Below are 554757 nucleotides of genomic sequence, written 5' to 3'. Positions count from 1 at the left end.
GGTAATTTTGAAGATAAAACAACAACCTTGGGCATCTAAAGACAAGAAAGGGAACTGTTTCTAATGAAGTTCAAATACAGTAAAAGTAGGACTAAAGCATTAAAATATTAATGACTAAGTCTCAATTCTCTATTTGTAAAATGGAATATCATTCAGTTATGAGAACTAAATGAGTCAAAGAAAGTGAAGTACTTAAGAGAATATGAGTATATAACAATTATACTGCTATTAAAATTGGCCGCTAAGATGTTCTAATTTATACAATTCTGCTATTTAACAAGTACTGGAAGAACAATTCTAAAATGAATCAATTTCACTCTAAAATAAATTCAATTCCAAATACTAAAATGAGGTCAATTCCAAATTCAGTTTGAAGATTTTATAAATGCAGTACTGAACAAATCCTCCTTAGGTTTAATTATTTGCAGCTAGCATAATAGACAACTCCCAGAAGTTTTTTTTGGTGGTGGGTGAGGGCTTCAAAAAACAGAAAATACATTACCATCAGAGTTTAGCATAATGGGTTCTTTTTATTCTTTTAAAACCATCAAAACTGGTCTTCAGCCTATCCACTGAAATGAAACTACTGGAATGTTTTTCAATTTTATAGTGAAACTTCAAATGCCTTCAAAGGATACAAGAGAGCTTTTTCTCTCTCTCATTCATCAAGAGAATTCAGCTCCTCCTTGTGGCTACACACTATAATTGCTTCTTAGAGACTCATCAACAGAAATCTCTTCAAAATATTCTTCCCTCAAGTACAACTCATAGACATTTCAAATTTTTGAAGATTATCAACAAAACCACAATCTGGATTTTCTGCTTCACTCATACCATATTTATCACTTTCTAGTTTTTATGGGGTGATAAAACAAATTCAAAAGGACAAGGGCTCCAATTTAAAATTTCTGCTATCAAAGATTTTTTCCCCAAAACTGAATGTCTTAAATGGAATTTCAGAAGGTAAAAAGAAACAAAAAGTTTCTGCTAAAGAAGATAGCCCAGCCGATCCCCTACAAAGTGAGAGAACAACTGAAGTAATAAGTAAAGAGATTAAGGGATCAGACAACACCTTTTGTAGTAAGGGTTTGGAAAGCCACCTATTATCAACAGCCCTGTGAAACATAAGCTACCAAGAGCCTTGCAGTTAGAGCCACTAGATTCTCTTTAGTTCAGAAGGACAGGTAAAGAGAATTCATGAGGGGCTAAAATGCTTAGGATAAACAGCCAACCAACTGCTTATGGGGAACCCTGGGTATGATTTACAGCTGCAGAAATGAAAACAACATTCTGAAGTAACAAACAGGAATTTTATTTATTTTTTTCCAAATAATGCTGGCAAGAGGAAAAATATGGATTAAAGTAAAATGACCTACTAGTTTTACTAAGTGATAACTGAATACTTAAAAACCATTGGCACTTCCTGAATCTATTTTTTCTTTCTGTTCCCTTTTGGCCATATTTTACACAGCTTTGAACTCTGGTAAGAACTATATTCCAATGACTAGAAATTCACAAATTAATAAACAAAGCTGTTGAGAAAATTATAAAAAACATTGGTTTTTCTAGTTAGCACAAAGACATTTTTACCTGTGCAGGTGTGTCTGTTTCATTGATTGGCTGCCCGTCAAATCGGAATCTGATCTGCCTCATTGACAAACCCTGGACAAAGAGTTTAAAAGCAATAAGAATGCAAAGAAACAGTAAGAACTAAAACTACATGCATATTTGGCCATGAATGTATTTAAAAGAGAGACCTAAATAAATGATCAATATGTTAACATTTCTATATTGGTTAAATGATTTGGGGTGATTTTCACTTTCTTTAAACTATACTGTTTGATTTTCATTGGAAAAATGATTTTTCTTAAAAAGGACTGAAAAAAAAAAAGGCTGTTTTATGCTTTTGAGACCATAGCTACTTTAAGCTTGAATAGATCATACCTTGAGTTAAACAGTGCATTTAAGTGAGTTAGATACTGAAAGGAAATTTGAAGCAACAGATGCACACATCAACATTCCTCAACGCACATTAAAAAGCGCTCCAAAAACAAACACATAAACAAAACCCATTAATAATATGAAAACTGAAGTCACCTAAAAAAGGTGTAATGATTAAAATAAAACTTTGCCTAAAAGCTACCTTCCCTTCATGTCTATCCAAACAATTCCTACCACTATGTAAGAGTAACCTAAGCCCCAGCCCAGCACAACACTAGGCACACCACAGGCATATTCAAGTTCTTATCCTTGGACAGTGAGGACATTTCCAACAGAACACAAGGCAATAACTGGTCCCTAAAACCATCTATAAGACCACAATCCACATCCAAGAAAATCCTGGAACAGCTCTAAAGAAGCACCTGCTTTTTTTCTCCTTAGGACTTACCCAAGCCTGCAATTATTAGTCAACCTTGTACTAGAAAATAAGCTCCAGTAGGGATAGAAATCTAGACTTAGTTACATACTGTATATCTTGCACACGGTAGGTGCTAAATACTGATGGAATAAAATGGATGAAAAGCAGTATCTATCTAAGTATGCTTCATTTTCTGTTTTTATTTGAAAGTAAACCTAAAGCTAAGTTGAGGAGAAGCTTTATTACAAAAAGGGAGTGTCAAGAAATTTTTATGTGCATTTAAGGAGATAAATGAGCTTAAATACACCCCTTTCTGCAAAGGGGACTCCATTATTAAGAATTACCTACCTGACACAGGGGTGGGAAGAAGGGGAAAGGAGCAAAATAGTAAAGTTGCTGGTAACTGCATCCAAATGAGGACAAGATTTCTTTGGAGGTATGCTGTGAATATTTTAACTCGAAAAATACCTTTCTTGGAAGCATCTTACGCAAAGTCATTCCTGTATCATGCTCAAATTACAAACTATAATTCTCGTTACAAAAACTCAGTTTTAATTGATATTTAAGAGAAAATTAAACTGAGTTCCTAGGACTAAAAATATTGAAATAAAGTATTCAATAAACACTTGTTTAACAACTGTATTCCCTTATTTAACAAGGATTCACTGAATTGGTCTTTAAAACTACCTGTCACGTGAAAATCATACTGCTTTCCTTTAAAACTCTCGTCTTTGGGACCTCTCTGGTGATCCAGTGGTTAAGACTCCACGCTCCCAATGCTGGGGGCCCAGGTTCAATCCCTGGTCTGGGAACTAGATCCTGCATGCCGCAACTAAAGATCTCCCATGCCATAACTAAAAAGATCCCACACGCTGCAACAAAAATCCCACATGCCGCAACTAAGACCCGGTGGACAGATACATACATAGGTAAATAAATAAATATTAAAAAAAAAATTTAAACAAAACAAAACACAACACTCTGGTCTTTGACACATACCACTTCCAGACTAGCCCTTGTCTTAAGGAATACAAGCAATCCCCCACCAGGTAGGTGACAGCCATAACCTAATTCATTCCTCATGACTTTCAAATTTAGTTTGCAATTACACAAAGTAACCAAGAATTCAATGCCAAGCCATTAATACTAAGTATTATCTATTTACAAACACTCCATTGGAGACTCTGCTTCAACAAAACTCTTGGCATCTTCTATATGCTGGGTTCTTCCTTCACTACATCCAATGGCGTGGCCATTCAAAATAAGGGCGAAGGGAAGGCAGGGCCAGTAGAACACAAGCAAATTGTATTCCTTTATTGCCACCTGTTTTTACGCTTTTCCTTATCGATAAAAGCTCTTTTATTTTGCTAGAGATCAAAAGTCCAAAATTCAGGAAACTTGCCTTTAAGATTCCATAAACCATGTAAATTCAAACAATGAATTTGCATTAAACCAGTATTTGGTTTCCTCTTCTGTAGAAATCTCATCCCTGAGCTTTAGAGTTGTGCTCCAGAAGAGCTGTGTGAGGTTCTCTCTTCGGGTCCCCATTTCTTCATTTCACAGAAATGAACTGGACTAAACCAATTATTCTGTGCTCTCCGAAACCACTTGACAATCTAGTAACCAATGTTGGGGTAGATTTACACTAGAATGGAATAGTATGCTCTCAGTCAGTTGCCTGAAGGATATGTGGCGGATATAAAGTGGGCAAAGTCTAACTCTACATGTGAATGAAAAACTTACTAAGAAACCAACCTACAGAAATACTAGGTTTGAATGTTCTCTATCCTTTTACAAGCATTTGAACACATTCTATATGCCGAGCACTGGTCTAGGCTCCAGAAAAATAGTCAATAAAACAGCCCTATGCTCATGAAGCTTACATTTTAGTGCAGAGACAGATAAATATAGACAATAATCAATGCAAAACAACAAATCAAAACAAACAAACAGAAAAGAGTGAGAGGACTCAGTGATGGCAATAGGGGCACTCTGAATTAATCAGAGAAGTCCCTGAGGTAGTAGTTAATCAGGAATAGAATAAAAATGGTTGAGGGCTCAGCCCTATCCAATGTAAACATAATGTCAGCCACATATGGTACTTTAAGTTTTCTAGTTGCCACATTAATAAGGTAAAAGTTTAATAAAAATGTTTTAATTCAACATATTTAAAAATACTACCACTTCAACATATAATCAACATTTTAGAAATTGAGATATTTAACTTTTTTCATACCAAGTTTTCAAAATCTGGCATTCATTTTACACTTTACCACACATCTCAATTTGGACTAGCCACACTTCAAGTGGTAAACACTCACACGTGGCTTGTGGCTACTGTGCTGGACCAAGTTAGATAGAGAACAGAATTCGCTGATGGATTTTATTTGTTATGATGCATCATCAAGGAGGACCCTAAGTTTTTGACAACTAGATGCATAATGGTGCTATTTACTGAGTGGGGACAACGGAGAAAGATTTCTAGTAGAATCGAGAGTCCTGCTTTGCATGTTTAGTTTTAGATGCCTATTAGGCATTCACTGGAACTCCTCCAGAAATCCAATACCAAATGAGTTCATTAGAAAGTAAATATGAGCATTCAATTAATCTTGATAGGAAATCTTTGGTCAAGAAGTCTCACCTGCCAAAAAAACTTTAGCTATGCAAATTCGATCGGATAAATATTTTGGTTTTTTTAATAACCTGTAACTACACTTAGAAAGCAGGGAATCAGCCCCATTAGATGATACTTCAACCCCCTCTTCCTTAGAACCAGAGAAACCACTTGAAAAGTAAACAGGGATCTTGTTTCACTCAAAACTCTGAGGTTATCCCCAATTTAAGAGGAAAATGGGAATAAACATCTTTCCAAATTCTTCCTGGGTAATATTTTCATATTTGCATTCCAAAAGATATGCACTGGAATTATATTTTTTATGGATTACCAACGTTCTTTTTCCTCTAGTCCAAGTTAAGAGTGGCCCCAACAAGTTTAGTCAAACATAACCCCAATCTTATGCCTAATAACTGAAAAAAATCAAGGAAAACTTTATTTACACTGGGTAATATAGTCGACTTACTTTAACGTAGCAGGAAAACTAAAAAATTCTTGATTGACCCACTAACTAGATCTTATAAGACAATTTCCTATGAGGATAATCTAGAATACACAGGATGTGCTTTACTTTTTCTGGCACACAGTATAATGCCCCAGCACATAGGCATCTGGTGAAAAAAAAAAAAAAAAAAAAGATAAAAAGCTCCTTTGGGGGCCCTACAAGAAATATGGGAAGTCTTAAATATGACCATTTTAGGATGGAGAGTATCAATAGATGTATACAGTAAATTGGTAACAGTTAATCTAGGCAGTAGACTCATGGGTATTCAATGTAAACTTCTTTCTCTAAGTTCGAAAATTTTCATAGTCAGTGTTGAAAAATATGACCATTTAAAAGCTACAATTTAATAGTAATTAGAGAAAAGTTAGGTAAGATATGCAGAGAATTTTGTTGAAAGTCACCAAATCTAAACATGAATTTCTATGTTGTATAAGGTTTTGCTACATAAACATTCTACAAAATGATTACCTTTTAAAATTCCCCTGGAACCTGAAGGAGTACTAGTATTCAAATATGGTAGATACCAGTGCAAAAATTCTTTAGCACAATTAATAAGTACATATTTACTAACTGTTAGGGGATTTCACCAGAATTCTTTAAATGAAAGTACACTGAAGGGCATATCTTTGTAAGGAACTATGAAAAAGTTTATGCAGATAAAAAATTATAACCACAGTACTCTCTTATTATGTTATAAATAAACTAGGCATAAAATAAAGCTTCAAACTCAAAAAGAAGTTTAAATCTTCAGTTTAAGAAGCCCTTCAGTCTCATGGAGAAGGCCCAAGTATCAACTCAAACTCAATTTTCCAACTTGTAGAGGTTTTAACCTTACTCTGTTTTGAACCTATTTTTAGGAGGTGAATTTGCAATGTAGATAAGTTGTTTTGGTCTAATAAAATAATTTTCCAAACTTTTATATATTATACATCCAGGATTGAACAAGAAAAATACATCTGCCAGGCTACTGTTGGATTAACTGATCTACCAGAGTTTCTGTTATACTTGCAAAAGTCATCTTTAAAATTACCTTTGTATTGTTACAGACTCAACATCACAAAAGGAAGCTTCTTTGTCTTAAAGCTTACATTTACCTCCCAGCATCTGTTCATTTCTACTTCCTCTTCTGATGTAAAAAATTTACTATTTTCTGAGTAAAATTCAAATATCCTTATAATACAGGAATGTGTATGCTTGGCTCAGGAGGTTAAATCTCTTGACCTCTACTATTAGTGTAAAAAGAAAATATTAGTTTTACACGCTTCAGGAAAATTGCAATGTCCTTCTACTCACATTTAATTTTATTTCCAAATTGGTTAAAACACCCGAAATATTGTTTTGACACAAGACAAATTTTAAATTGTTAAAAAAGAGCCTGACAAGAAATTTTACCAAGTTCGTTCTTATTTTCTTATAAAAGTAAAATTGCATCCCCTTGGGAACAAACCACATGTTGTGAAAACAATTTGATGCATTTCTGGCACAGAACTAGAATCATATGTGATATTAACCACCCTAAGGGGTTTTATGAAGAATCAACAAACCAAGTGTACGATAAAACTGTGATATATCAAGTATATAAGTATATATTCATTCTACCAAAGATAATCTATTGTCATATTATGCTGGTTTCTATTCTCAAGAAAATAAGGTTTGTTTTTTAAAAATACGTTTTATTCAGTGGAAGTATACAAGTCAGTTCCTCACCTGTCGTTCACAATAGGCTTTCATTAGTTTACTAAGTGGTGTATGCCTCTTAATCTTAAACTGCACCACAGAACCATCCTGCCCCGCCACCTTCAAATTAATATGATCGTTGTTCTCAGTCTTGACTCCTTCCTGTTGAAAGAAAAATAAAAGTATAATTTGGAAAATGTGAAGAACAAACAACACCTTTCAAAGCAGCAGCAGCCCAAGTTGCTTCAGAAATCAACAGGTTTCTCATTCTTATAACAGAGCATACAGCTGTTTGCAGCTGCTGAAATCAATCTGAAAGATAAGAAACCCTGAAGCAACAATATTAAATAGCTGTCACAGAAACAGAAAAGCAGCCTACATCCAATACTATCAGTGTCGACAATTGGTTTTTAAAGATGGATCTCCCTCAATTTACTGCAATGCCCTCTTGAATCTGAGTTTTTTAAAATGACATATATTGGATCACTCTCAAAATATGTCTTTCCTCTAAGAAGATTAAAAATAAGCATCCTTTCTCTTTCCAAAGTGCTTTGAGTACAGAATGCAAGAAAAAAATCTAGAGCTTGAAATTCAAAATTCATTTCAAATCTCTTGTTAAAAAGTTACCAAATTCAGCTTAATAACAAATCTCAAGCTACATTTATAAAAAACCACCACCTAATTGAGGAATATCCTTTGATTCTCTCCCAAGCAGCGGTATAACTCAGAACCACTATTATTGTTCGCCTCTACGAGCAGCTTCATTTTTGTTTATTTTTAGTTATGAGCTTATTCTCCCCTCCCCTTTGTTGTCATGAGTCAAATGCACAGTTTTATTCTTTGTAGACTTATTCCACAAGTCTTCCTTGTAGATTTTGACCCAATCTGAAGTTCATCAAAATCAAGTGTAGAAGGAATTCTGTAGCCCCTAAATCACTTCAGAATGGAAAGAGGGGAGGGTGCCACAAAACAAACCAAAAGAAAGTCCCGTGTGCCAGAAAGAAGTGTGTGCCCGAGTCCTCCAGGGAAAAGCCTCCTGGAGCCTCAAAACCCGCGTTGAAAAGTTAAGCCCTACGAAGTCTCTCTGCTCGTACATCTGCCTCCAACTTCCCGAAACCACATGGTCTCGGCAGGTTAGGGGTTATGTGGCATCCAGGGAAAAGCCCCTGCCCATTCCGACAAAAAATGTGGGAAATACTCCCCGGGAATCCCCCAACCCCGGCCCCTCACGACGACCGACGGGCATCCGGCTTCCAACCCATCAGTAGCCCATTGATTCGCCCCGAGCCCTCAGCCAGCCAGTGCGGCCCAGGGCAGGGGTCCCCAGACGCCCGCGGCCCCCACCCCAGAGGGGGGAAGCCCGGGGAGGAGGGAACTCCTCGCCACCGCCAAGGCGGCAACACCCGCCGCGGCCCGGCGCGGGGTCCGCCGAGGGTGGGGACACCGCGCGCCCTAACGCCCCTCGTCACGCGCGCCCGGCCGGCAGGGCCCAAGAAGCCCAGCTCGCGGCCGGTGGGCCCGCGGGTGTCCGCGATTTGCCCGCCCAACTCGCGCCCGGCGCGCACTCCGAGGCGGCCGGGGGCGGGGGAGGGCGGCGGGGCCTCCTCCCGCGCGGGAGGGAGGAAGAGGGGAGGGAGGAAAATGGCGCGGAGCGCCGGGGCCTGAGCCGCGGCCGCCCCGTGGGGGGCCCGGGAAGGCGCGGGGAGCCCGCGGCGGGCTCGGGCCGGACCCCGGCCCGCGCCGTGACCCCGGCCGCGCGGCGAGGCGCGGAGGCCGGCGCCGAGCTCACCTTGGGCTTTTCGTCGGCCATGGCGAGCGCCGGAGTCTCCTCAGCTGCCGCTTCACAAAAGAGGTACCAGGTCCGCACCGAACGAGCACACAAGCAGCACCAGGAGCGGCAGAAGAAGGAGGCGGCAGCGGTGGAGGAGGGAGAGGGCGCGCGCACGTCGTGCGCTCCCTCCCCCCATCCTGCGTGCGCGAGCCCGAGCCGCCGGGGCTCCTCATTGGTTGCCGCCTCGCGGGAGCGCGCAACGCTTACATAACCACCGCCACCCCCCGCCCCGCACCGCCCCAGCGTGGGCCCGGCGCCCGCCAGGCCGGCGGGAAGAGGCGCGGACACGCGCACCCGGGCCGTCGCGGGGGCGCGCCTGGCTCTGGGCGGGGCTGTATTGTCCTCCTTCTGTGGTGGAGCTTAATCAAAATGGCTTCCAGCTGGTCCTCGGTGGGGACGAGGAGGCTTGAGGCCTAGACGTGACACACAAGCCGGGGAAGGCCGACTGACTAGACAAGGAAGGGGGAGCCTAAATCAAAGCCCCAGCACGAGGTTCTGGGAAAATAACCTCTCATTCGGTGGCCCATATGCAGCTTTCCTCAGGGTGAGAGGAACATCACAGTTCCTCTCAGTCAGCCTCTCTTCCCTCGGATTTTAAAGCTTCAGCCTCATCCCGCTTCCCACCAGGCTCTTGCCTTAGTGCCGTGACTACTTCCGTCCTGCTGGAAACCCTGTACTTTGACTAGCTGAGGAAAAAGGTTCATCCTACAAACTCCTTACTCATTGCCTGGCTCCCAACCTCCAAGAGGAAGCAGAATCCATCAGAGAGAAGCACCCGACATCTAGCTTCCAAACCAATCGATCACTTCCTCCTTACAGCCGTTCAGAAATAGAAGTTGGTCCCTCTTGTCTTAAGAACAATCCTGACATCTGTGCCGTGGATGTCTCCCACTCCTCTCGGTAGGTTTTATTGATTATGTCCTTTGTCCTTCATTTTCTTCCACTTGCACATTAGCCGTTAACCGTAGAAAAAGACTCTCAATTCCAGTTCCTTCTGAAGTTACCACCGTATCTCTCTCCATTCTTGGCCAAATAGCTTGAAAAAAATGTGCACGCCAGCTGTCTCCACTCCCTCACCTCCCACTTACTCTTCAACACACTGCAATCTGGTGCACGGTTCCACTAAAACTGCTCTCTACAAGGTCACCGCAGACTTCTTTGCTGGGTCCAGGATGCTTCCCAGTTCATCACTCCTCTTGAACTCCCTCCCTGTGACTTTGGGCTATGACTCTGGCCTGTCCTTGATCCCTTTGCAATTTCTTTCTTTCTCAGCCCTTCCCTTAAATGTTCCTTGGGTTTTGTTCTGGACCGGTTTCTCTTCCCATTCTATTCCCTCTCCTGAGATGACTTCACCCCACTTCTATTACCATCTATTTGCTAATGATTCTCAAGTCTAGATTTCTAGTCCAGATCTTTCTCTGAATTTCCAGCCTATAAATCCAACTGACTTCTGAACATCTCCACTTGGATGTCCTAGAGGCACCTCAAATTCAGCAAATCTCAACTAAAATTCCTCAATTTACTTCTCAGACCTGCCCTTCTCTTTCAAGTTGCCCGGTCACTGTGTGACACACCATTATAACATTGCTCCAGGGACTTCCCTGGTGGTCCAGTGGTTAAGACTCCACGCTTCCACTGCAGGACTGAGATCCGACATGCTGTGCTGCGCAGCTCAAAAAACAAACAAAAAACCAAAACAACAACAAAAAATTGCTCCAAGGGCTTCCCTGGTGGCGCAGCGGTTGGGAGTCTGCCTGCCAATGCAGGGGACACGGGTTCGAGCCCTGGTCTGGGAAGATCCTACATGCCGCGAAGCAACTAGGCCCGTGAGCCACAATTACTGAGCCTGCGTGTCTGGAGCCTGTGCTCTGCAACGGGAGAGGCCGCAATAGTGAGAGGCCTGTGCACCGCGATGAAGAATGGCCCCCGCTTGCCGCAACTAGAGAAAGCCCTCGCACAGAAACGAAGACCCAACACAGCCATAAATAAATAAATAAATAAATAAATAAATTTATTAAAAAAAAAAAAATTGCCCCAAGCCAAAAAGCCAGGGGGCATCCTTGACCCCTTCACACACTCCCCATACAGTCAATCTCCAAGTCTGCTCGATTCCACCTTTTAAATACCTATCAAATCTGTCTACTTCTCTGCAGCCTCTGGCCAGTGTTTGGGCTCTGCTCCATTTGCTGGGCTTCCAGCTGGTCCGCCATGGGGAAGAGGAGGCTTAAGGCCTAATTGTAGGACAGGCCAAGAAAGGCAGATTGATCAGGGGAGGCAGTGGAAGCCTAAATTCAAGTCAGGTTTCCCCAGAGCTATTGATCTTTTGGTTTTAAGGTATGTCCCAATTGTGTCTGAATATTTAAGTGAATCAGAATCATCTAAGGTGCTGGGTTTTTTGTTTGTTTTTGTTTTTGGCCATGCCACACGTCATGTGGGATCTTAGTTCCCTTACCAGAGATCGAACCTGTGCCCCCTGCAGTGGAAGCAGGGAGTCTTAACCACTGGCCCCCGAAGCAAGTCCCTAAGGTGCTGGTTTAAATGCATATTCTCCTGCAGTGTGGCTCTGGGATCCCTCTTTTTTAACAAGCTTCCCTGGTGATTCTTAAACACACTAAAGCCCAAGAACCACAAACCATTCTAAAATAAAAACAAAATAAAAGAAGTTTCTGGGAATACCCTGGCGGTCCAGTGGTTAGGACTGTGTGCTTCCACTGCAGGGGGCAAGGGTTTGATCCCTGGTCAGGGAACTAAGACCCCACATGCCACGTGGTGAGGCCAAAAAAAAAAAACCACTTTCTGCCACTCCTTGGTTCAGTGGCAATCCTCTGCCTTACAGGATAAAGTCCAAAATTCATATAAGACCTACAAAGCTCTTTGAGAGCTAATCTGGGCTAACCATTCTAGCTCTTTCTCATCATCTTCTCCTCGAAGCCTCTGCTTCAGTCATAATCAATTACTTGGGGTTCCTGAATGTACCTGCTCTCTCTCAACTTTAAGCTTTTGTGCACTTTTTTTTTTTTTTTTGCTTTTGTGCACTTTTGATGTGTAAAGATTCACTGAATGACTGAATAAATTGAGGCTATCACTATGCATAAGATCCTGTGCTAGGACTTCCCTGGTGGCACTGTAGTTAAGAATCGCCAGCCAATGCAGGGGACACGGGTTCAAGCCCTGGTCTGTGAAGATCCCACATGCCGCGGAGCAAGTAAGCCCGTGCGCCACAACTACCGAGCCTGCGCTCTAGAGCCTGTGAGCCACAACTACTGAGCTGGCGTGCCACAACTACTGAAGCCCACACAACAAGAGAAGCCACAACGAGAAGCCCACACACTGCAACTAAGAGTAGCCCCACTCGCCACAACTAGAGAAAGTCCGCACGAAGCAACGAAGACCCAACGCAGCCAAAAAAAAAAAAAAGATCCCGTGCTAGGCATTGGGCAAAGTCCCTGTCTCAAATTGGGTGGGGGTGGGGGTGGGTGGGTGGGTAGGAAGGGTAGGAAATATACAAGAAGTGAAAGGGGAAGAGAACCAACTGCCATGTGTCAGGCACTGAGTGGGGCTTTACTAATTAGTTCTTTTTCTCCTTATACAAACCCTTCCAAGTGGATTAGTATTTACTTACTATGGAGGCTCAAAGAGTTAAGTAACTTGCCCATCATCACACATCTGCCAAGTAGTGTTGCTTAAGCTTCTATTACATGCCAGGGAACGAACGTGCTGGGTGCTGTGCCAGGTACTGTAGAGAAAGCAAAAGAGATGCTATCCTTGCTCTCCTGAACCCAGGTCTTATGTTGACATCACACATCTTCCCAGGCTTGTAGGACTACAGAACCATCAAAGAGGAATATTGTCATGTTAAAATTTACCATCAGTAAAATGTGCGGGCCTCCAATAATCAAATGGTTGTTTAGTTGTTAGCTTCTAGGTGACAGGTGTGTCCTACAGTACCCCTGCCCTGAAGTTATGCTAAACTACAAAACCACCTTTGGGCAAAGGAGGAGTTCTATAAAAAGTAGTTAAGTGTATTCAAACGTGTGAACAATATATGTTCCAATGACAAACTGGAATTCTGTGAGCTGAGCCTAGGGAATCTACTGAGAGTCTCTCCAATTTCCAGGAAAAAAATTGTGGAAAAATAGAAATTTCCCAACATTAAGTTTCTCCCGCTATCATTTTCATAGGAGTGGGAAAGGGAGTGGCTGTGTACTGGAAAATGGTGCTTTGGGAAAAAAGTGCAAGGAGTAGTATGTACAAAAAAGAAGAACAGTGGCAAACATTAACGAGTGATTATTATGTGGGGATTCTGTACTAAGCCTTTAATCCTCACAAAATGTCTATTATTATTATCCCCATTTCACAAATGAAGAAATTGAGACATAGAAAGGTCAGGCAACTTGGTCACCAGCTTGAAGTGGTAGAGCCACTAGACCTGAGACTTTCTGACTCAGAGCCCAGACAGAGCTTAATTACCGTAGGACTGCATCCAGGTTCCTATGGAAGTCCTCAGAGAGAAAACATGCAAAAAATATATCCTAGAATAGTGGTGGGAACACCAGTCAAGTTGTTTTGACTTAATTTTTGTTTGGCTGTCTCTCTGAGCAGAATGGCAGTTCAATTAAAGGAGAGACCTGTCTTGTTTACAGTTTTGTTCGGAGCACCTAGCTCAGTTCCTGGATCATAATGGGAATGAATGAAGGAGTTGTGCATTGAGCTGTTTTCGCCATTAGGGGTTACCTAGGACAAGAAAGGCCTACTTCCTCTAGAGACCTAATTAAATATCAGTATTTGAATAATTAAATATCAATAGAAGTAGAGGGTAAGAATGGGGGAACCAGCAAGAATGTACTCTTCAGGGTCAGGTGCCAAAGAAAAAACATCATTCCTAAAAAGGGCAGGAAAATAAGAATCACAGAGAGTCTGTTTAGAGCTTGAAATCCTTGCCAAAAACCCTGAGAAACACATAACTGAATTTATAACACAGACGACTAAACGGTGCATAGTTTATACCATCAAATTTCTTTCAGTTCTAACAGAGGTAAGTTGAGTACTTGAGCTATCTCTGTGAATACTGCAGGAATACTGAATACTCAATTCCTGAATACTGCAGGAAATCTGGAGACAATCACAGAATCTGTGATGTTCTGGAAACCTTCCAGCTTTCTATCCTTGAGTCATGGCAAAGAAAATGGGACCCAAACTTGCACCGGCAGTCAAAGCCAAGAAGCTAGTACATTTCACTTTAAATGTATCAGCTGGGGTATTAAATGTAGGGAAATATTGTTCCATTTCACAATACATTCACTGAACTTTTTTTTATTGAAGTATAGTTAATTTACAGTGCTGTGTTAGTTTCAAGTGTACAGCAAAGTGATTGTTATACATATATATATTCTTTCTTAGATTTTCTATTATAGGTTATTACAAGATATCAAGTATAGTTCCCTGTGCTATACAGGTCCTTGTTGTTTACCTATTTTATATATACATTTTTAGTGTGTATGTTAATCCCAAACTCCAATTTATCACTGCCCCCCCACACCTTGCCCCCCGCCATGGCCGCTCCTACTATCCCCTTTGGTAACCATAAGTTTATTTTCTATGTCTGTGAGTCTACTTCTGTTTTGTAAATAAGTTCATTTGTATCATTAAAAAAATTTTTTTTATTTTTATTTTTCATTTTTAAAAAAATTTTTTGGCTGCACTGCACAGCTTCTGGAATCTTAGTTCTCTGACAAGGGATAGAACACGGGCCCCGGCAGTGAAAGCGCCAAGTCCTAACCACTGGACCACCAGGGAGTTCCCTGTATCATTTTTTTTAGATTCCACATGTAAGTGATATCATATGATATTTGTCTTTCTCTAACTGACTTAATATGATCATCTCTAGGTCCATCCATGTTGCTGGAAATGGCATTATTTCACTGCTTTTTATAGCTGAGTAGTATTACATCACTGAACAGGGAAGTACAATTATGGGGACCAAAAGGTGTACACTTTAAAACTTCTTGAAAGACTTTTCCATTTTCTTATCTTTATAATTCTTCTAAATAGGTGGATATCTCATTGATAATATATTTACTTGGTTGTTCCTCTCTTCCTCTGTGGTTGAATATCTATGCCAGTAGCTCTTAAAAGAGGTGATTTTGTCCCCTAGGGGACACTGGGAATATCTTGAGACATTTTTTTTTCTTCCAGTTTTACTGAGATATAATTGACACAACACCACTACATAAATTTAAAGTATACAGAATGATGATTTGACTTACCTACATCATGAAATAACGGCCACAGTAGGTTTACTGAACATCTGTCATCTTTTTTTTTTAATTTATTTACCTAATTAATTTTAATCTAGTCTTTTAAAAAATATTTATTTATTTGGCTGCGCTGGGTCTTCGTCGAGGCACATGGGATCTTCGTTGCTGTGTGCAGGATCCTTTTTTTATTTGCAGCGTGCAGAATCTTTAGTTGTGGCATGTGAACTGTTAGTTGCAGCATGTGGGTTCTAGTTCCCTGACCAGGGATCGAACCCGGGCCCCCTGCATTGGGAGTGCAGTCTTAGCCACTGGACCACCAGGGAAGTCCCCAAACTGGAAATTTGTATCTTTTAACTGCCTTCATCCAATCCTCACAACCCCACCTTCTAGAGACTTTTTTGGCTGTCACAATTGTTGAGGGGTATATTATTGGCATCTACTGGATAGAGGCCAGGGGGCATGTTCTGCTCAACACCCTGCAGTGAACAGGAGAGCTCTCTTTTGCAGTTAAATTTATTTTTTTTCCTCAGGTCTTCTTTTGAGAAAAATGGTTTTCCTTCCTGGTCTTTCATCCTGTTCCCCAGAATAATTTTTTCTGAAGGAAATTAGGCATGATTTCTATCAATGTCTTACTAAGTTTGGCTTTAACTTCTGCTGCTTGAAGAATTTTGAATAGTCAGAGCAGATATAATAACCAGTTTTTAAAAACTGATTTATCTGCTACTGAATGTTTATTTTACATTCTGAAAAATATTAGGACTCTTTTTACCCACTAGAAAATGGACACGAATGCATAATTTCTCGTAGCCACACCACTGGTATCAGAAACACTCAGATCAGTAAAACTCTGTGAAACATTTGGAAAATGCAGCCAGACACAGATGGTTGAACAGTGTGGAATTTTGCGCAAAACTACATTAAATTTTATCCTATAGATGGCTGTCTTCAGAGATAGGAATTTGGATGAAATTGTGATAGCCACAGGATTTTCCTTCCTTTACTAAACAGTGTGTAACTCAAAAGAACAAACTATTGGGGTGATAGGATTTTCCTAACCACTCCAAGTCATCTTATTTTCACCATTCAAATAGGTCGTTCAGAATCATCTCAGGGAAAGAAGGCTTCCCCAAGAAAATTACTGAAATTTTGTCTTGTTTTCAGATCAAATTTCTTTCCTAAATAATAAAAGCTGCTACGTTTTCAGGCACTGTCTCCTAAGGTTTAAGATTTCGAATTACCTTCCGTTCGTTAAAAAAGAAGAAAAAAACTCGCTTATCTGGGAATTTAGAACCAGTACTATTCTATTCCTTGTACGTGCATGTATTTGTAAATATGGCATTTGCAAAATAAATAACTCTTTTAGGTTATTGGACCACTTCTGTTGAGGTTTTCCATAATAAGACCTGGGATTCCCTAATTTGAGTGTCTTTTCCTGCTTTTCTTCTGTGAGATAACAACCGGTATTTGTGTTCAATTGAACCCAGTGGTCTCAATTTCACAGCTGTTTCAGTTGCATCAATTTTGTCCCCATGACTTTTGAAGCCTTTTGGGGTGGGAGTGGCGGCGAATACCTTCGTACACAAGCCCGAAGAACCGACAGGGCTCTCTTGCCACGGACACTGCTCAGAGAAGCAGCGGCGACGACGCTAACCTGCAGACCAAGAAGCTGAGTGGAAAGCCAGGCTCGGGAGAGGTCGCGCGCTCACTCGCACCTCGGCCAAGTCCAGCGCTCGCCCCGCCCCGCGCACGCGCAGCCGCATCACCGCCGCTCCCGCCGTCTCCGGGACCTTCTCTCTGCCTGGCTCGGGGTTGTCCGTGGCGGCGCCGGATCTGCGGAGAGCAGTACTGTGTGGATAGGCTGCCGCTGCCGCTGTTTTCCCTGTCGTATTGTCGAGGCCAGGAAGGAGGGACACGTGTGGAGTGCCGCAGAGGGGTGGTCGTGGCCAAGAGGAGAGACCCCTGCGGCGTTGGTGGTTTGGACCTGCAGGCAGTTCAGGAGGTGCTCGGACGGGGTCCTCTCTCGCAGCCGGCTCTGAGCGGGAGGCCCGAGCTGGGAGCGTTGGCTGCCCCACGAGTTCCGGGCGGTGAGGTGCTGCGCTATGGAGGAGCTAGATAGCGAGCCGACAGTCACTGTAAGGGTGCCCCGAACAGTATTGTTTGCCTTCTAGGTCCGAGGATTGGGTCCGCTTCGTCCCTGCAGGCTTGTCTATCTCTCTGCCGCCTGCGAGGTGCTCGTCCCCTTCCCTCAGTACAATTGCCATCGTCCAGAAGTCACATTAACTAGGTGCCCGTGTTTGGGTCGCAATGGTCGCTGGGTTTCTGCCCCTTTGTATACTCAGAATACCTGGTCCTGGAGGCCCCATTCCATCCCTTTCCGTCCCTTGTCTTCTCGACCTTCCTACTTCTTTGGCTTTTCCTGTTGGGCTAATGCTTTAATGAGCGGGCTTGAACCAAGCACAGGAATTGGGGCTTTTTTCTCCCAGCCGAGCTAAGCTTCACGTCGCAACTCCGTGAGCTTGGCTTTGCTTGAGCTGGCCCAAGGTTTACTAAATATATTCTTTCGGCGACTCTTCTTTTATTGCTCTGTTTTCTTTCAATTGTATTTGAACTCTCAAGAGAGTATGTCAGGTGTGGATGATCTACGATGCTTATAAAGAGATTCAGGGTTGTTAGATAAGAGACACCTACCATTCCCCCTGCCTGGGATCTCTTCTCTCTTAGGTTTATATCCTGCTCATTTTTTACATACAAGCTCCAGCAGCCTCTTTGTCAGGAAAGCCTTTCCTGACTAGGTCAAATATTTCTGTCCGTTTAGGCTTGTTCTTCATCTCTTAGCTCTTGGTAACCTATAAGCCCCACTAAACTGCAAGTTGCCTGACCTTGTATTTTTGCTTTTTAGAAGGTTAGATGCCTTCAGTTTTCAGCTAAAGCCATCAGATTGCAAAGCAGTATCTGACAGAACCAAAAACTGAAAATAGAAGTCATTTCAAAGCTAACTGGACAAAAGAGACATGAGATCTCAAATAGCAGTTAACGTGGTTTGTTACTCTCTATAAAGCTTACTTCTATATGCTATAGATTGTTAACTTTTAATGCATATATAAAGCATGTTAAATATTAAATGTCTATCAAGGACTATGTCAGTGTTTCCAGGGTGAAAAATTAGGCTATCGGAATCACTGGAACTTTTACAGACTACGTGTTATCTTGCTTTTCCCTCTTTCACTTATGTCTGAATCTTTGGATGGGGAAACCTTCCCAGTACCCTGTGCAGCCCAGGAGAGCCACCTTGTTATTGAACCATGACAATGAGTCATGCATTTACAAATGGAATGAAAATGATCTAAGCTTAATTTTGCCCCCAGTAGTGATGGTTGACCTGTGATAACCCAGCTTTACATTGGTGTTGGGGAGACCAGGTAGGAAACTGGTTGGCCTTGTGGACACAGCCTCTCAAGGGGGCATGATCTTGGCAGAACTGCATAGTCTAGAATCTGAACCTCAACTCTGCAAGTTCGAACTCAGTCACGTGGGTATTTGAGAGTTACTCTGCTCTTTGGGCTTACGCTGAACATACCCTCAAGAGGCTGATGAATAACCCTGAAAACCATTGTCACCCTGTGTAGCATTTGTTGTGCCTGCTCTTCATGCAGCTGCTTCCTCTTATCAAGGCACGTGAAGGCCAGTTAGTAATTAGCAGATTCAGGGATGTTTAAGTGTAGATTCAGAGAGAGAATAATCTTGAGCAGTTTTTCTAGACCAGTGGTCTTTTTAGCTCAAGGGCTCTTAAGAAATATAAGTTACAGTTCTTCTTGTCTTTCTTTGGTTGTTTCTTTCCAGATAAATACCTAGAAATGGAATTGCTAGGGTATAGGACAGATGCATATTTAGCTAAAATAAACTCAGTGGGTGATGAGGGAAAGCGGGGGATTACAAGGATTGTTCCTAACAGTTGGGAAAGGCTTGGTCCCACTGGGGGAGTGGAATGAGGTTTGGGAATGAGCATCAAGTGTTCCTTTTTTGGTTCTTGACGTTATGGATATAGTTCGAGAGGTTAGATAACTCATAAAGGTGTGGATTAGGCAGTTGGATTTATGAAACTGAGACTTAGAGGGATTGGTCTGAGTTGGAGTAAAAAAATCAAGTCATAAAAGATGTGACACAGAAGCTGTGGGATTGGAGGTCGCTGTCTTTTTAGTGAGTAACAAACAGTTCAATTCCTTTTTAATTCTTTTAACTTCCCTTTTTCTGAACTACAGATCACTGAATTACCATATAGTAATTGATTGGGGTGTAGCTTTCCTTTTTATCAACACTTCAGAAGTGACAGGCTGGGTTGAGGTGCCTAGCAAAACTCACTTGTTCATTTAGGGTCTAACAGACAGGGCTGATGTCAGTCACACTCAGCTGTGTTCATAGATTAGCACTTAATAACTTTCACGACCACTGGCTTCTAGGATTATACCTGCAAGTCATTTGAAAGCAAAGCCTTTAGGAAGAATAACAATTTCTGTGCCTTATTTTTTTTTACTAGTTGATTCCGGGAGTGAATTCCCGGAAGAAGCAAATGTGTTTTGACTGGGGTCCAGGGGAGATGCTGGTGTGTGAAACCTCTTTCAACAAAAAAGGTAGGGTTTTTTTTTTGTTTTCTTTTAGATTATCTATCTTGGCACATTTTTTTTTCTTTATTCTCTCAGATTTGACTAGCTGAAATATGAAACGGTTGAACTTATTTTGTACCATGTTCATTTTTGAAACTATTTAGCTATTTAAGATTTTCATTGATTTATGAGATCTGGCAGGTGTTGAGTCCAGGAAAAAAAGTTAACAGTGGTCTTCCAGGGTTAAAGAAAGGTTTTCTGTATATTTAAAAACGTGAAGCTCTTTTTCCTTTTTGTCCAGAGTAACTAATTCTCTTTGTAGTAGTCCCCTCATTGAGAATTTTTGCAAATGTCATAGCCCTTACCTTTATGTTATCATTGTGAACTTGATTGAATTTCGTAGGCTATTAATACATAGCACAAATGAGCTGGAGAGCAAAATGATTTGTCCTTGGCTTTGTTCTCTAAGCTCCATTAGGTATCGGACATGGATCTTACCTTTCCAATGCAGATTCCCTCTAGTAGCAAGGTAAAACTGAAATCTTGATATTTGATTTTCCTTTCTCCTTTTCAAGAGAGAAATCTCAGAAAATGCTGAAGAGATTTTCTTGCAATATTTGCAACATTCTTTATCCAAATGTGGAGGTTTTCCTCTTACAAGGAGCAGATTGAGCTAATGAAGGTCATATAATTTTGGCAAATTACATGGTATGAAGTTCATGTAATTTTTAAGCAATGTAGTTTTTCTTGATTTTATAGTTAAAAATTATCCCTAACGTGGACTTCCCTGGTGGTCCAGTGGTTAAGAATCTGCCTTCCAATGCAGGGGACACGGGTCCAATCCTGGTCAGGGGACTAAGATCCCACATGCTGCGGGGCAACTAAGCCTTTGTGCTCTAGAGCCCACGCACTGCAATTAGAGAGCCCGCACACTGCAACTACTGAGCCCGCACTCTAGAGCCCGTGCCGCAACTAAGCTGCAACTAAGACCCAACACAGCCAAATAAGTAAATAAATAAATAAACAAATAAATAAAAAATTATCCCTAATGTTGTTAAATGTTTATGGGATATGTTGGTATTGAAGATCTCAGGTCTGGCAGAGCTGTAGAAGTTGCCCAGAAGAGAAACTTCTGTGACTAGGTCTGGATGGCCTCTTTTCCTACTTAATAGGAAAGCTTATCAACATTTCTGGCTTGTCCTCGATTGTTGGAAACTCAAGGTTTTCTTTCTTTTTTTGTTTATATCTATTGAAATCACTTTCAAGACAAGCCATTGAACATTATCACAACTTATTTGAGAAGCTGTTATATAAGAAATTTCCACAAGTTGGTGGTTAATAATTTATCATAGAGCCTTTTCATCACTGTTGCAAAATAGTTTAGTCAGTTCTTGATTCTTTGTTTTAGGAGTAGTGGCAGTAAAAAAGTAATGTAAAAATAATATTTACTTTGATGTTTATAAAACTTCAGCTGTAGGTTTATCTTATTTACTGAATTTTACATAGACTAATATTAAGTGAGTTTACTTTTTTTTTTCTAGTATATTCCAGTTGGTGGAGGTGAAAGGTCATTACAAAATATGCTAGTGAGTTGAGGAGTAAAGTCTGAGAGTAAACATTTGTGTTTAAAAATTCATGTGTGGGGACTTCTCTGGCGGTCCAGTGGTTAGGACTCCATGCTCCCACTGCAGGGGGTACAGGTTCGAGCCCTGGTCTGGGAACTAAGACCCCATATGCCGCGTGGCACGGCCAAAAAAAAAAAGTAAAAATTCACGTGTGGATAAATGATAATTCATATCATTTTTAATAAATGAAATCAGTAGCAAAGAAGCTGAAGCTTTTGTGATTAGATACTCAAAGTTTTTAGAGTGGGTTCTTTTATGAGGATGATGGTAATAGGTGTTAAATTTTTCTTCTGTTTTGTTTCAGAAAAATCAGACATGGTGCCAGGTTGCCCCTTTATCCATATAATCCGAAAGAATGAGGATGTTTACTCTCAAATCCTGAGAAAACTCTTCAATGAATCCCATGGGATCTTTGTGGGCCTCCAGAGAATTGAAGAAGAGTTGACTGGAAAATCCAGAAAAACTCAGTAAGTAGGCTGCTGGTAGGTGCTGCAGCCCACAGCTGAATTGTGGGAAACCGAATGAAATGCATCCTTATCCTTTTGCGTGACGGATGGCTCTCCTGGAGAAATAACGGGCCCCTGGTTCTAGTTTGTGTCCTCTTTACTGCGCAGTGTAAGTGGTCATGGATGGAAATGTCTTACAGAGAATGTGCAAATGGCTGCTGATTGACTTACTGGCTGCTTCTTTGTTTCTATTCCTACTTCACTTACCCTCCAAAGAATAAAATTTAAGCCAAATAAGCACCTGAGAGTCATTGAATGAGGTTCCACTCTTGGGAGTTTTGTTTTGTCTTTAAAGAATTATTTTTAAAGCATTTTTTTTGTGAAGAGACCAGAAAACTTGTATTATTTATAGACTAGAATTGTTTGGAGTGTGGTGCATGAGTTAACTGCATCAGTGTCAGGTACTTGTTCAGGCCCCACCTCATATCACCAAAATTTCTAGGGGTGTATCCTAAAATCTCTAAGTGAGTCTTAAGTACAGTAGATTTTGAGAACCCCTGTGTTAGGTTTTTTTTAGAGTCCATTCATACGGTTAGGGAATGGACAATGTTGGTATCTGTATTGAAAAAACAAAAACAAAAACAGTTTTTTCCCTCCTGTGTTTTACTCACAACACTTCTGACACCAGACGTCTGGGAGTTTTTCCCCACTAAGCAATTCTCTGAAACAAGCTGGGTATCCTACAATTCAACTCAATTCTAACACTGTCTACTTGGAGATAACATCAGATCCCATAAATTAAGGGCTCAGTCCCACAAAACTGTCCCCCATTCAGATGCCAATCACAAATAGTGGGTCCCCAGGTTACCCACAGCTTCTGTCCAACTTGGCTATAAATCAGAGGTTCCCATGACCACCTCAGGTTTGATTAATTCGCTAGAGCAGCTCACAGAACTCAAGGAAACACATTTACCAGTTCTTTAAAAGATATGAGAAAGGACACAGAAAAACAGCCAGATGATGTACGTGGGGCATGGTCTGGAAGGGTCCCAAGCGCAGGAACCTCTGTCTCTCTCGAGCTGGGTTGTGTCACCATCCTGGTACATGGATGTGTTAACCTACCTGGAAGCTCTCCAAACCCCACGCTATTGAGATTTTATGGAATCTTCCTCATGTAGGCATGATCAATTATTATCTCCATTTCCAGCCCTCTCCCCTCTCTAGAGAAGTCGGACAGGGCTGAAAATTTCAAGTTTTTAATTATGACTTGGTCTTTCTTGTGACCAGCCCTCATCCAGGAGCCACCCAGAGTTGGAACAAAAGATGCTTCTAGCACTCTTATCACTTAGGAATTTTCAAAGATTTTAGGAGCTGTGGGTCAGGGACTGGGGATGAAGACCAGTTTTAATTTTTTTTCTTTTTTTTTTTTTACTTTTTGGCTGCACTGCGCAGCATGGGGGATCTTAGTTCCCCGACCAGGGATCGAACCTTCACCCCCTGCAGGAAGTCCTGAAGACCAGTTTTATATGTCTTATTATTAACCACAGTGTCACAGTATTTTACTTCCTTGATAAGCATTTTACAAATGAATCACCCTGGAGGATACCCTGGTCAGTGTGTGTGTGTGGGGGGGTGTGTGTGTGTGTGTGTCTACGTATGTGTCTGTGTATGAGAGATGACTGGTGACAAGAGGCTCTGATACAGAATATTGATAACTCAGAGAAATCTATTATGACTCCAAGGAAAAAACATGTCAAAAGTCCTGTAATTCCTGGAAGGCAGGGACTCCGTCTTATTTATGTGGGCCCTCTGTTCCCAGATCTCCTTGTGCATCTATACAGTAGGTGCTCTAAAATGTTTGCTGAATTAATAAATTAGTGACTATCCTACTAATGGTGGGATGGTAGCTCCTGTTTTGTGCATGGGGGTCAGCATATTACCTTGTTTTTTGGCTGGGTGAGTTATTTATTTGGGCCTGAATCTTGACTGTGAAAGGGGGTAAGGAGTAGTGAGGATTAGGTGAGACAGTGTGTGCAAGTTGCTTCACCTCCTGCTGGCCCCATTGTAGCTTCTGTTCATCTTTAAATGGAGCCAGAAAAAAAATAAATAAGAATGAAAATAAATGGAGCCAGTAGGTGGCCTTTAGGTCTCTTCTTTTAGAACTAATGTTTCTTGCTAAGGATCTGCATATTGGTAACTAATAGCCAGTTGCTTTCTGTTTGTTTTGTTCTGCTATTTCCTTTGTGTGTGTGTGTGTGTGTTTAGAGCATGATTTAGGCTTTTTTTTACAATTTTATTTATTCATTTATTATTTATTTTTGGCTGCTTTGGGTCTTTGTTGTTGCGCGTGGACTTTCTCTAGTTGCGGCGAGTGGGGGCTACTCTTCATTGTGTTGCGAGGGCTTCTCATTGCGGTGGCTTCTCTTGTTGCGGAGCATGGGCTCTAGGTGTGTGGGCTTCAGTAGTTGTGGTGTGTGGGCTCAGTAGTTGTGGCTCGCGGGCTCCAGAGTGCAGGCTCAGTAGTTGTGGCACGCAGGCTTAGTTGCTCCGCAGCATGTGGGATCTTCCTGGACCAAGGCTCGAACCCGTGTCCCCTGCATTGGCAGGCGGATTCTTAACCACTGTGCCACCAGGGAAGCCCCATGATTTAGGCTTCTTTTGCATCATTTCCAAAACAAAGACCCAGACTGATAGACCTGTGAGGTCTCTCCTATCTCAAACAGCCTATGGTGATGATGGAAAGATGACCTTGTTGCCACCTGCTTAGTTGTAGAATCTGTCTACCAAATTTTTTTTAAATTAATTTTTATTGGAGTATAGTTGCTTTACAATCTGCTATTTCCTTTTTGAAGAACTCTATTTTGAACTAATTTTAAACTTACAGAAAAGGTACAAAAATAATAGATTTCTGTACATCCCTTACCAAGCTTCTCTAATGTTAATATCTTACATAACCACATTACTGGTATTTAAACCAGGAAACTTAAACATTGATGCAGTCTGGGGCTTCCCTGGTGGCGCAGTGGTTAAGAATCTGCCTGCCAATGCAAGGGACACGGGTTCAAGCCCTGGCCCGGGAGGATCCCACATGCCACGGAGCAACTAGGCCCGTAAGCCACAACTACTGAGCCTGAGCTCTAGAGCCCACAAGCCACAACTACTGAGCCCACGTGCCACAACTACTGAAGCCCACGCGCCTAGAGCCTGTGCTCCGCAAAAAGAGAAGCCCCGACAGTGAGAAGCCCCCGCACCGCAACAAAGAGTAGTCCCCGCTCGCCACAACTAGAGAAAGCCCGCGCACAGCGATGAAGACCCAACACAGCCAAAAATAAAATTAATTAATTAATTAATTTAAAAAAATTGATGCAGTATGATTAACTGAAGACCTTATTTGAATTTCACTAATTTTTTCACTAATGTCCTTTTTTCTCTTCTGCAGCCAAATGAGATTGCATTTAGTTTTTTTCTCCCTCATCTCCTTCATGACCTTGACACTTTTGAAGAATATTGACCAATTGTCTTAGAGACCGTCCCTCAAAACTGTCCTGGGTTTGTCTGGTGTTTTCTCATGATTGGACAGAGGTTATGCATTTTTAGCAAGAATACCACAGAAGTGGTGTGATATGTCCTTCTCAGTACATCATATCACGAGGTTCATGATGCTGATGTCTTCTTATGTTATTGTTGACCTTGATTGCTTGGTTAATGTGGTTTCTGCTGGGTTTCTGTATTGTAAAATTACCATCTTTCCCTGTGTGACTAATAAGTATTTGGGGGAGAAACCTTGAGACTATGCAAATCCTATTTCTCTTCAAATTTCAGCCACTAATTTTAGGGTCCATCAGTGGGTCTCATTTGCAACAATTAATATCAGTGTGCACTCAAGGATATTTATTTTAGTCAGTGGGTTATGTGGTGTTTTACTTATTTTGTCGCTCAAGTTGTTTCAGCTTTGGTCATTAGGAGCTCCTTCAAGTTGGCTCCTGTCTTTCGGCAACTTCTTATCTTTTTTTTTTATACTTTATATCTTCACAAGATGTTCCTTACTTTCTATCACCACAAACTGTTCCAGGTTCGTCTTGTATGTCATTTCATTGTTTGTAGGTTGGTTCGAGTGAGTAAAAACTACCGATCAGTCATAAGAGCATGCCTGGAGGAAATGCACCAGCTTGCAAGTAAGGACTTTGTTTGTATGTGATAATAGTTGAAGAATTTATCTGGCTGTAAATACGACAAGTTAAAATCTGATTGACATTCCAATTCAAAACTCTTACTTTCCCGTCTTAAATAATCCTTAATTTTTTGGCAATTGTCTTGAGTATGTTTTTCAAATTAGAACATATTATGTTGACAGATATGAGGCTGAAGGGCCAAATTAAAGATCTTCGATAATCACGTTCCCAGTTATTTGACCTTGCTGATTTAAAGTCATCATAACCGCGAGAGCCATGTGACTCCTAGATGCTGGGTAGAGTCTTATATAACATGGTGGTGTCTACATTTGCTGTATTGTAGTTGAAAGAGCCACTTGTAATTTGAAGGCCTTGGTTTGAGATCATTCATCTACAACAGAGCTATGAAGCATTTTTAAAAAAATCTATAGTGAAAATGGATGGTCTTAGAAGGCACAAGCCACAGTACTTATATGTGAAGCTATAACAGTAAGACTAAAGTTTCATTGCTCACTTAAAATGTCTTGTGTTTTGTTAGTTGCTGGTAAAGATCCAGCCATTGGCCGCCAGTTTAGCATCCAGGTAAGGGAGTTTTGTTGAACTGGTACCTCCTTTATGTCCAGCTGCATCCTCAGCACCCACCGGCAGTGGCATTGCAATCACTGGTGTTGCAGAAGTCTCTCTTTCCAGGTAGATAGGCAACTCCTTGGGGTGGTAAGAATCATCTTGAACTTCCCGGTGCCCCCTTCAAGGCCTTGCACATTGGAACACAAGGATGTGCTTGATAAATACTTGTATTAGTTTTCAACTCTTGTGGGAAATATAAATCCTAATCACATTGTGTCACCTGAGGTAGTGAGCTAAGCTTTTGGAATCACTGGTTAGTCTAATAAACTGTACTCAGCTAATGAACCCAGCATTTTTAAGCTGCCAGTTGTTTAACTTTAGTTGGAAGATGACTTAAAGAATTCTCTTTCTTTGGTTAGAATTTTGATATTGTTCAAACTCAGTAGTGAATAGGGACTGGTGCATTATCTCTGTCATCAAAACATTTATTTTTCCTTATGATTAAGGTATTTTGTGATTTTGCACAGAAGAATGGTGGGGGAGGGAATACTGCATATTCCTAAGGGCAGGGTCCAGATCCGATTTATTTTGGTGTCTTATATTGGGTTTGTGTTTTTTTTTTGTTTTTTGTTTTGGCCACGGCACGTGGGATCTTGGTTCCCAGACCTGCGCCCCCTGCGTTGGAAGTGCGCAGTCTTAACCAGTGGACCTCCAGGGAAGTCCCGGGTTTGCTTTTTAGTAGACTGTTTCCTAAGTGTCAGTCCCTTGAATACCAGCTTCACAATTTTTGCTGTATATCTGTATATTGTAATATTATTTAGTGAATATTTTTCTAAAAATCGTCTTTCCCTTTTCACTCAAAGCCTCTTCCTAAACCATAATATTCATCAAGATCATGGGTATAATGAACTAGTTATATTTTTCTAATGCACGTTAAACTAAAACCACAACCATTAAAATAGAAAATATTAGTCTGTGTCCCACCCCCTAAAATTCTCTCACTGGCTGCCTTGTGGGAAACCCTGCCATAGGAATAGTCAGTAAATGTTGAGTTAATGAATGACCATGATGTGTTTCAAGCTCTCCTTTGTTTCTTTGGTTTAAGAAAAAACCTCAGGAACGTTTTCAGTCAAAACTTTGTCTCCATTTCTTCCTTAGGTCTCCAGTCTGTCAGCAATGGAGCTCATTTGGAACCTTTGTGAGATTCTTTTTATTGAAGTAGCCCCAGGTGAGCACAGAATTATCTTGTCACAACATCAGAGGTGTCCCCCTGCCCTTTTCTATGTTGTGATGAGTGTTTTGTTGCCTAGAATGCTCTTTTCATTGCTTTTCATCAACATAACCATCAGAAAGTATTCCATGATACCCAAAGAAGCCTGCCGTTTTGTCAGATACTGCAAAAAGAATCAGACAATCTTCTGAAAATCTAAAATCTTAGGCAGGTGACCCCTGAAAAATACCAAGAAAACAGATATTAAACTAGCGTGAGAAAGGGGTGGTCGATATTTATATCATGGACTGGTCAAGCTTAAGAAAGTTCTAGGAGAAGCTAGGGGAGGGGCGTGGCACAGGTTCTTCCTTAGCCTCCGAAGGAACCAACCCTTCCAACACATTAGTCTCAGACTTTTAGCCTCCAGAAATGTGAGACAATACATTCCTGGTGTTTAAAATTTAAAAAAGGAAAAAGGTTTTACGGATATGAAGAGGAATTAGGTGGTAGGCGGCAAAGTCACTCTGAGAATTCTTTCACTAGTGATTGGGGCAGGGGCAACCCTACAAGTTAATGGTCCACTCCGAATTATTCTGTTGATCTTGAATAAAATTGTGGTCAGTACGGTATCCTGGCTTGAGTGGGCTCTCTGTGGAGGTGCTACAGGCTTTTTTGCATTCTTTTAATGGTTTTTGTTTACTGTTATTCATAAATGTGTATTAATGGTCTCTGTGTAGCCATAGCTTTTTATTCATACTCCTGCTAAAGCACGGAGCAACTTGAAATTAAAATTAGTTGTTTATCTGCCCGCCTCCAGTAGATTTTGAGGGCTGTCGCTATGTTTTTATCATTGTTGCATACCTGGCATCTAGTCAGTACCAGTCCCTATATGGCCATGACTTACATAGCCAGTGAGTATTGCGTAGTTCTGAAGAATCGGGGGTGGTGGGGTGGTGAGGTCTGGGTCTCATGTCCAGCCCTTCCCAGGATTCAGTGAAAGGTGGAGCTGCCTGGCCAGAGGAAGCATTCCATAAAAGTCCATTTGCTAGCTCAGCCCTTTATTCAGGACCACATGTGTGCTCACTTAAGAGGGATAAACCACTTCCTACATAGCTCGTGTGTCCTACATTCTCTGTACTTTGGGAAAGTGGAATTTACTGCTTTTGTATGTGACGAGAGTTTTTCCTTCCAGCCGGCCCTCTTCTCCTTCACCTCCTTGACTGGGTCCAACTGCACGTGTGTGAGGTGGACAGTTTGTCGGCAGATGTTCTGGGCAGTGAGAATCCAAGCAAACACGAGAGATTCTGGAACTTGGTAAGACACTCGTGCAGGCCGGGCCTCCCTGCCTTCCACCTTATATTCTCTTTTCCCTGTGCTCACAGGCAGGCCTGAGGGTTTGCCTGCTGAGCCTGTGTGCACTTGGTTCTTTGAGTCTGCAGTTATGGAGACGTGCTTAGGTCTTTTCTCTTTCCTTCCCTGCTCTGTGGGAAAGGTTTTTTTTAAAATTTTTTTAAGTAAGTTTATTTATTTAATTTATTTATTTTTGGCTGTGTTGGGTCTTTGTTGCTGTGCCGGGCTTTCTCTAGTTGCGGCGAGCGGGGGCTACTCTTCGTTGTGGTGCGCGGGCTTCTCATTGCGGTGGCTTCTCTTGTTGCGGAGCACGGACTCTAGACACGTGGGCTTAGTTGCTCCGCGGCATGTGGGATCTTCCCGGACCAGGGCTCGAACCCCTGTCCCCTGCATTGGCAGGCGGATTCTTAACCACTGAACCACCAGGGAAGCCCTGTGGGAGAGTTTTGAGCTAAGTTATCATGTAAGAAAAGTAATGCTTTGTAGACTTGGCAGTGAGAAGGGAATTTTGATTTCTTTGTGGATCTAAGGATTAGAAGACATGAAGATAATACAAAACCAACGGATAGGTGCTGGGGTAGGGGTTTGATTTAAAGGAGCATGAGAGTTGTTTTGAGGTGATAGAAATGTTCTAAAACTGGATTGTGGTGATGGTGCACAACTTTGGGAACTCACTAAAATTCATCGAATTATACACTTAAACAGGTGAATGTTTATAATGTGTAAATTGTAACTCAGTAAAGCTATTAGAAACAAAGACCTTGGGACTTCCCTGGTGGCGCAGTGGCTAAAACTCCGCGCTCCCAACGCAAGGGGCCTGGGTTTGATCCCTGGTCAGGGAACTAGGTCCCACACGCATGCCGCAACTAAAGATTCTGAATGCCACAAGTAAAGAGCCTGTATGCCACAAAGAAGATCCTGCGTGCTGCAACTCAGACCTGGCACAGCCTAAATAAATAAATATTTAAAAAGCAAAAACAAAACAAAGACATTGATGATCCCAAAGTCACTTTGGATTATCACTTTGAAAGTCAGCCTGTGTGTATGTATTCTATTTCTGTGAGAGCAGTACTTACCCAGTCACCTCTACTGACCTGTGACACAGTTGGGAGGAAGCAGGGAGGAGGTTGCTGGTTGACTTGAATAATGGAGACTTATAAAATCTGAAATTCAAGTAAGGAGCTGTCGCCTTCGAGGCTATTCCTGGGCCTTTTGGTGCCAGGAGATCTATGCAGGTAAGGGGGAGAGACTTTGCTCAGAAATTATTGGGCCTAGATTTTGAGTCTCTGATTCATTCACTGAGTATTTATTGAGTGCTACTGTTTGCAGGCACTGCGGAAACAGCCATGACCAAAGAGGGCAATGATTCCTTCCCTTACGGAGCTTACATCCTGGAGGAGACAGGAGATAAATACAGAAACAAGTCGAATATGTAGCATGTGTAAAAGTGAAGTGCTGTGGAGAGAAATAAAGCAAGGGAGGGGAATTGGGAGTGCTAGAGTAGGGGTGTCAAGGAAGGCCTCCCTTGTGGGGTGACATGTGAGCAGAGACCTGAAGGAGGCGAGGGGGGGTAAGGGCTTTAGCTTTTAGAGAGGCAGCGTAGCTGAGTGGCAAGAACGTGGCCTGTGGTGCCAAACTGCCCGGGTTAGTGTCCCAGCTCTGCCACTTACCAGCTGTGAGCTCTTGAATGAGCTACTTAACAGCCTTTAGTTCCCTCCTCTGTGCCATGGAGATAATAACAACACCTACCCCACATGGCTGCTATGATTAAATTCATTGAAGGGCATAAATGTATGAGCTAGTTGATGGACAAGGTTAGAGCTCCCATTTTACTCCTTAGTCAGATGGGGTGAGGGGGACATTGGAGAGTCAGGCGAAGGAGCGCTGTGATCTAACTTAGGTTTCCAAAGGGTCCTCTGGCTAAACTGCTGAGAACAGAGCAAAGGCAGAGCAGAGAGACCAGTTTGAAGGCTGAGGTCCTAAACCAGGCAGAGGTAGGTGGTGGCAACTTGGACAAGGGTAGGAGCTGAGCGGAGGAGATGGTGAGAAGTGATTTGATTCGGGATGCAGTTTAAAGATACAGTGATAGGATTTGCTAATGGATTGGATGTGTAAGAAATAGACGAATGTGGGTTGGTGAGTTGGAGGTGCCGGGGTGTTTACTTTTAGGCATGTTAAACAAGATGCCTAGGAGAGCCAAGTGGAGACACTGACTGGCAGTAGGATATACACGTCTGGAATTCAGAGAAGGAAGTCCAGGCTACAGAGAGGAATTGGGGACTTGTCAGCGTATATATCCTTGGCTTTTTTGAGCGTGGCTTAATGGAAGAACTTTTACTGTGTATGTTTTACATATATACTTGTATGTATATAATGTTGATTCTCATTATTCATGATAGTTATGGTCTATAAAGTTGCCTGGAGCCCTGAGCTCTCGATTACTGAACCATTGCTCTTTGTAGGGGAATTACAGGGTTCTTTCAAGCCTCTGGTCACAACATTTTTTTTTTTTTTTTTTAAGTTGTCTGCCCAGCCAGTCTCGCCTCTTCCTGGCATGGTGCCCATAATCCCATCCTTGGGTGTTTTTTTTTTTTTTAATAAATTTATTTATTTTATTTATTTATTTTTGTCTGCACTGGGTCTTCATTGCTGCACGCAGGCTTTCTCTAGCCATGGCGAGTGGGGGGTACTCTTCATTGCGGTGCGCATGCTTTCTCATTGTGGTGGTGGCTTCTCTTGCTGCGAAGCACAGGCCCTAGAGCATGTGGGCTTCAGTAGTTGTGGCACACGGGCTCAGTAGTTGTGGCTCGCGGGCTCTAGCGCGCAGGCTCAGTAGTTGTGGCAGCCGGGCTTAGTTGCTCTGCGGCATGTGGGATCTTCCCAGACCAGGGCTCAAACCCGTGTCCCCTGCACTGGCAGGTGGATTCTTAACCACTGCGCCACCAGGGAAGTCCCTGGTCACAACATTTTTGTCCGCTGATCAATTTATAATCTTGTTTTGTGTATGTTTGTGTTTCAAGACACCTTATTTAATATGTATTATTGATTCACTAAAATTGAACTCATGGCCAGCAGCACTATAATCCTTGCCTGAACGAACACATATATCTAACACGTATGTTCTCTTACCTTATCTAACACATACATTCTCTGTATGGCATGTCATAGCCTTCTTTGCAGTTAGGAATCGGGCAGCACTTCAGCACAATGCTTGGGGGCCCAACAAGAAGCACAAAAATGCAAAAAATGTGGCACTAAATAGATTGCCAGAAAGACACTGATTTAGTGTGAGAGCTGATACCAGAATGTAGAGTGCCACCTTGTTCAGTCTCAGCTGGGAATGTGCACATCAGGTGACTCAAATTTTTTGCCCCTCTGCACATGTCCACAGATGATGGTGAAAGCACCTCGGATATTGACTTTGGGGTTACAAATAAGTTTTAGCAGGTAGGCATATTCACAAATATGGAATCTGAATAGAAAGGATCAACTGTATTTATACTGAGTGTTTGTATATATACATGTATATGTATTTGAACTGAAATGTTTATGAACCAATGCTTTATTTGATGCACTCTGGTATATTTTATTTTCTATTTTATTTATTTTTTAAAAGTTGGTCATAACCTGCAATGGGTTACAACGTGCAGTTAAGCATGGTATAGGTTAAAACTGGGAGATTGGATGAATTGGATTACCTCTGGAGGGAAGGAACCATCACGTTTCTCCAAGGCTAGGAAGCCAGTGTGGGCTGAGGGGAGTGGCTTCTGAGCCTCCCGTGAATGCTTGTGTTCTTGGGCGTCCTCCCAGGTGACCGTCTTGGTGCTGCAGGGCCGGCTGGATGAGGCCCGACAGATGCTCTCCAAGGAGGCCGACAGCAGCCCCACCTCTGCAGGCATGTGCCGAATCCTTGGGGACCTGATGAGGACAATGCCTGTTCTCAGCGTACGTGCGAGCAGCCCTGCTCTTCTGGGTCATGGAGGTGGGCTCGTTCAATGAGTGTAAGGGGTTTGTGTGGTGATGGCATCTCTCTGCGTCTCTTCCTGTAGCCTGGTAACACTCAGACACTAACGGAGCTGGAGCTGAAGTGGCAGCACTGGCACGAAGAATGTGAGCGGCACCTCCAGGACGGCACGTTCGCCTCCAGTCCTCACCTCGAGTCTCTCTGCAAGGTCTGTGGGAAGCAAGTCCAGGCCAGGGTCTTCCCTGGCTTCCCCCGGGGGCTCTGGCATCCAGTGCAGCAACGACAGGTCCTCCTGAGACAGGGCTGTTTATTGGCTCTGAGGGAAGGCGAGAGCTTTCAAACCAGATGCTCCGGTCGAGGTCAGGAGCATTATCGGGAAGTCACCCCCAGACCTAAGGGAGAGCACCTCTCTCGTCAGGTCATGCTGGGAGAAGAAGCTGCCCTGCTGGAGCAGAAGGGGCTTCTGAGTACCTGGTATCACTTCCTCGTGACCCGGCTCCTGTACTCTCACCCCACGGTAAAACCCACGGATCTGCACTTCTATGCCCAGGTGAGTCTGAGCGCCTTGGGGCGGGGGTGGGGAGTAGGGATCCTGGGGGCTCTGCTCCCTGCTGGTCATTTTCACCATGTGGCTTCATTGAGTTGAACCTCCCTGGAGAACAGGCAAGAGCTTTCCTTTGGCCCTTTTTGAAGGACCCCATCACCCTTCTCCAGTGTTGCCTATACAGCAGCTCTGCCTGCCCCCTTGAGTCTCTGCTTCCATCTGGAGATTGAATGGGTCACTACCTTTCCACAGTCCAGCCTTGACCTGTTTCTGGGAGGTGAGAGCAGCCCAGAACCCCTGGACAACATTTTGATGGCAGCCTTCGAGTTTGACATCCACCAAGTGATCAAGGAGTGCAGGTAGGACCTGCTGCACCGTGACCACTCTAACCGTCTTAGGTGTGCAGTTCAGTGAAGTACATACACAGTGTTGTGCAGCCACCACTGCCGTCCTTCTCTAGGACGTCCTGTTCCTTCTTGCTGGTGTCTTAACCTTCTTGCCACAGACCTGCTTCCCCTCCACAGCCACATTAGGTAGACAGTGGCTTCTCTCTGGACAAGCCTGGGGGCCTTCCTGAGGCTGGAGGGCTACTGTGTCTATAACAGTTTGCATTTCGGGGATGTTTACTTAAAATAACATTGCAGGGGCTTCCCTGGTGGCGCAGTGGTTGAGAATCCGCCTGCCAATGCAGGGGACACGGGTTCGAGACCTGGTTTGGGAAGATCCCACATGCCGCGGAGCGGCTGGGCCCCGTGAGCCACAATTACTGAGCCTGCGCGTCTGGAGCCTGTGCTCCGCAACAAGAGAGGCCGCGACAGTGAGAGGCCCGCGCACCGCGATGAAGAGTGGCCCCCGCTTGCCACAACTAGAGAAGGTTCTCCCACAGAAACGAAGACCCAACACAGCCATAAATAAATAAATAAATAAATTAAAAAAAAAAAATAACATTGCAGGACATTACTTTGATATGTAAAATCCAGAAACAGCCAGCAGACTTACTTCTTGGAACCTGATGGACATGCAGCCACCTTAAGGGACTTCTCAACAGTCTCACTCTCTGGTGAGCCAAGAGCCACCACACCATTAGGCTCCCGGCTGGGTCTGTTCAGAGCAGGGATTCTGTATCAGCCCTCTCCCCAGACCTCTCCCTGAACCTTCAGCAAGGCAGGAAAGGGAATGTGAAACTGAATCCAAGGTAAAGCTTTCCAGAAATTCCCATGTGCAGTAAGTCAGAAAGAATTTACCCTCTCTTCTTGTACAGCCTGGAAAAGTAGGTGTTGCACCAAAGACTTGGAGAAGGGAGAAGGTTGGGAAGTGGAGCAGATGGCCTTGCTCGAGTATCAAATTCACTGACTTTGACTGGATCTTTGTTAGTAGATCTGGGCAGTGGGAAGGTCTTACCCCCTACCTTACTCTTCCTGTTTGGCCGAAAGCAAGCCAGGGCTTCAAGAAAATGGTGTTAGATTTGGAGAAAGGAAAAGGGGTTTTGTGTCAGTATTCTTTGCACAAACCTGTAAAATAGAGACTTCAGTGGAGCTGGAAGATGACTTACAGAATTCAGCTGATGGTGGCTGGGGGCCAGCATGGCATCTGCATGGAGGGTTAGTGAGAATAACTTCCAGAGGCACTCGCACATCGTTATTTAGCTTCGTCAGGGACTCTGCCTATAATTCGAAGTAATAGGCATTCCTGAATATGTTGTCTAAACAGCAGTTGGTTATTTCTTCCAGGGCTTCCTTCATAAGCCACAACTGGATTTTTAAGATCAAAACAGATTTGAACAGAGCAAGGAGGAAGGACAATAAAAAGGGAAAGCACCTTGTTCTTTTCAGTGGCAGTAGAAGGAAAAGATAAGGACATGCCAACAAAGAGGAGTGGCTTTTATGAACGCCACAGAAAACAGCATCACTCTCATGCCAGTTGAGGAAGGGTAAGGCTTGCAGCCCCTCAGTCTGGGTGTCTCTTGTTCCGGCAAGCAGGAAAGGATCTGAGGTATTTCTGTTAGCTGTGAATCTAGGAGTTTGGGTTTTTCTGATCAGGAAGCTACTTCCTACCCTATTCTGAAAGAGGCACTGAAAAGCAAGTCCTGGGACCTCATCCACGAATTAGAAGAAGGGCTGAAGTACCTTCAGAGACAGTAGCACAGTTTTAGACATAACGCCCTCCTGGATGGGGAAGGATTGGATCTGGGGTCTCGTGAACACCTGCTTTCTCCAGTGTTGTACCAGTCAGGCCCAAGCTCGGTTCCCAGGGAAGAGGGGTGTGTCTGTCTGGGGTTGGGCCAGTGGGCTGGTGGTATAGGAGAGCCTTGCTGCTTTGGGTGTGATGTCAGCTGGGTTCATGACTACCCTGTGAAAGGGGAATGAGGGGAATCCTTACTCAAGGCGCTAGAAGGGAGCTTTCTGTAGGGGCACCTGATTACCCCCATGTCAACTATGCCAGGCCCTAAGGGGCAGAGAGGGATCCTGAAGCAGAGCATAGAGGCCCTTGGAGGCCACCGTTGATCAGCCCCTGCTGAAGGGCCACGTGTTTGCCTGTTATCCCCGCAGCTGAAGGGCCACGTGTTTGCCTGTTATCCCCACAGCTGAAGGGCCACGTGTTTGCCTGTTATCCCCGCAGCTGAAGGGCTCATCTCTTCCCCTCTGGCGTGCAGCTGCTACTTCTTGCTGTCTAGCAAAAGGAGAACAGGAGCTGCTACGCACTCCACAGGGAGCTGGGCAAGGTGGCATCTTCCTGGCGCTCTTAAAGTCCTCCAGAAGTATCGAACTAAAAGGAGATAGGTCTGCCTTCAAAAACTAAGAAGAGGGGCTTCCCTGGTGGTGCAGTGGTTGAAAATCTGCCTCCCAATGCAGGGGACACGGGTTCGAGCCCTGGTCTGGGAAGATCCCACATGCCGCGGAGCAACTAGGCCCGTGAGCCACAATTACTGAGCCTGCATGTCTGGAGCCTGTGCTCCCAACAAGAGAGGCCACGATAGTGAGAGGCCCGCGCACCGCGATGAAGAGTGGCCCCCACTTGCCGCAACTAGAGAAAGCCCTCGCACAGAAACGAAGACCCAGCACAGCCATAAATAAATAAATTAATTGATTAATTTAAAAAAAAAAAAAAACTAAGAAGAGGTCCAGTTTAATGTTTGCCTAATCTAGAATCTTCTTGTCAGACCTTTGGCTCAGCCCGTTACCTTGGCTTCAGGGTAGAGTGGTGTGTACAGACCCTCCTGCTCTATTCACAGAAGAAGGTCCACAGCCACCAGATATTGGCTGGTCAGAGGCAGTGGTTGCTGCAGAGCCACCAGAAAAGCAGGACATGGGGTTGGCATGAGGGGGTGACAGCAGCCCCAGTGCAGGGCACACAGTCCATTGGAGGGTTACAGTTGTTAACCCAGGGTAGGGCCTTCACCATAGGCCTTCGCGGGTCTTCCCGGCCCCAGAGTTCTCCCTTTTCCAGCAGAGGCCACCCCAGCGCAGCTAATTAAGTCTTCCCTGGACATCTTTGAACAGTGGGCTTGTTCACTTGTTCCATTTAGAGCCTGCATTCGGAATTCTCCATTTTATATGTGTGTCAACATCCAAAACCTGTGTTGTTCAGACTTGCACAAGACCCTGGTGTCCGTTTTCATTTAGCACTTCTTCCAGTCTCGGTCACTCAAGCCTTTTCATTAGTTCTTGGCCTCAGTGGTCGCTGCCCTGCAGCCCTGAGGCTGGTGTGCCCTCTGGGAAGACACCCGAGGGCTGTGCAGACTGGCGTGTGTCATGGCTGCCTTAGCTCCGGGGTCTTCCACGGCCCCCTTGCTGGCTGTGTTGCCGTAACCATCAGCTAGAAGTCTAGGTAACAGCAGCTGTTTTGGGAGGCTGAGATATTGTTTCCCCCTCACCCAGCCTACTCCCCCACCTCTTTCTTTTTAAGTGCAACTCGTTCCTCATTTATCAGACATCTGTTATGTGCCTCACACTGTACCAAGCTTTGAGATTACAGCAGTTTTTCTTGTATGGAGTTTACAGTCTAGACCAGATGTTGTGGGATCCCTTAAAAGAGGACCCTATATCAGATTGGAAGTCAGGAAAAGCTCCTTAAGGAGGCTACACTTAGGTTGATTCCTGAAAAGTTTAGTGAAGAACACTAGAAAAGGTCATTTTAGGCAGAGAGAAAGCATGGGAGAAGGCACAGGCAGGGAAGAAATATGGTCTGTTACCTGCTTAAGGAACTGCAAACATCTCTATAGAACCAAAAGACTAAATAAGAGGTGGCTTGAATTGGTGACAGAGGTAGGAAAGAAATCAGATTATCAAGGACCAAATAAACTATTCCCCATAGTTTTGACTTTATGAAAATGGGGAGCCACTGAGGATTTTCAGCAGGACAGTGCCATGAAATTTGTATTTGAGAAAGAGCAGTCTGAAGAGCGTGAGGACAGCAAGGCTGGTGGCTGGGAGACCAGTCCTAAGGCCAGTACAGTCACCTGTGTACAAAGTGGTAGTAATTACAGGGATGGTGATAATAATAGTTCACATTTATTAGCTTTTATGGAGTATTTCATTTTATCATGCAACAAACCTTAGGTGCTATTATTTCATGCCTATCTTACAAACAAGGAATGTGAGGCCTAATAAAGTCACCCTGCCAGCTAACAAGGGGCTCTGTGGGTATTTGGACCCAAAACCCTTCACCAAAGTCCATACTGTTTACTGAGTTCTTAAGCACTAACCAGTCTATTGGTAAGTCCTATTAGCTCAACTTGAAAACATATCTTGGGCTTCTCTGGTGGCACAGTGGTTAAGAATCCGCCTGCCAATGCAGGGGACTTGGGGTTCAAGCCCTGGTCTGGAAAGATCCCACGTACTGCAGAGCAACTAAGCCCGTGCGCCACAACTGCTGGGCCTGTGCTCTAGAGCCCGTGAGCCACAACTACCAAGCCCACGTGCCACAACTACTGAAGCCCCCACACCTAGAGCCCGTGCTCCGCAGCAAGAGAAGCCACTGCAGTGAGAAGCTGGCACCACAACGAAGAGTAGCCCCTGCTCGCGGCAACTAGAGAAAGCCCACACGCAGCAACGAACACCCAACGCAGCCCAAAATAAATAAATAAATAAATAAGTAAATAAATTTATAAAAAAAAACCAAACAACATATCTCACAACCAGCTACTTCTCCCTCCCCAGCCACTGGCATGGCCCAGCCCCATCACTGTTACCCTGAACTGTTTTTTTAAAAAAATAAATTTATTTATTTATTTTTGGCTGTGTTGGGTCTTCGTTGCTGCGCGCGGGCTTCCTCTAGATGTGGCGAGCGGGGGCTACTCTTGGTTGTGGTGCAGTGGCTTCTCTCGTCGTGGAACACGGGCTTCAGTAGTTGTGGCACGTGGGCTCAGTAGTTGTGGCTCGCGGGCTCCAGAGCGCAGGCTCACTAGTTGCGGCGCACGGGCCTAGTTGTTACGCGGCATGTGGGATCTTCCGGGGCCAGGGGTTGAACCTGTGTACCCTGCCTTGGCAGGTGGATTCCTAACCACTGTGCCACCAGGGAAGCCCTTCCCTGAACCGTTAACAGGTGGCCCCTTACTGGCTTCCCACCATCACCTGTCTCTGTACTGTCCATTATCACAGAAGAGCCTAAGTGATCTTTTATAACTTAAACCACGCCATTCTCCTGTTCACTGTCCCTGTGGTTTCTCATCACAAGGCCCTAAGTGAGCTGGCTTCCACCTGTCTTGAAGTTTGAGTCACACGGGCTTCATTCTGAAGTGGGAACAAGACAAGCTTACTTGCCACTGCTGAGCCTTCACACTGGCTGTTTCCTCTATTTCAGGAATGCTCCTTTCCCTTGTCTTCCTCTGGCAGGTTCCTTCTCATCCTTCAGCCCTCTGTTCAGACAACCCTCATGACTAATTTTCTGTATAGAACTTATTCTGGGAGGGGTGGGGGATGTGCGTGATTTTATATATGAGGAGGCAGCTTGTTTTTACATCTTCTCAGTATACACTTTCTCACCTTATATGATATTTTATTCTTAGGACTGGTCATTTCTGATTTCATCTATTATATTTGAATTTGTCATAACTCTGAAAATAGCTTCAGAATCTCAAAGCACTGTATTGACCATTATAATTCCTTCCCTTTGACAATGAAGCCGAAGTTAAATGAAGTGGTCAGTCATTGAGTAGCAGGACTGGATTTGAATCAATTTGCAGTGCTTTCCTATGGACACAGCTATGCTTTTCAGCATGTCCGTAGTTGTTGGTAAGCAGTTTAAGTAGAGGACAAGTTATGTGTTAACTTCAAGCTCAGGTTTACTGTTTTTTTATTTATATAGAGTACTGTTCAAAAATACTCTTTTTAAAGCAGTTTATATCTATTTTACCACTTTTTTCTTAAAACAGTCCAGGTAGGCAAGAGGTAAAATTACTTCCATTTTATAGATGAAAGGGATACAGAGAGGTAAGTGACTGGCTGAAAGGGCAGCCTGGAGTTCCAGTTGTCACACTTTGTTAAATCGCTCTCTAGTTAATGAAATAACAGTATTTTAAACTTTTAAATTATTGGGACTTCCCTGGTGGCGCAGTGGTTAAGACTCCACGCTGCCAATGCCGGGGGCCCAGGTTCGATTCCTGGTCAGGGACCTAGATCCTACATGCATGCCGCAACTAAGACCTGGCGCAATCAAGTAAAAAAAAAACTTGATACACAAAGGACCTATGATGAAATTAGAACAGTTAAGAGAAAAAACATCCATTGAGTCAGGGTTTGTTTAGGGGGCTGTCATAAAGAGATATTGTATTTATTGGGACTCTTGTCTAAAAAGGACAAAATCAAGAAGGAACGCAGCAGAATTACAAAATTATGAAAGTCATCGTTAAAGGCAATCCTGGACCAAGGAAGCACCCTATAAGAATTTGAGCAAAGGGGGTTCCCTGTTGGCCTAGTGGTTAGGGTTCTGGGCTTTCACTGGGTTCACTCCCTGGTCGGGGAACTGAGATCCTTCAAGCGGAGAGGCGCAGCCAGCAGCAACAACAAAAACGCATTGGAGTGTGATGCTTTGTATAGCCTGTAATGAACTTACAGAGCTTAGTGTTTGAAGGTGGTAGTAGAAATACAAGCGTTTTTGAAAATTGGCGTAGTTTTTTGAATGTCAGATACATATGCATAGCTGTTAGTAAAGTTGGAATATATCTAATATATGAAAGAAATTTAGGGAGGCCAAATGACGTTCCATAATGATGGAATTCTGGAGCAGATGAAGTATCATAGTATCCGTATCCCTAAGATGAAGGCAAAAGTTTTAAACATTTATCCAGTAATTCAGTGTAAACCAATCCCCATTCTTTTTATATCCTGAAAGCAGAATTGTTTACCTTAGTGAATGATTACACCTGGGACAGTGTAGTTGCCTTAGTCTGCTCCCTCCACTTTACTTGGGGTTGATCTTGCCTTACAGAAAGAAACCATTAAAGTTTCTTTTCCCTCTCCCAAGATTTTAATAGTCAAGCATTATATACAGATACAGGAAGGCCTACACCAAGTAACAAATGAAAACTATAACTCAAAATGATGCATGCACACTGACAGTAAGTGCATAGTATACTCTGCACAAAATGACGCTAGAGAGTTTACAGAAGTTGATGTTGTAAAGAATTTAATCAGACCTTTAGAGGGCCCTAGGAAATGTCATTTCTAACAAGGGCTACAGATGATTCTAGGTTTCGATTAAAATGTGGTTTGGGGAAGGACTTCTGACTTTTCATTATGTGTCAGATTACATATCCAATAAAACCAAATTACAAATCATGTAACTGAACAAAAAATTATTTCTTTATACAAAGTAGTAATAGATAACAAAGTATTAATAGATAACACAAGATGGTTTTTAAAGTGACATCCTATATATAGTTGTGTCCATAAAGTACACTAATCAAAACTATGAAACAGAAAAATTAACAGCAAATTCCAATGCAAAAGAAGATGTTCTTTTGAATTCCATGTTTCATTAAGAATCAAAACCCACCAATCTTTCAGTCCTTTTCTATTTTTTTATTCTTTCCCTCCCCCCACCGGCCGCATGGCATGGCATGCGGGATCTTAGCTCCCCGACCAGGGATTGAACCCGTGCCCCCTGCTTTGGAAGTGCGGAGTCTTAACCACTGGACCGCCAGGGAAGTCCCTTTCAGTCCTTTTCTTATATGTTATTCTGTGTCCGCAATGTCTATATCTAATTGGGTTCCTGGATTTTATTTCATTTTCTGTGTGACATTCTCCATTGAAAAGTATCATTGGCTGCTGCTTTGGGGGTTGAATGTCCTTCTCAGTGTCTGTTACTAGTCCCCACCTGGTGGGCAGAAACTTCTCACTCTGTGCTCCCAAACAGATTCCAGCTTGCCTCTGTCCCTGCCATCGTTTCTAAGCAAAAGACACGTGGGGTTCCTGCTTACACTCCACTCACGTGGGCCATGCCCTCTCATCCTGACTTTGCGTCTTGCCTTGTGTCTGAACCTGTAGCATCGCCCTGAGCAACTGGTGGTTTGTGGCCCATCTGACAGACCTGCTGGATCACTGCAAACTCCTCCAGTCGCACAACCTCTAGTAAGTACGCCATGGCCACGCCAACCCTCATCTTGCCGCCATCCACGCTCTTGAGGGTGGGTTGAACCGAGTGCCTAGAAGGGAGGTTGGGCTGCCGAAGGGGGCCCTGAATAGAGCAGGCCCAGAGTCTTGGTCCCGTGTTATGTTTTATTCCAGCTTTGGATCCAACATGAGAGAGTTCCTCTTGCTGGAATATGCCTCAGGACTCTTTGCTCATCACAGGTAGGACGGCCCCAAGGGCGTGGGGTGGCAGTGGGGTGCTCTTCAGCAGGCAGCTGCTGCCAGTGGAGCTTGGACTGTGTTCTCTCCCGTCTGGTTCCCTGAAGGCTGCAAGGTCTGGGGGAGGAGCCGCCTTGGGTGCTAATTCCCAAGCCCCAGGCCCTCACGTCTGTCCTCCTCGGACCTGTGCAGCCTGTGGCAGCTGGGGGTGGATTACTTTGACTACTGCCCTGAGCTGGGCCGAGTTTCCTTGGAGCTGCATATTGAGAGGATCCCTCTGAGCACAGAGCAGAAAGCCCTCAAGGTGCTGCGGGTTTGCGAGCAGCGGCAGATGACTGAGCAAGGTGAGCTGGCCCTCCTCCCAGCATACCCTCTATGCTCATGCCGTGTGAGCCAGACTGGAGAGCGTCTGGGCACTGGGTGCCAGGAGGTAAACCAAAACGCAGGAAAATCATTGCGGAGGGACAGAGAGCTAGGGATCCGTTGGGACCTAGAAGCAGTCGAGCCCATTGCCTGGTTATAAAGGTCCTGACCCACTTCTCTCACACGTTTGCCAGAGGTCAGGCTGGGGCAGGTGCGAGGTGACTTGTCCCAGATGGGTTGCAGTTGCTGGCTAAGGCTGGCTGGGTGGGGAAGCAGGACCGGAGGTGGCCCGGGGAGAGCACGGGAAGGAACGATGCTGATGGTGGTCCCTTCTCCTCTCCCTCACTGTCAAATGATAAAAACCTAAGCTGTTGTTCTTCCCAGAGGTAATTGCATGTTTATGACCATCTCTGAAAGCATACAGCATTCGAGACCCAAAGGATGGTAGGATTTTCAGCATGTGGACAGATAATGGAGGCGCTGATCTGTGGGGAGCAATACAAAGATTTTTACCACCCCTGAAATGAAACCCACTCACAAAGCCAGTCCTGCCAGGAGACAATTTATAAACCTCAAAGTTCCTAGTTCTGCGGGCCAAACTGTATTTGCAGCCCACAGAGAAGCCGTGTAAAGCTCAGAGGAGGTGGGAAGCTGCTCCTTTCCCAGCAGGGTTCAGGAATGGAGTGATTTGTAGGGTGAAAGTTTCGTCTTTACTGTTTTCCCTGCAAAGTTCGCAGCATTTGTAAGATCTTGGCCATGAAAGCTGTCCGCAACAATCGCCTGGGCTCTGCCCTCTCTTGGAGCATTCGAGCCAAAGATGCCGCCTTTGCCACGCTGGTCTCAGACAGGTGGGCTCAATCTGTGTGTGCTTCCTGGGTACTGCCTGGGCAGTTGGGAGGCTGAGGAGGTGGGCCTGGGACTGCTGCTCTGATCTCTGGGCCGGGCCTTGTAGGTTCCTCAGGGATTACTGTGAGCGAGGCTGCTTTTCTGATTTGGATCTCATTGACAACCTGGGGCCAGCCATGATGCTCAGCGATCGACTGACGTTCCTGGGTGAGTCTCTCTGGGCTCTGTCCCCTGGACCTTCGGCACAGGTGGACGGTTATGGAGATTGGAGGGACTGTTCTAGGCTTCTCCAGTCTAAAACACATGGAACCCTGTGTACCAGTCTCTGCAAAAGATATTGTTTGGTAACGTTTTATTTTCTGCTAATTTCAGGCTTAGAAGTTGTGAAAGTAGTGTAAAGAATAAGGAACTCCCATACACACTTTATCCAGATTCACCAGTTATTTATACTTTGCCTCATTTGTTTTATTCTCTCGGTCAGGTTTTTGGGGGAACAGTCGGAAAATAAGTTGGAGATTTATATGGAGACTTTCTCCATAAATACCTGAGCATGCATTTCTTAAGAATAAGAACATTCTCTTATTTAACCACAGTTATGAAAATCAGGAGGTTCAACGTTGATATAATACTCTCATCTAATCCATATTCTGATTCCATCAGTTGTCCCAATAATGTCCTTTATTTGTGTCTAGGTTCATGAATTTAGTTTTCATGTCTCATTAGTGCCTCTGCCTTTCTTGGTGCTTCCTTAATCTTGACATTTTTGAAGAGTCAGTTCAGCTCTCTTGTAGAATGTTCTCACTTGGGGGTTATCCATGAGCAGCCTCGGATTATATATTTGGGCAGGAATTCCACTGAGGGGATGTGTCCTCCTCAGTGTTGTCCCCTTATTGGTGGAGTTCACCTTGGTCACTTGGTTAAAGATTTTCCCTTTAACAATTTGTGGAGGGATACTTTGGGATTATTTAAATGTCTTGTTTCTCATCAAACTTTGACCCACTAGTTTTAGTAACTACTGGTGATTTTCTGACTGCCAGTCCTTGTGTTTCATAGTTGGCATTCCGCTGTATGGCAGGCTTCCTCTTGGTCCCCGTTTATTCTTTCATTTACATCAGTAATGGCCTTACGGGTTATTTTATTCAATCTGTTATAATTCATGACTCTTGTTTATATTGATGCTTATATTCTCCCAGGTTTGGCTCTCTGGAACCCCTTTTAAGCGTGTATTTTGAATCCTTTTGGTCTTATTGGCCCGTGAGCTTGGAGGCCACTCTGGAAGAATTTCCTTGCTCTGTGGAAAGGCTGGTCTGGGGTCTCTTTTGTTTAGGGTCAGAGGTGACTTAGTGTGCTCTGTTCTCAACAGGAAAGTACCGTGAGTTCCACCGGTTATATGGGGAGAAGCGTTTTGTTGATGCTGCTTCTCTTCTCCTGTCATTGATGACGTCCCAGATTGCCCCCCGGTCTTTCTGGATGACACTACTAACAGATGCCTTGCCCCTTTTGGAACAGAAACAGGTACAGGTTGAGTCCACAGTGATTTTCTTCTGTGCGTGTGTGCGTGCATGCGTGCGTATTCCCCTATAGCGCCCACTCTGGAAATCCGTATCTACACAAGAAAAACTACTTAATTTGAAATGTGGCATCTGTCTACTGACAGTGCTCAGCCCAGGACCCTGACAGGAGCTGGGAGTGAGAATGGGGGGCTGCTCTACCCTCCCAGGGCTGCATACAGAAAGCACACTTCTCCAAGTGAGATACAAGAAAGGCTGTCTCAGCTTGAGCCCATGCCCAAACCACTGCAGGCTTTGGCTGGGGAGCAGCTAAGCGAAGCAGCATCTCTCTCCTAGGTGATTTTTTCAGCAGAGCAAACATACGAGCTGATGAGATGTCTGGAGGACTTGACCTCAGAAAGACCAGTGCGTGGAGAGCCTGATGCCCAGCAACTCCAGGTCAGCTGAGCTTTTCCAGTTTGTTGGTACCACAGTGGAGATGAGAAAAGGCTCCTTCTAGCTCAGGTGTAACCCCCACCCCCGAGATGTTGGCCCCTTAACAAACTCACATGCCTCTTAAGATATCTCTTAACCTGTAACTGTGACACACCAACTTCTTTTAGGAGAAAATGGGGTGATTCTAGTGTTCTCGTCTCTGTTTTTTCTTTCCTGTCAGTCAGTCAGTCAGAGTGGTCCTTTGCATGCAGCTCCATCTCTTATATTAAGAACTTGCTGGAAGATACTACTGAATGTTATATGCCTTCTATCTACCTTTGGATTAGACAGTCTTGGGAACTATAAAGAAGGTAAACTTCCTGCTGTGCCTCATGCAGGCTCTTTGCTTTTAGGATGATGATGTAGAGACCACCAAGGTGGAAATGCTGAGACTTGCTCTTGCACGAAATCTTGCTCGGTCAATTATAAAAGAAGGCTCATTGGAAGGTTCCTGAGGCCGGCTCCAACATGTTATCTTTGTAAGGCAATGTATATACATTTTTAAAATAATAAATGTTTTCTTTTGCAAATATAAGGCAAGTTCTTATAGAACTTACAGTTCTTACATCTAGGGAGTTTTCATCTACCACCACTGTAAACCTGAGGTAGCTGTCTTCTTAAGAGAAAAAGCCACCCCCAGAAGTTATGGTGAATGCAGTGCCCTCCTGCTTGTAAGTAGAAATTTGAACAAGAGTATTCAGTGGTTTACTTGTGCTTCTGAAATTTGGCTTCACCTCACAATCATCTGTTAACTTTCCGGTTATCTTCTTTAAAAAAGAAAACGGTCTAGGAACCTTACCTTTCAGCAACAACCTCAGGTGATGCCAGCATATCCACCTGTCTACATTTGGAATTCATAAGTGGCACCTTCCCCCGCGCTGGGGTGATTGGTGTCTGTATTGGAAGGATTCCAAATAGGGCGAAAATGGTTTTATTTAACATGCAGCAAAACAAGGGCAGCAGTTGATATATCCAGTACAGTTTTTTGTCACGAAGCAGTGACCTCAATAGTAACAAGTAACACTCATAAATAATTTTAAAGTCTAAAGCTTATCATAAAGGTACATTTCCATATAGTAGTCCCACAGACCTTCCCAGGGCTTCAGCAGCCCGTCTCTGGAAAGCTCTTTGATTTATTCCTTAAGTAGTGAAATTGATTCACTTTTGACTGTCCTAGTGAAGCAGTGAAACCTGCTTGCCAACAGTGGGAGAGAAGGGGAGATGACCTCTATATTGATAGAGTAAGGAAGCCTGGCAAGGAGCAGGGAGGGGTCAGGGAACATGGTTTGTGCCACCTTTCCCCAGAGATGGGTCTGAGCCTGTCCAGCTGAGCTCAGGTGAGCTGTGTGCTCATTCCCCAGCTGGTGGTTCTCTCTCTCCTGTTGCCCTGTGAGGCCTAGAGTCCCTGGCCCAGTCGCATCTAGTGGGTGGAGCAGCTTGGGATGAGCACTGTTGAAGCAATAGGGTCTGGTGACTCGATTCAAGCAAGGCCCCTAATCTCACCACCTCCAGACCCAACATCTTGCTGACAGTGCCCCTGGGCGGCTGGGGACAGGGTTTCTGGGCAGCAGGTATGGACATAAACCTAGTGCAGCGTGTCTGACCCTGAGGCCTCCTGTTCCCGATCATGTGCCACACCACAGGCCATCGGGTGGGAGGCGGGGAGGCCGAAGCAGGAGGACACAGGGCGCTGGGAGTCGTCCTCCCCTTCAGAGGCGTGAAGGGCAGGACAGCAGTTTATTTCATGCGGAGCAAGAGGTAGTGAGTGAGTAGGATGGCCTGCTCCCGTAGCAGGAGGCACACTTTTCCCAGAAAGTGCTGAGGACCTGCTTCCGGAGGAGAAACACTGCTTCTCTTCCATCTTCTTTCCTTCCTATCTGCAGTTTAGGCTGCCATGAGGCCAAGTTCTACTGTTTCTAATAAATAGCTTGAGTTCCTCGTCCTACTGCAATGTCCATAGGACACAGCCTGCCACCACCAGGGACAAGCACACAACTCATCATCCAGTGGCCACTCCAGGATGACGCTGCCCATGGAGGGCAGGGTTGGAGATCTGGCAGCACACCAACTCCTTACTCTGGGCCCAGGGCCATTCAGGACCATTGGGCTTTGCCCACCTCCCTGGAGATGGGAGCAGGAGCCTGCCAAGGGGAAGCACGGAGTAGCAATGAGGAGCTGAGACCTCTGGGGATGTGAGGACGTGGTCCTTGAGGGAGGGCCCTGAGTCTGTCTTTGGAGACCTCCCCCTCTGTGGCATCAGAGGACGCCAGCACAAGGGGAAGAACCTACTCCAGCCCTGGATCCATGTTCCCAGGGCAGGGGTGCAGAGTCTGGGGCCACTCTCCACCCCTGATGCACGTGGCCACTTCAAGTCACACAGGTAGATAAAAACAGGTCCTTTTAGGGGGCCAAAGGAGGAGAGATCATCACAGCAGCAGCTCGGCTCCTGGCAGCAATGCCCAGGCCCCCTGTTCCACGTCAAGGCTCTTAAGCACTGCAGTCAGGACGTGGAGAAGGACTGGACCTGGAGAGCCTCCCGTCTCAGGGCAGCCTGCCTGGGCTCCAAAGTGCAGATGACAGTGTCCTCTGGGGTCATAGGTTCCCCCACTGCTCCACAGGAGGGAACTGGTCCACCTCACCCACCTCCGTGCTCAGCTGCTCCCCCAAGGCGAAGGTCAGCCTGTACCGAAGCCTCGCCTTCTCCTGCGGCAGAGGGGCAGCGTGTGAGACGCTCTCGTCTGTGATACCCTTGGGGCCCTTTCTGTGCTGCGGGACAGGCCCTGCTCCTACCACCTCGTCCTCACTCAGCCACTGAACCAGGGTAGAGAAGGGACGCAGGTTAATGGCTGTGGTATCACGACACCCCAGGTTGGGAAGTGATATTCCCGAGCCTTAACCTGGGGCAGCCAGGGCTTTAGGCTGAGATCCCCAGTCTAGCTCACCTTCAGTGGATTGGCCAGCAGCATGACCTGGGTGATGGCTGCAGGTGGCTGGATGGGGCTAAACGGAGAGAGTTCTGTCCCAGAGGGTGGCTGCAACTTCACTTTCATTGACTAAAGAGAAAGAGAGAGAAGCTCCTTTGAAGAGAGACTGTAGGTGCCCCTGAGATGGAACTGGGATTGGATGCAGTGGGTGCAAGGTACAGGTGAATTCTGCCTCTAAAGGCTCCAGGAAGCCGGGGGTACCTTGGGCACTGCAGCCTGCAGCACGATGCTCTTGATAGGCAAGGGAGCCGTGTTCAGCATGGACACTACCACCACCAGCACGTCAGGCCGTCCTGGAGGACACTCCTTGGCAAAATGGAAGAGGATGCGGAAGCCATTTTTATCATAGGCTGTCACAGGAAGGGCGCTGCCTGTAAGAAGGGGGCACGTGAGTGTGGAAGGAGAGGAAGGCTGAAGACAGCCAGCAGAGCACCGCAGCCAGGCGGGAGGGCACGGCGACCCTGTGACAGAGGCTCCCAGGAGTCTGGGGAAGAACTTCTGCAGGACCTCCTGAGAGCGCACGCTGGGAACAAGCACAGGCCGAGACAGCGGTTAGGTGGGCCACGTGTGGCTCTAAGGGACGCCAGCCCGGAGAGCCTGTACCCTCCCACCCCTCTCACGTCCCCCACAACGCTGCAAGTTGTAAGCCTCACCTCCCCTCTCGCCCCAAGCCTCCAACACCTACTAGGCTTGATAGACTCCAGGGGGACGTGGACACTGGTCAGGGAGAGCTCGGGCCCCTGCATGGGGCTGCCCTGGGACTGGAAGGCAGGTGGCTGGAAGAGAGGGCTGCCGGGCCCCGTGGAGAAGGGGAGGAGAGGTCTAGCTGAGGCGCTGGTGGGGAGCAGAGGGGAGGTGGCAGCGCCAGCGAAGAAGCCGGAGGAGACGGGTTTCACCAGGCCTGAGGTCCTGGGAGGCAGGAAGGAGGACAGGGCACGTCGGAGACCAGGCAGAGCTGCTGGGCTGCCCCTCACTGAGGCCTCCCAGGCTAGAGCCGCTTCTTCCCCTCCCCAGCTTCCAGATTCCAGACTTAGAGGGAACACCCACGACCCCTCCGGAGCTGCCTCTGGCTCTGCCACGCCCGGGCCCGCCCTCCCCACCAGCCCCTCTCTCCCACTCATTACGCTTTGGCCTCTTCTAGAAGCTGATCAAGGGCGTCCAGCTGGCGCAGGGTGCTGTCGCCCAAAGCTGAACCATGGTGCCCGGGGGCCGTGGGCTCAGCCTTGGGGGCCAAAGCTGGGGCCAGGCCAGTGGAAAACGAGAAGGAGCCTGCCGGGGGGGCCGGAACGCTGGCTGGGACCACGGGGGCCTGGGAGTTGCCTGCAGGGGCTGCTGAGGGCTGCAGGAGAGGCCCATCTGAGAGGCTACAGGCACCAGTCCCGGGTTTGGGGCTGAAGAAGTCCAGGTTCGACTGTTCCTTCTGTGGGGAACGGAAAGCGTGAGTGAGCGGAGGGCGCAAAGGGCCCTGCGAGCGGCGGGGGATCCGGGCTCTCCACCCGCCACCCCTTTACTGGGGGCCCTACTGCAGCCCTTCCGGACGAGCAGCCTGTCCTCCAAGGACAGGGCAGGGAAAGCACCGTAGCCGGCGCGGTGCCCTAAGGGGTCAAGACAGCAGACAACTGCGGCTGAGGCCTGGTCGGGGAGGGGGAGGACAGGAGGGAGGGAAGGCTGTCGAGCCCTGCAGTCACGTCACCTGTGCCCCTACCTGGAACAGGGGCCACTGGCTGTTTCCGGCTGACTCTCTGGGAGGAGCACAGGGGGCTGGGTCGCTGAGACCTGAGAACAGAGAAGACGACTGCGGTGAGAAGAGGCTCTGAGCTCGGGCAGTCCCAGCCCCACCTCGCCCGAGGTAGGGTCACGTGACCAGCGGGGCGTCCGTGGGTGACAGGGTGGAGAGGTGTCCCCCATGCAGCCTCCAGAGGGGAGCGGATCCTCTTCAGTCCTTACGTTGAGGGGGCACCTCCCGGGGAGAGGGGAGCAGAGCAAGACACTGGGCCCGCTGTGTCCCCCCCGAGGGACACCGCACTTGGCTCTCTGCCTACAGCCGAGGCCTCCTTCCCCACCCTCGCTAAGCACACGGCCCCTCAGACCTCCTCCCGCTCCCACGCGCCCAGCTTCCCTACCGGCCCCACCAGAAGCCCTTTCCAGCCCCAGGACGCACCCAAGCAGAGCAGCTCCTCGTCCAGCAGGCTGAGGGTGTGGCCTGTGCTGCTGGGTCCCGGGGGCGCCTCGGCCTGGCTGGATGAGTGGCTACGCCCGGGTCCTGAGGCCTGGGGGGGCGGAGGGAGGACAGGGATGCCCGAGGGGCAGGGCGCGGGGGCCAGCACTGGGGACAAGCTGCTCGGCGCATCCAACTCGGCAAGGTCAATGAGAGTGCCTTGGTTACTGGAGCGGTGCTTTCCTGGACGGACGAATGGAAGGGGACAGGAATAATTAGGGGCCACTCTAGTGGCTGCACAGGGGGAGGGGGAACCCTGACACAGCCTCTGGCCTAATCCCAGAGCACCTGTGCCAGGGGAAGGCTGAAAAGCCAGCAGAGAAGGCAGGCAGGGGAGACCTGTGCAGACCTCCCAGGGGGACCGCTTCGAGTGGCTCAGAACCCCCTCGGGCCCTGTGGGATGACACACTGATCAACCTGCACCGCGGCCTGGTGGTGGGGACCAGGGCTGGTCCAGAGGGGTCGGGAGTGGGGACCGGAACACTTTACCTTCAGAGTCAGGAATGGCTGAGGTGACCACCTCACCATTGACGACCTGCCCTTCAATGACTGTTTTATAAGAGTTGATGACCCGGGAGAGGTTGTCACTGGCCTGCAGGATGTCCCCTAGAACGGAGAGAGACTTCTCACTCCTGGCCATGACGGCACCCCACCACACACACACGCACACACATCCCAGTTCCCAGCTCATCTCTGTCACCCCTTCTTCAATTACCTAAACTACTGTCGTTGTCCTCTGTCTCGCTGGCTAGTTTGAATAACGTCCGCCTCTTGCTCTCACACCGATCAAACAGCTCCTAGAAGAGACCCAGGCAGAAAAACGAGCTGGCAGGGTTCTTGGAGATCATCTAACTCAGCGTTCACGCCCACTCACGAGCTCCCCTGGCACCACGGTCAGTTACCGGCAGAGCTGGGCTCGGAGCACACACCTTGCCACCAGCCTCCACCACTCTGTGCCACCCAAGACACCTGCTCAGGCGGAGAAGTCACCAGGACAGTGCGTCCCTTCCTGCCTCCCAGGCTGGCACATGCCTCAGAATTCAGAGTATCTATGTGACCGAGGGCTGAGGTTAGCACCAGGGGCTCAGGGCTGGCCTCTCTGCCCAGATGTCCCCGAGGCAGGAAGCGAGGCGGAGCAGGGGTGGGCCCCGAAGCGGGTCTGCAGAGTCACGCAGGTGTAGGGGTACGTGGAGCGCACGCACACTGCGCAAGTCAGCCATGGCTCGTGTGCAAAATGGGGTGCCACTCCCCTCTACCTGGCTGCTGTGCCGGTTAAGAGGTGAGGGAACACCAGGCGTGTAGCGGCGTCTCAGGGCTGGGACTCGGCCAAGGCTGGCTTCCTCTCCCGGAGCCTGGACCTCCCAGAGCGGGGCCTACCTTCATGAGCTCTTTATCTGCCTCTGAAGAATCCTCTTTGCTGTAATGAAGCAGCATCTCACTGAGCAGCTTTACGTTGTTATTGACCTCCTCTAAAGTGTGCAGACGCTTGGTCACCTTCTGGATCCGCGCCTCATCCTGCATCAAAGAGGATCGAGGAGAAAGAGCTCAACTGGACCCATCCCACTGCCCCCCAGAATCCCGACAGGCAAGGATCACGCCTTCCCAGAGAACACGAGAGCAGAGGCCAGTCCCACAGAAGCTCATTTCAATGCACGATTCTTTTTTTTTTTTTCATCCCCCCTTCCCCCGGCCACGTTCCCCCCTTGGTGTCCATATGTTTGTTCAAAACATCTGTGTCTCTATTTCTGCCCTCAAGGCATGATTCTTGGGAACCACTGGCCTCAGACCCCATCTACAGTTTCTCTTTTAAAGCAACAGCCCTCCCTGCCCCCAGACTTGGCCCCAGCTACTCTTGCTCCTCTAGCCCATTCTCCCCCAGAAGCTGCCATGCTCCTCCTCCCAGCTGAGGGCTGGGACAGGGCGAACAACAGGCGCAGCACCAGGGGAAGCGACCTCTGCTCTGTGGCCACGGGATCCTCCACCCCAAGGCTCGGGACCCACTCACTTCCTTCACCATGGACTTGATGAGCTTGTTGGCCTCCTGCAGGTCGTCAGGGTTTTTGCTTTTCAACAACTTGGCTAAAAGCTGGAAGAGAAGGGTATCAGAGGTGAAGGGACAGGCAGCTCCCCACCTGGGAGAACACAGGACCGGAGCTCCCCACAGCACTGAGCAAGCCCGCACCTCAACTGAGGACACTGCAGGCTGGAATGCACTTTACCTTGGACTTCTCCTCATCATCAAAAACAGGGTTTTTGGGACGAGGTGGCGGAGAGGGGATCAGGGTCCTGTCCATAGGGATGAGCGGGTCAGACTGCACAATGCCTGAAACGGGACGGGGCAGCGTTCGCGCAGGTTGGGCCGCGCTGCTGCCCTTCCTCACGCAGCAGGGGGGCACACCCTGGGACCAGGCCTGCAGGCCGCAGCCCCCTCATTCCCTCACAGCCCAGCCCCTCCCGCTGTCTTAGGCAGACACCCCTCATTCTTCCTGGCCTTGGCCAGCCTTCAGGGCTGCTCTGAGGCTGAGGGAAGGCAGGCACATACCCTGTCTCTTCAACATGTGGTAGGCATCCTTGATCTTTGATTCTTCCGGCAGGGCCAACGTCCAGCTATAAAGCAGCTCAATAACCTTGGTCTTCACTTTCTCAGACACCCTGTCCCCCAGGTACTAAGAGGCAAAAGGAAATGGGAAAACTTAGTGCGGTCTAGAGGCAGAGACAGAGGGAAGGCTCTCTTCACGGCAATGAAGTGGTCGCTAGTGGGTTACAGCCCTCAAGCTTCCTCCAAACCCGCAGGTGTGAGGTGTGAGTGAGACAGCACTGGGAGGGGGAGGGCAGGAGATGGCCTGCACACGGCCGTGTCCATCCGGCATACAGACTGTGGTCAGGCAGCGGGCTGGGAGCTCCTCACTGCGTTTCCACACACAATCTGCCAGAAACAGAACTGCACTTTCTCTCAAAGGAGTTAATGAGAACCTCTTTGCTATGAAGAATTGTTCCCTCTGCCGTAAGTGGGTGCCCAGAGCTTAGGCACCACTAGTGTGCGATGGAAGCCGGGTGACGAGGGCGGCCAGCTGCTCGTGTCCGCGTGAGACAGGCGAGGAGAAGTGACTGCTGTCACTGGAAGCCCAGGGGCCAGCGCTACCCAGGCCCTCCCCTGACACGCGCACAGCTGCTGCCACGTCACCTGTCACGCTTAGGCTGGGAGCCCTGTCTGGACATCCTGCTACTGTCAGAGCCTAGCTGTCTGAGGACAGGACCCAGGGAATCTCAGATCCATGCAGATGCTGGTCTGTGCAGTGAAAGCCAGTAAGATGGGGCAGGGCACGAAAGAAGTTCCTAGAAACGAGGAAACTGCCACTGACTGACCTTTGGAGAGACGACTTTGATCAACTCATTCAAAAACCGGAACTTTCCCACTTCGTTATGAAATCTCCTCCCACAGTTCTTCATGCAGGCCTCCAGCACCTGGACCACACAAAGGCGAGGCGCTCAGACTGGGACCCGGCACTCGGCCAGACCCCACACAGAGGGAGCGCTGAATAAATACTCACCCAAGGAAGGAACTAACCAGGAAAAGAGGCGTGCACTGCCCCAGGGGACATCAGGGCAACAGGATTACTGACGAAAGGGTCCCTCAAATTGTAAACCTCTCCTGGGGAAGCTCAACAGGAACTAAAGTAAAAAACCCTGAGACCCAGATACCAAGACAGATCGAGTGTCCGTCCTGGAAGGTGCCTGCCTGCAGATTCTGTCCTTGTGTTTTACAGGTGAGGAGACGGAGACCCAGAGAGCACACGTTTCTCTCAGGGTCCAGGGTTCTTTCCATAAGCTGATCAATGTCTTGGGAAGGTGGGAGAGAATTCTGTTAAATTCTGTTTTCTTCATTTTAGATGGCAGACTATTTTCCCTCCCCCGGCCCCCATCTGTTTTCCTTCTGGGGCCTATAGGACTGCCTTAAGTTCTCCTCCAAGGAGCAAACCACCCCAGTGCTGCCCCCTTCCCTGGCTCCTGTCTTTGCAAAGCGGGGTTTTTCAGCTGCACCGCTGCTGACCTTCTAGGCCAGTCACTTGTAGAAGCCTGTCCTGTGCGTTAGAGGGCGCTCAGCAGCACCCCTGGCCTCCACCCACCAGATGCCAGTAGCACCTCCTGACCTGTGACAACCAAAAGTGTCTCCAGACATTGCCCAGTGTACCCTGGGGGACAAAACTGCCCCCAGTCGAGAACCACTGTTCTAAGGCCATCGCTCTCCGGAGGACACAGCAGAGCCCTGTGCGTGGGCTAAGTGCCTTTTCCACGACCGTGTTCCCCTCTCCCGGTCTTCCAGGAGCTGAACGAAGTCAGGAGACAACCTGGGCCCCCGGCTTAGGGGAGAGCCTGGGAGGCGCCCGAGTGCCGCACACGGCTCCACATCCTGAACCCCCTTCGTCTGAATAAACGCTAGGATCTGCCTGTTGGTGTGATGCCTTCACTAGTAACCGGCATTATTTTTAGCTACAGGATGAATTACACTGGGCCAACTCTTACCTGGCAAGACAGCTCTGTCAGCCTCTCTTCAAGAAGCCTTCTCTGAGCCTCACCCCCAGCCCAGGGCCCCTGCCCCTGGTTCCCTCCCTCGGCCACTCTGCTTTTCCCACTAGACCTTGTGCCCACACTTCAGCCATCCATGAAGCTCAGTGCCTGGCACAGGGGCGCACCCATTTGTGGAACAGCTGACTGAGCAAGGTCCAGGTATGTCTAGTTTGTATCGAGGATGTTCAGCTGGCTTAGGGTGTGAGCCCTGACCCCCTGAGAGATCCCAGCGGGCTCATGGGGAAAGGCCTGGGCTCATGAAGATCCACCGTCAGCACGAAGAACCTACCGTCAGGGCCTGGACTGCCTCCCATTCCTGCGGAGACTGGATCTTATGGGCCAGCAGTCGGACGGCGATCTGTGGCCTGGGAGACAAGCAGACCACACTTTCAGGACACTGACCCGAGGCCATCTGGCTAGCCCTCCTTGGCCACAGTTTCTTACTTTTCCAGTCAACTACCTCTTACCTGCCCCCTAACAGCTTTGAGACTCACCCTTCAAGCTCTTTGTTGATCTGATCACAAAAGCCAATTATGTATTCCCAGTCCTCCTGGCGGTTGGAAGGATTGGTGGCTTTATCTTGGGACAGAACAAAGAAGAATACGGTTGTTATAAAGAGTAAGGAGGACAGTATGGAAGGTGTTTCTCACGCTTTTTAGGCACTGATGTGAAGAAATTTCTTCTCTAGTAGAAAAGACTCAATAGTTCAGTCAGAAAGCAAGTCAAATACAAATACCACTTTCTGTCCAATATTTTAAAAGTCACAAATGAAAGAGAAAACAAATCCTAAGCCTCTCATTTTAAGGCAAGCTAACAACATTTACTGAACCCCTCCAAGCGCCAGTCATTGTGCTATCTGTCCCTGGGGTTGCAGAAACAGAATCTGAGCTTGAGTAATCAGCACCCTTAAGTTTTGTTGTTTTTGTTTTTGTTTTTTGGCTGCACCGCGCAGCATGTGGGATCTTAATTCCCCCGACCACTGGACCACAACGGAAGTCCCAACACCCTTAAGTTTATTATTGTTTGTTTATTTATTTATTTTTAGCTGCGTTGGGTCTTTGTTGCTGCACGTGGCTTTCTCTAGTTGCGGCGAGTGGGGGCTACTCTCCATTGCAGTGCGCGGGCTTCTTACTGCGGTGGCTTCTCTTGTTGCGGAGCACGGGCTCTAGGTGTGCGGGCTTCAGTAGTTGTGGCACACGGGCTCTAGAGCGCAGGGTCAGTAGTTGTGGCACACGGGCTTAGCTGCTCCGTGGCATGTGGGATCTTCCCGGACCAGGGCTCGAACCCGTGTCCCCTGCATTGGCAGGCAGATTCTTAACCACTGCGCCACCAGGGAAGTTCCCACCCTTAAGTTTAAATGGTCTTCCATGATCAAGGACAAAGACAAGCATTGAAGAGTTCTCAGAGGGTCACTGAGGGTTTAAATTCCAGGAGCTAAATGCCAAGTGTCCTAATACTTGGTGTGGGTCCTCTCTTCTCTGTTATCCCCAGAACCTGTGCTTATAGAGGATGGCCCCAGCTGAGGGTGGTTAAATGTGTTCCCATCTCTGATTCAGATCTTGGAGTCAGCCTCTTCTAGAAAGCACTCTCAAGCTGTTTGCTAAATTTAGGGCTTCAGGTTCAGAAGACAAAAGGAAGACTGAAGGCGTGTATCCTTTTTTAAGTACCAGGCTCCTCCTGCAGATTTCCACAAGGGCCAAAAGCAGAGTGAAAGCCTGGAAAAAGCCCTTCCCAACAAGGGGTGTTGTTAGACGTTCCTAAATTCTGATTTTTCGTGACTGTTTTCTTAACTTCCTTTTCCCCTAACGTTAAAAGTCACTAGCTCCACGACCAAACCCTAACAGGGACTCCTAGCCACCCCCTACCCCTCCAATAGGAGTCACAAGAATCAGCAGACGCCAGCTGGCAGCAGAGGGAACCCCTGCAGCGCCCAGCGCTGCGTGTGCGTGGCACCGTTTCTGCTCCGGTTGCAAGAAAATTCTGATGGTTTAGGATCATATTTGGAGGAAAAAAGAGATGTCAGTCCTCAATCTTGAAAAGAGAATTCGCAGGCCCTTCAGAATGTCATGCTTGAAGGGAAGGGAGATTAATTCCACCAACAGTGGCTATTTATTGCCACAGTGACCTAGGAGCTGTTACCCTCCAGAAAAGCCCTGAGCCTCTCCCACCAGGTGTCTGAAATTTTCTCAGGTATCGGCGTGGCTTTGTTACTAATCCCTATCACTTGAGATGCTTAAAGTTCTCCTGACGTCAAGAGGCTGTAGGATACAACAAGATGGTCTGAGGAGCCACACCTACACCTGCCACTATCATCATTTTGGGGACAGTCGCCTGCCTCGTGATGTAAGAAAAAGAAGCCCACTCGCTTCCACTGTTTGCAACTAGAAAAGCATCTTACAGATACAGTGTACAATGTGGACAGCCCCTCCCCACACACGGGCATTCACCAAACAATGTACTCTGCCCGGGGCTGCCATACCTCCTGTAGCATTTCTCCTCCCAAGAATGCTCCCACTTACTTTTCACTTATGTTCAACATCTCTAGAATCCCACTCCCTTTCCCCTTGATAGATCTTTTTACTGCAAACCCGCAGGGAGCTCTCTGCCTACACATGAGCACAAAAAGCCCTGGTTTCAGCCATGGTTGGTCCCACTTCTGAGTACATCCTCCAACTCTCCAGCCAGCTCAGACAGCAGACCTCAGTCACCCACGGGGACTGGAAGAACCTCTGGGGATGATTCTGGGCGACTCAATCGCGCCATCTGCCCACTGCCTCCCCAGCAGACTCACAACTGTCACCCCCTCAACATTCTCCTTCACCTGGCACGGAGGTGACACCAGAGCCGCCTCTCAGGTCTTGCCTTCTAGAACTGCCCCTCTGGGCTCCACTCTGATTCAAGGTTTCTATTTTTGAGGCTCCGTTGAAAGCCTTATTCTAGTCTGTGTCTTTGCCTCTACGTTTCCTGCTCTCATTTTCAACTTAGTTCCATCCCTAGCCTTGACTGTCGTGGGACCGTTGGTCAAGTAGGGGTGGGAACAGCAGCATTGGCTACACCTTCCCAACACGGCTCAGATAGTCCAGTGATGACAAGTTCTATGTAGCAAATGACGTAGAAATAAGCAGAGGCAAGGACACAGATGGAAAGGGAGTCAAGAGTCAGCCTTCAGTGCTGTGGTCTTGAATCGAGGGTGACTTAGTCAGTCACCAAGTGTTTGTTAAGCAGCCATAGAAAACTAAGTACACAGCGTGGTAGGCCCTGGAGGGACTACAGGAAAAGCACAAGATTCGGATCCTACCCTTGAGGAGGTCACGCTCTTCTGGTGCAACACATGAGAAATAACCAGAGCAAAAAACAAGACAGGGTGTAATTATAAGTGCTAATTATAAGTGCAAGACAGAGTGTAATTGTAAGTCTAAAACTCACCACTTCTACTTCCTGACTTCCCTGTTTCTATAAATGGTGCCACTATTCAAAAGCTCCTTTTGCCCCACCCCCAGGCACCCAGGTTTGAACGCTCCTTCTTCCCTCTCCTCACCCATTTTCATCAGTCAGTCACAATCCCTTACTTCTCGATTTTTTTTGGGGGGGGGGCATGTCACACGGCTTGTGGGATCTTACAATAGTTCCCCAGGGATTGAACCCGGGCCCTCAGCAGTGAGAGTACCGAGTCCTAACCACTGGACCGCCAGGGAAATCCCCTCAGTGTCTTTTTAAAACTCTCACTTCTTCTTTTCTTATTCCTTCCCCGACCTCCTTGCTTCTCACCTGCTTCTAGAACTTCTGCTCCAACCCATCCTTCGTAAAAACACCAACATGAACCAACAAAACACTAATTTTACCAGGTACAGTAGGAATGGGGACCTCCTAACTGTAGACACGTAAACTTCTTGGGCTGGAATTCAAGCTGGTCCGGAATTTGGTTCTAACTTCCCAGCTTTCTCTCCCACAGGAACCCCCTGCTTGAACCAGCCAAACAGCTGTTACTGCGTACCCCAGACGTGGTCTGCTCCCTCCACATCACTGTCTGGTGTTTTCTTAGCCAATTTTCCCATTCCTTAGGGCCTAGCTCGAGTGCCATCTCCCCACTGGGAGAATCATCTTCCATTCCACTTATTCCCAATTTCCCAAAGAAACTGTCTGCATTTTAGCATTTATGGCTCTTGCTTTTATCTTTTTACTTAAAAATGCTGTATCCACTCCAGCATCACTTTCATCAAACTGAAGGCAAAGATTGTTTGAACTTCTTAATTTTCATCACACCTCACATAGCAGGTAGTCACTAGACGCTGATCAACTGCTGTAACGCAGGACTTTGGAGAAGGCTGAAATCAAGAGGTGGTTTGCAGGGAAGGAGATTCTGCGGTGCATTTTACAGCATGTAGTGGAGCAAAGGGGAACAGGGCTTTCAGATAAGGAGAGGAATGTGTGTTGGTGGGACAAGAACATACAACTGACCAAACTAAGGAAGAATATCAGGAAGCCACAAAGAGGCAGCAGTAGAATGACTTAACTAAACAGAAGTGCTCTCTGGGAGCAGAATGCAGAATGGACTGATAGGGGGAGGGGAGAGGCCTGAGACAGTGGGCCCAGCAGAGGTTTCTGTAATAACTCCTGCAAACTGGGACTTCCCTGGTGATCCAGTGGTAAAGAATCTGCCTTACGATGCAGGGGACGCAGTTTAAATCGCTGGTCAGGGAACTAAGATCCCACATGCCGCAGAGCAACTAAGCCCATGCGCCACAACTACTGAGCTCGCGCACCTCAACTAGAGCCCGCGTGCCGCAACTAAGACCCAACACAGCCAAAAATAAAATAAATAATAAATAAATCTTAAAAAAAAAAAAATTCCAGCAAACCACGGAGTGACAAGGACATGGACTAAGATGGTGCTGAACTCCAAGCACTGGTTCGTTCAGTTGGTACAGTTCACACCATTAAGTCGTAAGAACCAGGAAGGTGGACACAGGGTAAGAACGGAAGGAATCTTACCACTGCCCCAAGTGTCACTCTAAGTAACAGGAAAGGGTCAAAGGCCAGTCTCAGCTCTGGTCTCTACAGATACCATCCCTCTCCCCCGTCACCATCTCCACTCTCCCTCAGAAACAGGTCAGTCTGCTCTTCCAAACTAACGCTAAACCTAGCCTATTAAACTCAGCTTAGGTCATTTAAATTACTCCAGTGTCCCCACTAACATCTACGAATGGAACCAATTCCAGTGTGCTTATATCCAGTTGGGTGGCTCTGGGCAAGTGAATTGATGAGAGTCAGGGTGCCCTCTTTTTGTGAAATTGTGACAGTGGTACCTACTTTGCTGGGATACTTCATAAATGAATTAAATGAATGTCTTTGGAGCACTGAGCTCCTTGGAGGACAGTTCCATATATACAGAAGGCTTTGTGACCTGCCTGCAACTGCAGATTTTGCAAATGTAACTTAAGTTCAACCACCTGAACAGGGTTTCTTGTTAAGAAAAGTCAGGCAATTGGAGGAAACAGGCATCACCTCCAAGAGCCTGCAGGCTCTACTGCACAAGGCAGTATCTAGGCATCTTGCCCGTCTTATCACCCTGTCCAATTTGTCTTCCCTTAAAGAGGCCTCCAGGGGTCTCCTCTAGTCCACAGTGAAATCAACGTATTAACTCTGCAGACAAATACTACCTGCTAAGGTTAACCCGTATTTCCTTAACAGCACTATGAATTAGCAGTCATAGCAATAGGCCGCTATAACTACACCATCATGCTGTGCCCCTCAGCTTTGCTCTGAGTAGGTTACCAACGAACGACTCTTGAAGACGTGCGGTGGTGGGGGAGAGGAGAGGCCGCCCCCACCCCTCAACATAGCTTTCACCACACTTTGGTCACTGCAGGAAGAAGATAGAGCTCTGTTCTCTCTGTCTCACTTTGGATTACTCTCACTTCAAACATTCAGCCTGCACGAAGCGGTCACTTCTCGAATACATGGTCACAATTCTGAAGCTATGTGTGTATCCTCAGTGACACCCACCGCTCCCGGAGTTTCAGCCCAAATCCGAAGCTTTTCCCTTCGTCAGGGAGGCGCAGGGGTCCCGGAATCAGCCGCGCGCGGCCCCACAGTCTCCCCCAAGCGCCGATGCATGCCAGCCCGAAGCACTTGGCTGTCGCTTTCCCGGAGCCCGCGGGGCCGGGACAGGACCCGAGCTCACGCCGCTGCTCGCGGGAGCGGGAGGAGGCGCCGCAGCAAAGGGAGCAGGGGCCGGGACGTCCTGCTGGGGAAGGGGCGTGATCGCGGGACGCTCGCGGCGCGGGCGAGGCCAGGCGCGGGCTGCCTGGCGGCGCCACCGCGGGACCCGGGGACGGGACAGAGAGGTGCGGGTGGGGCGGTGCGGCTCCGCGGCTCAAAAGCAAACAGAATCCGCCGCGACTACTCACTCAGCCAGGACTCCAGACTCTCCCCTTCCGCCTCCGCCATATTGCAGCCGCCAGGGCCGGCCCAACGGCCTCAAACCTCGCGAGAACCTGAAAGAGACAGGCCGGGGCGGGGACTGCATAGGGGCCTGAGATTACCGAGCGCCGCCACCGAGGGTCGCGCCAGGCTGCGACGGATAATGGGAGAGCGAATGTTTCCTTTGACTCTTCGCTTTAGACTCCGGAGTGAGAGACTCCTAAGACTCAGATTAATAGGGTGATGCACAGAGGACCCTGTAGAGCCTTTTCCCCGTCTTCCGTCACTCGCTCAGGCACGCCGAGGGCAGCCTCTCTAGGGTCCTCGTGGCCAGCCAAGATGGCTGCCTCCGTGGTGACGGCTGCGCGAGGGTGGTCGGGCTTGCTGGTGGGCGTGCGGAGCGCTGTCCTGAGGCTTCCAGGGTGAGAGGGCGGCGGGCAGCTGGGAGGCCGCTTGTGTCTTCACGGAGAAACTTGCTGGGAAGGAAGGGGGAGCCACAGGCAGGCCTCGCGGGTTCCAGGAGAGAGCCTGGGGGCCGGCATATCTGAGTCCAAGCCTCTTTAACCAGCCGCGTGACTTTGAGTCAACCTGAAGGCTTAGTGACTGCTCCCAGCCCGAGGGGTTCTCACTTGGAACTGCAAGTGCGATCTTGGTAAAGAACTCAGAGGTGGGATTTTCTTTGCTGGGAGTTGGGGGGAGAGATGTATAGGCGGGTTGCCTATTCTCAGGTTCAGGAGCCTGTCCTTACCGTTGGCACTTGAGGAGCAGACTTTCCTGGCCTGTTTGGGGGAGGTCTTCCTACCTCTTGGGACAAGAGCCAGAAGTTTTGCGGTTCAGCTTTGGCTGGCGGTCTCCACGCTGCTCTCACTCGTCGGTGGATTGGCACACATGCCTGTCGTTAAGTCAAGCCTTTTCACTTGTGGAGTCAGCTTTTGCCCTTCTCTTCCTCGCCCCCCCCCCCACAGGCTAACCCAGGTGAGGTGGAGCCGCTATGGTCCTGAATACCAGGATCCCCAGATTGACAAGGAATATTACCGCAAGCCCTTGACCGAGCTGACTGAGGAGGAAAAGTATGAGCGGGAGCTCAGGAAGACTCAGGTTATCAAAGCTGCCCCTGCGACGAGAACAAGCTCTGTGTTTGAAGACCCAGTGATCAGGTTAGAAGGAAACAAACTTTTGTTCTGCGGAATGAGACTGTACCAGGGAGGGTCTGCAGTAGGGGTTCCCTGATACAGCCTTGGCGAGCTAAACATGTTGCTTTTCTCCTTGAAGTAAATTCACCAACATGATGATGAAAGGAGGAAACAAAATACTGGCCAGATCCCTCATGACACAGGTAAACAGTACCTCTCTTTCTCATCTTTGTTTTCCCCATAGCTTTGTACTTGGCTCTTTTTTAACATAAAGGATTCATTCTATACTTTCATTAAAATTAATTTCCATGTACTTATGCGTGGGAATGGGGGCTTTAAGGAAGTCCTGCAGGAGTCAACCACTACCATTCCCTACCCCCATGTGACAAATCTTAGCCTGCTCTTTCTGTCCTAGTCCAGGATCTTTGGTTCAGAAGTGCTGAGGGAGTAGCTGCACAGCTACAGAAGAAGAAAAGGATGATGGGAGTAAGGGGCAAGGTCCTAGCTCAGCTGGGTTAACCGTTTAGGGAGCCTGGGGCAGCCTCTTCCACTGTATCCCTTTGCAGACTCTGGAAGCTGTGAAAAGGAAACAGTTTGAGAAGTACCACGCTGCTTCTGCAGAGGAACAGGCAACCATTGAATGCAACCCTTACACCATCTTCCACCAAGCACTGAAAAACTGTGAGCCTGTGATTGGGCTGGTATCCATCCTCAAGGGTGGCCATTTCTATCAGGTGAGTGGTCAGGGCGGGAAAGCAGGGCTGCTCATGTGTGAAACACGATGGTGGGGGTGGGTAGAGTTGGGCCAAGGTTGATAGCTTTCTAAGGACTGGGGAGTGTCAGGATCAGCTCATCTGAGCCCCATAGTGTAAAGATTACAGGCAGAAGATGGAAGAGAGAAAAAAAAAAAAAATCCAAGTGACCTCTTTTGAAGGCCCACTCCACCCCCCGTTCTGTTCAGCATTCTGTGTTCTAAACTATAAGCTTCTCATGGTGAGGGACTATGTTTATACCTCATGTTTATACACCACTGTCTAGTGTAGTGCTTGAATGATGCTTCATCACCGTTTGTTGAACTGAACTAGGTGTCTCTATCATGCCATTTAACATTTCGTCGTCGTAATCCGGTGTTCTTGTCTTTCCTTTTTCAATGTAAACTTCATAAAGGTAGAGGCTTTTTCATTAATATCTGTGTCCCTAGGGTCGGCATGGTACCTGGCACATAGCAGGGGCCTGGCAAATGATTCTTGGACAAGAGGGTCTTCTTTCTAGGCACACATGATCTGTGTTGGCTAAGTCATGCCCAGCTGACAGGGCTTTTTCCAGTGGTGCCTGTCTCAACTTGGCTGAGCTCCCTGTAGAGGTGAAAGAGGCCAGTACTCAAGAAGTCTTTGCTCGATGAATGCCTGATGTCTGCTGCACCGAGGTCAGCCAGGGGTGAGAGAGGCTCAGAGGGGAAAAGACAGGCCCCCTCCTCAGCAGCCTTGCCAGGGCTGGCCCAGAGCGGACCTGTGGCTGCTTCTTAAGAGCTCTAGGAGGAGGGAGGCTGCAGTCCTGGCAAGTTCTTAGACTAACTTGCCCGTGTTTAATCTTGCCCAGGTCCCTGTGCCGCTAGCCGAGCGGCGTCGCCGCTTCCTGGCCATGAAGTGGATGATTACTGAGTGTCGGGAGAAGAAGCACCGGCGGATGCTGATGCCGGAGAAGCTGTCCCAGGAGCTGCTGGAGGCTTTTCACAACCGGGGCCCTGTGATCAAGAGAAAGCACGACACGCACAAGATGGCCGAGGCCAACCGCGCGCTGGCCCACTACCGCTGGTGGTAATGGGTGGGCGGAGGAGCTGGGAGGAGCCCAGCACGCTGTTGTAAGAAATGGCGTGAGCCACCGCCATGTTGCAGAATACCTGTGGGTTAAGCGTATAACTTGCCTTTCAGGGGCAGGCGGGCCTCAAAAGGATGGAGCAGCATGTTTATTGCTTGTTAGTCCTTTCTCTGGGGGCTAGAACTCGCTCTCCCTGCCCCATCACCTTGCAAAGAGGGGACATAGCAACTTGGATTTTCCCCAAGAAACTTAGGGCTCATCCAGCCCTTCTCTTCCTTCAGCTTGGGGTGGACCTTTGGGTGATACGAAAGGAAGCAGTTTTAGTATCAGAAAAAGTTTATTAGAAAATTCTCATCCTGAGCTGGTGTAGCATGTGATGTGGTACTGCCATTCATTAAAACCAACTGGAGGAAACGTGCTCGGTTCCAAAGTGGTCCTTGTACAAAATGTATAAAAAGCAGTTTCTGGTGTGACTCTGCTTCTCCCCTTTGATATCCCAAAGCACCCTACCAGTGGCTCTGGGTATTCATTTTACAGATGGGGAAACTGAGGCACCAAGATAGCTATTGTACCAAAGGTTACATAGTGCAGTGCTTGTCAGGAGTTGCCCTTCTTTGCCTGGCCCAGGTTGAAGGTGAGGGGAGCCAAACGCTGATGGGACCGTGGGGCAGGTGTGCTTGGTGTCTTCCCCAATCCTGGAATCGGAGCGAAGGTGCTCAGGGCGGGACCACCGCGTAAGTGGGAAACATCTCGGGTGCTGTTTAAAGTCTGGAAGGGAAGAAGTCTGGGAGAGGCGAAGATGCCACTGCCAGGCTGGGAGGGGGGTAGAAGAAAGGCCGGTGCCGCTGGGGAGGAGGCCTGATTTGGAGGCCTAGTCAGAGACCTCGCTGTAGTAATACTTGTGCGCAGCCGGGGTCGTCTTCCAGCCAGCTGCCCGGAACTCGACGATCTCCAGCAGCAGCAGCTGGGCCAGGGAGCTGAGGCCGGCTGGGAGCAGGAAGCCATCCCGGATCAGGACAAAGAGCTCATCCATGCGCTGCCCGTTCATCTTCTCCAGCTGCTCCCCAACCCGGTGCAGCTGCAGCACCAGGCAGTCCACCTGCAGGGGGCAGCAGGAGGTCACCCCGGGCCGGGCCCCCCATCCCACACAGCAGGTATTTACTGAGCGCTTGCCGTCTGCTGGGCTTGGCCCTGTGCACGTGTTTCCCCACTTCATCCTCACCCCACCCAGTGGGCGTGGCCCACGTCTTACGTGAAAGGAAGCAAGTTCAGAGACTTGCTTAAGGTCTCTCACCTGGGCCAGGCTGGACTCAGGCCCTGTTTCCAAACTGCTTCTGAACCCCACTTTCCTGCCCCTCCCCCCAACCCTGGTGTGGTTTTGGGGTCATCTGTATCCACAGCTGGCTGACGCTCTCACCAGTCCTATCATAGGTTGGCTTTCCTACGGGGAAGGCAGCCTCTGAGCCAGGAGGTTTTGGCTGCGCTCTGTTCTGGATAAACTCCAGACCTAGCAGCTTGCCCTGTAACTGTGACAGGCCTTAAATGCCCCCACCAGGCTCCTGCCCCAGCAAGTGATGCCCTTGAAAGTCTCCACGAACGGTGGACGGGCATTCTGAGTTAAGCCGGAGACAGCCCACCTCCACAGCCTTCTGTGCTAGGGCCACCCACCTCCTCCTCCTTGCTCAGACTGTCGGGCTGGGCCAGCCGGAAGAGGCAGTCGTAGACGGGGTTCACCAGGGCCATCATGGGCATGTTGTTCACCTACGGGGGGAGAGCGGGGGCCAGAGCCCGGCTTAGTGGCACAGGAGACAGGCCGTCTGTGCCGCACAGGACGTGGCTGGCAGGGCCTCACCCTCAGGTAGTCAAAGATGTTGCAGATAAAGGTGACGTAGCAGACCCAGCCCTGCAGGGAGCGGGCTCGAAGCTGCTCCCGAGCCTGGTACTCCTGCTGCAGCCGGTTGAGGAGTCCACGGCGGAAGACACTCTGGCCTGCTTGCTTGCTCTCTGCCTGTGAGCCAGGGAAGGGGTGGTGAAGGGCAGTCACAGGGCCGTCGCAACTCCACCCAAGCTTCCAAGGCCGAGGACCCTGCTGTCCTCCTCTCTCGCCTCTGAGGCCAGCCCTTTGCATCTCTGCCCTGCTGGCCAGGCCTCTGCCCACTCCTGAAGCACCTTCCTCAAAGCGTCCCCTTCTCTACCAGCCCCACCCAACCTGAATGATGGCGTAGCACATGCGTCCTGCTTCCTTGCTGAATACACAGTCCTGCAGAGAATGGTCCACAATCACATTGGCCACTTTCTCCAAGTCCACGGCACCTGGATCTAGGGTAAAGACAGGGGGGGAGTCTAGAGCTGCTTAATTATCACATTTGCCTCCACCTGCTTCTGAAGGATTCAAGATGTTCACAGAAGAGCACTCCCATTATACGCTTCCATTTAAAGAGACCAGGAAACAGAGGAAACTACACACTGGAGCAGCTGTAGCCGTGAGCCTCCTGATAGCCCAGTCAGAGGAAATGGGGAGGGTTATGTGGCTGTTAGAGAATCAAAGAATGCTCGTTTTTTTTAGGACACATCTTTTCCTAGCCCTAGGTTGAGGATGGAACGCTGAATGACAATGCCTTTGACAGCCATTTCACGGAAGAAAGTGTTCTTATAATACACACACGTGAACCCCTGACAAGAGCGGGCCAGGCAGGGCCTCCCCACAGGCTCAGCTTGGCACGTGATGGGCACTGCTAATCGTTAGCTGAGTCAAACTTCTGTCCTGAAAGTGCTGCAGGAAGGCACTGGTCCAGGACAATTACTGTAGCTCCCCTGCCAAGCAGAACACTCCATCCTCTGTCCCACGTCAGGCAGCTCTGCACAGTCAAGAGAGCTGGCTGCAGCAACGCACAAACCAGGTCCAGCGTAAGGACTTAAGGGGCAGGAACTGTGTTCTCTGTGCCTCACTCTCCTCTCGTGGGCACCTAAACTTTAAAAAAAGGCTTTACAATCTGAGGGGGTGACTCTATGATTCATACTGCCAAATGCTGGCCTAAATGTAGCTTGTCTTCCAGTTCCAGAATTATGTTGCTGACTCCTATTCTCAGAAGGTGAAGGGAGAGGGCTCAGTACTCCAGGCCTGTCCCCTTGGCCCCTCCTATGTAGCTCTGGGCCCAGGCTCAGGGGGCTCCGTGTGCTCACCTTTGAGGGCTGTCTTCAGCAGCTGCTGGGTCTCTGCATCAAAAGACTGGATTTTATACTCCTCTCTCCTGGGCTCCCCCATGACCATCCAGCTGCAGCAACTCTTCCCTAGGTTGGGACTAATGACAGCACCTGGAGAGGAGAGGCGGCGGGAGAGGCCTCAGGTGTGGCGCACGGGGCCAGGGCTCCCAGCTCTCCCGGCCTGCGGCAGGGCTGGCCAGTGCTTGAGACAGGTGCGCCTGGGCAGTCCATGGCATTCAGTGGTTGGCTGGGTGCCCGCCAAGCTTGGCTTCTGGTGGAGACTGGGCACCAGCCAGGCACCTGCTGCTCAGTTAAAGAACCCCTGTAGCTTCTGGGATTACACAAGGGTAAAGAGATGAAGGGTGAATGCGTCTACCCTCCAGTCCCAGCAGCAGGCAGGGTTTTTCTCAGCTGATACCAAGGGGTGGGGTGAGGGTGGATACGTGGATATTAAACACTTCCCCTGCCTATTTATAAGCCGACCTGGAAGCTGCTGGTCCAGCATGGCTCCTGGCGAGTGAGAGGGCTGGGGTCTCCAAGCTTCGGACATCTCTGTCCCAGCAGGGGTCCAAGCCCCTCTCCGCAACCCTCTCCCTTTAGGCAGAGTCCTCAGCCCAGAAAGCCCACACTCCTCCTGCCCTCGGGGTGGGGCCGGCCAGAGGGCTGGGTGCAGAAGCGGCTCTGCCGCCCTTACTCCCCTTGTCCTGGCCCGCTTCTCCCCGGGACGGACTAGTTAAACTGGCCTCTCGAGTGGCAGAAACCCGGCCCTGCCCGCTCAGGACTCCCTGAGAGTCCTGAGCTCCATTCTGGATCCCTCCTTAAGAAGGGGAGCGAGGTGACGTGTCCCCCAGAGGTGGTCCCCGTTGGAGTCCCCTCTCCGCACTCGGTGGCTCCCCCCATGGCCAAAGGAGAGGACCTTAGGGGTCTCCAGACCTGGGCAGCTTCCCAAACGCCATTCCCGTGGGCTCGAGAGGCGGCGGGAGCGCCGGGACCCACCTGCCGCGCCGGCGCCGCGCCCGCGTGCCCGAAGGCCGCTCGGGGGGCATGCTGTGGGCGCCTCGCCTCCGCTTAGGTCATTTCCTAGCGCGGTGGCGCGGCGGGACCCGGGGCGGCGGGGCGGCGGGGCGGGGCCTGGGGCCGCCTCGCCAGCGCCACCTGCCGGAGCCCCGACGTCGCTGCCCTCGCCGCCCGGCCAGGCCCGCCCGAAGGTTGCTGGCATGGGGCCGCGCAGAACGCCCGCGACACTGCTCCCACCGCCCCTGTCCTCTCCTCACCTGGTTCTCCCAGGGGCTATCCGGGGCCACACCGGCTCCTCGGTACTGGGTCGGACCTGCTCCTCAGCCCGCATTAAGCCCTCGGTCTTGAGCGCTAGCACTCTCCCTCTCCCCGCCCCACGCCAGGGCTCAGGTTAAAACGGGGTCAGGGGACTGGCCCGGCCGCGCCGCGTGGGAGGGGCCTGCGGGGGGCGTGGTCCGCAGCCGGGCGGCGGGAGGGAGAAAGGTGGGAGGGCAGAGAAGAGGGCTGGAGGGGCAGGACTTCACAGGTGCTGGCCGTGTGCTCCCCACTCCACCCCCTTCCCCCAAAGGGGAGAAGGCAGGGAGGTCGTAAGGGCTGGATCAAGTCCCACTAAGCCCCTCTCCTACTCCAAATACAAACGATATTGGTAAAATAAGTTGAAAATCAATGGGCCAGCCCAAGAGAAAGGATCCCAGTTGCCAACTTGCGGCGCCCAAGGTGTTGGGAGTGACCCTGAGGTTGAGCAAGCCCCTGGCTCAGTCCGTCTTGGTCGGGACTCGGGGGGGAGGCGCGGGCCCAGCAGCCCAGACAGGGCCACCTCTGAGGTCAGCCCTGGGTTGCAGGAGAGCGTACAGAAGAGGCTGGAAAAGAACTGTCTCGTCCCATCGCTTAGATGAGAAGCAAGTGTTGATGGCGGGTTCCTGTATCCAAAGCTCGCTCCTCCTGTTCAAAGAGCTGCCAAAGTGGTCACCAGAAAATGAACAAGGAAGAGAATCTCAGCTGCAGCAAAAGAAACCAATGAGTGGGAGAGCTGAAGAGAACAAAGTTTACTTCAGTGGAATTTCATAAAAAATACATCCAGGCAGCTGCCTCCCTGCAGCTGCAAGCCTTGCCTGCCAAAAACCCTGTGGGTGTGGGAGCCCTCCAGCCACAGGTGAACCTTCTTAATCAGCAACCAGGAGCAGGGACGCTTCAGGATTCTGGGGACCAGACACATCACAAAGCCCCAGACCAGAGACGAAACAGTAATGGTAAGAAAGGGCCCAGGATCCATGGGGACCGAGAGCCATGACACCCACCCAAGACCTGCTCGAAGGCTGGAGCTGGGGCTGCGGCGAGGTCAGGCTCTAAGTCCTGACCGGGGCTCCCCCTGCACAGCCAACCTCTCAGGCCAGGCTTCCCTGGGGCTGGGGAGACTTGGGGTGGAAAGTGGGGGGTGTGTTCTGTAGATTTCCCGTCCTCTCATGCCCCTAACTGTGCCTAGATGGGTGTCTGTTGTGGGTTCCTGTGCCCTGACAACTTCCGGAGCACCAACTGTGCACGCACCAGGCTGCCTGCTCGACCCCCTCTTTCTGGGATTACACAGGATGCACACAGCACCACGCGGGACCCAGGAGGCGCACGCTCAGCGGGCAGCAGATGCTCAGCGGGCAGCAGATGCTCACCGGCCCAGCCGTGAGCTCCCACCCATCCGGGAAGGCTAACCCAGCCCACAGGGAGAGAGGAGTGATCCCAGGAGGCGGGGGAAAAGGGCTGCTGCCTTTACCGGCGCCCCGCCCCCATCAGCACATCCCCCCACTGCCTGTGGGGTCGCTGGGCTCTGCTTTCCCTGGAGGCCCACGGGCTGTGACCAGCCTGTCCAGGGAGAGAACAGCCCGAGTGGTGCCTTTATAGACACGAAGATCCGAGCAGGGTGGAGTTTATAAAGTGACTGATTCAGCTGGGGTTCTTCCCCCAGAGCTAGAAGTAAAGTTGCCTGAGGGATGAAACTGCTGAGACAAGTAGAGTTTAGGGAAGGCAGGCATCCCTTCCCTCATACTTGGGGAGGAGGGATGTGATTTGGAAGGGAAGATGGAGGAGACAGATAAGGAATGCGCTTTTAGTTTTAATGTCTATTAAATAATTGGTGGGGTAAGAACCCAGGTGTGGGGACCAGACCCCTGTAAAGGCCTGATCCCAGCCTCACACTCAAGCTGCGGCCCACCCAGACGCAGGAGAGTTCTCCGGGCAGCCGGAGCGAAGGCGTGCAGGAGGGCAGCTGTTGCCCCGAGTGTGCGCCACACAGAGGAGAAACGTCCAGCTCCTTCTGACTGGCGGGGCTGGGTCCCCGCAGACCAGGTCCTGCGTTCGCCCCGTTCGCCCCGTGCTCTCCCGTGGAGAACCCCCTTGGCCCTTCTGGTGGAACCCAGGCTGCTGCCGACGGCTCTTCGCGCCCAGGACAGCTGGCCTGGAGGGAGGGGCCGGGCAACACCTCTCAGCGCAACACGGGACGGTAGATCGAGCGTTCTTCAGGAGGGCCCCTCCGGGGAAAGACCTCAGGCCACCCTTCCTGCCCTCGAGGCTAGCTGTCTGCCTTCTTCACGTGGTGGAAGAGGTTACAGAAGAGCTCGTACCAGAAGAACACAAAGCCGGTGGAGAGGGCAGCCTTCAGCAGGCTGGGGGCCAGGCCTTTGAAGCAGCCCTGCGCACCCTCCTCTCGCAGCACCTGCCTGGCGCAATCCAGGAGGCCCTTGTAGCTTCGCACCTGGGGAGAGGAAGGTTCTCCAGTTGAGGAGAGAGGAGGTGATGGCAACATGGGTGTGAGCTCTGTTCTTTTGTCAACACAGAGCCTGGCACGTTCAAGCACCCAATAAATACTTGCTGGACAAAGGAATGAATGCAAAAAAGACAGAATAAGTTAACCTCATTCTTTCTCTTCCAACTGGGCTAATTCAGACTTAACAGATGAAGTGCCTGGAAATCAGCACTGGACAGAGCTCCTTCCTGCCCTGGAGGCTCCCACTGACAGTGGCTCTTAAGGACCCAGAGGGAGCTCTGGACCCTCTTCCCGGGGGTGCCTCTGACCGTGCGCCCATCCCTCCTGGTCCCCCTTGGGCAGTAGATCTGAACCGGCCCCTCGTTAGCTCTGAGTCTGACCAGCGCCGCCAGCCTGGCCACCTCCAGTTGACCACAAACTGCTGCTAGACCCGTGTCCCCAGGGCACAGCTCTCCTCAAGCCTCGCTCCCCTCCCAGAGCTCCAGTAACTCCCGATGATGATGACAATGACATTACAAAGAATCAAGTCCAAGCCCCACGGCGTGGTGTTTGGGGCGTTTCACCATTTGGCCTCAACTTCCCTCCCTGATCTGCCTTTCCCCACTGGTCCACCCTCAGTGCCCGCACACCTCCAGCCACACCTGCTCACGCTAAAGCTCTGTGAGGAGCAGGGCCTCCCTTCTCTGTCTTGAGCTCTCACCAACTCTCCCTATCCAAATTCAAACCATCTTTTCAAGACAAGTTGGTAAGTGGAAGAAGGAGGTTATAAAACCTTGCGTGTAACCCCATTATTGTTAAACATATGTTTACTTATGCAAAAGAATAAAACTGCAGCGCGGATGGACCTAGGTGGTGTCATGCTTAGTGAAGTAAGTCAGAGAAAGACAAAGAGCGTATGTTATCACTTTTATGTGGAATCTAAAGACTGAAACAAATGAATGGAACTTCCCTGGTGGTGCAGTGGTTAAGAATCCGCCTGCCAATGCAGGGGACACGGGTTCGAGCCCTGGTCCGGGAAGATCCCACATGCCACGGAGCAACTAAGCCCGTGCGCCACAACTACTGAGCCTGAGCTCTAGAGCCCGCGAGCCACAACTAATGAGCCCCCCCTGCTACAACTACTGAAGCCTGCACGCCTAGAGCCCGTGCTCCACAACAAGAGAAGCCACCGCAATGAGAAGCCCACACGCCACGACAAAGGGTAGCCCCCGCTCGCTGCAACTAGAGGAAGACCCAACGCAGCCAAAATAAACCCCCCCGCAAAACGTCATTTGATGCACAGCCCCGTGTCTCAAAAAACTTATATGAACTGTGTCTTGACTTCTAGCAGGTGGAACAGTTCTCAGAGCTTTCTGAGATGCTCTTCCTGGGTTATAATCCTCAAATTTGGCTGGAATAAAATTTTCCGATTCTTTCTTAGATCAACTGATTAATTTTTCATCGACACCAGGGACATGCAGGGGCTGAGAGGGCTATGGGGGCGAAAGCTGCCCTATGGACAGGAGCTGACCCAGTTCCTTCATGCGCCCAGTGAGGGGCTGGAATCAGAGCTCTCTGCAGGGGGACATCTCACCTGGCCAAAGGAGGCTCGGGCCTGCTCAAACCCTCCAACCTGCAGCCGCTTTTTGAAGAGGTCCATGGGATACGTGAGGGTCTTGCTGATGACTCCAGCTCCACTGCCACAAAGCAGGTTTTTGAAGTTCTCTGAACCAGAGAAGTGGGATGGAGGGGAAAAATGAGAGAAATGCAATCTAGGGTAAACTTCAAGGTTACACAGTCTAATCCTCGACCAGAAAACCAAAACCTACAAACATCCTCAATCTCAGAAGAATTTAATCCAGGAGCGAGAGAACCAGACACAACCACATTTTCAGCAAGAATGACAACAGACAGGGCTTCCCTAGTGGCGCAGTGGTTAAGAATCCACCTGCCAATGCAGGGAACATGGGTTCGGGCCCTGGTCCGGGAGGATCCCACATGCCGTGGAGCAACTAAGCCCATGAGCCACAATTACTGAGCCTGCGCTCTAGAGCCCGTGAGCCACAAGTACTGAGCCCACGTGCCACAACTACTGAAGCCCGCGCGCCTAGAGCCTGTGCTCTACAACAAAGAGAAGCCACCGCAATGAGAAGCCGGCGCACCGCAAGGAAGGGTAGCCCCCGCTCACTGCAACTAGAGAAAGCCCGCGTGCAGCAAGACACAACACAGCCATAAATAAATAAATAAATAAATATTTAAAAAAAGAACCAACACAGCCAAAAAGGTTAAAAAAAAAAAGAATCTGCCTGCCAATGCAGGGGACACAGGTTCAAGCCCGTGTCCGGGAAGATCCCACATGCCGCAGAGCACCTAAGCCCGTGCGCCTCAGCTACTGAGCCTGCGCTCTAGAGCCCACGCGCCTAGAGCCCCTGCTCTGCAACAAGAGAAGCCACCGCAATGAGAAGCCCGCGCACCGCTATCTGCAACTAGAGAAAGCCCGCGCGCAGCAACGAAGACCCAACGCAGCCAAAAATAAATAAATAAAATAAATAAAATTTTTTAAAAAAAGAATGACAATGGACTGCTGATTGGACAGGCCGGTGGCAGAAGGGGTGTGAGCCTTTAACAGTAATCACCCCAGCTGGAGGCACTAAGGGCCTTCAGGCTCTGCCCTGCGACTGAGTACAAGGCTTGGGCGGGAATAGGGTGCCCATCCCCCTCCCCAGAGTCCCCAAACGAAAACCAAACCCAACACGTAAGCAAAACCAGGCTGTTTGCAAGTTGGACCTTTGACAAAAATGAAAACCATGACCGGTAGTTGGAAATAACAGTGGCAAGAGCCGAAAGAAATAAAGTCATCTGTGAGTGAATGGATTTGTTTTGTTGGCTGTATTACAGAGCTGGGGGTTCAGAGATCTGTGGTGTCTTAGCTTCTGCAGGGAAACTTTATTTCCTACCTGATTCAGAAAGAGATGCTATGGCTTGGGAGAGGGGCGGAGTGGGACCCAGATTCCCTTTCCCGTGAGGCCGGTCTCACCATTTTTCTTTCCTTCGGCTGGCATGGCCCACTCATATGCATGCTTCAAGGAGCTGTAGAAGGAGAACTGGAACCCGGCGTAGGGGAAGATGGCGATCAAGGTGGGGTTCAAGCCTTTGTAGAAGACCAAGGGGCCTTCGGTCCTGTACATGGTCACCACGGCGTTTCGCAGGGTTTTATAGACCTGGACACCACACATGCAATGATGAGCGACGTCGCTTCAGCCCGAGAACCCAGCCCACCAGGTATATTTCCCCTTGTCCAGAAACCAGCTACTAGGAGCATTACTTCTCCTGCCAGGAGGACAAAGAAACTGCTGGACAAAAATTCCAAGGGTTGGACTGTCTGGCAGCTCCCCTTCTAGCTATTTACACGACTGAGATATGCCAAGGAGTGCACAAAAGTATGCAGAACAGCAAGAGGTGTGAAGTCCACCCTTGGGTGATCGGTTATATAAATTACAGCACACCTGTTCAAAAGAACATATTGTAGCAATTACAACAGGAAGATGCAATCTAGATGATCGATAGGGAAGACTCCCCCAAATCTACAGTTAAGTGAACCCAGCAGGACATGAAGAGCAGGCATAGTGTCTGTGGAGTAAACAAACTGTATGCAGAGACTATCCCCCACAAGGATACACACAAAAGGAGGAACAGTAACATTATTACCTCCACAGCGGGAAACAGGGGGACAGGGGAGGGAAGGGGGAAGAAGGAGATTCGCTATCACCATTTTATGCTATTTGGATTTTTTGCCATATGCATATACTTAACCTTTCTGGAACCATCAACAGGTGATGTTTATGCACGAAGAGCCACTGATTTTTTAGTGCACTTCTATTCGACATATATTCTTTGCAGTGGACCAGAGGGGCTGAATCTGCCTGGCTGTGGGTGCGGGAAGCACTGCACTGACAAGAGGGTGACCGAGGGCAAGTCTGTACTGAGCGGGCACAGTACACACGTGGCTCCCAGATGCTGGCAGCCACATTGAAGGCTTTTGCCCTGGGGACTTGCATGAAAGGGCCGGGCCTCAGAGGAAGGCCATCGGGCAACAAGCCTGCCCTCGTGCCAGAGTCCCACTCTGCTTTCTGTGTCCCCTCTTAACCAAGCTGGCAGCCAAGAGTCACCAGACATTTGAGGAAAGCCTCCCCCAAAACAGAGGCCAAAATGATTGATGAGGGGCAGAAGTCATTTGGAAGGAAGAGACAGTATAGATAGCAGAAGAAAACTACAGAAAAAAGAAACCACCCACGAAATTTTAACTAATATCCTGAGACCACAGAGAAGGCATCACCTTCATGATAAAAGCAGAGGGTCAGAGAAAGACAAATATCATATGATATTGCTTATATGTGGAATCTAAAAAAAATGGTACAAGTGAACTTATTTACAAAACAGAAATAGAGGGCTTCCCTGGTGGCGCAGTGGTTGAGAATCTGCCTGCCAATGCAGGGGACACGGGTTCGAGCCCTGGTCTAGGAAGATCCCACATGCCGCGGAGCAACTAAGCCCGTGAGCCACAACTAATGAGCCTGCGCGTCTGGAGCCTGTGCTCCGCAACGGGAGAGGCCGCGACAGTGAGAGGCCCGTGCGCCGCGATGAAGAGTGGCCCCCGCTCGCTGCAACTGGAGAAAGCCCTCGCACAGAAACGAAGGCCCAACACAGCCAAAAATAAATAAATAAATTAATTAATTAAAAAAAAAAAACAGAAATAAAGTCACAAATGTAGAAAACATACGGTTACCAAGGGGGAAAGGGGGCGGGAGGGATAAACTGGGAGATTGGGATTGACATATACACACTACTATATATAAAATAGATAATGAGGACTGACTGCATAGCACAGGGAACTCTACTCAATACTCTGTAATGACCTATACGGGAAAAGAATTTTAAAGAGAGTGGATATATGTATATGTATAACTGATTCACTTTGCTGTACAGCAGAAACTAACACAACATTGTAAATCAACTACACTCCAATAAAAATTAATTTTAAAAAATTTTAAAATAAAAAAAAATAAAAGCAGAGGATCTATTTTAAAAAGAGGTAAGATTCAGACAAGAAAAAGCTCTTGAGAGAAAATCTTTGTGACTCTGAGTTGGGCAAAGGTTTCTTAGGTAAAACACCAAAAGCAAAATCCATAAAAGAACAAATTGATAAATGGAACTTCATCAAAATTAAAAACATGTGCTCTTCAAAAGATACTGTAAGGAAAGGAAAAGACAGCCACAGACTCAGAAAATATTTGTAAAATAAAAACAAACCACCCAACACAAAAATGGACAATCTGAACAGATACTTCACCAAAGAAGGTATATAGATGGCAAATAAGCACGTAAAAGGACGCTCAACATTAAAGAAATTTAAATTAACCACAATGAGATACCACTATTCACACCATTTAGAATGGTTAAAATTTAAAATACAAAACGAATAATACTAAGTATTCGTGAGGATAAGGAGCAGTTGGACCTGCTGGTGGGAAGGCAAAACGGCACAGCCGTGCAGGAGACAGCTTGCCTTTTTCTTATACAACGAAACACTCCTTACCATACAACCAGCAATCCCACCCCTAGGAATTTACCCAAGAGAAATGAAATGTTCACACAGTAACCTGTATGTGAATGTTTATAGTGGCTTTATTCATAACACCCCAAACTGGAGAACAACGCCAAAGTCTCTGAACTAATAAACCACAATCCTTCCACACAATGGAATATCACTCAGCAATAAAAAGGAGCCAGCTACTCACAGGCACCCCATGGACACATCTCAAATGCATCTACCAAGTGAAGGGAGCCAACTCAAACGACTACACAGGGCGTAACTCCATTTATGTAACATTCTGGAAAAGGCAGAACTTCAGACAGAAAACAGACCAGTGGTTACTGAAGGCTGGAGGTGGGGAGGGACAAACTACAAAGGGCAGGAGGAAATCAGGGGGTGATGGAACTTTTGTTTTATATCTTGATTGTGGTAGTGGTTACGTGACTGTATGCATTTGTCAAAAGTCACAGAACTGTACACTTACAAGAGTGGATTTTACTGTGCATGTAAGTTATGCTTTAATAAACCTGACTAAAACAAACAAACCAAAGACAGCTCTTAGGAACCAACATATGTTAGCAGACGTTGTTTAAACTCAACAGAGGGCCCAAATGATAAAAGTAAGGAAACCTCCCAGAATGGTAAATAAAAGATGTCAATCAGAGGATCAATCCAGGATGTCTAGTGTCCAACTGACATGAATTCTAGAAAGAAAAAGACAGAGGGCAGGCAATTGTGAATAAATAATTCGTGACCATTTTCCAGGCATGAAGAACATGTGTCCAGACTAAAGGGCCCAGGAAGTGCCCATCACAATGAATGAAAGAGACCCGCCCTGGGGCACTCCACTGGTAAATTTCTAGAATGCCAGGGATCAAGAAAAGATCCTGAGGGACTTCCCTGGTGGTCCAGTGGTTAAGACTCCACGCTTCCACTGCAGGGGGCGTGGGTTCGAGCCCTGGTTGGGGAACTAAGATCCCACGTGCCGCATGGCGGGGCCACAAAAAAGTTAAAAAAAAAAAAAAAGAAAAGATCCTGAAAGTTCCCAAGAGTGAGAAGTGGATGGCTTCATATAAAGGGTTAGTCATCAGGATGGTTCTGGACGCCTCTTCAGCGATACTGAGAGCTACCTAGAATTCTCCACCCAGATCATCAGTTAAGTGTAAGGGGAAAATAAAGGCATTTTCTATCAGGCTTCTGTAAGGAAGCTATACCTCAGGATGTGCTCCACCAAAATGAGGGACTAATCAAGAAAGAGAAGACATGGGCTCCTACATGAGAATTCCTAAGAGAATAGCTGGCCATAGTCCTGGAGCAGACAGTCCAGAGCGAAGCCATAGGGTGAAGGGTTCAAGGGTGGGGGGCTCTAGGAGGGGCTCCATAAAAACACGGGACTGATGACCACAGGCTCACCCTATCGGGAGATTGTTTGAAAGTGAATTTGTGATAAGCATGTAGAAAGCGAAACAAATAAAATACAAAGCAATTGCCAACTTCAGGAAAGACAAAAATACAAAAGAAAACATAATCATAATATATTTTGAGGCTCAGCAGTAACATTTACATAATCATAATAGCATAAACACTGAGTACTGATTTAGCCAAAAATCTATTAATCAGTTGTACTGTACTCAGGTGAGGAAGCATAAGCACACCCAAGGGTGATGGTAAAAGAGTTAAATTCTCATCTTCCATAGTAGTCAGTAGTTAATGTCTATAATTTAAAACTGAGAAGGAAAGGAAGAAAGAGAAAGAGCATGTTACTTTGAATTAGGAAGTAAATTACGGAAGCAGCACACAAATATTAAAAGTGGTTGCCTCTGGGGAATAGAATCAGGGGGGGCGGCTGGTGTTTTTTCACTATAATTCATGAAGAACCATCTGTCTTTTTAACCTTTATACACCTTATAGATTATTTATTTATTTATTTATTTATTTATTTATTTATGGCTGTGTTGGGTCTTCATTGCTGCGCGCAGGCTTTCTCTAGTTGCGGTGAGCGGGGGCTACTCTTCACTGCGGTGCGCAGGCTTCTCATTGCAGTGGCTTCTCTTGTTGCGGAGCACGGGCTCTAGGCGCGCGGGCTTCAGTAGTTGTGGCGCACGGGCTCAGTAGTTGTGGCTCACAGGCTCTAGAGAGCAGGCTCGGTAGTTGTGGTGCACGGGCTTAGTTGCTCCATGGCATGTGGGATCTTCCCGGACCAGGGCTCGAACCCGTGTCCCCTGCATTGGCAGGTGGATTCTTAACCACTGCGCCACCAGGGAAGCCCAGATTACTGATTTTTTAAGAAATGTGAGGATTTACACTATGGATGCTACTAGTCTAAAGAAGGTGGAGAATTTTGCAATTTTTAAATAAATCTTTTCCCCTCACTTTCACACACAATTTTCCAGCCATTCCAGAATCTACAATCCAACATCTCAATTGTCTAAGCCTAAGAAGAAATATGCTATTCTTTTCTTAATGATGTTTTCCCTTTTTTCTTCTCATAGACTTGTACTGAAGGTTGGAAAGTAACGGAAGAGGATTACAGCACACGCAGAACAGGGAACCGCAGGACTGTCACCAGCCATTCTCTTCATCCCAGCAGGCAACATGTTGCCGAGGTCTGTACCCTCTATAAACATCCTTCCCCTCCATTTCTCTACTCCGTTCCTAGGACCCCTCATCTCATTTCTCCACCAGGGCAGTCACCCCAAACCTCTATTTTCCACTGCAGTGTCACACAGAGTGACCCAGCTCTCATGCCCCAGTCGTTTTCTTCTAGACTGTTCCTGGGGCACTTTGCATTTCTGAACCAAAAAATTTATCAGAATGTCTCCTGAACAAAAGAGGTCCCCCAACCCAGGATCTCCACCCCAGGCAACACAAAAAACTGGCAGAGCTGAAACCACAGTTATTCTTAGCTGGTCCCAGATCAAATTCTTAAGCAAAACGTCATTCCCCACCGTCATTCCCCACCAACCGTATCCTACGCTATTCTTATGTATGTCCAGGAAACAGAGATTATGGTGAGCGGAGGGGGGATGGTGCATCTATTTGAGGGTTTTTTGTTTGTTTTTTTTTTAATTAATTAATTAATTAATTTATTTATGGCTGTGTTGGGTCTTCGTTTCTGTGCGAGGGCTTTCTCTAGTTGCGGCAAGCGGGGGCCACCCTTCATCGCGGTGCGCGGGCCTCTCACTATCACGGCCTCTCTTGTTGCGGAGCACAGGCTCCAGACGCGCAGGCTCAGTAATTGTGGCTCACGGGCTCAGCTGCTCCGCGGCATGTGGGATCTTCCCAGACCAGGGCTCGAACCCGTGTCCCCTGCATTGGCAGGCAGATTCTCAACCACTGAGCCACCAGGGAAGCCCCTATTTGAGGGTTTAATCCCTTGCTTTCACTCAGTCAGTTCTTCCTTGAGTCTGACTCAAGGATCCCATTTCCTCCAATCCATTCTTTCTGGAAACCAAAACCTCCCTCCCAATAATACAGCGATAGGATCTCAAGTCTCACTTTCCCAGACACCTTCCCCGTGCCGATCTGGTATTTGCTCTGTTTCCCCTGCAGGTTGTGTGTCCCCCGTGAGGTTGTGAGCACCTTGCCTGGTACCAGGCACCATCACGGGTTTCAGGAACAGGCTGAAGGATGGCCCGAAAAGCCCAGGCCGCCCCGGCTTTGTTCCCTCTAAGGAAAACAGCCCCCACCCTGGGACGCCCTTCGTCCCTTGGGCGCCCCTTCTCTGGCCCGGCCACTCACCCTGGGCTCACCCTGAGCTGCAAAGCGGGTGCGTAGCACGTCCACAGGATGCACGGCGAGGGTGGCCACACAGGCAGACAGGCCGCCGCACACAAAATGCACGGAGAAGTCTCGGGCATCGCGCACACTGGCCCTGTGCACCAGCTCGGTGAGCACTTCAAACGACAAAAACTGCAAGAGTGTGTGACAGTGTCATGGAAAACACCCCCCGAATGCACCCGTGACCCAGGCGGGGCCTATCCTAGGGACCAGGAGATACTCTTCTTGAGTAGGGTCAGAATACAATAAACACATAACTTTGTGCAAAGCTCAGATGCCCTTTCATACTCTGAGCAGAGCCAAATACCCAAGGGTTAAGAAAATACATGAGAAAATTTTTGTATCAGACAATTCTACTTGGGGGCCTTTCCTGGTGGTCCAGTGGCTGAGACTCTGCACTCCCAATGCAGGGAGCCCAGGTTCAATCCCTGGTCAGGGAACTAGATCCCACATACTGCAACTAAAAAAAAAAGATCCTGCATGCCGCAACTAACACCCCAACGCAGCCAAACAAATAAATAAATATTAAAAAAAAAGAAAGGAAGAAAGAAAAAGAAAATTCTAGTCGGGAATTCCCTGGCAGTCCAGTGGTTAGGACTCGGTGTTCTCACTGCCGTGGCCCCGGGTTCAATCCCTGGTGGGGGAACTACGATCCCGCAAGCTGCATGGCGAGGCCAGAAAAAAAAAAAAAGAAAGAATAAAAAAGAAAATTCTACTCATCACTTAGTTTTCTGAGAACTGGGAAAAGATGGCCATTATCTGATTCTAGGCTGGGGACCCCTTTAATGCAGTTGGCAGTGGCCCTGTCTGAGAAACATTCTGCCCTGGAGCTGAAATTCTGTCGGGAGAATCCCACATATTCCATATTCTGTGGTGTAAGCCCTCCTTGGGCTCAGATCCTTCTCCAGCCAACTCAAGATGGCTTGGGGTCCTGAGAGCACAAGTTGCTGCATTTACCCATCAGGATGCAGCATCTGTGTGCTGGGCGCGGAGATGGCGCGGCAGGGGCTCGTGACCTGAGCAATCACTGTGATGTCATACGAAGAGCAGGCAGGGACGGCTCTGCCACTCTCTAGCTAGTGATGTTGGTTGGACTAATTACTTAAGCTCTCTCTGCCTCAGTCTTCTCATCTGTAAAATAAGGATGACAACAGAACCTACCAGAGGACTGTTGTAAGGTGGCAGATGTGAAGTGCTTCGCCCGGGGCCTGGCCCCCTGTGAGCACTGTGTGGGGCTGGCTATTTCCATCACCACCACTGTACGGCTACAGACTAGACGCCATGAGGTAAACTGGCGCTCAGCTGAACAAACTCATGAGCAAGAGTCAAGAAGCCTGGATCCTAATCCTAGCCTCGCCACCTACAAGCTGTGTGGCCTCAGGCAGCTCACTCAACCTCTCTGCGACCCACGTAACACCTGCTCCACCTTCCTCACAGTGCTGTTGGGAAGCTCAAAGGACGCACAGACGTGAATAATGCTATTTTGAAAAATGAAAAGCATTTGTATCGCCATTTGCTAAGCGCCTCCGGGCTGGGTGTCAAGACAGTATCCTAGGTGCAGCACCTCATATTCAGTGGGTGCTAAGTCTCCAGGGCTGGGGGACGTGGGGAAGCAGATGCCTATAGTACAGCTCAGTCTGACTATGTCTTCAATTTGTCAGGTAGCTTCCCAGCCAAGACGAGTGAGCAGTGTGTGACCGCCTCCTGCTGCCCTACCCCGGGCAGCCCGGGTGCACGCCTCACCACCCTGGGCTCCCCCATTGGGCGATGTGACCCCAGGGGCCTGGCCGCTTCCCCTGCCACCTACTTGGACAGCTCCATAGCCTATGGAGAGAAGCTGGGCTGGGATGTGTCCTTTCCAGAATGCTGTTGGGCCCTCCTCTTGCAAAATCTGTCTTCCAGCCTGCAGGATCCCGTGGTATTTCGCGTTGGGGTCACTGCGAGACAGGCGCTCAATCTGAAGCTAGGAATCAAGATGAGAATGGTCAGGATGATGGGGGTGGTGGGGAGGAGGAATTTCAGAGAAGGTAACAAAGGCAACAAAGTGCTTGTCCTTGACAAAACTGCAAGCTCTAGGAACTGCTTTGACAAAAAAGAGTGAACTTGTCCTCTGGCCCGTTACACAGAAAAAGGGGAAAAGGGTACCTGGAAACGGATCTTGATGACATCCAAGGGGCTGATCAGCACCCGAGTGACAAGTCCAGACACAGACCCAGCCACGGCCACCTCGAGATTGGAGACATTCCTGCCGTCTGCTCTGGGGTCATAGCCCACCATCCCTGCCTGTGGCCCATACAATGTCCATCAGCTTCAGGCTAAATGCAAGAGACACGGAGTAAACACCAGAGCAAGGTCTTAGGGTCCCGGCGCACACATCACCCCTCAGAGCAGTCCTCCCGGACCAGCCCCCCAAAGCAGCGCCCACATCCCTTTTCTCTCCTTATCCTGCTTTATTCTTCTTTAGAGCATTTATATACCAGACATTGATTTCATACATTTGTTTCTTGTCTCTCTCCCCCATTAGAATTCAAGCCCATGAAAACACGGCGTTGGTCTCATTCATCCATCCCTGCAACTCCAGTGCCCGGAAGAGAGCCCACCACAGTAACTGCTCATAATATTTGCTGATGGAGTGAATGAACAGGCTTGGTAGGAAACAGTTCACTTCCAGAGATCAGCTGGCTTTCCAAGACACCTGGCTTTATGGCCAGCTCCTGCCTGAGGTGAAATCCCAGGCTGCGTGAGCGTGAGGGCAGAGGGGGAACCTCAGACACACGGGCTCCAGGAACAGGGCCTGGGATTCTCTAACGAGCCGCCATGATCCAAAGGGCCCTAAGCCCTTCTGCATCTCCCTTCTCCATTCTTTGCACACAGCGCAGGCCCGCCCACAGCAGTGGAGCCGAGTTACGCTGTGAAATGATGCAGGCCCACCTCTTCAACCTCACCCTGGACCACGGTTCAGTCTCTTCAGCCAGGGTGGGCTCAGTGCTTCTGAGCAGTTCCTAGAAAACGCTGTTCACGTTCCTATCTACCGGCCCATCCCTGGACCTGCTGTTCCCATGTCTGAACTGCAGCCCCACCCTTCCCTAGACTGGTTCCTCTCACCTTCCAGGGGTCAGCTAAAGAGCATCCCCTCCAGAAGATGTACTCATGTCCTTTCTAGCATTCACAGCACTTGTTAAGGTGCTGCCCTCCCCGCCCACAGGAGACAGGCTCCGTACAGGTAGGGACTCAGCCTAGTTACACTGGTATCTCCAGAGACGCGCACGGTGCCTGGCATGCCCCAAAGGCACTAAAAACAATGACTGAATAAATGATTAAAAACCAAGTAACTGGGACTTCCCTGGTGGTGCAGTGGTTAAGAATCCGCCTGCCAATGCAGGGGACACAGGTTCGAGCCCTGGTCCGGAAAGATCCCACATGCCGCAGAGCAGCTAAGCCCATGCACCACAACTACTGAGCCCGCGTGCTGCAACTACTGAAGCCCGTGCGCCGCAACTACTGAAGCCCATGCGCCTAGAGCCCGTGCTCCGCAACAAGAGATGCCACCTCAATGAGAAGCCCGCGCACCGCAACGAAGGGTAGCCCCCGCTCACCGCAACTGGAGAAAGCCCGTGCACAGCAATGAAGATCCAACGCAGCCAAAAAAAACCCCCCAAAAAACAAGTAACTTAGAGATTATAAAAATAATAGTGACTTTGCAGAAAGAGAGAGAAGAGAGGCAGAGTGAAAAGAACCCATCATCTTAACTTTTTACTTCACATATTCCCTTCTGGTTTTTTTCCGGTACATGGCTTTTAAAATGCAAAATGTCATAAGCATGATTCCATGTTGCTACAAGATCTTCATAAATATCATTGTAAATGGCTAGATCATATTACATTGAGTAGCTATGTCATAATTTTTTGGGCACTGGGGTTTTTTAGAAACTAAATATTTAAAAACTATCTAATTCCAGGGACTTCCCTGGCGGTCCAGTGGTTAAGTCCCCATGCTTCCACTGCAGGGGGCACGTTCGATCCCTGGTTGGGGAACTAAGATCCCGCATGCCGTGCAGTATGGCCAAAAAACCCCAAAAATCTAATTCCATTTTTACCTAGAGCAGACCTCAACGCTAATGACACTTTAGAATGGAGAATTCTTTGTAGTTGAATTCCTGAGGGGGGCCGTCCTGAGCACTGCAGGATGTTTAGCAGCACCCCTGGTCTCTACCCACCAGATGCCAGTATCCCCACGCTCCCCTTGTGACAATCAAAAATGTCTCCAGACGTTGACAAATGTCTCCTGGGGTGCAAAATTGCCCCTGATTGAGAACTGTTGTTCTAGAGAAATACTAGAATGTATGTGTAAAATGTCATGCGTTGCATCACTATTTATAAAACTGGATATAATGCAAATGATTATAAATAGAGGAATGAACACTAAGTCACCTCCATGCAATGGGATACCATGCAGCTATTAAAAGAATGAGCGGACTTCCCTGGTAGCACAGTGGTTAAGAATCCGCCTGCCAATGCAGGGGACATGTTTGACCCCTGGGCGGGGAAGATCTCACATGATGCGCAGCCCGTGCGCCACAACTACTGAGCCTGAGCTGTAGCGCCCTCAAGCCACAACTACTGAAGCCTGTGCGCCCTAGAGCCCACGTGCCACAACTACTGACCCCACGTGCTGCGACTACTGAAGCCTGCGTGCCTAGAGCCCATGGTCCACAACAAGAAAAGACACAGCAATGAGAAGCCTGCGCACCGTAACGAAGAGTAGCCCCCGCTCGCCACAATAGAGAAAGCCCGCGTGCAGCAACGAAGACCCAACACAGCCAAAAATTTAAAAAAAAGATAAAAAAAAAAAAAAAAAGAATGAGCCAGAGCTAAACACACACTGGAAAAGACGTCCACAACTGACTAAAACATGAAAAAAGCAGGTTTCAGAACAGTATGTCTAGTGTAACCCCACTTTTGCAAAAGAAAAACAGCAAGACCTACATACACCCTCAACAGTCGTATAAAGCATAGCAGGAAAGTCTATAAGGACACACACCAACAGGTTGGTAAGGTTACCTTTGGGGGTAGGGTTGGCAACGGAAGAGGGAAGGCAGATCTCCTCCACCCTACTTTATTTATTTTTTTCCACGCCTCGTGGCATGTGGGATCTTAGTTCCCCAAGCAGGGATCGAACCCGGGCCCCCTGCAGTGGAAGCAATGCGTCCTAACCACCAGACCGCCAGGGAATTCCCTCCCTTTTTCTTTACACAATTCTACGTTGCTTGAATTCATTATGGCCCCCCCAAACCCCTATTAAAAGTAAATATAAAATGATTTTACAAGAGACCTCAGAATTAATCTAGTTCTTGAATACCTTTAGTAACGGGGAAATCAGGGCCCACAGAGTGACACCTTCACCCCATTGTTTCTTTTTCTCTTCTCACCCTCCCTGGAATCTGTCCGCACCATTCCCTTAGCCCCAAGCCCTCACTTTTCTGAAACTACCAAAATAGCACTCCAATCCATCCTTAAAATTAACAAGACATTTCCATGGGGCTCGATCGGCAAAGTATCGTAAAATAACATTTATTGAAAGTCTAATGGGGGAATTCCCTGGCGATCCAGTGGTCAGACTTGGCACTTTCACTGCTGGGGCCTAGGTTCGATCACTGGTCAGGGAACTAAGATCCCGCAAACCACGCAGCACAGCCATAAACAAAAAAAGAGAAAACAGTCTAATGGTATGAAATCTCCTGACTCCCGCCAGGAATGTGCCCATTCCTTGGTAACTTCTCCCCAGACCCTCAAAGGAGGAGATCTCGGCCTTCCCATCAACTTCTCTGTGACATTAACTCAAGCTGCTACTCCCCAGGCACCTGTGAGGAGCAGTTTAAACGTGAGGCAGGTGATTGAGAGGCAAAGCCTCTCCAGTGGTTGCCCAGAGAGTGCTCAGGTCACACTGAGCAGTGTCAGATCCCTACTGTCAGGGAGGGAAGGAGGCATTTCTACATATAAGCAGCTCTGCATAGCTGGACATAACCTTAACCTCAGATCAAGAAGTCTGAGTCAAAATTCTGTCTCTCTCATGTACCTTGGGCAGGTTTATTTAACCTAGGCTCAGCTTTTTCTTCTGGAAAATGGGAATGATGGCGGCCCTGCCTAGCCAGATTCCTGGGAGGACCACACAAGATACTGTATGTGATAAGCTCCGTCAAAAAGGTAAAAGTCCTTATACACGTGAAAGGTCTTGTTAAATATAATTCAGTAGTGGCCTTACTTTTTCTGCTTGTTCAAAATTTCCTTCTTGTACCAAAAAGCCTTGATATTTATCTAAAGAGACAAAATAAACATGAAATATGATTATATGCATGATATAATAAAGTACTCACAAGAAAAGGGGCCGCTGGTGTGAGTGGCAGGGCGGGTGGGTGTGTGTGTGTGAGTCTGTCGTGCCACCCCTCTTGTTACTGCGGAAGCCCCTGGGGTTCAGGTATGCGGGTGCCCCGCGGTGAGCGTGTGTGCCCGTGAGCCCACGTGCTCAGCTGAGGGTCTCTGCAGATGTCCCCGCGTATGGACACAAGTGTCCACGTGCGCTCCAGGATGTGTTTTTTCTCTCCGAGTCCGAGAAAACGCCCACAAGGGGGGCACCCGCATGTACAGGTGCCCCGGGTGTGTCCAGGGTTTTGCTTCCTGCGTCCCTGAAGATGCTTCTCAGATCAGACGCGACACGTGTGGGTACAGTCCCCGCCCCCGCGTGAGTACCTGCGCGTGTAGGCGCCCCCGGGCAGCGGGGGTGCAGCTCCCCGAGCTGAGTGCCAGGAGGGCGGAGGAAGAGGTCACTCACCCGGCTCCGAAGGCGCGGCCCGGCTCCCCGAACTCTTTTCTCCCTCCCTTCTCACTCAGTCTAACGGCAAAACTTAACTGCGCTTGGCAGTAACTGACGGGCTTGTGGGCCAATCACCGCGCAGCTTCCGACAGACGCTGGACCAACGGTTGTACAGTAGTCACCCGACCAACGCCTATTGCAAGGCATCGCTGGGTAATGTAGTCCTCCGCTACTGAGGCCGGCCCCCTACGAGGCGCAGAGCCTGCTGGGAGATGTAGGCCCTCGGCGTGCGCATGCGCACATGTTACCCACGCGTTGAAAGGAGGAGGGTCCCGAAGCCAGGCTCCGCCGTTGGAGGTCGCCGCGCTGAGTGGCGTGTGCCTTGGATCAGAGTGCTGGCGGGCGGAAGTTTAGGGCGCGCTGAACGTGACCCTCTTTCCTCAAAACTTTCATAGTTCCAGTACCCGGATCATCTAAACTTGGAAAAGATGGCGGGAAGTTTAGCAAAAGCCTGGAGGGCGTGGGGGAAAGAATAGATGAGTTTTTAAGACCAGAACGAGGACGGCAAAAATACAGAGGTTTTGTTTCCCCCTAGGGTTTATTATGCATAACTCTCATTATAAGATAATATAAAAATATATAGACACATTACAGAAAATGTAGAAATGAAGGGGGAAATGACTCATCCGACCGCTCTCACGCAAGTAGTATCAGCGTTTTGCAGGACAGTCTTCCCGATTTTTAAACTGCATTTTTCATATTAGTGCAATCATTTAGACGCACAATTTAAAAACATTTTTATTGAACAATTTAAAAACGTTTCAGGGACTTCCCTGGCAGTCCAGTGGTTAAGACTCCGTACGTCCGGGCTTCCCTGGTGGCGCAGTGGTTGAGAATCTGCCTGCTAATGCAGGAGACACGGGTTCGAGCCCTGGTCTGGGAAGATCCCACATGCCACGGAGCGGCTGGGCCCGTGAGCCACAGCTGCTGAGCCTGCGCGTCTGGAGCCTGTGCCCCGCAACGGGAGGGGCCGCGATAGTGAAAGGCCCGCGCACCGCGATGAAGAGCGGTCCCCGCACCGCGATGAAGAGTGGCCCCCACTTGCCGCAACTAGAGAAAGCCCTCGCACGAACCGAAGACCCAGCACAGCCAAAAATAAATAAATTAATTAATTAAATAAATAAATTAAAAAAAAAAAAAAAAGACTCCGTACGTCTACTTCAAGGGACATGGGTTTGATCCCTGGTTGGGGAACTAAGATCCATGTGCTGCGGCACATAAATAAGTAAAGAAGTAAATAAATAAAACGTTTCATACTATACAAAAGTAGAGAGAATAGCCTGATGAACCACCATATAGTCATTACTCAACTTCGACAATTAACCAACTCCTGGTCAGTCTTGTTTTTCCCGCACCTAAGTGGCACTGTTACTGAGTCCAAGCTCATCCTGGTCCTGCTTGCCACAGGACAGGCCAATAAATTGAGAGAAGAGTTGTTGGGGCAAAGAATAGCAACTTTATTAGGAAAGCCAGCAGACTGAGGAGATGGCCGACTCGTGTCCCAAAGAACAATCTTGCCTCAGTTAGAATTCAGGTTTCTTTTATACTAAAAGGGGAGGGAGTAAAGTCAAACATTTCCTGGTTCCAGTCAGCCTCCAGAGGGGATGTGTTAATTTCTTCCTTCCTGTAGTCATTCACAGGTGGGCCTGGTCAGGATGTTTCCTGTGAGCTAAACAAAGGTATTTTAGCTTAAAGCTTATTACCTGGGAGGCAGGGTTCCCAGAGATGGGCCATTATGTATAATTTAAGCTTATAGGCAACATCTCTTTAGTGATTAACTTGTAGCAAAAGCAATAGAATACAAAGGTTAAAGTAAAAGAAACAGATCCAATATGGAGTCAGATTTGTTCTTCCCTATTACAGCACCCCCCCCAACATTATTTTTTTTTTATTTTTATTTTTTTTGAGGTGGCATTTTTTTTTTTTTTTTAATTTATTGATTTTTGGCTGTGTTGGGTCTTCGTTTCTGGGCGAGGGCTTTCTCCAGTTGCGGCAAGTGGGGGCCACTCTTCATCGCGGTGCGTGGGCCTCTTATTATCGTGGCCTCTCTTGTTGCGGAGCACAGGCTCCAGGCGCGCAGGCTCAGTAGTTGTGACTCACGGGCCCAGTTGCTCCGCGGCATGTGGGATCTTCCCAGACCAGGGCTCGAACCCATGTTCCCTGCATTGGCAGGCAGATTCTCAACCACTGTGCCACCAGGGAAGCCCCCCCCAACATTATTTTGAAGTAAATACCAGACGTGATTTCACCAGTAAGCATTTCACAGTGTATTTTTAAAAGACAAGCATTCCCCTTTTAAAACATATCCCCCAAACTATCACCCACCCCCCAAAACAATAATTTCCTAATATTATCAAATATCAAATTAGTGTTTACATCTACCTGATTGACCTATAAATGTCATTTTTCAAATACAGTTTGTCTGAATTGAGATCCAGACCATACATTGCAACTGGTTAATATATCTCTTGATTTAAAAAAAAAAAAAAAAAAAAAGCTATGGTTTCCCTCTTCCTCTCTTTTTCGCTTGCAATTTCTTTCATTTCCTTTTTGTTTCATTTTTTAAAAAAATTTATTTATTTTATCTTTGGTGTTTGGTCTTTGTTGCTGCGCACGGGTTTTCTCTAGTTACAGGACGTGAGGGCTTCTCTTGTTGCAGACCACAGGCTCTAGGCGCTCGGGCTTCGGTAGTTGTGGCACACAGGCTTAGTTGTTCTGTGGCATGTGGGAATCTTCTCGGACTAGGGATTGAACCCGTGTCCCCTGCACTGGCAGGTGGATTCTTAACCACTGTGCCACCAAGGAAGTCCCTGGTTTCGTTTCTTTTTCTTTCTTTCTCTCTTTATTTGTTTTTTAAGAAACTAGGTGGTTTGTCCTGTAGAGTTTTCTCCAGTCTGGCTGGATCTTGCTGGTGGCATCCCGATGGTGTTTTAACATCTTCCTCCGCCTCCTGTGTTCTCTGCATATTGGTTAGTTAGATCTAAAAGGTTTGATCAGATCAGGTTTGATTTTTTTTTTTTTTACAAGACTGCTTGTCTATTATTGTGTATTTCCATGAGGAGAATTATTATTCCTGCTTGTCTCTCATTTTTTGATGTTTGCAGCCATTGATCATTGCATTGCTTAGGGGTTATAAATGGTGATATCATTTCGGCATTTATTAGCTGGAATACAGATGAAGAGGAATATCCCCTCATTGGCTAATTGATTACATGAGGTACACTTAGTACAAAAAAGTCAGGATACATACATGATTCTTTACGTTTAGCAGTTTTCAAAATAATTAATTGATTCCCTAGTATCTTCCACAGGATATTGATCAATGAGGTTTTTTATTATTACCATTATGAACACATATTTTATATCTATCATTATGAACATTATATTTGTTCTTTTTCAATCCACTGTAATTATTATCCCGATTTGATACTCATATTTTTCCATCGTTGGCCAATGGGTTGGCACCCGAATCCTTTAAACAAAATGACTAGTTTCCTTGTTTTCTGGTATGACAAAGTGTTCTAGGCTCATCACAATTTTCCACACAGCTTTATTGAGGTGTAACTGACATACAGTTGACTACATATTTCCAAAGTGAAAAATTTTATGTGTGAACAAGATAGTGAACATATATATCCATGACCTTAAAGGATTCCTCATGCCCCTTTACTATCCCTCCCTCTTGCCCTCTCTTCTCCCTCCCTCTTCCCTAAGCAGTCTCTGATCTGCTTTCTGTCATTATGGGTTAGTTTGCATTTTATAGAATTTTATATGAATGGAATCAAACATGACATTCTTTTTGTCTGGCTTCTTTCCCTCAGCATAATTATCTTGAGATTCGTCCATGTTGTATATATTATTGATCCCTTTTTATTGCTGAGTAATATTCTATTGTACAGATATACAATAATTTTTTAATCTATTCACCTGTTGATGGACATTTGGGCTGCTTCCAGTTTTTGGCTTTTATAAATAAAGCTGCTATTGATAGGGATAGAGTAGGATAATTAAATACTTATTTTAGAAATCCCACTAGGGGATTAAAAACAGAAAGGGAATTTTAAGGGAGTTTGGGAGACTGTTGTAAGCTAATAACTACTCAAGAAAAGAATCCAGCAACCTAGCAACAATCGACTCTACCTCGAAGGAAGACCAGGCGCATTCAAGCCCCAGGCACACTCAAGCCACAAGTCCTGATAGTTAAAACACAAGACAATAGATATGGGGTCTACATCTTGTTACATGAAGTCAGGGAATTAACGGTCCTTGAAGAGTAGCATTTCTGCATATAGTCAAGACAAAAATAGAGGAGAAAGGGGAAAGAAACTAGGTGAAAGAGGACATGATACCAAAACCTGAGATGAATTACCATATTTTAGTATATGTTACCACCCTTTTGCTAATATACATATGATTTCAATAGAGCCATGACAGTCCTGGTTAGACCATATAGGGTTAAAGGAGGAACTAATGATGTACCCCAAAATGAGGAAGAAGTTGGTCTTCTCCCCTCCCCATTTTTTCTTTGATTATAAAAATGTAGCCCAGTTTGTTCTGGGGGCTGTGCTCCCTTGTCTGCCTGCTTGTATCTCTCACAAGCATCCTATGCTAATAAACTCACTCTTTGCCTGCCACTTCACCTCTCGCCTCTCGCTAGATTCTTTCTGCACTGAGACAAAAGAGCCTGAGCTTCAGTAAGTCCTGAGACCAGGTGTGCAGTTTCAATTAAAAGACAGTGGGTTCGGGACTTCCCTGGTGGTGCAGTGGTTAAGAATCTGCCTGCCAATGCAGGGGACACGGGTTCAAGCCCTGGTCTGGGAAGATCCCACATGCCACAGAGCAACTAAGCCCACGCGCTGCAACTACTGAAGCCTGCGCTCCACAACAAGAGAAGCCACTGCAATGAGAAGCCTGCACACCGCAACGAAGAGTAGCCCCCGCTCGCCGCAACTAGAGAAAGCCTGCACGCAGCAACGAAGACCCAAAGCAGCCATAAATAAATAAATAAATTCATATTAAAAAAAAGACAGTGGGTTCAAGTCCACTCCTAAGTCAGGGATTGTGGATTGAAGTCCCAATCTGAGGTGTGACTGGGTTTGAGTTCCATCCAAAGGAGTGCAGTTTCACTACAAATATTCATATATAAGTCTTTGTACAGACATCTGTGTTAATTTCTCTTGGGTACAGACCTAGGAGTGGAATATCTGGAGCATATAGTCAGTGTACATTTAACTTTTTAAGATACTGCCAAACTGTTTTCCAGAGTGGTTGTACTACTTTACTTCCCCACCAGCAGTATGACCGTTCTAGTTCTTCCACATCCTTGGTAAGGTAATTTTTAATAAATTTAGCCATTTTAATAAATACATAGTGGTATCTCATTATGGTTTTAACTTGCATGTCCTTGATGACTAACGTTGAGTATCTTTTCAAGTGCTTGCTATCCATATATCTTCTCAGTGAAGTATCTGTTCAAATATTTTGCCCATTTTTTTTTTAAAGACAATTCATATCTCTGTGTTTTTTTTTTAAATTATTTTTATTTATTTATTTATGGCTGTGTTGGGTCTTCGTTTCTGTGCGAGGGCTTTCTCTAGTTGTGGCAAGTGGGGGCCACTCTTCATCGCGGTGCGCGGGTCTCTCACTATCGCGGCCTCTCTTGTTGCGGAGCACAGGCTCCAGACGCGCAGGCTCAGTAATTGTGGCTCACGGGCCCAGTTGCTGCGCGGCATGTGGGATCTTCCCAGACCAGGGCTCGAACCCGTGTGCCCTGCACTGGCAGGCAGATTCTCAACCACTGCGCCACCAGGGAAGCCCCCCATTTTTAATATTTATTTATTTATTTTGGCTGTGCCAGGTCTTAGTGGCGGCATGCGGGATCTATAGTTGCGGCATGCGGACTTTCAGTTGCGACACTGGACTTCTTCTTAGTTGTGGCATGCACACAGGATTTAGTTCCCTGACCAGGGATCGAACCCAGGCACCCTGCATTGGGAGCACAGAGTCTTACCCACTGGACTACCAGGGAAGTCCCTTGCCCATTTTTAACTGGATTGTTTTGTTTCTTATTATTGAGTTTTGAGGGTTCTTTATATAAGTCCCCTATCATTACATTTGGGGTCTTTTGAAGAGCAGAAGGGTTTTTTTTGGCTGTGCTGCGCAGCTTGTGGGATCTTAGTTCCCCGACCAGGGATCAAACCTGGGTCCTGGCAGTGAAAGTGCCAAGTCCTAACCACTGGACCACCAAGGAATTCCCCAGAAGTTCTTAATTTTAATGAAGTCCAATTTATTGATTTTTTTTCCTTTTATGGATCATGTTTTTGGTATCATACCTAAGAATTCCTTGCCTATCCAAAGGATTTGAACTTTTCTTCTATATTTTCCAATAGAAATTAAAAAAAATAAATTTATGTATGTATTTATTTTTGGCTGTGTTGGGTCTTTGCTGCTGCGTGCGGGCTTTTCTCTAGTTGCGGTGAGCGGGGGCTACTCTTCGTTGCGGTGCACGGGCTTCTCATTGCGTTGGCTTCTCTTTTTGTGGAGCATGGGCTCTAGGCACGTAGGCTTCAGAGTTTGTGGCACGTGGGCTCAGTAGTTGTGGCTCGAGGGCTCTAGAGCACAGGTTCAGTAGCTGTGGCTCACGGGCTTAGTTGCCCCACGGCATGTGGGATCTTCCTGGACCAGGGCTGGAACCCGTGTCCCCTGCATTGGCAGGCGGATTCTTAACCACTGTGCCACCAGGGAAGGCCTCCAATAGAAACTTTAGAGTTTTAGGTTTTACATCTAGGTCTCTGACGCATTTGGGGTTAATTTTGGTGTACAGTGTGTGATATGGAATGATCTCCTCCTCATCCCAACTCCTCTCCCTCCTCCTCCTCCTTCATTTGGATATTTAATTGTTCCAACACCTGCAACACTGTTTCTGTTGAAAAGCCAGTTTTTTCCCACTGAATTGCCTTTTGCACCTTTGCTGAAAATCCGTTGTTCATAGGTACACAAAATTTTCACTTTTTTTTCCACTCAACATTAGTGCTACAGTACTGTCCACGTGGGGATAAAATATTAAGGTGGCCCACAGTAGGCAGAACCTGGTACAGAAATCTGACTTCCTGTTCTTGAAAATGTCCCCCACTGTGTCCTCAGGGTCATCTTTGTCATTACTCACTTCCTCTGTCTCCTTGCTTAGAGATTGCTTTATTTCCCCATGAAACCCCAGCCTCTGTGTTATATCTTCATTTTCCAGCAGTTTTGTGGAGTGATCACTAACTTCTCTCCAGATGAGCTCTTTGGCTATTGAGATCTTTGGTTCTACTTTGTTCTCCTGGACTAGAGCAAGCCCACATTTTAGAATAGGCTTCCCAATGGTCATTCGACAGATAAGCCAGCAGGACTTTTGGTTACAGGCTAATTGTAGAATGAGTTAGACTCAGGGAACCACAGACCATCAGAACTAAAAAGACTCATAGCCAGGGTCCAGGGCCCAAAGGGGCTAGGCGATGCACTGAAGGTCTTCCAAGGTCAGATGGCAAATTGGTGGTCGAGCTGAGGTGAGATTAGTGGCAGGTGCCAGTTTTCTTGGGCTTACACCCTGGTTCTAGTTTTTGCATATTGGAAATCTGGTCATTTCATTTTAAGTTAAATATACTAAATAAATCAAATCATGTGAAAAGAGAAACCGGAAAATAATGGTTCCCGTCAGCTTGGGGAAGTGAATCCTTCTGTGACCTCATCAACATTTACCCCAAATAGACTATGAAAAGTTCCTTTGGACTTCCCCCACCTCCTTGGAGGGAGTAAACACCTCCTTAGGCTTGACCGAGTTGGTATTTATCAGCTGTCTAAGCAGATGATCCTTCCCATCAGAGGAGAAAGAATCTCTTACTGCCTGAGTGGCTGGTTGGCCATACCATCCAAAAGAGGCCTGAGAGCCAGGAGGTGACTTGCCGTGGCTCTTTGGCAAGGCATTCTTTTCTCTGGGCTGCAGTTTCTCCATCTACAAAGATTAAGGGGTTGGACAACAGGGTGTGCAAGCAAGCCTTGCTGCCTCTGTCCCTCCACAGGTCTAAAAAAAATCTGCATTTTTAGTAAGCATCTCAAGGGTTCTTAACTTCAGCTGATAGAAGCATCATCTGGGATGCTTAATTAAAAATGCAGATTACCCTCTCCAGGGATTACACTTCTCCTGATCAAGCAGATCTGGCACATGGCCTGGGAATAAACATTTTGACTGATGGCCCACATTTGGGGAGACACTGAATTGGCGATACACATCTTAGCTGATCATCCTAAGTGGCCCTTGTTTCTTTCTCCCTCTGATGACTCCGGATGAGAGGAAGGGATGCTTTCCCATCTTTCCCCCCACCACCATCAAATACTTATTGAGGGTCTGCATGGCTAGAGCTGAGGATATAGCAATGAACAAATCAGAATTTCTTCCCTCTTGGAGCTGACTTCCTTTCACTTAGTAATACGTATCCAAGTTTCTTCCATATCTTGATAGCTCTCTTCCTCTTAGCGCTGAATAGTAGTCCACTGTCTGGATGTGTCACACAGCTTGTTTATCCGTTCACCTATTGAAGGGCATCTTGGTTGCTCCCATATTTTAGCAATTATGAATAAAGCTGCTATAAATATGTGTGTGTAGGTTTTTGTGTGGACCTAAGTTTTCATTATCTGTTTACTTATTTATTTTTTAAACTGGAGGACTGCAAGTTTGAGAAAATCATGAAAAACCAACAACTGTTGGTGGATTCTGGAAGAAGTTCTGACAGACTGCAGGGGCCAAAGATAGAGATAACTCTGATCCAGTTCCCTTTTTTGTCCTTTCAGATTCACTCAGCAAATGACTCAAACACCAGTAAACTAACCAAGAGAAAAAAAACACAAAAAAGAAAGAGGATTCACTGTCCAGTAACTTTCAAGAGCTGATTTCTTATGCATTTCAATTTTCTTCTTTTGTTCTTCTCAGTAGAGCCAAATGTCAAGAAGCTATACGGAGTGTCAATGTCAGCCCAAAGAGAAAGGTCTCCAAGTTTGCTGGAGGATTCTCCAGGCTTCCGGCTTCCTGGTTTTCAGCATTTGATTCTCTCTGACCAGATCATCCACCTTTGTGGTTCACAATCCCTCACCTATCACGCATTTCTGAGCTTCCTTGAAAAGGTATTTCCTGCTGTGTCTGTACGAAGCCGGTCTTCACTCACCGCCAAATGCACATAAGGATGCAGCTCTAACATGAAGGCCCCATGCCAACCACAGATCACGTCTTCTTCCTCCACAACTTCTCATCCCACCAGACTCAGGGGTGACTACTTCTGGGAACCTCAAATCTGAACCTAAAGTTGATAATAAAAAGATGAACAACCCTGGGCTTCCCTGGTGGTGCAGTGGTTAAGAATCCTCCTGCCAACGCAGGGGACATGGGTTCGAGCCCTGGTCGGGGAAGATCCCACATGTCGCAGAGCAACTAAGCCCATGTGCCGCAACTACTGAGCCTGTGCTCTAGAGCCTGTGAGCCACAACTACTGAGCCCGCGTGCCACAGCTACTGAAGCCCACGTGCCTAGAGCCCGTGCTCCGCAACAAGAAGCCACCACAATGAGAAGCCTGCAAAGTGCAACAAAGAGTAGCCCCCGCTCGCTGCAACTAGAGAAAGCCCGTGTGCATCAACGAAGACCCAACACAGCCAAAAATAAAAATAAACAAAATAAATAAATTTAAAAATAAAAAAAGATGAACAACCCAATAAACAAATTAGGTAAGAGATTTGGACAGACATTTCACAAAGAAAGATACAAATGGGCAATAAGCAATTGAAAAAGCATTCAACATCATTAGTCAAAGGAAGTGCAAATTAAAACCACGATGAGATACCACCACCCACCCACCAGAATGGTTAAAATTAAAAAGACTGACAACACCAAATTTTAGCAGAGCTGTGGAGCAACTGGAAATCTCAAGACATTGCCGGTAGGAGTGTAAAATGGCACAAACACGTGGGAAAAGGCCAGGCAGTTTCTTATTAACTTAAACACCTATACACCTATGACCCAACAATTTCACTTCTAGGTGTTTATTCAAGAGAAATGAAAACATGTTTACCAAAAAATTTGTATAAAAATGTTCATTGCAGCCAAAACTGGAAATATTGATGGTTTAGATGTCCATCAACAGAGCACTATATGATGTAGGATATCTACACAATGGACTACTATTCAGTGACGATAAGGAAAGAACTCCTGAAACATACCACGACATGGATGTCTCAAAAACAACCATGTCTTTTGCTGTGCTACGTCTTGCTCTATTCATCCAGTCCTCTGAGTGCAGCATCAAGTCACCCAGTGCGTGGAGTGGAAGAAGATAAGGTGGTAAGATGGAAACCAGAACAGCACTGACCTTATGAGAGAAAATCCACATGCTCCTGCACTCCGCACCCCAGGCCCTGTGGTTTCAGTGGCAGCCATTCCCCTAAAATGCCATTGCCCCTTGGTCCTGTGGTCATGTTTGCTCTAGAATTCAACCTGCAGGAACCCGTGTGCTGTGCTGTGTGTGTGTGTGAGTGTGTGTGTGTATAATATAAAATTTGCCAATTCAACGATTTTTTTTTTTTTTTTTTTGGCCGTGTTGTGCGACATGCGGGATCTTAGTTTCCCCGACCAGGGAACAAACCCGTGCCCCCTGCAGTGGAAGCGCGGAGTCCTAACCACTGGACCGCCAGGGAAGTCCCCAATTCAACTTTTTTTTTTTTTAAATTTTTAAATTTTATTTTACTTTTTTTGCAGCAGGTTCTTATTAGTCATCAATTTCATCCACATTAGTGTATACATGTCAATCCCAATCGCCCATTTCATTTTTAAGTGTACAATTTAGTGGCATCAATTCCATTTACAATGGTGTCCAATCACCACTATCACCACTATCTATTTCTAAAACTTTTCCATCACTCCAAAACAGAAACTCTGTACCCATTAAGGAATAACTCCCCATTCCCTCCTCCTCCTGGCTCCTCTAATCTACTTTCTGTCTCTATGATATACCTATACTAGATACATCATATAAGTGGAACCATACAATATTCATCCTTTTGGGTCTAGTTTATTTCACTCAGCATAATGTTTTCAAGGTTCATTCACATCGTAGCATCGATCAGAACTTCCTTCTTTTACATGGCTGACTAATATTCCATTTGCGTGTATAAACCACATTTTGTTTATCCATTCATCTCTTGATGAACAGTTGGGTTGTTTCCACCGTTTGGCTACTGTGAATAGCCAATGCAATGGCTTTGCAATGAACACTAGTATACAAGTATCAGCTTGAATCTCTATTTTCAGTTCTTTTGGATACATGACTAGGAATGGAATTGTTGGATTATACGGTAATTCTATGTTTTTAGCTTTTTGAGCTAAACAGACCAGTTTCCACAGCAATTCTACATTTGCACCAGCAAGCCATTAGGGTTCCAGTGTCTCTATGTCCTCGTCAATACTTGTTATTTTTTACTTTTTTGATGCCATGTGCTTTGGCATATACAATTTTCCCTTCTTTCCCCCGGCGTCTCTCTGAAGCCTTTCCCGACCCGTCCAAGTCTGTGGTCCCTCTCGCCTCACCTTGTCCCCATCCCTGTCCTGGGATAGATCATTGCTCAGTGTCCTTCGCAGGTCTTGAGTGGAGATTGGTGTTTGATAACTTTCTTATTCATCTCTTTGTCTTCAGCACCTGGCACAAGTCTATGTTCAAAATGTTCAGTAGACGATGTGGAGAGCATGGATGGAAGAAACAGGACCCTACTCCGGCTCAGAGTGCAATGACTTCCCTCTCCCATGTCTGCCTTCACCCCCTGAAGGTATTTATAGACAGGGAAATGTGGAGGAGAATTACACATGTGGGAGAGTTGAACAGAGAAGACGGTGGGGGCATCTTTGGATGCCTTTCTTTGCTCACCTTTGGGGTGGGATACACCTGCTTCTGAGGTTCATTGAATTCTGGAGAAAAAGAGATGTCAGGAAATGTGGGGACTGGCCACTTGGTAGACAGGCATGAACGATGGGGTATCAGGGTAAGATTTAGCTTCCGGGAAAGTGACAGAGCCCCACAGTAATTGTGCCTTAAATTCATCAAAGTCCTGTCCAGGTCTAGATTGGCAGCTGTCTCCACAAACCTCCCAGGGGCATGGACTCTTCCCAGTTCACCATGCCACCTTCCTCGGGTGTGGTCCTCACTGTTTGACCCGAGTCAGCAGGTGGAATCCAGCCAGAGGATGGAGGATGAATGGAAGGTGGAAGGGGTCCTGGGGAGTTTGCCTGGAACTGCCACCAGAGCCTTTTACTTGGATCCTATTGGTCAGAACTTAGTCACGGGGCCACACCTAAACGCTTGAGTGGCTGAGACAAAAGGTATTTACTCTGCATAGGCAGGTACAGGCTAAACACTGAGCATTACACTCATATAGAAGAAAGAGGAAGACGGGAAGATGGCAGACAGCCTCTCCGCCACAGATGGACAGATGAAGAGAAACATGTATTGAGCGTGAACCAAACTTCTCGCATTGTGCTTGGTATTTTATATATGAGTCACTTCTCCCCAAAACCCTAGGAGGCAGACAATGTATGCCATCATATGGATAAGGAAACAAGCTCAGAGGCGTTGGGTAATTTGTCCAAAGTTACACAACTACTAGGGTGTGGAGCTAGGACTACAAACTTTGTCCTGGACTGAATGTTGGTGTTCCCCCAAATTCATGTGTTGGCATCCCCCCAAATTCAAATGTTGGAGTCCCCCCAAATTCATATGTTGGAGTCCCCCCAAATTCATATGTTGAAGCCCTAACCCCCAAGGTGAGAGTATTAGGAGGTGGGGCCTTTGGGCGGTAAGCAGGTTTAGATGAGGTCATGAGGGTGGGGTCCTCATGGTGGATTAGCACCTCTATTACCAGAGCACTCTCTGTCTCTGTCTCTGTCTCACTTTCTCTCTCCCCTTGTGAGGACACAAGGAGGGGGCAGCCATCTCAAGCCAGGAAGGGAGTCTTCACCAAGAACCAAATCCACTGGCACCATGATCTTGGACTACCCAAGATGTGGTGTTTTGTTACAGCAGCCCGAGCTGACTGAGACAGACTTCAGAGCGCTTCCCACTGCTTCCAGCTCCCTTGGGAGTCTAAGAGCACAAGGTGGAAGGTGGGGGAGGATGTTCAACCCTCTTTTTCTTCTGTTCAGACCAGCTCGTCAGGCCAGGAAAGGAAACAAGGGTTGGGAGGGAAAACAATTAGTAACTTAAAATATCCATTTTCCTCCTCATTTTTAAGTCTTAGGGTGAGGGGTGCAGATGGAGCACAAGAAGGCACCCCTGGTCTGGTCCTCAACAGAGCTGAAAACAGGGTGACCGTTCACAAGAGAGGTGAGGCTCTAAGGGCTTGGGCAAGACCCTCATTACTGCTTCTGGGCACCCGTTCCCCCATCTGTCCCATCAAAGGAGGAGGATGGGCCAGAGCAGGGCTCCTCATGCATTAGAATCCTTGCGGAGCTTTGCAAAGAATATTTTTTTTCCTTCACATGGCTATTTCCCACTTTCCTTCTTCCATGAGGTTCCAGAACCAGCTATTATAGCCAACGAGCTTTCTTTATATCTTTTTAATTTTTAAAATTTTATTGTGGTAAGAACACAGCACGAGGGGACTTCCCTGGTGGCACAGTGGTTGGGAATCCGCCTGCCAATGCAGGGGACATAGGTTCAAGCCCTGGTCTGGGAAGATCCCACATGCCGCAGAGCAACTAAGCCTGTGTGCCACAACTACTGAGCCTGCAAGCCACAACTACTGAGCCCACGTGCCACAACTACTGAAGCCCACCAGCCTAGAGCCCATGCCTGCAACAAGAGAAGCCACCGCAATGAGAAGCCCGCACACCATAATGAAGAGTAGAGAAAGCAACTAGAGAAAGCCCGCACGCAGCAACGAAGACCCAACACAGCCAAAAATTAATTAATTAATTTAAAAAATAATAAAATAAATTAGAAAGAAGAACACAGCATGAGAGCTACCCTCTGAAGTTTTTATGTATACATTATACACATAAAATGTACTAAGCAGACCTTTAGGACTTACTCATCTTGCTGAACTGAAATCTTCCGCCTATTGATCAATAACTCCTCATTTCCCCCTCCCCCAGCCCCTGGCGACCACCATTCCATTCTTTGATTCTATGCATTTGACTACTTTAGATAACTCATATAAGTGGAATCATCCTTCCGGAACTGGCTTATTTCACTAAAGCATAATGTCCTCAATGTTAATCCATGTTGTTGCATGTTGCAGAATTTCCTTCTTTTTAAGGCTGAACAGTCTTCCTGTGTGTGTTTGTGTATCCTATCTTCTTTATCCATTCATCCGTTGATGGACATTTGGGTTGTTTGTACATCTTGGCTATTGTGAATAGTGCTGCAATAAACATAGGAATGTTAATATCTCTTCGAGATCCTGATTTCAGTTATTTTGAATAAATACCCTGAAGTGGGACGGCTGGATCATAGGGTTGTTCTACTTTTAATATTTTTTTTGACACACTGTCTCATTTTATTCAAATACCAGTCTGCTCACACATGGTCCAAGAACACCCAAATAATAAAACAGATATAATCACATGTTAAAGATTGGTCTTCAAACATCATAGCCAATGATGCCACGCTTGTCTATGATCTTGCCAACATAAAACCACCACCACACACCTCAGTGGCCACCAACCATTGAGCAGAGCTTCCTTAATTGTGAGCTGTTGGAAGCTACCAGTTTGAGCACTATTGACAATTTTTTTTCAAGCTCTGAATAGCTGTAAGGAACCCAGCAAGGTTGGAGGAACCAGCTCAACCTAGGCATAGTGCCAAAATGTGGCCAATCAAGGCTTTGAGAAAGTCACAGCAGCGTTGACCAGTGCCGGGACCTTCTCTGCGAGGTTACGGACAAACTGGGCCATGGTTCTAGGACGGAAAGTCCATCGCCCTGACTGGCCGGCTGAATGTCACCACCAGGAAGGCTATTTTTAATTTCTTGAGGAACCTACGTACTGTTTCCCACAGTGGCTGCACCAATTTATATTCCCACCAACAGTGCACAGAGGTTCCCTTTTCTCCACATCCTCACCAACACTTGTTGCTTTTTGTCTTTTTTACTTCTTTAAGCTGTTTCTCTTTTTTAAATTTATTTCTATTTAATTTATTTATTTGTGGCTGGGTTGGGTCTTTGTTGCGGTGTGCAGGCTTCTCATTGCAGTGGCTTCTCTTGCTGCAGAGCTCGGGCTCTAGGTGCGCGGGCTTCAGTAGTTGTGGCACGCGGGTTCAGTAGTTGTGGCACACGGGCTCTAGAGCGCAGGCTCAGTAGTTGTGGCGTACGGGCTTAGTTGCTCCGCGGCATGTGGGATCTTTCCGGGCCAGGGATCGAACCTGCGTCCCCTGCATTGGCAGGCGGGTTCTTAACCACTGCGCCACCAGGGAAGTCCTGCCTTTTTTTGTTGTTGTTGTTGTTTTAATAGCCACCCTGACAGGTGTGACATTTTGTTCTGAGAAACGTAACCTCTCCCCATGGGTTACTTTTCTTAGGCTACAAAATTGTTTGAGAGAGAAACTTCATGGTCAGAAAGTGTTTGTATCATGTAGGTTGTCTAAAAATAAAATGCATTTAAACTCAAAAAAAAAAAAAAAAGTGTTTGTAAAAGGACTTATATCCTTTATTCAGATCAAAATATTTTGAATTGTGTTCAAATAAGATCTTTGAACAGATTTAAACAGATTCCATTATAGGAGTTGTGAAGCATTTCATCTAAGACAGCACCTCCATCTCTTAGCCTCAGTATTTGCTCATTAAACTAATTTTGTCTGCTTGGTTCCACTGCAGGGAGCCCCGGAAGCAGGGGAAGAACCTTCTTGGAGCTTGCCTGGTCGAGGAGTTTAAATATAAGATTTAGACACAGTTTTGTCTGTAAGATCAACTGCCAAACCGCTTCAAATAATCCAATAATATAATTCAGTAGGGAAGTGAGATCAACATTTACATAGAGAAATCTATACCTTCCCATCTATAGACAAACACCAGTGAGATGATAAGATAGAAGAGATGGCCTGATTTAAAATACCAACAAGAGACGGGACTTCCCTGGTGGCCTAGTGGTTAGGATTCAGCGTTTTCACTGTGGAGGCCTGAGTTCAATCCCTTGTCGGGGAACTGAGGTCCTGCAAGCCTCGCAGTGCAGCCAGTAAATAACTAATTAATTAAACATAAATAAAAACGACAGTAAAAAAAATAAAATATCAACAAAACAGATAAAATATCCTGGAATAAACACGACAAGAAACATGCAAAACCTCCAGGAGGAAAACTCTGAAACATTCCCAGAGAGAATGGAGAGACATACTGTTTGTTGTCTTGGATAGGAAGGCTCAGTGTCATAAAGATGCCAATCCAGGGCTTCCCTGGTGGCGCAGTGGTTAAGAATTCGCCTGCCAATGCAGGGGACACGGGTTCGAGCCCTGGTCCGGGAAGATCCCACATGTCGCGGAGCAACTAAGCCCGTGCACCACAACTACTGAGCCTGCGCTCTAGAGCCCACGAGCCACAACTACTGAGCCCACTTGCCACAACTACTGAAGCCCGCATGCCTAGAGCCCGTGCTCCACAACAAGAGAAGCCGCTGCAACGAAAAGCCTGTGCACCGCAACGAGGAGCAGCCCCCGCTCGCCCCAACTAGAGAAAGCCTGCACGCAGAAACGAAGACCCAACGCAGCCAAAATTTACAAATAAATTAATTAATTTAAAAAAAACAACCGGGCTTCCCTGGTGGCGCAGTGGTTGAGAATCTGCCTGCTAATGCAGGGAACACGGGTTCGAGCCCTGGTCTGGGAAGATCCCACATGCCGTGTAGCAACTGGGCCCGTGAGCCACAGCTACTGAGCCTGCGCGTCTGGAGCCTGTGCTCCGCAACAAGAGAGGCCGCGATGAGAGGCCCGCGCACCGCGATGAAGAGTGGTCCCCACTTGCCGCAATTAGAGAAAGCCCTCGCACAGAAACGAAGACCCAACACAGCCATACATAAATAAGTAAATAAATAAAAATAAATAAAAATAATAAAAAAAATTAAAAAACAAACAAACAAACAAACAAACAACCAATTCTTCCAAAGGTAGCTTATAAATCTAACATGATCCAAATAAAAACACCCAGAGGCATTTTTTTTTTTCTGGAACTAGACAAGCTGATTCTAAAGTTTACGTTGAAAACATAAACAAGCAAGAAGAGCCAGGACAAGTCGAGAAGGGAGAGCGAGGGGGGAGGAACAGCCCCATCAGATGTCCTAACCTGCTGTGAAGTCTCAGGAAGCACCCCCGCATGCCTAGCACGGGCCCATGGACGTAAAGCAGAGAAACAGGACCCCACCATACTGAAACTCAGTGTACAAAATGCATCCTCTCAGATCTAAGAGCTGACAACGGATAATTTTTTTTTGTTTGGCTGTACCACATGCGTGGCATGCGGGATTTCCCAAATCGAACCCACGCCCACTGCAGTGGAGGCGCTGAGTCTTAACCGTTGGACCTCCAGGGAAGTCCCTGACAATGGATCTTTTAATAAATACTATCTGAGCAACTGGGCAGCCATCTGGAAACAAAGAGAGATGGATCCTAGCTCTTACTGATCACCAGGACAGCCTTCAAACGGATCAAAGATTTAAATTAAATAAATGAAAATATTGGATGAATTCCCTTGCCCTCAACAAGAACGAGTCGCGGGTGGGCACAGGGCTGACCAGGAGTGGGCTGGACTCCTAATGAATTACCAGGTGTGGGAGCTAGCACTGATTAACCCACATTATCCTGTGCAATCCTCAGATGGTTTATCGACCTAAGTTTCTTGACCAGAGGCTTAGAAAGGTAACTTGTTTAAGGTTACCGACCTGGTTACTAACTCTCAAAGCGACCCGTCCAAGGCCACCCCAGAGTCTGGAGTCCTCACCGTGGCCCCACTGCTCCCGGCTGCAGATGAGATTGACCACCACCGGCAAGCGGGTCATGGAAGCAGGGCACCGGGCTTGATGGAGGCATGAGGGTGGGCTCACAGGACAGGTCAAGGAGTGGTGCTGTGTTCGTGGTTTGGGGACTGCGGTGGAACCAGCGTTCACGGGGAGCGGGTCAGGAAATTGAGCAGACTGGCCTCAGATCAGAGAGAATGGTGGATGCTGGTGAAAGCCAGGGACCCTCAGAAGGGTTGGAGGCCAAAGCGTTGGAGGATTGGTCCAGGCTCAGACTGTAAAAGGCCTTGAATGCCAAGATCATAATCAGTACCGGTCCCACCACGCTAGTTTGTAAGACATCTACAGATGCAGTCCCGCTGGATCCTCAGGCCAACCCGGTGACATGGGCTTTTTTTTAAATTAATTAATTAATTAATTTATTTTTGGCTGCGTTGGGTCTTCATTGCTGCACGCAGGCTTTTCTCTAGTTGCGGCGAGCGGGGGCTACTCTTCGTTGCGGTGCGCAGGCTTCTCATTGCAGTGGCTTCTCTTGTTGCAGAGCACGGGCTCTAGGCATACAGGCTTCAGTAGTTGTGGCTCATGGGCTCTAGAGCGCAGGCTCAGTGGTTGTGGCGCACAGGCTTAGTTGCTCCGCGACATGTGGGATCTTCCCGGACCAGGGCTCGAACCCGTGTCCCCTGCATTGGCAGGCGGATTCTTAACCACTGCGTCACCAGGGAAGTCCCAACATGGGCTTGTTTGAAAACAGATGAATGAAGGGATCAGAGGTTAAGGGCCTTGCCCAAGGCCACGCAGCCTGGAATAAAGCCCTGGGTCTCGTGACTCCAAGCTCACTCTGTCTCTGACCTCGCAGCATACCTACGGGCCAGGAGTATGCACTTTGTCCTCTCAACAATCTGGCAGCGGGGGAAGGTCTCTCAGCAGAAGAGGGAAGACGTGCTGGGCGGTCTGGGGACAATCGGGACCTGCAGGGAAAGAGACAGGGTGGAGGTCGAGGGGCCTGGGGGAGTATGGCCACAGGGGCCGTTTCCTGGACGCCCAGCTGCCCCTGCGCCGTGCAGCCCTGGTTTGCCCCCTGCCTCTCTGGCCTCTTCCTCGTCCAGTCCCCAGGGCCCGGCCCCGAATTCTGCCCTCTTCCCTCTTTCGCAGAGCGCGGGTGAGGGTTCACCCAGGGCGGGGGCTTCAGGACCACCTCCACACCCACAACCCTGATCCCCTGCTCAGATTTGTCTCCTGAGCTCCAGGTGAACACGTTCTGCTGCTCCAGACGTTTGCCACAGACACCAAAGGCAACTGGTCCACCCTCCCTCCCCACCGCACGCCAGCTCGCCCTCCTCCAGGGCTCCCTGTCTCAGTCAACAGAAACCTCAGGGCCCCTGCTGCTCAAAAAGGATCCAAGGGTCATCTCTACCCCTCCTCTTCCTTGACCCCCATGTCTTGCCAACTGGTCCTCCTACATGTGACTCAGATCAACCAGCTTCTCTTCGCTCCCCCTGCCACCCCCCTCGCTCGGCAGGACAACTGCTCACCAGGGGGTCTCTTCCGTGGCCCCCTTTCTCCACTCTTCTAGCCAAACAGGACTGTGTCTGCTCCTCTGCTTCAAACCCTCCAGGGTGTGTCCTCATAAAACCTTGCACGTGAGCGTCTGCAGCAGCATCGTTTACGGCAGCCAAAGAGTGGAAACAACCCCAATGCTCATCACTGTACGAATGGATAAAAAAGACAGGGTGTCTCCACACCAGGGAGTGTTATTCGGCTGTAAGAAGGAATGACGTTCTGGTACGTGTCACCCCAGGGATGAGCCTTGGAAACATGATGCTGAGTGAAAGCAGCCCGCCACAAAAGGCCACGTACTTTATGATCTCGTTTATGCAAAAAGTCCAGAATAGGCACATCCATAGAGACAGAAAGTAGACTGGTGGTGGCCAGGCGATGGGAGGGGCTGGAGGAAGATGGCAAGTAACTGATAATGGATACATGGTTTCTTTTTGGGGTGATGAAAAAGTTCTAATATTGATCACATAGTCTGTGAATATTAAACACCGTTGAATGGTCTACTTTAAATGGGTGACTTGTGGGACTTCCCTGGCGGTCCTGTGGTTAGGACTCTGAGCTTCCACCTCAGGGGGCACAGGTTCGATTCCTGGTCTGGGAACTAAGATTCCACATGCTGCATGTTGTGGCCAAATAAATACATAAATGGGTGACTTTATGATAGTGAATTGTACCTCAGTAAAGCTATCCTTGAAGAAAAAAAAAACCCATCAAATCCCAACTCTCCAGGGCTGCCCACTTCCAGCTCCTTCCGTGGCTACACGGCCCTGCTTCGTCTGGCCCCTGCCTCGGGACTTGGTTGGAGGGAGGTGCCTACAACCCCTGAGCCCCAGTGTAAGAAGTCTCCAAAGGAACACACATTCCGTGAGTACACAACCTCTCCTTGCTCTTCTGTGAAAAACAGATCAGATCTATTTTTCTATGTCTCTCAGATCCGACCTGGAGAATCTGCATAACATGTAAATCCAGTGTCTTAGGAGTTATTTCCCGCACGCGTAAATACAATGCCTCGCTCACTGTTCCTAGTTACCCAGGCACTTTGGAAAAGCCAGACACTCTGACTTGAAGGTCACCTACTGTAAGCGGGTCAAGGGGACAAGTGTCGAGGAAAGGCAGACCACTGTGCCCATCCCCTTTCTCCTTCCATGTGCCACCTGGGCAGCCCCAGCGTGGCAGACTGCCTCAGAGCACTGGGGTGGAGCTGTCACCACCACCCCTCCACAATCATCCTTGAAGACGAGCTTCTGCTGCAATCTCCCAGGTCACCAAGTATGAAGAATGTCGGAGGGCTGCTCTGAAGAGGAGCCCAGGAAGCAGGCCGCAAGGCCACTCACCCACCAGAGCTGTCAGTCGTCCAAGGCAGCTGAGCTGCCCCACTACATCCCACGGTGCAGTCTCCCCGAAGGCGCTCCCACCCAGACGCCCTCCTCCGCCAGAGATAGCAGACCCAGGGCTGGAGGGGCACACAGCCACCAAGGAACTTGTGACCAAACTGGTGGTGCAAAAGCAGCCATTTTCCCATTAATTCTGAGGCTATTCTGAGGCCGTGAGTCAAAAAACAGGGCAAAAAGCCTCAAGGAGGCTGACAGTCACTGCCTGAAGTTTTCACTTCAACGGCCCCTTCTGGAAACTTCTGCTGGCTTCTGCTCGGCCAGCCTGGGTGGACCCTGAGCCCAGTGGCCTCCCGCAGGGCAGCACTGGGTCACGTTCTCGCGCGCGGTCGCTGCAGAGAAGGGGAGAAGTGGAGACTCTCTCATCCAAGCAGGGCAGCGACAAGCGAGGAGGCGTGCTGGGGCCCTAGGTAAGAACAGGATCGAGAACGTAAGTGGAAATTCCTTGGGGTTGGTTTCTTTTCTGTTCTCTCTCTAAACAAGTCTTATTTGGCCTCCTGTAGCCAGCGCTGTGGGTGGTGACGGGCCCAGTGACAGGCCCAGAAGCAGCCCGCTGGGCCAGTGAGTTTGCTCTAACGACTCGGGACACTGAGACTCCTTCAGCATGGCTTATTCTGTCCGTCTGTCCTTTATTTATTTAGGTGGGAGGAGGGGACAAAACCAAGCCAGCCGTGCTTACTCCTTGCGAAGCACTGAGCCTACACCGGTTTTCAAACTGCGGCCCGTGGCTTCTGTCAGAAGCACCAGGCGCTCCTGCTGGTGCCCTCAACGCAACCCGAGGGTGGGTCCGGCGTGTGGGACTCTGCACTGGGAACACGCTCACAGGGGTTCTGGTCAGCAGTGATGTGGGCGTCACTCTTCCAGGGGCCCAGTGAGACCCACACGGTCCCCAAGGAGCGAGGTGAGTTGGAAATAAGGACACAAGTGTCCTGATTCCCTGACAGAGTCTTTAGGTTTTTTACCTTAAGGCGAGGGGAAAAAAAGAAAAGATACAGAGTGAAGAATTCATTGTATGTTTATTATTCACAGTTAATCACTACCTACCAAATGCTACCCGCAGAGTTAAAGGATTAAGTACACAGGTCCTTTTATTTAAACACTGATGTTCTTTTAAATATATACACACAAAACTTAGCTCTGCAAGGCTTCATGATATACACCAATTCCAAAATAAAACAATCAAATGGTCCAGGTGCAGAATGCCAGAGATTCCTCGCATCATCAGCAAGGAGAGGAGAAGCCAGTGGACAGGGGTGATGAGAGGCGGACGCTCTGTCGGGGAGGGCAGCGCCTCCTGGGCCCCCCGGCCACTGCAGGCCGAGTCCGGCTCCATAACCAGAGTCCAGGGGAGACGCCGACCGACCGCTTCAGAAGCCAAAGGCCGCCAGCAACTCCCAGCGGCCCCGTTTTTGTTGTGGGAAGGGTGGGGGGAGGATGACCACAGGCGCATCACCGCAAGGGACAAGAAGCCAACGGGAGACGGACAGAAAGAGCTTTGCAACGGACTCAGCGTTCCTATCGCTCCAATCTTCCTTCCAACTGTCACTGCGTCACGGATACACTTCCTTTTCAAGGGGTCGGGTGGAGCAGCTATGAACACAGCCCGCTGTGAATGGAGACGTGAAAAACCACCCAGCTGCTTCCTGAATGCGGCCTGAAGCTCACCTGGGCAGCTCAGGTGGGGGACACAAAAGGTGAAAGCCCTGAACAGATACCCCTAGCTTGCAGAGAAAGAAAAATGAAGGAAAAACGCTCATCCTGCCCGCACACCCCACCCCAGTGTAGGAACACGGTAGAACCTGATACAGTTTAAACCTTCCTGCATTTGAAACTTGCTGGCTCCAGAGACTGGTGTCTGGGGGCGTCTGGGGCTATGGAGGGGACAGACAACACCTGAGACCGCAAGGTCAAGGACCCTGGCCCCCCTTTCAGCCAGATCCAGTCAGATGCGGGGAGGGCTGTAACCCGGTCCCACTGTGCCCTGGGGCTCCGGCTCCCTTAACCTCCAGGGGCTACAAATATTAAAGCTGAACCTTAAAGACTCCGGCTGTGCACAGGCAGGAAGCCCACACCCTCATCTCACTCGTCTCCTCTTCCCTACCCTGTCCTCCCCTCCCCCGAGGGAAAAAATATTTACACAGAGTAGGAAACAAATTGGCTGTCTTTAACTTATTTTTAAAACAAAACAAATAAAAACCACCACTTATAAGCAACCCTTGAAATAAGGCAGAAGGCACTAAGAAAAACAACATGCTCAGGAACACCATCTGAAAGGGAAACCAATGTGGAAGAGAGACACAGGTTTGGGGCCTGGCTCGCAGGAAGCCCTGAGGGGCGCACCTCCCCCCCCAACTCCCATCCAACTCTGACACAACATTCTGGTGGTGGCTGGGGGCTGGCAGGCAGGTTCCCACTTGCCCTCCCTCCTCTGGCAGAAGCTAAAGGGCAAGGGCCGCCCGCTCCCGGCCCGCTCCTGTGTGTGTGCATATAACGCAGGACACAAAAGCGGCTGTTCTTCTTTCTGTCGTCCCGACTAAAACAGACATTTTGCATAGAGAAAATATCAGCCCACGTGGTTTCTTTTCTTTTATTATTGGCATCAGCTAGGACTATATGTGGCATTAAATGTCATGCACTGATGGACAGAAGAGGAAATAGGATGAAAAAAAGGACAAAGGAGGAGGAATAGGAGCAGTGGTGAAAATTTGTAATAAAAACTCTTTTCTTAATTTATAGGTAAGTTTTGGCATTGTTATATCCAACTCCCCCGCCCACCCCCCAGAGTTCCAACCAAAGTGAGAGGGTCACCAGGTGACCCAGCTGGGTATTCTGAGCTCCCTCACAGGCTGCTGATAGAGGCAGCTCATGGGTTTAATTCTTTTGTACGTGTTTAAAATTTTTCGCTTTCTTTAAATAATCTCTTGACTCTTAGACGTTCCGGTTCACGGGGGTGACGTAATTGCGTGGAAACATGCCGGTCTGCCCGTGGCAAGCCCCTTTCCACCAGTTGGGGTCTGAGTTATCCATGACGTGGATAAAGTCTCCCCGACGGAATCCCAGCTCTCCATCCTCTTGGGGATCAAAGTCAAAGAGGGCTTGGACGTACGTCGGTTGCTGCAGAAGAGGGGCAGGGAGAAAACACACATTGCATCCCTGATCGTGGCCAGCCCCTCGTAAGCGGACCGGTGATGGGGAAACTGATGTGTGCCAGCCTTTTCACATTTCCTGAAATAACCCCTCACTTCTCCTCCCCTCTCCCACCAGTTCTTACAGTTTACTCGAGGTGGGTGTCGTGCAGTCTTCACCAGTGCTCAAAACCACTAGGGTGTCCCCACCGTGGTGGCGGGCTGCACCCCAGCATCAAGCAAAGAGCAGCAGGTACTGCTTCAAGGGGAAAGAACTTCGGAAACAGCCAGTGGGGTTTTGTTTACAATCCCAGATGTGAAAATGGTTTAGTTCCTGTCACTTTATCACTTAGAAAATCCTTAAGGTTTCATACAGTCAGAAGGGTAAAAGCTTGAATAAAATAAGGTGGTATTAACCATTACATGTGAGAAGGATTTTAAGAATGAGTGTGGACTTCACTCCCTTACAGTACGATTTTCCTCAAAGTTTACTTCCAGGCAAAGAGTATTTGAGGGTGTGTTAAAGACCTTCTTCCAAGAGACACAAGGTAACTAGCAACACAATGCTTCAGAGAAGCAGCCTCTGGAAAAGACAAAACTATTTTTTGTTTCAAACTTCAAATCTTTAACATGACTTAATAATGAACATAGAAGGTCCAGAAGTAACCTTTTAAAAAAACACCTGCTTGCCTAAGGAGCTATTCTTAATTGCTAAGAATGATCCCAATGTCTCTTACGAGGCTTACCTGTGGCACCTGCTCTATGTCCCGGAGAAATATCTGCTGGTTTCTGGAGACGGATGTAGATCTGTGATAATCTACCAGCTCATTCAAAGAATTGAACTTGACCACCCAGAGGAAATACTTTCCAGCCCCATCTCGGAGCACCTTGAAGTGCTGTACATCATTTCCAAACCTGGGGAGGGGTAGAGGATACACGTGAGAACAGGCCAGAGGGCTCTGTCCCGGCTACCCAGGGGCCACCTGCCCACCAAGGAGGTGTCCTGGAGAACTTGTGTGCTGGCCATGCCCCTCACAGGCTGGGTGCCCAGGACTGTAGCACAACTTGACTTCCTGGCTGGAGAGCACCCTGAGACCCTCCATTAGGATGACAATTACCAGTGACAACAGGAAGAATCCTTGCCAGACAGGGAAACCCTGTCAGTCTGTCTAATTCTGAAGACACCTGTAAATAAAAACTAACATCCTAACCTATAGGACACGCCTCTATGTGCCCTGCACTGTGACAAATGAAAAACAGAGCTGAAACCTTGTGTGACATTTGAAGACTGCAAAAGATGAGACAGGAAATAAGGTGAGGAAAGGAGGGACTGGACAACTTCCAACAATTTTCCTGTAACTGGGAAGAGTTTAAAGTCATGTTTTCTACTCAGGGATTTTAGTTCTACTTACGGGGAAAGGATCTCAAAAGCAAAGAACATGCTGGGACAATAAATAAGAGGCTACCCCCCCATAAAAGGCTTCTCTACCACCTGGTAAAAAGGCAAATGCTCGCTTTACAATGGCCCAGAAACACAGCATGAGCCTGGCTGAGTGGGAAGGGCCCACCACCGTCGTGCTGTCTGCCTAGAACATCAGCTCAAACAAGGCCCTGCCTGTCCCGCTCTCTGCCGGGTCCTCGAGGTCCACACCAGCGCCCAGCCCTCAGAAGACGCTCTATGAAGATCTGTTAAATGAACGACTAAGAGTCTCTCCTCCCGTCGTTGGTATTAAAGCGTAAATACTTCTTAAAACCAACCCAGCAGGTGGCAGCACTGAGCTTTAAGGAAGCCACTGAGTACAAGTGCGAAGTGCTTAGAAACAGCACTATTTCACGGGAAAACCAGTGGATGAGGAAGAAAGCTTTATGAGGAAGCAGGACATACTGAAACGGCACTTCTGGGCCCACGGGAGCCCACTCCCACAGTGCAACGCAGGTGGCTTCTGAAAGGGGCACAGGGTCCCTAACGGTGAGCTGTTAACTCCCGCAGTTTTTCCATTAGACTCAACACCTTGAAACTCAAGACTGCACACTCGTGAACCTCCTTGGTGCAGGTGCTTGTGTTGTTAGAGGTGGTTATGACATCTGTTTCAAATTTTATTTCTAAAGCAATAAATACATGAACTCTTTAAAGGTTTTATTTGATAAAACGGAATGGTCTGGGAGGTTCCCGACAGCCAGCGCATAAGCACGGGCGGGCGGGCAGCCAGCGCACGGTCATCAGACGACCGAACTTGAACTGCCATGGGGTTTTTGGCCATCATTCAAGGGTTAACTGCTTGTACTCCTTGTCCTCCACTGTTCGATTTATACTCAGGGCAGTACAAAACGTTAAGGAAAACAGAGGCGGAAACACAAGTTAATGAGAAGCGTAAGGACTCTTCCACCTCAAGGTGCTCTCAGCCCACCAGGTCCTCATCTGCAGGTGTTTAATCAAGCACATCAAAAAGCCACTGTTTCTAAGCATATGGGAGTAAGGGGTGCACGGGAACTCTCTGTACCTTCCACTCAATTTTGCTGTGAACCTAAACCTGCTCTAAAAAAGAAAGTTTCAAAAAAAAAGCCATTGTTAAAAGAGGAAAACTATTAGATCCAGTTTGATTTTTTTCATGTTGGGACTAAAACCTAACTATACTGGAAACATATCTGAAAGATACTGCAAATGTCACCTGAAACCACCTCCCACATCTTGAGAAAAGAAACACAAAAATTTTAAATTTAAATCTATATTAAAGAAACCCACACTTTAACTGCACATTTGGTCCTAAAATGCAACAAGATACTGAGCTGATTTTTGAAACTGAAAAATCTTTATATCATTTGTAAATGGCAAATGAATTGTTTTACAGCCTTCATTTTAAATGTATACTGAAGTGATCTGAATTTTTAACCTAGTCACCTCTTTGTTACATAAACGATGAAGTGATTTGTAAGATTCCTAGGGGAGGGTTTCCTATGATAATATATTAACTAGAAATGGAGAGAGTCAAAACACATATGGAAAAATGACAATTTGATTCAAAATCCTTACGTCACGGATGGGAAGTGATTAGCTTAGGATCCTCAAAGTTCCAATTTATATTCTCCATGATTCCCAAGGTGGTATAACTCCCTGCCTTCCCCATTCCCTGCATACCAGCTCCATTCCACATTTAAATTTACCACTGGGGAAAGCAAAAACCCCCAAACCCCTGTGGTCACCTTTTAGGTCAGTGTGAGGCCTAGTATGACACTGGTAGATTTCAGCGAGACACCTAGTCAAGGTGCACAAGGCAGCTGACCTGGTGATCAGTTGCTGTCACAGAGCTGTAGGAATCCCACAGAGGGCAGGGGTGCCCGGATGAGGGAAGAGCCGTGTGTGTGGAGAGCACTGCAGAGTGGTGGGGACTGGGGAAAACTGGCAAGTATTTGCTCTCTGAAGCTCAGCTGCTGCTCAGCAACTAAAGACGGTTTTCACACGGGAATCTAAATCCAGTGCTGCTAGAGGTCATTTTTAAGAGGAGCCAGAAATTAGGATTTTAATGTAAATTTTTCTGATTTATAAAATACTGTTTAGCCTAAACCTCTCCCAGTTTCCCACCTTTGGTATGTGTACCCAGACACCTGGCCTCTGGCTTCACAATTTCCATCAGCTGGAGACAGGATTCCAGGCAATCAAAGTAGTAAATACTTACTTGACGGAGAGGGAGAAATCCCCAGGAGCACTCTCGCTCTCTCGGATAAGAAAGGCCCCATCGTGCCGCTGTTTGCTAAGCATTTCTTCTGCCTTGGCTCTGGGGATTTTGCCAAAAAACCACCTAAGGAAGGAAGGCAAGCCAGTCAACATCTGCTTCCCCACAAAGAAACGGGATATCCAGCCTCCGAAATGTGAGTAACAGAACACTCCTCGCTGGAGGAAGGGCCTCCCTCTCTACCCTCCTGTCTCCACATGCCCCATCACGCCTTGAGAGGGGGACCATCTCCCTTCAGCTGTCTCCTTCATTCCCCAGTGACTCAAAAGACACAATCGTGGGCCACTTTCTATAGAGGCAGACACTTAAAAATGGGCCTCCTGGGCCAAAGCTCACTGGGCCCCCAACTGACTCATCAGCAAGGCAGCAGGGAAAGCCCAGGCCTATCGATTTGAGCACATGATGAACCATTTAAGGTGACACAGGCCCTTCCTGCAGCCACTTGATAAGGCAGCAGCCTTGCTACAGTGGGAAGAAGAGAAACGGGGGTAGGAAAGCTGGAAGGTCCAGAAGCTGGAGACAGGGCCACTTCTTGTAACAGCACAAAGGGAAGAGGTTCAGGCTGTGAGGGAGCAGCCTCTGCTGGTAGCTGTGGTTGGCACTCCTCTCAAGGCCACTCTCTGCTGTCACTGCTCAGAGTCTGGTTTTCAGGAACCATTAGAAATGCCATGCTTTACTTTGCAGAGGCAGCTAGTTGCAAAATTCCCTTTTTCATTTGGAGTAACTTACAGATTCTTCTGCTCCCAATGCTAATTGACCTTGGTCACAAGAAAAAGTGGGTGAATTCATGGAAAAGGGTAGGAGCAGCTGGGGCTGGGGCTGACCAGGAGGAAGAGGAGGAGAAATCTCTGAAACAGCTTCAAGTCACAGGCACCTCACTTCTCACAGAAAAGCCACAACTAATTAGGAAAGATGACTGTGAAAACAAGGTTCTCTTTGCAAACCTGTCTTTACTGTGTTATTATTTAAAAAAAGCAACGATGCCACTTGTAACTAATAAAGACCTACTTGTTTCAGCAGATTCCATACATGGTAACTAACATGCATTAAATATGCAAACTAGAATAACAAAGATACAAAGAGTCCGTTAAAGTTATAAATCTAACATACATCTATCTTACTTATAAGCAACTGCAAGATGTCTCTGAAATAATACACTATACTAAAATTCAAACAGAAGGATGGGAGCTGCTAGGAAGGATACATTCAGAAGTTGCCATTAGTGACCTTTAAACATTCCTAAAATCTGCAGCCTTGTATCTTTCTCATTTGAACTAACGTAATGCCAAGCCGCTGAGGGGCTGGTACAGCCTATATTCCTGCGCCTACAAAGAACTCGAGGGCAAGTCTTCCAGGGCCTGGAAGTAAGGCCACACAGGAGAAATCATGTAGTAACACTCTCTCCCACTAGGAAAGGACAGCTCATAGGGTTGAGATCACGTGCGCACTTGCTGTTCTCATCTGTGCTCTCTGGTTTACCTTACAGTGCCCGTGCACTCAGTAGCCAATTGGCCGAGAGGTGGCGAGAAGTTCCTCAACAGTCACATCCTTTCCTCCTAGACACCCCCAAATCTTCCTACCAGGCAGGCATTTTCCTTTTTTAAGGTATAAGTAATGAACATAAATTAAAATAGCTTAGTTGTACATGAAGTAAAAATAAAAAGCAAGACTCTTCCCTCAAGCTCCCCACACGCAGCAACTGTTGGCAGTTAGATGTGTATGTTTGTGGACCTTCCCTTATGGTGCACAAATATATAGATATGGTGGCAGTATTTTCTTGTTCTCAGCTTAAAATTAACTCACTTTTATTTTCAACTAGAAAAAAACCAAAAAAACAAAAACCTGTGGTGAAGCAAAGTCCTCTAACTGGAATTTTTACAAAGATTTACTTCGTAAAAAACATCCCTGTTATAAGCACCCAGACTGAAAAATGGAAATTAGTTGGAGACCATTTTATTAAATAAAGACTTCTTTTGTACCTGCTCCCATTTTCACTACACACACTCCCTCCCCCCTTCCTCCCTCTCGAGAGAGAGGATGTCCCACAACATAAGGGATATGACACTATGAGAAACAGCTATCACTCTCAGTTAAAACATTTAATACCACCATCCTACACTTCCTTAGCATTTTATACTGTTTATACCTTTGATTAACTTCTTTTAATGGTGATATTTACGTGTAACTACATGGCTATGGTCAAACTTCTTAAAATTTTTTAAAAGATGGGTTTATACTACAATACAAATAGCAAGGGAGAAAGCTAATGGGAGGAGGCAGCTTATTTCCAATTCAAGTCTTTATTACATCCCATAGGCAACCATCCATATGCATTTAATGTGAAAAGCACATATTTGGATCCACCCTCAGTATATACAACTCATGCTGCAACACTAATGCCAACAATCATTTCGTAGTCTGTGTTTAATTTGTCAGCTCAAATGCTATGTTAGGTCATACTCCATTTTAAACTTCCCTCTTGCTGCCTAACAAAAACTAAAAAAGGGAAGTAAGGGAGGCTGGGGAGATGGAAGGAGGGGTCTGGTACTCCGTACCCTCCCATAGCTATGAAACCAACACTGACCCTGTACTTATGGACATCTAGTCACACAGCAGCCCTGTTAACGTGAAACAGGCCTGTGAGGCCCACCACTGCACAGGTACAGGGTGATGGTCTTTTCTGGCAATATGGCTTCCTTTTTCAGAGCTTGGATGGATGAACACTGCCTGCCTTCCAGCTAGAGTCTGTGAAGAACACCACCATGGGGCCTGGATGCTTCCTGATCAACTATTATTCCAAAGTTCTTTACAGTGGGGAGAGAGGAGCAGGCATGAGAGTGACTCTTTCTAAAAAGCTAATCCATCAATCAGGTCAGTAACTACAACTATCCAAGGAAGGTGGTCTTTCCTATGTTCTCAACAGTCAGATTTGAAACGCCAATGTCACCTGAAACAATCTAAAGAAAAACAAGGATTTAGAGCCACAAGCATTTTATTTAATATAAAAATTACAGTCTGATGTTCTGCTGAATTCCCCTTCAGCCTGGAAATATGAAAATGAAAAGGGGACTTCCCTGGTGGCGCAGAGGTTAAGAATCCGCCTGCCAATGCAAGGGCCACAGGTTCGATCCCTTGTCTGGGAAGATCCCACATGCTGCGGAGCAACTAAGCCCGTGCGCCACAACTACTGAGCCCGAGCGCCCAACTACCGAGCCCATGCACCGCATCTACTGAGCCCACATGCTACTGAAGCCCACTTGCCTAGAGCCCGTGCTCCGCAACAAGAGAAGCCACCGCAATGAGAAGCCCGCGCGCAGCAACGAAGACCCAACGCAGCCCCCCCGCCAAAAAAAAAAGGAAAAATGAAAAGGAACTTAAGTTGATTTTGTTATCACTGGATCTAATGCTGAAGTCAGCGAACTATGGCCCTCAGCCTACATCTTTCCAGTTTTGCTGTGACCCACAATCTAAGACTATTTAAAAAAATTTTAAAGGATTGTTTTAAAAAATTCAACCGAAGAAGTATATGTGACATGACAGAGACTGCACATGGCCCACAAGGCTTAAAATATTTATTATCTGGCCCTTTACAGAAAAGGTTTAGCCAATCCTTGATCTATTTTGAGGATGGATTGTAGGAATAGATGTGCACAAATTTTTGGCTTGTGTGGACCGAGGTAGGATGCACTATGTGACTCCCGGTAACCACTATCCAACTGCTTCTCCCCACGGGGTGTACTCCGTGATGCTGTCCACGAAAAGCCCACACAGCCCCCAAAGCAAATATGGACACTAAGTGGCCACAAGAATGCGAAACTGTGCTTAGTACACTTCCCGGGAATCTGTAATAATCTCATGCTCATCTTTCGTAGTTTCTTGGATATCACTGCTTGTGCCTGCATTTTAGTAACCTGGGCATGGCTGTGTGTTAATAACAGCCAATCTAACATCACAGGGACCTCAAATGAGGGACATTATCAATCCACTGACCAGGGGCCACAAATCTTTTCCACGTACGCCTCTGAAGATTTAATATTTCTGGCTTTTATTATCATGAACAAATTGGTCCCAGCCTTTGTACAAGAATTTGCATCTGAGTATCAATTCAAAACTACTTACTGAGCTACTACGTGCAGAGGCAAGGCACAAGTTACAAGGGAGTATGAAAGCAGAAGACATAAATTCTTCAAGGAATCTAATATCATTTTTAGGGGAGAGGGGGAGAGATCCAACTCACATAGTTACAAAGATACATGATAGTACAAGTTCCAAACAAAAACTAGAAAAGTATACTTTACAGTTAGACTGGTTTTCTCCTTTTAAATCATTCAATGAAACATTTAGTGAGCCATTATAAGGTGCCTGGTTCTTCTTGAAGTATAAGTTTCCTTGAGGACCTCACAGATTCTTCATTATAGAAACTTCTGCATAGGTATCTTCCTATTACCAAACTGCAGGGTAACCCAATCTCTCTCCAGGCTTCCTGGATGTGCTCTCTCAAAGAACTTCCCATTAACTACACGGACATTTTATTATACCATAATTTAACTACAGAACCTAACTTCCCAGCACCTAGGAACCTAACTTCCCAGCACCTAGGCAGGGTAACCCAATCTCTCTCCAGGCTTCCTGGATGTGCTCTCTCAAAGAACTTCCCATTAACTACACGGACATTTTATTATACCATAATTTAACTACAGAACCTAACTTCCCAGCACCTAGGCACGGTCTCTGCACATAGTGAGAACTGTGCAAGAGTTTAGCGACCAAAACATGAACCCAACAGACAGTTTTAGGGCGAAGCTCCTGAATCATCTGTTTTGTTTTATAGAGGCAAATCATTTTAGAACAGATTCAGTTCATAAGGTAGCATTTGGCTCAGGTTTAGTTGCTAGTGGTGGTTACCTCTAAAAGGGGTACATGTATGGGGAGAAACTCACATTGCTCTATAGTTTTCTACACTGTGAATCTTTTATAATGAGAACTCTATTCATAAATCAGGAGCTTGGGATAAACATACACACATGGCCATATATAAGATAACCAACAAGGGAACTCTACTCAATATTCTGTGATAACCTATATGAGAAAAGAATCTAACACAATATTGTAAATCAACTATATGCCAATAAAATTAAAATATTTTTAAAAATGAGAACTATATTAGTTTAATTTATTAATTCATAAATTAGTGGTTTTGAAATAAAAATACTGGAAGCCTTCCTAATTTGCAGCACAAAGAGGAATGAACTAGACCGTTGTCAAGGCCCTTTTGAGCTCTACGGCATTCAGTTCTACGTAAGATGACGTAAAAGCTGTGTAAGATAAGATGTGGTTAAGATCTTTGCTCCAGTACTTGGGGGAAGAGAAATGACAGGGACACATCAGAACAGTGACAATGGAGGAGAGGGACAAATGGGCTGCTACTCGAGGTGGGGCAGTCATCTAAAAGTCTTATTTACCATTTTGTGTTACAACAAGTAGATACAGAGGATCTACCATTTCTTTGTGTTTCAGTGGCATTCTAGTCTGAGCATTAAATGCTTCAGTTCTCCCTGACATACAAGAAAATGACTGCTTTTGAGGGAGGAGCAGAGACAATAAAAGAGGTGGTGGGTAAGGGTGGGAGGAAAGTGGTCTGTAAGGGCTCCCAGGACCCCACCATGTCATATATCAACAATAAACGGTTCTGGAATTAAAAATGTTTTTTCTCACCGCTCTCAGCAGCCTGGAGTAGGAGAGCACTTTGTTTTCTCTGAAGTGGGAACACTAAGATGGAGGGGTAGGGCAGTGATTACAGTGTACATTTACCAAGAACCAATTATATGCCAAGTATTGTGCTCTGGTGATACCAAGATTATTAAGATATGGTCCCAAAGGAATATCAAACATGTCAATACAAAACCACGTGATAAATACCCTTTCTAAAACTCAAAAAATGCAGAATTATGAAACACATCTGGCACAAAGGGTTTCACAGAAAAAGAATTATGGACCTGCGTAACTGTTGTTTTATCATTTGAAGATCACTGACAGTTATCTAAAACATACACTACTATTGACTATTATGCTCTCATTATATACTCTTACTAACATGGAAAAATCAACGTCCTTTGTTAATTCCCTGAGAAGACAGAATAGAAAGTATGACATCCATCCCAATGATCTCAATTTTAAAAACATCGTTTGAACAAGCAGACGGGTCTGACCCTGGAGGGTCAGCAGAGCCCAACTTACGGATGCGGTTTCATTTCTATGTAATTCTTGGGGATGAAGCCGTCTTTCCCATTGAGCTCTGCCTTGTACCAGTTCTGATCACATTCTTCATTCAAAACCTGAAAAGAATTAAGACAAGGAAAAGAAAGCAATCATTTCCTTTTCACTCTTAAGTGGGTAGCCATGAAGTCGATTATGTTGCCTTTTAGGTTTGTTTGTAAAAGGTGTTATTTGGAGTATTATCAGTTACATGGATGCAAAACTTCTTGTAATTTTCAAAACAACCAGCATTATGTCAACTCTGATACTTAAAAAGAAAAAGGAATTGTGTCTGGAAATGAGAATTCAGGTTCCCAAACATCTAGCATCAAAACCTCAGTAGAAAAGCAGAGAGAGGGAAAAATAAAAGATGAGTGTCTGTGAGGAGATTTCTGGAAAACAGCAAACACTGACACTGGAGAATAAAGGGAGAGTAGGTATAACCGCACAACAACTGGGCAGCAACAGAGAGAGCATGAAGACCTCTCCAGGGATCTTCAAGCCAATTTCCAGAATCACAGAGATCCAATCTTGGGATTTCCTCATACTGTCTCTAGGTTATCCCAAGTATGGGTCAGCCACTGTCCTGCTGCTACCTGCATGCACAGCCGTGTGCCCTTGTGTGGGAAAACCGTACTTTAATGAAAAAGCACAGTAAGTCCCACTTACTTCTCTTACCCTCAAGGGCCACGATGTGTCCGAGTTAGAGAATGCTGGAAGCACACCAATGGGCCCCATTCAGGGGGAGGCCCAGAGACCACCCAACTGAGCCACTGCATTCTGCAAAGTGAAAACAGCCTACCCAAGGTTACAGGCTAATGAATCCCATGAAGATTTTCAGAACTCAAACAAGTGTGCTCTTCAATACTGACTTGTATGGATAGGCTAGGCCAAGATACTATGAGCTGCAGAGTATTAAAGGGAGCAAAATACGGACTTCCCTGGCGGTCCAGTGGTTAGGACTCCACACTTCCTCTGCAGGGGGCATGGGTTCGATCCCTGGTCAGGGAGCTAAGATCCCGCATGCCACATGGTGCGGCCAAAAAAAAAGGGGGGGTGGGCAGAATAGATCTAGGCATAGTATAAAAGCCACCCTTTGAATTCCAGATTTCTAACAAAAGGCAAAGGGTATAGGACATTTTAAAAAGTAACTTAAAAGAGAAAATAGAAATGTGAGCCCAACTCCAAAATGGTGAACACAGGAAAATGTTGGACTAGTACAGTGGTGGTAAATCTATACTCCAGAGCAAAATTCTAAAAGGAAGTTGGTAAAATTCTTTACCAAATTATTTACTCATGATTTTGAAAAATGCTGTACTCACTGCCAAATTAGAACGTGGTCTGCTTGATGTGTATGTATTGACATTTCAAAGTGAGATACAACTTTGTAAAGGGTAGATAAGACTGATAGATACCAACAAATAGCTAGGCTGCACTAACGATGCCTCCCAGTGAATTCACTTCTGAAAAGCGGCTATGCCCTGAGGAGTTTTACAAAGCTGGTGCCTATTTGTGACGCTGGCTAACCTCGGGCCCTCAGTGCCAGTCACTGAGTTTACATGTGCACAAGATAAGGTAACAAGCTACTGCTAAACCCATCAGCCTCAGTGATGAAAACTTTTTTCTTTTCATCAATTTTCCCTTAAAAAAATTTTTTTATTTATTAAATACTGCGATGATATAAACTAATATATGTAAAATACACTTATAATTTTAAAATCTGCATTTCAAAAACTGTACTGTGGCCAGAAAAGTTATTCTGTTGCTAGACAATTATAAAGCACACGCGCACACCAAGGACGAAGGTCTGAGAGGGACAGGGCTCTTACGGCACTCCCTGCCACAATGACATCAACGTCCGTCCCTAAGCACCAAGGTGAACCCACCAGCATCACAGAAGATTCAACAGCACAAGAGCAAAGGAGCTTTAGGCCAGGATTTTGTTGTCTACCAAAAAGAAGGGCTGGAAGAAAAATGTGGTCTAGTAATTATCTTATAAAGCATTATGGCCCATTTGGACATGAAAACAGAATAAGGTAATCACTTGGAAAAGGCCAGTTTTAATTTGTGACCAATAACCTTGCAGAAAAGGTTCTACATGCCAGGAGTTCTTAGAACCAACCGCATGTTCTTCTTTTTTTAAAAATTTATCTTATTTATTTATTTTTGGCTGCACTGGGTCTTCGTTGCTGTGAGCAGGCTTTCTCTAGTTGTGGTAAGCGGGGGCTAACTCTTCGTTGCGGTGCGCAGGCTTCTCACTGCGGTGGCTTCTCGTTGCGGAGCACGGGCTCTAGGTGCGCAGGCTTCAGTAGTTGTGGCTCGCAGGCTCTAGAGTGCAGGTTCAGTAGTTGTGGCGCACAGACTTAGTTGCTCTGTGGCATGTGGGATCTTCCCGGACCAGGGCTCGAACCCGTGTCCCCAGCATTGGCAGGCAGGTTCTTAACCACTGCGCCACGAGGGAAGCCCTGCACGTTCTTCTTGTCACCTTCGTTAGGACAGAGGCAAACCTCCCCCTAAAAAAATGCCCCCCGACAATAAAAGAAACTCCAGGGCAACTCCCAGATTTGGCACCATTTTAGAACTATGGTTTTCTGCAGAACAATATTAATACTTGGTGTTTGTATGCTTTTCTCCCCAAGAAGGTAGGGAAATATGGAACTAATACGTTTAGATGATGATGACGATGATGATGAATACTGGCCGGGTGGCTTGTGGGATCTCAGTTCCCCAACCAGGGATTGAACCCCAGCCACGGCAGTGAAAGCCCAGAATCCTAACCACTAGGCCACCAGGGAACTCCCCAATGCTTAGATTATTTTTAATGTAATGTCAGAATACATGGGAGGCTAAAAGTTTGGTTCTCTGGAATATTCTAGTATCTAGAATATCACTTTGCCAGAAAGCCAAGGTGTGGCTGTGCATGCCTCTAAATCTCTTTACTCGATAATTTAAGAAAAGATTGGTTCTGTGGGAGACAAAGCACAGGAGAAAGAGTGCTTGCTAAGCCTGGGCCACCTGGGATCAGGTTTTTCTACCCAGCTGGTACATCAGCTTTCACATGCAAGCCCTGAAAGCCCAGGATGGCATAATTTAAGAGTTAAAAATTAAATTTTATTCAAATGCTTAAAACAGCGAAGAGCACAAATTGACATAAGTGAATCTAAAGTAGAGCAGGGAAGGGCACCAGAACCAGATGTGGATGAGTTTGCACCTACAGAGACTGTACTGAATTTGCTATGGCTTTAGATGAAAGTTCACATCCTTCACAAGTAAGCTGTTAAAGCCCCATCAGAGTTCTGAGAAGGAGGAAACTGCTCCTATCACCACTTCCCCGAAACACAGGCAACTTACCATTCGCTCATTCATTACCTCTTAAATAGATGGTTGAGTTCGACCACCAAATTTTCATTCAGTTTTGAAAATTCCAAGGAATGTTTTTAGCTGTTACCCCACAGCTGCATGTTCTATGCCAAACCCCATATTCCCTCGAGTTATGACTTTGTAGCCATCAAAACACTTTGGTTTAATGGAAGCAGACTGATCAAGAGATGAGATTATGAAAGGAGGAAGAGACAAGTTTCAGTGAAGTTTTTATTTGTTCTTTTTCTGGTTGCAGAAAGACTGAAAGTAATGTTAGAGCCACAATCAGGAAGAAACCTAAAAGATAAAGAATGATGTGAAGTTTACACGGGAGAATTAAAACTATTCCAGTCGATGGAAGGTACACAACGGGTGCTTTTGAGCTGTCGCTAATGTTAAACTTCTTGACCTGCAAGCTGGGTGTATTCAGTTTATGAAAATTCACTGAACTGTGCACTTACAATATGTAACTTTTCTACACGTGTATCATACTTCAACTGAAAGAAGTATTTCAGTCAAGAGAACACAGTAATATTATGGTCCAATTTACATGTAAGAAACACACACCAGGGCCTCATATGCCTCCGGTACAAACTTTTCACACCGAAAATACATAGTGGAGCAGAAAATAACACAACGAGGCTTCAGAAACCCCCACCATGATAGTTTGCCATCACTAACCAATGAAAAAAATTCCCAGAAGTAAAACTTTCTTCACTACGGACAACTCAGAGCATTCCACATGTTCTACTTTTCTACATTATATAATTTGGTAACTTTATTCACTGCTGCCACCACCCCACCCCCAATGAGACCATTCTAAAGGCAATGCAAATTTCCATCTTTACTAATACCAATTTAAAGGTTTCCAAATAGTTTAAAAAAGAAAGAGGGAATTCCCTGGTGGTCCAGTGGTTAGGACTCTGTGCTTCCACTGCAGGGGGCACGGGTTCAATCCCTGGTCGGGGAACTAAGATGCCACATGCCACTGGGTGTGGCCAAAAAAAATAAAAATATCTATCTACTTTAAAAAAAAAAAAAGCAGAAGAAAGAAAAAAAAGCCAGAGCTCAAAGATTTAGGGCTCAGACCCCTTCGGATGCACCTGATCTGGTAGGATTCAAGAGGCGAATAAACACATGGGTTCAAATTCCAATTTCACCAACAATGAACTATGTGACCTTGGGCAAACGGCCATTTTCTAAGTTTTGGTTTCCCATCTATAAAGTGGTGATAATACCTACCTCTCAGGGTTACTGAGGGGGTTAAATGAGAAAATGAGCAGCATAGCTCAGTACAGAGCTACCGTCCAGCTGCTGTAGTGGACACATTTACTTCACAATAATTACTCTGCCTTACACATTTAGCAGTATTAGATCTAACAAAACATGGCAATCCTGGGGGCTGAGTTTTACCAAATTAGGTATCTTTGATGTAATGCTGCCCATGGGTACCAAGAGCACACGTATTAACAGAGAACTGGAATTCTTGTTTTATTGTGGAAACACAGAGTACAAAACTTCTGTGCTTACTTCAAAAAAAATTTCAAATGCTGAGTTCAAGGATTACAGTAGGTAATGCCCTTCCCTGTCCCTTCCATACAAATCCTGGGAGACAAGAACTGCACTTAATTTTCTATACAAATTACAGAAAAAAAAAAATGTGTCTTTTAGGAAAACGGTAGATAAGAATTTTGTTTATAGACTGCTGTATTTTGAAATATGGGGGGTATTTTCTTGCCTGAACATATGCAGTCATCTGTAAATAAACAAAACAAAACAAAAAGAAGAAGGAATCATGATTTAAAAAAAAAAAAAAAAAAGCTGTGCAGTTCCCAAACAGTAGTCCCATCAAAGCTTTCAACATACATTCTAATTCTAACAGCTTGCACAGGGTTCAACATTTCTTCAGGGAAAAATTATTCAAAGTTTTATAGCGTTTGTGAAGCAATTTATAAGAAAGAGCATTTGTGCATAAAAGATAGGAACAATTACATATTTAAGCTCTTCCACCACATAAAAAACAAAAATACCACTTACAGCTGGTCCCTGCTTTACAGAAATTCTACATAAGCCAGTGAGTTTCCCCAGCTCTTTAAAGATCAATCAATCCCACACAAGCAACACTGAAATACTGCCAGGACTTGAAGACAAATTTAAGGAATTATGGTGACCCTACCACATAATTTCAAGTTCTTAGAATAGGGAAGGAAAACACACACACACACACACACACAACCACATAATTTCAAGTTCTTAGAATAGGGAAGGACACACACACACACACACACACACACACACACACACACACACACACACAGTGGCTTTTTAAAGACTTTAACCCCTAAGAAAAATTCTATAGGGCCCTGGCTAGGGTAACAGTACTGGGAGAGCCATTTAAAATCAGTTCTCTTCAGTTGCCTGTTACATATTTTATTAGAATGCTCTTCAACTTCTCAGACTCCCTTAGTATGGATTACTGCCTCGGCCTCAAACTACACTGATTCATTCCTAACACTTTAAATAAGTGCTCTACAATCACCACCTCCATCTGTTAAAGTTTTCGCTCAACATGAAAAACATCTTGGCCATGCTGCTTGCTCTACTGTGTGCCAAAGCATGAAAAACACCCACACTGTAGATGAGTTATTCCAAATTTATGTAATGATATCAAATCAAGGGGGTATTTTTACCTTATGGTGATGAACTCTTTCAACAGAAGTATAATATCTGTGCCATGAAATGTGTTTTTAGTTACCTTTGAAATGGGTATTTCCAGAAGATTCATTTCTTTGGGGATCAAGGAGCCCTAAATCAATTTTTTACATCATTTTCCTTTTAAGGAAGGATTCTATTTACCAAACTAAAGAAATCCAAAGGGCATTTGTTGGTCAAGTTTACCTTCTGACCACTAGTGACACACGCTAGATTTTGCCCTCTAAACAATTTCAAAAGGAAAAGAAAGAAAAAGAAGGAGGAAGGGAGAGGAAAGAAAACGTCCAAACTCCCAAATTTTCTATTGGTAAAAATCACTCATCACTTATATACTGCCATTTGAATAAAAACCAGTTACACCCCAGGAACAGTGCCTTTTTTCCCATTGCCTGAGAGGTTCTCTCTACCTTCTCTAAACAGCTGCTATCAATGGGGATCAGTTTGAAAGGGAAACACAGCTGGATCAAGAGGCCAAGCCTACCCCCCACCCTGCCCTGCCGCCTCCCAAAAGGTCCAGGTTTCATAGTTTAAGGTTGTCCTGGTTTGACCTCAATCTATTTAGTGCTCTGAATCAGTTCAAACACCACTGTTTTTCTGTTAAAAAGTCTTAAGTAGCCTTCTATGGATCCAAATTATTCTTAGTTTGGCATTCCACTTTTCATAATTTGGCCATCACCTACTTTCAGCTCTTCCCACCCACTACTTCTCTAAACGAACCCTTCAGTTCAGTCAGGCTAGTCAACTCAGCGACCTCTAAACACATTGTACTGCGTCTCTCATGCTTCCTCTCTTCCTCATCTATTCACATCTCGTCTACCACTGCTTTGTACTGTGTACTGGAATGCTTTGGTCCTCTCCTAAACTTGACTGCAAGCACCCTAAAGCTGGCTCCATGCCACTTCTCATCGGTATTCTCCATGGTTCTCAGGATAGCATCTAGCATATTTTGAGGAACTGACTGGTATATGGGGGCTTTGCTCTAAGTAATGCATACAGGATCACAGAGCTAGCTGGGTCTAGGGACAATAGAAAGAGCACCACACATTATACGTTACCATCAAATTCCTTGGTGAAAATAATAACATCTTAAATAGACCCTGGAAAGAAGACTGACTGTCATGAATTTGTTCCCCCCAAGGAGAGGCAAAATAAAGGAAGTAACAGAATGAGGCAATCAGTCTTCCTGTATCTTAAGCATCACTGCCAAAAAACTTCTATGGGGAGCACCTCAAAACGGGGTACCCCAAATCTTTTCCACAACACTACCTGCTTCTACTTTCTCCAAGATAAAAAAGTGTAAGGGTGGGGTGGGTAGGCAGGGAAGGGAAATTTCAGTATGAAATTTAGAAAATATGCATTGGGTGGATTAGGGAGGGAAGAGCTGTAGCTCTGCGTCTATACACGTGTCCCGACTCCCAGCTCTCAGCACAGGGGCACTTCCTGTAATGTTAAGATGCCTGGTTCAGCCTGCATGTCTGACTAGTGACTTACTTTTGCAGAGTGTTAATTTTATAGCTACAACTCCTCCACCAAAAGCTTTTACAAAGGACAGCATGAAGACCTTCACCTTTTTTATTCTTTTGAATGGAGCCAAGTTGATGTAGAAAGAAAAATGATCTCTCTCTCTCTCTCTCTCTCACACTCACACACACACACACACACACACAACTGATTATATTAAGAGTTCAGGACCACTCACGCATTTTTTTAAATGGAAGACTTCCTTTATAATGTTCATATATGTAGCAAGATGAACAATTAAGACTAACCAAATTATTATTATAAGAATAATTGTAAGAAGAATAACCAAAACAGGATACTTTTCTTTCTCTGAGAAATATTTTAGTGTTCAAAAAACGAATTAGAGGGACTTCCTTGGCGGTCCAGTGGTTAAGACTTCACCTTCCAATGCAGGGGGTGCGGGCTCAATCCCTGGTCGGGGAGCGAAGATCCCACATGCCTCGTGGCCAAAGAATCAAAACATAATACAGAAGCAATATTGTAACAAATTCAATAGACTTTAAAAATGGTCCACGTCAAAAAAATCTTAAAAACAACAACAACAAAACAACGAATCAGACACTTATCAACCTTTCCAGGTTCAGCTGTCATTAAGAAAGGCTTCTCATGACATTTTAACAAAACAGGAAGGTTGTTCACACTTATGTAGCTATTACTCCACCCAGATGAATCTGGAGGCAGTGAAACCTAAATGCACAGGCAGTCCCCCAAAATAAACTCTTTATACCAAAGGGGTACCAAGAGTTTCCATTCAAAATAACTGTCTTCTGTGTTTTGTGTCTTGTGGAAGACATACTACTTTAGCGTAGTTGACTGCTCAACAGAAGAGTGAAATGCTCTCAAGAGTGTCAGAATTTCAACTGCAGGGACTTGGGGCAGTTGGGCGAAGGGGATGGGCAGAGACAAAGATAAATATGAGGGAGTTTCAAGAGAGAAAATACTGTACATCTGAAAAACTCAGCAATCATGTGACAGCCTGTATCAGGCAAGCACTCTGCAAAAAGAGTGCAAAGCCCTGAGCTAGGTGAGCTTAGGATACAATGGCCACCCTTCCCTCCCCAGGGAGCTTAGAGTCTATCTAGTAAACTGCTAGTTGCAACACAGTGTGATGGATGCCAGTAGTGGGGGAATTACAGGTACTGTGGCAAATGTCCATTCAACAGAAAATATCTGCGTTCCAAACACCGAAGGGAAAGACCTAAGTCCAGCTTAGGGGATACAGGAAAACTTCCTGGGGGAAGTGTGAGCTAGGTTATATTCTTCCTATCCCCCCTGTCCCCTGGTTATATTCTTTGTTTGCATCTTTAGTTCTGCTCAGCTTGTATAGAACTTTGAGTAGAAGGAACATGGACGACTTCCCAACTTGCTATCAAGCAAATGGAGGGACGGATGGTTTCCTTGGCCACACTTGGCAGCCATTAACTAAAAGATTGGTTAAGTTTTCCTTAAGTTGAAAAGTAAAACCTTTACTAATGGTATCAGAACTCCTAACTGGAAATAAATAATTAGAAACTATGGCTAATTCTTTACTTTAACAATATATATTTAGCTACTCTCCTTGTTCATTAACAGAAGGCTTTCAATTTTAGATTAAATTCTACAACCCTCTCCTCAAAAAAACCAAACTAAATAAAAAACAAACAAAGCCTCCTAAGCCAGGGGAGCAGCAGTTACCTGTTTTCTGATGACAGGCAAACCTGCTCACATTCATCAGCTCCACCCTCTAAGATCTAACTCACTTCCTGTTGCTTCAGCAAATAAAACAAAACAGGAGCTCCCAAAAAAGCCCTCCTCCGCCCCAAAATTAATGACAACAAAGGTTATTAAGTTTAACTTAGGCCTTATTGATTCAAGATGTGAACTAAATAGGGTCTACTGATTTAGTCATTCCGTGACCCAAAGCCACCTCACAGAATGTAACAGAAAAAAAGGCATCAGTCACTCAGCTAATCACTGGCAACCGCATAAAGATCTATGGCTCTTAAAAAGGAACGAAACTGGGTCATTTGTAGAGACGTGGATGGACCTAGAGACTGTCATACAGAGTGAAGTAAGTCAGAAAGACAAAAACAAATATCGTATATTAACGCATATATGTGGAATCTAGAAAACTGGTACAGATGAACTGGTTTGCAAGGCAGAAATAGAGACACAGGCGTAGAGAACAAACGTATGGACACCAAGGTGGGAAAGTGTGGGGGGTGGGGTGGTGGTGGGGGATGACTTGGGAGATTGGGATTGACATGTATACACTAATATGTATAAAATAGATGACTGATAAGAACCGGCTGTATTAAAAAAAAGAAAAAAAAGATCTATGGCTCTGAAATACTCGAGGCTAGGGGGTCTTTACACCTAGAATGCTACAATTCTGAACTAAAAAAAAACCTAGTTCCAAAATTTTCTGAAGCAGCTAATCTAGCTCCATGGCAGGAGAGTCTGTAACCACATGACAGACAGAGGGACTTGGGTGCAGTGGTAATTCCCCACCCCATTCCCAGAGTGGAGGTGAATGCAGGCAATTAAACAGGTTAAGTACAATACTAAACTGAAAATGTGGATTCATGTTAGGTTAAGCACAGGGTTAGGGAGCGGAAAAGAGAGGGACCTACCCTAGTCTGGGAGGGAGGGGGAATGTGGTCAGAGAGTAACATCTGAGGGGACACCCAGAGGATCTCCTATAAGCGGTCTAGGTAGAAGGTTCTAGTGTGCAAATTAGGAAGTTCAAACGGGTATGCTAAGGATGATAATTAGAAGTCACTGAAGAGTGACAGTCAGGTGTGCATTTTTCAACATTCCAATGTTTGCACTGTGAGAACGAAGTGCAGGGAAGACCAGGCGGGAACAACTACAGCCGCCAGCGCTTGGGCTGCAGTGGGAAAGTGTGGTGGAGGGAAGGAGACAGATTCAAGATACTTTTCCGAGGTGGAATCAAAAGAGCTTGGTGGAGGAATGCCCCATAAAAGTGATTCAAACTACCACCAGGGCGCTCTCTCTCTCTGAGCCCGCCCACATGTCTATCCACACGTACTCTTTTTCCTTCTGATAAACATTTTAACTTGTTTCACTTAAAAAAAAAAAAAAAAGCAAGCTTGGTGGGCAGATGTGACTCGGTGGCCTCCCTCTTGGCCACCAATTTTTTTTCTGAAAAGCACTTGAGAAAAACAGCTATATAGAGCTGCTGGCAAATTTCCCTCTTTTAAAAAGCCACTGTGAGTAAAAAGCATAATTGTAAAAGGTAGATGGTACCCCCGTGCCTCTCCAGATTCAGCTGACAGTCTCCTCTGCCCTTCTGTGCCCTCCACCTGTATGGACCACAACAGCAGGCTCTTCTACAGGCTTTCCAGCTCCCCAGTGGAGAGGCCGCAGAAGGCAGCTTCCTGTCTGGGGCTTCTGTGGACAGTCTTAGACCTGCAACTCAAAGTCTCAGCCTTCTTGACTCAGTCCTTTCCTCCTCCAGGTTCTGGTAACACCTCCCCTTTCCTTTGCCCCACTGTCTTCTGCAGGCCTCAAGATGGGAACTCGGTTACTAGCTCTGGGCACTGTACCATCCCCTGCGGTTTCTAGAGAAACCCTGCCCACACCTTGTAAATAGTCTCATTAATAAAATCTCCTCAAATTAGCCAGTTTAAATGTGTCATGTGTTTCCTACCAGGACCCTGACTGAAATTCCCCTCAAATCAGTTCTATCCATCCTTTGGAACTCACTGAGGAGATATTTCATTATACAAAGTGACATTTGTTATGAGGCAAACAGATCACAGGAAGTATCCAAATTCTACCAACAACTTGGGAGAAGAAAACTGTAAAACAGCCTTGAGGTCCACCATCTTAAGCAGCCAAATAGTTCTGTTTACTATTAAAACAGTTACAGGGAATTGAGAAAGGTGGTGGAAGTATGAAAATCTAGGATCTGTAATCTGGTCATTACTAGGCTGTCCTGATGAGTTACCATTGCTGTCCTCTTCGAATTGCACTTCAGTTAATGTTCGAGTGTCTACTACACTGAAAGCTTTGTGCTAGGAAGCTGCAAAGGGATTTAAAGGGGGGGGGGGCGGGGGCAGAAAGACACAGTCCCTACCCTCAGAAGTGTTTACATCTAAGGGAGTTATGTATGTAAATAATGAGGGAACAAGTAAGAAGTGGGATAATGGAAACTGCTGATTTTGAGTTGAATATGGAATTCACAGCTACATGTTTCCAAGTGAGCTGCTTAGTTGATACAGAAAACTCAATTCATGTCTGGAGAAATGAGAAAAGGGGCAACTTCCAAGAGTCCAGGAATAGAGCAGGAACCTAAAGGCAGAGCAACTCAGAGTATGTAAGAGGGTGTGGTAAACAAGGCCATCTTCCCTTTTATATTTTAAAATGGGGTTCAAAAAAAGAGAGAGTTGCTGTTAAGTCACACTTTACTTGCTGTCCTCCTCCAGGCTACACACTGCCCTTCTGCGATATGGAGCTGTCACATGTTTAAGTGACAAACAGTAATTACAGACACTGTGGATGGCTGGATGTGGCTCAGTCAAGCGGAGTCACTTCCTACAGGTAATCACCATGGCGCTGCTACGCCACTGCAGGAAGACTACTGCCTGACACGTAAGACGAGTCACCCTCCTTGCTGTCTCCTCCACTGTGCTCAAGTGCCACCAGGAAGGCTGAAGTCTTACAGCCCAGAAATCTTCAAGGACGGGATATCATGTGGTCATGACTGGAATAACTAGATCAAGTGGCCTATTCCAGTCTTCTGTTTCTATCACTCAGAGATCTCACAGACCTCCCCCTTCCTCTTCTTTTTGGATGATCACAGTGGCAAAGATAAAAACAAGTTAATATTCAGTGATGGTGGCTGGATGGTACTGGTGGGAGTATAAGAAGGTGTATGGTTTTACTGAAAGCAATCTGGCCATACGTATCAAAGATCTGAATTTTCATACCTATTAACCCAGTAAAACCCAGCCATTCTTAGGACTCTATCCTAATAAAATAATCAAAGATGTACTATATTAAGACTCAGGGAGTAGACAAGTATGAGTGTACATTTGGAGTCATCGTCTGTGCTAGGTCCTGGGGATACCACAATAAGTAACTGATCCTCACTTACAAGGAGCTGACAGTAGGGAAGGGAAAGTAATTATAACTTCAGGTATAATAAGTTACGATGAAAAGTTCAGAGTGCTCTGTATGAGAGCACACCTTGGGGAGACCTAATCGAACTATGCAGACGTGTGTCAAGGAAAGCTCACCTGGGCAGTAACATTTCAACCAGAAACCCTGAGTGTGAGTAGGTCTTAGCCAGGTTTGAGGGTGGGAATGGAGGACACAAATGAGAGCAAGGAGAAATATTCCAAGCAGAGAGAAGAGCGTAAGTAGAGGCTCTTGGGTGAGAAGGGGTTTAGCACAGTGTAGAATTGAAATGACAAATCCAAGGGAGTTCTGTGAAAAGCAGAGCCTTGGAGGCTAGAGAGAAAGGGAACTGGGCCAGACTGTGCAGGGCTCTGGCCCTGAAGGGTAGAATAAGGATTCTGGGAAACCATGGACTGAATTTGCTCTTTATTTTATTATTTTTTTTTTTTTTAAGAATTTCACTTTTTTATTTATTTATTTATTTATTTATTTATTTATTTATTTATTTTGGCTGTGTTGGGTCTTCGTTTCTGTGCGAGGGCTTTCTCTAGTTGAGGCAAGTGGGGGCCACTCTTCATCGCGGTGCGCGGGCCTCTTACTGTTGTGGCCTCTCTTGTTGCGGAGCACAGGCTCCAGACGCGCAGGCTCAGCAGCTGTGGCTCACGGGCTTAGTCGCTCCGCGGCATGTGGGATCCTCCCAGACCAGGGCTCGAACCCGTGTCCCCTGCATCGGCAGGCAGACTCTCAACCACTGCGCCACCAGGGAAGCCCCTGAATTTGCTCTTTAATATGACGATTCTGGTTTCTGTGTGATACAAAGATCTGAGAGGGATGAAAGTGGCAGCAGGAAGACCACTTAATTAAGGGGCTACTGCAGTAAGCCAGGCCAGAGGAGATGGACATTTGGACTAGGGTGGGGGGATTTTGACTGTTTTGAAAAGACTCTAAAATGAACATTAAAAAACCCATACACATTAAAGACTCTAAATTTACTCCTCCACCCTCTGTTTGCAGGAACAGGGAACAGATATCAAATTTCAAGCCATATCACTGGCTTCTCAAGGTCACATAATTTAAAACTTAAAGTTTACTCTCCACCATAAATAAAAAGAAAGTGTATAAAAGAGATAATCCCAAGGCTTCCCTGGTGGCGCAGGGGTTAAGAATCTGCCTGCCAATGCGGGGGACATGGGTTCGAGCCCTGGTCTGGGAAGATCCCACATGCCGCGGAGCAACTAAGCCCATGCACCACAACTACTGAGCCTGCGCTCTAAACCCCGCGAGCCACAACTACTGAAGCCCGTGCGCCTAGAGCCCGTGCTCCGCAACAAGAGAAGCCACCGCAATGAGAAGCCCGTGCACCGCAACGAAGAGGAGCCCCCGCTCGCTACAGCTAGAGAAAGCTGGCACGCAGCAACGAAGACCCAATGCAGCCAAAAATAAATAAAATTTAAAAATAAATTTATAAAAGAGATAATCCCTCAGTTGTGCTGAGGTGATGTTTTAATTGCTATATAATTAAAAATCTACACAAAATGGACATTACTTTTTCAAACAACCAATTCAAATAACTATAATTTGCAATGTTTAGAATCTATGAAAATACTCAATTTGAACTAGTATACCCTGACATATGCTTACTCACATATTAAACTTTCTCTACTTCCAAACGTGACCCCAAATATGGACATTTTCATCAGGAAAACAGACATCGGAATTCAGGATGTGACAACTTTTTCTAGGCACCTCTCTAACGGAACTGGAGACAAACATAGCTGCTGTTACAGACAGGCTAAACTAACTACCCCTCCTTTTACCATTGGAAGGGAGGCCTGTCTAGTAATTAACCAGCTTTCATGGCCTCCTTCAGGCAGCTGCAGGGCTCAGAGGGCAGGTTCGCTGGGAGGCCTGGGGGGAGGGCGGGGCGGGGGGCAGCCGGAGGACAACCAGGCTGCTCTGTTCTCGGCCTGTACCCAGACAAGCCCAGCCTTGCTCCGCCTATTAGTTTTATCTGAGCACCTACACACTGTTCCCCGTACAAAATCAGCACTTTCGTCCCACAAAACGTCACAACCTGCAGAGAACAGAGGGACTAAGAGGACTAAATAATAGGATGTATTAATGCAAACAATGGGCTTGTCAGACCCTCAATTCCAGACTACAAGAACAACTCCCTGATTTCACGTAGTATTTAAACTGGGAGACTTGTGTGCCATTCCACAGTTCTGGGTCAGCCAACAGAACCACATCCATGCTGCCTGGAAATGCAAGGGGAAACCAGGCATATGAGGTTCGCTCTCTTGCCCACAATAACTAGCTTCCCCAAATCACAAAAATCATCAGCCATATTATGATCAACTCAGGTATGACTACTGTTTGCCACTACAGAATAGTATTATTAGGCCTTCATAACCCCCCACCCCGCGAAGTCAAAGGCTATGAATGGCTATGCATAATAGATCTATAATGATTAAGCTATCAAATCTGAACTGACCAGAACCAAAATGCCCTGCTTTTCTTTTTTTTTGTGGGGGGGGGGGAGGTGGGGGGCTGTGCTGGGTCTTCGTTGCAGCATGCGGGATCTTTAGTTGCGGCATGTGGGATCTAGTTCTCTGACCAGGGATCGAACCCGGGCCCCCTGCACTGGGAGCGCGGAGTCTTACCCACTGGACCACCAGGGAAGTCCCCAAAATGCCCTGCTTTCTACAGGTGAATTCTCATAGCTGAAGTTACAGTTTGCAGCTCTGGGAGATACAATTAAGCCGGTTTTAAAAATTGTACTCCCTTTATTGGATGGCCTTCTGCTTTCCCTAGAGCTCTAATGGCCTTAAAACAATTTTTCTGGCTTTATTGTATTTTTAAATTATTACAACTTTTCAAGGATGGTACGTGTAAAAGAATGCCTGGAATACCCATTTCACTCTTCAATCGACCTACCATTCTGGGATTTTCCTCCAATACTTTCCTTGGTTGGATGTGTCGATTCCTAGATTTCATGTCTTCCTCATTCTTGGTTTTTATGGTAGCGCACCATTAATATCAATACTTTCCCAAGAAAGGGTGCTTAGGAAGCAAATCTTTTCAGTCCTGGCATGTCTGAAATTGCCTTGATTCTCTGCTTATACTTGAACGCCAGTTCAATGAGGTGTAGAATTCAACAGAATTCTAGGCCGAACAGCATTTTCCCTCAGAATTTGGAAGACACTGCTTTCTGGTATTTGAAGTTGTTTGTACAAAGTTCACTGGCAATCTGATTATCATTTCTTTATAGAGACTTGTTTCTTTTTTCTAGATGCTCTTAGAATATTTTCTTTCTTCTTGTCATTTTGAAACTTAACCATAACCTATCTGAGCATGGATCTATTTTTGTACGTATTGCTGGGTAGACTTGGTGGTCCCTTCCCATCCAAAAATCCACATCCACCAGCTATGAGAAGTTATCTTCTTTCTTTCTTTTTAAAAAATCTGATAGTGTTTTTCATTTGCACTGTTCTCCTTCTGAAACTTTAAATATTAATTATTAGACCTCATGAAAGACCTCAAGCAGGCTCGCAGTGTATTTCCTGAGTCCATTCACTCGCTCCTAGATGACTATCTCATTTTCCTATCTCCTTGAGCTTCAACAGCTCCTCCACCATCCTTCCCAGCAGATGAGCTTACTTTCTACTTCACGGAAAAAACAGAAGCAAACAGAAGAGATCTGTAAAAGCTCCCACCACGTGTATACAACCGCTTGTACCTATATCCTTACCCTCTGCCTTCTATTACTTTTGTCCATGCTCCTAACAAAAGAAAATTCTACTCCTGTGCTAGATCCCACCTTTTTGCCTGCTCAAGGACATTTCACTGAAGTACTTTTCCTTTCTTTTTTCTGCATCATCAATTTTTTGTCTCTACTGGATCTTTCCTATCAGTAAATAAAAATGCTGTTATTTCTCCCAATTCTGAGATCGGGATGAAAGCAGATTTCTTTTGATTCTACTGCCTTTACATAAAAACTCCTCGGAAAAGCTGTTCACATCCTGTCTCCAGTTTCTTTCCTCCTTTTCTCTCCCCCATCCCCAACATTTTATTATGAAAGCTTTCAAACATAGAGCAAAGTTAAAAGAATTTTCCAACGAACACATATTTACCCACCACCTAAATTATGCCATTAACAATATGTGTTTTATCACATATCTATACAACCTTCCATTAATCCATTTTATTTTTTAATGTATCTCAAAGTTGCAGACATCAGTGCTCTTTCTCCTAAATACTTCTGCATACATATTATTAACAATAGTTAAATATTACTTTGCAGTGTTTTCTTTTGCTGTAAAATTTACATAACCACCGCCACCCTCCCCACCCCCAGCAAGTTTCCCCATGTCCCCTTCCCTGTCCCAACCCATTCTCTCTGAACCCACTCCAAGCATGCTTCTGCTCTCACCACTCCAAGGAAACTACTCACAGAGGTCACTAGTGATGGCCTGGTCACTAGTGATGGCTGAATCCAAAGGTCAATTCCCTACCCTTATCTGACGTGGCCTATCAGAAGCACATAATACAGTGATCATTTACTCTGTCTTGAAACACTTTCTTGGCTTCTAGGACACAACACATCCTAGGTTTTCTTCCTATCTAAATGGCCGCTCTTGTTTGGTCTCCTTTGCTAGTGTCTTTTTTTTTTTTTTTTTCTGCATTGGGTCTTTGTTGCATGCGGGCTTTCTTTCTCTAGTTGTGGTGAGTGGGGGTTACTCTTCGTTGAGGTGCGCGTGCTTCTCATTGCAGTGGCTTCTCTTGTCACGGAGCATGGGCTGTAGGCACGCAGGCTTCACTAGTTGTGGCTCGTGGGCTCTAGAGTGCAGGCTCAGTAGTTGTGGCACACAGGCTTAGTTGCTCCGCGGCAAGTGGGATCTTCCCAGACTAGGGATCAAACCCTAGTGTCCCCTGCATTGGCAGGCGGATTCTTAACCACTGCGCCACCAGGGAAATCCCTCTAGTGTCTTTTTTTTTTTTTTTTTTTTTTAAGGATTTTCTTATTTATTTATTTATTTATTTATTTTTGGCTGTGTTGGGTCTTCGGTTCGTGCGAGGGCTTTCTCCAGTTGCGGCAAGCGGGGGCCACTCTTCATCGCGGTGCGGGGACCGCTCTTCATCGCGGTGCGCGGGCCTTTCTCTATCGCGGCCCCTCCCGTCGCGGGGCACAGGCTCCAGACGCGCAGGCTCAGCAATTGTGGCTCACGGGCCCAGCTGCTCCGTGGCATGTGGGATCTTCCCAGACCAGGGCTCGAACCCGTGTCCCCTGCATTAGCAGGCAGATTCTCAACCACTGCGCCACCAGGGAAGCCCCTCTAGTGTCTTTTTTATCTCATTAACTTTTAAAGGGTCCCAAGGGCTCCAACCCAGAACCTATTTTCTTCTCTACCTACTCTCATTCCCCTTAATTTTCTCATATAGTCTGATGGCTTTTACATACCCTAAATCAAAACCCTTCTCTCCAGGGCCTTCCCTGGTGGTCCAGTGGGTAAGACTCTGCACTCCTGATGCAGGGGGCCTGGGTTTGAACCCCGGTGGGGGAATTAGATCCCACATGCATGCTGCAACTAAGAAGCCCACATGCTGCAACGAAGATCCCAAGCGTGGCAACTAAGACTTGGCGCAGCCTAAATAAATAATGAATGAATAAAATAAAAATTTTTAAAAAAGCAAAAAAAACCCTTCTCTCCACTTCTACTGCTACAACTCTAGTCCAAGCTGCCATTATCTCTTGCTTGAATTATTACATAGTGGCTTCCTAACTGGTCTCCCTGCTTTCACTTTGTCCCCTTCAGAAGGTACTCAATTCTGCAAACCAGAATAACATCATTAAAATGTAAACCAGGACTTCCCTGGTGGTGCAGTGGTTAAGAATCCGCCTGCCAATGCAGGGGACGCAGGTTTGAGCTCTGGTCCGGGAAGGTCCCACATGCCACGGAGTAACTAAGGCCGTGCGCCACAACTACCGAGCCTGCGCTCTAGAGCCCGCGTGCCACAACTACTGAGCCCACATGCCGCAACTATTGAAGTCTGCGTGCCTAGAGCCCGTGCTCCGCAACAAGAGAAGCCACCGCAATGAGAAGCCTGCGCACTGCATCAAAGAGTAGCCCCCGCTCTCCGCAACTAGAGGAAGCCCGTGAGCAGCAACGAAGACCCAACACAGCCAAAAATAATAAAAATTAATTTAAAAAATAATAAACAAACAAATAAATAAAATGTAAACCAGGGGCTTCCCTGGTGGTGCAGTGGTTGAGAATCTGCCTGCCAATGCAGGGGACACAGGTTAGAGCCCTGGTCCGGGAAGATCCCACATGCCGCGGAGCAACTAAGCCTATGCGCCACAACTACTGAGCCTGTGTTCTAGAGCCCGAGAGCCACAACTACTGAGCCCGCGTGCCACACTACTGAGCCTGCGTGCTGCAACCACTGAAGCCCACGCACCTAGAGCCTGTGCTCCGCAACAAGAGAAGCCACTGCAATGAGAAGCCCGTGCACTGCAACCAAGAGTAGCCCCCGCTCGCCGCAACTAGAGAAAGTCCATGCGCAGCAATGAAGACCCAACGCAGCCAAAAATATATAAAGTAAATAAATTTATTTAAAAAAAAGAAAAAAATATAAACCAGATCTGTCACAGCCAGGAGTCGTCTAAGCAAACACAACAACTAAATGTAGTGTGGTATCCTAGTTGGGATCCTGAAACAGAAAAAGGACATTAGGGAAAAGCTAAGGAAATCTGGATAAAGTATGGACTTTAGTTAATAATAATGTATCAGTATCGGTTCGCTAATTGTAAGAAAAAAAAAATACACCATACTAACATAAGACACTAAAAATAGGGGAAATTTGGTGTGGGGTATACTTGAACACTTTGTACAACTTTTCTGTAAATCTAAAACTGTTCTGAAAAGTAAAGCTTATGTTAAAAAAAAAAAAAAAAAAAGCTGGACTGTCGGTCTGCTTAAAATGCTTCAATGGTTTCCCATTCCTCTAACATCTGGTGCTCCTTGGTTGTGTATTCATATTTAAAATTGAGGCAACACGAAAGCAGCCTAGGAACTCTACTGTAAGTGGGTGAGGCTTGACAACAGAGACTCTGCTTTAGAGTGAGTGAACAGAGCTCTAGATGCAGGTATCTTTAGGAAGAGTAGCTGAACACCATTTCCAATGCCACAAGCTTTTTTGAGACAATACGGAAGTGTTCATTGTCTATTATTCTCAATGACAGTTCTACCTTTGTTGACAACAAATTCTCCGATCATATTGTGACCTTTGTTTACTGTTCTTTGTATTGTGTAACATACTGAACACTCACCAAACACTGGAAGGGAGTGGGGAATGAGTATGTCTGTAGAGAGAGGCTATAACGCAACTTGAATTGGGACTAAAACAACCATCACCACCACCAACAGCAGTAAACCACCCACAATGTAGAAGATACTTAGTAAAATGAATTAGGTCTTTAAAACTCTAATCAAATGTTAAAAATAAGCATTTTTTAAAAACAATTTAGGTAAAATGCAATTTGGAATCAATTCATCTTAACAGGCCTAATGGCTACATTTTTAGTTTAAATATTTACTTACCAACAAGAGCTATTTTTCTTACTCTATACCTATCTGTGTGGGCAGTGATTCTAATAACTAACTTAAGTGAAAGGACAGAGATGATCAATTCCAGAGAGCTCACCTTTGACTAATATGGCAAGACTCATCAATCGTTTGCTCCAAGTCCACAGCATTTCCTGGCTGGTGTGAGGTAGCACAGCACCGAACACGAAGCTTTCAATTACCTGGCCCTCACCTAACTCTCCAGTCTTCCTGGTATTTCCTTCCTTGAACTCCAAATTCCAACAATACTAAAGCTACTGCGAGCTGCTTCCCAACTGCCAAGATGTTTTATGACTTTCAGACTTCTATATGTGTTTCCTCTGGCTAAGATGGCAAAACTCAAGATTTAAGGATCACTTCCTCTCTGCAATCACGGATCTTTGTATTATTATCACAGTTCTATCATCATACTAGTCTCAATACACTGTAATTACTTGTCTTTTCTACTAGATTGAACTGAGGGCAGGTGCCTCAATCTATTAACCTTGGTATCCTCAAGGGCATGTCTTGCAAGAAAAACCTTTGTTGGCGAAATAGTATGTCACAAAAATATTCTAGATCTTTCTCTCTTTTTTTTTAGTTTTTTTTTTTTTAATCAATTTACTTATTTATCTATTTTTGGCTGCGTTGGGTCTTCATTGCTGCATCCAGGCTTTCTCTAGTTGTGTTGAGCGGGGCCTACTCTTCGTTGCGGTGCGCAGGCTTCTCACTGCGGTGGCTTCTCTCATTGCGGAGCTCGGGATCTAGGCATGCGGGCCTCAGTAGTTGTGGTGCACGGGCTTAGTTGCTCCTCAGCATGTGGCATCTTCCCGGACCAGGGATCGAACCTGTGTCCCCTGCACTGGCAGGCAGATTCTTAACCACTGCGCCACCAGGGAAAAAATGATAAACTATCTCCCAAATGTAAATCAGGAAATGTGATTATTACATAATGAATTTTTATGCCTGGTTTTCTTTTTATTCATAATAAGCAAATGTTTCAGTAGCTTAAATCTCAGAAGTATGGTTTCAACAGATTTCAAGCACTTAGTGTGCGTGTGTGTGTCTCTCTCTCTCTCGTTTTCTCTCTCACCCACCCACACACATATACACACACATCTTAGAAAGACTATTCTGGACAACAGGGACCAGTTTTATGTATTTGGAACAATTCCTGGTAATTGTCAGTCCTTCACACATAAAAATCAAAGGACCAGATGGGATTTTAGGAGATTTTCCAATTCATTTTCCTATAATAAAACTTAGTAAATGAAGTCACAAATACAGGCAAGATAACTATCCTATTTTAGAAGGCTTCCACAGAACTATCCTTAAGAATTTGCACAAATGTAATCTCTACCCGTGCAATTTAGGTCAAACTCAGCATTAGTTCACACAGGAAAGCAAAATACCACCATTAGCACGTGTGTCTGCACAGTAAGGAATGACATGACACAAAAGGAAAGTGCAGTGGAGTGAAAAGCACACTGAGATCTAGTAGCATCAGTGCTGCCCCTCCCTTTAACCTTGCTCTGGTCCCTCGGCTTGTCTGGGCCTCATATAAACCCCCTGCGAAATAAGAGTGCTGGGCTGGAATGCTAGGTTCTTTTTTAAACTTAGAACTTAAAAAGGCACAATGTATTGTGCACCTGTTATGTGACCTTTATATGTATATTAAGGACAACCCTTCACAGAGAGAGTATTTTTATTTTATAGATGATTGCACAGTTAATAAAAACTGAAACTGTAATTCAATTCAAATTCAGGTCTGCTTGTTCTTAAAAACGCTGTGCTAATCTGCCTCCTGGAAAAGGAAAAGGGAAAAAAAAAGGGAAAAAGGAAAAAAGGAAGGGAGGGAGGGAGGAAACTACAGACTGGCAAAGATAAGTATTTTTCCTGCAGGCAGCATAAGAACAGAAAAATAGGTCAAGACAATCCACTATGCCATGAGCAGGGATACAGAAATCCAAGAAAAATGGGCCCAAACACTTGGCTCTTTAAAATTGTCATCATAAATGTTATCATTTCTTTACCAACTGCTTAATCTACCAGGACATACCGTAATACTACTTCTCATATATCTACTTGCAAAATACCAAACATCTTGAATGAAGGTATGAGGGAAATACTCTAGGCAGTTTGAGGAACCATCCTAAAAACCATGGTTTAGGGTGGGGTGGGGAGCAGGCACGCGGGACAATAAACTCTTCACCAAATTAGGGGGAAAAAACCTTCCCAATTTAGTAGGTTTTAACATCTCTGAAAACAACATGATTCCATGAGCAAAATATATTACACTCATTACATGCCCGTTACTAACTGAGCAACTCCACTCATACAGACTATTAAATTAATATTGTAAATTATAATGTTGCAAATATCCTAGGATTCATGTCTTCCCACTCCTAGTATTTTTCTCAGCTTATTTTCACATGTTTAAACCATCTCAAAGTTCCCCAATGAACTGTATAAATATATTTTTGGAAGCATTATATACATATTCTTGGTAAATGTTAGAATCACGTTTTGCCATAATCCTAAAAATACCCATAAGCATTCCTGAAGCGCTTCAGATTAGTGACAGAGCTAGTCACCCTTAGGCCGGTTTAGAGATGAGAATAAAGAAGGTGCACTAACATCCTGAGACACAGGGGCTCAAGGCACTGCAGGTACCGGAATGAAAAGGTCCAACATTTCTCAGCCTTTAAAAAAAAAAACCAAAAAACCAACATCACCACCCCCCCCCACCATGAAATTTTGATTCACAGATACATGAATATCTATTTATGTACTGTATGCATAAAAAGAGTAAGTTTTTTTTCACCCTCCAACCACCAGATTTCTCCCCCTTGGAGGAGAGGAGAAATCACCCCCGCTGAGAAGGTTAAGATCCAGATCATCTCCTCCACCAAACTACTCAGAACACACAAAAGTCAGGGAGTATTAACAATCTGGGAGCCAGCAGATATTTTTTTAATGCGTTGATCTTTATCAATAAGAGACAGAGGGCTTCCCTGGTGGCACAGTGGTTGGGAGTCTGTCTGCCAATGCAGGGGACACGGGTTCGAGCCCTGGTCCAGGAAGATCTCACATGCCGTGGACCAACTAAGCCCGTGCGCCACAACCACCGAGCCCACATGCCACAACTACTGAAGCCCGCATGCCTAGAGCCCATGCTCCGCAACAAGAGAAACCACTGCAATGAGAAGCCCGCGCACCGCAACGAAGACTAGCCCCCACTCGCCGCAACTAGAGAAAGCCCATGCGCAGCAACGAAGACCCAACACAGCCAAAAATAAATAAATAAAATAAATAAATTTATTAAAAAAATATTATATTAAAAAAAAATAAGAGATAGATACACGTGCTGAACAATTGTCACTTTATTCCTGTTCTCAGTATTTTAAATTGCTAGATGCAGGACAAGAAAAACAGAAACAAATATTCTCTTTTGTAAAGGTTATTCCACCGGCCCCATTAGGTGCATGGGCTCTGTCTTGCCTTTAAAAATTCTAAAACTATATATGCTCCCACCCACAGTATCATGCTTTTGCGTTCAAAATCCAGCCAGTTTGCCTCTGCTTCTGTGTGGGCACCTAAGTACAATGGTGTGTGGGCCAATCTTCAAAAGGGCATTACAGCCCCCCACCTCCAGCCAAGATCACCCAATTACTAATGTGATAAACACTGACAGCCAAATGAAGTACTACAGTTAAAAGCTAAAGGCTTTCTCATTTGGGGAGTAGAGGAAGGAAGAAAAGTAAGTCTAGAAGATAAAAAAAAAAAAATTTAGAACTGTTTGAGTTGGGTATTTGAAGGAAACAGAAGCGAAAATAAAGGTGCGGAGTGGAGAGTTTGTTCTGCACGCCAGACTTCATAATCCATTCTTGTCACAAAGGGTATGTGTCTGTTTTGGGGGGAAAGGGAGATTATTTTCCATCACACAGATCCCCTGGATTCTAAAATTAACAATCAAGAGACCCTTCTTCAAAGGTTTTGAACACCTAACTTACCTTTATGCGCCAATCCCCACCCACGAAGAAGTGACAGGTCTTCCACTCCTAACCTCTGAAATCAGCTACAGGGGATCCTATCATTTCCACTCACAAAAGCACCTTCTGCTTTTAAGCTTTCTCTCTGGAAAACCTTTTCCACCTTGGAAAACTATGCGGATTATCTAGAGGGCAGTGATAGATATACTGTTTGATCATTATTTCAGGAACCCAAAAGTACAAATGCAAAGAACGTTATACCTGCAAAATGTTTTACTAAGTTTCGTTCTTATGAAATCACAACTCAATTTTTGTCCTAAGAGCAAATCAGCCAAAGAACACAAAGACACAGCTGACCTGTGTACCAGAAAGTCAATATAATGACTGCATTCCAAAAAGTCAAAAGTCAACCTAAGATATTCCTAGTAAAGTTTTACAATGGCCTCTTTACGTTTCAGGGACAGCAGGAATGCCTCCATGGATGGCACTGATCACTGCTAGTTCCTCTTCAAATGTTCGACATTTCTCAAGGTTCTCTTTTTGGTACTGTTCTAACCCTACATTTTCACTTTAGAAAAAACTCACCTCTACACAAACTTCCATTACTGCCTATATTCTACTTGGACATACGCAAATTTCTGTAGCCCAAATCAACCTCTTCAACAACCTAATCTCTTTCCTTGGATGTCTCACAAGCACCTCAAACTTAACCACAACCAGATGGAACTCAGGATGTTCCAAGAAGTATTCCATCCCCCATATTACCTTTCCCAGTTAACAGTACCCAGAGCCACCAAGTTGCTTTAGTCAGATTTCTTCCTTATCCATCCCCAAGTCTGGTTCCTTCTATCATGTAAATAGATGTCATCTTCAATTAAAATGTCTATCATTTCTACACAGTGCAATATCCTGATTTTCCTTTCTTTAGCACTCTGGTATAACAATTTCTCTCTTAAAATGCAACTGATGTTATTTCCATGCTTAACACCCTTCAATTACTTCCTACCCTTAAAGAATCAAGTCCAGTACTTAGTTCAGCATACAAACTCCCTAATGATACAGTTTCTGCCCAACTCTCCAACGACCTCTGCCATTTCCCCCACGAAGACCCCACATCCTGTCTATAGCCAACTATCTGCTGTTCCCTCACCTTCTGTGTTTTCATGCCTCTGCCCCCTTTGCCTGGAATGCCCTTCCCTCCATATTTGTTCACCAAGTCTTATCTTACTCTTCAAAACTTAGCTGCAATGTCCATCCTTTGTGAAATCTATCACCACCACTCTCCTTGTACACATCTCCACTAGTGAACTGAAACTAACTGTACAACCACAGAGTAGTGTCTAGTTTTATCACATACCTATATAAACACTTGATGCCTGTTTGGTGAATGAGTTCATATCTCCTTTAATAAATTACTAAAATAACACAGCTTACATCTATTAAGCATTTATCATGTGCCAGAATTCATGACATATTAGGCCATTTCATCCTCACAACTCCATAAGGTCGGTAGGTATTATTCTACTTTACAGATGAGGAATCTAAGGCCCATTCAAAGAGGCCAGAGAACTTGCCCAAGGAGTGTTAGCTTGTTAATGGAAGAGGTAGGACTGGAACTGAGGTCTGACCAATTCCAGAGTCCATGCTTGTAACCTCTGTGCATACTTCTCGCTATGTGTTGTTTTACACTGTCCTTAACAAGCCTCCCAAAGAGTGTTGTCTGCACTATTTCTGTCTAAAACTACACAGAATCAATTATCTAGCTAGGTTTCTATTAGGCTTTTATACTTTCTGCAGCTGAGGGAACAGAGTTATTTCGGATTAAGAATGCTATGGACAATGAGCTCAGAATAGTACGATGACTCTAAACTGTCTCACATACAAGCATCTGGTACCCAACCTAATCTTCCCATAATATCCAGACAGAGAAATACAGCCAACCCGAAAAGTTTTTTGAGGTCCACAGAGGAAAAAGATATCTACCAACTACTTATTTACTCAGGTCAATCTTCAAACGGAATAACTCCTCCCATTTTTTTGGAAGGCAGTGCAGTCTGCAAATATGAAAATTCTTTTTATTTGGTAGTTTTAAGCCATATACCCAAACTTCTAATGGCAAACCATGAAGAAAAAGTTAAGATCAAACTAATCTTGTTAAGCCTCTCCTCTGCTCTTGGCCATCTTTATTTTTAGGACATTCTCTAGCAGTTCTAGTATCAAATGATTGTGATACTGAGAATATGTGAGCTTCACAAGCTGGCAGGTGTCGGATACCAATCCTACAGTAGCTCCATCTGCTGCCCACCCAGATGCTTACATTTAAACTGGGAAAAAGTCCATGAAGCGGGCAGAAGCTAATGGCTCATCTTACACCAGATCTCCTACTTTCAGCTGTCTCAAAAAAACAAAACCCAAAACCCTCTAAATTAGAATCATTTAAATCTTCCTGGACAGAATCTTATATCAAAGAAATTCTAACTCCTACTTTAATGAATTAAATTAAGCTGTCCTTTTACTCAGAGTAAATCAGTTATGCGTTTTTAATAGAAGCTAAACACAGTAAAACTGGAAGAGAGTAGCAGGGACAGGCTATTCTGGCAAGATGTTGCCTTTGCAACTGTGCTAGGAGTGACTGGCTTCACGTGAAAGGAACACCTGGTACCATCTATACCAAGGTGAAAAGTTGAAATCAAAGTGCAACAGGACAGTGGGGGATAGAAAATGATGAGCAAAAGGAAAAAAAAAAGCACCATCAGTACATTTACAGTTTTTAAAAGGTAAAACAGAAGAACGTTAAGAGGGAAAAATTAATAACCAGTGGGTACCCAGGGGTTGCTCAAGAGCATGAACAGAACCACCCAAGGAATGGATCTCACTCAACGTGCCAAAACCAAAACCAATCGTCCTCCCAAGTCTCCCTACTATCCAACTCATCAGGTCTGTCTATGGAACTACCATTTTCACAATTATTTCTCCTTTTCTTTCATATTCAAGTCTAATCAAGTATTAAATTTTATTCTTATTTAAAATACCTCTAAATATAATATGGATGTTCACCTAAGCATTTTTTAAAATAGTGGGGGTGTACTTCCCTGGTGGCGCAGTGGTTAAGAATCCACCTGCCAATGCAGGGGACACGGGTTCAAGCCCTGGTCCGGGAAGATCCCAATGCCGCAGAGCAACTAAGTCCATGCGCCATAACTACTGAGCCTATGCTCTAGAGCCCGCGAGCCACGACTACTGAGCCCACTGGCCACAACTACTGAAGCCCGCACGCCTAGAGCCCATGCTCCATAAGAGAAGCCACTGCAACGAGAAGCCCGCGCACCGCAACGAAGAGTAGCCCCTGCTTGCCGCAACTAGAGAAAGCCTGCGTGTGGCAACAAACACCCAACGCAGCCAAAATAAATAAATAAATAAATAAAATTTTTTTTTTTTTAAAGGATTTTCTTATTTATTTATTTATTTATTTATTTATTTTTGGCTGTGTTGGGTCTTCGGTTCGTGCGAGGGCTTTCTCCAGTTGCGGCAAGCGGGGGCCACTCTTCATCGCGGTGCGGGGACCGCCCTTCATCGCGGTGCGCGGGCCTTTCTCTATCGCGGCCCCTCCCGTCGCGGGGCACAGGCTCCAGACGCGCAGGCTCAGCAATTGTGGCTCACGGGCCCAGCTGCTCCGCGGCATGTGGGATCCTCCCAGACCAGGGCTCGAACCCGTGTCCCCTGCATTAGCAGGCAGACTCTCAACCACTGCGCCACCAGGGAAGCCCAAAATTTTTTTTTAATAAATAACTTTTTAAAAATAAGAAAATAAAATAGTGGGGGGATGGGGGAGGAAACACTCTAAAATGTCCAACAGCAGTAGTGAAATGGTTAAATTATGGTACATACGATGAGATACTCTGCAGCAGTTACAAATGTTATTATTATTTTTTTTTAACAAATTTATTTATTTATTTTTGGCTGCTTTGGGTCTTTTGTTGCTGCGCCCGGGCTTTCTCTAGTTACAGCGAGCGGGGGTTACTCTTCGGTGCAATGCACGGGCTTCTCATTGCGGGGGCTTCTCATTGCGGTGACTTCTCTTGTTGCAGAGCAAGAGAACGGGCTCTAGGCACACGGGCTCAGTAGTTGTGGTTCATGGGCTTAGTTGCTCCGCGGCATGTGGGATCTTCCCGGACCTGGGCTCAAACCCATGTCCCCTGCATTGGCAGGCGGATTCTTAACCACTGTGCCACCAGGGAAGTCCCACAAATGTTATTTACTAAGAGTTTATAATAGGACGGGTGGGGTAGACAATGGGTGGTCTTCCTCAACCTCTATTCCACCTCTATGAAGCAGCCATGAAGCTTGGGTGGGATTGACCCCCCAACCAAATCTCCCAGGGCAAGTCTATCTCCCCTAACCCATACTGACCAGCTCAGTCTTTGGTTACCTATACCAATCAACCCAAATCTCAAAACACCTGCTGCAGGCGGGAAGGGCACACTTCTCTCTCCCTCTGATGTTAACGACATGTCTTCTAGTCAAGGTCCCTGGCGACAGACATATTGGTCACAAGGGGACCCAGCCTCAGAACAAAGCTAACATGTGGAACAGAGTATAGCTACAAAAACTCATGGAAACACAGAGCTGAACCCTGATCAAACTGTATCTGATCTCTATCCTACTTTTGAACTTTTTGATTATATAAACCAATACATACTTTTTATTGTTTAGACTAATATGAGTAATGTATCCTGTTATTTGCAAACAAGAGTGGCTTAACACAATGGGAAAATATTTATCTTTTAAAAAGACAATTTCATATACAGTATGATCTTTAATTTTAAAACGTCCAGAAAAAAATGATTATTAGGAAAGTTAATAAAATAAACTGATTATTTCTGGGCAATGGATTGGGCTAAATTTGGGTATTGACCATTAACCATCATATATATATTTAATTATTAAAAAAGAGACTGTCAGATTGATCACTGTCTTTGAAACTCATTCCATTGACACGCCAACCCTCTGTGAATCCTGACACCTGAAATGCCACTCTCCTTTTTCCAAATCTCCTACCCAAATCTTAGCCATTTAGGACCAGTGCTTCTCTTCTTTCCTACCTATAATCCCCAACAACTTCTTTCTCTGAATGCTTGATGCCTTCAACAGTTAGCAACCATTACAATAACCACCTCATTTACTGAAAACCTACTATAATGCTACAATCCTAGGCACTTTATGCTATCACATTTAAAGATAACTGTTTCTGTATTAGTCACTTCTACTCAACCAAATACGAAATTCTTGGAGGGCAGGAACTGTTTTACATTTATGTTGAATTGTCTCAACGCCTAGCATATTCTATTATAAAATAAAGCAGAGGTTCTAAATATAGATTATTTATATACATTTGGAAGGGGGGAAATAGCTTTTAATAGAGTCCCAAGGGGTATGGCCCCCAAACAGGTTAAGAACTATTGCACTAGAGATTCAACCAATAGTTCTTAAATCATAACTAAACAGACCATCAATAAGCCAAAGATTCCCAGGTAAAACAGCTCGTGATACATGTCAGTCAGCACAAGTGGAGAAACTTATTTCTAGTCACATTTTGAGTGTATAACAAGGTTTTGGGAATCGCACATGAATAGTGCTCTGATGAAATGGAGGCAAACACAGAACTTCTCCTTGACAACGGACAGCACTGTTAACGGTCCCTCTCTGCCGGACCTGGGGAGGAGTGCCTGTGTTTATATGAATGAGCTGTTGAACCTGTGATCTTTTTACCGTGGCAGGGCGCTTTTCCTAAGCCTGCCATAATAAGCACAGCAGCATAATGGGGCTAACAATGAGCATAAAATTAACCAAGGTTTCAGTACTTCAGGGTCTTATAACCGAGAATTCTCACTTGAATTTTTCTAAATGAATAGGGCCACACTATTCTATTAGCCACAAATAAAATTAAAAGTTGTACTGTAACCAATTTAGAAAATCTACAGCAATGGAATGCAGCATTTGCCACAAAGGGTCATACTCCCATCTATTACTCTGTTTTAAGACAGCTAGTGAAATAGGAATTGCCCAGAGCAGTCGGTCTCAGGGGTGACTCCTGTTCCTCAACATTAAGGCTGCTTCTTGCTTGCTCACTTTATTCTGCAGTGGGGAGGGTCTACACTGTCCACAAGATTTTTAGTCGAACCTCTTCCTATGGTTTAGCATTCAACCCTTTATCTTCCCCAATTAGGTAATTCCTAAAATTCCCATCCTGTTGATGATACCAATACTCTCCCCAGTCTCAAAGCCGCGGAATCCTCTGGCTCGACTGCATCTCCTGCCCAGTCCTGTGATTTCTTCCCTTATAACACCCTTTAGATTTGCACTTCCCACTAACTTATTTCAGCAGCTTGCCTGCAACAAAACTGCTTTCTGAGAATTCCCTGGCAGTCCAGTGGTTAGGACTCTGTGCTCTCACTGCCTAGGGCCCGGGTTCGATCCCTGGTCGGGGAACTAAGATCCCACAAGCCTCGAGGTGCGGCCCCCAAAAAAACCCCCCAAAAAACAAAAAAACCCCACTGCTTCCTATTTGATAATAACTAACTGTATATTTGCCGTTTTAACTGCTTACATGTTTCAATTAATTTAATCCTCACAACAATCTGATGAGGTAATAAGTACTATTATTATCCCCATTTTCCCAATGAGGAAATTTTGGCACAAAGAAGTTTAAAAACTTGCACAACATGACAACCATGGCAAACAGCAAAGCTGAAGTCTGAATCCAAATGGTCTGGCTCCCGCCTGGGCTCTTCATCCCTACGCTCCATCTTGCTTCTAATCTTTCTCCTCTTTAATCCTGTACTACTCAAAACAGTCTTTCTAAAACACCATTTGGGTAAACTCACTGTTCCAGGACCTGTTAGAAAACGCTGCTGTTTCATCAACATAAATGCCTGCCTTCTGATCAGTCCACAGTTCAAAATGTGAACAAGATCAGATTTTGCTCAAAAGTCTACTCTCCCACCGATTAGCTGGGCAATTTTACACAAGTTACTCAACCTGTCTGTTAAAACACTGGAAAAAGTTCTTTCACTGAGCTGTTGAGAGGACTAAAGAGCCAAGTACCTGGTACAGAGCCTGCCTGGCTCCCAAGTCTGTCTGAGATCAATAAGAGCTAATTTTCTGGGCCCATATGAAAGCTTTACCTTCAGTAAGGTATCTCTATGTTCAAGTCCATCTCTGTTCTCATGTTCCTCCCACCTAGAAGGCTCTGATTACTTGGATGGTAGCTACCATTTTCTAGTACCTTGAGTCCAAAATTATTTAGTTATAGTACACAATCACTACATCTGATTCTATCTTGCTATAAATCCTCTAAACCATCGTTTAATCAGAAGACACACTTCCTATAACTGTCTTCTTTACAAACTGTTTTCACAAATATGTATACAGAGCCTCACCAGCTCAACTCTAAGTCCCCGCTAGACTGAAACTGTCTCCTTGGCAGACACTCAAAAGCTTCCAGACCAACCTAAATGTAGTATATAAAAAGAGAGAAATGTAATATGTCAGGGAGGAAATGTGTCATAATTTACATCAGTCAGACATTGAATTAAAAGCCTTCTCTGACTAAAGAGCAAAGCAGAAGAAGCCATACTGCTGTAAAGGAAAGTCCTTCTTAAAATAAACCATATCTGGATAACACTGGTTCTCTGCTTTGCTTTTTCAGGAACTCCATTTTGTCAGTTTCCCCAGAGGTGTAGCAGGAACTCACAAGAGACTTGCCAGTTAGCCACAATACCTATATATTAACTTATAATGAAATACAGAACTACTACATGAATCCAGATATTCAGCTCACCCAGTCAGAGCACCATCTCCCTGAACTGTGTTAGAGAATTTTTTTTTATGTACCTTGGACATGGTCACATATTATCTTACTTTAAAGAACTGATGAAATTTAGGAGACAGTTGATCAACAGTGGAAAGCATGCTAGAATTTAAGTCAGGCTACCTGTACTTCATTTCTGGGTCTCTAGTTACTGGCTGTGTGACCTTGCACCGATTACTTAACGTTTTTTAGTCTTAGTTTTCTCAGCTGTAGAAATGGAGGATACTAATACATTCTTTGTAGGGTTATTTAGAGGATTGGATGAGATATTATAAAGGGAGTGCTGGCACAGTTCTTGGTGCGGGTTAAGTATGCAATAAATATTAGTTGAACCTGAAAGAAAAAAAAGCAATATAATATGTTATTATTTTCTACATTTTATGTCAATGTGCCACTAGATACTCCTCAGAGTTCAAACTGGGATATATCAAAACTATCTCATTTAAATGATTTTAAGCTGGAACAAGGAGTAGCAGCTTAAAGTTCTAGCAAAACTGAAGGTTTCTTTGCACTATAAGGCCACAACCAAAAGATATAAAAATTTAAGAAGGCATAAACAACCATATGTTGCTTTACTCAGTTGAAAGATGCTGATCTACCCTGGTAATGAGAAAAATGCCAGTTTATTCCTTTGCTGCTTCTGCGCTCAGCCAGAGAGTCACAATGTAAGACGCCTGAGACAAGGACTGGGGGCTGGTACGGGCTGGGCTGGTCAAAGGCTCACTTTCTGACTCTGGCCAACCAGCCTATCTAAGATAGCACCGCTCAGGACAGCGATGGTGTTTAGGGACTTACTGACCCTGGGACTGGTGGTGGCGCAGTGGTTGAGAACCCGCCTGCCAATGCAGGGGACGCAGGTTCAATCCCTGGTCCGGGAAGATCCCACATGCCACGGAGCAACTAAGCCCGTGTGCCACCACTACTGAGCCTGCGCTCTAGAGTCTGTGAGCCACAATTATTGAAGCCTGCGCACCTAGAGCCTGTGCTCTGCAACAAGAGAAGCCACCGCAACGAGAAGCCCGCGCACCGCAACAAACAGTAGCCCCCGCTCGCCACAACTAGAGAAAGCCTGCGTGCAGCAATGAAGACCCAACGCAGCCCTCCCCCCCAAAAAAAAGAACTTACTGACCCTCTAGTATACCTACCACTATTAGAAAAACAACTCAAAACATATGTACTCCTCTGCTTTAAGGATAGCATTATTTACTCAAAACATGAACCATCATATTACCAATGAAGAGGCACAAACACTTAAAATTAATGAATGCTTAAAGCTGAGGCTTAGATTGACTTACAGAGTCAAAGTTAAAGCCAGGTCCTACTAGAGCTGCAAATTCATTATTTTCTGAATATCTTAACAACATTCAAGCTCCAGGTTTATCACCAGGATGCATACATTCCAAGAGCTGGCTTCTACGAAGAAATTTATAAGGAGATACTGGTGCCTTGTTGACTGAAACCAATTACTCAGGGCCTAGAAGAACTGAAATGTCAGTCTATGAACAAATTTTCAGCAGCCTGTCAGATCCGCCTGCATTCGTTTCTTCTGAAGACTTTCCAGACTCTGACTAAGAGCATTTGCACCACTTGCTCGTTCTGACTTCAGGATCCTGTTCAGGTTGGACGCCTTCCAGGTTTGCTTCAGCTATGTTTGGCACCACAAAGCACACGGCCAGTCCTAGCTGTGTCGTTAACAGGAGGTCAGAAAGCGTCCCTGGAAATACAGGGACACCAGTAAGAGTTCGCACAGTTGCTTGTAAGCAAAGTGTTCTGGCAAAGCTTGAAAAACAAATTCTTTCCCCAACCCACCTCATTGTTAGCAGTGAAGTAAACTCAAGAGAACATCCGATAAGACAAGATTCTTCTTCCCGTGATCCAGCCCCTTGAGAGCTGTTCTTTCTCTCTAAGGCTGGGAGTTGTGTAAACTATGTAAATTAGAAGAAATCATCAGGCTTACTTCAAACTATTCCTGTAAATTTTTTTCTCATTTTTCTTACACACTTAAAGAATAAAGAACAAATTCAGGAGAGAAAGCCAAAATGTTTAGAATCTCCTTCTATAGCAATATTTCTTACATGTGTATGAACCATCTGCTGAAATAAAATGCCATGACTATAGATGAAATAAGTGTCCAAAAACAAAAACTGGTGGAAACCGGGAATGTTTCTTGGACACTAACAAAAATAAAGCTGACTGAATATTCTTTAGATCACATGCACAGTAAAGTGTAATTATACCTTACAGAGACTCAAAGGAAAAGTAGCTAAGAAGCTTAACTAAGGTGGTGAAAAAATAAAGAGAATAAAAAATTACAGCGGAAATTCCAGCGTTCCTATTTCTGGTTTATGTCACCTAAATAAATGCAAAAACAGCTGAGGCAACATAAGAACCAAGTCTGACCTCTGACAGGGCAATACCGGGTAACAAAGACAATACCAACTTGGACTCAATTTATACTGAGTGGAATGAACCTGGTGTGGGTTTCAACGCTTCTTCTGTTCCAACAAACTAAATGACCATGTTGCTGGGCACTGTGCAAGATGCTGACATACAGGAATCTGAGGCCTGGGGAAACGGAAATATGCCAACGGCCAGAGGTACACAACTAAGGGGCAGTGTTGGGGCACCAGAGGGAGAAAAGAGCGTCGAGAAAGACTTCTGGAGCTCGGGTGGGCTTGCTCTAAGTCACAAAGGAAGAATGCGAGGTGGCCAAGGTTATACTAGACAAAAGGAACGCCAAGTCTGAAGACCACAAGGTGTGAAATAGCTCAGTGTTCAGAGAAATGATGCAACTAATTGAAAATTGACCAAGTATTGTTTAAATATAGTCAAAGATTAATCAACCCATTATTTGACATTACTGGCAAATATGTTCACTAATGAAACACTGTAGAGCTTTTGGGGTGAGGATATTTAATTGTGCAAAATTTTGGTGCAGTTTAAACCAAAAGAAACAGTTTAAACCAAAGAAACAAAATGACTCTACAATAAGAGTAAAACTTTGCCTAAGATATTTATGTAAAACAGAGTTCTGAAAACACAATAATTATGGTTTTGCTCAATTCAAAGAAGTGCTGCCTCTGCTCTCTCGATGTGCCTCAGATGCTGCTGTCTGCACATTCAGCTCGAGACCACATTACACATCCAATGACACAAGGAACCCAAATTAGAAGAGCCAGCACTGGACTCAACAACACATTACATGTCACCCCAGTGGAGCCATTCTATGAGCACTCTTCTGGTTTCACTAGATGACAACAGGTTCCCAGGATCTGCCTCTGTCTGCATGGGCTGGGGGAGAAAAGGTGCAGGGCTGTGGAGAAAAGGGTTTGGGAAGTCAAAGGTTCCCCAGGGAGGGAGTAGTGCAGACGGGCAAGAGCTCAAGAGAAAGAGAAACTCTTACCCCAGTCCTACTGCTGGTCCACAGCAGCATCCTACTTCCCACCCCCGTCCCAGTTCTACCCAAGGGCCTCACCTCCAAAGACCAGAGGAACCACTAATGGTTTGCAACAAGGGGGAAGATATGATTCCCAGCATTTCCAAGTGAAACCCAAAATACTTTGAACACAAAAACACTGTTATTTGGGTGGTGACATTCTACAGCAGCGCTGTCCAAGAAAACTTTCTACAATGACGTAAATATCCTGTATCTGCACTGTCCAGTATAGCACCACTAGCCACGTGTAGCTAGTAAGATCTTGAAACATGGCCAACGCAAGTGAAGAACTGAATGTTTTAGCTAATTTAAATTTAAATAAGTCATATAAGGCCAGTGGCTATAGTACAGAAGAGTGTGGTAAATATTCGGCATATGGAAGCCAAATACTTATGTGGTCCAACCTTAAAATGCCAATAAGCGTTACATGAGAAATAACATCTTCCACAGAAACACCAATTTATATGCTTTTAGAAAATAATTCTTCCTTAAGTAGGGACTATCAAAGAATCAAAAGAACAAATACTAAACTTTAAGCGTGTGTGTGTGTGTATATATATATAAATATAAATATATATATATATATATATATATATGTATTTTTTTAATCTATGTTCAGCCAACACAGCCAAGATGAGCTTAAGAAGACACAACTAAACAATATGGCATCCTGGATGGGATCCTGGAACAGAAAAAAGGACATTGGGAAAAATGAATGAAATCTGAATAATGTGTGGACCTTAGTTAATAATCATGTATCAATAATGGTTCATTAATTGTAACAAATGTACTATACTAATATAAAATGTTAATAATGAGAAATTGGGTGTGAGATATATGGGATCTTTTTGTGCTACCTTTGCAATTTTTTTTTTTGGTAAATCTAAAAATGTTCTAAAATAAAAAAATCTATGTTAAGAAAAACTATGTTCACAAAGGGAACTCTGCTCAATATTATGTAACAACCTAAATGAGAAAAGAATTTGAAAAATAATAGATACAGGTATATGTATAACTGGATCACTTTGCTGTGCACCTGAAACTAACACAACATTGCTAGTCAACTATACTCCAATATAAAAAGGTTTAAAAAATATATATGTTCAGTAAAGATGCTGTAGCAGTTTTACTTTTATCTTAATGAGAGGATCCTGTTGAGGGACCCTGGCTGAGAGCACAAGTAGCACTGACATCCTTTTCTACCCTCCCTGTAAACAGAATGCTGAATTTTGGGGCTTCCATACTTACATTTGATAAACAACTGAGTAAATGTTTTCAGGTCTATGAGGAGGTATCTTGAACTTCTTTATTTACTTGAGCAATTTTCTTTCAAAAGCTTCATGAAAATATATTCCATTTTCCACTTCTTTGACCACAGACTTTTTAAACTTTAGAAACTAACATCTAGATAGCAGATTTCAGGTGTGTATTACTCTGGACTATACACAAACTTGTTAAATATAATTCATATTCATATTCATATGATGTTGGAGAAAATAAAATGTTTAATCCTTTCCATTTCTGAAGTTACCATAATACTAGTGTAAAGTTCATGCTATTTTCAATACCTGGAAAGTTCTAGTTTAAAGTAACCCCACTTAAAAACACTATTCTGGGCTTCCCTGGTGGCGCAGTGGTTGGGAGTCTGCCTGCCAATGCAGGGGATGCGGGTTCGAGCCCTGGTCTGGGAGGATCCCACAGGCCGCGGAGCAGCTAAGCCCATGAGCCACAACTACTGAGCCTGCACATCTGGAGCCTGTGCTCCGCAACAAGAAAGGCCGCGATAGTGAGAGGTCCGCGCAACGTGATGAAGAGTGGCCCCCGCTTGCCGCAACTAGAGAAAGCCCTTGCACAGAAACGAAGACCCAACACAGCCAAAAATAAATTAAATTAATTAATTAATTTAAAAAAAAACACTATTCAGTATGTTCTACATGCAAATGTGTAATAGAAACCTATTTCCATAAAAATATTTCCTGAAAAAGTGGGGTGGTAGCATCATGGGCATAAAATTTGAGATTGATGGCACTTATCTAAAGTTTTTCACAAAACGTGAAAGAAGTGTCATAATTACTTTGATGCTCTCTGCATGTGCCATGTTGTTATCAATATGGCTCACCTCTACTTTTATAACTGCCAAATACACTGCAAGGCAATTAACCTTCCAAGTTTAAGTGTTCTAGGACAACTCCAACAACTCTTCAGAGTCTGACAGTAAGCTTCGCTAATGTTAGAAACAGAAGGCCTCAGTAAGTCAGGCATATCTGGATGGACAAAGCAGTCATGAGTGTTTCTAAGTTAGCTCAGAAAACTTTTCAATACTCATGTCCTACCAAGTCTGTTTTCACTCAGAACACCCAGTGCATACCTCTAGCACAGCTCTTAAAACAGTGTATTACTAAATATTATCTATATCTCCAACCCTTTGCACTAAGCATAATACCCTTAACCTAGGAGATACTCAATTTGTTGCTATGATTCACCAAGATACTAGGTAAGTATTCTTAAGAATTCATCAAAATTCTACAACTATCATGACATACTCTAGGAAAAAATAATTAACTGACTAGACCTAACAGATATCTAGAGAACACTCCAACCAACAAAAGCAGAATACACATTCATCTCAAGCACACAGCAGAACATTCTCCAGGACAGACCAAATGCCAGGCCACAAAACAAGCCTCAATAAATTTAAAAGGACTGAAATCAGAGTATGTTCTATAAATACAATGGAATTAAAATAGAAATCAACAACAGAAGGAATTCTGGGAAATTCACAAACATGTGGAAATTAAACAACACACTCCTAAATAACCAATGGGTCAAAGAAAAAAACAACAAATTAGAAAATATTTTGAAATTAATGAAAACAAAAACAACTGCATACCCAGATTTATTGGAAGCAACTAAAGCAACATTTAGAGGGAAATTTAAGGCTACAGCCTAGGTATTTATAAACATTTTTATATATATATATTTTTTTCAGTTCCTATCACTTTATTTACCTTTAACATCTTTATTGGAGTATAACTGCTTTACAATGGTGTGTTAGTTTCTGCTTTATAACACCGAATCAGCTATACATATACATATATCCCCATATCTCCTCCCTCTTGCGTCTCCCTCCCACCCTCCCTATCCACTCCTCTAGGTGGTCACAAAGCACGGAGCTGATCTCGCTATGCAGCTGCTTCCCACTAGCTATCTATTTTACATTTGGTAGTTTATATATGTCCATGCTACTCTCTCACTTCGTCCCAGCTTACCCTTCCTTCTCTCCATGTCCTCAAGTCCATTCTCTACATCTTTGTCTTTATTCCTGTCCTGCCCCTAGGTTCTTCAGAAACAATTTTTTTTTTAAATTCCATATATATATGGAGATATGTGTTAGCATATGGTATTTATTTTTCTCTTTCTGACTTACTTAACTCTGTATGACAGTATCTAGGTCCATCCACCTCACTACAAATAACTCAATTTTGTTTCTTTTTATGGCTGAGTAATATTCCATTGTATATATGTGTCACATCTTCTTTATCCATTCAACTGTTGATGGACACTAAGGTTGTTTCCATGTCCTGGCTATTGTAAACAGAGCTGCAATGAACACTGTGGCACATGACTCTTTTTGAATTATGGTTTTCTCAGGGTATATGCCCAGTAGTGGGATTGCTGGGTCATATGGTAGTTCTATTTTTAGTTTTTTAAGGAACCTCCATACTGTTCTCCATAGTGGCTCTATCACTTTACATTCCCACCAACAGTGCAAGATAAACATTTATATTAAAAGGAAAAACATGCCATAGTTCACTTCAAATTGAGGTTGCTATTCTTTTATTGATAAAACCCAACACCCCCAAAAGCAGGTAATCAATACTTTTTCATCAGGTTATCTGAGAATATGCAAATGAGAAGCATGCCCCTTTTGCGAGGCCCTTAATATCTAATAAGAAAGAAGAGTGAGGGAAAGAACATGCAGAAAGCTTACACTTTGATACACAATACCAACAAACTAATAAATAAATTTGAAAATTACTTCTACAGTCTTTAAGGACAACAGCTGTTCAGGTGTATGTAGTTATATTAGGTGCTCCAAGAAGGCAGATAAAGGGCATCTGAACACAAAGAGAATGACTTTCCAAGTAAAGTACTGGTTCTTTCTCAAACAGTAACCTAAATTTAGGAGACCAATAAAGTAATTAATCTCAAGGAAAGACCTGCAGGGCTACAAGTTTCCACTTCTAGCACTAAGTGAGGCCATTAGTCACAAATTCATCTGAATATCTGATGTAGACAATATTAGCACAACTTTTGGGAAAATTCACACCAATTTCAGGTTCGAAATCTACTCTGACTCAGTTTTAACATGTGACTTTGAAAGTCTTAATCATTATGATCTTCTCTAATAGCCTGGCAAAGTGATCTTTCTAGCTACTGCTTTTTTCTAAAGAGGTACAGTACATTTAAACAGAAACCCCATCCTTCCTTCCAAAGATTAAGTATCAGCTTATTTTCATTATTACAATTTTGAATATGGTTTCAGAGTGCTTCTCATCGTACCCAGAAAGTACAGTAAAAGTAACTATGGCTATACTCATTAAATGTCTTTCTTCCTGAAAGGTTACAGAAAAACAGAACAGTTATTTTCTCCGGGAAGAGTATTTGCCTTTTACATTTTCTAACGAGTTCGACATTTGCTTTATTTTATTTCAAAAAGTTATCTGGGTGACAGGAGGGATTATGGCCTTTCTTTTACACTTTTCAATTAAATAACTCTAATAAACATTTTAAAAGAATGAAATGAAGACACATGATTTTTTTCAATGCACAACAGATAACTAAAACCCACAAATAACTGCAAATCTTTATTTTGTCTCTTAATTTTACCTTTCAGAGCCTAACATTTTTATGGAAGTTGATAAATAAAATGTAAACTTGACTAAATATGGACAGGAGACAAGGAAGGCAACATGGATAATTAAACCTCTGAAAAACTGCAATTTGGCTGCATTACTAACCATAATCCAGTTTGGAGACTGATCTAAGTCAAAATTACATATAAGTAAGAAAGCACATAACGTTAGTTTCATATAAGGTGCAGGGAAAAGATAAGCTAGATATAACTAGAAATCTGGGCAGCAAGACCAGTTTTAGGGCCAATCTTACTTGTTCATAAGCAAAAGGGCCGAGCCCGCTTCTAGTTTATTGTTGTGTATTCTCTATTTTACATAAGGTCTATGTAATAGCCCTAGATAACTTGAAGACGCTTGTGCTGTCTTCACCAAGAAGAAATGAACAAATTTACTCCATGAAGCTGTACACTGATTTTTTTTTCCTTTTAAGAAAGCAAAATAGACCCTAAAATGTTTGTTGACTTGTAATTTCAATCTAGAAAACTACTGTAGTGTTTTTGGTTTTTACTGCTTTTCTGATTATGAAATTAATATATGAATATATGCCTGTAAAAATATCCATTATAGAAATGCATGCTGTAGAAAGTGACAGTTCTCCATAATCCCAACATCCAGAGAGAACCAACATGATAGTTTCCTTTTTTCTTTATATCTCAGTACATGTAAGAGCATGAGGATGTTTCAATAAATCACTCCACTTTTTTCTCAAAAGCTCTCAGCAGAGCCTTCTGGCTCTAAAGCTAAACATTTGCAGCATCAACTAAACAAAGCTGGTTTGTCTGTCTTTCCATCTTTTTCCAAACATGAGTGAGGATGGATTATCTCCCTCTAGAAGGGATTAATTCTGCCAGAGAAGTAAAACTGAATTAAAACTACGTCTATGAATACACATCAAATTTCTCAGCTATCAAAATTACTTATTAACTTAACCTGACACAGCTATAAAAAAGCAAATTAATCACCTGAAGGAACAGCACAAAATAAAACGTGCTTCAGAAAAACTATATGCTGTTGTCTAAGTATCTTAGATGCTGAGTGAAGAGGTTTAATCATTTCACAAATCTGGTTCCACAGTCCTATAAAACACTGTCAAACTGTGAAATAATATTCTATTGTTAAAGGAGGTCAGAAAATGAAGCCAACATTAGCTGCACTACTATTATGTATTCTGACTAAGATTATGGGCCATTCTCATTCAACTTGACCTCAAGTAGGTAATCTGTTCAATCCTTTTGGACAACACAGCATCATACATAATCAAAAGCCTCCTTTGAGACGATAAACTAAATTTTTAAGAGAAACAAGCTAAGTATCCAGCAATGGGGAAACAGCTAAGTCAATTATAGAACATTAACTTTAAAAATATTTTTAAATATTAAACCGTTAAAAAAAATTAGTAAAACAAATACAGGAAAATGGTAACATATGTTGTATTTTAAGGCCACTATAATTACAGCAGTATAAACAACAACAAAGCCTAGAAGAGATCTGCAACAGTAAAAATATTGGAGTGGGGAGTTTATGCAGAATTATGAATTTCCTCTCTTTTTTTTCTATTAATGTATATTAAAGTAATTTTTTTTTAAAAGAACTTGCTTTTTTTTTTTATTAATTAATTGATTAATTTATTTTTGGCTCTGTTGGGTCTTCGTTTCTGTGCGAGGGCTTTCTCCAGTTGCGGCGAGCGGGGGCCACTCTTCATCGCGGTGCGCGGGCCTCTTACTGTCGCAGCCTCTCCCGTTGCGGAGCACAAGCTCCAGACGCGCAGGCTCAGTAGTTGTGGCTCACGGGCCTAGTTGCTCCACGGCATGTGGGATCTTCCCAGACCAGGGCTCGAACCCGTGTCCCCTGCATTGGCAGGCAGATTCTTAACCACTGCGCCACCAGGGAAGCCCTATTAAAGTAATTTTAAATGTTAAGGAAAAATGGAAATATTGACAATAAAATGTTGTAGGGACTTCTCTGGTGGCACAGTGGTTAAGAATCCACCTGCCAATGCAGGGGACACAGGTTCGAGCCCTGGTCTGGGAAGATCCCACATGCCGCGGAGCAACTAAGCCTGTGCGCCACAACTACTGAGCCTGCACTCTAGAGCCCGTGAGCCACAACTACGGAAGCCCGCACGCGTGCTCCGCAACAGAGAAGCCACCGCAATGAGAAGCCCACGCACCACAAAGAAGAGTGGCCCCTGCTCGCCACAACTGGAGAAAGCCCGCACACAGCAACAAAGACCCAATGAAACCAAAAAGATAAAATGTTGTAAATATATTCTTTTTCCTCTAGCAATCCATTTCAAACCATACATATTTACCTAGGAAAATAAAAGATCTACGAAATAATGACACAAAGACATGCAATGATCAATATTCTGACTGAAAACACACACTGCTTTCTTGTTCTCTGTGAAGTCTACAGTTTTAAGGTCCAAAATGCATTTCCTCTCACTTTAAAACTAAACTGGGGGCTTCCCTAGTGGCGCAGTGGTTGAGAATCTGCCTGCCAATGCAGGGGACACGGGTTCGAGCCCTGGTCTGGGAAGATCCCACATGCCGCGGAGCAACTAGGTCCGTGAGCCACAACTACTGAGCCTGTGTGTCTGGAGCCTGTGCTCCACAACAAGAGAGGCCGCGACAGTGAGAGGCCTGCGCACCGCGATGAAGAGTGGCCCCCCGCTCGCCGCAACTAGAGAAAGCCCTCGCACAGAAACGAAGACCCAACACTGCCAAAAATAAATAAATAAATTTATATATATATAAAAAAAAAACTAAACTGATGTTTTTTGTATTTTTTCAAAGGCAAAGTACTACAAAAGGCTTTGCCATTTTGCTAAACCTAGATTTTAAAAGTCTGCTGTTAAACTAAAGAATAAATAAATTAGTTAAAAATCAAAGCCATTGTTAGGGTGAGAAAAACTTTATTTACCACTAATAATTACTACCTGTTTCAACAAAAATACTAGGACAGAAAGTATAAGAGCGACTGCTAGAAATGGGACCATAGTAGGCTCTAAGCTTTCCTACAAGATAAAGAAGGAAACATATCAAAGCATTATTTATAGCATCCTTAAGATTTAAAAAAGTTGTTTGAAGGGGAAATACGCCTATTCTAGGTATCAAGACCAGAGAGAACGTTCTCCCACAGGTCCTCCCTGAGGACACATAATAATGAAAGACTCCTTAATATCCTTAGAGTAAATACAGCAACGAATTTTTCCTAAGGCTGTTTCTTCTATCACTTCTTAATATTTGCCAACAGCATAATCCCAAAGCTCCATTCAGCCCAAGAAATATACAAAAGTGAGGTCCCCAATAGGACACTGTGCAGTTACCCACCTCTTTGCTTTCAGGTTTAACCCTGAGAGAGGGCCAAAGACTTTTAAGAATGGAGAAAGTACTTGTCTTTCACAAAATCCTCCATCAATACCATGCTTTCTGCTAAGCTTTGGGACAAAGTTTGCACAGTTCTGAGTTTGAGGTAGTATCAGGACAAGCACCCGGCCAGTTTTATGTGTCGAGTCATGTGACTTAACAGTTACCTGAGCCAGCAGTAGGACTGACATCCTCTTATCAAAGTTGTGCGTCTGAATAACATTAATAAAACTAATGGCAGGTAGCATTACTATCTACTTTACGCGTCACTGCTTTAAGCACACTAACATATTAGTTCTTTTAATCCTCACTGTGACTCTAGGAAGGTAGATGCTATTGTTCCCATTTTGAGGACTGGAGAACCAAAGGAGAGTCAGCTTCCCAAGACCAAAAGGCCAGATTTGCCAGAAGAAGGTGGGTCTAGCCCTGGAGCACGTTCTTTACCACAATACCACAGATGTCTCTCATTCCACATCCACTAGGAGGTAAAACAGAGGAAGTATCTGCCAAAAAGACCAAGATTTTCCTCCAAAAGGTGTTGTGAGTCACTTTTTAAAAGGTCTCTAAGTTTTAGGACTCTGAACATAGGCACAGTGAACTTTAGCCTAAAGGCAGGTTAAACCTCAGTCATTAAAAATACACAACCAACCAACCCCTGACCAGAGCACTTTAACTTCCTAGAATATCCATCAAGGTAAAACATGCAAAATGTTAACTACTTACCATTTGAATAAAACTGTATTGACTTAATAAAACTGATAAATTAATTAAAGTAATGTAAAAAAAGAACAAAAAAGAAGTAAGAATCACCTGAAATCCAGCTCCTTGGAGATAACTATTACCTTTTAGGGGATCATTCAGAAAGAAGTCTATGTATTTAATAAGCAAATAGAAATAGATAGCAATTTTCCCTAAATGGGCTCGCGCCCCCTCCCTCCCTCCCTCGTCTGACCTCATTTGGGTACAAAAAAGCCCCACGGGGTAGTGGTTAAGAACATGGAATCTGGACTTAACCGGCCTGGATTTGAATGTGAACTTGGGCAAGTGACTTAACATAAGCCTCAGGTTCCTGATCAGTAAATTGGGGATAATAGCATCTGTCTTAATAGGATTATTGTGAGGATTAAAAGAAAATACAAGTAAAATACTTAGCTTAGTGCACAGACATACTAAGAACTCAATAAATCAGATACATTTTCACTTTTTAATAGAGGATCCATAAACACTGGTCTGAGCAACACATATACTGTATTGATATAGTTTTACATCAACGTTAACATCTTCACAGTATCCCACTTTACAGGCACCATAATCTGTTTATGTAGCCTCCCACTGATGGGCTACTTAACGTTTTTTTTTTCCTAATACGGTAATTCCATGGATTCGAAGATGCCTATTTTTACACCTTTTAACATCTTGGAAATGATATTTCATAATTTAATTGCAGAAATTTCTAGGTGGCACACAGATTCACTGAAATAAACATCCCTATGTCTACATTTAAAAAAAATTGTTTGTGAATTTTCTTAGATTGAATTCTTGAAAGTGGAACTGCTGGGTCATTTTATGGTCTAATACGTATCACCAAGCCATGTTCAAAAAGACCAACTGTATTCGTACAAACCTCCACTGGCAGGAGGTGACAGTACCCATTTCCCCACACCCTGGCCAAGAGAGGGTGGGGTCAGTCTTTATCATCTTTGCTAATCCGAAAGGCGAAATGACCTTTATTTTCCCCCTTCATTTCTTTTATTATTAACCTCAGCTTACTTAGATAGGCTATCCAATACGTCACTATGCAGAAGCAGTGCCGTAAGACAGCTGTCCATACCTGGCGGGTGAGTAACTCAGGACTGCAGATAAGCTTATATTTCTGGTTTACTCATACCTGACAGGTAACAGGGGCATTAATGTACTGTAGGGGGAGCACTGCAGCCAGGCCTAAGATCAAATCCCAGCTTTGCCTCTTACTAGATGTGTGAACCTGAGCCTGTTACTTAACTTCTGCACCCATAAGATGGGGCTAATAATGCCAACCTTCTGATGCCCAAAATTAGAAATCATGTATAACTTTGTGGCATATATTAAATGCTTCATAAATAGTAGCTATTCAATGATGACTTAACTATAATGGCTCACAGAGGTGAAAACTGAAGACCCCAAAGGAATGGTGCATTTCCTTAGACATTTCTTTCTCCAAACAGGGATGACTGGTCTTCAGCCAGCAACCCCCTCCACCCCCAAAGGAGTCTTGGACAGGAACCGAAAGTTCATTCTTAGCACCTATTTGGAAACAGTCCATTCAGATGACAGGGGGGAAATGAATATGATGAAAGGCAAACAAATTATGTTGTAAGAGAACTCAAACTGTCCTCATTCTTAAAGATTAAATGCAATATTCTGAGTTTAGTTAACAAGATTGATAACAATTCTTATCAATAGGCAAAGAAATACTTCAAAAAGTATACTGATACCAGTACTTTGAAATAGTGAAGAAAAACCCCACCCCAACCTCTTATTTTTTAGGTTTGATAGTTCAAACACCTGAAATGAGACTCATGTACTGAAATTCAGGACTTAGAGCTGCTGTGAAAACTGTAACCAATCACACTCTAGTTCACATTCCTGGCTCTCAGGAGCATACTCAATGGACGTTCTTTTCTCAGTTACACAGGAGACTTATTCAAATACCCCCAGCTGACAGGCAGAAATCCCATTATTTTTTCTTTTCCTCAAAGCACCCCCTGTCCTTCATTCCTAGTCTCCTATACCTGTACAGGCACTCATCTCACAACCTGATTACTGGAACCTGCCAGGCTGGGACTCCAGGCTTCCCTCCTTGCAATCCACTAAACACACAGGACACTTTCTTCATCAGCTAATAACCTTCAGAGGCTTAAGGACAAGATCAAACTCTTACTGGGTTTTTCTTATCTGGCTCCAGTTCTACCTTATTTTCCACTCCGTCACAGCCTATAACCTTATTCTAGCATTCCTGTCTCAAACACAACAAGCACAGCCCCCGCCCCTCCCTTCTCCTCACCTAGCCCTGTCCTGGTCTTCACAAGGTCCAGTCCAAGTCATGCCTCTTCCACACAGCTTTCTCGGACTTCGGCTCTTACCAATCTCTTCCCTTCAAAATTACACTGGCAGTTACAGTGTGTAACACAACTTCAGCATTCTGTTAAATACCAGTTCAGCGCTAAGTACTAATAGCTGTGATCTTGGATAGATCATTAACCTCCATGGGCCACCATTTCCTCACCTGTAAAATAAGAAAGTCTTTTCCTGTTCTAAAGATCCTCTAGGGCTTCCCTGGTGGCGCAGTGGTTAAGAATCCGCCTGCCATTGCAGGGGACACGGGTTCAAGCCCTGGTCCGGGAAGATCCCACACGCCGCAGAGCAACTAAGCCCATGTGGCACAACTACTGAGCCTGTGCTCTAGAGCCCACAAGCCACAACTACTGAGCCCATGTGCCACAACTACTGAAGCCCGCGCGCCTAGAGCCCGTGCTCTGCAACAAGAGAAGCCACCGCAATGAGAAGCCTGCGAAGTGCAATGAAGAGTAGCCCCCGCTCGCCGCAACTAGAGAAAGCCCGTGTGCAGCAACGAAGACACAATGCAGCCAAAAATAAATAAATAAAATAAATAAATTTATTAAAAAAATAAAGATCCTCTAATTTTACACACTGTCACATACTGTTTCACATACTAACCTCACTTCTCTTATTTGATTTTAGAGTTCCTGAAGGGAGAAAGTACATCTTCTATTTCTCCCCTAACTCTCAAGGCAACTTACCCCAGGATGTGGCTCAAGGAGACGCTCTGTAAATGTAACAGTAAAATAGTGTCATCAGCACTGAACCCAAGACCTAGTTCTAAAGCAGTTTAGGAAACTGGTAAAGGAAGTTCGTGCCAAACAGAGAAAAAGATACTGAGATGATCTACTGTTGGTTCTCTTCTAGAGTCTAAGGTCTGTCTTGATAGAAAATAACAACCCGGCTACAGAACGCAATGAGCACAGGTTTGAGAGCTCAAAACAGTCTCTTCATTCCTATGCAGCACTGTCTGAAATATCAATACATGTACAGAAGCCCCTAGATGGCAGACGCAACTTTTAGGTAAGCTCAGGTGTTTTGTGTGCCTAGGGTAGAGTATTCAGGGGCCTCATTTTCAGTGGAGAACCCCTGGGGCTACCTCAAGGCTGCCCTACAATGGTGGGGAAATTTAGGTTCACTTCACCCGCCTAAGGCCTGAAACTGCAAAAGAAGAGCAATTTCTTCCATACCTAGCCCCAGTGCCCTCCCCGCCCCTCCCCAAGAAAAACACAAGCTTTTATAAGAGGGAAATTAACAAAGGCAGATATATCCAAGCATTAAGTTCTATTTACAGCTTCCAGTAAGATGTTTTTAATTTGTTCTCTCTTCTCAGGGCAGTACAAGTCAACATGTGGACAGAGAGTAAGGAAGTGGTCTGCTGGGGGACACGAGTCAACATTCAGCAAAAGTTAACCAGGAACTCCAAGACAGTGAGAGGGTGTAATCCTTCTGAACCTGGTCATAGGCAGAGGGCTGAGCCCCTTTCTATTTCATTATCTTCAAATAAAATGTACTCAGTACCCACGTGCACATGTCTGTTTTATCAACAGAGAGTAAATATATCCATATTTCAATCGAGGGAAACTGGTCAATGCTTTCTGGACACTTCAAAACATGATTTGGCTCACAACTACCATCCTAAAGAGTGAGCAAATCAAATCAGAGCCACTCAAATGAAGCCAGTTACTCCCTGAATAATCAAAGAAGAAAATGCTGCCTTTTTTTTTTTTTTTTTTTTAACTAATAGCGCTTAAGACAAAGCAATGTCCCTCCTCTTCACTCAGCTGTTTCACAGAATTATGAGACAAAGGGCAACTACTGTATCATCACTCTTTTTAGAGTAAAGCCACAAGATTACTAACAAACAGCTAACGGCCACCATTCAAAAGCAATAATGGCATTATGACTTCATATGCCAGTTATCTGCCAACCTGGAAAGAACCAAATATATGTATGTTTCTCTCTCCCCAAAGAAAATCTGAAAGTAAATGTGAGCACTCTGATTCACTTCCTCTCCCATCATAAAAATTTCTGGGGGAAATTAAACAGTATCATCCTAACTGTAGGATGGGAAAGAAGGATATTACACTTGTTCAAGAAGTTTACCAATTTAAGGTGGAGAACTTATAAAATGATCATGGTCCAAGACTAACTTTAGTGGTAGTAAACAGGGAAAGTTCTTGTCTAAAAATTCTTTAAAACAGACCTCAAAGTTCACAGTTTTGTTTTGATTTGTTGCTTTAGTGCTAAATGTGCAACTGGATAGACTTAGAGAAAAAATATGAACTTCCAGGCTCAAGTTTCAAGTTTCTAGGGTAAGCTTAATGGAGAAATCTAATTTGTATTTCAGTAAACAAAGCAACCAAAAAAACCCCCAAGCTTGGCCCCAAAGCATTTTTGTACAAGTGACAAATGTGGCTACTTGAGTAGCCAATCTTTTTTTTTTTTTCCCTTTATCTGAGTAACCAATCTTACTATGATATCAGGAGCAGGTTATCTGCTGAAAATAGTAATCATCTAAGAAAACATCAAATTATCTCCTCAGTACATCAACGATACAGAGTAATTTAGTAGTCTAAGTTATGATTGCTGATTTCTAGCTAAAGAAATAGAAACAGATGATGTATTTCTCTCTAAAACCTATAGCTGGTTCTGTCTGCTTTCTGATGATTAATTTAATGCTGACTTTGAGAATACCGTCAAAAAGCTCACACACCTCAGAATGGGAGAAAATATTTGCAAATGAAGCAACTGACAAAGGATTAATCTCCAAAATTTACAAGCAGCTCACGCAGCTCAATATCAAAAAAACAAACAACCCAATCCAAAAATGGGCAGAAGCCCTAAATAGACATTTCTCCAAAGAAGATATACAGTTTGCCAACAAACACATGAAAGGATGCTCAACATCACTAATCATTAGAGAAATGCAAATCAAAACTACAATGAGATATCATCTTACACTGGTCAGAATGGCCATCATCAAAAAATCTAGAAACAATAATTGCTGGAGAGAGGGTGGAGAAAAGGGAACACTCTTGCACTGTTGGTGGGAATGTAAATTGATACAGCCACTATGGAGAACAGTATGGAGGTTCCTTAAAAAACTAAAAATAGAACTACCATACAACCCAGCAATCCCACTACTCGGCATATACCCTGAGAAAACCATAATTCAAAAAGAGTCCAAAAAAACAAACAAAAAAAAACAAAACAAACAAAAAAAAGAGTCATGTACCAAAATGTTCACTGCACCTCTATTTACAATAGCCAGGACATGGAAGCAACCTAAGTGTCCATCAACAGATGAATGGATAAAGAAGATGTGGTACATATATACAATGGAATATTACTCAGCCATAAAAAGAAACGAAATTGAGTTATTGGTAGTGAGGTGGATGGACCCAGAGTCTGTCATACAGAGTGAAGTAAGTCAGAAAGAGAAAAACAAATACCGTATGCTTACACATATATATGGAATCTAAGAAAAAAAAAAAAAGGTCATGAAGAACCTAGGGACAAGACGGGAATAAAGACACAGACCTACTAGAGAATGGACTTGAGGATATGGGGAGGGGGAAGGGTAAGCTGTGACAAAGTGAGAGAGTGACATGGACATATATACACTACCAAATGTAAAATAGATAGCTAGTGGGAAGCAGCCGCATAGCACAGGGAGATCAGCTCGGTGCTTTGTGACCACCTAGAGGGGTGGGATACGGAGGGTGGGAGGGAGGGAGACGCAAGAGGGAAGAGATATGGGAACATATGTATAACTGATTCACTTTGTTATAAAGCAGAAACTAACACACCATTGTAAAGCAATTATACTCCAATAAAGATGTTAAAAAAAAAAAAAAACCTCACAGAGTTTCCTTCTCCTTAAAGGGCTCTTTATCACCTTTTATGAAGTACAACCTACATTTCTAACATTACAAAAACTACTGTGCAGGTAACTTCAGAGCAGAACTCTACACCTTGGGCAGTGAACAAAATAATAACTCTCCATAGGTCTGCAAAACTTAAAAACAATAGTCACTAGTCCTTTTATAAAGAATCATATTTCTGTATTTCCACTTCCTTCTTCTTTATAAAATCCTAATAATTTCATTCAAGAGTAGTAAACAAATGGATGGCAAATTCCAACAATCAGGTTTAGAGGAAAAAAGTCAAAACTTGAGACACAGTGAAGACTCAAACATTAAATTTCAGGTTTTTCTCAGAGTTGATACACTATTTGATAACACCCACCCATGTAAAAATAAATTACATATCCAAAAGAGCAAGCTGCTCCAGTTAATTGGGTAAACAACATAATTAACATGTGCCAGGTGGAAGGCGAACCTCATGTAAACAGTGGGGCTCAAAATGAGCTGCAAACTGTAAGGAAGCTTATTTTTAAACTGTCAGCAAGTTTCTTTGGTGCAATCACAGTTTAATATGGGGTAATCACAGTTTAATATGGGGTAACTGCTCCTCAAGTTTAAGAAAATCGAAATCTGACTGGTACAACAACAAGTTGTACCTTGTTATTTAGAACTCCATTAGTTGTTTCACAAAGAATAAGAATACACTGAGGTTCTTTAATGAGTTTTGGCACGTACTTCCAACCACCTCTCTAAACTAGGGGAAATTAATTTCTAACCTACTAGGATCACATTCCAGAATGCAAAAATCTTTTGACTACGTAAGATAAGACTAATTGAGTGCTTTTACAAAAATACTTCAAGTTTGGGTCTTTCAAAAAAATCCTCTCATTTTTTTTTTTTATAAAACTCTAGTAGATTAGGTAACCCAATCTACTCATACGCTTCCTTACTATAATCATATTGCTCTGACTTTACTTGAATTACCAATATCAACAAGCACAGAAATGCTCAAGGCATTCACACAAAGGCAGTTAAAGACCACACATCACACCAACCCTCTGAAGTCATGTTTGATATTCTACTCAGCATCTAGCTCTCCAAATCACACAGGATGGTAAATGTTAAAAGTGGGCAATGAAAAAAGAACAAGCACAGCTTCTTTGTGTGTTATCAGGGCACAAGAAGGCAGGTGAGTACAAGGAGAAGCCATCTGAGCGTTTGCTGGGCATCAACACTTACCTTGAGGATGTCCCCCCTTTTGAAGCTCAGCTCGTCGTCTGCGGTGGCTTTGAAGTCATATTTGGCGATGGCTTCCATTCTGAGCGGGGCTCAGGGCTCAGCAGCCTGAAGCAGGGGGGAAGGGAGTCTTCCCTGCTGAAGCAACCCAGTGCTCTGGGCTCAGCCTCGCCTCTCAGCTGGGACTCGCTCCTGCACGCCGGGACACACAATGCCACCCTGAATCAGAAGAGCAATGATTGAGAGAAGTGGCCAGATCGAAGGCAGCCCCGCCCTGCCAGTCGGCCTGCCGTCCCAGCCCCCACGCCCCCTGGCTCAGCCTGGCTCAGCCCTCCTCCCTCCCTTCCAGGCAGGAGCCCTGAGCTCCTCCTTCCTCTTTCCAGCCTCGGCCCCCAGGCAACTGACAGGCCTGCCGGCCAATGACGGCAGCTGCTCGAGCTATTCCAGAACACACTTCCTCTTCCCTCCCGCTGGGTGTGCTCAGTGTGCAGGAACCGGCTGGAGTCCGATCGGTCTCCGCCTTTCCTCCCTCGCCCCTCACGCTCTTCTCCAGGCACGAAATGCAATCCACGTAAAGAAAGCCCTCGCCCTCGGTCTGGCACCCTACTTTTCTCAGTTATATAGGCCTCTCTCCCTCCTTTCTCCCTGCCAACCTTTCTGGTGTTTTGAAAATGTTGGGTCCTATATCCACAGTCAAAAGCCAACAATGTGGGCTTTGGTCCTGAGCTGCTTTAACTGTTCTCAGAAACTAAACCTCGGTCTGCTCCTAGGAAAGTGGAAGAAACTGACCCTAGGAACTACTTTCTTATTCAGTTTGCTACTCTCAGCATAGGCAACTCTCCCTCTCCACTTGCCAACTGTGATCGGCAAGCTCAGGTGACCAAAGGAAATCCAGCTCAGAGCCTTTGGTGGGTGGAGACCTGCTCGTGCAGAAGGCTTCCTCTCCCTCGAAGACCCCCAAGACTTCGGGGGCCCCAAAAGCCCTTGAAAATAGACGTCCAAGGTTCAGCATTCCAAAAGCAGCCTCTGCATTATTCCTAACTAGCCTATGGAGCAAGGTTGAACTCCTAATCTACACTTGAAAGCAATCCCTTTTTCAGAATCTTAGCTACCACCCAAAAGCCAAACAGAAGCCTCTCACAGTTACCCCTGAGAACAGGTGCTTTTCTCGGAGCCAGGGGAGTACTAGACTGATCCAAACTGCATTTTGCAGGCAAAGATTCTGTAATAACCCTTAGGTAGTATACCAGGTGATGGTGAACCTGGGCAGTACAATCACTGCGGAAGTGAAGAGTCTCGAGCCCTGAATATGGGACACATCCTAGACCTTCGCGTAACTAAAGGAAAACGAAGCCCCATTCTTCTTTTGTCAGTCACTGTTTTCATACAGGCTAAATAAAAGCAGAAAACAACACTGACACTGGCAGAACGGGGACAGATTATTTATAGTGACACCCTTTGGTGGATAATTACCACCTAACAGAGAACTCATTTGAGGGGCACGAGTGATTATTCTTCTTCTGTTCTAAAGTTAACAACTGGGGCATTAATCAAGCATAGTTACAAAAGGACTAAGGAGTAAACCAGCTGGGAATACTAAGGTTAGAGGGAAATGAGTATTACCAAGGAGGAAAGAATCACCTGGTAATAAAAAGTCCTTCAGCCGAATTCTGAAGGCCAAACATTCCACTGCAAGTAAACTAATAAACTAAACCAACATTTATTCATTCTATCAGGCCATACCTAGGATATCCTGTGTTGTGCTGGCTCTAAAACAGGAAAGCAAAAAGAGTCCCAGCAAATTGAAAAAAAAAAAAAAAAAAAAAAAACAAGATTAGTCTCAGTATTTTCGTGTGTCCTTAAACACCCTTTACTTATACTCACCATAGTTACTTATTTATCAAATGAATCCATATACATAATTTTAAAAGTCAGAGCATTAAAAGGCTTATGAAAAACAGCAGATCCCTACCCCAAGCAATCAGCCTCAATTTTGTTTTTAGCTTTCTCTTTATGTTTACTCACAGTATTTCTAAATAACACCCTTCTACTGCTGTTTCTTAATTTATTCCAGCCATCACCTATCACTTGAAAGATGAGGACTTAGCTGTTCTGCCCCTGCCAATTCTGCCTTGCCCCATCCCAGTAATGCCACATATTCCGGTTTAAGCAGTAGTTATTACATTACGAAACATTGTTCACTGGTGATTTAAATAATGTATGATAACCAACCTTCCTTTCTAGTACAATCCTTCAATTTTTCCCGGAATTAATAACTGTTTCTCCTTTTTTGCCTACTTTCCAGTGTGTACCTATTTAAAACTTTTTACAGCTGCTCCAAAATCTCCGCTACATGTCTATCAATATTTTCCATACCCTGACCTGACCATTTATTTTCACTGGTCTTCAGGTCTGATTGTTGGGACTATGTATCAATGATGGGAAGTTGAAGAATAATTGCACAGATCCAAAAAACTTTAAAAGTTTCATTTTTGAAAAACAGAAATCAGACAGAAACCTAAAGCACTGTCACTGTCAAGGTACTATGCAGTAACAGGGCATAAACTTCTATGTCATTCATGATTCCAGACAGCTACAGTGTGACTGAACAGCCAGACCATAAAAACCAAGAGTTTTCAACATTTGCTCTCCTGCTGTTACTCAACTTATCTACCACAGGTTTCCTAGAGAAAACTTAAACAGACAACACTCTTGAAAATCATGTTTCAAGTAACAACTGCTTTGTAAGATACAGTTTAATAGGAATGAAAACCAACCAATCAATACTTTTGCAGTGGTGCCAAGTAAAAATTAGCATCTCACAGAGAAAACCAGAGGAGGCCAGATTATTAGGCTATCCACCGAAAAACATGCAGGCTAAAGAAATTCAAAAGGGTGTGTTTCATTAAAGACAAAAAAATTCTATCACATACACCGCATTAATTACTTAAAAAGAAAGAAATCTGAAAGTGGACACAATGTATAATGTTTTTAACAGAGTAGATGTTGCTGTAAATTTCTCAAGAAAATGGGCTGGGAGTACATTTAACCCTGAAGCCTGATGACAGAGTATGTCTGAACTGTTACCAGCACACACCCTGCAGCCCATCACAAGCAGAGAATTTTAACAAGGCAAGTGCAGCTTGAACTGTTCATTTAAAGCAATACGCACTGTACCATAAACTGCAATCTCCTAAAGGTATTTGTAGGATTTTATTTTCTGTCTTCCATTCAACTCTCTTCTTCCCAAAATTCACAGAAAATAAAATACGCGACACTTTACTGGGCCAGTATGCTTTGCTGGGCCAGTATAGCTTAGTGTTAAGCCTGCATGGTTTGTAAAGGCAGGCTGACCCCAAGTTCAAGTAATGACCTTGATGCTTACCAGCTATAATTTTGGGCAAGGCTTTTAAACAAGCCTCAGTTTTCTCATCTGTAAAATGGGTATAAAATCACCAACTTCATAAGATTCACTGAGCATTGAATTAGGTAATATAGATAATAGACATACATGAAGCGCTTTAGACAGAGCCTGACATTAAGTCACTCAAATTAAGTTAAAGCGTGACTCTACTTAAAACATATTAGATGTTTGTCTTCATTATTAAAAATAGCAAATTAAGGTTTACACTGCCATGGCCCGGGTTCAGTCCCTGGTTGCGGAGCTGAAATCCCCCAAGCTACATGGCGCAGCCAAAAAAACCGAAACAAACAAAAAAACGGCAAATTAGAACAATGAGATTTCTTTCACCTACTAATTGTCAAATTTTTTAAAGATTTATAACATCCAGTCTCTGCGATACTATGGATAAAGAGATTCTCAGACTCTTTATCCAACGTTTATTAAATTAACATTTTGAACAGCTACTATATGCCTAACAATATGCTTACTACTTGATTATAAAAATAAAATCACCACAGAGCCCACACTCTATCAGGGAATTAATTAGTTCAATGTTTTTGGAGAGTAATTTTACAGCATCTATTGACAAATTTAAAATACATACCCTTGGACAAGCAATGCCACATCCCAGATTTATCTCACTAAAATAGTGACACAAATACCATGTGCAAAATACATGTATCCCTGATCAATATCCATGAGCATAACAAGAAATATCTTTCTATATAAGTACCAAGATACATTATTATCAAGTTTTTAAAAAAACTGCAGAAAAATTAGTTTATCATACTTCCATAAAATATCAGTGTGTGCTAAAAAAAAAAAAAAATTCAAAAGGTTAACAATGATTACCTCTGCAAGCGAGTTCACAGAATATTTTTCCTTTCTGTACCATACACCTCAACTGTGTTTTCATTGTCTTTACTATAAGCATGTATTGCTTTTGTAGTCAGAAAAAACAAAAACTAAAATCTTACTGATGCTCTGGAGTTAGACCTGGATTCAACTGTCACTGTACCACTTACTAACTAGGTGGGCAACACTGGAGAAGTAACTTACATTCTCTAATCCCCAGTGTCCCTCAGCTGGAAAATGGGGAAAATCATAGCATCTACAGCTTATAAGGTCATTTTGCTAATTAAAAGAGACAGCACCTGTAAATGCTGAGTCCCTGGCATAAAGTGCTAAGAGGTATTAAACCAGCATCACCAGTAACTCTTTAAATCTCGGTCCACGTGTTCTCAGTAAATCTAGAACTTCCCTTCACATACGGACTCAGAGGAACGCTCTGGCAGGCAAATTAACGGTCCCGTTAAGTATAAACTAAAATTAAATACCTCCAAATCAAGTCCTAACAATGCTCAAATATTCACACATATAAAACTAATCACATCTATAGTCACTTATTCTACTGGGCTTTTAAACATTTACTGTGTATATACAGAAAGTGTACCTTTGAGTAATTTAAAGCCACATTTCAGTCTCATTAATTTACGAGTGCATCCTGTGACAACAGTTTTGGTTCTTGGATCAGCTACATCAAACTCACCCCATTCAGGGACTGATTCACTGTGAGGTGCCTTCTGGAGTTTGGCAACGTAGTGGCCTGAGCCAGGAACCTAATTTTAAGTAAGAGTCACAGGTAATTCTTATGCATGCTAAATTTAAAAAATCACTGCTGTGCTGTAAGGGTGCCTTGAGTAGATTTTAAACTTTGCATCTCAGACAATGCACTACAATGTCTGCATAAAATGACAATAATATTCACTTGGCATAACTGGGAAAAACCCAACTTTGACAAATAAAATGAAAGGCTCTCAATGGCCGTTCAGGAGTGCTGGAAAGTTCTTCTGAATTGAGCAAGTAACTATTAATATTAGTTTCTCTCAGGAGACCATGGTGGGTCTCTACTCTGTATTACTTCATTTCTCCAAAATCTATTACTCTTCTGTTCTAAGAAACAATTAGAATTGTTGCGGCATAACGTGCAACATAACAGGAATTATTGAGAAGAATCTCTAAGTACCACCAACTTAGTATTTAAAACTTAATAGTAGTCCCTCAAATCTGAATACACTGGCTGAGGAAGGAAACTGCCTCAAACATTTAAATGCTTTCTTTTAGTATCAAAGAAAGCTGATGACAAGAATTAACTTTTAATTTTGGGATTCAGAAAATTTTGAACAAAGGAAGGAGCAACAGAACAAATTTCTTTCTTTCTGTCAAAAACAAAAACAAAAACCAACAACAATAACAAAGAAGGCTGATTATAACAGATGCAGGAAAAGACACCTTATCTTAGAAGGCTGGTAATGAATAAATTAGTACTATTACAACGGGTAAGCTTTAATTAATTCATCAATGGTCTAAATAAATTCTATTCCCTTAAATGTTTCAAGCTATCTTAATTCTATTGTAATATAGGACTATGGTTGGTTTTCGTTTTTAACATTCACCACCCCCACTAAAAGCCAAAAAGAAGTCACACAAGCCCCAAAATGACCCAATCTCCCTTACTAACATAAAACAGACATAAGAAGAAAAGCATGAGCAGGCACAAAAACATGATCTAAAAGTGAAGAAAACAACTAAAACGCAAAAACACAAGCTACACCTGTGACCGAGTGGCAGTATTGATTACTTACAGCTGAATTCAATCCTTTGAGCCTCCCAGTTCCCAGCGGGAGAACGTTCGCATGGCTCTCTAGCAACCCTTCTGGCAGACTGAAGGAACACAGTGGACGCTCAAAAGTAAAGAATAAAGCAGGAAAGAGGGCATCTTCCCGGGAGAGAAACGGGATCTTTATATGAGGGAGAAAACCAATTGTGCCGAAGAGCCGAAACCTCGAAAAATTATGCCAGAGAGGGGACGAAAAGGAGGAAGGGGAAGTAGATTAGAAAAAAAGGGGGGGAGGGGGCAAGTGACTTGCATTATACGAGTAAACATTTAGTGTCCGCAGTGGAATGGAGAGAAACAGTAAGGGAAGGCAACAACTGGGGAGCACAAAGTGAAAGAGGCATTAGAAAGCCAAAGAAACTAATGCTAATTTCTCTCGTGTCTTTCCCACTTTTTTCTGATAATCCGCAGTACCAAAAGTCAGACTGCGAGGCACTTGGCTCCTCTGCAAATTATATTCTTACTGCATCTGAAGCCAGCCTAGTTTAACTCCCTAAATATGCTGTAACTCATATGTAAATCATAGACACGGAGAGCGCTGCAAATGAAAAATACCAGTGAGTCCTTCCCCTCTCTTACTGAAATCTTTCCTCGCAGCATTCCAATCAACTGCTGCTTATTTTTCTTGACAAATGTTTTTCAGAGAGTAGTCAAAAAAAAAAAAAAAAAGCGCTACAGAAGCAAAGGCATCTTGACTGGCTCCAATAGCAAACGTCCTCACTCACAGTATTAATAAGGTTGGTGGGTTTCCTCCCAAAATTCGGCCCCGAAACACCAGGAGACGGTGACGTGGTGACCGTGCAGGTCGAAGAAGCATCAATCACCATATTTGCAGCCCTCTGCGAATCCCCCGCCTCCCGGACCAAGTCAGACTGACTCACAGAATGAGTACCCCGTGCTCTCGGGCTTCTCCTGGGCCCCTTCTGGGCAAACCCCCACGACAAAAGCACGAAATTTAATTAGGAGCCCCCCAGCCTCTTGCCCCGGGGTCCGGAGCTCTGTCCCGAGCCAAGGGTCAGGGGAAGAAAGGTCCCCAGGAAGGAAGCGCCCCAGAAAGGGAAACATGGAGCCCAGAGCCCGGGGATTCCGCTCCCCGCCCCGTTCCTCACTGTCCCGACCTCCAGGCCCGGCAGCCCTCGGTACGCAGGCCCGGGCCCCCCGGGCCGACTCCCGCTGCGGAGAGGGGAGGAAAGGGCACGGGAGCAGCGCCGCCGCCGCCGGCCGTACTCACCGTGGCGCAGCTGCTCCGCTCCGCGCCCGGCCGGCCCCTCCGCAACGGTGCGAGCGGCCGCCGACCCCGCTGCTGCTCCGCGAGGGCAGCGACTGTTCCCGCCGCCGTCACCGCCACAGTCTCCGTCGCCGCCGCCGCCGTCGTCCGATCGCTGAAGCGGTACTACCGCCTCGCTTCCGCTCCTCGTCGGGGTCCCGCGAGAACTTCCCCCCGCGGCCCCGCCCCGCCCCGCCCCCGCGAGACTTCCCCCAGCGGAAAAGGCCCAGAGCGCAAGCGCTCCTCCTCGGCCAGGCCCCCGCAGGTAGACCAGCTACAGGCCAGGGCGCAGGCGCCGGGCCGCCCCGCAGCAGGTGGCACCGGCAGGGCTCCACCCCCGGGGTTGCTGTAACCCTCTCGGTGCCAGAGCCGGTAAATTAGAGCTCACCCCTGAGGGAGTAACTCTTATCCACGTCCTTTCCCCTTCCACCAAACCAAGGCAATTTGGCTGGGGGGTTGGAGGGAGAAGCTCCCTCCAGCGTGAAGCACTCCAAATAGAGGACCAGGTCTTGAAATATTTGAGAATCTGGTCCAAACAAACTCTGCAGTATTAGATGAATTAACATAGTCGCTCATAGATTGAATCAAGCGCCTAATACATGCTAAGCGTAGAAGGTACAACGACGAACAGAAATCCCGGCCCTCAAGGAATTCAGGGTCTAGATTCTACACTCTAGAAGAGTGGAAGAAAAGTAAACAAATTATGCCCTAAGTCCTTTAGAATTATTTGGAGAGTGCTGAGGAAGCTAAAAAGTTGGGGGGGGGGCGCTACTCTGCCCGTCTCAGAAAAGCCTACCCAGAGAAGGTGATTGTGGTGACGTCTGAGCCGAGTCTTGGAGGATGTGTAGGAGTTCGCCAGAGAAGCAGGGGTAAGAGCATTCCAGGTGAAGGGAACGTCACGCACGTACAAAGGAACCGAGGTGTGAGAGTCGTGTTCCGTACAATGCTAAGTAGTTCGATTCGTAACCGGGGAGTGGCAGAAGATGAGGCTTGTAGGAGTAACTCTTTATTTTTCAGTTCCAAAAGCTCTTTGCAGTTAAAGGAGAGAACAGAGCATCTAATGGTAAGGTGCTTCCTGGAAGCCAACAAAATAGCTAGACGTGAGAATAACCAAACATCTGATTCTATAGAGAAAACAAGCCCATTGAAATAAGGAGAATGAATTGCTCTTTCACATCAGCTTCATGTAAGGCACTATGCAGGGTGATAGATGAACCCAACAAAGCCTCTGCTTTCAGCAGTTTGTCATCTAGAGGAGAGTTGCCTAGTCTGCAAGGCAAAACAGTTGGCCCTAAGTGCCATTGAACTACATACAGGACTGCAGAGGAGGGAGTCAGTTACTTGGTGCTCAGGTAATCAGGGAGGACTTGGTGTTTGAACTGCCAACATGAAAGCAGAGAGGAAAGAGGGATGGAGTCAGCCAATATTTCAGATTGGCCAGAGTTTAGGATTTAGGGGGAGGAATAATGAGAGGCAAGGCCAAGATGTACAGTTTAGGCTTCACTGACGAGTAACAACCTCTGAAGGTTTTTGAGCAAGAGATGCCTGACATGAGGTGAAAATAACAAGAGGACCATCTATTCACCACCCGATGTATACTAAAGTCATAGTGTTTCTACAGTGGATAATATCCCCATTTTACAGACTGGGAAATTGAGGTTTAAAGAGGTTAGAAACTTACCCAAGGAAACCCAAATATAGTAAATCTGAGATTTGAGCCTAGGCCTGTCTTATTCTAAAACCCATATTTTTCCCCCACTTTGATGTTTTGTTCTAGAATGGTGGCCAGAAAAAAAAAAAGAAATGAAAGGGAAGGACTTAGCTGCTGAGCACAGAGAGGAAGGAAGTGAGGGAAAAGTTGCAGTTCTGTTTTGAGTGGAGAGAACAGCAGACACATTTGCCAGTCAAAAGGAGGAGCTGGGACTTCCCTGGTGGTCCAGTGGCTAAGACTCCATGCTCCCAGTGCAGGGGGCCCAGTTCAATCCCTCAACAGGGAATTAGATCCCACATGCTGCAACTAAGAGTTCGCATGCTGCAGCTAAAGATCCTGCATGTCGCAACTAAGACCCAGCGCAGCCAAATAAATAAATAAATATTTTTTTTTAAAGAGGGGGAGGAGCTGACTAGGCAGGAAGTGGTGGGGCAGGGCATGTACAGGGAAGGGACAGGTAAGAAGATGATGATGCCTCAGTCTGGGAAAGGTAGAGTTCATCATTCTGGGAGACATGCAGGTAGAAATATCCAGTACACTGTCCAAAAGCTCAATGCATTCATTCTTCCTCTCCACAATATTAGCTGAGCATCTACTCTGGAAACAGCAGGATAACCTGTCGCAGAGCTCCCAGTCTGAAGGGGAAGACATACCGCTGAGAATATAACACTCTCAGGAATGGCAGCTTTGGGAGCACACATCAGGGGACCTGACCTAGTCCAGGATCAGGGAAGACTGAGGAGGGAGGTTTCAACTGAGACTCTGTTAGCCTGAGAGGAAAAGAGTATTCCAGGAGAGGGTACAGCATGTGCAAAGGCCAGACAGTAAGAGAGAACTCCAGAAGCCATTTACAGCTGGGATGAAGAATGTGGCACATGGGTGAAGCATTTGGAGAGGGGCATGCTGGGCCTTTCCAGTGCTGCTAAAAACTAGGGACGTGAGGTACTTCCCTGGTGTCCAGTGGTTAGGACTCCGCGCTTCCACAGGCTTGATCCCTGGTCGGGGAACTAAGATCCCGCTTGCCACTTGATTCTATGAGATACTGAAGCAGGGGTGGGCTGTGGTCAGCGTTTCATCTATAAAATACATTCACCCTCTAGCTGCAGAGTGAAAAATCAATTGGAACGAAGCTATTTATCATCTACAAGATAATGTCCTAAGATCTGTGCAAGACCCTCATGGATCTGGCCGCTGCCTGCCAGCCCCACTCTCTCGGTCTCTGGCCAACACACACTCCACCAATACTAAACCACTGTGGTTTCTGGAAGGTGCCATGATCTTTTGAGTGTCTGTATCTTTGCACATTCAGTTTCCTCTGCTCAGTTGGTCTTCTCCCCCTTCTTTAGGCCCCCAAGTCAGTTTTAAGGTTTCTTCCTCAAAATTCCCACTGGACCTCCAATCTCACTGCTGCATAATGGTTTGTTCACTCTCCCCCCTTCCCCATCCACCACCAAATGCTCTACAAGCTCCCAAACAGGACCACACCTTCTCACATTTGTATTCCCAGCCCCCAGCACAGTGCCTGGAGTGAATTAATGGATGGATGGAGGGATGGATGAATAAATACCGGAGGTTGACTAGAGATAAAGCTGTGGTTGCCTTTCTGTGCGAATGTGATATTTGAAGCTAAGGAAGTGGGTGAGATCTCAGAAGAGACTAGATACCTAAGGGAAAAGAAAAAAAATGATGCGCTTCCTTTCAAAATTGATAAAACAGACTCTGAGTATGTCTATGTAAAAATATATGCCTATGGACCAGATTTGGAAGGGAACATTTAAAAGTAAAAATAATCGTGTTGAAATGAAGCGATTGGGGATGACTTTAAAAAAAAAAAAAAACCTTCAACATCTGTTACATTGTCTCTTCGATTAAAAACTCCTCTATGCAGACACAGACTCAGAAACTTGAGAGAACGCTGCCCAAGATCATTCCATGCAGAGAAAAAAATCCACACTAGAAGCAGTAATATTTAGAATGCGTGTTAAATAGCAAAAAGAAATCGGAGCAAGAGGCAAATTGTGAGGTGCAAGCCACTCCCTGGTATGAAAAGCTGTTGCAACTGTAGCAAAACTTGCTAATTACAAATTGGCCACATCAGTCGCTTTGGAATGCAGAAGTTAATCACCAAAACGGCTCTCTTTTCGGTTGGGGCTTGCGGTTATTTTGAGTCGTCGGAAAGGGTTTCTCACTTTGCTTTCTGTGAGTTGTGGTGATGCCACCTGCCGGTCAGAACTGGACACTACCCTGGCATTGACTGAACCTTGAAAGCCCATCTTAGGCACCTCCTCTGAGCCCACTGTTCTGAGTTTTTCTTTAGTGGGAAGGAACCAGACAGCCAGTGACAACCAAAATTGGTCATTGAAATTCTACTCCCACCTGCTCAATTGATCTTGGAAGTTCTTATCTTAGAATCTCCTCTGCTCTAGCACACCTCTCAAGCTTTGAGGGTGCCTCCGATGCTGAGCCTACCACCGGGACACCAAGTCCTGTGACTTCCCTTCCTCTACCTCCTGACTCCGTTTCCATCACCTGACCTGGTCCACACACCACCATCCTTCCTGGGGGGCTCACCGATCATCCTGCCCCGTTCCAAGTCACTACAATGCAGCCAGAGTGGGCTCTCTGAAATACAAATCAAATCAGGGGGTCACAGAGGAGGCCCTTAGCATGCCCCATATGGCCCTCGTGGCTGGCCCCTGCCAGCAACTCCAGCCTCAGCCCTTTCAACTCTTCTACTGCCAAGCCCTCAGCTACTCTTCTGGATGACTTGCAGCTTCCTGAATGACTGTACAATTCTCTTACCTCCAAGTTTTTGTGCATACTGCCCCTTTGGGCTAGAATGCGTCCTCTCCCTGCCTTCCCTGCCATCGCCTGGCTCCTGTCTGTCCTCCAAATCTCAATGCAGTGCCACCTCCACCAGGAAGCCTGCCATGATGCTCTGATCCCTCCAATGTGTTCTCATAGCACCCTTGGCAACTCCATCATTCCTGTTTTCGTTAAGACCATATGTGAGCCATCTGCTTACTTGTCCTTCTCCCCTTTAGACCACAAGTTCCTCAAGGACAGGGACCATGTTTTGTTTTCTTGGCTCCTCACACCTAGTCTAATGCCTGTGTGGATGAAATATATTGCCTGCCGTATCAGTAAACAAAGGATGTTGCAGCCATCAAGCCATCACATTATAGCTGCCCCAATGGTGAGCCCTGAGGGAACTCAGGATGGAGACAAACAGGCTGCCCACTGCCAAGCCCTCAGGTACTGCCGTCACCCCCAACTATGCACCCTGAGGGGGTTCAGGATGGAGAAAAGCCGGAGACTGGCCCAGATAGCCGAGGTGCATTTCAAAGGAATGATTTCAGTGAGCCCAGACTCTTGCTTCTTCCCATACATAGAAAAGTGCTAAATTCCTTAACTTGCCGATATCTGGTTTTCTTTAATTAACAGTAATCTTTTGATGTTCTGACAACCTGGTCTTTGTTGCAAAAACTCCTATATATCCTGGCTCGCCCCCCTTCCCTCAGAGTGATCTGAGAGTCCTAGCTCCTGGGCTTGAAGTCCTCAGAATGTCCGCTGAATAAAACATAATTCTTCACTTTAGGTTGTGCATTTTTTTCAGTCGACACCTCGTAATTAATGTTTAGCAACCAAATGACAGGCTGGCTTAAGGTATGGTAGAAGGATAGAAGGAGTTTTAAAGAAGGTAAATGGAGACACCTGAAACTAACATGACATTGAAAATCAATTACGTTCTCATAAAAAATTTTTTTTAAAAAGAAGGTAAATGGAAACAAGGGAGAGAAAGTATATGAGAAATGCTAGAAAGAGGAACAGGGGAAGGGAAAGAAGGAAAGAGGAAGGAAAGAGAAAAGATAAACGAAGAGGCATGCCTGTTGGGGAGCACTTCCTCGGTTATCGCTAAGAGACATTTATGCCAAAACATCCTATCTTTTCTTAAAATATCGCTCACTCTCCACCTTTCTTAGGCATTGACAGTCATAGTATAGTAACCAGCTATAATTCTGTAATTTCTTTCTTATCTGTCTCCTTCCTTCCACACTCTCGGCCGTCACTCCTCTTTTTTCTTTGGTCATTCGCCAAATCAGTTTTACCAAACAATATTCATTTATGTGACTAATTTTTATTGAACACTGTGTGCAAGATTGGGAACTAGGGACAATGGTGTATGGGTAGAAAAATGAATTTTTACAAGTCAGTGTCCCTAAGAACTTTATAAACTCCAGTGGTGATAAAGCCTGACTCCAAATAATGCAATACCGCATAACAAGTACTTTCGGAGCACTGGACTCAGGGTGAAGGGAGTCCAGGAGAGAGAACTTAGGGATAGGGAGTCCAGGAAGGCTTCATAGAGGATGTAGTATCTGAGTTGTCTTGAAGAGTAGCTGGCATTCTAATAGGTAGAACCAAGTTGAGGCCCCCCCTAGACCAAATAGCGAGTTTTTAAAATGGAGAAAAGGGCCAATAATTCTTCTCTAATGTAGCAGTGCTCACATTTTAATGCACAAGAGAATTGCCTGGAGACCTGTTTAAAATGCAAGCTCCAGTGACCCAGAAATATTCAACTCATTAGGTCTGGGAAGGGCTCAGAAATATGCATTTTAAATAAGCAGCTGCAGGTAATTCTTAGGCTGGTCGTCTTTGGACCAGGCTTTGAGAGACAATACTTACTGAATAATTGAGTCGTGGGGATTCTGGGATCTTCCCAATGTATCCTTGATTACAGGAATCAGGATGTGAGTTGCTACGGGCAGGAGAGAACTTGGGACTCTTTCCCCAGTGTACTCCCCTGGGTCTTAAGCTGCCTGCGGCTGAGAAATGCCAGTAAAGCCCATTGGTGTGGTCGAGGTCTGGGTGGGTGGCACTTCTTAGCACCACATTGTAAATAAATTAAAAAATAAAAGCCCGGATAAGCAAATGGACTCTGATCCTGACAGCTCTCTGTAGCAATGTCAGAGTCAAGTTCAAGGAGGGTGGCCCTTCTCTATTCCTTCTGTTTCACTTTCCATGTGGCTCTTTCATTAGAATACATTCTGCTCATTAAGGAGATGAAGTCAATTCCATTTTGGCCTGAGCTAGATTGCAAGTGATGTATCCAAAGGGTGGAAATGTCCCCACTGTTCCTATGCCTGCGAGAAAGAAGCATTAGCGATTTTAATACTAGGAAGTTTCTCCAATATTGGTTTTATTATATATATTTTTTAAATTAGATATTCTGCATATGAGACTCTCCCTCTCCTTCTCCCTTAAAATTTCCCATTTAAAAAAATTATTTGAGTCTCTGATGTCCTTTTGCTTTTTAATTTTTTCTTTTTTTAAAAAAAATTATTTATTTATTTATTTATTTTTGGTTGTGTCAGGTCTTAGTTGTGACACGTGGGATTTTTCATTGTGGCACATGGGCTCTTTGTTGTGGCGCGCAGGCTTAGTTACCCCGTGGCATGTGGGATCTTAATTCCCGACCAGGGATCGAAGCCACCTCCCCTGCATTGGAAGGCTGATTCTCAACCACTGGACCACCAGTGAACTCCCTAATTTTTTTTTTTTTTTTTACAAACTAAGTTTTAATTAGACAAGTATTACATGAACCCAGCCTCCCATGAAAGATGAAAATATTATATTTAAGACTAGCTGGCAGGTACTGAGCACTAATTTGGGGCCAGGAAAAGCCTAAGGGCTTTATGTACGTTATTTCGTTTAGTCCCTACAATAACAATACGTGGTAGACATTATGAATATGTCCGGATGGGGAAATTGTTCCCATAAGGAGGGGATAGTCAGCTGTGTCCAATGTTGCTAGAGGATGGGCAAGGTGAAAACTGAGTCAACCACTGAATTTAGAGAGATGGAGATTGTGGGTGATATTGACAAGAACAGTCTCAATAGCTGGTCGGGTGCGAGTCTGATGGAGGAGATTAGAGAAAGAATTGGGGGGAAAGAGAAGTAAGGAATGTAAGGAAGTGCAGGCAGTAAGTACAGATAATTCTTTGTAAGAGTTTTGCTATAAAACAGAGCAAAGAGTAGGATTTGGGGAACCCTCCTACACTGTTGGTGGGAATGTAAATTCGTGCAGCCACTATGGAGAACAGTATGGAGGTTCCTCAAAAAACTAAAAATAGGGACTTCGCTGCAGGCCCAGTAGTTAAGACTCCCCGCTTCCAATGCAGGGGGCCCGGGTTCGTTCCCTGGTCAGGGAACTAAGATCCCACATGCCACAGGGCATGGCCAGAAAAAAAAACCCAAACACCTAAAAATAGAGTTGCCATATGATCCAGCAATCCCACTTATGGGATTACATATTCAGACAAAACAATATAATTCAAAAAGACACATGCACCCCTATGTTCATAGCAGCACTATTCACAATAGCCAGGACATGGAAACAACCTAAATGTCCATTGACAGATGAACGGATAAAGAAGATGTGGTACATACATACAATGGAATACTACTCAGCCATAGAAAGGAATGAAATAATGCCATTTGCATTTGTGTTGTGTTCTCTGTAAGATGTGGATACAATACCTACCTCATAGGGCTTCCATGAGAAACAGTTGAAATAATGTATGTGATGTGTAGCACAGTGCTTTGCAAATTGTCCAATAAATAGTAGATATTAGTCCAAAAAACAAAAAATGGGCCTAGAGATTATTATACTAAGTGAAGTAAGTCAGAGAAAGACAAATACCATATGATATCACTTATATGTGGAATCTAAAATAGGACATAAATGAACTTATCTATGAAACAGAAACAGACTCACAGACATAGAGAACAGATTTGTGGTTGCCAAGGGGGAGGGGAGAGGGGGAGGGAAGGATTGGGAGCTTGGGGTTAGCAGATGCAAATTATTATATATAGGGTGGATAAACAACAAGGTCCTACTGTATAGCACAGGGAACTATATTCAATATCCTACGATAAACCATTATGGGAAAGAATATAGGGACTTCCCTGGTGGCACAGTGGTTAAGAATCCACCTGCCAATGCAGGGGGCATGGGTTCAATCCTTGGTCCAGGAAGATCCCACATGCCCTGGAGCAACTAAGCCCGTGTGCCACAACTACTGAGCCCGCATGCCACAACTACTGAAGCCCACTCGCCTAGAGCCTGTGCTCCGCAACAAGAGAAGCTGCTGCAATGAGAAGCCTGCACACTGCCACGTAGAGTAGCCCCCGCTCGCCGCAGCTAGAGAAAGCCCGCGCACAGCAATGAAGACCCAATGCAGACAAAAAAATAAAAATAAAGAAAGAAAAAGAAAAGAATATGAAAAAGAATGTATATATATGTATAACTGAATCACTTTGCTGTACAGCAGAAATTAACACAACATTGTAAATCAACTATACTTTGATAAAATAAAATTTTTAAAAAAGAGTGGGATTTGGATGGCCAAGGAAGAGATTTTAAATATAGGACCTATTAGGGCATGCTTTGTGTGCTGAAGGGAATTATCTAGTAGAGAGGGAAACTTCAGGATACAGGAGAGAGAAGGGAATTGAGGAGCAAAGTCCTTGCAATTCGTCCATTTTCATGGACAAGTAGCGGCATAAGTGAAGACAGATGTAGGTGGGTGGATGGCAGGGGTGGTGGGCAGATGCAGTCTTTCTATACTGACGGCTTCTGTTCTCTCAGTTAAATGCAAGGGGTTGACACCTGAGGTGGGGGATGGGGGAAAGAGTGCAGGAGGTTTGTTTTGATCAGAAGGTATGAAACTGAACTTTTGGACTTGGGGGGATCAAGCCAATTTGGGTAACACTGCAGGTGGTGCTAAGGTCCCACTCAGATTTGTGAGTGTAAATTGAAAAGAGGCCACTCAGCCTGGTTGCCTGCTTTTAACAAGTTACATTCAGCTGCCTGGTTGCAGACACAGGGCAGGTGAAGAGCCCGGTTGTGCCCGTTTGGGATTTGCCAGGCCAACACCACCAAAGAGGGGCGGGGTCGGGGGGTGGAGGGTGCATGCAAGGCAGCAGATACAGTGATGGGTCTTGGAGTCTAAGCCAGGCACAAAAGAAAGGGGGAAGGGAAGTGAGTATTTGTTGGGGACTGAGTTTCAGTTTGGAGAGATAAGAAAGTTCTTATCTTACCTTACGGATGGTGATGATGGTTGCACACTGCATTGTACACTTATAAATGGTTAAAACAGTAAATTTATGTTACGTATGTATATTTAACCATAATGAAAAAAGAAAAAGGAAAAAGAGAAGAAAGGGAGAAATAAGTGCGAGAGTGTGTTTGTGTGTGTGTGCGTGTGTGTAGAAGCAGTAGGGTGAATAGATTAAAGCTTCCCTGGAGCCAAAGGATTGTTGGGGAGAGGAAACGAGAGTAAAAAGGAGCTGGGAAGATAGAAGATGGGGCTGAGACAATGGGACACTCGAAATGGGGATGGTCAGCCGTGGCTGGTAGTGATGACAGGCTGTAGGGTCGGACCCTGGCAATGGGTGGCTGAGGTGGGGTGGAGGGAAAGATGGCTGGAAATCAGGAGGGAAGCCCAGGGCCTGAAAGACAGGGGACTGAATGGATTGTCTGTGCACGGTTCTCAATTCTGACCTTACGTTAGAATCTGCTAGCGGGGAGTTCCCTGATGGTCCAGTGGCTAACTCAGCACTTTCGCTTCCATGGCCCAGGCTCAATCCCTGGTCCCTAAGATCCTGCAAGCCTCACACAGAGCCGCCAAAAGAAAAAAAAAAAAAAAGAATCTGCTGGGGGCTGTAAAAAAATATAATGAATATTTATAAACATTTACAAATATGAATATTTAAAAATATTGAATAGTGCTTACCAGAGACTGAGGGGAGGGGGAGGGGAGAGTTTCCGTTTGGGAAGATGAAAAATGTCCTGGAGACGGATGGTGGTGATGGTTGCACCATGATGTGAATGTACTTAATGCCACTGAACTGTACATTTTTTAAAATTTATTTATTTATTTATTTATTTATTTATTTGGCTGCGCCGGGTCTTAGTTGCAGCACAAGGGATCTTCATTGCTGCATGCGGGATCTTTAGTTGTGGAATTCGGGATCTAGTTCCCCAATCAGGGATGGAACCCAGGCTCCCTGCACTGGAAGCGAGGAGTCTTACTCACTGGACCACCAGGGAAGTCCTAAAGAATACTATCTTGATACCTGTCCCCAACCCAGATAAATTAAAATCTCTGGGGTTGGGACTTCCCTGGTGGCGCAGTGGTTAAGAATCTGCCTGCCAATGCAGGCACACGGGTTCGAGCCCTGGTCTGGGAAGATCCCACATGCCGCGCAGCAACTAAGCTCATGCACCACAACTACTGAGCCTGCGCTCTAGAGCCCGTGAGCCACAACTACTGAGCCCGCACACCACAACTACTGAGCCTGCGTGCCGCAACTACTGAAGCCCACGCGCCTAGAGCCCGTGCTCCGCAACAAGAGGAGCCATTGCAAGGAGAAGCCCGTGCACCGCAACGAAGAGTAGCCCCTGCTCGCCACAACTAGAGAAAGCCTGCGGGCAGCAACAAAGATCCAACGCAGCCAAAAAAATTAATTAATTAATTAATTACATTAAATCTTAAGAAAAGAAAAGAAAAAAAAAATCTCTGGGGTTTGGGTTCTAGACATGAGAATTTTAATAGGCTGTGGACTTGCTGAATTAGCATGTTTTCTTTCACTCATTCATTCCACAAACACATTGAATGCGCGTTATGAGGTTGGCCCTGGGGGTGCTTTGGTGAATTTAAAAGGACAAGGTTCCTGCTCTCATGGAGCTTATAATCCGTGGGGAAAGGTGGACAACAAATCAGTCAACAAATAACTATGTAACAACAATTTCAGAAGCGCGTTTCAACCATCTAAGTGAGCTTGGACTAGGATGATGTGTTGGAGATGGACAGGAGGGCTGTGGGGATGGACAGACCCGAGACCTTCACTGCAGGGAGAAACCTCAGGTTGCAGCAACGGATTGTGGAGACACGTGGTTGCATCTTGCTGATGGGTTGAAAGTGAGAGGTGAGTGACAGCGAGGAATGAAGGATGACACCCCAGTTTCCAGCTTGAGGTTGGGAGGACTGACCCAGGAGACACAGCGTATAAATAAACATAGGATTTAAGGCAAGAGAGGCAGTTCCAGTGCTAGCCTTTCTGTCACTGTAATCTCTGTTATGGGGAAAATAATACATCTCCAAACAGAGTTGTCATGAAAATAGCAAATAAGCAAAATAAGATAATGCATCGTAAAAGTGTTGCAAAATGTTTGAGTCATAACCTTTTAGACACGCATCTCAGTTTTCCCCGTGTTCATTTTAACTGTCCCACATGGATCCATTTCCCATAGTTATTAAAAATGCATCAGCAACGAAGACCCAACGCAGCCAAAAATAAATAAAATAAATAAATTTTCAAAAAAAATAAATAATTGATTAAAACAAAAACGTATCAGGCCGTATCTTTTAGCTGTTGGCTCCTGAGTAGACACACCTATACTACCAACCATCCAACGATCTCAAAACAGTTTGTAGATTATCACCATTATTTTTCCTATAAAGTCTTAAGGCCTCTCTGGAGAGAAAATGCTCACTGCCACCCTTTGACCAGGCAGGCTGCACCCCTGGCAGGTGGGCAAGTGTCTCATTCCAATGCGGAGTGATCACTGCCACGGTCGGAAGGTTGGGAACATTCAAACATTCAGGGCTTTTGTGTTTCACATGAAAGCATACTTCACGGTTTTGATTAGCAAGTGGAATGACTTCAACTTGCTCATGTTGCCAGCACTACTTGTCATCACCTCCACGGGGCAATTAGTGAGGGAAAGAAGGAAGAGGCTTCTTTGTCGCAAGGAGTCCAATATTTTTAGGGGGATTCTTCCATAGGCTGGAAAATCGGGCAACTCCTGTGGTCATCACTAGAGGTCACTCTAGGGAAGCGCTACCTTGAGGTTGCAGAACTCACTGCAAAAGAATGCTGGCGTTTGGCTCCAAAAATGGATTCGACCTCGCTGCTGTCGGGACTCGCTGCTCCCGAGTGCCAGGAAATGCCGTTTGCCAGGTCCCAGCGATGAAACATGGAGGAAATATCCAGTTGCACCCTATGCAATGGAAACCCCAATTCCCTGGAATCAGAACACAAATCAGGAAGAAACAAGACTACCCTCCCCTCTCACTCTCCTTAACCCCTAAATCTTTAACCGCACGTTTCAATTCTTTGTGGTTACCAGCGAACAGAAGTCATATTTCCCCATTTATTGAATAAACCACAAAGCTGCATTTTCCCTGCCTTCTCGTGTGAAATATCTTTCGTCTCTGCTAGTCTATTCGTTTGGTTTTATGACCCAAGGGCAGAGCATTATGGAATTTATTCTCTCTTTCTCAAACTTTTTCAGATTTTGATAGCTTAGCGGCCAGGTTTCTGGTGTCCTCCCTTCTGGCAAGGATCCTCAGTGTCTGAACATTTTGTCTTAGGAGCCTCAATGAAATAATACATAGAGTGTGTTTAAATCAGAGTCTGGCCCTCAGTAAACTCTTAAGAAATGTTCACTGTTGTTATTATTACTGTTATTATGGCGTCTGGATATGACACCAAGATAACTGTCAGGACTGAGAGAAACAAGACTGGTTTCATGGATTCAGTGGCATCCCAAGGCCCCTCCCAAGGTGGCCAGACAACTTAAACCAGATTGTCACCGGGAACAACCCTCCCTGGGCAGTTCGGCTACAGACGCAATTTACTGCCTGTGTTTTATATGACAATGTAGCTGAGGGTTTAATTGGCAACGAGCAGAACGTCAACTCCATTACTCCTTTAACCCATCTTGTTAATAGCAATACAATTAGGAAGAGAACGAACTTGTCCTGACTTCCAACTATGTTTCAGGGCACTGTGTGAGGCACTTGGTACAACTGATCTCATCTAACTAAGCTTCAGGGTCCTCAGCCATAATAACAGTAGGGTGTTGTGAGAAATAGTCATGTACATTTACCTGCTTTCTTAAGGCTCATTTTATTTGAAAATAGGATAGGATTGCTTGTAAATCAATTCTAATGCTTTTTGCTTTTCCAATTCTGCCTCATCCCCCCACCCTGCCCCGCTTCTTGTACTTCTTTTTTGTCCAGCTGAGTGTTTTATGAGACTTTACCTAGTCACAAAATCCCTGGAAGCTTACTAAGGCAATCTCTGTTCTCCTGCTCTGAGCTCCAAAATAATAAAGCAACTTGTTTCACAGTGTTGCCAGCAGGCTTTCTGGGTCTAGGAATCAACTCCGTCCCTCAGTCTTTGGCTCAACTCAAGAAATCAAACCTCCACCCTCTCCCAAATTAACGTGAGTGTTTGGGCTTTAGGAAAATTGACACTCTACAAGCATTATCATGGGTTCAGATCAATATAAATACCAGAACTGCCTACAGACCAGGAGGGAGTGTCATTTATTCACTCACTCTGATATTTAGGAATGTCAGATGGGGAAAATCTGCTTTATATAGTTGAGCTTATACACACGCAGACTGAAGACGAACCAGGCAAGCATCTCCAAAGGCTTGGAGGATGCAGGGGAAGCGAAAAATGGAGTAAAAGATGCTATGTCAGGGGTCTTTACTGATATTCTGAACAGGGAAAGTTCTGGCCTGGTTTGGAGGCCAAGAGAGGAGAGTATACAGACAGTCACAGCAGTAACTGAGAGGTTAGAAATTGAATGTAAATGGAAGATGAAAGAACCTGAATGGACTTTCATTTAGTATTAAAGGGACAAAGGCTAATGAATGTCTTCAAGTACATCGAAGATGATCACTGCCATTTTCCTTAATGACTGGATACCAGACAAATGTCGGCTTAGTGAATTCAGGTTAGATCCAAGTGGGAACTTTTTGACGTAGACTTAAGTACTGGAATGTGTTACCGAGGTCACAGAATCTCGTTCAGTTGGGTGATTCAATACCCATTTGCTTGACAGAAGATTGGAGACATATATATACCTTGATTCCATATATACACACAGATACCCCATTAACAAATAGCCCTGTTTATCCACTAAACAGGTGCATTTTGGAACTTGAGCAGGTTTAAATTTCCCCAGTGGATCCTGGATAAATATAAGATCTGTGCATTTTACAGAATAGAAACTGGACTCCAGCAGGCCAGGGGGAGAATTCAAGAAAGGATCCTTGGTTTCTCATCATTGTCTCCTCTAACCTGTCCTCCGGCCCCTCCAGCAGCTGAAGGCAAAACTATGTGACCCCGAGGATCCCTGTCCGGGGAGGAGAGCAGAGGACCTAAGCCCAAGGGGAATGTCGACAATGCGGGCTTGGCACATGGGGAATGTCGGGAATGAATCCGCAGTCCAGAGTTCAGATCTCACAGTGTGGCTTTGCCCTGCCCTGACATCCTCCACCAAACATGAGGGGCTCTGCTTCAGGAGCTGTGAATCCTGCTTCTGAATCATATTGCTTTTCTGAGCCCATGTGTCTTATTATAGCTAGAAAGACTTCACCCAGTCTGGCTCAGGCTGCAGAGAGCTAAATATGCTTTCAAAATACTCCCTCCACTTGGGGTCCAACACGACACACAGGCAGCTGTCTTTATTATATCAAAGTCTTCTGCCCTTCAAAACTCATTTCCCTCCAAAGCAATTTTTTTTAAATTGAAGTATAGTTGATTTACAATGTTGTGTTAGTTTCAGGTATAGAGCAAAGTGATTCAGATATATATATATATATACACACACACACACACACACATATATATACATTATTTTTCAGTTTCTTTTCCATTGTATGTTATTACAAGATCTTGAATATAGTTCCCTGTGCTATACAGTAGGTCCTTGTTGGTTATCTATTTTAGGTACAGTAGTGTGTATCTGTTAATTCCAAACTCCTAATTTATCTACACACACCCCCTTCCCCCCTTTGGTAACCATAAGGTTGTTTTCTATGTCTGTGAATCTATATCAAAGCAATTTTTTCAATACTGAACATTTCTGGGAGGATTCTCAGGAAATTGGTATATTAGTTGCCTAGGGGAGGGGAACTGGGAGGTAAGGGGTAGGAGGGAGACCTATTTTTCATCCCTCTTTGTTTCTTTTGAATTATTTATGTGCACAGATTTTGTGCACGTATTTATTTTGGAATAGGTGCAATATTTTGCACCTATTCCAAAATAAATACAGTAATTTTTTTTTAACATAAGATTTGTAAAAATCTGTGTGGAATTTCACTTAGCTCCTTTTCTTCCAAATCACGTTTTTCCCCCTGTCTTACTCACCTCCCCGTTTCACTAACAATTACAAGGACCACATCTACCTTTGACTGAACAGTCATTATGTCCTAGGCACTGGGCTTAGCGTCTTCTGTTCATGATCTCATTATCTTACTTAACAAGCTAGGGAATTCCTTGGCGGTCCAGTGGTTAGGACTCTGCACTCTCACTGCTGGGGGCCTGGGTTCAATACTTGGTTGGGGAACTAAGATCCCACAAGCCGTGTAGTGCTGCCAAAATCAACAACAACAGCAAAACCCAAAAAAATCCCACAAGTCAATGAGAAGGTTCTCTTGTTACCCAAATTCTACAGATAAGGAAACTGAGGCTTCAAGAGAGGTCCCACTTTGAGAGAGCCGGTAAGTATCAGATCTGCAATTCAAACTTGAGCTTATCTGACTGGGCCCCACTTGTAACCCTCACATCCTTCTGCCTCAGTGACTGTAAGAACACTGATGTGTCAATTGTATCAAACATATTAGGAACTTTTTCACAAATTCCTTTGTCAACCAAACCCTTAAAAGGCACAAAAGTGATGCAACATATTTAATGCACATTCTTTGCACGAGAGCAAAGCTGGGTTCTCAGTACATGTGCCTTTTTATGTTGGAGGCACTGATTATTCTGCAGAATGACTGACTCTCGGGCTTATCAAAGTAGGAAGCCGCTAATCCCCCAGGACCAAATCCTGAGCCAGGACCCTCTCAGTGGGACACATCTTAGGCAGCATTCAAATGGAAGAGGGGACACTTTGGGTTTGACTTAGAAGACATCAGCAGTACATGCACCAGCCCTATTTCTGGCTAAAGGGGCAAAGCTCCCGGGCTCAGAGCAAAGCTGTGAGAATCTTAGAGGCCCCGTGAAAGGACAAGTCCCTGCATTACTGGTAGTTTCTATGGACACAAGAAGAAAGGACAGGATTGTAATGAAAAATAACTAAGCATCCAGCAATTCGAGACGAGGCCGCAGAAGACCAGGTGGGCTAACAGCTGATAACATATCACACACTCTCACAGAGCCCCTGTCACCCAAAGATAGAGAAGTTTCATAAACATCCATCGATTATTCCAAGTTTTTGTGTTGAAATCAAGGCAGGGATCTGTTCATCACCCTTAAATAAACCTGCCTTTATTCATGTAGCTTATTCACATCTTTAGGGGGAGGATTTACAAAATACTTTATATACTTTGCAGTCTGGTGGTTAGGACTCCGAGCTTCTACTGCAGGGGGCACGGGTTCCATCCCTGGTTGGGGAACTAAGATCCTGCACAAAAAAGCATCTTCACAGGCATTATGTCATCTAATCAGGATCTTCACGTATATTATCTCATTTGATCAAGCGAGGGTCCTCGTCTTCCTCTAGTCCTGGTGTCCAATTACCTCTCTCTCTGCATCCTCCCTCGACAAGCAACCACATTAGGTAGACTGCCTTTGAATAACAGACCCTGGGAAGCAGCAGCAAGTAAGGTTCTAGGTCTGCAGGTTCTGTCCAAGGTCGAGTATTTTGGGACATACACTTGATTTTAAATACTGAGGGTCACAGTGATTCCGTGTTAGCACCAGTGCAAAAAGAGATTCTCCTACCTTCCTTCTCAAAGTTTGCATTCATGACGCTGTTGAAATTAACCACTTGCAAGTGAGAGCAACCACCGGAGTGAACCATGTGACCAGGAAGCACAGGGGATGGAGACAGCCTGAGCCCTGAGACCCTCTTCTTTCCCAGTGCTCACCCATCTCTGCCCGGCAAATCCCAGCACGATGCCATCCTCCAGATTACGCAGGACTGACTGCCTTCATTCCAATGCTGTGACCCTGGGAATCTGACTCTCAATTAATAATTGACTTCTAGAAAAAAATCAGAGCTAAAGAAGTGCTGTGGCTGACGGAATCTTTCCATGAGAAAGGGGACCTTCTCTTGGAGCAGTGTTTGAAAATTTTTTTAAATTTTCATTATTTCCCCCAAAAGGGAAAAAGTAAATGAAATTCTCCTTCATGAGGGAAATTAAATACTAAGAAATAAGATTGTGTTGGGTAGAGTTAAGTTTTGGAAGACCACAAACTCTTACAAAATCTCATTTTTTTCATCTTCCAAGAACCAATTTTTTTTTAACATCTTTATTGGAGTATAATTGCTTTACAATGGTGTGTTAGTTTCTGCTGTATAACAAAGTGAATCAGCTATAAGTACACAAATATCCCCATATCCCCTCCCTCTTGAGTCTCCCTCCCACCCTCTCTATCCCACCCCTCTAGGTGGTCACAGAGCACCGAGCTGATCTCCCTGTGCTGTGCAGCTGCTTCCCACTAGCTATCTAGTTTACATTTGGTAGTGTATATATGTCAATGCTACTCTCTCACTTCGTCCCAGCTTACCCTTCCCCCTCCCCATGTCCTCAAGTCCATTCTCTACATCTGCATCTTTATTCCTGTCCTTCCCCTAGGTTCATCAGAACCTTGTAATAGCCAGGACATGGAAGCAACCTAAGTGTCCATCGACAGATGAATGGATAAAGAAGATGTGGTACGTATATACAATGGAATATTACTCAGTCATAAAAAGAAATGAAATTGAGTTATTTGTAGTGAGGTGGATGGACGTAGAGTCTGTCATACGAGTGAAGTAAGTCAGAAAGAGAAAAACAAATACCATACGCTAACACATATATATGGAATCTAAAAAAAAAAAAGAACCGATTTTTTTTTCCCCCTCTAGGGGCAATACCGCCTCCACTGAGAATACATTTCATAGAGGAAATTCACATGTTTACCATTTAGGAACATAATTTTTCTCCCCAGAAGGCCTCTTAAACATCATTCTTAACTTGGGAATTATGAGTTATATCAAGCAACTAATATTACAATGCTGAATAGAAAAATATAAAAATGTGTATCTTTTCTTATTTAAAGTTTTTTCCCATCAGGTAAATTTCATCTTCATCACTTTTCAGTTTTTAAATCTGTGGACTACACATCGATAGCTTGAGCCGAATTGTTCTTCTGCGACCCTGGAATCGCCTGGAATCGCCTGGCTGTTTATCAAGGATAAAGACAAAAGAACCCAGCTACATACTGTACCTTCAAGTTAAGCTGGGTTCTCCCTTCTAGGCTAGAAGCTGGAAGGGCACGTTCGAGTCGGCTGGGACCCGGGGCGTGTGCGGGTGCACGCAGCAGGCATCTGCTCCTACACCTCGTGCCCCTTGCCCTCGCAAACTCAGGCTTAAGCGCTCCGGCTGTGGGAAGGGTGTGACGAATGACAAGCTTAGGGCTTGTTTTCAGCCTCATCCCACAGCCCATTTACTATGCGATCCTGAGCAAAACCACTTAGCCCGGCTGTCCTACATTTCTGCCTTCTAGGCTATGTATACGATAAGATGTTACTGACTCTGCAGGCCATTTCACAGGGATGTCCTAGGTCATCAGTAAAAAGCTCTGTGAGGACCCAAAGGAAAGGTGGCGAGTGAGTTCAAGGGTTTATTATGAGAACTGCAAACAGACCTGAACTTCAGTCCAATAAAGACATTCAGGGAATGCTAAAGTTCATTTGGTTCTGAACGGCATGCTCACCACACCCATGATAAAATCAAAACAAAACCAAGGCAACAACCTGTGTTTGTTGGCCTTTACACCCCAGATGAACTGCTCAGCCATGGGGCTGTCTTCTCCTGAGCCCCGGAGTGCCTCCCCAGGAAGGGCACCTGTGTTTATGAGCTGATATTGATCACTCAGTCCTCACTGTGCCAGTAAGCCCCTGAAGCTGGCCCCCTCAGGTGGGCAAGGTGGCAGTGACAGCTGAAGCATGTGACACCGCCAACCTGGCAAGGGATTATCCAGAGCTCAGCAGAGACACCTGAAGGGGAAGTCCCAGGTGTTGCCCTCAGGCAAATCCATCCTGCCCCTTCTTTAAGGCTGGTGGGTCTTGCGGATGGCATAGCTAACGTCCTTTCATCTGTGCATCCTGATTCCGGAAGCTGGAACAAGCTCCCTGGGGAGAAAGACCCATCACTGTGAGTGGACGCAGCCTCGCTCCTAAGGGGCTGAAAGGTGGTGTGAGCCTGAGCTGAAGGGCTGGGAAAAACCTCAGCTGAACTTGATCCCTAAAATGACCAATTTGGGGACTTCCCTGGTGGCGCAGTGGTTAAGAGTCTGCCTGCCATTGCAGGGGACACAGGTTCGAGCCCTGATCCCCTGGTGCAGGAAGATGCCACATGCCACGGAGCAACTAAGCCCACGCGCCACAACTACTGAGCCTGAGCTCTAGAGCCTGCAAGCCACAACTACTGAGCCCACATGCCACAACTACTGAAGCCCGTGTGCCTAGAACTCGTGCTCCGCAACAAGAGAAGCCACTGCAATGAGAAGCCCGCACACTGAAAGGAAGAGTACCCCCGCTCACCACAACTAGAGAAAGCCTGTGCGCAGCAACAAAGGCCCAACACAGCCAAAAATAAATACATAAATAAACAAATAAATTAAAAAATAAATAAAAAAATAAAATGACCAATTTTTTTGGAACAGGAATATTCTATTTCCAGGTATTGACAGCACCTCCAGACACTAACCCGTCACCTCACAAGTTTCTGCCTTTGATCAGAAAGAGCCATGGATGAGAAGATGGCAGGTGAATGGATACAAACCCATTTCTCCCCTTAGAAAAGGAAGTGGGGGAAGGACCTTACATAGGAATCTGCAACTGGCAATAGTTTTTCCTCTGGGGGAATTTTCTGTCATTCTCAGGCCAACCCCTCACCGCTTAGGTTTTAGGTTACCCAGAAGTGATCAGGCCTTAGGGTCTGTCAGGTGTCAGTTGTGCTAAGACCCTCAAGACTGACAGAGTTTAAGCCAAACTGACCATTTGGTTCAATGTATTCGTTTGCTACAGGAGGCTGTACAGCAAAGTATTTAAGAGCCTGGTCTCTGTATGCACATGACCCAGCAATTTCACTCCTAGGTGTCTATCTACTCAAGAAATGAAAACACACATCCACACAAAAATGAACACACATGTTCATAGCAACATTATTCATAATAGCCAAAGAGTGCAAATAACTCAAATGGCCACCAACTGATGAATGGATAAACAAAATGTGGTCTATCCATACTAGAATATTACTCAGTAATTAAAAGGAATGGACGACTTCCCTGGTGGTCCAGTGGTTAAGACTCCATGCTCCCAGTGCAGGGGGCCCGGGTTTGATCCCTGGCCAGGGAACTAGATCCCACATGCATGCTGCAACTAAGAGTTCGCATGCTGCAACTAAGGAGCCTGCCTGCTGTAACTAAGACCTGGCTCAAACAAATAAACAAATAAATATTAAAAAAGAAAAAAAGGAATGGAGTGCCGGTACACATCACAACACGGATGAACCCTGAAAATGTTGTGCTGAGTGAAATAAGCCAGTCACAAAAGATCACAGGTTGTGTGATTCCATTTATATGAAATGTCCAGAACAGACAAATCCATAAAGATAGAAAGTAGATTAGGGGTTACCTAAGACTCGGGGAGGAGGTTGGGGACAAATGGAATTGAGTGCTAGGGGGTAACAGGGTTTCTATTTTTTCTTTTTTTAAAAATTTATTTATTTTATTTATTTATTTTTGACTGTGTTGGGTCTTCGTTGCTGCGTGCAGGCTCTCTCTAGTTGCGGCGAGTGGGGGTCACGCCTCGTTGCGGTGCGCAGGCTTCTCATTGCAGTGGCCTCTCTTGTTGCGGAGCACAGGCTCTAGGCACGCAGGCTTCAGTAGTTGTGGCATGAGGGCTCAGTAGTTGTGGTTTGCAGGCTCTAGAGCGCAGGCTCCGCAGCTGTAGCACATGGGCTTCGTTGCTCTGCAGCATGTGGAATCTTCCCGGACCAGGGTTCGAACCCGTGTCCCCTGCATTGGCAGGCAGATTCTTAACCACTGAGCCACCAGGGAAGCCCCAGGGTTTCTTTCTGAGGTGCTGAAAATGTTCTCTAATTGGTGTGGTGATGGTTGCACAACTCTGTGAATATACTAAAAGCCATTGAATGATACCCTTTAAAAGGTTGAATTGCATGACATATGAATTATATCTCAATAAAGCTGTTTGAAAAAAAAAAAAAAGAACTTGGCCTCTGGAGACAGACTGCCTGGGTTGAATCCTGCTCTATCACTTATTAGCTACGTGATCTGATGGTAAGCTACTTGGACCCTCTGGGCCTCACTTTTCTCACCTCTGAAATGGGAATGATAGTATTTCTATCCTCATTGGGTTATTATGAGTTATGTAGAGAACTTCAAACAGTGCATAGTACATAGTAAACCCTACACAAGGGTTAACTATTACTAATATTATTATTAGTCACATGTGTCTCCCTGGACATCTCCTTGATGGTCCTGAGACTAAAGAAGCTGTCAAAAGGATGCTTAGAAAGCATGAAGTCAGAAGCAGGTGGATATTCTTGTGGATACTTCATCAGACCTTGGAAAGCCCTTCATTCACTCATTTGTCAAAGTCATGACTACGTGCCAGGCACTGTTCTAAGTGCTGGGAAGGCAGCGATGACCAAAATAGATTCAACTTCCTGTTCAGATGAGGCTTGTATCCTAGTGGAGGAGACTGACAATGAACAAATAAACAAGAAAATATAGCAGATAGAGGTCAGCACTCTAAAAAAAAATTAAAAAGCTAGTGGGATAGTGACTGGGGGCATGTTAAATTGGGGGTCAGGGGAGTCCCCTCAGAGAAAGGGACATTCTGATTATGAAAACCTCTTGGGGGACTTCCCTGGTGGCGCAGTGGTTAAGAATCCGCCTGCCAATGCAGGGGACACGGGTTCGAGCCCTGGTCCAGGAAGATCCCACATGCCGCGGAGCAACTAAGCCAGTGAGCCACAACTACTGAGCCTGCGCTCTGGAGCCCATGAGACACAACTACTGAGCCCACATGCCACGACTACTGAAGTCTGTGCGCCTAGAGCCTGTGCTCCGCAACAAGAGAGGCCACCACAATGAGAAGCCCGCGCACCACAACAAAGAGTGGCCCCCACTCGCTGCAACTAGAGAAAAGCCTGCGTGCAGAAATGAAGACCCAACGTAGCCGAAAGTAAATATAAATAAATAAATTTATAAAAGAAAACCTCTTGGGGGAGGGCATTCTGGGAACAGCAAGTGCAAACATCCTGAAGCAGGAACATAGCAGGCGTGTTGGAGAAAAAGAAAGAAGGCCAGTGTGGCTGGAGCATGCTGAGCAGCAAGGTGGCAGTGGTAGGAAATAAGACTGTAAATGTAAGTAGGGATGAGATTATGTAAGGTCTTGTGGGACATGTGTGACAGCCAGCCTCCAGGGTGGTCCCCGGTGATCCCTGCATCTTGGTATTAACTTCCTGTGTGGTCCCCCCCCACATTGAGTGGGGCTATCTTGTGTCACCTGTAGGTTATTGTAGAAATGATGGAGCATAACTTCCAAGGAGAGGTCACAAAAGACATTGGAGCTTCTGCCTTGTTCTGCCTTGGATCATTTGCTCTGGGGAGAAGTTAGCAGCCATGTCCTGAGGCCACTCATACAGCCCTATGGAGGGTCCATGTGATGAGGAACTGAGGTCTCCCGCCAACAACCAGCATTAACTTACCAGGCACATGAGTCGGGCACCTTGGGTCTTGCAGCCCCAGTCAAGCCTTCAGATGACTGGCCAGCATCTTGACTGCAACATCATGAGAGACCCCAGAGTCAGAATCATGCAGCCAAGCTTCTCCCATATTCCCAACTCATAGAAACTGTCTGAGATCATAGATGCTTATTGTTTTTAAAATACCAAATTTGGGGGCAATTTGTTACACAGCAATAGATAACTAATACATCATAGTAAGGACATGAGATTTTAGTCTAAGTATGATGGAAAGCCATGCAAGGAGTTCAAGCAAGGGAGCAACATGTTGTGACTTATGTTGTAAAAAGATCCCTCTAGGGACTTCCCTCTTGGTCCGGTGGGTAAGACTCCGCGCTCCCAATGCAGGGGGTCTGGGTTCGATCCCTGGTTGGGGAACTAGATCCCGCATGCATGCTGCAACTAAGAAGTCCGCATGCCACAAATAAGGAGCCTGCATGCCGCAACTAGGAGCCCGCATGCCACAACTAAAGAGCCCTCATGCCACAACGAAAACCCCATGTACCACAACTAAGACCCGGCACAGCCTAAATAAATAAATATTAAAAATAAAAAAAAAGATCCCTCTAGCCACTGTGCAGAGACTGGATTGTTGGGGGCAGCTGGAGAAGAAGCAGGGTCCTATCAATAACTAGGAGCTCTTGCAGTAGTACAGCAGGTATTGATAGTGGCCTGAACCAGGGTGGTAGAGTTGGAAGTGAGAAGTAGACAGATTAGGGTTGTAGTTTGGAGTTAGAGCCCATAAAGCTTGCTGATAATCAAATATAGAAAGCAAGGAAAGGGAAGGAATCAAAGCTGATAGGTTTTGGCTGGAGCAGCTGGGTATTTGCTAGTGCCACTTGCTGCACGGTGGTGGTGGTGGGGACTGGAAGACGGAAGCTGGTGTAGGGAAGAGGCTATGAACTTGACTTTGGAGGCTTTATTATTTTTTTCCATAAATTTATTTATTTGTTTATTTCTGGCTGCATTGGGTCTTCCTTGCTGCGCGTGGGCTTTCTCTAGATGCAGCGAGCGGGGGCTACTCTTTGTTGGGGTGCACGGGCTTCTCATTGCGGTGGCTCCTCTTGTTGCAGAGCACGGGCTCTAGGCATGTGGGCTTCAGTAGTTGTGGTACATGGGCTCAGTAGTTGTGGCTCGCGGGCTCTAGAGCGCAGGCTCAGTAGTTGTAGCGCACAGGCTTAGTTGCTCCGCAGCATGTGGGATCTTCCCAGGCCAGGGCTCGAACCCGTGTCCCCTGCATTGGCAGGCGGATTCTTTTTTTTTTTTTAAATATTTATTTATTTATTTATTTATTTATTTATGGCTGTGTTGGGTCTTCGTTTCTGTGCGAGGGCTTTCTCTAGTTGTGGCAAGCGGGGGTCACTCTTCATCGCGGTGCGCGGGCCTCTCACTATCGTGGCCTCTCTTGTTGCGGAGCACAGGCTCCAGATGGCAGGCGGATTCTTAACCACTGCACCACCAGGCAAGTCCCTGGATGCTTTAAACTTGAGATGCCTATTAGACATCCAAGTGAAGGTGTCAAGTAAGTGAATCTGGGATTAAGAGGAGAGATTAAGACTGATATAAGTGTGGGACTCATCAGCATGTACATGGTATTTAGGACCATAAGGCTGAATCTGGCCACCTAGAGAGATACTCTAGCAGAGAAGAGAGGAGGCCCTCCCCACTCCAATATCTGGAGGCTGATCAGAGGAGGAGCTGGTAAGGGGGATTGAGAAGGAGTAACAAGTGAGGCGAGAGGTAAACCAGAGTGACCCAGAAGCCAGCAGAAAAATGTCTTCTTCCGAGAGAGAGGAGAGGGCCAGGCGTAGCTGTTTATGTTCCAGGAAGCATGTCTGTTATCCTCTGTGGTCCTGACTGCTCACCAACAAAGAGCACTCCTCTGCAGGATGTTTTACTGTTTCTTTAATGGGCTCCACCCTGTTTGACTAATATGGCCCCCTCTGTAGATAAGCCGATGTTCTCTTGCACTGGGTGGGAGCTGGCATCCTTCTCCTGTGAGCATACCTACCAGGGTAGAGGACCCCTGTGACAACGATGTAAATGTAGTTCAGATTATCAGCAGGGGGCTTCCTTGGTCCTTTTAGATCTAGACAACATTTACTTGAACCCCATTCAAAAGAATTCTCTGCAGGGTCTTATGTTCTCATGAGCTTTTCTGGTTCCCAGCTGAACTGGTTTACTTCAGGGATTCTCCCACAATCCCACTGGTGTACTTCCTGTTACCCATACACTTGCGCCTCAATTTTCACTAAACCAAACACTCACACAGGCATCTGTATGAGTAGATCTCTCTGTTGACGGACTGGGGAGATGCAGGGCTTTACACTGTAGAAACACAAGCAACTTTATTTTATTTTAATTAATTATTTATTGGCCTCACCATGCGGCTTGCAGGATCTTAGGTCCCTGACTAGGGATTGAACCGGGCCCTCGGCAGTGAAAGCGTGGAGTCCTAACCAGTGGACCACCAGGGAAGTCCCGAAACACAAGCAACTTTAAATCCATACCAGGGTATGTTTGTTTCCTAAAAGCCCTCTGCCGTTTCCACAATTCAGGCTCCAACCTCCCTTCACATCGTTCAGCCTTCCTCTCTGCTCTTTCCTTTCTTTCTCATCCAGCTCCAATTTTGCTGTTCACTTTTTTCATGCAGAGCATTTAGGCTCATTCTCTTATTGTTTGGCCTTGCTGACCTAGGCCTTTTGGGTCTCATCTTTCCTTAAAATATTTATCAAGTATTTTCCTAAACAAAGACAGTTTCCTTCCTTTTCAGGACTTTTGGTGCCACTGTAAGGACATGAATGTACATGTAAACAGTCACTCTGATAATCTGCGAGGAATTATAAAGCAGTAAGGTGCTGTCCATGCTCTCAGAGAGCTTAAAAGTTAGTTAATGACATGATATTTACACCTAAAGTGCTAAGAAGCAGCGCAAAAAGGAGTCTAGAGGGGCTTCCCTGGTGGCGCAGTGGTTGAGAGTCTGCCTGCCAATGCAGGGGACACAGGTTTGAGCCCTGGTCTGGGAAGATCCCACATGCCGCGGAGCAACTGGGCCCGTGAGCCACAACTACTGAGGCTTCGTCTGGAGCCTGTGCTCCACAACGGGAGAGGCCGCGATAGTGAGAAGCCCGCGCAACGCGATAAAGAGTGGCCCCCGCTTGCCGCAACTAGAGAGGGCCCTCGCAGAAACGAAGACCCAACACAGCCATAAATAAATAAGTAAATAAATAAGTTAATTAAAAAACAAACAAACAAACAAAAAAAAAAACGGAAGGGAAGGACACTTCTGGTTATGGTACAGACCAAAAAAAAAAAAAAAAAGGAGTCTAGAATGCCAGACAGAGAAGCCTGGAGTTGGTGTTTGGGAAGTAAAGGGCTGGTGATGGTGCCTGGGGTTGGGGTGGGGGGTAAGGATGGTGGCTGCCCTGTCACCTGGCATCTGGACCACCTCCGATGGCTTCCTGTCTCCACTGGCTCCTCTTTCGAGTTCACCTTCTACAAGTTCATCTTTCTTCCTCCCAAACCTGACCGTCTCATTTCCCTATTTAAAAGCTTGAGGGGAGGGAGCATTCTCCTTTTTCTTCAGGTAATAATAACTTTCACGGATCCTCAGAAAACGGCCCCGACCTCCTCTAACAGGATTTTCTGCTGCAGCCCCTCCACGAAACGCACCAGACTCTCTGACCACAACAGGCAGAGTAGATCTGTCTCAATTCCCACCAATAAGTAGTGAAATACGGCTTTCACTCTGGAAGATTAAAACGGCTGCTTTGTGGCACACAGAAGACCGGGATGTCAGTGAACTGCTGTTATTTCTGGAAAGCAAACAACATAGAGGCCTCTCCTATGTGGAAACCCAAAGATCAGTAAGATGATACAATGATGGTTTTTCACCTAAGGCTACACGGGATTTCTCAGCCTTGGTACCACTGACGTTTTGGACCAGATAACTCTTTGTTTTGGGGGCTGTCCTGTGCCTTATGGCTTGTTTAGCAACATTTCTGGCCTCTACACGTTAGATGCCAATAGCAGTCCCCAATCGTTGACAACCAAAAATGTCTCCAGACATCGCTAAATGACCCTGGGGGCAAAAATCACACCCAGTTGAGAGAGGAGATTGTTTTATATATATATATATATATATATACACTTATACATATGCATATATATATATATATATATACATATACCTCTATCTATATTGATATATTTGTATTTACAGATATAGATATGTATATATCTATAATGTATCTTTATCTATAGATACATATATATCTATATATGTATATATCTATAATGTATCTTTATCTATAGACACATATATATCTATATATATTAAATTTTACCTCAGTAAGTATACATATATATGTATTTCTTACTGTGGTATAATTTAGATACACTAAACATACAGATTTTAAGTGTATAGTATGATGAGTTTTGATAGATAAACCTATGTAACTCTGTACTCTAATCAAGATATAGAACATTTGCTTCATCCCCCCAAATTTCCCTCGTGCCCCTTTGAAGTCGGTCCTCATCCACACCCCCACCCCTGTCCTAGACGTTCATATAAATGGAATTGTACGGTATGTAATCTTCTCTGTCTGACTTCTTGCCTTCACTATAATGTCTGTGAAATTCATTTATATTGTATATCGGTGGTTTGTTTATTTTACTGCTGCAGGGTGTTCCCTTTTGTGGACATAGCACCATTGTTTATCCATTCTCCTGCTGATGGACATTTGAGTAGTCTCCCATTTGGAGCTACAGTAAGTCCCCTGCATACGAACATTCAAGTTGTATGCAACTTTCAAAGATGCGAACGTGCCCCTGTATGCCAGCTGTTGTACTGTACTACTGCACTTTTCAAGGTACTGTACTGTAAGATTAAAAATGTTTTCTTGGGCTTCCCTGGTGGCGCAGTGGTTGAGAATCTGCCTGCTAATGCAGGGGACACGGGTTCGAGCCCTGGTCTGGGAAGATCCCACATGCCGCGGGGCAACTAGGCCCGTGAGCCACAACTACTGAGCCTGAGCGTCTGGAGCCTGTGCTCCGCAACAAGAGAGGCCGCAATAGTGAGAGGCCCGCGCACCGCGATGAAGAGTGGCCCCCGCTTGCCGCAACTAGAGAAAGCCCTCGCACAGAAACGAAGACCCAACACAGCCATAAATAAATAAATAAATAAATAAATAAATAAATTTAAAAAAAAAGAGAGGCCCACCTCTCATTTGAAAAAAAAAAAACGTTTTCTTTATTTTTTGTGTTTGTTTTTTATGTATTATGTGTGTGAAAAGTATTATAAACCTATTACAGTACAGTACTGTATAGCCGATTGTGTTAGTTGGGTGCCTAAGCTAACTTTGTTGGACTTACGAAGAAATTGGATTTATGAATGCACTCTCGGAACGGAACTTGTTCGTATGTAGGGGATTTACTGTATTATGAACCAAGTCTTTGTGTGGATATTCACCATCATCCGGAGTTTCGGGAAGGGAATGCAGCCAGATGCTCATATTGTGTTGTAAAGTTGTGTCCCTGTTTCAGGATTGCTCTTCAGGAGGACAAACAAGTGTCAGAATTGCCTCATTCTCAGTATTTACAACAAAGTTTCCCCAGAGGATCTCTCGAGTGAGTCAAAGGGCTCAAGAGAACGTCCTCGTCAGTGAGACGTCACTACGGCTTTCTGCAGATATTAGAGGAGCAGCTTCTCCTAAAAATATCACTCACAACTTAGAGGCAAAGGCTCTTGGCAGCTGAGGAAGGAACACAGGAGCTGCCCACTCAAGAATCAACATCCCAGATAATTTCACCTGGCCTCATATCCCAGTTACCCTCAGGCACGACCTCAAATACCAGTCTGGGCCATTTCCTCCACTGCTACCTCCCTCTAAACCTTCCTCCTGTGTGATCTGAAGCTCTTGTTTCTTTGAGAAGAAAATCTCTAACAGCCTCAGCATCTTCAAAGGATACTCCTGCTAACCCCTCCTTCACCCAGGGAGTGGCTTTCCCATGAAGAGGCCACTTCTCCTGCAGCTCTTGAGGGGAGGGGGAATTCTCCCAAACTCAAGTTGGGAAGGGAAGCAGATGCATGGTTTTCCTTGCTTTTGTGACTCCTTCCAGACCATTCTGGTTCCTTCCTCATGAAAACTCCCTCTCTCGAGGTGCATGCCACCTGGCAATCATCTGTGACCCCACATTTCATACTCTGCTCCAAGTTCTACCATGACCCTGTATGGACAACCCATCCAAGAGCTTAGATGTCAAGTTTTTTTTGTTGTTAATTGAGATATACTTGACAAATGACATTGTGTAAGTTTAAAGGGTACAACATGTTGATTTAATACATTTATATATTGCGATGATGATCACCGTAGTAGCATTACTTAACACCTCTATCAACTCACATAATTATCATTTCTTTTTTTGTGTTGAGAACATTTAAGATCTAGTCTCTTAGAGAATTCCCTGGCGGTCCAGTGGTTAGGACTCTTCGCTTTCACTGCCGAGGGCCTGGGTTCAGCCTCTGGTTGGGGAACTAGGATCCTGCAAGCTGTGCAGCTCAGCCAAAAGAAAAAAAAAGATCTAGTCTCTTAGCAATTTGAAGTATATAACACAGTATTACTGACTATGGTCACAGTGTTGTGCTTTCGATCTCTAGAACTCAACTATCTTGTAGTTGCAGGTTAGCTACTAAGTTTCCTGCCCTCTTAGATGATAAGAATCCCTAACATCCATGTTATTTCAGCCCTTGACTCCCATGCCACACCCCGGACTTTGTCATCATTTGAATAAACAAAGAAACAAAAAAAATATATATTTAGGAGTCGAGACATATCAAGCCCCCACTTATACTACAAGCCCCCCACTTATATCCACCCCACTCTGCTAACAGATTCAAGGTGTTGGCCATCAGATCCTGCAAGAGAAACGACTATGTTAAAACACACACACACATACACACTGTTCAAAATAACTTCTAATAAAGTCCAGAAGGTTGTAAAAGTTATCCAGAGAATTCAGGTAGGGGCTAAATTATATTCCCAAAGTCCAGACCAATATCATTCAGAGCCCTGCTGTATGTACAATGATACTTATGGATGAGTGTCTAAGTGCAAAATGCATTAAATCAGGTGTTTGCTCAAATATATGTTCTCAGTGAAGCCTTCTCTGGTCACCGCATCTCAAACTATCCCAACCCTTGGTGTTCTCCATTCACCTCCCCAACTATTTTTCTGTATATCACTTACCATCATCTGACACACTATTTTACTTACTTGTGTTTTCATCTGTCAGCAACTCTCCCCCATGTCTCCAACTACAATGGGAGCTCCGTGAGGGGAGGGACTTTTATCTACTTGTTCATTGCTGTATCTGCCACCCACCCACCCACACAAAGCTTTGGAATTATTTCCTAAAGCTGTACTGCCATAAAAAGAGATAATCAAGAGTTGATCCTTTTATGGTTCTTTATCACCTGCTGTCAGATTGCCCCGTACAGACACTATAACAATGTAGATTGCAATCAAAAAGTAATGTTTAAACCTACCAGTTTCACTACAGTTTCAGCATTATTAAATTTTATTATTTTATTTAATTGAACAGATGGGAAATGGCTCCTCTGGATTTGTTTTCATTTTTCTTTTTTTGTGGGGCTGTCCCACACCGTGCAGCTTGCGGGATCTTAGTTGCCTGATCAGGGATCGAACCCTGGCCCTCGGCAGTGAAAGTGCCGAATCCTAACCACTGGACCGCCAGGGAACTCCTTGGATTTGTTTTAATTTAATGTTCTTTGCTTATTAGTGAGGTTGAACCTTTCTTCCAAAATAACAATTCCTAATATTTGGTTTCTTCTTGTGTAAATTGTCTGCTCACGTCCTTTGATCATTTGGTCCCTCCTTTCAAAGAGCCTGCAAGTGTCCATAGGTGGGTCTGAAACTTCGGCTGCAGCAACAATCAACACTTCGCCATTGGCAGAATGTGGATCCTGAAAGTATGATTTCTGGCAAGGGACTCTAATTCTGATTGTGGCGTTTAGCTCAGACAAGTTAAAAGAATTTCAGCCCAGGAATCTAAACAATCACCATTTCACCCTGTCACTTTTAAACACCTGATTAGGCTGAAGGGATGGCGCAAGACGAAGGTGCGAGGGGGGAGGGGCGCGTTTCTGCGTGGATGGGATGCAGCGTGTCACTCCTTGTTCAAAAACCTGAATCAGGGGCTTTCCTGGTGGCGCAGTGGTTGAGAATCTGCCCCCCAATGCAGGGGACACGGGTTCGAGCCCTGGTCTGGGAAGATCCCACATGCCGTGGAGCAGCTGGGCCCGTGAGCCGCAATTGCTGAGCCTGCGCGTCTGGAGCCTGTGCTCCACAACAGGAGAGGCCGCGAGAGTGAGAGGCCCGCGCACTGCGATGAAGAGTGGCCCCCGCTTGCCGCAACTAGAGAAAGCCCATGCACAGAAACGAAGACCCAACACAGCCAAAAATAAATAAATAAATTAAAAACAAACAAACAAACAAACAAAAACCTGAATCAGCCCTGCTGAGCTACTCACGCTTTCTGACTCACCTCTCATGTTTCCATCTAGGTGAAGTGAAGTCATAAATAAACAGGAATGTTTTCCGGCTGATGTTTTTTGTTCAGTCCTTTGCTCTAAATTAGCCTTTCTGAAGCACCTGGAGCTGAACAGGTGCTTTGTCATTATAACTGACACTATATGAGGTCAAGGGTGTAGAAACCTAGGAGTCACCCTTCCCTCTTTCTCCCCAGACCTTAAGTCCAATCGATCACTAAGTTGTGCCTAGTTGACCTGCTAAAGATCTCTTAAGACGTCTACTCACCACCCAGGCAGCCACCAGTTTAGCACAGGGATAGTGTTGCCCACATTACTGCCAGGCCTCCTCTCTGGGCCTCTCAAAGCTGTTCTTGCTTCCTTATGATCCATTCTCTACCCAGTAGCCAACCTGCGTAATTTTATAAACACCAATCAGATCGCCGGTACTCTTTCGCTTAAAACACTCCAATGGCTTTTCTCTTTTTTAATTAGTTAATTAATTAATTAATTTATGGCTGCGTTGGGTCTTTGTTGCTGCACGCGGGCTTTCTCTAGTTGCAGCAAGCGGGGGCTACTCTTCGTTGCGGTGCGTGGGCTTCTCATTGCAGTGGCTTCTCTTGTGGTGGAGCACGGACTCTAGGCGCACGGGCTTCAGTAGCTGTGGCACGTGGGCTCAGTAGCTGTGGCACATGGGCCCTAGAGCACAGGCTTGGTAGTTGTGGCGCATGGGCTTAGTCGCTCCGTGGCATGTGAGATCTTCCCGGACCAGGGCTCAAACCCGTGTCCCCTGCATTGGCAGGTGGATTCTTAACCACTGCGCCACCAGGGAAGCCCACGTTGGTCAGTCTTGAAGGAGTTTATTCCCGGCTGATTTCACAATATTTGAAACATGGTTCTTAAGAGTCACACGACATTGAGTTTTTCAGCTAACTCTCTTAAATATTCCCCAGGGCCACAAAATATAATAAATGAAGCAGTGATTCTCTGTTGACTGTAGTAGCTAAGGTGAAGTCATCAGGTGTTACTACACTGGCTAGTCTAACAGAGACAAAACATCGCAGACAGAGAGGGAGCTTTTTATTTTTTTTCTTTTGGCTGCGCTGTGAACCCGTGCCCCCTGCCGTGGAAGGATGGAGTCTTAACCACTGGACTGGCAGGGAAGTCCCCTTTTTTTTCTAATTAATTTTTTATTAAGATTTCATATTTTTACAGCAGTTTTAGGTTCACAGAGAGGGAGCTTCTTGCTCGTTGATTCTTTAGCTATATGGCAGAGGAGTGTCACATAGACCAGACCATTTAGTATTGAAGGCCTCTTCTTCCTCTCTTTCGTTCTTCTCCCCTTCTCCTTCTCTTTTCCCTCTACTGTTCCCCCTCCCTCTTTTGCTCTAAGGAGAGATGAGAACTATGAATGTTTATATAGCTAGGGGCAAGGACAGGAAGCAACTAAAGATGCTAGAGAGAGGGCTTCCCTGGTGGCGTAGTGGTTGAGAATCTGCCTGCCAATGCAGGGGACACGGGTTCGAGCCCTGGTCTGGGAGGATCCCACATGCCATGGAGCGGCTGGGCCCGTGAGCCACAATTACTGAGCCTGCGCGTCTGGAGCCTGTGCTCCGCAACAAGAGAGGCCGCGATAGTGAGAGGCCCGCGCACCGCGATGAAGAGTGGCCCCCCACTTGCCGAAACTAGAGAAAGCCCTCGCACAAAAACGAAGACCCAACACAGCCATAAATAAATAAATAAATAAATAAAAATTTAAAAAAAAAAAAAAAAAGACTTCAAGTGTTCACTTGGGACCCCTGATAATAATATCCTCCAGGAATAAAGGCAAAACTAGAAATTATTAAAAAAAAAAAGATGCTAGAGAGGATAATTAAGCACCAGCTCATTTATTCAACAAACATTTATCAGACACCTACTGTGTGCCAGGCACTCTGTTAATCAACAGTGACACAAAGATGAAGAAGACACTGTCCTTGGACACAAGGGGCTCACAGGAAGAGAAATGACATATAATTAGACAATGTTATTAACTACATAAAGCCTAGGGATGGATATGTCCAGTATCTATACAGAATCATATACAAAGAAATGATAATTGGCATCCAAAACTAATTGCAAAGCAACTTCAGATCTTATTGTAGTCTCTTGAGAAAAATGTCAAAGGGGGAATTACATAAATGATTTACGAGAAACCTTCCTAAAATCCTATTCTTCGTTTCTCTTTCCCTCCTCCTCTTCGCTAAGGGGGATTCTGTCTTTACCTGTTAGGTTCCCAGGTCATTCACTGTACAGTATCAGACAAACAGGGGAAAGGTATTCCACCTACTCCCCTAAGGCATTTCTCACTCTGCTCTAAAGCTTCTCTATTTCCTCTCTCCAAACTTCCTCCAACTCTTCCCTAACCCACACCATCCTGGCTCTTGTCTCTTCACTTTCTCCTGCTCCCTTTTCAAACCCAACTGCTTTCATTTGCCGGTAACTCTGCATCTTATCCAAAGTAAACCCAATCACTCAAGGCTTGCCTTTCTCAGTCCTACCTTTCCTCTATTCTTCTGTTACTGTGCAATGATCTGTCAACCTAACAGGCACAGACAGAATCCAGGAGGAGAGAAAGAGACCTTGGATACTAATGTATTATTAATATTATTTTGCTGTCAAAGATATAAAACAATGTGGTAAGTGAAATGATACAGTTATCTACAGAGCAGGGACAAGCCATTCTGATCTTAAAGGCTGATCGGGAGTTCGAAAGAAAGGAAAAGGGCATTTCAGGTACCGCAAACAGCATAAGCTAAGCCTAGAGATGGGAAATAGGCTGGGGTGAGGCAAGGGATTGAGGATACAGATGGGGAAAGGAAGAGGAGTATCTCTTCCCTGGAGGAATGTTGAAAGGGGAATAGGAGTAGATGAAGTGGATGAGACATCTCCACTGGAAGGCCTTGGTCTTCCCATCAAGGTCATTTTGGTAGGGAGAGATAGGGAAAGCTCCAGAAAAGTGAAGAAGGATTGGTACAGCTGCCTGGGGTTACTAGACAACCAAGAAGACATGGCCATAGAGACCTCAGAGCCACAAAAAGTCTAGCCAGGGTGAATCTAGAGTGGGTGTATCAGTATGTTTTGGATCGAGTGACTTGATTTACTTCTTAGGCAAAGTTTTTTGTTTTTTTTTTTTAATTTTTATTTTTTAGGCCATGCTGCGCAGCACGCTGGATCCTAGTTCCCTAACCAGGGATGGAACCTGTGCCCCCTGCAGTAGAAGCAAGGAGTCTTAACCACTGGAACGCCAGGGAAGTCCCATCTTAGGCAAAGTTTTATAGCTGGGGGGAATGACAGAGGGGATGGTCAATGCACAGTGAAGGACTGTGGTACAGCCCCTGAAACTGGTAGGCACTCAGTTCAAATTTGTTGAGTGATATTCATAAAACCCAATGGAACAGAGAAACAAGTATGGCCAGAGGCGACTGGGGTACAAAGTGGAACAGGGCAGGATGACTATGTTACACCTGCTAATAACCTTCCAAATGCAGCCATATAAGCCTTCTGGGATGAAGTGAAAAGACATTAGATACAGGCGATTGACTAGTTCAGTTCAGCAAACATTTGCTGGCTACCAGCCTCCAAATAAGGTGCTGTGTGGACTGCCAGGATAAGCCAGCTGCCTTCAGGTTGCTTGAAGTCTTACAAAAATAATTCTGTGCAAAGCATACTTTTGTAAAGGCAGCAGTGGAGACACAAAGAAAAGCTCAGTGCTACAGAATTTCAATGACTAAAAGTCAGGGAAGGCTTTTGGGCAGGTAGTGTTTAGCGTAGACCTTTAGGATGGGTGTGGATTTGAACGTTGATTTTATTGGTAGGAAGGAACCTACAAAGCACCGGGAAACTCTTGGGCAAAGAAGCAGAGGTGGGAGGGTCCCAGAGGCATTTAGTGAATCTGTGTGGCTGCAGGAGTAGTTTGGCTTGTGGGGAGTTAAGCCTGGAAATGTATGTCTGAGTCGATTTATGAGGAGCTTTGAACGTCAGGCAGAGAGATTTGGACTTTTTCTATTGGCGAAGATAAACAGCAGAAGATTTTTGTATGCAGGAAAGGGACATGATTCTATCAGTTTTAGACAACAGCTAAAACAGTTCAAACATACAAGATTAGGCATTGAAATGGCACCTTCTTGTCCAGCTGAAAAGAAATAGAGATTTAATTACATAATCAAATTCATTAACAGGGAGAAGGGGCTCTTACTTCCCAGGACCAGCCATGACCTTCTTCCAGTTTTATAAACAGACTAAAAAACAAAAAACCAACTCTCCAGACTTAGATCTCTGGGAAAACAGAAGTAAATACTGACACAGACTTGCTTTGTTTTCCCAAGAGAGGTCTCCCAGGCGACTTCTTTAATTATCTAGAAAAAAAAATTTTTTTTAACTTGTTTTTCCCTTTAGAGTTCAGCCGAGCTTGGAGGAGAAAAACTGCAGTATTGCCTTAGATTCTCCAGCTTTGGTTTGGAAGCAGTATTGGTCCCAGAGGGACTCCCTCCAAGGTCTCTGAGCGAGGTGTCTCGAGGCATTTGTTCCCAGCAACAAGGAGGGAGCTTTGGAGACACAGGCGCTCTGCAAAGGGCTTATTTTAAAAAGAAAGGCAGGGGGCGGGACGGCCCGTTGATATTTTTAGGATAATTCCATAGGAAAACTAACCTAGGTGAAAGCCGTGCCCTCGCCTCTGGTCAGGACCTCTGGATCAGAAAACGCTACGGCATGACGTTCAAGGATGGACAGTGGTTGCGCGCTCTCCCGCCGGCATCACTTGGCACTTAATTCCGCCAGGCTCCCGGAGGGGAGGTTGTGGCTACAGCCTAGTGCTCCCCTCAGCCAATAAGAAGCCAAGAATCCCCGCCCGTCTCGGATTGCGACCAATCGACGCCCAGGACTTTAGCTAGCGAGCCGGCGACTCCGTTGTCCGAGAAAGGAGGCAAACCCCCTTGGAGTTGCCAGTAACGGACATGGCTGCGGCCCCTGGAGGAGGGGACGCGAAGTGAGGAGGGGGCAGGGAGGGGAGAGGACGCGGGCGAGGAAGACTGGTCCCCGGGCCCCGGTAAGTACGAGAAGGCCCGTGGCCCGAAGCAAGGGGAGCAAAGGGGCGTGGGGCTCGGCCTTCCGCGTCCTCGGGATTCTTGGGCGAGGGGAGGCGAGTCTGGGGTCTGCACCCAGGTAATGGTCTCGGGGGAATCCCTTCGGTGGAGGAGTCAAGGGACTGGCTCTTGCCTCCAGCTCTTGGCCATTTCCTTCCCCCAGGTGCTCACACTTGCCCTCGGCCCTGGCTTGGCCCTCTGGGGGTCCCGCGTCGGAAATCGAAGCCTCCCGCCAACAAAGACTCCCTGCCCCAGGATTGCGGTGCCTGGGCCCCGGCCCAGAAGGCTTCCAGCGCTGGTGTTCAGTTTATTTATAGGTCTCTGGGAGTCCCCATCCCAGCCCCAGTTCAGACGGTTGCCTCCCTTGCGCGCGCTCTCAGCTGCCGTCCGGGCCCTCGTGCTGACCACGTCCCCTGTGTCCAGGTGGATGGAGCCGGAGGGGCTTTTCAACCCTGAGCAGCGACGTTGCAGTTTGGAGTATGCCCTGCCTGCCCCCACCCCCGCCAGCCCCCGCCCCTTTCCGCCTTTCCAGAAAATTGTTTAAAGACTCCTTAGAAGCAACCAGAGGAACATTACTTCCTACCCTATAAACTGATCTCTCTGCTGTGCTCTCGTTCCTCTGCTGCTCACCGCTGAAGTCAGTTCTTAAAGTCCCTCGTGTGCTGCTGTGTGAGCCCCTGCCCGGTGCCAGTTACGAGGGGAACCCTGCTCTTTCATTGGTGTGTGACCACGGGCTGCACTTTGGCGTGTTCACTGATTTGGTCACGTGCTGCTACATCCCACCCTCTTTTTTTGTGTGTGTGGCTCTTGGGGAGAAAAAGGAGGGAGCTCTGTATCCAATCCCTTTTCCTTCTTGTGTGTGATTTTGTGTACTGGGGACGATGATAGTTTTCTCATGCTTCATCCAAGACCCTCACCTCAGCTGTAGTGACACAGTTCAGTTAAGCCTGGGTACTCTTAGAAGATGGAAGTCAGGAGGGAATTTTAACGTTTTATTTTACAGATGTGGAGACTAACTGTTGGGAGAGGCAAAGGGCCAGGGCCAGGGTCATCAAGGTCCCAGGGCTGGAACTCTGAAGTCCAGATTCTTGAGTCCTTTATCCACTAGAGCCGGTTGTTTCCTAGGTGTGATCTGAGAAAACCAAGTTCCCTAACTTCTCTCAGCCTTTGCAGGGCGGTTGTGAGCATTAAATGAGGTGGTCTATATATAAGGATCCCTTGGATGGAGTCTAGGACTTACTAGGTTCTCAATATATTTTTGCATTTATTAATTTTAAGTAACCGGCAGGTAGTTCACTGGCTGATTTCTTGTATTAATATTTATTGTGGTCTCTATTTGTGGGTGTAAATTAGTGGTTCTCAGGAAAGGCAGGGAGGGGCAGAGTCAGGACAAGGTAGCCCTTCCTCCGTTTGGGGGAACCACTGTAGTGTCATTAGAGGTGTTATGAATGAGAGTGTGATTGTGTTTAAGAATAGTGCAGAGGCAGAAAAAGGTTAAGAAGCACTGAAGAAAGAAGAAATACCATGGTGGTATGTCTTTATGGTGATCTTGGTAAAAGAAGAGCTGATCTTAGTAATCCAACGAGGTAGTTTTAATTTTTTTTTAAATGGCACAAGTAAGGTTCATTTTCTAAAAAGTCAAATAAAAATGATCCATGGAGTTTAAAAAAAATAACTGTAAAGATCAGAAGACCTCAGAACGTAGACTGTCATTAACTGGAACTGGAACTGGGGGTAGATGTTCACATAAAATCCACATACTGTATGTACTCTGCAAGGCTTATTTCAACTGCCATGTCAGCTGTAACTTCCTTGCTCTCTGGTTTTTGTCAGAACGACAAACAGGGAAACTGGTGGAGACCATGGAGAAGTGCATTGGCCAGGGAGTTGGAGTACAGACCATCCCCTTGGATAACCAGCCACCAAAGAATTGAGAGTTAACTGCCCTTGAACCCCTACCCTACCCCCCACTCCCACCCCTTGTTTGTGGTGACCCAACATCAGAAGATTAGTCCGGGAGAGCCAGGGCTGGGTGGTGAGATGGAAGAAAACAGAAAGCCCTTCACATTTCTATTTTGAGAAGTTGCTAGGGAGTGCCAGCTCCAAGGGCTGAAAATCAGCCTTTCGGAAAGCTTAACTCCTGCAGAACTCATGAGAAATGAAAGTCGCTATCCTTCGGTTCCTTCCACTGCTGATTCCTTGGTGTTGGGCTTGGGAAACAATTGCTATGGGGCGAGGGAGGAGCGCTATTGTAAATGTGACCTACACCCAAGGCTTGACTTAACCTCACCTGAGTCGAGTTTGAGCTCTGAGAATAGCCTTTCTCAAATCCATTCCTGGTGTTTAAGTGAGAAGTTTCCCAGTCGTGGTTGGCACTTCTCTGCCAGTCAACGTGTGCTAATCTTTTTTATCTGGTTATTGGATCAGCATTGGTTTCACGAGAGCGTCTTTCTTGACCTAAAAGATAGGCTCCTTTAAAAATATTGTTTGAACTCTGGTTTCTGAGCAGGCCCAGATTTGTTTACAGTACACAGGTGAACTAAAGGCTAAGCCGGCGGCTGCAGCAGGAATGTTTTTCTTCCGAAGGGACCAGCCAGCCAGAAATGTGTGGTTTAGTGACCAGGGGTTCGTGTAATAATAAGCTTTGCCTGTGGTTGCCGAGCCAGTAGTAAACAGGATCACATGGCGTGGCAAGTAGGTTAAGGACCATATTTAGACCCGGCCTGATGCCTGCATCCAAAGGCCTAGAGTGATGGGGAATGAGGGGTGCCCAAGGGAAGGAGACCCTTTCAGGGCTCACAGCGACCTTTTGGGAAACTGGAAATAGTGTAATGATAGGAACCCAGTTTTCTTAATTTCAGGATCATCTTGAAAAAGAGATTCCTGATAGCAGTCTTCCTTAGTAGGAAGGTGAAGAGAAAAATATTGGGAAACACCTGCAAAAAAGATATATACTGGAGAGAGACTCAAAGGTGTATTGAAAAGAGCATAGGGACTTCCCTGGTGGTCCAGTGGGTAGGACTCCACGATCCCAATGCAGGGGTCCTGGGTTCAATCCCTGGTCGGGGAACTAGATCCTGCATGCATGCCTCAACTAAGAAGTTCGCATGCCCCAACTAAGACCAGGAGCAGCCAAAATAAATAAATAAATAAATATTTGAAAAAAAAAAAAAAAAAAGAGCATAAACATCCCTAAAGTTGACATGGAATGCAGTGGGGGAATATTCCTTGTAATGTAAGCCAGAACCAATTGCAAAATCAGAAGTTGCTGATTTTTTTTTTTTTTTTTTTTGGCCACACCGCATGGCTTTTGGGATCTTAGTTCCCCAACCAGGGATTGAACCTTGGCCTCAGCAGTGAAAGCGCCAAGTCCTAACCACTGGACAGCCAGGGAATTCCCAGAAGTTGCTGATTTTATTTTATTGTGGTAAAATATACATAATACAAAACTTACCATTTTAACCAGTTACGTGGCATTAAGTACATTCACAGTGTTACACAGCCATCACCACCATCCATCTCCAGAACTTTTTTATTTTCCCCAACTGAAACTATGTCCCCATTAAACACTTAATTTCCCATTCCCCCCTCCTCTGGTCCCCAGCAACCACCATTCTACTTTCTGTCTCTAGGAATTTAACTACTCTAGGACCCTCAAATAAGAGGAATCATGCAATATTTGTCCTTTTGTGACTGGCTTATTTCACTTAGTGTAAGGTCTTCCCAGTTCATCCATGTGGTAGCATGTGTCAGAATTGCCTTCCTTTTGAAGGCTGAATAATATTCCATTGTATGTATAGGCCACATTTTTTTTTTTAATTTATTTTATTTTTGACTACGTTGGGTCTTCGTTGCTGCACGCAAGCTTTTCTCTGCTTGTGGCGAGCGGGGGCTACTGTTCGTTGTGTTGCGCAGGCTTCTCATTGTAGTGGCTTCTCTTGTTGGGAGCACGGGCTCTAGGCGCGCAGGCTTCAGTAGTTGTGGCACGCGGGCTCAGTAGTTGTGGCTCACGGGCTCTAGAGCACAGGCTCAGTAGCTGTGGCGCACGGGCTTAGTTGCCCCGCGGCATGTGGGATCTCCCCGGACTGGACCAGGGCTCAAACCCGTGTCTCCTGCATTGGCGGGCGGATTCTTAACTACTGCACCACCAGGGAAGCCCCGGCCACATTTTGTTTATCCATTCATCTGTTGATGGACACTTAGGTTGCTTCCACCTTTGCTATTGTGAATAGTGCTGCTATGAACATGAGTGCACAGATATCTGTTTGGGTCCCTGTTGTCACTTCTTGTGGGTATATATCCCCAGGAGTGAGAGGTTGCTGATTCTTTAAAGATACATTTGGTACATTCATATGGTTTGAAAATCAAAAGGCACAAAAGTATATACAGTGAAAATTCTCCCTCCCACTCCTATCCTCAGCCACTCAGTTCCAGTTTATTAATATCTTCTTTTGTAGGTTATGCTCTTGGTATTGATTCTAAGAAATCCAACCCACAGTTACAAAGATTTTCTCCCATTATTTCTTCTAGAAATCTTATAGTTTCACTTTTCCATTTAGGTCTATGATCCATTTTTAGTTAACTCTTGTATATGGTGCAAACTATATTGACAAGGTTTTTTTTTTTTTGCATCTGAATATTCAATTGTTCCAGCGCAATTTGTTGAAGAGCCTTTTACTCCACTGAATTGCCTTTATACCTTTTTTCGAAAATCAATTGACCACATATGTCTGGGTCTATTTCTAGGCTCTATTACCAGGCCAATACCACACTGCATCGATTACTGTAGCTTTATAAAACCTTGATGTCCAGTGGTGAAAATATTCCAGCTTTGTTCCCCTGGGGTAGTCTAATTTGAATGTCTCTTATTGTGGGTAGAGTTGAGCATCTTTTCATGGGTAGATGCTACTGGATTTCTTGATTTCATAGTCTCTTGGAGTTAGAAGAGACCATAAAAAGCCATCTCTTTCTTATTTGCTACCTGATGTATTTATTAGCTCCATAATTCCCCACCTCTGCTTGGATCCCTCTAGTGATGGGGAGCTCATTGCCTCTCAGGGTGGCCTCTTCCATTTTTTTAATACAGTTCTAATATGTATAAAAGATATTGCTTGGGAGTTCCCTGGTGGCCTAGTGGTTAGGATTCCAGGCTTTCACTGCCATGGCACAGGTTCAATCCCTGATGGGGACTGAGATCCCACAAGCCACGCAGCCAAAAAAAAAAAAAAAAAAGATATTGCTCATATTAAGTCCCAGTCGGCCTCCATATAGCTTCCTCCCCCTAATCTAGTCCCTATTTTTGGAGCCTCCCAGAGTTAGCCTGGCCCTTCTTTCCCCTGGCAGCCATCATGCCCTTCTGTCTCTGCTCTAACCTGATGTGTTTTTGGTGTCCTGGCCAAGCATCTTCTGTCCCTTCCATTAATTCTCATGTGATAGTTTCTCCAACCTGGCTGCTGTTTTCTGGAAGCCTTCCACTTTAGTCAGTGTCCTTCTTAAAGTGTGTGATGCACAAATGAACAAAATATTTCAGGTGTGCTCTGAAATGTACAGGAATCAGACTTACCCCTGTCTTTTGGGGGACTTGGCATATCTGTTAATGCAGCCTAAATGTGAGTGAACTCTGGGCGACCATGCGGTTTATTTTGAAAATGCATTTAACTAAGCCATTTGTAGTAGTTTACTACAGTAGTTTTTGAACCTAAGTGCAGGCGTTAATATCTAATCTCTTACAGTTAAATTGAATCTATTAGATTTGGCCCATCATTTCTGCCTGTTGAGATCTTCCTGGAGCTTGACTTTGATCTCCTTTCCAGGTTTGTGCTATCCAAGAATTTGATTAGCATACCATCTGTTTCCTCACCCAAGTTATTGATAAAGATATTGACTAGGATGCCACCAAGGATAGAACCCGGAGACTTGTGATTAAAAACCTCCCCCCCACTGAGTATCCATGCATCCATCAGCTCACTTTCAGCTGAGTAGAGTCCACCAAATTGTGTTTTTGGTGTGTTGGGCGTGCCTAGAGTGCCAGCAGAGCTAATGAAGATTGTGTTGGAAGAGATAAGGACAGCCAACTCCTCAGCTCACCCTCAACCTGAACCTTGGGCACCCATTCTTTTTTTGTTGTTTTCTTTTTTAAAAAAATATTTATTTATTTGGCTGTACCAGGTCTTAGTTGCAGCAGGCGGGCTCCTTAGTTGTGGCTTGCAAACTCTTAGTTGCAGCTTGCAAACTCTTAGTTGCAGCATACATGTGGGATCTAGTTCCCTGACCAGGGATCGAACCAGGCCCCCTGCATTGGGAGGGTGGAATCTTAACCACTGTGCCACCAGGGAAGTCCCCACACTAGTTCTTTTTGATGTTGGTTCTGAGCTTGGCAGCAGGAAGCATCGACCCCTTCGTTCTCATTTCCGCCTTTGTCTAGATACCCGTCATGGCAAACCAGGGTTATTGTAATTTTCTTCTAACTCTTCTGCCTGTAATTTCTTTCCCTTTCTCCTCTGATCCATTCTCTACCCTTTTAAAATCCTGGGACCTACTCAGAAACCTTCAGTGACTCCTCAGGGTGTCTTTGTTTCAAGGGCCCCTGATTCCCTGTTCTATGTGGTCATTTATTTCTTCATTTATTTCTTCAGTCTGACCTACTCAGGCCTTCTGCTCTAACCAAACAGGTCAGATCACTATCTTTCAAAAAGGCTCCCGGGGGGAGGGATAACTTGGGAGATTGGGTTGACACATACACACTACTGTATATAAAATAGATAACTAATAAGGACCTACTCTATAGCACAGGGAACACTACTCAATACTCTAATGGCCTGTATGGGAAAAGAAGCTAAAAAAGAGTGGATATATGTATATGAATAACAGATTCAGTTTGCTGTACACCTGAAACTAGCACAACATTGTAAATTATACCCCAATTAAAAAAAAAAAAAAAAGGCTACTGCATTTCTTCCCTGGTGCCTTGATTGGGACTTGTGGCTCTTGCTTGGGTAGCCCTTCCTCTTCTTACTCCTAAGCACCTGTTTGCAATTCTCATTTAGTATGTCAATGCCAACTTGAATTGTTATCTTTTTTCATAATAGCCCAAACCACTATATTATAAATCCCTCTAGGGAAGGGACCGCATCTTATACTTCTTTGAAAACAGGACCATTCCTTATACTTACTAAGTATCTGCTATTGTAACACACTACAGGTGCTGGTAAATGTTTGCTTCATTATCCCTTCTCTTTTATAAATCTGCCAAATCTTGCATGTGCTAGGCATTTTAGAGGTTAGTTGAGCTCGGATTCCACTGTACTTTTGGAAAATCAGCTCTATGGAGGCAACTATTTCCATACAATGATATGCACCTATTTAAGTATATAGTTCAAAGAATTTTGACAAATGTATATACCCCTGTAGCCACCACCCACAGTCAAGATATTAAACAAAAGATCCCTGTGCCCTTTGCAGTCATTCCCTCCCCCTGCCCCCAGGCAACCCCTGATCTGCTTGCTGCCACTATTGATTAGTTTTGCCTGTTCTGAATTTTATACTAATTGAATCATACAGTAGGCAGTCTTTTGTGTGTGGCTTTTTTTTTTGGCTGTGTTGGGTCTTCGTTGCTGCGCATGTGCTTTCTCTCATTGTGGTGAGCGGGGACTACTCTTCGTTGCAGTGTGCGGGCTTCTCATTGTGGTGGCTTCTCTTGTTGCGGAGCATGGGGTCTAGGTGCACGGGCTTCAGCAGTTGTGGCATGCGGGCTCAGTAGTTGTGGCTTGCGGGCTCCAGAGCACAGGCTCAGTAGTTGTGGCACACGGGCTTAGTTGCTCCGTGGCATGTGGGATCTTCCCGGACCAGGGCTCGAACCCGAGTCCCCTGCATTGGAAGGTGGATTCTCAACTACTGCGCCACCAGGGAAGCCCTGTGTGTGGCTTCTTTCACTCATCAAATGTTTTTGAGATTCAGCCATATTGTTGTGTATATCAGTACTTTATTCTGTTTTGTTGCTGGGTAGAATTCCATTGTATGGATTTACCACAGTGTGTTCATCCATTCACCTGAGTGGACATTTGGATTTTTTCCAGTTTGGGGCTATTTTGAATAAAATTGCTATGGATATTTGTATGTAATTCTCTTTGAGGACATATGTTTCCATTACTGGGTCATATAATAAGTGTATATAGTTGACCCTTGAACTGCATGAGTCCACTTATATGTGGATTTCTTGCACTAAATATGTACCAGAATGCTACATGATCCATGGTTGGTTGAATCCACAAATGCAGAACTGTAGATTTGGAGGGCTGACTGTAAAGTTATATGTGGATTTTCCGCTGCGCTTGGGGGGTGGGAGGGTGGTGTCAGGGGTCGGTGTCTCTAACCCCCGCCTTGTTAAAGAGTCACCTGTACTTTATCAGAAACAGCCAAAATGGTTTCCTAAATGGTTATACCATGTTATATTCCCACTAGCAATTTATCAGTTCATATCCTCACCAACACTAGGTACTATCGGTCGTTTTCATTTTAGTCATTCTGATGGGTGCCTATTAATATTAATACTGATAAATAGAAATGTATGAATATGAATATTATTTAATTTAAATATTAAAACATTAATGTTAACATTAAGTCTTCCATTCCATGAACATGGTATAGCTCTCTCTTTGTTTAGGTCTTCTTTAATTTCTCTCAGCAGTGTATAGGACTTATGTGTATTTTCGTTAAAGTCATCCCTAAGTATTTCTTTTTTTTGGTACTGTAAGTGATATTTACACATTTTTACTTTCCTATATTTCATTATAGCATATAGAAATTTATATTTGCATTTTATATTTTGACCTTGTATCATGCAACCTTGCACACTTATTTGTTCTAATATCTTATTTGTAGATTCCTTAGGATTTTCTACATGTATGATTGAGTCTTCTGCAAATAAAGACAGTTTTACTTATTTCTCTACAATCTTTTTTATTTTTTGGCCATGCCCGCAGCTTGCAGGATATTAGTTGCCGACCAGGGATTGATCCCAGGCCCTGGCAGTGAAAGCACCAAGTCCTAACCACTGCCCCGCCAGGGAATTCCCTCTTTACAATCTTTATGCCTTTTATTTCTTTTTTTTCTCCTTACTTTTGAGTTCTCGTTCTTGACTTCGGTGACTCTTTCTTCATATTACTTGTTTGCTGATGATAGTAGATGACAGTAATGGCGACTATTAAGACCTACCATGTACCAAATACTGTATTAGGCCCTCTGCCTATAGTATTTTACATCATTCCTGTTGCATAGCTGTGTAATAGGTATCATCACTTCCATTCAATGAACAAGGACACCGAGGCTCAGAGAGACAAGTGATTTGCCAAGGTCGTTTGGCACTTGATACATGATGGAGCCAGGATTTGAACCCACGAGTGTCTGGCTTTGAAGCCTGTGCTTTTTTTCACAATGGGCGGGGAGTGGACCTGGCCCTTTAAGGATACAGCTGCTGGTTTCAGATCAGACAGCTAAGGACAGCTCTCTCCCAGAATCCCATGTATGGAGTGATGGGAAAACAGAGACTCTTAGAAGAATGTCGTGCTCCTGGCTGCCCTTGTGGAACTGCTGTGGTCCCACCCGGCCGCAGAGTTACTTCACTCCTGTACTGTTGGCAGAAGGAGTTAAGCATAAGCCCCATCTGGCCCCTGGTGCCTTTCCCTGTGTGGTGACTGCCTCATCCAGCCCCTGCTGGCATGGGATGTCATGGGGACCTTGAGCTGTACTTGTAAACAGGGCCAGGGTGCCTGAGTCAGAGCGGCCTTAGGCAGAAGTGCATTCAGCCTCTCAGGATCCCATTTCAGTCGGCTGCCAAAAAACCAAATGTCGCTGCACTGCGGTGCTGCTCCCAGCGTCACTGTCTGTCTCTGACCCTCCGGGGGCTAGCTCAGCTTTGAGGGCCCTGGTTGGAAAAGCAGAGGTAGGGACAGACCTGGCAGTGCAGGGCTGTGACGTCTTGCGAGGAATTGGACGGGATCGTGGGTCGGATTTAGTGCCTGCAGAGCCTGGGCCTCCTGCCTGGGGTCCTCTGGACACAGCTTTTTTTTTTTTTTTTAATTGTTTCTAGACAGCTCTTTTATGGATCAGTTCTCCTGGGCTTCTGACCAGCTCCTCTTAACGTAGGTTTTGCTGCAGGCCCCCAAAAGAACTGCCCCAGTCAGCAGGTTAGTTCTTTCTCCTCAAGTAGTCACCTGGCACCGAACCAGATTACTCAGTGGCACTCTTTACCCAAACACTCATCTGAAATCATTTAAGGTGTGCTGGCTGCCAGGATGGATGGGTGAGAGTCGGGGTTATGTGGGGAGGGAATGGTGGGTGGGGAGGTTAGGCTCATCTTCATTTTCTAGATTGTTGTCGCCTTGGATCCCCCATCCTCATGGACACCCGTCCAGGTCCCTGTTGAGCACTCCTTGTTGGCCGGCCGCTCGAGAGGCCCGCTGACTGTGGGCATGTACGCGTTGGCATGTGTGGTGTGTGTTTCCCAGCTGTGCTCCTGGTGGCGGTGGAGTGAGCACGTCTCTACTTTGATCATCTCTGCTACTCTTCCCACCATTTGCTTGATTATTCAAGTTGTATCTAGATTCCAATTTACCTTCACTTCTTTTTTCTTTTTTTTTTTTTTTTAAATTTGGCCGCGCCGTGCCCAGCTTGTGGGATTTTAGTTCCCTGACTAGGGATCGAACCCGTGCCCCCTGCAGTGGAAGCACGGAGTCTTAACCACTGGATGGCCAGGGAAGTCCCCCATCACCTCTTTAAAAGTGAAGGTATGGGACTTCCCTGGCGGTCCAGTGGTTAGGACTCTGCGCTTCCACTGCAGGGGGCACGGGTTCGATCCCTGGTCGGGGAACTAAGATCCCACATGTGGCCAAAATAAATAAATAAATAAAGAGCTGATGAGCCATGGCTTTTCCTGCTTTCTGGAAGTCAGCAAGTCAAAGAGTACACGTGGAACAAAACATACGTGCCTCCAAAAATTAGGGTAAAAGAGGGAAAGCTTGCAGCCCTCCAGCATCCCTGCTGTAGCCCTCTCCCTCCTGGCTTCAGAGAGTGGAATTTGTAAAGCTGACTGCTGCCAGGACAGGCCGGGCCCCTGGAGGTCACCAGCACCGTCTTCTCCACGTCCTGCTCGACTGTTTAGATGGTACTGTTGTGTTTCACAGTAGCTGCCCCTTCCAGCAACCCGGCCTTACGGGACCTCTTTCTTTTTTTTCCCCAGACGCTGTGACTGTGACAGAGTCACTGGGGTTCGTACATGTTGGGGAGGAGCCTTCCTTTCGGGGGTGACCACCTTCCTCTGGGCATGCCTGCAGTACCCTGGGCCCATGGACCTGAAGGAGAAGCACGCGGTAGGCCATGATCGGTTCCCTAACGGGGATTGTCTGTGTGTCTCTGTTGGACTCTCCCTGCCTGTGTTTGCCTGGGAGGTCCTCATGTGGAGGCTTTACACCAAAAGAGAGGGAGGGGGCGCAGCTCTGAGGCTTGGGGTATGTGATCTGATCCCTGGACGGTGCTATTGCTTGGCTGGAACACACAGGCTCAGGGAGCTGGGACTCAAGGACAAAGGGTGGACCAGTTAACACGGCCGCATGGGAGCCGGTTTCTGATTGGGGTTGGCTCTGAGCCAGTCTTCCACTCCTTGCCCAGGGGTGTGTAATTTCGCTTGTTTGCCCTTTGCGGGGCTCTGCCCCAACCTGCTGAGCTGGGTTGCGTACTCAGTTGGGCACCCTCTCTGTGGTTAGAGAAGAGCTCCCCGAGTCAGACTCCAGACACAGCTGCTGAATCAGCTGGGGGTAAGCAGCCCGGGGGTCCAGGCGTCCTCCCCCAGCCTGACGCAGGCACCCCAGCCTCCAGGCATACCATCTTTACGTGGAGTTAGATTTGTCAACCAACAGAGCATCCCTCTCCTGGGACGAGGACTGCCCTAGGGGGTGTCCTTCCCCTAGGTCCTTGCCTGGCCTTCTTTTTTTTTTTTTTTTTGGCTGCGCTGCACAGCATGTGGGATCGTAGTTCCCCAACGAGGGATCGAACCTGTGCCCCTTACAGTGGAAGCACGGGATCTGAACCGCTGGACCGCCAGGGAAGTCCCCACCTTGCCTGGCCTTCTGTCACACCTTCCTAACAGGTCCCTCTGTCTCTGACCCCTTGCCTCCACTCGGCGGGCAGGGAAAGCTATCCAAAACGCAGAACTGACCTTTTGTTGCCCCTGCTTAAAAGGTATCACACCACCTGCCGAAACCTTTAGCGTGGGGTCCAGAGCCCTCCATAATCCCGCCTCTGCCTGTCGGCCCAGCATCCCTCACCTCCCCTGCCTCGGCCTTTACCACTGGTAATTCTGAACGCTTCAGAGTTTGGGCACACCCTCCACGTTTAGGCTGTTACCCAAAAATCCCCCCCCACCCTTTTTCCTGCCAAACTCCTACTTTTCTTTCTTCGAGACCCAGTTTAGGGACTTCCCTGGTGCTCCAGTGGCTAAGACTCCACGCTCCCCATGCAGGGGACCCGGGTTCGATCCCTGGTCAGGGAACTAGATCCCACATGCCGCAACTAAGACCCGGCACAGCCAAATTAAAAAAAAAAACAAAGACCCGGTTTAGGCATGACCTTCTCCAGATATGTCCTCCTCATCCCTCCAGGGTCCCTCCTTTCAACATCCACAGCACCTCCACCATCATACTTGCTACGCTGTGTTGGCATCATCTGTCTGTCCCGCTTTATCTCAGTGTCCCTGGCTCCTAGCACAGAGCCTGGCATGTAGCAAGGGCTTAGTAAATATTTATTGACTTGAACTTATGGATAGTGATCTTCCTGCCAAAGAGATCTTGGGAGGTCTGGGGAAGGAGCTGAGGGTCCACACAGACCTGGTGCCTGACTGACTGCCGAGGTGTTCAGCTCCACATTTCCCGTGCCTCTGGATCGTGGAACAGGCCTGTGGACCTGAACTTGAAGCAGGTGTGTTCAGCCTCCTGTTCACAGATGCCTCTGGCTGCTCAGCAAGTGTCCATCCTAGCAGTGATTGGTGCTCAGGGAAAGCTACACTTGCCCGTCCCCTAGCCTGGGTGCAGGGCTGCTGCGTACAGTTGCAAGAGCTGTGCACTGCTCAGTTCCAGGGAGCAGCCCCCCCAAAGGCTATGATGTGCAATGTGGTGGCCTGCCTAGGGTGGGGCTGAATGTCCCGAAAACAGAGGACAGTGTTGTCCTCCGGTTCCAGCCTGTGGCTGAAACACCCATTCCTAGTGAATCGGGGAAACAAAGTTCTGTGGTCCAGCAGCTGGCTTCTCTCTCAAGCCCGAGGAAGGACACTTGTGAACCCAGGCTGGATATCTCTCAGGGGTGTTTGTCGGGGAGGGTTTTTCTTCATCCTCTTCTTTTTCTTTCTGGATAGATGCTTTCCTGACCTAGAAAGCACCATTACCACCATCGTCAGCCATATTTATGGAATGCTCCCTTTGGGTGGTAGAACTCTAGGCCCTGGGGGATGGCCTCTGGCTTGGAGAGGCTTACTGTCTAGTTGAGGAATTAATAGGACGAGCAGCTAAGTAATAGATCTGATGGCGTTTCTACCTGAGGTACCTTGCGAGTTGTGTAAATATGGGCTTCTAAAGTGGATCCCTGGGGCCTCTAACAGTGGAAGCCTTCTTGGAGGCGTAGGAGTGGGCGAGGTGGCGCGCTGGGAGTTGACGGTAAGGTGGCCTGTCGTCACCTGGCTACAGCCCACCATCAGTTTGGCTGTTGCTGGTTGATCCTTTGCACCTTGCCCCCCTTCTCTTTGTGACCTGCCTGTCCTCAGTGTCCCCTGCAGACCCTCCTCTCCCGTCTCCAGTCCTCCAGCCCATGGTGGATGCGCCGTGGCAGTGATGGTCTGGGTTTCTCCCCAGATGCAGAGCTTCCCTGTTCACTTGCTGAAGTGGGCAGTGTCAGAGGGGGACCAGACGCCAGAGGGCTGTGTTGGGGGGCGCTGCGGAATACCTGGGTTAGACCCTGTGAGCTGTTCTTCTAGGCCCTGTTGCACAGGAGGGAGAGTGTTTGCGTAGTTGTGGTTCCCCCAGAGCAGTGCCCTGGTGGAAAGCTAAAGGGGAGTGTGACCTGGGAGCAAGGGACAGGAGGCTCCTTAGCAGTTTGCCGAGGCTGCAGCCTGACTACACAGGTGGCCGCCGTCCTCAGAGTGACTGTCTCGGAATCCGACCCCTCCTTCCCTGGCCTCACGGAGACTTCCTGCCCTTAACCTCTGGACTGCCTGGACCCCTCCTTTTCTGTTCCCATTCAGCTCAGGGTTTGGCGGTGTGTGTGTGTGTGTGTGTGTGTGTGTGTGTGTGTGTGTGTGTGTGTGTGTGTGTGTGTGCGCGCGCGCGCGCGCGCGCACCCACAGGGAGCTGTGCTGAAAAAGGGGGAGGGGAGAGGCCGGCTGGAACTCGGCTGAGGCTCTCTCTTCCCTTCCCTGCCGATGAGATGGTGTCGTCTAGGAAACAGGGCCCTGGAGAAATGGTCTCAGGCTCCAGGCCGTGCTCCGGTTATTGAACCTGTTAGGCCATTTCCTCTCCCTCGAGGTTTTCCAGCCCCATCCTCAGGGTGGCCTGGATGGAGCCAGAGAAGTTTCCTGCCCCAACATCACCCAGGGGGTCTGTTCTGACAGCTTCCTGTATGTCAAACCCGGGGTCGCAGAGTGATGCCCAGGCTCTGCTTGAAGCCCCGGGAGGAGATGGGAGCCCAGGTCACCAGCCTCCTCTTTCTTCCTGGGATGAGGCCCGGCGTCCGCAGGCAGTGTCCTGGTCCCAGCAGCACCTGGGCAGGTGTGTCTGGATGCGGCTGGGCGGTATCGGCTGGCTGAGCTCTGCACTCGCCTTGATTAGCGGCTCTTGGAGCCCCCCGCCACCTGGTGGGAAGATGTTGGGTCCTAGGTGTTGGAAGAGCCCTTCCTCTCAGCTGGCTCTTCCCTCTTGCACTGGCTTCCTCTGCTCGCTCACTTCCCAGCCCCCTGCTCTGCCCTCCGAGAAGTCACTGCTCCAGTTTTCTCAATTGCCGGTCCTTCCCCCTCCACGTAGGATGTGCTGCTATTAATAAGCCCCCCCCTCCTTCCCGCAGCTCTGACTGTGGGGAGAGCTGTTGTTGGCGTGGCTCTATGCTGGAGTCTCAGAGGGATCTGGGGGGCTCCCCCAAGTGGGGCTCCTCACCTTGCCCGGGAAGGGGAGTCCGGGGGGAGAAGACAGGTACTTCTCGATGCCCGCGGGTGCCCTCGGGGCTCCGGGCCGACAGCAGCCACTGCCTGCACAGCTCCTCCTCCGGTGGGGGTGGGCGGTGGGCGCATCCGAACCCCTGGGCGGCACGTCGCCCTCTGCTTACCCTCCGGTGCCTCCTCTGATGAATGGGCCCAGCCCTTGGACAGCTGGCAGGGCCCCTACCAACTTTCTCCTCTCAACCCCTTCCCTCCTCCCTCCCTCTCCGCAGCCTCTCCCTCCTTCAGTCCTTTCCTCCAGCACCGGCAGCCCGGTCTCCTCCTCCTCCCTCCCTAAATCTGCAGCGTGACTGGAAATAGTCTAAATTAATCAGCAGATTGAAGCTCCACTCTGCTGCCGCTGCCGCCCCGCTCCTCGCTCACACGCGCTCCAGCTCTCTTCTCTCTTCCCTGTCTTCACTCTTTCCCTCTCTGTCTTTCTCTGTCTCCTTCTCTCCCTCTCCGAGGGCAGTGTCAGCAGTTCTGTGGCTGACGCGCTGTGGCTCAGGCTCTACCCCATGCTCTTTAAACGGGCAGAGCTATGGATGGCCCATCAGGGCAAAGGCAGCAAAGTGAGTATGCCAGCTGGGCTTGACGCCCCCATTCCACACGCCTGCTTCCCCGCTTTGTGTCAGAGGTTTTGGGTTAACAGTTGAAGATGGAAGCTGGGCCGGAGGCAGCTTGGATTATGAGGTAGCGAGGACCGTGGAAGGAGGCTGGGGATGGGAGCCAGAAAGCCTGTGTGTGTAGCTGCCTGCCAGGCTCCTGAGTCACCCAGAGGAGGACCGGAGCCCAAGTTTCCCCGTGGGGCATCCTGTCAAGGTGTGCTGGGACCCGGGTCGCCAGGCACAAGGCTTGGATGCCAGCCCCTCCTCAGGGCCATTAAGGAGGCTTTTCTCGCCGGACCACATGGGTCACTGAGACAGGAGCCACCGGGGCTGGGGTGATTTCTTCCAGGTCTTGGCTGCAGGAGGTGAGAAAGAAGACAGGTGAAAGTGCCAGGGTCAGCATGAGCCGGGAAGAGTGAGGAAGAAGAGGAGGTGCCTCTGCTTGAGGCTTTGAGCTGCTTGTCTGTAGACAGAGTCGATTTGTGTCTGGCCAAACTTGGAAGAGATTTATGGTGACACCTATAATAGACCCTGGTGGATAGTGGCCGAATCTCTGCTTCAGTGGTTCAGACCTTGTGGAGTCCAGCTTTGGGTCCCTGCTCACCTGCACCGGCCAAGGAGGCTGTGACCGTGGGGACCTGGCGAAGGGGCCAGCTGGTTGTAATTAGTGGTTATCTGCTGTTGCCAAGGCCAAAGGCCAAGGCCAATTCACAGTCTGCCTACCTGAGCCTAGGGGACCTAGATTCCACTTTCTCCCGAAACCAGTAGAATAGGAAGGAAAACAGCTGCTGTGCTGAGGGAACCTTGGGGGAGTCGCGAAAGGACAGGGACTGGGGGCTGGGGGCTTCTGGTTCTGGGCCACCTGAGAAACCTGACCGAGGTAGCCCAGGACAGCCCAGGCGTGCTGGCTCTTAAAGCCTCATTAGACGGACCCAGATGCTTAGCTTTGGGCCCTGGGGAGCTGGTTCTGTTCGGTAGCAGATTCCTTGCAGTTCTGATTTAGCAGATAGAATTTTGTCACCACCTGCTGCTCCTCCAGCCCCCAGGCCCTGCCCGTGTCCCCCTTTGACGATGAAGCGGGGCGTGATGGGCACGTGCTGGCAGCCTCTCCTGAGCCTACACCTCCTATGGCCTCGAGTTCCTCTGTTGGGTTCAGTTGAGGCTGAGCACTTAAAACAGTGGGATGGGGTTGCTTCTACCCGAAAAGCTTCAGTGTCAGGGGAGAAGCAGGGCCACGCCTCCCCTCTGCTGTAGAGGTCTTGCTTAGCCATGGCTCCTTGGCCCCAGGAATTTCCTGGAGGTGCCTGGGGGTGGGGAGTGGGAGTTTCTGAGCATCTGGGAAGTAGGAAGAATTGCTTCCTGCCTTTGGGTACTTAAGTCCGGGGCAGATTTTCCTCACCCTTCTTGGCCCTGCTAGGCAAGAAGAGCAGACCTCAGATGGCACGTGTGTGACAGGCGTTCTTATTTCTCACACCATCCCCGTCCTTGCACAGACCTCCCCCCCCCCCGCCATGGGTGCCCGGGCACGCTGGGTGCCAACCTAACTCTGTGCTTTGAGAAAGGCCACCTAGCCAGCTCACGCATGAGCCCTTTCTGAATTTCCTTTGGAAAGCGTGAATGTCTTTCACCAATTTCCTCAGCTTCAGTTCTCATACTGCATGGGGGAAAAGCCATGGGGTAATGAGAGAAACAGTGATTTTACCCATACCCGGGACCCTGCTGCCGGAGACTGAGTGAAGAGTTGCCATCAGGCCTCAGTGGGCGGCCACGGCAGTTGGATAAGTGGGGTTGGGGCCGTGGAGGGTTGGCTGGCCTTGAGGGCTGTGTCCTGGCCCCGGGGCGCTGTGCTGGCAGGCACTTTCTTCAGGAGGCACATAATTACAGAATGGCTTATTTTTCCTCTGTTGTGCTGTCTTTAATCTCCAGTCTGGAGTTGGTGCTCCAAGCCAGACACAACATGCGGGGGCAGACGCACGCCCCCAGCTCCGCAGGCCCCCTCCCGCCTCTGCCGGCCCTGCCCCGGCAGCATCTGCCACCCTCTGGCCCCTCCTCCCACACCTGGAGAGGAGCACGGGACAGGTTCTCAGACCCTGGAGGAAGAGAAGGAGCGAAACAGTTGCTGGGTGGGGTTGCCCAGGGGGCTTGGCGGTGCCTGAAATGTGGCAGCAGATGCAGGGCAGCCACGGGGCAAGCAGAGGGCAGTTCCTGAGGGTCCTAGGTCTAAAGGCCTGGCTGGAGGAAGGCCGCCGCCCTGGCTCTCTGGCTTCTCCCCTTAGCCTTTGCCTGCCTTCCTGAGCCTGGCACTCATTCCAGACCGAGCAGCTTCCCGGGTGATTGTGCAGCCCCGTGGGATTTGTCAGCTCTTCCTTTCTCCCGCCCTTTGGCGTGCAGCCTTTCCACCTCTGCGGGCCAGCCCTTCCCTGCCCGCAGGAGGTTTGCTCACTTTATCATTTCTGGAGACCTGGCCTAGGCAAGTCCACCCTGGGAACCTGCACATCCCACGGCGGGGAGGGGGCTTGGCAGGTTGAGCCTGCGGGAGGAAGGGGAAAGGGGAGGGGAGGCTGGGCCTCCCGAACGCTCTTCTTCTTGGAACTTCTTGGGATGAGAGGGGCAGGCATCCTCCCTTGGACATGAGAAGGCCTGTGCTCCCCCTTTGCTTTTCTCTTTCTCCTTCCCGCCCCTGGAGGCTTTCTTCCCTCATGCCAGGAGCCAAGGAGGCAGAGGTGCAAGCCCTGCCTGACACTCCTTTGTCCTGGACCACGGCCTCTCAGGGAGGCCCCCGGATCCCTGCCGGAGGGAGGTGGGTGCTTTGGAGTGCAGTATTTACCCTTGCGGGGTGCCGGCTCCCTGCCCGGAGGGCCATTTCTTCCTGAGCTGAAATAACCAGTTATCCCCTCGGAGAAGCAGCAGCTCTCATCCTCGTAATCCCCCAAAGCCACCGTGGAGAGCAGGGATTAGGTGAGATTTAGGCAAGGGATCTGGGAGGTCTTTGGGCCGGGCCCACTCTGAAGCCCGTCCTCATCCCTCAGGCCGAGGGAGCTGGCGAGAGGCCAGCATGGGGGCTCCACTCAGGGGCCTCCCACCATTGCCAGGTCTGCAGCCAGGGGATATGGCCCCCAGTCCATCAACTCCTAGTCTGGCGAGGGTCAAGCCTGCCAAGGGGGCGGGTGGACATGGAGACCGGCAGGGAGGAGGAAATCCAGAACGTTGGTGGGCAAAGCCGGGGCAGAAGAGGGTAGGGCGTGAGCCCAGGCAGCCAGGGCATCGCTGGCTCAGTGACCCTTGGCCAGGACTCAGTAGATAAGCCCAGTCCCTTTCTTGGTGCCCCAGGTCCAGGGCTTTGTGCCTCTTGCTCAGGAGCTTTCCCTGGTGGAAGCCCACATTGGTGCTCTTCAGGTGGCCCCTGAGAAAGACACACTCCTCCCCCAGGCCCTGCCTTTCCTGGGGGCCTTCTTTTTTCAGGACCCCCAACTGGGGATCTGTGCATCAGATCCAACCTGGCCTGGGCCTCACCTCCAGGAGTTTTGATTCACTAGGTCTGGGTGGGGCCTGGACAGCCACGTTTGTAAAAGCTCCAGGTGTTTCTGCTACAGATCCTGGGTTGACAACCCTGACGAAGGTGTCATTGGGACCGGTGAAACTACATGGGCGTTCATTCATTCATTCAGTCAGTCAGCAAGTATTCACTGAGCTGCTGCCCTGTGATAGGCACTGTCTTAGTGGTTGGTGGAGGGGTGTGGAGATGGAAGAATTTAGTACCCTTTTCCAGGCATTGGCAGTCTGGTGGGAGAGCCAGACAGGCAAATCTATAATGACAGTCCTCTGTGATGCCGCCTGTGAGCGAGGTTGTCCAGGGTGCCTTTGGAATACAAACCTCCCCCTGTATGTGCAGCCCTGGGTTTTGGGAAGATTTCCCAGAGCGGGTGGTGTTTGAGCTGAGTCTCGAAGGAGAAGTAAGAGTTGTCTGGGGCAGGGATTGCGCTCTTAGCTAGGAAAATCCATAAAGGTGCTGACACATGAGCTGGGGCAGCGCGGCATGTGACAGGAATGGCAGGAAAGGAGGCTGGAGAAGCTGGCAGATCCCGGACCACGCTCAGGAGTCTGGGCTAGATTTTAAAGGTAAACAGGGTCAGTTCATCAGACGTGCGCTCACTGGCTGGGATGCAGCGGTTGGTTTGGAAAAGGTAGGGACTGGGAGGTGGGAGGGGGAGGCAGAGGTTGTGGGGAGGGGCTGGGGTGCCTGGGTGATGGTAACTGCAGGAGGGGTGCTGGCTCAGGCAGGGAGGGCCGGGTGGCAATTTCGGGGGTTTGGACGTATCAACTCATAGATACCTATGAAACAGCTGTGCGGCAGTTTAGGGAATGGGTCAGAATTTGGGGTAGCGGTCAGGCTAGAGGTGAAATTTAGGAGTTGTAAGTGTATTGGAGGCAGATGAATCCATGTGGCTGAGGTTGCCCTGGAAACGTACATAAAGTTGTGGAGAAGATGTCATAGGATGGACTGTGGGGTAGATGGACAGGACAAAACAGGAGAGAAGCCCAGGAACAAGGGGTCTCAATGGGAGAGGTCAGGCCATGGGGTCACATAGGACAATGTGCTGGGAACCACCCCTGTCCATGCCACGTTCCACCCACCCGTGGTGAGATGAGAGTGTGGTGCGGTCAGTGCAGGTCCTTTCCTGGGAGCAGCTGTCTTCTTTCTGAGATTGTGTCCTTCCCGATGTTGTAGGGTTACAATAGCCTCCCTTTTATGAAATGGTGGTAACAGAAGTTGGTGGGGTTTTTTCCTTAATGTTTTCTACTGGGAACAATGTAAAGCCAGAATCTCCAGGTTAGTTCTCTTCTCCCCACTTAAACAATACATATTTTCTCTAGTTGTGGCGAGCAGGGGCTACTCTTCATTGCGGTGCACGGGCTTCTCATTGGGTGGCTTCTCTTGTTGCAGAGCACGGGCTCTAGGTGTGCAGGCTTCAGTAGTTGTGGCACATGGGCTTCTGTAGTTGTGGCCCGTGGGCTCAGTAGTTGTGGCGCACAGGCTTAGTTGCTCTGCGGCATGTGGGATCTTCCCGGACCAGAGCTCAAACCCGTGTCCCCTGCATTGGCAGGTGGATTCTTTTTTTTTTTTTTTTTTTTTAATAAATTTATTTTATTTATTTTTTGGCTGTGTTGGGTCTTCGTTTCTGTGCGAGGGCTTTCTCCAGTTGCGGCAAGCGGGGGCCACTCTTCATCGCGGTGCGCGGGCCTCTCACTATCGCGGCCTCTCTTGTTGCGGAGCACAGGCTCCAGACGCGCAGGCTCAGTAGCTGTGGCTCACGGGCCCAATTGCTCCGCGGCATGTGGGATCTTCCCGGACCAGAGCTCGAACCCGTGTCCCCTGCATTGGCAGGCGGATTCTTAACCACTGCGCCACCAGGGAAGCCCTCTGGTTTTGTTTTAAACTTGGCTTTGAGGAGCAGGGCACTGTGTACTTGAACGTCTTTTAATTTGGTGGAGATCTGAACATGCTCACGCCCTGAGGGGTCGGGGCTAGTGGAGGGAGGGAGGGTGAGGATTTGGGAGAAGGGAGGAAGGTTCTGGGGAGGTGGGAGGGGAGGGCCTCCCGAGAGATGCTGAGTGCCTCCTGCTTCCCTCCAGGGCGAGGCTCCCTTGGCCCTGGGCCTGTCCACCCGGAAGGCCCTCAGCATCCTGAAGGAGCAGCTGGAGGCGGTGCTGGACGGACACCTAAAAGAACGGAAGAAATGTCTCACATGGAAGGTGACATGTCCTCATGGGGAGCCCAGAGCCTAGTTGGGGCGGTGGAAAAGCTTGGGAAGCCCATTCTCGGGGCCACGACTCTCCCTGTCACCCTGGACGGTGTGACCCGACTGAGGCATCACTAAAAATCAGAAAGAGACCAGGGTTCCTTTCAGAGTGATGTCCTGACCCCAGACGAGACCAAAGCGAGAAGACAGAGGTGGCCGCTCGGGCTCTCCATCGGGTGGGCAGGGGAGGAAGGCGGCCAGATCCTAGCGGGACAGAGAATCTTGGCTCCTTCCTCCTCCCTTGGCCCCCGGGCCTCTCACTCCCTGGCCTGCTGCCCCTCCGTCCTCAGGAGATGTGCAGAAGCAGCTTCCTGCACCACAGTAACCGCTGCTCCTGTTTCCACTGGCCCGGCGCCTCGCTCATGCTCCTGGCCGTGCTGCTGCTGCTGGGCTGCTATGGGGGCCAGCCGGCTGGCAGGTACGCGGCCCGAGGCCCTGGGAGGGGCTCCTTCCCACCTCTCGCAGCGCAGGGTCTGGGCTTGTCCCCCTCCTGCCTCCACACCCGCCTGGGACATCCCCGGGAGAGGGGAGCTGCCCCCAGAGTCAGCGCCTGGGTCATGTAGGAATCCACAGTCCCTTGGCTGGCTGATGTCAGAACCAGAAGGAGACACTCTTTTCAGAAGGGACTGGGGAGGGGAGTGAGGGGCCCTGGGTTGGCTGGGCTGGAGACCCCCCTCCCCGCCCCCCGCCGCCAGTGCCCCCTCTTCTCTCCCTGCCAGCCACGGGGTGGAGCTGGTGAACGCCGCTGCGCTCTTCCTCTTGCTGCTCCTCAACCTCGTCCTCATTGGGCGGCAAGATCGGCTGAAGCGTCGGGAGGTAGAACGGAGACTCCGAGGGATCATTGACCAAATCCAAGGTGAGGCCAAGGGGCAGGCGAGTCAGGTGGGAAAAGATGCCCTGGGATATGTCAGAGCCCTGGAGCTCCCATCCCGAGCCCCAGCCAGGAGCTCCAGCACGTTGGCGTTGCCTGTGGTCAACATTCAGGGGATAAGGATGCCCTGCTTTCTTCTCAGTGGTGCAGTGAGAGCCGTGGGACGGCTATGGGTACCCAGGCAGTGGCCTGGGGCGGGCAGGAAGGCTAATGGCTCCTCAAAGCCAGGGACCAAATCGGCTTAATCTTTGACGTTTGTACCCCTCACGAAGCTCAGCACACCCCTCAAAGCCCTTAGCAAAGTTAGCAAAATGTATTTGAATGGAAGGGGGGTACAAAGAATAGGAGCTTCAGGTGTTCAGAGGAGGTGCAAGTGCCTGGGCTGGGGTGGTTGGGAGGTGACCTTGTAGAGGGGAAGTGTTGGAATGAGCAGCGTGGGTTGATGCAGGCCTTCTGGGGAAGGGAGAAGAGCAGACACACAAGCTTCATAGCTGTGTGCTGGATCTGGCTGGTGTGTGGATCCATGGGTGAGGCTGTTTCCCTCTTTCCATTCTCATCAGATGCCCTCAGGGATGGCAAGGAGATCAAGTGGCTAGATGCCATGTACCCAGACCTCCACATGCCCTTTGCACCATCCTGGTCCCTACACTGGGCCTACAGAGATGGACATCTGGTCAACCTGCCAGTTAGCCTGTTGGTAGAAGGAGACATCATAGCTCTGAGGCCTGGCCAAGAATCGTTTGCTTCTCTGAGGGGGATCAAGGTAGCTGGAGGCTTTTCTCCTTCCCTGGAAATGCTGTGGGAGTGTCCACCGGCAATGGTGGGAGGGTCCCTGGGCTTAATCCTGATGCTTCCTGCCCAGATCATGGGTTTCTTGGCAGGGGCTCCAGGAGAACGGAGAAAAGCTGGAACATCTTTCTCCTTGTCCTGTTCTTTCTTCTGTCTGATCCTCAAGCTGCTCAGAATGCAGTCCCCCAGGCCCCACCCTAACTGACTCCTTGCTAACTGATGGTCCCCTAACCCAATGAGGTGTCTCCACTTAGCTAGAACGGCCAAGGACGAGTGGCTTCCATGGAACCCATTAATTACCCTCGACCTCCTCCCCTTCGTCGCTGGCAGGATGATGAGCACATCGTCTTGGAGCCAGGAGACCTGTTTCCACCTTTCTCTCCGCCCCCCTCCCCCCGGGGAGAAGTGAAGAAAGGGCCGCAGAACCCCCAGCAGCACCGGCTCTTCCGCGTCCTTGAGACCCCTGTGATTGACAACATCAGGTGAGGGCGCTGCCCTGCCTTCCTCCCGTCCCCTGACTTCTCCGCCCCAGTGCCTCCTGTGAGCAGGGGGCGTGGTGGGGCCAGTGACAGGAAGGCGCCTTGTCCTTACTGAGGTCCCTTAGCGCAGGCATCTCCGGGGGGTCTTCTCTTTAGTGTCCTGTGAGAATTCTTCGACTGGGTGATTGACCCCCTCTCAGTCTGAACTCCGAGGGGGCAGCTTCAGAGGCTGCCACGAGCCACTGGCCACAGTGACCAGGAAGCCACTCAGCCGGGGCCAAGGCACAGGAGGGAACTGCAGGACCCAGTGATGCTCGGTGAAGGGGTGGGCTTCAGGCCTCTCCCCTGAGCAGGGCTCGCCCGAGTATAGTATCACCTCTTTCTGCAGGTGGTGCCTGGACATGGCCCTGTCCCGCCCCGTCACTGCTCTGGACAACGAGAGGTTCACGGTGCAGTCAGTGATGCTGCACTACGCGGTGCCCGTGGTCCTGGTGCGTGAGGCGGGGCCGCACAGGGCAGGGGGAGGGCCAGGAAATGGGGGAGCCTGGGGGCCAGACTCGGACGAGCGCGTGAGTGAAGACTAGAGGGTCCCAGCGTGAGCTGGCGGCCAGTGCCGGGGGCGGGGCTGTGAGTGGGCAGAAGACAGGGAGCCTTAGAGCCTGGGTCCCTCTCTGGGGGGGATAAGGCAGCGTCTCTCCTGTTCCCGACAGGCTGGCTTCCTCATCACCAACGCCCTGCGCTTCATGCTGAATGCCCCTGGTGTCACGACCTGGCAGTACACCCTCCTCCAGCTGCAGGTAACAACCGCCCTCTCCTCTCTGTGGCGCTTTTCCCTTTCCCCTGAGACTGCGTCCCCTCATGGTGCCCTGACTGCCCTTCCGTCTCTGCAGCCCAGGGGTCTCTTAGGCTTAGCTTCGGAGCGCCTGCTTCCCTTCCTCCCTTCCTGCCCCTAGCTGTCCTTCTTACTCAGGGGAGGGCCCCAGGGCCGGTGAAGCCCTCCCCTCCCTCCCTCCCTCCGCCAGCAAATCTCAGGGAGCCTCAGTGTGGCTCGCTCTTTCCCAGGTGAATGGCGTCCTGCCCATCCTCCCCTTGCTCTTCCCCGTCCTCTGGGTCCTGGCAACTGCCTGTGGAGAAGCCCGTGTCCTGGCCCAGATGAGCAAGGCTTCCCCCAGCTCCCTGGTAGGTTGTTCGGAGGCATCGGGGCAGGTGGGGGTCGGGGGACAGTGCAAAAAGAACCAAAGACAGGAATGAAAAGAGTCGGCTGTGCCCCAGCAAACAGGGCAGAAGTCCAGCCCCACCCCTACCCCGTGGCCCAGCGACAGGCAGGGCCTGGGCAGCTCTCCGAGGGCTTTGTCCTCTCCAGCCAGAAGGGTCTCCAGAGCAGGCCCCAGGGGGGGCTGAGTGTCCACCCGGGCTGTCAGCACACGGGGGATTCAAGGGCTGCCCGGGAGTCCTTCACCAAAGGCGTTGGGAGCCTTGCTGGCACGAGGCCCCACCCGCCAGCTCGGAGGCCTGTGAGAGGCTGGCAGTTTCCTCCCCGAGGCTCACACCCTCTTCTCCGCACAGCTGGCCAAGTTCTCGGAGGATACTCTGAGCAGCTATACCGAAGCCGTGTCCTCTCAGGTACCCTCACCCAGGATGGATTCTGCTCCAGGCCCCGTACCCCCAGCCCGCGCTCCCTTGGGCCCCTTCTGGAACCCTGGGACTCCCCTACTTTACGGCCTTTGAGCCTCCCACGGGCTCTTGGAGCCCCTCAGTCCACCCGTCCCACGTGGGTAATGTGTCACCGCCGTGCTGGACACGGGCTTTTCCACCCAACTTCCTGGTGCTCCCCGGAACGTTTCCTCTGTCGGCCCCAGAGGCCATCTCCAGGGAAATGCGGCCAAGCCCCAGCTGGCCTCACGGGCTTTGTCTCTGCCCTCAGGAAATGCTGCGCTGCATTTGGGGCCACTTCCTGCGGGTGATCCAGGGGGCGTCTCCTACGCTGAGCCACAGCTCCAGCCTGCTGCACAGCCTGGGCTCCGTCACGGTGAGGGAGGCCCCATGGGAGGCCCTGGCCTCGACAGGCTGCTCTCTGGCCATGTCTGGTCACTCAAGCGGCCCCTGGCGGCTTGGGGACCTCCAAGGCCCCTTCCCGGTCCCCGTCTCTCTCTGCAGGTCCTGTGCTGTGTGGACAAACAGGGGGTCCTGTCCTGGCCCAACCCCAGCCCGGAGACGGTGCTCTTCTTCAGCGGAAAGGTGGAGCCCCCGCACAGCAGCCATGAGGACCTAACGGATGATCTGTCCACCCGCTCCTTCTGCCATCCCGAGGTCGAGGAGGAGGTACGTCCTGGGCCCGGCTGCTAGCCTCAGGGAGGGCGAGGCGAGGAGCGGGGAGGAGGGCTCAGGCCTCGGGATCTGCTTCGGAGATGACGCACTGAGGGCACGAAACAGCCCTGCCTCACTGGCCCGTGGCAGCCGTCGGGACGCCGGTCCGAGGCCTGTGCCTCTTGCTCTCCTCAGCCCCGTGAACGAGACGCCCTCCTGGCCGGCTCCCTGAACCCTACCCTGCACCTTTCCAACGAGCAGGAGCGCGGCAACTGGCCAGGCGACGGCCCCAAGGCCCCCGAGCCCTCCTCTCACCACAGAGCACACGGCCGCAGCAAACACCTGTCGGGCTCCAGCGTGAGCTTCAGCAGGGACACAGAGGGCGGTGAAGAAGAGCCCGGCAAGGTGAGTGGAGAGGGCGGGGAGCAGCCCGCGTGTCAGCCGCAGGGCGTCCTGGCCTCCCCCGCCGAAGGGGCCACAGGGGTGCAGCCCAGCCTGGACGGATGGAGCCCGAAGCACAGGCGTCTTGGCCTCTGTTCTCGGGCCTCCTGAGGCCTCGCCCACGGCTTTTCCGTGAAGTAGGCCCTTCCCCATTTTCCGGGTTTCTCTGATGGTGGTAATTGGTTGGGGCAAGACCCTTCCTCCTAATCACAACCTTCGAGAGACAGAAAGCCGGGACTTCCCTGGTGGTCCAGTGGTTCCAGCCCTTCCACTGCAGGAGTCGTGGGTTCCATCGAACTAAGATCCTACATGCCACTCGGCCAAAAACAAAAAAAAAAGTACAAAAGACAGAAAGCCAGTGGCTCCTTCTAAAAATGTTTCCCCTGGCTGAGAAAGGTGCTTCGTTGTTTCTTGCTTGGTCTGGACAACCTCTTCTGAGCTGGTGACAGTGTTGTTGGGCACAGATCCTAGAAGCAGCCAGGAGCCGGGAAGGACAGGGAAGGGGTTTCGAGAGGGATGGGAGAGCGTGGGCACGAGCACGCCCTGCTGGGAGGCGGTGCCTTCTCTCGGGGGCACCCGCCGCATCCCTCCCAGTCTGAGGCCCCTCTTCCCCTCCACGTTTCCTCCGGACCCAGCACGGGCTGGAGGGCGAGCCCTATGAAGCCGAGGACTTCGTGTGCGACTACCACCTGGAGATGCTGAGCCTGTCCCAGGACCAGCAGAATCCCTCCTGCATCCAGTTCGACGACTCCAACTGGCAGCTCCACCTCACCTCCCTCAAGCCCCTGGGCCTCAACGTGCTGCTGAACCTGTGCAACGCCAGCGTCACCGAGCGGCTGTGCCGGTTCTCAGACCACCTGTGCAACATCGCCCTGCAGGAGAGCCACGGCACTGTGCTGCCCGTGCACGTGCCCTGGGGCCTCTGCGAGCTCGCCCGCCTCATTGGTACGCGGCCACCGCGGGGGTAGCGGCTGGGCTGGCTGCCGGCCTCTTCCAAGAGGCCGGGCCCCCGGCTCCAAACATGCCAGGCCCGGGTGTGGCCTTGGTCAAGAGCACCAGCAACCCTTTGGGCTTCTGATCGACCCCCCTTTTTTTTTGGGGCCGTGCCACGAGGCTTGTGGGATTTTAGTTCCCCGACCAGGGATTGAACCCGGGCCCTCAGCCGTGAGAACGCAGAGTCCTAGCCACTGGACCGCCAGGGAATTCCCTGATCATCCCCTTTAACCAGGCACTGCCGCTTGACGGCGCTTCCTCATCCGGGAAGACAACTCCCTGCGGGATGGACGCGTGGAGGGAAGCCGCCCAGCCTGACCGGGGTTCCGTCCCCGCCAGGGAGGGTGGTGTGTGGGGGTGGGCTTCCTCCCAGAGGCCCCGTGCCGTCCCTCCTCCTGCAGGCTTCACTCCCGGGGCCAAGGAGCTCTTCAAGCAGGGGAACCACCTTGCGCTCTACCGCCTCCCCAGCGCCGAGACCATGAAGGAGACCTCGCTGGGGAGGCTCTCCTGTGTCACCAAGCGGCGCCCCCCGCTCAGCCACATGATCAGCCTCTTCATCAAGGACACCACCACCAGTGAGCCTCCCCGGCTCCGCCCGCATCAGGCCAAACCTCCCAGGAGCTGGGCGGGGCGGGGCTCTTTTTAGGGTGTCTTTTTTTAGGGAGCGCTGGGCCGACGAGCATTAGATTCTTCCCGAGATCTCAAACGTGGCAGAGATTGGCTTCGGGGACGGGGGCTGGGATGGTGGTGGCCACAGATGATGGGACTGTCTGGAGGACCGGCAGCTTAGAGCCTGCGTTATGCACCCAGTGGCCTTGCCTACAGGTTTGCTGCCATGAGGCCTGGGGAGTTCCCATCCCCCAGGGGCTCCTTTAGTGCCCTTCTCAAGGGTGGCAGTATGACCCTGGAGGTGAGGTGGCTTGGGCACTCATGGCTTGGCCTTCCTCTCCCCACCACTGCCCTCAGGCACAGAACAGATGCTGTCCCACGGCACGGCCGACGTGGTCTTGGAGGCCTGCACAGACTTCTGGGATGGAGCCGACATCTACCCTCTTTCGGGTTCCGACAGGTAGGTAAGGAAGCAGATGCCGGGGGCGAGAGCAGTCAGCTCTGGGGGGGTCTGCCTGCCCGGCTCCCAGGGCTGGGGCATCCCAGGACCACTCACCTCACTTCCACCCCGGTTCCCTGGCAGAAAGAAAGTGCTGGATTTCTACCAGCGAGCCTGCCTGTCTGGTTACTGCTCTGCCTTCGCCTACAAGCCCATGAGCTGCGCCCTGTCGTCCCAGCTCAACGGCAAGTGCATCGAGCTGGTGCAGGCGCCCGGCCAGAGCAGCATCTTCACCACGTGTGAGCTGCCCAGCACCATTCCCATCAAGCTGAGTGCCCGCCGCGGCAGCTGGAGCTCAGACGGTACTGTGGGCCCTGTCCCCGGGGGCCGGGGGCCGGGGGGGCTTCCAGGGGCCTGGACCAGATCGTAGCAGAGGGGACAGCAGGCAGCACTGGACCTGGAACACCGCGGTGGCTCTCACTGTCTGGTGACATGGGCGAGTCCCTTAGTCTCATCTGTAACCAGGTGCTTTGTCTGCCCTGCTCACGGGTTCATTGTGCTGCTCCAGTGGGATGACATATAGCAAAGTGCTTTCTTTGAAGGTTATAAAGCAGTAGCGTGTATAGAGCGTTAGCCTTATTTGAGTCAGACAAAGGACCGGGTCACAAACCCTGCTGGAGCAGAGGGACTCGGAGCTCCACCCACCCCTCCCCACTCCGCCAAACGCACAGCCTTCTGGGGTCTCGTGACCCAAGAGACCATGAACTGAAGCCATTGCTGAGGGTGGGGCCCGCCCCCTAGCCCTGGACCAGGGATTGTCACCTGACTGATGAGTACCTTTCCTTGTCTTTTCCCCTGTGTCTGTTGGCTTCTTTGTCTTGGTTGTGCATGTGTGTGGCTGCATGTGTGGTCCCCTGGGGCCCTCGTGCTCGCTGATTTGGGCATGGTATCTGCATGTGTGGCCCCGGGCTGCCTCCTGGAATCTGCCGGTTCCTGGGTGTCCTGCCTGGGCCATGTCCTGGCCGGGCTCTGTGCCTTGTGCCTCCTGAAGAAGGGATCGGGGAGGTGCTGGAGAAGGAAGACTGCATGCAGGCCCTGAGCGGGCAGATCTTCATGGGCATGGTGTCCTCCCAGTACCAGGCCCGGCTGGACATCGTGCGCCTCATCGACGGGCTGGTCAACGCCTGCATCCGCTTCGTCTACTTCTCTTTGGAGGATGAGCTCAAAAGCAAGGTGGGGGAGCGCCCCCACCCCCGCCACTGCTCCCACTGACCCTTTTCCCCATGGCCTTTTGGGCCCATCTGTTCATTGCCATCTGCCCGGTGCAGGTGTTTGCAGAAAAGATGGGCCTGGAGACGGGCTGGAATTGTCACATCTCCCTCACGCCCAATGGTGACATGCCCGGCTCTGAGATACCCCCCTCCAGCCCTAGCCACGCTGGATCCCTGCACGATGACCTGAATCAGGGTGAGGGCACAGGTTTGGTGTGGACACGAGGTGGGTGTGGGTCATTCCCCTTCCTTGGGGCTACAACTAGAAAGAGCCTCCATGGATCCCTCCCTTGGAAAATGGCTCTGATCTCCCTGCGGCAACGGCAATCGACGGGGTGGGGCGAGAGGACACCTCGAAACAGGAAGTTTTGCGTCATCTGCAAGGCAAGGAAAGGCCCCCAGAAGTCTGGCCCCAAGGTGAGGGACAGGCTTTTGTCCCCACAGTGTCCCGAGATGATGCGGAAGGGCTCCTCCTGATGGAGGAGGAGGGTCACTCGGACCTCATTAGCTTCCAGCCCACGGACAGCGACCTCCCCAGCTTCCTGGAGGACTGCAACCGGGTACGATGCGGGGCGGGGGGTGGTCTGTGTCCCCAGAGCCCTGGGCTTGGCCCATGGCTTGTCCAGGACAGAGGAGTGAGGGAGGAGGGACCCTGAGGCAACTGGCATCTCTGCTCTCTGCAGGCCAAGCTGCCCCGGGGCATCCACCAGGTGCGGCCCCACCTGCAGAACATTGACAATGTGCCCCTGCTCGTGCCCCTCTTCACCGACTGCACCCCCGAGAGTGAGTACCCTGGTGGCGGCTACTCGGCCAGCCCGGCCCTTGTGCGGAGCGCTGCCAGTGCGTGGGCACCCCGCGGGCTCTGGAGGGATGTCGGTTTCCCACGCAGGGCGTGGAGGAACCTGGGCTGGGAGGAGCTGGGGGTCTTGTGGGCTGGAGCCTTGGTGGCCCGTTCTAGGGAGTCAGAAGTGACAGTATTCATACGATGTTCACAAAATTGGGGGCCCCAAAGAGGGGCCTGTTTTCCCTCGTCTCCTGCTTTGTACTGTGGGTCTCTGCCCAGCACCCCACGTGGGGCTCGCCTGCCTGACTCTTGTGCCCCCCGACTCTGCCCCCTCAGCCATGTGTGAGATGATCAAGATCATGCAGGAGTATGGGGAGGTGACCTGCTGCCTGGGCAGCTCTGCCAACCTGCGGAACAGCTGCCTCTTCCTCCAGAGCGATATCAGGTCAGGGTGACACCCCAGAGCCGGGGGCCAGCCTCTTCCTCCCAGAGACCCCACAACTGATCTTGCCCTGGTCGGGACCAAGGAACCTGGACTTGGCGGGGAGAAGAGGGAGCAGGTGCTTGCTCAGTCCCGTGGGAGACGGGGTCTTGGCACGCTTGAGCTGATGGGTATGCTTCCCCCCTACGCTGAGCAGCATTGCCCTGGATCCCCTGTACCCATCCCGCTGCTCCTGGGAGACCTTTGGCTACGCCACCAGCACCAGCATGGCCCAGGCCTCGGACGGCCTTTCTCCTCTGCAGCTCTCGGGGCAGCTCAACAGCCTGCCCTGCTCCCTGACCTTCCGCCAGGAGGAGACCATCAGCATCATCCGGCTCATCGAGCAGGTGGGGGCTCGGGGGGGCTCGGGGGCAGGGGGGCAGGTCCTGCTTGGGGTGGGCAGTCGCGACGCAGGACCGGCCTGAGCTCCCAAGGGTGGTTCACCTCCAGGCGAAGCTCTCCCAGGCCATTGACTTTGCCTCCGCCCCTCCCTAGTGGGAACATCTGGGGCATCTGGCTCTTGGCTGAAGCTTATCAGCTGTGGGGCCTGAGAGAGACCACAACCTGTCCCTCCCGGTCCCTAGGCTCGGCACGCCACCTACGGCATTCGCAAGTGCTTCCTCTTCCTGCTGCAGTGCCAGCTGACTCTCGTGGTCATCCAGGTGAGGTGGGGCCAGCACGGGCATCGCCCATCCCTGCTCACTCCTTCGCTCAAGGGCCGGTTGAGAGGCTGGGAGGATGCAGCACAGCCTGGGGGGCCCCCAGAGCCTCTGTGAACCCCCTGGGCTTTTGGAGATGACCCCGCCGGCAGCATAGTGTCCCCTCCAGCGCCATCTCCTCTCAGCCAGGACGTGAGTCTCTGTCTGGGCACAGGGCGAGTCAGCCCTGGGGCTCCCAGTGTCTTACTCTTTGCCAGAATCTAATCGTGCTTCCTGGCTTCTCCTGGTTCAGTTCCTCTCTTGCCTCGTCCAGCTGCCGCCAATCCTGAGCACCACCGATATCCTGTGGCTGTCCTGCTTTTGCTACCCTCTGCTGAGGTGAGGGGCCGGGCCGCCCCTCCGTGCCCAGGCAGGCAGGGTCGGGATGTCACCAAGTGTCCCCAGGAGCCCAGGTTCAGGGAGCCATGCTCAGTGCTCACTTCTGGCACAGGAGGCCCGGGGGCACTCTCTCCCTTGTCTTATCCCATCTGCCCAGCAGACTTGCCCTCACTCTCAGGACTCCCGAAATCCTTCCCACATGAGAATTGGGGGACAGAGGGTCACAGTCACCACCCTTCACTGAAGTTCCTGCTTTTCAGCATCTCTTTGCTGGGGAAGCCCCCCCATAGCTCCATCATGTCTATGGCAACGGGGAAAAACCTTCAGTCCATTCCTAAGAAGGTAAGCAACGTGGAGCCCTGTGAGCCTGGGCTTTTCCTGAGGAATGTCAGTATGGAGGGGGCTGAGCCTTGGGGGAGGGAAGGGGGGGGAGGAATTCCATCGGAACTTCCCCAGACCAAGGGGGAGGGGTGGTACAGAGCTGGGAAAGATCCTTGCTCCTTATCCCCCGGGCCTGCCCACTGACTGAGGACCCCGTTGAATCCATGCGCCAGAGGGGCGGCTGCCACAGGAGTGACGGGCCTCCTCTTCCGGCAGACCCAGCACTACTTCCTGCTCTGCTTCTTGCTCAAGTTCAGCCTCACCATCAGCTCATGCCTCATCTGCTTTGGCTTCACACTGCAGAGCTTCTGCGACAGCTCCCGGGTCCGTAACCTCACCAACTGCTCCTCCATCATGCTGCCCAGGTGGGTCCCGTCCTGACACCCCCGCCCTGGTTTCCCTCCCTGGGGCCCAGAGAAAGCTGAGCCCACACCTTGCTTTGGCAGCCAAGCCGACACGGCTCCAGCCTGGTTTGACGACTTCGCCAACGGGCTGCTGCCGGCTCAGAAGCTCGCCGCCGCCCTGACCGTCCTGCACACTGGTGAGGGGCTCCCCGGGGCTGGTGGGGCACCCTGGGGACCAGGCCTCTGGCCGTGCGAAGTCTGACACCCGCCACTGACCCCATTTTCTCCAGTCTTCATCTCCATCACCCACGTGCATCGCACCAAGCCCCTGTGGAGAAAGAGCCCCTTGACAAACCTCTGGTGGGCGGTGACCGTGCCCGTGGTGTGAGTCTCTCTGGGATGGAGGGTGGGAGCAGGGGAGGGGCTGCAGCGGGGCTGTGATTTGAGGGCGGGCTTTGGGCCAGAGGTTGAAGGGTGCCCTCCTTAAGCTGTTCCCGCTGAGAAAAGCAGGGAAGGAAGCAAGAGACCCCGGCTGACGCAGGGCTGCCACCTCCTGCAGGTTGCTGGGGCAGGTGGTCCAGACAGCAGTGGACCTGCAGCTGTGGACACACAGGGACAGCCACGTCCACTTTGGCCTGGAGGACGTGCCTCTGCTGACGTGGCTCCTGGGCTGCCTCTCCCTGGTCCTCGTGGTGGTCACCAACGAGATCGTGAAGCTGCACGAGATTCGGTGAGCCACCGGCTGGGTGCCCCCTCTGGGCCTGGGCGTGTTCCCTAAGCCCGTCACCTCCTGGGGCACCGTTCCCCTGCCTTCCCACCGCCGCCCCGCCCTCCTCCTCGGGTGTCCTGCCCGTCCCCTGGTCTGGAGGTCTGCGCTAACCTGGACTTTAATCTCCCGCCCCACCAGGGTCCGGGTCCGCTACCAGAAGCGACAGAAACTGCAGTTTGAAACTAAGCTGGGCATGAACTCTCCCTTCTGAGCCACTGGCCGTGGTGGTCATAGTTGCCCTGGATCCTAGGGCTAAAGCCAGACCCACTTCTGAGTCTGGGGAGTTGATATCATGAATGTTTCAGGGTTTGCTCTTGCGCCCCATGGCGTTGGAGGCCCAGCTCCCGGTGTCAGACCCAGCTGTCGTCCTGCCCCCGGGGATTACTGAAGAGATGCTGAGCTGTGGCCTTGGCGTCAGGACAGTCTGGCTCTTCCTCACCAGGGGGAGACCCTGGGCTCTTGAATGTATGACCTCGTGCGCCTAATAGAGGGGCCCTCAGCCCCCGCCACCTGTGGGCCGCGCCCCTTCAGGGTCACCGAACGCAGCACCCTCTGCTCTTGGGTTTTCAGGCAGAGCCATGAGCCGTGGGGCTGAGCTTCCACCTTTTGTGGGAGAGCAGCCGTGGGAGGTCTGAACAGCTCTCTGGGCCACTGTTGAAGGCAGGGGTGGTGGTCCATCCTCCCTGTGCCCCTCTCATCCTGTGTTCCTGGGGCAGGGGCCTGGATTTGGTCCCGAGTACTTTCCCTCCCTTCCTCTGCGGGAGAGCCTCACACCGAGACCTGAAGATGAAGCAGAGCCCCGGCCTGGCCCTGGAACCTCCTCCCGTGCCTGCCCTCAAGCTGGCGGAGAGAGCCAGTCCTGGGGTACGGCCCAGGGCTCCTTTCAGCCCCGGCCCTAGTTATCCTGTGAGAATGTTTTCACTGGTGTATTATTTTTTACTGGAAATGAGCCTTTTAGGAATGAATACAGACTGGTTTGTATTAAAACTGATAAATTCCTGAAGAAAAACCTGTGGCTGGTCCATGAGGCAGCCACTAACGGACCTACCCAAGGCTTCGGCCAGTGACGGAGCCCCTCCGCAAAGGTGAGGAGGGGAGGGCCCAAGCCTTCCTCCTTGCACATCAGTGGGAGCGCTCGGGTCCGGCTCAGGCGCGACCCCTGGCTCAGAGGTCCATGGCGCAGATCCAAACACACAGCCCGATCACGTGGAATGACACTTTCATTGGTGTTAGTTGGGGGAAGAGGTTAATGGTTACAGAGCCGGGGCCTGGGCCAACCAGGCTTCCAGCCCCAAGGTGGGCAGTGGGTGCTCTTGCTGTGGTCCGAAGCCCCTCCCCCACTGCGTCCTCTCAGGCAGTTATAGATAGAATAAATTCCATTTAAAATATATGCATTTCTCTCTGCTTAAAAAATAACATTTACAGTTGGGAACGTCTGGACTTTGGGGGACCTGTGAATCCCACTGCCCCCACCCCCACCAGCTTTGCCTCACTGAGGGCAGGCAGGGGCGGCGAGAGAGGCCGGCCTGGCCGCTTGTTTACGTGTCCTGTGAACACCTGCGGGGGACCAGGCCAGACACACCACCTCCTCCAGCCTCTCGGCGCCAGGACAGCACAGTGGGTGGCCAGAGGACCTTGGCACAGGGGCTTGAGACACTGGGGGGACAGAGAAAGTACCCCAGAAGCCCGGCCACCACCTCTTTCTTCCTGGAGAGGAAGCTCTCACCAGGGTCCCTGTCCAAGAGGCAGGGCCATCCCGTCAGGTTACACACTGGGAGGGGGCTCTGCTGAGGTGTCCAGTTCTGACGAGTCCCCTCAGCTCCCCTGGGGGCCACCTCCCAGAGCCCTAGTGCCGACAGCCGCTGGCTTGGAGCAGCAGGAGGGACCCCGCTAGGGCGGCAGGGGCAGCGTCCGTGCCGGGGGAAAGGCAGTGGCTGAGGAAGGTCACGGTGGGCACTGCTGCGGGCTGCCAGCAGGTCCAGCTCAATCCAGCATGGCATCCAGCTGGTTAGCCAGGGCGTCGAACATGGTGCTGATGTCATCCAGGATGTGCTTGGTGGAGGTGCCCGGGGGGCTGCAGCAGGGGAAGGACCAGGTCAGATTAGCCAGCGGTCTGCACCCTGCCGGCCCTGGGCAAGGGGTCTGCTAGTGAGAGCGTGGTTGGTGCGCACACTTTGTGTGCATCTTCTCCTAATTCTCACAACTTCCCGAAGCAGTAGGAGTTACCGTTCCCTTCCTTGCACAGAGACGCTGGGGCTCACAGGGAGAAGTGACTTGCCCAAGCTCACGTGCCTCTAAGTGGCGGCCACCAGGATTCCCTGCAGGTCAGATCTGGGTGACCCCAGGCCCAGGCTCCTCCCATCCCAATAGGGGCCCCCCAGCCTGAGGATCTGCCCGACGTGATGGTGACACCCCCCTCCCATCATTCCCGGAACCCTGGGAAAAGGATTCAGGATTCGGGAGGAGCTGCCCTTACGCCGCCTTCTCCCCCTCTGAAGCACCCAGCACCCCTCACCCCTCTCGCTCCTCAGCACCAATGCTCTTCTCTGCGGCCCGCAATGCAGCTGCCAGGGATGAGCTGGTCTGCTCCAGTCTCTGCTGGGCCCGGCCTGGGCCCGTGGCCCCAGTGTTCTCTGGCCTTGGAGGGGGCACAGGGCGGGGGCCGAGCCGGGGAGCCAGCTTGGGGCCAGAAAATGCCAGCTGGGTGCAGGCCACAGACACAGGCTTGGGGGCTGTTCCTGCAGAGACAAAGAGGTTGGCTTGTGACTCAGCTGGGCTGGGCACGAGCCCTGCCACCACCACCCTCTCCCCGCAGGTCCCGCCTCGCACCTGCTCCGGGCACCTTGAGGAGGGCAGCGGGCGGAGCCGGGGGCTCCATCTCCCCGGGCCGCCGACTGTGTTCCAGAGCTGGCCCAGGGCAGGGGGCTGCGGGGGGCTGGGTCGGGGGGCTGGGAGACAGAGGGGCTGGAGCTCCGGGGTTTGGGAGGCCGCTAGGGTCAGGCCGGGGAGGGCTGGCAGAGGCCGAGGGGGACTCGCCGGGGGTCTGCGAGGACAGGGGGGTAGGGGGGCCGGGCGTGGCGCCGGCCGCCCCGAAGGCCAGGAGGGCTGTCTGCAGGGGCCCCCTCTCCCGGCATTTGGGCCTCCGCTTAACAGTGTCTGACTCCGTGAGGTTGAAGTCGAGGCCAGCAGGCACGGGCGTCTCCCGGGGTGGGGGGCCCGCCGGCTTGGGCCTCTGTTTGATCGTCAGGTTCCCCTCCTCCGCGAACGGGAGCCCCTCCCCTGAGCTGCCCCGAGACGGGGGTGTCCCCTCGGGCCCTGGGTCCTCCTCCTCTGTGTCCGATGCGGTGCCCGCTGGGGCGGGCAGGCCGGGGGGCTCCGAGGGGCCCGTGGGTTCACTGAGTGTTCGCCTCCGGGGCCCCAGGGCCCCCTCCTTGGGCGCTGGGCTTCCATCTGGCGGCGGCGGCGGCTCCAGGGTGGGGCCAGAGACGGAGCTGAGGCGCTTGGGGGGCGGGGGCGGGGGGCCTTTGCGGCGGGCCCGCAGGGCGAAGGACTGGCTGCGGGGCGCCCCTCGGGTTGGGGTCGGGCTGGGGCTGGTCCGGGCGAGGGCGCTGCGTCCTGGTCGCCGAGTGAGGGTGGCGTAACTGCCCAAGGCGCTATCCACTGGCCCTTCGGCCTCCCCCTCGGCTTCCCCCTCGGCCGGGCTGGGGCGGCTCAGGCTGTGGGACCGGCGCTTGGGCCGAGGCGGGTCTGGAGGAGTGGCCAGGGGGCCGGCCAAGTAGGAGAAGGCCCGGGGTGCGCCAGGAGGCGGCCCTGGGGCTGGGCTGGAGGGCGAGCCCTGGGGGTACATAAAAACATAAGGGGGGGCCCCTTGGCCAGGAAGTGGGGAACAAAGCTTAGGGGGCCGCTCTGTGCCCTCTGGAAGATTCCTCTCCTGTGGGGTGTTGGGGTCTCCGCCACTGGGCTGGGAGGCAGGCTGTTCCTGCGAGTGCCCGGACCCCCGTGAGCGTGCCCCGATGCTCTCCTGGCTGGGGGAGCGGGCAGGGGGCAGGGGGAGCGGCTCAGGGCCACCCCCTGCCATGGCCGCCTGTAGCTCTGGGCTCAGCTCGCTGCCCTGGAAGGTGAGGAGGCGCGGGCCAGCCACAGCCGGACCGTCCCCATTCTCCAGCCCCTCGATGGCCATCAGCTCCGGGCCCCTGGCCAGCCGGCGGCCGCCGTCACCTGGGGCCTCCCCCTGCAGTAGGCCCCGCCGCAGCTCAGCCAGCCGCTTCACCCCCAGCATGAGCTTCTTCTGATGACCTGAGAGGGGTGGATAGAGGCGGAAGGGTTAGCTGGGGCTGGAAAGGGTCGCCCTCATCCCTCCTGGACCCCCGAAACATTTTGGAGACTCTCCAAGGCACGCGGGGGCCCAGCCAGAAGGCCCAGAGCAGTCCTCACCGAGCTTGTTGACTCCGATCTCCTGCAGCTCCTCCCAAGTGAGGTCGGCCACCAGCCCCATGGAATCGTAGCCGCTGCTCACCAGCTGCTTGTGGTACTGCGGCAGCCCCAGCGCGCACAGCCACTCCAGCAGGTCTGCCTGCAAAAGCAGCACCGTCGGCCCCCAAGCCAGGAAGGCACTGCAAAGCCGCAGCTGAAGGTGGGAGCCCGTGCCCATCGCCCACTCACCGGGATGTAGTTGGGTAACCACTCGGCGATGCTGAGCTGGGCGATCTCTGAGGCGATCTTCTTCCTGTGCCCGGGCTTGGTCACCCCGATGGCCGTCAGGTCCTGCCACACAGAGTCATGCCATCAGGCCCCCTCCTCTGCCCACTGGTTCCTGCACTGCCTTCCCGCTGCAGCACCTACCTCGGGTGTCATGCGGCTGAGAGTTGGCACGTCATAGCCAGCCTGCAGAAAGTGGGCAGTGTAGCCCTCCAGCTGGAACTCGCTGAGCCAGTTATGAATGGCCTGAGCGTCCTGTGGTGTGGGGGGAGGGGTGAAGTTAATGGAGCTGAGTCTGCTGGGGCGGGGGCGGGGGTGGGGTGCCAAGGCCACAGACCAGCCACTGACCCCAGCCTCCCCAGGGGCCTGGTCTGAGCAGGGACTTAAGTCCACACTGAGGCCCATCGCAACCCCTACCCTGGGCTCGCAGCCCACTCCCCAGTGCGGGTCACACCTTCCCCTCCAGCAGCTGCTCCGGCCTCACGTCCTGGGTGAAGAGCAGCTCCCCGGAGCGGTAGTTGGCCAGAGGGCGGTGGTTTGGGTTGTCTTCAAGGAAGGAGAGAAATGGAATCAGGGTGGCTGGATGAAGGGGCGCCAAGCCCTCAGCCTCCCCACCTGCACCGCTCCTAGCCCACCCAGGTCCCAGTCTCCCTTCCTACCTGCCAGGGACGGGGGGTGCAGTCCTGGCAGCACCTGGTCCTCTCCAGCAGAGGGCAGTGGCTGGAGACAGAAGGAGCTGACTCTCACTTGGGGAACTGGCAGTGGGTGTGGGGGGCCCGGCCCTGGTCCCAACCAACGCCTCCCCCCCGCCCCCCCAACCTGGGCATTCTCAATAAGGAGGCCGGTGCTGTGGCCGTTGGTGCCCTCGGAACTCTGTCCGCTGCCGGCACTGCGGATGCTGCCCACGCTGCCCTCGCTGCCCACACTGTTCCTGTCACCTGCTGCAGGGGGCAGAAGCCAAGGGGTTAGAGCCCCAGTTGGCCCTGCCAACAGCTGACTGGCAGCTTGCCAGAGCCAGATGTTTACCCCGGTACCCAGCACCGCCCCCCTGGGAGGAGGTACCTGGGCTGTCTGGGCTGAGGCCCACCCGAGGCAGCTGGCCATAGGTAAGGGGGTGCAGAGGGTCATCAGCAGGGGGCTGTGGTGTCCTGGAGAGGCCTGGGCGCAGGGTGGTGGACGCAGAGGGGAGGCGGGGTGCAAGGACGCCCACCCGCTTGCTGACCACTTCAACGATGCCCGGGGGGAAGTAGCCCACACGGTCCGTGCCCCTCTGGCTCTCGTGGATGTGGCCCTTCCAGCGGCCGTCGGGATGCTGCTCAAGCACCTGGGGCAGATGGGCAGGGGGACGGGCGATGCCACGGTCACGTGCTGCACCAAGTGCCCAGCCCTGCAGCTGCGGTCCAGCTCTCCCCGTCCCCCCGGGGAGCTGGCCTCTGGTGCCCAAGTCGGCCCACAGTTCTGGCCCTGCCACCAGCATCCAGCCCAATCCCCTGGGTGCCTCCAGGGCATACCAACAAGAGTCTGGAGTCAGCCTGGGTCCAGATCCCAGCTCCACTGCTTGCTAGCTTGTGACTTTGGACAAACTGCTTTCATTCTCTAAGCCTCAATTTTGTCAGCTCCAAAAAGGAAATGGTAAGAGCACCTACCTTACCTGGATTGGGAAGAATTCAACGAGATCGTGCATATAAAGACCCTAACACAGAGCCTTATCCACAGTAGGTGCCCAAGTAAGTGACAGCAATCATTTGTGTTCTCGAAGGAATGCCTGCAGTGGGTCCTCACCGTGATGACGTCCCCTGCCCGGACATTGAGGGCAGTGGGATCGTGGAGGTTCCAGAAATCCTTGAGTGCTCGGACCTTCAGGATCCCTGAGGCCTCTAAAAGAAGGAGGACAGGTGTCATCTGAGGGTACTTAGGGCATCTTCCCACCCCTCCAGTCCCCTGTTCATGACCCTCCCCCAGGTCCCTGCCGCATCATCCCCGCAGCAACCCCCCAGACCAGCCCGGGGCCCAGGAGCGTGACATCCGCTCCTGCTCCACTTCCTGGGACCCTCTGGAGTGGCTCCGGATTCCCTGGGCTGGGTCTTCTCCCCCACACGCTCACCCCGCAGTAGCTGCTTGATTTCCCGGCTGGCCTGGGAGGTGGTGAACTGATTCACGATGTCCAGCGCCGTCTGGTTATACGTGTTCCGAATGTTCACGTCCACCCCACCCTGGGTGCACAGTGCGGGGTGAGCCTGTGCTGAGCGCCTGGTTTGTCGCTTCTCCCAATTCTCACAGCTACCCAGCAGGTAGTTACTATTTTCAGATTTTACAGATGAGGAAGTGGAAGCTCAGAGATAGGGTCAAGGATGAGCTCAAGGTCACTCAGCTAGTAAAAGGCAGAACCGGGCCTTGAACCAGGTCCGTCTGCTCTCCAGCCACTTTGCACGGCCCCCACCCATGCAAAACACCACGTTGCCAGTGGAGACCCCCTCCCTTGCCACCTCAGCCGGTCTTGGACCCGGCACCCGCTGGGGACCCGTCCACACCCGCGGGCTGACCAGGGGTCCACACGCACCTCCAGGAGCAGCCGCACCACCTCGGTCTTGCCATACAGCGCGGCCTCGTGGAGTGCCGTGCCTGTCTTGGTCTGGCGGTTGATCTCAATCCCAGCTCTCAGGAGCTGCCTGTGGAGGGGAGGGTGAGTTACTGGGGCAGAGGGCAGGGGGTGGGGAAGGAGAGGAAGCCGATTGCTGGGGTCTGGGAGAGAGATCCAGAGCGAGGGTGAAGAGGGCAGCAGGGCAGGGCACTGAGGGGACGTCGCCAGTCCCACCGGAAGAGGATGAGGATGTTGGGGGGGCCCCGGTGGATACCTGATGACCTCTCTGTGGCCATTCTTGGCAGCCAAGTGCAGGGGTGTGGTATAGTTGGGGTCACACGGGTCCTTGGCCTCACCCTCCAGCAGTGCCACACATAAGTGGCTGTTCAGTAACAGCTGGGCCACCTGCAGCAACCAGCACTCAGGTAGGGCCTCCTCCTGAGACCCCCCCCAGATGCCCAGAACCCAGTACCCCAAGGGCAGCAGGCCCCACCTTGAGCCGTCCAAATTCGCAGGCCAGGTCCAAGGGTGTCTTCTTGGCCTTGTTGACCAGGCACGGGTTGGACTGATGCTGGAGGAGCATTTCTGACTGGGGTGGAGTGAGCCAAGTGAGGGGTCTGGCCTGGCCGGGCCCCCGTGCCAGCCCCCCTCTCCCTGCCCCCGCGCCCCTGTAGGCTGGCAGGGTCACGTACCACTTCATAGTGTCCGTACTGGGCAGCCAGGTGCAGCGGGATCTGCCCATCCAGCGAGGCGGCGTTCACGGCCGCAGAGGCCCGCAGTAGCAGCCTCACGGGCTCCAGCCGGCCCTGCCAGGCTGCGTAGTGCAGCGGTCGCATGCCTGACAGAGGGAAGGGGTTTCTAAAGGAGGTCGAGGGATGGCGTGGGGCCGGAGGAGGGAACTGAGCAGAGCCTGGAGCCACCCCAGCTGGAGGGGAGAAGCGAAGCTGGCTTCACCCGGGTTTGCTCAGGGAGAGGTCCGGCTGTCTGGGGCTGAAGCCAGAATCCCACCTTGTCCACCACGGATGATCTGGTGACCTTGTAACGGTGATGTAACCTCAACTTCCTTACCTGGATAATGGGATGTCAGTCCCACCCACTACCCCAGAAGGCTGTGAAGACTGAAGAGGTAAAGCATTTGCAAGTTCAGAGAAGCTATGCCAACATCTATTAGCATTGCTACGATGTAGCACGGGCAAACTCTGACCACAGGGTCTGGGGTACGGCTACACTGGGCTCTCACCATTGCTGTCCTTGATGTCAACGGTGGCCTGAGCCTCCAGCAGCAAGGCTATGAGCTCCAGGCTGCCCCCCAGGGCGGCGTGGTGGAGAGCCGAGAATCTGGTGTGGTGGGACACAAGGTCGGGGGTGTCAGTGAGCGGCCCCCCGCCCCCAAATCCTGGTCTTCCACAGCAGACCCATCCTGGGGGCTGTCAGGGATGAGTTATTTGCCCACTGCACACCCGGCCCCCCACCCTGCCAGCCCTGCCACGGGAGCCAGAGCAGCCGGGCCGCAGCATGAAAGGGCTCAGTGTCTGCGCTGAGAGGCCTGTTTGTCTGGCCTCCCTCACAGCCAGCCCAGGGGAGGGGGCCGTGGGAGCAGGAGCCCGAGGGCTCCTATCCTCCAGGGAGAAAAGGGAGCCTAGCAGGAATCTGACCCAAGGAGGCCCCTCAGAGAGGCACCAGGGCCCCCTCCCCTCCCTCAGGGATAGCTCCACGGGCAGGCGCGCGGGCAGGGCCCTGAGCTCTCGGCAAACACGCTTCAAGGGCCAAGTTTGAGAGGGGAAGGGACTCTAGGCCCCAGGTCTTTCCACTGCCCCTCCCCCCCCCAGAGTTTTCAAGAGGGACGGGGACTCCTGCTCACCCATCAGCATCCTGGTAGTTGACGTTGAGTCTCTTCGTGGAGCCAAGGAGCTCTGGGGGTCAGAGCGGGAGGCATCAGGGCACCCTCAAATGATCCGCCCTTACCCACACCTAACTCAGTGCGCCCTCCCCGCCCACCTCCCGCCTCCAGCTGACCTCTTGGAGTGCAGGAAAGCACCTGCCCCATGGCCCTTTAGCTGTCAGTCCCTATGGCTTCCCACCCTGGCCCATCAGCTGGAGGGCGCCGCTGCAGCAGTGGCCTGGCTTCCCTGGGCCCCCAGCCCCGCTTGTTTATAGGGTCAAAGGGGGGCGGAGATGGGGGGGGGACTGGCATGCTGTGCCCTCAAAGGACAGTCCCACGAGCGCATGGTTGGCATTCCTGCCTGAATGGGCCAAGGAGTGAGCCTCATTGTCCCACGGGCCGAGGGGGCTGGGAGAGAAAGCAGAGGGCACCAGAAGCTCGAGAGTAGAGGGCGGATGCCAGGGCTGGACTCAAAGGCCACACTGCCCGGCCCTAGGTCATCCCTGAGCGGAGCATAGTGGGGAAGGTGGCGTCACACAGACCTCACCATGCCCTGGCTCTGCCACATACTAGCGGTGTGATCTTGGACAAGTCACTTGACCTCTCGGGTTGTGTTCTCATCTGTAAAATGGGCTGATCACAGAAGCTGCTCACGGGGGTTGTGAGTACAATGCCTGACCCTTGTGAAAGATGGGAGCTCTCACCATTTAGCACTCCTTACATGTTAGCCATTATTACCAAGAGGCTGTCCTCCAGCGAAAGCTGGTACAGTCCCCCCAGGGCCCCTGTTAGGGGAGTAACTGCTGACTCTGCTGACTCTGCACCCACAGGCTCCTGGCAGAGAGCTCTGTGCCCCGGGGAGCAAGGGGAGGATGCTGGTTCATCCCCCTCTTGGGGACAGGGACGGGGTTCAGACAGGTGTGCTCCACGTGTGAGCCAGGGCGTGGGAGGGGGTGGGCCCTGAGGAGTGTTGCAGAGGGGAAGGAGAGTGCCTGTTACAGGCGGGCCCCTGCCTCCTGCTGGAACCCACCCCTGCCGGGAAGGAGGAGGCCTGGCTCAACCCGGCTGGGCAGGGTGCCAAGCATGCTGGTCCAGGCCTGCCCCCCAGGCCCTGGTGGGCCCCTGAATACCCCAGCAAGACAGGGCCTCATTCCAATAGGGAGGGACCAAGCCTGCAGTGAGGAGCACAGGATGGGGAGGGGGAGACAGCTACACTTAGGGCTGAGCCGAATTACGCTACAGCGAAAAGGTAAATACAGAGTCAAAGAGTGACGGAAGAGGTGAGGGGGTGGGGGCCACAGGAAAGAAACCCAGGCCTCCCAGCCTTCCTGTAGTCCCCTTGGAAAGTCCTTGTCACACAGAACCATTCAGGGCAGTGGAAAGAACAGGGGCCCTAGAAGCAGGAAGTGCGTGATTCAAATTCTTCTCCTTCTTACTGGCTGTGTGACCTTGGCCAGCCCTGGTACCTCTCTGAGCCTCAGTGAAGACAACGAGGTCAAGCAGGGAAGAGGCACAGAAAGTCCCTCCACCTACTGCCAGCCTGGACAGTCTGGGCTGGGGCAGCTCGGCGGTGAGATGCAGCCCCTCCGGGGAGTGGCAGGACAACATGACAGAAGGGACAGGAACAGGGGCAGGGCCAGGCTGGGTGGCTCTGTTCTTTCCAGAACAATGGCCGGAAAGGCGGTGGGGAGAGGCTCAGAGGGACTGAACTGGGGACCTTGGTGGGAGGGTGGAGGGTCCTAGGTTCTTGGCAGTGGCTCCCGGCACTTCCCCTGCGGTACAACCTTCTTCCCAGGCCTGGCTCTGCGGGTGGAAGGGTCGCTCCTCCTGATTTAGGCTCGGGCAGAGGATGTGAGCTCAGCGGGCCGCCCCCAGCCCACTCCATTTCCTCTGGCCAGAGAAGGAGACAGCTCAGAAAAGGGAGCAGGGGAGGGAGGGAGGAAGGGCAGAGGCAAGGCCAGGGCAACTGCAGCCCTCTCCTCCCAGCCACTTGCTCCCTGAAGAGGACCTGGGTAGGCAGGGAAAGCCGGCCCCCAGTGACCAGACATCAGATGCAGCAGGCTGAGGGAGCACCTCTCTTTGGACAGCCAGAAAGCTTTAGCCACCGCCCAGAGGGAAAAAAGGGAGCCCTGACACCTCCCTTCCAGCAGTTTCCTTTGCCTTTCTGGGTATGGAGCAGGAGTTTCCAGCCTCCCTTCTCAAAACTGCTTCAGAATCACCTGAAGAACTTTCGGATTTGCAGAGTCCCAGGCTCTCTGTGATGATTCTGTAATTCTGGGAGAGACCAGGGAGTCTGTACTTTCAGAACTATCCCTAGGTAATTCTGATGGGCAGCCGAGTGTGGCAGCACAGGGCAGAGGGCTCAGGCTTGTCTTTGATCTGCCACACGATGGCCGTGTGACCTTGGGCAAATCACTATCCCTCTCTGAGTGTCAGTTTCCTTATCTGTAAAGTGCATGTAGAAGAACCCATCTCCCAGGGAATAGAGGGGATTACAATATTTCATAAACTGTAGGGTCTGCAAAAGTCACCTTGTGATCTTTTTGTCACCAGCTTTCACAGCTTCTCAGAGGACTGGGAGGGGGGACAGGTGGTTCCAGGACCCTATCACTCTGTGCAAGTCCCCTGGGGAGTGGGGGGAAGGATCATCTTCCTCCACAGATGTTTCCCCCCCTGGGCACAGGGGACCTTCCTGGAGCCTAGGAGCCTGGCTGCAAGGTTTCTGCCACCAGCCTCCAGCCACTTGCCCTCCCGAGGGCCTCACTTTGAGGTCTGAGGCCCCAGGGCTGTGAGGTCAGCAGCAGCTCAACCAAGGCCCTACTGGGCAGGTTGCCAAAAGCAACACAGAGGTGAGGGGAGGAGGGGCAGTGGCTCCCACCTTGGGGCCTCCAGGGCCCTCCCTGGACCCTCCTTGGCACCTTCCCCCATCGGGCTCACCCTGCATCCACTCCCCCAGGGCACAGAGAGCACCCCTCACGATTCCATCTCCCTACACCCCGGCTGTCCTGCCCTGGTGTGTAAGTGGGGACACTCACACACGTGCACAACTCCCAGGCCCTTAAAATCCTTCTTTCCGGGCTTCCCTGGTGGCGCAGTGGTTGAGAATCTGCCTGCCAATGCAGGGGACACAGGTTCGAGCCCTGGTCTGGGAAGATCCCACATGCCGCGGAGCGACTGGGCCCGTGAGCCACAATTACTGAGCCTGCGCGTCTGGAGCCTGTGCTCCGCAACAAGAGAGGCCGCGATAGTGAGAGGCCTGCGCGCCGCGATGAAGAATGGCCCCCACTTGCCGCAACTGGAGAAAGCCCTCACACAGAAACGAAAACCCAACACAGCCATAAATAAATAAATAAATAAAATATTTAAAAAAAAAAAAAAAAATCCTTCCTTCCGGCACCCCACACTCCCAGGTGTGGGTGGGGATAATTGGACATCTTCAGGTAGCCTGGGGGACTCCTTCCTGTGCAAAGGGCCAAGCTGTGTCTTGCGCTAGAGCCCCAGAACTCCAGAAGGACCCTCTCTCCCCCAGCCTGAATCTGGTGGCAGGAGCCATCTCCTGTCCCTCCTGGTCCAGGAACTCAAGGGGACAAGTCCAGTGTCCTCCTGGGACAGTCCAGAGAGCTTGCCCTGAAGCCCAGAGGTCTACTCTCCTTGCAGGGTCTCACTGCAGAGGTACTCCGGAGATGGAAGTCAGGTGTGGCCACCTGTGCACAGAGCTCCCACAACCCTGTCGACTAGAGACCCCAGGCTGCAGAGAGACCTCCAGAAAATTAACTTTGGACACACACCCCCAGGGGACACAGGCAGATAAGTCAGGGGGATGGGGGCAGTTAGATAATGCTGAACTTTGTTTTAAGCAGAATTCTCTTTAAAAAGCTATCTTACAGATATCTCCATCAAGCTGACAAAAACACAGAGATGCTCTGGTTGGACGGGGGGGTGGGCGTGGAGGTTGAGCTCTAGCTATTCAGTCTTTCCCAACTCACTGCCAGAAACCCTACAGCTCCAAAGAACACATCGGAAAAACCACCTGCTAAAGGCAACTCCCTGAGGGCAGGACTTTTAGTTTGTCTTGTTCACTGCTGTGGCTCAGTGCTTAGAGCCTGGCACACAATAGGCACTCAAAAAAATTAGAATGAATGTACTTCAATCCTTTTACTTTACAGGTGAGGAAACTGAGGCCCAGAGAGGTAAAGTGATTTGCCTAAGGGTTCACAGCAAGGGGGACCCAACTTCCTCACCGGCTCTCCCACACAGAGGCACTCCCACCCCAAGCCCCCAGATCAGAGTGACCACCCAGGCCTCTCTCCACAGCCTGGCACTCAGGGGAGGGTCTCAGCTGGATAGTCACCCCATCAAGTACTCACTTGTCTTTGTGGCCTTGACCTTAGCCACCAGTTTCTGCACACCAGTCACATCTCCATTCTTGACAGCGAGGATCAGGTCCTGTTCTCGACCCATCCTGGTCCCTGGGCTGGGCTCTGAGCTCAGGAGTCCAGGGCAGAGGCAGGGAAACGGGTCTAAGCCGAGGTGTCAGGGTGCCATCGCTTGGTCCTCTGGAGGGCCAGGCGTCCAGGGGGAATGTGTCTGGTGTCCCAGGCAGTGGGCTTCTTGTTAGGCGCTGACGGGTACCCCCTCAAGGTGCTTCGTGAGCTGCCGCCACAAGCAGGAAAGCTGATCTCCGAGGGGGCAGAGGCTGTGTGGAAATCTGAACGGATATCAGCTTGCAGCTTCCGACAGCCCAGGGATGGGCCGGGACTGGGGGCGCCAATCTTTCCAACGTGGCTCAGGAGCACTAGTGCCCACCCAGAGAGCAGCCAGCATTCCCTCACACCTCAGTCAGCAGCGGTGGACATGTCTCAGGGATCTGGAAAAGGTGTGGTCCGCTGAAGGTCTGCTGAAGGCTGGGCCAGAGTCTGTAAGGGTCCCAGAAGCAGGGCTCAGAGAAAGAACAGGACAGGGCTTCCAGGGAGTCCCCCAATCACCCTGGCTGCCCTTCTGAGTCAAGGGAGGGGCTGAGCCACTCAAAAGGCGGAGGGAGCCGCCATGCATGAGAGGAGTATTTGGAAGCGGGGAGGTGGTGTTCTGGGAGGGGGAGGCTGAGTCACTGAGGCCCCAGGGCACCTGGCAGCACCTCAACCTGGGGCAGGAGGGGCCCTGGCAGCACGACACTGGGGCAGGTCGGGCCAGCAGCCTGTTCTCCACAGCCTGAGGCTCTGACACCCACAGACAACTGGTGGGCCAGGAAGTGGGGCCTGGGAGGGTCAGGCACAGGCAGACGGGCAGGGGTCACTCCCTGTGGAAGGTGCCTGCCCCCAGACTCTTCCCTATCCAAGCTTTGCTGTAATAGCTGGATGCCCTAGCCCCAGGGCTCTTTATGAATTCAGAGGGTGGAATGGGGAGTTAGGGCCCCCCATCTCTGGCAGGGTGTCTGCCTGCAGGACAGGGAAGCTTTACAGCACCTGTTGTTGACCCATCCTCACCCCTTGTGTGGGATGGGGAAGCAGCTGGGCAGAGAACAGAGGTGAGAGCCGGGGCACTGCTGGTAAATGGGGCTGCCTGCCCTCCCAAGCCTGAATCTGAGGCCCAGAGCCCAGACTTCACTTTGGAAAAGCTTACGTCAGTTCCTAGGTGGCCGAGAATTTGTTGCCCGAGTCCTGTGGCATGAGACCTGTGCAGGCCTGGGGCCCTAGCTGGGGTCCTCTTACTCCCCAAAAGTCCCAAGCCCAAACCAGATGGCACTCCAGCTCAAGGCCCGCGGCCGACATTGGGGGAGGGCGCCCCTGGCAGTGCATGGGGTCGGGCTGGCTCCCCCGCCCCCCGGAATGCCAGTCCAGCGCCGCGCAACCCCCCAACCCAGCCCAGCCCAGGCAGACCGGGGAACAAAGCGGCGGGAGGGACCGGGAGGGCCAAGCGCTGGAGGGATTGATGCGGGAAGACGATACAGGGGAGCGAGGAGGACGGAAGGACACGACAGATGAAAGCGCCCGCGGATTCCGCAAGAAAAGTTAGTTTGTGCCCGCCCTCAAGGGTGCTGACCCCCAGATCAGTCCCCGCAGTCTCACCTCTCCCAGCCTCCCCGCCGGGGGTCCGGCAGGTCCTGCTCGGTCCCTGGCACTCTGGACGGTGGCTCCCACTGCCCCCCTTACCCTTTTTCTCCTCCTTCTCCTCCTTTTCCAAGGCCGGCTCGGCGCCTCCCGCAGGAAATCCCGCCCCTCCCCCCTCCCTCCGGCCGGATCGGGAGCGGAGGGACCGTCCCGGCAGCGCAGTCGGACTGTCAGTCAGTGCCTACGGCCCCGCCCCGATCCGCGTCAGGCCCCGCCCCCTCTGGTCCGGACCGAGGCCGCTGGCCGGGTCAGCGCATGCGCCCAGGTGAAGCGGCGTGGGTGGGGCCGAGAGTGCGCGCAGCTGCCTCCTGGCTGCGGAGCCCCGGGCGACCCGGGGCTCTAGAGTTCAGACCGAATGGTGAGATGCCCTGTTTGTGACTGGGTGGGACAGAAGACGTGATGTGAAGGGATCTGGGAACCGAGACCCAGGAATCCCACTTGGGAAGCCTCCCTTCCTCTTTGACCCTCGCCCTTCCCGGGACTCCCGCGGCGACCTCCGCCCGCGGCCAGAGTCGCCGACCGACAGCCACTGGTCGGAGCAATGGTGCCACCTAGCGGACCGTGTCGGAACGACCCACGGTGGCGGCGGCGGGGACCCCAGCCTTGAGGAGGTGCTAATGACGGGCTGGGGTGGCGCTTCAGCACCATCGTGGGTCGGACAGCGCCTCCCCCCAACCCGCCCTGGCCCTGGAAACCCGGCTTCCGACCCCCTAGGAAGGGACCCAACGGAAGACCCTGAAGGAACTCCGAACCTCCCTAGACTGCACCTGACAGCCCTCGGTGACCTTCAGTTTGTGAAGCTGGAATTCAGGAACCCAAAGCTCTCCCTTCTCTAAACCCCCTCTTCTAACCTCCCTGTCCAGCCTGGGTGGTGGGGACTAAGCAGCCCAGGGCTGCGGAGGGGAGGGTCACGCATTTGACTCTTCATACTACACTTTTCTAACGCCGGGCTCCTCAAGTTTTACTAGAGAGAAGCCCAGAGGCGGGCTGGGGATAGGAGAGGGGAGCGCCTCCAAATCCAGAAACCTGCAAGCTCTCCGCCCCCGGAATCGAGGCACATGTTTGTGGGCAGCCTCTAGGACCAAGGACACCGAGGAAAGTGGAAAGCAGGTGGGTTGATCCCGAGACCCGAGGAGCAGAAGTAGGATCCCCGGGCGCTAGGGCCGCGCGGATTTCCGGCGGTGGGCGGGGCGTGGGCGGGGCGCGCGCGCGCGCGCAGCGGCAGACCGCAACCCCATGGAGCCCGAACCCGAGTCAGCCTCCGTGGAGGTGCCTGCCGGGCGCGTGCTCAGGTGCGGCGCGGCCCGGCCCGGGGGAGGCGCCGGGACCGCGGAGTGGGCGCCAGGAAGGGCCCGGGCACCCGGGACGGGGATCCAGGCCTGGGCCGAGCGGCCCCGACTGCGCGGCGCTAACCCCGCGTCCCTTCCTTCCCCAGTGTCCCGGAGCTCTTCGCTGCCCGATCCAGGTCCCAGAAGCTGCCCCAGCGCTCGCATGGCCCCAAGGACTTCCTCCCCGACGGCTCAGCGGCCCAGGCTGAGCGACTGCGAGTGTGCCGCGAGGAGCTCTGGCAGCTACTGGCGGAGGAGCGCGTGGAGCGCCTGTGAGGGGGCCGGGCCGGGGCGGGGGCGAAGCCGGGGCTGACGGACCCGGTAGACTAATCCGGTAGACTGAGACGGACCCCTCCCTACTCCTCGCCAGGGGCAGTTTGGTGGCCGCCGAGTGGAGACCGGAAGAAGGCTTCGTGGAGTTGAAGTCTCCTGCGGTGAGCGGTGGGGTTCAGAGACAGGGGACCCGCCTTCTCTGCCCTCCTGGCTCCTTTGTGACATTTGCTCTGGATCCCACGCAGGGTAAATTCTGGCAGACCATGGGCTTCTCAGAGCAGGGCCGGCAGCGGCTTCACCCGGAAGAGGCCTTGTATCTGCTGGAGTGTGTGAGTGGGGTCCTGGGAGAGTGGAGAAGGGATTGGGACCAAAGAACTGGAAGGACGTTTTTATTGGAGAAAAAGTATATACAACTGAGTATTCAGGGAGCTTGTAACCTGATTTCTAGAGCAGGAGACAAGAATACCACGCAGGGAGCAGGCATTCCAGTCGAAGTTAGTGATGCTGCCTCCCTTTCCCCCCTCCCTTCCTGGTTGGCCGTATTCTTGCTGTGATGAGGGGGGCGTAACAGGCAGATATCAGAGCAGGGAAGTTGCCTCATTGGCTGTGCCACTGCAGGGACGGTTCACAAGCTGAGCTGTTGGCTCTGCTTCCAGGGCTCTATCCAGCTCTTCCACCAAGACCTTCCGCTGTCTATCCAAGAGGCCTACCAGCTGCTGCTGACTGAAGACACCGTGACTTTCCTGCAGTACCAGGTATCTGCCACCCTCTCCCGGGAGAGAAGCCACCCATCCACTGAACTAATGAGTATTTATAAGTACCTCCGAGGTGCTAGGTACAGAGCCATGTGCTAAGGTTACAAGACCTGCAAGGGCTCTGTTGTCATGGTGCTTACATCCTAGTGGTGGCACTTGGGTAATATATAAGTAAGCAAGCAAGTGGACGATTGACTTCACAGCTGAGTGCCAGGAAAAAGACAAAGAGGAGGAGGGGCACCAGGCTAGAGACAGAAATGTGGACACCATGATGGCATGGATGGTATTTCAAACCCCACTGGGCTGTACGGAGGTGTGGCCAGAGTAGAGGGCTGTGTCTGAGACCTGGGGCACTCTAACCTGAGGAGGTCAGGGGGAAGATAAGGGACCTGAAGAGGGTCTGGCAATGCAGGGAAAAACCAGGAGAGGTGGCATCACAGACGCCAAGAGAAGGTCTTTCCAGGAAGAAGTGCTTGGCTATGTTGAAAGCTTGAGAGATCAAGCAAGCTGGGGGCATTCCTGCCTACATCTCTCAGATATGGATACAGGGACACAAGGATGAACATGTGGTTCATCCAAAGACCATTCCCCCCATCCCACCCATCTATGGAGGTGCTGCGGGGCGGCCAGGTGTCCACCACCTTCTGCTATCTTGTCTTTATTGTAGTCAGGAGCTTCACTGGTGACAGCTTTGGTATCAGAATATTCTAGGGTGTAGTTTTTTTTCCTGGTCCATCAATTATCAGCTTTTTGGGATTTGTGTTTAAATTAAGAAACCGCTAAATGTCATTTATGCCCACAGTAGGGTAAGTGAGAGAGAGGAATTCAGAGACTTGAGACCTTAGTTTGGGGAAAGCGTTTATAATGGAGTATGGTCCTACCAATCCCAGGGTTTGGAATCTGGGGGTGTGGTGAATGGCTTCCGTCTGGAGAAACTATTTGTTTTCAAAAGTGGACGTCTGACCTCTACTTTTTTATCTTTTGAGGTCTTCAGCCACCTGAAGAGACTGGGCTATGTGCTTCGACGATTCCAAGCAAGGTAAATCCCTATCTTATTTCCCTCGAATTTATTCTAGTCCTGGAACCTGGCTGACTGGCCCCAAAGTAGAAAGTGGCCTCTCCTTACCTGGAATTCTTGGGGAACTGCAGCTCTCTGAACAGGCTGGAAGTGCTCTATTGAGAGGCATGTTGGGACAAATCTGGGTCATTTCACCTTATCCTGGGCTATCAGATTGAGCCCATCTTCAGCCCGTTCACTCCACAGATAACAACTGAGCACCTACAGCTCAGCGTGAGAATGGAGATACAGTACTGGAACAGTGCCTGGCACTTAGTAGGTGTGCAAGCAGATTTGTTAAGTGAAAATATGAATGAAGGACCAAGTGAGGAATTAACAGTTGAGTAGGGTTTCACATTCCTTTTGCTAGGTTAAATGTTCTTTACTTCTGGGGCTTCTGAGGATCACCACCTTAGTAATCCAGCATAGCTAAGAGCCACAGAGACTCTCAGACTCAGGAGGAGAAACTGGTACAGCCTTTGTAGGTTCACAGTATGTCACAAATGCTCTAGAACAAGCACATCCTTTAATTCCTGAAAGTGGAACATATCTTAAGGAAACAGTCACGGATGTGTGTGTAAGTTCACCTGTGAAACGTGTTTATTCATTCAGTCATTTGTTCAGCAATATTTATTGACTACCTACTGGGTGCCAGGCCCTATGCTGGTTGCTGAGGAATAGCAGAGAGCAAAATCACTGCCCCCACAGAACTTGTATTTAGTGGGGAGCTTACATGAAACACCATCACTTTGCGAAATCAGTGATCCTGGAAACATACTATAAGCCCAACAGGAAAAGCATGGTCACACAGATTAAAGTTTATCCCTTAGAGCAGTGCTATTTGGTAGAACTTTCTGTAGTGATAAAAATGGTCTGTGTCTGTGTTATCCAATATACGTGGCTTGTTTAACTATGGGACTGAATTTTTAATTTTGTTTAATTTTAATAGATTTAAATTTAACTTAAATAGCCCCTTTTGTCTAGGGCTACCATATTGGACAGTACAGCCTCACAGCCATAAAGAAATCATGGCAGGGAAGAATGAATAATGTCCATAATATACTGTTGAGTGTAAAAACAGACTACACAGTAGTATGTTAGTACAGTGTTACTTTTGAGAGGGAAAAACATGGAGAAAGACAGTATGCGTGTTTGTAAGAAACAATGTTAGAAAGACAGTATGTGTGTTTGTAAGAAACAACGTTACAGTAGTATCTATGGATTTTATTTTCATTTTTCTTTATTTTCCAAGTTTTCTCGTCCTCCTGATTTTTCTCACTAGGGATTAATTATTTATTGCTGGCTCTGCAGGAGCCCTGGTTTCAGGGAACCTCTGTTCAAAGGTGCCATTGGTGAGCCCCAGAGGCCTGGACAAAGATGCATGGGCAGGCCCCTGTGTCTGCCCCCATGTACCCTGTGTGCAGGTCTGCCTGGGGCCTTAGCCCTTGGTTATGGCTCTAGCCCTGGCCCGTGACTTACTCTGAGCCAGTCCCTCACACATTCCTTGGGGAGCACCAGACTGAAGAGGTGGATCTGTCGCCTGCCCCATTCTCACCCACAGCTCCGTCCTGTCCCCTTACGAGAGGCAGCTGAACTTGGATGGCAGTGTCCAGCGCTTGGAGGATCGGAATGGCAAGAGGAAGAGGAGGAGCTCCAGCTCTCAGTAATGCTCCCCACATGGCCACTCCCCAGGGAGAGCTTTGAGGGAGTGCTGGTGTTTGGGCCTTGGAGAATGCCCGGGCTTAAGAGCTGGGCTTGGGCTCAGGGAGGCAGTAGGGCACGTGTGGGTCGCGTGCACCTCAGCAGTCAGGAGCAGATGTGCTGCATTTCCTCCCTATGTCCCTCAGGTCCATTAATAAGAAGCCCAAGGTCCTGGAGAACCCCCTGCAGGGGGTGGATGGGACACGCGAGAGCCTGGCAACCTCCAGCCCACCTCCCCGAAACCAGAACAGCCGATGTCCAGAGGAGAAATCCCAGGAGTCAAGCCCCGTAAAGGGCCCCATGGGCCCCTTTCAGCTTCTGGGGTCCCTGGAGCCCTGCCCTCGGCTGGCCAGGGAGGGGGTGCGGTGCAGCCAGGAGAGTGGCAAAATGGAGAATGGGGTCAAGGGGGCTTGCAAGCCACGCTGGAACTTTGAGCAGATCTCCTTCCCCAACATGGCTTCAGATAGCCGCCATACCCTCCTGCTTGCCCCCGCCCCAGAGCTGCTCCCGGCCAACGTGGCAGGGCGGGAGACAGACGCTGAGTCCTGGTGCCAGAAGCTAAACCAGCGGAAGGAGAAGCTCTCCAGGCGGGAGCAACAGGCGGAGGCCCAGCACTTCCGGGAGGATGTAAACTCGGATCCCGAGGTGCAGCGCTGCTCCAGCTGGCAGGAGTACAAGCAGCTGCTGCAGAGGCGGCACCTGCAGAAGACCCAGAGCCGCCCCCCACACCTGTGGGACCAGCCTGTCACGCCCTTGCTGAGTCCCGGTCAGGCAGACTCCCCAGGTACCCCCTCATCCTGCCAGAGGCCACAAGACTTTGAAAGGGGCATGGATTGACCACAACTGATGGAGGCTTAAGAAAGATGGGGGAGGAGAGAGCGGTCAGTGGAGTGGAACCCACAGGGATAGTCCATTCTGGGAGGCAGCAAAGAGACCCAGGTGGGAAGGTTTAGAAATGGCAAGTCAGTGCCCAAGGAGAGGCGAGGAGGAATGAAAACTACAACCACATCCTTAAAATCATAAACGAGACGCATGTGGAGTGGCTCTGCCACCAACTGGCTGTGGTTCCCTGTTCTCCCACCTCTGTCAGAGGAGACCAAGGGGGTGATATACTGGTCAAATAAAAGGAAAGCTTCTTGTATGCCCTGCATGTTAAGAATAGAGAACTAATAGGCAAGAATTGTGTTAACAAATTCAGAACTACAGTCCTTAATGGGAACATGGTGAGTTGTAAGTAACTAGAGTAGTGTTGTCAGAGCAGTTAAATTTGAATTTCAGATAAACAACTAATTTTTTTAGTATATGTATATTCCCAAAGTTGCATGGGGCATACCTATACAAAAAAAAAAAATCTGCTAAATCTGGCAACCCTAAACTAGATGGCAGATTCAGAAATGTCAGGGGGAGTCTGGATGGTTGACCCCCCTCACCAACGCCTTATTTCCACCATCCTTGTAGCCACAGTCCTTCAGCAAATCTCTGTGCTGCAGACGACACACCTTGCTGATGGAGGTGCGCGGTGAGTTTCCAGGTAGTGCCTGTCTCCACAGTACTTTGGGTGCCGGCAGGAGTTGGCAGCTGGGATTTTACTCCTGAAGTTGGGCATGAGCTGGGGGAATCATTCTAGGGACCCCTACCCTGGCTAATATTCATGTATATCTAGGGGAGAGGGAGGAGTGAGAGACAAGAGTAGATTTTTCCCCAGGTTCTCAGATAAGGTAGCCGTCCCTCCTTAGTCCCCCTGGAGGAACTGGGGGAGGGAAAGGGTGGTGTGGAAAGAAAAGATGGGGGAGGAGAGCCCCTGTTTCCTAAGGTTTCTCACTCTGTCCTCAGGCTGGTGGAGAAGTCTGCGGGCTTGGAGATCAGCTTTGATGTTTACCAGGCCGACGCCGTGGCCACCTTCCGAAAGAATAACCCTGGCAAGCCCTATGTCCGGATGTGCATTAGTGGGTACGAGACCAGTGAGCAGTACCCCAGGCTGCTGCCAGTTCTCTCGTAAACCAGGTGGACCTCCTCTCCACGCCCCTGGCTAGTTCGTCAGTCCCTGAGAAGAACCAGCGGTCCAGAGAGAGGCCCCATAGCCAGTTAGTGCTACAGGAACCCAGGCTTCCCAATCCTCACCTCTCATTCCTGGCATTTTCGAGTAGTCTCTCTCCTGTGCCACTTTAGTCCCAGGCTCACCCAGCAGAAGGGATGTGAATCAGAGGTATTTCCAGGCTAAGAGTGGTGAGAACCTTACTCTTCCTAGTCCCCTTACCCAACCAGGGCTCTGGGTGTTACTTGGAGAACTTAATCAGAGCTGTGCAGTTTGCAGAAAGGAGAGCCCAGGGGCCAGACTTCTTGTACCCCCAACTCCTGTCTTAAAATTGCCCTTCCCTGGGAGCCTCAGAGGGCTGGGTTCTCAAAGCCTATGGGTGGGCTCTGTTCAGGTCTCAGTCTAACCTTGATTCTTGCAGATTTGATGAGCCAGTCCCAGACCTCTGCACCCTCAAGCGGTTGTCCTACCAGAGCGGGGATGTTCCTCTGATCTTTGCCCTGGTGGATCACGGAGACATCTCCTTCTACAGCTTCAGGGACTTCACGCTACCCAGGGATCTGGAGCACTGACCACGCAGCTCTGGCAGGGCCTGGGGTCTGCTCTGAGGGACCTGGACTGTCTACTCTCAGGGACCATCTCAGTTGCCTCCTACACCCAGACTCTGACCTGTAGCTTCAGAGGCTAGTCTGGGCCTTGGCCCTGGGTGTCTGATGCTTGCAGGAGAGGGGAGCTTTGCTCCCCCTACCTGGCTGCTGCAGCGCTTCCATGCCCCAGGCCTGAGATTGCTGCCTTGCAGTAAATCCCCTTGGAACTCAGGACTAGATTTCAGAGACCAGCGAGGCGGGGCAGAAGAGAGGACTCCGTGCCTTTAAATGAGAGGGTGCCTGCTTCTTGCGATAAAGCCAAAGCCATTAAAAAATAGATCCCTTTTCTGCTGTGGCTGGATATACTGGACGAGTCCTCCCTACCCACCATCCCATTGTCCGTGGAACTGGCCCCCAGGCCCTCACCCCTGCTTTATCCACCCACAGAGAGCGCTGTGTTCTCTGGTGCTAGAGCTAAGAGCAACCCTCGGGAGGGCAGGAATGCGACCCGACCCTTTCTCGGGGAAGTCACTGACTTCTAGCTAGCTTGGCTTTCAGAAGGGTAGTCCGAGGAGGGAAGATGGCACTCCACTGGTCCTTCCCTGAACGCAGCCAGGTCCGGGTAGAGGGGCGGCCGAGAGGCGACATGTCGGTGTGGCTTGAATCGTAGTCTTCTTGACCTGTGCGGTGGAGCGTGCAGTTCACGGCCAGGCCTCGGGCCTGGCCTCCGCGCCCCTTCTGCTCCTGTCTCTCGTCGTTCCTAACCCCCTCCCTCGTCGTGCTGAAAACTCCGGTCGCTGTTGCTGCCGGTGACTCGGAGGAAGGTCCAGGCTTGGGGGCCGCCCAGAGAGGAGGCGCCTCGGCGACGCCCCAGTTCCCAAACCACCTAGTTCTTGGGTCCCGAGACTTGGCCCTGTGTTCGCCGGTCACCCTCTCTGATTGGGTTGGGCGCTTTCAGGAAGAGCCTGCCGGGCTATGCCCCTCCCTCCGGGGCAGCTCGGGGCCAGGTTGTGGGAGGGACCGCTCCCCGGGCTTAGGAGGTGGCCCGGGGCCACCGCGCGTTCCGGGAACTATTTCCTCCTCCGGGAGGCGGCGGGACACTGGGCGCGGCGTGGCGTCCTGCGTTCAGGTGCGCCCAGGTGAGGCCGAGGGCGGGCTGGCAGTGCCTCGTGCATATTCACGCAGGCCTCGGCCCCGCCCCCGCAGCCCACGGAGCCGCGGATTGGCCGGAGCACGGCCCCCGCCCTCCCCGAGGGCGCCCGCGCTGCGCTCGGCCTCTAAGACTTTGCGCTACCGGGGGCGGGGCCAGGCCCGGGGGGCGGGCCGCTGGGGCCCTGAGCTCCGGGTTCCGCGGGCCCGGCCGGCTCACCCTTTATGTAAATAGCGGCGGCTCCGCCCCCTGCTCGCCGCGCCGGAGGTGAGCAGGAAGGAGACGGCCGCCCAGCAGCCCGTGGGCCCGCGGCGGAGCAAGCGGAGCCGACGGCCGGCGCCGAGGGACGCGGAGGCCTCGGACGGGAGCTGGAGTGGAGTTCCAGGTGAGGTGCGGGCCGGGACCCACTTAGTCGAGCCCGCCCCCTCGGGGCGCCCGCCACTTGGGGCACCCGCCACTCGGGGCGGGGAGGCAGGGGAGGGCCGGGACCCCTGGCTTCTCCGTGCTGGGCGGGGAGGGCTGCGCGCAGATCCGCTCGCCTCGCTCCGGATCCCGTCGCTCCGCTCGTCTGGGAGAAAGACACCTGTAGAAAGTGCCGCTGGGAACTTTTCTGTGCCTGACCCGCCCGCGATTACAGAATTTGGGTTTCGGGTTTGCACAATAGTGTTGGCTTTGGAGAGCAGGGAAACAGGTGCTTGGCCCGGCTGGGTGCGAGGGTCACTGCGGGCGGAGACGGAGTCCCCGGGTCTCGGGCCCCACGTGTAAGGCGCCTGGCCGGAAAGGCAGGCGACGCGCGTCTCCAGAGTGGCCTTCTCTCCGCGAGCGGGGGCCGGAGCGCTTTACGTTGGCGGCTTAGCCCCTGCTCCTGCCATCTGGGCCTTCTCCCTGCCGGCCCTTTGTGCCTCCTAATCCCCGGACACAGGAAGCCCGCGGAAGGGACTTGGGTCTTGGGGCCTTTCTCCGCCTCAGACGGCTTTGGATACCTTTAGGGGACGTTACGGAGACCCAGTCTCTTTTCCAAGACCACGGGGGTGGGGTTGCGCTGCGGGACGCTGGGACTTGGCAAGAAGTGAAAAATTCCGTCTTGCCAAAGAAAGTGTGCAAAGTTTGCTCTTGGTTTGCTCAGGCTGGACACCGAGCTTTGGCTGTGGGGAGAACTGACTGTAGCCAGGAGAGCTGTGGTGTGGCCCCCTGAGGTTCTCACCTGAGACAGGTGAGCTTTGGGTGAAGTGGGCGGGGCGTAGACTCGGCGCCGTTCCCATGGGGATCCATGTGCCACATGCAGGGCCTCTTAACCTGGGCTCTAGGGAGCCTCTGCAGAGTTTACAACTAAAGGTCCTGTCAGGCTGCAGAGGGGATTCTGAGCAGGGAGGGGAGGAGTGTGTCAGGGAGACAGGAAACCCCAGGTGGGAGGAACCGAGCAGCAGTACAGAAGAGCCCTGGCCCAGCCCAGGGAAAGCCGAGGTCAGAAGTGGCTTCTGAGGAACAGTCTGGGTCTTTGTGAACTGAAGCATGGGAATGGTCCAACTTCTTTATTTTATGCACAGGGGATTCAGATTTGGTTTTCTTCAATTATCTGCCCACAGTGCTCACTTATGTCAGTGAGGGCTCAAACCCAGCTCTGGGGGCTCTGACCAGTGCTTGCTCCTATTCTCTGAAGTTAGACTGGGCCACTGTCTGTGGGAGCCACTGGGCAGTGTTTCCAAGGTCTGGGGTCATCCTGCATCCCTACTTTTCCCTGAGGCAATGGAGTATCCTCTTTATCAGCAGATTAATATAATTTTTAAAATTTTATTTAATTAATTAATTAATTTATTTTTGGCTGCATTGGGTCTTTGTTGCTGTGTGTGGGCTTTCTCTAGTTGCAGCGAGCGGTGGCTACTCTTCCTTGCGGTGCGCGGGCTTCTCTTGTTGTGGAGCTCAGGCTATAGGCACGCGGGCTCAGTAGTTGTGGCGCACGGGCTTAGTTGCTCCGCGGCATGTGGGATCTTCCCGGACCAGGGATCGAACACGTGTCCCCTGCATTGGCAGGTGGATTCTTAACCACTGCGCCACCAGGGAAGTTCCAGATTAATATAATTTTAATAACTTAGTAACTTAGTACTTACTAGCACTTTAATGCACAATAGCATTAAAAGAAGGAAAAAGGCCCTTAATCCCAGATGACCCCATTGGTTTAAAAAATAAAAAAGGTAATAGGAGCCCACTGGGGCAAATGAAGTGTTTTAGAAACTGTAAAATGAGACAGAAAAAAACTTCCCCCTCGAGCCTCACAGTCTTTCCTCAGGTATAGTGCTCATTACGTTTTTTTTTTTTTTTTTTTTTTAATATATTTATTTATTTATTTATTTTTGGCTGCATTGGATCTTTGTTGCTGCGTGCAGGCTTTCTCTAATTGCAGCGAGTGGGGGCCACTCTTCGTTGTGGTGCGCGGGCTTCTCATTGCGGTGGCTTCTCTTGTTGCAGAGCGCAGGCTCTAGGCACGTGGGCTTCAGTAGTTGTGGCACGAGGGCTCAGTAGTTGCGGCTCGTGGGCTCTAGAGCGCAGGCTCAGTAGTTGTGGTGCATGGGCTTAGTTGCTCCGCGGCATGTGGGATCTTCCCGGACCAGGGCTCGAACCGCTATACCCTGCATTGGCAGGAGGATTCTTAACCACTGCGCCACCAGGGAAGTCCTGCTCATTAAGTTTTTTAGCGTCTTTCCAGACTCAGGTGTAGTTTTGAATTGTGCCTTGTCAGTTTCTTGCTGCATGACCCTGGCTCTGTCACTTAACCAAACCTCAGCAAGCCTTGTTTTTACAGTTGTTGACGAGAGGATGAAAAATGTCATAAACACGTGTGGCCTGGCGCATAGCTGGCGCCAAGTGAGGGTGGGCTGCTTAGCGTCCCCACGAAGCATAAAAAGCGTGGTCACTTGCGGGAATTTGGGCAGATGCCTGGGCCTTTTGGATGTGCCTGACGGGTTGTGAGGGAATTTGGCTTCTCTGTCCAGAAATCCTGATTTCTGAAAGCCTCTGGAGATCAGAAGTTTTAGAACGAGGATGTTGCTCCTTGGAGAGCAGAGGTAGAGGGCAGTGGCCTCTCCTAACCTCACTTCGGGTTCCAGTGGCCCTTGGGACTTCTGCTGCTCCTTGGGAAAGCCAGGAGTGAGGCCTAACGGCCAGACCCCAGCTGGGAGACCTTTCCTGGGAGGAGGAGTTTGTGTGTACAATCTAATCTGCTTTGCTCTCTGCTCAGGGGGAGGCTTGGCTGTATACGTTCTGCACCCTGGTGGGTGGATAGGTTGGGGTAGCACATTCCTGTGCTGCTCTGTTGTCATTAAGGAGATTTCCTGTGAGCTCCATAGTGCCTCCTTTCAACCTCATTTAGGGAAGGGGCATCCTATCCTGCCAGGACTTCCTGGCCCCAGGACCCTCCCTCCCCTAGAGAAAATGTTACACGGAGCTGGAAAGTTTGGCTCCTCTGCCATCAGTCTGTGACCCCCTATCTACCGCATTGGAGACATTGAGCATCCCTGGCAAGAGTCTCCAGGGGCAATGTGGTGTTCCCTGAAGGGTCCTTCCTGACGTGTCAGAGGCAGCTTTTGAGACACCTGAATCAGGGGCCCGGGTGGAGGCCCGAGAAGCCAATGGCCCTTGCTCCTGGGTTGGCTGCCTTGAGCAGCACTGGCTGCCTGGACTCACTTATCCTGAGTACTCAGCTCGGAGAGGCCTTCTTATCTCATCAGGCGATAGCATATCAGGGCTTCTCCTGAGTCTCCTGAGGCATGCCAGGTCTGTTTGGCAACTTTGTTTTCCCCTGCCCAGGAGTAGTTTTCAGGGAGAAGTGGGGGTATGGGACGGAAGATGGGCGTCCCCCAGTAGGGCCACCAGTACTGTTCACTCTTCTCCAGCCCTGGCTCCCTAGGGTTCCCCGGGAAAGCCTCCTCTCCCTGTGCCCTGTCAGCATGGGGCTTGCCCAGCTCCCTTGGGGGTGGCCTTCCCTCCCCGCCCTGCCTCTCAGAGGAAATTGGTCCTTTGAAGAGTCACTCCACTCCTTCCCCTTCCCAGGAACCACAGTGAATTCTTGAGCTAGGAGAGGCTCCTCTGGGCGTGGGGACAGGGAAGCTTCTAGGTACCTGACTCTACCCTTCAGGAATTCAGCAGAGACGGGAGACTTTTCTCAAGACACCCGACTCGGTGTTCCCAGGGTTTGATGAGAGGCACCGGGCATAGGACTATTTGATTCTAGTAAATAATGTTATTGTTGGATCTACCTGCCAAGGAGCTGGGTGTCCTGGAGCCTGGGGCTAAGGCAGGACCTGTAAGGGTATCTCCAAGCAGGATGTCAGGCGTGATAGGCACATGGCCCTGGCCTTGGTCAGAGACTTGAGAACAGGATGGGGAAGTTCCCTGAGGACCCCGTGGGGCCCCGGCCCAGTGCTCTTTAGGGCCAGTGGCTCCTGGCTGGAGAACACCTTCGCCTAACTGATCCCCATTCAGTCCCAGCTGTTCATTTATTCAACAGGTATTTATTGGTGCCTCTGTATGTGCGGTGTGGTTTAGACACCAGGCATAATCCTTACACCAACCAAAGGTCTCTGCCATCACAGGACTCAAATTCTAAAGGATGGGAAGCGTGAGTGACCGGAAATGAGTGTAGGTAATAAATAATCTGTTAAAAGGCAATAGGAAAAAAAAAAAAAAAAAAAAAAAAAAAAAAAAAAAAAGGCAATAGGAGCTATAGAGTAAGAACTAAAGCCGGGGATCAAGACCCCTCGGGAGGGGGGCAGGTTGCAACTTTAAACAGTGGTCAGGATGGGCCTCGTCAAAAAGGTCACATTTGAGCACAGACTCGCAGGAGGTGAGGGAGTTCTTTAAATAAATTGTGGGTGCCTCTCAGGTATGAGGGCACTAAGCACTGGAGATACAACCATGGACAGGTCAGGCGGGGCCCGGTCCCTCCCTCCTGGAGATGACGTAGCCTGGAAGCTGCTTGGGTCAGCCGTTCAAGTTTTGAGGCAAGTCGGAGGCCGTGGGATGGAGCTTGATGGGATGAGACAGGTAGCCTACCCACCCCCACCCACGCCCACCCCGGGCAAGTCGTCAGTGTTCTCACCACAACTGCTTTGCTTTTCCTTGTGCTTGACCACATCCAATCTGTCATTTCCCTGGAGAGAGGCTGGTGCTGGATTGCAGAAGGGGACTGAGGCCCCCAGGATGGGGATGTGGGGAGGACGCATGCATTCCAACTTCCTGCTCCACCCTGCAGGAAGAGCCTGGGGGTGGCAGGAGGGCCCTCCCAGGGTTGTAGGACTGGCCTGTGGCTCTGAGGGATGGACGGTGGGGGGTGGAGGGCCAGCTCAGGCTCTGGCTGCTGACCCCCGGTGGTCCCATCCAGCCTGCTGTTGGCGAGCCCCTTTGTCCTGGGAGGGAGGCTTGAACTGAGCGGACGGTCTGCAGCCTAGTTGGCTTTCAGACTGGGACTTGGACTCTTACTGCCCGGGCTCCGTAGCTCTCAGAATTGGCTATTTCGTAAGTAATTGTAAGAATTACATGAGATGATGCTTGTAAAGTGCTTCAAGTGGCATCTGGCCACAGTCCCTCTCAATCCCTTTTATTACCTAACGACAGCAGCGACAACAATTCTGTGGTTCCCACCCCCTCCCTCTCTGTGTTCTAGTCCCACCTCCACAGAGGTGCCCTCTCTGCCCAGGTTTGGTTGCTAAGCTGCTGGCCAGGGGCTGCCCGGTGCCTCTGGGAGATTGGGTTTCCCAGGATAACTCAGGCGCTGGCAAAGCAGCCGTGGGCATCTGAGTTGGGACGGACAGGTGCCTAAGGGTCAGCAGCTGCCCCAGCTGCTTACAGCCCTCTCTTACCACTCCCCGCCGTGGGAGGTGCAGGGGCGTACTCACACCCGGCAGACCAGACAGAGGCCAAAGCCACACGCAGGATGTCGGGGGAGGGAGGGCAGCTTCGCAGCAGCCGGCTGTGGGGAGCGCGAGCAGAGGGGAGCCTGGGACTGGAGATCGTGAACACGAGCAGGTGCTGCTGTGGCGCCAAGAGCCTTCTGTCCCCTGGGCCTGAGGTGTCCAGAGTCCTGCTTCCGGAGGTAGCCTCTCTTAGCAGCTCAGTGGGAACGCCCAGGCTGCGGAGGGACCTTCTAGGGGGCTGTCCCATCACACACCTCCAGGACAGGCTGACGCAGCTTGGCCAAGCCTTGGTCTCCTGGGGATAGGTTAGCCCAGGCACCCCAAACAGTGCCAGCGTGGGACGAGCCGTCTGCTCTGGGGACCCCCTTCTTCCTCCCTGCACCACCATCAGACCTGCTGCTTAGAGCGGGGAGCCGAGACAAGCCAACTCGCCTGCATTTGTTTCTTCTCTGCCTCCACTGGTCTCTGCCCTGAGCTCCTGAGATGCAGGGGTGGGGGCAGGGTCTATGTGCATCCCTGCCGCAGGGTCTGAGCAGAGGATGGGAAAGGAAGACAGGGTGTGAATTTGCTAGCCTGTTGCCAGGTACGCAGCTCTCCTGTTTTTTTCTAGGGTGGGCATCAGGGTGTGGGGAGACCAATTCTAGGCCCTGGTATGTTTCGCTGGTGGGCAACAGTGTTGGATGATTAGAGCAGTGAGAGCGAAGGGAATCGCCAGGTCAGCTGCCCGCAGGGGACTCTTCAGGCCAGCTCCACGCACGCGGCACAGACCTGTGGGGAGAATGAGTACGAATCAGCCACAGGTCAGCAAACCTTATGGCCCGGCCAACCTTGTACCCTAAGCGCCTGCCCCCGAGGAACCAGAGAGCCTGGCAGAGCAGGGAGGGGGGCTCAGAGGTAGGTCTGGACACGGACAGAGGGCGCAGTGGACAGGAATGGAAGCCGAGGTTGGGCAATCTTTAGAAGTTCAGGGGATGGAGAAGGTGTTTCTTCTCAGGAAGCCCCCCTGCCACGGGTTGTGCTCTAGCCAGGTGGCACCCCCAGCGCAGGAAGCCAGGACCCTTGGAGCTCCTTCCTTCCCCAGTCTTTGCCTCAAACCCTTCTTGGCGTCAGCCTTGGGGGGCTCCTCAGCCTGGGGGGCCCCTGAACTCTCTTCCCCCACATCCCTCGCGGTAAAAGCGGCATTGAAGCATACAGCACCTGAGAGCTTGCCAGCCCCTCCCAGGCCTTCCTGTTGAAGCTCACAGCCGCCCCACCGGTCACAGCCTGCAAAGTAGTAACATCCTTTTGCCCCGTACCCTGGGGCCCCTGAAGCCTGAGGTCACACAGCTGGTTCCACCCACCTGTCTACTCCCTGCCTCTGTGCCCATTTGGTGTCCATAGCTGTGGGCAGGGCAGGGAGGTGGTCGGTGGCAGGAGCGATCCCCCAACAGAACTGAGTGCCAACTGTGAGCTCAGGGCCGCCCTCACACCTGACCACCACCTGGGCCCCTCCCGTGTGATCCTCTTATTTCCCCTGCCTGGGAGGCAGATAAACAGAAAGAAGAAAAAGCATCACCAGTAATCCCATAACCCTTCCACTGTGTTGTCGACTTATGTGAATATTTTTAATAGATTCTACCTGACTCTTGGATACATTGGACATACGTTTCCATGGCCATTGTCTCCTGCCCTTTTCATGACTGTACACTTTCCATCGTCGGGCTGAGCACCCTTCACCTGTCCCCTGTTGTTGGCCGCTTAGGTTGCTTCTGATTTTTCCTAGCAGCTTAACGACCAGCATGACAAGGCGGGGGAGACCGTCCACAGAGCTAGACGAGTGCCCGAGTCCACAGTGGTTTTAGGCATCATTTTAGCATAAGGCACAGTCAAGCGCTGAGGGAGCTCCGTGAGCGTGGTCCGGATGGGTTCAGGGGGAGACGATTTTGGGAAGGTGATTTTTTGTATGCTGCTTGAGGGGCAAGGTTATTTCAGAGAGAAACGTGGAGACAAAAGCACGGAGACCACAGCGAATGGGGCTGGTGCGGGGGCTGAGGAGATGGACACAGGGCCAAGCGGAGGGGGACATGGGGTGGGGGAGGGGAGGGCGGACCACATCAGGCCCCTGCCCAGGACTGTCAGGGGGTTCCCAGTAGGGTCAAACTGAAGCTCTTTGTTGTGGCCCACCAGGCCCCCCTTCCGACCCCTGTCATCCCTCCTTGTTGCCTGCGCCCAGCCCCTCGTGGCACGAGGAAGCCTGCTCCAGCTGCCTGACACGCCCTGCCCCGAGTCCTCCCTGGCTGACCACTTCCTACCATTCAGGACTGGGTGGAGGTGTTACCACCTCTGTTCATTCATTCAGCATGCGCACACGCACACGTTGGCGTGGAGGCGAGGGAGGGAGGCTCGTGAGTATTCGGAGGAAAAGAGCCCCAGGCAGAAGGAACGGCAAACGCGTGGACCCAGACCCGGGAAGGTTCACTGAGTCCTTCCGACCAGCAAAGCCTGGTCACTGCATCTGAGCATCTTCCCTTATTTCCTTGTAGGCTCTGAGCTTTCTCTGAAACCATCCCGCTGACTGACTTGTGTACCTCTTAGTCATGCGCTCCCCTGCAAGGATGTAAGCTTGGTGAACTAGAGGATCTTGTCTGTCTGTCACGGTTGTATGCCCAGTCCTCAGACAGTGTTTGCTCCGTGCCAGGCACTGGCTTTTGGCATTGCTCCCACTGTTCACAGCAGACAAGCTCTCTGGACCTCGGGGGGCTGCCACCCAGCTTGGAGGAGCCGAGCTGTGGTGCTTGAGCCCTGGCTGTGGGTCCCAAGCCCTGGCCTCTTTCCCTTACGTCTCCCTGCCCCCCTCAGGAGTGGGTTGAGTAGGTAGGATCTGTTCCATACCAGGAAGCTCCAGGCCCAGGTTCCTGAAGCTTCTCCGCAGAGAACCTCTTGCCTGCGGTGAGTGGAGCTGAGGGTTTGCTTGGAGGTAAGTCCAGCCGGTCCCAGACCTGTCCGCCTTCAAGAAGGGATGGCACTTTTTTATGCCTTGACGTGGGCAGTTTTTCTGTACTGGGAGCTACGCTGAAGGTCCTGGCTCCGACACCCCAGGCCAGTGGTGTTCCAGCCCCCAGCTGGAATGAGTGGCAGGTCCAGGCAAGGCGCCCTGGCCCTGCCCAGCCAGACCTCACCAGAGGCCAGGACCCACACTGCTTGCTTGGCTCTGAGCTGAAGGCATGTGGGAGTGTGTGTGTCTGCATGTGTCTGCGCCTTTGGACTGCACGGCTGTAACTAGGCATCCTCTGTCCTGTCGGTGCATCCTTTGCTGCCTCCCAGAGCCCTAAGATTGGGGAATTCGCCACACCTGGGGTCAAATCTGAGTTCTGTTGGTACTTTCTTAGTGACTTGGATGAGTTGCCCGGCCTCTGTGGTCTTCTTTCCATGTCTGCCAAGTGGGGATATTCCACTCACCTTCCAGGGAGGCTTCTGGAAGGAGAATGAACATCCAGGATGAGGTTTAGGTGCACCTTGTTCTAACGCGCAAAGTTTGGTTCAGTGCCTGGTAGGCAGCAGGGGCTCCAAGGGGCAGCCGGGTGGATGGAGTGCCCGCCCGCCCTCCCCGAGTGGGGCTTTCTCCCACCCAGCTCCGCATCCTGTCTCCCTCCCTCCTACCTGCACGTCTGCCCCTGGGACTGTGCGGTGTCACCCTTGAGCCTGTGTGGGTCCTTGGCACAGATGGCCCTGTGCCCTCTTGTCCCCACCCTGCCTGAAAGGGTCCCCGGGGCAGAGCCCAGGGTGGCCTCTCCCTGGAGTCTGCAGGCCCATTTCCTCCTCCAGGGCGTCCCTCCCAGCTTCCTCTGGCTTCTGACCCAGTGACCTGGGCCGAGAGAGGGAGAGGGGGCATCGCCAGGAGCCCGGGGTGGCAGATTGATGAGCTGGCGCTACCCTCCCCCATGGCTGGAATGCGAGGCCACCAGCCCAGCTGTTTGTCCAGGAGGACGAGGTCGCTGCAGGCCCCAAGTCTGTTTTCACTCCCAGGCCCAGGAGCCTCCGGGACTTTCCCGTGTTTGTTCCCTGAACCCCCTGCGGGGCCTCGGGTCAAGTGAGCACCTGGGAGTTTCCCGACCACCTGCTGTTCCTTGGAGAAGTGGGGCTCTCCGTTCTGCTCTGGCTCCCCAAAATGTGAAGGCACAGACCTCTGCTCTCCAACCCTCTCACAAGTGGTGGCCTTTTTGGTGTCCCCAGAAGGTGAGGCGCTCTGAGGGCTGGTCTCCGCCTGTTCCCAGCTGGAGATGTTTGGATTGCCCTGGGATGTGTGTCTCTGCCAGAAAGTCCCTCCAACTCTGCCACGCGTGTGCCTACCAGGGTCCATTCATATGCAAAGTCCTGGCCTGATGGTGAATTTTTGTCACCTTTCAAGAAGCCAGAAACTTCAGGGCATCCTTCCGGTCTCAGCTTAACTACCTTCTTCTCCTGTAGGACACTCCCCTGCCTCCCAGGCTGGGCCGGGTGCCCCTGTGCCTCCCCATGAGGGCACTCGGCACTGTGCACTGTCCTGTCTTTACCTGCCCCTACCCCAGAGTAAGCTCCTCCAGGGCAGGGACTGGCTCTGCCTCCTTCCCTTATAGTGTCAGGCGTGAATGGAGCCATTTCCAGCGTGGGCCTGAGCCCCTGTGTTTCCGAGGACGGGCCTTGGTGTCCTGTGGTCAGTGGGAGGTTGTGCTCCTGGAAGCCGGAAGCTGGAGCAAATGTGATCCCACCCCCTTCCCCCAAGGATGAGCCAGAAATAGTTCCCCTTGGATTGGGAATGCATTCTATGGTGGGAGGACAGTTTTGGGGCCTTGAGCTGGTTTCTTTATTGGGAGCAGATTTCTTCTCCTGATTAGTCTCCACTGGGCCCATGGGAAAGGCAGCCTTTCCGAGCACACCCCATCAGAGCCCAGGGGAGCTGGAACTGGAGAGCCAGAGCTGAGGGTGGGAGGTGGGGCAGCCTGGAAGCCTGGGCTTCCAGAGAGAGACCCCCAGCAGCCGTGGGGGTGGACCCAGCTCCACCGTGGGCCCCGGCTGTGGGGTGGGATGGGCCAGCACCTCCCGACTGTGTGCTCTGCACCTCACTCACTCAGGTTCCGGACGGCTGGGGCGGGTGGGAGCAGCCTAAGCCCAGAGTCGCTGGAGAGCCTTCCCTGAAGTTAGAAGGAAGAATCTGCCCAGGTGTGCTGACCACCCCCGAGGGAGTTCTCCTGGGCCCTGGCCTGGAGTTGTGGGGGCATTTCCCCTCCCCCATCGGGGGTTCTGATCTGGGAGCCCAGGTGGACAGCCTTTGCATTCCCACCTTCCAGCCTGCTCTGGAGACAGAGGCTTGTGAAGTTTCCCTTTCTGTTTAGCCAGAGTTTTATGGTTTTTCAGAAAACAGGTTAACAATTAAGCTTTAAAACCTCAGGGCCTCTGGCCCTCCTTGTTCCCATAAAGCCGGGCTAAATGGCTTCCTCCCCCAGCTTCTCCTGTTGGCTTTATTAGGCCACAGGTGGCCGGGAGCAAGCGTCAGAGCATTAACCAGCTCCGGCCTCCAGGTCCAGAGCTCCCTCCGGTTTCCTGTCGGGGAACCGCGCTCCACGGATGGGGCGTGAGGCGTGGGGAAGCCGAGGGTGAAGCTGGCCCGGCCCGGGGGCGGCTGCCTGCCGTGCTTGGGGAGAGGCTGCCTAAGCTGGGCACCGGGTCGGGCTCTGGGGCGGCGGGTCTCCTTTCCCCGGTGCTCAGCAGCTGCCCCCCTTTCCCCAGGGGGCCCGTGCGCAGCAAGATGAGGAGGTTCCTGAGGCCGGGACATGACCCTGCGAGGGAGAGGCTCAAGCGGGACCTCTTCCAGTTTAACAAGGTAAGGCGAGTGGAGGGCCAGCCGGGCGTTTATGGCAGGCATGAAGCTGTCACGCTCCCAGGGAATCCCATGGCAGTCCAGTGGTTAGGACACCACACTCTCACTGCTGAGGGCGCGGGTTCGATCCCTGGTTGGAGAACTAAGATTCCGCAAGCTGCACTGCGTGGCCGAACAAACAAACAAAAGGTATCACCCTCCCCACAGGCTGGGGGGCTGGCGCTGGGGTCGCTTTTACCTGGACTAAGGTACTTACTTGGCACTGCCTGCTATGCCTCCTGGGAGTTGGATTTTGGAAATGGGGGCTGGTTAGAGGCTTTCCTGGGAAAGGGTGACAGGATGCCCAGGAGTCAGCTCTCCTTGTCCCACGTCTCTCGCTGGCTGTGTGACCTCTGCAGGTCACCCCGCCTCTTCCAGCCTCGGTTTCCCCACCTGTAAAATGGGGATAAAACAACCTGTCCTGCCTCCCACCTCACGGGGTTATGGAGGAGGCCTACGGCCAGGAAAGGTGAAAGTGCGTTGAACCCTGCAAAGTATAACAATGTTCCCGTGATGGCAGTTTCCTTGGAGCCCTGGGGCCACAGGCCATGGCCGTTCCCTCCCTCCTCAAATTACCCCCAAAGGAAAACACAGCTTTCCCTGCAGGCAGAACACATGATTCCTTCTGGCCGGCTCTAGGTCTGGGTGAGTGGGGAGAGGCACCTGGGAGAAGGTGCCGGGGTTGGCATTTGACCACCCCAACTCCACACCTGCTCCTAAGGCCCCCCAAGCGGGTGTCCTCTTACCCACGATCATGGGGCTTCCCTGGGGGCTGGCCTGTAAAGGGGAAGGAACACAGGGTGGCTTATGAGCTCCGAGGCCACCTAGCAATCTGCAGCCGGTTCGGGGTCATTAGCTCCTCTCACCTCTGCTTTGATCTAGGCCCTTGGCCTCCATGCCTGAGCTTCCCTCCACCCTGGAAGGTGGGCTGCAGGAAGGGGAGCAGCGAGATGCTCTTCCCCTCAGGGGTCGCAGGACCCCTCCAGGACATGCTGACGGGTGGGCTTCAAATCCAGCCTAGCCACTTAGAAGCTGGATGACCCTGTGCCCATCACCCACTGCACAGGCTTGCTATGAGGATTACACGGAATTAGATCATTGAAGTGCTAGGCACAGTGGTCCAGGAGTGTCAGGTGCTGTTTTCAGGGGCTGCCTGCCTCCCAGGGAGAGAGAGCTCCCGGGGCTTGTTCGAGGCAAGTCAGGGTCCCAACCTGCTCTGCCGGTTTCCTCTGATTTTCTTGACCTGAGGCTGTGAGGCTGCTGCCTCTGGGATCAGGGCTTCCCTACATGAATACCTCCTCCCACTGGGGGAAGGAGGCTGTGGGTACGGCTTTTGGACCTTGGGATGTGGGTGTGCATATGTTATGAATGGGGCACCTCTGGGCCCCGGCGGCCTGCCATTCTCACTTCCAAGGGAGCAGCCCATGGGTGTTGGGTGTGGGTCTCAGAACCTCAGCATCCGCCACGGCGGCTGGGTGACCCCTGTCGCCTTCCGTTGCCCCTGATGATGCTGGGATCTCACACCCCAAAAAGGTGGCCAATTCCAGTGGAAACCGGATAGACAGGCTCAGTGAAGAGGGATGAACCCCCGCCCCAAGTTCCAACTGTGCAGCAGCAGGGTGGAGCTGGGGTGGGGCTGGGGCAGAAGAATCATGCCCCCCCCGCCCCCCCCCGCCCCGTGCCCCCAAACTGGACTGCCCCACCCCCAGGCCTGGCTGGGGAGGGGGAGCGGAGGCTCCTGGAATTCCTTCTTCCTCCCATTCACTTCCAAGAAGCATGCACTGAGTACCTACACAGCCCAGCGCTGGGGCTTTGGGAATCTCAGACAAGACCTTTGCCCTCCAGGACATTTATAGTCTGGTGGAAGGAAGGGGGCTGACGGTCTAAAATTCCACTTCCTGGGAGGGGAACGTCTTGGGGGGGATGTTGGGGAGGGGAGGGGCTCAGACTCATCTCATCTAGGTGCTGGGTAAATGGTGGAGCCTGAAGGGTTGGGCTTGGAGGGTGAGTCCAGATCCTGGAAGGTTTGGGAGCCTGGGTGGTCCTACCTACGCCAGCCCTGCCCCGGCCCCCTGGCTGTGAGGTCAGCTGTAGGGTCAGGGGAGGCTGGAACCTGGGAATCTGGGTCTGACACTCCGGAGCCTGGTGAGTTTTGAGCAGAGGAACTGAGCGATCTCATTTATGACTTAAGAGGAGGTAACTCTGGGACCTTTTTTTTTTTTTTTTTTTTTTCCCCTACCTTTCAGTCAGCAGGTAAGCTCAGAGCACTTAGGAGACGTTGCATTGCCTGACTGGGGCCCGGGGGTGGGGGTGGGGCGCAGGGCTTGACCGTTGACATTTGGGGCCCACTAGGTTGTGGGGCTGTTTAGCAGCATCCCTGGCCCTGCCTCCCCAAGACGTGACAACCGAAAATGTTCCAGGCACTGCCCAGTGTCCCCTGGCCAGTAAAATAGACCCTGGTTGAGAGCTGTTTAGGGCGAGAGGTTCATGAGACCCGGTGATAGACGGAGTGTAGGAGGGAAGGGAGGTGGGTGTCCTGCATCCTGGCTGGGCAGTGGTGCCGCCCACTGGGTTGGGGAGCCCAGGGGGGGCGAGGAGCAGGGTTGAGGAAAGAGATGCGTTCGATTTGGACAGAACAGCAGCAGTGGTGATCGTCCACTTACCGAGAGGCAGTCTTGCCCAGGGGTGAGTGACGCCAGCCTCGGCACCTGACTGCCTGGGCTCGCCAGCTGGGTGACCTTGGACAAGTTACTCATCTCTCAGTGGATAGGGTAACAGAAGCCACCCCGCAGTGTGGGTGTGCGGATTAAACGAGTTAATGTATGAGTTGAAGGGCCCAAGTGGCTAGTGGTTCCAGTATCAGCACAGCTCTGTGAATGTTACCTGGCTCGAGGTTCAGTTTGGAGAATCTGGGCACCCTCGGGTGAGGGCGGGTCCCAGCAGACAGTGGGATACACAGAGCTGGAGCTCTGAGCCTCACGTCTGGGGAAGCAGGCAGTGTCCATCCCGGAAGCGCCGGTCTGCAGGGCAGTGAGCTGGGAGGTGGGACGGTGGCGGCATCGTAGGCCAGTCCAAGAGGCTTGCAGACACCGGCTGGGCCTCTCCCTCCAGTACCTTCCGGCCAGACTCCTTGACACCCACACCAAGCGAGGTGCCTCAGAGAGAGCAGGGACATGGCCCCCGGCGGCCGAGAGCAGCATGTCCTGTTTCTTCAGCTTCGGTACCTGGGAAGGAGCTGTGTCTGTGGACAGATGCTCTGAACCCCCTGCTGGGGACTGATTGTCCGAGGGGCACCTCTGGTTCACCAAGGGCTCCATGCCAAGCAGCAAAGGGGCCAGGTGGTGCAGTGGTTGGGGCGGGGACTCTGGAGCCAGGCGTCCTGGGTCTAGATGCCAGCTGTGCTGCTTCCTCAATGAGTGACTGCAGAAACGTTACTTAACCTCTCTGCTCCTCAGTTTCCTCATCTGTAAAGTGGGCGTTATAATCACCCCTACACCCAGATTGGTGGGCTGAGTGAGTTAAATTGCTTTGAATGGCGCCCACACACAGCTGATGCCCTACAGGGTCTGCCTCAGCCTCCTGACGACTCACAGGTGGGCGCTGTTCCCACTCTGCAGGTGAGGAAGCTGAGGCCTCCAGGCTCGCACAGCCTGAGTACCTGGAGGGGGCACTGGCTGGGGATGCGGCTGCCGGTTCCATCTGCCCACAGCCGTGTGGCCTCAGGGTGCGGCCTTCTGTCTCTTCACCTGCGCCGGGTCCTCAGGCCTGTTGGGAAGACAGAGAGGTCAGCTGGCAGTGCCAGCAGGGCCACTGAGGACCAAATGAGGGGACTGCGGGACCCACTGGGCGCTTCAGGAGGGAGGAAGTGACTCCGAGGGGACAAGGGGACGTAAGCTCATGTTAAATTAAAACCCCTTCCTTGAAAATACCCTCGAGGCCCTGCCTCCCCTGGTGAAACCCGCTGGCCGCCCTTCCTGCCTGGGCCACCCTCCCCCACCCCAGGCCCTGAACAAACAGTGTGTTCCTGACCAGCTGCCCCGTCCAGGCCCAGGCGGTTTGGTCTTGGCTTTTGCATGGCTGGGCCCCTGGTGTCAGGTGACAGCCGCACAGGGAGGGCCAGGTTGCTGCCACCGCCAGGAATCTGGGCTGACCACACCCAGTACGGAGCAGTGCCTCCCTGTCCCCCAGCCCACCCCCTGTGCACCCTCCTACCCCGTGCCCCTGGGCAGCCTTCCTTCCTGCCCCCCCAGCAAGTGCTAGGGACTCCTCAGCCCTCGATCTTGGACAAGGTCCCCCCTTGCTGGGGGCAGGACGAAGGGCCCCCTCGCTCTCAGACAAACCACCTTTGCTCTCTCCCTTCCGGGAACCTGAAATGGGGTCCCGGAGCCGGCGTGAGACAGATGGGCTTTCTCTCCCACACCAGGCTAATGTTGCAGTTTGGCGGCTCCTAGAAATCTCTCCTTTCCCAGCTCTCTGTCAAAAGAGTTCATTGTTCTCTCTTCCCTTGGCAGAGGTCACCTGAGCCAGGTAGCAGGGTGGGGGCAGTGCCACGTAGGCTGGATGCTGAGCTCAGGAGGTAGGGGAGGACACCCCACTTTGGTCAGCCTCCTAGCTTGAACCTGAGCTGGAGACGGCTGGGGTCTCTGGCTGGGAGGGCCGGCCCTGGAACCCGGGCCCGCTGTCCTGGGCGGAGGGCTGATCGGGGTCGCTGTGTGCCTTGGAAGTCCACAGCAGGACACCCCTGGGGCTGAGCGCCTCCTGTGCCCCAGGGGCTGCTTTCTTTAAGGGAGGTCAGATACCTTCTATGCTCTGGGGCCCTGGAACTGTACCTAAACCCTAAACCAGCCTGGAGGGGCCCCTGTCCACGTGGACCTGCGGCTGCAGTGGGGGGAACCACGTCTTAAAAGGCTGTTAGGAGTCGGAGGGAGGGGGAACCAGGGCATGGGAAGGGCACCCCACCTTGGGAAGCAGCCGGAGCACAGGCAGAGGGGCCTCGTGGAAACTTCCTGCTTCCCCAGGCTTCTCGGGCCCTGGGTGTCCAGCTCCTCCCTGTTCCCCTCAATTAACTGACCTCTGTTCTCTCCCCACATCCGAATCACCCCCTTCCTCATTCCCAGCAAGACCCCCTGGGCCTCTCGTAACTAGCCTGGGGTCCCCACGCCTCCTTGCTCAGCCAGTTCCCTGAGCTCATGACTCGCTTTACCTCATCATATCACGTTGCCTCATTCAGGGATTGTGGGTCTCATTTGCATGTTGAAGCAGGGTCGCTTCCCCTCTGGGACCTGGGGAATCCCCTGTCACCACACTGTCTACATTTGAATCCATCCTCTTGGCCCCAGCCAGTCAGGGTCACCATGAAGTTCCCACCCCTTATTCTGTTTTTGAGGGAGGCTTGGTCAACTTGGAGAAGATGCCCTGAGGGATACGAGGGAATGAGGGAGAACCTTTGAAGGAAGGCAAGGCTTGTGTGCGCTGTGAGGCCAGCTGAGCCCTCCGGCCGCGGTCAGGTGGTCAGGTGGTCATCCTGAGGCTCATCTTGTTGGAGCCAAGGACAGCCCCGCCCCCCCTCAGCGCAGCCATTAGCATCACCGCGGTCACCACATGCGAAATGAGGCAAAGCAGCTCGTCCGAGTCCGGTCACCTTTTAAGTGGTGTTGGGGATTCTTAGTTTCATGGGCCTGACTCAGTTCCTGTTCTTTCTAAACCAGCCTATGGAAAAGAAGGTGGTTCGGGAGTGAGGGGTGGCACAGTGTCCTCAGGACGCTGAAGAAATGAGGAATGAGTATGAGTGACTGAACGATGGGCCTGACCTTTGTCTCCCTCTGGGCTAGGGAAAAGAGCTGATCCGCAGCAGGTGTGACTCAGGTGAGATGTTAGGAGAACTTCCTGCCGGTGAGTTGATAGGATAACTTGTGGCCTGAGCACCTGACAAAAAGCTGCAGACTGTTTTCTCTTTGGCTTGACTTTCCTGCTGATGCCCAAGGTAAAAACGTCTAGGGTAGCACCTTGGTCCCATAGGAATATAATATGAGACATATGTAATTTAAAATGTTGTAGAAGCTCATTATAAAATTTTTTAAACAAGTAACATTATGTTGATAACATATTGTGTTTAATCCAATATATCCAAAATATTATTGTTTCAACATCTAGTCAACAGCACATCTCAATTTGGCCATTAAATTTTCTTTAGGAATATGTGATCTATATTTAGAGTTTGGAAGATTTACAGTTGAAAAAGGAGATTCAAAGCTTTGGTCTGCCTAACTCCAGCCCTTGTTCCTTGGGAACCCAAGAACATACCTGGGAAGTTTTCTAATTACTGAGTTAAGGGTCCATCCTTGAATTTAGTTAATGGAAATTAAATAAAATTAAAAGTTCAGTTCCTTTGTGGCACTAGCCACATTGCAAGGGCTCAGGATCTACACACGGCTTGTGGCTGTTATACTGGGCATCAGGGTCTGGGCCCCTGCTGGCCGCCAGGCTCCTGCTGGGTGTTTCCCCCAGAGTCCTCCAAATTCCAGACACTGTGATCCTGAGCTGCGGCTGCTGGTGATGATGGGGAAATGCTATTATCCCAGGAACCTTCTCTGGAGCTCGGGCCTCTGACTTCCCGAGGCCCCAGCAGCCTGGGGCCAGCCGAGGCCTAGTGGGGGCTCCTGGGGAAGCTCGTCCCACACACCGAGTCACGAGTCACGTGCCCTGCCCTCCTTTTCCTGGGAAATGTTTACATTCCAGATACCCTGCTATCTCCCCAAGGCTTTTCCAGGCTCTGCATTTTTTACATAGCTGAACAGGAACCTGGGCCTGGGGGGCCGGGCCGGGGGAGGGCTCCTGCTAGTGTGCTGCTGCCCTCCCAGATGACCCTTCCAGGTACAGCCATTTGCAGGGCAGACTGTGTTCCTGGCAGAGAACCAAGCCTGTGGGGCCCTCACACCTACGTGTCCCCAGAATAGGCACTCTTTGGAGCTCTCATCCCTGGGCCAACCCCAGCACAGGGCCCCCGTCCGCGAGCCACTGGCCTGGGTGGGCAGGCAGGCAGCAAAGCAGTTGGGTCTGCTAAGCTGTCGCTCCAGCTGTCACCAGGACTTATCTCCTTCTGCCCCTTGGAGGCCGAGTGAAGCCCGGAGGAGAGCCTTGGGCCTAAGGAGAGCTGCCTCATTGGGGCACTCTTTTTCTGCAGGGCAGTCTCCATGGTTTACAAAAAAAAAAAAAAATCTTTGAAGTCGCTGGCTGGCATCCTCTGTCCTGCTTGAATCTATAGCTCTACAGGTTCAGTATCCCCTGGTGGGGGGTGGGGGGGCTGGGGGGTGGGGCCGGAGTGGGGTTAGCTGACCAAGAAACAACCGAAAACCTTCCCAAAGATGGTTTGTCAGTCTCAGTCTCTAGTGCTTACATCCGTACCTCTTTAACCTGTAATTCCACCCCTGGGACACCTGCCTAAGGAAATACTGAGTTGCAGGCAGAGATAGGAGCCCAAGAATAGTCATCGATGCAACTGGCAATTATAAAACCTCTAAAAACAAAGTAAATGTTCAATAACAGAGGCCTGGTGAGTTAGGGCACCTCCCCCTGAGGAATATTCTTCAGCCGTTTAAAAGTCGTTTTAGGGAGTTCCCTGGTGGTCTAGTGGTTAGGACTTGGCACTGCCCGTGGGACGGGTTCAATCCCTGGTTGGCGAACTGAGATCTCGCAAGCCATACCGTGAGACGAAAATAAAAAATAAAAGTCGTTTTACTGGGCTTCCCTGGTGGCGCAGTGGTTGAGAATCTGCCTGCTAATGCAGGGGACACGGGTTCGAGCCCTGGTCTGGGAAGATCCCACATGCCACGGAGCAGCTGGGCCCGTGAGCCACAATTGCTGAACCTGCGCGTCTGGAGCCTGTGCCCCGCGACGGGAGGGGCCGCGATAGAGAAAGGCCCGCGCACCGCGATGAAGAGCGGTCCCCGCACCGCGATGAAGAGTGGCCCCCGCTTGCCGCAACTGGAGAAAGCCCTCGCACGAACCGAAGACCCAACACAGCCAAAAATAAATAAATAAATAAATAAGAAAATCCTTTTAAAAAAAAAAAAAAAAAAAAAAAAGTCGTTTTACTGCTTTTAACAGCCTGGGCTGGCTATAGGTGGAAAGACAGACCACAGAGCTATGTGTCTATATGTATATCCATGTGGCATGGTCCCAATTAGGTCTCTGGGGTTTTTTTTTGTCCTTTCTATATGTTTTTATTTTATTTTATTCATATTTTTTATTTAAAACATTTAAAAATTATATATATATATATAATTTTTTTTTTTTTTTTTTGGCCACACCGCGCTGTGTGCAGGATCTTAGTTCAGGGATTGAACCTTCACCCCCTTCAGTGGAAGCGCGGAGTCTTAACCACTGGACCACCAGGGAAGTCCCAAAATCTAAAAAAAATTTTAACACCCTTCCCCACTGGTAATCACTAGTTTGTTCGCTATATCTGTGCGTCTGCTTCTTTTTTGTTATATTCACTAGTTTGTTGTATTTTTTAGATTCCACATATAAGTGATATCATACAGTATTTGTCTTTCTCTGAGGTGTCTGTTTTTAAGTATAGGCCCATACACGCTTACAGTTGGATACACACCCTTGTTAGGAAGGGTTACTCCGGTTGTGGGAGTGTGGGTGATCTTTGTCTTCTTTTTCAAACTCCTTTATATGTTCCAAGTTTTCTACAATGTATATTATTTCTATAATAAGAACTGAGCCAAGGCATGTGTCTGCAACAGCACTCCAGAAGCTTCCTTCCTGGGAAGATGGTGGAAGAGAACTCATAGTGGCAACGAGGCACTTGAGACAGAGCAGATGTTCAGTGCTGGAGGAGCCTCCGGTGGCCCAGAGTCGGGAAGGGCAGCCGTGGGTTCCGTCGGACCCCAGGGGCCCGCCTGGAGCTGCGGTGCAGCTGGGCTTCCTGAGCCACCTGGTGCCTCCCCTGTACCAGCCCCCCAGAGCTTCCCCCGCACCCCTGCAGGAGGGCTCGGTGGGTCGCCCACAGTACGGGTGGTGGAGGAACCAGGTCAGAGTTCCTGGAGAGCAAGGGGCCAGCACGGTGTCCCTGGAGGATGAGCTCCCAGGGAGGGCCATGTGGCCAAGGACCAGGTCAGGAATGGACTGAGGGTGGGGACCTGAACGAGACTGAATTCCTTCTTCCTGCTGGGGGTGGCTCTCTGCTGCAGCTCCTCCCTCCGGCACTGACCCCCTGACCCCGGCCGTGGAGGGGCAGAGGGGACGTGTCTACAGGCCCACGCCTGCCTGGTTCTCGTTGCAGACGGTGGAGCATGGCTTCCCGCACCAGCCCAGCGCCCTCGGCTACAGCCCCTCTCTGCGCATCCTGGCCATCGGCACCCGCTCCGGAGCCGTCAAGCTGTATCCTTTCCGTTCTCCCAGCTCCCACCCAGGGATGCCCTGGAAGGGCCAGGGGCCCTGGCATTGGTGAGATTCAGGAACGACCCTCCATAGAAAAGCAAGTTGCAGATGACCCCTCTTGTTCCCGGGACGTTCCAAATACCCTCTTAAGAGTCAGCCCCGAATGCAGTAAGTGGAGGCCGGGGATGGGCCCCACCCGGGATGGGCCCCACCCCCAGAGGATCAGTAGACTGGGCCCAGGGCTCTGTCCAGACCAGAGACGGGGTGGCCTTGGGTTAGAGGAGCTGTGCGAAGGCAGCTGCTCTTCCAGATCCCTGCACAACCCCCGCGTGTACACACACACACACACACGCGCGCGCGCGCGCAAGAGGACTCCTAGTTGGCAGGGACAGTCCTTCCGGCCTGAGGCTGGACATGGTCCAGTGGGTCCATTTCAGAGGCAAGCCCACAGGTTCCAGGATGGGGAATCGCTGCTTGGGTCCTCTGGCCTGGGCTGGGCTACGAGTCTGGGAGTCCCACCCCTGAATCTGACCTGAGCCCCCAGGGTGAGCCAGGGTGGGACCTAGGGGAATTGGGAGGTGGGGGACCACCCGTGGAGAGCCCAGCCGGCACCTCCTCCAGCAAAGCTGTAACTCCCTCCTCTGCTGCAGGGCAGGTGCGGGGAGCCTGGGGGTGCAAGTCTGCAGCGCTAGGCTGCAGGGCGTGTGTACACAGGAGGGCAGAGGCCCAGCTTCCACCGACTCAGCCCTCCCTCAGCTGGTTAATCATCGCCAGGCCACAGCCATAGCCTGGTTACGATTCTCACTGCCAAGGCTCACGGCCATGGCTGCCGTAGGTGGGCCCATGGGTGCCCTGTGCGGCTTCTCACAGGTGCCACCATGTGGTAGCTGACAGTCTGTTGCAGTTCAGGTTGTGGGTTTCGGTGGGGCGGGGGGCGGGGGTACAGTGAACAGCCTAACAGTTGCCAAGATAATGCTTCACCCCTCCTGGCTGCGACAGCTCTCCCTGGTTGGCTGGCTTTACCGTCAGGGGTCAGGTTACTGGCCCGGTGCCTTCGGGCCAGGCCCCCTGCTGTCTCCTCCCCACCCTAAACACCCGGCTGCCTGGGGAGAGGGCGAGTCCTTCTCTGCTGCTGGGTATTTACACTCCTTGCCTCGTGGGCCCAGAGGGCAGGCCAGGGGCTGGTGTCCTGCCTTCTGGAGCTTTTCCTGAGCCTCCTACTCCCAGCTATGGTGCCCCAGGGGTGGAGTTCATGGGGCTGCACCGTGAGAACAACTCGGTAGTGCAGATCCACTTCCTGCCTGGCCAGGTGAGGCCCCCCTGCCCCCATGCCCTTCTTACTTTCACAGCTTCCAGAAAGGACGTTAGGAGAGGCAGGCTTTTGGTGGCCCTGGGTTTCGTGCTGATGGGAGGACCCGGGACAAACCTGCCTTTCCCCAGCTGCGGTTCACGGCCACCCTAACAGTAGCCAGGGGTCTCTTGGCTCTGGGGCTCTTTGAAATGAACCGCACAGGCTGGGCCGCCCCAGTGTGTACAGGTCACGGTGAATGCTGTCCCTCCCTGGTTAACGAGACAGCACGCTTCTGCCCCGTTTCCTGCCTAGTGCCAGCTGGTCACCCTGCTGGACGACAACAGCCTGCACCTGTGGAGCCTGAAGGTCAAAGGCGGGGTGTCAGAGCTGCAGGAAGATGAGAGTTTCACGCTGCGTGGCCCCCCAGGGTAAGAACTCAGTCTTCTTGCTCTCCTAGCCAGCCTGACCCGCGCACCAACTCCAGGGTGCCCTGGGAGGAGCTGGCAGGGCTGCGGCCCACCTCCCCCCAACCCCACACGGAGCCTACGCGGGAGGTGCCAAGGGATTTTTTTTTGCCTCTTAGCCCCAGCTCTCTGCCATCTGTCTCCTGTCTTGGCAGAAAAAAAACCCAATATGTTTGTCTGGGCCTGAGTCGCTGGACCCCATCAAAGGACCTCACGGGCCTGCTTCCCCCCCGCCGCAGGCATGGCCTTCCCTGGGGCCGCTGAGGGAGTCGGGGGATCCTATCTGTGGGTCCCCCCTGCCTGGTCAGAGCCAGCTCACAGGCCATCATTCCCGTCTGCAGGGCCGCCCCCAGTGCCACGCAGATCACCGTGGTCCTGCCGCATTCCTCCTGCCAGCTGCTCTACTTGGGCACCGAGAGCGGCAGTGTGTTCGTGGTGCAGCTGCCGGCTTTCCGCGCGCTGGAGGACCGGACGATCAGCCCAGATGCCGTGCTGCAGCGGTGAGCCCCGGGCCCGGAGACCCTCATGCCCTGAGGAACCTGTCCCCTCGAGTGGCCTTCTCCGTTCCATCCCGGTTATGTCTCAGGAGCTTATAATTTCTCTCCTGGGAAGTCTGTAGGGATGGGAGGACAGACTCTCAGCTCTCCACCTGTCCCCCAAATTGAGAATCTCACCCCCAAAAAAGAGTTAGCATCCCAGCACTAAAAGGGGTCTTGGGAGTAACTCGTCACCTCATTTAAAAGGAAAACAAGGCTCAAAATGATTGTGCAGTGATACCAACTCTCAGTCCAGCGTTCTTGGCACTGATACCACCTCTTTCAAAGCCCCGGGGCTCCACAGTGGGGCAGACGGGGCCCAGACCTCCCTGCATCCGCTGGGCAGCTTCTGCTGATGCTTGTGTTTTGGAGTCTCTGCCACATGTTCGTTTGCATGCAGGCTCCATGGCCCCAAATCCCCGGCGGCCACAACCTGTAGGTTTCTTGAGATCGTTTCAGAATCTTTGCTCCTTAATGGTGGTGTCCGTGGGAGAGAGGGAGTCAGATCAGGTCTGGGTGCGGAGGGGGGCCAGGGCCCAAAACAGGAGGGGATGGAGGAGTCCGGCAGGAGCTCACAGGAGCCAGGTTGATGGCCGTGGAGTGTTCTGCAGGGAAGAAGGGCAGGGAGGAGGCCAGGGTGTTGGGCTGTGGAGCTGCTTCAGGCCCGACCTTCCTCAGGGCTCTGGACCAGGCTTGTAACACTCATAGTCGTCAGGCCCCGGGTGATGGTCAAGCAGGGCTGGGCATTGCTGGGTTGGGAGGATTCCTGCTTGGGGCTGGGTCCCTCTGAGCACCGGGCACGACAGAGTCAGGGCAGCGTGACCATGGTCAGAGCAGGACTGTTTACAGGGTGGCAGGCACGGCTGGTGCTCAGCCGGGGCGCCTGGCCTGTGGGCAGGACGGCGGAAGGATCTGCTCCTCAGTGTGTGGTTGTACCAGTGCCCACCTTACCCAGGCCGGTGGGAGTCTAGTCGAGGAGGAGCCCCTGCTGGGCTTTCCCAGCCTGGGTGCCCTGGGAACCCCTCCTGTTGGTCTAAATCTTTGTTCTAAATGTAGAGGGTTTGGTTTGGGTTTGAGCACAGAAGTGCCCTTGGGATCCAGGCTGTTTCCGTTTCCTACTCGCCCTCCTCGGTATTGGCTCTTGGTCCTGTGCCTGCCACTTCATGGTCTTCTGTTGGCTGTAGCACCTCCAAACTTCACATCAGCATTCCAGGCCCAGAAAAGGAGGAGGGGGTCAAGGCTCAAGGCCAGGCCAACTGATACAGAGTTTTGTTTTGTAGGTCTTAAAAACTTTTTTTTTATGAAACACCAACACCTTACCGAAATGCACTAAGTTTGAGTGTACGGTTTAATGGATTCTTGTTGAGTGAGCATCTGTGCAGCCAACTCTGGGCAAACACAAAATTTTGCCAGTCCCCCAGGGTCCCCCACCTGCCCTTCTCTGTCACAGCTCCCTCCCTCCCCCAGAGGTAACCACCACATCGACTTCTCTGGAAATCACTTCCTTGCTTTTCCTTATAGGTGTGCCACCTGGGTTTGCATCCTTAGGGGGTTTTCTCTATCGCTGCCCTGTTCTGTGCGTTGCTTCTCTCTCCCCTTGATGATGTGTCCTGGCAGCCTTTCCATGCTGGCACATTCAGTGCCCCCTGCTTCGGGGGATGCCGGGCATGGCTGTGCCGTGCTCTCAGCCATGCCCCATCGGTGGACGGTGACGTGGGCTCACGGTGCTGCCCTCGCCCAGGTTGCCAGAGGAGGTCTGCCACAGGCGGGCATTTGAGATGGTGGAGGCTCTGCAGGAACATCCCCAGGACCCCAACCAGATCCTCGTCGGCTACAGCCGGGGCCTTGTCGTCATCTGGGACCTACAGGGCAGCTGTGTGCTCTGTCATTTCCTCAGCAGCCAGGTAGCGGTGCCACATGGTTCTCCCAGGCCCCACATAACACATCCAGCCCCCGTCTGAGGCATGGGGGTGCAGGCGATGGGACCGCACCCCTGATCCCAGCCTTCGCGCGCTCTCTCTCTCCTTTCCCACCGTGAAGCAACTGGAGAACGTCTGCTGGCAGCGGGACGGGCATCTGATTGTCAGCTGCCATTCTGACGGCAGCTACTGCCAGTGGCCCGTGTCCAGTGACACCCCGCAACCGGAGCCCCTGCGCAGCTGTGTGCCTTACGGTCAGTGCTCTGCCTGCCACCTGGGACCGCCTTCCAGTGAGCAAGGCGGTGTCCTCTCTGGCCCCAGTCGGTCTCTCCTGCTTTCAGGTGTAGGTGTCCAACTCACAGAAGCAAAACCTGGGGCCCAGAGAGGGTGAAGGCTGTGTCCAAAGCCACACAGCGGGTTTTCTGACACCCACTGTGACTTTCTCTGGGAACTGCTCAGAGCAAGACTCCCGAGCCTAGATCTGCTCCGTGGGTATGCGGGATCTGTGCTGCAGACCCACGGGCCTCTGAGAGTGGGAGGACCGTTCAAGGTATTTCCTTTTCTTTTAGGCCCTTTTCCTTGCAAAGCTATTACCAAAATCTTCTGGCTGACCACCAAGCAGGGGTAGGTATCAGTGCTCTGTCCTGTTCCCTTTCTAGAGCTTTCCTGGGGAGCTGGAAAGGCTGCGCAAACCTCTGCCTGGGGGAGATGGTGCCTAGTGACTGCCTTTGGGTCTCATATCTGGGTCTCCAGGGAAGGGAGGGGGGGCCATTCATATCTCTCTCTGACTAATTCCTGAAAACTCATTCCCATTCTTTCCCTTCCACCCTCCTGGAGAGACGATTCAGATCAGCAGGTTCCAAACTCTGTCTTAGGAGCAGACCTGTTTCTTCAAACAGAATCATACAGGGAGACCTGATGTATAAGCAGAAAAGGGGGGCAGGGGGCACTCTGGTTGAAACGGGAGTGGCGGCAGAGACTCAGAGCCTGCAGCCTGCATGCTCCGCTGCTTGCCCCCAAGTTCTCCTGGGCTGTTGAGTTGGGAAGAGACGGGGGTCCGCCCCAGCCCCTCCTGGGGACCTTGAGTGAGCACTTACACTGAGACCAGCCCCCATCCCAGGCCCTGCTGCAGAGGCCAGTCGCAGGACCACCCCACGGCCGGCTCAGCCCTTGGCTTCTGGGGCGGTGTCAGCAGCCCACCCCCTGCTCTTCTGTGCCTGCCAGGTTGCCCTTCACCATCTTCCAGGGCGGCATGCCGCGGGCCAGCTATGGGGACCGCCACTGCATCTCAGTGGTCCACAATGGCCAGCAGACAGCCTTTGACTTCACCTCCCGTGTCATCGACTTCACTGTCCTCATTGAGGCGAACCCTGAGGCTGGTAGGCGAGCGGGAGTGAGTGTGGAGGGCAGACCACCAGGAGGTGTGGGGATCGGGCCCACCCCCATCCATAAACAAAGAGGAAGGGCCTGCAGGCATCCCAAAGCTGCCATCCCTGAGTCCCTAAGCCCCATTGTACCTCTTCTTAGTGTCCCCGAGGCTGCTCCCTTTACCTTCCCTGCTGGCCTGTGGCTTGTCCTTGCCAGCCACACCTCCCATCCACCCCAAACTCTCTTTGCCCTTCCCCGGCTCAGCTGGGACTTGGCCCAAAGGTGGGCAGATCTGCACTGCTGGGCTTAACACCCACCCGGCTGAGGCAAAGGGCTCCTGGCCTGGACATGGTGAAGCCCTCCTTGCGGGGTGGGGCAGGTAGCAGTGTGGGCCAGCTGAGCTGGTCTCCTGGAACTCAGCCAGGCCAACAAAGCCCTGAGTCAGCTTTCTAAATTGGGTGACAGGCAAGACCAGAAAGGGCTGGTGTCAAAACCTAGAGAGGAGGCCTGGCAGGAGATCTCCAGGAGGGTGGGCCTCCTCCCTAGATGACTCTGACCTGACAGGCCCGAGGCCTCCAGGTGAGGGAGGCAGGCCTGCTCAGGACACCCTGGGCTGTGTCCTCCCAGCCTCGCCAGTGGCCCTTTGGAGGGAGACTCCGAACCTGCTTTTCCTCCTTTCTCAGCCTCTTCTTCCCTCCTCACACCTGACAGCATGCTGGGAGCCAGGGCCAGTTTTTGGTCGATTCTTTTAGATTTTCTACATTGATGATCAAAGTTGAGACAGTTCCCCTCTATTCCTAGTTTACTGAGAGTTTTTTTTTTTTAATCATAAATGGATGTTGGGTTTTGTCAAATAGTTTTTCTGCATCTATCGCTATGATCATGTGATTTTTCTTTTTTTTTTGGCCACGCCACACGGCTTGTGGGATCTTAGTTCCCCGACCAGGAATTGCACCCGGACCCTTGGCAGTGAGAGCATGGAGTCCTAACCACTGGACCGCCAGGGAGTTCCCGATTTTTCTTTTTTAGCCTCTTGACGCAATGGGTTTCATTAATTGATTTTCGAAAGTTGACGCAGCCTTGCATACCTGGGATAAATCCCACTTAGTCGTGGCATATAATTCTTTTTTATGCATTGTTGGATTTGGAGCTTGCTTTTAAAACGTGGGTTCCCTGGCTCCACCCCTAGAGCCTCAGATTCTACAGGGCCAGGCTGGACAGACTGCTTCCCAGTGGCTCCTGCAGCCCCTGACCCTTGGCCTGTCCCCACAGCCTTTGATGACCCCTATGCCCTGGTAGTGCTGGCTGAGGAGGAGCTGGTCGTGATTGACCTGCAGACGGCTGGTTGGCTGCCGGTCCAGCCTCCCTACCTGGCCTCCCTGCACTGCTCCGCCATCACCTGCTCCCACCATGTCTCCAACATCCCCCTGAAGCTGTGGGAGCGCGTCGTCGCTGCCGGCAGCCGGCAGAACACACACTTCTCCACCATGGTAGGTCTGGCCCCGGCCCCAGCCCCGCCCCAGCCCATAGCCAGGCTCGCCCGTGAACTTCTCCGTCTTCTCCTCCAGGAGTGGCCCATTGACGGTGGCACCAGCCTGGCCCCGGCCCCGCCCCAGAGGGACCTGCTGCTCACGGGGTAGGTGACGTCGATCGTACTCTCCTGCCTAGTGGGACGTGTTGGGTGGGAGCAGAGCTCGGGGGGTGTGCGTGCCAGTCCCGGGCACCTCTGGCCCGGCGTCCTTCTCACGGGCGGCAGGCGGGCTCTGCCCACAGGCACGAGGACGGCACAGTGCGGTTCTGGGATGCCTCGGGCGTCTGCTTGCGGCTGCTCTACAAACTCAGCACGGTACGGGTGTTCCTCACCGACACAGACCCCAACGAGAGCCTCAACGCCCAGGGTGAGGACGAGTGGCCCCCCCTCCGCAAGGTGAGGCCCGGAGCCTGGGAACCAGGGAGGGCGGGGACGGGCCAGGTCCAGCGCTTATGGCCCCTCACGGAGCTCTTCTCCCTTGTCAGGTGGGCTCCTTCGACCCCTACAGTGACGACCCTCGGCTGGGCATCCAGAAGATTTTCCTCTGCAAATACAGTGGCTACCTGGCTGTGGCCGGCACAGCAGGGCAGGTAGCAGGCCGGGCTGGGCGTGGGGAGCAGTGGGGAGGGCTGATCAGGTGACTTTGGGCAGCATCCAGGCCCACGAGCTTCCTTCTCAGTATTGGGGGGCAGCAGGGCCAGGAACCAGCTTCCTGAGTGCCCCCCCTAGTGCATCACCTGCCCCTGTGGCTCTGACTTCTCCCAGTGAATAGAAGTTCCCTGATCCCATTAGAGGGAGGCCTTTCTCCTCCAGAAATCAGGATTAAGAGCCAGAGGTTGGGCACTTCTGACCCTTGGCCTTGGCGTGGATCTTGGGTCCTTTGCCGTCCCTGCCGTTAGGGTCCCTGAGGTCCTGCTGTCCCTTGGTGCCGGGGGTGGTTCAGCCCATCTGCCGCCCCCGCCCAGGTGCTGGTGCTGGAGCTGAATGACGAGGAGGCGGAGCACGCCGTGCAGCAGGTGGAGGCCGACCTGCTGCAGGACCAGGAGGGCTACCGCTGGAAGGGGCACGAGCGCCTGTGTGCCCGCCCAGGGCCCGTGCACTTCGAGCGCGGCTTCCAGCCCTTTGTGTTGGTGCAGTGCCAGCCCCCGGCTGTGGTCACCTCCTTGGCCCTGCACTCCGAGTGGCGGCTCGTGGCCTTCGGCACCAGCCACGGCTTTGGCCTCTTTGACCACCAGCAGCGGCGGCAGGTCTTTGTCAAGTGAGCAGACTTCCCAGGGTGGCCGGGGCCCAGGTCTGGGATTGGTGCCTGGATTGGCAAGGTCCCTCAGGCCCTGACCACGCTGATGGCCCAACGTCCCGCCAGGTGCACGCTGCACCCCAATGACCAGCTAGCCTTGGAGGGCCCGCTGTCCCGTGTGAAGTCCCTAAAGAAGTCCCTGCGCCAGTCCTTCCGCCGGATACGTCGCAGCCGGGTGTCCAGCAGGAAGCGGCGGCCCGCTGGCCCTCCGGGAGAGGTGAGGCCGAGGCCGGGCACGAGCCCAGGCACAGCCCGGAGCAGCCAGCGGCAGGTCCCAACCACCCCTCCCTGCCCCGCCTGCTTTGGCCACAGACACGGGCTCTGGGCCACCCCCGACCCCCACCAGCCCTGTGACCTCGGATCCGTCACACTGCTTCTCTGTGCCTCGGCTTCCCTAAGTGTGAAAGGCAGTCACTGTAATGCCTCAGGGCCACGTCCTCAGTCAGTGTTACCAGGCAGGTGGTGGCAGGGGCTGTGGCCAGTCTTCCTGGAAGGCTCGCTGTTGAGCAATCGGATGCCCCCGGGAAGGAAGGCCAGAGCCCGCCCTCAGGCCTGGCCCACTCCACTGCAGGTGCAGGAGGGGAGCAGCAGGGCAGAGAGGACTGGCCTGCAGAACATGGAGCTGGCGCCCGTGCAGCGCAAGATCGAGGCCCGCTCGGCGGAGGACTCCTTCACGGGCTTTGTCCGGACCCTCTACTTCGCTGACACCTACCTGAGGGACAGTGAGTGGCCAGCTTGGGGTGGGGGGCCCTCTGGCGTGAGGGCGTGTCGGAGGCTGCTGGCTGGTGCACCCCTAAGAGGGGTTCCCCCTGTGAGCAAGGGGAGACTGGAGCCCACGCCCGCCCCTTTCCCTCCCGTGCCTGGGTCTCCGAGTCTGATCGCCCTGGCTTCGTATCCAGGCTCCACCACTCTCTAGAAGTGTGACCTTGGACGTGTCACTTAGCCTTCCTGGGTCTCGCTTCTCCCCCTGTAAAATGGAGGGATAGCTTCCTCCTACAGTGGCTGCGAGCGTTGGGACATGCCACGTGCCTGCTGGTACCCAGCAGGCCCTCTAGAAGCTCTCTGGCTGTTTCTCTTCTCCTGCCAGGGCAAGGGTGGGCTGAGGGCTGTCTGCTGCTGTATCTCGAGGGCCGAGCTGTCCTGGGTTTGGGATCATCTGCATGGGGCTCTTGGTTGTCAGAGAGCCTTCCCAGCCTTTCCCATCTACACCCAGGAGGTAGGCAGGGCCCACAGCAGCTCCATTTTACAGAGGAGGAAATTGAGGTTTATGAAAGTTTGCTGACGTGACCTTAGAGTCACACAGGTAGTGAGCCAGGTCTCCCGGCTCCCCCCGACCCCCAGAGCCAGGGGTTAGATGTAAACCTTTGCCTCCTGGCAGGCTCCCGCCACTGCCCCTCGCTGTGGGCTGGCACCAATGGAGGTACCGTCTATGCCTTTGCCCTGCGTGTGCCCCCCGCCGAGCGGAGAATGGATGAGCCGGTGCGGGCGGAGCAGGGTGAGTGCTGGGCAGGGGGAGAGCACTTGTCTGCCTCGGCTGGGAGCGGGATGGTGTCTCCAGCCTCGTCCTCCGCCCAAGCACCAGCCTCACCGCCTACCTCCGTCCCTGCAGCCAAGGAGATCCAGCTGATGCACCGAGCGCCCGTGGTGGGCATCCTGGTGCTGGACGGACACAGCGTGCCCCTTCCCGAGCCCCTGGAAGTGGCCCACGACCTGTCAAAGAGCCCCGACATGCAGGGAAGCCACCAGCTGCTTGTCGTGTCGGAGGAGCAGTTCAAGGTGCCTTATGGGAGGAGGTGGGGTCCCCCGGGAATCCCCGGCACAAATGACAATGGCTGGGACTCACTTAAAGTTGTGTCTGTAGTTGCTGTGTGAGGGCTGCAGAGGCACAGGAAAGAAGCGGGGTCTTGATGGAGCCCCCGGGCCCCAGGGTCAGTGGTGGGGACACTGAAGCAGGACCTGTGTCTGGGGAAGGGACAGAAGACACAGACAGGGAAGGAAGAGGCCCTGGCGTCCTCGCAGTCTGAGTGCCGCGACCACACATCTGAGGGCCAGGCCCGGCGGCAGCATCGGGCAGGGAAGCGGCAAGTCCTCGCTTGACCGGATGAAGCTCTGCAAACTGGTCTGGCTGCGGGTGTGACCGGCTGCCCTGTGCCCTAGGTGTTCACGCTGCCCAAGGTCAGCGCCAGGCTGAAGCTGAAGCTGACCGCCCTGGAGGGCTCGCGGGTGCGGCGGGTCAGCGCGGCCCGCTTCGGCAGCTGTCGAGCCGAGGACTACGGGGAGCACCACCTGGCCGTCCTCACCAACCTGGGCGACATCCAGGTGGTCTCGCTGCCCCTGCTCAAGCCCCAGGTGCGGTACAGCTGCATCCGCCGGGAGGACGTCAGCGGCATCGCCTCCTGCGTCTTCACCAAATACGGCCAAGGTGTGCAGGCGGTGGGCGCGTCGGGACCTCTGCCCGCAGGGCTGCATTTGGGGCTCCTGCTGTGCTGCGAGGGCCGCTGGGAAGGGCAGTCGGGGGTGTTCCGGTCAAGGCCAGGCTCCTCAGGCAGAGAACTTTGGGAGGCTCTGGCCCCTAATCCCCCCCTGGGGGGGCAGCTCTGTTGGCAGCCACAAGGCCCGGGAGACTCAGGCTGGCCTCACCTGCCAGGCTTCTCCAACCCCCAGGTTTCTACCTGATCTCACCCTCCGAGTTTGAGCGCTTCTCTCTCTCCACCAAGTGGCTGGTTGAGCCCCGGTGCCTGGTGGATTCAGCAGAAACGAAGAACCACAGCCGTCTCCGCGACAAATCGGGCCCTGAGAAGGCCTTGGGTCGAGCCAGGTGGGCAAAAGGGCAGGTGGCCTTTGCTCTAGCCACTCCTCACCCCACCCTCCCTGGGGTGCCCCCTGGGGGCTGGTCAGAGTCCCCTTCCCCCGTGAACTCAGCCCACCCTCCCAGCTTTGCCCCCTTGCCCCGCTTTGTATGCCCCACTCTCCCATGCAAGCTGGTCAGTCGACCTCATTCTTCACGGGACCAGGGCTTTCCAGAACGGGGAGCCTAGTGGCCCCCGATGCTCACTGTCTCTCCTCCACAGGAACTCAGGGAGCCAGAGTGATGGAGAGGGTAAGACAGGCCTCTCTGGGGCCAGGGGCGTGGGGGGCCGAGGCGTTGTGAGCACACCTGGGGAGGGAAGGGGATCCCAGGTGAGCAGGTGGTGTTCGGGCTGGGAGTCGAAACAGCTTCCCTTCCAGTCCTGGGCTCAAGCTTCAGCAACCCCACCCCCAGAAGCAGGGAGCTGGGGCAGAGGAGGGCCCAAGGCTCACCTGGCCTGGCCTCTGCCTTCCAGAGAGGAGGTCGAGCCCCATGATGGAGCACGCCCTGCTCAATGACGAGAGTGAGTCAGGGCAGGGGCTGGTGGGCTGGCCAGCAGGAGGGATGTGCGGGGGGGAGCGGTGGCAGCGTGCTTGGAAGGCCAGGGTGGGAACGAGGGCCGGTTTCCTGAAGGGGGGCAGGCCCGTTCACCCCATCAGTAGAAGGGGCAGAAAGCGGGGGTGTCTGGCCCAGCCCCAGCTGGCCTCACCACGCCTCTGCTCCCCACCCCTGCCCCCTGCCCTGCAGGCGTCCTGAAGGAGATCCAGAGCACGCTGGAGGGGGGCCGAGGGTGAGTGACTCAGGTTTGCAGGGCTGCGCCCCCGGTGCCGGGAGACGTTCCAGGAGAGCTCCGGGAATGAGGGTCCTCGTCTGCAGCCCCCATGGGCAGTGACGGCCCTGTCTTTGCCCACGCAGGAGCTGTGGTGATTGGCGTTCCCAGCGAGTGGCCGTGGGGTACGGCCTCAGCAACGGGGGAGGTAGGGGCTCTGGGTGCTGCCGCACGGTGGGGTAGGGCACGCTCCTGGGGAGGGATAGGAGGGACGGGAGCCCCTGTCCCCGCTCCCCAAGGCCCTTAGGCCCATCCCAGCCCTGACACACACCCCCATGTGCCCAAACACCTCCGTGTCTGGGCTCAGGCGGGTGACGGAGGCCCCCTTCCCGCCCAGGATGCTCCTGAGTTGCCGTGGTTCTCTCTCCTGCACGATGAACACACACTACTGACAGCTCTTCCTGGGGGCGCCGCCCCACCTGGAGAGGCCCGTGCACTGGGCCGTGCAGGGGCCGGGGGCACCCCCAGTGCCCGCCCTGCTGCTGCTCCTGGCCTTGGGAGAGTAGGGACCCCAGGCCCCTGGGGCTCTCCCTCCTCGGGCCTTGACTCTCTCGGTCCTTTTGTCAATGTTGCACAGTTTTTATCCCCGTCTCCCCCCTTTTTGTAGTGGGCTGGGTTTTAAATTATAAATGTTTAACTGCCTCCGGGTGAAAAAGTTTTTAATAAACACCTTATTACCTCTTCACTGGACTGGCCCAACGACTTTAATTTTTTAATTGTGCAGAGATTTTCCATGTAAATAGAAATGATCGTTAGCTGGTTCCTTGCCTTTGCCCCTTGGGTCCGTCCCCTGGACCAGGCTGGTGCTCAGGAGAATCTGTTTTTTAAGCTATTTGAATCAGATCAAACTGCATCTGGTTGTGTCTGAACGCTGGATGCCTTCTCTCTTTGGGAATAAATGGTAAAAGTTAACTGAATTGAGTCTGTCTGACTGCACCCCTGGGTGGGGGGCAGTGGGAGGACCCTAGCTGCCCCTGGCCGGCCTTTCCTTGCTGTTAGGAGGGGAAGATGCACACAGTATCTCAGGCCTGATGGCTTCTTCCGGACTTCAGGGAAGGACTATGGGGTGCTGCTGAGGTGGGGGGCAGCACCCGGAGGTTAAGGTCTTCATAAGCCAGGAGTTTGATTCTACTTGGGCTACATCTTTATTCGCCTGTCTTCACTGAGCACCAACTATATGCCAGGTGCTTGGGGTTCAGAAGTGGCCAAGACAATGTGATCCCTGCCCTCGTGGGGTCCTTACAAGTGCAGGAAGTGTTAAGATGAGGGAAATCCGGGGGCTTGTGAGAAATGTGCCTGGGGAGGTGACATTCAATGTGACAGGAGAGGTGACCAGGAGCTGGCCAGGCAGACTGTTCTCTGCAGAGGATGGGGGGGCGGGAGGTACAGCAGCACGAGAAGAAGTGGTCTGCTCGCCGTAGAGCAAGTGAAGAGTTGAGGGTGGCTGGCAGGAAATGAGCTGAAAATGCCAGGGCCAGTCTAGGAGCCTCATGAGGGCAAGGACACCGCCATGGGCCGCAGGGACCCACCCTGGCCTGAGTGCGGAAAGGGCCTGTTGGAAGGACGCGGATTAGCTCAGGGAGCAGAGGAGGAGCTGAGGCCCAGGTCCCAGGACAGACACACCGTGGGAGCATCCTCCCCACCCACCCTCCGGCCCAGCACGTCCAGCTCAAGAGTCGCTGAATTTTGGAACTTGGAATTTTGGACCACTCGAGCATCCCTTGTTTCTCCTTAGAGGAATAGTGGGGGCTTACTGAGATGGAGCCCCAAGAACCACAAGGAGTGGGAGGGACAGCTCCCCAAAGGAAGAAAATGCTGTCCCTGGAAGAAGTGGAGAAAGGATGCTGGGCAGATAAAAACAAAGCCACGGGGGCGGGGGAGGCGGGGAGAACTGCACCCTCTGCAAGACAGTCTGGACTCCATCCTGAGACAACGGAAGCCTTTGAAGGACTTTTTTTTTCTGCCGCGCTGCGTGGCACGTGGGATCTTAGTTCCCAGATCAGGGATCGAACCCACGCACCCTGCAATGGAAGTGCTGGACCGCCAGGGAAGTCCCATCTGGAGGGCTTTAAGCAGGGAAGTTCCATGAGATTTATTCTTCTAAAGACCACTGTAGCTTCAACCGCAGGTACAACAACCGAGTTCCACTCAGGCAAATTACTTACCTGCTCTGCATCAGTTTCTCCTGGGAAATGGGATAACAGTATTCCCTCAGTGATCTGTTGCCAGGTTCCTATGAGACCTCGAGGTTAATGGGTTAATGATGGGGGAGGCCCTCTGTCAGGGTCAGGGAGAATATCTTAGAGTTTGATGCACAGGATGTCTTTATCTTTTATCACAAAAGAAATTAAGCTTTGCTGTTTCTAACTTGGGTTGGCACTGGGGTCCTCAGTCTGTGGGTCAGAGGATCCTATGCCAAAAGTCTGTGCCAAGGAAGGAGTGGGAACATCACATCCAGAGAGCTCGGCTCCCCACCTAGGGAGACAGGTATGGTTTTGTGACTGCCAGTTTAGGGGGGCTTCCATGTCTTTTATCCAGTTGGCTAAATTACCTCACACTAATGGACAAGCGACATGAAGTTTCCTGCCAAGAAACCAAGAATTGAAGATCACGGTAATAATGCAAACACCAACAAATCAGAAGAAAATGGCAGAGCCAACACCTCCATGGCTTTGTGGCTGCCGCAATGATCCGGCTAGTCAGCTCGAACAAGAAGTCAACAACAAGCACACACACGCACCTGAAAATACCAAGAGGGCTCTCTGAAAACGGATTTACCCCGCACCCATTAAGGACGAGATTTGCCTTAAGTACACTATGCTTTGAAGCGTTAGCTTATGTTGGTGGTTCAAATATTTCAGTTCAGAAGGAAACATTCTCATATTAGGAGTGTGAGACCAACCATTTTTACGGATAGGTGTGCTCTAGAAAGGGGATTAATGGAAGCTGGGCTGGCCCCGAGGGAGAAGTGGGGTGTCCAGGGAGAGGTGATGGGAGTGGTGAAACAGAGGTATTGAGAGGCTGAGTTGACCAGGATGGCGGCCAGATAGACCGGTGAGTGAGTGGGAGGAGTCACTGCCAATTCCAAAGGCCCTGGAGACGTACTATAGGCAGCCAGTCTAGAGACTTAGATCTGAGGGCCTTCGGCATCCAGAGGTGGAAGACTTAGTGTTCACCTACATCTGAAAGTCGGGCGGATCCAACCCTCCATCACTGGCTTTGCCTGTGACTGGCTCTGTGACCTTGGATAGATGACCTCACCCCTGCACCTTTGTTTACTTATCTCCAAAATGGGCTGTGATAATAGGGCTGACCTCAGAGGACTGAAAGGATTAAATGAGAATCTGTAACATCCCACAGCATCTGGCTCCCAGTAAACACCCAACCAAAGGAGGTGAAAGTTACTGTGAGGTGGGTGAGGCCAGGAGAGGAGGAAATGGATCAGGAGGGAGAGAGGGAAGGAGTGTGGAGTCAGAAGAGGGCTCGCACAGACCGGAGGAGGAGTTCACAGTCCTTGTGAGCAAAGCAGATGAAGGAATGAGTGGGAAGGAGGAGGCAAAGGGGAGAACTGGGCTTGGGGGTGGGGCCCCTCTGCCCTGGTATCAGGTTTGTCTAAGGGAATTCCCTGGAGGTTGTTGGAAAATCACACAGCCAGGAAGTGGGATGGGGGAGGGACCAAGCCTGTCTGGTTCTGAAACCAATTCCCAGCGGAAGTGTCATGGAGCAGAATAGCGGGACCCGGGCTTCCCTGGTGGCGCAGTGGTTAAGAATCCTCCTGCCAATGCAGGAGACATGGGTTCAAGCCCTGGTCCGGGAAGATCCCACATGCCGCGGAGCAACTAAGCCCGTGTGCCACAACTACTGAGCCTGAGCTCTAGAGCCCACAAGCCACAACTACTGAGCCCACATGCCACAACTACTGAAGCCTGCATGCCTAGAGCCCATGCTCCGCACCAAGAGAAGCCATGACAATGAGAAGCCTGCGCACCGCGACGAAGAGTAGTTCCCACTCGCCACAACTAGAGAAAGCCCGCGTGCAGCAACGAAGACCCAACACAGCCAATAAATAAATAAATTAATTAATTAATTAATTAAAGAAAAAGAATAGCGGGACCCTTGAATTGGGTCCCCAGCTTCTCATTTACTGGCTGTATGTCCTTAAGCCACTTACCCTCTCAGAGCCGTTTCCCCATCTGTGAAATGAGACCATATCCCCTTCCTAGGGTTTGGGGGGGTTTGAATGAAATGAAGCTTGGGAAGGGAACTGAGACTCAGAGGATCAGAAGTGGCCACGCCCACCGAGCTGAGTGAGATCCGAGTTCTGTCCTGGATCAGCCAGAGGGAGAGGAGGGCAGGGGGAGAAGGTAGGAGATTGGAGACAGGTGTGGAGCTTTCCCTCTGCCCCCAGAGCTCACAGGACACATTGTAATGGGCCAGACAAATGGAATTTCCGTGGTAGCTCCTCACACCTGTTCTTTTGCCACATCTTGGGAGCCAGACTGCCTGAGTGGGCATCCCACTTCTTTTTTTTTTTTTTTAAATAATAATATATTTATTTTTGGCCGCGCTGTGCAGCTTGTGGGATCTTAGTTCCCCAACCAGGGATTGAACCCAGGCCCTCAGCAGTGAAAGCACAGAGTCCTAACCACTGGCCTGCCAGGGAATTCCTGGCATCCCAGTTCTGACACTCAGCTGTGTGCCTCAGTCTTATCATCCATAAAATGGGAATCCTTACAGCACCAACCTCTTAGAGTGCTTTCAAGAATTAAGTGAATTCAGGGAATTCCCTGGCGGTCCAGTGGTTAGGACTCCGTGCTTTCACTGCTGAGGGCCTGGGTTCAATCCCTGGTTGGGGAACTAAGATCCCACAGGCCGCAGGGCGTGGCCAAAAAAAAAAAGAAAAATTAAGTGTAGGCCTTAGAACAGTACCCAGCACATCATCAGCATCGTTATTATTAGTCCAGGGCAAAACAGTGAGTTCTTTCTCTGTGTTATCTTTTAAATTATAAAACGCATACAGAATAGCACAAGTCATAGGAGTACAACCCGATAAACCTCCACAAACTAAACAAACAGTATCACCCATGGAGGCTCCCTTGTGACCCTTCTAGTCACTACCAACCTCCCACCCTCCACCCCAGGCACCACTCTATAACTAGCTCAGTCTCCTCTTTTTGTACTTTATGTAAATAGAATCATACAGTGATTCTATAACCCTTTCTGGCTTCTTCACTCACCATTACGTTTGTGAAATAACCCATGTATGTTGCGGATAGTGCTGTGTAATCATCCACTGTGTGAATACATCACCCCACTTCCTGCTTTCTGCAGGTGAAACAAGCCCTATGAACCTCATTGCCCTTTGCCTTGGTCAGTATTGGTGGTGGGGAAGCACAGCTTACAGACTTTCACAGTCAGAGACACCAGTTTTATGAGTTACATGGTAACTGATGTTACCCATGAGCTTGTGTTCCTTTGGGACAGCTGCTTCCTTCACTAGAAGGCTGCTTCCTTGGCAAAGGCCAAGTCACTTTCAACTCCTTGCTCAAACCAGGCCTCTGGGCTGTGAGGGGCCCTCCTGGGTAACGTGAGTGCTTGCAGCAGCTCCACCCAGGTCTGAGGCTGGCTCCAGGAGATATGCAGAGAGGTGGGTATAAGGCAGGTACAAGCCAACTGGAGAGCATACCAAGGAAAGAGCCACAATCTGGAATGTTACCTCCCCCACTCTGATTCTGGGTGGGGCTACTGGTGAGGAGAGGCCAGAGTGAGTGGTCAGCAGGGGCACGGAGCCCTGCGGGGCAGGTCACAGGCGCTGGCTGGAGATCTCATCTGACTCCATCTTGGGTGCCCCGGAGCCCACCCTGCAGCAGCCGCCTTGCCCCGGGGCCAGCCAAAAGGGCTCACGAATCCTGCCTGGGTTTAACTACAGTATAACCATCAAGAAACAGATCCACATCAATACAAAGATGGGTAAAGAATGAGAAAAGACAGGTCTCAGGGAAAAAAAAAAAAAAAAGGCTGTAAGATGGAGGAAAGCTGCTTATTTTCACAGAGAAATGAACTTAAAAGACTGAGATTTTGTCATGTTTCAGAGTGGCAAAAATGTTAGGTAACACCATGCCTCAGTGCCATGTTAAAATGGGTGGTCTCCTATCTTGTTTGTGGGAGTGTAAATTGATACAACCTCCATGGAGGAAAATTTGGAGCTCTCCAAATTACAAATACACATACCCTATGGCCCAGAAATTCTACTTCTAGGAATTGATTCTGCTTGGACACAGGTGGTGTCAATGTTGTTTGTAACTGAAGCAAAAGCTGAGATGAAGGCAGTATCCGTTTCAGACATAAAAGTCTGTTAGCATAAAGCAATTTTTAAAAGTCAATTACCAGGAAAACAGGCTTATTCAAGAGCAGCAAAGAATTACAACACAGGATAGCAACTATGGCCAGCAACACACAACCCTGCTAAAGCAAAGGAGAGGAAACTTTTTTATAGGAGAAGGGGAAGTTGGGAAAGGCTGTTATAAACAAAAAGACCATTGGAGGAAATTGGGAATTTGAAGTACAGTGGCTTTTCATTGTCTTAGTTTGACAGTTTCTCATTGGCTGAGCTGTTGCCAGGCAAGGAGAAAATCTTTTTTCCTCCAGCTGGCTGTAGTACAAAGTACATTTCTTTCCCTTGGGATCTGCATGGCGGTGGAGTGGTAAGCATGTAAGCGCTCCCCCTTTTGGCCTCTGGACTCCGTTTTAGTAAGGTTTCCCTTGATTAATTTTCACACTATCAATAAAGAATTGGTTAAACTATGGCACGTTCACTTGCTGGATTACTATGCAGTTGTAAAAAGAAAAGAAAAAGAAGATAGTTATGTACTATTATGAAATCTCCAGGTTAATCTGTTAGATTGGAAAAAGCAGAGTGAAGAGCCATGAGCCAGAAAAGCTTCCACCTGTGCTCAAAGGGAAAAAGAATACTTGCTTTTCTCTGCATGGATAGCTCTTGAAGGCAATACAAGAAATGGGTAACCTGGACTTCCCTGGTGGCGCAGTGGTTAAGAATCCGCCTGCCAATGCAGGGGAGGAGGGTGGATTCCCGTAGAGACCCCAGGACAAGGAGGACGGTTCTTCTGGCACCCCCTCAGCCCCTGCTGAAGAAGCAGTGAGGCGGGAGCAGAGGATGGGCCCCCTCGATTTGGCGTGGCGCCGGGCTGGCCTGGCTAGCAGCAACTCCAGGTGGCACGGTTGCCCTGTCCACGGCCTTTGTCCGCAGTTGCAGCTCCTCTTTCCTGGGCGGCCTCCACTCTATTGTTGGCCGAGGAGGTCAGGACCCGCAGACACCTGCATTATTGATGCTCACGCATAAGGCGGGAGATGCGGGGGCGGGTAGATTGAGCCTGTAGCCGCAACCTGTGTGATGTGCTGCCGAGGGCACCTGCGGGCAGCCAGCTCCTAGGGAAGAGGAGAGGAGGGAGACGCCGGGAAAAAAACCATGGGCAGGAGCAAGGGCAAAACGCCCCAGCGCCCGGAGGGACCCGGGAGGCCGACCTCCGGGGAGCAGGAATCCGGGTCGGCCAGCGCCGACAGCGCGCCCAGCCGGGAGCGCCGACAGGGCCGCGGTAAAGCCCACGGGGCGAGACCACTCTTGGAGCCCTGCACCGCGGGGGGCCAGGAGACCCCCGGTGGCCGCAGGAAGCCGACCGTAGAGGAGAACGGCGACTGCAGACGGCCGGAGGCTGAGGGGAGACGAGGCAGCGCGCGGCGTCCGAGATGCGGGCCTAAGGAGAGCCACAAGCCCGGGGACGGCCGTGGGGGGCGCCTGGAGGAGAAGAGCCTCCTCGGAGGAGGAAGGACACGCGGGCGCGACCGCCGCAGGAGAAAAGGAAAAGGGCGGGGACGCTCGGTTCAGCGGGGCCGCCATGAGACCCGCAGCCTCAATGCGGACACGTCGGATGGAGACGGGGCCAGCTCCTGCCCGGACAGTGAAGCCCGCGAGGCCCTGGAGAGCGGCAGCCAGAGCGGCGGGGCCCCAGAGCGGCGGCCCAACTCGGAGCAAACGGACATGGGCTCGGGAAGCACCCAAACCGGTCCGGAGTCAGCGCTGGAGGCGCCGAGAGAACGCCCGGGCAGCGACGGCCTGAGCAGCGACGGCAGAGGCGGTGACAAGCCCCCCGCCGGGCCTCGGAGCCCGGAAGGATCGTCGGGGGCGAGGCCCCAGGGAGAGACCGAGGATTCCGAGACTGCCACAGACTTGAGTCTGGAGGGGCCCGGGCCTGGACGGAGCCTACGGGCAGCCCCAGGAACGACAAGCGGGTCCACTGAGGCCGAAGAGGCTGACCCGGCCAGTAAAGCCGCGGCCTCCAGTCCCCTCGAGGGCAGCCGCGCGTGCGTTGCCCGGAGCTCGCGGGCTTCTCGAGATCCCAGGCCGGCCCGGGAAGCGAGAAACAGTGGGGTGCAGCCCGAGGCTGAGCCGAGGGGCCCCGAGCCCGGAAGAGCCGAGGCCTCGACCGCCCGGGGTCAGCGTACCCAGGTCGGAGAGGGGGTGGGGAAGGTGCAAGAGGAGGAGGGCGTGAGCGAAGCGGGGGCTGGAGGAGAAGGGTCCGGGGACCCAGCGCCGCTGGTCGCCCTGGTGGCGCTCGGCAGGCTTCGCGCGAGGCCCCCGCCAGGGCCCGCTCCCCAGTCCGCGGGTCCCTGCCCCTCGGGCCTCAAGGACCGGCTCCTGCGGGTGGCACGGGGCCTGGGCCTCCTGCGCTGGCTGCGGCTCCGGCCGCGGGCGGGCGAGGCGCGGGCGGCGGGCGAGGGGCGGGGCCGCGGGCCGGGGCTGAGGCGCCGTCTAGTGCTGAGCCTGGCGGGCGTAGCTGGGCTGGGCGGGCGACCGAGGGCTCCCCCTGGTGGCGGCTCGAGTTCCCCGCAGGTTGCGGAAAGGCCAGCCCCCGACGACCCTTCTGAGGACGCGGACCCGACTGCAGATCCCCAGTTCGCGGTCATGTTCCCCAGGATCCACAGGGCAGGGAGGACCTCGAGCAGCCACAGCTCAGAGGAAGCGTCCGCGGCCGCCCCCGCTGCGGAGGGGCACTTTTGGTTTTGTGCGGGGGCTTCAGGGGACAGTGAGGGGCGCAGGGCGAGTGGAGAAGGGGTGGCCGGGCGCCGCCACGGCTCTCTCGGCCCGACTCTCCCCGACGAGCCCCCACTCGAGAGCGGCTCCAGCAGCGAAGCGGAGCCGGAGACCTTGGGAGCCGAGGCTGCGGTGCACTGGGCGCAGGGCGAGGACCCCCGCGAGGATCCTGGGTTTGGCACCGAAGCACTGCTGCCCCGACTCATCTTGGAGACCCGCCTGCGGCGGGAGAGGAGCCCGAGCCCCTGCGGGTTCCTGAGGGATCGATGGGAGCCGGAGGATGAGACCGAGGAGGCGCTGGAGAAGGACCTGGAGCTGAGCCTCGGGCCCGGCCTGGAGGCGCCGCCCTCTCCCGGCGCCGAGGGCAGGAGCCTCGGGGAAGGCCTGGAAGACACCGAGGACCTGGCCCGGCTGCGGTGAGCGGGCGCGGTCCCAAACCTGCCATGCCTGGGTCACACTTGCTCGTATCCCCATCCTACCCCCGTTCTTTTATGAATTGTATCCTTACATGGGATTTTGCCACACAAGGTCGTCTGGCTGGAAGGGGCAGGTGAGGGGTGAGAATCAGGTGTTCCTTCCTTCTCTAATTGGCACAAAGCTTCCCTCTGGGTCAGCAGCCTGGTCCTGCTTGTAGCGCCCACGGCGCTGGTAACTTGTTTAGCAGCCGGACCCCTGTATTATGGACCAGCTCGGAGAGGGTGCATGACTTGGTGGAAGTGTCTCTGCAGCCAGTGGCAGCGCTAACCCAGGATCTCCTTCTGCCCCCACCTCCCTGCTTCTCCACCCTGCTTCCCTACAGGCCGGTGTGCGACAGCTCCGTGCTGCTGTGCCTCAAGAAGAGGTTTTACCTGGGCCGAATCTATGTACGGGGGACCCAAGAGGGGATGGTGGGCTGGGATTCCCTTTCCCCAGGGATCAGAGGGCCCTCCGGGCACCCCTGGAGCTTCCCCCTCCATCTTTCTCCTCCCTGGGCTGGGTGCTGAACCCTCTCTGGGGTCCTGCAGAGCGGGGAGGGGCCGGGGGCATCAGAGCTCCACTCTATTTGCATCACCTGCTCCCTCCATGTTCTGATGAGAGCTTCCACTTTCCTCCCAGACCTTTGGGGGGCCCCTCCTGCTCGCTCTGAACCCCCGCCGGCCCCTGCCTCTCTTCTCACCTGAGGTCCTGGCCAGCTACCGCCCTAGGAAGACCCCTAACACCACCCCGTACGTGAATTTGCCCCACCAGCCCTCTGCTCACCCCCAGGTGGCGAAGCCCCAGCATGTCCCATTGACTGAGGTCCAGGGCATGGCAGGCCTGCCTACGCCCAGGAGGCCCCAGATGCCCATCTCTGGTAACCTTCTCTTCTGCTTCCACCCTCCTCCCCCAGACACATCTTTGCCATCGTGGCAGCAGCCTATAGCCTGTCTCAGAGCACTGGACAGGGCACCTGCATCCTCCTGAGGTGAGTGATGGCTGCCCTGCTTGGCTGAACCTTCAGGCCACACTGAAGGCCGGGAGGAGGGGGGATGTGAGGTCTGCATTTGAAACTGCCTGTCTGGTCCACTGCTGGGCAACAGCTCTGGACTTCCTAAGACTGTGCCCCTTGAACGAGGCATCTTGGGGACTTTTTTCTGTTTGGTCTCTATGCCCCAGGTCTGTGTTTCTGCATTTCTGGGAGTCTCCTTTAGGGCAGGTATCACTTCCAGGTGGGCATATCCCCACTTTCGGATCAATGGGGTTGTCCTCTGTGCCCCTTCCTGGAGACCCTGCCAGCCTCTCCCTCCTGCAGTGGGCACAGCGGCTCTGGGAAGACAGAAGCTTCCAAAAAGATTGTGCAGTTCCTAAGCAGCCTGGAGCAGGAGCAGACAAGGGGCAGAGGATGTCAGGTGAGGGGCAGCTCGCCATTTCCCAGGGATCCAAGGGGGACCTTCCTACTCCTTTGGGCCAGAAGGGTGGTCTTCAGGCCTCTGGCTTCTCCTCCGGGGCAGCCCCAGACATTGCCTACTGCGGGGGCAGGGAGGGCTGGGGTGACTGACCCCCTCCACGGACCAGCAGCTCCCAGGTACACAGTGTCCTCGGCTGGGATGCCTGATCAGTGGGCACCACTGCTGCTCCCAGGGATACTTGAATGCCCCTCCCCCATCCAGCTGGACGACGTGCTGCCCATGCTCAGCAGCTTTGGCCACGCCAAGACAGTCCTCAATGCCAATGCCAGCCGCTATGGCCAGGTCTTAGGCCTCTGCCTGCAGCAGTGAGTGACGGGGGTCCAGGTGGGCAGGGTCACCCATGATCAGTTTCCCTTATTGGGAACCTGAGACTGCTGCCCTTGGGTCCAGCCCACGGTGGGTCCCATTCTGGGTGGGGGCCCCCCTCACTCAGTGTCCTGTGTCCACAGAGGGGTCATCCTGGGAGCTTCTGTGTCACATTATCTGCTTGAGACCTCGAGAGTGGTGTTTCAGGTACGACCTGGCCCGCTGCTCCCAGAGTGGGAAAGAGGGAGGGGCCGCTGTGAGGGGCTGTGGTCCCTCAGCCCCCAAGCCTGCCTTCCCCAGGACTTGTCCCTGCTCCCCTGGGGCACAAGACCAGGCCTTTGCTCCCCCTAAGCCACTCCTTCTCCCCTGAGGCCCAGGCTGAGCGGAGCTTCCATGTTTTTTATGAGCTGCTGGCGGGGCTGGACCCCATGGAACGGGAACGGCTCTCCCTACAAGGGCCGGAGACCTACTACTACATCAACCAGGTGGGGGAAGGCCCCCTCGGTGCTGGACAATGGGACCTGCCCAGGGAAGGGTCTGAGGAGAGGGAAGCTGTGGGTGGCCAGGCCCCAACTCCTCACCCCTCACCCCTGCTGTGCTCTGCAGGGCCGGGCCTGCAGGCTCCAGGGCAAGGAGGATGCCCAGGACTTCACGGGACTGGTGAAGGCCCTGCAGGTGCTGGGCTTGTGCACCGAGGAGTTGACTGCAGTCTGGGCTGTGCTGGCCTCTGTCCTGCAGCTGGGCAACATATGCTTCTCCTCTTCAGAGGTGAGCTCCCTCTGAGACACTGGATTGGTCGTGGCTTGTTTGCATCATCAGGGCAGAAATAACAATGCCAAACACTTGTGTGTAGGAGACAGTAAAGCCCCGGGCCACCATCAGGGCCTCACCACTGCCCCAGAAAGCAGGTGAACTCCCATCGTACAGATGAGAAAACTGAAACCGGTGTCTTCTGCATCTATACCGATCCTGTCCCACTAAACTGCCACCCTAAGGAGGATACTTGGCATTAAACTGAGCAGCTATTATGTACTTGGCACTGTGTAGATCACTCTACATATATTTTCTTTTCTTTTTTTTTTTTTTTTTTTTTTGGCCACACTGCACAGCTTGCAGGATCTTAGTTCCCTGAGCAGGGATTGAACCTGGGCCCTCGGCAGTGAACGTGCAGAGTCCTAACCGCTGGACCGCCAGGGAATTCCCTACATATATTTTCTAATTCATTGCTCCCGGCAACACCATAACATAAAAATTGTTGTTTCGCCTTTAACAATAAGACAGTGGAGACTCGGAGAAGGAAAGAGACTTGTCAGGGCCGCCAGCTAGTGGAGAGGTAAAGTCAGGATTCACACTCAGGCCCTCAGACTCCGGAGCCAGCTCCTACCTGCCCAGATCTACCGTTGGGTAACAGGGCCCCTTGCCAGGCAAAGCAAGGCCCTGCCCCTGCCCCACGGGAAGCAGCCAGTCCGCAAGCAGAGCGCTCCCTGCTCCCTCCCGCCTGTCCAGAGGGAGTCACAGGAGGTGGCTGTCGTGTCCAGCTGGGCTGAGATCCACACGGCAGCCCGGCTGCTGCGGGTGCCGCCCGAGCGCCTGGAGGCGGCTGTCACCAGGAGGGTCACGGTGAGCTCGGGGGTCCTGGGGAGGCGGGGGCCTGACCAGTCCACCCGCAGGCTTGGGGAGCACTAGTGTGGACCTTGGGCCTGACGTACCACATGCACATCCTCTGCCCTCAGGAGACACCCTATGGCCACGTCTCGAGATCCCTGCCCATGGAAAGTGCCATCAATGCCAGGTGGCCCTGGGGACAGGAGAGAGCTGTGAGCAGGCCTGGCCCCTGCTGCACGAGGCTCACTCACCATGCCCGCAGGGACGCCCTGGCCAAGGCCCTGTACTCGCGGCTCTTCGCCTGGCTTCTGAGGAGAACCAACGTGCGGCTGGCATCCCTCGGGGAGGGAGGCGGCGTGGCCACTGTCACTGTCGTCGACGTCTACGGCTTTGAGGTCACCCCTGGGGGTGGGGCCCAGGACGGGGTGCCCACCTCATCCTGGTTATTTCTGGGGACCCCAGCAGCTTCCCTTTGCGGGGACATTCATGCGCTGCTTGCCTTTCTGACCGTACGATGGTCCACGAGACAGCTGCATGCTCCGTAGGTACAGCCATCTGCCCTATGCAGCCCTGATGTCGGCTCTGGAGAGCTCTGCCTGCTTGGCCTTGCAGAGTCTCACAGGAGCCTTAAGACAATGGAAGACCCTCGGATGGGTCGGCCTCGCCTCCTGTGTACCCAGAGGAGAGGGAAGAGAGGGAATCCCCCAAAGCACGCTGAGGTTTTCATAAGTTCTTCACCCCTTTGCAGAACATCCTGTTTCCTCAAGGCAGGGAGGAGGGGCGAGAGCAAGAGGCGGTGGCCCCCACCTCAGTCCTTGGATGGGCACTGTACCCTGTCCCCTGCTCTCTCCTCCTCTCCAGTGTGTCCTTGGTGACCATCCACTCTCTGAGGAGGGGGATGACCGTTGCACCTGTGTGTGTGCGTGTGTGCATGTATGCACGTGCGTGCTCTCGTGTGTATTTTAGAACATGTCAAAACTCTGTGCAAAGCTACATGAAGCGGGGGCTCTGCTGGGCTTACTAGGAAAGTGCTGAGGGGCACAGAGGAAGGAGCCTGTAATTCCAACTGGAGGGATGCTGGAAGGCTTCTTGTAGGCGGCAGCCTGGAGCTCTGCTTACGAGGATGCGGCATTCTGATAGCCAGCGAGTTAGGCTGTAGCAAGAGGTGCCTTCTAGACTACAGGATGGCTGTGATCAGAGGCCCGAAGGCTCACAGTGGTGCTGAGGCAGAGGGCAGGGGTGTGGGTTGTTGGAGGGAGGAAGCATGATTGAGGCTGGGATTGGGCTGAGGCGGCCTGCACGCTGTGCCAGGATCTTTGGACCTGTCCCTGGAGGAGGCAGCATCAGCCCTAGGGCACCACTCCCGCCTAGTGCTGGGGAGAATGGGGGCAGCTGTGGGAGGGGGATGAAGGGCACCAGGCCTGTGTGCTAGCCCCCCGACCAGCTGCCCTGTGCCCCCACCTCGTGTGGGTGCCCACCTTACTGCCCACGCGCCCCCCCCAGGCACTGCGGGTCAACGGCCTGGAGCAGCTGTGCAACAATCTCGCCAGCGAGCGCCTGCAGCTCTTCTCCAGCCAGATGCTTCTGGCCCAGGAGGAGGTATGGGGAGCTGGGCATGGAGGTGGCAGGGGGACACTCAGCTGTTTCCCAGAACAGAGGCCATCCCTGGTAAAGAGAAGGCACTACACCGAGAGCTCTGCCCCAAAGCCCCCTTGCTATGGACCGTCTCAGTCCTTCTGAGCCTCAGTTTACTCATCTGTAAAGTGGGAGGGCCATCCCTGCTCTGGCTCAGATGAGGTCCGCCCATGAACATGGGTGGTCTCTGTGAACTAAATGCTTGCTTTTCCCAGGAGGAGTGTCGGCGGGAGATGTTGCCCTGGGTGCCCATCCCCCAGCCTCCGCAGGAGTCCTGCCTGGACCTCCTGGTAGACCAGCCCCACAGCCTCCTGAGTATCCTGGATGCCCAGACATGGCTGTCCCAGGTAAGCCCCCAGTGTCGGGGACAAGGAGTGGGGGCCCTGGTGGCCAGGCCAGAGCCAGCAGGAACTCCCAGGGGAGCAATAAAGTGCTGAGGTCCTGGGACCCTGCCCACAGGCCCTCAGCACAGCTTGGGAAGGCAGCGGCCAAACTGGGTTCAAATCCTGTCTCTGGGTGATCCTGAATGAGATTCCCGACTTCTCCAAGAGTCCTCGCTGCAGAAGGGGGACAGTTGTGCCTGAGGGGCAGGGTTGTGGGGGCTGTGCTGGCCCCATGAGGGGCTTGTGAGGGTTTCCCCAAGTATTTGTTGTTATAAGTTCCTTAGCACTTTAATCTCTTACCGGATGGGTTTTTTTTTTTTTTTTTTTTAATTTTTATTTATTTATTTATTTATTTATGGCTGTGTTGGGTCTTCGCCTCTGTGCGAGGGCTTTCTCCAGTTGTGGCAAGCGGGGGCCACTCTTCATCGCGGTGCGCGGGCCTCCCACCATCGCGGCCCCTCCTGTTGCGGAGCACAGGCTCCAGACGCGCAGGCTCAGTAATTGTGGCTCACGGGCCTAGTTGCTCCGCGGCACGTGGGATCTTCTCAGACCAGGGCTCGAACCCGTGTCCTCCGCCTTGGCAGGCAGACTCTCAACCACTGCGCCACCAGGGAAGCCCCGGATGGGTTTTTAAAAGTATCTTTGAAAGACTTGTTCAGAAACACATGTAACTGTGAGACCAGACTCCCAGGAGTGATTGCTAAATCTGCCTTAAAGTTCCCCCAGCCCCATTTCTTTTAAATGATTTCATCAAGGATCCTCTAAGCCGCCAAATCTTATTGACTGAGGTATACAAGGCTACTGTGTTTTTTTCTCAAATGCGAACCAGTTGTTCAAAATAGTCCCTGGGACAGAAGCTGTGCCCTTTATAAGGACCCAGATATGGAGTGACTCTTCCTGAAAAAGAAGTTAGGGGGCCAAAACCAAAGCTCACCTTCTGTTCAGTGCCTGTGGTTTTGGGGGGCAGGGGAGAGAAGCACAGTCCCAGCAGGGGAATGGCACCTGCAAAGGCCTGAGAAGCTCTTCTTCTTATCAGGCCACGGACCACACCTTTCTGCAGAAGTGCCACTACCACCACGGCGACCACCCACGCTACACCAAGCCCCAGCTGCCCCTTCCCATCTTCACCGTGCGGCATTACGCTGGGACCGTCACCTACCAGGTATCAGGGTGAATCAGTGAGGGCAATGTGACCCTGGGGAGTCACCTGACGGGTGAGAGGGGTAGGTGTGGGGAGGCCCCTTCCAAGGCTTGGCCATCTGTCCCCACCTGGGCCCTTGGCCTCACCTAGTGCATGACTTACTGAGTTCTGGGTGGGCATTATGGGGTGGGGAGGGTCAAGGCCTTGGGACCCTCCAGACCAAGAGGGGCAGAGTATATGCATGGGACCTGGCTCTGATAACCTCAGGCAGTCTACTTCTCCTTCTGAGCCTCCATTTCCTCATCTGTAAAATGGGAATGGGAGTCCATCCTATAGCATTGTCCTGAGGATTAATGCAATTACATGGAAATGGCGGGGCAGGTGCCTGGCAGATACTAGGTGCTTACTGAAGGGATTCTCCTCTCCCCTTTATGAGTTTCATGACTACTGCACACCTACCCAGGAGGAGAGCTGCTGAGGGGAGGGGGCCTGGTTTAAAGGCTAGGACCAGGTGACCTCAAAAAAAAAAAAAAAAACCACATCTAAAAGAAAAAAGGAAGAAACAGAAGGAGATTGACTAAAGAAAACTATAAAATTGTGTTGAAGGTCACAAAACAAGACTTAAAAATGGAGGGAAAAGCCACATTCCTATTGGGGAGCCCTATATTGTTTACTCTTTCCCAGTTAGTCTAGAAAAGTCATGTAATTCCAGACAATACTCCAATGGGGCTTTTATGAGAGAAGGAGAGGTGAATTTTAACAAAATTATTCTGAAGTATTATATGGAAAATAAATGCATGAGAATAGCTAATAAGATATAAAAAGCAAATGATTATGGAGGAATTTGCTCTATCAGATATTAAAACATATTTTAAAGCTCTAGTAATTGAAAGAGTATGGTATTGATAAGGAGCAGACCCATCAATGGGACAGAATTGAAAACCCGATAAACAGACCCAAAAGTGTAACAAAGAACTGGGTATGTGACAAAGGCAGCCTTTAAAAAAATGTGGTAAAATATACACAACGTAAAATTTCCCATTCTAACCATTTTTAAGTGTACATCTTCAGTGATTGTACCATTTTATAGTCCCACCAGCAATGTATGGGGGGGCTCCAGTTTTTCTACATCCTTGCAAATACTTGTTATTTTCCGTTTTTTAAAATTATAGTCATCCTCGTGGGTGTGAAGTGGTATCTCATTGTGGTTTTGATTTGCATTTCTCTAATGACTAACGATGTCAAGCATCTTTTCATGTGCTCCTTGGCCATTTGTGTATCTTCTTTGGAGAAATATCTATTCAAGTCCTTTGCCCATTTTTGAATTGAGTTGGTTTTGGGTTTATTTATTTATTTATTTATTTTTGGCTGCCTTGGGTCTTCGTTGCCACGCGCAGGCTTTCTCTAGTTGCAGTGAGCAGGGGCTACCCTTCGTTGCGGTGCGCGTCCTTCTCATTGCGGTGGCTTCTCTTGTTGCGGAGCACGGGCTCTAGGCACGCGGGCTTCAGTAGTTGTGGCATGTGGGCTCAGTAGTTGTGGTGCATGGGCTTAGTTGCTCTGCGGCATGTGGGATCTTCCTGGACCAGGGACCGAACCAGTGCCCCCTGCATTGGCAGGTGGATCCTTAACCACTGTGCCACCAGGGAAGTCCTGAATTGAGTTGTTTTATTTTTTTGTTGTTGTTAAGTTGTAGGAGTTCTTTACATAATCTGGATATTAAACCCGTATCTGGTATGTGATATCTTCTCCTATTTTGTGGGCTGTCTTTTCACCCTCTTAATACCGTATTTTGATACACAAAAGTTTTTCGTTTTAATGAAATCCAGTTTATCTGTTTTTTCTTTGTTGCCTGTGCTTTTAGTGTCATATTCAGGAAATCATTGCCAAGTCCAGTGTCATGAAGATTTCTCCCTCTGTTTTCTTCTAAGAGTTTTATAGTTTCAGGTCTTACATCTTGGTCTTTGATCCATTCATTTTGAGTTAATTTTGGTACGTGGTGTGAGATGAGTCCAACTTCAAAGGGGGCCTTTGTAAAACTTTTTTTTTATTGAAGTATAGTTGATTTACAGTGTTGTGTCAAAGGTGGCCTTATGGGCTTCCCTGGTGGCGCAGTGGTTGAGAATCTGCCTGCCAATGCAGGGGACACGGGTTCGAGCCCTGGTCCGGGAAGATCCCACATGCCGCGGAGCAACTAGGCCCGTGAGCCACAACTACTGAGCCTGCGCGTCTGGAGCCTGTGCTCTGCAACAAGAGAGGCCGCGATAGTGAGAGGCCTGCGCACCGTGATGAAGAGCGGCCCCCGCTCGCCACAACTAGAGAAAGCCCTCGCACAGAAACGAAGACCCAACACAGCCAAAAATAAATAAATAATTAAAAAAAAAAAAAAAAAAAAGGTGGCCTTATAACTCAGAGGGGAGAGGCTGGATTATTTTGCAAAGGGACTGGCTTCCACACCCAGCCTTCTCTCCTTGACTTCGCCTCCCCCCGCTCACATTATCTCTTGCAGGTTCACAAGTTTTTAAACAGAAACCAGGATCATCTTGACCCTGCTGTGGTGGAAATGCTTGCCCAGAGCCAGCTCCAGGTGCCCCTGCCGGCCCCCCTGTCCCCGCATTCTGCCCTCCCCACCCGGACAGCCTTGCCCAAGGAGCTGGCCTTCAAGCCCCTGGCACCTTGAACCTTCGGCCGGCCCACCCTGGCTCCCCGGGGGTCGGGGTGAGGGGCAGGCTGGACAGGCCCAGGTGAGCTGGCTTGGCCCCCTCTCACCCCACAGCTGGTGGGTAGCCTGTTCCAGGAAGCAGAGCCCGAGTCTGGGGAAGGACCAGGCAAACCCACGCTGGCCTCTCGCTTCCAGCATTCCCTGGGGGACCTCCTAGCCCGGCTGCGCAGGTGAGAATAGGGCCCCCCACACTCAACCCCAGGGAGTTTGAATGGAGGGGCCAGTCTGTGCTCAAGTGACCCCACTTTCCACCCACCAGGAGCCATGTCTATTTCATCCAGTGCCTCAACCCCAACCCGGGAAAGGTGAGTTCTCCCCGCACCTGGCGCCAGAGCCCTCCCACCCCTGCCCTGCCCCCGCCTCAGCCCTCCTCGGCCCTGCCCCAGCTTCCCCACAGCTCTGAGCCCCTCAGCTCAGCTCTCCTTGGCTCTGCCCCGTGGCCACAGCTTCCGGGCCTCTTTGATGTGGGTCACGTGGCAGAGCAACTGCGCCAGGCGGGCATCCTGGAGGCCGTGTGTACCCGCAGCGCCAACTTCCCCGTTCGCGTGCCCTTCCAGGCCTTCCTGGCCAGGTAGGAGCCCAGGATGCGGGCAGCCCGGGGCGCAGACACCTCAGGGCCAGGGCTCACTAGGAAGGCCCCCTGGAGTGGCTGGCGGACCTGGGGCTTTTTCGGGAGCGGGGGATGGACACACTTTCCCAGGGACCCTGGGCCTGACGTCCAACCCTCCCTCCTTCCATTCTCTCTGTCTCTCCTTCTCTCCCTCCATCTGTGTCTCCTTTCACTGTTGGTCACCCACACACCTCTCCACGCCTCTGTGCATTCACCCGCCCCTCCTCCTCTCAGCAAAACTCTCCTGGGTGCCTGGCACATAGTAGGTGCTTTCCAAATCATTGTTGAATGACTTATAGACCGAATAGACCCCGAGGGGTTCGGGGTTCAAATGAGTGTGGAGGGAGGTCCCCACCGTGCTTGTTCCAACCTCGGTTCTCTGTCCTTGGGGCAGGTTCCGGGCCCTGGGGACAGAGGGGCAGGAAGAGCTCTCTGACCGGGAAAGATGTGGTGCTATCCTGAACCAGGTGTTCGGGGCTGAGTCGCCCCTCTGTCACCTGGGAGCCACCCAGGTGGGTGGTGTGTATCTCTGTCACCTGGGAGCCACCCAGGGGGATGGTGTGTATCTCTGTCACCTGGGAGCCACCCAGGTGGGTGGTGTGTATCTCTGTCACCTGGGAGCCACCCAGGTGGGTGGTGTGTATGAGCAGGGAAGCAGGTATGGCTGGAAAGTGGGAGGAGCATCCTGGGACCAACTCATGATTTGGTGGTCCTTCTGGGTGGTGGGGAGATGGAGTGGGCCGGGTGTCCCGGGCACCCCAATTAGAATCAATCGTCTGGCAGAAGGGAGGAGGCTGAGGCCTCGGGAGAAGGGCAGGGTGGTCCCCAGCCACCTGGCCTGCCCCCAGCCCAAACCTCTGCCCCCAGGTGCTACTGCGGGAGCTGGGCTGGCAGCAGCTGGAGCGGCACCGGGCCCAGCAGCGCGCCCAGGCCCTGCTCACCCTGCACCGAGGCCTCTGCACCAGCCTCTCCCGTCAACGCCTTCGCCTCCTACCACGGATTCGCGTGGGTGGGCTCCAGGCCAGGTGTGCAGAGTGGGGCGAGACTGTAGGCCTCCTCACGGTGATGGGGCAGGGTCGGGGAGGCGTAGGGCCTCAAGGCTAGTCTGCCTGCTTCCCATCAGCACTGGACTCTCCTTGCTGACATCCCCACCATGCCGTCTCTGCTTGAATACCCCCAGCCACGAGAAGCTCATTATCTGCTAGGCCACTCAAACCTGCGGTCTTGACTCCTTGACTGTTCTTTTTTCTAGTCTCTTCTCCACTCTGCAGCAAGAATACTCTTTTAAAAGCGTGAATCAGGTTGTGTGAGGCCCTGCCTACCTCTCCAGCCTCGACGTAGGCCGGACTTTTACACTCCAGGCTCTTTGGGCTTCGTGGTCCTACGATGCTCCCCTCGCCCTTCTCACCTCCTTAGCTCCAGCCCCACTCACCCTTCACTGCCCGTCTTCACTCATCCATCCAACAGCTGTTGGTTGACCACCTTCTCCATCTACCCTGGGCCAGTTGCTGGCAACACAGGGAGGAAGGTCCCAGCATCTTCACACAGGCACAGAGACGGTGCCTTCCAGGCTCGCTGGGGAGTCAGATGCAGACAGTGAACCAGCTGCCAGTCGCCCCAAAGGGGATTGTTAAGGACTGAGAACAAAATGAAGGCAGTGCCGTGGACACCAGGGAAGCCTCGGAGAAGGGGGCACCCGTCACCACTATATGTTTCCAAAACGTGTTCATCACCAGCAGGAACTCTATACCCGTTCAGCAATGATGCCTCACTCTCCCTTCCCTCCAGCCCCTGGTAACCTCCAGTATACTTGCCGTTTCTGTGAATTTGCCTATTCTAGATATGCCGTCTAAGTTGACTCATACAAATTCCTTTTACATCTGGCTTACTGCACTAAGCGTAATGTTTTCAGGGTTCGTCCCTGTCGTAACATGTGTCAGAACTTCATGTCTTTTTTATGGCTGAAAATTGTTCCATTGTGTGGATGGACCGCATTTTGTTTATCCACTTATCTGTCAGTGGGCCTGTGGGTTGTTTCTACCTTTTGGCTTATTGTGAATAAGGCTGCTATGAACACAAGGGTACAAGTAACTGTTCAAGTTTCTGCTTTTGGTTCTTTTGGGTCTTTACCTGGGAGTGGAAATCCTGAGTTATATGGTAATTCTGTCTTTACCTTTTTGAGGAATTGCCAAACTGTTTTCCACAGTGGCTGCACCATTTTATATTCCTACCAGCAATGTGTGAAGGTTCCAATTTCTCTGCATCCTTGCCAATACTTGTTATTTTCTGCTTTTTAAATTATAGCCATCCTAGTGGGTGTGAGGTGGTATTTCATTGTGGTTTTGATTTGCATTTCTTTAATGACTAATGATGTTGAGCATCTTTTCACGTACTTCTTGGCCATTTGTGTATCTCTTTGGAGAAATGTCTATTCAAGTCCTCTGCCTGCTTTTTTTTTTTTTTCTTTTGTAATTTATTTATTTTTGGCTGTGTCGAGTCTTCGTTGCTGCACGCGGGCTTTCTCTAGTTGCAGTGAATGGGGGGCTGCTCTTTGTTGCGGTGCGTGGGCTTCTCTTTTGGCGGAGCACAGGCTCTAGGCGCATGGGCTTCAATAGTTGTGGCACACGGGCTCAGTAGTTGTGGCTCGCGGTCTCAGTAGTTGTGGCTTGTGGGCTCTAGAGCACAGGCTCAGTAGCTGTGGCGCACGGGCTTAGTTGCTCCACAGCATGTGGGATCTTCCCGGACCAGGGCTCAAACCCTTGTCCCCTGCGTTGGCAGGCGGATTCTTAACCACTGTGCCACCAGGGAAGTCCGCCTCTGCCTGCTTTTTATTTATTTATTTATTTTTTTAATTTATGACTGTTGGGTCTTCGTTTCTGTGCGAGGGCTTTCTCTAGTTGTGGCAAGCGGGGGCCACTCTTCATCGCGGTGCGCGGGCCTCTCACTATCGCGGCCTCTCTTGCTGCGGAGCACAGGCTCCAGACGCGCAGGCTCAGTAATTGTGGCTCACGGGCCCAGTTGCTCCGCGGCATGTGGGATCTTCCCAGACCAGGGCTCGAACCCGTGTCCCCTGCATTGGCAGGCGGATTCTCAACCACTGCGCCACCAGGGAAGCCCTCTGCCTGCTTTTTAATTGGGTTGTTTTTTTTCTCATTGAGTTGTAGGAGTTCTTTATATATTCTGGATATTAAACCCTTATCAAATATGTGATTTTCAAGTAGTCTCCCATTATGTGGGTTGTCTTCATTCTCTTTTTTAAATTAAAAAATTTTTTAAATTTTTTATTTATTTGATTTATTATTCATTTTTGGCTGCATTGGGTCTTCGTTGCTGCACATGGGCTTTCTCTAGTTGCGGCGAGTGGAGGCTACTCTTTGTTGTGGTGTGTGGGCTTCTCACTGCGATGGCTTGTTGTGTTGTGGAGCATGGGCTCTAGGTATGCAGGCTTCAGTGGTTGTGGCACATGGGCTCAGTAGTTGTGGCTCGCGGGCTCTAGAGCGTAGGCTCAGTAATTGTGGTGCACGGGCTTAGTTGCTCCGCGGCATGTGGGATCTTCCCGGACCAGGGCTTGAACCCTTGTCCCTTGCATTGGCAGGCTGATTCCCAACCACTGCGCCACCAGGGAAGCCCTCTTTTCATTCTTTTGATAGTGTCCTTTTATGTACAAAAGCTGTAGATTTATTTATTTTTTTTATTGAAGTATAGTGATTTACAATGTTTCAGGTGTACAGCAAAATGATTCAGTTACAAATATATACATACATATATATATTCTTTTTCAGATTCTTTTCCATTATAGGTAATTACAAGATATTAAATTAGTTCCCTGTGCTATACAGTAGATCCTTGTTGTTTATCTATGTCATGTCTAATAGTATATATAGATTTATTTTTAAATATTTATCATGCTCAGGGCTCCTTCATTGAGGAGTCTGGTCTTTCCTATATCTGGAAAATTCTCAAAGATATTGTCTCTTCCGGGATCTCCCATTAGACTTCCAGTGAATGTTATTTTTTCATTTTTTAGAAGTTCTGCTTCTTAAATAATAATATGCCAGACTTTATTCCAAACACACCTTTTAATTCATTTCATCTTATTGTGGGGCAAGCATTACAGTAGTTCTCATTTTATTTATTTATTTTTAAAATAAATTTATTTATTTTATTTATTTATTTTTGGCTGTGTTGGGTCTTCACTGCTGCGCGTGGGCTTTCTCTAGTTGCGGCGAGCGGGGGCTGCTTTTCGTTGCGGTGCACAGGCTTCTCACTGTGGTGGCTTCTCGTTGTGGAGCACGGGCTCCAGGCGCATGGGCTTCAATAGTTGCAGCACGTGGGCTTCAGTAGTTGTGGCTCACAGGCTCTAGAGCGCAGGCTCCTTAGTTGTGGCGCACGGGCTTGGTTGCTCCGCGGCATGTGGGATCTTCCCGGACCAGGGCTCGAACCCGTGTCCCCTGCATTGGCAGGCGGATTCTTAACCACTGCGCCACCAGAGAAGCCCTAGTTCTCATTTTAGAGATGATGAAAATAAAACACAGAGAGGTTAAGTAGGGAATTCCCTGGCGATCCAGTGGTTAGGACTCAGTGCTTTCACTGCCAGGGCCAGGTTTGATCCCTGGTCGGGGAACTCAGATTCCACATGCCATGCGGCATGGCCAAAAACAAAAGCAAAAAAAACCCAGAGAGGTAAAGTAACTTATCCAGGACCGCAGTGACTAAACAGTAGGGGAACGAGCCCGGGTGGTCGGCTCCAGGGTCCCAGATCTTAATCCCTTGGGCACAACAGCATCTCAGTTTACCTGCTGGTCTTTCAAAGTGTCGTGTCCTTTCCCTGTTGCTTCCCTTAGGCAGCTGGGGGCTTCCCTGGGGTCCGATTTTACATTCATGTCTTGGCTTGGAGGATTCAGGTATCGGGTGTGAGTTTGGACTCCTCACCGACCCCCTTCCCGGCCTCCAGGAAGTGGTACCTCCGGCGGCGGGCAGCTCTGGGGCAGCTGAACACCATCCTGCTGGCGGGCCGGCACCTGCTCTGGAGACAGCGGAGAGGGCAGGTGAAGCACATGGATGGGTCCTGCCCCGGGCAGCTCAGGGGAGAAGCCAGGCAGCCCTGCCGGCCACGTTGGCCAAATCCCGACGGTGTCCACCCTTCAAGCCCAGCCGCACAAGGACCGAGGGCTCGGAGACCATTGCTGGTGGAGCTCCTTCCGTTCCCCTCTGCCTGGCCAGGGTAGCCTGGGGCCTCCAGGAGGTTGTTGCCTTCCTTCATGCCTGCCCACTGCCAGGGCCTGACTCTCCCCTGCTGGCTGGGGGTGCCTCCCATCCCCTCCAGGCCTCCCTTGGACTGTTCCCCTCTTGCCCAGTGACTCCAATCTGAGGGCCATAAAGCAGCTCAAAGGTCAATGCCCACATACGGCCCCCTCTCTGGTCCCTCCCTGGCTGGACTTTGTCCCCTGGGACCATTCCTTCCCTTCTTCCCTCCTCTTCCCGGTGCCCTGGTAGACGGGCAGAGACAGCCACAGCGCTAAGGCTAGTGAGGGCTCTGGAGGGCTGGGGGAAGACAGCTGGCCCCCTGGGTCCGCACCTCTTCCTCCACTGGTGTGGGGTCCTCCTGGGAGGAGGAGAGGGCCGCTGAACTGCTGAGTGGGGGAGGGGCCTCTAGGGAGCTCCTGGTGACACCTCACGGGGGCATCATCTCCTCCTGCATCTCCCCCAGCAGCTTGGGCATCGGCGTAGCTGGCACAGAGTTGGGACCTCCAAGAAGGGGCCAAGCATGGTAGGTGGCCTGGAAGCTGGAGGGTGTCTGCTGGGTTGTGAGCCTGCTGGACCTGGCCTGGCTTGAGGGGGAGCGTGGGGTCCCAGGGGTGCCGAGGTGGGTCCTGTCCCTCAGGCCCATCCATCGTGCCCCCAAGAAGAGGCCTGGGGTGCCCTTGGTTTTCCTCTGAGGGCTCTGGGGGCTTTATTTGTTTGAGTGTCCAAGACTAGAATCCTTGGTCTTTGGAGGGGAAGCTTACAGCCCTGGGGGTGAGGAGGGCCCCTGGGTACCTATACCCCTTCCCTTAGTTCCTGGTCAATTGCTCCCCCCTGCTAGGAGCTGGGGTGCTTGGAGATCCCGGCTGAGCTGGCCGTCATGCTGAAGACAGCGGAAGGTGAGTCCTGATGGGCGTCGCTCTTGCCATGACCCCCTCCTGGGCGGAGGCTCTGTCCCTGTGGTCCCTCCCTCTGATGCTCTGGGTCCCCCCAGCTCACTGCCCGGCTCCCTCTGCACTGGAGCTGGGGGCTGAGGCTGAGAGGTGGAGGCGGCGCCAGAGCCAGGCGCCTTACCTGGGCGTTTCTGGGCTGCCGCCTATGTCATCCCAGGCCGTCAGCACACCCTGGCCGAGAGCATCACCGAGGTCATGCCCCCGGAAGTTCCCGCACGGCCCAGCCTGACCCTCCCACCCGACATCGACCAATTCCCCTTCTCCAGCTTCATCTCCATCGGCTTTCAGGTGGGCCCCCAGGCCTTAGCTGTACACGGCTGATGCCCACATCTCCCCAGACGTTAGCCCCCATCAGGCAGAAGCTGTGTCTGTCCTTCTGTCTCCAGTCCCCTCCTCCCTCTCCTGTTGCGGGGCTGTGGATGCAACTGCGTTGCTCGGAAAATCCGCTGAACCTAAACGTGTTGCTGGTTACTTATCTGCAGTGCAACACCTTGGTTACACCTGTGGCACTGCCCTGCCATTGAAGTTAAAGCATGTTGAATGACAAGGCAAAGTGTCCAGGCTACACTGTTGGCAACAAAAGCAGGATTCAAAACTGCACGTAGAGTATGATCCCAATTTTGTTAATTTTGAGGGTGGGGAGATGACGTGTGTACCTACACGTAGAAAGTAAGACTAGAAAGAAAGAGGCGAAAATGTTAACTGTGGTTATATCTGGCAGTGGAATGTTAATGGTGGTTTTTATTCTTCATCCTTTTAAGTGTTTTCTGAGTTTTCTGCATGCATGAGCTTTAGTTTTCTAATCAGAAGGAGTGATTGAGAGGTTTTTTTTTTTAATATTTATTTATTTATTTGGCTGCGCCGGGTCTTAGCTGCGGCACACGGGATCTTCGTTGCCTGTGCAGGATCTTTTTGCGGCATGCGGGACCTTTTTTAGTTGTGGCATGCGGGATCTAGTTCCCTGACCAGGGATCAAACCTGGGCCCCCTGCATTGGGAGCGTGGACTCTTAACTGCTGGACCACCAGGGAAGTCCTGAGATGTATTTTTCTTTTTTTTTTTTTAAATAAATTTATTTATTTTTGGCTGCGTTGGGTCTTCGTTGTGGCACGCGGGCTTTCTCTAGTTGCAGCAAGCGGGGGCTACTCTTCGTTGCGTTGTGCGGGCTTCTCATTGCGGTGGCTTCTCTTGTTGCGGAGCACGGGCTCCAGGCGCGCAGGCTTCAGTAGTTGCGGCTCGCGGGCTCTAGAGAGCACAGGCTCAGCAGTTGTGGTGCACGGGCCCAGCTGCTCTGCGGCATGTGGGATCTTCCCGGACCAGGGCTCGAACCCGTGTCTCCTACACTGGCAGGCGGATTCTTAACCGCTGCGCCACCAGCGAAGCCCCCCGAGATGTATTTTTAAGATGGTTTTCCTCACCGGCCCCTCTTCCTCTCGCAGGGCGCGTGCTCCCTTGGGGCTCCCCCGGGGCTGTGTCTGGCAGGTCAGCACACACCAGCCCCTGCTCAGGCGCCGTGTCGCCCTCCTTCCTTGCAGGAGCCATCCCTGCCCAGACCTGGGCAGCTGCTGACCAAACCCCTGACCCGACTGGACGGTGAGAACCCTCAGCATGCCCTGGATATCAACAAGGTGGTGAGTGACACACTGGGGAGGGGCAGGGTGGGCCCGTGCAAGGGGTGCTGGCCGGGCACCGGGAGCCCCGCACGTCCTGCCTCCCCTCTCTCTGTGTCTGCAGATGCTGCGGTTCCTGGGGGACGGGTCCCTGGAACCCTGGCAGGAGCAGACCATGGGCCAGTACCTGGTGCGGCAGGGGCAGCGCCGGCCGGGGCTGCGCAACGAACTCTTCAGCCAGCTCGTGGCCCAGCTCTGGCGCAACCCGGACGAGCAGCAGAGCCAGCGCGGCTGGGCCCTCCTGGCCGTCCTGCTCAGCGCCTTCCCCCCAGTGTCCACCCTGCAGAAGCCGCTGCTCAAGTAAGGGGCCCGGCAGGTGGGGGCCCCATGGGTGTGGCCAGCAGGCCACCCCCAGACCCACGCAGCCCTGTGCTGTGCCCGCAGATTTGTGTCCGGCCAGGCCCCCGGGGGCACGGCAGCACTGTGCCAGCACAAGCTGCTGGGAGCCCTGGAGCACACGCAGCGGGCCCCTGGGTCCGAGCGGGCCCACCCACCCACCCAGCTCGAGTGGACAGCCGGATGGAGGCGGGGCCGCATGGCGCTGGATGTCTTCACCTTCAACGGTGACGCCTGCCTCCTCTCGGGCCTCCCCAGGCCCACAGTGGAGCCTGCCCGGCACTCTCGCCCTCCCTCGACCCCCTTCCCGCCTCAGCCCTCCCGATGTGACCCTGACCTCCCTGCTCTCCTGCTTTCGGAACCACCACGGGGCAGTAGCCCCTTCCCGTCCGGGTGGACCCTGCTGTCCCTCACTCTTGCCCCTACCCCTCGTCCCTGCAGAGGAGTGCTACTCGGCCGAGGTGGAGTCCTGGACCACAGGGGAGCAGCTCGCCGGGTGGATTCTGCAGAGCAGGTGTGCGGGGCCTGGGACGGGCGAGTGTAGCCCACACTGGCCATTGTGCCATCCGCCTCCTGGTTCCCCTCACGCTCCCAGCCCGCTCTCCCGCCAAGTACCTCCTGCGGCTGCTCTCGCAGGCCCAAGGCCAAAGCCTGCTTTCCGGGGGCGGGATGGGGGCGAGGGGGCGGGGTAGGTGGGCAGGGTCCAGACAGTAGATTCAAGACGGAGAGCAAGTAGAGAGTATACCTGCTAGATCTGGTCCAGATTCTCATCAAGTTGAATGAATAAATGCATCAGAGCCAATGTAGAAGTAGAGGGCTGTGAGTTGCAGGTAAAGGAGAGCTGTCTGAGGGAAACTGGGTCCTTGGCCAGGTTCCTGTCCCCTTCCACAACCCCCTCCCCCCAGCCCACCCTCAGGTCCTTGTCCCTTCCGGATGGTCGTCCTCCTGGCTGACCACCCTCTGCTACGTGCCCTTGTCTCACCCAGAGGCCTGGATCTGCCCCCGCGTGGCTGGTCTGTGTCATTGCACTCTAAGGACTCCTGGCAGGACTTGGCTGGCTGCGACTTCGTGCTGGACCTGATCGGCCGGACCGAGGACCTGGGGGACCCGGCCGGTCCCCACAGCTACCCAATTGCCCCCCGTGGCTTGTAGGTGCCACCCACAGCACCTATGGCCTGCTCCTGTCCCTGTCCTGTCGTAGGTGACCCCCTCAGCCACCCTGTCATCCACGGGGGTTCACAGGTGCTGCCACAGGCCCAGCCCACCCGCCCCCAAGCCTCCGCCCACCGCGTGGGGATGACCTCCACAGCAGCTTCTACACCTTGCCTCAACCTGGGAACTCCCCGGCCAGGGCACCTCCTTAGCTGGGCCCACTATCTCCTGCAGAGCCGAGGACATCCCCCCGGCCCCTGGCATCCAGGCCCCCTCACTGCCCCCAGGTCCCCCTCCAGGTCCAGCCCTAACTCTGCCCAGCAGGGGTCGCACAGGTAAGGCTGGGAGTGGGCACACTGAGGTTGGCAGAGTGCTGGGAATGGGGGTGCCAGAAGCCCCACGCCCCAGGCAGGTGACAGTAACCCTCCACAGGTGAGTCCCAGACCTCAGGGAATCTGGATGGCTTCCTGGACCACCTCTTCTCCCCGTGCCTCAGTGTGAGTGTCCTGCACGCAGACCCCACCCCGCTGCTGCCCCTACGCCCCTGGGGCCTCTGCTGCCCCTCCCATCCCTCCTAGGGCTCTAGCTCTGACCTTGGGACCTGTGACTTTTGTCCCTGCAGGATCTGGAGCAAGGCAGGGCTCTGAGTGGCCGCATGAAGGGAGGGGGCGCCATGGGGCCCATGCAGCAAGGCAGCTACCCTGTGGGTGAGTGCGGGGCTGAGTACCCATCCAGAGCCTCCCTGCCCAGCAACACAGGCAAGCATGGCCTGGGATCCCCACGCAGCTGCAATCGGAGCTCCGGCCAGCACCCTGGTGGCCCATACTCTTCTCTTCGCCTGGGGCTAAAGGGAGGCCGTTTGTGGGCCCAGGTAGGGACCGACCTGGGGGTGGGGCCCTGTTCCCTCAGTGTACTCAGGGATGATGCAGATGCCTGGATACCAGCCAGCCATGATGCCTGCACCCATGCCCATGATGCCAGCAATGGGGGCGGTCCCCGCCATGCCAGGTAAGGCTGGACTATAGCCACTGGGTCCCTTCTCAGGTAGGGACTGGAGGAGGGAGGGTGTTGCCTGGGGCCTAGAGGGCACAGTGGGCAGAGGGCTGGGAGCTCAGCCATGGCGCTCGTCCGCCCTGACTGCCTGCCATTCTCGCAGCCGTGGTGGTGCCACCGCAGCCACAGCCACAGCCGCAGCCACAGCCCCTGCTTCCCAGCGTGGACGCGAGGCAGCTGGCAGTCCAGCAGCAGAACTTCATCAACCAGCAGGCGCTGATCCTGGTGAGGACGGGCAGGGCCCATGGATTGCCTAGTGGGTACAGATCTGTGGGGCGAGGCTAGGCCAGCTCTTACCTAGCACACCACCCTTCCCCCGTCAGGCCCAGCAGATGACCACCCAGGCCATGGCCTTGTCCCTGGAGCAACAGGCCAAGCAGCGCCAGAGCCAGCCCCTGGAGCATCATGCCCAGGCCCAGGCCCCTGGAGCTGCCTCCCTGACTCCACCCCCAGCCGTCACCCCCAAGCCCAAGAAGACACCCACCCCCGAGAAGGAGCCAGAGCGTGACCTGGAACTGGTAGGTGCCTGCCTGAGGGTGAGGAGCCGAGGCCAGGCAGGTGGCAGGGCCGGGGTGGGGCAGCAGGCTCCAAGGCCACAGAAGTGGGAGACACGGGGTGGGGGCGGGGCGCAGGAAGATGCAGAAAAGATGCCGCCAGGCCCCAGCCCCACGGATCCAAGTGGGTTTGCTCTGCGAGTGGCAGCTTGTCCGGCAGGGCTGCTCCTTCTCTTTCCCTTCCTGCCACAGGAGACCTCACAGGAGGCTGAAGTCAGGCCCCGGCACCCCAAGAGCTTCCGGCAGAAACGGGACTATTTCCAGAACTTGGGTGAGGGCCCTTGGGGTGGCAATCCCACACAGAAACTCAGCCACCGCCCCAGCCTGGCCAGGGGACGGTGGGGTGCACTCTATTCCTCTAGGTCAGTGTGGCCTGTCCAGGAGCCCAGATGGGTGGGCCAGGTGGAGAGTAATAGAGAGGGCCATCTGGGGCATTTACAGGGCAGCCGCAGATCAAGGTGAAGACGATGAGGCCTCCGGCCAAGGTGAAGATGCCCCAGGGGGAGGAGCAGGAGGAGGAGCCGGAAGAAGAGGAACAGAGAGCAGGTGGCGGGGAGAGGGGGGAGGGCCAGGCTTTGTGGCTCGGCACAGGGTCTCACATCTTTCCTCTCTTTCTGGTCAGTGCCGTCACCTCCTCCTCCCCCGGTAGTGAAGAAGCCACTGACACGAGATGGGGCCAAAGCTACACAGGAGGCTGAGGCTGAGCCAGCCACAGAGGCGGGGCCTGGCGGTGGTCGCCAGCCGGCCGAGGGCAGAGCCATGGTGCGTAGCTCGGACCCTGAGCCCCGGAAGGCAGAGCCCAGCAGGGAGATCCGCAACATCATCCGCATATACCAGAGCCGCCCAGGCCCCATGCCCGTGCCTGTGCAGCCACCCAGGTGCACCCCGGCGGCGGTGGGGAGGGGGAGGGCGGCCAGGGCTGCCCGCTCCCCGGAGTCACCTTGTGGACTCCTGACCTCCTCCTCCTCCTCTCAGGAAGCCCCCCCAAATCTTCCTGAAGAAAAACAACCCTAAGGATGAGGCCCTGGCTAAGCTGGGGATCCGTGGTGCCTCCTCGCTGCCCTCGGTGAGGCCCCGTCCTGTCCAGAGCGTGCCGCTCCGCTCGAGTCCTCCTGAGGCTCCCGGGGTAAACGCAGCCTGGGTGTATTCTCTGTGCCTCCCCAGGCGCTGTCCCCCAGCCCAGGGAAGGGCCCCCCGCCAGCTGTGGCCCCTCGACCCAAGGGCCAGCCATGGCTTGTGCCCTCCAAATCCATCAAGGAGAAGCAGGGGCCCCTTCAAGAGCTGTTTGGCCAGAAGCCACCCGCTGCCCAGAGACCCCCGCCTCCGCCAGCGCCTCCGCTGCCTCCATCCTGGGACCCAGCGACCCCTCCAGCTGAGCCGCACGGTAAGAAACCCCACATCCCCGGGAGGTGGGCTTTGTGGGGGGCGGGGGCAGGATTCCCAAGGGCCTCTCAGCGCTCATGGCCAAGGTGAGCTGCTCGCGCTTCCGGACTTTGGAGCCGTGGGTGAGGAGCCCCAGCTTCCGCGTTCCTGCGGGGGGCAGGGCCCGGGTACCCCTGGGGCCTGTCTGGCATGGAGGGACCGTCACAGGGCGTGGGCCTCGTCAGGAATTTAGTGACCCTGCTGACGTGGTCAGGGAGGGCCCACGCACGGCAGGGACAGCAGGGAACATTGGAGGCTGGAGACGGAGGCCAGAGATGGGGCGGAGCGGGGGGAGGGAGGCGGCGGAGGTGGACTGAGCTGGGCCACGTGGGGCCCTAGTGGCCCGAGGGTCTTCTCTCCCCGTGCCCGCATCATTCCGGCTTGGGCAGCTCCTCGCCTGATGCCCTTCGGCCCCTCCATCCGCCAGGCTTTGCGGAGCTCATGGGGGACCAGGGGATCTCCACCCAGCTGCTTGTGCCCTCGGGCAGCGTGTGCTTCTCCTACGCCAGCGCCCCCTGGAGGTTGTTCCTGCGCAAGGAGGTGGGCACGAGGGTGGGCCGCAGCCTGGCCTCTCTGGGTGGGGGACGGGGCGCTGGCTGTAGGGACGCCAGCCTGGGGCCCCAGCATCTCCTCTCCACACACAGACATTGGGGGCTGCTTCCCCAGCCCCACCTCCTCCGGCCCAGGAGGCAGAGGTGGGGCGGGAGGGGGGCTGGCGGGGGCACCGTCCCTGCCCACTCTCACTCGCTCCTGCCCTCGTCCAGGTGTTCTACCCCCGGGAGAACTTCAGCCACCCCTACTGCCTCAGGCTCCTCTGTGAGCAGGTGAGAGCCCAGCCCACCTGGGACGTGTACAGACAGACCGCCCCCACCCCAGGCACGAGAACAGCCCCACTTGCGGGGCGCTGGTGTGTTTCAAGCCCTGCCTTCGTTTATTTAATCCTCACAACATCCCTCAGAACAAGGACCATTTTTGACTTATGACGAGGATTAAAAATAAAGCGTATACAGCACCCAACACAGGCCTGGCACACAGCAGGTGCTCGCTCGAGCTTGTCCCTTTGCCACCTCTAGATGCTCCCGGATGCTTGCGTCTGTTCTCCCCAGTTCTACAGTAGCTTCCCCCCCTCCCCCAACTCCTGTTCCTTCAGGGAAGCTTATCTCAGCTGACAGCAGCAGCCGGACTAGGGCCAGCAGCTTGGGGGAGGCAGGTGGGAGCTCCGGGTGGACGTGGCCCTGGGCTTGGAAGGCCAGGCATCCCTCCCTGCTCTACCCACGTGCCTATGGGGCTCTCCAGCTTTTCCTCCACGTGTGGCTGCTTCTGGGGTGGGCTGTGGCCTCAGGACCTGGTGGTGACTGCCTGGCTTTGCCCCCAGATCCTGAGGGACACCTTTGCGGAGTCCTGCATCCGGATCTCCCAGGACGAGAGGCACAGGATGAAAGACCTGCTGCGTAGGGTCCAGGGACCCTGGAGTCAGGGAGCCGGAGCGCTGGGGGTTGGGCCTGCCCAGAGGGAGGGAGTAGGCTCTGGGGTCCCCGCTGTGAGGGAGCCTGAGGACGGCCTGGGGCCATTTCTGCCCAACAGGAGACCTGGAGGTGGGCCTGGACTCCCTGGACACAGCTGAGGACAGTGTCAAGAAGCGCATCGTGGTGGCCGCCAGGGACAACTGGGCCAATTACTTCTCCCGCATCTTCCCCGTCTCGGTCAGTGAGGCTGGGGGTGGCAGCGCCCAAGGCTGGAGGCCAGCTTGGCCTTCTGCAGCAGGATGAGAGCTGGGGGTGGGCTGGGCCCCAGTGGAACCGACGGAGAGCAGCACTGGCCTGAGCAGCCCCAGGGTGTCTTGGACGGTGGCGGGGGGCCCAGAGCCTGTCCATGAGCCAGCCACCTTCCGGGCAGGGCGAGGGTGGCAGCGACGTGCAGCTGCTGGCTGTGTCCCACCGGGGGCTGAGACTGCTCAAGGTGACCCGAGGCCCCAGCTTCCACCCCGACCAGCCGCAGCTGAAGACTCTCTGCTCGTACAGGTGAGCCTGGGCTGGGGTGTGGGGTGGGCTGGCGAGACGGCCCCCAGCTCACGCCCCACCCTCTGCACAGCTTTGCTGAGGTGCTGGGCGTAGAATGCCTGGCTGGCTCCAGCCTGGAGCTGTCACTGACGAGTGAACAGCTGGTGCTGCACACAGGCCGGGCGGGAGCCATCAAGGCCATGGTTGAGCTGCTCCTGAGCGAGCTCAAGAAGGCAAGTGCGGGCCGGCGGGGGGCCGGCGGGGAGCCGGGCGGGGGGCCTCCAGCACCGCTGCGTCGTACCCCGTCTGGTTTGCCTGGTCTCGGGGCCGTCAGCCAAGCTCCTTCAAGCTGCCTGGGGCGGGGCTGGAACTTGGGGGCGCTTGGTGGAGAGTGACGCCAACGGGGGAGCAGGTGGGACGGGCAGGACGGAGTCATAAGCAGGCTGGCCGCTCACCCGCCCGCCTGCAGGACTCCGGCTACGTCATTGCCCTGCGGAGCTACCTCACTGACGACCACAGCCTCCTCAGCTTCCAACGGGGGGACCTCATCAAGCTGCTGCCGGTGGCCACTCTGGAGCCAGGTATCCCCGGGGCAAGCAGGGCGGCTGGCACCCGGCGGGCAGACGCGGCGGAGCCTCCAGGGGCAGAGGGGCCAGCAAGGTGAGGCACCATCCTTGGATGTTTCCCCCAGGCTGGCAGTTTGGCTCCACCGGGGGCCGTTCCGGACTCTTTCCTGCTGACATAGTGCAGCCGGCTGCTGCTCCAGACTCTTCCTTCTCGATGCAGCAGAGGAACAGCCGGCGCAAGAGTCAGCTGCAGCACAGAGAGCGGGATAAGGCGTCGGAGGTGAGGAAGACGGGAGAGGCCGAGGCGAGGCCTAACTAGGAGTCGAGGAAAGAAAGGGCTCGACTGCCCCAGAGCGGCGGAGGACCACCCCACGCCTGGTGGGCAGCGCTTGGTCTGATGCCGCCTCTCTGCCCGCTCCCGATTTCTTGTCCTGTCTCCCCAGCAGGGCTGTGAGCTCCCTGCAGGCAGGGGCTGGGCTGTCTGCCTCTTGTGTGGCCCTCGTGGTAGCTAGTTCGGCGCCACCTGGAAGACGCTCAATAAACAGCTCTTGACTTTCCTGGCTTCTGGTGGTGTGCTCACTGCAGCTGCTCTGCCTGCTTCTCTCGGGTTGGGCTGGGGTGGGGGCTGGGGCAGGGCCGCCGGACAGGCCAGGGGACTCTCGGGTGGCACTAGGTCTCCCGTGCTCCTAAGTTCCCCACCCACTCCTGGAGCCAGGCACACAGTGACAACTTGGCCACCAGCCTGTCCCCGTCTGTGGCCTGCGTCACCCTGCCCACAGACTCCGACTACACCATGCAGGAATTTGCCCTGCGCTACTTCCGGAAGCCCCAGACCCTGTGAGTGCCCTGGGCCCGCCCCATGCCTGCCCATCCTCGGTGTCCCTGAAGTGGGACACTGCCTGCTCAGAGCCACCGGGCCAGGGCTCTTAGCACCCTCCCTACCCAGCCTGGGATGGGGGTGGGAGGGCTGAGCAAGCAGGGCTGTCCTCCCCTCCGCCCCCTCAGGCTGGGCCAGACAGGTGAAGCTGCTGAGAGGAAGGCCATGGCCAGCCTGGTGCAGTACAGCAAGGTAAGGGGGACGGTGGGGAGGAGCCGGGACAGCAGACCTGCCCTCTGGCCCCCATGGCCCCAGACCCACAGCCAGCCTCTTTGGCCGCAGGCTCCCATCCAGACATCGCTCATCAGCGTCAGTGGCGAGGACGTGAACAGGCAGGCTGTGGGAAGCTTCCAGGGTAAGTAGCCACAGTGTCCCGGGTCGCCATGTCTGCAGTGCCTGGGACCCAGGCACCTGGTCGCCTTCTCTCCTTGAGTTTGCCGACTCGGGGAAGCTCAGTGGTGGCTCCTATACCACATGGCCCTCACCCACTTCTACTCATGCCCAAGGGGCTGTGGGCTGTGTGGAGTCTGGGCTGGAAGGCAGCGGTGGGTCCGGCTTGCTATGCGCTTGGTGTAGCCCTGGGTGGCCACAGAATCTCTCTGAACCCTGTCTCATCGGTACAGCTGAGACTGCCGCTCTGCCTGGCTTACACGCATTCTGAGAGCAAGGCATGAGATGGCCCTGCATAGCGACAGCATGAGCCAGGGCCAGGCCCCCAGCCCAGCTCACCGTGCTTTTCATCCTGCCCGCAGCTCTGATGCAGTTTATGGGGGACCAGTCCAAGCCCCGGGGCAAGAACGACCTGGATCTCCTCTACGGGCTGCTGAAGGTAGGAAAGTGAGCTGCAAGTGGTGGGGAGTCAGTGAGCCCTGAGGGCCCCTTCCTGTCCTCCTGCCTGGGCCTCCCTGGGACCCCCTGTCCCTTGGTCACTATACGTTCAAAGCATCCAAAATTAGTTATCGAGCACCTACATGCTGGGGGCAGGGCAGTGAACCAAGCAGGCCAAGTCCCTGCAGAGCTTACAACCTGGTTAGAGGAGACACTCAGTAAACCCTAATGCAACGTGTCCAGGGCAAAGAGTGCCGTGGAGAGTGATAAAGCAGGGGAGGGGCTGCTACAGTGCAGAAGGCTTGGTGACAAGGTGACCCTGGAGCAGAGACCTGAAGGAGGCCGGGGAGTGAGGCACACACGCATTGGGGCACGCATGCAGGCGGTGGGGGGGGTGGGGGCAGTGGGCCTTGGCCCCAGCAGGGCCAGTATGGCTGGAGCCCAGTGAGTGAGGGGGAGAGTGGAAGGGGAGGACCGGGAGGGACAGTGGGTCCGGGCCACGGTAGGCCTTGTAGTCCACTGTCAGGACTTGGATTTTTCGAGATCTGGGAAAACACTGGAGGGTTCTGAAGAGAGATGTGGCTTACGTTTCGTGGGGTCGCTCTGGCGGTTGTTTGCGATTCTGGGAGTTTAAGGGCCAGGAGAGGGTTCCTGCCACGATCCCAGGTGAGACCTGGCTGGCCCAGGCCCAGAGGTAGCAGCAGAGGGGAGAAGAAAGACTCCGAGCAGCAGGGTTTGCTATGAGGTGCACGTGGGGTGTGAGAGCGAGGGCCCGAGGAGGACACGGAGGCCGAGGCCAGAGCAATGCTGGTCTCCACAAGGGAGCCTGAGCGAGGAGTGGGGCCGGCCTGGTGGAGGAGTGTTTAGGATGCGTGAAGTCTGAAGTCCCAGTCTTCCAAGTGGAGGGTCTGGGCTTCATGGGAGAAGTCTGGGCTGGAGGCAGGCACCGGGAGTCATCAGCAGACAAGAGGCCCAAGGGCACCGCAGCCCTTAGAGGTCAAGGAGATGAGGGGGTCAGGCAGAGATGACTAAGAGAGAGGGACGAGAGAAAGAGGACAGGGCCGAGCACGGCCTGGAAGCGGGTAAAGACGGCGACTTAGTCGAGTGGCCAGTTGTGCAGATGCTATTAATCCGAGTGAGAGGGAGACCAAGAGATGACGGTGGGCTGTCACCCTGACCTGGCCCCCCGCCCACGGCCACTGGCAGGACTTCTCTGACTTCAGATCCCACGCCATCCCTCACTCCACCACACCACACTGCACTGCAGCTCTGCCCCCGACCTGCTACCCCCTGCCCTTCCTGTCCCCACAGCTGTGCCAGGAGAAGGAGAACCTCAGGGATGAGATTTACTGCCAGGCCATCAAGCAGATCACAGGACACCCCCGGCCGTGAGTGTGGGGGACGGGCGGGGGTCGGTGGCGGGCCTCTCAGGGGCAGCCCGAAGTGCTGCTGCCCGGCCGGCCCAAAGCCCAGGCTCTCTGCCCTGCAGGGGACCCTGCGCTCGAGGCTGGACTTTCCTCAGCCTCCTCACAGGCTACTTTCCCCCGTCAACCTCGCTGATGCCCTACGTGACCAAGTTTCTGCAGCATTCGGCCCTCAGCCAAGGTGCCGGTGGGAGGGGCTTCCAGGCTGGGGTCTCGGCTGCTTGGGGAGGGGTTTGGAGATGCTCATGACCCCAGCCTGGCTCCTCTCTGCAGAGCTGGCCCGAAGGTGCCAGGAGCACCTCCAGCGCACAGTCAAGTACGGGGGGCGCCGGCGGCTGCCCTCCCCTGGCGAGATGCAGGCTTTCCTGGTATTGGGGGTGCAGGCGGCTGGGTGTTCTGGGACTCCCTCTCGGTGGGGGGAGCTGGGGCCTCTGCCCACTGGGGGACTGACCCCGCACCTGCTTTGGCAGAAAGGACAAGTGGCCCACCTGCTCCTAATTCACCTGCCCGGGGGTGTGGAGTACAAGGCCAACATCCACACTTTCACGGTGAGCACGGGGACACAGGGGAGGGGCTGGGGAGACCCAGGGAAGCCGTGGGCATCAGTTCTGGGGACACCCCTCCCCTCCCGCAGCCTCCTTCCCTCCCCAGCACCCCCGTCACGGCCCTGTCCCCATGTCCAGGTGGCAGCAGAAGTGCTGGAGGAGATGTGTGGGCAGATGGGCATCACGGACCCCCATGAAGTGCAAGAATTTGCCCTCTTCCTCATCAAAGGGGAAGGTAGGCCACCTGGCCTGGGGAGGAAGCGTGGCCCGGCTGGATTCAGGGACGTGGCCTTGCCTGCCAAGTCCGCTCTTTGGCCACGGGGGAGGCAGGGGAGGCTGGGGCTGGCAGGGCTGTGGGCGGGGCTGGCCCCGGGCGGCAGGGCAGGCTGTGGACGCAGGCTCCCCGCGCAGGCCAGCTGGTGCGGCCCCTGTGGCCCCGGGAGTACCTCAACAGCGAGGTGGTGGGTCCGGACGTGAGCCTGCACAGCCGGCGGCTCGGCTGGGAGACCCCGCTGCACTTCGATAATCCCACCTACGTCAGCACCCACTACGGCCAGGTCAGCCCCACTCGGCCCTGTGCTGCCACGCCGCTGGCGGCTGTAGCCTCGGCTGCAGCTTGAGGGAGAGTCCCTCCCGGGGTGGGGGGAGGGCTCGAGCCCAGGAGCCACCCACTAGGTGGGGCTTCGGGGCACAGCTGCCCCCTCACTGCTCCCCCCTCAGGTGCTGTGGGACTACCTGCAGGGGAAGCTGTTGGTCAGCGCCCAGGAAGACGCCCGACTCGCCAGGCTGGCTGCCTTGCAGCACCTCAGCAGGAACCACGAGGCGCCCCCCTCAGAGTGAGTGTGAACGCAGCCCTCACGCCTCCTGTCACCCCACCACCCCTACGCCCTCCTCCAAGGTCAAGGCTACTTGTGCCCTTTGTGGCCCTAACCAAATGGGGGCTGGGTACACCTGCCCACCCCCCCACGCTCAAGGGCAGAGCCCACGCCTCGTTCATGTGTCTGGATCCCCGGTCTCACCCATGGTAGCCACTGGTTCATCTACTTAGCACCTGCTGTATGCCCAGCTTTGACTGACCAGGCTGTGTCCTAGGCAAGGCCTACTGGCTTACTTGCCGAAGCAGCTGCAATGGCAGATGAACGTGGCCGCTGTGAAGAGGCTGATGGGCCAGGAGCTGAGGCAGTTGCAAGGATGCAGCTCTCAGGAAGCGCAGATCAGCTTCATCGGTGGGTCTGGGGCTCGGGGGCAGCTGGGGCAGAGGCGGGAGCCCCAGCAAGGAAGGGGGGGTGAGGGTGGAGGGGCTGAGGAAGCTCTCCACCTGCCCCGCCCTCTCCTCTGTCCTGGGGGCAAAGTCCGGCAGGTCCCGGAGCCCCAGCGGTCAGAACTCCTGCTCTACCCCTCCATCTGCAGAGGCCGTGAGTGAGCTGCCCCTCTTCGGCTACACTGTCTACATGGTGCTGAGAGCTAGCAAGCCGGCCCTGCCCAGCCCCAGCCTCCTGGGGCTGAACCGCCAGCACCTCATCCTCATGGACCCCAGCTCTCAGGTGGGCCAGGCTCCTGGCCCAAGTGCTGGCCTGGGCACCCTCGGGCCACTCGTCTCCCACCACCCACACTGACCCCTCCCCCAGAGGGACCAAGCTCTGCTCTCTCTCCCCCCGTCCCCCCTCCCTGCCCCCAGGAACTGCACTGCTCCATCGCCCTGCGGGACCTGCAGCGGCTCCACATGCTGAGCCCACTGGGGGCTGAGGGCTCCCCCGGCCTGGAACTCAACTATGGCTTGGCTGACAACCCCCAGACCATCTGGTTTGAGCTGCCGCAGGTGGGTGGCCTCTGTGCGCCCTGAGAAGGTGGCAAGCGCCTCACCCAGGCCTGGTGTGCCCGGGAGCCTGGGCCCAGGCCGCTGCCCACTGCTCCGGCGTGGTGGGGCTGGGGGCAGAGGCAGGGGGCTGGCTGGGGAGCCCTGGCCTCACAGGCCTGTGCCCGCGCAGGCCCAGGAGCTGAAGCACACCATCACCTTCCTGCTGGACCGCAACTCTCCTTCCATTTAGTGGCCGGGCTTCACCCAAGAGGACTGGGGGAGGGGCAGAGACGAGGCCCGGAAGCCTCTCTGGCCCAAGTCTCACCCGGACGGTCTCCTTTGGGTGCTGTCAAGCCAGTCTGGCCTGGACTTCACCGCTTGGCTGTTCTGGAACCTGCTGCAGCACAGCCCAGCTGGCCCACGGGGAGGGGCTGCTATAGCGACTTCAACTGGGAAAGAGTCACGAGACTCCCTCTGGGGTGGGCCTGGGTCTGGGCCTGAGCCTGGGGTGGGCGCCGCAGGAACTCGGCTTGGGCGTCCGATGTTGCCCAGTCTGGGGGAGATGCCCACCTGGGCCCTGGCCCGATATGAGCATGAGCGCAGCCCTGGGAGCAGCAGCTGCTGAGGAAATAAAAGTCCCGAGAGAACAGGGCCGTGTGCGTGTGCATGAGAACCACCAGGACTTTATTCCCCTGGTAACTGTCGAAGCCCCGCCTGGCCTTCTGACCAGGGGCCGAGAGGGAGCAGGGCCTGGCGGCTGCCCGTCTTCCCACGCGCTCTGCACCTGGGCCCGGCTGGAGGCTGGCATCGCGAGGGAAGACGGTGGTGGGGGCAGACCCGGGGCCAGCCCGGGCTTCTTCTGAGTAGGCCCCAAGGCCTCGGACTGGTGGGCCTCGCCCCCGGCTTAAAACGTGCTAAGTACAAGAGGCGGAGGGACCTTCCTTCCTTCTGTTCCTCTGGCAGCAGCCACACCACCTGTCACTTTCTGATCTGCGGATCTGGCCCAGAAAACCCAGCCACGAGGGCCGGGGAGGCAGGGAGGCTAGGAGAAAGAGGACCTCAGGCTTCGCAAGCAAAGAGAAAGGTGGGCTGACCTCTGACCTTGATTTGGGAGGTGTCCAGGCCCATTTCCAAAGCAAGGCGTGGCTGGAAGGGGGAAGAGCCTGAGAGCAGACGACGCCCCGGCAGCAGCAGGCCGCCCACCTTCCCCGTTCCTGAGCGAGGCCCGGGCTGGGCCGCGGTGGAGTCCGGGGAGGACACCGGCCCCGTTGGGCAGCTGTCGGTCATCTCTGCGGGCCACACAGGCCGTGCCAGTCAGCTTCACTCTCGCACCGGGCTCGGCCGTGGAACAACTGCTTGATGACGTTCTGGGCCTCTTCCTTCACTGGATTCGGGATGGGGGAGCGTGAGAGCCAGTCTCCCCACTACAGGGCCCCCACAATCACCTCCCGGCCGGTGACGCAGGCACTCACCGCTTCTTCCCGGAGACGGATTCTGGGTCAGCGAGTGTGAGAGGTGGCGGGCGAAGGCTTTAAACAGCTCCTGGGGACAGAGAGTGGAGAGGGGCAGAGAGCACAGAACCTCACCCTGCTCTCTGAGCGACCCACAGCTGTGAGCCAAGAGCGAGGCAGACCCGGGGAGCGGGCAGCGGGGAGCGGGCCTCTGGGCTGGCCTGCTTCCGCCCTGCTTTTTCCTGGGGCTCACGCTCCCTACCCACCCACGCACTGCACCCAAGTGCCCCAGGCTCAGGGGAGAACAGAGCCCAGGCACCTACCCTACCTTGGATGCAAACTTGCCCTCCTTGTAGAAAGGGGTCAGACACTTGACCACGACATTCGCAGCCTCCTTCAGCGAGATGCCAGTTGCCAAGAGCTGGCAGGAGCCTTGGGGGTTCAAGCTGCCCTGATCGCTGGCTGAGATGCTGCCCTTGGTCTCAGCTAAGACGGAGACCTTGGCTGAGGGGCGTGGCCTCTTCTGAGCCTGGCTCTCTGGGTTCTCCTGGGCAGGGCCACAGTGGAGGGTCACTCTTGGGCTCCCTGTTCCTGGCCCCTCCCCTCCTTCTGGAAGACTGGGCCTCAGCACCTCCTGGCTCCCTCTAGCCCAGCCCATCTGCCCTGGGATGTGGCAAGAAGAGATGATTTTCCCAAACCCCTACCCAGAGCAGACACCAGCCTGGTAGACAGGTATCTTCCCCCATGGCCTCGTCCCTCTCAGTACCTGCTGGGGTCTGGGCCGCTTGCCTCTCTGTGCCTCCTTTGTGGGGGTGGGCTGGCCTTCTGGGGGCCTCTGGTCTCTGAGCGGGCAGGCACTGGCCGGAAGGGAGAGCAGGCGTCAGAGCTCCAGATGCCAGCCGCGCCCTCAGCCCAGGTGGCCCAGTGAAGCACATCGTGGGAACAGGCCCCGAGCTTCAGAGGCCCAGTTAGCAGAGGGGATTCTAGAGGATGCCAGGACTGCCCGTGACCTCACCTTGGCCCGTCCTCGGAGCACTCCTCGGTCTGGGGGTGGGCAGCCAAACGTCCCATGGCTCCATCCTCCTCCCCCGTGCACTTCTCTGGGGCCGGCAGGGGTCCCCGCGCCCCGTCACGGGAAGGCCTGGCACCTTCTGCCCCTGGGGCTGAAGTGAGCGGAGGAGAGCGCTCGGTCCTTTGGTAGAAGAAGCGGGCGATGTTCTGGGAGTCCTTGAGGGCCGCTGCGGCCAGGAGCTGCTGCTTCTTGCCGACCCGGGCCTTGGCGGTAGGACTGCCCCGAGAGGGGCCTTTGGCCTCCTTCTCGGGGGAGGGCCCCCCACAATGAGCACCGCTCCCAGGGGCCTCTCCTCTGGGCCCAGCGCCTTCCTCATCCTGGCGGCCACGGGGCCGGCCGGGCGGCTCCTGCCCGCCTCCCTGCACCGGCCGGGGGTCTTGCTCCTTGAGCTGCATCTTCTCCATCAGCTCAGAGGCCGTCTGGAACGTGCAGGAGCCTTTCGGGAAACCAGCTCCCACCCGCTTGGGTTTGAACTGTGAGGAGGAGAGAGGCTTCTGACCACAGGTGCCTCCAGGGCACTCTCTAGAGGGCCCAGGGATGGCTGCGTGGGTGGGGCTCCCGGGAGTGGGGGCGGGAAAAGCTGGGCAGGACAAGGCTTGGGGATCAGGGTGGTGAGACAGGCACTGTGGGGGGCTGCAGAGGCGTAGCTGGCAGAGTACGGAAGCGCGAGGGCCTGCCCTGGGGTGCCCTAGGGCCAGGGCTGTGATGCGAGGAGAGCAAGGACTATACCCTCGCTGAGGGCAAGGGGCCGTGGCGCCTTTCCTGGACCCAGGTTTGGGGTGGACACCAGGACGCCACTCACCGAGTACACCTGGGAGGCCGGCCGGATGTCATACTCGGTGGGCTCTGGGGGCTCGGCCTGGGCGCTGCAGCTCCTGGCACCACCTCCCACGTCGTAGAGCTGCCCATCCTTGGAGGCTTTGTGGATCTCAGCCACCTGGGGCAGGGACAGGTGGGAACGCCGTGGTCGGCACCCCTAGCTCCTGACAGCCCCCAGCCCAGGCTTTCCACGAGTGGGTTCTGCGGCCCATGGCCACAGGCACCTGGGCACTAGACAAGTTCTAGTCCGCACGGGGTTGGCTAGAAATACTTCCAACCAGGAAAGGAGGGAAGTCGGGCTCCCCGGGGAATAAGCGGCCCCCCTGTGTGGCGGGCTGCCTCTCCCACCCAGAGCCCGGAGCACGCCCCGCCCACCCCGCCTGGTGCCCACCTTCTTCAGCACGCTGGCCTTGTACAGGTTGGCCACCTTGGCATTTCGGAATGTCTCGTGTTCCAGCTCCACTGCCTTGGCCTGGAGGTCAGATCTGAGGGTAGGAATGAGGTTAAGGTGTCAGGTAGGCCTGAGGCCCCTCCCTGTTAGATCCTCCCTGGGGACCCTGGAGATGGCTTCAGGAATGGCCTGGCAGGAACGGCCTTGGGCACAGGGATTCCAACCTGGACTGTCTGGCCCCCTGTGGTTTACTGTCCCTCAGCAGCTCCTGGCAGCCCCTCGCTTGTGGCCAAGCCCCTCGTGAGGCTGAGACTCACACCCCCTGGGAGTAAGATGGGTCCCAATTTGGGGAGGGGTGCCCAAATAAGCCAGGGGGGCTGGGGTTCCTGCGGTCTCCAAAGGAGCCCGGGGACCGCTCCTCGGCCCTGACGACACTCACCCGTCAGTGGAACCTGCGGCCTGGTGGTTGCTGCTCAGAGCCTCCTCCAGGAGCCCCAGGCAGTGCTCACGGGCCTGCACAGGGGAGGGAAGCTGGTCAAACAGTCGCAAGTTGGGGGTGATCCTGGGGGGCAGGTGTGACGAGCTGCCCACCTCTTACCTTCACAGTGAGTCTGGGGATCTTCCTACTAGAAGCTTCTTTCAGGGGACAGTCCGCATCTAGGGGGAGCAGAGGTGAGTCCTTCCACTCTACTTTCTGCTCTCTGGCATCCCCAACCCCCCAGCGAGGCATCCTCCGTCCACACCCTGACACCAGCCCAGGGGGCATCTCTGTACTGACCTGGGGGTACAAATTCTTCTATCTTGGGGTCTTTGCCCTGGAAGATGACATGAGGGCCCGTGAGGCGTCCTGCCCCGCAGCAAGACAGCTCCCAGCCCAGCACCAGGGAAGGGGCTGAGAGGGTGTGAGCAGGGGGCCACCTGGACCCCACTGAGCCCCCGTCCCCTTCACCTTGCGCAGGCGCATCTGCTTCTGGTAGAAGAGATTCCATTCCCGCTTGTGGGCCTCGTCTCTGCCCTCATCCCCGCTGCCTTCAGAGCCTTCGCCGTACCTAGGAGACAGGCTGGGCGTGAGCAGTCCTGGGTCTGGGCTTTGCCCTCCTGTCACGTGTCTGGTGGGACAGTGATGTCTCTGATGCCCTGGCAGCTCATGGGCAAACCGAAGTCCTGGCCCCAGCGTGGCCCTCAGGGCTGGGGGGTGGACTACGGCACTGTGTCGCCTCTGGTCTGGCCTTAGCATCAGGGAGGGAATGCCAGACTATTTCCAGTGGGTTGGGGGCCCCTGGCCTCATGGCCCCTCACCTGCTAAAGCCCCCATAACCCCTGCGGCCTCCCTCATACAGCTCAGGGTCAAAGCCGTTCCCCTGGGAGGGCCCAATGGCGGTCTTGCTCCAGCTGCTGCTTTGCTCCAAAGCGTCCAGCTGCTTCCGCACAGCTGCAGGGTTCTGGCAGTGGTCACAGCCTTTGGTGCAGGCGGGGGACGCATCCCCGAAGTACTTGGCAATGGCAGCGTGGCGGCACCTGGAGCAGGCAGCACAGCACAGACAAGGGGTGAGGGACCCACGCCGGCCAGCGTTCGTTCACCCGATCCCGAAACTCTGGTTGAGCACAGCTACGTGTCTGGCACTGTGGGGGGCACCTCACGCGAGCCTCCCAAGGCATCGCTGGGGCGCCCACTGTACAGATGAGGACGGCGAGCGGAAAGAGCTTTCTCAAAGTCACGGAGCACACGCCTCCAGAGGAGCCAGGGCACGAACCCCACTCTGTCCTGCTTCTCTGTGGAGCGCTCCTCCGGGCCCCAGCCCCCTCTCCATCCTCCGGCAGTGGGGCACCCTGGAAGGAGCACGGGCTCTGCTGCGGAGGCTGTGTCCTTGGGGAAAGCATCTGACCTCCTGAAGCCCACGCGCTCTTGCCTACAAGCCGGTGCAAGAGGAGCACTGGCCCCTTGGGCGGCATAAGGGCCAGGATGGCGCTCTGAAGCGCGCTGCACAGCGCCCGGCACACACTCTTCACTCTTCTCTGACGGGGAGGGAGGGAGAGAACGGCAGCAAGTGGCCCTACCCCACCTCAGCACTCTGCTCTACTTCTGTCTCCTGGTGACCTCTTCCTTGTTGCCCCCAACAAGCCTGTGTGTGCCCAGCCCAGTGTACACAGCCCGGGACCGGGGGGGACTGCCTGAGAGCAGGAACTGGGCAGCTCAGGGCCGGCACCGTAGAGCCGCCACTGGTGAGGGCAGCGAGGAGGCGCAGCCGTGGCCGGAGTCTTCCTCGTCGTGCCTTCCAGGCTGGAAGAATGAACCCCCCCAGGCTGGGGGCACAGTCGGTCACTGGGGCAGATGCAGGGGCCCGGGGGGCCACAGTTCTATCAGGGCTGTTACAAACAGCCACTCCTGCAGCAGGAATGGGGCCCGGGGTGGGGGAGCCCGAGAGGAGATGCCAGAGCAGAGGTAGGGCCGTCTAGTCACCACATCCCAAAGACAAGAAGAGCGGGCGTCACTGCTCTAACCAGAACACCTCTCGACGTGAGCACTGCCTGGGGCTGCAAGAAACACCCTGAGGAGCCAAGACCCCGAGGGGCAGGCTCCAGGAATGACAACAGATTGCGACACAGCCCCCAGGAAGCGCGCGCTGGCTGCCTTGTTTAGCTGAGGAGAGAACGGCTGGAGCCGGCAAGGAGGGCATGGAGGCCACCAGAGGGCGCTATTCCCGCCGCACCCAAAACCGATGTGTAACTCATTCCATGGCTCAAGCCCGTGCGACTGCACAGTGGCTGACTGTCCGGCCTCTGGGAGGCTCTGGCATCCAAGTGGTGTGGCCACAAGGCTGGCTTCCTTCCCCCCACCCTCCCCCAAGCCCCGACTCACTGGCGTTTTGTGCTCACACTCAAAGGGCTCCATTGACAGCTCGCAGATGCGGGCTGGGGTCGGCTCCTGTCCTGCTCCGGGCACAGCCTGGTCTGCTGGGGTGGCACGACCAGTCAAATGTCAAACCAGCCAGCCCCTGGGCTCTGGAGCCCGTCCCTGACAGTCGGGCCGGGAGTGTGGAGACAGCCCCAGCCGACACTCTGGCAAGAACAAGATCAGCAGTGTCCTCTCTCCTCCTCCCGGGGCCGCCCCCGAGGAACAGGCTAAGGCCAGGCCACTCCCAAGTCACTCGGGACTCCCAAGTTCTTCCCCAAGATGCCTCCCCAGAGGGCTGACTGCTTGGGTGGTCCAGCAGCTCCCCCACTGTTTACTTTCTTTCCCAGGAGAAAACAGAGAGGAACCTGCCAGGGAGTCGCCTGAGGGACAGGTTGGGGGTTGGGGGACATGGGCCCAAAGGCCCTCCTGAGCGCGGGGCAGGAGGCAAAGAACTGGGAGAGGTGCAGGCCCCCTCCCTCGCTCCCTCCCGCCCGACTCCACGCTGCTAAGGTGGAACCTCCCAGGGGGTCATCTTTGCCAGGGAATGTGAGAGCCGACCTCCTCTTTCATCAGCTCACAGCCCAGGCCCAGCCCACACCCGCCAGGGGGGAGGAGAGGAAGAGGAGGAGGAACAGAGGAGGGCCGTGCAGACCTTCGGGGCAGGGAGTAGGCACAGGAGTCTGCAGCCGCAGGCCCAGTTCCCAGCAGGGATTCCCTCGCCTGCGGGGCAGCGGTGGCACTGGCTCCCTACTTCAGCGGCCGCCCCGTGTAATGTGACACTTGAATCTCCAGGACGACCAACAACAAAAAAGCTAAGGCCGAGACAGCAGCTGGCTGTCAGCAGCCAGGAGCTCCCGCTGCGCTGAGCAGAGGCACCCAGGGAGCAGCCGCGGGTCAGGAAAGAGGCGTCCGCAAAGGAAGGAAGAGGTGTGAGCCCAGCTGGAGGGGAGGCCGGAGGAGAGGCACGCGGAGGCTGCTGGGCTCCCCAGCACCTGCGGTTGCCCCCCAACCCCAGAACCTGAGCTCCCAGGTGAGTGGCTCCGCTCACAGATGAGGCGGGGACGAAGGAAAAGGAGCCACCAGGGTCCCCTGTCTCAAGGGTGGAGGGCCACAATCTACCACGAGCACGGAGAGAAGGGTCCTGGGGGACATGCTTGGTCGTAGTCTCTGGAGAGCCTCCCTTTCAAACTCAGGCTCTCCCTTCTCTTGCTGGGACCCCACACGGGGCACAGGCCGAGGCTGCAGCCCTCTGCTGGCTTGCTGAGCAGGCAGAGGGGCCTGGAGTGCCTGCTTACTCGGCAAGTTAGTTTAAGCTTTTCCTATTCAGGGGGCTTAAACGAGGGATTTGGCTGGCCTGGCCTAGGGGAGAACCATCGCCTGCCCACTGAGCCTCCCTTTTTCTGGGGATCAAGTCCCTGCTTTCTCCCAGGCAAGGAGGCTCAGGGCAGGGGCTGCCCGGCCACCTCGCACCTCCCAGGATGCGAACCTGTGGCAGCTCTGCCCACTGTGTTCTGGACAAGAGCAGCAGCTGCCACCTCTTATGCGGGGCTTGGTGTTCTCAGCTCGGAGCTAGGCCCAGGTGCTCCTTCCTGGGCCCATAGAGATCCCCAGGAACCCCCAAATCTCCCTGAATGCCACGCCAGAAGCATGAGGGCCCTAAACCCAGGGTGGGGTGGGAAGGCGACAATGGTGGAAGTGAGGCTTGGGAAGGGACTGCCCCGCCCCATACTTGGCCCTCTGCCGCCATCAGAATGCTGGTGGTTCTCGGGCGGCACTGAGATCAGCTCTCTTGGGCAGGGCCCCGAGAGTCGAGGCTGGCTGCCCACCCCTCCTGCCTCCCTGTCCTCACGCCAGCGTTACCGTCCCCTTCCCCAGCCCCCCAGATGTTTTCCCCAAAGCGAACAAGCTAGTATCTACTTAGAAAAACAGCCACCCAGGTTAAAGTGGAAACCAGGGATCAGTCGACGTGTTCTTGGCTCGGCAGAGGCTGTGGGATTTGGCCTGGGTTGGTGGCTGGGGAGACTAAAAGCCCGGCAGCGATGAGCAGTGATGGCACAGAGAGGGGACAGACGCCGGGTGAGGGAGGGAGGCAGTGATGAGCCCATGGCTGCCCCCGCTGGCTCTTATCTGTAAGACGGCCCAGGCCGGCACGCAGGGATCAGAGTCGCTAGATCCAGAGGACACAGGTGGATGGGGGCCCCCAAACACAATCCCTGTGCGGGGACAGGAGGGTGATGCCCAGCCTCTGGGGCTGCAGGAGGAATCAGCAGCAGCAGGAAGTGCCTCCTCCTGTCCTGGAAAAGCTACGTGGCTGGGGAAGCCTGGGCTGCTGAGGGTTCAAGTGTCATTGGACCCCACTGGAAGGCGGGGCCAAGGCAGAAAGCGCAGCGCACAGTGGGCATCTCTGCCTCGCTGGTTAGGCCACCGGACCCCGCAAGACTCCCCCAACCTTCAGTTATGCCTCATTCTAGTTCTTTCTCGAACAAGACGTTGCCCAGGGGGCAGGGGTGGCTGAAACCCACCTTGACAAAATAACAGGGCAGGGCAAGAAGCCCTTGGGCCCTGAGCCATCAAAACACCCTTATCAGACAGCACACATCCGCTGCCTGAGCTCTCCCCATGCAGCTGCGTCTGGAGTTGGAGTGTCAGTTCTGCAAAGAGGAAACAGGGACACTTCAGTACCAAGTGGCAGTTGTCCGGCCTGCAGGAGGCCTGCCTGCTCTGTTGCAAGGTTCTCCGTGCCAGGAGATGCCACACAAAGGCATGTTTTCTAGTCCCTCCAGCTCTGCCAGCCTTCCCTTCAGCCTGGCTCACCTTCCCCCGCCACTGGCTGCCACTCCAGCCGGGGAGCACCCTCCGAAGGTGCCGAGAAGGGCCAGGCAGGCAGCCGGGCCAGGGGAAGCCACCACTTGCTCTGGCTGCTTCTAACCGAGGCGCTACCGAGCGTGGGGTTGGGGGAGATCCTCATTCACAGGCAGAAAGTACAGTTTGGGAAGGAGTGTGGTGGAGCCGAGATAGAAAGACTGGGAAAATATAGAGAATTACCAGTAGCCCCACTGGGCTTCCCTGCCCTCCGCTCTCCAAACCTGGGAAGGGTAAGAGGACAAGAGGCAGCCAGCCCCAGGACGCCCACCCTCCCTGGGCCACAGCTGGGAACACTCAGGGCTCCCTACAACGCAACAGCTGGGGCACAGGCCTCACGGTCACCTGACGACGGCTGGTTATATCGGGCACCAGGCGTCAGGCACCCCTTGGCCTCGCTTTAAATAGCGTGCTGGAAAGCCCGCCTGGGACCTGCTGGAATGTGCCTCCGCCCTCTTAGGAGAACAGGCCCCTCCAGCCCTCCACGGCCCCCACTAAGGCTCCTCTGCTCAAGGCCAAGCTGGAAATGATAAAACAGCAACTGAAAAGCAAAGGGGGCTTCAGCCTTTGGGGCAGAACAGCCGTGTCCAGCAGCCCCACTCCTGCAGACAGGATGCAGTGAGCAGCCCTGGGGCCAATCCAAGTCCCCAGAGGCCCTGGGTGTCCACATCCGTGGCCCGTTGGCGTGGACCGACACTCTTCCCAGAGTGGGGCCCAGGTCCCCTGGGCGTGAGTCTGCAGCTTTCTGACTTCCTAACCCCTGGAGGACAGCTGACTTTAAAGGCGAAGCTTCGGATCAACAGGCCCCGCCTTTCCGGCACAGCAGTTCAGCCCGGCCCCACCTTCCCCCTCCCTGCTCTGGAGATCACGCCCCGACTGACCAGGGTCTCCACGCAACCTCTCACTCACAAGCGGAGGCGCCCCCTCTGCAATCCCTCCCGGGTCTTTGGGCGTGGGGGGCACAGGTGAAAAAGCCCCCCGCCCACCCGCTCGCCTCCGCCTCTGTGAAGGAGTGTCTCTGATGGCTACATTAGGCAGTGCAGGCCCTGGGCCAATCAGGCTGAAAAAGCCAGGCCAAGTAGCCGAAGAGGGGAGGGGAAAGCAGCCCAGCTCCTGAGACCCGGGCAAGCTCCCCCTGGGCTTTGGTCGGCCCACCGGTCCCTCCTCCAGGAATGGGACCAGCGGGCGGGCTCCCGTCCTCCTGGAAACCCGGAGAGCGAGATGCCCGGAGGCGCCAGACCAAGGGAGGGGACCACCTTCCTGTGCACACCTGCTCCACTGGTCAGTGGGAGGAGGTCTGTTCAGTGTGACCTGAGGAGAGGGGTCTCATGCTCGGGAAGGAGTTCATGAGCCTGAGACAGAAAGACTCGCAAGATCTGGCCCTTTGGTGACAAGTCACAGGAGGTTCTCAAAGAGCAAGTGTGGCCTGGTGAGTGATGAAAGCTGTGTTCCAGACTCCCGAGTGTGGGGTGGGGCTGATCACGCAGAGCCCTGGTCCCCGTGCTGAGCCCATCGCACGGGCCAGGCCCTCTGTGGGCTGCTCCTGGGCTGGCTTATCTTGCCCGTCAAAGAGCAGGCTGCCCGAGACAGGTGCCCACAGAGGGATGGCGGGGGCAGCGCTGCCAGGCCCCACTCCCGCAGTGTGACCGCGAAGTCTCTTCCTCTCTCCAGTCTCAGTGTCCCCATATGCAGAAGAAAGGAGGCAGGAGTGGATGACCCATGGCATTCTAGAATTCTATGCCTCCTAGTACACTGGAAAACTGGGATCCTGATCTCGTTTGTAGCAACGTGCGGACCCTGGGGTGGGGCGTGGGAGAAGCTGGGAGGCCCTAATTCCAGGAGCCTCCCCCTTTGACAAGAGACATCACCTGCCTGCTACCCTCCATCATCACTTAAAACATAGCCCCCCCATCTCCAGCCGGCCCCCCACCACTCTCCTTCACCTCACACACCACAAACATCCCGGGCATGAAGGACACAGACGAAACTCCCCAAAGGTGTTGAAGGAAGGTCACTGACAGCGTGTGGGGGGTGTGACCACCCCCAAAGGCCGCCTGGCCTCTGCCGCGCTGGCCGGACCCCGCCCAGAGGGGAAGCACATGGGCTGGGCACTCCTAGAGGCCGGCCCTGTGCGCAACCCTCCCGACAGCCTCGAGAGACGGCACCTCATCTTCACGGAAAACGAGGAAAGGAACAGACTCAGAGAGACAGAGCCACTCCATGTCACAAAGGCAGGAAGAAGGCCGGCAGTATTCAAACCCAGGATGATTCGAATGCTATTCTGTGGGGGGGGCCACCTGACCAGATGAGGGCAGTTATCCTGTGGGGAAGGAGATGCAGGAGGAACCTGTGCCGGCCGTCCAGGCCCTGGAGGACCGTGAGGTGGAAGGGGGTGGAACTGGCCTGAGTGACCACAGGTGGGACTGACGAGGTCACCAGGAGGTCCCATCTTCTAACGATCAGAGCTGCCCAAGAAGGAATGGGCGGGGCGGGGCCACAGGGGGGCTCCCCACTCGAGCAAAGGCCGAATGCCAGAGGGAGGGCAGGGAGCCAAGTGCGGCGCAGAGGACTCGAGCGGATGACCTTCAAGGCGGCTCTAAGGACGCTACGCTGTGGTAGCAGCGCCAGGAGTGACCGGCCTCACAGACCGCAACCACCTGGGGGAGAACGTGCCTGGCTGAGGGACGAGGCAGCAGTAATGAGAGCTTACAGTCTGGCTCAGGCCCCTGGCCGCCTGCAGCCCTGCCCTGGCTAAGAGCTGCCTCGGGGAACAGGCTGATTCTGGGTTGGCACAGGCTGTCCCTGATCCCTCTCTGAAGAGGTGCTGGCTCCCTCGTGCCCACTGGGGAGGCGGAAGGGGAAAGAAGGTCTGTGGCATAATGTGTCCCGACTCACTGACTCGGCCTGGATCTTCACCTTCGGCCCCTTGGGCACAACAGACAGGAGGAGGCTCTCGGTCCTGGGGCCTGGAGGCTGTTGCCCCTCACCTGGGGCCGTGGGGCAGGGGGTGTTGGGGGGAGGGGGGAGCAGAGGGGACTCTCTTGGTCAGCCAGAGAGGCAGGTCCAAGCCAGCAAGAGAAGGAGGCTAAACCCCCCCGGGACTTCTGGTCCCATCCTGAGAGAGGACCCCTTGGGGAAAACTAGAAGGACACAGTGTCACCTCCACCTTCTCACAGGAAGACACCGTATGAGTAAAGAAATGGGGCTGGTGGGAGAGGTGGGGGGCCCCAGGGGGGCTCAGACCACTGCCCCCAGTCAGCTCTCAACTACGGCCGACCCTGACCAGAAGCCCCCATGAGCCTGCTCTCGGAAGAAGCCAACCCTTCTGTCCCCACATACGATGAAAAGCAAGAGTGCCAGGCTGGCATTCTGGAGCCCCGTCTCCCCACCAGGGAGGCATCAGGGGAGCCATGCCCGTCCGAGGCACCCTGGCAACACCTAGGAGTGGTGTCTAAGACAAAGGAGCGTGCAGTCCCTTCACGGTCAGCAACCGCGGCTGACCTTGGCCGGCTGGCAGACCCCTCCTGCGGCAGGGCCTCAGGCTCACTGTCATCCCCAGCTTCCCTCGCCTGGGCAGTGCCAGCTAGGTGGGGGCTGAGGGCCACAGCGGAGCGCTGAGCAAGGGGCCCTGCCAGCTCCCTGCCTCCCTCGTGAGCTGTGAGCCACCAGGCCTGTGAGGGGTGAGACCTGACAAACTCGTTCTGCGGGCTGGGGTGGGTGAGAGGGCAGATTCTCTGGAGGCAGCTCCGTGGGGACACCAGGTCCTCTCCCTGCTCTGCAGCTCAGGAGGAAGCCCGGCAGGGACACGACACAGCATGGCAGCCTCCAACCTTGCGCTGGAGATGCGCTCCATAGGGGAGAGGCTGCTGCACAAGCTGCAGAGGCTGCCCCAGGCCGAGCCCGTGGAGATCGTGGCCTTCTCGGTCCTTGTCATTTTCACAGGTAAGCTGGCGCTCCCAGAGTCTCCTCAGCGCCCACGGCTCTTCCTGGCATCCAGGAGAGACGAGACCATGTACCAACCACGGGGCTGGCAGCAGTGGCTGGGTGGTCCCCCAGACAGAGGAGGAGAAGCAGATGTCCCCTGGGGGGAGCCAGGGGGTCCCCCCTAATCCTGACATGCTGCTCTAGGAAACAGCAGCGCTGGGCACCAGGGCCCAGAGGTGCCTCCGGCACCCCAACCCACAGATGGAGGGAGCAAAGCTCTGGGGGCCGGCATGGGGACAGTCACACCTCTTCCCAGACTCTCGGGTATTTCTGACCACTAAGCCAGGGCTTCGGTGAAGGTCCTCTAGGCCCCCAGAGGGGCCTCTTTGGAAGTGTGGTGGGCGTCCTTTTCCTCCTCGCCTCTGAGCTCCCAGAGCGCTCTGCTCTCTCCAACCCCCCAGCCATCGTGCTGCTGCTGCTGCTGACGGCCGTCGGCTACTGCTGCTGCCCTAAGCGGGGAGGCAGGAGGGCCGCAGTGGGACCCACCACCCCACCGTGAGGGCCAGGGCGACGGCCGACGAGGAGCCGGAGAGGAGACCGCCAAAGCCATGACCCAGGGAGTCAGCCTGGCCCTGCAGCCCTCACCCCTCAAGACAAAGATCCACCGCCCCGGCCCTGGCCTAGCCCAGGAACCCAGACACTGACTGAGAGCTGGGGCCTCATCAAGGAAATACGGGCTGTTCGGGCCACAAAACTCTCACCTGACAGTGAACACAGGGGGCCGAGGAGTCGTCGACTGTTTCTAAGACAGAAAACCACCGGGGGTTCTGCGCCTACCTGCGCTTTCCAACAAAACACAGAAGTGGGGTCCCCACACCTGGAGAACAGCCCGCACGTGTGGGGAGCTGGCCTCAAGGCTCCCACGCCAAAGAGGAGCAGGCCAATCGGAGAGGGGCTTTGCACAGTAGCTCCTAAGTCCCGAGCTCCCCCCAGAGCACGGACATGTCTGTGTTCCATTCCAGTATTTGCCTGTTTCTTTCCCAGTAAAAGCTTTCTGGTTATGTGTTTCTGTGGTGCCAGACTCCCTGGGCTGGGTTATGTGCATCAGGTGGGCAGCATGCCAGAATTCCAGGGACACGGCCAGTGACCGTCCCTTCCAGGCCTCTGCTCTCCCTGTGCTCTCGGAAGCTGGAAAAACACGCAGGCAGGAATGCCACGCGAGAGGGAAGGCTGCGGAACCGGGGGAGGGCTGCGGCGCCTTTCCTGCCCAGCACCAGCTGCTAACAAGCTCCGCCCTCCCAGACGCCTGCTTGGCAGTGGTGGAGGCTGCGTCTGCCCCAGGCAGGTGCCGGGCTCAGGAATGCCACCATTGCCATTAACCGTAGCCAGCACACCCCGTCCTACCAGGCTCAGGCCACTGGGTCTTCCCAAACTTCTGCAGTAAGAGAGGTGAGGCCCCTACTATTGTCCATAACCTGCATCCAGGCTCAGGCCACTGGGTCTTCCCAAACTTCTGCAGTAAGAGAGGTGAGGCCCCTACTATTGTCCATAACCTGCATCCTGACGGCTCCGTCCTTTCCCCAACGTGTGCCGGACTGTCTGCGTTCAAATCCTCGCCCTCCCACCCCCGCCAGCTACGAAACGGAGGTCAGTGACTCAGCCTCTCCAAGCCGTGTTTCCTCCCCTGTGAAATGGGGCTAATCCTGGTCCCCACCTCCTGGGATAAACCCAGATGACCTTGGCACAGTGCTGGGCATATGCTAAGACTGATATGAAGCATCGTTATCTGCCCCTCTAAACAGGGGGCCGAGCCAGAGCAATGTGGACTCGTTTAAGGACTGGGCCTGCTGACATGCAACACTGCCTGGCCTCTTTCCCTTCAGTTTACTTCCTCTCCCACAGAACTTTCCAGGTAGAGCTACAAAGCCAGGAACGAGGGCAGGGGAGGCAGAGGCTCACGCGGTACCCTGCCTCCCCGCCACGCCGCCCCCCCCGCCCCCGACACACACACACAACCCTGGTCCGCCGGGGCCATAAAGAAGTCTGCGTTTTTTATACTCCTCTGTCATCTTGGCCTGTGCAGCCCATGCTCTGCCTGCCTTGAGGCAGAGCCCCATCTACTCAGAAAACAGGGAGTGGAGAGGGGATGCCAGCCCCTGCCACTCCTCTGCAGCCCCACCATCTCCAGCTGACAGGCAGGCAGGCAGGAGAAGCTCTCTCTGGTTGGTTTCACTTCCTGGTGTCCAGGGACTTCTCTGACGGGTTTGGTTTGGGTTAAAGACCCAGAGAGGAGTGCTTCCATAGAAAATAAAAGAAATTCAAGAATCTGTCTGCACTCTCTACCACCCCCACCACACCACAAAAGAATGGGACTCGTAAAAATAATGATAACCATAATAATACTTGCAACAATGGTGAGGATGAAGATAGCTAAAATTCACTGAGGACTCATCCCCGCTCAGGCAGTGCCTTAAGCACTTTGATGCAGATAAATTCATTTAGTCATCACGACAACCTCAATGCCAAATGTACCATTATTATCCCCATTTTAAAGATGAGAAAATAGGTAACTTCCCTAAATTTGACCAGCTGAAAAGTGGCAGAGCCAGCCTCTGGGCGCCCCCCCCACCTGGGTCCAGAGCCCCTGCTCACCACACTCGGTGCCCTAGGCCTCCAGCTGTAGTATTGATAAGGCTCTCACTCCATTATCCACCACCTACAATACCAACCCTAGATCCCAAACAGCCACACCCCAAACTCTGGGGCCCTCCCTCCCAGAAGAAAAACAGAGGGAGGGTGGGAGGATGCGAAGCCCCGCCCTTTCCAGTCCCAGCGCCAACAGCTGGAGGGTCCCCAGGAAGCCCTCCGTTCAGGAGACGCTCCAACGGTGCAGCAGCCAGATCCTCGTGTGACTTTTCCTTAAGTGAGTTACATCAGCATCAAGAACATCCTTCCTCACTGTGGGTGAGGCTGAGCCTCTTTTCTAGAAAAGATTCAGGCTCCCTGGTCCAGCTGCCAAGAAGTCGGCAGACCCGGGCACCGACAGGTTGACAGGAGGTTCATTCGCGTTTTCCTCCTCCAGGCCAGGCAGTACTTAACTGCTGACTCCAAATAAGATTCTGTCCCTCCCCTTGGAGGGCTTACGGGGGCACGCTGAGACCCACCACCAATGGCTCCCCTGAAGCTGTCACGCCAGGTCCCAGGCAGGCTCCGATCCCACTCGGCTCAACCAACCAGATCTGCTCCAGCGCAAGAGCAGCCTGACGTACTCTGGCTGGTCCTCTGGGGAAGACGGGCATCGACAGGAGGCAGCAATTCCCCCATCATGGCAAAGAATAAACAGGTACAGCAAGGCAGGCGGTGACCATGGAAGGGGTGGCCATCAGGCCGTCTGAGCCCCAGAGAATATCTGGCTGACTCTGGCTGCCACACCTCTCTGTTCCCACCGCCATGCCACCCTGGACCAAGCCACCAGCAGCGTCTGCCTGAGGTCCCCGCCGCAGCGTCCCAGCCGGTCTCGGCGCTGATCTCCCCGGCCTCGTCATGCCTTCCCCGCCCGTGGCCTCTGCTCCACCACTGACCACGACTGTGGTCTCTCGGTCCCTCACAAGGGTTTCACTCTACACTTCAGATCTGTGCAGTTTACTGTCCATATGTTACGCCTTATTAGAATCTACAGTAAAGCCACCGGTGCAAGAATCTTATTAGCAAAACTTGGCAGAGCAGACAAAACAGTTTTCTCCTGTTTTCCCAAACATTAACATTTGAAAGCAATCTACAGATAACAATCTTCAAGACGACATATTTGCTTGTGGGTAATAACAAATTGCAGACCATAAAAAACTGAGGACAGGGAGTTCCCTGGTGGCCTAGTGGTTAGGATTCTGGGCTTCCACTGCCGTGGCCCGGGTTCAATCCCTGGTCAGGGAACTGAGATCCCTCAAGCTGCGCAGCAATAACAAAATAATAATTTAAAAAATAAAAGTTAAAAAAAAAAAAAAACTGAAGACAAATTAATTTTGTCCTTAGGAAAAGTCTCCTCACTCTCCTTGGGAACCGGCTGCCTACCCTGGAACACTGTCTCCTCATTCTAACTCTTACGTCAGCTTCCCATCTCAACTTCAACATCGCTCCTCCCAGGGGAGTCCCCTCAGGCCCCGGGCCAGGCTATGCCATGGGCACCACCAGCATTCTCTACCTCTTCCCATCACATCATTCCCCTTGTGGTGATCATTTCAGAAGGATTTTCCGATCAGGGCCAGCAGTTAATTGAAAAAGTCAATTAAAGCAACGTTTGTGTACCCGAGACATACGTTCTCTACACCTCTCATTTGAAATGGAAACATACAGATGCACATTCCTTGGCCAATCTTTTTGATGCAGGGCCGAGGTCTTTTCTCCGAGTGTGGGTTTGCTGACCAGAGTTCCTGAATTGTCTATTTGCTAATTTTGATTTCTTTAAGGCGGAATAAGAACTTGAAGACATCTGCAAGGAAACCTGAGTGTGAAATACTTCTGCATTTTTAGGAAATGTTTACAGTTGTCTTGTCCACATCTATTTTTGACAGGAACAGCTGGGTCCAAACCCCAAAGCAGTAACTTCTTAGCTGTGTGACCTTGGGTAAGTTACTTAACCTCTCTGTGCCTGTTCCCCAGTTGTAAAACTGGGGTTTCAGCTTTTATCACTACTTCACTTTTATGTAATGTTAAGTGCAATTATGTAATTACAATAACAAGTACAACTGCCACAAAACAGGTTTGGGAACAAGCAGCTGACGCTTAATAAGCATCCAACTAAGCTAATGGAGCAGAAGTCCAAGGGTGTGCTGAGACCAGCCTGCTGGCTCTGAGCATTCGGCAGGCCAAGGGCATTAGTCAGAGTGTTTTACAGAAGGAAATGCAAAGCGGCAGGTAAGCCAAGGTCAATTAAGCCAGGAGAGTTAAGAAGGACTTCACGGAACTTGCCCATCATCTCCTCCAGCCCCGGCTGCATGTCAGAATCACACGATGATGGCTTCCCTGGTGCTGCAGTGGTTAAGAATCCACCTGCCAATGCCGGGGACACATGTTTGAGCCCTGGTCCAGGAAGATCCCACATGCCGCGGAGCAACTAAGCCCACGCGCCACAACTACTGAGCCTGAGCTCTAGAGCCTGCGAGCCACAACTGTTGATGCCTGCGTGCCTAGAGTCCGTGCTCCGCAACGAGAAGCCACCGCAACGAGAAGCCCGCGCACCGCAACGAAGAGTAGCTCCCACTCCCCGCAACTAGAGAAAGCCCGCGTGCAGCAACGAAGACCCAACGCAGCCAAAAATTAAAATAATAAATTAAATAAATTTAAAAAAAAAGAAAACATTAAATTAACAACAAAAAAGGAGAATCACCCGACGAGCTTTACCAAGCACAGGGCTCTGACAAGCCCAGAGGCTGATCTCTGTGCTACCAGGTGGGGCCTGGGCACTGGCGTTCAGAAAAGCTCCCGGATGACTGGAACAGGCAGGGTTGAGGACCGGTACCCTAGAATGTAACCCCTGGGAGGGCAGCGCCTGCCTCTCTCGCTCACGACTGGACACGCAGCACCTGGCGCAGTTCCTGGCCACCGTGGGCACTCAACTCCTGTCTTTCAAGGAGGGAATGGCAACCACCAGGTTCCACGAGCAGGGGCACAGGCCCCACTCCTGCTTCCCAGCTGCCCCATCACACCAGGGGGTGGGAACCCACACGAAGCAGCTGCGGCCGGGCCTAAGCAGCACACCAAAACACCAAGGGAGAAGCTGGGCCTCCACAGGAACCCGGGGCCTCAATGGTGATAAACACCCACATGCTGGTTCCAGGAGGTGCCAGCTGGACCTGTGGTTAATCATCAACCCGGCGCCACAGGAAGTGAGCGGCCATGCGTGGCAGCCCCAGCCCTGGGGCCTCCCGAGCTCTGGGCTGGTCCTTTCAGTAGACGGGTCATCCGGATTGAGAGGAGGGGCAGGACCCAGCCACAGGTGAGGTGGACGGGAGGCCTGGGGCAAGGGCCCCGGATCCAGTCTCTTCCCCCACCCACCCCAAGTCTGACCTCTCTCAGCTAGGACACCTCAACCCACGCGCCCTGAGCAGCCCCCCAGAACAGCATCACAAGAGGGCAGAACGCGGCGGAGGGGGTAAGTGTGAAAGGCTGAAAGAGAACGCGGTTGCTAGGCAACGGGCCCTAGCCCACCTTTGTTTGCTCTGGTGACAGCAAGCAGGTCTGGTCAGGGGCAGTCAGCAATGCAGCCACCTTTTCCTCCCAAGAGTTGCTTCTCTGAGTCACGGTGCAGCTCTGGTCACCTGGCGGCTTCTTCAGCTCAGGCCCCACAAAGCGTGGGGCCTGAAGGATTACCCTGATCCGCCTGCCCTCTCTTAGGACACAGGAGTATAAACAGCAGACCCAGGTAATGGCTCCTTCCTTCTCTGCCTTTACTCCCTGCAACTGGCTACAGACGCACAGCCTGCCCATCTCAGCTGTGTTTCAAGATTAGTTAGTCCTTCTGTTTTCACCTGCCTCTAAGGAAGCCTACAGAGGCCTCAGCTTGAGACCATCCACTCCTGGGCTCCTGTGCTGATCTCTCAAAATGCTTCCCAAATCTTTTTTTTTTTTTTTTTATTTATTTATGGCTGTGTTAGGTCTTCATTTCTGTGCGAGGGCTTTCTCTAGTTGTGGCAAGTGGGGGCCACTCTTCATCGCGGTGCGCGGGCCTCTCACTATCGCGGCCTCTTTTGTTGTGGAGCACAGGCTCCAGACGCGCAGGCTCAGCAATTGTGGCTCACGGGCCCAGTTGCTCCGCGGCATGTGGGATCTTCCCGGACCAGGGCTCAAACCCGTGTCCCCTGCATTAGCAGGCAGACTCTCAACCACTGCGCCACCAGGGAAGCCCGCTTCCCAAATCTTTGGCAACCGAGGCAGGAAACCCAGGAAGGGTCTGTAGAGCTGCTTTTTAGATTCTGGCTGAGCGGTTCTCAGGGATGGGAGAGAAAGTCCTGCTCACGGCAGGGCTGTTCAGGAAAGGACTGGAGAAGCCAGAGGCAGCCTCCAGGAAGAACTCAAGGGACCCCCCCCGCCTCTTGGTGCCAGTCCCTGCTTTTGCTTCTACGGAGGAAGAAAGCTCATTTGTTGCTTGCTGGAGGCATCGAGCCCAATGACCCACCATCCCTTCAATGCCCGCTAGCTGCAGAGGTGGCTGCCGTTCTCTGAGATCGCACCAGAGGGTGAAGCTGGGGGCAGGGAGTAGCACCTGGGACAGGGCCTTGGAGAAGCCCCTGCACTCAGGGCCTCTGTCCCCACTTTTCCAGGTTCACATGGACAGACTACTAACAAAACGCGCCTGGAAGGATGAGTTCTGGCAGAACCCCTTGGACCAGGGGGGCCTGGTAGTGATCTGCTTGTTCATCATTATGGTCCTGTTTCTCATCTTGTTTGCTATTGTGTTTGGTTTACTCCCCCCACTCGATAGGGTCAACCAGCGTGAAGAGTCGTGACCTGACTTTCTGCGGGCCAAGAAGGAGGCCACTGTTAATACACTCTCAGAACACCATGTACCTTTTCTCCAAAGCCCTTTTAACAGTCTGGAATTATACATTTTTCATGTGATGATCTGATAAGTGCCTGTCTTCCCCACTGGTCCAAGCAACAAAAACCAGGGGCTGGGTCTCTTTCTGTTCCCCATTGTACCCCCTTTTCTGATGTGCCCTCGCACAGAGTCAGTATCAATCAATATTTGCTGGTTGAATAAATGAATGAATGAACAAATGAGCAAACGAATGGATAAACAGAGGGATACTGGGCCGTTGGCTCCCCCAGCCTGGAGACCCCAGGAGATGACAGAGCCCAGTACAATCTAGGCCTAAACCAAAGCTGTTTTGCCCATCTCAGACAGGGTCCAGAGGCCTCTAGGCTGGAGGAAGGTTGCTTTGAACCTAATTACTGTTCCTTTTTACACGCAAAGGTAAATTTGGCCCTGTCATAAATAATCAAATGCATTTCATGGCCACACTCAGAGAAAGTAGCTGCACACAAAGGAGAGGAAGCCAACTGGACGCCCCACGCTGGCCTCATTCATGTGACCCAAGTGTCTTTTCTCTTGGTCCCAGAGATGCCCAGGTATCCCCCACAGGGTCCTCCAGCCCCCATGCACCCCAGACCCTACAACGCAGCCCTTGTAGAAAAGTCCCCGCCTCTGCCAAAGCCACCAAGCAGGCCTGTCCCTCACTGCCAAGTGCCCTCCCTTTGCAAACAGCTGCTTCAACATCAACCTCAAACCAGGCTATTCTTAGAAAAGGGGCAAGTATCTGGTGAGGAAGGGGCTGTGCCTTCGTGCTATATACCATTTAGGCAATGAAGAAACATTCCTTTTTACTCAAAGAGCAATTTCAAATCCAGCCACACCAGCCGTGCTCACTCCGTCCCAGGGCCTGGAAGTCCTGGAATCTGACACCCTCGTGTGTAGCAAATGAGACAGAATAGATGAGGCTGCACACGGGGCAACAGGAGGCCCACCGATGCCCGGACCCCTGACGCTCTAACAGGCCCCAGCTCTCTGGTATGAGACAGAAAGCAGAGGGCCCTGGGAGGACCTGTCCTCTTGCCTGGCGAGTTGCTGCAGTCCAGAGGGATACGGCAGAGCTAAGCTTCCAGACAGCTCCCCAGAGCCTCAGACTCACCCCAAACAAGACCCCGGCCAGGGTGACTTCCAGCAGAGGGAACTCTGACAACTAGCAAGGACGCTGAGCCCTTTCATGACAAGCGCTTTACTCAAGGGACCAAAGAAGGCCTGATTTAGCAACTCACTATGTTAGTGCCTGAAAAGGGCTCTGGTTGCAATGGCTGCGGGCAAGGGTGCCAACCACCTCTGCTGGGTGTGGTCTTGCCACAGAGGCCAAATGAGACATGGCGTCTTGGAGAAGGAAATAGGCTCCTTCAGCCTAGGAGCCACCGACCTGGTGAATAGGAGGGGGCGGGAATCAGAACACATGGCCCAAGTAAGTGCCTCTCTGGTTTCCAGAAGAAAGCCCCAAACATCTGGTGGGCACCGCCAGTGCCAGGCACCTAATCAACTCCATGCTTCAAGAATCCAGTCTTGCAAAAACCAAGATGGCATGTGTGTATGAAAATGTGCATATCACTGAAAATTGGGAAATGGGGGATTAGTGGCATCCGTGAGGGATCTTAGTTCCCCGACTAGGGATTGAACCCCGGCCCTCGGCAGTGAAAGCACCGAGTCCTAACCACTGGACCGCCAGGGAACTCCCAACCACGACCTCTCTGGACAGTGGTCTGTTCATCTCTTAAGTCTGAAGCAATCAATTCTGCCTCATCTACCTTACAGGGTTGTCCAACGAGATCTGACCAGTGAGAGCAGAGGAATCAAAGAGGTTTTTCGAGCAAAGGGCTACACAAATGCAAGTGCTCCCAGCTTGTCCAGAATGCTCTGGATGTCCCTCACACAGTGCACCCACAGCTGCTCGTGCCCAGGGCTCTCCCTGCCACAACCTGCCTGTCGCTGAGCAGCTATCAGGCTCTTTCATGGCCCCCACCGCCAGCAGATGCAGATCAAAGAGCTAAGTGGGTTCCAAGTAGGCAGGCTGGTGTTATGTTAGAAAAGTTGATTTCTCTCCAAGCACATTACCGCCCCTGCCCTCCCAAGACATAAGCTGGGCCACATGTCTCTGTTTGGGTCTGGGATGAGAGGGACTACTCCACAAGTGAAGCCAGTGGTACAGCTCAGTGGCACGTGATGACCACAATGCCAGTGGCTCAGAGCTGGTCACATCTCTCGGAACTGAGGCACCCATGGTGCCAGCCACTCCAGAAGTGGGTGGAGTGGGATGGGTGGATGAGCACCCAAAATACTCAACGAAATCCTCACAGTGCCAGAGTTTCTGGGGCCTTCCACAGAAAGGTGGGAGGGTACCAACTTCCACGCTCCAACAGGAAATATTCCCACACGATGGCTTTCAGCAGGCAGGGGTCCCTTGATGGCCCAAGAACTGTCCTATGTTAGCTGGTTAACTAGCGGTGCTGGGAGAGGAAAAGATCTCACTAACACTTGTTTCCACACACAAGATAAGTCACTCACCCCGATTCTTCACAGAAGGCCACCAGGGCATCAAAGGCCAAGACAGCAGCTTTATCGGATGCTTTGTTCCCTCTCTTTTCCTGGAGACAAGAAACGACCATTCAGTAAAAGTCTTACATAGTTGGACTACCCTGTAGCCCAACAAATAGTGAGAGAGAAAAATATCAAATGACACTAATAAAGCCATTCACAAAACAGAGTCCCCACACCTGACCATGCATCTGAATCACCTGGGTAACTTTAAAAGACCTGAGGCCCCATTCAGCAAGACTACTGAATTGAACTTTCTGAACCTGGAGCTCCAGGGAGTTTATATTTTCAAAAGCTGCTCAGGTGATTCTCATGCAAAGGGCCCGGGGAATGGCATTTGGGAATCACTGTATAATATGACCTAATTTAATAGGAGTTAAATATATATACGAGTGTGTGAAGGAACATACTAACCTCTGTATGTGTGGAAGGACATACACTAAACGTTGACAGTCATTACTTCTGAGTGTTGGGATTATGCATTATTTGCCTTTTGGTACATGGCTATTTGTTAAATTTTCCTTTTAAAAAATTGTGAAGGGACTTCCCTGGCCGTCCAGTGGTTAAGACTTCGCCTTTCAATGCAGCGGTTGCGGGTTTGATCCCTGGTCGGGGAGCTAAGATCCCACATGCCTCGCAACCAAAACAGCAAAACGTAAAACAGAAGCAATATTGTAACAAATTCAATAAAGACTTTAAAAATGGTCCACATCAAAAAAAAAATCTTAAAAAAATAAATTGTGAAAAATTTTAAAATACAGACTAGCCAAGAAAATATAGCAGACACTAATACCCAGGACATTCTCTACTGCCTTTCTGCTTCTGGAAGTTGAATGGTTCCCATCTCCCGAACACACAAATACACATACTTCCTCTACTTCCATTCTCCCAATACATTTATATCACGATTTCTTATTACATCACAATTTCCCTTAAGGTGATTCTTCAGAGCTAACCACGTGATTATATTTTTACTATTTCCCATGATCACATATCCTTCGACAACACTGTTTCTCCTGAAATTAACAGCTGACCTGTTTTTTCATTTCCTTAGATTTCAGTGCATCACGAACACCCCCCAAATGTTCTGATGTAATGAAAAATTCACTTTGGTAAGGGGGGGCCAATGATGGCAAGGTCCAGTTTTATCTTTGGAAACATCCTTCCTGGTGTCTTCCGTCCCCGTGTTCGACCTGGGCCTCTGCTCTCCAGGCCTGGTGCACAGCTGAGACTACCGTTCACTCTCGTCCTAGGACACTCCCTTTGCCTCGCTCCTGGGTCAGGTCTCCATCTTCCTTTCCTAGTTGACTGCCTCTGCAGTGGAGAACATCCTTTAGTAGCTTCTCCAAAGGAGAAAGTTTCTTGAAATCATCTGTCTGAAAATGTCTTTATCCTACTTTCACACTAACTGGTTGGCTGGGTAGGAAATTCTAGATTGGATGGTTTATTTAGCATTTGGAAGCACTGTTTCTCGTTTCCAGTATTACAATGGTGAAAACTGGTGCTCTTTGGACTCCCTGTCCTCCATGTAACACCTCTCTGGAAGCTTTCTGGATCATCTCTTTTTTATTAAAAATTTTTTTTTCACTGCATTGGGTGTTCATTGCTGTGCACAGGCTTTCTCTAGTTGCAGTGAGTGGGGGCTACCTTTCATTGCAGTGCACGGGCTTTTCATTGTGGTGGCTTCTCTTGTTGTGGAACATGGGCTCTAGGCACGGGCTTCAGTACTTGTGGCACGCAGGCTCAGTAGTTGTGGCGCACGGGCTTAGTCGCTCTGCGGCATGTGGGATCTTCCCGGACCAGGGCTTGAACCTGTGTCCCCTGCATTGGCAGGTGGATTCTTAACCACTGTGCCACCAGGGAAGTCCCTGGATCATCTCTTTATCTCAAATGATCTCAAATGTCTCAATGATGAGCCCAGTGTGAGCTCTTGTAATTCACTGTGTTAGTAGGTTTTAAATAAATACCTTATACCTAATCACCTTACCGAAATCTTTTCCTTGTCTAATTTGAACTTCAGACAAGTTAATCACACTCCCTTAGGTCATGGCAAACTATCATCCTTGGTCCTCGCAAGGCCCCTTCGTTCCCAATCGCTACTTGCATCCACCTTCTCTCCCGTCATTCAAATTTACTCATTTATTCAATAAACACTTATTAAGCACTTAACTACATTCCCAGCACTGAGCTAGGCATTAATTACAGCTACAGAAAGGTTCCTGCTGTCATGGAACTTACATTTCAATATAGCAAACCTATAAAGTCAAACAGTAATAAATATGATTTTTATAAAAAGGAAGATACGAGACTTCCTGGGCCCCCAGCTATGCCTATTACTCTATGGGGAGTATTTACTATCATTTCTTCTTCACACCCCATTGCTGGATATTTAGTTTGTTTCCGATTTTCTGTCCTCATGATCAATTCTACCACTCAAGCCCTTGAGCACATGAGCTTACGCACTGCCACTTTTTACTTATTTATTTTTGGCTGCATTTTTTGGTCTTCTTTGCTGCGTACGGGCTTTCTCGAGTTGCAGCGAGTGCGGGCTACTCTTCGTTGAGGTGGGCGGGCTTCTCACTGAGGTGGCTTCTCTTGTTGCGGAGCACAGGCTCTAGGGTGCGCGGGCTCAGTAGCTGTGGCGCACGGGCTTAGTTACTCCGTGGCATGTGGGATCTACCCGGACCAGGGATTGAACCCGTGTCCCCTGCATTGGCAGGTGGATTCTTAACCACTGCGCCCCCAGGGAAGTCCCCACTGCCACTCTTATTTCAGGTGATTTGGTTCCAGAAATAGGATATCTAGGTCAAAGGGTATCTGTATTTTAAAATTTAAATAGATATTGCTAGATTGCTTCCCCCCAAAAGACTGTAACACTGCATTTTTCTCTTGGCAAAGCGTAGGCACTCTTTCTTTCACACGCCCACTAGTAACAGGAGTTTGAGCTCTTTTACACGTGTGTCAAATCATTTTACTTTAATTTGCATTTACCTGATTACTACCGAATTTGAACATCTTTGGACGAGGATTTGGATGAGTTTTTCTGGGAACTTTCCTTTCATATCCTTTGTTTTTCTTGTCAGTTGGTGAAAGCTCTCTACTTATTCTCAGCTTTAACCTTTTGTTTGCCTTTTACATTAAATATTTTTCCAGATCTACAGTCTATTTGTTTACGGTATCTTTCACCACGTATATTTTTTCCATAGGTTCAGGATTTATAGAAACTTAAGATTTTTTATATATTCAAATATTTGGTTTTTTAAGACAGCTTTCTGGATTTTTAATTTTCATTACAACAATATCTTCACCATATCTCCAGCCCTAGGTGGCACACTGGACTAAATTTTGTTTAGTTTTTACATGAGGTCCTTAATTTGTCTTTTATATAAGGTGTCAAATGGGGCACTTTTATTTTATTCCTGCGGTGTCAGCACCAGCTATTAGACAATTCATTCTTTTCCCATTAAACTGAATTATCAGCTTCATCAATATTAAATGATGTATTCTAGGACCTTTTTTTTTTTTGGTTTGTTTGTTCTTTGAATTTATTTATTTTTTATACAGCAGGTTCTTATCTATTTTATACATATTAGTGTATATATGTCAATCCCAATCTCCCAATTCATCCCACCACCCCCCCCCCGCCCCGGCCACTTTCCCCCCTTGGTGTCCATACGTTTGTTCTCTACATCTGTGTCTCTATTTCTGCCTTGCAAACCAGTTCATCTGTACCATTTTTATAATAAATCGGTGTTGAATTTTGTCAAAAGCTTTTTCTGCATCTATTGAGATGATCATATGGTTTTTATTCTTCAGTTTGTTAATATGGTGTATCACATTGATTGATTTGCATATATTGAAGAATCCTTGCATCCCTGGGATAAATCCCACTTGATCATGGTGTATGATCCTTTTAATGTGTTGCTGGATTCTGTTTGCTAGTCTTTTGTTGAGGATTTTTGCATCTATATTCATCAGTGATATTGGTCTGTAATTTTCTTTTTTTGTGACATCTTTGTCTGGTTTTGGTATCAGGGTGATGGTGGCCTTGTAGAACGAGTTTGGGAGTGTTCCTCTGCAATTTTTTGGAAGAGTTTGAGAAGGATGGGTGTTAGCTCTTCTCTAAATGTTTGAAAGAATTCACCTGTGAAGCCATCCAGTCCTGGACTTTTGTTTGTGGGAAGATTTTTGTTGTTGTTGTTGGAAGATTTTTAATCACAGTTTCAATTTTATTACTTGTGCTTGGTCTGTACATATTTTCTATTTCTTCCTGGTTCAGTCTTGGAAGGTTATACCTTTCCAAGAATTTGTCCATTTCTTCCAGGTTGTCCATTTTATTGGTATAGAGTTGCTTGTAGTAGTCTCTTATGATGCTTTGTATTTCTGCAGTGTCCATTGTAACTTCTCCTTTCTCATTTCTAATTTTATTGATTTGAGTCCTCTCCCTCTTTTTCTTGATGAGTCTGGCTAAAGGTTTATCAATTTTGTTTATCTTCTCAAAGAACCACCTTTTAGTTTTACTGATCTTTGCTACTGTTTTGTTTGTTTCTATTTCATTTATTTCTGCTCTGATCTTTATGATTTCTTTTCTTCTACTAACTTTGGGTTTTGTTTGTTCTTCTTTCTCTAGTTCCTTTAGGTGTAAGGTTAGACTGTTTGAGATTTTTCTTGTTTCTTGAGGTAGGATTGTATTGCTATAAACTTCCCTCTTAGAACTGGTTTTGCTGCATCCCATAGGTTTTTGATCATCGTGTTTTCATTGTTATTTGTTTCTAGGTATTTTTTGATTTCCTCTTCAACTTCTTCAGTGATCTCTTGGTTATTTAGTGACATATTGTTTAGCCTCCATGTGTTTGTGTTTTTTATGTTTTTTTCCCTGTAATTGATTTCTAATCTCATAGTGTTGTGGTCAGAAAAGATGCTTGATATGATCTCAATTTTCTTAAATTTACCAAGGCTTGATTTGTGACCCAAGATGTGATCTATCTTGGAGAATGTTCTGTGTGCACTTGAGAAGAAAGTGTAATCTGCTGTTTTTGGATGGAATGTCCTATAAATACAAATTAAATCTATCTGGTCTATTGTGTCATTTAAAGTTTGTGTTCCCTCATTAATTTTCTGTCTGGATGATCTGTCCATTGGTGTAAGTGAGGTGTTAAAGTCCCCCACTATTATTGTGTTACTGTCGATTTCCTCTTTTACAGCTGTTAGCATTTGCCTTATGAATTGAGGTGCTCCTATGTTGGGTACATATATATTTATAATTGTTATATCTTCTTCTTGGATTGAACCCTTGATCATTATGCAGTGTCCTTCCTTGTCTCTTGTAACATTCTTTAAAGTCTATTTTATCTAATATGAGTATTGGTACTCCAGCTTTCTTTTGATTTCCATTTGCATGGAATATCTTTTTCCATCCCCTCACTTTCAGTCTGTATGTGTCCCTAGGTCTGAAGTGGGTCTCTTGTAGACAGCGTATATATGGGTCTTGTTTTTGTATCCATTCAGTGAGCCTGTGTCTTTTGGCTGGAGCATTTAACCCATTGACGTTTAAGGTAATTATCGATATGTATGTTCCTATTACCATTTTCTTAATTGTTTTGGGTTTGTTTTTGTAGGTCCTTTTCTTCTCTTGTGTTTCCCACTTAGAGAAGTTCCTTTAGCATTTGTTGTAGAGCTGGTGTGGTAGTGCTGAATTCTCTTAGCTTTTGCTTGTCTGTAAAGCTTTTGATTTCTCCATTGAACCTGAATGAGATCCTTACCGGGTAGAGTAATCTTGGTTGTAGGTTCTTCCCTTTCATCACTTTAAATATATCGTGCCACTCCCTTCTGGCTTGTAGAGTTTCTGCTGAGAAATCAGCTGTTAACCTTATGGGAGTCCCCTTGTATGTTATTTGTTGTTTTTTCTAGGACCTATTTTCTAATTCTCTCGTCTGTTCCAATAACTGTTACTGTATTACATGGATTTGATCAGGGTGGCAGCACAGCATATTCTGATGCTAGGTTAAGCACATCCCCTTCATCATTCTCCTTTTTCATACTTTTCCTGGCTGTTCTTGAGCACTTATTCTTGCACATAAATTCTAAGATTCTACTTCCCAATAAAAGCCTTTTGGGATTTCAGTTGGGACTTCATGAAATATTTATATTAACTTTGAGGAGAAAAGACAGTTTTAAGTCTTCCCAATCACTTTTGTATCTGTTCAGAGTTTGTTTTCTTTCAATGAGATTTTAGTTTTCTTCATCTAAATCAGTGGCTCTCATCCCTGGCTGCATATTAACATCAACTGGGGAGGTTTTAAAAAAAAGTCTCTTGATAAGAACCGGTAACATTTACTTCTAGGTATTTTATAAGTTTTATTCTTGCAAATTAAACATGTTTTCATTTCTATTCCTAGGTATTTACAGTAATGTTTCTCTTACATTCAGCCATCTTGCCAAGTTTTCTTATGAATCCTAGTAGATTTCTAGTAGAGTCTTTGGGGTTTTCTAGGCATACATTTGTTAAAATTTCTATCTGCTGGGGTCTTATCTCCTTGTCACTGTGAGTTTATATAGTTTTCATCCTTTTATTGTCCTTTTGGTGGGGATCAGGAATAAGCCCTTGTGTTCAATCTTTCTTATAAGGAAAAGTCGATGTGTATCCTTTTGCAACGTCACACATTATGTTTTGGGGGGGTTTAATCCATGTTGATTCATGCAGAGTTACTGCTTCATTTTTAACTGCTCTGGACCATTCCACTGTGTGACTAGCCCACTGTTTACTTACCCCACACCCCACAGAGGAAGAGTTTGATTTCCCCACTGTGTTGCTGCAGCCAACATCGCTGTATACCCTCATACAGTCCATCATGTGCACTGACACCCTGTCTACCTAGATGTGGAACTGCTGAGTCGCAGTGCGCCAGTCCCCTCCACGTACACGTGTCACCTCGTCTCTCTTCAAAGCAGCCGTTCTAGCTTATAATCCTGACCATGTCATGAGCTGCCCTCTCCCCACATCCTTGCCAACAGTGACTATAAAGATGTTTTACACTTTGGCCAGTCTGATGGGTAGAAAATGATAGCTTGTCATCTGATTTGCATTTCTCTGATTCCTAAGTGAGGCTGAGCATCTCTTTGTATGTTCTTTTTTTTTTTTCCTCTTTGTATGTTTATTAGATATTCTGGCTTCCTCTTCTGTGAAATCCATCCTTTTTGCTATGTAGCTGTTTGCCTTTTACTGTTTTACCTGCAGGAGTTCTATACAGCCAGCCAATGATGTCTATCACGATGAAATCCCCAAATGGCTCATTTTTTCACTTTGTTTATGGTGTCTGTCACTATAAAGAAATTTTTAGCTCGAATTTAGTCAAACAGATCAAGTCTTCTTTGATGGTTTCTGCTTTTAAAAATCTTGACATAGGGACTTCCCTGGTGGTCCACTGGGTAAGACTCTGTGCTTCCAATGCAGGGGGCCCAGGTTCGATCCCTGGTCAAGGAACTAGATCCCGCACGCATGCCGCAACTAAGAGCTCACATGCCGCAATGAAGACTCCACATGCTGCAACTAAGACAGGTGCAGCCAAAATAAATAAATAAATATTAAAAAAATAAAACTTGACATACTCTTCCCTTCCTCAAGGCCATGAAATATTTTCTCCCCAGTTTTACAGTTTTTTGAGGTCTTTAATCCACCTGTAATTCATATGTATATGGCATGGGAGGTAGGGTTCTAATTTTATCTTTTTCTAGCATCAATTATTCAATAGTTCATCCTTTTCCTGTTGATTTCTAATGCCACCTATCATACACCAAGTTCCCTTATATTCCTGAGTCTGTGTCTAGGTTCTCTACAAGGAATATGCAAACAGTTTAAAAAAAAAAAAAAAAGGCTAAAATCAAAGAACTTATAACAATATGGGAAAATGCTTATGTAACAATGCTAATTTAAAACAAGGCAGGATTGATCTTGACTATATAAAGTAACACACACACAACAGACTGTACGAAGATCAATCAAGTATAAAGAAAAAAGTCTAACCTAGTTATAAGCTATCCACCTACAGCCCATTCCCGGCCTTGCTGTACCCTCTAGCCTCAGGAGCACCCCTCCAAATTACAGAAGCTCCATCTGGGTTCGGAAATGGGAGAGCGGTGGGTTCGGACAAGAAGGGCTCCTACTGCCCAGGACTTACCTGGAGTTTTGCTACTTCCTTCCTAATCAGGAAGCTGACTTGGTCCCGGTCATTCCTAGAGTAATACAGACGGCACCAGGAAGGCTTTCCGTCTCTGCCCGCCCGGCCAGACTCCTGGTAGTACCCAGCCATAGACTTGGCAATATTCCAGTGGGCAACAAACCTGTAGGATCCAAGGGACAAGCAGCATGAGATGTGGCAGAAAAGCTGAGGGGATAAGTGACTCCAAGTCAGCAGAGCAGGGGTCTCCACAGGGACCAGGAGTGGGAGGCTGGCAGGCAGAGAGGCAGAGACAGGCCCCCAGAGTAAGCACGGCTAGGACCCTGCAGTCCTTCAGCCTTCCCGCCATGGAGCAGCCCATGGAAAAAATAGCGGACTTAAAGAAACAAGATTAGGACACTTATGAGCTGGGTAAGTCCTTCATAACATCTTTGAAGAGCGAAAAGGATAATACTTATGAAGTACCTACTATGAACCAGTGTATATATTTGCCTTGTTAAATCATTACAGTCACCATCATGTGAGGTAGCCTCATTTTATAGACAGTGAACTTGGGATTCAGAGAGGTAAATTTGTACAAGGGGACGGCAGAGCTAGAATTTGAGCCTAGGGGTGTCTGACTCCAAAGCTGATCCGTAATAAGACACAGCTGACCCAGAGTTCAAACCCTGATTCCAAAGTCCACGTTGTCTCAAGTATAGTTCACGGTCTAATTCCTACCCTGACCAACTCAGAGTCACTATGAGGCTTAACAAGACCACGTATGCAAAAGTGCTCTGTAAATCACACAAGGCATTACTGTTGGTGTTAATCAGAGCAAAGGGCTTCAGGCTGCAGCCCAAAATGTCTCTGGAGGGTCAAGCATGGCTGGAGGTAAAAGACTTCCCAACAGTGGCCAGTGTGGGGCTAGGAGGCTGGGATGTACCCATCTCTTCTGGACTGTCCAGTAAACAGTAACAAGGAGTGACGGTAACGAGATCTTTGCCTTCAGTTTTGCACAGGGAGCAGTTTTAAGATAGTTCATTCCACCCCCTCACAGGCTCCAGATGCTAAGGTGGGAGTGAGCGGGGCTGTGTTAAAGGGTGAGCCTGATGGTCTGCATGCTGCCCCCTCTTCTGGGGGATGGAAGAACCGTGCTGTGCCGTCACCAGGGAGCAGAGGAACTGTGCACAGAACCTGTCAGCGTTTGGACTATGTACCAGGGACTCTATCCTAGGGCCTCCTTCCGCTCTGGCCCTAGAAGGACACAGAGAGCTGGCTCCCCAGACAGAGCACCAGGTGGCCCACCCCACCCGGAGCCAGGCCCCAACTGGCAAAGCAAGACAAGAACCAGGGCTCACCTGACATTGGCTTTGTCCACTCCCATCCCAAAACTAATGGTTGCAACAATTACAGGGACCTTCTCCTCCATCCACTCGTTCTGCACCAGCGTTCTTTCAGGAGCCTTCAGCCCTAGAAAAGAGGGGAAGGTGACGAAGGGAACTTGCATTTCCCTTGGGTTTCCCCTGAGGTCTACCTTGGGTCTGCCGCTGTGCTGGGCACAGTACACACACCCTGAATCCATCACTTACCAGCTGTATGACCTCAGGCCAGGCACTTAACCCACCAAGCCTGAGCCAATAAACATAGAGACCCAGGCCTGTGTGTGGCACAGAGCACTCCATAAATGTGACAGCCAGGATTCAAACCCAAGTCCATTGGCCTCCAGAGCCTGTGCTCTTTCCATGACACCAATACCTGGGCTAAAAAAACTCATCACCTGCTGCTGGGTGGGCACAGGGTGACAACAAGAATTCAGGAGTCACAATTCTCCTTTTAGATCTCATTTGGGTCTAGACTTCTTTTCATGAATTTAAGTGAATCACTTTAGCTCTGCCTGGGTATCTGGAAAAAGATGATGGACCCCCTGATTATCCAGGATTCTTAAGGAACAAAAGACCGGCTAAGCGGCTTCTGAGAGTAAGGTGGGCCACGTGGCCCAGGTGCCCCTTACCTGCGTGGTACGCCTTGGCATTCACGCCCCTGTAACTGAGCTCTATGGCCAGCTGTTCACAGGCCTCCCTGGTCCTGCAGTAGACAATGCCGCAGCCGGACAACTGAAAGGGGAGGCACGGGAAGAAATAAGCATTGGGAAGAGCAAAACAGCCCATCGCACTGCAGCCTGCTCTTTTTATTTATTTATTTATTTATTGGCCGCATCACGCAGCTTGTGCGACCTTCGTTCCCTGACCAGGGACTGAACTCGCGCCCCAGCAGTGAAAGAGCCAGGTCCTAACCACTGGTCCGCCGGGGAAGTCCCTGCTTTAAAAGCAGCTCTGACTCTCTCTCGTCAGGCTCACAGTCTCCTCTGAGGCAGACCACCTAGCACAGCCCTGCTACTTTCTAACAAGGCGGGACCAAAGCAGCTCAAAACCCAACTTTTCTAACCCTGGCCTCCTCCCCACAAGCCTCGGATAGGTCTGCAAAGGCCCCCCACAGGAGGACTCCGGGACACGGGAAGCCCAGTAAGGGGGACAAGGCCAGGAAACCAAAGGGGCAACTGTGCACGAGTTTTAAGAAGCTATGGATAGTCCTGGCTGAGGAAGCCAGAAAAGCAAAGATCTTGGAAATGAGAATCCTTCTCTATGCCGCACATAGCAGCCCGCCGCCCCCGATGTACCTCGGCCCCCCAACCTCAATGCCCTCACCCCTTTATCAGCCTTCTGTCCGAGAGCCTTAAGGCAGAAGTCCCTCAGGTTCCCATAGGGGTCAGGAAGCAGTTCCTTGAACTGCACATCATAGAAGAGGTTGGCCCGGAAGCAGGGAGTCTTGAAGGTAGCAACCGGCTGCTTCAGCTGCAGGGCGGCAAACACATCCTCTCGGACCTGCGGGGTGGCTGTGGCAGTGAGAGCCACACAGGGGGCATGGGCCAGGCGGGGGCGCAGGGCTCCCAGACGCAAGTAGTCAGGACGGAAGTCATGCCCCCACTGGGAAACACAATGAGCTTCATCCACCACGAGGTAGGAGAGCAGGTGGCGGGACGCCAAGGAATTCAGGGCGGGCTGGAAGGAGGCAGAAGCCGCCATCTCTGGCGTGATGTACAGAAGCTTGGTCCAGGGCTTTTCCTGCTCCAGGTCGGAGAGCAGCTCCTTCTTCTGCTGTGCCGAGAGCTTCGAGTTCAGGGAACTCACTCGGACCTTCAGGGACAGCAAGTGGTCCACTTGGTCCTGAGGGCAGAAGGGGGAGAGGGGACTATAAGTGGCCCTCAGGCCTCAGTCGTAAACGTCACTGTGACTCCCTGGGGTATTTCACAGCCATAAAGCATCCTTCTCCCACCCTCTAACGTGTCTTCTCTTTGCATAAAAAGAAGTACAGAAGGTGAAGTGGTTGATGTGTGGAGCCAGATAGACGTGGATTTAATCCCGGCTCAATTACCACATGCTCTTCAGCTGGTTCTTAACCTTAACCTTTCAATTTTCTCACTCTCATTCTTTCACTTTACTATGAAAAGAGTAAATCTACCTAATAGGATTGTTTTAAGAATTAAATGAAATTTTACACTTGGAAGGTACGTTAATGCCCCTAAACACTTAGCACAAAGCCTGAGACTAGTACACACTCACTAAGCATTGTTATTGTTGTTCTCTATCCCTCTCTCTCTCTCTCCTTTTCTTCATGGTGGATGGCTCTTAACCACACAGTCACACTTCCTCATTTCTGTTTCTATCAGTCCATCTGCAGGCCTTAAATATAGTCAGAAGCACAGAACAGATGTTAACAACATCCCAATAAGTTTCTCATCTTTTTTTCTGTCTCATGGCTGTGCTCTCGCCAGAATAAAGCAGAATATACCAGGAATTCCCCTATATCGATTTATACCTCTCTATCCACCTGCATCTTCTATAACATCAAGAGTGCATGTGTGTACATACGAGAGTGAGTGTGTATGTGCATACACATACAGTTCCATATTCCTCCAGGCGAAAAGTTACAAAGGAGGGTGAGAGACCTTAGGCCATCAAAACACAGAAGACTCATTCATAACCCACCAGAGTGATATGCACTAGTGGAGAACCCCACATTTGGGCGATTCAGAAACCCAATACAGAGAGGGATATAGGCAAATCAAAGAAAAATAAGAGGCAAAAGACCAAAGAAAGGTGGACTTCCCTGGTGGTGCAGCGGTTAAAAATCCGCCTGCCAATGCAGGGGACACAGGTTCGATCCCTGGTCGGGGAAGATCCCACATGCTGCGGAGCAACTAAGCCTGTGCGCCACAACTAGTGAGCCCGTGCACTAGAGGCCACAAGCCACAACTACCGAGCCCGTGTGCCGCAACTACTGAAGCCCATGCGCCAAGAGTCCAAGCACCACAACAAACAGTAGCCCCCACTCGTTGCAACTAGAGAAAGCCCACGTGCAGCAACGAAGACGCAACACAGCCAAAAATAAAATAATTAATAAATTAATTTTTTTTAAAAGACCAAAGAAAGGAGAAGTAAAATTTCCAGCTATTAACCACCCCCCCACAAAAAAAAACCTTCCTCTAAACTTTCTGGGCTGCCACATTCATACCCCTGAGCCTCACCTGAATCAAAGCGATGAGAGGAGAGATCACGATGGTGATGCCTTTGGCCAACAGAGCAGGGAGCTGATAGCAGAGGGATTTTCCTGCCCCTGTGGGCATGCACACAAAGACATCCTTGTCGCCTGCAAAAATACAAGAAGGCAACATCTCAATGCTTCCTGCCTTTTAATCTCTCCCCTTCGTCCAGGTTGTTGAAAATTAAACAAGAATGTAGGAAAAACTCCTCACAGAGTGTCTGGCACGTGCAAGGGTCTCAGTATAACCTCAATTCTCTTCCCATCCTTTCTATGAAAAGGGGAGTGGTCCAGGGAGATTTGGCAATGCACACAAATCATTTCCAGTAGTGGCAATAACAACTACAAGGGTAAGAAGTCTGAGTCTGCTGGGATATGGATGATTGAACTGAACAGCCATGAAAGCTGAATACTTCTGGAGGAGTGGGCATATCTGTATAGACATGGAAACAACATCACTTAGAGGGCTTTTGTTTATAAATGTTATAATGTAATTAACATGACACTGCTGCTCCCCTCTTGACAACCACCATTTGTCAACATATCTCAGTTTTATAATATTATTACTCCTTCCTTCTCTATTTGGGACCCAGACCACTCAATCTTCAATACAGGAATTACCTAGAAGGTGACTGGCTTAGGCTATTCCTGCCACGCCCCCACCCCACCCCCACCCCGCTGCCTACACACAAAGGAGAATGGAAATTTATGAGCTGTTTTCAAAGACAACCTTAGCTCTGGCTATGAACCAGAACAGCTGGGTGGTTCTGCCAATAAAACTGCAAGTTTTGGGTGACAGATCTACAAGAGCTCCAAAACCAAATATGGCCCAAGGAGTGGGGGGGGAGGAAGGAAGGGTCAGAAGGAAGGTGTTCTTCCTTCTGTAGTGGCAGCGCTATGGTATAGCCAGCACAAACATAAATGCAGGTAGTTTGGCAACATTACCTTTCACTACAGCCATGGTTGCCCTCTCCTGCAAAGGCGTCTTAAAAGAGTCAAACCCAAAGACCTTCTTCAACGTGCTCCGGACTCGACGCTCAGGGTCAAAAGGAGAGGAAGGGTTGGTACTCATCTTGACGACAGTGGCCAAAGGTTAAGGCAAAGGTGATGATCATATGGTTGCAAAGAGAACCCTCTGTTCTGCTTTTCAAAGCCTACTTATTTTTTCTATAAGTTTGCTTTATTACACTCAAACTATATTATTTTCAAATAATATAGCTCCAGGTGAACAGCCTCAAGCAATACATTCCTGGGTAATTATCTCCATTTTTATGCTCGGTGAAAATAAAAACACCCAACTATCCCAGGCCACGGTATAGGGCAGAGCTAGAAATCAGATCACGGGAAAAAACACAAATGTCTTCAAAATAGTTTGGAGAAGATGGAATTTTTTTTCTAAGATCCACCCTCTGCTCTATAAGCACAGCCATGACGACCATTCTTCCCCCCGGGACCCCGACCTCTTCTCCCCCCCACGACCCCCACGCCAGAGGAGAGCTCTTCCCTTTTCCTCCTCTGAACCCTAGATCTGTTCTTTCCTCCTTTCCCCAGCCGAAGCCTCCCTCTCTTCACCCCAAGATATCAGAGCCGGCCGTGGGCCCCAAGGAGCGAGGGGCTCTTGTCGGGCAGTTGCTGCCCGCTGGCTCGGGAACTACTCGCAGACCCCCATACGCCACAGGCAACTCTCAAAAGCCAAACTGCTGAGAATGCAATGTCAGGTAAAACCCACACAAGCTTGGGTCCGTCGCGCAGTGATGACGTTACGCAAGCGTTGGCGCGAGGGGCGGAGCCAGGCGCGGAAACAGCCGTTTTGATTGGTTCTCGGTCTGAAACGGGCGCGGGGTCTCCTGGGATCCGGAAGTACTTGCCTCTCCGCCCGGAAGTCGGCTCTGTGGAGTCATAGGAGTGAGCCACGCCGGGGCTGTGGGAATAAGATGGCGGGGAAGAAGAATGTTCTGTCGTCTCTGGCAGTTTACGCGGAAGATTCAGAGCCCGAGTCTGACGGCGAGGCAGGAGTTGAAACGGCGGGCAGCGCAGCTGGTGAGGCCCAAGTAGGGAGCTGGAAGGGGAGAATCGGATGTCTGCTCGGAATGCTGCTGCCCTAGCAGGCGGGAGGGAAAGAGATGGTCATTGTGCCCCAAGTATCGGGCTCTGGAGCCCCGAAAGGCGTTCAGGGTCCTGGGATAGACCGAGCGTTAGATGCTCTGTAGCAAGAATGGACCGTCTTCTTCTTTTGTTTCGATTATTTTTCCGAAACTTACTGAAAGTCTTCTCCCTGCTGGGCATCGTGCTGGGCAGAAGGATGGACGAAGGGTGGAGAGGGTCCAAGGCTACTGAACCACCACCTGTTTTCTCCGGCCTTGTTGTTTGGTGGGAGAGAGCGAAACTTTTAATAATATGCTTTAGCCATATCTTGGAGCTTTTAAAAATACATACATCCTGTGTCCACTGCGAGGGAGTCTTAATTCATTAGATCTGGGGAAGGACCTGGGCATTTGTGAGCTTTCCAAGGCTTCTTGGTGATTCCATTACTTTGTGAGTTGTTAAAGCCCATCAGTGATTTTGTTGCTCTACTCTGGTTAAGAATGACAATGTTAAGAAATGGGAACAGATCTATATGGGGATGTAGAGAGGCAGCAAGTTACCTAACGTATCTGGGCCTTGGTTTCCTCATTTGGAAAGTGATGGGGGTCGGGGGGCCTTGGACTGGGTTAGCTCCTCTCAGTTTTGTGTGGTCTCTGCCTGTCAGGAAGTTCTCTGGTGGTTTCCCAGTAATTTGTTTTGTTCTTGGGCTTTGTTGTTGTTTTTGTTTTAAATGTAGGAAAAGATTTTGTTTCTCAAGTAGGTATGATTGGGAACCTCTCAAGGTGCCCCCATTTAAGGTCCTTTTCCTAGGGGAGGACACACAAAAATGAGGATGACAGAGTTCTTGTCTTGATGAGAAGACAAGTTCATTGGTGCCTATGATACAAGGTAGACATATGCAGATCAAAAGAGATGGGTGTGGTTTTTTTTGAATTTTTGAATTTTATTTTATTTTTTATACAGCAGGTTCTTATTAGTTAACTGTTTTATACATATTAGTGTATATATGTCAATCCCAATCTCCCAAGTCATCCCACCACCACCCCCGCCACTTTCCCCCCTTGGTGTCCATACATTTGTTCAAAAGAGATGTTTAAACAACATGGTATAATAGTTCAGAGAAGGGAAGGCTTCTGTTGGCATAATAGGTGGATTGGAAGCATTAGAAACGGAATTTAATATTACTTGGTTTTCTTCCCTGTTCTTTTAATGAATTCATACACTAAATTCTGTGATCTTCCCAAAAGCAGAATCTGGGCCTAAGGTCACTTACATGAGATTTAGGTTTCCTTTTCTCTTCAGAGATAGTCCTGGCGACTCAGATCACTCAGGTGTTTTTTTTTTGCTTTCTTTTCCCCATTCATTCATTTTATTTTTCTCTTCTGTTTAAGAGGAGAAAGGCGGATTGGTATCTGAAGCCTATGGAGAGGATGATTTTTCTCGCCTCGGGGGTGATGAAGATGGCTATGAAGAAGAGGAGGATGAGAACAGCAAACAGTCGGTAAGTAAGTCTGTTCCCAAATCCAGAGCTGCTCAAAGCGCCATTTGTCAGAAACTTTCTGACCTGTACCAACAGTGTTCCATTTCATGCCTAATTTCATCCCCCCCCCCTTTTATTTTCTTTAGTATCAGTTGAGGAAACTGGGTTGGATATCACTAGTTCTATTTGAAAATCAAATTCGTTTTCACCTGAACCATTTTGTATTAACCTTTGAATTGAAATTTGGGGGAAAAGATAGTGGACAATTTTATTTAACACAAATATCAATGGGTGTTTTATATTGGTTTTCCCTGTTTAGATAATTTATTCCATTTGTAACAGTGCATTCATCCTAATTGGTGTATCATTTATATCTGCACTCAATTCTGTGTTATTTGTAATCTTGGTTGGGGTTCATTCAAATTTTTCAGTTTATTAGAAAGACTAAGAAGGACAGTTATTTGTGGTTTGATCCTTATTAACTCCTTTCTTGACTTTTTACTTGGCACTTTTTATCAAAGTGTTCTTGATCACAAATCTTGCCTGATGTTTAGTATGTGCTGACTATCAAAGGAAAGAGAACTTGCATCTTAATTAATCAGAAAGACTTTAGGTACACTGTCACCTGAGCATCATGGGCCAGAATTTTAAAGTTTGGAGAAAAACAAGGATTCAGGCTGGTGCTTAACACAAGGACATAAAAAGTTGAATCTCAATATAAAATCTGGTTATTTAGCAACAGCTCTAATTAAAACGCTCAGTGTTCTATATTATTTGTTTGAAATTTTTGTTACTCGTTGATACTTAACTGTTAACATTAAAATGCTTCACAGGGAATTGCCTGGTGGTCCAATGGTTAGGACTCTGTGCTCTCACTGCGAGGGCCCAGGTTCAATCCCTGGTTGGGGAACTAAGATCCCACAAGCCGCGAGGTGCGACCAAAAAAGGGGGGGGGGGGAGGGCGGGGATAAAATGCTTTACAAATTAAACAAAAACGCGTTTTGTATTTTCTGTTGTTTTGGAAGACCTTTTTATCCCCTTAGGCCTCTCCTCCCCCATGATTGCTGATAATTCAGAATTGACTAAAATTGTTTAGAAAAGCTTTGTAAGTTATTTCGTTTTTCTGCTTTTCTTAAGTGCATACATAGTGGCTTAACGTCTGTAACTATTTTCTTCAGCAAATTTGCACGACGTGTGTTTTTGAAGTGTTATTCTATATTTGCTTTGCATAGAATTTTTACCAGATTTAAGCTTTATTTCAAATTTTAGTAAAATCCTCGCATCCAATCCCAATATAGACATTCTAAAATGTGATTGTATTTGGCTGAGCTACATCTCTGATTATTTGGCCTGATGGGTTTCATTTGGAGGAGATTTTGGAGATTGCGTTTAAAACCTGTGGCTCACTGATGCCTTGCAGGACAATTAAATCTCAAAGCCATCAGTGTAGTTCAAGTCTCTCAGGTGGTGTTTATATTAACATCTGGCGGGCTTTTTAATTTGGGGGTTAAAGTGATTGAAAAAAGCAGTTTCAAATGAAACAGTTTTCTGTTGGATGTTAAATCATGGCTCCCGCGTATTGGGGTGTGCTGGGTAGTGGAACGGATATGGATTATAGCTACCTAACAGGGTAGCTGATCTTTGACCTTCATTAGCATTTAGTGGAATGGTGGGCTAGCTCGGGTGAGGTCAGGGCACACTTTGGAAAATGCCTTGCCCGCGTGGTGCTTTGTGTCTGGCAGGCCCTTTGGGTAGGGAACAAGGCTGGATGGAACGGGTCACCGGCAATTCTGTGAGCACTTGCATGGAGGCAGGGCCCACTCAGCTGGGGCCCAGGACAGGCTGGGCATTGCCCTTCAGTCCTGCCTTTCCCAGCTCACTCGCCCTGGTCGTTTGATGCCTACCTTCCTACTGTTCATGTTGGTGCAGGTGTTGCTGGTTGAAGCGCTGGGGTATAGTGTGTGGGGGTCATGGCACTCTGGGGGCGAACAATGTTACGGGAGCTCTGAGTCTGATGTATTTGTGTACATGAAAGGCAAAGAAGGAAAAAAAGACTCATACTGGTTTGAAATCACCGATACTTCATTGGAAACGTCATTCCTGTTTTATCCTGTGGCGCCTGATCTTATTCTTTTCTCAAGCATATTGCCACCTTTCTCCATTTTTGTGTTTGTGGTTTTTAATCTCAGGCATTTTCATTAATATAGGCTATGGCACTGCTGGCATAACAACTTTGAGCTGCCGATGTCGTCCCCCCCGAACATCTCTTTTTCCCCTTCTCTTTCTCTAGAGCCTGGGTCATATGGTAGGGGAGGGGTTCTTGGTGGGACAACCCAGGCTGGGTAGATTTGCTCCAAACCCTGTTATGCATGTGAGAACCTCAGGCCCAGTCCTTTAAGCTTAATCCTCTAAATTCTTTGTCTTGTAGGAAGATGACGATTCAGAGACTGAAAAACCTGAGGCTGATGACCCAAAGGTATTTGGTATTGGCTGTGGTGGGGTGGCTGGATACGAACAAGGCATTTTTAACAATATGGCTCAGTTTATGTGTCTGGCCAAGATCTGTCTCACTAACATACTGTGTAACCATGTGTAAGTTGGGGGAGAGAAGCCTGGAGACTACCCTGGACTGTCCTGAGGCAGCTCGATTTCCAGCCTCGCAGCCAAGGTGAGAGGCTTGGCTGAGTGCAGCAACCCACCTCTGCTCCGAATCCAGGTGGGCTCTGGGGGGTCACTGCCCCTGCAGGTGGGTTAGGTGTGGGAATGTTTTTAGAATCAGAAAGCCATAACGGCTGCCTCATGTACCATGGGCTCTCTTTAGTCGTCTGGACATGAAGAAGGGCCATAGAGAGCCAGACAAAATGAGACCTCTCCCAGCTATGGGGGATGCTGAGCCTAAGCCTTGTTTTTCCAGGCTTGTGCCCTTCCACTCTCGGGTAAACCACACAGAATGGTTTGTTTTGAAACAACAGAGTCATTTCTTCTTCTATTTCCATCCCAGTAGCAGCTGAGAGTAATTTGCATATCCTTGACCCCATCATGATGAAGGTTAAGGCGCGCGCGCACACACACACACACACACACACATACATATACATACATACATACATACATACATAAACACACACACACACCCACACCCACCACCACCACCACCCTGCCCCCCCAGTGTTGGGTACTGTGTGCTGGGCATTAATACAAATATGCCTGTTGAGGAAGCTTTGGGGGACAAACTTTTTTTTTTTTTTTTTTTTTCAAAGAAAAAGAGTAATTCCATCACTCTGGGCCTGGGGAATAGGGATCAAGTTTTGTGTCTAAAAACTGCTTTAAAACCAGCTGAGGGGCTTCCCTGGTGGCGCAGTGGTTGGGAGTCTGCTTGCTAATGCGGGGGACGCGGGTTCAAGCCCTGGTCTGGGAGGATCCCACGTGCCGCGGAGCGGCTGGGCCCGTGAGCCACAATTACTGAGCCTGCGCGTCTGGAGCTGTGCTCCGCAGCAGGAGGGGCCGCGATGGTGAGAGGCCCGCGCACCGTGATGAGGAGTGGCCCCCGCTTGCCACAGCTGGAGAGGGCCCTAGCACAGAAACGAAGACCCAACATAGCAATCAATCAATCAATCAATTAATCAATAAAAAAATAAATCTTTAAAAAAAAAACCAGCTGAGGCCTTTAAGGTGTCCTAGTGGAATTTAGGAAAACTATCCCCAATTATAAGGTAAAGCAGGGGTATATCCAAAAATATAGCATGAGCTGTTCCAAATTTGAGCTGATTTTGTGATTGGCTAGAACTGTGCACAACCATTGAAATAAAGCCACAGAGAGCTGCGGATGATGCAGATACGAAATTTTACCAAGAAAGAACGTTTAGGCACCAGCATGCAGGAGGAAAAACAAATGTTGTCCTACAAACCACAAGCGCCAGCTCCTTTCTGTGCCTAGTGAGGAATGGAGGCTTCAGAACCTGGCCAAGCATTACTAGCAGGAGGGTAGACCCGTGGCCTGCATCAAGGACTGTCAAGCTCTGCTTGGGCTCACAGAAAGGAAATGGTCAGTAGTGTTAGTGTCCATCTTCTGTCTTAGTATTTGGGGTATTTGGGCCTTGGAGCCTGTGCATAAAATAAGCCTTGGGGGTCGCCAAGTGTCAGGGCTTCAGTTGTGGACAAAGGAGGATTTGTGGGACCTGGAGCCTTTATGTGTACAGCTGCCAGCCTTCACCTGAAGCTGAAGCCTCCTGGGGAAGTTGGCTGGAGAGCAGGGTGCATGCCCTTAACTGTCACCCCTTCTGGAATACAGCAAATCCCCTGGGAATGACATGCCTGCATGAGAGAGGAAGAACAGCCAAAAAAGAGAGGAGGTAGGATGGGAAGTTGGTTAATGTCTTTTTGTGTTCAGCCTCCCCTTTCTTGGTCCCACCTGGAGGTTGACTGATGTGCGTTACTGTATTTCATTCAGTCGTTTGAATTTCCAATCTGTGAAATGAAAAGTCCTCAAGGAACAATTTCTGTTCCTGTTAGGGAGCCCTCAGAAATGAGAACACAAAATCCAGCCCTCACAGTAACTTGATGTAGTTCTTTTGGAGGGTGAGCATAGAGGGGGTCAGACGGAGTTCTCCAGCTCAGACGTCCTGTGGTCCCCAGTAGCTAGCAGAGGCCCACCAGGGGGACAGAAAGACCAAGTCCTCGTGGCATCTCCAAGGACTAGAAATGGTGTCCCCAGCATGAGTTTTGTATGTTTCCCATGCTTCGTCCTGGCCCTGACTTCCTCTCCTGCCTGAGCTGGTATCACACTGTCTTCGGGTTTCAGCCTCTGCCTCAAACCCCTCTCAACCCTCCCTCTATTCCGGAACTCTTCTGGCACATTTAAGTTTTATTTCAGTTGATATTTAACAATACTTTTGTATTCTAAACCCTTAATTTTGCATATTTCTGCCTTAAATATGTGAAGTTTCTAACAATACGATATGTCACTGGAGGTGTCATTTATTTTGTTAGCAAATGAATTGATGTCATAACTCTCTTTTCACTAGATGGCACTCCTTCCTACTTTGACTTTTTAAGATCTGCTTTTAATTTTTTACTATAGCAGGTCTCAAAACATTTTCATTTCTTTACACAATTAAAAACTAGGATCCCAAAAAGCTTTTGTTCATTTTGGTTTTATCTCTTGATGTTTTAAATATTTGTTTATTTAAAAATAACAAACCTATTACATATTCACATAAATAACGTTTTTATGAGAAATTATCATTTCCAAAACAAAAAAAAGTCTGAACAAAAAATGGCATTGTTTTACCATTTTACAAGTCTCCTTAATGTCTGATGTCTACTTGAATAGGCAGCTAGGTTCTCACAACTGCTTCTGTGTTCAGTCTATTGCAACATGTTATTTTGGTTGAAGAATTCGAAAAAACTCTTGCTTCATACAGACAAGTCGTTGGAAAGAGAAGAGTATTTTGATAGCCCTTCAAGTACTTGTGGATGTTTGATGCTTCATCATAACTCAACAGGTGGTAGTTTCCTAAAGGTTAGTTGCAACGAGAATGTGAATCAATGAACTTTTTGGACTCTGCTTCACTTAAATCCACAGGTCTCTCACACTTTAAGTGGCTCTTTTGCCCATACATGATATTACATCATCAGACACTAGTGACTCGGACAATGTTGGTTCACCGAGTTATGCAGGTTTCCTAAATGTTGACACATTTTGTTCTGTAGTATCCAAAAAAAATCTTATTTGTTAGTGACATTTCTGATCTCATCAGACAAGCCATTAAGTATCAGAAAGCTGTCATGCTCACAGTGGGAAGTATGTATTTTCCCAGATTCTAATTTTTGCTTGAGGACTTGAATTTTATTGTTGCCAGTAAATACCATGAGAGTTTTCCCTGAAATGACGGGCTTTGTTGTTAAGAAAATGCCTGCCAGCTACGTAAGTCTGAATAACCATAGTTTGTCAGTTATTCTTTCAAGTAAACGTGATATTCCATGAAGAAAGCAGCTAGTTCAGCTTGTAACTCAGTCACACAAAATGCTAAAATGTACTCAGTGATCAAGATGAATCATTTGTACTGCTTCGTCAAGGATATTCTTAAGTGAAATTTGCTTTTTTTTTTTTAAACCGAGAATATGACTACTGCTAAATTTGGTGCCGCTGCCTTGATTTATTCTAAAGGGCCAAGAAGTTTACCCATTGTTGCCCCTGTAAATGTAACACAGTGAAAGAACAAATAATGTCTTGGTATTACACAAATAGTTTTGACCTTGCAGACCCCCAGGGGTCCACAGATCAACTTCAAGAACTACTGTTCTTCAAAAACAAAAATCTTGGGTTGGAAATATTAATTAACTATTTGATAGCTGCTTTCATTGCCCTGTACCTGTCCATTGAGCTGTTAGCCTTATGGGGTCTTGAGTCGTATTGGAGGCAGTAGAGCATCCGGAGTACGATGAGACCGCATATCAAATCTGCCTCATTTGTTTTTTGAGGATTCACTGAGTAAATGTAGCAAATACGTAGCTTACTGGTGTCTGGCCCGTCTGCATTCAGTAGCGTTAGTTGCGACGGCCAGTGCCCCCTCAGTACGCTTCCCAGGCTGGTCATATATATCACTGGGCCTGTTTTGGGATATTGGATTCTGCATTTTAAACCGGACTGTGCTCCAAGGAGAGCAGCGGTGAGGAGACTTAAAGCCACGTCACGTGGGGAGAAGTTAAGGAGCTGGGAGAGGCAAGACTGGGGAAGAGCCGGCAGTTCTGTCTGCTGTTTGAAGGTCTGGTGAGGGAAGGGCGGTGGCAGCCCCATGCGGAACTGAAAGCAACGAGGAGATGTTTGCCTTCGCATAACGAAGAGCTGCCCTTCGTCTCTGGCCAGAAGTGAGTCGAGGTGCCACAGGAGGTGGTGAACTCTCTGTTTCTGGCCTTTTCAGGAACGAATGTCCTAAAAGAAATGTGAGGGTGGGGTCGGACTAGAACCCCCAAGGTGTTTCTTGGGAAAGGACTTGGCATTGTGGATAAGCAGAGTTGAGTATTCTCCAACTGTATCATCTGTTGACTTTAGGAAGTACACATGTAGAGTACAAAGACTGGAAATTGCCCTTATTTTTATCACTCTGATGTTTGGGGTTACCTATGAGTGCAAAGTCCCATATTTGGGAATTTGAGGAAGAGATGAGAACTCCAGACCCCCCCTGTAGGGAGCCTTTGGCCCTGATCCATCAGCCCGGGGTGGCAGGGATCGGGCCCTGGGGTTGCTGAGTTTGCCCTAAACTAGAGAAAAGGAGCTGGAGGAGGTGGCAGAGTGTCCCACGGAAACAATGCTTCAGCATTTCTGTTCCATCATATCTCGTTCTCGAACTTCAGTTTTCTGGTCTCATCTCTTCAGTAAGCAGCCCGACTTGGATGTTGCAGTTACTCAGCAGAAGGTGGCACTGCTGCCCTAGAAAAAGTCAGACTAGGAGTGGCGGTCGTCTGTCCAGCTCCTTACCACAGGGACAGGGGCCCAAAGGCTCAAGTGTTTCCTCCATCTGTTTGCCCTTGGCCTGTGAGCTTCCCTTTTCACCACTCTCCTTTGTCCTTGTTTTACCTCAGTTGCCCTGGAACTTTTCCCCTTGTTTATTTTTTTCCCCACTCCCACGGTTCCCGTGGATAAAGGTATTTCCACTCACTCCCTGTCCCTGACACATTCTTCCTTTGCAAACAAACATGGGCACTGATGAGCTGGCATGGGCAAGCTGGAGCAGCCCATTGCCAAGCTAACTGGGAGGCCTGGCTTCCCGGTGCGGGGTGGGATGGCTGGCCCCCTGAGGCGCTGTGGTCCAGGCTTTGACCCAGGGAAAGAATCCTCTCGGCCCAAGGAGCAAACATCTGTCGAAATAAAATAGTGTCTCTGGGTCAAAGAGGTGACATGGGGGGGGGGGAATTGTGCCAGCATTTTTTAAAAGGCGTGTACAACCCCAGCTCAAGGAAAACATTTAAAAATCCTTCGACCCCAAAAGTAGTGCAGATATGTGGAGTTCACAACTCAGAGCCGGTCTAGTGGGTTTGGAGTCAGAAGACCTGGGTTGAGCGCTGGCTCGGCTGCCCTCCAGCTGTGGCCAACAGGCACATAACTTAAACTGTGCTCAGCTCGGCTGAAGTCAGGGCCGTGATACCCACTGTTCCAGGGGATTGTGGCAGTGATAGGAGAGAACGGGTAGGAACAAGTTTTTCTCAGCCTAAGATGCAGCTGTGAGCAGTAATCAGCCTTCTCACCCAAACACAGTCTGATTCTACGCCCTCATCCTGGAGGTCAGAAGTTGCCACAGTTTCTCAGTTCACGGCACCCTTGGTATCACAGGAGTCTTTCACAGAACTCCTAGGCCGAAAGAAATAACCTAACAGTTCTGTTTATTAAGTAACTTTCTCCCTGCAGTCAGCACCCGTGTCCTCACAATTTAGTAGCCACTTGAAAAAAATAATACATAAATTAGTGTGGTATCTGACAGATGTCAAGTAATGCTGTTTCCCTTGAAATTTTTAAATACTGCGGGCACCTTTGGGGGGGACCTGGGGGGCCTTGATGGACAGCTTGGGAACTGCGCTGGTAGATGGTCTTAGAGTCCCAGAGCGGTGGGGCTCGGTGAAGTCCTCGCGCAGCCTCCCCTGGAGGCCTGGCTCAGCGCGGTGAACGGGCCTCTGCCTTCGGTGGCTGTACATACACACCTGAATTCCCTCAAGGAGGTCGAGCGTCTTCATCGCCACGTGTTGTTAATTAACTCAGAGTTTAGATGAAGGATTTGCCTCGGGAAGAACTGACTCGGTAATTCCCAAACTTCCTCTCCTCTCGAGCCCTTCCCCACCCCCCCCACCCCGACCCAGCGCTATTATTGATCTTTTAAAATGTCAGAATCAAAGATCTGGAGACGGAAAACAGCCCGAGGAGCTTGTTTCAACAACAGGAGTCTGTTGTTGACAACTGACTCTAGGAAGAACTTTCAGGAGCCTGCCAGCCATTCTCTTACTGACCGCGTGAGGGGAGAGGCTGCCAGTTTCCGCAGGGTCCGTGCAGAGCAAAATGTTTTCCTCTTTGGGCTTTGGGTGTGTTTGCTATACGTCCAGGACTCTGGAATCGGAAAAGGAGATGCTAAGCTTTTCACAGACAAGCAGCATGGGTTCTAGTCATCCTGAAGGCTCCTTCAGAGGGCAGGTGGTGGGGTGCGGCAGAGGAACCAAGGCCCTTTCCAGCCAGTGGGGATGGGTCGTTGTGTGCCTTTGCTTGGCGAGCTTCTGGGGAACCCTCACTTGAGGAATGTTCTGTTGAGAATTATTTTTCAGGATGGGACAGCAAAGGTTATCTTGTAAGAGCTTAAACTTGGACTTTTTCTTAGAGGTCTTTGACATGGAAAGGGTCATATAGCACTTTTTCTAGTGGTTATCTTGTCAGGGTTTTGTTGTTTTTATATTGTGCATATTTTATTGTCAGACTATTAGAGAAGCAAGATTGAATATTTAAGAAAAGAAAAAAACCCACCTAATTCCATGGGCCTGACAGTGCAGCCATTTTCATTCTTCCATCTGTGTAGGTTTGCCTGTGTAATAGCATATATATTTTGTATCCAGTTTTGTTCTCATTTGTATTACAAACATCTTCACTGTTGCTATAGTCTGGGTAGTTATATAATAGCATGACACAAATGAAAAAATAACACTTGAGAATTAAGTGGTGGGTTATACCTCAATAAAACTGCTGTAGGAAAGATTTTTTTTTTGTAATTTTCTAAATACCTCCAAATGGGGACTGATGCAGAAAAGATTGAGATTCACCAGCTTTTGTTCTAGTAGTAATACCAGTCAGGAGCAGCACACTTCCTCACATCACTTCCCTTCGTTCTTCTCATATATTCAGCTAGCTAAAATAAAATCCAAAAATGGCACATTATAGTAGCAAAATGTGAATATAGTTTTGTAATTGTTATCGAATAAAGTGTTACGTAGGCAGTTTCTTTCCAATGAGATTCCCTGATGGACAGGAAATGTGCCGTGCTATTTACACAAGTCAAAAGAAAGAACTCATTCTTTAAAATTTGAGTTCTCATTGGAAGTCTGCAGGATTGTTCACCCAGTAAGGGAGGCTGGCTTAGTAGGATTCGGGTTTTGGTAGCATTTTTTCTGTAAGCCCCCAGGAAATCTCTAGGCTAAGGACAGGGGTGGCAGCACCCACTGTGTATATGATTAAGTCCTCAGGACCTTGACTTCGTTCAAGTCAACTCAGACATTACTCACTGGGGCACCACGGATTCTTGAGCCCTTTCCCCTGATCGTTACAGTTAAAAGGTAATAGATCTGGCCGTCTTCCCCTTAAGTCAAGGGTTTAACACCTGTTTTGCCTGTGATCTGCTATGGAGTCATTCCTGGAGAGGAATTTTACCTCCTTGGTCTTCGATGTTGGCTTCCCCAGTGGTTGAACCAAGGGCTTCGAAGAAACTGTGACTATTCACAGCCTCCTGGTCTCAAGGGAGGAGGTGAGAAGTTGGGAAGTGGTATTTCTAGGCTTTGGAGTCAGGCTGGAGCTTGAGTTCCAACATTGCCATTTACTGGGCAAGAAACTGCTTCATTGTATTTTGCTTCAGTTTGCTCGTCTGTAAAATGGAAATAATAAAGTCTGCTTCATGGGGTTATTATGAGACTTGAATAATGTATGTTAGCTTTTACTGAGTTCTGTTTAGAGTGTGAGAGGGAGAATACATTCTTGGTCCCTCCATCTTGGTTTTATTTTCCTATCTGGCCCCCATGTTCTGCACCCCCCATACCCCATGATCCTTTGAGTGCTTATTAGAAAAAAAAAATGACAGCATGACTCACCTAGGACCAGAGAAGGAAATGGCCCTTGACCATTGCTGGCTTGTGAGCCATCCACTCTTTTTTTTTTTTTTTCGAATTTTAAAAATACTATATATTTATTGTGATTGAGTTATATGTACATTTACAAAGAGATAACCAACCAGATTACAGGCTACAGAATGCTGGCAACAGCCCAGAAAGCCTCTGGGAACAACTGAACATTCAGTGGAACATCTTCTCGCCTGTCACTGCTAGACAGCCACTCAATTTAGTGCATATGCGTGTGCAAAATTTATGGAAAAAGCTGCACTCAGCCAATATGCAACAGATGAGCCATCCATTCTTAACTTCTGGCTATTGTAATTAGGCCTTTGAACTGTTGAAAATGCCCAGGCCTATTTAACATTGGCATTTCCTTGCTCTCACCGCAGTGAATAGCCACATGGCCTTCTTTAGGCCTGGTCTTTAGCAAGGCGGGGGTTGCCCTTGCAGAGTGAGTGACATAAAATATCCAGGCTGGGGTCTACAAGTCTGTCTGGGTGGTGATCTGGTCTGAGCAGCAGACAGAAAGACAGAGACAGGGCAGGCTGTGGAAGTAGCTGTCTTGTCCAGATTGAAAGAAACCCAAGGTAGGTCCTTTGTCTTGCCACATTCCGAAGAAGGCCTGGCTATATCTGTAGCTGAACACCGCTGGGAGAAATGTTGTGATTGCTGGAAGTTGTGATCTCCTGCAAAAGGAAGAAGGACCATTATTCTCCCTCTAACCCCTACTCTTGGCTGCACCGCAGCTGCCATCAGGGCCCTCTTGACTGCACTCGCTCCCAGTCAGCTGAAGCCCCAGAAGCCCCACCCCGCCCCTGTGCGGTTCTCTGTCCAAGAAGGAGCCGCTGCGTGCCCGGTCCGCCTGCCCATCAGCCGTGCAAGCCCTGACAGACTTTGTTCCCTACGGGACTACATGCCATGGATTACTAACCAAGGTGTGGCTGGGGCCTTCCCCAGTGATGATTTATCTTTTTGAAATTTATGATGCAGAAGGCAAGCTGCCTGTCTTTAGGGATCCAGCACTTCTCACCTTCGTTCTGTGTTTCAATCCAGGTCCCTTGAGATGCTACTGTGCTATTTCTGGATTTGACAGGATTTTACTCGTTTGTATTCTTAACATTGGGATACAGTTGAAAACTAAATTTTCCCTAAGCAGTGCCTTAAAGATTCTGGCGTTCCCTCTGGCCCTGTAGACAGTTAATCCTCTTCCTGCCAGTACGTACGTGAGGACCAGTGTGCATGTCCACACTCCTGGCTTTCTGGCATCTCACTGCTTTTTGCCCCGATGTTAATCTAACATTGCAGCTTGGCAGTTGACCTCCCAGGCAAGATAATGCTTTCGTAATTTGGTGGCGCTGTCGAGGTGTGTCTCAAAAACTTCACTTTGCTGCCCTCAGCCTCACAAAGCTGTCTTCTTTGTGCTTGTCTGGCTCCAAGCTCTCCAACTCAAAGCATAGAGACACTGTTTTTGTGGAGAACCCTTAAGAAGAAAGTGCAACCTGGCCTCACCACTGAGGACTTGACTCAAATCCTTGACGTGAGGTAACCTCTCTGCCCAGGCACAGCCCACCTGACACCCTGGGCAGGAGAGAGAGAAATGGAATGGCCCTCTCTGAGCATCTTCTACAGCTTTCAAGAAACTCAGGGTCTTCAGGGGTCTTGAATCAAATCTGTGGTTACGCTTGCAGTAGTCAGATAATAAAGTCTCCCCCGGGCTTCCCTGGTGGCGCAGTGGTTAAGAATCCGCCTGCCAATGCAGGGGACACCGGTTCGAGCCCTGGTCTGGGAAGATCCCACATGCCGCGGAGCAACTGGGCCCGTGAGCCACAACTACTGAGCCTGCGCGTCTGGAGCCTGTGCTCCGCAACAAGAGAGGCCGCGACAGTGAGAGGCCCGCGCACCGCAATGAAGAGTGGCCCCCGCTCGCCGCAACTAGAGAAAGCCCTCGCACAGAAATGAAGACCCAACACAGCCATAAATAAATAAATAAATAAATAAATAATTTAAAATAAATAAATAAATAAATAAAGTCTCCCCTTCAGAAGTGGCTCCAGCCGGAGCTTTGCCTTCACATGAATTCTGGTTGGTTCCACGTGACAGAGCATCAGCGCCATGCTGAGCCCTGCGGGCATCACTGGAGACAGGATTTTCAGAGAGAGACCGTTCCTCTCCCCTTCCCCGCCTTTGCTTCAGTCTACAAGGCCAGCTCTAGAGCTGGCTTAGTTTGTCTTGGCAGATGCCTGTTTAACGCTTTTCCTGTAGAAACCTCTCTGCTTGGGGGAGCTGAGCCTTCCCGGCAATGAGCTGGGAGTGAAGGCGAGTCCATTGCATCCAAAGTGGCCCCACCAACTTCCGCCCATTTTTGTGATAAGTTGAGTGTTTCCATCCCCAGGCAGGCAGCCTGCCATGGCAGTGGCCCAATCCTGACCCAACAGGATACAACGGAAGGAAATGTGCTGGTGATGGGCTTTCTCCAGGGCTCTCCTGGGTGTGTGGGTAGAACAACCCACGCCAGGCATTTGTGCCACGGGTGGGCTGTCGCCCACACAGCACTGGGTTCAGTGACTTCCACTAAGTCTTGGATTACTGCCACTCTCGATCCACGCCCTCACCCGTGTCTGTCAAACGACAGTAATTTTATTCTGGAGCTTGGAGGTATCTCAACAAAAGTTCCAGAATTGCTGCTTTCTTGGCAACCTGAAGTGACTCACATGTGCCTCAGAAAACCTCGTTTGACCATCAGCTTGAAGCTTTCAGGGGGGCTTCCTAGGCACACCAGTGGCTTCTGAAGCAGCAGGATTGTCTGCCCACAATTTCATGAGCCTGTCGTGAGAATTAAATGAGATCTTTCACTGAAGTGCTTAGCGTGATACCTAAAATTATTCCCCTAGACTGAATTTTGTTCATTCCACATGCCCAGTGTTTGGCCCATTGCCTGGTACATAATAAATGCTTGGTAAGTTATTTGTGGCATAAATAAATGAACTATACGATAATTCTTTTTTTGTCAAGATTAGGAGCAACAAGGTAGATTTAAGGTTTTTTTTAAATTCAGCATTGGTGCCTCCACGCACACACCTTCCTGCTTGTCCCATATCAACCTTTATTGCAGCTCTAGCCCCTTTATTTAGCTCCTCCGCTGGCCTCCCTTTCTTATATCGAGTCCACACATTGAAATTAACTGTGGACTTGAACAGGTTTGGAGTCTGGGGGTTAACGCACTGCAGGTGATGGTGGCTTTGAAACCCTAAACTGGACTGAAGAAAAACTGGCCACTGGGCAGTTAACTGATTAGAAAGGAGAGAGAGAGGGAGAAAGTGTGTGTATGTGTGTCTGTCTGTCAGTGTTTGAGCACCTGTTGTGGGCAGGGCACTGACTATTGCAGGTGCTGGGAACACAGTGGTAAATAAGACAGAGCACAGAATAGGGCACATGTCGTCTCGTTGGCCAGATGCGGGTGTGGTGGAGGAAAGCTTCCTTGAACCAAGGTCTGAAGTCTGAATGGGGCTTACTAGGCTGGAGTGGGGAGGGGGTGATCTAGGGAGCAGCTTTGCCAGGATCCGGGTGGGGGGAGGGTGCTGAAGTGGCCGGCAGGGAGCCCCCGGGGCCTCAGGCCACAGTGAGGGTTCATTTTTAAGTGGGTACCCTGCTCCTGAAGTGAGATGTCATTAGGGCGTTATAACTCCTGGGGCAGCCCCAGATCTGAGAGGACAGAAGATTTGGGAGACTTTGTTTTGCTAATCTGCCTCCCCAGCTGCCCCCTACTTTTAAGGTGCAGGATTACGTCATCCAACAGAAAACATGTCTGTAGCATTCTTTCCCATGGAGCAGGGAGAGGCTACCCTTTGCCCTCTGTTCAGAGTGCTTTCTCTGTGCCTGATGCTCCCAGAACTGGGGAGAAAAGGCGACGTTGAGGTCTGGCAGAATCCAGCTGCCGGAAGCTCCGTTGCTCTGTCTCAAGTTGGACGCCGGACCTTTGAGTGCACTTGGTGGGCTGGTTCCGGGAAGGTTTGATGAAGCATTGTTGGCTGTAAATAAACCTCCATTCTCCCCACCAGAAGCTGCTCCTCCTCTGCTGAGTAAATCCTCCCAGCTCACATGGCAGCTTGTCCCGCTTCGTGGAGCCATATTGTTTTTCCTTCCTTCCTCTGCTCCAGTCATAGTTTTGCCGGTGGCTGGACTTTTATATTCTCTGCAGGGGGAACCACATTTCAGATTCTGTAATTCCTGAGGACAAGGCCCCTGCCATGGCTGTTAGATTCTTCCACATCTCAGGCACAGTTGATTAAGAAGTCAGCAGTGTTGGGTTCAGACCACAGTCCTCCAGGGATGACCCCCAGCCCGCAGCAGCCACTCGCGCCCCGGTTGGTGGGACTGAAGTGAAGCCCAGGGAGGTTGGAGGGGTACAGACAGTCTGAAGAAGAGGCCTCAGAGCTCTCTTTCCTCCCCTCCCTTTCCAGTCTTCTCACTAGGCTTCTTAGGAAGATGTGGATTTTGTTTTGCTTTGTTTTTCCTTGTGTCTTAATTGGACTTGAACTAGAGAGCAGAAATGGTTTACCTGGTATTTTCTCTTAGAAACTGCTATGTGAGATGCTCTCCTAGGCAAGAAAAGCACTCAGCCTGCTGTGTCTGAGGGGCGTGTGCTGTCATGCCCAGGTCTGGCCAGGTCTCTGGGCTGTGGGCTTCATGCCTCCCGGCTGACGCAGACATCCAACTGTCTGGTAAATAGATCTCCAGGCTGAGTTCATTTCTTTGAAGAACTGAATATCCACCTGGAGGCCAGGGAGGGTGGATTCACGCAAGTCAGGGCAGGTGTCCTTTGTGCCTTCGGAAACACCGCTTTGGGGGAAGAAAAGGAACAGTGGGGGTTCTTGTTGCTTTTCACTTGTATCCGCTTTGCTGCTCCCTTTCTGCCTCTTTAAGGACATACTGAGACTCTCTCTATAGCAGGCTTTGTAAAACCAGTTTCTTGAAGTACTGGCAGTTTAATGGTGTGAACCTTCCTTCTATCTCCTTAGCTCTGTCCTTTTAAATACTTCATCCGTTGTTTTTTCTGACACCATGGCTGGCTTCCGAGATAACTATCATGGGTGCATTGTTCATTTTTGTGCTGAATTCCTGGTATCCGAGGCATGACTGTCTCTCTGGGTCTTTGTCTTGAATGTGGACCCCCCTCTCCTCCCCGCAAGGCTGCTTTCATTGGATGAAACTTGCCTCAATGGACAGTTGAGCATAAATGGTTCTAAAAAGCATCTTTGGGGTACTGGACCCCTGTCTTCAGTGGTCTCACTGGACACCCCGACTCTCCCTCCTTGCTGGGCTTTCTTCAGCATCACTTGAAGTCCTGCACCCAACTCCACTCCAAGAGCCTGTGATGCTGTGGCTCAGGCCCTTTGTTGTGGGGCAGAGCCAAGCCCTTCTTCTCGGGCTCAGGGCAGGGGCCGGGGGCCGGGGGTTAGGCTGCTTTAGGATCCGGAAGCACCACGTCGTCGGCTTTCTTCTTTGGGGGCACCTTGGTACCACACCACATGCCCAGGAGCTCAGCAGGCCCACAACCAGCTTGTTCACGTCAAAGGGCAGAGGAATTCCATTCTAAAGCGTAACAAGGTGTGGCCACCAGGAGTCACAGAGTCCCACTGTTTGATTCTCCAGGGCCTTAGGAGTCACACGGGTACATGTGACACGAATGGGGGATCTGAACAACGACAGATTCCAAAGTCTTTCCAGGAGACCTTTGTGCAGAATGATATGGCTTCCAGTCTGTGGAGACTCATTTGTACTTTTGGCTTTCAGGAGTTTCTCAAGGCAGGAGAATCTTCTCTTGCTTGCAGTTGGGTCCATGGTCCATTAGTCGATACTTTGCTTGGGGATAGTGTGGAGCTGGATTCCGCTGCTGGGAAGGTGGGGTGGGACTTCTTCCTGGGGGTGCTGGGTTTGGGATTGAATAAGAGGCCATAGCTCCAGGGGACTTCGGGTGCTCTCTGGGCACTACCCGCCCCTTCTGTCCGTGTGTGTCTGTGTGTGTGTCTGTGTGTGTGTGTGTGTGTGTGTGTGTGTGCGCGCGCGCACCCTGTGAGGGCAGAAAACCAGAGACTAGACTAGTTGGCAGATTGAAACCAACTACCCAGTTAATTTTTTTTTTGTGGCATGTGTAAAAAGATAAACTTGGGGGGAAATGAGGAGCCAAGCCAAAAAAGGAAAGACTGAACGAAGTGGAAAAAACTTCCTGTTTGTGATTTTGCCCTATCATTTCTTTTTCTCCCAGAGACGTGACTAAACAGACCTCAGCTAAGCCAGGCCAGGACCTTGTGATATGCAGGAATCCCCACCTCTCCCCACCCCTCCCCCTCCCTTCGCTGGGGCACAGGAGAGCCCCAGGGAGCCTCACAGCCTTTAATCTCACCGAGGAGCCCCTGGTGTGAACAAGTACTTTCCCCTTTGAAGAGAAGCTGCCTGTTTGGCGACTAACTTCCTGTGCCTCTGGAGCAGATGCGGCTGAATTCCCACGTGGATATCTTGCCTCTTTCCTCGCTTCTCTGCATTTTGGCCACGAAAGGGGCTGGGGCAGTGCTTTGGGAAAGAGCTCTAGGGGGCCTTTGAAGAGTTAACGGGTCAGTCCTGTACGACCAGCCAAATGGCCTGGGAGGGGAGGAAGGATGTACCCACCTGATGCTTTCCCACAATTAGCACCCAGAAAGCTGTCCCCTAGAGGGAAAATTTAAGGACCTTTTACAGTCCAACGTTTTGTTACTGCCACGCTCTTTAACATTGGTTCCTCCGGAGTCACAGCTCCGAAGGGATTGTTTTGGGACCCGTGGAGACCGGCTCTCTCTGGCGAGCAGCTGATGGATAAGCAGCCTGAATTTGGCACGGCAGCCCTCGGGTGCGCCTCCGCTTTGCCCACCTGATCGGCAGGGGGCGGGTGGCTGGAGGAGATGGTTGCTAAGCAGCCTGGCCTGGGCGTTATGCCCGTCCAGGTCGAATGAATAGCTGCAGTGTGCCGAAGAATGAGGGGGTTTTGGCCTGTCCCAGAACCAGGAGGAACTTTTTGGAGAAGGGGGCTAAGAACTGCTGCTCTGGTCTTGGCGTGGAGCCCGGGGGTTGGGGGTGGTCTTCCTGCCCCTTCCATTCTGAGACGTCACCTCGGTGTAACATTGCTTCGTGTCAGCAGAGTGCGCAGAGCTCCACGGCCGTTTCCATGTGCCCATCGGGTCCAGAGTTGTTACTGTCTTATGTCCTCCCTCACCAACCAGAGGGAGGGGGCGTGAGAGCCAACCATCTCATGAGCACAGCTTCTGCCACTGTGATCATTACCGTGTTATGGCACTTGGGACCCCTGGCCTAACTGTGTTTGAGGGGCTCGGTTTCCCCAGAAATGGGGAAAGCAGGTACGTTCCTGCCGTTGTGCATTTGGGGCAGCAGAAGCAAGGAAAGGCCTTCCTCCCCAAGGTGCCCGGGTGTGTGACCACGGCTGGGACTGTGCCTTCTCCGGGCTGATTTGGTTTAGATGAAGCATTTGCTCTGAGCAGTGAAATCCAGAGCAAGTCCAGAGCAGTCTGAGGAGAAACCTCTGCTCCTAGGGCTCTGCACGCCGCCAGAACTGAAGGACGTGTGGGAGTGGGTGCTGGGGACGGGGGTTTGCAGGAAGGGTCAGAGAAAGCTTTTCTTTGGCGGGACTGTGAGCCAACGTAAGGCGAGCTGACAGGTGGGCCAGCGAGAGCCAGAGCGAGGCTGCCTCCAAGCCGGGCCTTCCTGGGGCCAGTGCCGTGACTTGTTGAAGGCCTGCTGCCTGCCTGCCCCCGGTTCCCTGAGCTACCCCCTTGTGATAAAGCCTCTCTTTTTTTGCTGAAACTGAGAGTAAGAAAAATCTCTTGGGAGCAGACAGTCTTTTGCGTTTTGGTCTTGCGATTCTCGTGTTGTAAAGTGCCACCTCTTGCTTCCTGGGCACCAGCTGGAGGCGCTGGTGTTCTGGGGCGGCTGGCCGGGCCCTGGGAGAGCAGCGAGCAGGGTCCAGGTGGGCAGCTGTCCATGGCTGGTGTTCGCCTTCCTCATCGTTGGGGGTACTGGTCACGCCGGGGGCCCGTGGACGAGAGACAAGCAGGTGTCTGGAACATCCCAGCTGCTCTGATGAAGGAAGGAGGGGTGTTCGGAGGTTCAGGGGCCCCAGGATCCCCCAAAGTATCCGCTCACTCTCGGGGCTCTTTACGGTGCTTTCACCTTTTCTCCTTCCTTAAAAGTCCTGAGTGGTGTCAGTGAGGAGAGTGACTGTGGGTCAGGAGGCCCGGGCTTACTCCTTGTGTTTCTGTTTTTCTTTTGCAGGATAACCCAGAAGTAGAAAAGCGAGATCCCCAGGAATTAGTTGGTGAGTATCCGGGGGTGGGGGGGGAGCCTCGGGGGCAGGTCTCCGAGCCTCACCCAGAGCCAACTGGCTTCCAGCCACGCAGGCGGCTTCTCTCTGCTTCGGCCAAGGCAACTGTTCTGCTGCAAGCCTGCGTCTTCAGACTCTCACAGGGCCTTTGGCATTTTCTAAGATGTCTGGATAAGACACCCAGGGAAAAATTCTTCTTTGACAATCAGATTCATGGTGCGTTTCACTGGGCTTTGGTCATTTGCCAGTGTTGTCAAGAGGGATTCAGGGCCCCCTTCAGCTGGGAGCTCGTTCCCCTTGTGCCCTGCGCCTGTCCTCCGGCCTTGTACCCCCGCAGCCCCCTCCGCTGGCATATTCACGGGCTCAAGGAGCAAACGTGTGGCCTCTGCTGGCACCCTACTCTGTCCCCAGGAGGGAACATGCCTGACAGCCCTGGGGTCTGGGGCCCTTTGTGTGACTGGCCAGGGCGGTTACATTTCTGGAAAGTGACACACGTGTCATCCCAGTTCTGTGTTAACCTCAGCCTCTTAATCCTTTTAGGAAGCCTCTCAGCTCCTTCAGTTTGGCCACGGACTTTGTAAGGGCTCTCCCAAGGCCTGGCCCAACCTCACGGTGGGGGGACCTGCCCTCCCTCTCTGTGGCGACTGTGCCCGTCTCTCTCTGTCTCTCTCCGCCTGCCCCACTGGTCTTCACAAAGCGGGTTCCTGCTCCCTGTGGCCCTGCTTCTCAGGCGGCCTGCAGAGCCCGCTCCTCTGTTTCCAGACGGAGCCTTTGAGACGTACTTAACTCTGCCCTGGGAAGCCCCGGACTCAGCCTGGAAATGCTGCTTCCTGCACCCCCTCCAACCTGACCTTTCTCTGGATAGGATCCCTTCACCGGTGATGGGAGATAGGGACCCATTCTGGTTTTCCGGACTGAAAGAACTGAAAATTGTTCATTATATTTGTCTTCTGAGGAAGGATTGGGTAGCAGCGTGACCACACTGAGCAGCCCAGATGCCCAGTGGGATCCTGCCTTTATCCCCGAGTTTTCTGATGAGTGGGGTATGAGTCTTTCCCACCCTATAAAAACCCAAATTTTCCTAAAACCTTAGAGTTTGCTCTTGGAAAATGGCGCTGTAGGGGTGGCCCAGTGGGCTTCACGGGCAGAGAGAACAGAGCACAGCCTCACCGGGCTGCCCGTGGCCTTTCCCGAGTGGGGGATGGCCTGGAGCCTCGGCCTCCTCTCGCCTCCGGTCCCTGCTGTTCACACCGAGACGCTGGGGGTGGGGCGTGGGGTCCGAGGCGCCTGCCCAGGAGCCCAACAAGGCAGCGCCCTCCACTTCTGCTGGCAGCGCTTGGTGAGCGGTGCAATGTGTGTGGGCACCAGCCATCTCAGCCCCGACTTCTTCCACAACCGGCTTTCACTTGTGCTCTCCTTGTTACTTTTTGAAAATAGCTTTGTTGAGGTGTAACTTACATAGAGTAAGATTCGCCAGCTTTTAGTGTTAACTCCCACCACAGTCGTGACGTAGAACATTTCCATGACTCCAAAGTGTTCCCCCGTACCCCTCCCCTTGCAGACATTTCCTCCCTCAGCCTCAGGCAAGCAGTGATCTACTTTCTTCGCTGTAGTTTTGTCTTTTTTAGGATTTCTTATAAATCAGGATTTGTTGGCCTCGGCACGATTGACATTTCGGGCTGGATAATTCTCTGCAGTGGGGGCCTGGCCTGTGCACCGTACAGTGTTTTAGTAGCATCCCTGGTCTCTGCCCACTAGGTGCCAATCGCAACCCCCTCGTCCTGCCAGATATGACAACGAAAAATGTTTCCAGACACTGCCAGATGTTGCCTTGGGGGGCAGAAATGCCCCTGGTTGAAAACCATTGATACAAATGGAATCACAGTTTGTTGGGGGATTTTCTGTTGCTTTTTTGTTTGTTTGCTTGTTTTTTGGTCTAGTTTCTTACACTTCCCATAGTGTTTTTGAGACCCATGCACGTTCTTGAGAATATCCATAGTTTCTTTTTTTTATTGCTAGTATTATCTCATTGTAGAGTTACACCGCAATTTCTTGAATCCAGTCACCCACAGAGAACACAGGTGGAGCTTTAAGCCTCATAGTTTGGATTCCTCTTCCCATTTCTCACTGAGGAGGTAGTAGTTGATCTGTACAGAGTGGCTTCTGCTCATGGGACCATGGTTGTCAGCCCCTCTGCCTGAACTCAGCTCCTTTTTTTTTTTCTTTTTTTAAAATTTTATTCATTTATTTATTTTTTGCTGCGTTGGGTCTTCGTTGCTGCGCACGGGCTTCTCATTGTGGTGGCTTCTCTTGTTGCGGAGCACGGGTTCTAGGTGTGCGGGCTTCAGTAGTTGTGGCACACGGGCTCAGTAGTTGTGGCTCACGGGCTTGGCTGCTCCGCGGCATGTGGGATCTTCCCAGACCAGGGCTCAAACCCGTGTCCCCTGCATTGGCAGGCGGACTCCCAACCACTGCACCACCAGGGAGGCCCCTCAGCTCCTTTTATTCATGCCTCTGGATGTAGGACTTGGGTTGCTCTGCTGGCGTGGGCAGCGTTTTCATATGTATAGACAGCCCCAGGTTTAATGGAGCAAAGGAAAGCAGAGAAGCTGGCCCAGGGCTCCCCAGCACTGTAGCTGCCTGACAGAGCTAAGCGTGGGTGTCCTGCCATCCCCTCCAGTTGCCCCACTGGTGCCCCGTGGGTGGGCCTGGAACAGTGGCCCTGGGTGGTAAGCCAGTTGGGTCTCTAGTGAGCCAGAGACACTCCACTGCCTCCTGCTTCCAGCCCCACAATACCTGCCAGGCATCCCTTCACTCCTGCCATTACAGAAGCCCAGCTGACTAGCTGCTCCTGCGCAGATTCATACCTGGCAACTATGGATACCAGCACTGTTTTGGGACTTGGGCGCGCACCTGGGGTGAATCATGCTGACGGCAGGCTTCTCAGACCCTGAGTATGGCTGCCTGCCTAGAGCACCCCAAGCAGACCTGGAGCAGCTACAGACACGAGCTGCCCCCATGTGCCTGGATACGCATCTCGATGTGCTTCCAGGGAAGATGGTTTGAGGCTGGCTGCTCAATAGCCATATATGTGGGTCTGATGTCTTCTGCTTTCGATTCATTTTGAGACTTAGGAAAGACAGAATCACAGAAAGATTGCTCCTGAAATCTGTGAGGTAAACTTTTATCGAGTTTCCTGAATGTATCCCTTCATTTGCCAGCTACTCCCGAGGAATTTTCTCATTCCTAGCCCAGTTCCAAGCCCAGGAGCTCAGGAGGGGCTCTCCCTCTCCCTGTCACACTGTATGCCGTTTGAGCCCAAGTGTGGCTGGGTTGCTAATGGCAACAGTGCCACACCCTGTTTTTCCAAAAGGCTTTCATGGCAAATGCCAGAGGGCACTCTTTGTCTCTCTGTCACATGCACACATACACTCTCCACCCCAGGGAAGCCTTGACCCTCTTTGCTGTGCGCCCAAAGCCTGCCCCGGCCCTCCTTGCTTTTGTTGCTGATGCTTACGAAATGCGAGAACCAGCACACCCCAGCTGATTCCACTCTCAGCCGGCCTCTGCAGCCTGCTTGAGCCTCAGGCTTAGACCTCCTGCCTCTCCCAGAGCTGGGAGGAAGGAGGAAGTCAGGATGAGATTGAACTCCTGCCAGATCTGGGTGTCCCTTGCTTCTGGAGACAGGAGACAGAGGAGGGTGCTGGGCAAAGAGAAGCACATGGTTCTGTGGTGAAAACTGCTCCCAGGCTGCACTGGTGTCTCAGTCCACAGCAGGATATGTCACCCAGTCTCTGTCCTCTTCCTTCACCCAAAATGGCAGATCTAGTGCTCTGTTCCTGGGGCACGTCCAGTGAGAATCCACCGACAGTGAGAATCGGCACGTGTATCCAGGGTAGGAGACTGTGCCTGGGCTTGGGCCCCAGCCTCAGTGTTTACAGTGTGTGCAGGCTCCTTTGGCAGCAGCTGAGACTGACTAGTGAAGCTCGAAGCAGAAATCAAAGCACTTTATGTGCTAAGAAAATATTAACCCAGCCTTGGGAGAGAAGGGGAAGGCTCGCTAGGCCATCCCCAGGCAGTCCAGGCAGCCACTTGGGGCTAAGAAGTCTCGCCTGGGGCCAGGCACACGGTGGGTACCCAGTAAGTACTTGCCGGATGTCATTGGTGCTGGCTTGTGCATTCTTTGCCTTCATCCTGCCCCACCCCGCTCCGCCTGCTGTTTGCTCACTGTATAGTCCTTTTCATGAGAGGACGTTTTAAAAGCACATACAGAATCTTACAACAAACAGTGCATTGTCTGAGTGATCCAGAGCACAGCTCTGCAGTCACAAGGGTGGCCAGAGGCAGCGTGGAGGGGAGTGGAGAGAGAGAGGAGCTTGGGTGGCCAGAGGCAGCGTGGAGGGGAGTGGAGAGAGAGAGGAGCTTGGGTGGGCAGGGGCAGCATGGAGGGGAGTGGAGAGAGAGAGGAGCTTGGGTGGCCAGAGGCAGCGTGGAGGGGAGTGGAGAGAGAGAGGAGCTTGGGTGGGCAGGGGCAGCATGGAGGGGAGTGGAGAGAGAGAGGAGCTTGGGTGGGCAGGGGCAGATCTCCAAGGGAATTGCCCCCTGGGAGTTGTGGTTCTTCACTTCACAATCAGACCTTTTGTTCCCAAGAACGAAGTGGACCAAGAGCGGGTTGATTGGTTTACTAGTAAAGGGCCGTGGACTGCTCAGGTGGCGCAGTGGTTAAGAATCCGCCTGCCAGTGCAGCGGACACGGGTTTGAGCCCTGGTCCGGGAAGATCCCACATGCCGCGGAGCAGCTAAGCCCGTGAGCCACAATTACTGAGCCTGCGCTCTAGAGCCCGCGAGCCACAACTACTGAGCCCGTGCTCCGCAACAAGAGAAGCCACCGCAATGAGAAGCCCGCGCACCACAACAAACAGTAGCCCCCGCTCGCCACAACTAGAGAAAGCCCGCGTGCAGCAACAAAGACCCATTGCAGCCAAAAATTAATTAATTAATTAATTTTAAAAACCATTAAAGGGCCCTAAGCTAATAACCAACAGGTCCTTCTGTAAATGTCATTTATGCACAAGGCAGCATTGCGTGCTCTGAGTCCCGAAGCCTGGGGAGCCCTGAGCCGCTCCTGTAGCCTGGATAGCAGAGCCTGAGGTGAGAAGGATGGCACCAAGCAACCCTGAGTCTCCGGGGTTCTGGGAGGGCGTTTCAGGGGCAGAGCCCGGGGGGCTGGAGCCGGTCACGTTATGAGCCAGCGGTGTGCACATCTCTTCCCAGCCTCAAGTTCAGCGACTTCACATTGGTAGCTTGACATTAGCCATGGGGAGAATTTACACCACAGAAACGGGCAGATGCTGCAGGTCGTGGCTGTGCCCCTCCCCGCCTCCCAGCTGGGTGTTAAACATCCACCAGCGCGCCCCAGGACATAGCCTTTCGTGGGTGAGCTGCTGTGACGTGGCCACACGCCATCTTTATGCTCGTGCCCTCCGCCTGACCTTCTCTTCCCCTGGGTTGGCACGTGCCGGCTCCTTCTGGTCATTTGATCTCAACTCACAGGCACCCTCTCGGAGTGCTACTCCAGACACCCTGTTTTACTGTTTCGTAGCGTGTATCCCTCCTCGAAAGTGTGTTATCGGCCTTTTTTGGGGGGGGGATTATTGTCCATGTCTGTCCCCCACCCTAAGCCTCCCACCCACCCACAGAATTCTTCTCTGTTCTTTCCACAGCCTCCTTTTCTGAAAGAGTCCGGAACATGTCACCTGATGAAATCAAGATCCCGCCGGAGCCGCCCGGCAGATGCTCAAATCACTTACAGGTAAGCACAGCGCTCGGCTGCTGAGGCCCGTGTAGCCTAGGAGGCCTGGGACAGGTGTCTGGCTCAGTCTGACTTTAAGAGGCTTCTGGACGGCCCGAGTGGGAAGGAGCCTGCAGTCCTGGTGACCTCCCTTAGGCTGCTCTCATGAGTTTGCTCTGTACCCGATGCCACCCTCTGCTGCTTCAGCTGGGGCCCCTAGCTGCCCTCAGTGATGTCCTAACCAGAGAAAACAACATGCCTCTTCTGGGCAACCCTGAGCCAATGGGACCATCTCGGAGGGAACTTTGCTAAGAAACTGAGGGATTGTCAGAATGTAAAATAAACAAATAGAAGTGCAAAAGCACAAGCACGGATACGCATAAACTTCAGTCCTCGTTTTCCTGAAATGCCAGCTCACTGGCTCCTTGTCTGACGAAACCTGGTGCAGACCTGACCTGAGGAGATGGAACGGTGAGTGCGGTCACTCCCTTGGGAGCAGGACCTCAGGGGACAGCCGGGATTACACCTCCTGGTCAGCCTTGGTGGTTGTTTCTCCCTGTCCCTCTGCACGTTCCACTGTGAAGGAGACTTTGTGACAGTAGGGCAGACATGCACGGCTGCCCCCAGAGTGGTGCCCGGTCCACCTGCTCTACCTTTGATCCTGTAGGTTCTACTGGTGCCTCTGGCCACACCCCAAGCCCCCGCAGCACGCTGGCGGACGGATGACTAAAGGGACCTGGGGCTGGGGATGCGGCTCACAGTCTCTTCTCCTCCCACAAGTCTCCTGCCTTTGCTGAGGTCGTCCCCCACCACCGCCACCTACCACCCGCCCAGCATCGAGTCACCCCGCGCCAGGCAACGGTCCACAGCCTGTAAGAGCTCTCCAGCAGTCCACCAGGCGGAGACAGGCGGCCCAGCCTTCAAGATCAGAGTATTTCTCCTTCGATCCTCCTAGTGGTAGAAACCATGACACTTGAGCAAACGTTTTAGTTCACCTGAAACGGGAGGACCCGTCTGGCGGCCCAGGAGACACAGAAAAGTCTTCTGTAAAATACAGATCTTCCTCCATCTGCCGAGCCTTCTGGATAGGCTGCCCTCCATCACCCTTAAAGAGATAACGTGGAGGCGTGTCGCACCCAGCTTCTCTCTTCCCTGGTAAATGTGTCACGAACGTCTCTCTGCAATTCAGTGCTTCCTCCAGCCATTCTTGGCTTCCGACAGAGGGAGTGGGTCATCTCTCCTGATGTGCCCAAAGGGCCTCGCTCAGGCCCTCCCAGCCTGCCCACCTCCTCTTGCAGGTGAAGAGGGCCCCAAATGTTTTCCTCTGGACAGTCTGTGTTTAGCTGCTGCTAGTGGGGGAGGCGGCCGAGTGACCCTTACCTGGGCCAGCGCCAGCCTTCCTGGGTAAGACTGCTCCTCCTCAGAGGTGGCTCTGCCCTGAGACTCGGGTTCCTGGGGCCTCTTCATGCGCCAGACAGCCCTGATGCCATCTGTTGTGGACTGCATCTCTGTGGGCCTGGGGACACTTGTGGCATTGGCCCAGATCCCTGCCAGGTGGTTCTTCTGTTTCCCATTGAGCCAGGGCAGGGGCATGGAGGGGAGTTTGGATGAAAAATGACCTCTTGACCCCTGACGGTGCCTCTTGATAGAGTGGTGGGGACCGGCCATCTGTGAGCCACCCCTCAAAGGACACTGGAGAGGCTTGTGACACCTCTACTCCTGCCTTCCTAGATCTCCTGCTGAGGACTTATCCCCATGTTAAAATTCAAAACCAGCCTTCAGCCCCTGCCCGTCAACGCTAAAGCCTGAAACACCTCTTCAAGTGATTCAGGAACTGATTAACCAAGTGGGGATTTGTTCACTGTCTTCTCTGTGGCTTCTCTGCCTTGACCTTCTTATTCTTCCCTCTACTAACCACCCAAAGGGGGTCAGAAGAGAGCAAAGCAAAAGCAGGCTGGTCTCCGTCTATCTTATCTGTGCTCGGTGCTGGTCACAGGCTGGGTGGTGGAAGACCATATGGCCGGAGCAGGGCTTCACGTGGCTCTGTGGCTCTCCTGGGTCCTCATGTCCACACAGCATGTGTGACCACAGACTGGGATCATGAGGCGGTGAGGTTCTGTCATAGTCATCCTTCTGTTTCTCTTCCACAGGACAAGATCCAGAAGCTTTATGAGCGGAAGATAAAGGAGGGAATGGATATGAACTACATTATCCAAAGGAAGAAGGAATTTCGGAATCCCAGGTGAGTTTCCCATGAGCCTGCAGGGTCAGTTGGGTGGTTGATGTTGGACTGGGGAGGGGGATGCCGCCATGGAGGTGGCACGGAGAGGCCCAGCTCAGATCACACCTGAGCCCAAAAGGGCCATCACCCAGACTGCATAACCCTCGCCGAGGCTTACCGTTTACCGTTGAAGAGCCAGATTGAACACGTAAAGCAGAGTGGAAGCCGAGAGACCTGGGCTGGGCAGGGGCGCCTGGCTGGGTTCTCATTCCCACTCTGCTCCTAAAGCATGTGACCTCTCAAGGCCTCAGTGTCCGCTGCTGTTCGATGAGGGGATTGGACCAGATGATCACCCCAGGTCCTTCCACCTCTAGGAAGTGGTTGATTCTGTGCGCAGGTGAGAGGTCTGAGAAACAGAACTGTGTCTGGGTCTTACTCCGTCCAGTGCTCAAGCAAGTGACACACCCAGGAAAGAGCCTCATGTGCGGATAGCCGAGACCTGCCCTGGCCCCTATGGGCCTAAGTGGGGTGGCCCCGACCAAACCACGCACACTGAAGGTCAGATGTCCGGTTAAGAACAGAAACTGCAGCCCTCACCTTGACACCATATTCGTCCTGGCCACTGGCCCCAGTCCATCTCTCTGGGAGGCTGGAGGGCCAGAAGTGACTTTTAATGTCAAGCCAGTGGACATTTCCCCTTCCATCCGGAAGCTTGCTTAGAACAGTTCGGCCGGATTTAAAGGCTTCACCTGAGCCCAGGCACCAAATGGTTCTGATCTCTTGAACTCTGGTGCCACACCGGGCCCGGCTCTCAGGCCTGCTCAGCGCCTTGCGGTTTTCCTCTTTCAGCATCTATGAGAAGCTCATCCAGTTCTGTGCGATTGACGAGCTCGGCACCAACTACCCGAAGGTATGTCCCACCCACAGAGGCTGAGGGTGAGAGAGGGTACCCGGGGCCCTGTGCTCATCCCGCTGGGTCCAGCTTGGCACCTCTGAAGGGTCCACACTGCAGCACTGCCATCTGAGGAGCGCAGTCCCCGTCTCTCGTGTGAGCCCCGGGGCCTCTGATTGGCTAGGGCCTGAGCGTGGACTCGCTGTGCCCTGTAGAACAGCCTGTGCACACATGCATCTCTGCCCTCATAACCCTAAGGAGAACTGGCTGGAGACCAGGGCTAACAGCTGAGCCCCTGTGCCCTTGAAAGCAGGAGACTCCAGGCCAGGAAGATCCACGGGAAGACTCAGGGAAGGCACTTCAACCTTTGCCGCAGCTTTAACCTTTTCTTTTTCAGGATATGTTTGACCCCCATGGCTGGTCTGAAGACTCCTACTATGAGGCATTAGGTGCGTAGCTGTCCGTCTGCCTGCTCACCCATCCGTCTGTCTATCCCTCCCGTCATCAGGCAGCACAGATTTCAGGGTCTCCTCCATGTCCGGCCATGTCTGAGGAGCTGGGTATACAGCCTTGAAAGGTCCAGACCCCATCCCTGACTTATGAGGCTTACAGTACAGCAAAGAAGACAGGATTAAAGGAGTGATCCAGCGATGACAGGTGTGGGGATGGTGGGCGTGCAGGCAGGGCCACATAACTGGGCCAGGGGTGGGGCGGCCTCGCTGAGGAAACTGGGTCCGAGGCGAGGTTTGAAGGTGCACAGAGACTGGCCGAACAGGTGTAGACGGTGTCCCGGGCAGGGGCCAGCGGGAGTGCAGCAATCTCGGAAGGGGCCCATCTGGGAGAACTGGGAGGAATTTCAAACGGCCCGTTTCCTCGGATGCCTGGTCCCAAACCAGCAGCCTGTGAACCAGATCTGGCCTGTAGGTGTGTTTTGTTTGGCCCATACGAGTTTTGTCTTGCTTTAATTTGAATTAGTTGACAACGTTTTATCTAAAAACGTAGGGACTTCCCTGGTGGTCCAGTGGTTAAGACTCCGAGCTTCCAATGCAGGGGGCGTGGGTTCGATCCCTGGTCAGGAAACAAAGGTCCCACGGGCTGCGTGGCGCGGTAAATAAATACATACATACATACATTAAAAAATACATTAAGGGACTTCCCTGGTGGTGCAGTGGTTAAGAGTCCACCTGCCAATGCAGGGGACACGGTTTCAAGCCCTGGTCCAGGAAGATCCCACATGCTGCGGAGCAACTAAGCCCGTGCGCCACAACTACCAAGCCTGTGCTCTAGAGCCCGCAAGCCACAACTACTGAGCCCACGTGCCACAACTCCTGAAGCCCGCACGCCTAGAGCCCATGCTCCGCAACAAGAGAAGCCACCGCAATGAGAAGCATGTGCACCACAACAAAGAGTAGCCCCCGCTCGCCGCAACTAGAGAAAGCCCGCGCGCAGCAACGAAGAACCACGCAGCCAAAAATACATTAAAAATAAATAAATTTATTTTTAAAAATACATTAAAAATACATGCATAAAAAAATGCATACATTAAAAAATAAAAATCCAAGGTTCTGGCTGCTCTTGGTTGCTGAGAAGGTAGTCACACTAGGCCAGCATTCCCAGCCAGCTGAAGCCGGGAACAGCTGACCCCTCCAGACGGCAGTGCACAGCCCCAGCCTCTGGGCCTTTAAGTTTGAGGCCCCTGCTTCATGCTGGCCGAGCGCTGGCACTTAATTTTGCCCACCACAAAGGGATGCTTCAAACAAGAACCCCGGGGAAGCGGCAAGTGCTAGTCCTTCAGCCTGAAGTATCTCCTCGTGTGGGAGTTGTTTCGGCTGCTTGTGTAACTGCCCGTCTTGTCTTCGTAGCCAAAGCCCAGAAGATTGAAATGGACAAATTGGAAAAGGCCAAAAAGGAGCGAACCAAAGTAAGTGATGGACGGCAGTCCTGATGAAGAGGGCAGCTGTTCAGAGCGCACGGGTCCTGCTGGCTAAGCCCTGGGACTTCCAGGCTGCTCTCCCCACAACCACTGGTTCATCGCCTGACGACGCTCTGAGCAGCCTTAGGTGTGCCCTGTGCTGGATTTTAAGCCTCCCTAACTCAGCTTGAAGACGCTTCCCGGTTGCTTCCATTTGGTTTCTTGGCATCTTATATTTGCTGCATTACATCCCTTCACACACACACACAAACACACCACACCCCGTTAACAGCCATAGACCCCTGGGGGCTTTCTCCCTTTGTCGTCATAGGTGTTCTCCTCGGCCTGAACGGAGGCAGATATTTCCTTCCCAGAGCGCTCTGGTCTGTGCCTTTCTTGGCTTCCAGAGCTGACCTCTGCAGCCTGCCTTAGTGCTTCCCTGTAGGTCCCATGCCTGATGGCCCGGCAACCCCTCCTTTTAGGATCCTGAGCACAGCACGCTGCTTCCCAAGCAGCACCGCCTCCCGCGGAGTGTGAGGGCAGGGGCCTGGGCCTGAGGTGGGGCGGCGGGCAGGGGTGCCCGAGCGCAGAGACACAGTGGTGCCGGGAAGGGTCCGATGTCTGTTGGGGAAGCTCTCTTCAGAGGATTAAACCCCCTTCGAGCGCCTGCCCCGCACCTCTCCTACCCCTGGACGGCCAGAGCAGAGCTGATTCTCACGGCCTCCTTTGTGTGGTGTCGACCTCCTGTCCCCTGGGAGCAGACAGCTGGCAGGACGACGTGGATACACAGCTTTGCACGGGTTTTAACGCTCGTCCCTGTCGCCTTCCAGATAGAGTTTGTGACGGGCACCAAGAAAGGGACCACGACCAACGCCGCCGCCGCCACCACTGCCACGGCCAGCACAGCTGTTGCAGGTAGACGGCGGCTCCGCTTCCCGGCCACTCCACAGACGGAGCGAGGGCTTCCCTCCCTTGTTTTGGGGAACAGGGCCTGGCCTCGCTGTGGTTTGTGCTGAGCCCGCTTTGGAGCCTGGGGTGGGGTCCCGGTTCACTGGCTGCACCTTGGCTTTCTGAGGCTAGGAGCCCTGCAGTTTCTGCCCCCTGAGCTCTGACTGCCGGCCTCCTGGAAAGGGAGTGTTGCTTTATGGTTGGTGTTGATCCTGGCTTCTCGCTTGCCTTACCCCCAGACGCCCAGAAGAGAAAGAGCAAGTGGGACTCGGCCATCCCGGTGACGACGATAGCCCAGCCCACCATCCTCACCACTACGGCCACCCTACCCGCTGTCGTCACGGTGACGACCAGTGCCAGTGGCTCCAAGACCACCGTTATCTCTGCCGTGGGCACCATCGTGAAGAAGGCCAAGCAGTGACTGAGGGACCAGCTCGGGGTGGCTCGGACATTCTCCTTTCCTTCAAGGGGAGGAGCCACTCTGGGACTTGACGAGACTGTGCAGCCCGGTGACCCATGCCCACTGGGAGGCGCCACTTTGTATATTTCAGGACTGGGACCTGCTCCCCGGGTGCCACCCCGAGAGGAGACTCCGTGCAGCCTTCCAGCTGGAAGAGACGTTGCTGCAGCAGAGTGGGGCACTGTGGACAGCGTCCTCCACGCCATGGGGTCTGCCGCCCTATTAAAAGCGCTGTATCCTTACATCTCAGCATCTCGGATGCACTGGCCTCTTCTACAGTCTGTTTTCAGGCAAACATGAAAGCTCAAGCGTCCTCCCCATCTTCTTGGTTGGGATTGTCAGGGTTGACAGTGGGATGACCAAAGCCTGTGGCGCTGCTCAGAGAAGGTGGCCCAGGAAGTGACTGTGGTCATTCCCAGTGAACGCCTCTTGGCGTGGGCGGGCAGGGTCCAGAGGGCAGGGGAGGCCCCAGTTCCCGCTGTCTGCTACCCTGACCCTGCAACTCAGCCAGTCCTCAGGCAGGAGCCCAGGCCTCTACTCCCTTGGGGGCAGTTGAGCCCTCCTCGGACCACTTCTTGGACACACCCCAGTTTTTGAAGTCAAGCCAGTGACCAGGAGGGCTGGGGTTGACCCCCAGCCCATGCAGGGAGGGGGCGAGGTGTGAGCAGGCCCGGTGTGGGGAGATGAGTCACCTCCTGGCATGGCTGGGCAGCCGCTCATTGTTTACGTGAAACCCGGCTCCTGGGAGGCTCCCGCCACCCCACCCTTCCTGTGCCGGTTATCTCTGCCCCACAGCAGCACCCGGGCAGCGCCAGTGGCCGCCGGGCTCCTCTTGGGGCCAAAACAGATTTCCCAGCCGCTGCCAGGCCTGGAGTCCGAGGCCGGAGGGAACGGGTCTGCCTTTCCTGCTCTCTGGCAGCTCGCTCCTGCGGCGGGAGGGCTTCGCGTTCAGAGAAGGAAGCGGGGCTGTGAGGAGCAGGGTTGCCTCCCTCGGGCGGGTGGGGGATTAGAAAGGTGGTCCCAAGGTTGTGCCCGATACTGTTGCATGACCAGAGGGGTGTGACAACCCCGCCCTGTGGTCCCCAAAATAGAGATCGAGTCACACTCGCCCCCTCCCCACAAACACACACTCGGCACCGGAAGAGGTCGGTTCTCCCCCTCCCCTCCTTTGTGAAGACTTCGCAACCCTGGAGAGAGGAGCTGCTGTGCCCTGAGTCAGAAGGGGCTTCCTGCCCTGCAGCCTCCTCCGACAGGGACCCCTCGTTCCACAAGGGCCCCGTGGAGCTTGTGTGGGCGGCAGCGTGGGACCGTGGGGACAGCAGGAGCGGGGTCAGCACCTCTGCTCTGGATCCCAGTTTAAAACAAGTTGAGTTTGAGTCACGTCTTGGGCCCTTCTGTAAGCCTTCTTTGTCAGATCACGGTAATAAAGCTTCTTAAGGTGGTTGTGGAGAATCAATGAGATGATTTATACAAAAGTTTTATTAACTGTAGTGTACTCTACACATGTCTGTTGTTGGCCAATCCAGTTCCTTCTTGTTTTAGACCAAGGAGGGAAGCAAACTCCTGAGATGATAAAACTGGCCAGGGTCGTGGCCTTTGACTGTGCTCTGGGCACCCCCAGCCCTGGCCGTCAAGCTGTCCAGTTGGATCAGTAATGACTGTTTCCCCTGCGGGGCTCAGCCACTGGGGCCCTGGGCAATGAACACAGTCTGGGGGTTGGGCAGCCCAGAGTTGGCAGAGTTGTTCCACTTACAAGCCTTGTGAGTGGGGTGAAGGTCTTTAATACCGCTGAATTTCAGTTTATTCTCCTGTAAAACAGGATTGGTGCCTGCCCACCTTAGTTCCACTGAGGGTGCCACAGGGGTGGCTTAGCTTTCTCTCGAGACTGGGTGTCCCCAGCACGTGGGTCCAAAGTCCTCTGTCTCTGCTCACAGACCGCCTGTGCAAGCTGAACCCTACTCCCACCCACCCATACATCCCCTCCCCTCTTCCTATGGTCCTCATCTTGGGTGATGGCATCATGATCATCCAGGGCTCACAGCTGCATCCTGGACCCCTGTGCTCTACCCCACAACGAATGGGTCACTTCAGAAACCCCTCCCCCACCATTGTTATTGCTGCCTCAGTTCACTGATTGCTTCAGCCTCATCTGCTGCCTTTCTCACTCTCCCACTCCCATCCAAGCTCCAGTCCGGCTCTGGGGAGCATCTTCCTGCACCCCAGCTCTGGCCACGTCATGTGCTCTCCCGCTGCCCACAGGAGATTCCACTTCAGCCTGGCAGGCAAGGCCACCAGCATTCTCATCACCTCGCCAGTCTCCCCCCTCCACACCCCGCCCCGCTGCTGACCCTGCCCACGCCCCCATGCTTGGCTTCTCCCAACTTTCTCACCATTGCCCTTGTATCACTCCCTACCTGGGCACAGATACCTTCAAGATGCAGCTCAGATTTTCTTAACCCCTTCCTGACTCCCCTGGGCGTTAGTTGCTCCTTTCTCAGGGCTCCCACATCTCTGATAACACTACTGCCTTACCACTTCTGTCCTCACGTTGGGCTGAGACCACGGTTCTCTTACGAGCGGAAACAACACAATCCAACAAAGCTGTGTCCCAAGTGCTTGGTGTGAGGTAAGTGCCCAAGTGTTTGGAGGGATGGAGGGAGCAGTGGTCCCTGCCCCCATGGTCACTAGACTGAAAATTCCCAACCCATGTGCCAACCTCACAGCATCCCGCTGCACATTGGCCACGTGTTGGCAGTTGATAAGGCTCAGTGATGGGTACTCTCTAATTTTGTGTGTGTGTTTTTGTTTTTTTGTTTTGGAGAGCACACAGAGAAACTGTTTCTTTAAGACAGAAGCAAGGCAGAGATACACACCCAGAGAGAAAGGGTGTGGGCGTCCTCCCTAATGAGGAGGAGCACCTTTATGTATGTTTAAAATCTCTATAATAGAAAAAAAAAGAAAAGTAAGGCCCTTTGAGCCATAAAGAATGAGGAAGATCTCTGTGGCCAAATTTGGAGTGATCTTCAGGAGAGAAAACGAAAAGGGCAAGGTGCCGAACAGTGCATAGAATATGCTTTTGTGTTAGAAAGGGAAGAAATACAAAACAAAAAATAGAGGAAAGAGACACAAGAAAAATCTTTCATTTTAAATTTGAATTGGAAACATCACTATGAACTCATGACTCAGGGACTAAGTATCTTGGCAGTAGCTAAGAATCTGCCTGCCAATGCAGGGGACACAGGTTCAAGCCCTGGTCCGGGAAGATCCCACATGCCGCGGAGCAACTAAGCCCGTGCACCAAAACTGCTGAGCCTACGCTCTACAGCCTGCGAGCCACAACTACTGAGCCCACATGCCACAACTACTGAAGCCCACATGCCTAGAGCCCGTGCTCCGCAACAAGAGAAGCCACTGCAATGAAAAGCCCGCGCACCGCAACGAAGAGTAGCCCCCGCTCGCCGCAACTAGAGAAAAGCCCACGCGCAGCAAAGAAGACCCAATGCAGCCAAAAATAAATTTAAAAACTAAATTTATTTTTTAAAAAAAGATGAACTCGTGATTCAAAAATAAGAAAAAAGTCCCAGCTACGTCCTTTGAAAGGACCCAGAAGCAATGGCCCCCAGTAGGAATGAGCACATGTAGCACCCAAATCTTGATATCTAATACCATTCCCCACTAAAAGGAACCAGGGCTCCTTGGAGAGAAATGGCTGATCTAGAAATCTAAGTGGGACTGGGCCAGTTTGTCTCAGAAAGCAGGGAGGACTGCAAGGAGTGTTTCAAAGGTCAAAGGAGCTGGTTTGAAGAGCTCTCCCACTGGCCAATTATTGTGAAAAAGGAAAAACTCCCTTGCTTCCTATACACTGCTACTCACAACATCCATAAAACGCTTCTGACACCAAATGTGTGGGTTTTCCACGGCCAAGCAATTCTGACACCAACTGCCTGGAGTTAGCTCAGACCCCACAGGTCTGTCCCACAGGACTGCTCCCTACTCAGAGGCCAGTTGCCTGTCTGGGCCTCCCCTGCTCCTGACCAACTGGTTATAAACTGGAGTTTCCCATGACTCCTCCTTGGGCTCAATAATTTGCTAGAATGGCTCCCAGAACTCAGGAAAACAGTTTACTTACTAGATTACTGGTTTATTACAACAGGATACAACTCAGGATCAGCCAGAAGGAAGAGATGCATAGGGAACAGTATGGGGTAAGGGGTGTGGAGCTTCCGTGCTCTCTGGGCATGCTACCCTCCCAGCACTCCATGTATTTAGCAATCTGGAAGCAATCTGAACCCACTTCGATTAGGATTTTTGTGGAGGCTTCATTACTAGGCATGATTCATTAAATCGTTGGCCATTGGTGATGAAACGCAATCTCTAGCCCATCCCCCTTCTCTGGAGGTGGGTGGAGGTTGGGGTGAGGGTGGGGCAATGTTGAGGCTGAAAGTTTCAACTCTCTAATCACGTGGTTGGTTCCCCAGACAACCAGTGCCCCCCAACCTTAGTGGCTTTCCAAAAGTCACCTCATTAACATAAACTCTGGTGTGGTTGAAAGGGGCTTGTTATGAATGACAAAGACTCTCCTTTCACCTTTATCGCTCCGGAGCTGTTCGAAAAAACCATGGACAAAGACCAAATAGGTATTACTTATTATATCGCAACATCACAATTGTAAACTATTGAATAAATGAAAATCCATGCATGCATCGTATTTGAAAAAAGAAAGGAAAAAATGTATTTGCCACCATTTGAGTTGAATATATCAACTCTTTACTCTGAAATTCATAGTTAAAAGAGTTAAGCCTTGTGCACTGTTGATGGGATTATAAAATTATGCAATTGCTATGGAAAACAGCATGGTGGTCCTCAAAAAATTAAAAATAGGACTACCATGTGATCCACCACTTCTGGGTTTATGTCCAATAAAATTGAAAGCAGGGTCTGGAAGGTATGGTTGCACACCCATGTTCACAGCAGCATTATTTATAATAACCAAGAGATGGAAGCTACCCAATGTCCATCAACAGATGAGTGGATAAACAAAATGTGGTCTATACATACAATGAAATATTATTCAGCCTTAAAAAGGAAGGAAATCCTGCCACATGCTACAACATAGACGAACCTTGTGGGCATTATGCTAAGTGAAATAAGCCAAACACAGAAAGACACAGTATATGATTCCACTTACATGAGATACCTAGAGTAGCCAAAATCATTGAGACAGAAAATAGAATGATAATTAATCAGGGGCTGGGGGGAGGGGGAAATGAGGAGCTATTTAATGGGTATAGAGTTTCAGTTTGCAAGATGAAAAAGTTCTGGAAATCTGTTGCCCAACAATGTGTACATATTTAACACTATTGAACTATACACTTAAAACAGATTAAGGGAATTCCCTGGTGGTCCAGTGGTTAGGACTCTGCGCTTTCACTGTGGTGGCCTGGGTTCCACCCCTGGTCGGGGAACTAAGATCCCACAAGCCAAAAAATTAAAATAAAAAAAAAAAGAAAGAAAACTAATTAAGATGGTAATATTTATGTAATGGTGGGTTTTTTTGTTTTGTTTTGGGGTTTTTTGGCCGTGCCGCTCGGTATGTGGGATCTTAGTTCCCCGACCAGAGGCTGAACCCGTGTACCCTATGGTGGAAGCACAGAGTCTTAACCACTGAACTGCCAGGGAAGTCCATATGTTATGTTTTTAGCACAATTTAAAAACATTTTGGGGGGTTGCTTTTTTTTTAAGTTTATTTATTTATTTTTGGCTGCGTTGGGTCTTCATTGCTGCACATAGTCTTTAACTGTGGTGAACGGGGGCTACTCTTCATTGCGGTGCGTGGGCTTCTCATTGCGGTGGCTTCTCTTGTTGCAGAGCATGGGCTCTAGGTGTGCGGGCTTCAGTAGTTGTGGCACACGGGCTCTAGAGCGCAGGCTCAGTAGTTGTGGCGCACGGGCTCTAGAGCGCTGGCTCAGTAGTTGTGGCGCACGGGCTCTAGAGCGCAGGCTCAGTAATTGTGGCTCACAGGCTTAGTTGCTCCGCAGCATGTGGGATCTTCCCAGACCAGGGCTCAAATCTGTGTCCCCTGCACTGGCAGGCAGATTCTTAACCACTGCGCCACCAGGGGAGAAGTCCCTTGGGGTTGCTTTGTAGCAATCATTGTAATTTTTTAAAGTTCTATAACTCAAAAAGAAAAGAAGCATTTACCCTTTGTGTATGTGTATTTTGGAGGCACATAATTCATTCCCAGTTGATGAAGGAAACCTCTATTTTTTTTTTAATTAGAAGGATACCTTCTATTAAACGTAGAAATGGAATATCACTACTCTTCAACCCCCAAAGAATAATTGATTCTAGCAAGGATCAACAATGCATGCTAAAACCCGTTCAGTGAAAGTTAGTTGGGAAACGGGCAGGGTGACAAAACATCATTACCCCCTCTTAATTACTTCTTAATCATAAAGTGAAAATGTATTTTTATAGTGGGGAGAGATGGTGGTCACTTCCTCCATCATCACTAATAGGGGGGCAGCTGACATCACACGCCATCCAATAAAACACAGCACCACCTCTGACTATCCTTGCCAAAAAAGTTTAAACTGAATCTAATCAGGCTTTTAGACTTAACTTCCAGTTTACAGGAGGCTAAAAAATCAAGTCCAAAGACACCATGAGGAAGCAATCAGACAAATCCAGACAGTGAGACATTCTGCAAGTCAACTGGCCTGTCTCTTTAAAAGGTCAATTTTGGGGACTTCCCTGGTGGTGCAATGGTTAAGAATCCGCCTGCCCATGCAGGGGACATGGGTTCGATCTCTGGTCCGGGAAGATCCCACATACTGCAGAGCAACTAAGCCCGTGCGCCACAGCTGCTGAACCTGTGCTCTAGAGCCTGCAAGCCACAACTACTGAAGCCCGCGTACCTAGAGCCCGTGCTCCGCAACAAGAGAAGCCACCACAATGAGAAGCCCACGCACGGCAATGAAGAGTAGCCCCCGCTCACCGCAACTAGAGAAAGCCCGCGCGCAGCAATGAAGACTCAACACAGCCAAAAAATTAAATTAATTTTTTAAAAATAAAAAAAAATAAAAGGTCAATTTTTTGGGAGGGGTGGGTCGGAGAAAGACTGTTTTAGGAGTTAGAAAGATAAAACAATCAGATGCAGTGGGGGTTGATACAAGGTCTCTAGACGGGTCACCAAACTGTTCTAGTCACACATCCACTGTCTATTTATCATTTAAGTTGTTTATTTATAGAAATGGGTACCATTCTGCCAATAAGTGATGTACATTGTCAAGCAAAAAATAGTGGATCATGTGGCATATCCCTGGAGAATATGCAGCCCGCTTTGGAGGTCCATGGTTTAAACTGAGCTCCGTGAAGCAAGCAGGTGGTGTGTATCATTCCTCTGGGGATCCCCAGCACCTGGCATAAGAGTTCATTAAATGCTTGTTAAATGAATAAACGATTGAACTAATGAGGGAGCAAGTCTGGCCTGCCAGAGGCCACAGGTTGAGTGCAGGCAGGTAGGAGCTGCAGTCTGAGGTTCTTGGGCTTCTCCATCCTGTTCCAGGGACCTCAGCTATCTGGCAAAGCCTGCAGAAGGAAACTCCACTACATACCGGGCTCACTCTGGCCCTAAGGCTGCAGAATGAGACAATGGGGTTTTTTGTTTTATTTTTTATAAAATTAATATGTAGTACAATGCTCCTTAACCCTTTGGGGGCCAGTACCTATTTGGGAATTCAGTGTAAGGGAAGGATCCTCTTGCCACCAAATCCACATTCCAATGTCAGATACACCTTGAGTTTTGCACATGATCTCAAATGGTTCATGGACCCCCAAGGTCCACACACAGGTTCCAGGTAATGAAACCCCAAACTCAAAGAAACCTGAAGAAACTCACGGCTTGGACTTCCCCGGCTGTGCAGTGGTTAAGAATCCGCCTGCCAATGCAGGGGACACATGTTTGATCCCTGGTCCAGGAAGATCCCACATGCCGCGGAGCAACTAAGCCCCTGCGCCACAGCTACTGAGCCTGCCCTCTAGAGCCCGTGAGCCACAACTACTGAAGTCCGTGTGCCACAACTACGGAAGCCTGCGTGCCTACAGCCCGTGCTCTGCAACAAGAGAAGCCACTGCAATGAGAAGCCCAAGCACTACAACAAAGATTAGCCCCCGCTCGCCGCAACTAGAGAAAGCCCTCGCGCAGAAACAAAGACCCAACGCAGCCAAAAATAAATAAATTAATTAATTTTTTTAAAAAAAGAAGAAAGAAAGAAACTCACGGCTTCTCTTCTGAGGGCCTCCCAGGGGTGCACGTCTCATCTCAGCAGATACCAGACTTCAGCCGCCCTAGTCATTTTTTTTTTAATTTAAAAAAATTTTTTTTAACTTTTCATTTTTTGGCCACACCACATGGGCACGTGGGATCTTAGTTCCCCGACCAGGGATCGAACCCCCAGCATTTGAAGCTTGGAGTCTTAATTACTGGACCGCCAGGGAAGTCTCCCTAGTCATTTTTTTTTTATTTTATTTTTTTTTTTTTTATTTATTTATGGCTGTGTTGGGTCTTCGTTTCTGTGCGAGGGCTTTCTCTAGTTGCGGCAAGCGGGGGCCACTCTTCATCGCGGTGCGCGGGCTTCTCATTATTGCAGCCTCTCTTGTTGCGGAGCACAGGCTCCAGACGCGCAGGCTCAGTAATTGTGGCTCACGGGCCCAGCCGCTCCGCGGCATGTGGGATCTTCCCAGACCAGGGCTCGAACCCGCATCCCCTGCATTGGCAGGCAGATTCTCAACCACCGCGCCACCAGGGAAGCCCTCCCTAGTCATTTTTAAAGGGTCTGGAATGAGGAGAGGAAGGGGCTGCTGAGCCCAGTGGGGTCTGTGGCATTGCTGCCTCTGGGCCAGGGTCTCCTTCTCTAGGAGGGTGTGTCAGCCGCCCCCCCACAGTGGGGTGCATATCCCCTACCCCAACCTTCTAATGGATGGTGTCACACGCTGCTCTCTGAGCCCCTATTTTCCAGCCTGCTGGAGTAACTCAGGTCCACAGGGCACGACCTGGGTACCCCAACCAAACTGGGGCTCCTGCCACACAGCTCCCGAATCCCGGAGGCAGCCTCTCTGAGCTCCTGGCCCGTGCAGAGCAGACCTCAGATGACTGGGCAAGGTGGCCGAGTGGTGTCTGTGGCTCGCCCAGTTGCAGTGGGCACTTGGTGTCCACAGCTTGTCCACATCCAGTCCCAGCTGCTCCCATGGTCACTCAGAGTTTGGTGGTGTACGCGTCTGTTTACAGGTGAGAATGCTGAGGCTCAGGGAGGCGATGTGGCAATCCCATTTGGGTCAACCACACGTTTATTGAGCACCTGCTATGTGCTAGGCACTGAGGTAGGTGCTGGGGATCAAAAGATGTGCTAGACTATGTCCGTCCTTGGGGTTCACAGTCCAACGGGGAAGAGACCCCTAAACAGATTATTTCAAATCAATGTGGCAAATAACGTGAAAAAAACATGCCCCAGGGTTACGCATAACATAATCCAGCGTGCTAGGAGGTCAAGGAGGCTCTCTGGAGCATGCGACATCAGCACAATGCCTTCAAGGATAAGGAGGATAAACCAGGCTGGGGTGGCAGTGGGAGGATCCCAAGCAAAGGGACCAGCCTGGTGCAAAACAGCCCCGGGTTGCAAGAGCATGCTGGCTTGAAGCTGCTTGGTGGCTGGTGGGGGGCTGCCAAGCAATCGGGTTTTGTCCAGCATTGTTAGCAGGTGGGGCCAGAGAAATACACCCAGTTGAGGTCAGGGAGCAACTTGAGAGGGTCCAGCTCGAACACACTTAACCAGCAGCACTTGAAAGAGGATTGGCGGGGTCAGATTTGTGAACCAGCTTGTCAAGAACAGCTGTAACGATTCGAGTGCCTACTCCACGTCAGGTGGGTGCTGCCTCTTGATGGGTATTATTGACACTTTAAGAAGGTTCAATTAGCTTGCCTGAAGACACTCAGGGAACCAGTCCTTGCTCAGATCTCCCTCTGGGCACACGTGTGTGCGTTGGAGAGTTGGGGGAAGGCTGCGAAGACCCGGTGAATGGCTGACCTGTCTTGGGGCAGCCCCGGGGCCCATCCTTCGCGCTGGCGCAGGGAGGAGCGAAGCGGTGCGCGCACTCGATCGCCGCCGGGCTGTGTGTCTGCGGCTCTATCTAGATGGCTCCCAAGGGCAGTGGGGATGGTTCACAGTCTGGAGGAGAGAGGGCGGCAGTCCGAGAAGGGGGCTAAGAGGCCACCCCCAGCCCGGGGCAGCCCGGCACCCGAGTCTGGAGCCTGGGGTGGGGAGGGGAGGCGCCGCTGCCGGCGCCGGATCGGAGAGAGGGGGGTGGCCCCTCCCCGCCCCCGCCGTTCTGGGTCGGGGCGCGGGACCGGGCTGCGCGGGAGCCGCAGCCTTTTCCGGGGGGCGGGTCCGGAGGCGGCAGCGCCCGGCTCCTGCCCCGACAGGTGCGCGCCGTGCGCAGGAATGCGGTCTGCCTGACTCATCAGCTCCTCCTTCCTACCTGCCTCCCAGCCCATAAAGCGGTCCCCTCCCCGTCGCCGCCCGCCCTCCCTGCAGCCCGCCCTCCGGACAGTCCCGGCTCGCCCGCGCGCCGCATCCGGAGCCGCCGAGCGGAGCCCAGCGCGGGGAGGGTGCGAGTCAGCCCCGAGGTAGGTCCATCCTCGGACTGCGGCAGGCGGCCGGGGCACAGGCGCGGGGCGGGAAGGCAGTCCCTCCGCACGCCGCACGCCCCTCCAGTGCCTCGGGCCGCCGGGGCTGGGCGCCCATTCAGGGACCTCCGAGGGGTGAAGAAGAAAGTGAGTGCGCACCCCACCTGGGCAGGCCCGCGGGGAGCTGATTGGTGGACCGAGTGGCTTTTGTTTCCCCGGCTCTTCCCTTCCTAAAGGCTGGCTGCCCGGCCCTTGGGTGAATATGAGGGAGAAGTGGGCAGGGGCCAGGCAGTGGCTGGCAGGCCTACTGGGCTGGGCTCCTCTGGGGTTCAGAAAGAAGCAGCCACCTAGAGGCAGAGGCCCTCCCGGCTTGGCTGTGCGGTGCCGCGGTCCGTCTGGGGTCTGGGGAGTCCCTGACTCTCCTCTTGGCCCTCCTCCCAAAGTCAGCTCAGGACACCCTTCCTCCAGGAAGCTCTCCTGACCTCATCCAGCACCCCTGGAGGCTGTGCCCACCACTGTAACCTCCTCCAGAGCCAGCCCTCTTTCCCACCCCCTTTGCCCCGGGTGGGCCTCTAGTTGTAGGCGGGGTGTGGGGGGGTGTCTCTAGATGGCTCCCAGAGGGCAGCGGCTGGGCTCCTCCTTCTCCCCTATGGCCTTGCCACACCCTGAGCCCAAGGGTGGGCATGGTTGGTGCTGCCTCGGAAGGAGCTGGAAGTGAAGACCGAGGGGCTCCATCCTGGGGGCTGAGTGGGGAGAGGAGAGCAGGAGGGACAGCAGGGAAGGAGAGCCCATCTCCTTGGCCTTGATTTCTGTGGGCAATAGAGCAGCAGAAGGGCCAGGAAAACAGGAAGGGAGAGAACCATGGAGGGCAGGTGCAGACACGCAACAGGGGTCCCATGGGTGGGAGGGAGGGTGGGTGTGGGGAGAGGGCCAAGCCTATGTTCATGTGGGTCACAGTGTGTGTCCAAGAATATGCGTGTCCCTGTGCCTGCAAGGCCTGGGTGTGCCACTATGTGGTAACACTGGGTGACAATCACATACTTCCGGGACCCGGGTGGTACATAAAAGGGCCCTGCAGCCTGGGGACCCAGAGTAGCCTGGGGACCCAGAGTAGCCTGGAGAGTATGTTTCCCGAGGGCTCTGCCCAGCCTGCCACGGCCAGCCACCTCTTCCAATAAGCCCACAATCCTAACTTCTTTGTGAAACCCTATTATTTTTAACACCAACAACTACTTTTAAAACTTTTTAGGGATTTTCCTTGGTGGTCCAGTGGTTAGGACTCGGCGCTTTCACTGCCGGGGTCCAGGTTCAGTCCCTGGTCGGGGAACTAAGATCCCACAAGCTGTGCAGGGAGGCCAAAAAAAAAAAACCTAAAAACTTTTTAAACACAAGTTGAGTCAAACACAACACTCCTGAGTGCATAACTAGTCCCCAGCTGCCATTTTAGAGCCTCCAAGTATAAAGTGAAGGTTAAACGGGGGGGTGTGTGCTGCCCGGGTCTCACCCGGGATATGGGGACAATGCGATCATCCCCACTGGTTCCTGTACAGATTAAATGGCAATTATGTACATGAAGTGCTGGGCACTTGCCCACTGTGTGCCCAGCCTGGGGGCACAGGAGGGTGAGTAAGAGCTGGGCTGGGCCCTCCAGTGTCTGTACCTGCGTGTGTAATGGTGCCCCCGGGAGGCCTGGGTAAGCAGCCTATATTGTGTAGTGTGTGGGTGTGGTGCCTATGCCCCAAGGCTGCAGGAAAGTCATTTCCCCCAAGAAGCGCCCGCTTGGCTGGCTCAGGGCTCCCTTACCCCAGGCCCCTCTTAGAGGGTGGATCCTTCCCAGCAGGCTCTGTCTGCGATGTGTTGGAGCTGTTAGTGCCTCCTGGGAGGCACCTGCCTTGGAGCAATGGAGGCAATGCCTTCCTGCAACGCACCCCCCCGCCCCGGCTCTCCCCAGCCATATGGGGGCTTCAGTCTCCCAGAGCCTGGGGCTGCCCCTGCCCCACAAGCCAAGGACTGAGCAAAGATCCAAGGAGGGAGGGCCAGTAGGCATGGCATAGTCTTGGGCTGCTGGGTGACTGGCTCTAGAGAAAGAGGAGGGGGTCCTAACGTCAACTCTGCAGGCCTGGTGGCTATGGCCAGCCCCTTCTCTTCAGCAGGCTACCCATCTTTTATTTATTTGTTTGCTTTTTATTAATTATTATTGCAGTATAGTTGCTTTATAATGTTGTATTAGTTTCTTGCTGTACATACCTGTCTTTTTTTTTTTTTTTTTTTAATATTTATTTAGTTGCACCCGGTCTTAGTTGCCACACGTGGGCTCCTTAGTTGAGGCATGCATGTGGGATCTAGTTCCTTGACCAGAGATTGAACCCGGGCCCCCTGCCTTGGGAGCGCAGAGTCTTATCCACTGTGCCCCCAGGGAAGTCCCCATACCCATCTTTTAAAAGGCCTCAGGGATGCCAGTGCCTGCCCCGAAGGTCACTAATGAGTTGAGATGGTTTAATGGTGAACCAAAGGCAGATGGGTCTCCTGGGATGGCTGGCAATGTGTGTGTGTGAGTGGGCAGGAGGGGCTTGTAATCCAGCTCCAGGCTAATTTTTGAAAGGGTGATCTGCTCAGGGGCCGCCAAAACTCAACTCTGGGGCAGGCAGAGGTGGGGAGTAGGGTGGGGACCCCTCCTCTGACGGGACAGACAGCCATTGCAGAACTTAGCTGAGTGCAACAAGCCTCCTCCTTCCTTCCCCAGGCCCCAGATATTGGGAGGGGCCCCCTCCTCCCGGCTGCACCCTCTCACCAAGAGGCAAGTGGGCCAGGACAGAGAAGGGACAGGAAGGTGGAGCCAGGACCCTCTAGGGTGGCCCTGTCCCTGCCAAGCCTGACCCAGGCCACTGGGGTCTGAAAGGCAAAGGCGGAATAAGCCCTGTTCTGCCCTCAGGGAGATCAGCACAAGAGACCTGACATTGGGACAGGCTCAGAGCCCAGAGTCCTCAGTGGTGAGAGGGTGGGGGCCTCCCTGGGCAGGGCATAGGCCTGCAGGGCATCTGGCCACTCCAGAGACGACAAGGAAGGGGGCAGTGGAAAAGAGGAGTCAGGGACCCTGAGTCCTGCCACTTGCAGGCCAGATGGCCTTGGAACATCACTAAAGTTCTGTAGAGCCTCAGTTTCTACATCTGTGCAATGGGAATGATGGAGCTTAGACAGGGACCCAGTGAGCTGACACATGGACCAGGGCTGTCAGGCATCGTATGTCGATTGTTGCTGTTATACAGGAGGAAGAGGATGGCAGGGCCGCACCCCAGCTGGTGGACCAGGCTGCTGCTGGCAGCCCTGCTGAGCGTCAGCTTCCCCGGGGACATGGGTGAGTCGGACACGCCCCTGCAACACCCCTCTCTGTGACGGGGGCTCAACTTCCAAGGCACTGCCCTTAAGTGGGGGGGGGGGCTCTCATCGAGTGTCTTACCCAGACACTCACTTGGCCATTCAACAAACAACCACCACCCACTTTGAAGGCTGGGGAGCCATGAGCCTGAGCCGTATGGCCCAAGAACACCCAGGGGAGGAAGGAGACTTGGTCTAGAGGAGGGAGAAGACGTCCACTCAGAGAATGGAGGCGCTCGCAGGATGTACTGAGGCTTGGAAAGCTGAGTCGAAAAGTTTTAGAGGAATTTGGAGGAGAGAGAGGTGATCATCACCTGCTCTGTCAGTGTCTGCAGTCGGCAAAGGGCTGGAGCCGGCTCCTACTGATGAAATGTTGCCTGTCAGTGGAGGTCATGCTGATAGTTTGACATAGACCATGGTGGGAACATTTACACCCTGGAAATTGGCAAATGCTGCAAGTCAGGGCTTCCCCACCCTCACCCGAGCCCTTGCTAAACATTGACAGTGCACCGTTGCCTGGAGCCCAGGAGACCACCCACTAGTGCACATAATAGGTCCTCACTGTGATTTGAACTGAACAAAACCAAAGGGAATCCCAACCTTTGGAGAAACTGGAGTTTTACCTCATTCATTTACTAACAACTCACTGTGTGCGGGGCTTGGGCTAGGCACCGGGGACACAGTGATAAACAAGACAGAATCCCTTTTACCCTGGAGGAGCAGGTGAAGGGGGTGGTTAGGGTGTCCCCGCCAGCAAATGGGCCAGCGCCTCGGTCTCAGCCCCCACCATCCTTGCCTCCAGACTTGAGTGGAGAGTCCAGGTTTGAGACCTGGCTCTGCGGGTTTCTAGCTGTGCTACCTGGGACTGACCACGTACCTGCTGGCCTCCACTTCCCCCTCTTTCAAATGAGGATGCACAAGGGAAGGGCTTGGCAGTGGGTGAGGCGCATCTCAGTGGGCACGCCCATCTCTGCTCCCCAGCGAACCGCTGCAAGAAGGCCCAGGTGAAGAGCTGCACCGAGTGCATCCGCGTGGACAAGCACTGCGCCTACTGCACGGATGAGGTGCGAGGCCACCTTCCCCACCTGCGTGCCCCACCCTGCTACACCCCACCCCTGGGCTCTGGCCCCCACTTGCCCCGCCCTCAGCCCAGCCTCAGGCCAGGCGGTCGTGGGAGAACAGGCAAGGGTCAGGAAAATCGGGGTGGTCGGGGGGGAGGGTAAATCCAGGGTTAGGACAGCCAGAGGAAGGGCACTGCCCTCCTGACTCCATCTCCTTCCGGCCAGATGTTCAAGGAATGGCGCTGCAACACCCAGGCAGAGCTGCTGGCTGCGGGCTGCCGGCAGGAGAGCATGGTGGTCATGGAGAGCAGCTTCGAGATCACAGAGGTGCCCAGAGTGGGGGTCAAGGGGGCTGGGCCCTCCAAGCTCAAGGCTGGCTGTTTGTGGGAGGCTATCGTGTCCCCTGGCTGAGCTGAGAGGTATCTCCATCAGATCTGGAGAGACCCTCCAGCCAGGTGTCCCCCTCCCCTGGACACAGGAAACGCAGATCGACACCACCCTGCACCGCAGCCAGGTGTCCCCCCAGGGGCTGCGGGTGCGGCTGCGGCCGGGAGAGGAGCGGCACTTTGAGCTGCAGGTGTTTGAGCCCCTGGAGAGCCCCATGGACCTGTATATCCTCATGGACTTCTCCAACTCCATGTCTGACGATCTGGACAACCTCAAGAAGATGGGGCAGGATCTGGGTACGGCGCGGAAGACAGCAGGGCAGGGCATGGAGAGAGGCGCCTCCCCCAGCTGGCTGGGCACCTGCTCAGGAGGCCAGGGCTCAGGCTAGCTGCACCCACTCCTCAAGGAAGGACAGGACATCTGAGCACCCCAAGAACTCTTTCCCCCCATTCTCAGAGGCGGGTCCTGTCCAGACCCCAATAACCACTCGGGAGTGCAGAGAAGGCCCCAACGGGGTGGGAACCAGAACCCTCTGGTCCTTTTTGTTTTTTTGGATGTGCTGCGCCTCGTGGCTTGCGGGATCTTAGTTCCCTGACCAGGGATTGAACCCGCGCCCCCTGCAGTGGAAGCTCAGCGTCCTAACTACTGGACTGCCAAGGAAGTCCCTCCTCTGGTACTGACAAGGAGGGCACCAGCTGCCATGAGGCTGAGGTTAATTCCCAGCTCTGCAGACGGCTGGTCCAGCTCCCCGGCCGCACCCTCCAACTAGCTGCATGCATGACTCTGGGTCCCCCGAGTCCCATTTCCCTCATCCGTAAATAAGGACAAGGGCTGTCGTGCGTGAGCTAACGCCCAACATGCAAAGTGTTGACAATAAGTTATTCTTCCTCTTCCTCCTTCCCAAGCCAGCCCCTGGCCCCTGTGTTGATGTGGGGTTCTTGGGGCCCAGCTGCCCTCTCTTTTTTTTTGTTGATGCCCAGCCCAGGTCCTGAGGCAGCTCACCAGCGACTACACGATTGGATTTGGCAAGTTCGTGGACAAAGTCAGCGTCCCTCAGACAGACATGAGGCCCGAGAAGTGAGTGACCGAGTGGGCAGGGGTCCTGGCCAGGTGGCCCACGCCCTCTCCACCCAAGCACTTGGAAGTCTTCAGGTTGAAATGAGCCGAGGGGGCGGTCCCTAGAGAGGGTGGGCAGGGGGTTGGGGGCGTCTCCTCCCCTGACTTTCTCCCTCCCTGACTCTCTCCTTCCTACCTCCGCCCAGGCTGAAGGAGCCCTGGCCCAACAGTGACGCCCCCTTCTCCTTCAAAAATGTCATCAGCCTGACGGAAGACGTGGAGGAGTTCCGGAACAAGCTAAAGGGAGAGCGGATCTCAGGCAACCTGGACGCCCCCGAAGGAGGTTTCGATGCCATCCTGCAGACGGCCGTGTGCACCGTGAGTGCCGGGGCGGGTCCTGCCGGCCTAGACCCGGCTGTGCTTTTCAACAAGGGCATGAGCTGCCCACTGGCCTGCTCTGGTACCAGGCTGGGACCCCCATCCCCTAAGACAAGCTCAGACCCACTGGGGGGCCCTCAATTCCAATCCGAGTTTAGAGGTATCAGGGCCTGAGCAGTCACAGCCTGGTTTTGTATTGGCCAGTGAGGCGGACGTGAGTCTTGGGGTTCTGGAATCTTCAGTGCCCTGAGGCCAGCCTCCCACCCAATCTCCCTGTTAATACCCGTCTCCAACTGTGCTGGAAGAGGGCACTTCTTTTTATGTGCACATCAGTTTTTTCATTTAAAAAATAATGTATTCACAGACAAAAAAGAACATTCCCTGGCAGTCCAGTGGTTAAGGATTCAGCACTTGCACTGCCGGGCTTCCATCCCTGGTCGGGGAACTAAGATCTCTCAAGCCACGTGGCGTGGCCAAAAAATAAAACAAAATTAAAAAATAAGAAATAAAAATGAAAATAGTGTATCCATATTACAGACAATTTGGAAAACAAAAAACAGAAATTGCCCATAATTTCACCACCATCAGACAGCCAGCCACTGATACCCCACCAGCGTACTTTGTTCCCTTTTCCTTATTTTATATAGCTGGAATCAGTGTACGTATAGTTCTGAAACTTACTTTTCTTTTTTCACCTAATGCTATCATAAACATTTTCTCTTGTAATACATGGTTTTCAAAATCATCCCATGTATTTCTCACGTGCTGCTTGCTGTACCTATTTTAACTCTTCTGTTGAACGCTGCATGGTGTGCATTTTTCTGTGCAGTTGAGATATTCTCGCAGAGTGGTTAGGACCTTGTGGGGACAGCTGGATGAACCTGGTTCCCATCGTGCGTGGTGCCCACTGTGGGCACAGCCCCTGCTTCTGTTTCCCACTTCCCATCGCTGGTTTCTGTTTTTCCCCGTCGTCACTCATGTGCTGTCTGTCACGTGCGTCATTCATGGGGGCATCAGGCTGTTAATCCTGTGTCCTCGCTGAGCCCCGTGTTGGGACGTGCTTTCTCTGTCACTGTGCACGACGCTGTGATGAGTGTCCCCTGCTCCACGGGCACCCCTCCTCGCTCTCCCCAGAGGGACATCGGCTGGCGCCCCGACAGCACCCACTTGCTGGTGTTCTCTACCGAGTCGGCCTTCCACTACGAGGCGGACGGTGCCAACGTGCTGGCTGGCATCATGAGGCGCAACGACGAGGAGTGCCACCTGGACACCACGGGCACCTACACCCAGTACAGGACACAGGACTACCCGTCGGTGCCCACCTTGGTGCGCCTGCTCGGCCAGCACAATATCATCCCCATCTTCGCAGTCACCAACTACTCCTATGGTTACTACGAGGTGCGGGGGACCGTGGCCTCACTGGGCAGGATGGGGGCAGGCGGGAGGGTCCGTGGAACTTCTCAGACACCCCCATCTGCCTTCCTCCCTTCCTTCCCAAAACTTGGGATGGGCCCTGGTGGGAAGAGGAGTCCACGTGCCCATTCCCCAGCCCCCCTCCCAAGCAGGTGGGGGCTAAGAGCACAGGCTCCGGGACGCACAGCAGGCGCCAGGCCTTAGCTCCCCCATCTGCAAAGTGAGTGAACCCCAAAGCTGTGGTCTGGATTCAAAGAGTTGACACTTCTGGAGGCTGAGCCCCGGCCTGGCATTTTCTCCTGCAGAAGCTGTCCTCATATTTTCCTGTCTCTTCGCTGGGGGTGCTGCAGGAGGACTCTTCCAACATCGTGGATCTGCTGCAGGAGGCCTTCAATGTGAGGGCTCTGGAGGCTGAGCCTTTCTGGGGTGGGGCTGGAGAGAAGGCTGAAGGGCGGAGGACTGGGAAATAGGATAGGAGGGAGGCAGGGTCTTCTGCAGCCCTTGAGGAGCGCCCCCTGGGCCTGGCCCCAGGTTCCTGCAGGCTCTTCTCCCTTGACCCCCCACCCCCACCCCGCCCCGCCAGCACCCCAGGCCTCCGTGTAAGTGGGAGTGCAGCACAGACAGGCCAGGCCAGGGTGGGTGAGCCCGGGGTACCCCCAGGCCATTGATCGCCTGCTCTCTTAGCGCATCCGCTCCAACCTGGACATCCGGGCCCTGGAAAGCCCCCGAGGCCTGCGGACAGAGGTCACCTCCAGGATGTTCCAGAAGACGAACACTGGGTCCTTTCTCATCCGGCGGGGGGAAGTGGTACGCCTCCGTGGGGGTCCCGGGGCAGGGGAGGACGGGCACAGCACCCTGCGGGGCGGGGTCTACCTGAACAGAGGTCCAGAGCATGGCCTCCAGAGTCAGATCTGGGTTTGAAGCCCTCTGGATCAGCCCCTTGGCTTGTCCTCATCTGTAAAGTGGAGACCAATCAGCTCGGAGCTCAGGGCTGCTCAGATGAGTGAATGTGCCAAAAGCAACCCTGGTTACTGTTGGTGCTATTGTTACCGTGACTGTGCCTGGAAGAAGCAAGTTTGCAGCCCTGAGGAAGGGCGGGCAGGGGGCTGGGTGTCAGGGGCCAGACACATCCCTGGAGCTCGAGGGCCTAGAGCCTTCAGGCACAACTGCCCCCTGGTGGTCTGTCCAGGCCTCCCTTGTCTGACAGCGGGGTCCCTGCAGGGCACATACCAAGTGCAGCTGCGGGCTATCGAGGACTTGGAGGGGACTCACGTGTGCCAGTTGCCAGAAGCGGACCAGAAGGGCAACATCCATCTGAAGCCCTCCTTCTCCAATGGCCTCAAGATGGACGTGGACATCGTCTGTGACGTGTGCGCCTGTGAGATGGTATGATGCGTCCCCGCCAGGTCGCGGAGGGAGGGAGAGGCTAAGCCGACCACCCCAGGGCCCTGAGTAACACAGCAGAGCATCCTGTGGCCACAACTCCCTTTCGGGGTGCCCTGAGGGGCAGCGTCCAGCGTCCCTCACCCCCCCAGCCACCCCACCATGATTTCATTCCAGCAGAAAGAGGAGCGGTCATCTCGCTGCAGCTTCAACGGGGACTTCATGTGCGGACACTGTGTGTGCAATGAGGGCTGGTGAGTGTGGGAGGGTGAAGCCAGCACCCAGCATGCCAGCAGCTCCCAGAGAAGGGGCTGGGCACACCATGTAGGCTGCTGAGGGTGGGTTGGCAGCTGGGCATAGAAAGGGCTAGGAAAGGGGTATGTCTAGTTGGCAGGTGGATTCAGTTCAAAGCACTTTGAAATTCATGTATATGGGAATTCCCTGGTAGTCCAGTGGTTAGGACTCAGCGGTCTCACTGCCGGGGCTCCGGGTTCGATCCCTGGTCAGGGAACTAAGATCCCGCAAGCTGCATGACGTGGCCAAAAAAAAAAAAAAGAAATATATGGATATATAGGATTACCTCTGGAAAGACATGTAAGAATCAGGGCAGTGGTGGCCATTCGGGTGTTGTGGGTTGGACACAGGAGGGAGACGTACTTTACCCTCCATCCCTTTTGGACCTTTAGTGTCTGAGCCATGGGCACCTATTACCTGAGCAGAAGGGAGTCATAAGAGAATGTTAGTAAGAGTAAGGGCTTTTCAAGCTTCAAGACATTGAATAAGTTTGTCATGACTTGAGGAAGGGACAGGGGGAGGGTCTCAGGGGACTGAGGTTTGAGTCTCAGCTCAGCCCCTGCTGTCTACGTAACTCAGACCCACAGGGGCCCACTTAGAGCCTCAGTTTCCTCATCTGTAAAATGGGATGGTGAAAGCCTTCCTGCTGCGCCGTGCGGAAGTGACTGGCTTCTCCTGCAGGAGCGGCAAGACCTGTAACTGCTCCACTGGCTCCCTGAGCGACCTGGCGCCCTGCCGGCGGGAGGGTGAGGACAAGCTGTGCTCGGGGCAGGGCGAGTGCCAGTGCGGCCACTGCGTGTGCTATGGTGAAGGCCGCTATGAGGGTCAATTCTGCGAATACGACAACTTCCAGTGCCCCCGCGCCTCCGGATTCCTCTGCAACGGTGAGCTACTGGCCCAGGTGGGGTGGAGCCGAGAGGGTGGCCTGGGTGTCCAGCCCCTGCCCCCCGCCTCTGGCTCTGCCATCAGAGCCCATGTTGGGAGAGCCTCTCTGGGAGTCAGGACCCCCATGTTCAGGCCCAGCCCTCCTCTAGATTCCCTGAGTGCCTCTCCCAAGTCCAGCCCCAACCTGGACCTCTCTCCTCCTCCACAAACTTGATGCCCAAGGCCCCTGCCAACATGAAATCCCCATTGTGGAATGTCCCCCTGAGGTCCTCCGGCCCGTGCCCACCCCCTTCTCCACTCTCCCATCCCACTAGAGTGGGTACCACCCAGCTCAACCTCAGTGATCGGTGGTATATGGCATGGCGATCTTTCCTCTCTCGGAAGATGCTACATCTCTAGCAGACAGGGCCTGGAGTAATGCATCCTCTGTAGCCCCACAGGGCCTAACACAGTGTGGGCCCAGGCCATGGGCACATAGGCTGGCCAGGGCTTCCGGAGCTGGGCAGGGGTCACAGAACCCACAGGGGCCACATGGAAGTACTGAATGGGTAAATGGAGGAGAATGAATGAAAATCCACTCACCAAATACTTATTAAGCCCCAACTGTATACTTGCCACGGGGGGTCAAGACCCTGCTTTTCTACCCTTTCCTCCGTTCTTGCTTTTGTCTGCCATTTCTTCTCTTCACCTGCCCACCCCAGGGTGTGCTCAGAGAAATGGAGGGAGAACCCAGGACGTCTGGAGAAAGGCAGACATTTGGCACAGGCCAAGCTGAGACAGGAGGGGAGGGAGATGCAGCCAGGAAGGAGGCAGGGCCAGAGTGCGTTCCAGTGTGTTCCAGTCCAGGATGGGTCCAGTTTTAGTCTAGTCCAAACTTTTTCTTAAAAGGCTATACATTAAATATTTTCAGCTTTGTAAGCTATGTGGTCTCCATCACAACTACCCAGCTCTGCCGTTGTAGCAGAAAGCAGCTTATAGGCAATACAAAGGCAAATGAGTGTGGCTCTGTTCCAATAACACTTTCGCAAAAGCAGGTGGTGAGCTGAATTTGGCCCACAGGCTGTAGTTAATCAACCCCTATTCTAGTAAGGATATTGGACTTCACCCTTTGGGCAAAAGGGAGTCACTGGTGTGTTTCTTTTTTGTGTTTTTTTTTAATAAATTTATTTATTTTTTACTTATTTTTGGCTGCATTGGGACTTCACTGCTGTGCACGAGCTTTCTCTAGTTGCGGTGAGCGGGGACTACTCTTCATTGTGGTGCACGGGCTTATTGCAGTGGCTTCTCTTGTTGCGGAGCACGGGCTCTAGGCACACGGGCTTCAGTAGTTGTGGCATGCAGGCTCAGTAGTTGTGGCTCGTGGGCTCTAGAGCGCAGGCTCAGTAGTTGTGGCTCACAGGCTTAGTTGCTCTGCAGCATGTGGGATCTTCCTGGACCAGGGCTCAAACCCGTGTCCCCTGCATTGGCAGGCCGATTCTTAACCACTGCGCCACCTGGGAAGTCCTCACTGGTGCTTTTAATTTCATTTTCTAACTCTTTATTTGTTAACCTTGTATCCAGCCACCTTGCTAAACTCACTTATGAAATCTAATAACTTATTTATAGATTCTTCTTGCTATTTTGTGACATGTTTCTGATACTTGCAAATGATGACAGTTTTTCATCTCTTACTTTCCAAAACTTATGTTTTATTTCTTTTTTCTTACCTTATTGCATTGGCCAGGACTCATTAGAGGTTCTTAAACAGGGGAGACACATGATTGGGTTTGTGTTTTGGGGTGATCACCCCAGCTGCAGAGTGGAAGGTAGAAGGGCACAATAGAGCAGGAGAAATGGAGAGAAGGGAGTTCCAAGAAAGCAACGAAGAGATGGCTCTGCCCCTGGCTGGAGACATCCTAGCTCCCAAGGCAGCTCCAGCCAGTGGGCAGCCTGGACTGCGGGTGCAAGTGTGCCTCTCCTCTCCCCTCCCCTTCTCTGCAGACCGGGGACGCTGCTCCATGGGCCAGTGTGTGTGTGAGCCTGGCTGGACAGGCTTGAGCTGTGACTGTCCTCTCAGCAATGCCACCTGCATCGACAGCAACGGGGTAGGCCTGGGCATGAGGCAGACAGTGGGGGGCGGCGGAGGGGGCCCCAATCAGGACCACCCGCCCTCTCAGGCAGGGATGGGGGCACAGCTGGCTCACTGGTGCCTCCTCTTGACTCAGGGTATCTGTAATGGGCGTGGCTACTGCGAGTGTGGCCGCTGCCACTGCAACGAACAGTCGCTCTACACAGACACCATCTGCGAAATCAACTACTCAGCGGTGAGGCCAGATTCACTGGGTATGGGCATGGGGACCCCAGGCACAGGGCAAGACGGACAAGAGGGGCTGAGCCTGGTGCCAGAGGAGCTGCCCAAGGGTGTGACGTGGGGGGAGTGGGCCTGGCAGGGGCCGCCGCCCAACACGGTGCCCATCTGGCCCTCTTCGCCCACCCAGATCCACCTGGGCCTCTGTGAGGACCTGCGCTCCTGTGTGCAGTGCCAGGCGTGGGGCACCGGTGAAAAGAAGGGGCACACGTGTACGGAGTGCAGCTTCAAGGTCAAGATGGTGGATGAACTTAAGAAAGGTATGGGGCAGGGAAAGAGGACTAGGCAGGGGGGCTTCCGATGGGGTAGGTGGTGTCTCTCATCTGGGCAGGGCTGTAGAGCTGGGTAGGGGGCTCATAATCCAAACTGAGGAGATGCAGTCCAGAAAGAGGGGTTCCAGACCTGAGAGTGGTCACAGAACCCAGACAGGTCACACAGACCCAGGTAGGGGACACACAGTCTGGCCAGGGCCCCCACACCTGGGGAGATGGCTTCTGGCTTGGGCAGGGGGCAAAGAGCTGGGTAGGGCCATGAACACGGCAAAGGCACATAATTGGGCCGTGGGGGCACACAGCCTCCTTTCCTCTAGGTCAGAGAAATGTTCTAGAAGGGACTTCCCTGGCGTGCCAGTGGTTAAGACTACTCACTCCCGCTGCAGGGGGGCGTGGGTTCGATCCCTGGTCGGGGAACTATGATCCCACATGTGGCCAAAAAAAAAAAAAAAAAGAAAAGAAAAAAGAAAAATGTTGTAGAAGCCCAGCTCCTGAGTGATGCCCAGGATGGGCACAGATTTGCAGCCTTTGAAGCTCCTGGAGGGCAGCCCCCGCCTTGCCCCATCTGTATGCACAGTTTGCCGGGAGCTTGCATTCTTCCCCAGGGAGGTGCCTCCCACCCTGTGATGGGCGGGGTGGGCCCCAGAGTAGGGCCGTGGTGAGGAGCGGCCACCTCACCAGGCCCTAAGGTGCTCTGGGGTGGGGTCGGGTGCCCTGCTGACCGTCTGTGGGTGCAGCGGAGGAGGTGGTGGAGTACTGCTCCTTCCGGGACGAGGACGACGACTGTACGTACAGCTACACCGTGGAGGGTGACGGCGCCCCCGGGCCCAACAGCACCGTCCTGGTGCAGAGGAGCAAGGGTGAGCTGGAGGGCCGGCCGGGGGGGATGTGGGTGGCCTGGCAGACCCCGGAGGGGGAAACGGCACCGACTCCCTCCTCTTCCTCCTCCTTCCTCCCTAGACTGCCCTCCCGGCACCTTCTGGTGGCTCATCCCCCTGCTTATCTTCCTCCTGTTGTTCCCGGCACTGCTGGGGCTGCTCTGCTGGAAGTACTGTGCCTGCTGCAAGGTGGGGGCTCCCCCAGGGTCTCCACCCGCCACCAGGGTCCCTGTGGGTGGCAGAGGCCAAGCGAACCCACATGTTCTGCCCAGCCCTGGTGCCTTCCCCACCCCAGCCTCTCACCTCTGCCAACCATCAGTGGCTGGATACCTGGGAGCCCCTGCCCGGGGGTCAGCCACATGCAAAGGGTCATGAGAGCTAACAGGGAAGGAAGGGCTCTGCCCACCAGGAGCTGACAGTCTCACTGGGGAGGAAAGACAGGAGACAGGAAAACGTGGAGGATGGCATGGCAAGGGATACTGAATTGTGGGGCGCAGAGGCAACACTCTGCAGTGACCCCCAGTGTTGTGGGATATTAGTGTGTGTTACAGAGGAAAAGGGTTGTGTGATCAAATACATTTGAGAAAGCGCTTTCTTCTCTGCAGGACTTCTCAGAGCCTTTGACCTAGTTGTATGAATAGTGAAACTATAAGGGGAAGGAATTCCGTGCTTCCCAAATGGGTTTGATCACAGAACCTTTACTTTCCAGAGTATACAGCAGGACCAGGGTCCCCTGGCACAAATTTGGGGAACCCTCGGCCCCCATCACCCTCTGTACCCACCTTGTGTGCCACACACCTAGACCCCTGCAGCTGCCTGGATATCCTGGTGTCTGGGGAAGGCACCTTTGGCCCCTCTGGACCGTTGGCGTGGGTGGGAGGTGGTGGCGGAAGGGGCTTACCTAGGCTGGGGTGGCTGTCTCAGCTCTCATCCTCACCCACCTTGTCTCCTAGGCCTGCCTGGCCCTTCTCCCGTGCTGCAACCGAGGTACAGGCCAGCATCAGCAGGGGTGGTGGGCTTCTGCCCGCTCTTTCTTCCAGCTGGGGTGGAGGGGAAGCGGGGGCTGAGTCTGGAACAGAGGCGGGAGGCCCCGGGGTCCCACCTGCAGGGGTGTGGTGGGGAAGGTCTAGGGAGCGGCCCAGTGTGAGGGCCCAGTGTGAGGACCCTGTCCCACAGGTCACATGGTGGGCTTCAAGGAAGACCACTACATGCTGCGGGAGAACCTGATGGCCTCGGATCACCTGGACACGCCCATGCTGCGCAGCGGGAACCTCAAGGGGCGTGACATGGTCCGCTGGAAGATCACCAACAACGTGCAACGGCCTGGCTTTGCCTCGCATGCTGCCGGCATCAACCCCACGGAGCTGGGTGAGGGCCAGGGCTGGGCACCGCAGGTCTTGGGGCTGCCCTTGGGGCCCAGGGCATGTTCACCGCTGCTCCCGGGTCCGGGATCACACCATTCCTATTTTCTCTGGGTATTGGGTGCAGGCACAGGTCTGGCTGCCTTCTATCCTTCCTGATGGTGCTATAAGCCTCAGGTGCTCCCCTATCCAAGCATGGCTCCTGGATGGGGCTTCTGCGGTGCCCACTGTGCAGGGGGCTGACGACACCCCTCCCTGCCTGCCCCTAGCGCCCTACGGGCTGTCCCTGCGCCTTGCCCGCCTTTGCACCGAGAACTTACTGAAGCCTGGCACCCGAGAATGTGACCAGCTGCGCCAGGAAGTGGAGGAGAACGTAAGGGCCAAAAAAGCAGATCCCAGGCAGCTGGCATCTCTGGGCTGGGTGTGAGCCAGGCGGCGGGAGAGCAGAGGGAAGCAGCTGGGGAACCTGGATTTTTCCGGGCAGGAAAGAAGGGCTTCCTTGGACATGTGCCTGGCCTGGGATCATCCTGGGATCTGTTCCCTGTAAATGCTTCCAGAAGGGTAGAGGCAATGTGCGTGCCCATGGCCACGCCCCCAGCCAACCCCGAGAGGTCCTCTGGGCCAGGATGGCTCTGGGTGGAGAGGCTCCCCCAGGGCCCGAGCCTCACAGCCCTCCCTTGCCTGGCAGCTGAACGAGGTGTACAGGCATATCACAGGCGCACAGAAGCTCCAGCAGACCAAGTTCCGGTGGGTCCTGGGTGCCCGGGGTTGGGTGAGGGTGCCGCCCATATAGCCAACGACAGGGGATTTCCCCCAGGCAGATCGTGCCTCCACCCCAGGGACCACCTGGCTCACGTTCCCCACTTTGTCCTCCACAGGCAGCAGCCCAATGCCGGGAAAAAGTGAGTCGAAGACACACAGGTGGGGTAGTACCAGCCCCAAGTACCTGCCCCCTCTGCCCCCTCCCCCACCCCAATCTCCATCTCCATCTCCATCCCACTGGAAAGGAGGGCTGTCTGGGTCTGTCCTTGGGTAGGACCTTCACTGAACAAATACCAGTATGAAGCCCTCACCAAAAGCCAGCCCCGGTACTAGAACAGGAAAACCACAGGGAACCAAGCAGACCCAGTCCTTGCCCTCGTGCCGGCAATAGCCCCCTACCCAGTACCCGGGATAGCCCGGTGCCCAGCTGCAGCCCTCCTCCGACGCCAAAGGCCTTGATCCTGGAGGCACCGCTGGCTGGCAAGAAGATGGTCCAGTGGGTGACACACCTCCTTTCCAGTTCCTACCCCGAGTCCCAGCCCCCCCAGGGGAAGAGAGGGGGTGGGAACAGCATGCAGAGAGGACAGAACTGCACAGTAACAGAATACAGCTCTCACTGAGCACATCACCTTCAGTAAGAACCATTTAGACCAGCGTTCTGAGTGCTTACAACGGGCCAGGCCTTGTTCTAAGGGCTTCATGTGTGTGGTTATCTTATCCAAGTAGGTACCATTGCTATTCCCATTTTATAGTAGAGGAAACCGAGAATCAGAGAGCTTAAGTAACTTGCCCAAGGTTACCTAGCTGTTAAGATATAAGAGCCAGGATTTGAACCCAGGCAGTCTGGCTTCAGGGCCTATACCCTTCACATCTTTGCTGTCCTGACTCTACTTTTGCTTCACCAGCCCTTCTTGGTGAGGTGGGTGGGAGTAGTGGCCTCATTTCACAGATGAGGATGCCGAGGCTGCAGGGCGAGGTGGTGGGACCAGCGTGGGCCTCTAGGACCGTCTGGTTCTGCTTTTTGCTGCCTGGAACCTTGTCCCCTGATGGAGAGAGGACAGGCAGGCGGGGCGGGACAAGTGCCAGCCTCCTGGCCAGCCTGACACCTCCCCCCCAACCCCGCCCCCAGGCAGGACCACACCATTGTGGACACGGTGCTGATAGCGCCCCGCTCGGCCAAGCAGGCCCTGCTGAAGCTGACGGAGAAGCACGTGGAGCAGGGGGCCTTCCATGAGCTCAAGGTGGCCCCTGGCTACTACACCCTCACTGCAGACCAGGGTAGGTGGGCAGGCTCTCTGTGCCCCTCCCTCTCACCTCCCACCCCTGTGCGGCCCCCTGACCCCCATCTGATGGCTCCCCACCGCCCGCCCAGACGCCCGGGGCATGGTGGAGTTCCAGGAGGGCGTGGAGCTGGTGGACGTGCGGGTGCCTCTCTTCATCCGGCCTGAGGACGATGACGAGAAGCAGCTGCTGGTGGAGGCCATCGACGTGCCCGTGGGCACTGCCACCCTCGGCCGCCGTCTGGTCAACATCACCATCATCAAGGAGCAAGGTCGGTCAGGGTCAGGGGGAACAGGGGGTCCAAAAGGGAGGCTCTGGGGTCCCTTGTTCCTCCTCGAATCCAAGTGGAAGTGGGGTCTGGCCATGTGGCCTAGGCAAGTGACTTAACCTCTGAGCCTTGGTTTCTCCATCTGTAAAATGGGTATCAGGCTCTTGTGAGGAGTGTGTGGCTGTACGTCTCTGCACAGTGCCTGGTAGTAAGCACTGAGTGTGGGAGCTTCTCTTATAATCACCAGAGGGTGCTACGTCCTCCTGGGGCCATTGCACATCCCTCTCCTTGTTCTTCCCCTATGGCCTTTGAACTTGGGAGACTGAATGGGGCCCCCCCTAGGATGACAGGGCATCAGAGCAGGAAGGGGACTGGGGCCTCCCTCTGCCCAAGCCTATCTAGAGGGGTGAGCAAGGTATCACACCACTGTCACCCACGGTGCCTTCCCTGCTAGTTCCTCGGGGAACCTGGACTTGTTGATAACCATCTTTCCGGTGCCCAGAGGGTCTGTTCTGGTCCCTGACCCCTCCTCCCCACCTGCTCCAGGACCCCAGGACTTAGGCCTACTCTGCCCCAGCTCTCAGTCTCAGCTCTCATGTCTGGTCTTGCCCCTGCCCGGCCTCCTTTCTCTGCCCTGACCCTTCCAAGATGTTAGTTGGACACTGTTCCAGCCTTGTCAACTTTTCCTGGCAGACTTTTCCAGCCCCTTCCTCTGCCCTCCCCAGAGAGGGGTGACAAGCAGACTCCTGGAGTGTGGGCCGGGCTGGGCCAGAGGGAGGGCGGGGGCTGAGAAGGGACTGTGGCCAAGACCCCTGACCGGTGCCTGGCTCCTTGCAGCCAGCGGGATCGTGTCCTTTGAGCAGCCCGAGTACTTGGTCAGCCGCGGGGAGCACGTGGCCCGCATCCCCATCATCCGGCGTATCCTGGACAACGGCAAGTCCCAGGTCTCCTACTGCACGCAGGACGACACAGCGCAGGGCAACCAGGTGAGTCTCCACCACGAGGTCAAGGGCACGTCCCAAGGGCCCGGTGGGAGCAGGACGTGGCAGCTGCCTGACTCTCCGGATGCTGGTGGTGCCGCTGGCTGGCCTCCCAAGGACATGTCCACCTGCCCGGCCACCCTGCAGCAGGGTTGTCTTGCGCACCAAAAGTGCCAGTGACGCCCTGAGGAGTAAGGTCTCATCATGTCCAGACCATCCGTGTCCCCCTCCCAACATCCCAGGATCCACCAGGACAGCCAAACTCTCCACAGAGAAATAGACACCTCCGTCTGCCCCTGTGCAGGGACTCTGGGCTTCTTGACGTGGGATCACAGACCCCATGTCCCTGGGCTGTCATTGCCGGGCAGGCCCTCTCTGGGCCGTGCCACAGGAGCAGCCCTCAGGGCAGGGAGGGCCGTGTGGTAGGGCAGTGTCCCCTTTATCACTGGGCCCCAGTCTCAGGGAACTGCCAAATCCAGGTGGTGGATGTGCTTGGTTTGGCTTACAGGTCTGTTTGTTTTTCTAAATTTATTACCAGCATTTTATGTTTTTGTTTTTGTTTTTTTGGCCACGCCGCATGGCTTGTGGGGTCTTAGTTCCCCAACCCAGGGATCGAACCCGAACCCGGGCCCATGGCAGTGAAAGTTCACAGTCCTAACCACTGGACCGTCAGAGAATTCCCTATTACCAATGTTTTTTTAAACTAATTTTTACTGGAGTATAGTTGATTTACAATGCTGTGTTAGTTTCTGCTGTACAGCAAAGTGAATCAGTTATACATATACATATATCCACTCTTTTTTAGATTCTATTCCCATATAGGTCATTACAGAGTATTGAGTAGAGTTCCCTGTGCTATACCGTAGGTTCTCATTAGTTATCCAGTTTATACCTGTTACCAACATTTTAAAACTAAAAATATTCACATCAAAACTTCACTCAAAAAGTAATAAAGTCTAGTCTCACTGGCCCACAGGCCCACTTGGCAATCATGGGAGCAGGCGTGCACTCAGAAGATCCCGACACACACCCTATTCTTCTTTTTATCGGTAGGAACAGTTCTCATTACTGCTCCAGGGCTCCCCATAAAAACGCCAAAGAGGAATTTGTATGCCCATAACTTTTCACTGAATATGCCATATTATAGAGATTCTGGCTGTCCTGTTATGCTTTTATAAAGATTCCTTTGGTATTGAACTATTTTTAAAAACATTTTATTTCTCAACTTTTTGTTTTGAAAAGCTTCAACCTACAGGAAAATGGAAAGACTAACAAAATTAGCACCCATTTACTCTTTACGTAGATTCACCTTGCTTTCTTTCTCTCTTTCTATATAGATGTATACATGCCTGTGTGTGTGTGTGTGTGTGTGTGTGTGTGTGTGTGTGTGTGTGTGTGTATGTATCTATAGCTCTATAACTGTAGAGAGAAAGGGAGAGAGTGTGTGTTTGGTTTACTTTTGTTGGCTGAACTATTCAAGGTAAGTTGTAGACATCATATAGACCCTAAACCCTTCTGCAGGCGCCTGCTAAGAACAAGGGCACTCTACATAACTACGACAGAATTACCTAAGTTAAGAAATGTCACATTGTCCTCATAACTAATAATTAGTCCATATTCAGATCCCCCCATGTTCACATGTCCCAGTAATGTCCTCTATAACTTTTTCCCTCCAATCCAGAAACCAGTCAAGGGTATGGCATTGCATTTTGTTGTCATGTGTCTTTAGTCTCCTTTAATCTAGAATAATTCCCCGGTTTTGTCTTTTGTCACCTGGACATTTTTGAAGCATCCCCCACCCCCCCCCCCGCCAGGTCAGTTGTCTTGCAGGCGACTCCTGCTTTTCTTTCTGGGTTTTTGTAGCGTTTGAGTTTGTCCCTTTCCGCACAGCGGGGCTGGCTAGCAGTGCCTGGAATTGAATGTTAGTTTGCAGTGCCACCTAGTGGCGTCATGTGAAGGGCGCTCAGGAAAGCTCTGGGGCATTGGGGGGGGAAAAAAAAAAAAAAAAAGCTGGAGATGTTGGAAGCACCCCACCCGGGAGGCAGGGCCTGGGGGCTGGTGGGATCCAGACTTCAGAGCCCCATTGCGGGGAACAGCTCCTCCCTCCCTGTCTGGGGCCTCCAAATCTCAGTTCCCCCAGCTGAGTGCCTGCCTGTATGGGACCCTCCATATCTGCATCCCTGTCTCTGTGCCTTGGTTCAAATCCTGGTTCCACCACCACTACCTGTATGAACTTGGGCAAGTTTCTTCACCTCTGTGTGCCTCAGTTTCCTCATTTGTAAAATGGGGACAATAATATCTCTACCTCACACTGCCCTGAGGAGTAAACGAGCTAATATTTGTAAAGTGCTTGATGCACAACAGGTGTTGTAGAAACATGAGCCATTCCGTGTCCACGTGGGACAGTCTGTGTGTGAGGGTCTCTGCATTACCTGTGAGGTTGGGGTGGGGGGTGGGGCCGTTACTCATTCTCCCAGGCCTGGTCTGACCCTGACCCCTTCCCACTCCCAGGACTATATCCCCACAGAGGGCGAACTGCTATTCCAACCTGGGGAGACCTGGAAGGAGCTGCAGGTGAAGCTCCTGGAGCTGCAGGAGATGGACTCCCTCCTGCGGGGCTGCCAGACCCGCCGCTTCTACATCCAACTCAGCAACCCCAAGTTTGGGGCCCGCCTGGGCCAGCCCCAGTCTGCCACTGTCATCATTGGGGACCGAGGTAGGCAGAGTCTGGAGTCAGCTTAAGCAGGGCTGGGGGCTTCTTGACAGTCTTAGCAAGTAAAAATACAGGGCGCTCAGTTAAATTTGAATCTCAGATAAGTAACCACCACATCTGTAGTATAAGTATGTCCCATGCACTATTTGGGATGTACTTATCCTAAAAAAGTGTTTGTTGTTTCTCTAAAGTTCCAATTTAACTAGGTATCCTGCCTTTATCTGGCAACCCTCCTCTCAATCAGAGAGGCTGGGGTCACGCGGCCACCGGCCTGCTGCTGGCTGTGAATCCCACCACTAAGGGCCTTAGCCCTTTGACTTCAGCCTTAATTCCAGCTAAAATGCAGGTGTTCCCAGAAGGGGTGAAACAGTTCTTATGGGTCCTGAGAACTGTATAGTGGGGTCTGTGAGCCCACCCGGAGAGGAGGCTTACCGAGAAGATGGGGGAGGAGGAGGAGTCTTGGGGTACGGGAGTGATGGAGGGCGTTGGGAGGAGCCAAATGTTCTCACGTGGGACACACCCTTGGCTGCCAAAGGGAGAGAGAGAGCAAACTCCTTCCTCCTTCTCGTCCCTCCGGAGACCCTCCTGGGCGCCCCCAAGTTTGGCAGGATGCCCTGTGCTTTACTAATGGGGGCACCAGCCCTCTAGAGACCCCCTTTGGCAGGTCTCAGTTGAGGGGGGCGCAGGGAAGGAGCGTTGGGGTTTAACTGGGCTTCTGGCGCCCCCTGGTGGCGACGGTGGGTTCCTGCCCCCCCTCAAAGCAGCAGGGGGTCTCAGCTGGCTGCCCTGCCCTGGCTTGACCCACTGCAGATGAACTGGACGGGAACTTAATGGGCCAGACCCTGTCATCACCCCCACTCCCCCGGGGTGACCTGGGTGCCCCACAGAACCCCAATGCCAAGGCCGCCGGGTCCCGGAAGATCCACTTCAACTGGCTGCCCCCTCCTGGCAAGCCAACAGGGTACCGGGTAAGGTGGGGGGGGCGATGAGGGTGGTGGATGGGGAGGCTGGGCACATAGTGGGGAGGTGGGCCACCCGGGGGCAGAGGGCCCTTGAGGGAGAGGAGAGGGCATGCTTGGCCTCAGTGGACGGGGGAACCCCCATCTGTGCCCCGGGGGAGAGGCAAGTTCCTGGACGGTGGCCCCACCAGCCCAGAAATACCTCTGCTCTGCCCCAGCCCTGCTGTGTGAACCCGGCAGGTCACTCGGTCCCTCCGTGTCTGTGCGCAAAGCGGGTAACAAGGGTGGGGCTCAGTGGAGGGACGATCAGCTTTGCCAGCTGCTCCCCACTGACCAGCCCCGCCCCGGGAGCAGGTGAAGTACTGGATCCAGGGTGACTCTGAGTCCGAAGCCCACCTCCTCGACAGCAAGGTGCCCTCGGTGGAGCTCACCAACCTGTACCCGTATTGCGACTACGAGATGAAGGTGTGCGCCTACGGGGCGCAGGGCGAGGGCCCCTACAGCTCCCTGGTGTCCTGTCGCACTCACCCGGAAGGTGAGGCCTCGCCTTTCCGTCCATCCACCTGTCTGCCCCCCAGCTACCCTGATGCCAGTGTGCCCAGCCCTGTCCCCCGACCCCCTAGAACTCTTGCCCCCTCTCTGCGGCTGACAGCTCTCTTCCTGCATCCCCTCCCCCTCCAGTACCCAGCGAGCCGGGGCGTCTGGCCTTCAATGTCGTCTCCTCCACCGTGACCCAGCTGAGCTGGGCTGAGCCAGCTGAGACCAACGGCGAGATCACAGCCTATGAGGTCTGCTATGGCCTGGTCAACGAGGACAACCGTAAGGATGTGGGCCTCTCCTTCTGCCCCCAGGGAGGGGGCGGAGAGTGGGAGGAGGTCACAGCGTCCCGGTCAGTGGATGAGCCCATATGTCTGATTGCCTGGGGCATCGTTAGCTTTGTGGTCAGGTTTGGGCTGAGTTGCGTTCCAAAGCCAAGCCCAGAAGCTCCCGGGGCAGGTAGGGATGGAAGGCCTGAGATTATATATGTGCAGTGGGGTCACAAGTGTCCAGGGCTGCCTGCCCATGCAGGTAACTAGAATGGCTCAATTCTACACGGTTCTCTTAGGGCCAGAGTAGAGTTGACAGATTTAGCAAATAAAAGCAGAGGGCACCCTGAACTTCAAATAGACAATTTTTCTAGTACATTTCATGCAATATTTTATCTGGCAGCCCTAGGCCAAAGCACCTGGCAGAACTGTTATTTTTCTCTCAGTCCTGGAAAGGGGAGGGACGACCCCTGCCAGTTGTCAGGATGAGAAACTATTTGAGGGAACTTGGTCCCGCCTCTCGCCTGGTGCAGGGCCCTCCTCCTTGCACTCTCACGTCTGTTTAGTCCATCTCAGGGATGGAGAGCTGATCACCCCCAAATAGGACCTGCGGACCCTAAAGTGAGTCAGGCTTAGCAGCCCCAGGTTGGCCCAACAGGGCAGAGGGCAGCAGGATTGCTCTGGGTGTCAGGCTCCTTGCTCTTCACTAGCCTGGATGACCAAGCACAAGCTTCTCAGCAGCTGCATCACATCCTTGGCTCATTCTGAGTTTACAACACCTGGTCCACCCATGGACCACTGTCAGGAAGTGCCTTCTGACCCAGCCTTTAATCCCAGGAATGACCGATGGCTTCAGCCCACGGCCTTAGCCTGCTGAGGCCTCCGCTGTGTCACGAATGTGTGAGGCAGACCTCCTGGCCCAAGGGCATCAGCAACTTTGGGGTGGCCCCCTTCCCTTCTCCCCCTGGTGGACAGAGATGAGAGAGGGCAGTTAAGAGACCTCCCCCGGCTGACAGCCCAACATCAGCCAATTCTTGGAGCACAGCTGTTTACTTATCAAACAGCATCAAGGGACTTCCCTGGTGGTCCAGTGGTTAAGAATCCATGCTTCCACTGCAGGGGGCACGAGTTCGATCCCTGGTTGGGGAATTAAGATCCCGCATGCTACATGGTGGGGCAAACAAACAACATCAAGTTCGCAGGTGTTGTTTTCCAGAGCCCTCCCTTGGACCCCCTGGAAACTGGGACATTTTCTGGTCTCCCAGACGTCTTCCAATATAGAGGGCCCCATCTTGTCACACGGGGGCCTAGGCACCGTAACTTGCTCAGAGCAGCCTGAGGTCTCTTCCTCCTCTCTCCCAGGGCTTGCGTCCACCCTTCTAGGTGTGGCGGAGGAGAGCTGCTTCCCCTCTGCTCTCGCCCTTAGCTCTCACAAGCCTCAGCCTGTCCTCAGGTGCAGGTTCAGGCCTGCCTCTCTCCTCCCATCCTTGCCCAGGTGACCAGGGCAGCCATGCATTTGGGCAGTGAGGCACAGGTGGTGAGGGCGCCCAAGCCTCGGGAGCCAGCGTCACACAGACGCACATGGACGCAGGACCCTTTACCAACTGGTAGAGGTGACAGTGGGGCCGACTTGAGTCCGGTCTGTCTCTGCCACTTAACTTAGCGATGAGCCGCATGGAGCTTTCTCTAAGCCAGTCACACCCAGGTTCTCAGGGCTTGGCACGCAGCTGGGGTTCAACAGTTGCTTGCTCCCTGACTCGTTCCCCAAACTCCTGGGTGCACTTCAGGGGCTGTGCAACAGTCCTGGTGCGTCAGAGGCAGGGACCAGGCCAGAAGCTGGATGACCCCTCTGAAGCACTCTCCCTGTCCCAGGACCCATCGGGCCCATGAAGAAGGTGCTGGTAGACAGCCCCAAGAAGCGGACGCTGCTCATTGAGAACCTGCGGGAGTCCCAGCCGTACCGCTACACGGTCAAGGCTCGCAACGGGGCAGGCTGGGGGCCTGAGCGGGAGGCCATCATCAACCTGGCCACCCAGCCCAAGCGGCCCATGTCCAGTGAGTGGTGGGCGGGAGGCACAGGGCAGACAGGGGCGGGCAGGAGGCCGAGGCTGGGGCCCCGGCTCACCCGCTCCCACCCTGCAGTCCCCATCATCCCGGACATCCCCATCGTGGACGCCCAGGGTGGGGAAGACTACGAAAGCTTCCTCATGTACAGCGATGACGTGCTCCGCTCGCCGACTGGCAGCCAGAGGCCCAGCGTCTCTGATGACACTGGTGAGTGGGCCTGGGACGCCTGCGAGGAAGGTGGGGGTCCTGGGTAGAGGGTGGGGCCGTCACTGGTGTCCAGAGAGAGCCAAGGGGCCAGTGAGCACTGGGCAGGAAGGTCACGCCAGAAGTCCCCTCTCAGCCCCAGACGAGTATCTACAAAGCCGACGGTTTGGCAGGCACCACACTGGCTGTGGATACAGAGGGGACAAAGCCGACGTGGCCCAAGTGAATCGTGTGCACGTCTGTGTGTGAGGACAGGCAGACAGACCTGTGCTTGGGGCACATGCACACAGGCTCGTGCACCTGGGAATGGAAACATAGTTTTGAGACTCGAAGGCCCACCAGCAATGCCATGGACTCGGGCCACCTCCCAGGGACAGGGCTATGTGGGAGGAGGCAGGCCTGGCTCTGGGGCCCACAAAGCAGTGTCTCCTCCCCACACTGGCCCTGTTCCTCCTCCTTCCTTGATTCCTGTACAGTGTGATGCAAAGAGCCCTCGACTGGGACCCTTGGGGAGTCAGTTTTAGCTCTGGCTCCACTGCAGGAATTCAGATGAATCACCCTCTCTGTGCCTGTTTTCTGATCTGTGAAATGGGATGCCAATCCACACTACCATTAGTGAAAATCCTCCAGGATTTGTATTTTCTTCCATCCTTGCCTGTACCAGGCCTCCGTGGTGTCAAGCTTGGGTTTAAGGAACCCAAGCCCAAGGGTCTTGAGAGTTTTGAGGGTCTGAAGTAAAGAGCAGCTGGTACGAATCAGGTGCCCCAGCTCAGCTGCACTACACTTGGCTGCCTGTGACGCACTCTGGCTGCTGGAAGTGCCCCTGGGAGGCCGGCAGGGGAGAGCTCACTCCCTCCGCTATCCGGACGGGAAACTGAGGCTCAGAGCAGCAAATCCTCACAGCTGGCGACAGAGCCCGGGCTCTGGCCCAGGGGTCTTCCCTCGCCGGCTGCAGCCCGGGCTGCCCTCTTCCACCTCTCGGGCCAGGGCCTCGCCGGGCCACCGGGCTCCCCGGCACACACACCCGGATCCCAGAGAGCCAGAGGATGGGCTCACGTCACAGCGCCACCCGCCTCTTCCCCCAGCCCCTCCGCGCAGCCGCCCGCGCCCCCCGGCGGTGCCAACGCGGCCCTTCGTTGTTCCCAAGGCGGCAGCGGCTGGAAGTTCGAGCCCCTGCTGGGGGAGGAGCTGGACCTGCGGCGCGTCACGTGGCGGCTGCCCCCGGAGCTCATCCCGCGCCCGTCGGCCAGCAGCCGGCGCTCCTCCGACTCCGCCGAGCCGCCCCGCGGGCCCCTGGACGACGGCGCCGCCGATGGGGGCGCGCGGGGCACCGGCGGGGAGGGAGGTGACCGGCCTGCCCTGACCCGCACCCACCTAGGCTCGCTGGTCTGCTGCCTCTGGGCTCCAGCCAGAGCCCACTGCAGCCAGGCTGCCCGGCTGCCACCCCAGAGCCAAGGGACCCCAGGGCAGGCGCTGGGGCTCTCCCCAAAGCTGGACTGCCCCCAAACTTTCAAGTCTGTTGTGTCCAGGGGGCAGGCCCTGGTGCCCAAGGAGACCCCTCAGAGGCCTCAGGGGACCCAAGGGCAGGCGTTTGGGCTCTCCCCAGGGCAGGGCCAACTGCAGGGGCAGTGAGTCCCCGGCTGAGGTCAGCAGCCGCCCATAGGGGCGTCCTGCCAGGCCACAGGACCTGAGTTGCAGACGCCTAGGGGGCCCTTGGACTCCTCCAAGGGCCTCTGTCCCTGGCGGGCCAAGGGGAGCAGGTTGTTTTTATGCCAAGGGCCCCCAGAGGGTAGGTAATCCAGGGAATTCCCAGGGCCGCAGCCTGCCCCGAGGGGCTCCAGGCCTGGTGCGGGCCGGTCCGGTGACCCTGCTCTACCCCACAGAGCACCTGGTGAACGGGCGGATGGACTTTGCCTTCCCGGGCAGTGCCAACTCCCTGCACAGGATGACTGTGAGCAACGCCGCCTACAGCACCCACCTGAGCCCACACCTGTCCCACCGCGTGCTGAGCACGTCCTCCACCCTCTCGCGGGACTACCACTCACTGACCCGCACGGGACACTCGCACTCGGCCACGCTGCCCAGGGACTACTCAACCCTCACCTCCCTCTCCTCCCAGAGTGAGTGCCCGCCACCTCCCCTGCTCTCCCCCTAATCCTTCCTCTCTTCCAGCTCCTGGAGGCTCGGGCTGCTGGCCTGCCGTCGCCCTCCTGACCATCCTCTGACATGCACACTTCCTGCCCTCTCACTCTTGTTTTGTCCTGCCCTAGGCCTCCCTCCCATCTGGGAACACGGGAGGAGCAGGCTTCCGCTGTCCTGGGCCCTGGGGTCCTGGAGTCGGGCTCAGATGAAGGGGGTCCCCCACTCCGGGGACTCAAGAGACTCTATAATCCTGGCTGGGCAGCCAGCAGCACCCTTTTGGGGCCCAGGTAGTACAGGGGTGGCCCTCCTGTGCCTCCACAGCTGTCCTGCTCCATCTCTCACCCATCCACCCGCCGCCGCCGCCGCCGCCGCCGCCGCCCGTGCCACCTTACCCTCCATTCCATCCACATCAGCGCTGGTGCCGAACGCGGCTTCTGTCCTCCGGGGGTGCTGGGCTGGGGCAGGAGAGGGGCCAGGCCAGCTGAGGAGGGTGGGGGCCGGCTGACTCACGGGCTCACCCCGTCTCGGCACGGGCAGGGCCCGCACCCACTCTGAGGACGTTCAGGAGGTGCTGGGTGGCCTGGACAGGGTGTTGCAGGGTGAGTGGGCCACCTGGCCAGCGGCCAGTGCAGGCACCACAGCTGAGGGCGGGCAGGGCTAGAACCAGCACTCCTGCCCAGACACCCCCGACACCGGCTGACTGTGGCCTCCCGTCTCCAGGCTCCCGCTTGGCTGCAGGTGTGCCCAACACACCCACCCGCCTGGTGTTCTCAGCCCTGGGACCCACGTCTCTGAAAGTAAGCTGGCAGGAGCCGCAGTGCGAGCGGGCGCTGCAGGGCTACAGCGTGGAGTACCAGCTGCTGAATGGCGGTGAGACACGGCTGCTGTCGGGCTGACACACGGGGACACCCGACTGTCAGGAATCCACCCAAGTCCCTTGAACACTAATGCTCCCCCCATCACCCCACCTTTCTGAGAGAGTCTCTCTCTTCCAAGACCCCCACTGCCTCTTCTGATGAGTCCTCATCCATCTCCCTGGGCGTCTCTCCAGATCATTCCCACTGCTAGGTTTTGCCTAACAAGGCCTCACCAGCCTAGGGACCCAGGGCCTCTGCTGGCCTATGAGATGTCTTTTCAGGCGTCGGGAAGTGGCACTTCCGTGGGCAGACACACTCACGGCAGCATGACCTGGGCCCATAAACAGCCAACATAGGCAGATGGGATTTCAGGTTCCACTCATCCCTTGTACAGCGTACGACCTGAACGACCAACCATACTATACAAGGCTGACCCCACCTGTACCCAAGCCACGACTAATGCTGGGTGGGTGGTGGCTAGGTCTTGACAGTAGCCTAGGGAAGGGCTGGGATCAGGCCGGGGATGGGAATAAGGAATAATGCTGCTCTGCGACCTGCCTCCATCCCCACCCAGGTGAGCTGCATCAGCTCAACATCCCCAACCCCAGCCAGACTTCGGTGGTGCTGGAAGACCTCCTGCCCAACCACTCCTACGTGTTCCGCGTGCGGGCCCAGAGCCAGGAAGGCTGGGGCCCAGAGCGCGAGGGTGTCATCACCATCGAGTCACAGGTGCACCCACAGAGCCCACTTTGCCCCCTGCCGGGTGAGTTGCCCCCCCACCCTGACAGCTGCCCCCCCATCTTGCACCCACAAACCCACCCACCCATCCACCGACACCCTTCCTCTGCTGTCCCCAGGCTCTGCCTTCACTCTGAGCACGCCCAGCGCCCCGGGCCCACTGGTGTTCACCGCCCTGAGCCCAGACTCTCTGCAGTTGAGCTGGGAGCGGCCGCGCAGGCCTGATGGCGACATCCTCGGCTACCTGGTGACTTGTGAGATGGCCCACGGAGGAGGTGCTGCCCGCCCCAGGGTCAGGGGGGCCAGGGGAGGGGTGGGGAGGGAGCCACCGAGGCTAAAGGCATCGTCCCTGCCCAGAGCCGCCCACCACGTTCCTGGTGGATGGCGACAGCCCCGAGAGCCGGCTGACCGTGCCAGGCCTCAGCGAGAACGTGCCCTACAAGTTCAAGGTGCAGGCCAAGACCACCCAAGGTTTCGGGCCGGAGCGTGAGGGTATCATCACCATCGAGTCCCAGGATGGAGGTAGGCTGCTTCACCCCTCCTTCACCCGCACCCCTTCTCTGGCCACGCCGTCTCCTGGCACCACCCTTGACTGGCCCCTCTGCCCACTCCAGGCCCCTTCCCACAGCTGGGCAGCCACTTGGGGCTCTTCCAGCACCCAATGCCGGGAGAGTACAGCATCACCACCACCCACTCCAGCACCACGGAGCCCGTCCTACTGGGTGAGTTGCCCGGCGGGGGCTCCTGGCTCTCCCGGGGGAGCACAGCGCTAACAGAGGAGAGGGGGTTGGGGACCCAGGTAGACCCTTCAACACCTCTTCCCCTGCAGACGGATTGACCCTGGGGTCCCAGCACTTGGAAGCCCATGGCTCCCTCACCCGGCACGTGACACAGGAGTTTGTGAGCCGGACGCTGACCACCAGTGGAACCCTCAGCACCCACGTGGACCAACAGTTCTTTCAGACCTGAGCCCCCGACCCCCACCTCCTCTCCCTGACGCTGCCTCAGCTACTCCATCCTTGGACCCCTGGCGGCCAGCCCACCCGCATGCTGATCACAGGGCCGGTGCCTCTGGCCACAGAGCAGGGGGTAGGTGTTGGGGTACAGACCAGGAGGCATGAAGTGGTCCCGGAAGGCCCTTCGGCTGCCCTCCTACCCTGGGCCCAAGCCCATTTGTAACCAAAGAGCTAGGACCAGCATGACAAGGTCCCAGCTTTGTTCTCCACTTAATAAAAGATTTTGCTACCGCTTGGCTCTGCCCTGTCCATGTTTCTGGGGCCTGCCCAGAGCAAGGGAGCAGTTCTTATACCCACCTTTCTCTGATGCCCAAGCACACATCCACCTCTGGAGACAGGCAGGTATCAGAGCTGGAGGTAATACAAGTTTATTGAGCACCCAGGCTGGAGGGCAGGCCTGCCGTGGGCCGGCCTGGGAGGGCCTCACAAGCGCAGCACCTGGGCGCCGTCGGCCGCCTGGGAAAGGTAGAAGGTGGCGGTCCCGCTGTACTGCCCCTGTAGGAGGGACGGGTGGGGTGGGGTCTGAGCACAGCACGGCCCTGGGAACCCATCTCTCCCGCTCCCCCCGGTCTCTGGCACCTGCCCACCTGGATGTGCTGCATCACTAGGGAAGCGGCGGAGGCCTCCAGCAGGGTCACCGTGCAGCCACCAAAGCCACCGCCTGTCATGCGGCTGCCATAAACCCCGGGCGCAGAGAGCGCGGCCTCCACCAGCTGATCCAGCTCGGGGCAGCTCACCTCGTAGTCATCCCTGCAGAGAGGACGCGGGGGGAGCGGGGAGGCCATGAACCAGCCCCATCCGGCACAGGGGACAGCCTGTGACCAGGAGGTGCTGGGCACCCGGGATCTCACCTGAGCGAGTGGTGACTCTCCACCATGAGGCGGCCGAAGGCTCTGTAGTCGCCGCGGCTCAGGGCGGCTGCTGCCCGGGCCGTGCGTTGGATCTCGCCCACCACGTGCCGCGCCCGCCGGAAGGCCTCCCCGCTCATCAGCTCCCTGCCAGCTGGGGCGGAAAAGGAGTCAGCAGACCCACCATCCACCGCCTCTGGGCCCCTGTGGATGTGGAGGAGGGGCACGATGGCTCCAGGGCGCTGGCTGGGTGGCGGGGGGGGGGGTGGGGGTGCGGGGGCATCTCCAGTCTGAGACCTGGTTCTGACCGAGCTGTGGGTAGAACCTCGGGTTGGTGACCAAGGTTTCAGAGCCTCCCCTCCTCGACTATAAAAGGGGACACCCGCCTCATTTGGCGCGCAGGGAAGACTGGGTGAGCAGACACATGGAGTGGTCCCAGCAGGGTGCCTGGCACACAGCGGGTGCTCGATAAACAGCAGTTTGAGCCCCAGACTCTTGGTGCTTCCATGGTGAGTGGGACACAATGCTGCCTTCAAGAGGCCAAGACAGAACAGGAAGGAAAAGTCCTGCTGGTGTTGTTGCTGGAGTTAACAGCGTAGCCTCCGATGGCCAGGGCTCCAGAGTTGGGGTACAGACCAGGTCTGCCCGGGGCACCCCAGGGAACCAGCAAGCCGTCCCACTGGCTAACGCTGAAGCGGACAGAGCAAGCTGAGTCGCTAATGGCAGCCCAGAGCACTTAGGACTTTACAACTTAATTCTGGGTGCCAGAGAGGTTCTGGAGCAGGGGAGGGATGGAGCTGAGCTCTAGCTGACGAAAGTGACTGCCTTGCGCAGGGGGCCCTGCTGGGAGAAGCCAGCGCCAGGAGATGGCAGCTGTTAAAACAGTCAGAGGCCAAGAGAGGCTGGGTGTGGGGAGGAAGGAAAGGAGGGCAGGGAGGACTCAGAGGTGGCTCTGAAGTTTCAGACAGCAGTGACAAGGGCGAGGAAATAACAGAAAAGGGGAAGTCAAAAGGAGAGGCGTCCAGGGGAAGGAGGAAGCGTTCTGTCAGGGTCAGGCGAAGGCTGCAGGACCCCAGTGGGGGGCTGCAGGCTCCCATCGGAGACCTCCGCGGAGCAGCCGTGGCTGGTGCTCTGTGCTGGGGACAAAGCCTGGGGCAGGCCTGGGCAGAGACACGGGGCTGCGGCCAAGCAGACCTGGCACTAAGAGGGCAGGGAGGGCAACCCCCAGGTTTCTGTGCGGAACCCCTGGGAGAGCTGTCACGGCGGGTGGCTTGGGAGACGGGCGGGCATATTCAGAGGATTTAGAAATGAGGAGAAATGAGAAAACGGGGGCCGTGAGCAATGGGTACTCTTCCCAGAGGACTGGCATGGGAAGGAGACTCTATTTTAGGAGGTTAGAAAACTGGGCATGTTTCAAAGCAGAAGGGGAGGAGCCAGGCAGAGGGCAGAAAGGCAGGCAGAGGGCAGCACTGTTCCTGAGGTAGAGGGAGACCCCCGGGGGAGGCAGCGGATGGAAGGGCTGAGGTGGAGGGAAGAAATGGCAAAAGCGCTCAAGTGTGAAAAGCTCGGCCACAATCACCTGCAGAGAGCAGGTGGGGCAAATCTGAAGGTGACAGTTCACCAAGGACAAGATGGTCTCTGAGATGGGCACCCCGACACTGCCAGGGAGGGCACAGCTCCCAACGCCAGCAGCCTGGCCCCTCAGTCAGGAGGATGGAGCTGATCAGCCTGGGTTCAAGTCTCAGCACTGCCACTTACTGTACATTCCTCAATCAAAAAAAAAAAAAATAGAATAATAACAATATCTGCTCTACAGAGTTGTGAGAGAATTAAATGAGTTAATGTTTATATGACCCTTAAACTGTTCAATAGACCTTCCTGGCCATGTGTATCAGCAAACTTAAAAATACACGTTATGGGGCTTCCCTGGTGGCACAGTGGTTGAGAATCTGCCTGCCAATGCAGGGGACACAGGTTCGAGCCCTGGTCTGGGAAGATCCCACATGTTGCGGAGCAACTAGGCCCGTGAGCCATAACTACTGAGCCTGCGTGTCTGGAGCCTGTGCTCCGCAACAAGAGAGGCCGCGATAGTGAGAGGCCCACGCACCGCGATGAAGAGTGGTCCCCGCTTGCCGCAACTGGAGAAAGCCCTCGCACAGAAACGAAGACCCAACACAGCCAAAAATAAATAAATAAATAAAAATAAAGGAATTCCTTTAAAAAAAAAAAAAAATACACATTATGGGAATTCCCCGGCGGTCCAGTGGTTAGGACTCCACGCTTTCACTGCCACAGGTCCGGGTTCAATCCCTGGTTGGGGAACTAAGATCCCACAGGCCGGGCTTCCCTGGTGGCACAGTGGTTAAGAATCCGCCTGCCAATGCAGGGGACACAGGTTCGAGCCCTGGTCCTGGAAGCTCCCACATGCCGCGGAGCAACTAAGCCCGCAAGCCACAACTACTGAGCCTGCACTCTAGAGTTTGTGAGCCACAACTACTGAGGCCCGCACTCCTAGAGACCGTGTTCCGCAACAAGAGAAGCTACCGCAATGAGAGGCCAGCGCACCGCAACGAGGAGTAGCCCTTGCTCGCCACAACTAGAGAAAACCCGCGCACAGCAACGAAGACCTAATGCAGCCAAAAATAAATTAAATTAAATTAAATTTAATTTAAAAAAAAGATCCCACAAGCCATGCAGCATGGCTAAAAAAAAAAAAAAGTTATGTTTTGACTTTGTGATCCTACTCCTAATAATCTAATCCTAAGAAAACAGGAAGAAAATGCAGAGAAAGAATTATGTATAAAAATACCCATCCAAAAAAAAAACCCAAAAACCCATCAAGAGGGCTTCCCTGGTGGCGCAGTGGATAAGAATCTGCCTGTCAGTGCAGGGGACACAGGTTCGATCCCTGGTCCGGGAAAATCCCACATGCCGCGGAGCAACTAAGCCCCTGCGCCACAACTACTGAGCCTGCACACTAAAGCCCGTGAGCCACAACTACTGAAGCCCACATGCCACAACTACTGAAGCCCGCGTGCCTAGAGCCCATGTTCCACAACAAGAGAAGCCACCGCAATGAGAAGCCCAAGCACCACAACGAAGAGTAGCCCCCGCTTGCCACAACTAGAGAAAGCCCGCGTGCAGCAACGAAGAACCATGCAGCCAAAAATAAAAACAAACAAACAAAAAAACCAACCCATCACAGGGACCTCCCTGGCGGCACAGTGGTTAAGAATCCACCTGTCAATGCAGGGGACGAGGGTTTGAGCCCTGTTCCGGGAAGATCCCGCATGCTGTGGAGCAACTAAGCCCATGCACCACAACTACTGAGCCTGTGCTCTAGAGCCCACGAGCCACAACTACTGAGCCTGCACGCCACAACTACTGAAGCCCACGCACCTAGAGCCCGTGCTCCACAAGAGAAACCACCGCAATGAGAAGTACGCGCACCGCAACGAAGCGTGGCCCCCGCTCGCCACAACTAGAGAAAGCCTGTGTGCAGCAACAAAGACCCAAAGCAGCCAAAAATAAGTAAATTTATATAAAAAAAAAATCCATCACGGTGTTAGGTATGATTACCAGAAAATGGTTAAGTAAATTACAGTGCACCTAGATGCTGAAATGCTATGTAGCTTTAAAAAGCCGTGTTGATGACAGGCCTTTCATGACATAGAGAAGGGCTCTGAGATAATGTTAAGTAAAAAAAAAAGGGCAGGTGGCAACACTGCATATACTCAACCTTGAAAATACAGATATTGAAACTAACATAACATTGTAAGTCAAGGATATTTCAATTAAAAATTTTAAAATTGGGGGCTTCCCTGGTGGCGCAGTGGTTGAGAGTCTGCCTGCTAATGCAGGGGACGCGGGTTCGAGCCCTGGTCTGGGAAGATCCCACATGCCACGGAGCAGCTGGGCCCGTGAGCCACAATTGCTGAGCCTGCGCGTCTGGAGCCTGTGCCCCGCGACGGGAGGGGCCGCGATAGAGAGAGGCCCGCGCACCGCGATGAAGGGCGGTCCCCGCACCGCGATGAAGAGTGGCCCCCGCTTGCCGCAACTGGAGAAAGCCCTCGCACGAACCGAGGACCCAACACAGCCAAAAATAAATAAAATAAATAAATAAATAAATAAATAAGAAAATCCTTTTAAAAAAAAAGACCTTTATTTGGCTCAGTGTGACCTTGGACAAACATCTGAGCCTCAGTTTTCTCATTTGTAAATTAGGAATAATTACACATACCCCACAAACGCCATTCTGGAGATTAAATGAGATACCATATAAAAAAAAAAAAAAAATTTTAAAATTGGGACTTCCCTGGTGGTACAGTGGTTAAGAATCCACCTGCCAATGCAAGGGACACGGGCTCGAGCCCTGGTCCGGGAAGATCCCACATGCCGCGGAGCAACTAAGTCCGTGCGCCACAACTACTGAGCCTGTGCTCTAGAGCCTGCGAGCCACAACTACTGAAGTCCACGAGCCACAACTACTGAAGCCTGCGCACCTAGAGCCCGCGCTCCGCAACAAGATAAGCCACCACAATGAGAAGTACGCACACCACAACGAAGAGTAGCTCCCACTCGCCACAACTACTGAAGCCCATGCACAGCAACGAAGACTCAACGCAGCCAAAAAGGAAAAAAAAAATTTTAATTAATTAATTTAAAAAAAGAAAATACAGGTGTAGAAAAACACTGGAAGGAAATATACTAAAATGCTAATAGTGGCTATCTCTGGGTAGTGATCTTATAGCTTGTTATTTTCTTCTTTGCACTTTTTTTTTTTTTTTGGCTGCGTTGGGTCTTCATTGCTGCGCACGGGCTTTCTCTAGTTGCAGCGAGCAGGGGCTACTCTTCATTGTGGTGTACGGGCTTCTCGTGGTGGCTTCTCTTGTTGCGGAGCACGGGCTCTGGGCACTCAGGCTTCAGTAGTTGTGGCTCGCGGGCTCTAGAGCACAGGCTCAGTAGTTGTGGCTCGCGGGCTCTAGAGCACAGGCTCAGTAGTTGTGGCGCACGGGCTTAGCTGCTCTGCGGCATGTGGGATCTTCCCGGACCAGGGCTCGAACCTGTGTCCCCTGCATTGGCAGGCGGATTCTTAACCACTGCGCCACCAGGGAAGTCCTCTTCTTTGTACTTTTCTGTATTTTCCACGGTGGATACTTACTCCTCACACTAGAAAAAACAATATGGAGATTTCAAGCAGTCTTAAGTCAGCAGTGTTGGGGGAGTGGGCAGAGCTTGGCAGAGGTCCCTGGAGGTGAGGGGATGTACATCCGGGTAAAAGCCACAGCGAGACCCCGGCAGCCCCCCTCACCCCAGGGTGCCCAGCCATCTCCAGGACACAGTACACCTAGCCAGCTCTCACCCTCCAGCTCCTCCAGCTGCACCTCACGAAGGCTCTCCTTGCCCAGCGCCCGGGCCACTTCTTCACACTGGCGCCGCCGCAGGGGATACTCGCTGGAGCCCAGTGAGTGGCGGACGTTGGAGTTGGTGATGAGCACAGCCAGCTTGGGATCCAACAACGGCACCAGGCTTGTCTCCAGGGACCTGGGATGGACATGGAGCCAGGAAGATGACAAGGCCAAGCGTCTGTTTGCCACCCATGTTTCATCCAGGAGCTCCTACGAGGTGGGAGGGGACAAGGGGAGCCCCTGACCTGCAGTCAATGAGCAGTGCGTGGCCCTTCTGCCCCAGCAGTGCGATGAGCTGGTCCATGATGCCACAGGGCACCCCTGCGAAGCTGTGCTCAGCCCGCTGACACACCTGGGCCCGGGCGGCTATTGTCCCCGAGTCTGCAGCACAGGGCAAGGTGGGAAGGCTGGGGCCCAGGAGGGAACACTAGGGGTGGGAGGGTGGGAGCAGCCCCCAATGTGTCCAATGATACTCCAGGAAGATTCCCCACCCACTCCCCCAAAGCCACAATTGGGGTAGGAAGCTCTGATCACAGGACCTCAGGGAAGGAGGGCTGGGTTGGGAGCTGGGGTCTAGGAGGTACCTGGGCAGAGCTGCTGCAGGAAGGTATACGTGGCCACTTCCAGGGATGCTGAGCTGGACAGCCCACCCCCCAGGGGCACTGAGCTGACCACCACTGCACTGAAGCCAGGGAGGGGGGCAGCTGCAGGAGAAAGAATGGATGATGGTAAGACGGGCCATCTGGAAGGATGAGCACAAGAAGGGCATGTATTCTGGTACAAAGGAGGCAACTGCCTGGCAGCTGCTTCCAGGGAAATGTGTCTTAATTGTCAGAGGCCACCAACCTGTTGGGCCAAGGGGTCCGCCGCCCTCCATCCTCCTACCCTGAGGTTCCTAGGACACGGTCTCCTAGTTCTCCTGGTTTAGGGCTCTGGAGACCAACGGGCTGGGGTTTGAACCCTGGCTCCTCCAATCGTGTCATGGGTAACCCAGGGCAAGTTCTAGAACCTCTCGGGGCATCAGTCTCCTCACCTGTACAATGGGGATGCTCCACCCTGCATGCCTACCCCCACAGTGGATTAGATGAGCTAATGAGCTTTGTGGCTGAGAGACAGGAATATGACCCAGGCCTGGGCCCCATACCTGGGTAGTGCTGAATCACTCCCTTGACGTAGTTGGCCCAGTGGGGGGCCCCAGGCTCCAGTGGCCGCTGGGTTGTGGGCAGGGGAAACTGCAGCCGCCGGGGCTCGTCGGCATCCTCAGAGGTGGTAAGGAGGGAGATAAGCCCATCTGCCCGGGGGCTGCCCACCAGCACAGTCCCAAGCTCCAGCGCCTGGCAGAAGAAACAAATAGTATGCAAAACTTCCAATACCAAGGGGCCAAGGACAGACAAGGAGGTGACCTCCAGGCTCAACATGAAGGGAATAGGGAGTGTCTCAGGGAAGAGCCTGCATGTTCATCTGGCCTTGGGGGGCTTGGGTCCCATCCCATAGGTCTTCAGGGGCAGGGCTCGTGTAGCGGGAGTGCAGACCTGTACTCTGCCCTAAGCGTGGGCTCCTGGCTGTGGGTCAATAGGAAAACAGAATCAGACGAGCTCTTTCTGACGCCTTCCCATTTTGGAAGATGCAAGGTGGGATGGACATAGCCCCAGACTAAGGCAGCTCCACCTCAGCTGTGTGACCCTGAGCAGATCACTAGCCCTCTCTGTGCCTCCATTCCCTCCTCTGCGAACTGAACGGGCTGGACCAGGAGGCTTAGGGCTACTTCGCCTCGGTTTACAGTTGGGCCCCCTTCCGCATTCCCCGACAATCTGGGGTGGCTCCCAAGGAGATGGCGAGGATCAGCGGTCCACAGCCTACTTCCTCCCGGATTCCCCGTTTCCTCCCTTCCAACGTGTGAAATGCCCCGTCCTAGGGTCTCTCCCATGTGCTCATCCCCCACACTCGGCTGGAGTAAAAGTTCGGAGCGGCCCGCCCGACAGCGCGCGCGGGGAGATGGCGCCTCCCGCGCAGCCCCTCACCATGGGCAGCACCAGGCCCTCGTTGTAGTCCGTGTGCTCCCCGATGAGGTTGACGCGGCCCGGGGCCGACACGGCCAGCTCGGGCTCGGCCCCGAACTCCTCCAGGAAGGCTCTCCGGGCCTTGGCCAGCAGCTCCCCGGGCTGGCGCTGTTCGGAAGCGGCCATGACACTCACCCTGCGGCTCTGCCGGGCGCAGTCGGGTCGGCTCGGGATGCTCGGGGCGGAGCCGCGCTGCGTCGGCTCACAGAGCTGCACGCACCGCCCCAAATCGGGCCGCGCTGGCCCCGCCCCGCCCGCGGTTCCGGCCCAATCCACCAGCTGGGCGCGCGGGGCGGGCCGGCGGCGGGCTTTCCAAAGGAGTGCTGGGCGCCCAGCGGGGCGGGTATTGGCAGGCCCGGGAGATCTGAGCTGCTCTTTCCTGGCCCTGGTGCCCCTCTCTGTGTCCACACCCATCCACCCAGCCATCTACCCGAGCCGGAGCAATAGAGCTGGCTTCCAACACCTGGGTTTCCCAAAAGGATCTCCTAGGTCCTAAAGTCCTGCAACTGTGAGAGGTCACCAGCCTCTGATCATAAATCTGTAAGAGGGCAGCCGGACAATCAGTGTAAATAGAAATAAGGAAAGCCAAGTTTGGTGGAGTCACTTTCTACAGGCTTCTCTTCTAGAGTGGACCTGCTGTCCCAGCTCCTAGCAATGGAGGAGTAGGGAGGGTGGAGATGGACAGCAGTGGGCCCAGCCCCTCCTGGAAGGACCCACCCAGCTGCCAAGGTAGGTTGGGCTGTTAGCCCCAGCAGGTGCTTTCTCAACCTGGAACCTTGGTCCCAGGGCCTGGTGCCCAGAGTCTGACACTAGCCACCTCCTCTCTCACCAGCCTGCATCCTAAACCTTCAAGCTGTCCCCAGCTCCTAACTGGACGCCTGTCCACAGTTGGCCACCCCATATGAAACCTTGGAGGGGAAAGGCTGAAATGTAAGCACACTCTTCGGGATTAGAGTGGGGGTTTTGTGGAGGGTTGCAGCCAGGGTAGCTTGGGGTCTGCTCAGGGGGTTGCCCCAAGAACATTCAAAAGTCAGCTCTGGGCTTCCCTGGTGGCGCAGTGGTTGAGAATCTGCCTGCCAATGCAGGGGACACGGGTTCGAGCCCCGGTCTGGGAAGATCCCACATGCCACGGAGCAACTGGGCCCGTGAGCCACAATTACTGAGCCTGCGCGTCTGGAGCCTGTGCTCCGCAACAAGAGAGGCCGCGACAGTGAGAGGCCCGCGCACCGCGATGAAGAGTGGTCCCCACTCGCCGCAACTGGAGAAAGCCCTCGCACAGAAACGAAGACTCAACACAGTCATAAATAAATAAATAAAAGAACGTGAATTTCTAAAAAAAAAAAAGTCAGCTCTGAAAACTCCTAGAAGTGAACATAAGGTTAAACCTTTGGGACCTTGGCTTAGTCAATAGTTTTTTAGATATGACACCAAAAGCACAAGCAACAAAAGAAAAATATGTAAATTGTACTTCATCAAAATAAAATACTTTTGTGCATCTAAGGACCACCCCATCAAGAAAGTGAAAAGACAACCCACAGAATGGAAGAAAATATTTGCAAATCATATTTAAGGGACTTGTATCAAGAATATATAAAGAGGGCTTCCCTGGTGGCGCAGTGGTTAAGAATCCGCCTGCCAATGCAGGGGACACGGGTTTGAGCCCTGGCCCGGGAAGATCCCACACGCCGCGGAGCAACTAAGCCCATGTGCCACAGCTGCTGAGCCTGTGCTCTAGAGCCCATGAGCCACAACTGCTGAGCCCACGTGCCACAACTACTGAAACCCACGCACCTGGAGCCTGTGCTCCACAGCAAGAGAAGCCACTGCAATGAGAAGCCCATGCACCACAACGAAGAGTAGCCCCCGCTCGCTGCAACTAGAGAAAGCCCGCGTGCAGCAAAGAAGACCCAACGCAGCCAAAAAAATTAATTAAATAAATAAATTTTTCAAAAAAGAGAGAAGAATGTATAAAGAGCTCTTACAACTCAACGGTAAAAAAGACAATTTAAAAATGGGCAAAAAGATTAAATATAAGGCTTGGGGATCAATAAAGAAAAGGTTTAAAAGCTTGAAAAAAATGGGCAAAAGATTTGAACATTTTTCCAGAGAAGATATGAAAAGATGCTCAACATCATTAGTCGTTAGGAGAATGCAAATCAAAACCACAATGAGGGGACTTCCTGGTGGTACAGTGGTTAAGAATTCACCTGCCAATGCGGGGGACACAGGTTCGAGCCCTGGTCCAGGAAGATCCCACATGCCGCAGAGAAACTAAGCCTGTGTGCCACAACTACTGAGCCCATGTGCCACAACTACTGAAGCCCGTGTGCCTAGAGCCTGTGCTCCGCAACAAGAGAAGCCACCACAATAAGCCCGCTCGCTGCAACTAGAGAAAGCCGGCCAATGAAGACCCAACGCAGCCAAAAAATAAACAAATTTAAAAAAAAAAAAAAACCCACAATGAGATTAGTACTTCACATCCATTAGGATGGCTTAAGTTAAAAAAAAAAAAAGACAGAAAATAGCAAGTGTTGGTGAGGATGTGGTGAAATCAAAATGCTCATACACTGCTGCTGGGAATGTAAAACAATTAAGCAGTTCCACAAAATGTTAACCATAGAGTTATCGTATGACTCAGCAATTCCACTCCTAAATGTACACTCAAGAGAAAAAATATATCCACACAAAACCTTGTACATTAATGTTCATAGCAGCACTATTCACATTAGCCCAAAGGTGGAAGCAATCCAAAAGGGAAAATGAATAAACAAAATGTGGCCTATACAAAGGAATATTATTCAGCCATAAAAAGAATGAAGTTCTGATACCTGCTACAACACGGATGAGCCTTGAAAACATAGTAAATGAAGGAAGCCAGTCACAAAAGACTACAAATTGTATGATCCTATCCAGACGAAATGTCCAGAATAGGCAAATCTATAAAGACAGAAAGTACATTAGTGGTTGCTTGGGGCTGAGGGGAATGGGAGAATAAGAGGGTGTTAGGAAAGAGTACCAAGTTCCCTTTGTGGTGATGAAAATGTTCTAAAATTGACAGTGGCGATGGTTATCCATATCTGTGAATATACTGAAACCACTGAATTATACACTTTAAATGGGCCTTTTGAGCACTCCTCAGTAAAGCATTTTTTGGCATAGGCAAAATAAAACAAGACAAAACGGTGAGTGGCCCTTGGGGCTGGTTGAAATGGAATTAAACACACAAACCATGCCTCCCCACGAGGCAATGACTGGAGAAGCCTCCCCGACTCTGCACATCATTTACCCACCTCAGCTTTGATGTCCAGCAGCTCTGAGCCCAAATCTTTGCCCTTACTATTGTGTGATCTTGGTCAGATGACTTAACCCCTCTGAGCCTCAGTTTCTCATCTGTAAAGTGGGGCTAGTGTGTTTCCTTCCCAACAGACTGTTTCAAAAGGAAGTGAATGAGGTCATCTTCATAGAGTGCCCAGCCCAGCCCAGCCCCTGGCACTTGGTAAGCACAGAATAAATGTTTGATATTATAATCAATCATCCATTAATACAACAGACATTGTTGGACACTCCAGCAGGCAGTGGGCCAGATAAAAGCCTTGGTCTGATAGGGAGGCAGTCTCAATCTGACCCTCGCCCCACCCTGACTGAGATAAATGCTCTGACAAAGGAATAAAGAGCTTTCTGGGAATTCTGATCACTAGGCAGCCCACACCTCTGTTTATTTCCATTGTTTCATTTTGATTGAAAACACTCCTTTTGACCCATCTTCATCCTTTGTATGTTTCAGTTGTTCTTGGAAAACCTGATTTGACCCAAGGGCAGGTGCTCCTGATGGCTCACTCTGGACTCTGAAACACTGATTTCATTTGGGAGACCTGTTTACTCTCAGTGTTTGAATCCCATCTAGCATGTTACATAAACTTTGTTCAGAAGAAAGTCTGCCTCTGACCTTTAACCCTCCCTCCCATTTCCTGGCCAGATGTCACAAGAATGAGGGGAAGGTGGCACCTTAAAGGCGACACTGCCACCCAAAGTCTGTCCTCTGCTCTGCTGGCCAAAAAAACTTACTTGTATCAGAGCAACCAGAGCCAACTGTCACACAAGACTGAGGTGTCATGACAGAATTCTCAGTAATAGCCCCCATGGGGACAAATTATCCAGTGGTGGGAACACCACCCATGCCGGCTGAGTACCCAGTGGCCTAGGCAAGCTGTTTGTCCAGGTCATGGCGAGACCTGGCCCACCACTGAGGACAGGTGTTCCGGAGGTGGCTCTTCTCTCCCAGAGTCCGTGTTTGTCCCTGCGCTCAATTCTTAGCCCTTGGGCCCTCCCTGCTGGACCCCGTCTTTCTTCATGCAATGAAGGTCTGTGTGCTTCATGCAGCTCTGGCCTCTCCGCTGCAGTTAAAGACTGGTTTCCTGATGGGACTTGGATCCGTATCTCCCAAGCTAATATCTACAGTCTCTGAAAATGTTTGCTCTCAGCGGATGGCTCACCCTTTCACCCATTCTGGGAGGTTCTTTTTGTTGTTCCCAGGGGGTTAACCTATCTCCTGATTTGGGCCCCCTTTGCCCTTCTGCTACATTAATGATAACGGCTTCTGTAATATTGATAATACTAATATCAAGCTTGTGGTAAACCCTGGAATCAGGGCTGAGATGCAGTCTGCAGGGCAGCACTGGTTGTTCACTACCAGTGCCTGTTCTGATTGGTCAGTGCTCTGGACTTCGGTTTTAAAGGCACCAGACTTTGCACACATTGTTTCATTAAATCCTTCCAAGTCTATTGGGTAGACAGTGGTTTTATTCCCATTTTACAGATGAGGAAAAGAAGCACAAATGGGTTAAGGAACTCATCCAAGTAGGACAGCTGGGCCTTGAACCTGGGTCTGTCTGATACTGAGATTGTTCTCTCAGCAACCGCCCTGTCTCCAGGAGCACTCTGACCTGCTGCAGCCTCTGCTCTGCCAGCCTCTGCTTACTGGAGGATTAAAATCCAAAGCTCGGCCTCATAGTAAGGAACAGGAGGGGCAGCTGCTCTCCTGGACCCCTGGAGCCCCACTTCCTACATGGAACACTCCCAATTTGGAAGCCAGGCCAGTTACCAAAGCTCTTGGGAACCTGACTGATTCTTCGCCACCCATGCCAGAAGCAGATCCAGCCAGATGCGCTGTGGGGCTGCCAGGGCCTTGGGTCGGCCAGCAAACACGCCTGGAGTCTGTGCTGTGTGCCAGGCACGACTCCAGAGGCAGACAAGACTCAGGTCTTGCGTTCGGAGCGCCGGGAGCTTCTTGTCCGTCCCCGGCCTCAGGTGCCCCGCTAAGAGGCGCCAGCTGCAGGCCTCGTCTTTATTTGGTACCCCCACTGTGTCCCTGAAGTTCCTGCCCTCTAGGCTGACGACCACCCTGCTGATGGCCAGGCAGGGAGCAAATCCAGACTCACAGGATGCAGCTGCGGCTGTCTCTCCCTGCACCTCGCCCTACGCACAGCAGCTGGCAGGTCTCCAGGCCACTGTGGGTGGGCAGGAAGACTGAGACTGGTCAAAGGCAGGGCACTGAGGAGGGAGAGGCCCTCGGACTGTCGCAGGACCCTCAGGTTCATGAAGGCTGGGCCTTGGACCCAACCCCATGCTGATGCTCTTGGCTCAGTGCCAGGCAGTGAGGCGCTTATGGGAAAGGTCCTAGGGCCTAGTGTGTCCGACAGAGAGGGTGGGAAGGGAGTAGAGGCACCATCTCCCTGGGGACGTGTGCAGTCCCTCACACACCCCTCAGCCAAAGGCGGCCAGCAGCCCACCAGCCTCCCTTCCCCAGAGCCCTTCTTGTCACCGGTACTGGTGAATTGGAGATGGCCTCCTCCCTTTCAGCCCACTCTCCCTTCCGCTGTGTATATTCCCAGAACTGCAGCTTCCTGAACGGGGGCTGGTAGCTGCCAGAGAGAAGACCCCAGACCCTGACTGCCCAACCACGCCCCTCTGTGCCCCTTTCCAGATCACACGTGACCTTTTAGCTCCTCCAAGAGTCACAGCCTCACTGAAGAGCCGCCCCGCCGCCCCCCGCCTTGCTTCCCTAGCTGGGGTGGAGGGGGGGTGTCTGCAGAACCTCTTAGCTTCTTTCTCAGGAAGGGCAATGGGGTAGGTGAAATGGGGGTGGAGGGTCCCTGGCTGGACACTGGACACAGGGCTCAGGTGAGGACACCAGGACAGGCTCGGGACACATCACACCCAAGTCCCATGACTCTGCTTGGAACAACGGTGATTGTCGGGGTGGGATCCCTCACTGCCAGGGGCAGCTGGGCAGCAGGCAGGACCACAGGGAGCAAGCACCTCTCCACCCACCCCAGGAGGGAGGACAACAGCCTCTGGTCCCTGCTCACAGCACAGCCTCTGTGAATATACCCAAAGCTGTCCCAGCTGCACCCACCCACCTCGGCCCACAGCCTTGCTCACTCCCCAGACCTGCTGACAAAGGGGTCAGGGAGCCAAAAGGCCAGCCACCTGGCCCAAGGACATTCGCCTTCCGAGCAGGCTGCAGGGATTTGGGTTAGCAACCTGGGCAAGGGTCAGTTCTTCCTTCCTGCCTTCCTCCAGCCTTGCCTTCAGGAAGGTAGGTGGAAGGCTGGCTGCTTGTGCTGGAGCTGCTGGCCAGAAGCCAGGCCCAGCTTGATGGAAGGGTCTGGGCTGCTGACATCCCTGAGGAACGCCTACAGAGACAGGTGCGACGGCCAATGGGCTGAGGGAAGGAAGAGGCCGTGGAGCGCAGACAGAGCACGTGGAGCTCAGCTGTGTTCTCGTATCAGCGCCCGAGGTGGGACCCAGGGAAACGCGCTGTGACTGCTGTGGTGAAGTGACTGTTAACGGATGGGGAGGTGGGGGTGAGGGTGGGATGCCCAGGGCGGAGGCTCAAGGCTCTTGGGCCTAGCGGGCCACGCTACCCACAGTGAGACGACCGCTACAGAAGGGTGTGCTGAAAACTACCCCTCGTCCTTCTCTGTGGCAGGGCAGGTTGGCCACAGGCCTGAGGCACTGATCCCTGACCTTGTGCTGTCGCGTCCACAGGCAGGCTAGGCTGGCCCTCGCCTGCAGAAGCTTAAGGGCAAGCCCTGGAGTTTCCTGCGGGTCCAGTGGCACACAGCTGACTGGACTGTGTCCACCCTCTGCTGCCCTACCTGAAAGTGTTCCAGAAGGGGCCTGCTTTCCTACTGAGGCAGACCCCAGCCCCAACACCTGACACCAGGCAAGAAACAGTGCTTGCAAGGAACCAGGTAGGGGGAGCGCCAGAGCTGAGGAATGCACTCCCCCACCCACCACCAGCTGCGTCAGAAGGCAAGGCTTTCTGGACATTTCCCCCACAAAACTTTGTGAAAGAAAAACATTATCATCCAAATGAAGACCATTAACAAGATGAGAAAGTCTAAACTTTAAAAACTTTATTTTTGTCTCATCCATCAACAGCACAGGATGCCTTCATCAGCTCCAATTTTTGCTTGCTTTTCTCTTCAGACTGTTTTACCACTTAAACCCATGGGTATTACAACATGTGGGCAGTTTCCTAGAACCAGAAAATATTTCTGCCTGTCGGCTTAAAAATTAGAAGTATGGAAGTGTAAGTTGCACTATTTTAGCAGAGTCCAAGCTGCCCCGTAAAATCCTACCTTGGGATGCAGACCTGGTGAGGAAGTTTGTCGCCTACTCTAGCTCGAGGGGTAACTCAAGGAGACGCATCGCCATAGCCGTTTCTCTACTTGTGTTTGGGACTGCCAGACACTCCACACCACATTCCACTGGCTAGGATTGCAATGTCCTTCACAAGAACAATGCAGGTAAATTGTCAGAATTGGTTCCAGAACTCATTATGATGCACCTTCTAGGAAACCAGTTCATTATACTGTATCAGATTTTGACACCTCATAAAAAGCTCACTAAATTACCAAGATTCCCAATCCTAATCTGACTTGCCTCTTTCCAATCCTAAACCCCTTAAAACCCTAAATTTGAAACTAGCCCAAACTTAAAAAAAAAACCCCACCGAACTGTTTTATCAGAGCATAGAGACTTCCTCCAGCTACTGACTTCAAATTATACAGAATTCTTTTGTCTGATTGGTGTGGTTCTTGTGCCCATGTCTTGCTGACATACTATGCTTCACTGGTGGCCATCATTGGTCAAGAACACTAGTTTCATACTGAAAAAGCGGCTTAGACTAACTTAAGATTCTATACCTGTGGGCTTGTGTTAAAATAACTCGCTATATGAAGAGATCTATAAATGTGCTTCATAAACAGGTTCAGGAACAGACCCCAAATTTGAGTCCCGGCATTTCAAAGAAATTTACTTTCCTTCACAACAGAGGCGCAGGGGGGAGAAGCATATTAATACAGTCTTAAGCCCACACTGCATATACAGCTGTCATGGCATTTTTATAGAGCAAAGAGCTGTTTACATGCTTTGTAGAAATATTTCTGTAAATAAATATGCTTCCTTTGTCTACCAAGCAAAACCTGAAATAAACTTAAAGGACCTAAATAAAGGATGTATTAAGCTTTCAACATTCAATTTAGGTTTTTGACACTTAATTGGATAAACAAGTTTATTTGTAAATTTAGTCAACATACATAATTGACCTGAAAACTTCAATAGAAGGATAAATTTTAAAACCACTTAGAAAGCCATCTTTATGAAGTGATTTTTCCCAGGACCTTATACCAGATTGACACCATTTTAACCGGCAGAGGTTCCATGAGCTGAAGCTGTGTGTCCCTCCCCCACAGCAAGTTTAGCCTAAGGGTTATTATAATACAAACTCCACAAGGAAAAGAAGTTTGGTACTGTTCCCTCTTGGCAGAGAAAAACTCAACCTAGTTATGAGACCAACCACAACACAAAGAAAAGCTGCACTAACTACTATTATTAGTGACAGATGATGCTGGTGTGAATAACTTGTATTATATTCTAGAGCCCTTATAAATAAATCCCCCCGTTAGTGTCTGCATTATCAGCTAGAGGGTTAGTCAACATGTGGTAGAATGAGGACTTATGCAAGGTATAATGCGCAAAGCATTTTACTACGTATGAAAAACAAGTGCAGTCTAGTTAGGAGAAAACCAACCGGACTCTATATTACACACACCTTAATGACAAGACTCCCCACCACATGTGAATGTAAAACATTTAATTTAAAAATGTTGACACTACAATATATAAAATAGCTATTATAAATGCACATAGTGTATTCTATAGCTGCCAGGTTTACTTTTTTTTTTTAATAAGGAAACTGTAAGTTACACTGTGGTTAAGACTTGTATCTTCACCCTTGAAAAAGCCCACATTCTATCACAGTGATGTATGGTCAGACTTAACAGCCCCAATTGTTAAACACTTGGATCAAGTCATAACCAGTTTTATTGCAAAAGGACCCTGTACACATTTATCAATTCTAGTACCTTAATAGCTACCCAACAAGTCATTAACATACAGAAACATGCATCATGAGAAGCAAGAAATATCACCCATCCCTTCTGCATATTAGCAACTTGTCACTCCTGAGCAACAGTGCTCACATCACTGAGGTCTGTGAACAGTCAGTCACTTTTCGCATTCATCCTGAGTGAAAGATGGAATGACTTAAGTACAAATGCAACATATTATAAACAATTTCTTACAAAAAAAGTCACAAATTAAACCAAAGTATTTTACAGAATTTACTACAAAACACCATAAAAACTGCCTTCACTTAAGCTCTCTCCCCCCGTATCCGGCGAGCCAACTGGATGTCTTTGGGCATGATGGTGACTCTCTTAGCGTGGATGGCACACAGATTAGTATCTTCAAATAAACCCACCAGGTACGCCTCACTAGCCTCCTGTTGAGGACAAGAGCCACACTATTAACGCTCTCCAAGGAGGAGAACCGCACACAAGCCCTCCGCCCCGGCTACACGCAGCCTCGGCCACCTCACCTGAAGCGCACCAATGGCGGCACTCTGGAACCTCAAGTCGGTTTTGAAATCCTGGGCGATCTCCCTCACCAACCTCTGGAAAGGCAGCTTCCGGATCAGAAGCTCCGTGGATTTCTGGTAACGACGGATTTCTCGAAGCGCAACGGTCCCGGGCCTGAAGCGAAGAGGAGGGCGTAAAGGGACACCGGTTAACCGTGAGCGCAGATCAAGCAGCAGGAAGCGTCCCGCTCGCGGCGCGCCGCCGAGTCATTGTTTTCCTGCCGCGCTGCCTACCTGTAGCGATGAGGTTTTTTCACCCCGCCGGTAGAGGGAGCGCTTTTCCTGGCCGCTTTCGTGGCCAGCTGTTTGCGGGGCGCTTTGCCACCCGTGGACTTACGAGCAGTCTGCTTGGTTCGGGCCATTTTCTTTCACCTGCGGAACAAATCCCTGACTCCGGGGCCGCGACGCTCGCCTCCCGGGATGCGGCGGCGGGAGTGCAGGGGGCGGGACGCCCGGCGCCCCTGCCCTCCCGCCTCCTCGCGCCCCAAGGCGGGCGGCAGATGGCCGAGGGCTGCCGCCTCCTCCCCCTCCCCTAATGACTCAGGCTGCAAGTAGCAACAGCCTCCCCCGGGAGGGGGGGGCGCGGGGAGGAGTCACTTCCCCTCCTCGACGGGCGGAGGCCCGGCTGCCCGGAACCCGGCGTCGGGACCTCTGAATCACCAGCGGGAAAGAGGCGGAGACATGGTTCCGGAACGAAGCCCCAAGGGAAAACCAACCGTCCCCCCCACGCCGGCACCAGCAAGCAGCCTGGGCAGCCCGCAGCAGCCGGCACTCGGCTCTCAACAGCCGCGGCCCGCGACACCAACGGCTGACAAGGCCTCATGTCACGCGTAAACCCAAGAACACTTACCCAATGCCGAAATTTTACGCCGCTTCTCCGACAGCCGCGCCGCTCCTGCTGCCCAATGAAGAGCCGCAGTCGCCGAACTAATAGAAGAAGCTCCTCCGACTAACGACCAAACCGCTCTGCGTTCCAGGCCCCCCCATGCCTCCGTTTTTATACCCACGCTTCACGCTGCGTCTCTGCGTCATAGGACCCTAATTTGCATACACCAACGACTTTTTCTATTGGCTGACGCTTTCGCCGACGCGCTGACATCCCCCGACACAAAGGCCGTGCTTCGGACCCGTTCGCTGATTGGCGGACATCTAGACCACTGATTGGCTGTTAAAGTGGCCTAATGATTGGATGACTGGAAAGCGGAATGGACGAATCAGAGTTTAGCACTAAGCGGCTCTTCTGATTGGATAAAATGTAGCTATGTTTGGATCCTTCCCTTGGTTCCAAAGCTCTACAATAGAAAGTCAATGCAAATGAATTGCACTGGTCCCTATCAGGACTTAAGAGTCGGGACGGGAAGGAGCCTAACCTTATTTGCATCAAGCTAATACAATGCAGGAGGAGGAGAGGTTTCTTTAACGAAAATTTTGTAAATATTTTCCAATATAAAAAAAAAAAAGTATTCCCTGTGATTACTTTTCATTAACATTTTGATAGGTACGTAGTGTAAATGAGAATTAGAATTCAGTAAATCATGTTATCTAACCAAGTATTTTATATATCAGGCATATACATTTTAATCAAAAGGGAGTTCTTTTGTTTGGTGGGGTTGGGTGGGGAGGGGTAAATAATAGATACAAAAAAACAAATGTCAATAAATTATTTTAGAAGTACAGTTTTGTATGTTCTTAGACCATCACAAAATACTTTGTGATTTCAAAATGCTTAAACAAGAAGTAACCCACTAAGCAACATATTTTTAAAATTATGTAATTCAACTGAACGAAATAACTACAGCCAGAATGGGAATAGTCAGTTCTAAAACAGTATTTGCATGTCCATAAAGAGTAAACAAAAGAAAACTAAATACGTTCACTTGTATTTAATGGTATATCCTGGAATGTGTTACTTCTGAAGAAACAGGACAAATGTATAAAAATGGTAATCCCTACCTTTGCCTAAATGTCTTGAGTTGATTTTAATGTTTAGTTTTTCAGGTGACTCAGTTATATAAAATATCAAAGCAGGCTTAAGGTTAAGACCCGCCGAACAAAGCTCAGAAAATTGAAACAGAGCCTTGGGCATTCTACTCCGCAGTTCTTACTCTGGGTTCACCGAACTTATTTATTTATTTGTTGGCCGTGCCGTGCGGCATGTGGGATCTCAGGCTCCCGGTCAAGGATGGAACCCGCGCCCCCTGCAGTGGAAGCGCGGAGCCCCAACCACTGGAGAGCCCGGGAAGTCCCTCACCGAATATTTTAATTAAAATAAAAAAGCAGCAAAACCAGGTACATATAGATTTCAACTCAGAGAATTATTATACATAAATACAAATATCTCAAAAATTTACTCCTGACGCGAGTTCCCCCTCACCATCAATAGTGAGAGAAAAAAAATGCAGTTTGAAAAAGCAGCTATGACAAAAAACACCTTTGACCCAACCTCTATTTCCAAATTCCTCTTGTTATTTCAGCCCTCTCAATCATAACACGCACAGTATGTATTTAATTATTATATATCTAAACTTTTATGTGATAATTCAATCAACTTTAGTTTTCTGCCTTCTGCCCAAAGTTTAGGGTAGGGGAAAAATTAAGCTGTTTCATTCATGCCAGACTGAGAAGACAAACCAAGATGCCCTGTTCTCAGAACCTGGGTAAAGCCGAGAAACAGGGCGCTGGTTACATCTCACGTAAGAGGCTGTCAAATGTCCTGGGATGTAACCAGAAAAATACCCTGTCATCTTTTTTTGACTGCTCAGATGGCCTGGAGAAGGAATGGGCTCCTGAATTATCACCCATTTTGTGTTCCAAGGCTTTTCTAGGAGATCCAGAACCCTGTCTGTCCCATGCTTTCTACAGGAGAAACAGTCTAGTTATCCGCCGCGCCCCCCATCCCCGTCCCCAGTTTTGCTAATTACTACAGAAGAACTAAAACTGCTCCAGGAGAAACTAGGTATGAATTTACATGCATCCATTTAAGGATGATTAGTGGAAACAGTTTGTCCCTCTTACTTGGCCGTCTTATCGCTATGTTTTTCTTTTTCCTAAGTGGATGCAGGGGAGGAAAAGCAACACAGGAAATAGGGAACAACTGAAAATGTTAATACACTCAAAACAATGCAAAACATGATGCAGCATGTAGGCTACTGTCCTAGTTCCTGTTCTGTCAGACTTGCTGAGTAACTTCGCACAGGTTACTTAACCTCTCTGAGTTTTGGTTTCCTCTTCTGTAAATTAAGCAGTTTGGATGATATCATCTCCCAGTTCTACCAGTACACACTTATTCTGAAGCTCATGGTATACCCTTATTTAAAATCTAGCACTCTTAACTACATTTCTTCATTCAAATCACACTTGGGTATTTTAGGGATAACAAATATGCCAATTATTTGGATTTAATAATAGGAGTAAAGCAATACACAACTTTTTTGTCCTTTTGGAATTTTTCATCTTCAAATGCCCCTAGTGGTTAAACAACTGATTTGACATGTTTAAGAAATACCAGTTTCTCAACTTTGTAGGCTGACAATTTGGCTTCTGATGTGAAATTACTCGTAACAAAATAAAATAGATATGTATCAGTCTTAAAACATTAACAATTTTCCATTCACCCCACCCTGCTTCACCCGTAAGGTTATTCGTTATTCGGAATGTGTTTCTTTAATGAGATTAACATTAGTTAACGTTATCTAATAAAATGTAAATTAGTCTGTAAAACAATGGTTTTAAATAGATTCAATATGGAAAACAAAGTTAAATAACAAATGTTAAAATATCTATGAAGAACTTCGCCCAACTGGCGGGAAGCGGGTAGGAGACATTTTCACCAGTAGAAACGCTGGCATCCGCAGCAGGAAACTGGAGTGGATTATAAATCGCACTCCCTACTCAAACCCATGTCCTTCCTCTGTACACTGTGATGCTTCTCCACGCCCCTGCAACTTGCCAGTGTACCTGAGACTATGCTAGACGGAGATTAAATTCGTCCTTGGCCCTTAATGTACTGGAAACAAGTTGGTCAAGCCAGGTGTCGAGTTGAGAAGGGACCCAAGTCGTGGAGTTCCAGGTTTCAGGGCTGGTAAAGGTTTACGGAGCGCCTCAGCAAAGGCGCAGGAACAGAGTATTGTGTAGTGTAGCTCTTCGTTATCAAAGGTTTCTTAAGCTGACTTCCAACGGGCAGACTTTCCTTCACGCCTCTCAGCTTGGTCCCACTGCAGGAATGAGGATGTTGGCGGACTCCAGGTGCCTGAAGCTCAAAGGCCCACTGCTCAGGGCCGGCATCAGAACCGAGCCCAGGGTGTGCTAAGTACGGAGGCGAGGTAATTGTTACACTGTTGGCAGTGCAATTACACTTGGAACCGTTTCCCAGCAGTCGGTAGGCCCTCCCTAGCTCTGGGCCTCTTCTACTCCAGGGGCTCCAATTTCAGGGAAAGGCTCCCCTACGAACCTGGAAACCCGCAATTAAGAAACGCAGCCGGACTGCAATCCCCAGAAACCGTCGTGGGCCCTCAGCATCCGGGACACCGTCTGCAAGGATCCCTGGGTATTGTGGTCCGTTCCTTCGGCAGCAACCCTCTGCTGACGGTAAAATTCCAGCCGAACCTGGGACCACAACTCCCAGCAACCCTTGCTGCCGTGCGGGGGGTCTTCACGTTCTCGTGGCGCGGCGCAGGCGCACTGAGGCCTCGGCGCGGACCGCGCAGACTGAATAATAAAAGGGGAGCGGCGAAGAGGCAGGAAGACAGGACCATGTCGAAGGGCCCAGGGCCCGGCGGCTCCGCAGCTTCGTCGGCGCCCCCGGCCGCTACCGCTCAGGTGCTGCAGGCACAGCCCGAGAAACCGCAGCACTACACGTACGTAGAGCCCCCCCCCGCCGCGCGCGCACGCCTGACGTCAGCGGCCAGCGTGAGTCACGCGCGCAGGGAGAGCGCGAGGCGGCCTCTCCCTCCCCCCTTCTTCCTCCGGCCCGGCCCAGACCGGTTCCAACCTGCTGGGGCCGGTCCCAACTGCCTTCAACTGCCACCAACCTTTGGTCGGCCGAGGGGCGGGAATCCCGGTCCCCGCCGCCGAGTGGGGAAGGCGGGAGCTTGGGATGCGGAGTGCACACATCTTAGGCCGGGCCTTCGAGGCCTAACTGTTCCTCAGACCATAAAACCACAATCCCAGGCACTTCTGGGGCGATAAGAAGTCTAAGATGCGACTAGAATGAGTTCCTAAGGGGCCAGCCCTAGACCCGCTTATAAATGACCGTTAGCGTGAAGTCTTGTCAGGCGACCCATGTAGTGTGCACAGGAGGCCTTTTGTGTCCGTGAGGCCCGTGTGTTGTCCACAGAGGTCACTCTTGCTTGAATTCACTTAAACAGTTGACCCAGCCCTAGTCAGGGATCCCGAGGCTGATGGGGTCCGAATGTGTCCTCAGGCCCAAGCCAAATGTGGCATCAGAGGGAGCCCCAAATGCTGATGCTACGAGAGTCCAGTAAGATGGGAAGCCTCTTCCTGGGAATCTGCTTGTGTCTAAATGTAGGTCCCTGTCGTCTTTTTATAATATTTCCTCTCAAGGCACTTTAAGCAACTATCTAGTGCTAGATGCTTTGCGAGAAAGAAAGAGAAAAAGAGGCAGGCCCTCCTGTTAAGCACAATGTTGGTTTCCATTTTCCCTGATGCTCTTTGAGTGCCCCACATCCCCTTCGTCTCCCAAGTTGTGTGCAAGTTTAGAAGGATCCCCAAGTGTACCTCAGTCTTGCTGGAGATTTTGGAAGCTGGGGGTTGAACAGCCCTTAAGGGCAACACAGTAATGCTGTCTGGTGAACTAAGAGCAAGAAGCATGTGTTGGAGTAGAAAGAAGTAGACAACAGGAGCGCTTGTTTGTCACTGATGGAAGTGAGACCCATTGGGAAACTCTTCTGGTATTAGGGAACATCGAGTTTAGGAAGTGTATTGGCTTCTTCGTGAGATTCTCTGTTATTGGTTGAAATCATTTGAAACTTTTTGTGGACTTAAGTCTGACTCATGTTAACTATAACTTTTCTAATATGGCCATTTGCATTGCTTTCTTACTGCAATTGAGTAAGAAAGATTGAGTTCTTTCTGCAATCCTGCCGCTGGCTTTGGTGAGCTGGTCTTATCTCAGAGAATTCAGTGATCAGATGAATGGTGTGGTCAAGCAACAGTAGGGTCTTGATTTGGAAATCTGCAAACTTCACCTTATTGGAACTTATTTATAATCACTGGTTGCTCAGATCACGTTTTTTCAGAAAAATACCGATAACATTTTGAGTTATGTGAATCTTGGTTTCAGCAACCTCTGTTTCTGTGTTGTGTTGTCATTGAGTATACTATGGAGTCTATATTAGAAAGGCTTTCTAATCATTTTGGAATTGAGAGATGAAACAAGTCAGCAGCTGTGTGTGTTAATATGAGTCTTTGTCCTCTTGATGCTCATTTGTTTAAAATCTGTCTTTCCATTCCTTGTGGGTAAGTACAGAGTAATCAGTCTGGGCTCTTAAAGTGGCTTAGCAGCAGATGAAAAGCCCAGGCCTGATTGGGTGGTTGGAGGTTGGAGGTGTTCCCATCTCTTTATTTTCTATTATCTGTTCCTCTGTGTGTGTGTGTGTGTGCGTGTGTGTGTGTGCGTGTGTGTGTGTGTGTGTGTGTGTGTGTCCAAAAATCAGAGATAGAAGTCAGTTGTCTTTCTTGGTAGATTTACGGGCATTCAGAAACCTTGATGATTTGGAAAGCTTCACTCAGGTCTGAGGAGCAGGGAGCATGAGGACACTGGTGATGGCACGAGTACACTTGTTGGCTCTGAGTTTATTTATTTAAGGTGGACCCATTTGTTTTCCTTGGGGGTTAGGAGACACGAACATTTTAATTTTGATTTCGATATTTGCTATAAAATTTTGAGCTGCCGAGCATTTTTTTCATTCTCTTTTGTAGCATGAATTTCCAGAATTTGTTCCAACCTGAATATGACCTTATCTATTGCATTGATCCCATTGTTGAATACAGACTCCTTTTTTTTTTTGAATGTTTGTATTTTTTTACCTGTCAAATTTTTTTTACATTTTAAAACTTTCTTATACGTTAATTTTGTGTATTTTTTTGTACCTGATGTTATTTGAGATTATGTGACATGCATTAATTTTGCAATAATCTAGAAGAGATTTGCATTAAAATTGAATCCCACTCATCATAATGTCAGTCTTGGCAAACACAGTTGAATCCATCAAAAGCAAAAATTGTGTTCCTGTTGGCTTGCTTCTTGCCCTTTATTCTTATACCACAACTAAAGTCCTAGAGTTTGAGCCCTCCTTTTCCCAAACCAAGAGGATTATTCGTAACATAGTTTGAAGGATAATTATTTTGTTTGTTTTCTTTTTTTAAACTGTTGAATATTCTTACTTTAAGGGAAACTTAGAATTAATCCTTTCAGAAAATTGGTGTAGCGGGCACTTGTGCTAGACTTGAGGAATTCATCCCTTTTAGATAACGGTTATATCAGAATTTCCTCTGTTGTACAGTTCCAAGTATTTGATTAGCACTAAGTAAAATGATAATATTTATGTATTAGTACTTTTCAACACAAGAACCACGTGACCTCTTGCTAGGTAATTTGTCTATTTTTTTCGACATTTAATGCAGCTTTATTTAGAACAAGTCCATCTTATATTTTAGAAGAGTTTTATAAAAACAGACTGAAGAATGGGAAATTTTGGAACAATTTACATTCTGAAATGTATCTACAAATTTAGTTAACTTTGGGCTTTTTTACTACATAACAATTATATTGTTAAAAGTGTATAGCTGAAAGGTCACCAAAAAACCTGCCATCTTTAATAAAACATCCCAGTTTTGGGACTTCCCCGGCCGTCCAGTGGTTAAGATTCTGCGCTTCCACTGCAGGGGGCACAGGTCCAACCCCCAGTGGGAACTAAGATCCCGCATGCTGCGTGGTGTGGTCAAAAAACTCCCAGTTTTGGGAATTTTCTGGCAGTCCAGTGGTTAAGACTTGGTGCTTTCACTGCCATGGCCCGGGTTCAATCCCTGGTCCGGGAACTGAGATTGCACAAGCCGCGCAGCACGGCCAAAAAAAAAAAAATTAAGTTTTTGACCTCATTATTTTGACCCTATAAGAGGATATAAACCTCAAAGACGTTAAATCATTTTTGGATTCTTTTACCTGCAGTTGATTCTCAGACTTCTTAATTCTCTCTTATTAAAGGAAAATGAAATTCTGGTTTATTGACGGTTACTTGGAGGTTTCTGGCCACTGGGTGATTTCTTATAGGTAGACAGAGGATAAGTGCTTTATACCCTCATCTAGCCAGGTGTCATTTTAATTTAGGACTGTTTCCTGGGCATCTTTAAAGAAGAATAATGTAGCAGTACTTCCATAGATAAGCTACTTTGAGGGAAATTTGTTAGTTTATACATTATGTAAATGTCATGAGCTTCACTTGATTGCGTCTGATTGTGTTTTGGAAAATCCAGGCAATGAACAGTATTTAAATCATTATTGCAGATTGCAGTAACTTTGTAAATACATTACTAGAGCACAACTTGTTGCACAGTGGAAGTCATTGGAAGCATTGCTTAGCAGCCTCAGCAAGAATGAGTTAAATTACCAATAAACATTTCTGGATCTTGTTTACTTGTTTATCAAGGAGAACTAATTTCTTGCAGGACAGAAATTGAGAGCTCACTGTGGCCTTCAGGCAAGTCCACAAAATCCCCATTAATAAGTGTTAAGTGCCCATGCTAAGGGTAGACTCAATTTTAGCACCTAGTTGATATTTGCTATAATCTAAATTAATGATTAAAGTGAAGATTTGCTTAATGGTTAAGTTTTTTTGTTTTAATCCAGCTATGTTAGATACTAAAGAAGGCTTCCCCACAATCCATATGCATCTGCTTTGACTGGTGGTTTCTATCAACCTACAAAGACTGTGGCTTATTGGTGAGGGCAGCTGGACAACTCTGAGAGCAACTTAGAGAAATCCATCTTGGGCACACTCTATAAAGGAGCTCCTTCTCTGCAAATAGCACCCCAGATAAGTGCACAAAAGCAAGACACCCTCGTGGACCTACTTCCTCCCGCTTTCAACACCCTGATGCCTGAAGGTGAGGTCTCCTTCCTGTGTGTCTTAGAAGCCGTGAGCTCACTTAGGTAATGAGAGGCCTGCAACAGCCTGAGCACCGCACATCTGCAGGCTTTCCTACGAGACCTTTGCCTAAAGGTTATTTTTCTCATTAGGAGAGACTCTAGGTTAGAAGACTGATAAGAGTAAGGTTGCATTTAAAGCTACATTACTTTAAATAGAGAACTGATCTAGGGATTATTTTCCCAAGTGGGGACAATATTTGCTTAATCATAAAGTTTTTCATTTTGTTTTTTGTTTTTTTGATCCAGCTGTGCTTGATACTAAAGGAGGTTTTCCCACATATGCATCTTCTATATTTTGAAATTACAACTATGGACAGTTATGGCTAATCATAGTAGATTGTCTTCCCTTCTTTTAACACCTTGGATGAATTTTGGGGCACACTAATGTGTTATGTGAAGATGGATGTTGAATGTAAGTTTCTCTGCCATTCTTAGCCAATATATAAAAATTACATTAGCCTAATTGCTAAAAATGCCAAGGATTTGCGTTCAGTATCCTTCTGGACAATGTAGTTTTCTTGTTTTCTTACCATATAGATACTCTATAGATTCACCCCAGCCAGCCATCTTAAAATACCTGCATGGGCAACAGAGAGATCTACGGAGAAAGTTTGGGTAAAATCATTGCATATGAAAATAGGTATGGGGTTTATTTTGGGGGGATGGAAATGTTCTGGAATCAGACCATGATGATGGTTACACAACATGATGAATATACTAAAAACTAATGAAATGTACACTTTAAAATGGTGAATTTTTATGTTGTATAAGTTACATCTCAATTTTTTTGAAAAAAAGGGTGGTTATAATCAGTGTATATGAGTCCCTGCAACTAGAGGGGCCTTAGACACATGGGCTGTCAGGGCTCGGCAGCATCATTCAGCACGGGAAAGCCTGCAGTTGTGAAGAGCTCTTGGCACCCTTTTCCCGGCCTTCTCAATGGCTTCGTCTCCGTGTATCCATTCTAGGCGAATGCCTCCATGTTGTAAGTCTGAGGAGATTCTTTTAAGAAGTGAATACTCAGCAAGTTTGAGACTCCTAGTTGTTGGTAGTTGTACTTTAAATTGTCTCTGAATTGATAACCATTATAAAGAACAAGCACACTTTTCCCAATACTTTCATAAAATGAATTGTGTTTACTTCCCAGGGTGGGTGGGAGGTAGAAGAGGTTGCTGTTCTACTAAAATGAATTGTTTCTGTTCATCAGGTATTGTGATGATTGTTCTGATGTTCACATGGGCATTTCTGTAAGAATAGGCCATGTGTTTTAGGCATTTAAAGTGATATCAATGGCTATAATATTTTCATTCAAATAATCACAACAAACTTTTAATATTTTCTCTATAAAATCCCTCAACTTTCACCCCTTTTTTCTTTGCCAGTGTGTAGAATTTGACAGCAGTATCAAGAGCTGATGAGGAGGAGAAGATGGAAAGGAGTCTAGCAACTTAAAAATCTCATAGCGTTCTCTGTGAGGTGACCTTTTTCCTGTTGGTGGCTCAATTTATTTAGGAGACAAAGAAGATACTAAGGCCTGTGATAGTATCGTAATGTCATATCTGAGCTTATTTTCCTCCCTTTCCTTATTCTTTACATCACAGTTTGCTTTTTGTGTTCATAAGTTGACTCATTTGTTTCCTATTAGTATTTGAAACAACATATGGCCACCATAAGTCCTAACAAAGTGACTTCTAATGAGGAGGGGAAGACCCATGTTCCCACCTTCCTATGAAATTTTGGCCTATTCACAAAACTACCCCACTGAAGAGAGATAGTTATGTTTAGGAAGGAAGAGGTTGATAAAAACATTTGGCCTGGTGTTTTATGACTTAAAAATTTTAAGTAGTAGTTTTTATATCTGAGCTTTTATTAATTTTGGTAAGAACATTACTATATCTTTTTTATTTCACTTCTACTGCTAAGAGGTGCCAAGCATCTGGTAGCCTGCCAGTTTAGGATTTGTGTAAGTCAAACAACATAAATTAGAAACTTGTACTTATATTTTCTTATTTAAAACCAAACAGAACAGATTTTACTATTGAACTTTTATAATGAATACATAAAATGAATATTAAATATCCAGTAGAGTACATTGAAGTTAACATTTCTGTTTTTGTTTTTAGTAACTTATTTTATGGTATTGTAATTATGGCCTGTCAAAAACTCCTGGACATACTTTCAACAGCTTCTAGAGAGCCACTTATGCTTATTTGTTGTTACTACTCTTGTTTTTCCTGTAGCTCATTTAAGAAAAGCATAGTTAACAGCGTGGTGTTTAAGACTAGTGACTCTAGGACCAGACTGTCTGGGTTTGAAGGCCAGCTCTGCCGCTTACTAGCTGTGGGACCTTGGGCAAGTGACTTCCCTCTTTGTGTGTCAGTTTCCTGATGATACCAATAATACCTGTGCCAAGGGGTAGTTATGAGGATTAAGTGAGTTAATGTATGTAAAGTGCTTAAAACCGTGCCTGGCACTTAGCACAGTGTAAGTACTATTCTTATCAGTATCTGAACAGTGCTCAGGTTACTGCTTTCAGTTGCACTGCTGCCTCCTTCAACAGCCTGTGGGTCCGTGTTGTCCTCAGAGCACACGCCTCTCTTCTGTATCCATTCGAATTTCACTTCATTCGCAGTTCTTATAGCCTCCATCAGCCGGGTTATATATCTCAGACAATGAATTTGTGTTCTCAGCAAACTACTGTTTCAGGGATAAAGACTGTTGTACAGAAAACAGTGTTCAAAATAACACATCAGTTAAAACCTTTATACTAAAATGTTTGTCATAGTGGAAGCTTTTGAGGCCAGCTGTTTACAGGAAAACTTGGAATCGAAACAAGGTGTTATCTAATTTAGGGAATGAACCAGGGTTTTCAGTATCCCTCACATGTTCTCCAAAATCAGTGATGTTGAGTCACTGATTACATGAACTTTCCTCAATTTTACCAGTTCCAGGATCCTTAGGGCAAGGAGAAAATTATAGACAGAAGGAACCAGGAACACCAGCGTTGCACCGTTCATGGTTCTTGTTAGTTCTTGGGGCCGGGACATGCATGTCACAGGTATCAGCTCTTTCCCAGTGAGAATGGGCTGAAATCATTTGCCTGTGAGTGACTCCACCCCACCTTAAAGTGTTTGCTTGCTTAAGTGCAATTACAGGATTAAAGCCTGTCTTAAAGGTTTAGACACATGCAGAAATTCACTAGATGCTTATTTTGTTTGCCTGAATAATACTATCTGGGCTTGCTTTTTCTGCCGGAGTGTTCTAAACCAGGATCACTTCAGGAGATAGCACGTTATCTTATCTTAAATAAAGATTTGGACAAATAATTGTCCAAATATTTACCAATAACCAATTTTAGCTTTATTTGGCATTGTTTTTTCAAAAAGCCATTTTTTTTGGTAACTCCTACTAGTGTGGTTATTGTCATAAAGTTGTATGGTTTCTGGGTTATGTTTGGTGTCAAAACAGAATGTGTATGTATATCCTTACAAACATTGAATCCAGAACTAATAGTTTACCTAAAGCTCTTCAAAAATGAGGAAAGATTTTTCAGCAAATTGTAAGAAATATTTATTTTTACACACACACACACACACACACACACACACACACACACTTGGATAAGTAATTTAGGATTCTTAATCTACTGCTTATCTGCTCTTACAATATTCTCCTTGAAGTTAAAAAAGATTTTATTCTCAAACTTAAAAATGAAGAATCTTTGGTAAGTCATGAACTATGAGCTCTGTGACTAAATTTCTTTATAGGAGTTATGTATGGGGAAAAAAAAGTAGCCAGTAGGGTTAATATAAATATGGAAAACAGTAGATTATAGATAAGTGTCATTTGAGCCTTTGGACACCACAATGTTGTCTTCGACAGTGACTGGAATTTTTTGGGTTTTTTTGTTTGTTTTGTTTTTTCTTTCCTTTGCTAGTTTCAGAATCCTATCACATTGTGGCTAGATTTCAATATGGAATATTTAAGAACAGGACCATTTCTCGCATTTTAAGATTCTGTTTCCATGATAAAGCTTGATTATTGCTTGAAATAGATGAAATTTGGATTTAATAAAACTAGCTGTAATAAAGATGAACAGCGGTGGCTTATTAGGGATATGGGTACATCTGTCACGTGGCCAGAGCTCTGCTACCCCTGTGTGAGTCTCATGAGCGGTGACCACTGACTAGCCAGGAGAGCAGCTGGCTCCTCTGGAGCAGAGCCATGACCTTCAGTCTGCAGGGTGTCAGGGGTGGGTTTCTACTGTCAGCTCTGTCTGTTGCCCCCTTTTTGTTGGGCTCACAGATCAAGTCCCGAGCACATACCATCTCTTCCTGTTGCTTCTCCAGAGGCCATCATTGTCTTGCCTATGTGCCTTTTTATTCACATCTGACCATTTTACATATGTATCCAATCAGACTTTACAAATCATAAGCAGGATGAGATTCTAACAGTCATTTGTTTTACAAAAAGATTTACCACAGTTCACTTTTAACTTAAAAGAACTCTTCTGACTTATTAGCATCATACATCTTTCATTTAATTTTGGAAAAGCCACGATAACCACTAAAATCAATAATACTGGATGTAGTTTTCCAGTTTTTCTTTCTGCATATAGTTTACCTAATTGTCCAGTTATATATATATATTTTTTTTCTTTCACTTAATATAGCTCTAGTTTGTACCCAGCTTTTGCCAAATAGTCATCATAATACCTTTTAGTTGTTTGAGGAAACAGAAAAAGGAATTTAATACATCTCTGTTTATCTCTGCACATTCTCAGCAGCAGTTACAGAGTGAGCCATCCCACTGGTTGCTTTTCTAGTCTGCATGTGAAGCTGAAGATCTTAAATTTAGTGTTGAGGGTGAGGAACAAGGCTGTGCAGACTTTGTGGGCAAGGTAGCTAGAGAAGTTACTGATTTCTTAATTGCCAGGAGAAGCATCTAAGTTGCTTGTCTGTGTTTTGCTGGGTCAGTACATAGCTGCTGTGGACCAGGCTTGTGCCACTTGGGATGCTTTAACACTTTTGCTTTTTCTTGGACAAACACGTCCTGAACACCTGCTACAAGCTGGCTTTGTGCAGGGGTACAAAGATGAATAGACCTGGCTGTATACAAAGCAGTTGAAATCAACTGTGGTGGGGCCATACCTGCTGTATTCACACAGTGTGGTGGAAACATGGAAGAGAGGGCAATTAATACCACTGGGCAGGGCAAGAAACTCTTATGCAGAGAGAAGCCAGAAGGGTGATCCAGACACAGGAGCAACATGATTGAAAGTATGGAGGTCAAAAATGAGGGGAGGCTATGGTGTGTTGAGCAGAGATCAATAAACTATGGCTCGTATGACAAATCTAGCCTGCTGCCCGCTTTTGTATGGCCCGTGTACTAAGAATAGTTTTTACATTTTTAATGGTTGAAAAAGAATATTTCACGGCACATGAAAATTATATGAAATTTAATTTTCGGGACTTCCCTGGCAGTCCGGTGGTTAAGGCTCTGTGCTTCAAATGCAGGAAGTGTGGGTTCGATCCCTGGTTGGGGAACTAAGATATCCCACATGCCGTGTGGCCCAAAAAATAAAAAAGAAATTTAATTTTCAGCATCCATAAATACAGCTTTATTGGAAACCACGGTCATTGGTTTAGGTATTGTCTATGGCTGCTTTTGCAGTTTAACCACAGAATTCAGTAGTTCTGATGGAGACCAGACTGTTGCTCTGCATTGCTCTTCAGTGCGCTACAAATCATGGTGACACAGGTACAACTTGACAGTCTTTCCAGCGCCATGTGTGTCAGCATACCACAATGTTTTATTTATTCTTTATTACCAGTGCCTAAGTATCCCGTCAAAACGAGAAGAGAAGAATGGACTTGGAATGTCGTGTTATTAGGGCACAGGGGAGTATGGATTTTCTTGTCACTGAATTAGTTGGCAAAGCTATCTGTAATTAAAAAGCTGTGCTAGGGCTTCCCTGGTGGCGCAGGGGCTTCCCTGGTGGCGCAGTGGTTGAGAATCTGCCTGCCAATGCAGGGGACACGGGTTCGAGCCCTGGTCTGGGAAGATCCCACATGCCACGGAGCGACTGGGCCCGTGAGCCACAATTGCTGAGCCTGCGCGTCTGGAGCCTGTGCTCTGCAACAAGAGAGACCGCGGTAGTGAGAGGCCTGTGCACCGCGATGAAGAGTGGCCCCCACTTGCCGCAACTAGAGAAAGCCCTCACACAGAGACGAAGACCCAATACAGCCATAAATAAATAAAATTTAAAAAAAAAAAAAAAAAAAAAAAGCTGTGCTGAAAGAATCCATTAACATTACCAGACTACGTAGTTGTCACAATATTCCCAACTCATAGAAAGGCAACGATCAGAAAAATTAGAAAATTCTAAAGAGACTGTTTCATTACAGCAGAATTTCTTCACAAAAATGAAGACGAGGCTACAACTGAAGTAAGTTTCTGAGTGGCTCATGTGTTAGCCAGGCAAGGAAAGCCATTTACAGATAGCAAATTAATTAAATTATGTTTGAGGGAAGAAGCTGAAGAAACATGTCCAGAGAAAACAAACTTGTTTAAGAGCATCAGCCTTTCAGCAAGAACAATTTCTCAAAATGTTGAGGTCAATGGGAAAAACATCAGTAGTCAATTAGAAAACAAGGCAAATGATTTTGTGTGGTTTTTCTTGGCTCTTGATGTGTCAACAGAAGCTACTGTTTAGTTTTATTCATGAAGTCAATGCCGCGTTTGAAGTGACTGAAGAAGTAGCTTCTATGAATAGTCTACTTAAAACAACTACAGCTGAGGATATTTTCTTTTCAAAAACATTAAGAAAACACTAATTCACTACGGCCTGAAGTATAATCTGCTGATACCTGTTACAACTGATGATGGTAGGAATATGTGTGGAGCAGAAAAATTTAATTGGACAAATTTACAAAGCTTATGAAAACATAAGGTGTTTAAAGCCTGTGGTTATTGTATTATTCATCAGCAGGGACTCTGTGGAAAATATTCGAATCTGTCATGAGTTCTTGAACTGCTACGATCAGTGATGAGCTTCACCCTCTCTTGTGGACTTAACAATCCTCAATTCCATGAATTTTTATCAAAAATAGAAGCTGAATATTCTGGCATGCCCTACTACACAACTAGATAGTTTAGCAGTGGTTAAGTTTTCTTCTGATTTTTTGAGTTCAGGGCTGAGATTGAAATTTTTCTGAAAGAAGAATCATTCTCAACCACTATTACTGAATGCTGAATGGCTTTGGAAATTAGCTTTTGCTGCAGACTTGATAATGTTTCTTAATGAATTCACCCTAAAATTATAAGGCAAAACATCACTTATATGCAAACCTTATGTTGCAGTAAAGTCATTTTGACAACTAACGTTTGAAACATAAGTCATGTCAAACTGCCTTACACACTTTCTCTGCTGCCAGAAGTTAAAACAAAGGTGAGATCTCTATCCCTACACAAATTTACCATGGATATGATTTCATTGATCGGTTGATGCGTCGGGTCTTAGTTGTGGCGCGCAGGCTCAGTGCCACACAGCATGTGGGATCTTAGTTCCCTGACCAGGGATCGAACCTACGTACCCGCATTGGAAGGCAGATTCTTAACCACTGGACCACCAGGGAAGTCCCTACCATGGATATGATTTCTGAACACAAATTATAGTTTGAGCAGTGATTTTGCATCTTGATAGGAATACAAAGGAAATTTCCATATTTCAAAATCCATGTACCTTTGCAAATGAGTTTATGCCAAACCTTCAATCGGAAGTAGTTAAAAGAAAAGCATCATATGGGGGGATATATGTATACTTACAGCTGATTCACTTTGTTATACAACAGGAACTAACACAACATTGTAAAGCAGTTATACTCCAATAAAGATATAAAAAAAAAGGTATCAAGACACTAATAGAATTCTATAAATGTCTTCTAAGACCAATATGCTCAATTAAAATCATGCTTGTAGAATGATAACAGCGTTTGTCAGTACCTGTCTATGTGAAAAGACATTTTCAAAGGTGAAATAAGTAAAAGCTTATTACAGAATCAGCATTAACAGATGAACATTCGTAACCAATTTTGGTGAAAGGGAACCCCAACTTTGCAAATGTTATTCCTGCCACCCTAAATCCATTCTTATTAGTAGACCTGTGTTACCAAAAATTGTAGCCAATTATTATATTTTCACCAATAAAAAATTTGTGGAAATTTGTTTTTTCTCTTGTTTAAGTACGTACGTAATATCCTCAGTTTGGCCTTTTAACCCTCAAAGTGTGAAATACTTACTATATGGTCCTTTACAGAAAAAGGTTTGCTGACCCTGCTGTAGAGTTTAGCTTGCTGTTGGCAAGAGGAGCAGGTCAGTGGCAGCAGGGGAGGTAGAGTCAGAGTGAGGCCATGCTAAGCACGATTCTAGAAGCAGGGGGGAACTAGATAGATACGGATTAAAATGTCAGCTACGTCCTCCCCATTGTCTCTAAATTTACGTGGTTTTGGGACTTCCCTGGTGGTCCAGTGGTTAAGACTTCGCCTTCCAACACAGGGGGTGTGGGTTCAATCCCTGGCCAGGGAGCTAAGCTCCCACATGCCTTGCAGCCAAAAAACCGAAACAGAAAACAGAAGCAATACTGTAACAAATTCAATAAAGACTTTTAAATTGGTCCATGTCAAAAAAAAAATGTTGGAAAAAAATAAAAAGGAAAAATAGGACTTCCCTGGTGGCACAGTGGTTAAGAATCCGCCTGCCAGTGCGGGGGACACAGGTTCGATCCCTGGTCTGGGAAGATCCCACATGCTGAGGAGCAACTAAGCCCGTGCGCCACAACTACTGAGCCTGTGCTCTAGAGCCCGTGAGCCGCAACTACTGAGCCTATGCGCCACAACTACTGAAGCCCGTGCACCTAGAGCCCGTGCTCCGCGAGGAAGAGTAGCCCCGGCTCGCCGCAAGTAGAGAAAGCCCACACGCAGCAACAAAGACCCAATGCAGCCAAAAATAAATAAAAATAATTAATTTTAAAAAATAAAAATAAATTTATGTAGTTTTTCTAAGTCATCTCTAATACTTTTCTGTTTGTTCAGTTTATTCAAATTCTTCTCACCCTCCTACCCAGAGGAGAGTGAAACACCCAAACAGATAAGCCATTAAGTGAGACAATTTAGAATAGGATTTAAAGTTTAGCTGGAGGGAATTCCCTGTGGTTAGGACTCTGTGCTTTCACTGCCAAGGGTGCCGGTTCGATCCCTGGTCCTCAGAGGACTAAGATCCCCGCAAGCTGAGCGGTACAGCCCAAAAAATAACGTTTAGCTGGAAATTGAGCTGGTAGCAGTTAGCACTTGATTTAACACCTTAAGAGTGATGTAGGGACTTCTCTGGTGGTCCAGTGGTTGAGACTTCACCTTCCAATTCAGGGGGTGCGGGTTCGATCCCTGGTCAATCCCTGGTTAGGGAGCTAAGATCCCACGTGCCTCTTGCAGCCAAAAAACTAAAACAGAACAGAAGCAACATTGTAACAAATTCAATAAAGACTTTAAATACGGTCCACATCACAAAAATCTTAAAGAGTGATGTAATTTACTGAATATATTGTTAATCCCTTATGTTATCACTGTTGGTTTAATGGGGCAAGTGATTGAATTTTGATTTCAAGTAGCCTGATTTTTGCTGTTTTAGAATTTTGGAAAGTAAAGATAATCCAGTAAATATTGAAAGTATCATTTGATTTTTTTAAAAAAATGTTTGCATGTATTTGATTTTAAAAGTTTTTAGGGAAAGGTATTAGTTTTATAAAGCAGTTCAGTAATATGATACCTTATGATTATATTTGTAAAAATACTGGGAGAAAATTTACCAAAAGTCTAGCATTATTCGTGGTGGGATTAAGGGTGATTTTGCCCTTTTTTAAAAAAAAATTTTTTTTTTTTAATTTATTTTTATTTGGCTGCATTGGGTCTTTATTGCTGCGCGTGGGCTTTCTCTAGTTGTGGTGAGCGGGGGCTACTCTTCGTTGTGGTGCGCGGGCTTCTCATTGCGGTGGCTTCTCTTGTTGAGCACCGGCTCTAGGCACGTGGGCTTCAGTAGTTGTGGCTCGTGGGCTCTAGAGCACAGGCTCAGTAGTTGTGGCTCACGGGCTTAGTTGCTCCGCGGCATGTGGGATCTTCGTGGCTTCTCTTGTTGAGGAGCACCGGCTCTAGGCACGTGGGCTTCAGTAGTTGTGGCTCGTGGGCTCTAGAGCACAGGCTCAGTAGTTGTGGCTCACGGGCTTAGTTGCTCCGCGGCATGTGGGATCTTCCCGGACCAAGGCTTGAACCCGTGTCCCCTGCGTTGACAGGCGGATTCTTAACCACTGCGCCACCAGGGAAGTCCCCCCTTTTCTACATTTAAAAGTTTTTTGTAAGTGGGCCTGTTACTTGCACAATGATCCTTTACATTTACAAATAGACCATTAATAGGATAATTAATATGATGTCCTAATAAGGAGTGAAAGATAGCTTCGATTGAAAGTCAGCCCCTGTTGGGACAAACATGCGGGCGCTGCTCCTTAGTCAAGGTGAGGCTCTGAGCAGACTCCAACCTTCGTTGATCCTTCTGCTGGGAAGGACGAAGGTGTGACTTTTTCCATCAGCTCTTACTGATTCAGGGCCTGAGTGGTTTCTTGACTCATCCTGGCCACAGTAGGTCACTGAGGCCTTGCAATTTGAAGCTAGTCCACGTTTATTGTCTTTTATCCTTGAGTGCGGGTATTCCTGGGCGATGGAAATGTGAAGAATTGAGCTCTGTGGCCCTGTGCGCCCCCCAGATCTTGGAGTGGGGCAGGGGTGGTTGGTGAGTCTTCTCTCCTAACCAGGGATTCCAGGACTTCTTGGTTTTCCTGAGAGCTGGTTGAATTGAAACGAGTAAGTCTCAGCCTATTTTCTTAGATCTTATGCTTTCAAACCTTTAAAATGGAAAGATCGCTTGGAGCTTAATGGAGACAGTTGTTCATTTCCACTGCAAATTTGTTTCATTTCAATCCATGAAAGTAGAAAAGAGTGATTTCTAAGTGCGTTTCTCCTTGCTGTCTGGACAGTGCATTGCTGGTTAGCACAGGTTGGAGGGGTACAGGGAGAGTGGGAAGTTCTGACTGAACATTTTGGTTCCCAGGTGGAGGATGGCACAGTTCTGTTAATGGCTTAAGCAGAAGGTTAGACATTTCTCTCATTGATTATTGTCGGTTGAAAGTGGGTGTTCTGCCTGCCTAGATTCAGTCATTTGGCCTCTTCTCTCATGAGAGGCTTTTCTGCAGGACAGTCCGCCCTATCTGCAGAGCTACAGATTTCCTGCACTGTAGTGCTTTTCACAAGGGAATAGGATTAAGCTTCCAGCTCTCAATGTCTGCCTGTGGGCGGCATCATAAAATTGTTGATATTGCTTTGTAGACTTTGCCTCTTGTGCGACTTCTTGTTACATTCATTCAGCAAACCTTGTCACTGTACTGGGTTACTATATGCTTGCTATCAAGGACTTTATAATCTAGTAATAGAGGAAAATGTACACATTATTAATATGCAGTGCAGGATAAGGACTATACGAAATGTCTAGAGAAAGTGCTGTAGAAGCTTAGAGATGATAACTTAGCTGGGGACAAGGGCAGGAGGGGGAGGATAGGTAGAGGTCAAGGAAAACTTCATGGAAGTGATGGCATCAGAAGATTAATTACCATTGAATTCAGCCTTGAAAGATTTCTACAGGTGAGGAAGGGGACATGAGCAAAGGCAGGGAAGTTAAAGATCTCTTTGCAAGACACCAGGGACTACAGTGTTACTGGATTCAAGAGAAATGAGGCTGGAAGAGTACATTGGACCAGACGTGTAGGGCTTGAAATGCCAGGCCGAATAGTTGGTCTTTATCAGTGGCTACTGGTGGAAGCTAAAGGCTTTTAAGAAAGTGAAAATTAAATTTGGGTTCTGGGAAGAATGACGAGTACTGTGCAACATAAACTAGACAGGGGAGAGGCCGGATACAAGGAGACCGGTTTATTAAAAGGTACCAAGTGCCTGACCCGTGGCGATGGGCATGGAGATGAAGAGGCTTAGAATGAGGTAATTTGTTGCCTCCATGTCTTTCCTCTGTGACACCTCTGCCAGCTGGAGCCCTTTGGAGCCGTAGCATCTGTAGGTAACACTGTGGACATGGCTGCCCCAGGGAAGCAGGCTCGCCAGGAACTCTCTTTCTCCGAGAGGACAGACTGTGCCCACAGTCACTTCTCTGGACTGCCTCCCTGGGTTTTTACTGAGGCACTGATACTAAGCAGGCAGACGCCACTCTTAGGGTTGCTAGATTTAGCAAACAAAAATACAGGATGGGGGCTTCCCTGGTGGCGCAGTGGTTGAGAATCTGCCTGCTAATGCAGGAGACACGGGTTCGAGCCCTGGTCTGGGAAGATCCCACATGCCACGGAGCGGCTGGGCCCGTGAGCCACAGCTGCTGAGCCTGCGCGTCTGGAGCCTGTGCCCCGCAACGGGAGGGGCCGCGATAGTGAAAGGCCCGCGCACCGCGATGAAGAGCGGTCCCCGCACCGCGATGAAGAGTGGCCCCCACTTGCCGCAACTAGAGAAAGCCCTCGCATGAACCGAAGACCCAGCACAGCCAAAAATAAATAAATAAATTAATTAAATAAATAAATTTAAAAAAAAAAATAAATAAATAAAATAAAAAAATACACTTTTAAAAAAATACAGGATGCCAGGGACTTCCCTGGTGGTCCAGTGGTTAAGACTCTGCGCTCCCATTGCAGGGGGCCTGGGTTCAATTCCTGGTCAGGGAACTAGGTCCCACACGCATGCCTCAACTAAAGATCCTGCACGTGGCAATGAAGATCCCGTGTGCCGCAACTAAGACCCAGCGCAGCCAAATAAATAAAAGAAGAAAAGAAACCCAAGCTATGCTTAAAAAAAAAAACGAAAACAGGATGCCAGTTAGATTGAAATTTCAGATAATGGATAATTTTTTAGTATAAGCATGTCCCACAAAATATTTGATTTATCTGAAATTCCAGTTTAACTGGGTGTCCTGTATTTAATCTGTCAGTCCTAACTATCAATACTTCTCATTCTTCCCTGGCCCTGGGATCAGCTTCCTCTGCTCCCATTTCCCACCTGTTACCTCCTGAATTAGTCTCCTGTGGGTCAGGAGTCAGAGTATGTGCTGCACAGGAGAGATCAGTCTAGCAGTTGAGGGGGTTGGTGTCCCAACTCAGTGCCAGGGTTTGATACTGCCCCATACTGTACCTGTGTACAGTATGCAGGGCAGATTTCTGTCTATAACCAGACAGAGGGAGACAGGAAGAAAGACCTTACGTTCCAATGTCAAAGGGGCTGTGAGAGGCTCTACAGAGCCTTCCAGGTTTCAACCCAGTGTCTCAGAATGTATCTGCAGCCTGAAGATGATATCCCTGAAATTTGGCTCCTCCCACACCTCACCTCATCCTCATTTCCCTTTTCCAGTTCTTCTCCTACCCCACTCACATTCCACAAAGGTGCTTGGAGCTCTTTGACTTATGCATACTGTTTCTAAGCTCATACAGTTCCCTTTGCCTAAAACACCCTTCCCACATTCTTCACCCACAAGCACCTCTCTTTCCCTTCCCCCTTCCTCTGTGCCAGCCTGGGTCAAGGATCCTTACTCTGGGTTCCCAAAGAGCCCTCTGCAAACCTTCCTCATAACCTTTTCCACAGTTGATTGATTCCACCTGTTACTGGTGTGTCTCCCATGAAAATATGGGCTTCCTAAGGATAAGGACCTGCTACGTCAGTATCCTCAGTGCTCACCACCATGCCTGCACCTAGTAGGTGCTCAGTAAATAGGTGCTGAATGAATAGGATGCTGTTTGGAAGCTTCACTGCCCCTTAAACCCCCCTATCTGTGTTCTTTAGGGAGCACCCAGCTCCAGCTTCCCCCTGCCCAGTACACATGCCTGGACACTTCTCCACACTTCAGGGCTGGGAGGATTTGGGTTTTTTTGGCCACGCCATATGGCTTGCGGGATCTTAGTTTCCCCGACCAGGGATTGAACCCGGGCCCTTGGCAATGAAAGCATGGAGTCCTAACCACTGGGCCGCCAGGCAATTCCCCTTGGCTGGGAGGATTTTACAGCACTCTCGTTAGCGTTAAAGAAAACCTGTCTGGAAAGTCTCAGCCCTGGACCTACCTGTCCCCACACCTTCCATATGCCCAGACTGATAAGGCCCTGCATATCCTGGCATGAGCCAAAGACGTGGGCTGGACCCTCTCGCCTGTTTCCCAGGCATTCCAGCTCCAGGTGGCTGCTCCCTCCACACTCCCTTCTGCACACAACCTGTGCCTTCTAGAACCATCCTCCTCACTGGCATCAAATGCCTTCTATCCAGCCATTTGTTGCCTTCATTGCTAGGGCTTCAAGCAATGAATAAAGAGAACCGGGCTGCCTGCTTGTGCCCACTGTGTGTCTGTGTGTGAGTGTCGGGGGCGGGCAGTGGCGGTAAATCTAAGAAACCCTCCACCTGGACACAAAGTGAATGAAAACACAGATGGATGGTATGGTTCTGTAAGGGGGTAAGTGGGTCAGGCCCTTCACTGGGTGGCGTGGGGGGAGGAGCTTCGGGTTGTCTTGGTTTTTAGATGCAGAGTAAAGGAGAGAGATGCAGGTAGGGAGGAGGCTGGGAGGACAGACAGAGCCCCCCAACCCCAGGTTAGTCAGGATGGAAATAGAATACCTCAGCTGCTGCAGGTACTCATTTGCAAGACTGTTGTGGGAGGCAAGGCTGAGAGGGAGTCTCTTCAGATGCTTCCAACATGAGCTTCACAAACATACTTGGGTAATGCTAGGAAATGTCTCTGGAAGGAGGTCAGCAGACAGGACAGTGATGACCTGTGTCAGTGGTCCAGAAGGACACCTTGTGACCTGGGCTCTCAGCTCTAAAGCAGCAGCTGTCCTGGCCCTCGGCCTGGTGCCCCAGCCCTGCTCCTGAGACAAGTGAGGCCTCCAGGAATTGGCAGGCAGATCTGGGCAGCAGAGACCCTTGCAGGAAGTTTAGGAGAGGCTCCTCGAGCTCTGGTTTGCAGCCTTTTCCCTGTGATCAGTGGTTTGGCCTGGGAAACCTCGGGGAGTGCTCAGAGAACAAGCCACTGATTAAGCCCTCCTCTGGTCACCACGGCAGGCAGCTGACGACTGAGGGCCCTTGTGGTCTATGGTTCCTGCCCTTCAGGCTGGCTGGGGACCTGCGTGTTAGGAAGGATCCTGATGCTGAGGGCCTGCCTTAGCTCTGGGTCTTTTCTGGTGTCTCAGTTGAACTAGCCCCCCAGAGTAGGGCCCTTTGGGGACTTGGTGGCCAACTTCTTGCTGGGAAACAAGGGACTTAACTCTCCGCTCCTGGCCCACCCTACTCGGGGGCTCTCCCTGCAGGTACCTGAAGGAATTCCGCACTGAGCAGTGCCCGCTCTTTGTGCAACACAAATGTACTCAGCATCGGCCCTACACCTGCTTCCACTGGCATTTCGTGAACCAGCGACGCCGCCGGTCCATCCGCCGTCGGGACGGCACCTTCAACTACAGCCCCGACGTCTACTGCACCAAGTACGACGAGGCCACAGGCCTCTGCCCGGAGGGCGACGAGTGAGTGCTACCCAGCCTGCCCTCAGAGGAGCCCCCTGTCTCCTGGATCAGATGCCCTCAGAATAGTCCAGGCAGAGTCCAGGAAGCCAGCCAGAGCCTGCCTTTGGGGACCTGCTGCAGCCTGGCCCACCTTCCTATGGTTTGAACCTGGGTTCAGACCCTGCCATCCTCTGGGGGAGACCCCTTCTCCTTTCCCCACTTTTGGGAAGCCCTACACTGGCCTTTCTTCTGCTAAGCCTAAGGCCCACATCTGAACCAAAGTGGCTTCCTGGGCCTTCTTTCCTGGTCCCGTGCAGGTCACAAGGACCCTCTCCCCAGCCCGTACTACCCACTCCGTCCCATGCAGTTCCCACCAAGGCTGGCTGTTTAGAGGCATAGAGCCTCTCTAGTTCCCCTTTTTGCTGACCCTAAATATTTTGCCACAAAGCTCTGTGAAGAGACAGGGCATAACAAATGACAAACATGAGGTGGCAAACCTGGGAACGTCACTGAGAGGGAGCACTTCCTGACCCTGCCTAACAAGGGTTTCAGCCGCGCAGCGGTAGTGATGGAGGCACTGCGGGGGTTCTGTGGGTGCGCCTCACTGAACCATCCCACACCAGCTCTTCCGTTTCCCCCAGGGGTCAAAGGCTTGCTCACCCCTCCCCCCAGCTTAATGAAGCACCCAGGGCCCGAGGGCGTTTGCTTCTCTGAAGACCCCTGACCTAGGCTGTGTTTGTTCTCCCAAGAGTGCCCCTCTCTGGAGCGTCTCTTCAGGACAGCCCAGGGCCCTGGCTGAGCAGTCTTTGAGAAGCTGAAGTAGGAATGCCAGGCCTTTCAGGCCCCACTTTGGGCTACAGCACCCACCTGCAGTGGGAGGGTGGCTCTGTTACCTCAGCAGGACTCGTCACTTGCTTGCCTCCTTGGCCCACCATCAGTACACCCGCCGGGTCATGAGAAAGCCTTCAACGGGCAGGGAAGGGCACGGCTGGTAGCCCAGGCTGCAGGGGGCGAAGGTGAGTGACCCCCACCCCCGCTGTTGTGTTTCAGGTGCCCATTCCTGCACAGGACCACAGGGGACACTGAGCGCAGGTACCACCTGCGCTACTATAAGACTGGAATCTGCATCCACGAGACAGACTCAAAAGGCAACTGCACCAAAAACGGCCTGCACTGCGCTTTTGCTCATGGGCCCCATGACCTCCGCTCCCCTGTCTACGACATCAGGTGGGCTGATGGCTGAGGGCCGGGGTGGGGGCCTGGCTGCGGACACAGTGAGTACCACCGACGGAGTGCAGGGCTGGCACTCTGGTTCCTTCCTCCTCATGCCCCCTCCCCGCTCTCTCTGTCCTCTCCTCTCTTCCCAGGGAGCTCCAGGCAATGGAGGCCTTGCAGAACGGCCAGACCACAGTAGAGGGCAGCATAGAGGGCCAGTCAGCTGGGGCCGCAAGCCACGCCATGATAGAAAAAATCCTCAGTGAGGAGCCACGGTGGCAAGGTAAAGGTGGCCACGCAAATGGCCATGCCCCCTCCCGCCAGCTGTCTGTCCTCCCCCCTCTCCTCCCCATGGCTGCTCTGAGGACATGGCTCACCACCATCTACTGCCTTCTCCAGCCCAAGCCACCACTTCTGCTGGGAGGCACTTGCCCCCCAATCCCACCTCACATCCCACCAACTGCAGCCCCGGCATCCGGGGGCACTTCTGGGGGAGTCTCCCCAGACACACGTTGCCCTGCTCCCATCACCCCAGGTGCTCCCTAAATTCCTTCAGGGGGCTTTCACACATACACGGTCGTACACATATATGAGTACACATAGGTGTATTCTCAACCCTCCTGCGGACGCCCTTTTAACTCTGTGAGCTGTGAGTATCTCCAGTGAGGGACGGCGGCATCCTCCTTACCTCTCTCCCGGGTCTCAGTCTTGGCATTGGCCCACGAGGAGGTGGCCCTGCTCATACCTCTCAAAAAAGCCTCGGCTCCTAGACTCCTTCCTAGTGGCTTCTCCTTCCCTTCCCCGCGCCCCGCCCCTGCCTCACCCACCTGACCCCTGCCTCTGGCCCCCTGTGCAGAGACCGCTTATGTGCTGGGGAACTATAAGACGGAGCCGTGCAAGAAGCCCCCACGGCTGTGCCGCCAGGGTTATGCCTGTCCCTACTACCACAACAGCAAGGACCGGCGGCGGAGTCCCCGGAAACACAAATACAGGTCCTTTGGCCCAAGCAGGCCAGCCGTGGGAGGGAGGGTGGCAGGGAAGGGATCACGGCAGGGGCTGCTTGCACTGTGCTCTCAGGGAGGCCAGCCCTGGGGATCACAGAATCACAGGACCCAGGTATGAGGGGAGAGAATGGTCAAGATAGCTGAACGATAGGGGGCCTTCCTGGATCCTCCTTTGGCATGAAATAAGGATCTTGGGTTAGAAGCTCCTCTAGTTCTGATCCTGAGGGGCGTCTGCCAGGGCCCAGCTGCGGTGTGGTTGTAGCCTGGCTCTCCTTGGGCTGCACAGTGCTCGGGGGGAGGACTTGGCTGAAGGGAGCAAAACAGTGTCCTTCTTGGTGATGCAGCCAGGTTGGGCCAGAGAAGCAAAGCCTGGCTTCTGGCCCCAATAAGGCCCTCACTCTGCAGCTGATGTTTCCTACTTCTGAGCCTGGCTTTGCAAAGCCGGGAGACCAGAGAGGGGCCCTGAACAGCAGCGATCTCATTGGCATCCCCCAGATCCTCTCTGCGTCCATCTGACCCCACCCTCTTATTTAACCAGGTCATCTCCATGTCCGAACGTAAAACACGGGGACGAATGGGGTGACCCTGGCAAGTGTGAGAACGGAGACTCCTGCCAATACTGCCACACCCGCACGGAGCAGCAGTTCCACCCGGAGGTGGGCCTTGGAGCTGGGGCCCGAGCTGCGGCCCTTCGAGGGTCGGGGTGGCTTAACATATCCTCTTTGGAAAGCAAGGAGAAAGGAAAGGAGAGTCCGGGCCGATGCTGGCAGAATCCATCCTGACACCATCCTGGGAGAGGGATTTGTAGCCACAGGCTCCCCCCCCGGGCAGTACCTAAAGGAGCCCCACACCCTAATTTAGCAGCTTTCCTTGTCTGAGCCCACACTCACCAAGCAGCCCTTAGCTCCCGGTTTTGTTTCCCCGAGCCCCCCTGATAGGGAGAGCACGCGCTGGGCATGGTGACTTGGCCGTTCTGGGCTTTGCACCACTTGTGGTACTTAACGTGGCATCAGGATTTAAAAAATAAGAAATCCCCTTACCGTTGTCCTGTACCATATGAGGGCCTAGGGTACCAGCAACTTCCCTGATGCAGCCTCTGGCCCCACGGTGTGGCCTGGGCTCTGTCAGAGCGCCACGGTCTCACGTATGGTATGTAGAGGCGTGTGCTGTCGATTCCCTTGGTTCCGTGGAGGTCAGGACACCCTGAGATGGGCACGTGGACAGAAACTGCGTGACGTGGGCTACGGACTGCAGGGTGGAAGGTTAGGCCCAGCGTAGATCCCAACCCAGAGTGCTCCAGGGTGGGCGGATGTTGCCTGTGAACTTGGCTTCCTTAATGCCCAGAGGCACATTGGAAGGTCACAGCCCTGGCCAAGATCATGAGTGAGAGTAGCATGGAGAAGATCCCTTTGTGAGAGCTGGGTCAGGGCTGGTTGGGCCTGTGACCGCAGGAGGGGGTGGTCCCTGGCGTTCGGGCAGCAGTGTCTGCTCACTCTGGCTTGAGTAAGCAGTCGGCAGGGAGAGACTTGGGGAAGCGGCATCGGGTGGGGAGGAGAAAGGAGAGATTTCTAAGCTAACCCAGCCATGCTGAAGGCACCCCTGGCTGCCTTTCTCTCTCTGCCCAAGCCTGACCCGCCTCTGTTCTGCTCTGCCCTCCAGATCTATAAATCTACCAAGTGCAACGACATGCAGCAGTCGGGCAGCTGTCCCCGAGGACCCTTCTGCGCCTTCGCCCACGTAGACCGTATGCTGTTCCCATTGCCCTGAGGCAGTGCCCTCCCCTCCCGTCCCCCCTCCCCCTAAGTTCAGTGTCAGCCAGCAGTGGGCCCCTGTCTCCACTGGAAGTTCCATCCCCCCACCCCCCTGCCCCACCTCTCTGGAACTGGTCTCAAAACCCTGGAGCTTCCAAGGTCGTGAGACCGCAGGGACTGTGCCCCTGGTTGCGCACTCACAGCCCCAGGCGGGGTAAGGCACCCTCCCCGAGCCAACTAGGCAGACCCCAGCAGCCACCCCGTGCCACAGCCATGGCAGACATCGCTAGCTGAACACGGCACTCTGCCCTGCTGAGAGCAGGGCTGTCCAATCAAAATTTAATGCAACCCCCCTTAGGTCATTTTAGACTTTTTAGTAACCACATCTAAAAAGAAGAAAAAGAAATAGGTCAATTTTTAATAATATATTTTTATTTAACCCAACATAAAATAATATCATTTAAAATACAATCAATATAAAATCAAGATATTTTCCCTTTTTTTTTCAAACCAAGTCTTTGAAAGCTGGTGTGTACTTTTTTTTTTTTTTTTTTTGCTGGTGTGTACTTGAATAGCTGCAGCACATTCCAATCCAGACCAGCCACGTTCCGGGTGCTCAGCAGCTGCACGTGGTCCTGGGCTGCGGTACCACTCGGTGCAGGTCCAGACCACCAGCGCCAGTCTCAGAGACGGGCTTGAGTTACAACCTGTGTCTACCCCAGGCCACTGCTCTGTTTGTCCTTAACCTCTTTCTAGCCTTAGGCCTTACCTCTGGGATTAGAGTGAAAAATAAACTGAGGGCCCAGGGAGGGGGAAGCACACACGTGACTCAGAGGTGGGCCCAGCCGAGGCAGCACAGAGAAGCAATGAATGGCCCAAGCTTTGGAGTCGTGTGGATTGGGGTTCAATTCCCAGCTCTTCAGAAGTTTCCTAGCTCAGCCCCCTGGGGAGATATACCTTACCTCTCTGAGCCTCAGTTTCCTTATCTGTAAAATGGAGACCATGGTATTACTTCTATCTTCCAGTCATTGTGAAGATTTACGATTAATACAAATTGCCTGGCACATAGTAAGTGCACAGCACGTGATATTAATAGAAACAGAAGCCTTCCCTTTATACACAGGGGGATGCATGCTCTCCTTTAAGAGAGACCCAGATGCATTTTTGGAGGGACAGAGCTGGCTCAGGAGCCTGCTGACACCCTGCCCCTGTCTCTTGCAGAGCCACCCCTCAGTGACGACCTGCAACCTTCCTCAGCTGTGTCCAGCCCCACCCAGCCAGGTCCCGTCTTGTACATGCCATCTGCTGCCGGAGACTCGGTGCCCGTGAGCCCTTCCAGCCCGCATGCCCCTGACCTCAGCGCAGTACGTGCCTGTCCAGGGGATGGGGTGGGCACCTTGCCTGCCCAGAGCCAACACCTGCCTCTCGTGCCCTGTGCTTGGGGAGGAGGCCTCCACCCAAGGGTTCTGCCCTTTCTGCCCCAGGGTTCTTCTCTCTGTCAAAAGCTGATAGTGGCTGGAGTGGTGTCCCCAGAGCCCTGCGATCAGCCTGGGTAGAGCTGATCACAGGTAGTACAAGGGACAAAGCCTGTCAGCCCCCCAACACACAGCTTCCGCATGAGGTTCTGGGTCCTGGGTGGTGGTTGCTGCCCCCTGGCCAATTAAAAAGGAACTGAGCCTCTTGATGAAGGATCTCCCTCCCACGCGGGGACGGAGAATGGGCCATGCCCCAGCCTGCATTTTGCCCACCAGCCTCCTCTCTTCCTTCTCTGCAGCTCCTCTGTAGAAACAGCAGCCTCAGCAGCCCATCTAACCTCTGCGGCTCCCCACCGGGCTCCATCAGGAAGCCCCCGAGTCTGGAAGGCATTGTCTTTCCTGGGGAGTCTGGCCTCGCCCCTGGCAGTTATAAGAAGGCTCCTGGCTTCGAGAGGGAAGACCAGGTGGGAGCTGAGTACCTGAAAACTTTGAAGTGCCAGGTAAGGGATGAGGGCGCAGCCCAGTGAGGTTAGCATGGGCTAGCCTTCCGCATGCAGCAGGAGAAGCCCTGGAGGGTTGTCCTGGCCCAGCTATGGGGGACGTGACTGGGAGCTAGGAAGCCCCTGTTCCCAGCCTCTTCGAGACTGAGCAGAGTGGGTGAGGCCATCCCATTTTACAGATGAAGACAGGCAGGTTAGAGGCTGCGCACCTCACCCAGTGTCAGAGCCAGTTAATAGAGGGGAAGGGGTTACTACCTCAGTCTTCTGACCCCACGTCTGGACTTTTCCCTGCCCTGTGCTGCCTTGATGGGACAGCAGGGCCTTGGGGAGCAGGACAAGAGGGGTCTGGAGCTGGCTTATCTGTGACTTGGAGTCACAGGGAGGAGAGGAGCAGCTCCCCGGGTTCCCAGGCTAGGGAGGGAGGGTGCATGTGTGTGAAGGGGGACTGTACAACAGGTGTCTGACGCCTCCTTGCCCCCTCAGTGAGCCAGGGCAAGTTGCTGCTTAGGAGGGCTCATGGCTCAGGGTCCCTCCCGAGCACCGCACTCATCTCCTGCTCCCTGATTTTTCTCTCAGGCCAAGTTAAAACCCCACTCACTAGAGCCCAGGAGTCAAGAGCAGCCTCTGCTTCAACCCAAACAGGTATAGAGCCCTCAGCCCCCTTTCTCCCCTTCGGGCACCTGCTGTGGACAGGACAGGCCCAGAACCCCAGGAGGCTTCTTCGGGGAGCACGGGGCACCGCTTTCTCTACAAACTGAGGGCAGGATTAAGGTGGGGCCTCAGCCCCAAATTCAGAGAGGGTGGGAGTCAGGCCCTTGAGCCCCTCACCTCCAGACTCACTCATTAGCCAGTCAAAAAAAATATTTATTAAACATCTGTCCTTGCACTGAACTTGCTTCTCTGTTCCCCTACTGCAGAACTTTAGGGGTGAGTAGGCCTTGCAGCCTCCAAGCCACCCCTGTCCAACTCCAGCCTCCCAACAAGGTGTTGAGGGCAACCAGGCGAGAGCTGGGATGCACCCTTCCCTCCTGCCCCAGCCAGCCCCCGCCTCCAGCCCCCGCCCGTGGGCAGCCGTCCCACTATGGGGATGCACCCTTCCCTCCTGCCCCAGCCAGCCCCCGCCTCCAGCCCCTGCCCGTGGGCAGCCCTCCCACTGTGTCTCTCCTTCACTCTCTCGTTGCAGGACGTGCTGGGCATCCTCCCTGTGGGCAGCCCTCTGACCTCAAGCATCTCTTCTAGTATCACCTCCAGCCTAGCAGCTACTCCCCCTAGCCCCGCCGGCACCAGCAGTGTTCCTGGCATGAATGCAAATGCTCTACCCTTCTACCCCACCAGCGACACGGTAGAGTCGGTCATAGGTAATTGGGCCATTTCTGTTGCTAAGTCTATCATTTAAAATAGGAGCAGGTCTGGAGTCAGAGATACTAGGTCTCTGGAGTGAGACTCAAACCAGCATACTGGTCACTTGAGACATCTGTCTTGGGAGAGTCAGAGGGTGGGCATTCTGAGCCCTTTGACCTAAATGGAACATGAGCCCAAGGTGTAGGGCCAAGACTAGCCTTTATAGCAAATTAGCCCTCCAATTTGCTTTTTTGTGCAGATTAGAAAGAGGTGCCTCTTCCCGTGGGTACGTGCGGTCTCATTCCACGACGTATGTCATGCAGCCCCGACTAGGTATCCTTGTGAGCAACCTGCACAGCTGGTCATGAGAAGCCACTGCCCTTCTCTTTCAGCAGTCATTTACGGGTGCCACTTTGTGCTAGGTCCTATTGCAGGCACTGGGGTGACAGAGGTGAAGACATGCTGTTCTGCCCTCCCAGTCCAGTTCCTCAGAGCGCAGTGGACATTTGTTGGGCAACTACTGTGCACTAGCCACTGAGGGTCCAGAGACCTGCCTGCCCTCAGTGAGCTCAGGGGTGAGACATACAAGCTGCAACATCAGGGGACAAGACCTCTGTCAGCCGGATTAGAACTCATTTCCCCCGGGGGTATCGAAGAAGGCTTCCGAAAGGAGAGCCGTTTGAGCGGGACTTGGCCAGGGGATCGGTGTTGGCAGAGGGGCAGCCCAGGCACAAGCAGAGGCTTGAGCGAGCACGGCTCCAGTGGGACTGAGCTCGAAGCTGAGGCAGGGGCAGGAGTAGAGGCAGTAAAGGGCAGGTGGGTCCAGGAGGTGAGGCCTGGAACCCCAGGAGTGTGGCCCCTCGGGAGGCTGGGAGGCTCATACTCCGATCACTGCGTCTCTAGAGTCTGCCCTGGATGACCTGGACCTGAACGAGTTTGGGGTGGCTGCCCTGGAGAAGACTTTCGACACCAGCACGGTGCCCCACCCCGGCAGCATCACAATCGGTACTGGGCGTGGGTGGGCAGCATGGCTTGGGAGGGCCCCTGGGGTCCAGCCTGGCCCAGGGGGTGGGCAGACGAGCCATGCCCTGCTCCGTGTGGCCCCGCATGGCTTGCCCAGCCCTCACTCGGCCACGCTCCTGGGCCTCTCTTGCAGGCGGCAGCTTGCTGCAGAGCTCCGCACCCGTGAACATCCCAGGCTCCTTGAGCAGCTCCGCTTCCTTCCACTCGGCGTCCCCCTCCCCTCCTGTCAGCCTCTCCTCGCATTTCCTGCAGCAGCCCCAGGGCCACCTGAGCCAGTCAGAAAACACGTTTTTGGGGACCTCAGCATCACATGGATCTTTGGGTAAGAGCGGGTATGGCTCTCTAAGGCCTGGGGCAGGAATCTGGGCTTTTGGAAAGTGCCTTTGGCCGTTTTGTCCACGGCTAGAGGTAGTGCAGAGTGGAGGTTAGAGTAGGGGCTCTGGGCACGGAGGCGAGTCAGGCCCCGGTTCCACGATTCTCTGAGCTGTGTGAACCTGGACAAGTGACTTAGCCTCTCTGCCTTAGTTTCCTCTGTGAAATGGGTATAATATAACGGCAGCACACACCTCGTGTGGTGGTTGTGAGGCTTAAATGAAATAACATGAGTGAAGTGCTAGGCCCCGGGCCAGTGCATAGTGAGAAGCGTGGCCTCAGAGTTGCCAGGGCCTAGGTCTGCTCTCCGTGCCAGTGTGGCGGCTCTGCCTAGTCGCCCAGAGCTCCTGGGGGCCAAGGGAGAGGTCCTAACAGGCTCAGCCCTGGCGCAGGGCGGCCTCCCTGTCCAGCAGAAGCACCACGCGGACCCAGCTGTAGCCCCAAAGGCTGTTTGCTGAACCCAGCGTTAGAACTGTGTGGACCAGGGGCTCTGGAGGGCACGTCAGCGCAGAGGGTCTAGAAGCGCAGGTGGAGACCTGCGTGTGTGCGCAGGGCCGGTGCGAACGTCTGCTGAGGTAACAGACGTAAAGCAGCAGACGCCCAACCTGCTGCCTCTCATTCAGCAGCAGCTGCTACTCTTACTTCCCCCTCCCCCAGCAGCTGTTCAAGGAGATCAGAAACACCCTCCCTGAGGGTGCTGGGCATCCTGGTCGCACCGAGCCTGAGCCTCTGAGCTGCCCTTTGACATTCTGACTAGGTTTGGGTCCTTCCCTAATCTCTCTGAAGATCAGGGCAGCACCTTCACCGTTGATGTTGATGCTGTCAGCTTCAGATGCTTAGTGTTACATTTGTCTGCCTTGCCCATATTCTGGAGGCAACTTGACTGCAGCCCTACTTACTGGCCCCGCATTCCTTCCTTCTGCACATAGTTACGGATACAAGGTGAGCTCAGCAGTCCCTGCTGGCATGGAGCCATGGTCTCTTGGGAGAGGCAGAGGCACCCGGGCATTACATCACACTTAGAGACCATCACTGTCGTGTGGAGGCAACAGGCTGGGCGCCGCGATTCAGAATCATAGAGGGACCTAACCTGGGTGGGGCTCCCCGAGGAAGTGGCTCCTCTCCACGAGAGGAAATGCCGCCCGAGCGGGAGGAGAAGCACAGGTGGAGCTTGCTGCTGGCCAGGGTTGCCTCAGCAGGGATCCCAAGTCCTCGCCTCCAGGACAGGGCAGAGAGCCTTGTATCTCCACACAGGACGACGTTGGTCACGTAGGTGCACTTGTGTTGCTTGGAGGATAGACTCTCTTAAATCCGTTTGGTTCTAGAACATCCTGGCTGGATTAGTGGGAAAGGGAGCAAGAAAGAAGTCATTAGAATGATGTGTGTGGGCAGAACGAGGCCAGAAGTGGATGTGGGTCTCCCTCAGAAGACAGGGGCCGTCCTGGGGGCCACAGAGCAGGGGCACGTGGTGTTAGTTAAACATCTGCTGAATGAGTGGGTGAGGGGGGCGGTGGACGAGCACACAGCTTAGCTGTTTGCAAAGAGTAGGCCTTTGGAGCCAGACGCCCTGGCTGTGTCCTGGCTCTACCACTTAACTGTTTTTGTGATTCCTGGCAACATGTTTTATCTCAATTTCCTCATTGTAAAACAAGGGGGATGGACCAAGGGCTCCCTGTGCTCTTCCCGCTCCAGCTCTGCCATCACCTGAGGCTCTTGACCCGTGTCTTTTCCTGAATCTCCTCCTGGGTCTCACATCAGGGTGCAAGAAGGCTCCCCTTTCTCTAGCCTGAAAGTGAAGTTGGGCTCACAAATTGCCACATTCACAGACTACTCTCCCTACAGCACTTCCCAAGTCCCCTGAATCACCTCGTGAGGCAAGTGATGGGAACCCCACTTTACAGATGGGGATGCTGAGACTCGGAAGTTAAATAGCAGCTGATGAGTAACAGGTGGCGCCTACACATCCCTGTGAAACTCCCCAGCCTAACATTGCTGGAGCCTTGCACAGCCAGCCCCTGGAGGCCCCAGGCAGGGCTGGACAGGGCCGGGGCCCAGGCCCAAGCCCAAAGCTCTTCAGAGCTCTGATGTTCCTCCCCTTCCTGGGGCAGGTCTGAATGGGATGAATAGCAGCATCTGGGAGCATTTTGCCTCTGGAAGCTTCTCCCCGGGCACTTCCCCTGCCTTCCTGTCAGGGCCCGGGGCTGCCGAGCTGGCCCGGCTTCGGCAAGAGCTAGATGACGCCAACGGCACCATCAAGCAGTGGGAGGAGTCCTGGAAGCAGGCAAAACAGGTACTGGGCCCCCACGCCCACCTGCCTTTCCCAGGGCCGGGTGGCATCTAGCCCAAGCCCATCTTACACAGTGGGTACAGGGGCTGGGGGAGGTCAGGGGTCCTGGGGAACAGAGCAGAAACTCCGTTTGGCTTATTCTCTCCCGCTGTGGAAAAACTTGCCTTGCCGGTCAGGACCCTGGGGTGGCTGGTATCCCAGGCCTGGAATTCCCTCTGTGAGCTGCTTATTTGGTCTGGGCCCATAGCACTGCTTGCTTCTACCCAGAAGCCCTGACTCTCCCAGGCTCTGGGTCCAGGGCTCTAGGTTCTGAGATGGGCCTTACGTCCAGCCACAGCACGGCTGCCCCTAGAGGCGCTGGCCAGCTCTGCCTGGTGCTCCCCTGCTGTGCTGGGCTCGGCCCCTTTCCCTGCCCACAGAGGGTCTCCTGCAGGCCCTGAAACCTCTCCTCTCTGCCGGCAGCATCAGCCCTCCTCCCTGCCCCGCTTCCCAGACACCTGACCCAGCTCCCCAGCAGGCCCCGCAGCCACAGTGGCCCACACGGGCTCCCAGAGATGCACTCTCAGGGTGGGGGGCAAGGGCAGGGGGCCCGTCATGACAAGGTGCTGCGTGTTGGGCCCATAGGCTTGTGATGCCTGGAAGAAGGAGGCAGAGGAGGCCGGGGAGCGGGCCAGCGCGGCAGGCGCTGAGTGCGAGCTGGCCCGGGAGCAGCGCGATGCACTGGAGGTGCAGGTGAAGAAACTACAGGAGGAGCTGGAGCGGCTGCACTCGGGCCCCGACCCGCAGGCCCTGCCCACCTTCCCCGACCTGGAAGCCCTCTCACTCTCCACCCTCTACTCTCTCCAGAAGCAGCTGCGGGCTCACTTGGAGCAAGTGGACAAGGTCAGCTTAGGAGGTTGGGGAGCACAGGGTGGGGAGGTAAGTGGGCTCAGCCAGTGCTTGGACTTGGATGGGTCCTTGCTGCTCCAGGGATGGCCACCCTCCTAAGAGCCTCTGTCCCCGCTGAGCTCACACAAAATGCCAGCCCGCTGGAGAGGAGCTCGGAATAGAACGTCACTCACTGGGGAGGTGGGAAACCTGGAGGTAGACGGGCACCAGGGCCCACCCCTGGCACTTTCGAGGGCAGGCGCTGAGCTGAGCTGCATTAGTACGCCTGGGCCCTAAGTTTCCTCCTGACCACTTCTCTTCCCTTGAGCTCTGCACACGCCAGCAGACATTCCAGAATGGTTAGGTCCCCAGGGCTACTGTCTGCATTCCTCGGTGCCCTTCTGGGTCCCCAGGGGAGTGCGGCACAGTGGGAAGAGCATTCTTCCCTTCGTTGGGCATTTGGCAGCCAGGCCCCACGTGCAGCCGTGTCACCTCGGGCCCGTCACCACCCTCTCCAGACCCCACAGTTCTCATTGGGGACCTAGGGTCATTATAAGATCAAACGAGACAAGAGGCAGAAGCCTTTGTGCGAGGGCAAGCCCGTCCGGCTGGGCGCTACAGAGCAGCCCTGGCCCTCCCCGCTCCCCCCGCACAGCTCCAACTCAGCCCCACTCAGCCTTGCAGCTGAAAGCAGAAATGAGGCGCCTTGAGGTGATCAGCCTGCCCCCTGACCCTGCCCTCTCCCTTATCAGCTGGGGCCTGTAAGCACACTGTCGAGTTTCCTCATCCCAAGGGGCTACAGTGAGAGTTGGGGGAGCTCTTTGTCCGACATGGGGCTGCGCCAGTGACCGTGATGTCCCTTTCCCCGCAGGCCGTGTTCCACATGCAGTCGGTGAAATGCCTTAAGTGTCAGGAGCAGAACCGAGCGGTGCTGCCGTGCCAACACGCCGTGCTGTGTGAGCTCTGTGCCGAGGGCAGTGAGTGCCCCGTCTGCCAGCCAGGCCGGGCCCATGCCCTCCAGTCGTGACCCTGCAGGCCTGGCCCCGGCCTGGCTCAGATCTTCTCCCCTAGGACTTTTTAAAGTATATATATATGTATGTATGTATGTATGTATGTATGTATGTATGTATATGTATATGTATATGTATATGATTATGTATATGTATACATTTCTGTATGTGTGTAGGTGTGCGTGGGCGGCCAGTGTGTGAACAGTGTCTGTGTGTATATCTATACATAGATATAGACACACACTTTAAAACAGACTTACCAAGCACTTTTTAAAAGAAAAAACTATTTTGCAGTCCTCCCCCTGCCCGCTCCCTACCTTTCCCACTGCAGAGACAAAGTCCCCTCTTCTCCCACCAGCCTTTTGGCAGGGAATCTGTTTCAGCCTCTTTTTTATGTAGGAACTAACTGTTTTTAACTTCTTCCTGGGGCCTGAGCAGGGAAGGGTGGAAAGCTAGAAGGGGCCGATGGGAGGGGACAAGCCTTCAGGGCAGGCCCTGTTCACCCCACTTCCCCAGGCCAGGGCGAGAGCCAGGGGTGTGGAAGACCTGGGCCCAGACCTGGTTCCCAGCTGTGAGGCTTGAGAGCGGGGCATCCAAGCCCGCCTAGCTCTAGGGTTACCAAGCGTGTGTTTAGCCCAGGCTGGCGGGCCAAAGCCGTGGGGCCAGCCCCACTCCCAACCCTGGGCCCTTGCAGCTCCTCGAGGGGCAAAGCCCAGGCCTTTTACCCCTCAGGTACCTGAGGCCGGGGGTCTACCCCAGTCCTCCCCCGACCCCCGGGCTCCTAGAGCAGCCTCCCTGGCCCCAGGGCGACCTACCAGGCTGGCACTGCCCTGTCCATCACCCCCCAGCTGCCCTCAGCTGTCTCCCCTCGTGCACAGCCCTCCGTGCTGTCCACCCCTCCCTCTGGCAGCTAGCAGGGCAACAGGTGGGGAGGAGCTGCGGACTGTGAGGACCAAGGTGGGGCCCAGGCCCTGCCCTCCTCCCCAGGAGGGGCTCCGTATGCATTCCTTGGTGCTCTCTGAGTGCAGCTGACGTCCTGCCCGTTTGGAGCAGACGCCTGTGTGCATGTGTGTGCGTGCCTGTCCAATGTATATTGTGTCTTAGCTTCCATTTTTAAAATTGTCCTGTACAGAGAGATGCAGCAGGGGGTGGGAGGGCAGAGTGGACAGAGGGAAGCCACCCCACTCCCAGCACTGGGGGTCTGGGGTGGGAGCAAGAGGGCTGCAAAGGGTCTGGCCCGGCCCAGGCGCCGCCTTGGGCTCAGCACGAAAGGGCTTTCAACAAATTAAGTGAAAACTTTTTTACAAAAACGCAAAAATCAAAGCTCCAAACGTATTGGAAATAAAATATGAACTTGCGGTGGTAGCTTATGTCGGAGTGAGGGAGGGTTGGGCCCCAAATGAGGGCCTCTGGCCCAGCTCAGCCAGCCCAGCCCAGGTTTCAGCCATGGAAAAGGCTCGTGCCTGACCTGAGGTGTGGCTAGGTAGCTGAAGAGGCCTTGAGGCACCCTGGGCCCATCCAGGCCCAAAGGCTGCTCCAGGCTCCTAGACAGAGCTTGAGTGTTCTGATGCAGGCCTGCTGGGGTTGATGGGATGGGGACCTTTAGCCCTGGACCCAGAGACCTCCCAGGCCCTAGCGCTCTTCAGAGCTCTATCGTCAGATGCAACTGGTATACTTACTGTTTTCCAAAAGACAACAAGGCCCCTAGTAGCTTCTCAGAGGAACAGACAGTGCCTGCTCATAAAAGCATCGTGAGAAAGGTGGGCCTGCCCCCTGAGGGAGCCTTTGAGCCACCTCCCTCCCCCTGCTCTTAGCTGGCCTGTTAGGTGGGTGGGAAAACACATACCTTGTGGGCTTTCTGTATGGGTCTCAGAGGAGCAGAGCTGAAAGAAGCCTTGGACGTGGTCTTATCTGACCTCCCCCCATCCATCATACCTGTGCAGACTCAGAGAGGTTAGGTGACTCAACCACGGTCACACTAGAATGAGAAGTGAGCCTCAGGCTCTGACTCCCAGCATATGGGCCACTCCCCCAGGCAGGTCTGGGGCCCCATTCCTCTAAGCCCTCTGTTCAGAGCAGCCCCTCGGCCTCAACCTGCACCCCTGGGAGGCCCCCCACTCATGGCGCCCCCATGAGTGCCAGGCTCCTGTGTTAGGCAGTGGCGACAGAACCCAATACGTCTGGTGGTGGTTTGTTCGAAGCCTTTGCTGCTGCGTCAGTTACCTCCACACCTACCCCGCTGCTCTGTAACATGGGGGAGTGAGCGGTGGGCCGGGGCCCGGGGTCGGGGGCAGCCCAGGCTCTCCTGAGGGCTGAGAAGGGGTTTGCAATGGCTTGGCTGTAACCTAGGCCCCGCTGCAGGCCAACAGTATGTTTAGTAAGAGGACGATGTATTGTTAATTTTTTTATTTTTGCTAAGAAAATTTCTAGGTACTGTCCCAAGGAGGAGCGGTCCTCAGCAGACACAGCTAGCCAAACTGTGCCAGCCCCACTGCCCACCAGTTCTCACCCCTTCAGAGCCAGAAGGTCCCTGGCTCTAGGCTCCTTAGCCTGGGTGCTGGCAGCTCCCTCAGGAGAGGACCCAGGCTCCCTTCATTATGGCTGCTGAAGAATAGGCCCAAGGCACCTGGCCCCCCACCTCAGTGGCTGGAACAGGCCTGCCAGGAGAGGAAGGGCTGAGCCCCTCCTCTGCCAGAGCAGCTTTGCCCGAAGAGGGGAGCAGGGGTAAGGGGTGCAGACAGCTGTCTCCGCTCCCCCAGGGGCTGGATTTGGCAGAGAATGCTGAGGCTGGGGCTGAGGGGAGGAAGGAAGGGGTATAAATACTGCGAATGGGGCCCCCATCACTGTGGGCCCTGGCTCTGGCAGCGGGAACCCCGCACACTGGGGCTCCCCTGACCTGCAGGGCCCTCCTGGAGTGTTAGGCCAGGCGGGAGGGCTGCGCTGTGGTGGGGAGAACCCAGGCCTCCCAGGGACCCAAGCCCCGCTGCTGCTGCCTGGTCACGGGGCGTGCTGGGAGGCCTGCTTGGCTCGCTGCCGCCGCAGCCGCACAAACACCTGGGCCTCGCGGTCACCCTTCCGGCTCTCTAACAGCTGCAGGACTGGATCCCCTGCAAAGAGAGGCATTTGGGGGTCAGACTCGGGGAGTGGCAGGGCCTGCAGCACTGCCCCATTCTCCAGAAACTAGCGATGGGCCCACAGCAGCCAAGCTCGCAAGACAGCCCGACAGATGAGGCAGGAGACGTGTTTGCCACCCCTGGGCAGCGGGGTGCACCTGCGGTGCGAGAGGCTGACGTGTGCCTCAGGTGGCGACTGTTACCTTTTCAGACAAGAACCTAGGGCCAGTCCACCAATTCGTGTCTCAGTTTACTCATTCGGAGAGTAGCGATAACACCTGCCTCACTGAGTGGTTGTAAGGACTGAGGGTTAACATATGTCCAGTGCTTAGAACTGATCCCTCGTGAGTGCTCAAACACAAGACCTACTCCTCTTACCAAGCTTGGGGACCGCTCTGCAAGAACGTGTCCCCTGGGCACAGAAATGGCCCTTCTCCCCAGGCAAACTTGTCGGTGACCTTATCCCACCGGAGAGAGTCGCACACACCTGGCCTAACTTAACCTTCACTGGTCCTTGATCAGGCGCGAGATCTCAGCAACACAAGCCACCACGCTGGCCCCACAGGCTTCCGCCTCCAAGGAGGCTTTCCTCTGACCCCAACTCGGCCTCTGGGGGCCCCTGAGCCTTTCATGGCTGCCGCTCCCCTGTATCCCCAGCGCTGGGCCAGGGCCCACACTCACAGGGCTCAGGCCTACCGTTGGGTGCAGGGTAGGTGAGGGGCAGGCGGGTCTGAGGCACGTCGCCGGGCTCCTCAGTCCCCGTCAGGCCCGGCACCGAGCGCAGCGGCAGGAAGGCCTCCCCCTCAAGGTCGTCAGCCCCCAGCGTGTCGTGGTCCAGCACGGTGAGGAGAAGGCACGCCCCATCCTTCTGGCACGGCTCAGCAGGCACCAGGCTGGGCGGGGGACAGAGCCGGGCTCAGCTGCCTGCCCCACGTGCTGCCGCTGACACACACAGACACACACACACACACAGACACACACACACACACACGCGCGCCTCCAAAGCGGGCTCGCCCAGACGGGTGGGATTAGGGTTGAAAGCGCTCAGGCTGGTGTACCTTGGGCCACACGCCATGATGCCTGCTCTGGCTGTGAGCCGATGCTTTAAAGCAGGGGCCCCTGTGTACCCAGGCCCGCCTGACTTGGGGAACAGAGGACCTCAGGGGCAGCACCCTTCCCTGAAAGCAAGCCTCTGAGTCCAACAAGTGGGAGGAGTCTCCCCAACAGCCCCACTCCACCTGCAGGGAAGCAGGTTTGAGGCCTGTGCTGGCAAACACTTGTCCCAAGTGCTCCCTCCCTGGGACTCAAAACCAGTCCTCCGAGGGGAGCCCCTCGGCCCGCCTCGGCTGGGAGGAGCAGGCCTGAGGCGGGTCCAGGGCTAGTGGGACCACTCACAATTCAAAGGTCTCATCGAACAGTGGATGAAGGTCCTTCTTGTGCTTTTGGGTCTCTCGGGGGGCCAGCTCAGGGAACTCGTGCCTGGGCTCCAAGGTCAGCTGGACAAAGGGGTCGCTGGAGCCTGGCAAGTGGCCGGGGAGGGGACGTTGGCCGAGGATATCCCAGCCCCGCTTCCGGTGCCCACGCCAGCAGCTGTGCCCCGCTCGGCAGCACTGCCCCCTCCTGGTAATCCAGCAGAAATGCACCCAGTGCCCCGGCTGGACGAGCAGAGCCCCCGGAGACTCGGGGGACCAGAGTGGGGCCACGGAGAGTGGCTGGGGCAGCCTCCACTCACCATTGGAGTCCAGGGGCAACAGGCTGGAGGCGCTGAGCAGCTCCACGTGCAGCTTCTGCTCGGAGGCGCGGTAGGAGGCCTTGACCGTGACGGCCCCGAGCTCCTCGGAGGTGGTCTCTGCCTGGGGGCGGGGCGCAGAGGCAGCGTCAGCGGGGGCTGAGCGGGCGAGGCGGGGCTCCAGGTGCGCAGCGAGCGCGGCGGAGCAGGGAGACTCACCTGCTGCTGGATGCGGCTGCAAAAGTACTTCTGGATGAGCTCCCGGCTGGAGGCCGCCTGCAGCTCCAGGCCCCTCTGCAGAGCCTGGGGAGGGGGCACAGCTGAGGAGTCACTAACTGTCACACTCAGTCGCAGCCCAGTGCTGCCCTTCAGAAGCTTGCAGCCAACGGGGAGACGACAACGTGACGTGGAAAGCACTGGGCACTGGGGGACCACAGGCAGGGTTGCCCCGGCGACAGCCAGAGGCACCCGACAGGGTGGGCTCCACAGGTGTGTCTCACAGCCGCCCCCGCCCCAACCGTGTTTAGAAGAACTTCACACGTGGAGGGGTTCTTTGTTGGTTTTGCGGGGGGGGGGGGGCGTTTGTTTGGTTTTGGTTTTTGTTTTTGCTGTGCCACGAAGCATGCAGGATCTCAGCTCCCGGACCAGGGATGGGACCTGCTCCCCCTGCATTGGAAGCGCCGAGTCTTAACCACTGGACTGTCAGGGAAGTCACGTCAATTATTTTTTTTTAAAGGGGCCCACATTTTCATTTTGTGCTGGGCCCTGTAAATCACATAGCTGGTCCCGGACACAGGTGAGCACAGGAAGGCAGGCTCCCCACGCCACCAGCTAACCAAAAGGCCCCTACCTGGAAGGTGGCCGTGTGCAGGGCCTCGGGCGGCAGGCCACAGCCCTCTGCGTAGAAGCAGATCTCCAGGTTCTAGGGGGCGAGACATCAGAGGTGACCCCCAGGCACTCTCCCACCAGGGTTTTTATTGTTGTCACTGGTATTATTACCTGTAGTGCGATCTTCAGCCTGCTAGAAGCCAGAGGGCAGCTCCGCTGGGAAGCGGCCACCTCCGCCAGCACCGTGAGTGTGTGGGTCCAGAGCAGGGTCAGAAGGCTGGGGTGACGTGCAGAGGGATGCCGGACACAGGACAGGAGGACAGAGGAGGAGGAAGCGGAGATGCTCTTGAGAAAGAAGAGGCCTCGTGGGACCCAGGCCCACCCCCGTTCCCCAGTGCCTCCCCACCCCCACCCTCCACCTGCCTCCACTGGTGGGACTGGGGCCCAGGCTGCAGGCAGGGGAGGGAGGGAGGGCTGGTCTGCTGAGGGAAGGAGGGCAGGGGGCGGGGCAGACAGGCCCAGTCCTATCCAGCATGTCTTGGAAGCTAGTGAAGGATCCTTCTCACTAGGATTAGCAAACCCCAACAAAAAAGGGAGCAGGAGGGCGGCCCCCCAATGACAGAATCATGAGTCAAGATGGGAGTGACCAAGATGAATAGGATCTCAGCACACAGCATGGATAAGCATGTACTACCTGTGGCGAGAAAAAAATAGCAACCAAGCCACAGTCCCTCCTAATAACAACCTGAAATAACTGAAATTTCACTTGTCAAAGCAGAGTCAGGCAGATAAGCACAAAAATGTGTAATTAAGAATGGGGGGGGGGCTTCCACGGTGGCGCAGTGCTTAAGAATCCGCCTGCCAATGCAGGGGACATGGGTTCGAGCCCTGGTCCGGGAAGATCCCACATGCCACGGAGCAACTAAGCCCTTGTGCCACAACTACTGAGCTCGCATGCCACAACTACTGAAGCCCGGCGCCTAGAGCCCGTGTTCTGCAACAAGAGAAGCCACCGCAATGAGAAGCACGTGCACCGCAATGAAGAGCAGCCTCCTGCTCGCCTCAACTAGAGAAAGCCTCCGCGCAGCAACGAAGATCCAACGCAGCCAGAAATAAATAAAATAAATTTTAAAAAATTAAAATAAAATAAAAGTAGTTAATTTAGTCCCCATACTTAAGTGCTCGTTACGCACAGACACTGTTCTAAATGTTCTGAGGCAGTGAGTGGTAAGTCAAGCTCCTGTCTTAGTAGAGATTAAACTCTATTTTGTGTGAAGATCAGAGCTGAACAAATGGCATTCTCTGGCCTAGGAAATAAAGAAGGTGGGCTCCCGAGGCCCCGCTGCCCCACTGGGAGCAGAACTCTGGGGGCCAGCAGCCCCATGTGCAGGACCTGTCGCCATCACCGTCACCGTCGTCACAGCAGCTCAGTCATCAACCACTTCCTTTGCTGCAGGCACTGCTCTCAGCGCTTCACATGACCCATTTAGTCCTCAGTAGAGGCCAGAACTATGATCATCTGCACAGAAAACTTGAGTAATCTGCTCAAGGCCACCCACCAAGCAGCAGTGAAGCTGGAGTATGAATGCAGGTCGTCCAGAGCCCATGCCCTTGACCTCTACCCACTGCTGCCCAGTGTGCTGGGCCCTGTTTTGAGAGAGACCCTAACTAGAAGTTCCCCTGGAACACCAGCTGCCTGTAATGTTAGGGAGGGCAGAGCTGCAGCCTCCCGAAGACGCAGCCCAGGGCTAAGGGAGAAAGGACAGGCAGGTTTCAGCTCAGCCTGAGGTGAAATGGACGGCATTGTGTGGCCATGAGCGCCCTGACCCTTGGAGCAAGCATTTAAGAGAGGCTGGTTGCATCCTCCCCTGAGGATGGATGCTGAGGCCGGGAAGGAGGGGCGGGTGGGAGGAGAGGTGGAGGTGATGGGGCGCTGCTGCAGACCTGCTGAAGTTCTCCTGCACCAAGTTGGTGTTCATGTAGCAGAGCTTCACCTCCAGGAACTTCATCAGGGGCAGAATGGCCTGGGGAGGGGCAGCAGCACGTCTGGTTCTGGCCCATTCTGGTCCCACCCCCATTCCTTTGCCCTGACCCGGAGAGGAAACAGGGCTAGGAGCTTTCCTGCGCATCTGTGGAATGTGTGCAGAGCCAGCCCCTGACCACAGTCGGCTCCAGCCACACTGGAGACAGTATAGCCTTTGCTATAGCCCTGAACCTGCCAGACCTGGTCCTGCCTCAGGGCCTTTGCCCATGCTGTTCTCTCCCATAGAAATCTTCGTGGCTCCTTCTCTTCCTTCCTTTAGGTCTTGACTCAGCTGTCACCCTCCAAGTAAGGCCTTCTCTGGCCACTATCTAAAAATACAGTCCTCTGACCCTTTCCATTCCCTTGTGTGCTTTATTTTTCTCTTGAGTGGTTATCATTAACTAACATATGATATGTGTGTGTATACATATATATATATGTTTACACACACACACACATATGTATAGTTCTAATAATAGCTATAGTTATAGTTATATACTTAGCTCTTTTTTCACCTCCTCTACTAGAATGAAAACTCTAGGAAGGCAGGGATTTTTGTCACACTGTTCATTGATATATATCCCCAGTGCCTAAATCAATACCTGGGACAAAGTGGGTGCTTAAATAGTTGATGAATTAATGAGTAGCCCTCTCCCTAGCAATCACAGGTGTAATTATTATCCCTGCTGACAGATGAGGAGCCTGAGGTCAGCTGACCTATATAAATAGGACAGCTACGCTAGTAGGCAGCTAAGAAGGAGGCATGCCCAGGGCTGTTTGGCTGCAAAGTCTAAAGCCTCCCCCACTGCAGCTCCCACATTGACTGTCAGTGCTGGGAGAGCCCACGGAATGACCCAACCCCACCCTCTTAGCATCTAAGGGGGAAACCGAGGCCAGGAGGGAACATTCCTTGCCCAAGTCTGGGGGACTTATCTCTGACACCCCATGGCCTTCAGCCCCCTGCCCACCCTAAGCCCCTTTGCAATCCCTGACCCACATTGCTGGCAAAGGTCAGCAAGCAGGGAGGGCCACTCACATCCTCAGGCGGGACGGATTCCTTGATGCCCACGAGTTTCTGGATGTGCTTGGCAATGCCCACCTCCAGCTGGAGACACAAAATGGTAGGAGGGAGGCCAGGGTGTGAGTCGGGGGTCAGGAGAGGTTGCTTGGGGCCTGAGTTTAGGTTCAGGAAGGGAAGGGGGCTGGACATTGGCCCAAGTCCTGCTGGAGGGTACTTCAGGCTGAGGATGGGTGGGGTGGGGTCACTGTGGGTCAAACAAATTACCTGCTCGGCCAAGGTGCGGACGCCAGTGCGGATCTCATGGCCCAGCCCAGCCAGGGCGCCCTGCAGCTGGGCATGCAGCGTGTTCTGCAGCTGCCCCTGCTCCAGCACAGCCCCTACCCGCTGCTCCAGCACCTCCCATGCCAGCTGGGTGGGCAGCTTGCCGATCACCAGCCGCAGCTGCTCCATGTCATTCACCACCACACATAGCTGCAGGCAGGCATGGGCACATGGATGCCGAGCTTCCTGAATAGTGCCAGGACCGGCAGGCTCCACCCCTACGCCGTCCCAGCCTCAGCCCGCAGCTCTGGCCCTTACCCTGTTGGCTGCCTGGCCTTGGTCCTTCTGGCCGGCAGAGAGCTCACGGGCCCGGGCCTTTATGAGGCTGCAGTACACCAGGGCCAGCCGACAGGTGTCCTGGGGTGAGGAGGGGATGATCAACGGGGCTGGGGAGTGCCGAGGAGAGGCAGATGCGGGGGAGGCACAGGAATTTCAGTGACTTGGGGGATTTAGGACATAGGCTTTTGGAGGCTGCTAGGATGAGAACTTGGGAGAAATCGTGGGGTGGGAAGGAGGCTGCACCTCCACAAACTTGACGGTGATCATGAAGGCCTCCTCTGGGTCAGGCCAGTCCAGCTGCTGGGCAGTGTGGCTGATCTGGGCAAAGCAGGTGGACAGGTCCACAGCCGACGTGCTGTGCTTGGTCAGTTCACCCAGGGGCACCAGCTAGGAGATGGGGGAGTGTGTAGAAAGGAGGGCTCAAGGCTTGCCAAATCCATGCTCTCCCTCCCCACTTCCATTTGCAAGCATCCAGAGCTCATACAGCCAGCAAGCACAGAGCTGGGCAGGGGGCGGCAAGGTGAACAAGCAGGGCTCTGCCCAGCGCCCCCAGGCTGCAGGGATCAGCATGTAAACAAAGCCCGCCCTGCCCCCAATATAACAGGAGGCAGCATTTTGCACTCAGCTGGCCTCGAGAGCACCGCTCAAAGCTGGTTAACTGCTTCTGCACGTGCCACACGGTTGGCAGAGCTGCGAGCCACACCCCGAAATGTGGGACTCTGCCCCTAGCCCAGGCCCCAAGCCCACCTCGTCCATCTGCACAGCGCGCTGCACCCGCGCCAGGGCCACGCTGTACGTCTTCTGCAGCCAGGAGGGGATGGCCGGCTGGAACCACTGGTGGAAGCCTTCCAGGGCCAGGACGCCATCCCTGGGGAGAGCCAGGGTCAGCCTGGGGAAAGCCGGGGCCATTGCGGGCTTCGGGCCCTCCTCTCCCTGCAGCCAGCCTGCTGCCCACCTCTCCGAGGGGACCGGGCCCAGCTGGTAGAGCTCCTTGAGGCTGACGTAGAGCTGGAACAGACTTTCGCCCATCTCCGGGGTCACAGCACTGCTCACCACCGCAATGTGGTCCTGCACCCTCTTGGCCACCTGCGAAGGGAAGGTGTGGTGGGCGGAGCTCCAGAACCAGGGCAGAGGGCGTGGCCTTGGGACGCGGGGTGGGGGGGGGTGGGGGGGTTGCGGGGCGGGGGCTCACCAGCCATTGCAGCTCCAGGAAAGCCATGGAGAAGAGGTCGATCTTGAGGACACTGGAGGAAAGGCAGCAGGTGTGACCTGGTGGCACACAGCAGGGTCCCTCTGGTCCCCATTCTGAACCCCTGCTGCACTGCCTCCCGACCCGGCCGCCTGCTCACTTATGGAAGATCTTGTTCCACGTGCGCTGGCACTGGTGCAGGTCGCCAATGATGTCTTGTACCAGGCTCAGTAAGGCCTTGCCCGCCTCCAGCATGCCCTGGCAGGGACAGAGGTGAGCCAGGCAGGGCTCTGAGGGGCAAGCATCCCATCCCACCACCCACCACCTCACCCGAGCCCCCTCACCTGCACCATGGGCTGATGGTGGTGCTGCTTCAGGTGGAACCATTCAGTGGTGCCGGTCTGTGGGCAGAGAGACAATGAGCAGGGAGGGCTGCTGGGCCCAGGCACCACCCCTACAGGGTGGGCACCATACCCGCAGGGCCTCGGTCACCAGGCGGGGCAGGGGGCCGCTTTCGGGGCACACTTCTCCAAAGGCCTTCATCTTGCACATCTGTACCAGGACCCTGTGGGGAGAGAGAGCCGTGTGCAAGATGCCTGTTGCCCCGTAGCCCCCACGCATTCCTCAGGCAGGCTTCCCCACCCCAGAGGTGCCCCAGCTGTTTCCCATCCCCGACTCCACTGAAGCGGGGGGTAACCACTGACCTGAGGAGAGACTGCAGCCGGGCTGGGGAGTCGGGGACGGAGAGGGGGAAGACAGACCGGAACCTCCGGATGAGGGAGAGGCCATAGGCCAGGAGGGAGCTGAATGAGGCGGCCAACTCCTCCAGCTGCAGGGCCAGGAAGGTGCTGTGAGGCGGGGGCTGCCTTATGGGGCCCGGGGAGCCGCTCCCTGAGCCCTGCCTGCCCAACACCCCTCGCCCCGCCCCAGCCCACCTGCTCTGCCTTGAGCCGGCCCTGGATCCACTGGTACTCGATGCTGGTGATGGGGTACAGGAGGCAGCTGCTGGGGAACTCCAGGCTCTGGTAGAGACGGCTGTAGGCCAGCCACTGCCTGCGGCAGACAGGAAGCCCTCAGCCTGGCCAAGTGGGGCACCTTCCTTCCCACAGCTCACCTGGCCTGGCCTGGCGGGGGGTGGGGGGGAGGGGCGTTATCCCCACCCCAAAGCCTCCTGGGGATCCCCATCGACCCGCAGAGGCTGAAAACCAGTGGCTGGAGGTAACCCACAGGATTGTTTTTGTTCCCAGAAGTGCTTTTCAAACATGTAAATGAATTGTCCATCTCTTAAATTAGAATATTTGTGATTTTAAAATTCAGGACTTCTTGCTTCTTTTGAGAAATCAGATTTGGAGATTCGAGCCTTCAAGTACATGTAAAACATCAGCTAGAGCATCCCTTTAGAGAGTCGAGGGGAGACTTCACAGAGGTGACCGAACTGAGACAAGAGGGAGGGCGAAGGAGGCTGGGGGAGAAGAGCAGCCCAGGGACAGGCCTCCGCCACGCGGAGGACACAGCGGCCAACCGCACTCCCTGCTGAGGCCCTGCAGGCAAATGAGCCCCTCACCCTCCCTCGGTGCCTGCTCCAGTCTCCAGCCTCACCTGCATTCCCCACAGCCATCCAGGAATACCCACCTGCCCATGGTCCTAGAAGCTGCCCTTCTCCTCCAGCCTCCTTCTGACCCCCTACTGAATGCCAAGTGTCAGCTCCCACTCTCACTCCTCCTCCTGGCAGCACCCGGGCTGTGCCCCTACTCCTCTCGTGCATGGAAAGATCTACAAATTCCTGTGTGCCCTTCCTGGCATTCCCGTAATCTAACAAGGCTCAGGGGTGATGGGCCCTCAACACGGATTCAGGAGCATCGGCGCACAGATTTGTTCAATGGCCCTGGCGTCTGGGCCCGGGGTGGCAAACTCAACCGCCCAGAAGGACTCAGGTGATGTCAGGGGACGAAGCGGCCAGATGGCAACTGTGATGGATGGGGGAGGGCACGCTACTCTGCCCTGACCACCTGCAGCCCAGCAAAGCGACAGCCCTGCAATTCCAGCACGAAGCTTTCACGGGAAACTGGTGATGTGAATCTGTACAGCAAATCTCCAGATTTTTAAAAGTTGGCAACTGACTCAAACCTTAAAATACACAGTTTGGGCCCCAAACAGAAATCTCCTGAGGGTTAGACTTCGGGCTGTCAGCCTGTAGGAGGGCAGGCAGGGAGGGAGAGGGTGGTGCGGCGCAGACGGCCCTCGGGCACTCGGGCTTGGCTGGGCACTCACGCCATGGACCGGTGGAAGTCGGACAGGTCCTTCTGCGTGGAGTGGAGGAAGAGGATGGTGGCGGCCTGGGGGCTCAGCAACCCATCCCAGGAGGTGCTGCCCGCCTGAGGGGACAGGTGGAGGGTGTCAGCACCTGACAGGCAGACCCTGGCCCTGCCCAGCCCCAGGAGGGCAGTACCTGGTGCTGGGTGACCTCGTGGGACACGAGCTGCTGCAGCAGGCGGAGGTGCACCGTGTAGCAGGGCTGCGAGCGGCTGGCCGCGGTGGCTCTCTGCGGGGGGGGGGGGGGGCCCGACGCGGCCGTGAGCAGAGGACCCCACGCCCGGTGCAGCCCCTCCTCCCCACCCAGCCGGGCCGCCTACCCGCTTGTGAATGAACTGGAACTGGAGGTGACACTGACCACGGTCTGGGTAGGTCTCCGTGCAAGGCTCCAGAGGGTACCACTGATCCTCCCGGCAGCGCAGGTCCTGGCAGGCCGGGCAGGCAGGGCATGCCCACACCTGTGAGCCGCAGGCGCCTCACCCGGTCGGGGGTGGGGGCGGCGATGGGAGGCAGACCCCACTCTCCGCTTGGTGCAGACCTGGAACCCCTCCCTTGATCCCCTCGTCACCCCCTCTCTGCCTCTCTCCCGGGAACCTTTCCCCACTCCACTCACCTGTAGTCTCAGAACCACGTTCCCCAGAAAGTCATCCTGGCCTTTGTCTTTCCGGACCTCCTTAAAGATCCTGTTCCAGGCAGGGTCCCGTGAGGGAGAGGGGCCAGAAGCCTGACCAGGTCAGGCTGGAATCTGCTCCCTACCTGCAGCCACCTGGGCCCAGGTGAGAGCCTGCAGCCCAACAACCAGTGTGCATGTGGAGGCAGGGCAGAAGGAGCCCTGACTCCTTCCCCGGGAAACCCATGGCCCTCACCTTCGCAGACCGTGCAGATCTGTGAGCTCCCCGAGCTTCTGTCTGACGGACTCCACGGTGTCCATGTCCCTGGTGGGGCAGAGGTTTGAGCAGGAGGCAGAGAGGGTGTCCTGGGAGCCCCCAACCCCTTTCTGCCACCCTCACTCCCAGGCCCCCTTCTTTTCCCAACCCCTACGGGTTGGGGGGGTGGACATGCCCCTCACCACATGTCCAGATGAAAGCTGGCATTGCTTATGTCCTCAAACTCCCTGTTGTGAGAAAAGAGCATGGCTGAGGGTCTTGGAGGGATAGACCCCTGACCAGGCCACAGGCTACCTCAGCTCCGAGCCTGCCCCCCAAAACTGCCATCCCAGTATCACCCACTGTCAAGTCTTAGTCCCTCCCTGCAAATTCTCCTCCCCTCCCAACTGCATCTCTCTCTCCTTTAAAGTAAGGCTTCAGGCTACCCCCCAGATCAACCCAGATGTGCCTGACCCTCCGCCCCCCACCAGCACATGGCATTTATGCCATTGCTGTGTCCTGTTTGGCCTGCTGTCAGTCTCCCCTGCCTCGGGATCAGGCTCCTCCCCAAGTCAAACCAAGCTCCCTCCCCCGAGCCAGGAAGTGCTGCTGATCTCATCGACGAGTAGGCCCAGAGCGGGTAGGAGCTGGGGCCAGGCCACGTACAGGATGAAGGTCTCGTCCCAGACGGGGTTGAGCGTCTGGGTGATGACCTGGGTGCGGTGGATCTGCTCCTCTGGGATGGTGTGCCTCACCACGGCCTTCTGCCGTCGCTGGAGCCCAGGGCTGCCCCCCGGCACACCCACCCCCTGCTCGATGCCCAGCAGGCAGTAGGGGTCACTGAACCCTGGGGGGGAAGGGGAGGGGTGTTGGCTAGGCTCCCAGGGAGAGAGCCCTTATCACCCCCTACCCCTCTCCATCCCAGGCTCCAAGGACAAGGGGCCAGCAGCACCAAAGTGAGCCCCAGGGGATGTTTGGGAGATGGGAACTCCCATCACAAGCTCTGGGACAGGCTGTGATGGGGAGAGGAAGGAGCCAGGAAGAAGGCCCTCAGGGCCCCCATCGCCTACTCACCACTGACATCCTTGCCCAGAATGCCCTTGGCTTGTTTCACCGTGGCCTTCAGACAGAATATTGGTTTCTGGAGCGACAGGAGGTGGGGCCTGAGTCCCAGAGGGAGCTGGGCTTCGCAGCCCCGGTGCTCGCTCAGGACAGCCCGGCGGGCTTACCTCGAGCTCCTGGACCTGCCGCAGCAGCCGCCGGTGCTCCTCGGGCTCCACGCGGAAGGCCTGGCGGGGTAGGAGTGCGGGAAGCTTGGGGCACGGGGGCGGGGGGGGGACACGGCCAGGCTGCAGGGAGGCAGGTGGAGTGGGGGCTGGCCTTACCTCCTGCAGGTATCGAAGCAGCTCAGAGGACTCCCCCACGTGCGTGGGCTCGGGCTGACCCAGGCGGTACAGGACCGTGTAGAGAGCTTCCTCGTAGAGCAGGGCCCGCTGAGACACGGCAGGGTCACCTTGGGAACCTCCGTCCACCCACCACAAGGTCTGAGCCCCACCAGCCACCCCTGGCACTCACGGCACATGCCCAAGGCGGGGACCAGGCGTCCACACGCGCAGGGGAGGGGAGGGGAGGGGGTTGAGACCCAGCCTTGGCCAGCAGCCTAGGGGGGTGTTTGGGAGGATGCAGGGCTGCTTCCCAGCACCCCTCTGCGCCCCGGAAACACTCCGATTCTTACCTCCTCAGGGGACAAGTGGTGGGATGGAGGCTCGATCTGAGGAGCGAGGTGGAAAGACAAGGTGTCCCCGAGGCCTGGACCAGGGCTCGGACGCGGGAGCGGCTCCTCACAGAGCAGGCCCAGCCCGAGGGCTGAGGGGGCCCCAGCACCTGGCCTCCAGCCCCACCAGTGCCGCACACCTGTTCCCACAGCAGGGCTCCCGGGGCTCCGGCACCCGGGCCACCTCCCTCATCCCCTGGCCCGCCGTGGCTCGGGTCCATTGGCGCTCAGCTGCGCCGGCTCAGCTGCACCAGCAGGCGCCCGTGGCCTCAACCTCCCCCAACCTCCCTTCCTTCCCCAGAGGAAACAGCGCTGCTTATCGGGGGCGGCTCCGCTTCGCACCCCGGCGGCGGAAGTGAGGCCCAGCAGCAGAGGTGGGAGACCGGGGGGTCACGCCAAGCAGGCCTGGGGGCTGCTCAGCTGGCCCCCGAAAGGCCCAGCCCCCAGCAGGGACACTCCCTGCCTAGTGGAGCTGGTGGCTTTGGGACTGGAGGAGAAGAGGATGGCTGGGGACGGGGCGCGAGAGGGAGGGGGCTCCGAAAGGCTCAGACCCCAGACCTGAGCCCCAGGGTGGCCCAGAGAACACATGGCAGACCCTCTTCTGCAGACCCCGAAGGCTCTGCCGGGGGCTAGGGTGGGCAGGGGAGGGGCACACATCCTCAGCCGCAGCCCACAAGAGTGGGGCACCGTGCACGCAGAGAGGGCAGAGCCCCACCCAGGCCTGTTCTTCTCCCCACTGAGGTCCCTCCTACCTCCTGAGCCCTGTGGGGCAGGGGATCCTTCAGATCTCTGACCCTGAGGCGCCTTATCTTGATGGCCTGGCGCGAAAGGGGAGGGCGCCGCCGGGGCTGGGAGGAGAGCGTCGCCATGGTGGCCAGCCCTGCCCTTCCCCTCCGCCGTGCCACTGCCTTGGGTGAAGATAGGGAAGCCACAGGCTTATGCAAAGAGCCCAGGGCTGCCACCCGGTGCCAGGGGAAGGGGAAGGAAGGGCGGGTCAGGGGACGGTCAGGCCGGGGTTTCACCACCTTGGGGTTGGGGGGCCCCGGCTCCCAGGCCCCTGCACCTTCCTTCCTCCCTCCCCGCTGGCTGGGATCCTGGGAGGAACTCGGCTGGGCTGGAGGCAGAGGTAGACCAGATGGGCGGGTCCGCCCCACCCCACCTTCCCACAGGGGCCCTGGGGAGGGTCCAGCGCCGCGGGCAGGGGGCATGAGGGCAGGGGGGCAGCAGGCCTGCCGCATCCAGGTGACTGGGGGACGCTGCCCTGGCCGGTGGGGTTCTCACCCTCAGGTCTCCCTGAACCGGCCGCAGACCCGGGGTAGGGGTGGGCGGGGGACAGGGTGGAGGCCCCGAGAGGCGTGGCCAACTGCACAACCTGCTCTGCTCCCCAGGTGACATTCCACCGAGGTGACAGCGCCAGGCTGCGCAGGGCAGGGACGGCCCCACGGCCCCTGCCCCCATAAGGATGGTCGGGCGGGTGCTCCCTTCAAACGCCCTTGTAGGGGGCTCGGTCAACCCCAGGAGCTGCTGGGCGGGGCTGCAGAGGGAACAGACTGGGGAGGCTACCGCCTAGCCTCTCCTGACAGGGCGACTCGGCCCAGAAGGGACAGGAAAATGGACGCTTCGGTGCTGGGCTCAGCTCCACCACGGGGTCCCAGGGCCTCCCTCCAGGCCAGGGTCCGGGGGGTGCAGGCCTGGGCATGGACGGTGGCCGTTTCCCACCCGCCCCTGGCCCCAGGGCTCACAAGGAGGGTGGCACCACAGCCCGCACTGCAGGGGACAGTCTTGAGTGGCTGGCCCTCACTGACGCGCCCTCTCACTCCCACGAGGCGAGGCGGCGAGCACAGCAGCCAGGGACGCGGGAACTCACGTCCAGCCTGGCCCCTCTTGCCAACGCCTCCCACCCAGCGCAGCCGCTGGGCTGCGCCAGGCCCCAGGGGACTCGGTGGGTGGGCACAGTTGCTGAGCAACTGCCACGGAACAGACACAGGAGAGGCCTTCGCATCCTGGGCCCAAAAAGGCCAGGAGAACAAGGGACTCTCACACGGGAGGGGACACGGCCTCCGCCGGCCCCTAGCAGCCCGACAGCCCTCCTTCCCAAGAGCTTGCCTCGTCACCACAGGCAGAGCCAGACAGGGTCGAGTCACTCATTTTTACTAGCTCACATTTTCAGCAGACAAATCAAGGTGCAAACAGGGTTTATTTCACATTAATATATTAACTGAATTTTTTTGTCAAATAAATAGGGAATTCTCTTTAAATAACCATCTCCTCTCTTCACAGCCAATCCAGGAGCAAATGGGAGCAAATTTTAGTGCATCCAGGGGGCATATCACCAACCAGGCAAGAAGCTTAAAGGGAAGAGGGCAGGCTAAGGGGCCAGCGAGAGGTCATGGTCAGCGCCCACGCCAGGCCCCAGGGGTCAGGGCCCTGGCTGGACCTCTCGCCAGCCCCAGGTGCCCAGGCCAGGCCCCAGGGGCCGGCGAGAGGTCATGGTCAGCGCCCAGGCCAGGCCCCAGGGGTCTGTTCCCGGCCCTCCCGGCAGCCCCCAAGTGGACATGCATTCTCCAGCTCCAGTCCAAGAAGCCCCTTCTAGAGGGAAAAGAGAGAAGGCAAAGGGAAACAAGTGCCAGAAAAACTAGCAGGGAAGCGGAGGGGCTCCCTCCCCAGACGCAGCAGCCTGGCCCTGATGCCACCACCACCCCCCCCCCCACCCCCGGTGGCTCGTGGGAAAGCTCCAAAAGTCAAAAGCAGTGGCAACAGGATGACCAAGGACAGGGAAGGGAAGGTGAGCACGATGGGGGCTGAGGCTGGCTGGGAATGGAATGTAGGCTGACAGTCCGGCAGACAGGTGGCCTTCCACAGCCAGGCACAGACCAGAGTGGATGGAATGTGAGCAGGGCCTGGCAGGGGTCCCTGGGGAGGGCAAAGCTCGAGAGGATAAAGTGGCTACAAAACGAGAGAGCTGGACTGCGGCGGAGGAGGCGGCCAGAGAGTCCCTCCGTGGGTAGAAGCTATGAGAGCAGGACAGGAACGAGGGGGACGCCCCCGGGGATGGTGAGAGGAAAGTGCTGTGGGCTCTGGGCTCACGTGGGAAGCTGGGAGGCACCGCTCCCGAGTCAAGGGGCCCTCCCCGCACCCCTCAAGGCTAGTTCCTGGCGACTGCTTTATAATCATCCAAGTCAAGAGGTCCTCCCCCACCCCAAGCTAGTTCCTGGTGACTGCTTTATAATCAGACCTGGAGAAAGGACGAGGCCCGCCCCCCACCCCAGACTCAGCCCCAAGGGGAGGGGAGGGGAGGAAAGAACAAAGAGAGGCGGGAGGAGGGGGGTGTGAGCGGTCTACTGGGTCTTCTTATCTTCTGGGGGGTAGTAAGGAGGTGGCGGAGGCTGATTCTGAGGAAGAAAGGAAAGATCATGTTAGAAGGGTCAGAAAGACAAGGTCTCTCCTGCCCCTAAATCCCAGCAAACTGGAGCTGCGCGGGTCCCATCGGCCCCGCTCACCAGCCCCGCTCACCGTGGGCATGTAGACATTGTGTGGGTTGCCTGGGTTGTAATAGGCGCTGGCAGCTGCTTCCGCGGCCTTGGCTTCAGCTGTTGAGAACACACAAACTGGGGAAGAGCCCCGGGGACCAGCCCTCCCCGCCTCCTCCGGCTGCCCCCATGGCCCTGGCCCCCTGGTGCTCAGGACCCAGTTCCATCAATAAAACAGTGGTGAACGTTTCCTGAGCACTTACTGCATGCCACACTGTCCCATCTGGTCCCTCTACACCTCCTGCCCCACCTGACCTTCACCACAAACCCCCCAGGTGGTGCTGTTGGCACGTTTTGTGGATGAGAAGACTGCGGTGCAGAGGGGGACCTTCCTGGGCCCAGGGCACACGGCCAGCTAAAGGACAGCGTGGGGGCTGGAATCGACCCCTTCGCCACCAGGCCACCGCACTGCCGGTCCCCTGGGATCGTCCCTAGGCCAGTGGTCGTGCGTTATTTGGGGCTTCCGTGCAACCATGGGGAGCAGCCAGGGCCCTCACCTGCAGGAGTGGAGGGGACATCGGGGCCGCTGACTGGAGGCTCCATGGGCCCGGGGTAGGGCGGCGGCGGGGGCTGCACGTACCCCATGGCCCCGTCCATCATGGGAGGTCCCGGATAGAACTCTGCTCGGCAAGAGGGTGACGGGGACCCAGTGAGCAGCCCAGCCCCGGCTCCCGTAGCTGGCACCCTCCCAGGGCCCTCCAGCTGCTCTGTCAGTCCTGAAGCAGGCCAAAGAACAAGTCTCCCCTCTACAACCCCCTGGCCTGGGTGAGGGTGGTCAGTGCGGGGGGAGGTGGGGGGGGGTGAGGCGTGGGCAGCAAAGGACACACTCACCAGCTGGGGGCAGTGGACAGGGGTAGCCAGGAGGGCAGGGGTACATTCCATTGGCGACTGGTGGGGGGAAGACATAGGCCCCGCTGGGCATGTAAGAGTAACCATAGGCTCCGTTGGGGGCTTCACCTCGGGAGGCTACAGCACAAGGGGAGAGAGAAATGAGTGTCGCCGGCCTCGGGTACTGGGGAGAGGGCGGCCCGACCGCCTGCCGAGGGGAGCTGCAGGGTCCCAGGAATGCGCACAGCAGACACACCTCACCCCTCCCCACTGGAGTCCGCCTCGGTCAGGGATGAGGCGAGGGGTCTGGATGGGGAGAGAGGTCAGAGCTGGGGTGGAGGAGGTCCAGGACAGGGGTGGAGGGATGGATGGAGGGAAGGAGGAGGCTAGAGGTGGGGTAGAGAATGGAGCTGGGTGAGGCTGGGGACGAGGTGAGGAGGTCTGCTGAACACAGCCCTTGGGGACTTAAAATGGTTGCCTGAGGGTAGCTTAATGGTTGGGTTTTTGTTTGTTTCTATGAGGCCACAGTAAAATGTCCTCGAGTCCAAACAGCTTTGTTAAAATGTCCTATACCTGCTCCAGGCAGGGGAAACCCAGCCTTTGAGGTACAGGAGGGTGATGTTTATTACAGGCTTCCTTCCCAACTCTCAGCCCTGGGTAGCCTGGGGCCCAGAAACTCATCTCCTGACTGCTTAAAAAACAAAACAAAAAGTAAACAAACCCAAATGAGCAAATAGCACACACATGCAATGCGTCCTTGGCCCCTGATTTTTAGAGCCTTGATACCTTGAGATGCCACCTGTAGCATCCGCTGTCCAAATTCGATGGCGCCCCCCGCCATAAAGGTCAACTTGTACGATGCAGAGCCTTCCCAGCCACCTGAGAAGGGAACAGTGCATCAACAGCTCCGGAAAAGAACTTAAGTTACGTCCGAAGAGATGGCTGTTCGTCCTCTCCAGGCCCCATCCAATGGCCAGGAGGCCTGCGGGGAAAGGGCTGCTCTGGCTTACCACCCACATCGCATGCCAGCACTGCAGACCGGCCACCTCCTGCCCGCTTACTGCGCAGCCCTGTAAGCACATCTGCACTCAGGCCTCCCACCCCCAGTAAAGCAGCTTCTCAGCAACAAGCACGCTCAGCAACAACTGACATTCAAGTTCAGAGCAGATCTCTCATGCCGAGGGGTCCTGAGGACGAACCCCAGGCCCCTCCAGCCTGGCTTCTGTCCAGAGGGAAACTGTGAGCTCAACAGCAAGGCTCGGGCCAGGCTGAACGTGGGCGGGAAGGCGAGTTCGACGCAGGGGTCTCTGGGGTCTGCAAAGAGCCTTCCACCAAGCAGGGCCTCTCCGGGCGTTACAGAGGGGCAGCGGGCTCTGCCTGGCTCTAGGGGAAAGACCGTTCCCAAGAACCTGAGACAGCTCCCTCCCATACCTAACACCTGAACACTCCCCAGGTCACAATAAGCATTTTCACTTGGTTTACAGTCATTTTGCTGACTTCCCTCTCTGAAAAGGTGATCTGAGCTGTCACCTTTAATGTTAGCACTTTCCAGCTCTTGGCAACTTCACCCCTGCTGAACAGCTGGCAGCCCAAGTGTTGGTCTTGGAAGCTAATCCAGAGCCAGGAAGAAGACAAGGCTAGGGTGATAGGGTCCAAAGAGGACATCTCCAGGGCAGCAGTCAGAGATGCCGCAGAGCACCTCTCTGGAAGCCCCGTCAGTGTCCCCAAGCCCCCGTGTCACCCACCTCCTGCTTCAGCCTTCACTGTCCCCTTGATGTAGTTTGCTCCAAACACAGGCTGCTTGATCTCACAGTCCTTCATCAGATAAAACGGCATCATGAAGGACTGCATGGCATCCTTCCCCTTGGACAGAAAGATGACCTGCAGGGACAGAGGACAAGGGCCATCACCACCCGAACCATGGCCTGCCCGGCCATCACCCCCTATGTGTGGGAGGCCATCACCTCCCAGGGCTGGGGCGGGTGGCCTGAGCCAGCACCCGCCAGCCCCGGAGAGCGCTTTTTAGAGTAAAAGGCCTCAGATGCAGCCGGGCTAGAGAGGCCAGACGTGTGAATTCACAAGAAAAATGTGTGGCTCAGACGGCACGTGTGAGCAGGACAGACTGCTCTGCCACTGAGACGTGGTGGTGAGGAGATGGCGGCTGTGAAGCCTAAGTGAAGGGCCTGCAAGGCCAGGGCAGAGAAGCAGGGCCGAGCTCCTGAAGGGAGAGTTCAGCCTGAGCTTCACAGAACTGAGAAGAGGGAACGGCAGCGGGTGGCAGATCCCGGGAGAAGGGACAATCCTAACCTTTCTGCAGACTCTGCCCAAACAGCCAGAGTCTCCCACCCTGCACGTGGAGAACATTCTGCTTTACCCCCGTGACTTCAATCTGTGACTGAAGATGCCAGCTTGAACCCCCAGAGATAGGGTTTTGAGACCCCCACCCCACCCCGGTCTCCGCTAAGGCCTGTGCTCCTCTTCCTCTAACCATCCTAAAGTCTAACTCTGGGATAGCTGCATGCAGCGATCCTCTTCCAAGAATATCCATCTGTGTTTCTCTGGAAGTCTCTCAGAGTCTGCCTGGGGAACTCTCAGGCAAGGCCCATTCTGCAGTCTGGCATTTCTTGTTTTGCAGGGTTTGGCCGGTCTCTCTGCCTACTCCCGAGGCTGTGGCCATGCTACTGTATCCTGTTGACCACATTTATCACGCTGGATGTGCAAAAAGGCCTCACGGGCTACTCCTACAGAAATCAAAGTAATAACAGTCTCTCCCCTCCAGGCCCAGGTCACCCCAGCAGCTGCATCCACCTACAGAGAGATTTTGCAGCAGCACCTCTGGAACTTACAAAGATTCACTGCCTAGTCATCAGTTCTGCTGTGCGAAGAGGCTGGTGCTTCTAGAACCAGGAGCATGTGACAGAAACATGCTAACATTCACCAGGGTTCAGCGGCCACTAGACTCACAAGGCTGAGGCTGACCCAAGACTCCCATCAGCCTCCAGGAGCCATGAGTCTCCAAACCAACTGACTCGCCAAACCAACTGTGTCGCTGTACAACGTACCCGGTACGGGGTAAGGTAGACGGTGCCTTTCTTGGTCCCTTTGAAGGCCTCTGGCACATTCCTCATGTCACTGAACGTAAGTTCTACATGGTCATAGGACATCAGGATGCTGTGATGAGAAAAGAGGAAATGCCCTGATGAGACAGTTGGAGTCACAATCTGTCACCCCCAGGGACTGGACCCTCCTGGGTAGCAGTTGCTTATTAGTAGTTGCCAGCACGTCATCTGCTTCAACACTGCTGTGAGAAAACTACTAACACAGCCATGGAAGAGATGAGCAAGCTCAGGTTCCACAGAATTTCCCCCAAACCCCACACACACAGCCCGTAAGTGACCAGTGCAGGGACTTCCCTGGCAGTCCAGTGGTTAGGACTCCATGCTCTCACTGCTGAGGGCCGGGGTTCAATCGCTGGTCAGGGAACAAAAATCCCACAAGCCAAGAGGCACAGCCAAAAAAAAAAAAAAAAAAAAAAGTGACCAGTGCTGTAGAAGAGCCACAGGGCTCTGGAGACACCATAATCCCTCAAATCAGGTTAGATTATCTGGGTTAACTCTTCTATTCTCTTCTAGGTCCTTATGACAGGTGTTCTGTTTTTGTTGGTTTATTTTTTTAAGCCTGATATACAAACATTTTAAGACATGACTCTACACGTTACCAAAGGGCTCACTTCAGGGTTCCTTTAAACCTGGGGTTCTGAAGCTGGGTCTGCAGGGGCGTCAGTCCACTAGCCCTTGAGATGATCATGTACGTGCTTATTCCTGGGAGAGACCATAGTTTTCATCACTCTCAAAGGGATTCATGATTTGAAGAGTAAGGTTCACTATTTTACACATCAAGTTTTAAATGCTGAATGTGGACTTCAATTACTGTTTACACAATTTTTTCAGAAATGAGGCTGAAGCAGTTTCTGAAACAAGGCACATCATTATTTAGCAGCAATGAGTCCTAAACCGGGTAGGAGGCCCAGCGGGATAGACACATTCTTGTCCCAGAGAAGTCTCACTGAGAGAGAAAGAAATAGTCCCAGGAGATGTTACCAAATGGCATCAAAAGGGTTTGTCCAGGTCCAGGACTGGCTTGCACACAGAGCAGCTACACACTAAGGGCAATGTGAAGTTTCTCTGATTACAAGACAAAAGGTCCAAGTTCATACAGTTCCATTTGTCTTCTTTCGCCTCCCAGATATCACAACTTCCTTCACTGGGGAGGGGTAAGTGGGAAAGAGGACCAGTACCAGAAAATTAAAATACAGCTCAGAGAAAAGAGGTCATTACCAGGAACAGGCTGGGACTGCCAGTCGTTGAGCAGGTAAGATGGAGGAAGAATCAGTATTCTGAGGTCTGGGCTCCCTGGGTGTTCTCCTCTGACTCATCAAGAGTTCCCGGATGACAGCCCTGGGCTGGGTGCTGGCCTTAACCAGCTACCAGGCTTTGACCCCACCAAGTCTCCTGTGGGGACTCAGGTTCCTCCTATGCTCCTTCAAGAGGTGCTTTCAGGTCAGCATAGCTCAACCAGGGCTGGCTGGTCTGATTCTCAGTGCCCAAGGAGCAAGAGAAGAGAAATCATCCAAGGAGCCCAGAGGTGGAGAAGAGACAGAACTGACAGGGGGGTGGGTAGGAAGAACCTTGAAGTTGGGAGACCTCTGCTCTGGGAAGTGACCCAAGCCAAAAGGAATTCAAGGAAGAGAGGCAAAGACAGACCTTTACACCTTTACAGGAAACGTGTCAGACATGTGACAAACGTTAGCTATGTAATTTCACCTCTGGGCCTCAGTTTTTCATCTGGAAACTGAGCAGTTCTGGAATATACTGTAAGGCTACATACTGGGAGTTAAGGCTACTGACTTTGGAATCAGGACTCCTTTCCTGTTACAGCTCTGTGATCTCAGGCAAGATACTTACCTCTGTGCCTCAGTTTCCCTACGTGTAAAATGTGGATAGTAATAGTATCTGCTGCACAGAATTTACATATTGAAAAAAGCAAAAGAGGTGTAGTCCCTGACACACAGTAAACGCCCAATAAATGGCAATTATTTTTGTCTCAAGCTCTTCCCAATTCTTAAAGTTACCTACTCTGGGACAGGGGCTCAAGAACTTCCCACAGGCTCCGCCTGTCTCTCCAAACCCCCACCCGTCTCTCCAAACCCTCACCCGTCTCTCCAAACCCCTACCCTATCCAGCCGCCCCACCCCCATCCCACAGCTGATCGCAACATCCCGCCCCTCCCTCACGCCCCACCACCTTCCTTCAGCCCCGCCCCCAGCCGTTACCCCACTCCCCACCCCCCCATCAGTTTCCCCTCTTCACGGATTTATTCCCCACCGCCCACTCACCCACCACCCACTATCCACACCCTCGACGCCCGCCCTTCCGTTCTCCAGGATCCTTCCGTAGTGTTTTCACCTCTCGGTATTGTTGACGATCACTCCACCGCCCTCCGAGTGATTCTTGTTGAGCGCCATAGTGTCTCGGAAAAGGGTCCCGAGACTCGGGACGCAATGCGCTTGCGCCCTTCTTCGGCCCACCCCTAGTGGCGTCGTTCGTATTAGAGTCAGCCAATCAGCTCTTGCGCGGAGGCTGGCCCTACCACCTGATCCCTGGCGTCACGTGCTAATAGTTTACTCCCTCTCCCCCTCCCCCCTAGTTTCGCTCGCATCACAAACTCAAGACTATAGTTCCCAGAAGGCTCCCTGAACCTCGACCTCTCACTACGCTAACGGAAGGCTGCATTCTGGAACTTGTAGTCTCCGATACCATAGGCCCGGATTGACTCCGCTCGTTGCATAACTAATCCCCACCCTCCTCCACCCGGTCCTCCGAGGGACCGGCGTAAATAGTTGGGCGCGTCACAGGGAAATTCGTCGTAAAGGCCCTGGACGCAAAAGTTCATACGCACGGAATGGGGATTATAACCTACACCTGCTGTGGGAGCGCTGAACACTTACTGGGGCATCTTCCTTCAGTCCGCAAGCATATGGGGAGCACTTCCTATATGACTTTGCTCCCCCGCCACACACTTGGGTAATCACTGAGCCAGAGAGATGAGTCCAAGAATCAGTCTCTGTTCTGGGAGAGAAGAGTCAAGAAAAACTGCCATCCCTCCCTTGAAATCAAACCCACACCCTCCGAAGTGGGCGGTGAGAATCTCCGTGCGGGGAGGAGAACCTTGGCCCAGCGCCGGCACCTGACCGTCGCCTCCACCGCAGCTGGCCTCGCGGTGGCGCTGCTCGCTCTAGAACGCTCTGGCTCTGCAGTCCCGCCCTCCCAGCATTTAATAGGCTGGAAGGTTTAAATCGGACTCGGAGGAGCTGAATGGAACTGGGCACAATTGTGACACCCGGAGCTTGCAGAATGGGGCTGACTCATTGTGACCCAGCACTTGGGCGGCCCCCACTCGGCCGCTGTAGTTATGTAAACTCCCGCACCTCCGAGGTGGAGCTTTACCCGCAATTGTGGGGGTGAGGAGGGCGGGTCTCACTCCCCACGGGACGGCGCAGGTGCATCATTAATCTTAAGGGATCAGAGTTTGATTTTTAAGCAAACAGCTGATTTCCTGACCCGTGGTGGCCAACTTTGGGATCCACCTGCTTGACTTTCCTTTTGAGTGAGATTTCTTAGGTGAAGGATCAAAAACTAGAAAATATTATGAAACAGGTAACAGCCTTCTGTGAGGTCTTGCGCAAAACCACCTGGAAGTTGCAGGAGAAGTGCAGTGAAGTAGTGCGTCATGGACATGATGAAGTCTGCCCTAAAGGGTTAGGGTAAATTCCACACATACAATCTATGTAGCGATTGAAAAGAATGAAGTCATATTCTATGTGCTGATGTGGAAAGATTGCTAAGGTTTGTCTGTACAACTGGCGTATAAATATACTTCCGTTTGTATAAAAAATAGGATAGGATCTAGATCTAGATATTTTTTTGAAAGATCCACCAGACACTGTTTTTGGCATTCTCCCTTCGAAGCTCAGCTCTGGGAACTGGGGTTGGCAGGTGACTTACTGTGCATTGTGTGCTCTTTTGTACGGTTTGTTTACTGTGTGCATTTTAAATATTAATAATACATTTCAAAAAGAAAGAGAAAACCCACCCAGTAATGGGTGTGCAAGAATGGCTGCTACAAGGACCATAAGGGGGAAGGTGGGACAACAGCGCAGTCCTGCCCTGACCCCTTGGCGACCCCGGTTGGTGGCAGAGGCAGAGGCGGGTTTTGTGGGGCCTGAAGCCTCTCCAACGTTGGAGGCCCTGTTGTAGAACTAAGATACACGATTATGAACACACAGTGCTGTGCCCACACTGAGGCCTCCTAGCATGAAGGGAAACGTGATGAAGAGGAAGTCTGAGTGGAGCGAGATAGCAGGCTTAACCGATTCTGGCTTAAGTGTCCAAATTTTGCAAATTTTCTAAAACCATGTGATCATGTGAACGCCTTGTGAGGGCCGCTCCCAGGCGGTGAAGAGGGCAGGTGCATTCCAGGACCCACACTGAGGGGCTCAAGGGCAGTTCATTGCTGAACCAAGTCGGTGGCAAAAGGTCCTGTTTGGGCCCAGGTCTCAGAACTCAGATCACTCCTGCCTTTTAGTCCACACGGGCTCTGGCTGTTTCCAGAAATGATGGCTTTTTGCTGAGCTGTAATTGCTCCTATTCTGCAGACTGGAGCTCCTCGAGTGCTTCGGGCTCGCCTGGGACATTGTGCCCATCACCACAGGACAGCCAGGCAGGGTCCAGGGTGACCCTGTTCCAGTCACCTCTTAAGCTCCAAGAAGCTTCATTTATTTGCCCTTGTGAGTTGGACAAGTATCATTTGTGCTGAACAAATAATCATTTTCTATGTGTGTCCTGATGTTTAAAAGACTAGGGAGCAGTTTCTCAGATGGTGGCTTTCCTTTTTTTTTTTTAACGTTGACCCACAGTAAGAAGTACATTTTATATCAAGACCCAATAAGGGAATTCCCTGGCAGTCCAGTGGTCAGGACTCTGCGCTTTCACTGCCGAGGGCACGGGTTCAATCCTTGGTTGGGGAACTAAGATCCTGAAAGCCGCACGGTGACTCAAAAAAATAAATAAATAAAGGACCCTATAAGCCCAGAAATAAACCCACACACCTACAGTCACTTAATCTTTGACAAAGAAGGCAAGAATATACAATGGAAAAAAGACAGTCTCTTCAGCAAGTGGTGTTGGGAAAGCTGTACAGCCATATGTAAATGAAGTTAGAACACACCCTCACACCATATACAAAAATAAAATGGCTTAAAGACTTAACTATAAGACATGACACCATAAAACTCCTAGTAGAGAACATATACAAAACATTCTCTGACATAAATCGTACCAATATTTTCTTAGGTCAGTCTCCCAAGGCAATAGAAATAAAAGCAAAAATAAACAAATGGTGGGACCTAGTCAACTTACAATCTTCTGTACAGCAAAGGAAACCATAAACAAAACGAAAAGGCAACCTACAGACTCGGAGAAAATATTTGCAAATGATGTGGCCGACAAGGGCTTAATTTTGGAAATATACAAACAGCTCATACAACATCAAAAAATCAAACAACCCAATTGAAAAATGGGCAGAAGACCTAAATAGACATTTCTCCAAAGAAGACATACAGATGGCCAAGAGGCACATGAAAAGATGCTGAACATCACTAATTATTAGAAAAGTGCAAATCAAAACTACAATGAGGTACCACCTCACACCAGTCAGAATGGCCATGATTAAAAGGCTACAAATGACAAATGCTGGAAAGGGTGTGGAGAATAGGGAACCCTCCTACACTGTTGGTGGGAATGTAAGTTGGTGCAGCCACTATTGAAATCAGTATGGAGGTTCCTCAAAAAAGTAAAAATAGAGTTACCGTCTGATCCAGCAATCCCACTCCTGGGCATATATCTGGAGAAAACTGTAATTCAAAAGGATGCATGCACCTATATATTCATAGCAGCACTATTCACAATAGCCAAGACATGGAAACAACCTAAATGTCCATCGACAGCTGAATGGATAAAGAAGATGTGGTATATATATACAATGGAGTACTACACAGCCATAAAAAAGAATGAAATAATGCCATTTGCAGCAACATGGATGGACCTAGAGATTGTCATACCTAAGCGAAGTAAGTCAGAAAGACAAAGACAAATACCATACGATATCACTTATACGTGGAATCTAAAATACAACACAAATGAACTTACCTACAAAACAGAAACAGACTCACAGACAGAGACACGGACAAAGCCTGCAGCAGAGCCAGCAGGAAACCTGACTTCTCCCAGGGTCAGCAGCAGTCATAAGAGGGAAAGACACCCCTCTCTCTCAGCAACTGCTGCTTTCTTACCAATGATACCCCTAGATAAGTTTTGCAATTCCCAACTATTGGCGGGGGTGCCCCAATACTAACCCACTCACCTCGTGATGGCCCCCAGTCCCTAGTTAATCCCCAGTGCTTCTAATTCCCACTCAGAAACAGCACCCACTCCAGGACTGGTCCTTGCTTCCCATAGACTCTCCTCAGAATCTTTTAGAAGACAAACCTGTAAAACAGCTTCCCTCTTCCCGCTCATGGATGGCTGGGCATCTTGGGGCAAGCCTGGAGGCTGTGCCCGCTGGTGGCTGGCTGCAGAGGCTTTACCAAAACAACTTTCCTGAAACAATATCTACCCTACTACATGTTGCTGAAGAACACTTTTAGTTATGAGTCCCTTGAGGGTCAATTCGGAGGTTCCCTCTTTTTTTTTTTTTTAAATTTTTATTTATTTATTTATTTATATTTATTTTTGGCTGTGTTGGGTCTTCGTTTCTGTGTGAGGGCTTTCTCTAGTTGCGGCGAGCGGGGGCCACTCATCATCATGGTGCGCGGGCCTCTCACTGTCGCGGCCTCTCTTATTGCCGAGCACAAGCTCCAGACGCGCAGGCTCAGTAATTGTGGCTCACGGGCCCAGTTGCTCCGCGGCATGTGGGATCTTCCCAGACCAGGGCTCGAACCCGTGTCCCCTGCATTGGCAGGCAGATTCTCAACCACTGCGCCACCAGGGAAGCCCGAGGTTCCCTCTTAGAAGGGACAATTTATAGAAGGAGTATGGTCAGAGAGCCACTGCTTGGCCAGAGGTCACTGGGTTTCTGATTGAAGACAACCAGATAGGTGGGAGAGGTAACTAAGTTCCCAGAACAAATCCTTTTTTTTTTTAAGATTTATTTATTATTTATTTTATTTTTGGCCGCGTTGGGTCTTAGTTGCAGCACGCGGGATCTTCATTGTGGTGCACGGGCTGCTCTCTAGTTGTGGCGTGTGGGTTTTCTCTTCTCTAGTTGTGGCATGCAGGCTCCAAGGGCGCGTGGACTCTGTAGTTTGCTGCACATGGGCTCTAGTTGAGGCGCTCAAGCTCAGTAGTTGTGACATGTGGGCTTAGTTGCCCCACGGCATGTAGGATCTTAGTTCCCTGACCAGGGATCGAGCCCGCGTCCCCTGCATTGCAAGGTGGATTCTTTACCACTGGACCACCAGGGAAGTCCCCCAGAATAAATCTTAATGCCATTAAAGTTTATCTGAAAATTGCTTAATGGGGGGGGAGGGAGATAAATTAGGAGTTTGGGATTAACATATACTATATATACTACTATATATAAAATAGGTAGACAACAAGGACCTACTGTATAGCACAGGGAACTATACTCAATATTTTGTAATAACCTATAATGGAAAAGAATCTGAAAAAGAATATATATATACATATATACATATATATGTATGTATAACTGAATCACTTTGTTGTACACTTGAAACTAACACAACATTATAAATTAACTAGGGACTTCCCTGGTGGCACAGTGGTTAAGAATCCGCCTGCCAATGCAGGGGACACGGGTTCAAGCCCTGCTCTGGGAAGATCCCACATGCCGCAGAGCAACTAAGCCCGTGAGCCACAACTACTGAGCCTGTGCTCTAGAGCCCGCGAGCCACAACTACTGAAGCCCGCGTGCCTAGAGCCAGTGCTCCGCAACAAGAGAAGCCACCGCAATGAGAAGCCCGCGCATGGGGACAAAGAGTAGGCCCCGCTCTCCACAACTAGAGAAAGCGCGCATGCAGCAACGAAGACCCAATGCAGCCAAAAATAAATAAAATAAATTTTTTAAAAAATAATAAAATAAATTAACTATGCCTCAATAAAAGAAATAAAAATTGCTTAAGCATTTTATCATAAATGCTATTTTTTTTCCCCAGAAAGAGACTGTGAATTGTATCACCTAAAAAAAAAAAAGAATTGCCCCAGACCAGGTTTGGGACAATTTTTATTTTGTATTGTGATGTCCTCTGAGATTTTCTATGATATTTTGTCATTTAAAAACTGCTAATTGTTATGCCGTAAATTGATTTTGCAATCCTCAGCTTGAAAACCCCCATTCCAGAAGAAAGGATGGGGGCAGAGGGGGACGGGGAGGAGAGGAGAGGAGGAGAGTCCTGGAGTTCCCCCACCCCCGCCAGAGACGGGACCTGCATCCACCCACCTCCTGGAGCTGAAACTGTCCCGTATGTATGGTTCCCAAATCAGTTTACTAAAGGGTTGTGTCAGTGAGATTTAGGTCATTCTCAACCTCTTGGTGGGGAGGAGAGTTTTTTTAAGATATCACATCTTTGCTTCACTCTTCGTGGGCTAGGAGACTCAAAATACTGAGGGGCATTTTTCTATCCCTCGACCAAGAGGGCAGGCAAGACTTCTTGCAAGACTCAAAATACTGAGGGGCAGTACTTGAGTCTCCAGGCAAGACTCAAAATACTGAGGGGCATTTTTCTATCCCTCGACCAAGAGGGCAGGCAAGACTTCTTGTTCCCTAACAGGGTTCTGCCCTAACAGGGTTATGGGTCCCCTAACAGTTGTTTTCAGCTCTGGCTGAACACGGAATGTGCCAGATACTTGGAAGGTACAAAGCCCCAGGCTCTTGTCTGCAGCCTATTGCGTGTGTCTGGGGCTGTAGGAGCTGGAGGGCAGAGAGGGCAGAATGGCTGGACCTAGAGAGGGAAGGGGTGTCTTCCAGAGCCCCAGGACCAAAGCAGAGTTTGCGGGATTCTGCAGTGGTAGCCCTTCCACCTGCCACCCGTCCTGCTCCCACAGGGCAATCCCAAGAGGTGGGGTGTGGTCAATGGGAGGCCTGAACTGTGATTTGGGGGTTTGTGTGAAAGGGTCCAGCTATCTGAACAGAGAGAACTTACTATAAAGAATTAACACAAAAAAAATTTAAAAATTAAAAAAAAAAAAAGAATTAACACAGGTATAAAGCTAGCCATGTCACTTAGGTCGCTAGGTAACTGAAAAGGTGCAAAAAAAAAATTCTAATGTGCCCCAGAGGTGCCTGAACCTAGGGCTGGGGGACCAAAAGGCAAAGTCAGAATAATTAAAACACAGAAGCTTGAAGGAAAAGCCCCTGGGAACTAAAACCCAACTCTCCGAAGGGGGCACATGCTTGCTGGTGCTGGTGCCTCTGAAGGGGGCTCCAGGCAGCTGGTTCTGCAAGGGTCAGAAAAACTACAAAGTGCATTTAGTTGCCGCTAAGGAACTGCAGCTGCCCCAGGGAAGAAGCCTTCCAGCGATGAAGGAACCGCCAGCAGCTGGGAAGCAGCCGGCCCCTTCTCCTTCAGCCCTGAAAGCCCTCTAGCGCCCCCTGATGGCAGAGCCCGGCAGGGAGAAGCAGGTAGTGGAGAAATGCAGAGTCCCAGCCCCTGTATCAGGGAGCCCAGCTTAGAGGGTGGATTTTATGGGTTGAATTTTGTCCCCCATCTAAATTCATGTGTCAATATCCTAACCCCTAGTTCCTCAAATTGTGACCTTATTTGGAAGCAGGGCTGTGGCAGATATAATTAAAGATGAGGTCATTAGTGTGCGCCCTAATCCAATATGATTGGTGTCCTTTTAAAAAGGGGAAATTTGGGGCTTCCCTGGTGGCGCAGTGGTTGAGAATCTGCCTGCCAATGCAGGGGACACGGGTTCGAGCCCTGGTTGGGGAAGATCCCACATGCCGTGGAGCAACTGGGCCCGTGAGCCAAAAATAAATTAATTAATTAACTAAAAAAAAAAAAAAAAAAAGGGGGAAATTTGGATACAGATACACCCACAGGGAGAATGCCATGTGAAGACAAAGGCAGAGTGCTAGAAGGATTGCCAGATATTGTCAGCAAATCACCAGAAGCTAGGGGAGAGGCCTGGAACAGATCCTTCCTCGCAGCCTCAGAGGGACCAACCCTGTCAACACCTTGATCTCTGACTCTGGCATCCCTAGAGCTGGAAGACAATGCATTTCTGTTGTTTAAGCCACCGAGTTTGTGGTGCTTTGTTATGAGAGCCCTAACAGACTAACACAAAGGGGCTGGAGCAGAAAGACAACAGCTGGTCACAATCTCTAAACCTTGTTTGACCCAAGGGAGAGGAAGGTCACCATACAAGGACCACTTGGGCTCAGACAACGGGCGTCTCAGCAGCTGCCCCAGTGGACAGAAGACCCCAACCCCCCAAAACATGCCTGAGGTTGAATTCCTTTCCCTCTTGGCAAAGGGCAGCTCATAATCAAATTTTATGATTTAGGAAAAATACCAAAATTGACATTTCTTGTACCTGAGTGTTATGGAGCCAATTCATGCTTGATACACCGTATTTTTTTTTTTTCACTCAGCCAGTCGTCATCTTCCAATAAGCTAGCAGGAGAAAGAAAACTCTTGGTAACCCTCAACTTTCTGCCATTTGCTGTTGGTTGTTTGGGCTTCGAAGACAGAGTGGGAGATGCCACGTCGGGCGCTGGTGATGGGAAAGTGAGCTATTTCAGGGCGTGTTGTTTTGGCCACGGGTATTTCAGTAACACAAGTTCCTTGCTCCTCCATCAGTAAGCCCAGCCAGGGCTTGTCTGGGGCTGTTTCTGGTTGCTACGGAGATGAGCCCCACCCAGTGGCTCCCAGTCCAGACCTCCCTGCTCTGTGGAGTTCAGTATCCCCAGGCACAGCTGCAAGGCCTGTTCTGAGTGATTCCTGCTGTAGGAGTGTTTACACAAAGTCCCTGCTGTCCATTTCCCCTCCGTGCCTCCAAGATCCCAGAAAGCCAGAAAGACACAGGCATCACCTTCGAAGTTGTCCCCACCCCAGCACTGAGGAGCCACGCCCGGAGGGACCCTTCTGCAGGAGGGAGCTCAGGGAGGGGCTAGGAGGGGCTCTAGTGGGTCTGGGTCCTTCCCTGCTATTTCTGGGTCCTCCTTCCAGCAGTCTGGGGTGGTGGGGAGTGGGGGGGATCATCTCCATCTCCCTGGAAAGATGCAAGGTCTCTCTCATCCTCTTTTTTCCCTCCTTAAACCCATTTCTCACTTAAATTACAGAGTGATTTTTTTTTTTTTTTGGCCGCACTGTATGCGGCATGCGGGATCTTAGTTCCCCAACCAAGGATCGAACCCGCGCCCCCTGCAGTGGACGCGTGGAGCCCTAACCACTGGACCACCAGGGAAGTCCCTATAGAGTGATTTTAAACTTTCAAATCTGATTGTATTGTTTACCCATGTGAAACCCTGCCTTGGCTTCCCATTCCTCCTAAGTCAAGTCCAGAATCCGTACCAGGCTCTGCACTGCCACGTCATGTCACTTGCCTTCCTTAAAACACTTTGGTCCCCTGGAGTACTTGGCCCCTTCCGGAGCGCACACCCATCCTCTTTGTCTTGCTAACTCCTTGTCCTCCAGGCCTCAGCTGTCCCTTCAGGGAGGTCCTCCCTGGAAATGAGCCTCCCCCACGCGCCTAATACGGCCCCTTCTCGTGACCGCTGTCTTTTTCCTTCTATCTTTTTTTTTTTTTTAATTTCTGTTCCTGGGAAATTTGTGTTTTGTTTTGTAAAATAGCAGAGGCAAAACTTTTCTTCCCCTCAGTAGTAAAATACACTGGATACATCACATAAAATTTACCATTGTAAGTGTACAGTTCGGTGGCATTAAGTACAATCACATTGTTGTGAGACCATCACCACGATCCATCTCCAGAACTTTTTCATCATGCTCAAACTGAAATTCTGACCCCATTAAACACGAGCTCCTCAATCCCCCCTCCCCCAGCCGCTGGGAACCCCCCTCCTACTTTCTGTCTCTGAATTTGTCTATTCTAGGTGCCTCATATAAGTGGAAACATACAAGATTTGTCCTTTTGCATTTGGCTTATTTCACTTAGCATAATGTCTTCAAAGTTTATTCATGTGATAGCATGTGTCAGAATTTCATTCCTTTTTAAGGCCATTGTATATTCAGACCACATTTTGTTTATCCATTCGTCCACTGATGGACACTTGGGTTGCTTCCACCCTTTGGCTGTTGTGAATAGTGCTGCTGTGAACATGGGTGTACAAGCATCTGTCTGAGTGCCTGCTTTCAGTTATTTTGGGTGTATCCGCAGGGGTGGAGTTGCTGCCCTTTTCTTGTACAGTACTTACTACAGCCACAATTATCACACGGCCGGTTGTGTGGCACAGGCATCTCTGTTTGGGTCACTCACCACTGTATCCGCAGCCCGGAGAACAGTACACCACACTGAATAAATATTGTTGAATGAGTGAGTGAAAGTGTCCAATCTTAGTGGGTGGGGCAAAATGTAAGCCTCCTGACAAATTTAGGTCTGGGTTAATCTTAGCATCCAAAGAACAAATCCATGGATCCCCCAAGGATTGACGAAACTTCCAAGAATATCAATTTTACTCATCGTTCAAGAGAAGAAGAATACCAATAACACTTATTGAAAGCTCACTCTGTGCCAGACTTGCGACAAGCACTTTGCCTAAATTACCTCATTTAATCCTCAAAATAACACAGACTTCCCTGGTGGCGCAATGGTTAAGAATCCGCCTGCCAATGCAGGGGACACAGTTTCAAGCCCTGGTCTGGGAAGATCCCACATGCCGCAGAGCAACTAAGCCCGTGTGCCACAACTACTGAGCCTGCACTCTAGAGCTTGCGAGCCACAACTACTGAGCCCGCGTGCCACAACTACTGAAGCCCGTGTGCCTAGAGCCCGTGCTCCACAACAAGAGAAGCCACCACAATGAGAAGCCCGCGCACCGGGACGAAGAGTAGCCCCCGCTCGCCGCAACTAGAGAAAGCCCGTGCACAGCAACAAAGACCCAACGCAGCCAAAAATAAATAAATAAAATTTAAAAAACAAAAAATAAAAAAAACTATATTCCATAATTTTATTTTATTTAAAAAGAATAAAAAATAAAGCTAGGCAGTTTACTCTGTATCTCCCTCACGTGTTTCTTGCCTCCCCCAACCCACTCCCCTCTGGCAGCCACCTGTTCGTTCTCTGTCTCTGTGTTTGCAGTTCTATTATTATCCCTATTTTACAAGTGAGGAAACCGAGGCACGGAGGGGGCTAAGCACCCTGCCTAAAGGCATGCAGCTGGGAAATGGCTAAAGTGGAATTTTTAGCCAAGACTTTCTGATTCCAGAACTCACACACAAAAACCATTCTCCACTGCTGGGGCAGAGAAGTGTTGTTCTTTATATTAAAGCAAAATCAGAGATATTATCGAGTAAAATTCAAAAATTGAATGTCATTTAAAGACCAAGTACACAAGGCATCAAAGAATGTGTCCTACCTGCCTCAGTGCTCGGGGTGTGAACTCCCTCCCTGGCCCCTTCTCTGAGGACGCTGGGAAGGAGGAGGTCGAGGCTTCTATCCAGGTGGAGACCATGAGGACCACCCACAGCCTCCTGCAGTTCTTAGGCATCTTCTGGAGGATGTGATGGTGCAGAAAGGGAGTGACCTCGTGTTCCAGATTTTGAACGTTGGCATCAAATGGGAATGTGTGTGTTGGGTGTGGGGCTGACTGGGTCACAGACCCTGCAGCTAAATGCTATTTTCTTCCCAGGGGAGAAAACCCAGCACCAGTAGAGCTGTCTGCAAACCTCTGCCCCTCCCAGTTCAGCCCCATCTTCCTGGCCAGGCCCTCCTTTTTAGCCACAGTCTCAGTCCAGCCTCACCCTGTTCCTGGGAGGAGGGGAGGTGAAGAAAGGCACTTTTGTGAGTTCCCTGAGTGGGTCGGAGGAGGAGGAGGAGAGGGAGGGAAAAGAATGCGTCTGTCCCTTCCCTCCTGGAGTTGGGGGTTGGGGGGGGATGGTGGGAGTGGTGAGGGGTACGGGACCCAGCCGTCCGTAGTTGCCAAGAGGGGAGTGATGCTTAAGTCCATTGATCAGTCTGTCGTTTGGAATTCCGGAGCTCATTTTCCCACAGAAACAAAGCTCAAGCAGCGGTTGGCTCCCCGCCTGGCCCAAAGGAGCCAGACTCAGCTAATAGCAGCACAGCCTCAGAAGACCCTTCACATTCTTCACACA

At 51.4% G+C, this 554757-nt stretch overlaps 22 protein-coding genes, 1 non-coding gene and 1 pseudogene across 63 annotated transcripts in view; 12 read left to right on the top strand and 12 right to left on the bottom strand.

Annotated features, from left to right (window-relative positions):
- The window catches only part of SUMO2 (small ubiquitin like modifier 2), an 11185-nt gene extending 1994 nt beyond the window's left edge, over positions 1-9191 (bottom strand). Inside the window, exons 1-3 of one of the 2 annotated variants that reach the window (XM_057536656.1) lie at positions 8945-9191; positions 7186-7317; positions 1591-1662 (exon numbers count right to left, since the gene is read on the bottom strand). In XM_057536656.1, coding sequence (XP_057392639.1) covers positions 1591-1662; positions 7186-7317; positions 8945-8965 — 225 coding nt within the window. In that variant the 5' untranslated portion in view covers positions 8966-9191. The remainder of the gene's footprint in view (positions 1-1590; positions 1663-7185; positions 7318-8944) is intronic. The other variant, XM_057536655.1, reaches the window with a different exon arrangement.
- A 7875-nt stretch (positions 9192-17066) lies between these two features.
- Positions 17067-46240, top strand: NUP85 (nucleoporin 85). Of its 2 annotated transcripts, none has more exons than XM_007185656.3 (19): positions 17067-17375; positions 19778-19871; positions 21774-21936; positions 26020-26090; positions 26626-26669; positions 27813-27882; positions 29057-29178; positions 33025-33159; positions 33264-33386; positions 33597-33728; positions 33975-34081; positions 42209-42292; positions 42449-42514; positions 42704-42855; positions 43605-43722; positions 43827-43927; positions 45084-45235; positions 45568-45669; positions 46059-46240. In XM_007185656.3, exons 1-19 carry the CDS (start codon positions 17343-17345, stop codon positions 46158-46160), a joined length of 1971 nt encoding a protein of 656 aa, XP_007185718.2. In that variant the 5' UTR covers positions 17067-17342; the 3' UTR covers positions 46161-46240. The 2 variants fall into 2 exon arrangements, with proteins under 2 accessions (XP_007185718.2, XP_007185720.2); XM_007185658.3 differs by having other exon boundaries at positions 46044-46240.
- A 380-nt stretch (positions 46241-46620) lies between these two features.
- Positions 46621-62150, bottom strand: GGA3 (golgi associated, gamma adaptin ear containing, ARF binding protein 3). Of its 2 annotated transcripts, XM_057536645.1 has the most exons (18): positions 61887-62150; positions 61483-61720; positions 55971-56055; positions 55766-55841; positions 54274-54372; positions 53450-53573; positions 53127-53230; positions 52913-52993; positions 52285-52422; positions 51623-51704; positions 51397-51513; positions 50851-51090; positions 50395-50465; positions 49814-50109; positions 49375-49598; positions 48891-49060; positions 48648-48758; positions 46621-48408 (listed from the first exon to the last, which is right to left on the bottom strand). In XM_057536645.1, the coding sequence occupies exons 5-18, from the start codon at positions 54355-54357 to the stop codon at positions 48298-48300; spliced, it is 1953 nt and encodes a 650-aa protein (XP_057392628.1). In that variant the 5' UTR covers positions 54358-54372; positions 55766-55841; positions 55971-56055; positions 61483-61720; positions 61887-62150; the 3' UTR covers positions 46621-48297. The 2 variants fall into 2 exon arrangements, with proteins under 2 accessions (XP_057392628.1, XP_007185722.1); XM_007185660.3 differs by lacking the exon at positions 61483-61720.
- Positions 62151-62154: 4 nt separating this feature from the next.
- Positions 62155-65268, top strand: MRPS7 (mitochondrial ribosomal protein S7). Its single transcript, XM_007185665.3, has 5 exons — positions 62155-62321; positions 62865-63056; positions 63172-63235; positions 63599-63766; positions 64632-65268. Exons 1-5 carry the CDS (start codon positions 62239-62241, stop codon positions 64851-64853), a joined length of 729 nt encoding a protein of 242 aa, XP_007185727.3. The 5' UTR covers positions 62155-62238; the 3' UTR covers positions 64854-65268.
- On the bottom strand, positions 65169-69899 carry MIF4GD (MIF4G domain containing). Of its 3 annotated transcripts, none has more exons than XM_007185662.2 (6): positions 69329-69899; positions 68034-68165; positions 67060-67169; positions 66703-66858; positions 66519-66611; positions 65169-65949 (listed from the first exon to the last, which is right to left on the bottom strand). In XM_007185662.2, the coding sequence occupies exons 2-6, from the start codon at positions 68119-68121 to the stop codon at positions 65722-65724; spliced, it is 675 nt and encodes a 224-aa protein (XP_007185724.1). In that variant the 5' UTR covers positions 68122-68165; positions 69329-69899; the 3' UTR covers positions 65169-65721. The 3 variants fall into 3 exon arrangements, with proteins under 3 accessions (XP_007185724.1, XP_007185726.1, XP_007185725.1); XM_007185664.3 differs by lacking the exon at positions 69329-69899 and adding an exon at positions 68988-69230; XM_007185663.2 differs by lacking the exon at positions 69329-69899 and adding an exon at positions 69051-69226.
- A 1263-nt stretch (positions 69900-71162) lies between these two features.
- SLC25A19 (solute carrier family 25 member 19) lies at positions 71163-88138 on the bottom strand. Of its 6 annotated transcripts, none has more exons than XM_007185666.3 (8): positions 88007-88138; positions 87440-87492; positions 83324-83493; positions 82986-83141; positions 81140-81310; positions 74843-75026; positions 73400-73530; positions 71163-71930 (listed from the first exon to the last, which is right to left on the bottom strand). In XM_007185666.3, the coding sequence occupies exons 3-8, from the start codon at positions 83453-83455 to the stop codon at positions 71718-71720; spliced, it is 987 nt and encodes a 328-aa protein (XP_007185728.2). In that variant the 5' UTR covers positions 83456-83493; positions 87440-87492; positions 88007-88138; the 3' UTR covers positions 71163-71717. The 6 variants fall into 6 exon arrangements, with proteins under 6 accessions (XP_007185728.2, XP_007185730.1, XP_007185729.2 ...); XM_007185668.2 differs by having other exon boundaries at positions 71163-71814; XM_007185667.3 differs by having other exon boundaries at positions 81151-81294.
- Positions 88139-102700: 14562 nt separating this feature from the next.
- On the bottom strand, positions 102701-103106 carry LOC103010221 (ATP synthase subunit g, mitochondrial-like; annotated as a pseudogene).
- A 6897-nt stretch (positions 103107-110003) lies between these two features.
- GRB2 (growth factor receptor bound protein 2) lies at positions 110004-181740 on the bottom strand. The gene is made up of 6 exons (XM_028167343.2): positions 181539-181740; positions 174231-174446; positions 122100-122197; positions 115806-115928; positions 112878-113046; positions 110004-112120 (listed from the first exon to the last, which is right to left on the bottom strand). The coding sequence occupies exons 2-6, from the start codon at positions 174306-174308 to the stop codon at positions 111935-111937; spliced, it is 654 nt and encodes a 217-aa protein (XP_028023144.1). The 5' UTR covers positions 174309-174446; positions 181539-181740; the 3' UTR covers positions 110004-111934.
- TRNAR-CCU (transfer RNA arginine (anticodon CCU)) lies at positions 140326-140398 on the top strand. Its single transcript has one exon. It is a non-coding gene; the product is annotated as a tRNA-Arg (tRNA).
- A 36942-nt stretch (positions 181741-218682) lies between the features above and the next one.
- On the top strand, positions 218683-253831 carry TMEM94 (transmembrane protein 94). 4 transcript variants are annotated; one of them, XM_057535857.1, is made up of 33 exons: positions 218683-218773; positions 218974-219287; positions 230047-230176; positions 240282-240401; positions 240739-240866; positions 241168-241304; positions 241880-242082; positions 242439-242590; positions 242976-243078; positions 243298-243384; positions 243650-243766; positions 244154-244210; positions 244512-244616; positions 244745-244909; positions 245090-245299; positions 245971-246280; positions 246730-246903; positions 247295-247397; positions 247521-247738; positions 248431-248609; positions 248705-248843; positions 249092-249207; positions 249331-249430; positions 249768-249876; positions 250070-250259; positions 250497-250574; positions 250864-250949; positions 251210-251291; positions 251547-251695; positions 251777-251871; positions 251965-252058; positions 252234-252404; positions 252582-253831. In XM_057535857.1, exons 2-33 carry the CDS (start codon positions 219238-219240, stop codon positions 252652-252654), a joined length of 4230 nt encoding a protein of 1409 aa, XP_057391840.1. In that variant the 5' UTR covers positions 218683-218773; positions 218974-219237; the 3' UTR covers positions 252655-253831. The 4 variants fall into 4 exon arrangements, with proteins under 4 accessions (XP_057391840.1, XP_057391839.1, XP_057391841.1 ...); XM_057535856.1 differs by having other exon boundaries at positions 248428-248609; XM_057535858.1 differs by lacking the exons at positions 251965-252058; positions 252234-252404; positions 252582-253831 and having other exon boundaries at positions 248428-248609; positions 251504-251695.
- Positions 253832-253885: 54 nt separating this feature from the next.
- Positions 253886-267869, bottom strand: CASKIN2 (CASK interacting protein 2). Of its 4 annotated transcripts, none has more exons than XM_007185674.3 (20): positions 267754-267869; positions 265972-266520; positions 261584-261635; positions 260963-261060; positions 260415-260560; positions 260216-260311; positions 259997-260127; positions 259702-259810; positions 259246-259354; positions 258924-259018; positions 258204-258465; positions 257961-258082; positions 257801-257861; positions 257596-257687; positions 257286-257396; positions 257106-257207; positions 256878-257016; positions 255273-256739; positions 254959-255181; positions 253886-254517 (listed from the first exon to the last, which is right to left on the bottom strand). In XM_007185674.3, the coding sequence occupies exons 2-20, from the start codon at positions 266063-266065 to the stop codon at positions 254427-254429; spliced, it is 3600 nt and encodes a 1199-aa protein (XP_007185736.2). In that variant the 5' UTR covers positions 266066-266520; positions 267754-267869; the 3' UTR covers positions 253886-254426. The 4 variants fall into 4 exon arrangements, with proteins under 4 accessions (XP_007185736.2, XP_007185735.2, XP_057391843.1 ...); XM_007185673.3 differs by having other exon boundaries at positions 267670-267827; XM_057535860.1 differs by having other exon boundaries at positions 265972-266471; positions 267754-267808.
- Positions 267870-267992: 123 nt separating this feature from the next.
- On the top strand, positions 267993-276019 carry TSEN54 (tRNA splicing endonuclease subunit 54). Of its 4 annotated transcripts, none has more exons than XM_007185678.3 (11): positions 267993-268821; positions 269147-269311; positions 269410-269473; positions 269558-269641; positions 269969-270067; positions 271054-271106; positions 272686-272787; positions 272972-273609; positions 274284-274344; positions 274659-274775; positions 275282-276018. In XM_007185678.3, exons 4-11 carry the CDS (start codon positions 269576-269578, stop codon positions 275430-275432), a joined length of 1287 nt encoding a protein of 428 aa, XP_007185740.2. In that variant the 5' UTR covers positions 267993-268821; positions 269147-269311; positions 269410-269473; positions 269558-269575; the 3' UTR covers positions 275433-276018. The 4 variants fall into 4 exon arrangements, with proteins under 4 accessions (XP_007185740.2, XP_007185741.2, XP_057393025.1 ...); XM_007185679.2 differs by lacking the exon at positions 267993-268821 and adding an exon at positions 268918-269003 and having other exon boundaries at positions 275282-276019; XM_057537042.1 differs by lacking the exon at positions 267993-268821 and adding an exon at positions 268918-269003 and having other exon boundaries at positions 274659-274829; positions 275282-275391.
- An 816-nt stretch (positions 276020-276835) lies between these two features.
- Positions 276836-310766, top strand: LLGL2 (LLGL scribble cell polarity complex component 2). 9 transcript variants are annotated; one of them, XM_057536671.1, is made up of 28 exons: positions 276836-276982; positions 277724-277810; positions 285029-285102; positions 286512-286721; positions 288252-288345; positions 297674-297771; positions 298999-299080; positions 299375-299490; positions 299868-300026; positions 301804-301966; positions 302103-302235; positions 302551-302605; positions 303206-303360; positions 304622-304985; positions 305123-305276; positions 305366-305470; positions 305846-306138; positions 306244-306394; positions 306749-306899; positions 307556-307672; positions 307787-307953; positions 308335-308599; positions 308842-308995; positions 309249-309277; positions 309501-309548; positions 309773-309815; positions 309941-310002; positions 310192-310766. In XM_057536671.1, the coding sequence occupies exons 5-28, from the start codon at positions 288271-288273 to the stop codon at positions 310200-310202; spliced, it is 3150 nt and encodes a 1049-aa protein (XP_057392654.1). In that variant the 5' UTR covers positions 276836-276982; positions 277724-277810; positions 285029-285102; positions 286512-286721; positions 288252-288270; the 3' UTR covers positions 310203-310766. The 9 variants fall into 9 exon arrangements, 8 of the variants coding, with proteins under 8 accessions (XP_057392654.1, XP_028023193.2, XP_028023192.2 ...); XM_028167392.2 differs by lacking the exons at positions 285029-285102; positions 286512-286721 and adding an exon at positions 287597-287684; XM_028167391.2 differs by lacking the exon at positions 285029-285102.
- A 6574-nt stretch (positions 310767-317340) lies between these two features.
- On the top strand, positions 317341-350358 carry MYO15B (myosin XVB). Its single transcript, XM_057535197.1, is given in 64 exon segments — positions 317341-319379; positions 319763-319826; positions 320059-320168; positions 320333-320411; positions 320709-320831; positions 321093-321196; positions 321341-321404; positions 321569-321682; positions 321804-321965; positions 322704-322817; positions 322931-322989; positions 323065-323197; positions 324306-324401; positions 324653-324784; positions 325857-325982; positions 328468-328545; positions 328735-328850; positions 328940-328985; positions 329127-329251; positions 329685-329802; positions 330158-330315; positions 334245-334338; positions 335001-335060; positions 335376-335433; positions 335645-335775; positions 337022-337117; positions 337221-337456; positions 337541-337719; positions 337934-338006; positions 338479-338640; positions 338879-338979; positions 339077-339147; positions 339267-339351; positions 339554-339652; positions 339801-339922; positions 340021-340233; positions 340444-340522; positions 340693-340797; positions 340874-341129; positions 341227-341317; positions 341416-341635; positions 342101-342213; positions 342438-342497; positions 343049-343124; positions 343258-343376; positions 343570-343694; positions 343765-343906; positions 344143-344254; positions 344365-344519; positions 344931-345076; positions 345245-345308; positions 345399-345471; positions 345869-345945; positions 347256-347332; positions 347434-347549; positions 347642-347736; positions 347839-347916; positions 348052-348148; positions 348325-348470; positions 348634-348749; positions 349006-349139; positions 349324-349457; positions 349592-349732; positions 349902-350358. Coding segments are annotated over 64 exon segments (9147 nt in total). The 3' UTR covers positions 349962-350358.
- Positions 350351-387751, bottom strand: RECQL5 (RecQ like helicase 5). 3 transcript variants are annotated; one of them, XM_007185694.2, is made up of 20 exons: positions 387596-387751; positions 386959-387095; positions 386000-386121; positions 384120-384638; positions 383426-383528; positions 382773-382884; positions 381433-381595; positions 373226-373305; positions 354744-354962; positions 354394-354493; positions 354223-354259; positions 354043-354101; positions 353884-353957; positions 353445-353538; positions 353037-353171; positions 352178-352707; positions 351929-352019; positions 351491-351709; positions 351184-351253; positions 350351-351095 (listed from the first exon to the last, which is right to left on the bottom strand). In XM_007185694.2, the coding sequence occupies exons 2-20, from the start codon at positions 387083-387085 to the stop codon at positions 350995-350997; spliced, it is 2955 nt and encodes a 984-aa protein (XP_007185756.2). In that variant the 5' UTR covers positions 387086-387095; positions 387596-387751; the 3' UTR covers positions 350351-350994. The 3 variants fall into 3 exon arrangements, 2 of the variants coding, with proteins under 2 accessions (XP_007185756.2, XP_057392350.1); XM_057536367.1 differs by having other exon boundaries at positions 354783-354962; XR_009006347.1 differs by lacking the exons at positions 350351-351095; positions 351184-351253; positions 351491-351709; ... (6 more) ...; positions 354223-354259; positions 354394-354493 and adding an exon at positions 358863-358991 and having other exon boundaries at positions 354879-354962.
- Positions 357009-364193, top strand: SMIM5 (small integral membrane protein 5). 2 transcript variants are annotated; one of them, XM_007185691.3, is made up of 3 exons: positions 357009-357370; positions 362984-363144; positions 363588-364193. In XM_007185691.3, the coding sequence occupies exons 2-3, from the start codon at positions 363018-363020 to the stop codon at positions 363683-363685; spliced, it is 225 nt and encodes a 74-aa protein (XP_007185753.1). In that variant the 5' UTR covers positions 357009-357370; positions 362984-363017; the 3' UTR covers positions 363686-364193. The 2 variants fall into 2 exon arrangements, with proteins under 2 accessions (XP_007185753.1, XP_007185754.1); XM_007185692.2 differs by lacking the exon at positions 357009-357370 and adding an exon at positions 360555-360631.
- SMIM6 (small integral membrane protein 6) lies at positions 369040-372495 on the top strand. The gene is made up of 4 exons (XM_057536138.1): positions 369040-369118; positions 369199-369274; positions 370443-370614; positions 372476-372495. Exons 3-4 carry the CDS (start codon positions 370449-370451, stop codon positions 372493-372495), a joined length of 186 nt encoding a protein of 61 aa, XP_057392121.1. The 5' UTR covers positions 369040-369118; positions 369199-369274; positions 370443-370448.
- A 150-nt stretch (positions 387752-387901) lies between the features above and the next one.
- Positions 387902-422003, top strand: SAP30BP (SAP30 binding protein). The gene is made up of 11 exons (XM_007185695.3): positions 387902-388053; positions 389490-389599; positions 392007-392054; positions 408755-408797; positions 414526-414614; positions 416744-416835; positions 417664-417724; positions 418104-418155; positions 419569-419627; positions 420449-420533; positions 420806-422003. The coding sequence occupies exons 1-11, from the start codon at positions 387948-387950 to the stop codon at positions 420985-420987; spliced, it is 927 nt and encodes a 308-aa protein (XP_007185757.1). The 5' UTR covers positions 387902-387947; the 3' UTR covers positions 420988-422003.
- An 8928-nt stretch (positions 422004-430931) lies between these two features.
- On the top strand, positions 430932-461668 carry ITGB4 (integrin subunit beta 4). 5 transcript variants are annotated; one of them, XM_057536493.1, is made up of 41 exons: positions 431470-431710; positions 434977-435065; positions 436067-436149; positions 436372-436473; positions 436625-436829; positions 437514-437610; positions 437796-437967; positions 439102-439365; positions 439686-439775; positions 440065-440187; positions 440602-440766; positions 440941-441017; positions 441739-441941; positions 443923-444026; positions 444147-444245; positions 444420-444549; positions 445299-445421; positions 445522-445628; positions 446393-446426; positions 446616-446807; positions 447070-447173; positions 447489-447547; positions 447679-447702; positions 448692-448840; positions 448935-449114; positions 449949-450097; positions 452603-452807; positions 453615-453772; positions 454118-454298; positions 454445-454582; positions 456442-456624; positions 456712-456847; positions 457995-458206; positions 458618-458629; positions 458724-458960; positions 459703-459852; positions 460414-460602; positions 460697-460852; positions 460935-461099; positions 461192-461299; positions 461407-461668. In XM_057536493.1, exons 2-41 carry the CDS (start codon positions 434987-434989, stop codon positions 461544-461546), a joined length of 5484 nt encoding a protein of 1827 aa, XP_057392476.1. In that variant the 5' UTR covers positions 431470-431710; positions 434977-434986; the 3' UTR covers positions 461547-461668. The 5 variants fall into 5 exon arrangements, with proteins under 5 accessions (XP_057392474.1, XP_057392476.1, XP_057392472.1 ...); XM_057536491.1 differs by lacking the exons at positions 431470-431710; positions 457995-458206; positions 458618-458629 and adding exons at positions 430932-430948; positions 459111-459269 and having other exon boundaries at positions 456712-456843; XM_057536489.1 differs by lacking the exons at positions 457995-458206; positions 458618-458629 and adding an exon at positions 459111-459269 and having other exon boundaries at positions 456712-456843.
- A 268-nt stretch (positions 461669-461936) lies between these two features.
- GALK1 (galactokinase 1) lies at positions 461937-470140 on the bottom strand. The gene is made up of 8 exons (XM_007185699.3): positions 469871-470140; positions 468994-469183; positions 468434-468553; positions 468095-468230; positions 467804-467985; positions 462445-462595; positions 462181-462343; positions 461937-462088 (listed from the first exon to the last, which is right to left on the bottom strand). The coding sequence occupies exons 1-8, from the start codon at positions 470033-470035 to the stop codon at positions 462017-462019; spliced, it is 1179 nt and encodes a 392-aa protein (XP_007185761.1). The 5' UTR covers positions 470036-470140; the 3' UTR covers positions 461937-462016.
- Positions 470141-477315: 7175 nt separating this feature from the next.
- Positions 477316-480900, bottom strand: LOC103017106 (histone H3.3A). The gene is made up of 4 exons (XM_007185700.3): positions 480748-480900; positions 480132-480269; positions 479859-480012; positions 477316-479762 (listed from the first exon to the last, which is right to left on the bottom strand). The coding sequence occupies exons 2-4, from the start codon at positions 480257-480259 to the stop codon at positions 479634-479636; spliced, it is 411 nt and encodes a 136-aa protein (XP_007185762.1). The 5' UTR covers positions 480260-480269; positions 480748-480900; the 3' UTR covers positions 477316-479633.
- Positions 480901-484594: 3694 nt separating this feature from the next.
- UNK (unk zinc finger) lies at positions 484595-518897 on the top strand. 4 transcript variants are annotated; one of them, XM_007185703.2, is made up of 19 exons: positions 484619-484753; positions 488764-489020; positions 489310-489475; positions 489601-489703; positions 504497-504706; positions 505736-505912; positions 506053-506183; positions 506757-506892; positions 507443-507560; positions 508564-508648; positions 509877-510019; positions 510430-510630; positions 511207-511272; positions 511814-511988; positions 512875-512976; positions 513128-513316; positions 515475-515656; positions 516278-516535; positions 517392-518897. In XM_007185703.2, the coding sequence occupies exons 4-19, from the start codon at positions 489645-489647 to the stop codon at positions 517545-517547; spliced, it is 2388 nt and encodes a 795-aa protein (XP_007185765.1). In that variant the 5' UTR covers positions 484619-484753; positions 488764-489020; positions 489310-489475; positions 489601-489644; the 3' UTR covers positions 517548-518897. The 4 variants fall into 4 exon arrangements, with proteins under 4 accessions (XP_007185764.1, XP_007185767.1, XP_007185765.1 ...); XM_007185704.2 differs by lacking the exon at positions 489601-489703; XM_007185702.2 differs by lacking the exons at positions 488764-489020; positions 489310-489475; positions 489601-489703 and having other exon boundaries at positions 484595-484753; positions 510430-510594.
- Positions 518898-519060: 163 nt separating this feature from the next.
- On the bottom strand, positions 519061-533855 carry UNC13D (unc-13 homolog D). 3 transcript variants are annotated; one of them, XM_007185701.3, is made up of 32 exons: positions 533739-533855; positions 532948-532983; positions 532598-532705; positions 532442-532501; positions 532287-532353; positions 531879-532059; positions 531416-531460; positions 531213-531281; positions 530960-531029; positions 530667-530771; positions 530483-530575; positions 530305-530408; positions 528969-529086; positions 528738-528862; positions 528508-528598; positions 528378-528434; positions 528194-528291; positions 528037-528088; positions 527800-527930; positions 527592-527712; positions 527088-527231; positions 526824-526922; positions 526509-526715; positions 526260-526328; positions 525145-525224; positions 523372-523477; positions 523223-523294; positions 522592-522675; positions 522376-522496; positions 522039-522162; positions 521340-521536; positions 519061-520637 (listed from the first exon to the last, which is right to left on the bottom strand). In XM_007185701.3, exons 1-32 carry the CDS (start codon positions 533853-533855, stop codon positions 520528-520530), a joined length of 3261 nt encoding a protein of 1086 aa, XP_007185763.2. In that variant the 3' UTR covers positions 519061-520527. The 3 variants fall into 3 exon arrangements, 2 of the variants coding, with proteins under 2 accessions (XP_007185763.2, XP_028023135.2); XM_028167334.2 differs by lacking the exon at positions 533739-533855 and adding an exon at positions 533127-533248; XR_451308.2 differs by lacking the exon at positions 522039-522162 and having other exon boundaries at positions 520518-520637.
- Positions 533856-535164: 1309 nt separating this feature from the next.
- On the bottom strand, positions 535165-542960 carry WBP2 (WW domain binding protein 2). 2 transcript variants are annotated; one of them, XM_028167407.2, is made up of 8 exons: positions 542810-542960; positions 540407-540515; positions 539090-539225; positions 538131-538223; positions 537348-537482; positions 537014-537136; positions 536500-536576; positions 535165-536378 (listed from the first exon to the last, which is right to left on the bottom strand). In XM_028167407.2, exons 1-8 carry the CDS (start codon positions 542866-542868, stop codon positions 536325-536327), a joined length of 786 nt encoding a protein of 261 aa, XP_028023208.1. In that variant the 5' UTR covers positions 542869-542960; the 3' UTR covers positions 535165-536324. The 2 variants fall into 2 exon arrangements, with proteins under 2 accessions (XP_028023208.1, XP_028023209.1); XM_028167408.2 differs by lacking the exon at positions 537348-537482.
- Positions 542961-554757: the final 11797 nt, after the last annotated feature.

Source organism: Balaenoptera acutorostrata, chromosome 20, assembly GCF_949987535.1.
Source record: "Balaenoptera acutorostrata chromosome 20, mBalAcu1.1, whole genome shotgun sequence".
Taxonomy (NCBI): domain Eukaryota; kingdom Metazoa; phylum Chordata; class Mammalia; order Artiodactyla; family Balaenopteridae; genus Balaenoptera; species Balaenoptera acutorostrata.
Note: the sequence above shows the minus strand (reverse complement) of the source record. Positions and strands in the feature narration are given on the sequence as shown.

What these genes read in the sequence shown, in the direction of transcription:
- NUP85 (XM_007185656.3), top strand. Translation starts at nt 17,343, where the DNA reads ATGGAGGAGCTAGATAGCGAGCCGACAGTCACT. An exon ending in GCGGCAGATGACTGAGCAAG is followed by an intron (nt 42,856 to 43,604) that starts GTGAGCTGGCCC and finishes TTCCCTGCAAAG; the next exon opens with TTCGCAGCATTTGTAAGATC. An exon ending in GCCACGCTGGTCTCAGACAG is followed by an intron (nt 43,723 to 43,826) that starts GTGGGCTCAATC and finishes CGGGCCTTGTAG; the next exon opens with GTTCCTCAGGGATTACTGTG.
- GGA3 (XM_007185660.3), bottom strand. Translation starts at nt 61,926, where the DNA reads ATGGCGGAGGCGGAAGGGGAGAGTCTGGAGTCCTGGCTGA. An exon ending in CCACATGTTGAAGAGACAGG is followed by an intron (nt 53,231 to 53,449) that starts GTATGTGCCTGC and finishes GTCCCGTTTCAG; the next exon opens with GCATTGTGCAGTCTGACCCG. An exon ending in ATGATGAGGAGAAGTCCAAG is followed by an intron (nt 52,994 to 53,126) that starts GTAAAGTGCATT and finishes CTTCTCTTCCAG; the next exon opens with CTTTTAGCCAAGTTGTTGAA.
- MRPS7 (XM_007185665.3), top strand. Translation starts at nt 62,239, where the DNA reads ATGGCTGCCTCCGTGGTGACGGCTGCGCGAGGGTGGTCGGGCTTGCTG. An exon ending in GCTGTCCTGAGGCTTCCAGG is followed by an intron (nt 62,322 to 62,864) that starts GTGAGAGGGCGG and finishes CCCCCCCCACAG; the next exon opens with GCTAACCCAGGTGAGGTGGA. An exon ending in CCAGATCCCTCATGACACAG is followed by an intron (nt 63,236 to 63,598) that starts GTAAACAGTACC and finishes ATCCCTTTGCAG; the next exon opens with ACTCTGGAAGCTGTGAAAAG.
- MIF4GD (XM_007185662.2), bottom strand. Translation starts at nt 68,121, where the DNA reads ATGGTCATGGGGGAGCCCAGGAGAGAGGAGTATAAAATCCAGTCTTTT. An exon ending in TGTGCTACGCCATCATTCAG is followed by an intron (nt 66,859 to 67,059) that starts GTTGGGTGGGGC and finishes CCTGGCTCACAG; the next exon opens with GCAGAGAGCAAGCAAGCAGG. An exon ending in ACATCTTTGACTACCTGAGG is followed by an intron (nt 66,612 to 66,702) that starts GTGAGGCCCTGC and finishes CTCCCCCCGTAG; the next exon opens with GTGAACAACATGCCCATGAT.
- SLC25A19 (XM_007185666.3), bottom strand. Translation starts at nt 83,455, where the DNA reads ATGGTGGGCTATGACCCCAGAGCAGACGGCAGGAATGTCTCCAATCTC. An exon ending in TCATCAAGATCCGTTTCCAG is followed by an intron (nt 83,142 to 83,323) that starts GTACCCTTTTCC and finishes CTTGATTCCTAG; the next exon opens with CTTCAGATTGAGCGCCTGTC. An exon ending in CAGCTCAGGGTGAGCCCAGG is followed by an intron (nt 75,027 to 81,139) that starts GTGAGTGGCCGG and finishes TGTGGTGTCCAG; the next exon opens with GTCTATAAAACCCTGCGAAA.
- GRB2 (XM_028167343.2), bottom strand. Translation starts at nt 174,308, where the DNA reads ATGGAAGCCATCGCCAAATATGACTTCAAAGCCACCGCAGACGACGAG. An exon ending in ATAGAAATGAAACCGCATCC is followed by an intron (nt 115,929 to 122,099) that starts GTAAGTTGGGCT and finishes TTCCTTCCTTAG; the next exon opens with GTGGTTTTTTGGCAAAATCC. An exon ending in ACATAGAGCAGGTGCCACAG is followed by an intron (nt 112,121 to 112,877) that starts GTAAGCCTCGTA and finishes CCTCTTCTGCAG; the next exon opens with CAACCGACGTACGTCCAAGC.
- TMEM94 (XM_057535856.1), top strand. Translation starts at nt 219,238, where the DNA reads ATGGAGCCGGAGGGGCTTTTCAACCCTGAGCAGCGACGTTGCAGTTTG. An exon ending in CCTGTGATTGACAACATCAG is followed by an intron (nt 242,591 to 242,975) that starts GTGAGGGCGCTG and finishes CTCTTTCTGCAG; the next exon opens with GTGGTGCCTGGACATGGCCC. An exon ending in ACGCGGTGCCCGTGGTCCTG is followed by an intron (nt 243,079 to 243,297) that starts GTGCGTGAGGCG and finishes TGTTCCCGACAG; the next exon opens with GCTGGCTTCCTCATCACCAA.
- CASKIN2 (XM_007185674.3), bottom strand. Translation starts at nt 266,065, where the DNA reads ATGGGTCGAGAACAGGACCTGATCCTCGCTGTCAAGAATGGAGATGTG. An exon ending in AGTACGGACACTATGAAGTG is followed by an intron (nt 260,312 to 260,414) that starts GTACGTGACCCT and finishes ACTCCACCCCAG; the next exon opens with TCAGAAATGCTCCTCCAGCA. An exon ending in AGCAGCTGCTGGAGGGGAAG is followed by an intron (nt 257,397 to 257,595) that starts GTGTGACCCGCA and finishes CCCACACCACAG; the next exon opens with GACGCTCAGGCCATTCATAA.
- TSEN54 (XM_007185679.2), top strand. Translation starts at nt 268,948, where the DNA reads ATGGAGCCCGAACCCGAGTCAGCCTCCGTGGAGGTGCCTGCCGGGCGC. An exon ending in TGGAGTTGAAGTCTCCTGCG is followed by an intron (nt 269,474 to 269,557) that starts GTGAGCGGTGGG and finishes GATCCCACGCAG; the next exon opens with GGTAAATTCTGGCAGACCAT. An exon ending in CCTTGTATCTGCTGGAGTGT is followed by an intron (nt 269,642 to 269,968) that starts GTGAGTGGGGTC and finishes CTCTGCTTCCAG; the next exon opens with GGCTCTATCCAGCTCTTCCA.
- LLGL2 (XM_028167390.2), top strand. Translation starts at nt 288,271, where the DNA reads ATGAGGAGGTTCCTGAGGCCGGGACATGACCCTGCGAGGGAGAGGCTC. An exon ending in GTCATTTCCTCAGCAGCCAG is followed by an intron (nt 301,967 to 302,102) that starts GTAGCGGTGCCA and finishes CCCACCGTGAAG; the next exon opens with CAACTGGAGAACGTCTGCTG. An exon ending in CTTCACCAAATACGGCCAAG is followed by an intron (nt 308,600 to 308,841) that starts GTGTGCAGGCGG and finishes TCCAACCCCCAG; the next exon opens with GTTTCTACCTGATCTCACCC.
- SMIM5 (XM_007185691.3), top strand. Translation starts at nt 363,018, where the DNA reads ATGGCAGCCTCCAACCTTGCGCTGGAGATGCGCTCCATAGGGGAGAGG. An exon ending in GGTCCTTGTCATTTTCACAG is followed by an intron (nt 363,145 to 363,587) that starts GTAAGCTGGCGC and finishes CCAACCCCCCAG; the next exon opens with CCATCGTGCTGCTGCTGCTG.
- SMIM6 (XM_057536138.1), top strand. Translation starts at nt 370,449, where the DNA reads ATGGACAGACTACTAACAAAACGCGCCTGGAAGGATGAGTTCTGGCAG. An exon ending in ACTCGATAGGGTCAACCAGC is followed by an intron (nt 370,615 to 372,475) that starts GTGAAGAGTCGT and finishes TCTACCTTACAG; the next exon opens with GGTTGTCCAACGAGATCTGA.
- RECQL5 (XM_007185694.2), bottom strand. Translation starts at nt 387,085, where the DNA reads ATGAGTACCAACCCTTCCTCTCCTTTTGACCCTGAGCGTCGAGTCCGG. An exon ending in GGTTATGGGGGCTTTAGCAG is followed by an intron (nt 354,494 to 354,743) that starts GTGAGGGGCCAT and finishes CCTGTCTCCTAG; the next exon opens with GTACGGCGAAGGCTCTGAAG. An exon ending in TGCTCCGAGGACGGGCCAAG is followed by an intron (nt 352,020 to 352,177) that starts GTGAGGTCACGG and finishes CCTTCCGGCCAG; the next exon opens with TGCCTGCCCGCTCAGAGACC.
- SAP30BP (XM_007185695.3), top strand. Translation starts at nt 387,948, where the DNA reads ATGGCGGGGAAGAAGAATGTTCTGTCGTCTCTGGCAGTTTACGCGGAA. An exon ending in AACGGCGGGCAGCGCAGCTG is followed by an intron (nt 388,054 to 389,489) that starts GTGAGGCCCAAG and finishes CTTCTGTTTAAG; the next exon opens with AGGAGAAAGGCGGATTGGTA. An exon ending in GGCCAGCACAGCTGTTGCAG is followed by an intron (nt 420,534 to 420,805) that starts GTAGACGGCGGC and finishes CCTTACCCCCAG; the next exon opens with ACGCCCAGAAGAGAAAGAGC.
- ITGB4 (XM_057536493.1), top strand. Translation starts at nt 434,987, where the DNA reads ATGGCAGGGCCGCACCCCAGCTGGTGGACCAGGCTGCTGCTGGCAGCC. An exon ending in TCATCCGGCGGGGGGAAGTG is followed by an intron (nt 440,188 to 440,601) that starts GTACGCCTCCGT and finishes GGGTCCCTGCAG; the next exon opens with GGCACATACCAAGTGCAGCT. An exon ending in CCCACTTTGCCCCCTGCCGG is followed by an intron (nt 460,603 to 460,696) that starts GTGAGTTGCCCC and finishes TGCTGTCCCCAG; the next exon opens with GCTCTGCCTTCACTCTGAGC.
- GALK1 (XM_007185699.3), bottom strand. Translation starts at nt 470,035, where the DNA reads ATGGCCGCTTCCGAACAGCGCCAGCCCGGGGAGCTGCTGGCCAAGGCC. An exon ending in AGTGATTCAGCACTACCCAG is followed by an intron (nt 468,554 to 468,993) that starts GTATGGGGCCCA and finishes TTTCTCCTGCAG; the next exon opens with CTGCCCCCCTCCCTGGCTTC. An exon ending in CCTGCAGCAGCTCTGCCCAG is followed by an intron (nt 468,231 to 468,433) that starts GTACCTCCTAGA and finishes CCTGTGCTGCAG; the next exon opens with ACTCGGGGACAATAGCCGCC.
- LOC103017106 (XM_007185700.3), bottom strand. Translation starts at nt 480,259, where the DNA reads ATGGCCCGAACCAAGCAGACTGCTCGTAAGTCCACGGGTGGCAAAGCG. An exon ending in AAAAAACCTCATCGCTACAG is followed by an intron (nt 480,013 to 480,131) that starts GTAGGCAGCGCG and finishes TCTTCGCTTCAG; the next exon opens with GCCCGGGACCGTTGCGCTTC. An exon ending in CCGCCATTGGTGCGCTTCAG is followed by an intron (nt 479,763 to 479,858) that starts GTGAGGTGGCCG and finishes TGTCCTCAACAG; the next exon opens with GAGGCTAGTGAGGCGTACCT.
- UNK (XM_007185705.2), top strand. Translation starts at nt 484,650, where the DNA reads ATGTCGAAGGGCCCAGGGCCCGGCGGCTCCGCAGCTTCGTCGGCGCCC. An exon ending in GAGAAACCGCAGCACTACAC is followed by an intron (nt 484,754 to 504,496) that starts GTACGTAGAGCC and finishes CTCTCCCTGCAG; the next exon opens with GTACCTGAAGGAATTCCGCA. An exon ending in CCCCGGCAGCATCACAATCG is followed by an intron (nt 512,977 to 513,127) that starts GTACTGGGCGTG and finishes CCTCTCTTGCAG; the next exon opens with GCGGCAGCTTGCTGCAGAGC.
- UNC13D (XM_007185701.3), bottom strand. Translation starts at nt 533,855, where the DNA reads ATGGCGACGCTCTCCTCCCAGCCCCGGCGGCGCCCTCCCCTTTCGCGC. An exon ending in AGCTTTCATCTGGACATGTG is followed by an intron (nt 531,282 to 531,415) that starts GTGAGGGGCATG and finishes CTGCCCCACCAG; the next exon opens with GGACATGGACACCGTGGAGT. An exon ending in GGCCCGGTCCCCTCGGAGAG is followed by an intron (nt 527,713 to 527,799) that starts GTGGGCAGCAGG and finishes GGCTCTCCCCAG; the next exon opens with GGATGGCGTCCTGGCCCTGG.
- WBP2 (XM_028167407.2), bottom strand. Translation starts at nt 542,868, where the DNA reads ATGGCGCTCAACAAGAATCACTCGGAGGGCGGTGGAGTGATCGTCAAC. An exon ending in TGTCCCCTCCACTCCTGCAG is followed by an intron (nt 536,577 to 537,013) that starts GTGAGGGCCCTG and finishes TGTTCTCAACAG; the next exon opens with CTGAAGCCAAGGCCGCGGAA. An exon ending in ACAATGTCTACATGCCCACG is followed by an intron (nt 536,379 to 536,499) that starts GTGAGCGGGGCT and finishes TTTCTTCCTCAG; the next exon opens with AATCAGCCTCCGCCACCTCC.